This window comes from Bubalus kerabau, chromosome 17 (genome assembly GCF_029407905.1).
Source record: "Bubalus kerabau isolate K-KA32 ecotype Philippines breed swamp buffalo chromosome 17, PCC_UOA_SB_1v2, whole genome shotgun sequence".
Taxonomy (NCBI): domain Eukaryota; kingdom Metazoa; phylum Chordata; class Mammalia; order Artiodactyla; family Bovidae; genus Bubalus; species Bubalus kerabau.
In genome coordinates this window covers 36,492,232-37,068,947 of record NC_073640.1, presented here as the reverse complement: position 1 = coordinate 37,068,947, position 576,716 = coordinate 36,492,232, and the positions used below count along the sequence as shown (strand labels likewise).

At 45.4% G+C, this 576,716-nt stretch overlaps 2 protein-coding genes and 5 long non-coding RNA genes across 56 annotated transcripts; 4 read left to right on the top strand and 3 right to left on the bottom strand.

The window, feature by feature from the left end:
* The first annotated feature begins 3,005 nt into the window (after nt 1–3,005).
* On the top strand, nt 3,006–4,275 carry LOC129631653 (uncharacterized). Its single transcript, XR_008704144.1, has 3 exons — nt 3,006–3,063; nt 3,229–3,343; nt 4,112–4,275. It is a non-coding gene; the product is annotated as an uncharacterized LOC129631653 (long non-coding RNA).
* Nucleotides 4,276–95,910: 91,635 nt separating this feature from the next.
* On the top strand, nt 95,911–574,719 carry LOC129631575 (uncharacterized). Of its 50 annotated transcripts, XR_008704106.1 has the most exons (10): nt 95,911–97,168; nt 99,820–99,990; nt 109,109–109,203; nt 197,470–197,500; nt 225,241–225,321; nt 309,685–309,848; nt 343,854–344,280; nt 346,908–346,953; nt 348,287–348,432; nt 350,790–351,265. XR_008704106.1 is itself a non-coding variant. In XM_055552686.1 (7 exons), the coding sequence occupies exons 3-7, from the start codon at nt 224,298–224,300 to the stop codon at nt 350,883–350,885; spliced, it is 396 nt and encodes a 131-aa protein (XP_055408661.1). In that variant the 5' UTR covers nt 96,648–97,168; nt 99,820–99,990; nt 224,235–224,297; the 3' UTR covers nt 350,886–351,265. The 50 variants fall into 50 exon arrangements, 21 of the variants coding, with proteins under 21 accessions (XP_055408655.1, XP_055408654.1, XP_055408660.1 ...); XR_008704109.1 differs by lacking the exons at nt 109,109–109,203; nt 197,470–197,500 and adding an exon at nt 347,688–347,812; XR_008704104.1 differs by lacking the exon at nt 197,470–197,500 and having other exon boundaries at nt 95,914–97,168.
* LOC129631578 (uncharacterized) lies at nt 202,421–203,894 on the bottom strand. Its single transcript, XR_008704116.1, has 3 exons — nt 203,755–203,894; nt 203,095–203,625; nt 202,421–202,512 (listed from the first exon to the last, which is right to left on the bottom strand). It is a non-coding gene; the product is annotated as an uncharacterized LOC129631578 (long non-coding RNA).
* LOC129631576 (cytochrome c oxidase subunit 6C-like) lies at nt 308,975–309,196 on the top strand. Its single transcript, XM_055552703.1, has one exon. It carries the CDS (start codon nt 308,975–308,977, stop codon nt 309,194–309,196), a length of 222 nt encoding a protein of 73 aa, XP_055408678.1.
* LOC129631580 (uncharacterized) lies at nt 394,777–398,124 on the bottom strand. Its single transcript, XR_008704120.1, has 4 exons — nt 397,665–398,124; nt 396,511–396,660; nt 396,213–396,342; nt 394,777–395,123 (listed from the first exon to the last, which is right to left on the bottom strand). It is a non-coding gene; the product is annotated as an uncharacterized LOC129631580 (long non-coding RNA).
* Nucleotides 474,294–475,293, bottom strand: LOC129631584 (uncharacterized). Its single transcript, XR_008704124.1, has 2 exons — nt 475,148–475,293; nt 474,294–474,527 (listed from the first exon to the last, which is right to left on the bottom strand). It is a non-coding gene; the product is annotated as an uncharacterized LOC129631584 (long non-coding RNA).
* LOC129631581 (uncharacterized) lies at nt 475,691–483,907 on the top strand. Its single transcript, XR_008704121.1, has 4 exons — nt 475,691–475,828; nt 478,081–478,198; nt 478,290–479,001; nt 483,545–483,907. It is a non-coding gene; the product is annotated as an uncharacterized LOC129631581 (long non-coding RNA).
* Nucleotides 574,720–576,716: the final 1,997 nt, after the last annotated feature.

Sequence of the window (576,716 nt, the reverse complement as noted above, 5' to 3'; positions counted from 1 at the left end):
CCTTCTCCCCCCTGATAGATCTCGGCCTGCCTTCTCCCCCGTGATAGATCTCGGCCTGCCTTCTCCCCCCTGATAGATCTCGGCCTGCCTTCTCCCCCCGATAGATCTCGGCCTGCCTTCTCCCCCCTGATAGATCTCGGCCTGCCTTCTCCCCCTTGATAGATCTCGGCATGCCTTCTCCCCCCGATAGATCTCGGCCTGCCTTCTCCCCCCGATAGATCTCAGCCTGCCTTCTCCCCCCTGATAGATCTCGGCCTGCCTTCTCTGTCTGTGAGCTTTTCTTCCTTTCAAAATTAGATCCAGTAGGGGAGGAGGTAGCAAAGAGACAAACAAAAGGTTATTGGCCAAATTAGGAGTTCAGAAACATCCTTGGTTTAACAGCCTCATTCTGGCAGGTCCTGGGAAATCAGGACTGTTCCTGCCTCTGCCCATGTGTCCTGTGGTTCTAGGAACCAGATAAGCAATGTGTCAGTTAGCTTTCACTGGGTAACAAGCCACCCCCCAATCTGGTGCTTTAAGAAACCAACATTTATTTAGGTCACGATTCTCTAGGTCTGCATTTTAGGGGCAGTTGGGCAGTTCTAGTCTTGGTTGGACTCACGCATTTGTCTGTGGTCAGGTGCCAGGTTGACTGGAGGTGGACTGGTCCATAGTGGCCTCCCAAGTGGTGGTTGGATGGTTGTCGCTTAGGGTCAGGGGGGAGACTGGGACACGTGCCTCGAATCCTGCAGCAGGCCAGCGGGGCTGTCACATGATGATGGCAAGGTTCAGGGAAAGAGAGCAGAAGCCACAAGCCTCTTGAGGTCTAGGCTCTGCCCATCACTTCCTCTGCATTCTGTTAATCAAAGCAAGTCACAGAAGCAGCCCAGATTCAAAAATGGGGAAATAGACACTGTCTCAAGTTCAGAGGAACCTCTAAATCACATTGCAAGGGATATAATCACAGGATGGGGAGAGAACTGGGCCATTTTTGCTAACAGTCCTCGCTGGGCAGCCCTTTCTTGGCCTGGGTGCAGGTTCACTCAGCCTGAGTTCTCGGCCACCCTTTGCTGTCCCCTCTGGCTTCCCCAGTGCATCAGACAGTAAAGAATCTGCCTGCAATGCAGAAGACCCGAGTTTGATCCCTGGGTCGGGTCGACCCCCCTAGAGAAGGGAATGGCTACCCACTCCAGTATTCTTGCCTGGAGAATTCCATGGACAGAGGAGCCTGGTGGGCTACAGTCCATGGGGTTGCAAAGAGTCAGACATGGCTGAGTGACTAACACACACACACTGACAAGGAGTCCTGTAGTGAGAGGTGAGAATAGAATCCAGCTTTTAGTATCTATAAGGCCAGGCTGGACCTGTAGTATGTCATTCCAGAAACCTTTCCTTCATCAAACATTTATTCGAGCACTACCGCAAGGCCAGGTATAGAGACCACACAGGCATTTAGGGGATCCTCATGGTAAAAAGCTTGGACTTTGGAGTGGATCAGGTCTGGCTTTGGATCTCTGCTTCTACAGGCTGGGTCAAGTCACTGTCTTTTTCATCAGCTTGTTTCATTATCAATAAAATGGGGGTGATAATGTCTGTGTTGCAGGGAAGCCTGAATTAGATGCCCAAGGTAAAGTGCTTCACATAGCACCTGGTCCACAATGAAAGCCTGCTAATGGTGCAATGATTATTAATAATAAATATGGGCTCAGGGAATGCATACATGAACGAAGGTCTGGGCAACTTTCAGCCAAATGCGCATAATTCAGGCCTGCTTCCTCCCCCACCCAGCACAAATGAAATATACAAAGGATCTAAGGAACTCCATTAGCCACTGCGAACTTTCTTTCATAACAGGAAACCTGTCACAGCTGTGGCCAGGGCTCCTTTGTGACTGGGGCACGGGGATGGGTTAATAACACCCCACCCCACTTCCAGGCTCCAGGCAAGCGGCACCCCCTCCCCGCGCCCACAAACGCCCCTTCCTCTTGCGCTGTGTGCGCCCTGTGGAAAACCAAGCCGCACCTGCACCAGTGGCAACCAGGAGGCACTTTCCCCTCGGTTGCCTGGACGATTTTTGTCTCCACACCTGCAAACAACCTTGGCTTTCCCCTTCTCTCCAAATCAAAGCCTGTTTTTGCTTTCCACGCTGCCGGACTCCCAAGTGGAGTCTGCGGGGAGGGCCAGGAGAAAGCTAAGGATTATAGATGCTCAGCCCGGCCCCTCTCTGAGGCTGGAGCTGTTTTTAGCTCTGCCTGTCCTGCAGGCGGGCCTGGCCTTGGGGTCTGGGGCCAACCTGGCAAATTAATAACAGGACAAGATTATCAGGGCCCTAATAGAGCCAGGAGAGGGGAGGAAAGCCCCCTCTTGAGCCCCCCTGGGTTGGAGGTACTTCCTTACTTTTTCTTTTATTCTGTTGGAAATGACAGTTTCCCCCTTACTGCCTCTGTCCACATGCTCTTTGTCAGCGACCTGGTGTAATTAAAGACAACAATAAACTCCCCCCACCCCCCTCACATATTTTTAGTGGAAAATACAAATGCATTTTCTGATCGGAAACTGCATGCAGGCGTGAGAAATGAAGAGGATGTGGACGCTGCGGGTTTTAGAGGTGGAGGAGGGAGCCTGAAGCTGCCTGGAGGAGAGAAAAGGTTTTCTTAAAAGGCATTTGTAAGTTGAGGCCGCTCCCAGGAGCCTGGGCTGGGTGGGAGTTGGGGTGGTTGGTGCGCCAGCCAGCCAGCGGGTAAGTTTTGCTTTTTAAGAGAGAGGGTTAGATTCTGGAGGAAAACGGGCTCCAGTCTGATACAATCTGTTGGCGAAAATAACTCTGGATTTGGATCTAACAAAGACTATAAAAGAGAGGCTCGGAGACTTGTTTTCCAGCCTGGTGGGAGTCAGGGTGGTTTTAAATGAAGGGCAGATGTAGCCTGAGGCCAAAATCTGCCTCCCCCCGCCCCCCACCCCAGTCCGGCTGTAACCTTATTAAAAGGATAAAAAGAAAGGCAGTACTTTTATGGTCAGAAAGAAACGGTGTGACAAGGCGATTTTCCTCGCAGAGAGAGGGGTTCTGGGGATTCTGGTGAAGAGGTGGGCTCTTGCTTCTCTTCAGCGGGAGAGGAGAAAGGGAGGTGGGGGCCTGGGGCCTGTGCAGGGGTCTCCGACCTGACAGTCAAGGTCAGGGTGGGGGAGGAAGGGCAGGAGGCGGTCCCCAGCTGGCTGGCCTCACAGGTCAGGTCAGCCCCCTCCCCACAGCTCTGCTAGCCCCCAGGATCAGGCATTGTGACTCCAGAGGAAAGGGCCCTGAAGCGGAATCCCTGTCAGGGAGCACAGCGCGTGGCACCTGGGACAAGCTCGGCCCCTTAAACCGGTAACAAAAAACAACGCTCCACGCAGTAGGGACTTCTTACCCTTTAGCACTCTCAGGAGGGGATGCTTGCCACACCTCAGGTTTGGGATGCTAGAGGGACCAAGTTTGGGACCAAGTGAGAACTGTCCCTACACCCGTGACCATCTAAGCAGCTGTCCTCTCCTGTCTGCCCCTGGGCTCAAGCATCAGGACCACCAGGTGTGGGGCTAGGTGTGGGTGACAGGCTCTCATACTCCTCAGGACCGGAGTCCCAGCAGGGAAACTGAGGCAGGGCCCCACCACTAGAATGGCAACCCAAGGGGCCTGGAAGAGAGAGGCCCGCTGCCCAGTGGACCCAGAGTCAGCCTAGGGCTGCTTGAAGGGGGGCTTTGACCGAGAAGAAGGGGCCAGAGAGGCCTCCATCAGGTGTGGAGGGTGGGCAGTGGGGGGCTGTTTCATCTTCTGGCTTCGATTCTCCCAGCACGTCCCCTTCTTCTCTGCCTGGTCCCACGGCTCCAGGCTTTCGGGCTGGAATGTGTTTTTCAGAAGGTAGCCAGAGAGGTCAGTGTAAATCACATATCTGAATACTTTCTGCTTTCTTCCTTAAATCCTGCCTGTGGCTCCCAGTGACTGCCGGGATAAAGTTCAGACTCCATCACGTGTTACACAAAACTTCCTGCATCATTCTCTCATCATTCTTTCTCGCCCCGTCACCCTGGGGTCTGATGGGCAGAGCTGGGGATTCCCTGATTGGACCCCTCACTCACTGCTTGTCTGTGTCTCTCCCAGCCCTGCCCTGTTCCCTCCGTCTGTCCCCAGGGCACCTGCCCCCGGGATGGACAGTCCTGCATCTCAGTTGGCTCTGGACCTCAATAACTTGGGCGTCTCTGCTTGAGGACTTTCTCTGGTCTGAGGAGGACACTCTGCCTGCTGGTAGGATAGCCATGGGGGGTGAGGTGGGGATGACCAGACCTCTGCCACAGGGATCACCTGAAGTCCATGAGGAGTGGGAATTGGAGACTAAATATCCAGCCTGCCAGGGCCTTGAGAGTGCAGTTCCAAGCTGTGCTCTAACGAGTTCTCAGAGGGCCCTGGTAGGGGGGGTTGTGTCCTGGCTGCCTCCACAGGGACCCGCCTGTTGATACTTCCCTCTCTTTGGTGTTTTGTACTGAATGCTTGTGCCCCCACCCCCAGATTCATATGGTGAAACTCTGCTCCCCAGTGTGATGGGATGAGGAGGTAGAGCCTTGGGGAGGTGATGAGGTTGTGAGGATGCACCCCCATGAAGGGATTAGTGCCCTTATAAGAGTCTTGAGAGTCCCTTGGACAGCAAGGAGATCAAACCAATCAATCTTAAAGGAAATCAACCCTGAATATTACTTGGAAGGACTAATGCTGAAGCTGAAGCTCCAACACTGGCTACCTGATATGAAGAGCTGACTCATTAGAAAAGACCCTGATGCTGGGAACGGTTGAAGGCAGAAGGAGAAGGGGACGACAGAGGATGAGATGGTTGAATAATAGCATCACTGATTCAATGGACATGAGTTTGAGCAAGCTCCAGGAGATAGTGAAGGACAGGGAAGCCTGGTGTGCTTCAATCTGTGAGGCTGAAAAGAGTCAGACTTGACTAAGCAACTGGACGACAACAGGAGTCCCAAGAGAACCTGCTTACTCTCTCTGCTTTCTGCCACGTGAGGGTACAGAGAGAAGTCAGCACTCTGACCCGGAGGCAGGTTCTTGCCGGGATCCAGTGGTGCTGGCACTCTCATCTCAGACCTCCAGCCTCCAGAAATGTGAGAAATCAGTTTCTGTTGTTCGTAAGTCATTGAGACTAAGGTGATTTGTTGTAGCCACTGGAGCTAAGACATTTGTCTTCCCTGCTCTCTCACTGGCTTCCTTGGGTCACCCCAGGATATCCCATCACACCCAGTTTTAATCTCTGGATCTACTTTGTGGGGGAGCCCAAGTCATGACACAGCTGCTATTCCTTCTGTCTGGAATGCTAACTTCTCTTTATTGGTTAGCAGATCGCGCATTCCTGGGTAGGCTTTCCTGAAGTTAGCTGTCCTGCCCTGTGCTCCTGGGCATGTGGTCTGCCCTGTGGCTAGCTTGCTGGTTGGCAGAGCATGTCAGCTGGTCTATGTGGCCCAGGGCATGGGGCCCTCAGCATCAGGGGCTGTGCATTCATGTCTGTGTAGCCAGGACCGGAGAGCAGGGGTTCAATAGGTGTGTGTTCAGGGTGCTGACACGAGGGACACTTGTGGTGTTAGCTCTCTTGGAAGCAGCAGCAAATTGTGTTTCCCGTGCTTCGCAGAGTCTTCCTCCCTTGGCCAAATACATGTCTTGCATCTGTCTAGAGTGAGGTCTTCTTCAAGTGCTTTTCTTTGAGGCTGGGTCTCACCTAAACTCTGTGATGAGCAGACAGCATCACCCCATTTTACAGATTAGGCTAACTGAAGCCTAGGCTGATTGGCCGGTCCAAGACAATAACCAAATAAAGGAGGAGATTGCAGTCTAGAGAGGTTAGGTAAACATCCCAGAGGCACACAGCACAGAGCCAATAGGAGAGAATAGGAGAGACAGGCCTGTCTGCCTCTGGAATCCACGTTCTTGCTCCTGGTCAGCTCGACAGAGCGGATGCCTACTGCTGTCCGGCTCCTTGTTGGGGGCCCACATCTCCATTCCTCATTTCGTTCTTAAAACCATCTGCTGAGCTGGAGAGCATAGCTCGGCTTCTCAGAGGAGGATACTGAGGTTCTGAGAGGTTCCAAGCTCTGCCCCCAGTACATCTCTGCAGCTAGTGTTCTTTCTCTACAGTCAGCCCATTCCTTTCCCCCTCAACTGTCTCACATTTTATGCCCCAAGGCAGCCAGCTCAGGGAGAGGATTATTTCAAAGATGTGTCTGGTGAAGATTTAATGGCAGGCACTGCTCATAAACTTTGTGCAATTGTGTCTGCGGTACCCAGAGTTCCAGGCAGAGATGCAAACAGTGGGCTGGACCAGCAGTGCTGAGGCAGCTGTTTGGGGCTGGCCAGGCCCCCATGAATGTCTGTGCCCCGGATTTATGAGGGTTTGTTGCAGAGTGAGGAGGAGGGAGAGAATATGGGGAAGGAGAGAGGTGGCAGAGGAGGGAACTGCTTCCCTCAGATGGAGAGCTCTCCCTTCTCCTGCCAGCCTGCACCAGACCAGCCCCTCGGGGTTTTCTAGAAACAGCCTCATGTATCTTCTTCCTCCTTTGGAGAGGTGGGAGGTCATGTGGAGAAGGCCAGACATGTGCCAAGTGGAGAAGGCTGCCCATCATCTAAAGCTCAGTCGGCCTTGGCACCTCCCTTCTCCCCCCACCTCACATCCCACCAGTCGCCAAGGCATCAATTTTCTCTCTTAAATAGACTCTGTCTCTTGGCTCCTTTCCGCATCGCTCGCCTGGACAACTGGAGGAGCCTCCTTGCTTCCACTCCTGTCCAAAAACTGTCCCTCCCACACTGGCCCCGGACTGACCTCTTTACAGACGCACACCTGACCGTGTCGTCCGCCTGCTTAAGTGCTTTTGCAGTGTACTGTGATGATAGAGTTCACATACAGAGTCACGTGTTGGTAAACCAGCTGAAAAAGGAAAGCCCTGATTTATAGTGTGTGCCGATTGCCTTGGTATAAGGACTGCCACTGTTTCAAGTTGTAAAATCCCGGCTGGCAACATGCAGTGGCTTTCCTCTAGTGGCAGGCCATGGCCCTAGCACATCCCTGCATAGCACTGATGAGGCGCCGGGCACTGCTTTAGGGTTTTTACCCCTCTGGGTCCTTCCCCTGCCTGGCAGGGCCCTCTCCGCCTATCTGTGCTTGTCCAGCTTCTCTGCACTCCTCCGGCCCACTTCTGCTGTTGCTTGCTCCAGGATGCCTCCCCTGACCCACCCCCACTGCTGGAATAGTTGGGAGTACTCGCACAACACCGCAGTTGCCACCTCTTCCTAGCAGAATCCCGGGCCCTCTCGTTTGGGGAGGATGGTTTCTTTCAGAGCCCCAGCCACCATGTGTGCATTGTATGTGCATTACACCATGTGTGGGTGTAATGAAGCCTTGTGAGTCATCAGGCCATTCCAGGGAGCTGATACAGCACCAACAGTGTGGTCAGGTTCAGCGTAGCTGTGGGTGGGGGAGACAGAAGAGCCCTACCCTTGGGGACCAGAGAGCTGGCTTTGGGCTTCCTGAGCATCAGGGCACAGGAGCCACGGGTCAGCAGCTCTGGCACTGTGTGCTGATGAGTAACGGCTGTTTATCCTGTGCCTGAACCTGAGGCACCTCCTGGTTGCTCTTTCCCCATCACTGCAGTGGGTGGAGGCCATTCACTGTGATGCCCTGATGGCGTGCCTGTGAATGGGAAGTCAGCAGTGCTGAAGGGGACTTTTCAAGGTCAGGATGTACCTTTCCTATTGAGAGTTCAGTTCTGTACCGAAGGAAAGCATGCTGTTGGTGACTTTCTGCCCACTCCCTTAAGGGGTAGAGGGTGCTCCCCAGTCCTGCTTGGAACTTGCTGTTCCCACCCCACAGCTTCCCACCATGAAAAGACTATTGTCTAGATAAAATAAACATTTACATTCAAGGAACCTATAAAATTTATGTAAGTGCTAGCATAAGTGTATTAAAAATGTGGATTTTTTCTTTTTGGTAAGAGCAAAAAATTGGAAATAACCTAAACATTCATCAGGATGGGATTGCTTAAACCGAGAGCAATACACTTATGAAACACAACGAGATTTTCCATTTTAAAAACTGTGGTAGACCTCATGATTTGGATGATGGCCCAGGTTCCAAGTGGGATAAATGGGGTAATCTGCAGTTTGGTAAGTGGGGCAGGGCAAGCTGCAGAGTGTTTCTGATGGCCCACCAGCGGGAGAGGGGGACAGTGTCTCTCGTTTACAGTTATCCTCAAACCTGGTACAGAACCTGGCCTCAGGAAGGGCTCTGTAAATATGGCTATTATCACTATTGTCAGCAGGCCATACATAAATGATGAACAAATCCTACTTTGTATAATCCTATGTAGAGGCATTGAGAAACCTGGAAGGAACCTCGTGAAAACATTAATAGTGCTTGCCCCTGTTTGGAGTAAAATTGGCCAGGAGGGGATAAGACACTCACTTAAAATGTAAATATTACCTGATTAAACTTAAAAGCTTTTGGATAGAAAAGGAAACTATAAGCAAGGTGAAAAGACAATGCTCAGAATGGGAGAAAATAATAGCAAATGAAACAACTGACAAAGGATTAATTTCCAACATATACAAGCAGCTCATACAACTCAATACCAGGAAAACAAACAACCCAATCAAAAAGTGGGAAAAAGACCTAAACAGACATTTCTCCAAAGAAGACATACAGATGGCTAACAAATACAAGAAAAGATCCTCAACATCGCTCATTATTAGACAAATGCAAATCAAGACCACAGTGAGATATCACCTCACACTGGTCAGAATGGCCCTCATCAAGAAGTCTACAAACAATAAATGCTGGAGAGGGTGTGGAGAAAAGGGAATGCTCTTGCACTGTTGGTGGGAATGTAAATTGATACAGCCACTATGGAAGATGGAATGGAGATTCCTTAAAAAACTAGGAGTAAAACCACCATATGACCCAGCAATCCCACTCCTAGCCATATACCCTGAGGAAACCAGGGCTGAAAAAGACACATGTATCCCATTGTTCATTGCAGCACTATTTACAGTAGCTAGAACATGGAAGCAACCTCGATGCTCATCAACAGATGAATGGATAAAGAAGTTGTGGTACATAATGGAATTCCAATGTGTGATACACAATGGAATATTACTTAGCCATAAAAAGGCATTTGAGTCAGTTCTAAGGAGGTAGATGAACCTAGAACCTATTATACAGAGTGAAGTGAGTTAGAAGGAGAAAGATAAATATCGTATTCTAATGCACATATACAGAATCTAGAAGAATGTTTCTGAAGAATTTATTTACAGGGCAGCAGTGGAGAGACAGACATAGAAAATAGACTTATGGACATGGGAAGAGGGGAGGAGAGGGTCAGATGTATATGGAAAGAGTAACATGGAAACTTACATTACCGTATGTAAAATAGATAGCCAATGGGAATTTGCTGTATGGCTCAGGAAACTCAAACAGGGGCTCTGTATCAACCTAGAGGGGTGGGATGGGGAGGGAAATGGGAGGGAGGTTCAAAAGGGAGGGGATATATGTATACCTATGGCTGATTCATGTTGAGGTTTGACAGAAAACAACAAAATTCTGTAGAGCAATTATCCTTCAATAAAACAATAAATTAAAAATATATAAATATTGTTAGAATTTAGTATGAGCTTGTATTGTTTTTGCAATTAGAATAAAAGCCAAAAGAAGTGGGGAAAAGATCCCCTAAAAGTCTTTCTCCTATAGGCAAACACACTCAGCTATCCACATACATACTTGGGTCTTTGCAGGCCTGGGGGTAAGTCCTGCTCTATTGATTTCTACCTGGTAAACTGTGGATAGTAAGAGCTCCTCTCTCACAGGCACTAGAGAGAACCACATGCAGTAACGAGGGCCATGTGCTCAGTACAGCTGCCCCTAACAGAGCAGTGGCTTGTAACCATTGATTGCCTTCCGCCTTCCCATGGAGTTTCATCCATTGACTCACCCATGTACCTTTTTCCACCCCTGGGCCTTTGCTTGAGGTCATCAGAGTATTATTAGTATCGTTCATTTCATGATCAGGGATGAAATTCTCAGGAAGATACAGCCTAACTCTGTCATTTTGTGGCAACCATGACCTGGAGAGGTTACGTGACTTGCCTAAAGTCACACAGCTTCCAAGTGGTAGAGATGGTATTGGCACTAAGCTCCACAGTCCTGTGCTTTCCTTGTACTCCACTGCCTGGCGCTGACTTAATAATTTGTCTTCCCAAGACTCCTAGAGGCAAAGATGCTGTACCAAGAGGAAAAGATCACCAGTGGGGCCTTTTAACAATTTGGCAGAGTCCACCCTGCCTAGTGGCCACTCCCTCTGGAGTAAGAAATAGCGAGGCTGGGGTGGAGAAGCACACCCACATTTCTATGGACTCAGGGCCCCCCTCCTACCCCCACCCTCTGGCCAGACCTCTGTAATTACATACCTGCCTGGGCTGACTTCCCATGAAGAGGCTTTCCTTGGTTGTCACGAGCCTCAGAGCCAGTCAGATTTCTGGGTTTAAAACTCTGCTGTCATTAACTGTGTGCCTTGAGTGACTTAGCTGCAAAGTGGGGACAGAGAGACCTGCCTTCCAGGCACATGTTGAGAATTAGGGCAGATGGCGGTTACACCTGCCTGCTGTGGGGTCTGGTGCACCACGGGCAGTGGTTGGATGAGAGACAAATCCAAATCTTTGTGATTAAAGGAAGGCGCTTTGTTCCTGGACCTGGGGACCACCTGCCACATATAATGAGGGCTAAGACAAGAAAGAAGTTGTTTCTGGCTGTCTCAAGTATGTACAGGCGCCTTGCCACTGTTCTGCTGCTGCTGCTGCTAAGTCGCTTCAGTTGTATCTGACTCTGTGCGACCCCATAGACGGCAGCCCACCAGGCTCCCCCGTCCCTGGGATTCCCCAGGCAAGAACACTGGAGTGGGTTGCCATTTCCTTCTCCAATGCAGGAAAGTGAAAAGTGAAAGTGAAGTCGCTCAGTTGTGCCCAACTCTTCGCGACCCCATGGACTGCAGCCTACCAGGCTCCTCCATCCATGGGATTTTCCAGGCAAGAGTACTGGAGTGGGGTGCCATTGCCTTCTCTGGCCACCATTCTGGAGGACCCTAAATAGGTATATATGGGAACTGGCTAGTGGAGTGATTGACAGCAATGTCTGAGGAGCTTTAGAGTCCTGGTTTCAAGTCCAGATCCACCATTTTCTAAGCCTCTGAACTTGGGCAAGTCCCTTGAAATCATGAGCCTCCATTCTTTATCTGTAACTGTGGGTGAATATTAATATCTACCTTGTTGTGAATATTACATGAAAGAAAGGATAGAAAATACTTGGTCCAATGCCCCGTGTGTGGTAAATACCAGTAAACGTCAGCTTCTTGGAGTATTTTATCATAGTTACTGTTACTCCTCTCAGAGCACTGTAGTCATGCTATTTACCAAATATTTTCTGTTTCCTTCTGGGTGAAAGATAGGATTCTTCTTCTCTGACCCATGAAAGTTAAGCAGGGCCTCTGGCTTGATCTGGGCCAGTGAGTCGCTTATGGGTCACTCTGGGCAGGAGCTTTAAGGGCTCGAGTCCCCTTTGTGGGGTGAATTACGGGAGAGTGGGGGCACTTGTTGCAGCGGCATGCCTTGGCCTCTCCTGACTGACACACGCACACACCTCTCCTGAGCTGATGCCAGCATAGTGAGACCGAAGCTGAGAAACGGCCTTCCGCTTTGCTGTGAGGAGGGAGAAGAGAGAGATGAGTTTGTGCACTCCCTCACATGGAAAGTCTTTTTTTTTCCCCAGTGGAGTGTTCAAGCTAACAGGCCCAGCGTCCTCCTTGCGTTCCCTGGGGGAATTGGGATGCGAGCGGCAGGCTGATCAGATGCACAACCAGATCGCAGCTGGGCATTTCCTCTTCGGTCCTGTGCCTGAACTTGCCCCACCTATTTAAGCAGGCTATTTGTGCTTCAGGATCACTGCTCACAAGGATTTAAAAATTGTGCTCCTGTGAGGCAGCCCTGGTGAAACTCCCCAGCGCTTGCTCCCTGCCAGATCCATGAGCGGGCTTCCTGGGCAGGGCCACCAGAACAGGCCTTGCCTGAAATATCACCCCCCTGGGGGGCCCTCTGAATCTCTGTGTCAGGGGTCATAGGAGAAGGTGGTTGAAAACCCAGGTCCTCATGGAGAGCTAATGTTTTAACTCACACTCAGTGGAGATTTTATTTTCTTGGGCTCCAAAATCACTGTGCATGGTGACTGTAGCCATGAAATTCAAAGATGCTTGCTCCTTGGAAGAAAAGCTATGACAAACCCAGACAGTGTATTAAAAAGCAGAGATATCACTTTGCCAACAAAGGTCCATATGGTCAAAGCTGTGGTTTTTCCAGTAGTCATGTACGGATGTGAGAGTTGGACCATAAGGAAGGCTGAGCACTGAAGAATTGAGGCTTTTGAACTGTGATGGTGGAATAGACTCTTGAGAGTCCCTTGGACTGCACGGATATCAAAGCAGTCAACCCTAAAGGAAATCAACCCTGAATATTCATTGGAAGGACTGATGCTGAAGCTTCAGCTTCAATAGTTTGGTCACCTGATGTGAAGAGTCGACTCATTGGAAAAGACCCTGATGCTGGGAAAGACTGAGGGCAGGAGGAGAAGGGGGAGACAGAGAATGAGCTGGCTGATGACATCACTGACTTAATGGGCATAAACTTGGGCAAACTCCAGGAGATGGTGAGGGACAGGGAAACGTGCTGGAGTGCATGCGGTCACCAAGAGTCAGACATGACTTGGCAACTGAACAACAACAGTTACAAATGGATGTAAAGTTATTCAACCTGGACTATTTCAGTGGAGGTGAGCAAAAAGAGACCAATACCTAAGTCAGGAGACAGAAATGAAAGGAGTGAAAGGGCATTGAAAGGGAAGATTGGGGCTAGGCTGGGCACCCAGGCGGACTCCCTCTGGGAGATAATGCAGGGTCTCTGAGGTCAGGTGACATGGGTTGAAAACCTACTCCTGCCATTTGGCCCCTGTGTGATCTTCCGGGGAAAAGGTGGATGGTTCTGAGGTCAAGTGAGTACAGTTGGCTCTGTTCTTGAGACACGCAAATGCCTGTGCTGGGTGGTCCGTGGGGCATTCAGAACGTCACTCTCTCCCCCCCACATCTGAATGCCTTCTCCTGTATGCCTTAAAATGTATTGGCACCAAAACCAAGAGCTGTCTTTTCTTTGTTTCACTGCAGGGATGCAATTAAATGAGCTCAGTTAAATTTAACAGTTGACCATTGAGCAAGGAGGGGATTCGGGTGCTGGCCGTCTGTGCAGCTGAAGATCCATGTATGATTGATAATCAGCCATCCCTGTGCATGGTCCTCAGCATCTGCAGGTTCAACCAGTGGCGGATTGTGTAGTCTTATTGTATTATATCGAGACAAATCCATATATAAGTGAAAGTGTTAGCCACTCAGTCGTGTCCGACTCTTTGCAACCCCATGAACTGTAGCCCACCAGGCTCCTCTGTCCATGGGATTCTCCAGGTAAGAATACTGAAGTGGGTAGCCATTCCCTTCTCCAGGGGATCTTCCTGACCCAGGGGCCCCTGTGCAGTTCAAATCCATGTCATTCAAGGGTCAGCTGCACTGAGTTCTCACTCTGGGCAAGCCCTGGGCTGGGTATTGTGGAGAGAGAATGTCGAGAGAAGGATGCTGCTGCTCAAGACACTGATAGACTTGGTCTGGGTAAGGTCATTTCCCCTTCTCTGGGACTCAGGCGCCATATGTCACACAGGGAGAGACCAATGGCATCTCCTCTGACCCATCCTGGGAGGGCTAAATGAGATGGGGTGTGTGAAAGCCATTTGCAATAAGCAAAGTCTATGCAAGTGTAGTGTTTCCATTCTTATTGAATCCATTGGTGTCCACTCGGAGTTCGCCCCTGATTGTGTCCCCGAGGCCCTGGGATAGCTTGCCGGGGTTTTCCATGGGGTGACTTGATCAGAGACTTTCAGCTGGACATGGTTTTATCCAAGGGGCCCCAGAAGCTCCCCATGTTCAGTCTGGGAGGAGAAGGGCTGTGTGTCTTCGTCCATCAGTGGGTTCCCAGCTGAGAACCAGCTCCCTGCATTCCTGTTGTGAGGAAAGACTGGGACTGTACTCAGCGTCTGGTCTGCACGGCCATCTGCCAGAGAAGCATCTTCAGCGTTGGAATAGCAGAGATTCAGAGCAAGTCTGCGGAGATGCATTGTAATGTCCGTGAGGATATCATATGCAAATAGCGGGATATCAGCCAACCTCTGTGAGCCCCTTGAGAATCAGGAAAGTAGTCTCATTTTTAAGATATCACTGACTTTTATGATTACTGAGCCCAGAGGCCCTGAATAGAGCTTCCTGATGGTTTCTTCTCTGAGTTTTTAAGCTTTTAAAAATAAAATTGTTATTGTCATAGTTTCAAAGTTGACCACAAGCTTCCTGGCTTCCCCCTATGGGCCTAGGGCTTCTGGGTTGGCCTGGGCAGGGCTGTGGGTGTGTCAGGGCATGGGTTTTCCCTCTGGGAAGGTGGCTCAAGAGTGCAAGCCACATAAGCTGGCTACTTTCATACGAAACTCTTGAATTGGGGCCTACTTAGAGTTAAGCTTGGTGCTGGGTGATGGAGGAACAAAGGCATGGCTGTTAGCTGGTCTCCAAAGGGGTGGGGAAGGAGGCACATAGAGTCAGTTGCAAAGGAATGTAAAGGAAATGTCCCCAGATAGCTTGAGAGTGTGGCTGGCCAAGGAGAGGCTTTTGAACAGATGTATAAAAGCGTTTTGGAATCCCCAGGTATAGAAAAGGTTCATGGACATTTCAACAGACAGGTCAGTGTGGTTGAGGAGTAAGAGGTTAGGAGTTCAAGTGTGAGAGAAGATGCTGGTGGGAAAGTGGTGTGCGTAAGATGGGGGTGGGGGCAGGGCAGACGGGAAAGGCCTGAAATCCCAAGGAGGAGGTTGATATCATCAAGTGGTTTGGAAAGATCTTCTGTTTGAATGGCTTCCCTGGTGGCTTAGATGGTGAAGAATCCACCTGCAATGCAGGAGACCTGGGTTCAATCCCTGGGTCAAGAAGATCCCCTGGAGAAGGAAATGGCCACCCACTCTTTGGCAACCAATTCTTTTCCAGAATTCTTGCCTGGAAAGAATTCTGTCCATGGACAGAGGAGACTGATGGGCTACAGTCCATGGTCACAAAGAGCCAGACATGACTGAGCAACAGACCCTTTCACTTTCTGTTTGAACACTTCTTGTGAGGGGAAAGTCACTACCTCTGGGGTAGCTGACCTCACCATCAGCAGTGACTCATAAAAAGTACTTCCTGAGAGCAAGCCAGTGCCTATTGGCCTCAGAGGGGTCTGAAGGACCACCCTAGGCCATTCTTGGTCCTTTCATCCTTGTTTTTGTCCTTATTAGACTGATGGGCCTTTGGCTTTTAGATGAGCATGATAACTTCCTTTTACCATGACCATCACAAAGTTTAAGCATGTGCCCAGAACTTCCAGAACTTTCTGTTAATGACTGAGCTTGGCCTACTCTAAGGAATTCACCTGAATTCATCTCTTCAGTTTTCTCCGTGGCTCAGAACTTTAATGACTGAGCTTGGCCTACTCTAAGGAATTCACCTGAATTCATCTCTTCAGTTTTCTCGGTGGCTCAGAACTTGGGGGATTTGAGGTTCAACAGTCCTGCTTCGGAATCCCATCTCAGCTGCTTTGTAGCTTTCTGACCTTGAACCTTTCTTTCCTCTCCAAGTTCAGCTGCCTTTGCCTGTCACAGGGCTTGCTGTAAATGCATATAATACCCCCCAGCTCCTTCCTTTCTGGTTAAGAGGCATCTCTCTTCCTAGGTTGTTGAGGTAGAGTTTTGGAAGGTCACTGGTCAGTACTGTCATTGAGATGCTTCCAGAGCCCCTGATGCTGTTTTTATTACCTTAGTCCCCCTGGGAATTGATTTATGTGTTTTCTGGATAAAACAGGCCTCCGGAGGAAGACTTTCTCCTGTTTCTGTAAACGTGTCTGTTTTAGGGCTGCACTCTTCGTTCCGGTTCTGTTGGTTTGGGATGCACATGCAATCTGCATTTTGCACTCTGCCTTGGTCTGTTTTCAGAAAAAATATTTTGACAGTGCATTCTTCATCTTGCCTCCCTAACTGTCTTTGGGAGGCCCTGGGATTTTGCTATTCCTGAGCCTTTGGCTCTGTAATCCTCTAAATCTTGAGTGTCCAGTGGGGTCAGCCAGCCTGGCTGCAGGCCTGACTAGGAATGTGAAACTACCCAGTATTAGAGAAGGCAGGCTCCCAGGGGCTCACCCAGGTCACCCACTGCTGTCTCAGACTGGAGATGGAATCCCAGAGAGTAGGCTTGGGGGAACTGTCTGGAGTCACAGGGCAAACTGGTGGCTGAGAGGGGTCCCTCCCCTCTCTCGACTCCACATCCTGCTCTCAGCTGGGGCCCCAGAGCCCCGTGAAGTCGCCTGAGTGTTCCAGACGTCTGTTCACTGTGCTGCGCACATTTCCCAGGCCTGCTCATCTTTCTGTAGGTTACCACCCCCATCACTGCCCAGCTCCATATTCAACCTTATTCATGATCAGGATGCTTGATGTGCAAACCCCAAAACTCAAAGCCAATCAAATGGACACTTCCTGAAGTCCATCCAGTTCCTGGCTGAGGGGGATGTTGTGCTGTGGGAAGGTTCAGGAAGCCTCCCGGGCAAGTGGTGGATTCCAGTAGCTGTGATTCAGGCAACTAGAGCTGTGACTATTCCCACCTCCCCCCAACACACACCCACCCCTGTTTCCACTAACAAACTGGCCCCACCCTGGGCCTTGGGAACATCAACTTGTGTCACAGTTTTTCTAAGAGTGAAATGATGCTCACTCTTCATTTTTATGTCGCTACCACAACAAATGACCACAGACACGATGGCTTCAAACAACACAAATTTATCCTCGGTTCTATAAGTCAGGAGCTCAGACAGAGTCGTTGGGGCTGAGAATCAACACGCTCTGTGGCCACTTCCTTCTGGAGGCTCAAGGAGAGAATCCACTTCCTCATCTCTTCCTGTATTCTTTGGCTTGTGGCCTTTTTCTTCAAAGCCAGACACTTAGCATCTTCTTTCTCTGAATCTTGTGTCCTCACTCGCCCTGCTTTGCTGTGTCCAATCCCCCTTTGCTGTGGTGTTTGTGATGGCATCTAGAACTCGCTTGGATAATCCAGCTCATCTCCCCATCTCATGATGTTTTATTCAATCACATCTGCGCAGTCCCTTTTGCTCGCCTTGGGAGGGGACAGTCATTGGGTCCAGAGACTGGGCCAGGGGAGGTTGTTGGAGACCACCCTTCAGGCTGCCACAGTCAGTCCCTGCCCCGCCCATTTCACAGACTTGGAACCTGAGGTCTAGAAAGGTTAAGGAGTACAGGGAATTCAGATCTCTGATACCTGCTCCTCAATCCTAGGACCAAGGCTTGTTGAGAGCCTTTGGGCTCTGTAGGTTGCTCTTTAAAGGTGAATAGTCTGACACTTTCTCACATTGGTTGGTCATTTTCTGGGGGTGGGGGTCACTTCATTATTCCTTCAAAATCTCAGACAATACTCCCTCCCCTTTCTCCCAACCCCCACCCCCACCATTTTCTGCATCAGTAAACTGAAGCTAGTAACACTTAGACTTGGTTGGGTTTTAGGGAAGATTGCAATAAGGGAATTGTTGTGGCCTCTAGAAAGCTGCCCTGGTGATCACTGAATGCACCCTTGCTTCCTTCTTTCCCCCGGCCCTCCCTTCCTTTCTTCTGCTGTAACTGGGGATCGTCCAGCGACCATGAGTGTTGGGTGCTGATGACTCACAGCTGCCCCCTTCTCTGCAGACTTGCCCTCCACTAAACAGGGGCTGCCCGACAAGCCACTGCCCTGCACCGCCCTCTTCCTGCCCCAGCTGTGGCTCCGGGCACAGACTAACTGGGGCACACAGGGCTGGTTTCCTTCTGCCAGGTGGGACCACCTTTTGGTGCAGTTCATGCTCTAGGGCTCCCCATGGGATTAGGCATAGCCTCTGCTCAAGGTCACATCCTTCTTAGCTCCTCCTCTGTGCTGCTTCCCTCACTCTGCCCATTCTAAGAGCCCTCTGCCTCCACTCAGGGCACCCCGATCCTGCCATGGGCTCCACTTCTAAGGGACCCACCCTAAGTCACTTTCCCTTCTGCCTTTTCTTTTTTTCTTCTCTCTCTTCTTTGTTGGGAAATCAGGAGAGCACGATGTCATGGAAACCAAGTCAGGAGAGTTTCAATCAGAGGAGAAGCCAGCCCCATCAGATGAGGGAAGCAGTCACAGAATCAGGACCTCAGCTCAGCAGCCTTGGCCTTGAGAAGGTTTATTGGTGCCCTCCTGTCTAATTGATTATCAGGTACAGTTAAATGTCACCTTCCTTCTTCAGTGCTGGGTCTTTTGTTGTTCAGTCGCTCAGTCGTGTCTGACTCTTAGAGATTCCATGGACTGCAGCATGCCAGGCTTTTTTTCTTTGTCCTTCGCCATTTCCCAGAGCTTGCTCAAACCCCTGTCCATTGAGTTGGTGATGCCATCCAACCATTTCATCCTCTGTCATCCCCTTCTCCTGCCTTTGATATTTCCCAGCATCAGAGTCTTTTCTAATGGGTTGGCTCTTCGCATCAGGTGGCCAAAGTATTGGAGCTTCAGCATCAATCCTTCCAGTGAATATTCAGGATTGATTTCCTTTAGGATTGACTAGTTTGATCTCCTTGCAGTTCAAGGGACTCTGAAGAGTATTCTCCAGCACTATAGTTCAAAAGCATCAATTCTTTGGTGCTCAGCCTTCTTTATGGTCCAACTCTCACATCCATACATGACTACTAGAAAAACCATAGCTTTGACTATATAAAAACAAACTTTAATGGTGGAAAAATGTCAGGGAAGTCAGTTCTCCTGCCTTAGCTTCAATTTGCATACCTGCAAAAGAGCTGAATGATCCATCCAAAATTTTCTGATTCTAAGAAGGTATCCTCATGTGATCTTCTGCAAATAAGAGTACCAACAGTCCCACTTCCGTGCTGAGCAGAGGATGGGTAGCATCTGCTTCAATTCTCTAGCTACCCTGTGAGAAACAAAGCATCTGTCTTATCCCCCTTTTATTGTTTCATCAACTTGTTTATGTGCTGAGGCCTCCTGGATTCACGTCTCCAGCCTGTACCTCACTCCTTAAATCAGCTGGCTTTGGTGTGTTTCTTCTAACCCTGTCTTAGTTCAGGCCTGCCACCACAAAAAATACTATAGAGTGGCTGGCTTAAATCACAGGAATTTATTTCTCCCAGTTCTGGAAGTCTGAGATCAGCATGATGCTGAAGGCTGTCTTCCTGGCTTGCAGATGGTCACTTCCTTACAAGTTGGTGAGGGAGGGGAAGCGGGAGGGTGGGCAAAAGTGCTCTCTCTGATGTCTCTTCTTATCAGGACTCTAACCCCATTGTGATGCCCCCACCCTCATGATTTTATCTGAACCTAATCACGTCCCAAAGGTCCTCATCTCTAAATACCGTCACACTGGGGCTAGGACTTCGACATATGAATTTGAGGGGTTTGGTGGGGAACACAGCTCAGTCCATAGCAACCCTTGACCAAGAGTACATTAAACAATCACAGTGGGGCTCAGCCCAGGGCAGGAACTCTGGTAGATATTGTAGAACATGCCTCAAGGTTATCCATCCAAAACAGTGAGGGAGTGGGTTATTCATCCACTGATTCCCATCAGCCATGGATTGAGGACTATTTCTAAGAGGTACTGACCCCCGGCCCCTCTGGTCTGCCTGTGTGAGCTGAGTACTCTCCAGGGACCAGGAAAGGCCCTCGGGCAGGGCCAGGCGCCTGCAGTTGAAGCTGTTGGAGCTGCATGCTCAGGTGTGGTCCATGCAGAGAAGGGGGTGCCATTGTGACTTTAGGAGGGGCAATGTTTCTATGGAGTTGTGGGTGCAAAAGTCCCAGGGCAGTCGGTTGTCTCTGAGTGGGTGGTGAAGGGGCAGAGCTGGATTGAGGACATCTCCTGAGTAAAGAAGATGGGGGCGTGGAGTCAGGAGTGTTCTCAGGCATTCCCTGGTGGTCTAGTGGTTAGGATTCAGCACTTTACCTGGGTTCAACCCCGGGTCAGGGAACCAAGATCCCACAAGCCATGGGGTGTGGCCAAAAAAAAAGAGAATAAAACAGAGAGTTCTTGTTTCAAGATGGGAGGCTCAGGTACATGCTTTTCTATGGATGGGGATGTTGGGGGTGGGGGTGAGGGAATGGTGGGTGATGCAGGATTCAGGGAGGGAGGTCTGGACATTGAAGATTTGAAGGCAGGTCAGAGACTGGAGGGAGCGAGGTCCTGACACAAGTAAAGTGACTGGTGGGTGGGAAGGACAGAGCCTCTTTTGAGCTGTGAGCAGAAGGAAGAAGGGAAAGTGGGGACCCACTGAAGGTGGATTTAGTAAGGTACCATGAAGAGACTTGATTGATGATGCCTTCTGTTTTACTGGTGAGGTCAAAACAAACGAATGAAGAGAAAGACGTGGGGAGGGCATGGTATTGTTGTCCTATTTCTTTTCTCTTATTTTGGAGTGGAGCAAGAAAGATAGCTTATTTCTTTTTATACAGAAACACTTCTCATAGCTATCAAAATAATTGCATTTTCTCTCATTGAAAATAAATACACATCAAATGCTTCCATGCATTTAGTAAGTTTCTCAGGCTCTTTGAAATTATGTATTGGTTTCGCTTGTGAGCATTGTATGTATGTGTAATATAAAATGTAGTCGTATTTTTGAAGGGGAATTTGGAATCATTAGTAGGCTTAACAATACATGTAGATTTTGACCTGTCAATTTCATGAAATTTGACAACTTTCATGTTTGAAAAGCCAATGGAGAAGATATCAAAGGCAGATTAAGACCCAGGAGAAAAGGATTCCTTGGGTATTAGGAAGAGAGAAACAACTAACATTTATTGAATGATTACTGTGATCCAGGACCTGTTAGCTAGGGTTTTCTAGTCACTGACTTCCACAGTTCTATGAAGGAGATATTATCGTTATCCTGGTTTTAGAAATGGGAAAAACAGAAGCATAGCTGGGTATTAAGTAACTTGCGACAAGTTATAGACCCAGTAAGTGGCAGGACCAGGAGAAGTTTTCCTAGTTCCAGTGCTTATGTTCGTACCATGTATCTTAGCCCTGTCATCTGAGACTCATCTCCATCTGTTTATCTTTTTTTCTGGGCCTGTTAAGATAAAATTGACATCAGTCAGTTCAGTTCAGTTTAGTCGCTCAGTTGTGTCCGACTCTTTGCAACCCCATGAATCGCAGCACGCCAGGCTTCCCTGTCCATCACCAACTCCCGGAGTTCACTCAGACTCACGTCCGTCGAGTCGGTGATGCCATCCAGCCATCTCATCGTGCGTCGTCCCCTTTTCCTCCTGCCCCCAATCCCTCCCAGCATCAGAGTCTTTTCCAATGAGTCAACTCTTCGCATGAGGTGGCCAAAGTACTGGAGTTTCAGCTTTAGCATCATTCCTTCCAAAGAACACCCAGGGCTGCTATCCTTTAGAATGGACTGGCTTGCTCTCCTTGCAGTCCAAGGGACTCTCAGAAGTCTTCTCCAACACCACAGTTCAAAAGCATCAATTCTTCAGTGCTCGGCTTTCTTCACAGTCCAACTCTCACATCCTTACATGGCCACTGGAAAAACCATAGCCTTGACTAGACGGACCTTTGCTGGCAAAGTAATGTCTCTGCTTTTAAATATGCTATCTAGGTTGGTCATAACTTTCCTTCCAAGGAGTAAGCGTCTTTAATTTCATGGCTGCAGTCACCATCTGCTGTGATTTTGGAGCCCATAACACTGTGTAATTTTAAGGTGTGGGATGTTATGATTTGATACATGTATATATTGTAAAAGGATGACCACAGTAAGACCAGTTAATATCTCCATCACCTCATATAAATGCCATTTCTTTCCTTGTGTGTGTGTGTGTGTGATGAGAACATTTAAGGTCCTCCCTTTGAGCTACTTTCAGTTTATAATACAGTACTGTTAACTATTGTCATCATCCTGTACATAGATCCCCAGAACTTATTCATTCATCTTATAACTGGGGAGTTTGTACCCTCTGGCCAGCATCTCCCAGTTCCCCCAGCCCCTGGTAACCACGGTTCTCTCTGTTTCTCAGAGTTTGATCTCATATGGTGAGATCATACAGTCTTTGTCTTTCTCTGTGTGGCTTATTTCATCATTGCCCCATTTCTTTGGTCCTGGGGCACCATCAAGGCTCAAATCCAGAAAACCCACATGGTGTCAAGAACTCTAGTGGGCTGATACATTTTTTGCAAATTCCATGACAAATAAAAAGTCCCATTCGTGTATTAGTCACGAACAGACTAATACACATTTATGGAGCTGATCACCAAATTACAATGATGAAAGGGATAATTCTTCAGACTTTAGGAAGTGACTTCTAGTGATAAACATCTACTTTTTTTTTTTTTTTCTCCTACAGTCTAACTGGGGGAAAAAAAGGGCGGGACTTGTTGCATGTAACATGTAATGTTCTTCATTTGCTGCTGTCATCTTCACAAATGGGATTCTGAATAAGAGTATTCAGCTTGAGTTCAGTGTCCTTTTGTGCTAAAATGATAGGTACAGGAACACATAAAATTACATATTTTTGTTGTCTTTGATATAAGATACTCACACTCTGTAACATGACAGGAAACAACTTTATTTTCTTGACAAGAAACAAAAAGCCTGAACGGTGTGATCATTAACGTTATGAGCTGTGGTTAGACATCATGACAGTAAACGCGGAAGGAGATAATAACTTTCAGTGCTCCCAACTTAGATCCTGCGCCTGCCATCACGTGCACTTCTGCATGGTTTATAGTTTTAATATTGCTCTGCGGGTTTGTCCAAATCACGTTATGGTGAAATCCCTCTCAAAGAAGATGCAGCTGAGTAATGAAGAACAGTGTTTGCATTCAGCTTCATGATGAATTCCTTTGCTGCGGTCTCTTACACCCCTTGCGTTTCATTAGGTAGGAATATAGTCGGGAGGAACAATTTGTAACTTTGTAAATTTCTACTCATGCATTGGACACAAAGGGAAATTCTGTGTACTCCATTCTGGATGAACAGATTACCAAGGACATCAAAGATTTTAGTCCAGGGGGGTTTAGAGATGTGCTGTCCACAGTCACATGTGTGAATATTTCGTCTGCAATTTCTGATTTTTTTTTTTTTAATCACACACATGGGACTGAATTCTCAAGAGTTCCTGGGAATTCTGCACAGTTTATTTAGGATATTGAGTCCCAGGATGATACATTGGGGCCAGGAAGTAAGCAAACTCAAATGTTGAGTGTATTGTGGTTTGGTGAAAATGATCAAGTGGCCAAGAGCAGGAGCCCTGATACTGAGTCATGTGTGGGTGGAGGCAGTTTTCTTCCCTGAAAAAGGAAAACTGAAGAGCTAGCATGGGACTGTCTCCGAGGTTCATCTCACATAGGCTAGGATTCTACCACCCTAGATCTGACCTCCATTTCTTCCTGCAATTGGCTCTATCACCTGGGAATTTTCAAAAAGTGGGCAGGGTAATCTTAATGGGAAACCTATTTCCACGTGTCAGTGAGACCCATGCTGCTGCTGCTGCTAAGTCGCTTCAGTCGTGTCCTCCTCTGTGTGACCCCATAGACGGCAGCCCACCAGGCTTCCCCATCCCTGGGATTCTCCAGGCAAGAACACTGGAGTGGGTTGCCATTTCCTTCTCCAATACAGGAAAGTGAAGTCGCTCAGTCGTGTCCGACTCTAGCGACCCCATGGACTGCAGCCTACCAGGCTCCTCCATCCGTGGGATTTTCCAGACAAGAGTACTGGAGTGGATTGCCATTGCCTTCTCCAAGTGAGACCCACAGACAAGGTGAAAGGGTCAGGGGACTGAGGGAAATGAGAGGCCTGCTTGATTTTTATCACCATGGGTGGTTCAGGTGGGAGAGAGGTCTTTTTCTAGAAAGACAGGTTATTTGTGATGGAAAAAACATACAGGTCAGTTTCTAGCTGATCTGACCACTGGCCAAATATGTAGGGGGCGGGTAGTGTCGTAAGGAATGTTTTTCTACATCTTAAAGACTGTTGCCTTCTTGAATTGCACTGTGATAGCATCATGATAATGTGGAGCGAGCAGTTGTAAAGAAATTATTAAAAATTAGCAATGGGCTACAAAATGCAAGGTGGCAGATTGGTGCCCACGGTGCTGGGGAAAGAATAATTTACAACTTCCGAGTGAAATCTCAGGTTGTTTGTTCTGTGTTTCTCTGGAAGCAGAACACAACATTTGCAGTCTGTTTTCGGGAAGTTAACCTCTTGTTAATTTTGGAAGCTGTTGTCAGCCCTCAGCCCCACCTCCCTTTCTCGGCTTCAGGGACGAGGCACAGGGAACAGCATCATTTCAGTGTATAAGCTTGCTCGTGAGTCCCCAGAGGGATCCTGCTGTGCTGCCTGCTGGCCTGGGAGCCCCGGGAGAACCAGGACTGTATTCTGTATGGCTGGTGTCTGGCACGTAGTAGGTGCTCACGGAGAGTCTGTTGACCCTGCAGCTCCTGGGAGCAACTTTGGCACAAACAGCAAATGAGATTAGGAGGAGATGAAGGGGCATGGGACTGGGGCATTCGTCACCCCCATTTCCCTGCAGCTGACTCCTTCCAGGAAGCAGAGAAGAGCCAAGCCCATCTTTGGAGCCCAGCCTCTCCCTGTTCTTCTCATCTGCTCTCAGTGCTGAAGGGCGGCCGGCTGAAGAGCAGGATGGTCAGAAATACATTTTTCTGCAGCTCCTGCGTTCAGCAGCCAGGGTAAACATGCCAGCATCAGCTCCCAGACTGGACTTCTTCAAGGCCCATCCAAGGGCACCGTGGAGGGAGAGGAGCTGCTGTCCCCTGGACGTGGCTTCCTGGAGGAGGGCCGAGAATGCCTGTGCTCTGCTGTTTGGATGAGAAGTATCTTGTGTTTCTACGCTCACGTTCTCACATGGACATTATTCAGCTTTTGCTAATTGGCTTTACGATTTTCCCAGTAGTTAATATTCATCTGTCAAAGATGGAAGCATAAATAAATAACTTTGGTCGGAGCGCACCTTCTTATTAGGCCATACATCATGTTAGAAAGTTCGCATTCTTTAACCAGGAAGATGAAATTAGAAACATCTTGAAAAAGCCTTCTTGTTATCAATCATGTCATCTTGAACATGTTTCGAAGCTTGCTGCTGGCATCCAGAATAGATGTTTTATTCAAAAGAATGTATTTAAAGAAAATGACAGCACTTTTTGATTTCAGCTTTTTTAAAAACAGGAAATCTTTCACGCCCTCCTGACTCAGAGCATTCCAGCACCTTGGTGGAGGAGCGGCATGGCTGGAGCCTTTTCCGGATGTCCCCGCAAGGGTGGAGAATTTTCTGACCTTTTAGAAAGGGAGTGAGACAGAAAGATACATGGATCACCACTCAGCAGAATATCCTGGGTCTTGTGTGGCTTAAAAAAAAAAAAAAAAAATCACTTGTTCTTTCTGGGATCCAGTCTATTCATTTATGAAATGAAAAGATTGTATAAGATTAGCGTCTTAGCTTGGACTGCTAAAACAAATTACCACAGTCTTGGGGGCTTACGTAACAAACATGGATTTCTCTCAGTTCTCGGGAAGCCCAAGATCAAGGCACTGGTAGATTTGGTATCTGGGGTGGGCATTCTTCCTGGCTTCTTGAGGTGCATCTTCTTGTATCCTCCTAGGTGGAAAAGTGGGATCCTTTGTCATAAGGGCAGTATAATCCCATAGTGCGCTCATGGGTGTGTGCTATGTTGCTTCAGTCATGTCTGACTCTTTGCGACCCCCTGGACTGTAGCCCCCCAGGCTCTTCTGTTGGTGGGATTCTCCAGGTGAGAATATTGGAGTGGGCTGCCATTTCCTCCTCCAGGGGGTCTTCCCGACCCAGGGGATCAAGCCCAATACTCTCTCAACCCCTGCACGGCAGGCAGTGTCTTTACCTCAGAGCCCCTGGGAAGCCCAATCCCATAGTAATCCTATCACAAAGGCCCCACCTTTATGACCTCATGTAACCATATTACTTCCCAAAGGCCTGACCTCCAAATACTATCCCATCAGTACTTTCCTGGCCTGGGACCACTGCCTGCTTCTCCCGGGGTTGGGGACCATAGCATTAGATTTTCTCTGAGGGCCCCTCCAGCTCTGGCCTGCTTGACCCCAGGAGGGATGAGATGAGGGGTTCAAGTGGCTCCCCACTTCCAGGAGGGTTCCCCAGCCCAGCCCTGCCTGCGTTAAGTTCCACAGCACAGGGCACATAGGAAGACAGTCCCTGCAGCAGGAGAACAGGATCTTTGCTTCCACTCTGCCCTGTTGGCCTTTACGGCCTTGGACGAGTCACTGCCCCTCCCTGCGCCTCACTTTCCCCATTTGTAAAATAAGGCAGTTGGATGGGCTCCAGTCTAGGATTTAGTAATTCCTCTGGGAGTTAAAAGATAGTTAAAGTCTGGATGTATTTCTGCAAAACCAATGGAACTGGATCTATTTCCCTAAAGCCCAGACTTGATGCTTTCAAACTGTGGTGCTAGAGAAGACTCTTGAGAGTCCCTTGGACTGCAGGGAGATCAAACCAGTCCATTCTAAAGGAAATCAGTCCTGAATATTCATTGGAAGGACTGATACTGGAGCTGAAGCTCCAATACTTTGGCCACCTGATGCGAAGAGCTGACTCATTGGAAGAGATCCTGATACTGTGGGAGACTGAAGGCAGAAGGAAAAGGGGACGACAGAGGAGGAGATGGTTGGATGACATCACTGACTCATGGACATGAGTTTGAGCAAGCTCCAGGAGATGGTGAAGGACAGGGAAACTTGGTATGCTGCAGTTCATGGAGTCACAAAGAGTTGGACACGACTCAGCGACTGAACAGCAACAACAAATCTTATGGGGAAGCATCTTCCTTATTGCAAAGACATTTTGGAATCTATTTGTCCGCAAATGAATTAAGAAAACAAAGGGACTTCAGGTTCAGGCCTCTGGTCAGCAACAGAGGTAATTCTAGGGGCAAGAACCTTTAGAACTTTCTCAATCCCTGTTGGTCCCACAGAGCAAATCCCAGAATCAACAAATTCCATTGAGTTGGCATCCAACGAGTCCTGGAATGTTGGGCCTAGAAAAAGAGTCAAACATCTTCCAGTCCAATCTCCTCACCTGACAGTTGAGAAAATAGATGTCTGGAAGAGGACCTGACTTCTCCAGGTCATAGCCCAGGTGGTGCAGAGATGAGCCAGGGCTCCGGGGCCCTGCTGCAGGACTCTCATTATGACCCTCAGTTTGCTTTTTGTTTTAAAAGCATTAACACAGCTCCTCAAAATGCACAGCTTGATTTTGAATTCTTCCCCTTCTTTAAGCATAAATCTTAAGTCGTGGTTTGTAAAAACACATAGACACAACCTACACTTGAAGCCAAATGTGGGTAACCACACCCATCTGCTGCCCTGAATTTCCAACAGGAGCGGCTGTCAAAAATCTCATCATGGACAGTTTGCCAAACATTTCACAGCTGAACCTCGTGGAGAATTAATAATGTTAAGTGTGTCTGTGACATCTCATAGGCATCAGAGGGGTTGATTTATGACAAACATGTGTTCCCCCCCACCCCCACTTAAAAACGGAAAGTGTTAGATCGAATTACTGAAGGCAGCAGGCCAGGACAGACACAATTAGGACAAATCCCAGCTCCTAGGAGCCCACAGTCTGTTAGGACAGATATGCCTCGTAAGCAGGATGGCTATCAGAATGACTGAGGTAATTGACACAGTGCTACGGGCCCCGGCAGAGGTGGGGACCACTCTGGCAGGAAGATCATGGCAGAGAAGCGTCTGGACCAGGCTCCAGAAGTGGGAGAGGATGCAGCACGTGCAGAAATGTGCCTTGAGGCTCCAAGGTGAGAGTACACGATGCACATTCAAGGAGTAGTGGACGTCAAAAACGTGAATCAATGAAGCTAAAATACTCCCTCACACCATACACAAAAATAAACTCAATGTAAGACGCGACACCAGAAAACTCCTAGGAGAGAACATAGGCAAAAAATTCTCTGGCATAAACTGTAGCAGTATTTTCTTGGATCAGTCTCCCAAGGCAAAAGAAATCAAAGCAAAAATGAACAAGGGGAACCTAATCAAACTTATAAGTTTTTGCACAGCAAAGGAAACCATCAACAAAAGAAAAAGACAGCATGTGGACTGGGAGAAAATATTTGCAGACATGTGACCTACAAGGGTTAGCTTCCAAGGTGTACAAACAGCTCATACGACTCAATATTAAAAAAAAAAAAAAAAAAAAAAACAACCTGACAAACAGCCCAATCAAAAATGGACAGAAGACCTAAATAGACATTTCTCCAAAGAAGACCTACAAATGGCCAGCAGGCACAATAAAGATGCTCAACGTTGCTAATTACTAGAGACATACAGATCAAAACTATAGTGAGGTACCACCTCACACCAATCAGAATGGCCATCATCAAAAAGTCTAAAGATAATAAATGCTGGAGAGGGTGTGGAGAGAAGGCAGCCCGCCTACACTGTTGGTGGGAATGTAAACTGGTACAGCCACTATGGAGAACAGTATGGAGGTTCCTCAGAAAAGTAAAAACAGAGTTACCATATGATCCAGCAATAAAATGTTTTAAAATTAAGGTACATACATTGTTTTTATAGACACCAGGCCATTGTACATTTAACGGACTATAGTACAGTGTAAACACAGCTTTCCTGTGCACTGGGAAACCATAAAATTCATGTGACTTGGCTTTATTGTGATATTTGTTTCTGAAACTGAACTCACAATGTCTCCAGGGTCTGCCTGTAATGAAAGCTAGCATTTACTGGTAGGTTATGCACTGGGTTAAGCTTTACCTAACCTGTATCACTGAATCTCTGATATAACTTTCTGGGGTAGATACTGCTGTTATTCCCATTTAACAGATTAGGACCCTTGTGGTCTCAGGCACGGGCCCCACCTTTACAGTGTCCAGCAAGAGGGCGTCTCACCTCTGCTCTGATGTCGCAGTATCACAAACGGTCCAGTATCAGCGCTCACTGCTCATGTAGTCTTATGAGCAGTCAGGCACAGCTGTGAGTCAGCCCGTTGCTTATAAAGGAGTGAGCTGACTCTTTTAATCTTTGCAGCAGCCCTACGAGATTGGTGTATCACTCCTCCCATCCTGGGGTTGGTGAAGCCGGTGCCCGTTCCTATGACAGCTGACATCAGGAGAGCCAGGGTCTGGTTGATTTATCTGCACTGCGTCGCATGCCCAAAGATTTCAATTTAATTGCCTGGGGTGGAGTCAGATATTGGCATTTGAAAAAGCTACCTGGGTGATCCTGCTTCGTAACTGGGCTGAGACTCTAACCAAGATTAAAAAAAAAAAAAAATGCATGTACTTCTCTATTCATGATGTTCATGGTTTCCAAAACCTAGATCTTTGTTCAGTAAACAGGCTGGCTTCAAATAAAATAAAGTTTGAATCATACTGCTACTACTATTGTTTAAAAAGAAAAGGCAGGGGGAAAGAAGCTTTTTCAAGATTTTAGATATACTGGTACATTAATAGGAGTGCCCAGGGCAAAAATAGCTTTTACTTACCTGTCAGGTTTCTGTCATCACCTGCCATCACAACAAACTTTATTTTCTAAAGATACTGAAAAGCATATGAACCACAGGGTTCTTGAATGGTGGGAAGTGTGGATTTTAGCAGGCAAGCACAAAACAAGTTTTCATCTTCATTTTTCTCCTCTTGAGAAAAGAACCGCTGTCCCAGGGCTCCTGGAGAAGCTGGGAAAGGAAATTTGACTTTCAGGACTTTAAAATTAAGGAGATGAGTGTGGAAGACAGTTTATAATATGGAAATCTGCCTAGCTGCTTGCTTCTGTTTCTTGGGGCCAGTGCTCTTCTGAGTTCAGACAGGACCCTGGTCTCAGCGTGGTCTCCAGCCCTCTTTGGGACCTGCATGTCATGCCAGTTAATAGATGACCTGCTTTCCTGAGCTCTCACAGCTTCTCTGCCTCCAGTAGCTCTGGATACATTCTTTACCACGTGAATAGACTTGTCCCTGCTTCTCAAAAGGGTTGTGTGGGCTTGGTGTCAGTGCCTTCAAGGAGGGGAGAGGGCCACAGGCTGCCTCCAGGACTAGGCATGAAAGTGAAGTGAAAGTGTTGTGTCTGACTCTTTGCGACCCCATGAACAGTAGCTCATCGGGCTCCTCTGTCCATGGAATTCTCCAGGCAAGAATACTGGAGTGGGTAGCCATTCCCTTCTCCAGGGCATCTTCACGACCCAGGGATTGAACCCAGGTCTCCTGCATTGCAGGCAGATTCTTTACTGTCTGAGCCACCAGGGAGGTTGTGATTTCAAAAAGTGGATGGATTGCTTGGATGTGTCACATGAATTAGGATTCCTAGCAGATCTGACTTTGGCAGTAAGGTCTGGCCATGCTTCTCTGGGGTCTGTTCGGAGGTCATGTCTGTTATTGCCAAAGGGGCTTCGCATGGGAGGGGTGACCTCCACCTGCTTGTGAAGGAGGGACTCACCTCAGTGTGGACATTTAAGTGACCATGAGAGAAAAATGGTCTTCTTATTTTTTTTGCTAAAGTTAATGATTACTATAATGATAGTAATAATATAAATAATAATAACTACACCTGGTTGTAATTGCCAGCACTGTGCTTAACACATCACGAATACTGAGTGTTCTATTTCTCACCATAATCCCCCTGTGGTAGGTTTACTTTTAGCCCCATTTTACAGATGAGAAAACTAAGGCTTAGGAAATTCAAGAAGATGGTCTTCAGAGGTGGCAGAGCCATTTTATTTTACCTGGTCTTTTTATTTCTAAGGCTCATGCCCTTTTGTCTATCAGGAGTACAGCTCTAGAAGGTTATTTATAAATTCAATTGAAACATACCTGTTGGAAAGTTCCTGTGATTAGTTCGGATCCGATTTCTGAAGGAAGAGTAGGCATGTGTGGCCTCTTGCACACGACCTTCTTTCAAAGGGGTGTAAGCTATTGTGATGTCACCCCTTCCACTCCAAGCTTCCCGGCCACAAAACCGGGCGACACCTACTCCTTCAACTGTTTCCCGCTGGGCCCTTCCCTCTCCTGTCATGTCGTCCACTTGATCCATGTTTATCTGAAAATGTTCCCCATTCCAAATATAAAACTGAAAATACGATCCCACTGGGGGCATTTTTTTTTTTTAAAGGAAGGAACTGTGAGATGTGGAGTTTTAGAACTACAAGGGATCTCAGAGACAATGTAGCCCAACTTTGTACATGAGAAAGCCGAGGCCCAGGAGGGAGAGAGAAAGCTGCCCAAGGTCACTGGACCGTCAGTGATGGGTCTACACGCCCATGGTTTACTCATCTCTTGAGTGAGGCGCACAGCACGGCTATGGGGATGAATTAGGGTTACGTTTGTGACATACTTGGTTTCCTATTTACTTGGTACACAGAGGTGGCCAGCTGTATCTTGGGGAGAGATGATGAGAGCTGGCATCCGGGTGGTGGGGATGGAGTGGGAGGGAAAGGATTTGGGCTGTGAGAAGAATGAGACCTGGTGACGGGCTGTGAGATGGAGGAGTTCTCAGAGATGGATGACGCTTAGGTTTCCTCAAATGGGTTTCAAAGGATGAATAGGAGTTTACTCAGAGTAGGGGAGGGATGGCCCTTCTCACAGAATGAATGACCTTGTGAAGGCAGAGGGGTTGGTGGATTTGCTGAAGCTCGCGAAAGGCATCTTTTGTTAGACTTATGTTACCCCAGAGCACAGACAACAATGAAACCGGCATCTTAGCAGCTCAGCAGCAATAACAGCCACAAAAACAGCAGGGAGAAAGTGAAAATCAATGCTTGAAACAATGTTTGAAAGACATTTTAATGCCTCTGTTGACTGATATCTCATGAGCGCCATCCAGAAGCTCGAGTTAATGAAATCTAATCAACTAGCCTCCCTCCTTACATGGCTTATCCCTGATGTCACCTGAGCTGTGGACCTGATGACTTCACAGAGACATCCCAGGCCCACAGCAGCTGCCTCTTTCATGGTTGGTATCTGACCCCGGATCACAACTGGGGGTAGTGGGCAGCGGCAGGACTCATCCCTGTAGCCACCAGAGCAGTTCCAACGTCTCCTTCATTCCTCCCCTAAAATTATATCTTAATCAGACCTCACAGACATGTTGGTTTCTGACCACATTGCTGAAGCATGCAAAAGTGCCATTTATTTTGGAATGCTAAACCAAAGCCTATTTTCTTCTGTTTTGTTCTTGTATTTGAATTTTTATCTGTTCCATTTCCAGAGCTGATGCTAGGTCTTGAGATCTCAGGGCTGGGAACTTCCTTCTGAAAAGGATGTGTATGCGTGTGTGTGCGTGCACTCATGAGTGCACGTGTTCATATACGTATACATGACTCTGTACAAACTGCTCAGCTCCTGAGAAGCAAAGCTGAGTAGGTGACCTGGAACCACCCCTGCCTGAAGCCTCCCCGCTTACTGGGCATGTCTGACTTACAGGCCCCATATCCCCAGCAGGGATGCCCCAGATAAACAGGTCTGGGCACATCAGTCCTGCCTGGTCAGCTCCACATCATGGTCTTCCCCACTGTTACAGCAGCCTGTGGGCACATTCAAAGCCACAGGGTACTTAACCCAGAATGCTGGGCTCCCAGACTCCCTGGACCAGAGAGTTTGCCACAGTAAAGTCTAAGGAGCCCACTGAACAGCATGTTTCCTCCATGTTGCTCTGAGCTTGCCCAGGTGGAGAATATGTCACCAAACAGGGTAGACTGCACAGCATTGAGCACAAAGGCTGACCTGAGCTCAGCACTTGCATCATCATCGCACGTCATGCTTTCTGCAACCTCGGTGGCCAAGAGAGGTTCAGGAACATGCCAACAATCACACAGCTGATGAGGGATGGAGCAGAACCAGGAACTGGGACGGTCCTGGGACAAAGGTGGCTGGTGAGCGTAACCATGGTGCGGCTACTGTCCCCACCGCGTGGCTGTGACATGTCTACACTGTGTCAGTTACAGAGGGATTAAGAATTATTTCCCCAGGTACCTTCTAGTTGGAGAAAGAGCGAAGGAGTCACCCTGAAAGGCTGGGCCTCTCTGAAAGAGGGATGAGGGCATCGGGGCATGCTGGAGGAAAGGATCCATGGTGGGGAGGGGCCCCAACGGCAAGGCTTTGGAAGGAAACTCAAATGACTTGGAAACTCAAATGAAGGAAACTCAAACTCCTCTACTAGCCTAGAGGAGGGGGTTGTAGAGAAATGTCTGAAGCTCTTTGAAGAACCCAAAAGGAATTAACTAATGCCCCATGTCCCCAGTATGTAGCTGCTCCATAGCATCAAAGTCTGTTTTGATGAAGGACCTTTAAATGTTCGTGACACCCAAATGTGGGAGGACCTGACTCATATGGTAGTGAGTGCCCCGTCCCTGGAAGGATCCTATCAAAACAGGAACCATTTGCCTTACTTGATGAGAATTTCAGTCTTCATTAAATGCACTGGGGGTAGGCAGCAAAGACAGCCTTTTAAGTCTAACATAAAACTGAGCCAAAGTTTTAATTTTCCACATTTCCAGGAAACATTAGCAACAGACATAAAGTTTCATGTGGAGAGATGTTCTTTTCAGCATTATTTGTCATGTGAAACATTAGGAACAACCGAAATGTCCCCAAATTGGGTATTAGGGAGGCAAAATGCAGTATTTATAATTCAGTATTAGTTTGTCACTATGATGAGGTTTTATAAACAACGTGTAAGTCCTAAGTCACAAGAGCAACTCACCACATACTGTAAGTGACAAAGGAGGGTACAAAGTTATATAAATACATGTATGTAAAAGTATGTGAATATATGCATATGTATTCAGGTATACAAATCTATGAATAGAAGTGAGTACACGGACCATAAGAAAATGCAAACAGTGTTAATGGTCTTTTGGTGAGCTATTTAGGGCAAAATTTCTATCTGTATGCTGCCAAGTTTTTCCACCAGGGGCTGTATCCCTTTTATAATCAAACTACAAGTTCTTAAAATGTTTTTGAAGCCTGGAATGACATGGGGAAATACAGTATCACGTTAAATGAAAATTGCAGAATGCAAAAATATGCATATATTATGACCCTAATTATGTACATAAATTTAGTTATTTATTCCCCATTTGTTTCATGGAACGTATTGGTAACAACTTGGATGACACACCTGCAACGTCCCCCCCACCCCCAACAGCCCCCACCAGGGGAAGCCTAAAGCGAATATTTAAAAATGCTGATGACTTTCCCTAAGCATTATGGGTAATTCTGTTTTTCAACTGTATTTTCTTCAGTATTTTCCAAAATATTTTTTGTGTTTTTCTTTTCCTATTAATGTCTCTATAGTCAAGAGCCCCCCAAAACCCAAAAATCAATTCTTGGACCCTATTAGGAATCCAGTGATGGTCAGTTTCCCTCCCTGTTGGCTCCTGTGTGTTAAAGTGCTCAGTCGTGTCTGACTCTTTGCAACCCCATGGACGGCATAGTCCATGGAATTCTCCAGGCCAGAATACTGGAGTGGGTAGCTGTTCCCTTCTCCAGGGGATCTTCCCAACCCAGGGATTGAACCCAGGTCTCCTGCATTGTAGGGGGATTCTTTACCAGCTGAGCCACCAGGGAAGCTCCTGTTCCTTCTTTTTGTCCCCAGTGAATGGGCAGGCGGATGAACCAAGACCTTCCAGACAGCAAAGGCCTGCTGGGCTATGTACTCTGCAGGAGGGGTGTCCGTGGGCCCTACTCACCTGATCATGTCCACTGGGGCAGAAGGCCAAGCCCATCTCCAGGTTCAGCCAAGTTTCTTGCCTGGTGTGACCCTAAGAAGTGCTTGGTTGTCACTCTGGAAATTGGCTCTGGAAATCCCAGGTCTCAAAACGCCTTGTTAAACAAAGCAAATTCTGTCCTTGTTAAACAAGGATGAATCCCATCTGAATTCATCAGCTTGAGCCCAGCCTTGCTGTAATCCCTAGAATCACAGTGGGTAGTAAACAGGAGGTGGTGACACCCCTGGAGCACACCTCCAGTTTACCTACACTTTTATAAAGAGGTAATCTTCAAAAGTGCAGTTAATCCCACCATGCTTTATCATTTAAATGTGGCCAGAGATGATTGCTGGCATACAGCTGCTTAACAGCAGCCCTTAGTACCATATTAATCAGTATCTAATCCAGAGTTTGTATTAAGATGGAATGAGATTTAAAAAGAAAGAATACAAGCCTCTCACAAGCCCCTCCACTGTTATTTTGATAGAATGCCCAGCTTTTCCCAGCAGTTTGGGAGTTTGACTGAAAAAGCTTTGTTTGAATACTTTTCTTACATGAAAAAGACACATAAATGATAAACTGTCAAAACATAAATGTGATTTTTTTTCCTTTGGAGGAATTGAATTACTTCCACTTCGTTTAATACCTTTGTGGGGAACTGTCAATCATTCTACCCGAAGTTGGGGGAAGGGAGAGAAACCACTCCTAATCTTCCAGCATTCTAGAAAGATAAGCCACCAGTTGGCACTCAGGAGCCACTTAGTTCCTGTCCTTCCCAAGGCATTATACATTATTGGTTTTGCTCCTGATTCTGTGAGTGACCTTGTAACTGTCTGCTGCTGCTGCTGCGTCGCTTCAGTCGTGTCCGACTGTGTGACCCCATAGATGGCAGCCCACTAGGCTCCTCTGTCCCTGGGATTCTCCAGGCAAGAACACTGGAGTGGGTTGCCATTTCCTTCTCCAATGCATGAAAGTGAAAAGTGAAAGTCAAGTTACTCAGTCGTGCCCGACTTTTAGGGACCCCATGGACTGCAGCCTACCAGGCTCCTCCGTCCATGGGATTTTCCAGGCAAGAGTACTGGAGTTGGGTGCCATTGCCTTCTCCTGTAACTGTCTAGTAAATCCCTTTTTTAAAAAAGTTAGCTAGTTTTTGTTTTTATAGTTTACACACACACACACACACACACATACACACACACACACCTGGTACAAATGTGGTGAAGAATAATTTTAAAATATTGAGGTTTTAAAAAGTTCTTTTAAGAAAGCACAGAAATTAAGTAGTTAAAAGGACTCTTCTCCCCAGGATTCCTACTAAAAATAAACATGATATTTTCAAGGCAAACAGGTGCTGAAAGGGTGGCATTCAGGAGATTTCCTCGTGGGCCAGCTGCCCTCTAGCAGTTTTCTGCTCTCTGCATCTAAGGCTCTTAAATGTTATACTTCAGTGCATCCTGATGCTAAAACAGCCCTGGGTCTGGACAGCGAGTATGGGCCCTAAAGCAGATATTTTCCCTCTTTTTACTGAAGGTTTCTTCTTACCAGCCCTGCTTGCCCCTGTTGGCACCTATTTCTGTAGGAGGAATCTCAGGAGTGCCAGGAGAGGAGGGGATTCCCACCTCTTGCCTGAGAGAAACCACAAGTTGGCGTGTGTGAGCCCTCTGGCAGGGTCCCCTTTCCTACTCCTCTGTCAGTGCCTGGCTAGTCATATCTAATGACCTTACTCTCTTTTTTTAAATGCATTTTCAAAGGTTTTGGTCCATGAAACACACATTCTCTCTCTCTCCATGAACTCAGTTTTGGCTTTGTAAAGTTGAAAGCAATGGCTTGTAGGTGGGAAAGTAAGATCTCTTAAAATGAGTAATTACATCATGCATTCAGTGCTTATTACCTACATGTATCAAAAGTGGAACTTGGCCTTGTTTTAGTCATTTTCCTCCCTGTTCACCTCCCCTAGCCCCTCCGTTCTTGAAGAGGCAGGTTCCCTCTGGAGACACCTGACATCTAGGGGGTCTCAAAGGTGGCCACCTGCACCCAGAGACACTATTACCTAGAGTGGTGGTTTTCAGACTTTTTGGTTGTCTTTCTAAAAGCAGCAGAACCTTAATTTCACATGATGTATGAAACTGGAGCTCTAATACTTTGGCCACCTAATGTGAACAGCTGACTCACTGGAAAAGACCCTGATGCTGGGAAAGGTTGAAGGCAGAAGAAGAGTGTGACAGAAGATGAAGTGGTTGGATGGCATCACCGACTCAATGGATGTGAACTTGGGCAAACTCTGGGAGATGGTGAGGGACAGGGAAGCCTGGTGTGCTTCAGTCCATGGGGTCAAGGAGAGTTGGACACAACTTGGTGACTGAACAACAACAATAACAACGATAATGTAGGCCTGAGCCTGTGTACAGAAGCCTCAGGCCTGAGGAAAACCAGGGCAAACCTAACACTGACTTCTGCAGGCTTAAGGTTAGCTGGTCTAGACATCTGCATATCTGTGAGTAATATTCTAGTTATTTATTTCTGGCACAAGGGAAGGTGAAATGTTTATGCCATGCTGTTCTGCCTTGATAGAGTTCTTGATTTTGTCTGTCAAGGTAGGGGGTCATCTGTGACTCGGTTAAACTCATGGATGCAAAGGTAATATGTTGGGATCATGAGAGAGACCAGGACCCAGGCTTCTCTGTCCGCCTGCCTTCACTACCACTGAATCTCACAGAAGTCCCTGGCAGAGCAATGATTATGTTCAGGAGGAGTAGCATGCTTGCCATGTGCCAGAGGCTGTGCCCATGGTCACACGCCTGTCAGCTCTTTCAGTGCCCACAGCAGTCCTAGAAAGTAGATGCCATTTTACAGATAAGCAAACTCAAGTTCAGAGATGTTGAGGAACTCACACATGGTCACAGCACAGTAACTAGAAGTCACACCGGGATCTGTACCCTGGGACAAGACTCCAGAGCCCACGGTTCTGTCTGAAGTTGGCTCTGCAAATTCTAGCTTGATCCAGCAGTGGCGGATCCTGCTTCCCTTTTCTGCTGCCATTGCTCTCTGCTCGCCCCTTGCCATCTCAGCTCTCTATTTCTCTCCTGGTCCCTTGCCTGGAGACAGCCCGTTCCATGTCTTCATCTCACTGGGTACCCAGCGGCTGCTGACACCTACTCTCACCCTGACTTAAATGTGGGCCTCACTAGGGCCAGCTCCTGGAATCTACTTTAGGAAAGATGAAGGGGGAAAGTTTTGCCTCCACACTTTCAAGGAATGCACAGGGAATGTAATTTGTGATGTGTGATTTCAAACACTAAGCTCTTCCTGGGCTGAAAGCTCTGTCCTGCCTCTGGTCGCTGCTGGCTGGTTCTCCACACCAACCCCCCACTCGCCGGCTGTGTCACATGTGCCTGATTGAGGAAAATCCATCCATCCTTTTAAGAAGAACAGAGATGACAAATGCTCCTTCCCAGTGTCCTGCAGGCTGAGATGCTGGATTCCTGCCAACATCAGGCCAAGATGGAAGCCACGTGGGCAAATAGTTTGGGGGTTTGGATACGAGAAAACTGAGAGCTGAGGATGACGAACTGACCTGAGAGGATTCCATGTGATCCAAGTGAACAGGGTCCCAGGCTGAGACTGTTGAAGTTGGAGCTAGAGAAGAAGGCTATGCAGACGCAGCTTCCAGCCAAGGTGAGGACCAGAGTGAAAGAGGCAGGGAGGGCCTCGTGCAGATTGCAGGGAGGCCTCCTCAGGACCTTTCTATACAAGTGTGTCTGTTTGTATAGAGACAACTACCCAAATCATCTGTTTGGCCTTCAGAGCTGCTTCCCCATGGCTGCTTTCACAGGCCTCCCCTCTGCATCGCATCTCATCTAGTCATGGATGAGGGGAGGCCCAGAAGACAGGAAACGGGCTCTTGCATCTCTTCCTTTCAACCGAGAAAAGGTGGGCAGGGCCCTGGTGCTCGGTAGAAGCCCAGGTCTGCAGCTGAGGCTGGGGGCCGTGGGCATCCTGGTGGAATCTTTAGCTTAGTCCGGGAGGTCACAGGCCATCTGCAGCAGCCCTGCAGTTCTGAGCAGGTAGGGGAAGAGACTGTGAGGGGACAGAATGTGGGATCTACAGGCAGAGTCCTTGAGGGCACTCCAGTTTACTCTCACAAGAGAGTGAGCTCTAGACTTTTGTCTCCTGGTTCTCAGCACCCTCCACCTCTTCATCCTTCCCACGGCCTTCCTCGTCACTCAGAGTGAAGGACAGCGTCCCTCTGCTCAGATGACATCTGACTCTTCCAGCGTCCCTGCCAGGCCCATCTGCCTCCTCAGCTGAGACTTGTGCATTTTTCTGTGTTCTCCCTCTTTCCTGCTCAGCTCACCCTAGGTCGTTAAGCCCCCTAATGGTGGGCCTGGGCACCAAGCTTGTAGGAGCTCCACCCGGCAGCTCTGGAGATCCTGAGGGAGATGGGATCTGGAGGAAGGGGCCCTGACCCTGCAGCATTGGAGAGAGGCCAGGGCCAGCGGCCAGAGGTGAGGGACAGAGGGTTGAGGCAAGTCACAAAGCAGAATCAGATGTGGGGGAGGGAGGGTGGGCACAGCAAGGTCTCCTAATTAACCAGGATTCTCCAGTGGCAAGTGACAGAAACCCAACTCTCTGGTTAAAGGGATAGAAGGCATTTATTGGAAAGCACTGGAGTAGCCACAGATTGGAAGAAAGTTTCTCCCCATACATCTTTCCTCCCATGGATATATTTGCATAGGAAGGTCCTGAGAAGGAGGCCTCTTTGCATTTCACACAAGGCCCCCCACTCTTTCACTCTGGTCCTGGCCTTGACTGGGTGTTCATCTTCACAGTCCTCTCCTCTGGCTCCAACTTCAATAGTCTCGGCCTGGGACCTTATTGGCTTGGATCACACAGACATCTCGGGTCAGACCCTCATCCTTGGGTATCAGTTTTCTCATATCTTAAATGAATAGGTGGGACTAAATGTCTGAAGATTCATGAGGTCGTCGTGTCCTTTCATTGTGTATCCCTTAATGGTCTGTGGGAGATGGCCCTCGTAGCACATGCCACGCACCACACAGCATGTCTCCTTACATGTGTGAGAACGCATCTGTCTCTTCCCCAACATCCATTACAGCCCGGATCCACCGAGAACTGAATTCCACGGCATTTCTCAGGATCCTTGAGGCCTGGGCCAAGCCCTGCATTGGGAAAGACATTTTTATGATGCAGATGAGGTTGGGGAGATTTTTCTCCAAAGGTGTGGCAGCGTGGGAACAGTTGAATGTGTTGGATGGCCTGGGGAGGGCATTCCTCTGCATCTCAGCTCTGCCTTGCACAGAGGGCGGAGGGGCAGGCACCCAGAGAGCTGTTGATGGATGAGATGAGGCCCCAGGAAGAGACTCAGGGCTCCAGCCTGCCTGCTTCTGCCAGGGTGGAGGCTGCGGGTCCACAGCGATGTTCTGTGTAAACCGTTTACTCCAGGCTGCCTATGAGCTCCAGTCTCGGATGCTGAGAGAAACCAGATGGCCAGGTCAGTTGGAAGTGAAAGGTTGGGGGAGCTGGGAAAACGAGCTACTCTCTCTTCTCAGCCCCACTTCCTCTTCAGGAGTCTGAGAAGGACTAATAAGAAAATTTCGCCATTAGAAAGAATAATGGATTCACAATGTGGGCATCTGAAATTGAATCCCAGTTCTGCCACCCACCCTTGGACAAGCTGACGAGCCTCTTTGAGCCCCAGTTTTACCATCTGTACGATGGGCCTGACAGTATAACCTACATTACAAAGTTGTGTCTGAATGTTAGCTGCACAAATACTGTTTAAGTTATTCTCTCATTTTTGAATGAGCCCATTGCCCGGTGAAGAGTTACAGGCGTGCCTTGTTGTACTGCTTTTTGCCTGATTGCTCTTTGCGGATACTGTGTTTTTCCCACATTGAAGGTTGTGGCAACCCTGCACTGAGCAAGCCTGCTGGTGGCATTTTTCTAACAGCCTTCACTCACTTCATGTCTCTCTGTCACCTTGTGGTAATTCTTACAATATTCCCAACTTTCTCCTTATGTTTATTACAGTGATTGGTGATCGGTGATCAGCGATCTTTGATGTTACTATTTTAGTAGTTTTGGGGCACCTCAGATTGTACCCCTATAAGATGATAACTTGATCTATTGTTGAAATGACAACAAAGGATTCATATATTACATAAACTCAGTGGATAAAGCAGGCATAGTGTTTGAGAGGATTGGCTCCAATTTTGAAAGAAATTCTACTGTGGGTAAAATGCTGTGAAACAGTACCACATGGTACAGAGAAATGGTTCATTAAAGGAAGAGTCAGTTGATGTGGCAAACTTCATTGTTGTCTTATTTTAAGAAATCGCCACAGCCACCCCAACGTTAGCAACTACCACCCTAGTCAGTCAATAGTCATCAACCTTGAGGTAAGACCCTCCACCAGCATAAAGCATGACTCCATGAAGGCTCAGATGATGCTTAGCATTTTTTAGCAATAGAGTATTTTTAAATTAAAGTATGTACAGTGTTTAAAAAGATATAATGCTATCTGTTGTTCAATTGCTAAGTCGTGTCTGACTCTTTGCGACCCCATGGACTGCAGCATGCCAGGCTTCCCTGTCCATCACCATCTCCCAGAGCTCGCTCAAACTCATGTCTATTGACTCAGTGATGCCATCCAACCATTTTATCCTCTGTCATCCTCTTCTCCTGCCTTCAATCTTTCCCAGCATCAGGGTCTTTTCCGATGAATTGGTTCTTCACATCAGGTGGCCAAAATATTGGAGCTTCAGCTTCAGCATCAGTCCTTCCAATGAATATTCAGGGTTGATTTCCTTTAAGATTGACTGGTTTGACCTCCTTGCTGTACAAGGACTCTCAAGAGTCTTCTCCAGAACCATATTTTGAAAGTATCAATTCTTTGGTGCTCAGCCTTCTTTATGGTCCAATTTTCATATCTGTACATGCCTACTGGAAAAACCATAACTTTGACCATATGAACCTTTGTCAGCAAAGTGATGTCACTGCTTTTTAATATGTTGTCTAGGTTTGTCGTAGCTCTTCTTCCAAGGAGCAAGCATCTTTGAATTTCATGGCTGCAATCACTGTCCACAGTGATTTTGAAGCCCAAGAAAATAATGTTATTGTACATTTAGTAGACTATAGCATAACTTTTATGTGCATCTGGAAGCCAAAAAATTCATGTGACTCACTTTATTGTGATATTTGCTTTATTGCAATGGTCTGGAACTGAACCCATAGTATCTCCAAGGTCTGCCTGTATATCCTAAATTCAAGGTTTCTAAGTTGAGTGTGGAAAGCTCTGGATCCTAAGTGATGGCTGGGTTAGGGGTATGGGGCGGGCAGGGCTTTGGTATGAGGCTGAACTCTATCTTCCGATTTCAACCAGGGAGGTTCCACTCACATGGGTTTTCTGTGTCAGGGATCCTTATCCTGTTGAATGTCACAGAAGGACTTGCTGGACTAAAGCATTCCAGCAACTGCTGGCAGAGTGGAATGCGCCCTGCACTGGCCAGGTCAGGTGATTTACCAGCTACTCAGACGTGCTGGGTTGTGCTGAGGACCAAGGATGCCCACGCGGTCCCAGCATCTATGATAGGTGCTGTCCTGTGTCAGCATGGACATGCATGGACATGCATAGGCACTCTGGGAGGTGGAGAAAGTCTCTGGAGCTCAGCTAGGGTCCCACGACAGTAAGCAGACGATCTGATCTGAGACTAGGTTTGGGAAGCCCCTGTTTTCTGGGACACATGTCACTGAGCAGCCTCGCGTGCCCTCCCTGACCATCTGCTGGGAATGGCTTTCCCTTTAGTTGACAGAGAAGCACTGCACCGTGTTGACATTGGGAAGGGCTCTTGCCTGCTCTGGTTCTTCCATATCCTGCCTCTAGCCTGAGTCTGCTTCAGAAGATGCTGGGGTTTTCATGAGCTCTGAGCTTGATACTTGTGTGCACGGTCTTTTGTGGGTTTTTGGTCTCCGTGTCTGGCTGTTCCATGGCTAAACAAGTCTCCTTCAGGTTGTGTCACGTGCCCTTGTTCATCGCTGAGCCCCACTTGGTGCAGAAGCTGTTGGTTCTCTGGTGACCAGTCCATAGCAACATGGGGTCCTGACATCAGGAATCAAAGATGTCACATGTTCAAACACGTTTTGTGGAATACATATGAATATCCATCAAAAGGTAGAAGAGCCTCACATTGTAAATTTTGATTTGTTTAGAAGAAAATGACATTTTCTTTCCCTTTCTCCCCTGGTGCCATCATGGCCATGTGTCTATCATCCTGCATTAGGGCAGCACCTGCATAAAATGTAAATGAGTGGAAAAGGAGGAAGGGACACGTGAGCAGAGCCTTTAGCTACTTCACCAAAATATAGACATCAGTGCCTCACTGTGTTAAAAGCTGAGTCTTTACACGCAAGGGGAACTCAATAAGTAACCACAGAGATTGCCCAGGAAGGAAGGAAAACGCCAGACTTTCACTCTTCTCTAGGGTGCACATGCTCAGTCAGTTACTGAGTTTCCAGCTTGGGTGTAATGAGTTTTGGGTAGCCTGTGAGTTTTATGAACACCTTTCCCCAAAGTGTTTTGAAATGGAGCAAAAGAGTGCATTCAGAATTCTACCCCTGGAGCATCTAGAGGTTTTTCATAACCTTAGTCAAGCCCGTTGAGACTCGAATTCTGTATCTGAAGGATGGGTTATGCAAAGGTAGCATTTCTGGACTTGATTGTTTCCTGTGAGACCAAATAGGGTTGGTGAGGACTGAGCGACTGAACTGAACTGAACTGAAGCTGCTTTGCCTACCTCTCAGGGGTACTAAGGAAGTCACAGGTATGGTGGATGTGACAGCGCCCTGAAGTGATGAAGAAATCTGTGCAGAACTGTATGTTGTTGTAAGTTCTTGTGGCTGATGCTCTGTGATCCCTCCAGTTGGCTGAGGAGTGATGGAGAGGTGCTGCTTCAGGGGACTTGGCCCTGGGCTGGACAAAGACTGACTCAAAGCCTCCATTCATTCCCACTACCCAGGGTGCAAATGTCCTGGGAGTTCTGTTTTGGCCTCACGTGTCTAGTGATCACGTGTCTTGGCCCCTTACTATCTTTGTCCGAATGGGACCTAGGCAAGGCTGCTTCTAAATTCTGTGAACTCAGGTTTTATCCAACATCTTGATGCAATAGAGAGGAGACTCCCACCCGCAAAGGCCTTTCTCCCAGTTTCCTACCCCTGACCCTACTCCTGGGTCCCTGTAGGAGTTCTGTAGCTCCTCCATACTTTCAGGAAACTGAGCTAAAACAAAGAAGAGATTTTTCTTTTTTAATAACCTGAGGGACAAAATCTTATACAGAAGGAGTGATGGTTATGAAAAGTCCAGGCCAAAGGTCAAAGTGGGGCTGAGTGTTTCATTCACATGACTGTGTAATTTGTACATCTGTGTGTGTGTTGGGGCGGGGAGGCTGGACCATCAACACCCAAACAGCATATCTAAATGAGACATTCCAGGAAAATGAGACACACTAGACTTTCTCCTTTAATATCTGAAACGGAAAAAACAGTCCTTCCAGCAACCACAAGAATGTCTGTTGCCATGAGGGCTCCAGCTTCCAGTGATCAGGCACTGATTCAGAGGATTAGACTGAAACTCTGGTATTGGCAGGGAGGGCAGGAAGAAAGGGGGCCCCATTTGGGGTCTGATCTGTAAAGCAGACCACTTAACAGTCCAAAGTGGAGGCTGTGTTAGACACAGCTGTGAGGAGAACTCTCACCATCCTCAGTGGAGCTCAGAGGAAGCACCAGGAATCAGGTCTCCACCCCGGTCTGGGCGGAATAGGGAAACTGAGGCCTGATGTGTAAGTGGTTTTGCCTTCTACCTCCAGCTCATCAGCCTTGTGGCCTTGAACTTGGACACTGCCTGCTGTCTCCAAGTCCAGGGCTCTCTTGGGGCCCTCAGAGAATTCAATCAATCTCTGCTACTCCTCGCTTTCTGGATGCTCAAGACAAGGCCTGCTTGAGCATCCAGGAGGCCCTGCTGGGCAAGGCCTGCCGTCCACCCCCACCCCCACCTCTTCTAGGAGGCTGCCTTCAGCTCCCCCCAGCTCCGCCTGAAGCCTCTGGACCTGCCACTCTCCTCCTCTATTTACAGACACTAATCATTTCCCATGCAATTGAACAACTTAAGCTGTGAAAATTTGATAAGACAATTTAATTGTCAGCTTCTACGTATCTGCTCAGTATAGCTGGGTTTCTCAGGAAGGTAAGTTGGCAGTGTAAGCACAGACACTTAATTAGAGAACTAAGACAATGGAGCTAGATTAGGGGGCCCCCAGCACCTACCAAGCCTAGACAGATTTCTTTGCACTCTGCTTTACAGATGGAGCCCTTTTTGGAAACTTTATTGGTGCTGTCCTTGGGATGGTATTAATAACAACATAAAGATGCAGGTCGCAGACACTCAGTGTGCAGAGGGGAGTTGGCTTTGCATGGGGCAGCTCTAAACTCTTAGGAGGGAGCTTGATTTTCAAGGGAGAAGTGGGTGGGCTTGATGGGAAGGCATAATTCGGCTTGTGTGGTCACAGCTCAAGGTGATTTTATCAAACAGCCTCCCCATTGGTGGAGAAGGATGGGGACTGGTACGTACAAGAGTATTTACAAGTCTTTGTGAGTTACTCATTGCTGTTCAGTGGATTTTTGTCTTTTCCTGGGTCTTCATGAGTATTTTTATGGCAATTTGCACAATGCCATGTCATGGGGGATTGGTCCTGATTTTAGACCACATCCTCATTTTATTGAATCGAATCTTTGTGATAAAGACAACTCTGTGAGGGAAGGATAAGAATCTTTATTCCTATTTCAGAGGCAGATCCTGAGACTCAGGGAAGTTAAGCAGCTTGCCTGAAGCAACACAGCTAGAGAGAAGGATCAGGATTCAGGTAGATTGTAGTGGACACTGTTGGGGCTCTGCCCACATCCCCTGACCAATTCTGTGTACCCATTTCAGCTCCACGTTCCTGTCTCTGACCCTCCCAGGACGTCTTCTCCTTGATCTACTGGCAATCCCACTGCTATCTGAGCAGCCTGCAGCCAATGAACAACCAGTGCTGGAGTACAAAAGGCCAGCTCCCTGCCAGGAGGCAGGGCAGAGCCTGAGGTGTAATTTATGCTCCAGAGTCCCCCACTAGATCAGGCGGAAGCTGGGAGCTGGGCTTACATCACACCTTTGCTGCACTTCTTCCCTTTCCTGGCTCTTTGTCCTCCCACTCGTCTGTTTCATCTCCTTCTTCCTTAATATATCTCCTACCCACAAATTCTCATCTCAGAGTTTGCTTTTCAACCTGACCTAAGTCATGGATGTCTGTTTGACACCTGCCTGTCCTTTTCTGGGATATTCCTTTAATGGCTCAGACAGTAAACAATCCACCCACAATGCAGGAGACCCAAGTTCGATCCCTGGATTGGAACATCCCCTGGAGAAGGGAATGGCTACCCATTCCAGTATTCTTGCCCGGAGAATTCCATGGACAGAGAAACCTGGTGGGCTACAGTCCATGGGGTCGCAAAGAGTCAGACACGACTGAGCGACTGACACTTTCACTGCCCTTTTCTGGAGGCCCTGCAGCCTTGTCCCTCGTTCCGTGTGGTCAGTGTATCTCCCCAACTGGACTGTGAGTGTGGAACACACCCAGCTTGGAATTTCTGCCTGGTCCCTGATTCACAGTAAAATGGAAGACAAGCCAGAACGATTTGGGGTGAAATTCCTTAGCTTCTCTTGTGCCCAGCTTCCTCATCTGTGCAGTGGGAGTAATAACAGTGTTGCCAGTGAAAGACTGTCGTGAGGAGTAAATGAGTTTGCATCTGGAAAACACTTGGCCCCGAGGCTGTCCTGAATGCTCACTACACGTTTGTAATTATCATTGGAATTCAAGGCGCTGACATCCTAGTTGGGGTTCAAAAACGAGGTCATCATGCCTGGAGTTCTTGTAGGGCAGGAACCAAGCCAAGCGTTCAATACACTCTAAGCACTTACTAAAGATAAATTTGGGGGAGGTAGAAGATTTTTAAAGGCTGTTGTTGAATAGACAGAGTATTTGCCTGCCACTGTCAGGAAGCGTCTTATAATTTTGCTGTGATGTGTCACGTTAACCTTTCTGTCCTTTCTCAATCTCCCTTCACTTGTGGGACAAGTTTGCCAAGCATTTCACAAACACTGTCAAGGGGAGAGAGAGAGAGGAAGGTGGGAGATGGGCCGAGTGAACAGAAGGAACCGATAGCGGCACGGCATTCCCTAGGCGCCCGCATTTAGGGCCTGATTAACTGAAAATATTTCCCAGCTTCTGAAGCATTTGATTAAAGTCAATTGGCGAGAAAGAAGAGAAGCTCTTACAAGGGCTAATTTGAGGCTCAGAAAACTTGAATCTGCCTAAACCTCACATGGTCGGGTATGGAGCGCTGGTGGTTGTGGGTCCGTGTGGAGAGCGTTTTGCCATTCAGGGAGTGGGTGGTTGGCACCCGCTGCTTCTGGCTCTCAGGCCCCCACACTCTCTCTTTGTGGCTGCCTGGCTGCGGGAACTTGCATTCTCTTTTCTTCCCATTGTGAGGGCTTAGGCGCTTTTCCTTTCTGAAGGCACAGAAATAGACGGCTTTGGATTTAGAACACAGCTTCTGTTGCCTTCTTCTTCCCTGAGATGTCTGCAAAAATCAAAGTGGGGCCTTTGCGGCGCAGTTCCCCTGCGTCCTCTTGATGTGTTAGTGGGTCAAGCTTGCTGCACTGCCTCCCTGCTGGCGGGACGCTGTAATATGGGCAGATCCGCTCTCCCTGTCCCCTCGGATCAGGTGGCACAGAGCCAGGAGGGGAGGTTCTCCTGCCGTGAACCACGCTGGGCTAACTTTTGATCTTAGACACGGAATTTCCTGTAAAGTTGCAGACAGAGAGAGGGGATCTAATCCTGGCTGCCCTGCTTATTAGCACAGCGAGGCCTGGGGCAGGAGGCACATTTTGTTGCCCTCAGATGGTGTATTCATTTTCCATGGCTTGTAGTGGCTTAAAACAGCACACTTTTTTTTTTTTAAGCTCACGTTCTATAGGTCAGGAGTCGGGCATCATGCAGCTGGTTCTCTGCTCAGGACATTAGGAGGCTAATTCCAAGGACAGGGCTGGGCTGAGCCATATCCTAGGAGCTATGGGGGAGGAATCTGCTTTCAGGCACCTTTAGGGGATTGGCTGAAAGGAATAATTCAGTTCCTTTTGGGTGAAGGACTGGGGTCCCATTTCCTTAGTGCCATCAGTTGGGGGTCTCTCTGAGGAGTTTAGGGTGTCAGGCGTTCCTTCTTGTGTGATCACCTCAAACCTAAAGGCACATCAAATCCCCCTTGTGCTTTGACTCTCTCTGACTTCCTCTGCTGATGCCAGCCAGAGAAAGTTCTCCATTTTAAAAGGTGCAGCTGTTTGGGCCAGGCCCACTGGATAATCTGTTTTTTTTTTTTTTTTTAAGGTCACTTGACATGAGACTATAATTGCATCTGAAAACCCCTTTCAGCAGTACCTAGGTTAGTGTTTGAGTAGCCAGAGGATGGAATATCAGGGGCTGGGGGGCATTCTGCCTATGACTATGATGTGGTTGTGATCAGAGACCTGCAGAGCCTTGACCCAGAGAAGGCAATGGCACCCCACTCCAGTACTCTTGCCTGGAAAATCCCATGGATGGAGGAGCCTGGTGGGCTGCAGTCCATGGGGTTGCTAAGAGTCGGACACGACTGAGCGACTTCACTTTCACTTTTCACTTTTATGCATTGGAGAAGGAAATGGCAACCCACTCCAGTGTTCTTGCCTGGAGAATCCCAGGGATGGGGGAGCCTGGTGGGCTGCCGTCTATGGGGTCGCACAGAGTCGGACACGACTGAAGTGACTTAGCAGCAGCAGCAGCAGAGCCTTGACCAATCTCCTCCATCCCTGTAACATCCCCGAGGGAAGGAGGAAGTCTCCCAGGGAAGCTTGAAAAATCGGAACCCAGTTACCAGCTTCTTATTCTCAGCAGGGCCTCCTGGTAGCCCTCAGGAAGACCTCTAGGAACCAGGCGAGGTGACCAGGTCTGAGATCACAGGCTGAGGAATCTTTCCCCAGTTCCTTAGCAACCATGTCCCCTCTTTCTTTCTTCCTTGGCTTCCCACGACCAAGTAGGAGCTCTCAACGGCACTCACAGAGAAAACTGTTGCTACTTCTTCTAAAACTTAATATTGCAAGATGTCAGTTATTTTATATTTCCTATATTTGTTCACTGAAACAAATCATTGGTGACTCCTAATCCCAAGGAGAATCCAATTCTCACTCAGTTATCTTCTAGGTTCCTTTAAAAAGGCATCTGAAGGAACAGAGGGAGCAAAATGGTACACCTCCATCAGAAACCCAAGACTGGCAGCCCACCAGCTCAGGCATCTGGGGGCAGTTTCCAAAGAGGGCCAAGTGAAGATTTCTGCTGGAGGCCAAGCATGGGCTACCATTCTAATGGGAGTGAATCGATGAGCTCAATGGAAGGAGGGTAGGCCTGGGGTCTTTCCCTCTCTACAGCGTTCTTGAGACAGAGGGCCAGGTCTGACCCAAAACCTGGACGTCTACCTGTGGTTTAAGTGGTAGTTCTGTATCGATGGCCTCAGAGCACAGTTCTTCTTGCTTCTCTCTCTCAACTATGACCCCAGAACTTCCCCGTGGAGGCTGCCTAGGACCTGATAGAGGGACTCACTGCCCAGACAAGTGTGGCCCAGGATTACAGGCTACAGTGCAGTGGATGGTGGAGGAGCCAGACAGAGCCCTGGCGTAGTGCATTTTGGGAACTGTAGTTTTTAATGAGCTCCTTTGTTTCAGGGAACTAGGCATTCAGGGTCCAAGTCTTTGCTCAGCTCTTCCATGTCAACATAGGTAGTGCGCTTAGCACGGGATGAATTCTTAAACAAGCACACCAGCCAACATGCATGGTCTTCTTGCTATTCAAATGAGATGGCTGTCTATTTTGGTTCAGAATTAGAATATTCTGAAAAAGGAGGAACAAGGGGATCCTTACCTTCAGGTTATTGAAAGGCATATGAAACTAGTAATTAAAATAGTTTCTCACTGTTGTAAGAATCAAGTGGAATAGAATAGATGGTCCTGTGTTAAATAGAATTTGAAACAGATTAAAAAGACTTCAGAAAGGAAATAATAAGGGCAAATGGTTCAACAAATTGTCTTGAGAAAACTGGCCATTTGCAAGGAGTATCAAGTTAGATGGATCCTGATCTTTTACCAAATATTTTACCCTAAATCCCCCCAGTTATTAAAAAAATTCAACCCTCCCCCTTTTGATATACTCTACAATTAAATGGCCAAAACAAGCTAGGTAAACTTCAACAAATATTTGACAGACAAAAGGTCAAAATCTGTGCAAGACAAAGAGATCTTTGGCACAACATGGGGAAAAGTAGCAAAGGACATGAACTCACAAGTCAAGTCAAAGAAACCATCTTTGAGAAATAGTCAGGAGAATTAATACATGTTTACAAGTGTGTTCACTGCAGTGCCACTTATAACAAACATTGCAAAAAAGGAAAATCCGTGAATGTTTGACAATTGAAGAGTGGTTAAATAGATGATAGTATGTTCATGTGATGTGATTTTAGGCAGTCATTCTAATTGTGCTTGAGAGAGTATCTGCTATCACGGGACCAAATGTGAGGTTTCATTTTTAAACAATGGAAAACTCAATATGCTGTATGAGAATGCCAGCCGCCCCCCACCCCGGCCACACACACACCTGCATGTGCCCTGCTCACACAAGAGCCGGTTAACAATGGATCTCTCTGTGTGATGCAATTATATGGGATTATTTACTTGCCTCTGTATTTTCTGTTACATTTTATGTATCTGTTTTTCAAATTTCTATAATGAGCTTTTTGCAGGCAAGTTATATGCTATTTTACTAAATCAATAGCTGTTAAGCTTGTGAATGAAAACCTGCAAACACTATGGGAACAAGTAGATATAGGTTGTGCTTATTAGTAGAAAATCACAATATTGTAAAGATGTAAGTTCTCTTTAATCTCTTTATTAATAAATTAATCTATAAGCCCAATGAATCCCAATTAAGACATGAAGAAGATTTTACTTTCAAAATTTGACAAAAGGATTGGAAAGTCACCTGGGGGGAAAATGTGGAAAAATAGGACAATTCTGTAAAACATAGTAATAGAGAGAGGGTGGTAGCCGGAGATCTCATAAAGTATCATGAAGCTATTGTACAGTAATCAGAATGTTTGGTTTCAGGAAAATGAACAGAATGGAACCACTTTCTCCCCCATCCTCAAATATACTAAATACCCAAAAGCACTTCCAATTAAATCTTGGGTAGGGAAGGATGGATTATTTAATGAATGGGATAACTGACCAGTCGTTTTTGAGAAAAACAATTATAAAGCTAGGTTTCCAGTTCTTTGTTTCTTTCTCTAGATGAGTCCGAAGGTGACTTTTTTTTTTACAAGCTCCTTTATTTATTTATTTTTTAGTTTTATTTTATTTTTAAACTTTACAATATTGTATTGGTTTTGCCAAATATCGAAATGAATCCACCACAGGTATACATATGTTCCCCATCCTTAACCCTTGAAGATGACTTTTTTTTTAAATTTTATTTTATTTTTAAACTTTACATAATTGTATTAGTTTTGCGAAATATCAAAATGAATCCGCCACAGGTATACATGCGTTCCCCACCCTGAACCCTCCCCCCTCCCCCCTCCCCCCTCCCCACACCATCCCTCTGGGTCGTCCCCTTGACTTTTTAAAACACTGAAGTGAGATGGTGCCACTCCCTGGTTTGGAGCCCCTCCGGGGCTGCCTGTTGCCTTTAGAAGAGCGCCCCCATGCTGTATGGCGGAGGCCCTGCAGGGAGCCCTCCTTTCCCGGGTTTCTGCTCTTGAGGATGCACAGATCTCCTCTACACGCTCTGGGCTGTGCAAGCTCCTTTCTGCGCGGAAGCTGTTACCCTGCATGCATGCTCTTCCTCAGTTCTTTCCAAGGCGTTCTCCTTGTCATGAGACCCGGCCACCCCCACCGTCTTTCATAGTCTCCTGCTTTATTTCCTCCATAGTCCTTGGCATCCTCTAAAATCATTTCCTCCTCCATTCACATTTTGAGCTGGGTCTATCATCCCTGTACTGGGATTGGAGCCCTTAGTGGAAGGCTTTCTTGCCTGGTCCTGTTTGTGGCAGTAACCCGGTGCCTGTAACACCTGCTTAGAACAGAGTAAATATGAGTTCTGCCTGGAACAGAATAAATATGAGTCTCAAGGAATGATTTTAAGCCTGAAAATGAAAGGAGAGATAAGTACCTTTCTAAGCTGCCGAGGAAAAGTGAAGAGCTTTGTAGGAAGAGGATGATAAACCTGACTAGATTAAATGAATCAGTGGCGAGGACCCACATTGTTTCAGGCACTGATGGAGGCATTGGGGGTGCAATGGTGCACAAGACCTGAGAAGGCCCTGGCCTTATGGAGCTTATATTCTAGATGGGAAAGCAAGAGGAAGCAATTAAGTATCTGTATGTTGTGATAAATGTGACTAGGAAAGCAGACAAGAAGCTGAGAAAGAAAATAGAAGAGGAGGGCGTGCCATTTGTTGGGGGATCATGTGAGTCTGCGAGAGAGGTGACATTTAAAGTTGTGGCCTTGGAGAATGGGAGGAGGAAAGAACATTCCAGAAGGAGAGGAAGCAAGGAATAAAGAACTGACATGGGAAAGAGCCCAGATATGCTTGTAGTGAAGGGGAGGATGTAGTGAGGCTGGAGGAATAGGCAGCATCTACACCAGGAAGGTCAAGGCAAAACTGTGGGATTTATTCTAAGAATGATGAAAAACAACAGCTTTTAAGCAAAGAAGCAATGTGATCTGTCTTCAGTTTTAAAAAGATCTCAGTTGTGCAAGTGTAGAATTGGGAGGATCAGTTAGGAGGTTATTTTATACATTAAAAAAATCCATGGCAAAAAATGCGATGAAGAAATAAAAAGTAACAATATATCAGGAAAAGGAAAGTTTATACCATTTCACCTAAGGCTGCTTTTCTGAATTTATAAGAGGGTTATATAAAGTGATATGAAAAATAAAAGTTTAAAAATTGAACAAGGGCTATATAAACAGGCAGTTAATAAGGAAACTCCTGCCTCATCTCTCTCTCTCTGTCATACACGTACACGTGTACACACAGCCCTTCTTCTAAAGAAAACAACACTGCACAATAATTGCCAATCAGCATATGAAAAGGCATTCACTGTTAGTCATAATAAAAGAGAATACGGATCAAAATAGTAACAAGATGCCATTTTTCACTTCTCAGACTGGCAAATATTAAGAAGCTTTCTCTTTTCCAGGGTTGACTAGAACTTTGGCAAAGGGACAATTCTATGTCCAGTTAAAATGGGAGAAGAGTGTGTGAAGGGCTTACTAGTGTGACCTCTCTGAACTACAGTTTAATTCATCTTTCAAGACTTTAAATACATGTGGCATCTGAGCAGCAGTTTCAGGGCTGAGAACATACACTCTCAGGTGTATGGGGTGCTCTGTTGGAATCCTCCACAAAACCGCAAATGACCAGCAACAGGGGTCTGGTTAAATCATTTCTGGTTTACCCATTAATAGAACAGTCTTTCCTCCTTATAAAAAGAACAAGTTGAATCTCTATATACTTCTGTGTAACCTTGTCCAAGGTGTACTGTTACATGTTAAAAAAAAAAGCAAGGTGGAAAACACACACACACACAAACACATGCATAATGTTATATGCAGAAATCATTTTCTGGAAGGGTCTATCAAACTTTTATATAAACCAGGGCTGCTATGGGGGCATTTTTACTTTTCATTTTACACTCTATGGTGTTTTAATTTTTCAAATCTACTTGATGAAGTATAACAAAAATTTGTTAAATGTTAAGTTGAGCAGACCTGTGTTAAAAACAGGACTCAAGTTAGCTGTCATCATTCCAGGCACGACAAAAAATAACTCCTAATAACAAGTAATAAAGATCATGAATAACCCCCTGCATTTGGAGGATTATATACCATTTAATGTAATGTCTTCCAACATGACCTCATTTAATTCTCTGGGACAGTTGCAGTGATCCCCATGTTACTGATCAGACACTGAGGCTGTTGTGGGAAGCTCAGAGTCCATGTCTGGTTCCCTGGCCAGGGCTTTTTGGAAGCCATCAGTTGAAAAGGCAAATGTTCTTTTTCCCTGCCCATGCCAATTTGGGCAAACGTTATGCATTGTGAATCTCTCTCAGCTGATCCCATCATTTGTAGTGTGACCTTGGGCGAGTCGCTTCCCCTCTGTGGATGAGCTCTGATGCGTCTCCACGCTGTAGATATCTTTGATTTATGCCGAATGTCTTGCTGAGGTAATTGAATTTTCAGGGTGGTGTGACATAACTCATTCCTAAAAGTTTGAAACACAAGTTCATGGACAACATTTAAAGAATTGGGGTCCTGAGCAGCGCTGTAAATCACTCATCCTATGGTAGAGCACATTTGTCGTACCCTTGGAATGACTGTTTGGGGGAGATGTGCAGATGCTGGCCCAGCTTACTCTATTTCCAGCTCAGGCCGTGACTTTCATGCAGGCAGTCACTTGCTTCCTTCCCTCCAAAAGCCACATGGCCCTTGTCTGGCTCCAGCACCAGCTCTAGCACTGCTCTGACTCCATCTCCTTATATGCATGCATGTGTGCTAAGTCATTTCAGTCGTGTCTGACTCTTTATAACCCCTGGACTGTAGCCTGCCAGGCTCCTCTGTCCATGGGATTCTCCAGGCAAGAATACTGGAGTGGCTTGCCATGCCCTCCTCCAGGGGATCTTCCCGATGCAGGGATCAAACCCACATCTCCTGCATTGGCAGGTGGGTTCTTTACCACTAGCGCCCCCTGGGAAGCCCATCTCCTTATACCTGTTAGTATTAATCCATCTTCTCAGAGTAGTATTCCTCACCACGTGGCCTTTGAGCCCAGAGCAGAATCTGAAATGTCCTGTATACTGGAGAAGTGCCTGGGAAACAGATCATAAGCTGCTGCTGCTGCTGCTAAGTCGCTTCAGTTGTGTCCGACTCTGTGCGACCCCATAGACGGCAGCCCCCCAGACTCCCCCGTCCCTGGGATTCTCCAGGCAAGAACACTGGAGGGGGTTGCCATTTCCTTCTCCAATGCATGAAAAGTGAAAAGTGAAAGTGAAGTCGCTCAGTCGTGTCCGACTCTTAGCAACCCCATGGACTGCAGCCCACCAGGCTTCTCCATCCATGGGATTTTCCAGGCAAGAGTACTGGAGTGGGATGCCATTGCCTTCTCCGGATCATAAGCTAACCTTGGCTAATTAACTCAGCTTGTCCTGCTGTTTAAGACTTTGTGTCTTTGAGTTGTAGATTTTGTAGTTGAAGACTTCCAGACTCCTAGAATTGTGCTATGTAATTTGGGGAAATGATAGAGTCTTAGAAACAGACACCCTTGATTTGAATCCCAGCTGGATCCCAGTCTCCTGGTCAGTGCATCCTGCATGGTCAGGGACCCTCAGGGCTCACCAAGACAGTTCAGTGTGTTCTCATCGCATGGGTAGTACTTGTATCTCCACGCCCAAGGGGTCCCCCCTAGAACTTCTGAAGCTGCTGCTCTGTGGTGTAGGGTGGGATGGAAATGCCACAAAATGAACATTTTCCTTCCCCTGCCCACAGTTCTCAACCAAAGACACTTGTAATTAATGTACTGTTGAACCACATGAAATTGTCATTTCTTTCGGTCAAACATGATTGGATAGTGGCAACTCTATTTTTTTTTTTAGGCAGTGATTTCTTTTCTCTCTTTTTTAAAAAGATATTTATTTATCTGCATTGGGTCTTGGTTGTGTCGTGTGGGATCTTTCATTACAGTCCACAGATTCTCTAGCTATGGTGCACAGCCTCCAGAGTGCATAGACTTCAGTAGTTGTGGCACTCAGGTTCTCTAGTTGTGATACACAGGCTCCATCGAGCGTTCGTGGACTTCAGTAGTTGTGGTGCGTGGGGTTAGTTGCTCCACAGCAGGCACGTGGGATCTTAGTTCCCCAAGCAGGGATCGAACCTGCATCTCCTGCATTGCAAGGTGGATTCTTAACCAGTGTACCACCAGGGAAATCCCAGATAGTGGCAGTTTTGTTGGATGAAGGTTGATGCTTTTGAACTGTGGTGTTGGAGAAGACTCTTGAGAGTCCCTTGGACTGCAAGGAGATCAAACCAGTCAATCCTAAAGGAAATCAACCCTGAATATTCATTGGAAGGACTGATGTTGAGGCTGAAGCACCAATACTTTGTCCACCTGATGGGAAGAGCTGACTCATTGGAAAGGACCCTGATGCTGGGAAAGATTGAAGGTAGGAGGAGAAGGGGACGACAGAGGATGAGATGGTTTGATGGCATCATTGACTCAATGGGCATGAATTTGAGCAAGCTCCAGGAGATAGTGAAGGACAGGCAAACCTGGTGTGCTGCAGTCCATGGTGTCACAAAGAGTCCAACATGACTGAGCAACTAAAGAACAATAACAAAGTTCTGTAGCTCCCTTATCCCTTGGGTTGGGTTTTTGGTAGGAGCAGAAGGCTTACTCAATGGAATTTCCCTGTTGAATCTACTCAGTCAGCACTGTGTAGCTGGTTTAATAGTACACCATTTATCACCTGTGCCCCTTTCTTATGTTACTTCCCCACTTCCCTACTGATATTTCCTAGGATCACCTCTCCAATCAGCTACATGCGTTTCAATTTTGTCTCATGATCTGCTTCTGGGGTAACCCCAATCAAACCTGCTCAGGGCTTCCTTTTGGAGTATGGCTTCATTGTTGAGATCAAATGAGATCATGCACGTGAGGCATGGAATGCACAGCAAGTGGGGATCAGTAACAGCTGTTACTGCTTTCACATCTAATGTGTTCCTTTGAGAGGCATGGTAACTGAAGTCTGGAGAGGACAGGGGGCTTTTTCAGTGCTGCTTCATGGCTCAGCATGGGCTCACTTTTGGCCACACCCAGGGTAGGTGATGCCAGAGGCAGACAGAGCACTGGCTGGCTCCCTTCTCGCTTTCCTCAAGCTGTTGCAGTATAGGATGTGATGGGGCCACTATTCAGGACTTGCCTTTGTCCACATGGGCAGGGATGCACCCAGGTGCTCACAGCTTGTGCACAAATCTGGACTGTCCAATGCGGGGGGAAGGTGGCATTGGCATATTGGTAGCGTGGGATTGCCCAGATCAGACTAGAGGGAGGACTGGGCAGGGCATCAGGAGTAAGGGCCCCGTGCTGCCAAGACTACCTTGGCTGGGCTGCTGGGTCCAAATGGCAGGAATCTTGGGTGGAAGCCTTGTCAAAATGTCAGCTCCAAACAGACTGAGGGATAAGACAGATGAGCATTTTGGAGCGACTTCTGATTCAGCTGAAAGTTGGACTGGCATCTAGAGTGGAAAAAACACTCCCCTCCTGCTCAACTTTGGTTTAGGTGGGGCAGGTGGGAAATGGTGACAGATGGTGACCTCCTGAGAAACTCCTTGGAAAGAAGTTGCCTTAATGTGTTGGACACAATTCTGGGTTTGGATTCTGGCCCTGGCTGTGTTCCTAAGTCAGTGGCAAAACCCTAACACATCAAGCCAGTTTCCTCCTCTGTCAGGTGGGAATTCTAATGTGTCCCTCAGAACAGTCCTGCAACCGTCTTTCAGGAAAGATGGCTCAGGCTGGTAGGAACTAAATTCATCCTATCAACACATCTTCATCCTATCAACACCTCTCACACATCTTTATTGCTGGGCAATGGCCAGGGCCATAATTCAAGTTCCAGGGGATATTACAAGCTTGGGTGTGGTCTGGACCAGGGCTATTGTCAAAGAGATAACATTTCCCAAAGTTTGTTCTAGAGAGCAACATTTTTGTGAACCATATTCCTCACTAAAATGGTTCTGTGGTGATTAGGTTATTTGGCACACCAGAAACATTAACTCACTTTTAGGTCAGTATAGAATAATAATGTATGCTCTGTTGTATCTGACTCTTTGGTGACCCCATGGACTGTAGTCCACCAGGTTCCTCTGTCCATGGGATTTCCCAGGCAAGAATACTGGAGTGGGTTGCCATTTCCTCCTCCAGGGGATCTTTCCAACCCAGGGATCAAACCTACGTCTCTTGCATCTCCTGTACTAGCAGGCAGGTTCTTTACCACTAGTGCCACCATTAAAGCCAATGTTAATTCATGAAGCATTTATCATACCAAAGCCCAATATGAGGCACATGGGTGCAGAAGGGAATGATACACGAGCCTGGTCAGGACGGGCTCAGCATCATTTAGGGAGACAGGCTGGTGAGGTCATTATTACCGTAAATGTGCTAAGGATTAGAGCACAGGTGTATATGGGGAATGGGGCTAGAATGGGGAAGGAGTGATTTAGTGTGGATGGGAGTGGTCAGATGGTCTCACCCATGTCTGGTTTTCTAAGGTTGGATACATTTGTCTGGTGGCAAGATGACTCACAAGATTTTCCCAGAAATCACAACACCATATATAAGTCACCAAGGCTTAAAGAAGCAGGGAGTGTTTGAGAAGCTGTATGACATTTGACAAGTTTAAATGAATGGATAGTTCCTGAGAGAAGGGGCATATCCCCTCATATGGCTCCACAGCCCCATCCTCTCTGCATTTTATTTTGAAAAATAGAAACTGGGTGTGTGGCTCTGTTGACCCTTTGGAAACACCATAATCAAATGTAGACAGCTACTCAGATTGTCTGTGTCACCAAGGAGAAGATGCTACAGAAATGTGGCAGCTAGGAGACAGCCAGGCTGATGGAGGTGACAGGCACGGGGAATGCTGACAGTGATGAGTCTCCACTCATCACCTCAGTGCTGTGATGCTGGCAGGGATGGATTCACAAAGTGAACCCTCCGGAGCAGTGCCTTGCAAGTTTGACTCTGCATATGTTATCACCTGGGGAGCTCGTGGATTCCTGAGGCTCTGCATGTCTAACAATCTCCTGGGTACTGTCCATGGTGCTGATCCCCAGACCTCACTCTGAGTAAGGAATCTCTAGAGAAGGGGTTGGCAAACTAGGGCCTGCTACTTATTTTTGTGAGTTAAGTTTTGTTGGAGCACAGACATAACCATCTATTTATATATGTCTATGGCATGTTCACACTATGTGGGCAGAATTGAGTAATTGTGACAGAGACCATAAGACCTGAAAAACCTAAAAGAATTACTATTTGGCCCTTTACAGAAAAGTTTGCTTATGTCTGCTCTAGAATAATGGTTCTTGGACTTGGCCATATGGTAGAAATACCTGGGGAAACTTTAAATATCCCAATGCTCAGGATGCATCAAAACAAATTAAGCCATACTCTCTGGAGGTGGTCTTCAGGTGTTGGTATTTTTAAATCTCCAGGTGATTCTAATATGTAACCAAGATTAAGATTCTAATATGCAACCAAGATTAAGAAACAATGCTGGAGAGGTTGCCATGGTTTGATTTGCATTTGCCTACAATTAAAAAACACATCATTAGGAGGCAGTGGCACTAGCTAGGGTATGCACAAGAGGCAGAACTATTAGGCACAGCTACCTGGATAACTCCAACTGGCTCTTGTCACCAAGATCTCCTAGTATAATGGAACTTGAAGTAAAAGCTGAGAAACCACTCATAGGTGATCAGCTGATAACCTGTCTTACTCAGCTAAGGCAAGCCTGTGGATGAATGGGCCTCAGAACTTGGCACAGATTAACTGCTTTCAGACTTTAACAAATGACCCTGATAGAAATTGCTTTTTGCCTGGACCTTACCTTTTCCAGTCTTGGCTGTTCTCATCTGAATTTTGTCCTGGGTCCTTTGTCAGGAATTCCATTCCTTATGTGGTATATCCTATGACTTAAATCATACCAATCATATGTATAACTGGGCTTCTGTGGTGGCTTGGGTGGTAAAGAATCTGCCTACAATGTGGGAGACCTGGGTTCAGTTTCTGGGTTGGGAAGATCTGCTGGAGAAGGGAAAGGCAACCCACTCCAGTATTCTTGCCTGGAGAATTCCATGGGCAGAGGAGCCTGGTAGGCTACAGTCCATGGGGTCGCAAAGAGTTGGACACAACTGAGTCACTAACACTTTCACTTTTCAAGTATAAATGGCATCTGCATGGCTCTCAACAACTTATAAAGGACTTTCACATCTATTATTTCATTTGAATCTTCACAAGACCCTTTGTGTGGGGTTTATTTCCAATTTATAGGTAAGGACACTGAAGTTCCTAGAGTGGAAATAAGTCTTATAGAACTCATTTTATAGAACCAGTGAGTATAGAGGTGGGACTCTTACCCAAATCCATCCCTGAACCAGTGGTGGCAAGGGTTAACACCCTCCTAACAGGAGAAAGTGCTCCCTTTTGGCCAACATTGCCTCTTACTGCCCCCCTTCTCTCCCTGATGCAGCTCAGTTTTTCCTGCCTCACTTCCTGTGTCTCTCTTCCAACTCCTTTCAAACGAATAAAAGATTTTACAGCTTCTTTATAAATACTCTGCAGGTTTCAATCCAGCCTTTTTGTAGATTCAAACAAAATCCCCAAAGGGGTTTGGTTCCCTCTTCTTTTTCCTTTCTGCTCAATACGTTTGAACCATATTAAATCTAATGCACCAGAACCTGCATTGAACGCAGGCACCCAGTAATTGACTCACAGGTGTGAGCTGGACCATTGGCACTCGTGCTGTCGCTTGAGACCACCATGGGTCACAGGGAAGACAAATAACCTCCAAGTTGAATTCAATTTCACTTCCTCTGCCCCAGTGAAACTTTTTCACCTGTCAGCCTCACAGTCCTTGAGAACAAAGAACCAACCTCCTTGACTCTGACCTGGGTGGGCTGCAGCATTTGGAAGCTACTGAGAGATGGATGTTGGGCTACTTCAGCCTGGCCCTTTGCCCTGGGACATGGTTGTTGATTGGATTCCAGCATCCCAATTGGTTTTCTGTCTTAAAGTCCTTACCTTTCACTTTGGGGAATGAAGTGTCCAAACCGCAAAGGCAAAGGGAGAGGAGAGGTCCAAATGCTTATAGTTGAATTTGTGCTTCATCTCCTACCTCATACTATCAGGGAATCAATTTCTGATGTGCTCCTCCGAACAGAGAAAATGCTTAACAAAGCAATACGTGTTTAAATGTCCAATGGGAAACATCAATTTTGGAATGGACAATAAATATAAGTGAAGAATATTCAATGTTTATCAACCTTTGGAGATTTACTACACTCAAGTGGGCGGATCAACCAGGATGATGGAGGTTCTGAAATATCCCAAATGTCCTGGGACAGAACGAATTTTATGTCATTTTAGACTTGAGAAGAGTTGCTTCATTAAGTGTACTACAGTGAAACCTGATTTCATTTTTATGTTTTGTCTTTAGAGATTGACGTACTTCAAACCATAAGGAAACAAAATAATTTGTTAGTGGTGGGTTGGAGAAATGTGGGTAATTAGAGAACTCTAATGGGACGTGCTAAAGTGAAAATCAGTCAGTGGTCACATTAAATCAGGGGGTTTGGTCACAAATCATGGATACCATGGACACGCTTGAACTAGTTTAAGTGAAAAATAGTCTTTATTGGAAGGCTATTTAGGATAGCTCATAGAATTAAAGGAGAAGATGAGAAATCAGGCTATGGAAAACTGGGGCAAGTCCATGAAGCCCAGGAATGAGAAATGGATCCTCAGATGCCACCAAGACTATCCCTCTATATCTCATTTCTGTCTTCAACTCTGTTCTTTCCTTGTAAATTCCCTTCATACCTGCAGGGTCACCTGCAGCTTCCAGACTCACATCTCAAAACTTCACTGGTAAGAGGATAAGGGATCTTCTCTCCTGTATCAGTTAATGTTTTCTGAGGAAAGGAGTCTGATTGGTTAGATTAGGGTCCCATGTCCAAGTCCTGGACCAATCATTATGGCAGAGAGGTAGGGCTGGGAAGATAATAGCTCCTACTCAGAATAGAAGGCAGGGCTGTAGGGAAGAGAGTGACTCCTAGAAGGTTTGGCCTTGGGAGAAGTCATTGAGAAGCTCTAATTTCTCTCTGTACATTTATGACTTGGGAAGAGAATACAGAAAACTATAGGGACCATTTATGGTACTTATATGTGTGATAATGAGGGTCTGGCAACCCACTCCAGTATTCTTACCTGGAGAATCCCATGGACAGAGGAGCCTGGAAGGCTATAGTCCATAGGTTGCAAAAAGTTGGACACTACTGAAGCGACTTAACACGCACGCATATGTGTGATAGGATCCCACCCAACTGAGGTTTTTTTAGTTAAAAAATATGGATATTAACCATCATATTGGTTAAAACCTTGGTAGAGTCACTTATCTGCTCTCAGTTTCCATTTCTGTGTTTATTGCATGATATCAATAAAACCTCTTAAGCTTGATTCTTTGCCTCGGGGTTGGCTTCTGCTTCATTTGAACCCAAACTAAAGACCCTTTGGGAAGAGGACAAGATGTATTCTGGTCAACTCAGCTTCCTCTGATTAATGGGGGGCCTCTGGGGGAGCCATATAAGTGACATTTCATTTTGTATGATGAGTAACAAACTTCATCAGATGAGGTAACGAGAAAGGGAAACTTCGTCCAGTAACTGATGCTGTTGGGTTAAAGATGGATGACTTTGAAAATTAGTTTTGAGTTTGAGGGGCCTGAGGAAGATGGGGGCAGACTGGATTTGCTGTGTCCCTTATTTGGTGAAATCCATAGGCTTCGCTCTCCCCTGATGGAGTAAACAGAAGCTGCTCTGTTCATCTTTCAAGGGCAGGAAGCATATCTTCCACTTCTTTTTTAATCCCCTCACTGGAAAACTGCATCTTTTCAGGTTTGTAATTGTTGAGATTCTGGAGGAAGAAAAGTGCCCTGATTCTTTTAAGAACAAAGAGGGCCCTTCAATGAGGAACACTTCTTCTGGTTGGAAAAGTACACAGGGAAATCAGAAGGCATGTGATTAAGAGTCTTTTGTCTTCGGTTTGTGACTTTGGGAGGAAGGGAAGCAGAGAGCCTCCTGGGATGTGGGCAAGGGTTTAACACTTTTCTCGAAGTTCCTGGGGAGCGGGTGCTGAGAGGTCTTCGATAGGGAATCAGCACTGATTCCATCATTCATCTGCCCTTTCCTCCTCCCATTCCTCCTCCCCCACCAGGGCCAAGGTCAGGTTCTAAACCTGGGCATCGGGTAGGTCCTTGTGACCTTTTCCCAGCCTTTCCCCTTGGCACTTCATGGCTGGCCTACCCTCTGCCATTCTTCATGCTGTTCCCTGTTCCTGGGATGCCCTTTCTCACTTTGCTTCCTTGGCTAAGTCCTACATACTCAGCACACCAGAATGCAGATGTTTTCTGGACACACCCCGGTGTATATAAACCCTTTCTCACACCTCTTCTTGGACAGGCTCTCCGTGCACCTCTCTTACTCCCTGTCACTGTGCACGATGATTTGTTTAATCACCCAGCTCCATTGTCAGGTTGTGACTCGCTGTGGGGGTCACCATGTCAGACTCATTCTGATCCAGCAGAGGGGCCACAGTGCCTGGCCCATGGCGGACACCTAGCGTAGGTTTGGGAAAAATAATTGGATGTCCTTCAACTTTACTTTTTCATGTTCACATGTTCCATCTCTTCACCTCAACCTTAAATACCTAGGGGGTAGGTGTGATTTATTTCAGGTTCTCTTTCTAATCATTGTTGCTCTCCAACTCTCAAAGCATCGCTGCCAGCCTGGGCAGGCTCTTGTGTGTGATAAGTGGCCATTGGATAAGAGAAGGGATGACATTCACTCTTCCAGCTTCGGAACTCAGCGTGGTGTCTTCTATCTCACATGGAGACGCTGTCAGAGGCTATTTTTACCATCCTGTCATGCTTAGAAAGCTGGGTCCTTGATCCAGGTCATTTCTGAGTCAGAAGGGATATAGTCTTCAGATCCCTGTGCTCAGAGTAAATCCTTGGCAGAGCCTCCTGCTTCAGGAGACGTGACAGATGCTCTTGCGGCATACCTCACATACCTGTGGGTGACGAAAGGCAATCTAACACCTGTCCAGGCCTCCACTGGGGCTCTCCAAGTGGGCTGATGGGATGTCAGGTCCTGTGTTAAGAGAAGAGCTGGAGTCCACCCATGTTATAGCATCAAAGCTCCTCCAGCAACGGGCCCTGCCCACTCCTTGGTTGCTATTCACAGGGCAGCTCCTGCTGGTCTGTCCGAAGTCAGATTCCTCTGGAAAAAACACACCATTCTGTCATCCCTCGTGGGCTGCATGGTGTAGGGCCATGCTCGAGGGTGTGGGGGCAGGGAGCTGCTTTCTGAGTCTGTCCGTGGTGAGCACTGGAATCCGAGCTGCAGCTGTCAGCGTGGTCTCCCAGATCTTGGCATCTAAGTTGTACAGGGGTACCTGAGATTTTGTGAAGCTTGCAAAATGATTCACTGAGAAAGACAACCCGAAATATGAGCTACATTGGATTTACCAAATAGTACTGCCATGGCTCTTCTACTTTCAAGTAAAGTATCATACAGTATGGATATGATGTTAACCTCTTATCTCTTTCCTTCTGGGAAGTGGTCAGACTCCTCTGAGCCAGACCAGACAGAGCTTTCAGTATTTCAGCACTGGGGATGGAGGCCTGGAAATACAGGACAGTGGAGTGGCATCTTGTGCTTTGTTAACTAATGCAAATGCAAAGAGAGAGAGAGAAAGAAAAAAGAAAGATCAAGACAGGGATAGAGATGAGGGAGGGAGGGAGGGAGAGGGGAAGGAATTAGCAGTTTGCCTGGTCTAGTGGTTATGCCTGCCATTCTCAATGAGCCCTTGTCCAGGCAGAAATGAGTCATGACCCTGAGTCTAGTCTGCTGTTGGTCTGGTACCTGTGAGCCTCTTCCAGGTTGAGCCCCTGGCTGTGATCTCACTTTCTACAGAGGTGTGCTTCTTACATCCAGCTCTCTTTATTACCTGATGCCCATTACTGAATCCATTATACTGAGAAACATCTTTTACAGAGCAGGGCTGTATGTACCAAATGAGGCAAACTGTAGTTCATGGACAATTTAAGTGAGTCTCTGGGGACAGTTTTAACAGAATTTTTTGCTTTACGTGCTGAACTAAAGACCCCAATTTCTGGGTCAGATGTAACTCCACTAAAAGGATAACAGTAATGATGAGTACAACATAAACAATCATAATAGCCATCCTTCACTGTACTTACTCAGCCCAGCCATGAGGATAGGTACTTTCCACGGACTGTCTTCATTTTATCTTGACAACAGTCCTGTGCATCAGATATGATGGTGTTTTGATGCAACCTTTTTAATTGAGGTATACATTTCCTAGAGTATGTTTTGGTGACATTTTTACATGTACACATTCATGTTACCACCACCCTAATCAAGATGGAGCATTCCCATCCAATTGCAAGTTCTCTCATGCCCCGTGGGCCCTGATGAGATGGTCATTATACTGGCTTCTAAGACCATAGCTTATGACCTCAGGTGCTAGGATTTCATATATATGGATAAATACAGTGTATAGTTTTTAGTATTTGGTTTCTTTCTTGCAACATAATGTTTTTGACATTCATACACACACACACACACACACACACACACACACACACATATGCTTATATAAACATATGTGGGGTTACATCCTGATAAACCCCCCATCATAAGCTGAGATTATTGCAAGTTGAAAATGCATTGAATACGCCTAACCTACCAGATGTCATAGCTTAGCCCAGCCTATCTTACCTCAGATGTACTCACAGCACTTATGCTAGCCTACAGTGGGGCAAAATCATCTAACACAAAGCCTATTGTATAATAAAGTATTGAAAATCTCATGTAATTTATTGAATACTATACTGGAAGTGAAAAACAGAATGGCTGGCTGAGTGCAGAGTTGTTATAAGTGTGTGGGTTGTTTTCTCTCATGATTGGCTGGCTGACTGCGGGCTGGGGGCTCGCTGCCACGGCCCACCATCTCTAGAGAGTATCATACGACATATATCTAGCCCAAAATTCTGAGTACAGTTTCCACTGATTGCATATTGCTTTCATGCCATTGTAAAGTCAAAAAATCTTATGTGGAACCATGTAAGTTGGGGACCATCTGTATATAGACATGGTGGTCTGGAGGACAAGGTAAGTTAAATAAGGTCACATAGCTGGCCAGTGGCAGAGTGTGGATTTGAGCCGAGCTCCATCCTACCCCAAAGGCTCTTAGCCTCTGCCTCTGTGTGGGGAGGGTCATGGCTGCTCCAGTTTTCTGGTCCCGGGATGAAGCCTACACAGAAGCAGATGAACATATACAAACTGAGTACAAGCACGAAGATACAGGATGCGATAAATGTACCGATACCACTAAGAGCCCCTTTCCGACCAGTTGTCTGCAAATGGATCAAACCTTGGAGATTCCGGCATTTTCCAGCACAGGAGGCTAGGCTGTCACTAAAGCCAGAATCTCCATCCCTTTATTCTGAGCCTTGATTCCTGAATTTAACAGAAGAGGTGTTACTTTGATGTTCGAATCGTGCCTTTGATCAAAAGCTTGCTGGCTCCCTCGTGTCTCTTAGAACAAGACAGTGGTTCTATTGTGCTGGCGTGTGTTGTAACATGTTGGACAGCAGAAATGACATTTACATGAAACAGCCATCCTTGGAATGCACGAGATAAGACACTTTCAACAGCTCCTCGAAGGAGAGTCTCCAGCGTTGACTTTAAATCAAACAGAAGTAATATCGTGTCATCCTGCTCCCCCATCTCTACCTGGTGTTAATTAAAATCCTGATACCAAGACTCAGAAAACATCCAGATGAGGGAGACCAAAGCACCGCTTAAAAATGTTCAGATGAAAGTACAGTTCAGCAGGATTAAAAACAAAAATACCCTCCCTCCCTCCCAATAGTCTTCATTCTTCTGTGGCTTCTACTGGATGAGATGATTAACAAGCAAAGGTGATTTCTAAGGCTCCCCTGAACCCTGCTCACCACCCCCTTGGAGTTTTCAAAGTGAATCATTTGAAATAATTGAACAATTACTTTATGCAATGTTATCAAAGTTTATTAAATGGTTCCCATTCGCTTTGTCCAATTACCAAATTTGGCTGATTGGCGTATCGCAACGCAGAGTGGTGAAGGTGTTCCTGGGGTGGAACCTCATTACTTTTGAGCAGAGAAAGGTTGCAAATTTCCTGTAGTTCAAATCCTTTCCTCTTAGAGATTAGGAAACGGAGGCTCAGAGAAGTGAACTGAGCTGGCTAAGCTTCACGGAAGCTAGAGACAGGGCAGGGCTGGGCCCCTTGCTCCCCAGAAACCCCATCTATCTGCAGAGCTCTAAATGGCCAAACCCTGTGTTGTCCCCACCACGGCCAGGGCATGCTTCCACATTCCTGTGTGTCTCAATTAGTTCCAATTTAGACATGACATCAAGCATGCACTTAAAATGCAAATCCATTCGGGCAGGACAGGAAATAATAAAGGTGGATTATTCCAGTGCAATTCAGTAGCTCCAGGGTCTTGGAATTGTGAAGGGACTGACTAAATGGTCCTAAATGAAACATTGTTCTTTCTTGGAGGCTAAAAATCTAACTTCCAACTCTTTGCATCTCTATCCCTGTCTCAGATTCTTCTTCCTAGACCTCATTTGGACCTTGCTTTTATGTTTCAACTTTTATTATGGAAAGTTACCAACACATGCAAAAGTGAGAGAGTTGTATACAGCAGACCACTTCAACAGTGACCCACGTATGACATCCTGGTCTGGCTCTGTTGTCTCCTGCGTCCCCACTCCCCGCACAATTTTCAAGCAAACCACAGGCATTGCAACATTTTGTCTGTCCATTCTTCATTTTGTCTGTCCATTCTTCATTTGGTCGTTCAGTGTGGACCTTGCTTTATTATTTTTTTTTAAAGTCACTATATTTTATGTCAGTGAAATATGTGCTCTATGAAAATTTAAACTAATGAAATGTTATATAGCCATTAAAATAATATTTCTAGATGGGAAATTAGCCTTCATAGTTTAAGATAATTAAAATCCCAATGAAATGAATGTTCCATTCTGTAACACACACACACACACACACACACACACACACAGTCAGAAAGGATGTATATTAGATTAGATTGTAGTTTCTTTTTTTTTGCTTATTTCGCCCCTGGTTTTTTTTTTCTTTCTTTCAAGAAACACATCATTTGTGCAACAAAAAAGAGCCTGAGGGGTTAAAGTCAGTTTCATAAAGACAGTGTGAGAGACTGGAAAAGGCATGCTGGGTTCTAGTACTTGACTGTAGGACGATGTACCAGGGAAGATGAAGTGACCCTTGATATGTATGTGTGTGTGTGTGTGTGTGTGGTGTGTGTGTGTGTGTGTGTGGTGTGTGTGTGTGTCTGTGTTGGTAGGGGGGGCTCCTTAGTCAAACTCAGTTAATAACATGAGTGAAGGTGATTAAGATTTTTCAATTCAATTCCTGTTTTACAAAACACTTACTCTGGCCCACACATTGTGTTACTTGTTGGGATCACAATTATGAAACTATATTGTAGACTCTTATTACTCCAAGCCTGGTCCAGGGATCAGCATCACCTGGGAGCTTGTTGGAGATTCAGATTCTCAGGCCCCTGCCCCAGACTTACTGAATCAGAATCTGTTTGTAATAAACTTCCAGGAGGGATCTGGATGCACATGAAAGTCTAAGAAGCACGGGGCTGTCGCAAGGCATCCTTGACTGGTGGGACTGTGTCTCATGGGTTTCTGCCTCAGCCTCACTCAGAGCCTGTTGAGAGGAGGGGATGGTGGGGATGGCCGGGGCTGTAACCTGGCGTTTGTGGGTTCCTGATGTACCTGTGTTGACCAGGTGAATGAGTGATCGTCCTTACACACTGTTTCTGTTCCTACCCCACAGCCTTTCTGACTCACCACTGCCAAGGAAGATCGTCAGACACCTTGGCCAGGCGTTTGAGGCCCAGGACAGAAAAGCTCTTTGCAATCAATTTCTTTATTCTTGAACTTCCATCCATCCTCTCAATACCGTGCTTAGGAACTCAGACAACACTGGTTTATGTTTAAAGCTTAGATGCCATGCCATCTCCTCCAGGAAGCCTTCCTGGGATACACTGCCAGCAGGATCTCTTCCTTCTCCATACTTTGGCCCGGCTTACCATCAGGGCCGATCATTGGTCCTTTATGCACGTGCTGCTGTGAATAACCTTAAATTCCCAAAGCCTCAGTCTCCTCACCTGTAAAATGGAAATCATAGTTTCTTCCTTATGGGGAGCCTTGAGGATGAATTGAGAAGTATGTATACAGCACTTAAGATGATGTCTACCTAGTATATTCTAGGAATTCAGTTCATAAGTATCAGAAAAACATTGAACTTCATGGTAATTCTATGAGGCAAGTATCAATACTGTTACTTTCCTTACTTTACAGATGAGGAGACAGAGACATAGAGAGGTTGATTGGCTTGCCTGAGGTCACCACAGCAAGAGAAGAGAGAAACAGAGGTAAGCTTAGGTGTCTAGGTGTCTACCTAACTCAGACGTACATACTCCTGTTATTTTTTGTGTGTGATAAGAACACAACATGAGATCTACTAGTATCCTAAGGGTGTAGTACAGTATTGTTAAGTACGGAAACAATGTTGTGTGGCAGATCTCTACAAGTTATTTGTCTTGCTTAACTGAAGCCTTATACCTGTTGAATAGCAACTCCCCATTTCTCTCTCCCCCAGCCTCTGGAAACCTCGAATCTGCTCTCTGCTTCTCTGGTTTGACTACTTTAGATGCCTCATATAAGTGGAATTGTACAGTATTTGTCCTTCTGTGGCTGACTTACTTCACTTAGCACAACCTCAAGTTTTGTTCATATTGTTTCATATGGTCAGATCTCCTCATTTTTGAAGGCTGAATAGTATTCCACCATGTTCATTTAGAAATTGGAACAGTGGTTGTTGGGAATGTAAAATGGTGCAGCTGCTATGAAAAACAGTATGGAGGTTCTTCAAAAAATTAAAAATAGAACTCTATGTGATCCAGCAAGCCCACTTCTGGGTCTTTGTCCAAAAGAATAGAAATCAGGATCTCATAGATATAGTTGCACTCCTAAGTTAATTGCAGTGTTGTTCACAACAGCTGAGATGTAGAAACAGTCTAACTTTCTATCAGTGGATGAAGGAGTGAATACATTCTTAAACGCCTGCTTTTGGTGGTTACCCAGCAGAAGGGCAGTAAAGGCGGTTACTTCTGTCCCTCTGTCCCCGCCTCCCAGTGTCTATCCGCAGTATACAGTTGCATATATTGATGCATGTTGGTTGCATATTTCTCCTATGAGTAAGCTCACCTTTAGGAGCTACAGTCTGGCTGGAAAAGGTACCCTCTCCATCCCCACTGACCAGCTCAGATGTCTTGGGACAAAGACATCCAGGTATTCTTGTGAGGTGATGTGGCCTTCTTCATGGCCTTTTCCAGCAGCAGGCAGATGGTCTCCATATCTCACTGCCCACCCATACCATGAGTGGTTCTTCCTAGTCATCAGACTGAGTTAGCTGATAGAAGTCAGGAAAGAGCCCTGGATTTGAAGTTAGGAGACCTGGGTTAGAGCTCCTAGATTTAGATGTTGTGTGAATGTCATTAACGCTCTGTGAGCCTTGTTACTTTGTCTGTAAGATGGTACCATGATATCAACATCACCAGGCTATTCTGAAAGTTGTACAAGAGCATGGAGAAAAGGACTCTGTAGACGTCTGATGTTCAAAGCCTAACCCAATAGAATGGCATAGGGTGAGGACATTGACTGACTCCACAGTCTGTAGGCGGTTGTTCAAGGTAGCATTGTGTGATCGATCTTTTGCTGGAAATTAGACCCCAAATAGAGTTTTAATTACTAATCTCCACAGTTATTTTAAGTAATTACATAATATTCTTGAGCTGATGTATCCCAATCACCTGGACTATTTCTATTAGACCATTTCTATTAGTTTTATATATTGAACTTCCTTAAGTATCTCTGTTTTTTTTTTTTTTTTTCACTTATAACTTAGGATAAATTCCTAGGAGAGTGATTAGTGGGGAGTGGGCAGGCGGGATGTTATGTTCACTATTCTGATTCTTTGAGTGTATTTTCACATTGCTCTCATATAACATAAATCTTACCATGACTTCACTAGTGTGGGTTTTTACTGCATTTTTTAAAATAAAAAAATGCCTATCTTTGTGTTTTTTGTTTTTTTTTAACAAAAACCCAGTGCGGTTGTCACGCATTCATCTGAGTACCTTTCACAAACTCAAAGTATTACACTTATCACACCAAATGGTAAACAACTTATTTTTCAATCTTTCTCCCAGCCCCTCACCCCACCCAGATGTGAGCCACAGGAAGTCAATCTATACTCCCCTTACACAGCTGGAACATAGTAGGTTTACAGTCATTGTTGAAATGACTGTAAATCTCTTCCATCTTGCTGAACACCTAAGTCATCTTATAATATGCTGAAATAAAACTTAAGATTAGCTTTGCCCTGGGACAGTGAGTGTTGAATTAGAACCAAGGCTCTGTTGGACTTTGAAGTTCTAGGAAATGGAATCTCAGGTTTATTGAAAACATAGCTGCCTTCCTAGGAGAGGGTGGGCAAAGCCTCTCAGTCTGATGTTTGGCAGAGGAAATTTGGGTCCATAACCCAGTAAACTGATTATAGATAAGATAGTTCCCGGCAAAGGCTGATGCAGGCTGGGAGGTCTTGGCAATACACACACCACGTGATTTAATCAGATGTAGTCCCTGGTCTAAAGAGACAATGGATGAGAAGACAACCTGGATATTATTGCAATGAGGGATGCTGTTTCAAAGGAGGGTTTTTAGAAACTTATTTTAAGCTGAAAGCCAGCCAGAGATAAGAGCTGGGCTGATGAGGAGGCTGTGTGTAAAGAGTATTTCTGCTGTGGTTTCTGGAGGGACGGTGGGGGAGCTTGGGAAGCGGGTGGGAGGATGAGTGATGCTAGTCAGGGGTCTGCTGGATGATACTTTGAAATAACAAAGAAGAGATGCTCTCTATGGTATAGGAAAAGAAAAGAAAACAAAGCTAGGGAAGGCTGCCAGGTACCGGGAAGCATGAGGGGAGTGGAAGGAAGGAGGGCACATGTGGGGCATCTTCTGTGGGCTTGGGAAGTGGGGTACAGCCCTCTGCTCAAGACATCACCTCTGAGGTCACACTGAGGGGTGTACAGCGGGGACAGGCAGCCTGCAGGAGGCACTGTCCATCTGTCTCAGCTTCTCACCCTGCACCCTGGCCTATCCAGCCCTCGAAGCCTTAGACCCTCTGTGTGCCAGCCTGACTTTGGCCAAAATTTCTTCCATGGTTGCCTCACCTCCTTCTCTCTTTCCAACCCTCCATCTTTCTAGCTGCTGCCCAGAGTGAGTGACCTTTCAAAGGAGTTCACCATTTCTCCGCTGAAACATGTCAAATCCTTCCCCCTCACTTCCACAGAATCTCTTGAGGGTGACCTTCCAGGCCTCCCAGGGCTGTTCCACAGGGACCTTCATTTTCTCATCTCTGTCATGGCACACCCCACCCCAGGCTTCCTCCCCTTCAGGTTCCTGGGAGGGTTTTCTGTTCTCGGATCTATCTGCTTTTGTATAAGTGACCCTGTTACCCCGGAATTCCCGCCCTTGCTTGTCTACCTGGAAAATGTCCACTCATCGTCCAAGGCCCAGTTCAAACCTGCCCGGCGCCTCCCCTCAACCCCACCTGGCTTTACAGACACTTCCTTGTTCCCATTTTAACATGAACAGAAATAGTTATGGTAAAGGAATGAAGATCTCACTACCCAATGGGATAAAAGGTGGAAAGAAAAAAACAGGAAAAAAAAAAAAGAAAAGGACACAGACATAGAGTGCCTGTTTTGTGCTGGGCAGCTCACTGAGCTGGTTGTATTTGGACATTTCCAAGACACTAAGAAGAAAGACACTGAGAAGAAACTGTGGGTCCAGGTAGTGAAATGACTCACTTGAGGTCACCCAGCTGGCATGAGGCTGGACTCCAAGGCCCGTGGACATTGGGCAGTGTCCTCAGCAGCCCTGAAATTGTGGTCTGGAGGCCCTGCTTTCTCCCCCAGGGAGGATGGCAGTGGGGAAAAGAAGCCTAGACCTCAGTTCCAGACTCTGATACTCACCTGGTCCTTTCAACCTCAGTCTCCTCATCTGGAAAATGGGCATTTGGGCAAAATGACACTTAAGGCTTTCCCCCTCACATCTGTAGTTGATGATCAGAGTGGAAGGATGTGGTTAAAAATGGCCTAAATAGTATTGGAGGTCTGGCCCTCACTCTCCTAGTCCTTTTCATGTGACTTTCTGACTTCCTATTGCCCATCTTACAATAGGGATGGAGGAGCCTGCCATGCTACCGTCCATGGGGTCACAAAGAGTCGGACAGGACTGCGTGACTAAACAACAACATCTTACAACAGGGCACTCAGTTGAGATGTCCGTCAGGGTACCTTTTTTTTTTTAAACCAAATATATGGGGTTTCCAGGCAACCAAAGGCCTCAGAAATCCTTGAGCTCACCCACCTGGTTTCTTCAAGTAGACATAAAAGCAGTTGGGATGGTCAGTTATTTCCTTCCTCAGAGTTAGTCTTTTCTACTCGGAAATATGGGTAGACAGCTTAGTGTGGAAACATATACCCTACCACGGGATTAACAGGCTTTTGTTTCTGTCCTGACTCTACTACAAGCTCTGTGTGACCGTGGGCTAACTGTGGGTTAACTACCTTCCCTCTCCGAGCCTTAGTTCTATTTCCACTGAAGAGGAAGTCGATAGTTTCAGCAAAACCATTGTTGGATTTTGAATGGCAGGTAGTTCTTGTCCTGCTGAACAACCAAACACAAATAAGCCTTGTAATGAAGAGAGACCCAGGAGGGTCTGGGCTCCAGGAGTCATTTGGGGTCTGCCCACACCTGGTTCTGTCACAGCATCTGAGGAGCTCTTCTCCTCAGACTCAGTGCAGGCTTGACATGGTGTGTTGAGGGTGCCTGGGCCCACACAGGTGTGAGAACTGGGTATAAACTTGGGTACAGAGATCCCCTTCCTCCTCCCCAAGGATTCAAGAGGCCATATATGTGTGCCTGGGGTAGAGAGAGGAGCAATCACTCAGACAACATTCCTCTTCTTTCTTTTTTTATTTTGACTGCACTGTGCAGCCTGTGGAATCTTAGTCCCTCATCCAGGAATTGAACCCATGGCCCCTGCAGTGGAAGCATAGAGTCTTAACCACCGGACTGCCAGGCAAGTCCCCATTCCTCTTCTTTCAAGTTCTACAGGTTGTCTTCTTTATGCTCAACACAGTTCTTGCCACTCATCCTGCAAATATTTATTCAGCTCATGTTATGCCTCCTGAGCTCTGTTTTAGGTTGAGGAACTGCAGCAGAGAACAGAACAGACGGAGATCCCTGCCGTGTGGAGCTTAGTTGCTGGTGGGGGAGACAGAAGAGAAGCCAGCAGATGGATCTAGAAGGCTGTGGGTGGTGAGAAGCATTATGGAGAACAGCCTTATCAGGAGAGGGCAGCAGAGGTAACCATGGACGCTCTTCAGAGAGGTAGCTGGGCAGGTGGGGTGAGGAGAGTGAAGTGAGGAAGCGAGCTGGCAGGTATTTGGGAGGAAAGTCTATCTTTCTCTGCTTCTGAGCTGCAGGTATCTTGTCCCACGTGTTCAAGAAGATTTTAGGTTTGGAGGCTGTGTCTTCTGTCACTCCAATATTCTCTCTAGTAGCTAAATGCAACATGGTGGAGCGAGTGAGGTGAGGGGAGTGAAGTGAGGGAGTGAGGTTGTCTTGTATCTCTCTCTCCAGTCTGATCCCTCAGCTTCTGTTTCTTTGAGGACTGTGGTCCGCCTAAGAGACAGATGTTCTCAGTTTGCTTGAGGCAGTGGCCATGTCAGTCTGGGCTGAAGCGGATTCTCCTTTGAGCAGGAACATGGACGCCTTGACACCTACTGGGCGACACCATCTTAGTTCCCCTGGAAACAGTGTTGCAGAACTTGATGGCTGATCCTTTCATGCTCCTTGTCATGAGAGCTTCAGATTGACTTGCAGCATTAGCTCATTAATGATCATTAAATGTTTGTGGAGAGTCAGTGCCTGACAAGGGCTTTCCTGGGGGCTCAGATGGTAAAGAACCTGCCTGCAGTGCAGAAGACCAAGATTCAGTCTCTGGTTCAGGAAGATCCCCTGAAGAAAGAAATGGCCACCCACTCCAGTATTCTTGCCTGAAGAATCCCCATGGATGGAGGAGCCTGGCAGGCTAGAGTCCGATGGGTCGCAGAGTTGGACACGACTGAATGACTAACACCAGCAATCTAGCAACGCCTGACAAAATGAGCGGGGTGGAATGACTGAAGTACGAGGCTCTGACACATGGACTTCTCATCTGCACTCCTGTTTGCTGGTGGGGGAACACCCCACCTCAAGACAGGAATGCTCATCAGGAGAGAAGGCAATTCAAGTGGCAGGTATTTGGCCCTCATGTTTGTCAGTGATTCATGAAGTGATTATCAACATTCAGAACCACTTCATGAATCAACCAGGAGCTGGAAAAAGATTTAGCCATAATGAGCTCATTTCCATAGAAATAGGACCAGACCCACTGGTGGGTCAAATAGTTGCACTGCCTTGGACTTCATAGCCTCCCGTCCTGCCACCTCCTCATTTCTGACAGGCTCATTTCAGGCCTCATTATGCTTTGTCGCTTTGTGCTCTAACCAAGAGCTGCCACATCCAGGAACCTCTCAGATGGTGGATTCAGAGTCCTTTGTTCATCTGGGAAGTGGGCATCTCTTGGGGCTGGTTAGGAGCTGAACTGTGTCCCCTCCCATATGACAGCCATGAGTCGAAGTCCTAACCCCTGGTATCTGAGACCATGACAGTGTTTGGAGATAGGGCCTTTAAAGAGGGGGTTAAGGTAAAACAGGGTCATATGGGTGGGCCCTAATCCAATAGGCTGATACTTTGGCCTCTTGATGAGAAGAGCCGACTCATTGGAAAAGACCCTGATTCTGGGAAAGATTGAGGGCAGGAGGAGAAGAGGGTGACAGAAGATGAGATGGTTGGATGGCATCACCGACTCAATGGACATGAGTTTGAGCAAACTCCAGGAGACAGTGAAGGACAGGGAAACCTGGCGTGCTACAGTCCATTGGGTCCCAAAGAGTCAGATGTGACTGAGTGACTAACAGACAAACAGAGTCTGATGGGACTGCTGTCCTTAAAAGAAGAGGAGATTAGGACACAACACATGAGGAAGGAAGGTCATACGAAGACACAGGAAGAAAATGGCCATCTTCAAGCCAAACAGAGGTTTCAGAAGAATCCATCTCTACCAACAACCAGTTGATTTCATATTTCTAGCCTCCAGAACTGTGGGGAAATACATTTCTGTCATTTGAGCTACCCTGTCTGCAGTACTTTATTATAGTGTCCCTAGCTGACTAATCGGAGAAGACAATGGCACCCCACTCCAGTACTCTTGCCTGGAAAATCCCATGGACGGAGGAGCCTGGTAGGCTGCAGTCCATGGGGTCGCTAAGAGTCAGATACGACTGAGCGACTTCACTTTCACTTTACACTTTCATGCATTGGAGAAGGAAATGGCAACCCACTCCAGTATTCTTGCCTAGAGAATCCCAGGGATGGGGGAGCCTGGTGGGCTGCCATCTATGGGGTCGCACAGAGTTGGACACGACTGAAGCGACTTAGCAGCAGCAGCAGCTGACTAATACTGGGTTCTTGAGTACAAATTCTCTTGGGAACCTTTGGGGCATTCAGACTTAATTGACAGGGTTGCATTAGCAAGGCACCTTCTCTGGAGGCTTTTTAATTCCTTCTCCCAGAGGCTCACCACCTTTCTTCTCACATCCCTGGAACTGGCTGTCCTTTGATACTGATACTTAAGAGGAAGGCCCATTTGGACACCTCAGGCCACTGGGGGCTTTCTTACTACCGGGCCTGTTACCCCATTGTCTTAGCTTGGGTCTACCTAAAAGTGGATCCTAAGAAAGAAATGGGTACACAAAGCTTACCTGTGATGTGATCCCAACAAGCATTGTGAGGGAGTGGGGAGGCCAGACAGGAAAGAGAGAAAGCTAATAATCGGGGTGTTACGGCTGGTAATTGGGTTCATTCTCACTGGTAGCCCTCTGGAGAGTGTGTGGAGCAATACCTAGGATTGTCTCATCAAGGAGCAAGGGAGCTGAAGCATTTATCTTGCACCAGCAAGGTACCAGCTCTCGCTCCTCATTGGCTGAGGGTCTTGTCTGTAACCCTCCAGCACTCTGGCTCATTTTTCACATGGGCTGAGTGTGCTCCTCTAACCAGCAAAAACCTGATGCAGGGAGATGTCGCCATGGGTAGCAATGTTGGCAGTGACAGGTAGTGGGGTCGGAGGGGCTCTGGAGCAGCCTGCAGGGCCACACCAAGCCCCTTCTTCCTCTCCAGACCTCCCCTTCTGTGGGCTCTGGCATGTTCTGCACCTCGCCCACCCAGATGCAAAGCAGCATCTCTGGCTGAACTTTAAGCTCCTTTCCAAGAGGTATTTGCTAGATTAACACCCAGAATGTGTTTCCATGGCGGCACTTCAATAGCGTTCTCCCGGACTCCCCACTCACCTCGATGAAAGGCAGGGTCTTGCAGAAACCAGAATGAAAGGATTCCTTGGCCAGCTTCCCTTTCTGTTGAAAGGATGGCTCCATCTCCCAGATCTTTGCTCCCATTGCTTCAGAAAATTCTGGGTGTGCCAGCACTCACTTGGCAGTGGGGTGGCGAAGTATTTCTGGAGCGATCGCTAGTGTTTCTCATGTGGCTTCATTTGAAAGTGGCAACTTTCTAGGTTCTCTTCTGCTGACCCTTTTAAAGGAAACTGTGATATAATTTCAAGATGGTTCGATAAGTGTTTAGATATGACCTGTGAACATCCAGGCCTGAGGGCTGGAGGGGAAGTGTCCCAAATGCTATTTGTGGAGGTCTGGAGGGTGTGACAAGTGGAGAATGAAGGGAACTGGGTGGCGGGGTGAGGTGGGGAGCTTGATGAACCACAGTGAGATGACCGGGTGGATGTAGGGTGCCATTCATGGAGCTGGAGAAGTCAGGGAGAGGGGCTGGCTCTGGGGTGAGGACGAGGAGTTCAACTTTGACCCAGCTGAGTGCAGGTGTCAGGAAGAGGCAGGCTTGATGGACGGGATCCAGCACACCTGCCCGTCTTCCTTGTGCCCTGCCTGCCTGGGCCCTGCCTGAATGTCTTTTCTCTGCATTATGGCTTCACTTCCTTCAGATTCTGGCATCAAATCCAGCATCTTGCCTTGCCCTGATGGTTCTCTCTGGTTCCCAGTGAGGCTAGATGATACTGTGAAAGGAACATCTCATCTGAAATGAGGCAAAGCTAGAGTTAAAGCTCCATGTAATCACTGAAGCGTTCTCGAGCCTGGAACAGCCACTGGCCTCCAGTTTCCTCTTCTCTCCAGGGGTGTCTGCTCAGCAGTCACCCCTGCAGAGAGGTGTACCCTGACACCCCACCTAAAACAGGACCTGCCCCATCGTTCTCTAACTCTTACCTTGCTTATTTTTCTTCAGGCCTGTTACTGCCACCTGATGTTTAAACGTTTGTGTTTGCTTGTTTATTGTGTGTATGTGGTCCTGAGGTTGTAGGCTCGACGATGATAGAAACACATGTAAACATTGTCAAGTACTGTCCATTGCTGTACTGCTCAGTGTACAGAGCTGCCTGGCATGTAGTAAGCTCTCAAGCAGTATTTGTTGAACGAGTGAATAAAAGAAATCAACCTCTCAAGACTGTCTATGTGAAAGGCCAAATGCGTGTCAGAAATAACAGATGACAGACTTCCCTGGTGGTGTAGCGACTGGGACTCCGCCCTCCCCATGCAGGATGCCCAGGTTCAATTCCTGGTCGGGAAACTAGATCCCACATGCTTCAAGGATAAGTTCACACACCACAACCAAAGATTCCACGTGATGCAATGAAGATTGAGGATCCCACGTGCCTCAACTAAGACCTGATGCAGATAAATAAATAAACAATAATGTCTTAAAAAATTACAGAAGAATTACACAACTCTAGGGCTCAAGGAGCCGTCTCACCAGGAAAAAATAAAACAGATCCCCTTCTAGCTCTTGTTTGGAACAGAAAAGGCCTGTGTGAAACACATACCAAGCATTCATTTGATCTGCTGGACTTACTGTCCCGGCGTGTCGAAGGTAATATTTCATTGGATTTCACTGTGTGTTTGAAAGCAAAACAATTCACATTTGAAAATCTCATTACTAGCATCTTCCCTCCAAATCCATTAACCGCGTGAGTGTTTCTGGCAACTGAGATCACCTCGGATTATAGTATGAAATGCAGCTCTGGGGAAACCTGTATGTTTCAAGATGTTTGTACCATTCAATTGTCAAATATTCACACGGTTATGATTCTCAAAGAAAGCACACAATGTAGGGAAATTGGTAACAAAATAAAAGCTCTGGGATGTATTGAGAGAAGGCGGCCAAAGGATTCCTCCCTGACATAGCTAATCCCAGGGACGGGAAATTAAAAACCACACCAGAATATCAATGCCTTGCGCTGAGGATGGCTGGCTTTCTTTGAGCGAGATTCCAGGTCTCAGCCCACATAGCAATTTCGGACTTCTTCACCGCAGCTTTGGGTCTCCTGCACTGCCCTTTCCCCATCCGGGAGACAAGAGACTCCTTTCCTCTCACCCAGACTCGCTTCATCAGCCAAATCTGCTAAGCTGGGTGACATCATTAGATGACATCATTGGATGACACCAGAAGAGCTGTAAGATTGAAAATGAAGGGTCTTCCCTGGGGGTCCAGTGGCTAAGACTCTGTGATCCCAGTGCAGGGGGTCCAGGTTCAATCTCTGGTCAGGGAACTAGATCCTGCATGTCATATCTAGTAGATCCTGAATGCTGCAGTGAAGATGGAAGACCCTGGGTGCTGCGCCTAAGACCCAGTGGGGCTAAACAAATATGTTTAAAAAAGATTGAAAATGGAAAAATTGAAGGTTGGGGTTCTGTCGTCAAACAAATTTGGAAGTTACAGCATTTGATACCTTCTTCTTGGAGCTTCCCAATTCATCCAGGCATGTTCAGACCTCTGAGATGCCCCATGGTCAGATACCTGCTTATGTTTATTTAACTTAGCATTGTCCCAAATTAACTGCCTCTTCAGGCTTTAATTTGACCACATGAAGCAGTCATATTCTATGGAAAACTAGAGCACAAGTTGAAACAGCCCCTACCTTCAACAGATGAGGCAACAAACTACAGGAAAGCTATCGAAGTGCCTGATCACTTGGCTAGTCAATGGCAGAGGTAGGAAGGACTGGTCACTGGGGACCATGACACCCAGTTCAGGGCTCCTCTTCTACCCTTCTTTAATTCACTTCACCAAAATTCCTCTTGTTCCCATCCCACCCTGTCTCAACCCATCCCATCCACTCTGTGAATGTTTCTTGAGCATGTCATGGCCAGGTGCTGTTCTAGGTGCTGGAATACACTGGTGAATGACAGACATAAGACCGGGTCGTCCAGAAACCCACTTTGCCCTCAGGGAGTTAAGTCTAATTTGGAGCTTCTCATCATTTTCTTCCCATCTTTTCTCCTCCTTTTCTCTCTCTCCCTCCCCTCTTTCCTCCCTGTCTCCCTCATTCCAGATCATGCTTCACTCTTAACAAGATAAATGGCCCTCAAACTCCACTTAAATTACATTGCTCCCTGGGTGAGGACCTTAATTGATTCCTTTTTGTCTCTCAGAACAGGTTTAGCCTGTGGGGCCCAGAGCTCCGCGGAAGCAGGGTCTGTGCTAGTCTCTCTCTCTCTCTGCTGAGCAGAAACCCTGCATCATAGTAGGTGCTCAGTTTATACCTGTCCCAGGACTGATGGCTGAGCACTTATCAGCTCTGCAAGACATCCTGGGACCTTGTACTTTTAACTCACTTGCTCAGCCTGAAACCCTCCATCCATGGCAGGTTGTGGCCCTGATGGGGTTTCCACACAACCCTAGATTACTTTCTTTGTGATTCTACTTGAATTGATTCTCCAGAAAACAGAAGCAAGCATTCAGTCCCTCCTAGTTGATTCAAATCCCACACCCAACTCAGTTTCTTACCTCTTTTATGAAGACTTCACCAAAGTCCTTCCTTTCTTCCTTTCTCCCTCTCTTCCTCTCTTCATCCCTTTCCTACTCTTTATCAGGCATTATGCTTAGTCCTATGAATACAAATAGGAATCATCAGTTACTTATGTCTTTGAGAATTTCATGGTCCAGTGGAGAAGACAGACAAGTGACTAATTATAATGCAGCATAATTTTGCCATGACAGAGGCACTCACAAGCTGCCAGAGGGGTCTCTAAGTGGGGAGTAAACTCATGTGGGGTCAGGAAAGGCCTGTAGAAGAAGGAGATGTACATGCTGATCCTTGAAGCAAAATATGAAATAAGACAGGAGGAGAATTGCTGGGCCTGGTGGAGAGGAAGAGAGTATCAGGTGTAAGAGCCGCAAATCAGGGATATGATGCCTAAATTGGCCAGCAGAGGCTGGGGACCTAATCATCTCTAAATGTTATTTGGGGTCAAACTTCAAATCACATCCCAGTTTTGTGATTACCTCTTCTTAGACAAGTTATTTAGTTTTGGTTCCTCATTTATGAGATCAGACTCTTCTTAGCACAGAGATGGACACATAGTAGGTGCTCAATAAATATATGTTGAACAAATGAATGACTATTTCCCAAGCAGTCTTTATTGCTGAAAGTATTTGAAGTGATGAAATTGCCAGTCATGTCTTAGTTATCTTTCTCTCTATTTTTTCCCCCGAGGGATGTACAGAGAGGACAGCACATACTCAAAGACTTGAGAGAAGCTGTTCCTTCCAAAGAACATTCTCCAACTTCCATTAGCTCCAGCCTTGACCTTTCTATTTAAATATAGATGATAAGCTAAATGGAGCCTATTGTTCACCTCCTCCACCCCTACATTTTTCTGAGTAAAATGTACTCCATGTAGCCACAAAAGTGTTGGCAGTGACCCTTTTAAAAATTGCCAGGTGATCAGATTTTTACTAAATCTGACTTTTTCTTCCTTCATTCTCCTGACCTCTTGCCCTGCATTAAAACACAATCTTTCTGTGTCTCCATCCCCTGTCAGTGTCTGGCGGCTCCCCGCTCTGCTATCATTTTCTCCTCTAATGAGTTGTTCCATTGAGCTTGGCTGCCCCTGCCACCCCTGAAGAAGAATCATATTTTAGGGGTTCCCTTTGCCTCAGCAGAAATTGGAGGAGGGCACAGGTGGCAGAGGAACAATTGGCATTGATCAAGTGAGTAGCTGTGCCAATCACTGCATCTGGGGCCTCTTATTCCGCATCCCATTTAATCCTTACAGCGACTGTGGCAGTGTTAGGGATTCAGAGTTCAGGCTTCGCCTCGGCCCATTCAATCAGAATCTCAGGGACAGCGTCCGGACATTGGTATTTCTGAAAAGTGCTCCAGGCCATTCTGATCTGCAGGCAAAGTTTAAATTACTGTCTTACACCAGGCTGCTTCTCAGAAAGCATGTTTTGGAGACTTGTAGGAGCCATCAATATAAATACCAGTTTGAGGATGAAAGGGTACTTGGAGTGAGGCCATTGGTTGTGGTCATAACTTTGTTCTCAGGCAAGAACAAATAGGTTCTTTGGGGAATAATCTAGTCAATCAAAAATACTATTTCAGCCTTTTTTTCCGTCCCCCAAACATAAGGGAACCTGAAGTGCTAACAGTGATAATACCCAGGGGACATTTCACAAAGTAACACAGGAAGGAAGTCTAGCTTGAATAGCTTTCCCATATAATGAATGGAGTATTCATATCGCACACAGCCTAAGAGTTGTGTTCGTGGTGCCAAAATCTTAAGATCTGCTCTTAAGATCCACCACTGCAGAGGATCACAAACAGAAAATTCAATCCAGGAAGATAAGGTGTGTATTTTGCAGATTCCACACTAAAAAGTTTAACAATTTCCTTTATTGAGATGAACAGATATTCTCACAAGAAGTAATCGGTCGATTGTGTATTCTTTTGCATGTGAGACCTGGACAATGTTGATATTGTTTCAGAATAATTTCCCTAAGCTACATGTGCCTGAAAGTTCCACTGATTGCTTGCTGGGAGCACTTGGTACAGAAATGTACAGCAGAGATGTTGGCTATTAGTTGTAGTCTGTTTGATGCATATTTGTTAACATAAATCAGATACTAAGCTACTTTAATGCTTTCCATATTGTGGATTCAGTCATTTCCTGTCATTATGTTATTAGTAAAGGAATCCCTCCAGATTTGTAAAGATGTGTATTGAAGACGAGTAAGCTTAGTTGAACGCATGTCCAAGTTCTCTAACCCTGAATGGGAAGAGTAGGCAAGCAGTGTCATTTTACAGAATATAGGAGAAATATATTTAGATTCTTTTGGGGAGAACACCTAAAATAAGTGTACCCCAACCCTGTACCCCATGATCAAATCACAGTAGAATTAACTATAGATGTACAAACACAAAAATAGAGATTAAAATTATCCTTGTTGTGATTTAGTCACTAAGCCATATCTGATTCTTTGCCACCCCAGGGACTGACTGTAGCCCATCAGGCTCCTCTGTTCATGGGATTTCCCAGGCAAGAATACTAGAGTGGGTTGCCATTTCCTTCTTTGTGACCCAGGGATCGAACCCACATCTCCTGCATTGGCAGGCAAAGTCTTTACTGCTGAGTCAAAAAGGAAGCCCAAAGATACAAATGGACCCTGCAAAAATGCAAAAAAAAAAAAAAAATTCCTTTATTTATTCTTGGAATCATTTCAACTGTATAATAGAGTCATTAAGAGCATGGACACTGAAGCTAGGCTTCAAGGGTTTAAATCCGAGCTCTGCCACTTATTACCTGTGTGACCTTGTGCAAGTCACTTAATTTCTCTGTGCCCCATATTTCTCTTCCTTGAAATGACAATGCCAACAGTACCTACAATGAGAAAGCTGCCGTAAAGGTTAAATCTGTTAATGTTTATAAAACATGTAGAGAGAACAAGATGGTGGAGGAGTAGGTGGAGGTGGAGTACATCTCTTTCCATGGATACCTTAATAATACACCTTCAGACACAGAAGTGCATGCCAAACACCAGCTGAGAGCAGAGAGGAATACCTGACCAGAGGAAAAGAAAATATAGAACCACGCAAAACTCGGTAGGAGGAAGGAACTAGGGGAAAAAACAGGGGTGTTAGTAAGACTGGACCTTCCTTTGGTGGGTGGGGGAACTGAAGCAGGGGTCTGATCCCCACATTGGGGTACTTGTCTGAGTCAGAGGAGAAACATTTAAGACTGAGAGTGAAACAGCTGATCTGTGGCAGCCTAAATGGAATGAAAATAAGACTGTCCTTGCTGCAGCCATATATACCCCAGACAGGGATGTGGGTTCCCTGGAAGGCACAGCAGCTGGGAGCTGGAGTTTGGGGAGTGTGGAGTGATCCCAGGCTGAGGGCTGCTGTTGACTGTGGAGAGACAGATCAGGGGGAGGTGAGGGAGGAGATCATGGTGGGAAATGCCTGTGGAGGAAAGCCAGGCAGCCATGGACACAAGGAAATATTACTGAGTCATGCGTAGAGGGTGGGGCCATCACCATAGCCTCTCTCTCCCCACACGCCAGCGTTGGCAGCTGAACAATAGAGAGGCTGGCCCATCAAATGCCTGACGCACTGAACTACAGGGCAGGACCCCACTCAGGATGCCCCTTTAAGTGCCTGAAGCTCCGATCTACAGAGAAGACCCCAGGCAAGGGAACCCTCTAAGTGCCTGAATTGGCAGAGCTACAGAGAAAGACTGGCCAGAGAGGGCTTCTGATCGCCACAGACAAGAGGCTTGAAAAAAGACTCTGATAGGGCCATCACTCCTGCATGGAGGCAGTCCATGCCCCTGCACACTTGGTGCCACCAGGGTCCCCACAAGCCAACCAGCTGTGCCACCTTCACGCTCAACCCTCATTGGTCAGAGCTGCCACAGGCCGAAAGAATCTTGCGTCTATGCGTGCAGGCTCGTTTTGGTAGTGTCTGACTCTTTGCAACTCTGTATCCTGTGGCCTGCCAGGCTTCTCTGTCAGGGAGCGGGGTTGTCCAGGCCAGAATACTGGAGCATATTGGCCAATATTAGTTGTCATACCCTTCTAGAACTCTATATTTCCTGCTGCCCTAGCTGCCCACTCCCCTGAGTACCTGGTGCTGCCAGAACCCCTACAACCCAAGCACCTGCACCACCTCCACACCTGACCCTCACAGAATCAAACCCAAGTCCACCAGGGAAGCCTCAGGAGCAAACCTCAGTGGATGACCCTATGCAGGGGTGGAAACAAAACCACAATTGAAACCCAGGGGCAGTGTGGCTGAGGAAGAAGACCCAAAACCTTCCCACCAGCTGTACAAGCTGCAGATTCAATACACACAATCAACTAGGCAGGCGCTGCGTCTATGGAATATATAAAAGGACTTTGAGAGTGCCCACAAAATAAAACGCACTACTTCTGATAGCTGTGGACATTGGAGGCGAGAACACCTAGGAGTAGGACCAGATTAGAATCTGAGCTGCCCCCACAGCAGGTCCAGAGATCAGCACGGTGTTGGAGGGCATCCTAGGGAGGTGAGGTGGACTGTGACTCCCAGCGAGGGAAAGGACTCTGACAGCAGTGCCTCAAGAAAAACATTTATTATTCTTATGTTTTGACTTGTTTTGTAGATTCTTTTTTTATTTTTCCTCAGTCACATTTTTTATTGTTGTTATAAACCTCTGCCTCTACATTGGGCTTTTGCAGTTCTGTGGAGTTTTCCTTTTTTTGTTCTCTCTCTCTTTTTTTAAGTTTAATTTTTTAAACCTATTATTATTTTGTCTGTATTTATTCCTTTGCTTGCTTTTCCTACTGTTCTTTTCCCCTTGCAGTTACTCTTTCAGTTCAGTTCGGTTCAGTTGCTCAGTCGTATCCGACTTTTGTGACCCCATGAACCGCAGCATGCCAGGCCTCCCTGTCCATCACCAACTCCCGGAGTCCACCCAAACCGATGTCCATTGTGTCATGATGCCATCCAACCATCTCATCCTCTGTTGTCCCTTCTCCTCCTGCCCTCAATCTTTCCCAGCATCAGGGTCTTTTCCAATGAGTCAGCTCTTTGCATCAGGTGGCCAAAGTATTGGAGTTTCAGCTTCAATATCAGTCCTTCCAGTGAACACCCAGGACTGTGATCTCCTTTAGAATGGACTGGTTGGATCTCCTTACAGTCCAAGGGACTCTCAAGAGTCTTCTCCAAGACCACAGTTCAAAAGCATCAATTCTTTGGTGCTCAGCTTTCTTTATAGTCCAACTCTCACATCCATACATGACTACTGGGAAAAGCATAGCTTTGACTAGATGGACCTTTGTTGGCAAAGTAATGTCTCTGCTTTTTAATATGCTGTCTAGGTTGTTCATAACTTTCCTTCCAAGGAGTATGTATCTTTTAATTTCATGGCTTCGGTCACCATCTGCAGTGATTTTGGAGCCCAAGTTAATCTTTAGTGTATATAAATCTTCTTTATCTACCTCGATGTAACTTTGCATATCTGTTCTTTCTTTCTTTTCTTTCCTTTCCTCTCAACATATTTGTTAGTTTTATTTTCATTGCTTTATTCCCCAATTGGCACCTTGCTTTAGTTTTGTTTTGCAGTTTGTGCTTTAGTTAGTTTTGCTCTGGTAGATACAATTTTTGGTTTCCTTTGTTCACCAGGTCAATCTATTGTACTTTATTTTTGTTGGACTGTTTTGATTTTGCTTATGGGTGTATATGAATATGTGTATATTAAGTCACACTTTTTATGTTGTTGTAAACTTCTGCCTCTATGTTGGGCTTTTGCAGTTCTGTGGAGTTTTCCAGTTTTTTCCTTTTTTCTTTCTTCCATTTTTTTTCTTTTCTCTTTTTTATAATTTTAATTTTTAAAAATCTGTTATATTTTGTCTACATTTATTCCTTTATTTGCCTTTCCTACTGTTTATTTCCCCTTGCAGTTAATCTTTAATGTATATAAATCTTCTTCATCTACCTCTATTTAGCTTTGCATATCTATTATTTCTTTCCTTTCCTCTCAGCATTTTGTTAGTTTTATTTTCATTGCTTTGTTCCCCAGTTGGCACCTTGCTTTAGTTTTGTTTTCCAGTTTGTGCATTATTTAGTTTTGCTCTTAGATATAATTTTTGGTTTCCTTTGTTCGCTGGGTCAGTCTATTGTACTGTATTTTTGTTGGACTGTTTTGATTTTGCTTATGGGTGTATGTGTATATGTGTATATTCAGTCACACTTTTTATTGTTGCTATAAACGTCTGCCTCTACATTGGGCTTTTGCAGTTCTGTGGAGTTTTCCATTCTTTTTTTCCCATTTTCTTTCTTCTTCCTTTATTTCCTTTTTTATAATTTTAATTTTTTTAAACCTATTATATTTTTCTACATTTATTCCTTTGTTTGCCTTTTCTACTGTTCATTTCCCCTTGCAGTTAATCTTTAATGTATATAAATCTTCTTCAGCTATCTCTATTTAACTTTGTCTATCTATTCTTTTTTCCTTTCCTCTCAACATATTTGTTACGTTTGTTTTTATTGCTTTATTTCCCACTTGGCACCTTGCTTTAGTTTCATTTTCCAGTTTGTGCTTTAGTTAGTTTTGTTATTAACTGATAAATATAATTTTTTATCTACTTTGTTCACTGAGTCAATCTACTGTACTTTATTTTTGTTGGACTGTTTTCACTTTGCTCATGGGTGTGTATGTATATGTGTATATTCTATTATTTTAATTATTATTTGCCTGATTTTGTAACTGCCATTTTCTGGGGCTCATATTTGGTTTCTTGTTTTTGGATGTTTGTTTAATCTCACTAAATGCCATAACAAACCACTTGTGGAATCTTCATTCCTGAACAGAGATCAAGCCCTGAGCCTTTGGAGTGGGAGCACTGACTCCAAGATCCTAGACTACCAGAGAACTAACCCTAGGGAGTATCAGATAGTGAGAACTCACACAAAGGAAAACACTTGAATAAAAGATCTGGCATCACCCAACCACCTGTAGCACCCTGTGCAGGATGCCTCATCTAAACAATAAACAAAGCAAAACTATAAACCCAAACATCAGCAGACAGTATTACCACCTCAGTCAGCCTTGCCGATCAGAGGAAAAACAAACAACAAACAAACAAACAAAACTCAGCACAAATCTCACTCTATACAAACCTTACACAAACCACTGGACCAACCTTAGGAGGGCAGAAACCAAAAGGAAGAAAGAATTCAACCTTGAAGCCTTATTCAACCTTAACACAATAAGTTAAAAAAAATAATTAAAAGGCAGATAAATACTACACAAATGAAGGAAAAAAATAGAAGCACAGAAGTCCAAATTGATGAAGAGGAAATAGGCAAACTGCCTGAAAAAGAATTCAGAATAATGATAGTAAAGATGATCAGAAACCTTGAAAACAAAATGGAGAAAATGCAAGAATCAATTAACAAAGACCTATAAGAATTAAAGAATAAACATACAGAGACAAACATCGCAATTACTGAATTAAAAATACTCTAGAAGGGAGCAATAGCAGAATATCTGAAGCAGAAAAACAAATCAGTGAGCTGGAAGATAAAATGGTGGAAATAAGTTCTGAAGAGCAGAATAAAGTAAAAAGAATGAAAAGAACTGAGGATAGTCTCAGAGACCTCTGGGACAATATCAAATGCACCAACTTTCAAATTATAGGGGTCCCAGAAGAAGAAGAGTAAAAGAAAGGGTATGAGAAAATTTTTGAAGAGATTATAGTTGAAAATTTCCCCAATATGGAAAAGGAAATAGTCAATCAAGTCCAAGAGGCACAAAGAGTCCCATACAGGATAAACCCAAGGAGAAACAAGCCAAGACACACTAATCAAACTAACAAAGACTAAACACAAAGAAAGAATATTGAAAGCAGCAAGGGAGAAGCAACAAGTAACATACAAGGGAAACCCCATATGCTTAACAGCTGATCTTTCAGCAGAAACTCTGCAGGCCAGAAAGGAATGGTAGGATATATTTAAAGTATTGAAAGGAAAAAAATCTGCAACCAAGATTACAGTACTTGGCAAGGATCTCATTCAAAATTGATGGAGAAATAAAAAGCTTTTCAGACAAGCAAAAGTTAAAAGAATTCAGTACCACCAAACCAGCTTTACAACAAATGTTAAAGGGACTTATATAGTCAAGACATATGAGAGAAGTAAAAAGATCTACAAAATCAATCCCAAACAATTAAGAAAATGGCAATAGGAACATATATGTCAATAATTACTTTAAATGTAAATGGATTAAATGCTCCAACCAAAAGACAGAGACTGGCTGAATGGTTACAAAAACAAGACCCATATATATGCTGTCTACAAGAAACCTACTTCAGACCTAAAGACACATATAGACTGATGAAAATGAGAGGATGGAAAAAAATATATTCCATGCAAATGGGAAGCAAAAGAAAGCTGGAGTAGCAATCCTCATATCAGACAAAATAGACCTTAAAATAAAGATTACAAGAGATAAGGAAGGACACTACATAATGATCAAGGGATCAATCCAAGAGGAGGACTAACAATTGTAAATATCTATGCATCCAACATAGGAGCACCTCAATACATAAGACAAACACTAACAGACATAAAAGGAGAAATTGATATTAACACAAAAATGGTAGGAGACCATTTTTGACCCCGTTGCTGGGAAAGATTGAGGGCAGGAGGAGAAGGGTATGACAGAGGATGAGATGGTTGGATGGCATCACTGACTTGATGGACGTGAGTTTGAGTGAACTCCGGGAGTTGGTGATGGACAGGGAGGCCTGGCATGCTGTGAATCATGGGGTCACAGAGTCGGACATGACTGAGCGACTGAACTGAACTGAACTGAGTCAAGGCTATGGTTTTTCCAGTGGTCATGTATGGATGTGAGAGTTGGACTATAAATAAAGCTGAGCACCAAAGAATTGATGCTTTTGAACTGTGGTGTTGGACCAAGACTCTTGAGAGCCCCTTGGAGTGCAAGGAGATTCAACCAGTTCATCCTAAAGGAAATCAGTCCTGAATATTCCTTGAAGGCACTGATGTTGAAGCTGAAACTCCAATACTTTGGCCACCTGATGTGAAGAACTGACTCATTTGAAAAGACCCTAATGCTGGAAAAGATTGAAGGCAGGAGGAGAAGGGGATGACAGAGGATGAGATGGTTGGATGGCATCACCAACTCAATGGACATGAGTTTGAGTAAATTCTGGTAGTTGTTGATGGACAGGGAGGCCTGGCGTGCTGTGGTCCATGGGGTCACAAAGAGTCGAACACAACTGAGTGACTGAACTGAATGCCTGTATTTCTAAAACTCTTTTAAAAAAGTGCAGAGGAAGGAACACTTCCAAAGTCATTCTACTGGTCCACCATCACCCTGATACCAAAACCAGATAAATAAAACACAAAAAGAAAACTACAGGCCAATATCACTGATGAACAAAGATAAAAAAATCCTCATAAAAATTTAAGCAAACAGAATTTAGCAACACACCATAAAACTCATACACCATGATCAAGTTGGGTTTATTCCAGGAATGCAAGGATTCTTCAATATATGCAAATCAATCAATGTGATACACTATATTAAAAAATTTAAAAATAAAAACCATATGATAATCTCAATAGATGCAGAAAAATCCTTTGACAAAATTTAGCACTCATTTATGATTCAGTTCAGTTCAGTTCAGTCGCTCAGTCGTGTCTGACTCTTTGCGACCCCATGAACCGCAACGCACCAGGCCTCCCTGTCCATCACCAGCTCCCAGAGTTTATCCAAACCCATGTCCTTGTGTTGGTGATGCCATCCAACCATCTCATCCTCTGTCGTCCCCCTCTCCTCCTGCCCTCAATCTTTCCCAGCATCATGGTCTTTTCAAATGAGTCAGCTCTTCACATCAGGTGGCCAAAGTATTGGAGTTTCAGCTTCAGCATCAGTCCTTCCAAAGAACACCCAGGACTGATCTCCTTTAGGATGGACTGGTTGGATCTCCTTGCAGCCCAAGGGACTCTTGGAGTCTTCTTCAAGATTCTAGAGTCTTCTCCAACACCACAGTTCAAAAGCATCAATTCTTTGGCGCTCAGCTTTCTTTATAGTCCAACTCTCACATCCATATGTGACCACTGGAAGAGCCATAGCCTTGACTAGATGGACCTTTGTTGGCAAAGTAATGTCTCTGCTTTTTAATATGCTGTCTAGGTTGGTCATAACTTTCCTTCCAAGCAGTAAGCGTCTTTTAATTTCATGGCTGCAGTCACCATCTGCAGTGATTTTGGAGCCCCAAAAAATAAAGTCAGCCACTGTTTTCACTGTTTCCCCATCTATTTGCCATGAAGTGATGGGACAGGATGCCATCATCTTAGTTTTCTTAATGTTGAGCCTTAAGCCAACTTATTCACTCTCCTCTCTTACCTTCATCAAGAAGCTCTTTAGTTCCTCTTCACTTTCTGCCATAAGGGTGGTGTTATCTGAATATCTGAGGTTATTGATATTTCTCCCAGCGATCTTGATTCCAGCTTGTGCATCTTCCAGCCCAGCATTTGTCATGATGTACTCTGCATATAAGTTAAATAAGAAGGTAACAATAAAACTCTTCAAAAAATGGGCATGAAGGAACCTACCTCAACATGGTAAAGGCCATATATGATAAGCCTACAGGAAACATTATTCTCAATGGTGAAAAACTGAAAGCATTCCCCCTAAGATCAGGAACAAGACAAGGGTGTCCATTTTCACCACTATTATTCAGCATAGTTCTGGAAGTCCTAGCTACAGCAACCAGAGAAGAAAAAGAAATAAAAGGAATACAGAGCAGAAAAGAAGTAAAGCTCTCACTGTTTGCAGATGACATGATACTGTACATAGAAAACCCTAAAGATAGTATTGGAAAATTACTAGAGCTGATCAGTGAATTTAGCAAAGGTGCAGGATACAAAATCAATACACAGAAATCACTTGTATTTCTATATACTAACTATGAAAAATCTGAAAGAGAAATTAAGGACTCAATCCCATTCACCATTGCAACAAAAATAATTAAATATGTAGGAATAAACCTACCCAAGGAGACAAAAGAGCTGTATACAGAAAATTATAAGACTCTAATGAAAGAGATCAAAGATGACATAAACAGATGGAGAGATATTCCATGTTCCTGGGTAGGAAGAATCAATATTGTGAAAATGACTATACTACCAAATACAGTCTACAAATTCAGTGCAATCCATATCAAATTGCCAATGGCATTTTTCACAGAACTAGAACAAAATATTTCACAATTCGTATAGAAACACAAAAGACTCCAAACAGCCAAAGCAGTCTTGAGAAAGAAGAATGGAGCTGGAGGAATCAAGCTACCTGTCTTCAGGTTATAGTACAGAATTACAGTCATCAAGATAGTATGGCACTGGCACAAAAACAGAAATACAGACCAATGGAACAAGATAGAAAGCCCAGAAACAAAGCCACACACCTATGGGTACCTTATTTTTGACAAAGGCAAGAATATACAATGGGGCAAAGACAGCCTGGGAAAACTGGACAGCTACATGTAAAAGAATGAAATTAGAACACTTCCTAACACCATAGACTAAGATAAACTCAAAATGGATTAAAGGCCTAAATGTAAGACCAGAAACTATAAAACTCTTAGAGGAAAACATAGGCAGAACACTCGATGACATAAATCAAAGCAAGATCCTCTATGACCCACCTCCTAGAGTAACAGAAATAAAAACAAAAGTAAACAAGTGGGACCTGATTAAACTTAAAAGCTTCTGTACAGCAAAGGAAACACTAAGCAAGGTGAAAAGACAACCCTCAGAATGGGAGAAAATAATAGCAAAGGAAACAACTGACAAAGGATTAATTTCCAGCATATACAAGCAGCTCATACAACTCAATACCAGAAAAACAAACAACCCAATCAAAAAGTGGGAAAAAGACCTAAACAGACATTTCTCCAAGGAAGACATACAGATGGCTAACAAACGCATGACAAGATGCTCAACATTGCTCATTATTAGAGAAATGCAAATCAAAACCACAATGAGATATCACCTCACCCCAGTCAGAATGTCCATCATCAAAAAGTCTACAAACAATAAATGCTGGAGAGGGTGTGGAGAAAAGGGAATGCTCTTGCACCGTTGGTGGGAATGTAAATTGATACAGCCACTATGGAAGATGGTATGGAGATTCCTTAAAAAACTAGGAATAAAACCACCATATAACCCAGCAATACCACTCCTAGCCATATACCCTGAGGAAACCAAAATTGAAAAAGACACATGTATCTCATTGTTCATTGCAGCACTATTTACAGTAGCTAGAACATGGAAGCAACCTAGATGTCCATCGACAGATGAATGGATAAAGAAATTGTGGTACATATGCACAATAGAGTATTACTCAGTCATAAAAAAGGATGCATTTGAATCAGTTCTGATGAGGTGGACGAACCTAGAATCTATTATACAGAGTGAAGTGAATTAGAAAGAGAAAGATAAATATCGTATTCTAACACATATATACGGAATCTAGAAAAATGGTACTGAAGAATTTATTTGCAGGGAAGCAATGGAGAAATAGACATGGAGAAATAGACATATAGAATAGACTTATGGATATGGGGAGAGGGGAGGAGAGGGTGAGATGTATGGAAAGAGTAACATGGAAACTTATATTACCATATGTAAAATAGATAGCCAACAGGAATTTGTTACATGGCTTTGAAACTCAAACACAGGCTCTGTATCAATCTAGAGGGATGGGATGGGGCAGGAGATGGGAGGGAGCTTCAAAAGGGAGGGGATATATGTATACTTTCAGAGAAGGCAATGGCACCCCACTCCAGTACTCTTGCCTGGAAAATCCCATGGACGGAGGAGCGTGGTGGGCTGCAGTCCATGGGGTCGCTAGGAGTCGGACACGACTGAGCGACTTTACTTTCACTTTTCACTTTCATGCATTGGAGAAGGAAATGGCAACCCACTCCAGTGTTCTTGCCTGGAGAATCCCAGGGACGGGGGAGCCTGGTGGGCTGCCTTCTATGGGGTTGCACAGAGTCGGACACGACTGAAGCGACTTAGCAGCAGCAGCAGCAGCAGCATAGGTATACCTTTGGCTGATTCATGTTGCAGTTTGAAAACAAAAAAATTCTGTAAAGCAATTATCTTTCAATAAATATATTGAGAAAATAAAAATAAAACATGTAGAACAGTGTCTGGCACAAAATAAAAAGTATATATATGTTTGTTAAATAAAAAGTGATGAACTCCCAGCAGCATTTCTCAAATTTCTATGTGTACATGAATCACATGGGGATTCTGCAGAAATACAGACTCTGATTCAGCAGGTCTGGGGTGGGGCCTGAGGTTCCATATTTCTGACAAGTTTCCGGGTAACATTGATGCTACTGGCTCATGGCCACACTTGGCTTAGTGAGGGGTCTACACACTCCCGCTTGATGGAGAAGGGAAGGGTTTGGGTATGACGCATCTCCTCTATTTAACTTGCCTCTGTCCCCAACAGCTGTTGAAGGTAAACTCTTGGAATCAACTTCTAGTTTCTAGGAGAAAATTTCTCCTTATGCCCACTAATGCTCTTGCTTGTTACCCTAGGACCCAATCACTTCTAATCAGCAGTGCCATTCAGTCATCTGGCTTCACTTTGAATAAGAGAGCAGTGAGGGGTGGAGATTCAAATCTCACTGATGATGCAGCATCTTAGGGACCAGTCAGTGTCTCCCCTTGTGAATGTGGGCTTCTCCGTGTAAGTGTCTCAGAGGTTAACATGCAAAACTGGTTTGTCTCATCTGGGATTTAAGCCACCGCAGCAATCACTCTTTGTGATCCTCTAGGTTTATGGAAGGGGGATGGGGAAATGATGAGACCACCCCCACACTACTGAGAAAAATGGCTTGCTCCCAGCAGTCACACTAACATTTTGGAGATTTGTTTTTTGAATATGTGTTCTATGTGCGTGTGTGCGTGCGTGCTAAGCTGCTTCAGTCGTGTCCAACTTTTTACCACCCTATGGACTGTAGCCCACCAGGCTCCTCTGTCCATGGGATTTTCCAGGGAAGAATACTAGAGTGGGTTGCCATGCCCTTCTCCATGGAATCTTCTCGACCCAGGGATTGAACCTGGGTCTTCTGTATTGCAGGCAGACTCTTTCCTGTGCCCTGATATTTTCTCAGGCTCTTGTTTTAAATATGCTTTCCCCCCATATCTTCTTCTTTAAAAGAATGTTAGCTCCTTATTGTTTAATTGACATATAATTAATAGTCAGTGAAATGCACAGATCTTCATAGCACAGTGTAATGAGTTTTTGCAAATGAATGTTGCCATGTAACCCACATCTCTGTCAAGACACAGAACATTTCCCTCCCCTAAAAAAAAACAACATTCTAACTCCTCCTTCCAGTCCATCTTTCCCTCTGGCTCTCAGGAAAACACTGCTCTGATTTCTTTCAACAGAGATTAATTTTGCCTGTTCTGGAACTCCATATAAATCTAATTGTGCAGGATGTATTCTTTTGTATCTGGCTTTTTTCAGCATCATGTCTTTGAGGCTCATTTGCATTGTTGCATGTATCAGTAATTCATTCCTCTTTATTGCTGGGTTAACTTCTGTAGTATGATTATAACTCCATTGTTTATCCCCTCACTTGTTGAAGGACATTTGGGTTGTTTCTAGTTTTGGGCTATTATGAACAAAGCTGATGTGGATATTCTTGTTCAACTCTTATTGTGCACATTTTCATTTCTTTTGAGTAAATACAGGCAGGCCTCATTTTATTGCACTTAGCTCAATTGTGCTTCACAGGCACTGGGTTTTTTTTTTTACAAATAGGTTTGTGACAACCCTTTATCAAGCAAGTCTCTTTGGCACCACTTTCCCAAAGCATCTGATCACTTTATGTCTCTGTGTCATCTTTTTGAAATTCTTGCAATATTTTAAACTTTTTCATAATTATTATATTTGCTACGTTGTGCTGTGATCAGTGATCTTTAATGTTACTGTTGCAAAAAGAAGATGGACGTTCTGAAGCACTTTTTAGCAATAAAGTATTTTAAAATTAAGGTAGGGACATTATTTTTTTAGACATAAATGGTGCTTTGTGTTTAGTCGCTCAGTTGTACCTGACTCTTTGTGACCCCATGGACTGTAGCCCAGCAGGCTCCTCCGTACATGGAACTTTCCAGGCAAGAATACTGGAGTGGGTTGCCATTTCCTTCTCCAGAGGATCGATTTCCCAACCCAGGGATTGAACCCAGGTCTCCTGTATTGCAGGCAGATTCTTTACTGTCCGAGCCACCAGGGATACGTAAAGGATTACAGTATCCTGTAAACCAAACTTTTTTTTTTGGTGGGCCACTTTAAAAATGTTTATTGTTTCCATTTGGTCCACCGCGTGAGCAAGGGCTCCAGAATGGTTAAAAAGCTGCCTAGTGGCTGCAGAGAGAACCTTCAGGCAGAAGTCTTGACACCCGGAGGATGCCAGAGGGGCTCAAAGGCTGTTGGGTCTTGGGAGGCTTCTAGTTGTGCTGAAAGGGTGAGCATTTGGAAGAGATACTGATGCAGCCCACCCTGGGGACCAGGCAACCTGCAGAGGTCAGTCACGTGGTCACGCACCTTCTTGATGAGTTTCACCTGCTCCTCCAGGACGCGGCTCTCCCGGAAGTCACAGAGCTGGGGATCTGCCGGGGCAGAACCTAGGGCATGCAGATCTGGAAGGCCTGGTTCAGGTGCTTTTCCAGGACCGCGAGGGCTTCCTTGGCATCCTGGATTTTACCCCACTCATCTTGGGATGGTCTGAGCATGCCAGAAGAGGGCGTGGCCACCACAGTGGTTTTGCATTTTCGAGAGACGTTGGGATCTCTGGAGTTTCTCCTCAGACAGTTTGCGGAAAAATTTGGCTCACACCCTCCGGAGCCACATCGTTGCCCCGGAGAAGCCCAGAGAGAGGTAGGTGCGGGAGGCCCGCAGATGCCTGTTGACCAGATGATTGACAACGCCTCCACTGGGGTGGCATAGTTCTACTAAATCTGGGAGCTCAACCAGTGTCCATTGGTTGATAGGTAATAAGGAGCTAAGCTCAAAACAAAACAAAACAAAAAAAGCAATGTGGGCTGGTCCCGGAGGCTGAGGATAGCTGAGTGGTTGTTTCCAAAGGTGCAGCTTGAGAAAAAGGTTGGAGGGTGGTCAGAGGCTGGAGGAGGGGGCGTCCCTGGGTCTGTTCTGACCAAATCCTGCTGAAGCAAGAGACAGATTGGTGAACCACTGAGTGAACCACCTTACTTGCACCGGGGAAACCGAAATGTTTGCATGACTTGCTCTGCTGAGGTACTGGCTTTTTTATGGTGGTCTGGAACTGAACCAGGATAACTCTGAGGTAGACTGTACACAAGTGGAGTTGCTGGGTCCTAAGGGTGGTGAATGCTTAACTGTATATGAAATTGCTAGAGGGATTGCTAAACTGGCCATTTTATCTTCCTGACATTGTTGTGCTCCACATCCTCATCAGAATTTGATGTTGCCAGTCTTTTGAATGTCAGCCATCATAGTGTGTGCATAATTGTATATCATCTTTGTTTTAATTTGCATATTCTTGATGACTCATGCTATTGAGCCACCCTCACGTATATTCATTTGTGAATTGCCTGTTCAAGTCTTTTTACTCATTTCAAAAATTGGGTTGTCTTTTTATGATTGAGGTTTGAGAAGTTCTTTGTATGTTTTAGATCCAGAGGCTTGTTAGATGTGTGTTTTGTGAATACGTTTGTAAGTTTTCACCCGATCTGTGCCTAACATATTCAACTTATTTATTTATGGTTGCACTGGGCCTTTGTTGCTGTGTCTGGACTTTCTCTACTTGGGGTGAGCAGGGGCTACTGTTTGTTCTCTGCTGGGACTTCTCATTGCAGTGGCTTCTCTTGTTGTGGAACAGGGGCTCCAGGCACTCAAGCGTCAGTAGTTGGGGCACGTGGACAAAGTAGTTGTGGTACTCGGGCTTAGTTGCTCTGAGGCACGTGAAATCTTCCCAGACCAAGTGATTCAACCCATGTCCCCTGCCTTGGCAGGCAGATTCTTATCCACTGTGCCACCAGGGAAGTCCAGTTATTCTTAATAATGTCTTTTCATAAATTAAAAAAAAAGTTTTCCCTTTATGATGAATGCTTTTTCATTCCTATGTGAGAAATCCGTGTCTGCTTTAAAGTTGCAAAGGTATTCTCCTGTGGTTTCTTTTGGCAGTTTTATAATTCTAAGTTTTAGTGCATCATTTATTGGTTGGGTTATTTTTTATTGTAGAAGATGCAGAGATGAGATAAATAATGATCCATCTTGAATTAACTTTTGTGTGTGGCATGAGGCAAGAGTTGAAGTTGTTTTACTCCTTATAGATAGCTACTTGCTGCAGTACTATTTGTTGGGGAAAAAACCCTGTCTTTTCCCTCATTGAATTGCTTAGATTCCTTTACCCCTAAATCAATTGATTATATAAGCATGGATCTTTCTGGACTCTGTTCTGCTAATTTATGTGTCTTTCATTACCAACATCACAATGTCTTGATTACCATGGCTTTATGGTAAATCTTGAAATCTGGCAAGTATCAAGGCAGTATAAGTCCTTATCTTACTCTTTTTCAAGATTGTTTAGCTCTTCTAGGTTCTCAAGATGATTTTAAAGTCACCAGTTTCTACAAATAAAAGTTAAAGATTTCGTAAAATTAAGGTTTAAATACAGTGAAATGTACAGATCTTACAAGTATGTAAGCCACACTCTTATCAAGATAGTTCAAGAAACCCAGAAGGCTCCATGGTGCCCTTTCCTAGTCATTCTGCTCTCTCAGAAATAACTGCTATCCTGATTTCTCTTACCAAAGATTAGTTTTACCTTTTCTAGAACTTTCTCTGAAGGAAATCAGGCAATATATATGTTTGTGTGAAAACTTCTCTCAGTGTAATGCTTTTGCTTTGTCTATCAGCGATTTGTTCATCATCATTGCTGAGTATCATTTCATTGAATGAATACGCCACAATTTCTTCATTCTTTCACCTCTTGATGAACAGCTGGGCTGCTGCCAGTTTTTGGCTGTTGTGAATAAAGCTGCTACAGTTAAGTTTTGTAGAAGACTTTTTTGTGGAGAGGTGCTTTCATTTTTCTTACATAAATACCTTACAGTGAAATTGCTGATTATAGACTAAATGTATGTTTAACACTGTAAGAGACTACCAGAACCCTTTTCAGAATGGTTGTAATATTTTGCAATCCCGTGAACAACATATGGGCCTTCTGAGCATCCCACATCTTCACAAAAGTTTGGGGTTCATTTTAGCTAATTTATAGATATGTCATAATATTACAGCTTTAATTTGCTATTCTCTGGTGACTAAAGATGTTGAATAAATTTTTATATGCATATGTCTTTTTGTGAAGTGTCCGTTCAAACTTTGAAGTGAAGTGAAAGTCGCTCAGTCATGTCTGACTCTTTGCAACCCCATGGACTATACAGTCCATGGAATTCTCCAGGCCAGAATACTGGAGTGGGTAGCCTTTGCCTTCTCCAGGGGATCTTCCCAATCCAGGGATCGAACCCAGGTTTTCCTCATTGCAGGCAGATTCTTTACCAGCTGAGCCACAAGGGAAGCCCAAGAATACTAGAGTGGGTAGCTTATCCCTTCTCCAGCGGATCTTCCCGACCCAGGAATCAAGCTGGGGTCTCCTGCATTGGAGGAGGATTCTTTACCAACTGAGCTATCAGGGAAGACCCTGCATTATTTATTAGGTAAGTTGTTTTTTATTGTAGAAGATAAGTATAGAGATAGAGGTATAAAATATATATCCCTATATATCCTTTGTCAGATTTTTGAGTTTTTTCTCATTTTTTGACTTGTTTAATCATTATAAATGTCTTTTGATGAGCAAATTGTTTTAAATTGCATTTTAATAAAGTCCAACTTTTCAATTTTTACAGTAATTGTTTTAAAATTTATTTTTAATTGGAGGATAATTGCTTTGCAATATTGTGTTGGTTTAGCCATACAACAGTGTGAATCAGCCATAAGTATACACATATACCTTCCCTCTTGAACCCCATCCCACCCCTCTTGATCATCATAGAGCACCGGGCTGAGCTCCCTGTGCTACATAAGCAGCTTCCCACGAGCTATCTGTTTTACATATGGTAATGTATATATTTCAGTGCTACTCTCTCAATTCATCCCACTCTCTCCTTCTTGCATCAGTTTTTTAGTGGTTCCTGAATTCTGTATCTTAGCTATATGAAAGTGTATCTAGCCCAAGTTCACAAAAATAGTTTTCTATTTTTTTCCTAGACATCTAAATTCACTTAGTTCTATAATTTTTTTGTTTTTGATTCCTTAGTATTTTCTATGTGCACCATTATGTAGTCTGCAAATAAAGGCAGCTTTACTTTAAATTGCTTTTATACACCTTTCATTCTTTTTTCTTATTACACTGACTAGAACCTCTATTCAAAACAGTACTAGAAGTGGTGACAGTGGACATTTCAGCCTTTTTACTGATCTCAGTGAGGAAGCATTAAATCCAATCTTAGTTATAGACTATATATTCTAATACATATATTCCAATAGATAATACTAGGTTTAAGGATATTTCCTCTGTTTCTAGCTTGAAAGTTCTCTTCTCTAAATTGTCAAAAGTTTTTTCAGCACATGCTGAGATTATTAGAGTCACCACCCACCTTATTCTATTAACATGCAAATTTAACAGTTGGCATTTGACTGTTAACCAACCTTACATTCCTGTGATAAATCTTATGTGGTCATGTTGTGTTGTATTTTGTAGTATTTAGTGTGATTTGATTTGAATAATATTGTGTTAAGGATTTTTCATGAAAATTTCATGAGGTATATTAACCTGCTGTTTTCTTTTCTTGTGATTTTTTTTCTGGTTGTGACATCAGATTTGTGCTAGCCTCATACAATGAGACTGAAATTATGTTCTCCTCAAGGTTTGTGAATGTGTTTGTTTAGAATTGACATTATTTCTTCCTTAAATGTCTGATAAAACTACCAGGAAAATCTCCTAGACCTGGAGTTTTATTTGTGGGAAGATAAATAAAAGTTCACTTTCTTTAATAAGTATATGGATATTTAGATTTTCTACTCCTTGAGCCAGCTTTGGTAATGTGTTCTAAGGAATTTGTCCATTTAGCCCAGGTTTTCAGATTATGAGAATGAAGTTAATAATATTTTCTTATTATTTTAACATATGTAGGATCTGTAGAGATATGTTCTCCTTAATTCCCAATATCGAGTATTTGTGTTTCAGTCTACTTCATCAGCGTAGCTGGGGTTTTATCAATTTTTAAAAAATTTCCATTTTCCCTCATATTTTGATTATTTCCTCATATCATGTTCCATTCTTTATTATTATCTTTTTCCTTTCTGCATACTTTGAGTATTATTTCCTCATTTTGAAATAATTTCAGGTTGAAGCTTAGGTAATATTTATTTTTCTTTTCTAATATAAATCTTCAGAGCTACAAGTTTACTTTTAAGCATTGTATTAGCTGCATCCCACAACATCCCAACATTTTGGTATGTTGTGTTTTTATTTTTCTCATTTAAATATCTTCTAATTCCTTTTATAATTTCTTCTTTAATTTATAGGTTATTTAGAAGTATAATGTTTAATTTCCAATATTTATGGATGTTTCTGGAATCTTATCATTAATTTCTAAATTTTATTTTGTCAGAAAACAAACTCTGTAGTATATGAATCCTTTTAAGTTTGAGACTTGTTTTATGGCCAAAAAGTTTTAAGGTCTATCTTGGTGAATATTCTTTGTGTACTTGGATAGACTATCAATTATGTTGAGTTGATTGTATTGACATTTTGTATATTCTTTATTTTTCTTTTTGTTTATTTGATGCTATAGAATGTGAGCCCTGGTCCCTCCACGCCCCCAACCCCCCACACCAATTCATATGTTGAAATTCTCTCAATATAATGGTGTTAGGAGGTGGGGCCTTTGGTAGGTAATCAGGTCATGAGGATGGAGACCTCATGAATGGGATTCATGCCCTTATAAAGGAGACCTCAGAGACTTCCTTGCCCCTTCTACCATTTGAAGACAAAGCAAAAAGACAGATGATTGTAAACCAGGAAATGAGTCCTTAGCAAACACCAAATCTGTTGGTTCCTTCATCTTGGATTTTCCAGCCTCTAGAACTATAAAAAATTTCTGTTGTTTTTAAGTCATTCAGTTTATGGTCTTCTGTTCTAGCAGCGCACTGGGCTAATATATTTTATCGATTCATAACTGTGATAAGTACAGCTGACAGGTTTGAACTATCACTTGTACAGGGATATTTTTGAATAGTAAATACTACAGTACTATATGTTACATGATTCAGTGGATCCACAGATGCAGAAGAACCTAGGATATGGAGGGCCAACTATAGATTATCCTTGGATTCACTCTTGTGTTGTTCAAGGGTCAATTGTATTGAAATCTGCAACTCTAATTGTAAATTTATGATTTTTCCCATTCTGTCAATTTTTGCTTCAGTTATATAGAAATATGATTGTTATAGCTTCTTGATGAATTGACATTTTTGCCCTTATTAAATGTTTCTCTTTATATCTGGTAATGGGGCTTCCCTGGTAGCTCAGTTAGTAAAGAATCCCCCTGCAATGCAGGGGACCCCAATTCGATTCCTGGGTTGAGGAGATCCACTGGAGAAGGGAAAGGCTACCCACTCTAGTATTCTCGGGCTTCCCTAGTGGCTCAACTGGTAAAGAATCTGCCTGCAATGCAGGAGACCTGGGTTCCATCCCTGGGTTGGGAAGATCCCCTAGAGAAGGCAAAGGCTACCCACTCCAGTATTCTGGCCTGGAGAATTCCATGGACTGTATATAGTCCATGGGGTCTCAAAGAGTTGGATATCTGGTAATACTTATCTTGAAGGAAGTCTACATTGTTTAATACTAATATAATTATTCCAACTTTCTTGTAGTCAGTGTTTTCATGGGTCTTTCCATCTTTTGACTTCTACCCTATTTGTGCACTTTTGTATGTGACGTAGTTAGTGCCTGATATTTTTAAAAAATCCAACCTAATGAATATTATCTTTTAATTGGAGTGTTTAGTTCTTTTGCATTTAATTAAATTATGTGGTTGGGTTTATATATATATTTTTTCTTTTCTTGTTTCCTTTTGAATTAATTGAACATATTCCAGTGATTTATATCTCCTTGATTGGGTTGGTAGCTATAACTCTATGTTCTATATTTTTAGTGATTGCTCTGGGTATACAATATATACCCTTAACTTATAACAGTGTAGCTTTTAGTAGTTTACTACTTCACATTTAATATAATAATCATACAGCAGTATAAAGATATTTTCTCATTCTTTTGTGCTGTTATATTTTCACTTCATTTTACTTCTGCTGCTGCTAAGTCGCTTCAGTCGTGTCCTCCTCTGTGTGACCTCATAGACGGCAGCCCACCAGGCTCCCCGGTCCCTGGGATTCTCCAGGCAAGAACACTGGAGTGGGTTGCCATTTCCTTCTCCAATGCATGAAAGTGAAAAGTGAAAGTGAAGGTGCTCAGTTGTGTCCGACTCTTCGCGACCCCATGGACTGCAGCCCACCAGGCTCCTCCACCCATGGGATTTTCCAGGCAAGAGTACTGGAGTGGGGTGCCATTGCCTTCTCCAATCATTTTACTTCTACACATTATAAACCCCAAATACATTGTTACTATTTGGATTTTAATGATTTTTTAAACCCCAAATACATTTGGGGTTTAAATACTATTTGTATTTAAATCCAAAATACTATTTGGATTTAAATGATTTTTTTAAAAAATCAAGAAATGAGAGGAAAATATTTAATAGTTACTCACATATTTTCTATTTGTTGTTCTCTTCATTTCTTTGTATAAATATAAATTTTCATCTGGTATTATTTTCCTTCTTCCTGAACAACTTCCTTTAACGTTTCTCATAGTAAAGATTTTCTAGCTATGGATTTTTTTCAGTTTTTTTTCCTATCTTATAATTTATCTTGCCATAATTTTTAAAGGCATTTACTCTGGATATAGAATTATAGATAGACAATGTTTTTGTTTCATCCCCTAAAGACATTATTTTCTGAGTTGCATTATTTCTGGTGAAAAGTTGATGGAAACTATTCTTTTTTTCTCCTATATATTATGTTTCTACATTCTGGCTGCTTTAAAGATTTTAATCTTTGGTTTATCTCAGTTTGATTGGGAGTTATTTTCTTCAATCTCTGAGTTAATATTTGTCATCAAATTTGGAAAATTTCCAGCTGCTGTTTCTTCAAATATTTTCTCTAACCCAATCTTTCTCCTCTCCTTTGGGACTATAACTTCAAGTGTATTAGGCTACTTGATATGGTCTCATGGTTGAGATTCTGTTCATTTTATTTAGCCTTTTCAACTCTAGTGCTTCATTTCGGATACTCTGTATAGCCTCCTCTACAAGTTTACCAATCTCTGCTTCTGCAGGGGTGTGATTTCCATTCCTCCATTCAGTAGGTTTAACAATTTCAGATACTGTGCTTTTCAGTTTTAGAATTAGCATTTGTTTTCTTTTTAATTAATAGATTTTATTTTTTAGAGCAGTTTAGGTTTACAGAAAAATTATGCAGAAAGTATGGTGATTTCTCATATACTGCTGCCTCCCCATACATAATCTTTTCTGTTAACACCTTGCGTTAGTGTGGTAAAGTTGTTAGGATTGAGGAATCAGCACTGATACATTATTATTAGCTAAGTCCCAGTTTACATTAGGGTTCAGTCTTTGTGTTGCACATTCCTACAGGTTTTGATGAATGTATAATGGCCTGTATCTACCATGATTGTATCGTATACAAGTTTTACCACCCTAAAATCCCCTGTGCCCCGCGTTTTCATCCCTTTCTCCAAAGCCCTGGAAACCACTGATCTTTTTGCTGTCTCCATAGTTGTAGCTCTTCCAGAAGGTAATATAGTTGGAATCATATGGTGTAACCTTTTCTGACTAGTTCTTCTTTCACTTAGAGATGTGCATTTAGCATTCCTCCATGCCTTTTTGTGGGCTTCCCAGGTGGCGTTAGTGGTAAAGAACCCACCTGCTGATGTAGGAGACATAAGAGACTCGGGTTTGATCCCTGGGTTGGAAAGATCCCCTGGAGGAGGGAAGGGCAACCTACTCCAGTGCTCTTGCCTGGAGAATCCAATGGGCAGAGGAGCCTGGCGGGCTACAGTCTATAGGGTTGCTAAGTGTCGGACACGACTGAAGCAACTCAGCAGCAGCAGCATGCCTTTTTGTGATTTGATGGCTGTTTTATTTTTGTTGCTAAATGATATTCCATTGTATGAAGGTACCACAGCTTGTTTATCCATCCATCTGTTGAAGGACATCTTGGTTGCTTCCAAGTGTTGGCAATTATGGATAAGGCTTCTATAGACATTCATATCTACTTCCCTAGTAGCTCAGCTGGTAAGGAATCCGCCTGCAATGCGGGAAACCCTGGTTTGATTCCTGGGTCGGGAAGATCTCCTGGAGAAGGGACTGGCTACCCACTGTAGTGTTCTTGGGCTTCCCTGGTGGCTCATTTGGTAAAGAATCAGCTTGCAATGTGGGAGACTTGGGTTCCATCCCTGAGTTGGGAAGATCCCCTGGAGGAGGGCATGGTAACCCACTCTTGCCTGGAGAATCCCCAGGGACAGAGGAGTCTGGCAGGCTACAGTTCATGGAGTTGCACAGAGTTGGACATGACTGAGTGACTGAGCACAGCACAGCACACAGGCATTCATACACAGGTTTTGGTTTAGATGTACGTTTTCAGCCGTTTTCCGAAGTGGCTGTATGATTTTGCATTCCCAGGAGCAACAGCTGAGAGTTCCTGCTTCTCTGCATCCTTATCAACATTTGTTGTCAGTGTTGTGACTTTCTGCCATCCCGATAGGTGTGTGGTGTTCTCTTGTTTATGACATTCATTATTCAACTGAGACTTTCTTTTGTTCTCTTTATATTTTGGTTTTAAGTCCTTGAATTTAAGAGCCACTTAAAATTTTTTTTTTCCTGCTCATTGTATCCTCTCTGTCTTTTCTGAGTTTGTTTCTACTGACTGGCTTTTCTTCTGTGCATCTCACTTTCTCCTGCTTTGCATGTCTCGATTGTCTTTTTGACGTTTCATTTTGTATTGGCCTATAACTGATTAACAAACAATTTTGTAATAGTTTCAGAGGAACAGTGAAGACACTCAGCCGTACATACATATGTATCCATTCTCCCCCAGACTCCCTTCCTATCCAGGCTGCCACATAACATTGAGCAGAGTTCCATGTGCTATACAGTAGGTCTTTGTTTGGTTATCCATTTTAAATATGTGTGTGTGTGTGTTAGTCACTTAGTCGTGTTTGATTCTTTTCGATCCCATGGACTGTAGCCTGCCAGGCTTCTCTGTCCATGGAATTCTCCAGGCAAGAATACTAGAGTGGGTAGCCATTGTCTTCTCTGGGGGACCTTCCCGACCCAGGGACCGAACTTGGGTCTTCTGTATTGCAGGGAGATTCTTTACTGTGTGAGCCACCAGGGAAGCCCATTTTAAACACAGATTGTTTTTATTGTATACTCTACTTTATGGATGCTAAGTTCTTGGATGTTTAGATTTTGATGTCTGTTTGACAGTGCTGTGTGTTCTTTTTTCCCCCCCAGCAGAAAGTGAATTGACTTGCGGAGCTCTTAACTTACCCAAGACTTTAAAAAAGCTTTGGGTGGACAGGGGAGCCTGGTGGGCTGCCGTCTATGGGGTGGCACAGAGTCGGACACGACTGAAACGACTTAGCAGCAGCAGCAGCAGCAGGGTTAGATTAATCCTGTTTGTAAGGTGTGGCCCTTTTAGTCTCTCTACTGAATGCCCTTGGTGTTTAACAAAGTCTCTCTGCCCTCAGTGGTTGGAACTCCTGGCCCTGTGTGACCCTGGGGAGTTCCACTCCGAGTCTTTCAGAAGTTCTTTCCTCTCATCAGTGTTGAGTTGGCGTTCTGGAGTCTTGCTCTGTGCATTCAGTATTTAGTATTTAGCCAAAGATTCAAGAGGACTCCTACGCAAATATTTGGAGTTTCTCTCCTCCGATAATTTCTGTTCAGTACCTGCCCTAAAGCTTCCAGCCATCTCAGTCACCCTCAACTCTCACCCCACTGATGCATCATCTTCCCCTTCGATTTCCTCCCCTGGTCCCGTGCCCTGTCCCTGTGCCCTGAGGCACCACCCAGGCAGAAGGCTGGGCCTCACCTCACGTGTTTTCCGTCCCTCAAGCCTAGCATCCTGCTCTGCCTGTTACCCACATCTGAAATCAGTTATTTAGTGTGTCCTGTCCAGTTTTCTAGTTATTTGCAATGGAAGCAAAATCTGGTATCAGTTATCCCTTCATGGCTAGAAAGAAAACATTCCACTCATTCTTTTCATGTGTGGGTTTAATATTCTTTCCATGACTTTTGTGTTTCACAGCATCAGTCTTACCTGGCATCTGAGGCCCTTGCTTTTTCTCTTTCTAGAAGGCAAATCTAATACTATCTTGATACTTACTAATCCTTTAGTTTGAACATAAAGACTAGCATTTTTTAAAGTAGCATTAACTAGCACACACCCAGGGCGCTCTGGAGTTTTTAACCCCTCATTGTGCTGTAGGCATGACCATGATCTCACTCTTGCAGGAGAGCAAAGGGAGGCTGAGACTGGAGGAGTGATTACCTAACACCTTTCAACTGGTTGATGATGGCTGTCTGACTCAAAGCTCTGTTGTTGTTGTTATTTAATCACTAAGTTGTGTCTGATTCTTTGCAACCCCATCGACTGCAGCCCTCCGGGCTCCTCTATCCATGGGATTTCCCAGGCAAGAACACGAGAGTGGGTTGCATTTCCTTCTCCAGGGGATCTTCCCAACAGAGGGATTGAACCCAGGTCTCCTGCGTTGCAGGCAGACTCTTTATTGTCTAAGCCACCAGGGAAAAGCCCTCATGTAAAACATCTTCAAAGAACCTCTGCAGCAAATCAAAAAAACATATCTGTGGGAAACTATTGTGCCACACTGGATATTATGTCAGTCCTTTAAAAAAAAAAGTGATTTCCACTGTGATGGAAGGAAACCATTAAAAGAGTGAGTGGAAGAAAATCCCCTTTGTAGCTTTCAGCTTCTCTTTGTGTAATGTTGCAGGGAGCATGTAGGTTCTTTCATTTGAATCCTGATTCTGCCTCAGATGCTTTCTTCAGTGTTTTGTTTGTTTTCAGTAAAGGAATCTGAAAAGTCTGGCCCTGAGTGACTGGCAGTCTCTAAGATGGTCCCTAGTAATTCCTAAGTTCTGCCGGTGGTGCTCGTCTATGATCCTCTCGTCTTGAACATGGGCCAGACTTAGTGATTTGCTTCTAATGAAAGGAATATAACAGAAATGATGGGATGTCATTTCCAAGGTGAGGTCACAAAAAGGCTGTGCCTTCCATCTTGGGCACCTTGTTAAGCTCTCTCCCTCGCTGGCTCTGACGGAGGCCAGCTGCCATGTTATGAGCTGTCCCAAAATGAGGCCCGTGTGGCAAGAAACCGACGCCTCCAGCAGACAGCCAGTGAGCACTGGAAGCCTGCCAGCGGCCGTAGAGGTGAACTTGGAAAAAGTTCTTTCCCCCATGGAGCCTTCCAGTGACGGCAGATACTGGATTGTAGCCTGTAGGGGACCCTGAGCCAGAGGTACCCAGCGGAACCGGAAAAATACATGTGATTAAGCTGCTGGATTTCAGGATAATTTGTTATTAGTGATGGATAACAAAGCAGTGTCTGGCATAAAGCCGATACTCTTGTTATTAATTGTTTTCTTTCTCCCTGGCTTTCTTCTTTTTGCATCTCAGGGGAATGGTGACTTTTGTGGTGGCCTGACTCTGCTCATCTGCAGGAATGGTGCTCACACTGGACTCTGAGCTAATTGGAAGCAGAATTCCCCAATGTGAGCTCTCCCCATTCTCCCTTGTTTGTTTGTTTTGATATTTCATTTGGGTGTGGTAAGAGGTGAAATTTGACATCCTGATTGTTTCCAGAGCTCAGAGTTGTAATGTACTGCAAAAATTTGGACAGAAATTGTGGTTTGTGTTTGTAGCATCCCTTTTACAAACATTCAAGCTGTTCAGTTCAGTTCAGTCGCTCAGTTGTGTCCGACTTTGCGACCCCATGAATCACAGCACGCCAGGCCTCCCTGTCCATCACCAACTCCCGGAGTTTACTCAAACTCATGTCCATCGAGTCGGTGATGCCATCCAGCCATCTCATCCTCTGTCGTCCCCTTCTCCTCCTGCCCCCAATCCCTCCCAGCATCAGTCTTTTCCAATGAGCCAACTCTTCGCATGAGGTGGCCAAAGTATTGGAGTTTCAGCAATAGACACAGTGCGGTTCCACCACGGAAAGATAGTCCTGCATCACTTCCTGTGGAAGCACATTAGGGGTATGTGTTTTTTTGTGAGTTTTTTTTTTTTTTTTTTAAATCCCCCTTTTCCTTCTTTCTTACATTCTCTGCCTGACTGTAAAATTAAGTCTTTCCTCATGGGATCATTTTGAACTTTTATCTCTTCTCAGATATAGGATCTCAGCTTTCAGGCCCCCACCTCCACCCTTTTCCAAGTTCCGAATCGACAGATTGCAAACTGAGATGCCTGAAATCTTCAGGGTATTGTTCACTTGATAAAATGTCCATCCCTGGCAGTGCAGACACTTGTGGAATTTCTGGCTCTCGCCTGCCAAAATGAATTGCATTCGATCTCCCTGAGAATTGAAGAGAGCCAGAGTCTTAGATCTAAAGAGAGATGACTGAGGACGGGTCCCCTACTTTTTTTTTTTAACTTTAAAATTTCTGAGATGTATGGTTTTTTCCTTGTGAAATCTCAAATTGGAGGAGAAAAATCTCCACTAAATATTTGCTGGTCCCTAGCATCTGTTCCAGATGATTGAGGAACAGTTTTACTCCTTTATATTACTCAGCCATTAAAAAGAATACATTTGAATCAGTTCTAATGAGGTGGATGAAGCTGGAACCTATTATACAGAGTGAAGTAAGCCAGAAAGAAAAACACCAATACAGTATACTAACACATATATATGGAATTTAGAAAGATGGTAACAATAACCCTGTGTACGAGACAGCAAAAGAGACACTGATGTATAGATCAGTCTTATGGACTCTGTGGGAGAGGGAGAAGGTGGGGAGATTTGGGAGAATGGCATTGAAACATGTATAATATCATGTATGAAACGAGTCGCCAGTCCAGGTTCGATGCATGATACTGGATGCTTGGGGCTGGTGCACTGGGACGACCCAGAGGGATGGTATAGGGAGGGAGGAGGGAGGAGGGTTCAGGATGGGGAGCACGGGTATACCTGTGGTGGATTCATTTTGATGTTTGGCAAAACTAATACAATATTGTAAAGTTTAAAAATAAAATAAAATTAAAAAAAAATGTTCTTATTACAACACAATCAAGGTTCAAGAATCTGCTACATTCTGGTGGGGAATTGCTTAAAGGATATGGTCCCTCCACCCATTGCTAAGCCAGCACTTAGAACTCTGCAGGGGCAAGCAGGCTTGTGCAAGGCAGTAGGGAAAGGAGCAGGTTTCTAATATGCATCATGTTGTCTGTCTGTCTGTCTGTATCATTGTGTATATATGCAGACACCTATTTGTGTGTACTAGGATTCTGAAATCTGAGGCTATAAGCCACACCTAGCCCAGTGACCTATCTCTAGTATCTCACACCCAGTGTCATTAGATCTCTGAAAGCTACACATCTGAAATGTGACATTTATACTCTTCCCCTATGTCCCTACCCACCAGTTTGAATGCTTTTACTGGATCTTTGGTTTGATAGCATTTAATGGTACCACCACCAGCCCTCATGGGAGCAGGGCCAATGCCTCTCTTGTTCCTCAATGAGCTCCTGATCCTTCAAACAGTGTCTGGCTCATAGTAGGCACTCAATAGATATCTGTTAACTGTTGAATAAATATTGCTGAATGTGTTGAGTAAAGAAGGAAGGGCCTGGTAAGAATTTTCAGAGGACTGACTCTAAAATGTTACTGATGATCATGTTCATTCCTTACCATGGTGTCCTCTGAAGAAGGACCCTGGGGAGAAGGAACTTTCTTGTTTTCAGTTCAATTCAGTTTAGTCGCTCAGTTGTGTCTGACTCTATGGACTGCAGCACGGCAGGCTTCCCTGTCCATCACCAACTCCTGGAGCTTGTTCAAACTCATGTCCATCGAGTCGGTGATGCCATCCAACCATTTCATCCTCTGTCATCCCCTTCTCCTCCTGTCTTCAGTCTTTCCCAGCATCAGGGTCTTTTTAAAGCAGCATCAGGTTCTTCTTATTTTAGGAAGGGAAATACTTCTGCCTCTCATGGGAAAAAAAAAATCACATAGCTTCAGTTGTGTGGACATAGATTTCCTCTTCGGGCTGGCTGCTAGGAAACTCAAAGTGTCTGTTGATTGACCCCTTGTGACAACACAAGATTTTATGGAATGCATTGTTTTATCAGGGTCAGTTCTTCTGTATTTTCTCTCTAAGCAAACATTTCTCACTGACCCCTAGTATTTTGTGATTGTGCTATATGTGTCTTTGTAAATAGTCTTCAGTTCTGGCGAGTGAATGTGCTAAGTTGCTTCAGTCATGTCTGACTCTTCATGACCCCATGGACTGTAGCCTGCCAGGCTTCTCTGTCCATGGGAATTTCCAGGCAAGAATACTGGAGTGGGTTGCCATATCCCCCTTCAGGGTGAATACATAAGGATAATGCTGTGGAAAGGGAGTGGGAAATACAGGAACATTGGCAGAACAGCATGGTGTGGTGTGGGAAACAAAAGGGGTCCCCAGAAAAGGAGGGAAACAATAGTGGAGGAGGAACATGGGGCTTAGAGGGTGAGAATCAGGGTTGGCCCCCTCTCCTATACCTGCAGGACATCCTGGGAGTTGGTCTGTGAGGGCTGATAGACTTGGACAATGGGCGGACATCTGGCTGGCATCTCTGGGTAAACGTGTGGCCTGGAACCCTCTCAGAGTGGGGAAGGAGACCAACCAGGAGTGTGTCCTTGGAATCAGGTTTATATCTCTACTTTGGCACTATCGGTGGCCACTTGGCTTCCCTGAGCCTCCATTTCTTATCTGTGAAATGGGATAATAACAGTGTATCCTGCTTGGGTTCTCTTCCGGGTTCAATGAGGCAAAGAACAGGAAGCATCTGAAAACATACCCAGCGCTTCTGCATTAGTCAGTGTCAGCACCGCACTGAGCCCGCCGTGGAGTCCCCTCATCAAGGCATCTCACAGCCAGGGTGGAGTGGCACTGGAGAGAGACGGGGCTGTGGTCTCAGTCAATTTCTGTACATTTCTTAGTAGTCCTTTGTTATACACTTTTTTCCCCCTTAACCCAAATGTAACGGACCTTCCTCAGATTGTTCCTGTATTCCATCAGCACCTTCTGACTGTAGGCAAATCTCACAGAACTTGGCATCAGTAAAAAATACATTCTGAAAGTTTTGAAAAATAATGCCGATTCTTTTTTAACCAAAGCTTTCTTAGAGGGGCCAAGGGAATACATTCCTGCACATTCCACAGTGGAACTCTAAAGATCCATCTTAACGTCTCAGTTTCCAGTTCCTCTTCAGGGCAGCTGTTGAATTTCCCCCACCCCTACTTCCTTCCTTCTCTCTCCATCAGCTTTCTTTTCTTTCTTCTCCCCTCTCAGGCTGTGATCCTCTGGTTTTCCTTCTCTCTCCTGGGCTCTTAGATTTCTGCATTATTTAAAGAAAGGATCATCAAACCTTTCTGTGAAGGGCCAGGTAGCAAATATTTTAGGTTTTTGAGGCTATATGTTCTTTTTCACATGGCTCAGCTCTGTCTTGTAACTTGAAGGCAGCCAGAGGAAGTGAATGGGCATAGCTGTTTCCATAAAACTTTGTAAAAACAGGAAGTGGGCTTGGTTTGGTCCACGGGCTGTAATTTTTGACCTCCTGATTTCAACGAGATTCAGGAATTTTTAAATTTTCACCTGTTGATATTTCTTTCTTTCTTCACCACATGCAGCAAAACTGAAGATTCTGTTATGGATGTGTCATGGATTATTGTGAATATCCATTTCCATTTTCTATTTTCTCCCTTTTATGTTGATTGCTGCTGCTACTGCTGCTGCTAAGTTGCTTCAGTCGTGTCCGACTCTGTGCGACCCCATAGACAGCAGCCCAACAGGCTCCCCCGTCCCTGGGATTCTCCAGGCAGGAACACTGGAGTGGGTTGCCATTTCCTTCTCCAATGCAGGAAAATGAAAAGTGAAAGTGAAGTCACTCAGTCGTGTCCGACTCTTCGCGACCCCATGGACTGCAGCCTACCAGGCTCCTCTGTCCATGGGGTTTTCCAAGCAAGAGCACTGGAGTGGGGTGCCATCTTTGCCCACACTGCCTGTAAGACACATGTATTTGGTACCACTGAGCCCTGAAGTTAGTGTGACTGGTTTCTCAGGTTCCTAGGTGAAAGGTGTGTGTGTGTGTGTGTGTGTGTGTGTGTGTGTGTGTGTGTGTGTGATGTTTGGATGAGAGTTCTCTTAGCCAATGATGGGAAAAATTAAGGTTCTATTTTTTTTTTTTTTAGCCTCTTTCACGTTCTCATTTGTTCTGGGAAGATATTCACCTCAGACTGTAATGTAAAAAGTCCTGGACTAGAGCCACGGGATCTGATTTTGTTGTTGTTGTATCACTACTGTTGTGTTGGACTTTAGCAAGTCCGTTCACTCCCTGGTTTGGATCTTTCAGGTGTTGAACTAGAATCTTTGATCACAAGTCTTTCAGCAGTTGACTCTTATTCAGATGAAATCTTCCCTGGAGTCCGGATGTTCACGGAATGAATGGGGGAATCAGAGCCCTGTCCAGAGCCCTTTTGTCCCATCCCTCAGTCTCCTCCTAACCTGAGGAGACCCAGGAGCATCACCTGGAACCCAGGGCTTGAGGCAGCATAGATGAAAGTTTACTAAACTGCGATACTCTGGCTTCTGTCTGAACTTCTGTCATTGCCCAGTGTTCCAAACATCTTGAACATTGTTTATTCTCCTCTGAAATGGCAGAGACTTGTTATAAATTTGTTCTTATACACTTACTTATCTATTTTCCTGGCTGGCTTTTTACTCCTTAGAATTTTTAAGCCTACCACTTGGACTCCTTACTTATCCTTTATGGCCCAACTCCAAAAACCCACTTCTAAGGTTCATCTAAGTAACTGACTTCTTACAGAAAACTTTTGGAAGATCTGCTGAGTCTAGAAGAATCTCAAGTCACAGCTTTCAGATAGCCTTGTTTATATGGACCTTTCCTCCCTATCGGAGAAGGCAATGGTAACCCACTCCAGTACTCTTGCCTGGAAAATCCTGTGGACGGAGGAGCCTGGTAGGCTGCAGGCCATGGGGTTGCTAAGAGTCAGACACGACTGAGCAACTTCACTTTCACTTTTCACTTTCATGCATTGGAGAAGGAAATGGCAACCCACTCCAGTGTTCTTGCCTGGAGAATCCCAGGGACCAGGGAGCCTGGTGGGCTGCCGCCTATGGGGTCGCGCAGGGTTGGACACGACTGAAGCGACTTAGCAGCAGCAGCAGCCTCCCTATACCTAAGAACTTAGAACGATGCAAATTCCTACCAGCAAGAGTTGACATGGTTCCAGTGGGACAATGCTTCTGTCCCCAGTTCAGGAACATGCCTGGGACCTGGTGAATCACTGAATTCATCTTTAAGAGGAGGCCAAGTGTTACTGAACTGATTTTATTTAGGTTTCCTCTCCTCTGTTGACATTTCCCCCCTAGTTATCAAAAAATAAGGATGATTGCTGCTGCTAAGTCACTTCAGTTGTGTCCGACTCTGTGCAACCCCATAGACGGCAGCCCACCAGGCTCCCCCATCCCTGGGATTCTCCAGGCAAGAACACTGGAGTGGGTTGCCATTTCCTTCTCCAATGCATGAAAGTGAAAAGTGAAAGTGAAGTCTCTCAGTCGTGTCTGACCCTCAGCGACCCCATGGACTGCAGCCTTCCAGGCCCCTCCATCCATGGGATTTTCCAGGCAAGAGTACTGGAGTGGGGTGCCATTGCCTTCTCCGAAGGATGATTGGGGCAAGAAAATAGAATTCTGGCTGTTAGTGGAAGGGAGCTTGGGGATTGAATGACCTGCAGGTTGAAAAGTTTTCTTGTGAGAAATCCGTGGGGAGAATGTTAGAAAGTGACACTTCCTAATGTTGGACGTGAATATCCTACATCCTGGCCACGTCAGAGCTCCTTCTGCTCATTTCTGTATCAAAGGGCTCTTTCTCCATCTGACTATGTGACAGATTTTGTCATCCAGTTCTGTCCAGATCCTGCTGCTCTACTGTCCACTGGGACCCTTCTGGCTTCCGAGGAGGCTGGGATGGGGCTGTGACTGGGCCAAACCTGACATAAATGGAAACAGGGATTCAAAGACAAAAAAGAAAATGATTTAGAAAAGGAAACCCAAAGAAATTACAATTAGCCGCAGGTGGCTGAATCTCCATTAGCCTCCCACTGTGCTGTTGTTCCATAGCTAACTTAGATTCTCCAAAGACAATGTTTAAAAGCCATTCTAGCTAAATTAGCAATCATGTAAAACCTTCACTCAGAATATATGTTTATCTGCACTTTCGTCTGAACAATTTCTGTCAAGGAATCACATGAACAATCGAGGTCAGAAAAGACTGATAAAGAGGAAAGATGTTTTGAGCAAGGCATCGAACATTCGACATTAGCTCTGCATGACTGAATGATTTTCCATTGTTTTCCCTAACTAGGGTGGCTGGCTGTCTTGGTTTTTATCTGTGGTCATGGCATCATGGTTAGTAACATGCCCCTCGACTCTTTTTTTCTGAAGAGTTCCTTGGACTCTTTTTTTTTTTAAAGCATGTATTTATTTATTTTTGGCTGTGCTGGGTCTTCACTGCTGTGCGGGCTTTTCCCTAGTTGCAGCAAGTGGGAGCTGCTCTCTAGTTGCAGTAGGTAGGCATCTCATTGTGGTGGCTTCTCTTGTTGCAGAACACAGGCTCTAGGGTGCTCAGGCTTCCATAGTTATGGTGCGTGGGCTCAGTACTTGTGGCTCCTGAGCTCTAGAGCACACGCTCAGTAGCTGTGATACATGGGCTTAGTTGTTCCACAGTCTGTGGAACAGGCGGGATCTTCCTTGATCAGGGATCAAACCAGTGTCTTCTGCATTGGCAGGAGGATTCTTTACCACTGAGCCACCAAGGAAACTCCCACCCGCCCCAACCACTGACTCTTAAAAGTCTCAAATCTTTTGAAACAGTAAATCAAATGGTCCCTCTGTATACATATGTGGCGAAAGCTCCATTCTCTCAGAAGGTGTTCAAGGTGATGTAGTAGCCTAATCCTTTTCTTACATGATGGTCCAAAACTTAGACCTCAAAATCTTGAACCATGAAACAACACCTTGTTGGCAGATGGCATTTATCACAATTTATACATCTTAATATAGCATACTAGAACCTTAAATTCATTATTACAGTGTGAGATGTATTGTAGACCAAGAATTTTTCATTTTTAAGAATCACAACCTGGATTGATATTTGTTGTCGAGTCAGTGGTCTATTTGCTGTAGTGTATATAAGACCTAAGGAAGAAACTGATTGGCTGGTTTGGTTCATGTGCCCACCCCTTGGATCAAGCCTTTGTGATCAGGGGAAGAGCATTCTGATTGGCTAGGCTTGGATTAGACATATGCTCCTGTGGCCAGAGGAGCTGGTTCGGTAACTGACAACTCCAGAAGAAATACCTGGAATGAGCCAATGAGGTGTACTTCTCAGTGGAAGGAGTTGGCCATCATCATCGTCATCATCAGGAGAAAGGGGAGGAGCAGGAGATGGAAGGGGAAGGGGAAGTTACGCTAGACAGATGAGACCAATACATAAGCCCATCCACCCATATCCTTCATGCTCACAGAACCCCTCATTACTGCTGCAGACTCTTGAATAAAGGAACAGAAGGGATGATCACTCCCTAGCGTCTTAGATAAAATATGCTTTCGACTGTTTTTCCCCTAGCAAGGAGGCCAAATGCTACAGCAAAGAAAATGTAGGCTATGGAGTTGGACAGATACAAGTTCAAATCTCAGCCTCAAAACATGCTTGCTATGTGATCTTGGGCAACTTGCTTGAATTCCATGAGCTCTGTTTCATCATTTGCAAAGGAAGCAGCAAGACCCAACACATAATATGTGCTGAGGATTAGATGAGAAAAGTATATGAAAGGCTTGGCATACATTGTCCGACACAAAGACGTCAATAAACATTTGCTCAAGGCATGAATTAATTAATTTGAACTTCACAGGTCAGAGGGGACTTGGCTGACTTTGTCCTACTTCGATCACTCAGGAGCGGAATGAGTTTTTCTTTTCTCATAAAACCTGATGCTATAACTGTCCCCATTTATAGACGAAGAAACTAAAGCTCACAAGACAAGAAACATAATCCTCTAAAATAAAATCAAGAGTACTCTGACCCAAAGGAAGGGAGGTAATATTAGAACAAGGGCCTGTTTTAAACCATGGTTAAGCTGCCAGGAATTGGCTAATTACTGTTTTCCATATATCAACAGTATGACAACACGGCCTTTCATCTGTGAGGAGAGTGTACCTCCTCCAGACCTCGCTTGATCTGAGACTCACCTTAGCACTCTAAAGGAGGAGACAGCCTCTGTTAGGTCCTTAATAGATGTAGCAATAAGCTGGAAGTTTTAAGTCATTCAGGCATGGTCACATAGCTATCAAAATCACAGCCATCCCTGCTTTTCTTATTCTTTGAATTTTATCTGTTATTTATAAGTGACTTATACAAGATGCTCCCTAGCATATGTTTGCAGCAACCCGGGATCTGGGAAGTGATTTCCTTTACCTGTGAGCGACAGGCTGGCAAGTGGGCAGGGGTGGTAAAACTGGACCATGTTTATGGTCATGTGTTGTGTGCGTGTGTTTTCCCTAAGGATGAGTCATTTACTCATTTGTTTGTTCCCTTTGGTTTGATGCACTCGAATAGCTCCTGTGTACCTGCTGTGGTCTGGGGACCTTGCAGGTGCTGGAGGCCTGGTGGGGCCCAGCAGCCCTGCTCCCTGCCCTCAGGGGACTCACAGTCCAGAGCCTTCTTTTTCCTGGAACCTTCGCCACCCTCCTCTCAGCAGCAGGCTGTGTTGGCTGTTTAGAATCTACTAACTTGGGGAGCTAAATTATTTACAGATTCTTTTTAGGAGAACATCCAAAGGCTTCAAGGCAGGTTCTGTTTCTGAGGCCTGGGGTCAGAGCTCCTTTGAGAAACACTGCCCTTCTCTTATTTCTCTCTCTCCTTTGCCCCCAGCATACCACAGATTCAGAGCAGATCTCTTGCAGGAATCATTCCTAGGGGAATGTCTGAGCCCGTTTGAATATGTCCTTCTCTGTTCCCTTGAATTAAACTCACTTGTGGGCCCTGATGGGCCTGGAGGAAGAAAATGACACCTCCTAATGAGAGCAGAGGGGCCCAGAGCCTGGCGACTGTGTCTGCTCCCCCTACCCCACCCCATTCTTCTGCCAGACCCCACCCACACTGGGGCTCCTCCTCTGGCACTCTCCCCACCCCTGCTGCAGGCCCTTCCTGCTCCCCCGGTCCTCATGGCACCAGGTCGAGCCTGTCTGTAGGATCTTTCTTAAATGAATGTGTTCCTTTGGGTGCCCCCAGTGCCCAGGACTGTGCTTCAGGGAGAGGACCTGGAAGAGAGCACAGGAGACCCAGGCCTGGGGACACTGGGTAGGGGTGGTTAGATTTTTAATTCAGGCCGAGATCAGCAGAACTGAACTGGGGAAGGGGTGGAGGGAAGGGGTGGGGAGAAGGATTTGGAAACTTAAGGGAACACAATAGGGAAGAAGGTCTGCATAGAGGCACATGACTGGTTGGTGCTGGAGCTGGCCTCGGAGGCTGGGTCCTCCTGACTCTGGCCAGTGCCCACATGACCATGTATTTAGTCATCTCCCAGGCATAGACCTCATCTCAATTGCTGCTTGCGTAAGGAAGGCGCTTCCACCGTACCAGCTTAGGACAGGTTCCCTGTGATAGGTTCTCACAAGGTTGTATGATCTTCACCAAACACAATCACCCACCCCCGCCCCTGCCCCGCCCCTGTGAGTGCTTGAGTGCTAACCTGCCCAACGCCTGCCTTCCTCCTGGGGGTCATGCTGGTCTTGTTCCTCCCAGAAGCCCCAGTAAAACATCTGGAACATATTAGGCTCTCAAAAAATGTTTGTGGAATGACTGAAAGAATAAATGCTTGAGCTGTAGATTTCTGATCTTCTTTACAAGCTTTTGGGCTGAGATATTCATCTACCTCCGTCAAGACTTCCTGGCAAAGAGAGAGATTGACTGTATAATCATTGCAATTCACATACATTTTATCTCCAGCCAGTTTCATTTTACTCCACACAAACATACAAATAAAAAATATTTATGTGAACTTCCAGAAAGATACATGGGAAATGAAGAAGCCACTTAAAGCCAAGGTGAGGGATAGTGTATTTGCCGTCAGAAGCCAATTTAATCAGCTCCAGTCCTCTGAGGGACGAGGAAGGCAGGGACCTAGGATCTCAGAGAAAAGCCTCCTAGCTCCACGCTCTGTGGCTCTGTGACCCCTCTCCCTGTAGTTCCCACATCACGTAGCTGCTTCAGTTTCCACCATGAAGAGTTATTGACACTTTGAATTTTTGGATTCCAAATAAATTTCAGGACTTTGCGTGGGTTTTGTTCCAAACTGTTGGGAGGGCCTGAGATGGTGAGACAAGGAAACAGATAAGGAGTGAATGAGGCAGTTATAAGAAAGCAGAGCCCCTAAAGAGGGGTAAGGAGAGAGAGAGAAAGAGGGCAGAGTTGTGCTCTCAACACCAGCATTGGCCTCTTCTTGAAAATCTCCTCCTATTAATTGAAGGAGCCCAGGCTGGGAGATAGAGGACTTATTAAATGATGCTTGACCGAGTTCCTGTTACATTCCAGGCACTGGGCTGGGCCCAGGAGAAACAACACAGGGTCCCTTTTTAAAAATTTATTTGTTTTTTAATTGAAGGGTAGTTACTTTATAAAATTTTGTTATTTACTGCCAGATATCAACATGAATCAGACATAGGTATACATATGTCCCCTCCCTCTTGAACCTCCAATAATCATACCAAACTCCTTGTATTTCTGTACTAATCAAATGCATGTGTGTGTGCTAAGCTGCTTCAGTCATGTCTGACTCTGTGCCACCCTAAGAACTCTAGCCAGCCAGGCTCTTCTGTCCATGGGATTCTATGGGCAAAAATACTGGAGTGGGTTGCTGTGCCCTCTTCCAGAGGATATTCTCAATCCAGGGATTGAACCTATGTCTCTTACATCTCCTTTGCTGGCAGGCAGGTTCTTTACCACTAGCGCCAGCTGGGAAGCCCAGGATGTCTCTTTTCATGTTGATAAATGTGTAGAGAGAGGAGTCGGTGGAGGTTGTGGGGGCCCTTTACACTGAATAACCAGGAACAAGCTCTTTGGAAATGTACCTGTTAAACCGAGAGCTGAAAAATAAGCTGTGCAGAGAAGGAAAAAGCACTTCTGACAGAAGGCACTGCAGGTGCAAAGGTCCTGAGGCAGAAATGAGCTCTGTGAGCTGGAGGGACTGGAGGGCAGTAGCGTAGGTGGAGCAGAGTGAGTAGGGGTTATTGGCACCTGGCAAGTGTGGGCAGCTGGGCGGGGACATTTGTGCTGGGGTGAGCAGGCATGGTAGAAGGTTGGACAGGAGGGATGGTGAGGAGTTTTGAGCTGTGATATGCCCTGGTTTCAGTTTTACAGACGTCGCCTTGGCTGCTCTGGTGGGGTGAGGATGATGAGAATGGAGGATGTGGAGGAAATGAGAGGAGGCTGCCAAGGCAAACTGTTGAATAAGGATGAAGGCACTGGACAAGCAAAGGAACCAGTTTGGAAGCTTCCAGGTTTTATCTCTGGTCTTTTGACTGGTCCTAGGATCTCATCCACAGTTTCCCCATCTGCTAAACAAGAGCTCCTCTCGAGTGTTTTCTCCTAGCTCTGGGTATCTTGGAGGGTCTGTTGACTCTGTCCCCGGAGCTTTTCCAAGGTCTGTGTCTGTTTGCTTTCTCTCTCTCAAAGCTGCAAAACCCTCACTGGAAAGAATTTTGATTTGTGGTTTAAAGATAAATCTAACTTTCTAAAGTCTGTTCATATGCTAAGCACGTGAGTGCCCTGCTTCTTGGTGGGAGGTGGTGAGTGAGGGTGCTACATTATTAATAAAATACGAGTACATTAAAAACATGTATCTTCATGTAAGTTATGTAGGAAACGTGATTGTCGGCGGAGCTTTTTGGCAAGTGGTTGGAAGTGCGTGTTTGCCTCTAACCTTTGAAAGCTCTTGATCAGGCTGGGGTCTTTGTTTCCAGCAAAGCCCTTGACCCCTCGTGGTTTCAGTTCTGTTTACTCTTGGCAAGCGTTGCTGGTTCAAAGGGAGAATCTTTAAAAGCTGGATTGGGAAAGTCTATAAAATCTTAACGCATCTTTGACATCAAATAGCTCTTTCAAAGCAGTGATTTGATGAAGTGAATAGGAGCGCGGCAGCACAAGCCATATGGAACGCATTTTCCGTAACTACTCTGCACTTGAATAGCAAAGCAGAAAAGTTCTTGGCACGGGGAGTTTGGGATTTTAATGGCCCTTAAATATTTGGCTTAGTTGCCAGATGTGTTTTACCAGGCTGAAAACCCCAAGGATAAGCCCTGCCTTTCTCTTTGGCAAAACATAAGCTAACATGATGTTGCTGTTCATGAAAAGATGTTTGTGCCTCATTGCAGAAAGCTTAATTCACCATGATTTCCTTAATTATCCACCTCCCTCCCCCACACTGGCATCACTCCCAACAGGCCTCTGAGCGTGGTTTCTGATTTGAGACGCTGAGCTGTTTGACGATGCCGCAGATACGCCTTAATTATTCGAAATTGGGATCAAAGGGTTGAAACGTTTTTCAGAGCGAGTGTGGTGCATGAGACTGGAGCAGGGCAGGGGGCTTTGGCATCCTGGCGTCAGTGGCTCTGCCCTAAGTGACTGAAGAGCTGCACAATTCACTTGATGCTTTAAGCTAAACTGGAGCAGCATCGCCTTCCAGCTGTTACTGTCAGGTTCTGGTTATGATTAGGAATGAACCTACCTCTGCTAAAGGCACAGACATACATGTTGGCTACCTCTCTAAGTTGTCATCTTGAAAGTCCTGGTTTCTCTCGATGTCCGTTTACTTCTTGTACCATCCATGTGTGGAAATGCAAAGTGGTTCTCATTTTAAGACAGCCTCAAAACTCGTTTATCCAGTTTTTGTGTACTGATCAGTGGATAGTGGATTCCTAGCAACCTTCCCCAGGGAAGATGTACATTTGCAAGTTCAGAAGGAAGGGCCTTCATTGAGATTGAGCCAGGCATTCCCATTTCATAGATGAGGAAACGAAGACTGGGGTGGAAGTGACTTGCCCAAGGCCAGGTGACTTGTCAGTGTCAGAACCACGGTCACAATCTCCCAAATTCATCAGCAATTTGGCCCACAGTGACTTCTGTTTACAATAGTAAGATGTTTCTTCATGAAGATGCTGCTTTCCCGACACAGAAGGTTTCTAAGAGTGTGCCCTTCAGGAGTGAAGGAGCAGTAGTAGTTGTGTACATCGCTCAGTTATGTTTGCCTCTCTGTGACCACGTGGACTGTAGCCCGCCAGGCTGCTCTGTCCATGGGATTCTCCATCCAGGAATATGGGAGTGAGTAGCCATTCCTTCTCTAGAGGATCTTCCAGACCCAGGGATTGAACCCAGGTCTCCTGCATTGCAGGCAGATTCTTTACCATCTGAGCCGCCAGGGAGGGAGGGGCAGATGAAAGGGAGCAAACCAGGCACCCCGCTCTGAGCTAGAGACTTCCTTTGTGCAGTGTTGCTTAGTCTTCCATTAAAAAAAAAAATCCAAAACATTTTATGGAAAAAGACGCTGAGTTAGAGACGGTAAGTGACTGTGATGTCGCAGAGCCAGGTGTAGCTCCAGAGCCCGTGCTCTTCCCGGGATGGGACAGTCAGGCCCTGCATGTGGCTGCACAAGGTCTGGAGACCCAGGGCTGGACAGCTGGGGCTGTGCCTCTCTGCTGGACCCAGTGGATGGATCACTGCCTTTCGCAATTTCTGTCACCCTGGAGGAGACTCTGCATGCCCCTCTCAGCTTGGCAGAGCCCCAGGAATGAATCCACTTCCCATCCTTGCTCATAGATGGATATAGAAAAAGCCCAGGTCCCCCTGTAAAATTGGGAGAAGGTTCAGAGAGGCCCAGACCAAAGTAGCAGATATTGGAGTATACTTAAAAAATTAAGCGCATTCTGCTCACTCATTGAATCAAAGTTCTTTGCCTCACAGTGCTCAGAGCTGTGGGCGGCCTGGGACAGTCACTAGAAGGGACAGATGGACCACTGCCCCCTCCCTTCACCCCGCCCCCACCCCTCACCTGGCCAGCTCCTGTAGGAGTTTCCTCCTGGCTAACTGACTGCCTCCCTCCCCTCCACCAGTTATACTCCTGAAGAGTGTGACAGTGCATTAAAGAACAAACATCATCAAGGGGTAAAGAGATCCTACCAAGGGGATGCAGGGGGCCCAGGCTGAGAACCAGGGAGTGAGGCCAGAGAAGAAGGGTCAGGAGTGCCTGGGACGGGTCTCAGCCACCCCTGGGGAGGCTCCGGTGTTCCTGCCCCTCACTGCATCCTCATCTCTGCACCCAGACGAGCAGGAGACCGCTCAGCCCTGACGTGGGTTGTGCCAGTTCCTGAACGTAGTTTCCAGGTGCAGAGGCTGCAAGCATTGAGGACTGTTAGCCGCCTGGGCTTAGAGTGGGTGAGGGGAGCCGCTCCGGGGGTCTTCACTGGGTTGGCTCCCTGGCAGCGCCAACTCCCCAGCCATTGGGCAGAGTGAGCAGTATGAGGATGAGCAAGAACTGGGTTGAAACCAGGCGGCTTTGTGTACTTTCAGGCATGTTAATTAAATATGGGGATTATATACCCCAAATCTTACAGAAAGTAGATTTATCGTACCTCATTACCAGATTTTACACACTCCACTTGGGCGAGACTGATGTTCTATATTATAAAAGAATGCTGGATTTTATGGTCCCAAACCTTCAGATATTAAGAGAGAAGCATTTAGAAATGACAATGATGAGAAGCGAGGTGGTGCTTGTCAGCCCCTGATGAGATGCTGAAGCCGAACGGAGTTCACGTGGGCCCCTGTACTCTCTGGGTGCACCGCAGGCAAGAGGGTTCACTGTGAGTTCAGGTTGAACTTGACCCAGCTTCTGTCCTGTCAGTGCCCGTGGGCTTCATTCTCCACTTCTCAGATTGCCCTGTGATGTTCATAGGCTCTTAATGGGTGTAAGAGGTGTGTGTAGGGCTCTGTGTGTGTGTGTGTGTGTGTGTGTAGGGGTGAGGGGTGTGTGTGTGCAGGGGTGAAGGGTGTGTGTGAAGGGGTGAGGGGTGTGTGTGTGCAGGGGTGAGGGGTGTGTGTGAAGGGATGAGGGGTGTGTGTGAAGGGGTGAGGGGTGTGTGCAGGGGTGAGGGGTGTGTGTGTGCAGGGGTGAGGGGTGTGTGTGAAGGGGTGAGGGGTGTGTGTGAAGGGGTGAGGGGTGTGTGTGTGCAGGGGTGAGGGGTGTGTGTGTAGGGGTGAAGGGTGTGTGTGCAGGGGTGAGGGGTGTGTGTGTAGGGGTGAGATTTGTGTGTATGTAGGGGTAAGGGATGTATGTGTGTGTGGGTAGATAGAAGTGTCTGTGTAAAACTTAAATATGAATATTTTAACTTCTGTCACAGGAATAGATTAAAATGTCAGATCTACTAGACTCTTAATAAAAAAAACAGCAGGTATCCAACCAGTTCCTTCTCACCTGCTTCCTGTTCCCTGGAGGCAGCGCTTTCAGCTCTTAGCTGCTTCTGTCTCTGTTCACCTTTACATTTCTAAAGACCACACCTGTGCTTTATTTTTCATGTGTGCCAAATTAGGTGTGATCTGGGGGCTTCCTGCCATGGAAGATGAGGGTTCAGCCCTCTTCTGCCTTCTCCCACCATCCCACACCCTCCCACACGCATATTACCCTCCTCCAATTCTCCTAACATATTGTCCATTTTGGTTCAATAAACTTTTTTTTTTTTTTGTGATCATGGAAATATTCACAGTGGGCCATGTGCTGTCTTTTGATCCTGTTGGCCTTCTTCTGCAGCTGTGTGTTTTGTCCAGATTGTATGTGCACTTGCCTGGCTCCTGTGCATCCCAAGCTGGCTGTGCCTTCTGAAAGGTGAGCCTGCTGGGTACACTCTCCTCGGCTCTAGAGCCTGCCACACCCATCTCAGGCTGGGAGGACCTCCACTTCTCCCCTCCATTTCCTGTGCCCCATCTTCTGCTTCTTGGATCCCACCCTCCTCTCCGGTTTTGATCACTTCCTCGCTGGATAGGTGACTTCCTCTCAAAGTGCATGATGATTCATTTTGAAAGACTGCGCAGGTCTCGTTGCTGTCCTCACTCAGCTTTGTCCGACTCTTTGCGACCCCGTGGACTGCAGCACACCAGGCTTCCCTGTCCTTCACTGTCTCCAGGAGTTTACTCAAATTCATGTCCATTGAATTGGTGATGCCACCCAACCATCTCATCCTCTGTCACCCCCTTCTTTTCCTGACTCAATCTTTGCTAGCATCAGGGTCTTTTCTAATGAGTTGGCTCTTCACATTACCTGGCCAAAGTATTGGAGCTTCAGCTTCAGGATCAGTCCTTCCAATGAATATTCATTCAGAACTGATTTCCTTTAGGATTGACTGATTTGATCTCCTTGCTGTCCAAAGGACTCTCAAGCGTCTTCTCCAGCACCACAGTTGGAAAGCATCAATTCTTCAGTGCTCAGCCTTCCTGATGGTCCAACTCATATATCTGTACACGACTACTGGAAAAACAGTAGCTTTGACTATATGGACCTTTGTTGGCAAACTGATGTCTCTGCTTTTTAATACACTGTCTAGATTTGTCATAGCTTTTCTTCCAAGGAGCAAGTGTCTTTTAATTTCATGGCTACAGTCACCATCTGCAGTGATTTTGGAACCCAAGAAAATAAAATCTGTCACTCAGGAAGACCTATTTTCCTTCCTGAGCACTAGATTGCTCATTAGCTGGGTATAGTGTCCGGGGTTGCAAGTATCTAGTTTTGTTCCCAGTTTTGAATTATCTTCTGGGTTCCAATATTGCTGTTGATGACATAGACAGTAGATTTGTCTGTGACCTTGCTGTTTCTTTCTGGAAACTTTCAGTGTTTTCTCTCTCTCCCAGTAGTGTTGGGGTATTTCACAATGATGTTCCTTTGTATTGATCTCTGTGCTGTCACTGAGCTCAGCTTTCCAAGGATCCTTTCAATCTGGAAATACATGTCCTTTGGGGACATCCTTTTGTTTCTTTGATACTTTTCTGTTTTTCTTTTCTTTCTAGAATGCCTAGCACTCAAATATTGTTTCTGTGGATTGATTGTCTAGCATTTTTTTACTTTTCCTCTTCCAGTTTTGGTTGTATTTGACAAGTTTTATTTATTCTTGTTATTATTTTTTAAACAAAGTACAATTGCTATTTTATGGATGTAGTATTTTCTTATCTCTTGAAGGATATTACAACTGTGATTGTTTTTCCTTCTTGTATCTCTTTGTTCACTTATTTATTATTTGTGAGCAGAGACTTCCCTCAAATGCTTGGCGATTCTTGGTTGTCTACACTTGTTTGAGGGAAAGGTCAGGTGACTGGTCAGGAAGGTAAATGTGGGGGGCCAGGCTTGTCAGCCGGGGCTTGGCTGTCTAGACATGGAGCTTAGACCTGGAAATGCCTTTGTTTCTCCCCCGTCCTACACCCTACCCGCTGTCACTCATTCCCCACGAGCCCAAATGTCAGTGCTATGGGTCTCATCTCTTAGACTGGTTGCTTTGCTCAGGGAAGAATTTTCTCCTGGGGAGTCAGGCTGGGCTGGGTGGTCCTGGTCTCTCTGCTCTGGATGTCAACTTCTTCTCAGTCTTCCTGTTTTCAGAGTGTGCCTGTCCTCATCCCCAAGTTGTCCCTGTCGACTAAGTCCTGAGCCCCTGTGACTCACTATCTCCAGTAAGCAGTACTAGCAGACCCTTCAGCTGGACGGTGGAGAGGGCAACCAGCTGACCGCATGGGGAGGGGCTGGGGCCATGGCCGCCCCTCGTCCACATTTTCAGTGAATTGTCCTGTTTTATTCTCTTCTGCACACTCCATCTTTAGAGCTTCCCTGTGATTCCTACTTTTGAGACTGTTGAGGGTTCTGTGGTCTTATCAGATGTAGCTGCTGATAACATGCTTCCTCAAATTCTCATGATCTCACCTGCCTCCTGGATCCTTGGCCACTGGCTGGGCCTCAGTAATGGTGGCAATGACCTTTGCCCCCCTGGTCCTGGGCATCTGCCTGCCACAGGCCCAGCTATGTCTCCTCCCTTCTCCTCTTTCTTCCCCACTTAAAAGGGGTTCTGGTATCCCCAGCCAGCCCCAGAAGGGACCCAGCCAGGAGAAAGAAATGGGCTTCAACACACACAAAATTACACCGACTTCTTCCTGAATTCATCGGCCGGGTTGTTTGAGAACAAAATAAATGAATCCACTGCAGAACGTCAAGTGGCTGGGAACTGGAGGAGGCCTGCTGATGTGTGCAGACTTGTCTCTGGGTCCATCCTTCTTCCAGATTTGTGAAAAACCTTCTCATCGTCATTCTTTCACCTGACATCATCGCAGACATTGGAGACTTAAGGATGATTGATTTCTTTTTATTTTGCAAGAAATCGTAAGAAATCTTGGAGGAGCCAGAGAGAAAATGTTCTGGGCATCACTCTTGTTTTTGAGAGTTGAAAACCATCTGGTACAGCAGTGTAGCTGGGAGCACGTGGTCTGGTGTGTGCTCAGTCATGTCCCGACTCTTTTGCCACCCTTGCACTGTAGCCCACCAGGCTCCTCTGTCCATGGAATTTTCCAGGCAAGAATACTGGAGTGGGCTGCCATTTCCTCCTCCAGGGGCTCTTTCTAACCCAGGAATTGAACTCTTGTCTCTTGCGTCTCCTGCGTTGGCAGACAAATCCTTTACTACTGCACCATCTGGGAGTTTCCCTGAACTACATTTTCAGGTCTCACTGTGACAGCCTGTCTCCCCTGTAGGCACCTCCTCCTCCACATATTGCTTTCCCACTAGGTGTGCTGAAGGGCCAACACTTTATCTTGCTTATCTCATAGCTGCAGCACTCAGAAGAATGCTCGGGATGGTTTCGGTGTCAAAAATACCCTTGGCATTGGAGACTGGAAGTCCCTCAGTCATTCCCTTGAGGTCTTGCATAGCTGGGGGCACTGACCTTTGAAGCAGGTAGTACAGAGGGTCTGTGGGAACAGACGGGGCTCACACATTTGATATAGGCCATCCAGCTGCAAATAGGCCTTGGCTGCCAGGAGGAGAGATTCCATTATTTTCTTCTCAAAGATGGTGCAGCATCTCTGGAATGAATGAAAACTTAACTTCAGACATTGCTTCCAGCCCAGAAAAAATTCTTCCTTCTTAACCTTGCATCTTTGGCAACATCTGTTTGTCTTGGCAAGATCCACTTGGTATGCTGGCCCTTCCGGCTGCGCTGTCAATCCTGAGAACAGCATCTTTATCTCCTCCCAGAGCCGAGTCTGTGTCTTGCATGCAGAAACCAGACACATGTCAGTCCTGAGTGAGTTGGCCTTGTCATTCAACCCAGACCATTTCTTAGCTTCAAAAACAAATATGTTAAGTATGTAAATTGTGAAATGTAATAATGAACATCTGTGAATCCAAAATTTGATGTTAAAAAAACATGCAAGACCAACAACACTGATGCTCGGCCTCCTTCTCACAAACATAAGCACTTTGCTGGGTCTTACATGTGTTATTCTGCTGCCTTTTTTTAGATGGTTACCATGCATGTATATACTCCGGAACAATATATTACCATGGCTTATTTTTTGGTTTAAGTCTATAAAAATTCTATCATGTGGTTAGATATCCTTATGCAACTTGCTTTTTCTCTCTTGCCATTAGATCTGTGTACAGATCCTTTGTTAATTTTCACTGTTGTTTTCTAGCCTCTCGTGGAACCATACCACGATTTATTTCTCCATTTTCCTTTTAATGAATGTGGTGTTTCTCATCTTTTCTAGAAAAACAAGTGCTCTAAACAGTCTTGTAACCATATCTTGGTGCACATGCAGTATATACCTAAGAATAAAATTACCAGGCCATATGTAAAACTCAAACTAAACTGTACTAGCTGACGCCAAATTGCTTTCTAAAGTGTTTGAGTTAAATCTTATACACTAGAGAGAGAGGATTAAGTCCCATTAATGTATATCTTCTCTGGCACTTTATATTGTCAGATTCTTTAATTGGGTGTGAAAATACTTTCCATCTTGTTTTCAACTTAAATTTTCTTGATTACATAATGAGGTATCTTTTCAAAAGTTCATTAGCTATTCTAGTTCCCTTTTTTGAAGATACCCATTCAAGTCTTTACCATAGTTTTAAGTTGGATGGTGTGTTTCTTTCTCATTGATTTTTTAGGACTTAAATATATCAATATATTCTGGATTCTAATTATTTGACCTCATATATATCTGGCAGATGTCTTTCCCTGCTTGAGCTATTGTCTTACCTTCTTTCGAGTGTCTTTTGACACCTGAAGTTTTTAATTTTAGTGTAAAGTGATCACTCTATTCTTTTTTTCTTGAATGGTTTATTTTACATGTGGATAATCAATTCAGCTGTCCCAGCACCAATGAAATAGTCCTGCTGTCTCCTACTTACTTGAAAAATGAGCTTCTTAAAAAAAGTTATGTGTATAGATAATGGATCTATTTTCTGACTTTCTATTTTGCTACTTCAGTCACTGCACCAGTACCACCTTATCCATTTAATAATTCTTGGTGACTGATGAGGCAGTTTCCCCTCCCTTTGGCTTCTGTGGTACCTTGACTATTTTTGTTCCTGTTTGTGTATTTAAGAACTCATTAAAATATGCATAAAATATGATCTAAAAGTGGATGTCCTCATGTACCCTGTTAACAAAGCTGATTTCCCAAACTCTTCCATATTTTTGAAAACTGTTTGTTTGAATCAAGTTTGGGTAAAGTCCATTCCAAGAGTTTGTCATGGTCAGGGCTTTGCTGTTACAGTACCTCAGTGTCATTTGAGATGTTGCCTCTGTTGCATGTGTTTCTTGAAAATAGAAAAGAGAGTTGATCAGATTCAAGTTCATTTGGGGGAGGGGGAGAGGCCAGACTACTTGATGGGTTTTAGAAAGTATGCACTTGCAGCAGGGGATGTGCAGTATTTAATTGTTTCTCTCTTGTGCTAATAGTGACCATGGGTCATCATGCTTAAACCCATTAGTTCGCTAGGGATTACAAAATGGCAGCATTCGAATTCTATCATTCTTTCCTCCTTATCAGGCTGGAATTATTTTATAGAGATAATTTCCTCTAACTGTTAATTACTTGGAGGTACATTTTATGAAGGAAAATAGGACAAGTTGGGCAAGAATCAGTTATCCACACTGAGCAATGTCAGTTAATTCTTTCTTCACCAGTTTTTGAAATGGCTTCCTCCAAAGGTAACAAATACATTTTAAAAAGTATTACAAGTTCTTGGGTTAGAAACTGTCACAACATTGTTAATCTACTATACCCAAATGCAAAATAAAAAGTTTTGAAAAATATATTCTTGGGTTAAATGTTCGTGCTTTTTCCCTTATAGTTATTATTCTCACTGATGTCCAAATTGCCCCATCTGTGGCCATGGGAGCTGCTTCAAGTTGGATCCTGCAATTTATTTTTTACCTAACCCAGTATTTTTGTTTGCTTTTCTGAAATCAGAAATTACAAAATATTCCAGGCTCATCTTGGACATTTTCAACTCCAGACCTCAACTCCAGAATTAGCCATTTGTCCAAAAGTCCTGGTTTATATTAGTGCAAAATGCTATTCAGAAAAACTAGTCTGTGCATTAGGAGGCTTTGTTGCTAGTAACTTAGTAATTGTTTCTGGACTGTTAGAGTGGACAGAGATAGGGAATATGCACTTATATAACATACAGACAGACAGACATGTGCATGAACCATACAACATGGGTTCTCAGGTTGGTGATTGCATGGTCTCTATTTAACTTTATCAATCTTACTTCTGTAAGATTTCCCCTCTGTGGCATTAATATCATTTTGAATTCTCACCAAGTGTATGGAAGTATTTTTTTTTGGAAAAATGTTGGGTGAGAGTTGGTATCTCCATGTAGTTTTAATTTACATTTGTCTTCTTTTGAGCAAGTTGAAAATTATGTGAGTTTTGAGGTAGGTGAGTATGTGTTTATTCATTTATTTATAAATCAACTTGTCAAGTTGCACTAAAAACCTTGTTGGGAATCTTTATTAGAATTGCATAGAATCCATAGGCCAAGTCTTCTGAACTTGATATTTTTATGATATTGAATTTTTCTGCCCATGAACTCCGTCTACTTCTTTATGTGTTTAGGTCTTCTTCAATGTCTTTCAATAAATCTTTTTAATCTCTCCCACAAAGGTCTTGAGTATCTTTTGTTAGAGGTGCCTAAGTCCTTTATGCGTTTTGTTGCTATTATAAATGGAATCTTATAAAATTTCATTTATATGTACTTGATAGTAGAGTAAATATAATTTATTTTTGCCTATTGCTCTTAGGTCCAATGATTTTGCTAGTTTTCTATTAATTCTAATAATTATAGATTCTTTCAGATTTTCCGTGAAGATCATCATCTAGGGATACTGATGACTTTGTTTTTCTATTCCAGTCCTTCTGTGTTTGATTTATTTTTCGTGTCTTGTCTGCTGCTGAATTTATTCAGGATGACATTGGATCACATAAAAATCTTAGGTTATCTGTTTTGAGCACTGTCAGGGGTGGTGCTGGTGGTAAAGAACCTGCCCGCCCGTGGAGAAGATGTAAGACACGCAGGTGCAGTTCCTGAATCGGGAAAATCCCCTGGAGGAGGGCATGGCAACCCACTCCAGTATTCTTGCCCGGAGAATCCTCTGGACAGAGAAGCCTGGCCGGCTACAGTCCATAGGGTCGCAAAGAGTTAGACACGACTGAAGCGACTTGGCATGCACCTGCTCGCGTGCTAAGCACTGTCAGCTGTCCCCCATCTGGCCAGAGAGAAAAACCTGACAAGCTTTCCTCTTCTTCCCTTGCCCACACCCAGTCTCTGTTAGAATATGACTTCTTTGCAGTGAGATGTCAGCCAAAGTTTTGCCAGTTGACTTGCGGCAGTGAAGCCTCCTACAGCTTTGCTTAGTCAGCCTGGCAGAGGGTGATGTGTTTTCTTAGACCGCACATCATTGCAAGCAGGATGGGCTGGGCTGAGACCCCAGAAAGTCAGGAAAACCCTGGGATAGGGATCCCTGAATGAGAGCTAGGTCACATGGGTGGGGTGAGACTGAGAAGCAGAGAGCCTTGTGTCCTGAAGATCCCAGGGGTCAGATATGAGAAGCCATTCCGTTGGCGTCAAGGCACAGGAGGAGGTAGACCATAGGGTGAAGTATAAGTATTGGGAGGTCAGTAGGCTCTAGACCATGGTGAGGAGCAGAAACAAGTGCCCGAATCCAGACTGTCTTGCCTGGATGTTATTTCATCAACCTTACGTCTTGTGTGTACCCGTGGGTCAGTGTGGTTAGACTCAAGTTCAGTGCTGTGAGGACTGAATGTGATTATACATGCAAAGCCCCAGCTCGTGTCCTGGCATGCTGTAGGGGCTTAATCGACAGCAGTTCTTGGCAGGTGGAGCATCTCTGTAGACATTAAGTGCTGTATCTGCCAAGGGCTGCTGTCGATTGAACCCTGTTGCATGCCAACACACCAGCTAGGGGCTTTGCTGTCTGTTAGCTGTGGGTTCTCCTGCCAACTGGGTCATCCCTCTGTGTGCCACGGCCCCGATGTGTTCACCACAGGCCCATCATAGCACCCATTCTAGCAAACGCTCCTCTGGAGCACGCTCATGTTTCCCCGGTCTGCAGATTCTCAGCATGGTATCCTGCCTTTGATACTTGGCCTGTTGACATGTCCCAGAGTCTTTGGTTTCTGGGCAGGGCTCAGGCTGCAAGCCTGGTGGACAGATTAGTCTCTGGCCCCCATAGGGTTTGGGGGAATCTATGTATCCTTGGCACATTGTTTCAGTGATGGGCTTATTTAATATAGACTGGTTTTTATCTTAATCACTCAGAAAATAAATGAGGACTGCAAATGCCTAAGGCTCAATTCATCCAGGCCACAAAGAATTATGGTGGCTCCAGATTGGAGTCTGCTGTCTGCCTGAAACAAGCCTCTTCTGGTCATGGCCCTCAGCTCTCTGAGCTCAACTGTCCAGGGTTCTCTGACCAGACACTGGGTGTCCCCTCCATGGATTCTCTGCTCAGGCCATGCTCCTGACTCCAGGCAGTATCTTTCTGCAGTAAAGCTCAGCTGGGGGAGGGGTGGAAAATTCACTGCTCTCATATACCTTGCACTATTATCCTGACCAATCTCCTTTCACACATTTTATTCTTCACTTTATGATAGCTATTAAAGACTGTTAGGAGCTCTCTCGGTTCCTTGAGGAATATTTATGCCTTTTATAGGACTCTCGTGAAGGAGAGGCACCCTTATTAGGAGCAGGCAGGGAAAGTCTGTATTGAGGGGCATTCGGTGGCCTCCTCGCCCAGAGGATCATGGTACTGAGGCTCCCTGTTCAGCTCGCTAGTTTATGCAGCTGTCTGAACTGTTTTCTTTGGGGCGGGGGGAGGTTAAGGGATCTCTGAGAATTTCAGACGGCATGGAGAGACTGCATTTTCGCTGAGATCTGGCTGCTGTTTGCACTGTCATCTGCTCCGGTGGGAAGGGTGGGAGGAAAGGGGCCTGCATGAGCAGTTCTGATTTTGCAGTCTCTCCCCCAACGCCTGACTTCACTTGTCCACTAAGGAGCTGGCACCTGGCCAGCAGCCTGGTTTTACTCCTGCTGTGTCCCCAGCGACTTTAGTCCCCACCCCATTTCACCACTCTGCCTTCCTAGCACATCCCGTGTTTCATGGAACTGGAGGCAATCTCCAGCTTTTTTTTTTCCCCCCACTTTGAGTGTTTTCAGTTCATAGCACAACCAAGTGGAAAGTAGAGAGGTTTCCCATGTACCTCCTGCCTTGACATATGTGCAACGTGCCCCGCCCCGACTTTCAGCATCCCCCACAGAGTGGTCCGTTTGTTAACAGTTGATGAACCTATTTTGACACACTATCCCCCAAAGTCCAGTTCCGTTACAGTTTGCTCTTGGTGTTGTATATTCTGTGGATTTTGACAACTGTATGATGACATGTATCCACCCTTTCAGTTAAGAGACAGAATCATTTTACTGCCCTAAACATCCTCTGTGCTCTGCCTGTTCATCTTTCCCTTCCCACCCAACCCATTACTAACACTGATCTTTCTAGTGTCCCCATAGTTTTGTCTTTTCCAGAATGTCATGTAGTTGGAATCACAGAGTCTCTAGTCTTTTCATATTGACTTCCTTTACTTGGCAGTATGCATTTAAGGTTCTCTGGCAATATGCATTTCCATCGCTCATTTCTCTGTTCAGCACTGAATCTATTTCATCATCTGGATGTACCACAGCTTGTTGATCCGTTCACCTACTGAAGGATGTCTTGGTTGCATCCACATTTTGTCAGTCGTGAATCACACTGCCGTAAGTATCCATGTACAGGTTTTTGTGTAGACATGCTTTTCAGCTCCTTGGGTAAATACCAAGGAGCACGATTGCTGGCTTGTATGGTAAGAATATATTTATTTTTGTTAAAAACTGCCAAAGTGGTCCAGCCCTGTTTTAAGTCATATCTAGCCCTCCTGGGAAGTATCCACCGGAGGGATTTTGAGGACCATTCCCTTTCTCTCTCTCCCACCACCCACACTGTCCAAGTTCTGTTAATTCCCCCTCTTCAACGAATCTCCAAAAGGCCTCATCTTTTCCAGAGGGGCTACTGCAAGGGTCTTCCCATTGTGTGTGTCCAGGCTTCCTGCAGCCATGGGGAGAAATGAATGATGCCCATGGCTGTTACCATGGTGACCAGAGGCGGGGGATAAAGGATAAATGACTACCATGAACTCTGTCATCTAGTCTTCACTTTTCAAAATGTGATCCCAGACCACCTGCAGCAGAGATTAGGGATGGTTTAGACAGGTGGATTCCCAGCTGCTCCACAGATGGAATGAATCAGACCCTCAGGAAGTGGCTCCAGGACTTTACGTGCATCACTTCTCACTTTATTCCCTCAAAGCTGATGCTGAGCTTCACTGTGTTTTGAGAACTGCTGACCCATGTGCTGGGTCTGCCTCTCACTGGTCCCTGGGCCTAGAAAAGGACATGTCTCAGGGCCCCAGAATTCCCCTCCAGCCCGAGGGCGTCTCCTTGGACTGGGGCTCTTTTGCCCTGCTCCCCAGCAAGCCTGCCTCCTCCCGCCCTCCTTTTCCCGACTTGGGCCTGCTGTCTTCCTCCATTTCTCTGTGCCTTTTCCTCCATCTCATTTTAATTGATTCCGAAGTGTTAAGGCACTTAGTATGAATTTGTGTTTCGCTGAAATCAATCTCTTTCTGCAAGCTTGCTTCCCCCTTCTTTCAAGTCAGCTAAATCTTGCCTCCCCAAAATTAAATGGCTCCGGGCGGAACCAGCCTTGAGTTGATTACCTAATGCCGTAACAGCTCCAGTGCTGCTGATCTGGCCTGACCTAATTTGACCCAGTAATGCCACCCAGTCACAAGCAGAATCCACACTGTGCTGTGCCATGTGTGTTACCCGGGGGATGGTAGGGAGGAGAGAGATGCTTGGTGGGGAGGCGGAACCTGTCTATATGGTCGTGGGAATGTGTTGGGGAGGGGATGGTCCTGGCCTTTGAAATTTGGGGTGACCGCAAAGAAGATAAGCAAATGCTTTCCTTCCTCAATGACTACTAAAGCTCCTTGTCCTCACTGTGGGCCTGGAAACCTGGGGTCCCTGCATTGTGAGAAGACAGGAGGTGTCCTGGAAACAGATTGGGTGTCTTTGGGTGACTGTGTGACTGTGAACCTATTTCTTCATCCCAGAGCAGTGACTATCCTGTTAGGCTCTGACCAGAGGATGGATCTGTTGTTACTATCAAGGCTCCAATTAGCCCGCTCATTGTCCAGGTGGTGAAGCTTATACTCGGTGTCCCCCAGTGGCTCATCTGAAATCACATATCTGTTCTGCACAGTAAGTGGCAGAGCAGGACTCGAGTCCAGCACTGCCCGCTGATGTCCTTGGGCCTCCCTTCCCACCAGGCCTTCCTGAAGTGCCCTGCTTGGAGCCCAGGAGGCAATGGTCCTGGTGGGCTGGGGTCTTCACTCCCTGACTTCCCCCTTTCCATGAAGGATGGGTGTGGCTTCCTCTGGCGCTCCTGCTCACTGATCATGGTTTGAGCCCTTCCTTCCTTGGGTCTGAGAAAGTTCAGACTGGCGAAGGGGCCCCTGCCACCCCCCTGTGGATGCCCGCAGGCTGCTGGGCTGAGAGTAGAGGCCTATCTGTGAACATTAGTCATCCCACGAGAAGCAGATCAAAGGAGGAGGTTCACGTGTGCTTAGTAACAAAGTCTTGAGTGGTCTCGACCTCCAGGGACTGGGTTTTGGTCCAGAATCTCACTCCCATGCCATCTTTCACCTTGGTTCCCTCAACTGTCAAATGGGAGAGAATTATCACGTGTCTGTCCCCACTCTGGTCCGATGGGGTTGTCATAAAGAATGGACAAGTTAACGGATGTGAGTGTCCTTAGCACATTCCTTGGCACACAGTAAGTGCTCAGAAATGTTTTATTTGTACCTATGAAAGTGTGAAAGTGTTAGTTGCTCAGTCATGTCTCTTTGTGACCTTATGGACTGTAGCCTGCCACACTCCTCTGTCCATGGGATTTTCTAGGCAAGCATACTGGAGTGGGTTGCCATTTCCTTCTCCAGGGGATCTTCCTGACCTAGGGGTTGAACCCCAGGTCTCCCACATTGCAGGCAGATTCTTTACTGTTTGAGCTACCCATGGAGATACAATAAAAATAATACAGTAAAAATATGTTAAAAAGGAAAAAAAACCTTAAAATATCTGAGAGTGATGTATTGGTTGGCAGTCATAGACAGGACAGATTTCAGCGAGTCTGCCTGCCAAGGGCATGCCTTTGGCCCTGCAGCCCAAGGGACAGGACGCGATTCCACATCATAAAGATACCTGTCTTAGTTAAAAAAAATATACAGAGGGTGATTAGGGGCTGCGTTGATTGCACGCTCATGAGAAAGTGCTCTGTTGATGAGGTCAGCGGTTCTTCTTCCTGGTTGCACATCACCCCAGGTGTCTCCCATTATCTCCAGAAGGGTCAGGAACCACTCAAGATGTTATTCATTTTAATCCATTCTAATTGAATATATAAATGGGCCATATACCACTTTGTGGAAGGAGAAAAGGGGAAGACAGTATCTTAAAATCGAATCTGTAATTCTTAAGCGCGGTGGCCTATGTCTCGTGGGCTGAGAGGGATTTTTTTTTTCCCCCCTGATTTCCTTTCTTGTTCCTCCTCTCTTCTCTCATTATGTGCCCTGCTGGGTCCTCTGACTGATATGGGCAAAGAATGGTGCTGTATGGAGAGCCGGCTGGGCCACAGGATAAGTGAGGCTGGTGGGGTAGGGGGGCGGGTCCTGAGCCCTGGGTTCTTGTCTTGTTTGCCTCTCATGCTGCGTGACTTTGGCTGAATCCATTCTGGCTGAGTCTCTTATGGGGCTCATCATCCCGTTCTTTCAAGGTGAGCTTCAAGGCAGGGGTGAACGGGCACAGGAGGTCTGCCTGCATTCCTCAACCGCGTTTATTAAGCGCATTCACCGTCTTGTGCCAGGCCCTGGGCCACACGTGGGGGAACAGCCATGAGCAAAAGAGGGTGGCTCCGTGCTCTGGGGCAGATCGTAGCAGAAAGGGGTCAGCTGGGCTCCGGGCACCGCATGGGAGATGTGGCCCACCAGGGAGAGCTGCTGCTGTTGCTTTGGCACCGGGACACTCCTGGCCCCTCCAAGACTGTTTCCAGGGTCAGTAAGGACATGGTCCCACCCCACTGTGAGGACTGAAGGGGGAGGAACTATCCCCAGACTCCAGCCTTTCCCTACAACAGTTCCAGAGGAGGTGATGTGCTCAGCCTTCTCTCTGTCTCTCAGTGCTGTGGGATGGGTGAGAGACAGAGGAAGGCTCCCAGCTTAGCATGGGGTAGGGTGGGGGGGTGGACAGAGCCTACCCACTGGCCCAACTCTGAGTGAGGAGAAAGCTGTGCAGGGCGGGGGAGGTGCTCAGTCACATGGAGAGGGCCAAGCGGCTGGGGAGAGGACGTGCCCTGGATACTGAGAGCTTTCCATATGACCCTGAACATCACATCTTCCAAGGACTCCCTGCAAGGTGTCTTCCCCACAGTGAGGCCTGGGGTGGACCTGTGGCATTCTGGGGTAAGGGGAGTAAGTAAGGAGTAGTGTTAGTCACTCAGTCATGTCCGACTCCTTGCGACCCCATGGACTGTAGCCCACCAGGCTCCTCTGTCCATGGAATTTTCCAGGCAAGAATACTGGAGTGGGTTGCCATGCCCTCCTGTGGGAGTCAAACCCAGGTCTCCTGCGTTGCAGGTGGATTCATTACTGTCTGAGCCACCAGGGAAGCTGTTTATGGAGCCTCTTACTCAGGAACTCAAGAGACCCTGGAGGCACTGGGTGAGCAGAGCCAGGGGCTGTAGGAAGTGGAATCTGGCAGCTGCCAAATGCTGAGCAGTGGCCCACAGGGAGACCTGAAAGTGTCTCTGAGGCACCCCGTCCTTGTGGCCCCTGAACGTGCTGCTCGGCCACCACCTTTCTGAATGTCTTTCTTCCCCTGTGTCTTCTGCATCTGGCAAAGGCTGGCTCACCCTTCAGATCTCAGATCTCCTTTCCTCCAGGAAGCACCGCCCACCTCCCTGGGCTGTGCATTGTGCTGTCCACATAGGGATTCACAGTACACCCCCACCCCAGCCCCCAACTTGATTCCTTCGTGTCAAGAGTCTCAACCCCTTGAATCCAAATGACCTGTTTTTACATCTTTGGCTGCATTAGACTGTGTGCTGCGGCTCCGGGCACTGAGTAGGTGTTCAGCAAATGCTTCTGGAACGAATGACGTTGGAGTTACTGGCACAGAGCCAATACCGGGATGTGGGTGGTCCCGGGCCACCTCAGCAGGAAGTAGATGTCACGCCGCTGTCAGGGCCTGGGATTAGGCGTCCCTGGCCGGGATCACAGATGGTCTGGAGGGTTCTGGGTTTCCCCCTTTCTGCTCCCTCTTCCCCAGGTTGTTCACTCCTGGCGCTGAAGCTGCAGCTACATCCCCAATTCTTTAAATGTCTTGGGTGGCTTCTCAAACATTTTACCTCTAACGTGCTTTGCATACTGCCTCATGTTTGAAAACCGACATATAATTTAAGGAACATCTAATCAATAGAGTCTTGATTCATTTTTCTCTTAAATCATCAGTATTATTGTTGTGAAGAGCCTATTTGAAGTTCAGGAAGGTTCTTAAGCATTTTTAATAACCATTTTCTTCCCCTGCGTCCTGTTTTTTGTAAAACTATCTTTTTTAAAGATACTTTTTCCAGTGGATGAACAAGCTCAAAATGCCAGATTCCCAATCGCTTAAATTGCATATGATATTCAGTTCTGTCGGTAAATGGACTTCTCCAGAATACTTCCACATAGATATATAGATACACATTTTTAACCAGCGCAGATTTTGCTGGTGGTTATCTGAGGGTTATTGGGTAAGGGTTCTTAGCTTCCAGTTGTGACTTGAGACTGGAGCTAGAGTAAGGGGGTCTGATCTTCTCCAGTAATGGCTCAAGTTTCACACTTGGAGGTATCAAACAGTTTTTTAAAATTTTGTGGCCATGCCCTATGGCATGAGGGATCTTAGTTCCCTGACCAGGGATTGAACCCGCACCCCTTACTTTGGAACTGCAGAGTCTTAACCACTGGACCACCAGGAAAGTCCTGGGGTCACATCTTTTAAGCACTAGATACACACGTGGTGGGCAGTTTTCTTCATTTCACTGGCTCTGATGTGCTCCTGTCCCTGCTGTGTTTTGCCGGTTACATCATACTTGTACAGGTGCTTAGTGCATGCCAGCTGTCATGTTACACTCTCATCTGCATCTTTTCACGAAGCTGCTATCCCATTTTACAGACAAGAGCATTGAGGGGGGGGCTTGTGTATGAGTTTCCTGTGGCCACTGTCACAAATGACCGCAAGCTTGGTGGGTGAAAACAACAGAAGTCTAAGCTCTCACAGTTCTGGAGGCCTGAAGTCTGAAATCAGGGTGTTCGTAGGGCTGCACTTTTGAGAGAATTCCTTCCTGGCCTCTTCAAGCTTCTGGCAGCCCCAGCATTCCTTGGCTTGTGGCCGTTTCACTCTGATCTCTCCCCTTTGCTCCCTCCTTTTCCTGGGTGGCGTCTCCTCCTCTCTGTGTCTGTCTCCTGGAAGGACGCTTGCCATTGGGTTTAGGATGCTGTGGATAATCCAGGATAAGTTCCTCTGAGGATCCAACTTTTCTTCATGCAAGATGTGGTAGTCACAGCTTCCGGGAGTTAAGACACGGCCGTATCTTTTGGAAGCCACCATCCAACCCACTACAGCTTGTGAGGAGCGCAACCAGGACTCAGACCCAGGCGGTGTGACTGCAGGGGTGGGGCTTCTCCACACGCTGTGGGCCCCCTGCTCTGTGGCTGATGTGCCAGGACATTAGTGACAGCAACTGAGTAAGTTGTCAGGCTCAGTCAGCTTTTTCGGAGTTTTACTTGGTCTTTCCCCCTCAGAGTACTCCTATCCTGTCTTAGTCTGTGTGGGTTGCTGTAGCAAAATACACTGACTGGGTGATTTTAAACAGCAGAAATTTCTTGCTCACAGTTCTGAAGGCTGGCAAGTCCAAGATCAAGGTGCCAAGGTGGTCACTTGCTGGTGAGGGTCATCTTCTGGTTCAAAGCCAACACCTCTGTGCTGTGTCCCCGGGGGTGGAAGGGGCTAAGGATCTCTCTAAAACTTCTTTGATAAGGGCACTAATCCTATTCAGGGCATGCCAGGTGGTGCTAGTGGTAAAGAACCCAACTGCCAATGCAGGAGACATAAGAGACACGGGTTCAGTCCCTGGGTTGGGAAGATCCCATGGAGGAAGGCATGTCAACCCACTCCAGTATTCTTGCCTGGAGAATCCCATGGACAGAGGAGCCTGGTGGGCTACAGTCCACAGGGTCGCAAAGAGCTAGATACGACTGAGTGACTTAGAAGAACCCCATTCATGAGGGCTCCACCTTCATGACCTAAGAACCTCTCAAAGGCCCCACCTCCTAATACTATCATCTATGGGGGTTAGGATTTTAGCATACGAATTTGGGGGGCGATTTAAGGATTCATATTTGGAGAAGGAAATGACAGCCTACTCTGTTATTCTTGCCTGGGAAATCCCATGGACTGGGGAGCCTGGTGGGCTGCAGTCCGTGGGGTTGCAAGAGTCAAACATGACTTAGTGACTGAAACAGCAGCAACAACAAGGATTCATAATACAGCGTATCCTTTCTGTTTCCTTGTTTTTGTGTTTTCTTTTTCTATCTTGACAAAATATTTGGGTCCTTTCACTTCAACACATGAACTCTAAGTTTATGTGGCTAGTGTTCTGTGCTGAGGACCGTGGACTCACGTTGTGGACAGTTACGGGTCTGCTGCTCCACCTGACACAGCGGTGAATGCTGACTGGGATGTGTGGTTCTTATATTACATTAATAGGTAGCAATACATGTTAATATACCTCTGTTATCAGATTGGGCTTCCCTGGTGGCTCAGATGGTAAAGAATCTGCCTGCAATGCAGGAGACCTGGGTTCCCTTCCTGGGTTGGGAAGATACCCTGGAGGAGGGCATGGCAACCCACTCCAGTGTTCTTGCCCAGAGAATACCATGGACAGAGGAGCCTGGTGGGCTACAGTCCATGGGGTAGAAAGTGTCATATTTTTTGGCCAGAAAACATCAAATGTGAGCGATTTCATCTGACTCAGCCTCATGTTTATTTAAAATCTATCACCTATCAGCATTCTCATCTCTTCCTGCAGCTTGTTTTCCTCTTTTCTGCATCTCCAAAGGCCAGCTGAACATGCCAGTCTCCTGTATGTGTCTGGGATTTCAGCTCGTGACTGGCCTGACCCATCTCCATTCTTCAGTTATTTAGACACATGTCAGGCAGGTTTGGTGCTTTGTCATGCCCCAAATCCCATCCTAATTTTGACTGTCTCCAAAGAAGCCACAAAGCAGCCAGCCCATCTTGAAGTCATCAGCTTGCCTTAAGGGTTTGGGAGCGTCTGTTTGAAACCAGCCTGTTATTTTCCTGCTTCATGCACTGTGGCTGCTAGCATGAAGTACTTACGGGTAGTGTCGGGTTGGGTCCAAGTCTAAAAATACCCACTTCCCTTCAGCATCTGGTCTTTTCTGGAGAGTGCCCTGACTCACAACCGGAACTTCACCACACTCTAAACATTTACACATTTAATGCATCCTGAAATATTAACCTATATTATGCACAAGGAGCAGTGTAAATGTTTCCTTTCCTGGCAAGGACTGTGTTATATTGGAAATCATTTATTGAGATTTATTTCTTAACAGGGCAAACGGGCTGTTTGCATTGTTAAGGTTCCCAAAAGCCAAGGTGGAAATTCTAGGGTGGTGTTTACATGGAGATTTGGAGTCCCTAGGAATGGCCCTCCCAGGACTGAGCCATCAATCAATCTGTGTACATTTTTCAAGCATGTATGATCTGTGTGCCTAGGCGATAAAACAGTGTGTGACCTTGGGAAAATTATTGCACCTCTCTGAACCCTCACTCCTATAGTCCCATCTGAAGGCGGGGGTGATAATAATGGAACATGCTCTGTAGGGTAGCCACAAGAGCCCATGAACTTCGCCCAGAGTCACACCTACCTCCTCCTAATTCCAAATAAAGAAGAGTATTCTGTAGAAAGTGAGTTCTCTGTTGCCGAAAGTGTCTTGGCAGAGATGGAGAGGTTAATCAGCAAGGCTCTTGCTAAGGGGGTCTTACCGCTGCATGAAAGAAGGGGACTTTCTAGCCCCTAGACTCTCTAGCCCTGAGAGTCTAGGATTATGTGCCATCTGGATCTGGAAAGAAAGATGTGTATCCTGGAAGGAGAGAAGCAGGAGAGATTATCAGAGACCTGGGAATCTGGTTCCCAGCACAGAGGTAACAGTTCAGTCAGTTTAGTTGCTGAATAGGTGCTCAGTAATACATATCTGCTGAGTACTAGCTGTGATTCCAACACACTACAGGGTCCTAAGGAGGTGCCACAGCATCTGTCCTAAAGGAGCTTTGCCTGAGAACATCTGATCCCATCTTAAAGGATCTGGGGGGTGGGGAACAGTACAGAGAAGAGAAAGAGAGAGAGCTAACATTTGTCAGAGGCCTGCTGTGTAGGAAGCATGGGGTATATTATCTCTCTAAAACTTTGTGAGTGATACACTATTATCTGCACTTTACAGGTGCAGAAATGAAGTCTCAAGGAGACTGATTTAATCAGTGCTTCTGTATCAGTCAGGATGAGCTAGGTGATGCTGTAACAACAAACATCCCCTGACTCTTTGTGACTGAAAAACAGAGATTTATTTCTTGCTCACTCTACATATCCATCGTGGGACAGCTATGGGGTCCCTTGCTGTTCTTCTCCTTTAGGAACCCAGCCTGATGGAGAAACCACCATCTAGAACTTCGTCGGAGGGTGGGGGGAAATATAGTGAAGCAGGCACTGGCTCTTAAAGTTCTGATTTCATTGGCCACAGCAAGTTGTATGGCGACACCCAACTTCCAGGAGGCAAGAAGATCAATCTTACCACCTGTCTGAAACGAGGGTGCCAGGAGGCTGGTGCATAGCCCCATTGATGACCAATCTCCCGGCAAGTGGCAGGGCCAGAAGTCAAGTCCCTGTCATATCTGCTTTATCCTGTCGTTCTGGCGTCTGGTGACTCTCTGACCTCTGCATTGAGAAACGGCCCCGCCTTGGTGACAGTGACACCACGCTGTGACCAGCCTCTCCTGAACGCCTCTAGCCCCAGGCACCCGTGGTCCCACTTATCATCCAGGCTCTCATGAGGAATCTGCCCACTGATGCCGTAAGCAGTGTGAGAGGCTCGAGAAAGGCTGCAGAGTGCCTCCTCCCTTTGGCTCCAGGAATAGGGAAGGCCCTCGTGGCAGGCAGAGACCAGGTACCAGTGAGAGCCTCATCAGCAGGATGGAGCCAGAGAAGCTGGCGGTGATCTGAAGAGAACAAGAGGATGTGAGGGGTGTACAAAAACCCAGCGGGCCAAAGGCGAGCCATCCTTGGAAGTAGCTTAGGGTCTGCTCACGCTGCCATCACAGGATCCGCCACCTCGGTGGCTTAAATCCAGAGAAACTTATTCTGGAGGCTGGATGTCCAGCATCAAGGTGCCACAGGGCTGATGCCTGATGTGGCCTGCAGATGGTCCCCTTCTCGCTGGGGACTCACATGTTCTTTCCTCTGTGTGCAAACATGGAGGGAGAGATAGACACAGAGGTGGCCAGCTCTGGTGTCCTACAAGAGTAGGGTCTTGCCCCTCCACCCCCCACCCCCCAAAAAATTCCATCCTGGAGTGATGGAGGAGGCAGGGAAAGCAGGACTGAGGCCCGGTTAGAGCGGTTCACTCTCTCTGTCATCCTGGTCACTGAGGGCTTGGCTGCTCTGTCCACAGGGTCAGGGTGTGCCAAGTTCCTGGCTTGGCATAGGGAGAAAGCACACAGCCATTCCCGTTGCCCCTCTGACCCACTGTTTCTTGGTTGGCACAATGGAGATGGCTGCTCTCACCTCGCACAGTTGCCCTGACAATCAGTGGAGTGAGGGTTCATGATCATCTTAAGGAGCTGGAGTTGCCTCGGAGCGCCTGTCCCTCGGGGCGCCTGTCCTCTCTGGGTGCCTGTCCCCTTGGAGCGCCTGTCCCCTCGGGGTGCCCGTCCCCTACCTTGTGTCCACACAGCGGTCAGGACATAGTAAATATGGGTGGGTTGAATGTGGGGCCAGGAAGTCACAGGAGGATGAGGCACGTGTGTGGGGAGCTGGAGGCCCTCTGCCCATCCTGAGCCAGAGCACATTAGCTTTTGTCTCAGGGGGCATGCGTGATGAGAGCAGCCAGCCAGCGTGGAGCCAAGGAAAGGCCAACCATGAGCTTTGGGGTGGATCCATGGGTTCAAATCCCAGCCTCCCCCCTTCCCAACGTTTCCCGGATGTATGATGTAGGGCCAGTTATTAGGGCCAACCTATGACCCAGTGACTCAGTCTCTCTAAGATGGGAGTACCGGCCCCTTCCTTGGTGGAGATGAGGACCAAAGTCCAACATGTCTAACATGTGGGAGGGACTCAGTTTGCAGTAGCTAGTGCTGTTGAGATATGGATCAGCCGCTGGGGCCAGTGGACATTTAGACCATTGGAGAATTAATAACTCTGTCCCCTTTCACTGCCTTTTTCTGGGGTGGGGTTGTAATGTGGTGGCCCCCTGATGATGGCTCTGTGGCCGTCCCTGTCACAGTCCCTCCCTAAATCCCACACCTCGCCTGAGCCTCTCCATCAATGAGCTCCCCTTGTCGTTTCCTCCTGGGCTGGTGCTTAAGCTGCGGATGATGGAGGATCACAGTCCTTCATCCCCAACTGGTCTCCTGATGGGAGGGTGTTTAAGTTTGACCAATGGCTTAATATTTTGTCCTCAAGAGGAGGCAGCCTCTCTGAGTGCCCCACCCCCCAGCTGTGCATCATCATAATGGCCCCTCTCGGAAGCACCTGGATGTCATCTGAAGAAAAACAGCCCCTTCTTCCAACCTTGGTCTTTTCTGCCAGTGTCATCGGTTTCTGACAAGCCCTCCTGATTTCTGCTTTCCTCCAGCCCTGCCCGAGGTGTGCAGGGCTCCCCACGGCCCTGGTAAATCCCTGATGGCTTCTCTGTTATTCCATTGTCCTCCCTTGATGACTCTTCCTCCCTCCTCATTATTCTTGCAGGACCACGGCTGTGGGTGCATGAACTCCTCTGGGCTGAGGCCCAGAGATGCGGCTGGATTTATGGATGTGCTTAACGGCATTCACAGTCAGATTCTCCTGGGCATTGTGAGGATGCCTTCAGCCACTTGGGGGTCTGGACTGGGCCTTTTAGTTGTATTCAAACCGAGTTTTATTGAGCATCCTCCGCTGGCTGTAGCTGTTCTGGGCAGGGGGTCTGCCTTTCACAGCTTACCAAGTCTACCCTTTGTCATCTGCATAGTAAGCATCCCCCATTCATTCACTCATGCATCCTCCAGGCATCTGTTCCACACAGTGATGGAGCATCTCTACCAGAGCATGGACTGCACAAGGGCTCTGTGCTTCTGGTGTTAGTACAGTATAAACAGTCCCTGACTCCTACAGGCTTATGGGGAGCAGGAGACAGACACATTACCTCATTCCTGGAATGAGAAAGGAAGGCATTTTGGGAGCTCAGGAGGAGAGTCCAGCAGGGCAGGGGTTGGGAGGGTGAGGAGGGGAGATCAGATAGGCTTCCTAGAGGAGGTACTTCCTAGCCTGAGTCTTGAAGGATCCATAGGACCGGGACCAGCAAAGGGTGGCGCAGGGAGGAAGGGTGAGCAGGCAGAGGTGACAGCATGGAGCCTACCCTTACAAAGGTAAGAGCAGGGACTGGCGGCTGCCGTGGTCCTTAACATAGGATCTGGCCCAGAGTCCTCATTTTATTTATTCCAACTGTTAGGAGGACAGCTAATGTTTAAGGAACTGCTTGAGTCCATAAGCCTCAGTTTCCACATCTGTAAAGTTACAAAAGTGAACTTGTTCATTTCTGCTCTTCTCGTGAGTTTGGACCAATTTGGTGACTTTGCATTATAGGAGCTGAGCTCAGCTTTGACATTTATTATGTGTTTTCTTCCTAAGCACGTGTTTGAGCTGGCTTGGCTGCTGAAGGCTGGAGTTAGTGTGACTCCTTGGCTTCAGGGGCCAACGTTTGGTGGAGAGAAGCATCTTTCTCCATCCCAGGCCACCACAGCCCCAGGAGAGGCATATAAATGCTGATGGAGTTCACGTCTTGTCAATCAGTGCTGCCAAGGAAGCCAGGGTGTTGCTATGAAAGCCTCTGCCAGGCTGCTCCGGAGAAGGCAACAGCAACCCACTCCAGTACTCTTGCCTGGAAAATCCCATGGACAGAGGAGCCTGGTGGGCTGCAGTCCATGGGGTCGCTAAGAGTCAGACACGACTGAGAGACTTCACTTTCACTTTTCACTTTCATGCATTGGAGAAGGAAATGGCAACCCACTCCAGTGTTCTTGCCTGGAGAATCCCAGGGATGGGGGAGCCTGGTGGGCTGCCATCTATGGGGTCGCATGGAGTCGGACACGACTGAAGTGACTTAGCAGCAGCAGCAGCAGCCAGGCTGCTCTGAAGAGAGAGGGCTGGGGTGGCCTTTCTTTCTAGCCCAGGAGAATCACGCCCACCAAGGAATTCCCTACTGTTAAAGGACCCAGTCTGTGTATTTGTAAAAACCTTTCCAGTCACTGCCTTTTCTTTCCTCTTCCTTCTTGTTGTAGAACTTCTCTCAAGGAAAGCCTGAGGACTGAAGTGGGTTAAAACCAAGGTTTGAAAGCCTCAGTGACTCAGGCTGGAGGAGGTTTTCAGAGAGATCCCAGCAGAGTCTGGTCAGGCTGGCTGTCCAGCGCCTGGCCTTCCTCTGAGCCCTGACCTGAGGTTTGCAGGACCTTCCCTGGGCTTGGGCTCCATCCCCGCATTTGGTGAGTCCTTGGCCAAAGCAAGCCAATCAGCACGAAGTGCTTGTGGTGCTGTGGCCCTGCCTGCCCAGTGCAGTCCACTCCTCAGTCCTCCTCCTCGTTAGCCCTTCGGCTCTCCGGTGAAGTGCTCTGTGCTGTGACAGTTCCCTCCAGCCACAGGTCCCAGGATCCCCGAACCTGACCGCCTTCCTTCTTCTCCAGTGGCCAAGGCGTGGGCTACTCCCTTCTTTCCAGTGCATTTTCCACTGTGGCCTCTCGTTCTCTATTTAGCCCTGAGCACACTGATCTGCCGTAGTGCAGACAGACTCCAACCTGCCCCATCGTGTCTGTCCTCCTTTCCTGCAGGGCCAACAGAGTGGCGAGCAGTGACTGAAAGGGCTGATTCCTTATGAGTGTTTTTTTTCAGTTGCTAAGTCGTGTCCTACTCTTTGCAACACCATGGACTGCAGCACCTCAGGCTTCCCTATCCTTCACTATCTCCCAGAGTTGGCTCAAATTCATGTTCACATCAGAGTCTTTTCCAGTGAGTCGGCTCTTGGCATCAGGTAGCCAAAGTATTGGAGCTTCAGCTTCAGTCCTTCCAAAGAATATTCAGGTTTGATTTCCTTTAGGATTGACTGGTTTGATCTCCTTACTGTCTTATGAGTATAGTAGATTGACTAGTCCTGAGTCTTCACTTCCTCCCTGTGATAAGATTATATACCCACACCCTTGCCCTGGGAGTGTCTTTCTGTAGAGAAGGTGGTGTGTTTATCTCTGCCCCATTGACTCTGGGTGTGGTCATGGGGTGTTAGCCAGTAAAATGCATGTAGATGCACAAAAGCAGGGTGTCTTATCATGCTTGTGTGATTTCCCTCAGACGTGCACTTCTGCCATTTGTTATAAGAAGGGGATGCCCAAATGAACTGCTGGTCCTAGAGACAGATGTGGAGACTGGAACTCACCTCTCAGCCAACAAAGCCAGATGTAGAGCTTCCCCTGAAGTCTACAGACATTAGAGCAACAAACATTGCTGTACCGCTGGGAGCTGGGAGTTGTCTGTTACACACAGCAGCTCTTCAGAAAACCATCTGATGGTTGTAGGAAAAACTTGATGCAGGGGCTGCGTTATTTGCCGGCTCCATCAGATCCTACGTAAGAACACAGTAGGAAAGCCTCAAAGAGTTTTCTGAATGGAGACAGAGCGTGGGAAGCTGAACCATGGTTGTTCACTCACTGTGCTTGGTTGATACTCTGCTCCCAAGTCTGGGGTCCTGTGGAATCTACCGCTATGTTATAGCCCAGATTTGTATGCAGAATCTCTCAATTTTAAAGTATTGAATCAAGTTCATATGCCACTCTGCAGGCAAGACAGAAACACTTCTGACCAGCCCATGGATTGCCAATTTACAGCTTCTGTTTCATCTACCCTGAAGGTACCCCTCCTTGGCGTTAGCTTCCATTCTCATGGAAGGACCTGGGAATGCAGAACAGCCTAGTGCTCCAGCCTGTTCCCTGGATGGTGTACCTTTGGTGCTGCTGAGACAGTCCAGGTGTGCAGGGGGAAGAGCACAGGGCTGAGTAGCCAGAGATTGGAGTTTGAGTTGGAATCCCTCCTCTAGTTCAACTTGCTGTGTGACCTTGAGTGAGTCACTTTCCCTCTCTGGGCCTCAGTTTTCTGATCTGTGTAATGACTTTACTACTTACAAGCTGAGAAGCTGGGAACGAATTACTTAACCTCTCTATATATTAGCATCCTCATCTGTGAAATGGGTTTACTGCTGCCCACCTGACCGAGTTAAACAGGAACTGAGTCAGACATTAACAGAGGCTGTGAGCACACTGCCTGGCACCCACAGTCCACTGGAAATTCACTGTGGCTCCTGCTGCTGCTGCTAGTTATTAACAACAGCAATAATAAATGAAAACCATGGCCTGGGATTCTCTACTAGGAGCTGGGGACAAAAGTTGGTGCATATAATTCTGCGGTAGCTGTCCTCATTCTAGCAGAAAGGTATTGTTCTTATTTTCTCTCGTCTAGTCCAGGGTCCTGCTACATCATCTCATTCCCTGCCTGAACCCCTTGCTGCCCTGTTAGATGTTCCTCTTACTCTCAGTTTCTTTACTTGCAGCCACTTTGCAGCCCCATCCCCCACACCCAGGCCAGAGCACCCACCTTCCACAGACTGGCTCTCCTGGGCCTGCTCCCGGAAAGAGGGCTCTGCAAGGGGCTTCATGCTGAGATGTGGGACTCTTGCCGACTGCCAGCCTGCTGCTCACCGAAGTTTCTAAAGCCTGTAGCACCCAGGTCTCTTTCCCCAGGCCTGGACCAATGGTAAACAAATGGATCAGAACCCTGCCCCAGCTGCCAGAAAGCTGGGGGGACAAGGTCAAGGTGGTGTAACATTTGATTCAAAGCAGTGTCACGGATTAGCAGACCCTCTCTGGAATCAGGGGACAGGAACTTGCTTCAAACTATCTTGAAAGAAAAAATAACTTATTCATATAACTTGGAAAGTCGGGGATTGAGCTAGGGCCTCTCAGACATTGTCACCTGTCTCTCCCATCCCCGCCATGCCCTCATGCCTTCTTGGTGGTGCTGGGTAAGTGTTCTCCAGCTCTTTAGAGAATGTGACTGGTGGAAACCCAAATAGAAACAGGACTGCCCTTTACTTACAAGGAAGGGTTCTGATTGGCTTGCCTTGGACCAATCACTGTCCCTGGGGGATAAAGAAGCAAGTTTGTCTGAGCCTGGCTATAAGCCTATTCACTGCAGCAAGTGTGTGTGAGGTGCACTGTCTCCAACATTGCCCCTAGAACCCCAAGCAGGGTGGGGTGTGGCTCTCCATAGGAGATGTGCTGGGCTGCCCATGAATACTTTGCCTGTCCTGTCCAGGATGTTGTGCAGAAGCCTCAAGTCTCTTTTCTAGGTTCTTTATAGATGTCATATAACAACTCTGGGTGGGGCAAAGTGCCAGTTGACTCTTGACTGTAAGAAGGTCTCCTGTTCACTGTAAAGGGGAAAGGGGAACCGGTTAGACTCACTGCTCCAGAGACATCAGGGACGATGAAAGAAGCACAGGTGGGTTTGCATAAAAGCAGAGATTGTCTGACAGGTACTGTGGAAAGCAGAGGCTGGGTGTTGTATGGCATCGTGGGCCCACCCGTGTCTAGGTGGCAGGGCAAGTTCCTGCTCCCACATGGGAGGTGGTCAGCCTGCAGCTCATCACTTGTGCCTAGTCTGGCTCCCCACCCCAGCCCTCCTGACTCCTCCAGTTTAGGCCTCCTCTTCACTCATCTGGTCTCATCTTTTCTCTTTACTCTCCCACTTCCCTTTGTCCTCCTGTCCACATCCCACGGCGTTGTGGGTGCAGGTCTTAACTGTCCTCCCTGGCTGCAAACCTTCAACAGAATGAAGTTTCATTCTATTCGCATGAGACTTCATTCTACTGAAGTCTCGGCACCTTTGTTACATGTTTGCTCCAGACTGAAAAAGCACAGGTCAGAGTCCAGTTGGCCTAGATTTGAATCTTTCTGCTGCCCTCTAATGCCCATGTGACTATGGACTTGGCAGTCACCTTCTCTGGGACTCAGCCTCCTGTAAAATGGAGCTGAAATCCTTCTGTCCTTCTCCATCCCTCCTGCCTCTGTCTCTCCCTCCTTCCTGCTTTTTCTCTCTCTCCCTCTCTCTGTCCCTCCCTTTCTGTCCCTTCGTCCCACCCCTGCTTTCTGTCGCTTCTCCATCCCCTGCACACATGCCTTGCAGTGCGCATGGAGCACTCAGCACAGCACAGGTACGGAGCGCGTCCTCGGTGTCCGCCTGTTGCTTTGTGTTCTCCGCCTGCATGTACCTTTGTTGTATAACGGAGAATTGGTTCCATTTTACCCTGGGTTGCTGGCTCAGAGCTTCTGAAACCCTTGGGATTTCCCAAGTGATGGGAGTACGTTTGTAATTCATGAGCTCCTTGAACTAAACCTAAGTTATGCTAATGCGATGCGATGACTCAAGATGCAGACAGGTCCCCAGAAAGACCAGCTGTCTGATTAGAGGGCTGGAACTTTGAATGAGCCTTACGTCTGGGCTGTGGGGAGGGGCTGGGGATTGAGTTATCAATAATCCCTCTGTAACGAAACCCCAATAAAAACGCTGGACACTGAAGCTCAGTGGAGCTTCCTGGTTGGGGAGCCTGTCAATGTGCCTGGAGGGTGATGTATTCTGATTCTACCAGAAGAGTTCCACATAGGAGCTTGGCATTCGGGTCCCTCCCATCCCAGACTGGCCTGGTGTGTTTCTTCATTCGGCTGGTCATAATCTGTATTTTTAATAATAAAACTGTAATAATGAGTCGAGCACTTCCCTGAGTGCTGTGAGCCATTCTAGTGAATCATCAACCCTGAGGGGGACATGGGAACACTCCTCTCCCCCAGTTTGAAACCGGCTGGGCAGAAACATGGATGGCCTGGGGACCCCACTTGCAGTTGGGGGTCTGAAGTGACAGCATCTCTTGTCAGGAGGACTGCTTATCTTGTGGGCTTGGCACTAACTGGGTGGGTAGCACCAGCATTGAATTAGAGTTCACTGGTTAAAGTTGAGACAGAACCATCTTCTACTGGGCTGTTCCTCTCTGTGGGCTCTTCTCCTGTAATATGTGTTTCTACCTGGATTGTTCCTTTGTTTCTCACCGAATCAGAAACTCTTATTCATCCTGTAAAACTCAGGAGATGCTCAATTCTCAGAGGCTTTCTCCTCAACTTAGGGAAAATTCCAAATACAAGCAATTAGAGAAAGTATTACAAGCAACTCACATACTTATCACCTGCTTCAACGGGCACCCACTTGCTGCTCTTCTTGCTTTCTCTCTTACCACCCCTTCCTCTCAACTTTCAGAGGCTCCTCACGGTCTCTGCAGAGAGGACCAAGGGGCCTGTTGAGGTCAAGGAACTGAAGACGTGTTTGAGGACATCCTCCGGGGAGTGCAGCAGACCTGGGGTGTAGCTGCCTCGCATCAGTGCCTTGTATGCAGAGGAAAATGAAACGAGATACACACTTAAATAAAAGCTGAATTGGCATGACAAGCAAATTTACAGAGAGAACTGCCTGTCATTTGAAATAATAAGACTAGCATTGTTTGCAAGGCAGCAGATGGGAAAGAGCGTGTCTCCTCAACTAGCATTTGGGTTTATCTACCAGCCCCATGTTGGTTCAGTTAACCAAATATTTTCCCAGGAGCAGTGGAGTGGCCTGGATGGGATCTAGGACATGGTCATGTGTCGGAGGGGGAGGGAGCGTGGGTGGGGAGGAAGGTGTTCTGGGACTTTCCGACATTCTCGCTTCTCTTAAAGATTTTTACTCCATCCTTTCTCCTTTCCTCCCTCCCCCATTCTTTCCTTTCTAAACTGCCTATGGGGCTCTAGAATTGTACCAAAGGCTGAGCTTGTGGTGGTGATGCTGATGGTAAAGATAGCAAGAATATTTAATAACAAGCACTTATACAGGACTTATCACACAGCAGGTAGAGTTGCCAGAGTTTTACACGCATTCATTTAGTGAATTACACCAACCTATGGAGGTCAGTTACTATCTGTTTAACAGATGGTGAAACTGAAAAACAGAGAAGTCAAGTCACTTGTCCAAAGTCACAAAGCTGTTAGGTGTGCAGAAGTGTGGTTGCTGGTTTTCATGGACTCCCTTGTGTATAATTTTTGAGCATCACACAGAATGATACAGTATTCATGAGTTCATGGTTGATAGTATCCAGGAGAGATAGGAGCCAGGGAAGAGAGGAGAGAAGAGAGGAGGAGAGAGAAACACTTTACAGAAGAATGACAACGGTCAGGGTAGAAGAAACGAGAAAATTAACAATTTACAATCTTCAGTGCAAGAAACCACAAGAGATGCTGAGATTATTGGGTGAAAGGCATTGGGGAGCAGGATATTAATATGATTCCAAAGAACCACCCCACAGATTAGCTACAGATGACAGTGGGGGAATGGGCCTTTCCATGGAGATACCTGGTAGTCAACCGCATTATCTGACGATCAAGCCTAGGGTCGCCAAGAGCGGGGAATCCTTTTGGTACAGACTTCCTGATGTGATACAGTGAGAAGTTGATGGCATCCTCTGCATAGTATTCTTTCCAGGAAGGTTTACTCTGAATGGAATCATGAGGGGACAAGCAGACAAGTGCACAATGTGGAGTCTTTCCACAAGACCACTGGCCTGGACCCTTCAAACAAAAAAGGAAGCCACTGCCCAAGAGCAACAAAAGCTCTAGGTGCATGTGTATATTTGTGTGTGTATGTATGTATGTGTGTGGTTGCATGTGTGTGGGTATGTACACATGTATGCCTGAGGGTCTGTATATGTGTGACTGTGTATATGAATGCATGTATGCATGTATTTTGGAGAAGGCAATGGCACCCCACTCCAGTACTCTTGCCTGGAGAATCCCATGGATGGAGGAGCCTGGTAGGCTGCAGTCCATGGGGTCGCTAAGAGTCGGACACGACTGAGCGACTTCGCTTTCACTTCTCACTTTTCACTTTCAGGAATTGGAGAGGGAAATGGCAACCCACTCCAGTGTTCTTGCCTGGAGAATCCCAGGGACAGAGGAGCCTGGGGGGCTGCCGTCTCTGGGGTCGCACAGAGTTGGACACGACTGAAGCGACTTAGCAGCAGCAGCATGCGTGTATTTAGACGTGCATGTATACCTGTGTATAGATGTATGTGTGTGTGCATGTATGTATGTGTGTCGTATGTCTCTCTGGGCTGTGCTTTCCAAACCTTAGCATGTGCAAACCTTGTACATGCAAACTACCTGGCAATCTTATTAAAAGGTGAATTTTGATTCAGAAGGTGGGGGTTGGGCCTGAGCCTCTGCGTTGCTAACAATACCTGAGGTGTTGGTCTCATAATTGCGGTTTGAGTAACAGAAGTCTAGATTAGAGGAGGTCAAGGAGCAGGACCTCTTGACACAATGTGTGAAACTTCATTGGTTTTAGATTCAAAGAAAGAAACACAACTACAAAGGACAGTCCATCTTCCCCAGGAGCAACTCAGGAGATTTAGCATGGGCTATGCATTAGGCGAATTATAAGCTTATTGTTAATTTTATTACATGATTTTATGGGAGAATGTCCTCATTTTTAGGAGTTACTTTCAAATGGCTTATACTCTGTACACTGAGTCTACACACACACACACACACACAGAAAGTGTGTAAAATAATAATTAGTCATCAGATGAAGGGGGTATGGGAGTGCATAGTACTTTCCTTTAATTTTCCTGTAGGATTGAACATTTTCAAAGAAAAAAACTTGGGGAAAATGAGGTTGGGAGTAAGAAATGACCTTGTAGGGCTCTGGAGGGAAATGGGAGGGCAGTTCAAGAGGGAGGGGACATATGTAGACCTGTGGTTGATTCATGTCGATGTATGGCAGAAACCAACTAAATTCTGTAAAGCGATTATCCTTCAATTAAAAAATAAATAATAAAAAAAAATGACCCTGTGGGCTGCTGCGAGGTCAGAGCAGGTGTGTCTTGAGCTCAGATGGTGACCCTGGGGCTGGGGCCTGCTTGGAATGCAACTCCCCTTCCCTGCTTTATCCCACAAGCCAAGGGGGGGACCCGTGAAGGGTTCCAGTGCTTCTGGGTGCCAGGTCTTTCAGGATCTCCCATTATGTAAATGGGTTTGGTTCTCAGTTCCCTGCAGGCCTAGGCATCCATCTCCTGGGGTCTAAGTCTGGTACTTCTCATCTACTTGTCTTCTGAGTCTTATAACTTTTGTTCTTGTCTCCTTGCTCATGCTCTTCTTGTCTGATGGTTTATTTTGTTTAATTAAAAACTTTATTTTTAGGGCAACTTTAGAGTCATAGCAAAATAAAGAGAAAGGTGCAGAGCTTTCCTGTATACCCTCCCCCTCACACACACAGGTTCCCTCATCATCACCCCTCACCAAAGCGGTTGGCACGTTATGACTGATACACCTCCCATAACACATCACCACCCTCAGTTCATAATGTATATCAGGGCTCATTCTTGGTATTGTGCTTTTATTTTCAAAATCCATTTGCTATTCTTTCCATGGGATTTTGGAAGGGAGAAAAAGTAAATCTGGATGTAAAACTCATCTTCGTTCCTAGAAGTCACTGCCTTTTTCAATTAAAAAAATTCTCTCTGGCTCTGTTATAGCCTTACTTGTGCAGGAAAATATTGCTTTTGTGGGGCATTTGGAGGCTCAGGGAAGTTGCAGGCAGCACCTGGGCTTCCTCTGGATCCTAGGAACGGCATTGATGGCTGCCGCAGATGTGGAGTGAGGTCAGCCTCTACCCTGCTTCCGGGCTCACAAGGTTGCTTCCTTTCTCCCGAAGCCCACATCATGGTTTCCTTGTCCCACTGGAATGGATTGCACATTTGTGAGTTACATTTCTGTGTTGAAATTAACTAGCTGGAGCCAAGGGGAGAAAACAGAACACAAGTGAGAAGTGCATGCTCCGGGGCTGGCTCCCGCTTTGGTGAGGAAATGCCAGTTTCTCTGTGGCCACTGCAAAGGCTTTCCTCCTTTGAAGTGAGCTTTCTGCTTCCCCAGTGGCTCAGTGGGTTGCGAATCTGCCTGCAGTGCAGGAGACACAGGAGGCACGGGTTCAATCCCTGGGTCAGAAAGATCCCCTGGAGGAGGGCAGGGCAACCCACTCCAGTACTCTTGCCTGGAGAATTCCATGGACAGAGGAGCCTGGCGGGCTACAGTCCTCGATGTCTCAAAGAGTCGGACATGACTGAGCGACTAACACTTTCTTTCACTTTCTGCTCCATGAAACATTTTGCAGGCATGTTGCAGACAAGGCTGGCGATGCTTCTGAACCTATTGGCCTCCCTTCTGAAGTGTACTGCCCCCTGTTCTGTAATAAAGAGCCAGATGCACTGGAAATGCTGGCTGGTGCTTTGGAGGCCCTGGTGAGGTGGGTTCTCTCCTCTTGGTCAGATCGGCGCTGACCTTTCCAGAACCCACTGCCCAGTGCGGTGCTGCCCCTGTTTGCGAGCATCCATGTCATCTTTGTAGAAGCTGCCTCTGGGTTCATGGTCTCTAGGATGAAAAGTTCCTTCCTGCTGTCTGCCCTCGGTCTGCCTGACTTTGTTCCTTCACCCTCACAGGGCAGAACAGAGAGGGTCCCTGTGATGTGATCTTTCCATTTACTGCTTTACCCACTCCCTGTGACTGTTTCTTACCCAGCTGATTCTGAAATACATATAGCTGTCCCTTCCTATTTGTCCTTTAAGTTACTTCATGTTGTTTCTTAACTACTTCCTCTTCAAAGGGGTGTGATTCCCTGTCTTCCCTGCCCTTCCCCATCCAGGCTTCATAGCTCAGAACCCTCTTTCTCAAACAAATTCAGCTGCCCCACTTCCTAGCTCACAGTCAATCCTTCACTGATTCTATCGTGACAAGGAGACTGAAGTTCACCTTTGCCCTCACTAGGTGATCAGGAGACCTTGGCTCACTCTGCACATCACATCACATCCACTGCCTGCCTCTTGAGGTTCGTGGCCTGTGACTCCCTGACCCAGGCTGCACATTGAAAGTGCTGGCTTCCTTCCCCATTTTCTCCTGCTGTCCCACCCCTCTGTTCAGGCAGCTGGTATGTTTTGGGTGTCTGCTGTGTGCCAAGTATTTTTCTAGATTAGTGCTATCCAGTGGGACGATAAGGCATGCCACATAGGTAATTTTATTTTAATTTTATCATTACTTTTGAAATGTTTATTTATTTGGCTACACTGGGTCTTAGTTGAGTCACGTGGGATCTTCAATCTTCACAGTGGCATATAGGATCTAGTTTCACTGGACCACCAGGGAAGTCTCCACATGTGTAATCTTAGATGTTGTGGTAGGTACATTAAAAAAGGTAAAAAGGAAAAGATGAAATAAATTTTGATAATATATATAATATATTTAACCTCATGAAAGTGTATTTGCTTGGTCATGTCCGACTCTTTGCAACCCCATGGACTGGAGCCCGCCAGGCTCCTCTGTCCATGGAATTCTCCAGTTTAACCTCATAGGTCTAAAATATTATCAACTTCAACATGTAATCAATACAAAGATATTAGTATGATGTTTTCCATTCTTTTTATGGTTTGAAATTTGGTGTGTGTGTTCACATGCAGCACGTCTCACTGCAGGGGCATCCCTGCCCCTGATACATTCCTCATTAGAGAAAGAATCAGTAAGCAAGAAAACAAGGTGGACTCTAATCTTAGGCAGGCATGCTTTCTGTGTCACTTGTCTGTCTCTCACTAAGTTAGAAGCGCCTTGAGTGCTGCCTGTGTTCAAGGTAGTGGTTAAGACTATGGGATAAAGGATTGAATCTCATCTGTGATAGGCAGAATCAGAGCCCCGGTGGTGTCCATGCCCTAATCTCTGGGATCTGTGTGTATGTCACCTTCAGTGGCAAAAGAAACGTTGCAGGGGTCATTAAAGTTAGAGGTCTTGGGATGGGGAAGATGCTTCTGAATCATCTTGGAGTGTGGGGGAGGACGACAGACGATCTCATCACATGTGTACTTAAAACACTTGTCTGGCTGCGAAGAACTAGAGAGATGACATCACGAGAAGGGCACAGTCTGTGTCGCTAGCTTTTGTGGTGGAGGAAGGTAATTTTAAGCCAAGAAATGCGGTGGCCTCTGGAAGCTGGAAAAGGTAAGGAAACAGATTTTCCCATAAAGCTGCCAAAAAAGAACGCAGCTGGCTGGCGCCTCCATCTCAGCCTGTTGAGACCCATGTTGGACTTCTGACCTAGAGGATTATGAAATTATAAATGAGTGGTGTTTTAAGCCACTAAATTTGTGATAATTTGTTACGGCAGCAATAGAAAATGAATACGGTTGCTTTGGGATTAAATGATGAATAATTCACCTTTCTGAGATTCAGAAATTAGTTATATATACCTCGTGGGAGTTTTCAGTGGATAAAAATGAGCTAGCGGCTATAAAGCACTCAGTACAGTGTCTAGCCCATCGTAAACGTGCACTTACTGTCAGCTCATGCTACATGGATCACCGCGGCTTCTCAGCGGGGCTGGCCCAGAGCAGGGACTGTGTCAATGCTGGTTGAATGAACACTGAGTGACTGGCCTATCACCGTCTTCCAAGACACGGTCGTCAGCTTCTTAGAGATCGTCAGCTCCGTGATTTTCCAGAGTATGGAACCCAAGGGGATTCTCATGGCACACAGTCAAACATGTTTCATTTGAGTCGTTATGCATTTTAATGTGTGTTGGGGAAAAAATATGGCTGGCATATCAAATCTATTATTCACAGATAAAGGACAACAAAATGAACCCATTTTAAAATAAGTGTTGTGTAAACACTGGCTCCCATGTTGAGGGTGATAGGTGACTGGCTGAAAGCCTGATCTAGCCAGCTCTCTCATTCTAGAGATGGGGGTTGGAGGCTGAGGGATTGAGGGTGACGTGTGGGCTGTGTGTGGCCGTGAAGCCGCCTCATCTCTCAGCTCCCTGCTCCTGCTCATATACTGAGCTAGTTTGAGTTGGGACCAGCCCTTTAGATTGCTTACAAACCAACAGTCAGTCTTCAGGAATGGAAAGCTTTTCAAGTGAATCTCCCTCGTGTTGTGGACTTAAGGGACATCCTTAGTTCAGTCTGATCCCCATGTCACTTATTAACATCTACAACCAAGGACTAGGAAATGTACACACAGGACCTTTATTTTAGTTCCAACCCTTTTTGGTTGTTCAAGAATAAAGTACGACTAGAGCCAGCTTGGGCAGAGAGATATTTATCGACTCATGGACAAGTAGGGTTGAACAACCAAAAATCATAGGAAAGATGAAGACACAGCTGGGCTTTGGGCACTTCCCACGTCAGGGGCTCGGCCATCACTCAGTTCCCCTCTTGTCTCCACTTTCCCCAGTGAATGTCTGCCTACTGCTCCTGGCTTTCATGGCTCAGCCTTGCATCTGCTGCTGCCATGTATCAGTGAGGATCTGGGTTTGATTTCTGGTTCCAGTGCGAAGAATCCCAGAGACGAAATCTCTGATTGGCTGGATTTGGCACTGAATGTCCATATCTTGACCAATCAGATTGATTGGACTCTGGACCAATCAGATTAGTCCAGCTTCAGTTGAATGTCAAACCCAGGACCAATCAGCTGTGTTCAGTGAAGAAGTGGAGGAGTCAAGGCCAAGGAAGAACACGGCTCTTTCTCTCAAGCTGCGGGATGCTGGTGTGTAAACAGGTGGTGGTGGAACAGTGGTGGTCTGACCTAGTCAAGAAGCAACCTCCAGACCAGCCTGTGGACCCACAGAGGTCCTACAGAGGGTACTTGTATGGCTCAGACCTCTGCTTCTGCACTTACTAGTCTTTTTGCCTTGAAAACATTTCCAATTTCTTTAAGCCTCAGCTCCCACATCTATAAAAGTGGAAATTTGATACTTACTTTGTAAGATGTTATGAGGATTGTAGGAAATAACAAGTGAAAATATCTAGTGCACAGTAGGGGATCAAGAAAGTTTTGCTTCCTTCTTTCCCAAGTGACCAATTTTTCTTCTGGATTTTTGCTTAGGAAGCAGATTTCTCAGCTCATGATTGAAACTCTTCTCTTATTATTTCCTCCTGTTGATTGGAAAAAAGCAAAACTAGTTCCCTGCTATAATTACTTCTTCTAAGACTGGTTTTTAAAACATACTGGGTTAATGATAATTGGAGAACATACCTAGGACATCAAAAAAATATGTAGGTCATACTAATAGTGATTGCTGGAGTTCCTGAAATAAACATGACGGGAACTGTCTAGGGAAATGAACATTATGTAAAATGCTAAAAGGGTTGGGGTGGGGGAGGGGGGAGGAATCTGTTTCCGCTGGGGAAGGTGCCTCAGGAGGTTGGCATCAGATTATGGGTCACATGCTCAGACATGGTCCAGAGTGGACCTCTGTCTTCAGATGGGTCTCAGGTCTGGGTGATAGCCACAAATGTGTCACAAACTCCTGAGGACTGGCTCAGCTGTGTGATAAGGAGATGAAGAAAGTCCTTCAATAGTGGAAGAAACTCATCTCTCCAGATGAGAAGAGCCTGGCAAACCTCTGGATCATGTAGACACGCTGCCTGCTGGCACAACCAATCCAATCCTGTCTTTAGAGTAGGAGAGAAGAAAAGTAAAGGATGATGGCTTTGGGGTGGTGAGGCAGAGGTCATGAAGGAAGAGGGAAGGAAGGGAAGCAGTAAGGGGAGACCCCACACCTTGACCCAGCCCCCTTATTCCTCTGTCACTGCATCTGTCAGCCATCATTGCTCTGCCCTCTTGTCGGCCCAGCTCACTGATACAGAATTCACTTCTTTTCGTGGTCCAAGGTGGCGGCAATGTGAGTGAGTCAGTGCTGGAGCAATGGAAATGAACTGGACAAGTCCTTTCCTGCCTCACTGAGTTCACGATCGTGTGTTTTGCACAATGCACAGTAGAAGAAAAGACTGTACATGTAAAAATAAGAAAACAAGAAAGAATCAGAGCACACACTACAAAGTCTGATCCATCAACTCAATTATTCCATCAACTCAATTAATCCATCAACACAATTACTCAATTACTTTTTTTTTTTTTCCCCTGAGCTTTGTTCTATGAACAGCGTTCTCATTCCTCTGGGGAAATTTGTCAGATCAACTTGAATTGGGGTGCTCAGAACAATTATTCTCTCTGAAGTACTGCTTCCCTACTTCCTTCACCTTCAAAAAATATTGCGTCCTGACCTGCTGGAAAAGGCCAAGGCCCAGTCAGCTTGGTTCTGAGTCTGCGTTTGTGAGAGATGATGTGGATGTGTGGAAAGAACACCTGCCTGGGAGTTTGGAGTCTGAGTGTCTAGTCTCTTTGAGCAAGTCTCTTCCTCTCTCGTGAAAGTGAAAGTGTTAGTCATTCAGTTGTGTCCAACTCTTGATGATCCCATGGACCGAAGCAAACCAGGCTCCTCTGTCCATAAAATTCTCTAGGTGAGAATACTGGAGTGGGTAGCCCTTCATTTCTCCAGGAGATCTTCTCAACCCAGGAATTGAACCCAAGTCTCCTGCATTGCAGGCAGATTCTTTACCTTCTGAGCTACCAGGGGAGCCCCCACCCCCACCCTTTCGTGGTAGGGCTGTGTAACTCTCGGTTTGCCCAGCTCTGACATTCCAAAGCCCTCAGGTTCTTCCACTTCCATCTCTGGTGCCTTGGCCTCAGTGTTGATACGGATGGGACATCAGTATCCTCCCCCCTCCCTCCAGGAGAGGAAATGTTGCACCACAGACCAGTCAGCAAAATGTTTTAATGAGTTGCTTTATGCCATTTCCTTAAAAAAAAGTCCCTTTGTTGCCCACATAAAAGATCAACAATGTCCAGGATACTCAGAGGACACCAAAGCTAGCTGAGAATATAAGGCAAAGCTCTCTGGCCTTTTGGAAGCATCTCAGTGCCCCTCGAGTATGCCAAGCTCTGCATGAAGCCCTGGACCCCACTCACTAGCTGAGAACTGGTCCTGCCCTTGAGGAACACACATTTTCCTGGGGAGCTGGGCAGGGTGCAAACACTGATGCCATGAAAAAGGTGCCATGCACATGCATCCGGGTGCAGAGGATGGAGTAGGGAAGGGTGCCCAGCTGAGAGGGTATTAAGCCAGAGTCTTGAGGCATGAGTGGTAGCAAGATGGGGACAAGGAAATCAGGATGAGAGAGACCCTCATGAGGGAAGATGTGAAGCTGTGTAACTGAGTGATTTTTTAAAAAATTTAAATTTTTTATTTTGTATTGGGGTACCCACTCCAGTACTCTTGCCTGGAAAATTCCATGGACAGAGGAGCCTTGTAGGCTACAGTCCATGGGGTCGCAAAGAGTCGGACACGACTGAGCGACTTCACATTATATTAACATTATATTAACAGTGTTGTGATGGTTTGGGTGAACAGTGAAAGGACTCAGCCATACATATATTACATGTATCCATTCTCCCTGAAACTCCTCTCCCATCCAGGCTGCCCCCTAGCATTGAGCAGAGTACCCTGTGCTATACAGTAAGACCTTGTTGGTTATCCATTTTATATATAGCAGAGTGTGCATGTCCATCCCAAACTCCCTATTCTTTCCCCCAATCCTTCCCCCTGCCAACCATGAGTTCACTCTGTGAGTCTGAGTGATGGTTTCATTTTATTTTTTAAAATATCTGTCTATCTTTCTGTGTCAGGTCTTAGTTGCAGTATGTGGGATATTTGATCTTTGTTGGAGCCTGCAACGTCTTTGTGTGGCATGTAGGGTTTAATTCCCTGACCAGGGCTTGAACCCAGGAACCCTGCCTTGAGAGTGAGGAGTCGTAGACACTGGACCACCAGGGAAGTCCCTGAGTGATGGTTTTAATTGTAGGTACATAGGTGCTGCTGGCATTTGAGGTTCAAATGAGGAGTAATGTCCTTAAAGGCCTTAAACATGAAGCTAAGGAACTTTACATTTATCCTAAAAAGGAAGAGATTTTAAAGGGTTTAAAACATAGAATGAGATGCTATCTTAGTTTGGGTTCCCCTGAAACCAGAACCTGAGATGAGAACCTGGATGCAGTTCAGTTCAATTCAGTCGCTCAGTCGTGTCCGACTCTTTATGACCCTATGAACTGCAGCACACCAGGCCTCCTTGTCCATCACCGACTCCTGGAGTTCACCCAAACCCATGTCCATCGAGTCGGTGATGCCATCCAGCCATCTCATCCTCTGTCATCCCCTTCTCCTCCTGCTCTCAATCTTTCCCAGCATCAGGGTCTTTTCAAATGAGTCAGCTCTTCTCATCAGGTGGCCAAAGTATTGGAGTTTAGCTTCAGCATCAGTCCTTCCAATGAACAGCCAGGACTGATTTCCTTTAGGATGGACTGGTTGGATCTCCTTGCAGTCCAAGGGACTCTCAAGAGTCTTCTCCAACACCACAGTTCAAAAGCATCAATTCTTCTGCGCTCAAGTTTCTTTATAGTCCAACTCTCACATCTATATATGACTACTGGAAAAACCATAGCCTTGACTAGATGAACCTTTGTTGGCAAAGTAATGTCTCTGCTTTTGAATATGCTGTCTAGGTTGGTCATAACTTTCCTTCCAAGGATTAAGCATCTTTTAATTTCATGGCTGCAGTCACCATCTGCAGTGATTTTGGAGCCCAGAAAAATAAAGTCAGCCACTGTTCCCACTGTTTCCCTATCTATTTGCCATGAAGTGGTGGGACCAGATGCCATGATCTTAGTTTTCTGAATGTTGAGTTTTAAGCCAACTTTTTCACTCTCCTCTTTCACTTTCATCAAGAGGCTCTTTAGTTCTTCTTCACTTTCTGCCATAAGGGTGGTGTCATCTGCATATTTGAGGTTATTGATATTTCCTCCAGCAATCTTGATTCCAGCTTGTGCTTCTTCCAGCCCAGCGTTTCTCATGATGTACTCTGCATATAAGTTAAATGAGCAGGGTGACAATATACAGGCTTGATGTACTGCTTTTCCTATTTGGAACCAGTCTGTTGTTCCATGTCCAGTTCTAACTGTTGCTTCCTGACCTGCATACAGGTTTCTCAAGAGGCAGGTCAGGTGGTCTGGTATTCCCATCTCTTTCAGAATTTTCCACAGTTTATTATTGTGATCCAAACAGTCAAAGGCTTTGGCATAGTCAATAAAGCAGAAATAGATGTTTTTCTGGAACTCTCTTGCTTTTTCGATGATCCAGCGGATGTTGACAATTTGATCTCTGGTTCCTCTGCCTTTTCGAAAACCAGCTTGAACATCTGGAAGTTCACAGTTCATGTATTGCTGAAGCCTGGCTTGGAGAATTTTAAGCATTACTTTACTAGCATGTGAGATGAGTGCAATTGTGTGGTAGTTTGAGCATTCTTTAGCATTGCCTTTCTTTGGGATTGGAATGAAAACTGACCTTTTCCAGTCCTGTGGCCACTGCTGAGTTTTCCAAATTTGCTGGCATATTGAGTGCAGCACTTTCACAGCATTATCTTTCAGGATTTGAAATAGCTCAACTGGAATTCCATCACCTCCACTAGCTTTGTTCGTAGTGATGCTTCCTAAGGCTCACTTGACTTCACATTCCATGATGTCTGGCTCTAGGTGAGTGATCACACCATCATGATTATCTGGGTTGTGAAGATCTTTTTTGTACAGTTCTTCTGTGTATTCTTGCCACCTCTTCTTCGAATCTTCTGCTTCTGTTAGGTCCCTACCATTTCTGTCCTTTATTGTGCCCATGTTTGCATGAAAGTTTCCCTTGGTATCTCTGATTTTCTTGAAGAGATCTCTTGTCTTTCCCATTCTATTGTTTTCCTCTATTTCTTTGCATTGATTGTTGAGGAAGCCTTTCTTATCTCTCCTTGCTATTCTTTGGAACTCTGCATTCAAATGGGTATATCTTTCCTTTTCTCATGGCTTCATGTAGCTTATATAGAGGATGATTCCAGGAGATGCAAGAGGTATGGAAAAATGATCCAGGGAAGAAAGAACAGTGGAGACTGTGTGTGTTGTTGAGCTGGTACCAGCTATGACCAGGAAAATCTCAGTCATGTTGGGGACCTTTAATGAAGTGTGTAGAACATGCCCTGGAGTTGTCTCACTGAAGAATGGGAGGTGGAGACATTTATCCCCTGACCTTCATCCTTCATTAATTGGAGGTTGCTCTCAGAGGCCATAATTCCTTGCATGTATGGGCTGTTTCATGTAACTAATGCCCAAATGCACTGCAAGCCCTGCCCTTACTGCCTCTCTCAGACCACTGCACACATGCGGACATGGAGAGTAAATTACCATAGATGCCAAAGGACCCTGCCTGACCTTCTTCCCTCTGCCTGACCTCTTCCTTGTGTGATGGTAATTTTCACAGTCAAAGGAATTTTAATCAATCATGGGTTTCAGCTGGGCTGTGTGACTCTAGAGAACGCCCAGAGGTAGAAAAAACAAAGCAATATCTCAGTGTACACTAGAGATGGGATACTGGGTGTGTGCAGTGGACTGTCCTTTACTCCAGTGGGCTTCAGGGATGTGGAGCACCATCCACACACACGATTAGATTTGCCTTTTAGAACTTCACCTGGATCTTAGTAAGGAGTACGGACTGGAGGGGGCAAGGCTGACAGCAGCAGACATATTTTATGGGGGAAATTCTCCAGTAATTATCTCGAGCCCAGTCAAAGCCAAGTGATTTAAATGTTCTCAATGGCAAGTTTGGTGCTTCTCTAAGAAAAATCCAGAGCAATAGTGGAAGGGGCTCTCTGTAAGGACACTGAGGGTGAAAAGCCCATGTTATCCTGGTCTATATTAAAGGATATTTTTCTCCCAACTCATTGGGTCTTGAGACTTACTCTTGGAGGTGTTCAGCAGCAAGATAAGTGGGGTCAGGTACCAAGGAGGCAATTGAAGTTTTGACCATTCCCCTTTCCCAGAACCTCTAGAAGGTGAGTAAATATTTATGAACGCAGAGCAACAGCTAGTTATAGAATTGGAACTTCTGTCTTACTGCAGTGGTTCAATTCAGGCTTCACCTTGTTGGGGAGGAATTAAAGATTAAATCAGAGCTTTCAAATATCCTGTGGGGTATATTGCTCTAAACGTGGAGCATCCATATCAGATGCCTTTGGTCCAGAGAAAGAATGGTTGCATTAATTTTTTTTTCTTATGGAGAAATAACATTTAGACCCAGAGCTTGTCCTCTGCATTTTCAGTGTCTACCGTGTAATTGGAGTAATTCTCTTTCTTTTACATCTGCTACCTGTGGGCAAGAGGAAATAGCTCTTCATTGCTTTGAAAAACATCTTTCTCTAGACTCTAGGGCAAAGAAATCCCTTGCCGCTCCCTGGGAAACTCAGGACAGAGCAGGGTCTGCAGAGCAATGACTAAATGTTAACACTTTTCGCTGGGGGTGTTGGACCATGGCTGTGGAGTTGGCCTTGGTAGGAACCGGATGGAGTCTGGTCTTATTTCCCACAGCTAGGTTGTAGAGGTGTCTGTGACTATAGGTCTTAGTCTGTTCTCTGAGCTGCTGTTTCCGTGTAAATGGCGCCTGTCTGCCCTTCAAGCCCTGCCCCCACTCCCTCTGTCAGAGTACTGCACGCAGGCAGACATGCAGCCGAGGTGACCACTGACACCGAAGGGCTCTGCCTCACTTCCTCTCTCTGCCGGACCTCTCCCTTAGGTGGCCATCAGTTTTAGAATCAGATGGGGTTTAGTCAATCTTTTCTCCATGGACAGCCAGTTTAATCTTCCTAGAGCAATAATTCTAGCAAATTTGTCTGTGTTCATGAAATAAAGAGGGCAAGGAAGGCCAATGATATTTTCACGGGATTCTGTGATTTGCATACAGTGTGTGGGTGTGTAAGTCACTTCAGTCATGTCCAACTCTGTGTGACCCCACAGATTGCAGCCCACCAGGCTCTTCTGTCCATGGGATTCTCCAGGCAAGAATAATGGAGTGGGTTGCCATGCCCTCCTCCAGGGGGTCTTCCTGACCTGGGGATTGAACCGATGTCTCTTAAGTCTAACCTGCGTTGGCAAGTGGGTTCTTATACCACTAGCGCCAGGTGCTCAATAAACATTTGTTGGATGAACAAAGGATTGAATGAATGGCATAAAGCAAGATGCTAGGCACGAAAAAGATGGTACTGAAATGCCAGCGGTGATTAGGACCAGCGACATAATTTGTGGGGCCCAGTGCAAAATGAAAATGCATGGTCCTTTGTTCAAAAATGATGAAATTCAAGACAGCACACATGAGAGCATGAAGCCAAGCACAGGGCCCTTCTACACACAGAGCCCTTTGTGCCTGCGCAGGTGGGATGTCTGGGTACCAGGCTTTGAGGGCGACTGTCTCTGGGGACTGGAATCATGCAGTGAGCACTTTCCTTATTTTGAGCCTTCTCTATAGTAAACATGAATACTTTTAATAATCAGGAAAAACTTATTCTAAAACAAAACCTATAGAATAAGAGTAGCTGTATGTACTTTGGACCACAAATCACGAGATCTGGCTTCTAACCTTGATTTTCTTGTGACCTGACCTTCAACGAGCCTTGTCCACTCTGTTTTTGATTTCCTTCTTGGGATGGCAAGAAGAGGTCCCAGGCGTCCTCCTGTCCGATGATTCTTGGATGCTAAGATTATCACCAACATACCCAGAGAGTGGACACAGAGGTTAGAAAACCATGGAAGGGCAGGTTTGCCAGCATCTTCTCTGAATAGCCCTTGGAAATGTTCCTGGCCAGGCTGTCATGAACATTATCCTCCCCATGAAAATGTCCTCCTGTGAGAAGCTACTGGTCTCGGGGGAATGGATGCTTTGTGTGGTCCTAAATCAGCAAAGTGGACGAGGACAGAGGGGCCAGGCAGCCACCACCTGTCGTTCTCACTCAACGCTGTGGCCCAGGCGGGGGCAGGCAGGGAGGGGGCGATGTGTGGCACGCAGCCCCCTGTTTTCTTATAGTGATTGCATGAAGACTACAAATATTTGAGCTGATTGTACTCGCTTACATGCAGCAATGAATCATCTCGTGATGAGAGGCCTGAAATATGCCAGGATGAAATTAACATCAATTGAAACAGAAAATGGATTCTAGCTCCCGCCACAATGAGCTTTAGAAGAGGGGCCCGGGGAGCCTGGAGCTGACGGCTGCTATTCTTAGTGGCAAAAATGCCTATGCCACTGGTATTGCTTTTTCCATTTTTATTAGAAAGCTGCTTTTCTGCCCCTTCTGTGGGGGCACCTTATCATCAGACTTTGTCTAACTGAGGTTCCTTCTTGACTTTTCTGATCTCTGGGGGAAAAATACAACAAAAAGGCAACTAGCACAAATATTTAGAGTCTGTGCGTGCTCAGTTGCTTCAGTCATGTCTGACTCTTTGCGACCCTGTGGACTGTAGCCTGCCAGGCTCCTCTGTCCATGAGATTCTCCAGGCAAGAATACTGAAATGGGTTGCTGTGCCTTTCTCCAAGGCATCTTCCTGACCCAGGGATTGAACCCGCGTCTCTTATGTCTCCTGCATTGGCAGGTATGTTCTTCACCACAAGCACCACCTGGGAAGCCCATTTAGAATCTAAGGAAGAGGAAAAATGAGGAATTGTATTCCCTCCTCAAAAATCCTCAAAACACAAAAACATATGAGGTTCACTCTTCCCTAAATGCTAGGTGACTTCAGGTATTCAACAACTGATAGTTTTAGGAGGCAGCACAGAGCTGAAGCATTAACCAGTGTTACCTGCCCTTCATTTCCTTTCACTTCTCTCCTCTGCTGGTCATTCATTTCTTTATTGGCTTTTGGATCTTAAAAACCAAGCCCTGCAGGAAGCAGAAGGAGCCCACACCTAGAGACAGATTTGGGAGAATTCGTGGTGAGTCCTCACAAGGCTTCCTATTGCACAACCAGAAGAGGATTCCTAGGCGGATGAGATCAGACCTGTGGGGGATGCAGTGTGAGTGTAGATGCTATGGGGTCTCTGAGAGAAGCTTCAAGGTTTATGGCACCCTCCTCAACCATGAAGATGCCCAGCAGGGGGACCCAGCTTCCTGTGACCTTCCATTGCTGATGCCTGATCACCAGCCTTCACTGTCTGAAGAGTCCTGCCCACATGTCCCAGCCACCTGATGGAGCCTGTTGGGTGGACCAGAGTTAGACCAGATTCTCTGGGCAGGGATCTAAGAGGCCCAGGGAGCTCTGGTCAGCTTGTTGTTGTTGTTTAGTTGCCGAGTTGTGTCTGACTCTTTGTGACCCCATGGACTGTAGCCCACCAGGCTCCTCTATCCATGGCATTTCCCAGGTAAAAATACTGGAGTGATTTTGCCATTTCCTCCTCCAGGGGCTCTTCCTGCCCAGAGATCAAACCCGCGTCTCCTGCATTGCCTGGTGGATTCTTTACCACTGAGCGACCAGGGAAGCCCCTGGTCATCTTAGCACTTAACTGAATCTCAACCTACTCAGATTTGAAATGCGGTTAGTGCAGCACACTCAACAGAGAGGGGTATGGATTTAAATTATAAAGCATATACAGCTTTTAGCCCTGTGCCCGGCATGTGGTTGCCAGCTGGTGGAGGGCAGCCCACCATCCGATGCTCCAGGAGCATCCACTCCTCCCTGGCTGTGGCCTGAGAGTTGGGCCGGTGCCTCAGCCTCGCCCAAGCCTCACTCTGATTCCATCCAGTCTTCTTCAGGACCTAGCATTGCTTGAGACTGAATCCACTTAAGAAACAGAGATCCAGAGCCAGGAGCTTTTGGAGACCATAGCAACATTGTTTTGTTTTTTCCTCTCAAAAGGAGAAAGATATTCTGGAAATGAGAAAACTCAACCTTTAAAAGGAGGGCAGTGCTGTAGCAAGTGGTGTATCGACCAGCCTGGTGTTTAGGGGGCAAAGTCTGTGAGTTGGAGACTGTGTCTTCTCACTTAGGACTGAACAGCTGGAGCCTAACCTCACTTTAACCTCTCTGTGACTCAGTTTCCTCATCAGTAACTGATGATGTTGGCAGTGACCTTACAGGGTTCTGAGGATCTCCTGAGGGAACTCATGGAGGGAACTCATCCTCTGCCTCAGGGGATGCAGGCCCTCAGCAAGGACTCAGGAAGTATTGGCTGCTACTGTCGTTTCGTATGTTCCATACCTGGCTGCCCCTCCTTTTGTCCTGGTTTGACTTGTCATCTAATTGGGCTCTCCAGTGGGCAAAGATCAAGTCTTCTCTCTGGCTTTTCTAAGACAGAGGGCTTTCCATTAGGACTTCTGGGCCTGGAGGGCCCAGAAGTTTTGAGCTGAGCCTGCTCTGGGGACTGGAGACCATGGCGGACACCCGGGTTTCTCCTCCCCCTTGTGCCTTTGGCTTTTCATTCTTTCCTCTGCCTTCCTTGCTTCCTCAGACCTTGCCTTGGCTTCCCTGTGTCTGTCTGTGACCTCTTACTTCATCTTTGAGAGCTCCTTGAGGTGGACTTCAGAAGCAGATCCTGAAATGAAAACTGGAGTACCAGTGGTTATTTGCAAGGTGATTCCAGGAAATATCAGGAACGGGGTAAGGCCGTGAGGAAGAGATAAGCAAGGGAACCAGTGAAGGGTGTGTTATCAAGGTTATTACTTTGAGTGGCTGGAGCCTAATCCCTTTGAGGAACCTGGGTCGTCAGTGTGGAGTGTCTGCCTCTAAGGCAGTCTACACAGGAGCCAGAGAGCTGGGGTGTTTATACACGAGATCTCACTAGTCATTCTCAGGGCTACTGTGGGGGCATTAACGGTCAGCACTCCCAACTTCCTCTGTGTGTTGGCCAAGCACGCTCCTGCAGGGAGAGTTCCCAGAGTTTGCAGGAAGCAGCCTTCAGCCAATAGAGATGAGGACATAGAGGGCATGGGTGGGGCACATCCAGGGCACCTGCTATACCCCCCTCACCGCTAAGTGACAACTCCTTTCTGTTTTGCAGTTCCAGACATGGGGGGGGGGAGGGGAGAAAGAGTGAGGAGGAGTATAAGGGGTTTCCCTGGTGGCTCAGATGGTAAAGAATCTGTCTGCAATGCAGGAGACCCAGGTTCAATCCCTGGGTTGGGAAGATACCCTGGAGAGTGGAATGGCAACCCACTCCAGTACTCTTCCCTGGAGAGTTCCATATAGGGTGGGGGAAGGGTGAAAGAGTGAGGAGGAAGTAGGGAGCAAAAGAGGGAGGGAGTGCAATAAAAGGGAGGGAAAGAGGGAGAATAAGAATGGGAATGGATAGTAAACCCGGGAGAGCTGTACGGTCTCTGCTCTACCCTTGATCTGATGAAATGTGACCAGGAGGGCTTATGTGTTCCACTGGGGGCTTTGGGAGGGGGACATTCATTCAAATGTCCTATGGGTTATTCCTTTTAGACATATTTCTTTGTATAGTTTCTTTCTATAATTGCCCACAGGCTAGGATGACAGAAGTGGGTTTGTTCTAACAGCTTGAGGAGATGGAAGGTGGCATCCAATGGTATCCATCCCGTTCTCCTTTTCCCAGCATCTACATCAGCAAGCTACACCAAATTCCTTTCCGCCCAACAGAGAGGTGACAAAAAGTTGCACACATCCAGATGATGCCCTTAGATAGTGGCCGGCCCAGAGCAGTTGTTTCACCTTAAAACAAGCCTCATCTTGGCTATGTCATCACCATGAGAGAAGTCACACATGGCTGTGCTGTTTTCTCTCTTCTTTGCCAAGAAATGGAAGAGGAAGGAACAGCTTCCACCCCTATATTGTCTTTGCTCTGGAGTAAATCTCAGCTAGGAATGGCAGAAGATTTTGGCTGAACTCTACCAGAGGAAGAATGAATCAAGATTTAATACTCTGGAAGCAGAATCATTTTGCAGGATGCTTGGGCAGGATTCTCCTAGAACAATGACATTCAAACTTAAACAAGCATATGAGGTCACCTGGTGATCTTGCAAAGATGCAGATTCTGATTAAGTGGGTCTTTGATGGAGCCAGGGAATCTGAAATTTCCAACAAGATCCGAGGCACTACCCAAGTCTCCAGTCCAAGAACTTCAAGTAGCAAGGGCATGACCTTTAGGTTTGGACATAACTGGATTCAAATCCTGGCTCTGCTCCTTCCTTGCTGGAGGAGGTTGGGCAAGTTATTTTGCTTATCTGAGCTTCAGTTCTTTGACACTGAGAATGTGGACCAGGATTCTCACCCCTCAGGGTTGATGTAAGATGTGATGGGATTGTTTCTGCCAGTGAGCCCACATGCATCATCCCATACTTATTCTATTGCAATTCAGTCATGTGACATTCTTTCTCTTCTTTCTGTGATCATCTCTCCACCCTGGACAGTGGTATCTGCCAATTTCAATCAGTATCAGGCTGCTGACTGAAGACTAGCCTGGGGTAGATATGGGCTTGTGGGGGACTTCTGTGCCGCATGGACTTGTCACTGTCTCCTAGAAGACCAGCGTGGCTGTCTTTAAGAAACAGGAAAGTAAATTCAGATAGTAGGTGGGGTCGGCAGTTCAGCCCATCCTTTGGAATCTGGTTGGGATCTTGTCACCCTATCCCTTTCCTGCTCATGGGGCATCCCCTGGAATCCACTTCCTGACTCTCAACTCAGTTCTGATCCTGTCCTGGTCCTATACTCCCACGCATACCAACGTGCTTGGTTTTTAAATACTCCTGGGCTTGATTTGCAAGGGACATCTCTCCCCAGGTACTCTTTCCAAGCAACAGCCTTTTTTCTTTCCGTCGGTCCCCTCATTTCCAAGGCAGTGAGCAGTTCCATCTCTGAGTCTCAGTTTCCTCATCTGTACAATGCTGATTGTACTTGAAGCAAGATCTACATACTTACCAGCTCTTTCTCCATTCAGGGGCTCAACTATAGCAGTCCCAACATGTTTTTTTCTTTCCCTCCTGAACTCCATTTGTCAGCCTTTTTAGTTCTTCCTCGCTGACCATTTGCTCCAAGTCCTGCCTCATCTCCGGGCCTGTCGGTGCACTGCTGCCGTCGTCACATGAAGTGGCGCACCTGGAGTTGCGCAGTGCGCAGCCTGCACAGCTGTACCTTGGTGCCTTGCACGGACCTCTTGCTTTGGACACACTATCCTGTGCTCTAGGTTCCATACTCATCCCTTCCCCAGATCCTAAAACCCCAGTGTGGACCAACCACCTGGCTTTCCTTCAACCTCGATAATTGACTTCCAGAGTAAAGCTGGAAGGGCTTCCCAGGGGGTTCATTGGTAAAGAATCTGCCACCAATGTAGGAGACGCAGGAGGTGCAGATTCGATTCCTGGGTCAGGAAGATCCCCTAGAGGATGAAATGGCAACCCACTCCAGTATTCTTGCCTGGGAAATTGCATAGAGCTTTGTGGGCTACAGCCCATGGGGTAGCAAAAGAGTTGGACACGACTTAGGGACTAAATAACAGTAACAACAATGACTGCAGTCCTACTCTTGGGCATATATATATCTGGTGAAAAAATGATCCAAAGGATACATGCACCCCTGTGTTCATTGCAGCTCTGTTTACAATAGCTAAGACATGGAAGCAACCTAAATGTCCACCAACAGAGGAATGGATAAAGAAGATGTGGTACATATGTACAATATTACTCAGTCATTAAAAAGAATGAAATAATGCCATTTTCACGAACATGGATGGACCTAGTAATTGTTCAATGCATTCTCTAGGTAATAATTACCAGTGAGTTGGTGTCAGGTTATGGAATAAAACTCACTCAATAAAACCTATTTACTTTGGTCCAGCATGCCCTGAAAAGGACCTCAAAACAGTGTAGAATAGTTGGCCTCAAACTGTTAGATTTAAAAACCTTTAAAATGTCCAAAAGTATTTTTGGAGCACGTTAGAATAACTGGCTTCATACTTGGCTGAGAAAGACAAACAAAGCAAAACAATAGCAACAAAATATCTTCCACCTTATATCATCATCATTTCATTAAAGGACATTTTAACATTACCCTCAAGATGTCAAGTATATCGATCTCAGAATAAAGACAATTCCATTAAAGTAAATAAATGCCTCTTCAGTTTTCTCATTTGCTCCCTTCCAATGTAAACATTTTCTTGGGTCAGCCTAAAGTCCATGGGCACATGTTTGGAAACAGGCTTTCAGAGTTCTAGGGCCTGAAGCCAATGTTTGGAAGCAAGACTGCAGGGATAATTGAATAATATCCTTGGTGAGGCTACTCTCTCCACCTGAATTACCCATATCTTTGACTGGCTCACTCCTGTCTTCTTTGTAAGGTTCAAATCGGGGATGGTTTTCTTTAGAAAGTCTTTGGAGCTTTCCTGGGTCTGTACCCCCGTCATAGCACACATCTCACTGTATCCTAATCGTGCATCCATATGTCACTCCCACTCATGCTAGAGCCCCATGAAAACACATCAATGAGTAGCCAGCATCTGTTGGTTATCAAATCACTATCAGAGAACTGCAGCTCAGACAAGTGAACTGACCTGCTCGACTTCCCCCAACAAGGAAACAGCACAGCTGGGATTTGAATCTGGTTATGTCTGAATCTAAAGGTCAGGCCTTTGGTCCTCAGAGTCCTTGAACTGGCTGCATGGACACTGCTTTGCAGCATGTTAGGAGTTTCAGATTCTCTGGTTCTGTTGAAGACTGCATGAATCAAAATCTGCATCTTTGCAAGATCATGAGGTGAATTGTGTGCTTGTTAAGTTTGAATATCATCGTCCTAGGAGAGACCTTCCCAAGTGTCCTGCAAAATGATTCTGCTTCCAGAGTATTAAATCTTGATTCATTTTCTTCTGGTCGAGTTTGGCCAACATTTCTAACGTACAGCCATTTCTAAGCATACAGTAGGTACTCAGACATTTGTTGAACAAATGAGCAGGTGTACACCAAGCAGACAAAGAACAGCCCAGAGAAAGGGAATAGCGTGAATGAAAATCAAGCCACTGCGGAGGAGGATGTTGTGTGTGAGAAGAGGGAAACAGCTAGTGTGTCTGGGCAAGAGGACACGTGAGGCTGAGTCTGGGTTGGTAAGACTGGAAAGAGGGCCTGGAGTCAGTTCTTGAAGGACCTGACATGCTTTGTGTGTGGTCTTGGACTTCATCCTGAGCAGCAGAGGGATTCTGGAACAAAGGAGGGAGACATATGTGCTTGACTGTTATTAAGAACATTCTGGAAGCTGACACAGAACATAGAATAGTGGAGTGGGACTGCTGGAGTCAGGTAGACCAGTTACCCTGCTGTTGCTGTGGTCCATGAAATATGATGATGATTTAATCTGAAGTAAGGTATCGGCAGCTAGTGTGGAGGGTGGGGGGCATTTGAATCTACAGCTCTGTGCACGCACTCTTCTGGGTATGTTCCTGGAAGCAGCTCGGAGACAGCACGACCAGATGTTCCTTTGCAGGATGTGGCAGAGGTGGCTATCAGGTGCGCTGTGCTGGGAGGTCTGAGATATGAGTCAGTACCACTCCGAAACATCATTTGAGGAGTCCAACTGTGCAGGTTACTGTGTAGCTAATTTTGTTGGGAACAAACAGCCACATTTAAGTGGTGGGTGTTCAGGGGCTTGCAGATTGGCACATACCTGGATGTTCCCCTTTGCTTTGCTGCCCATTAGGAAAATGCAAGTCTTACAAAAGCGATACTGTGGCTCGGAACATTTTTCATTAGAGTAAATTTGTCTCCAAATTGACTGTAAATTATATTGCATTTTGTTTGAAAGAACTTTCTGAATTAAAGTAGGGAGCCAAGTATGCAGTACTCAGTGTGAAACATAAGTTCAATTACCTACAGTTATGAGCATGTTCTCCTCCACGTGTGCAAAGATGGCATCTCATATGTGAAGAGTTTTCGGACTGGAAGCTGTTTTATGGATCGCTCAGTTTTGGCATTCCCAAAATAGAGATGAGAGGACAGAGATGGAAAGAAAACTGGCTGAGGTCACATAGCGAGTTAATGGCAAAGTTGGAATTGGCTTAGGTATCCTGATGTTGCTTTGTGATGAGATTAAAGAAAAAAAGAAAGTGTTTCTGAATTTTCATTCCACAGAATATTCAGTAGTTCTTTCTCTCCAGAATAATGTTAGAATAGCTGTGCATTGAGAAGATTCTAGACAGATCTAGAGAGAGAATATATCTGAAGATGTCAAATCCCAATTCATGACACTGAAAATTCTAGAAAGGGCAGCAGAGCTACCACGCGCTGTAGTTTTCAGTGTTGTTCAAATGAGCAGCCTACCACAGTCCTGCTTTCCCATCAAGTCTGATTTCATGAAGACTGTTTTATTAGGCTTTGGCGTAACCTGACACAGGTGAGCATTCAGATGAACACCTAAGGCCCATCTGATGCTTGAGTCTTCCTCACTCACTGCAGACAGTCCATTGCCACATTCTGCTGATTTCACTTCCTGGATCTCGGCTCCATCTCTCCTGCTCCAAGCCCAAGTCCACCACTCTCATTGGAACCATTTAAATAGCCACCCATCAGTCTACTTCCCTCCCTTGCTGACAAAACCTACAGTCCAGTCCCCAGAGAGCAGGGAGATTTGATATTTTTAGCTCAAATCTAATCACTTTGACCTGTTACCCCCACAGACATCCTCACTGTGGCCTGGTGTAGCCTGGTCCACCCCAGTCTCTGGCCTGCTCACCCTCCAGTCTCCATGCTATTCTCCATTCTTGCCTACAACATTCGCTTCCATCTCCTTATCTGCCAGGTCTCTTCCTGCTACAGAGCTTTTGTAGATACTGGTTCTACTTGCTCCCGCCCTCAAACCTCCCTTTGGCTATTTAATGCCAACCCGTTCTTCAAACCTCAAAAGTTATTTTCTTTCTCTTGTAAATCCTTTACAGATCCTCAGATAAATTCATTTCCTCATATATTTTTCCCTGGCCCAGTACCCTGAGTTCATTCTGTCAGTAGGTGAGGCTGGGGGAATATCTCACTCAGAGCGTGAGTGGTGGGATGGGCAGTGGGGAATCCAGAAGCGTCAAGTTCTGAACTTAAACCTGATAGTTTTAACGTCTGAGATTCAGGTCACTGGGTACCCAGTGCTCTCTACCCCTGAAAGTGAAGTGTCTGTCACTCAGTCATGGCCAACTCTTTGTGAGCACATAGATAGTACCCTGCCAGGCTCCCCAGTCCATGGGATTCTCCAGGCAAGAATACTAGAGTGGGTTGCCATGCCCTTCTCCAGGGGATCATCCCGATCCAGGGATTAAACCCAGGTCTTCCACACTGCAGGCAGATTCTTTATCGTCTAAGCCACCAGGAAGCCTCTCTACCCCTGTGTGCTTAGTTGCTCAGTCATGTCTGACTCTTTGTGATTGCATGGACAGCAGCTGCCAGGCTCCTTTGTCCATGGGGATTCTCCAGGCAAGAATACTGGAGTGGGTAGCCGTTCTCTTCTCCTGGACCTTCCCAACCCAGAGATTGAACCCAGGTCACTTGCATTGCAGGCAGATTCCTTACCAACTGAGTCACCAGGGAAGCCGCTGTTGCTGCTGCTGCTGCTAAGTAGCTTCAGTCGTGTCCGACTCTGTGCGACCCCATAGACGGCAGCCCACCAGGCTCCCCCATCCCTGGGATTCTCCAGGCAAGAACACTGGAGTGGGTTGCCATTTCCTTCTCCAGTGCATGAAAGTGAAAAGTCAAAGTGAAGTCGCTCAGTCGTGTCTGACTCCTAGCGACCCCATGGACTGCAGCCCACCAGGCCCCTCTGTCCATGGGATTTTCCAGGCAAGAGTACTGGAGTGGGGTGCCATTGCCTTCTCCAGGGAAGCCACTAGGCAAGCACAAAAAAAAAGTGGAACCTTTTCAGATTCCTGTGCTGGCTTTTCAAGATGTTCCTGTTACATTCCCAGCAGAGCTGGTATTTTCTGCCTCCAAGTCTAGGAGGGTTAGAGATTTTATCTTAATAGCTAGAGTTAGGATGTGGGGAAGGAGGAGGACAGTGTGGACAGTTCTGAATTTCATTCACTGTTTAATCCCTGTACTCACCAACCCTCAATGCAGAAAAGAAAGCACCATCTTGGGGTCCTTATAATTTGTTCTCCACGCTTTGACTCTGAAAGCCCCAGATCTGAGCTGCCCCCCATCACCACCACTCCATCCTCTGCACATCCCCACACATCGGCAACACGATCTCACCCCTACTTTCCAGGGGAGGGCTGATGAGGACGCATCGTCATTCAGTGTCTTCCTTTTGCAGGGGCCAGCAATCCCTCCTAGGAGCTTCGAATGTCTTAGCAGTTGAAGGAGCGAAGTGAGATGGTGTAAATGAATGTGCCATTGCAAATGCCCTGCTCCTTTAATTTATGATTTGGGATCACTCAATTCTGCCAAGTCACAGAGTGATTTGTGATAACACATTCCAGCGATAATTTAGCAGAACCCAAAGGATATCTGAATGGAGCTGCTGAAACCCTGGCTCTGGGGCGTCCCCACAGGGGACTCTGTTCAATAAACAACTGCTTATTTACTGACTACCCTTTGGGAAGGTGGACCCAACCTCATCTCTGCTCTGTCCCTTGTGGATTGGCCGGCTGGACCCTCCTTAATCTCATTTCTCCATTGCCTCAGGCCCCCAGGTGCTGCCTGCTTTCCTCTGAAATCATCAGAGTAGTGGTGACAGGGGTCAGCATTTATCAAGAACTCAGACAGAGCAGTTACTTTGCTTCTATGCGTCATCTCATTCAATACAACACCCCTTCAATAGGTAGTTGTTATTTCACCGTATAGAAGAGGAAACTGAAGTTCTGAGAGGTTAATTGGCTTTCTGGAGGTTAGCGCTGGTGGTGAAATGGGGATTTAGCCCCACATCTGTCAAAATTCCCGAGGTTACAAGAAGAAGGGATGAGATAAGGCACAGAGAAAGCATGCCCCATGGGGAACAGCTATTCTGATGAAGTGATGGGGCCCCTTTCACTGGCTGTACCACCCTGTGCCAGAGGTGCCCAGGAGGTTGGGTAGCACAGAAACCAGGATTCCTCCTAATCCTTAAATTCTGTGACTCTCTTGCATGCCGTGGTTCTATTCTCAAGGTCTCCAAATATCTCAGTGGGATTGTACCATCATGTGGGAATTGATTTTTCACATCTTATACATCATCTCCAGCATGATGAGATTACAATACTAATATTGTTACTGGGCATCACTAATTGAGTTTGTGATAGAAGCTGAGGGAATGGGATGATGGATTTGAAATCTATAGGGCTTTCTTTAAGAATCCTACTAATCATGAATATATTCTCAAATTTGAGCTATATTTTTCTCTCTTATCAGCCCTGGGATTTCTTTGGAAGGAATGATGCTAAAGCTGAAACTCCAGTACTTTGGCCATGTCATGCGAAGAGTTGACTCATTGGAAAAGACTCTGATGCTTGGAGGGATTGAGGGCAGGAGGAGAAGGGGACGACAGAGGATGAGATGGCTGGATGGCATCACTGACTCGATGGACTTGAGTCTGGGTGAACTCTGGGAGTTGGTGATGGACAGGGAGGGCTGGCGTGCTGCGATTCATGGGGCCGCAAAGAGTTGGACACGACTGAGTGACTGAACTGAACTGAACCGAACAGTTAAGAGGTTGAGCATCAGAAATAGATGGAACTGCTTTCCACCCTGACTCTGCCACTTACCAGCCGTGTGAACCTGAACAAGTCATTTCATGTCTTTGAGCTTGTCTCCTTACCTGTAAAATGAAGCTTTCGGTGCTTATCCCATGGGCTACTGTGTGGTTGAAATGACGTAATACAGACAAAGCATTTAACAAGGTGTGTGGCACATTACTGCATTGCCTGTGAGATGGTCCTTGTCATTATGATGCTTAACTTGGTGTTAGCTACTGTGCAACACTCTGTTACTAATAGCTCACAGTGACATAAATATTCTCTTCTCTTAAGGACATGATCCACAGGCTCAGAGAGGTGACATCACCAACCCAGGGTCACTCAGCTTGAAGAGTGACCTTTAACCTCCATCTCCTCAGGTTCAGTTCTCCTGCTCTGCCCTATAGAGTGTGCTTCCTGCCCTTTAGAGGCTGGTGATCTCCCGTACATGCTGCACCTGAGGAGATGCCCACCAAAAGTTTCTTTGACTGCATGGAGAGGGACTGGGACCTTGGCATCTCCATCTTTTTTCTGTAGCACATTCCTTCCTCTTCTCTGGGCCCTAATCTCCTTAGATGTAACACACAAGAGGGTTTGGACCAAATAGATTCTATAGCCCCTTTCTCATTGTTAACTGGTTCTTGAATAGCCCTAAGCACGTAGTAGGTACCCTGTGACTTTTCATAGTAAGGCTGGGAGTAGAGGGAGGCAAGCCAGACACCCAGGTTGCAAAATTTAAGGAGGCACAAACTCTATGGGTCCTGCCACTGCCGTGTGGCACCTGGGAGTGCATGACACCTTAAATCTTATGCCTTTAGCCCCTCTCCTCTCACCCCAGTCTCACTTCTGCTTCATAAGGCTGGTGGAAGTACAATGACTCAGTGGCCCAAACAGGTTTGTTTTTTTTTTTTTTTTCTCTTTTAAAACCCCAGTGATGTGTAGGTGATTTTTTTTTATAGGAATTGCCAGTACTTTGAATAGCTCTGTTCAAAAAGACATTCTTGAAAAAGCCCATTATTATCTAGTTATATATTTTAGGCTTCTGGGGAAAACAGCAATGGTATGGGATCGTAAGAAATAGAAGGCATGTGATGGGAAAAGATGAAATTACCGTAACAACCATTAGACTAGCCAAGGAAATAATTTCCAATGATACAGTCATTATTGGTACAAGCTTCCCCCCCCAAAAAAACAGACCAACAGAATTTTCACACTTAATTCTTTGGTTTAATTGTCTATTTGTTTCAAAGTGAAAGCTAATTAAAAGATTATTTTCATATGCTTTAATCACACTACAGCTAACTGTTGGAAAACTTGCGATTAATTGATGCAACAGTTGACATAAGAATGCATTTTTAAAAAAATAACATCACTATTTGAATACACAGAGTGAAGCAATTAGTCCTTCATTAGTTCTGAGTTATTTCAAATGCTTTGAAATACTTGTGTGTTTAATGTTTAATCATCAAGGAAATATATCTGGCAATGCTGCTAGCCCCAGCATCATGAATTAAATATCATCCCTTGGGAGCAGGGAGAGTTCAGGAAGAAAAATGGCAGCCTCTGCAGGCCTGGGGATGGGTACATTCCTCCATTGTCTGGGCACTGGCACAGTGAGGGCTCTTAATGAGTCAGTGCTTCTCTCATGCTTGTCGCTTCCCAGGCGTGGCTATGCAGGGTGCAGTTGGTTGCCTTGGAGGGGAGCTGACTGGGAGGGACAGCTCCTGAGTCTAGAGCCCCCTACAGTGTGGGGGTGTTAGAGAGAGTGTCAGCATCCGCAGGGGAAGGTGAGGGAGGGATGACAGGTTGGCAGACTGAATGCGGTATCTAGTGTGTGGGGACCAGCATTCTGGGCAGGAAGATGTCATTGGAGTCTCAGCTGGAGGCCTGGAGGATGGATGGGGACGTGTTTCAAACAACAGAGCTTGTTAAGGGGGTGCTTCCTGGCGAGAAAGCTTCAGAGGTATGGAGACTTCAAGAGGTTCACTGGCAGACCATGAGTGTGTCTTTGGTGTGTAGGTTAGAATCAAAGGGATCCGTTCAAATTGGCAGTGAGAGTTCTTCCCAGGAATATCCTTATGGCCATCAGACACAACACATAACAGAACCAGAGGTCACGTTTTCCCTGATCAGTGGAAAATACATCAAAGGCTGAAAGTTTTCATCCTTTGGAGACCTGACTGTAGACAATAAATAAGCATTCATAGCTAGGCTTCCTACTGAGCTCTGTGTTGCATTTTCTTATTTAATTCTCAACATAGTCTAGTGAAGTAGCCATGCATATGTAGTTTTCCTACTCTACAGGTAGGGAAACTGAGGCATGAAGCGATTAAGTGACATATTAGACTGGACCTCTCCCTTACACCTGTCTTATTAGCTTGTAGAGTAAATACAATATGATATTCCCTATTGTTCAGAGCAGTGTGGCTTGTACAGGATAGAGGAAACTGCCCAAGGACACACACACACACACGTGAGTGCACACAGACACACACGGTAAATAGATGAACCAGTGTTGCAAGTCAAGTCTTTCTGACTCCAAATTCACTCAGGGCTCAGTGTGGGTGTGCATGGTTCTGCTGGTGTGTCACGGGTGTGCAAAGACGAAGAAGAGCTCTGTTGGTGCACCATGCTATCACGGGAGACTCACTCTGTGTCATCAGTCAGTTTAGCAGAATGGAAGCAAATGTAGCTTCCAGGGGACCCCAGATTATGTCCTCTCTTCTCAGAAGATATAGTAAGGATTCTTCAGGGCAGGGATTAAAAATATCAGAAGCTGGAGCTGGGCCAATGACAGCAAAATGAAGTGCTGGGCTTCACACCCGCAGATATATTTTAAGATTGGAGATGAAAAGTCTCAGGGAGTGTGGGGGAAGGGGGAACTGGGAGTGACCACAGCCTTCCCCATTTCTAAAATTTGTGTTGAAGGTCAACAGTGGAATGATGCTTCAGGGCTCTGTCTACCTGTCTTTCGTGGCATAAACTGAGGACAGGACTCTAGGCCAGGCCCTCTCTGCCATCTACAAGTCTCTCCTGTAGAGTGGCCCCCCTGGCCATACAGAGGCTGGAGTGCAGTGGAGAGACTAACCATGAGAGGAGCTGGGAGTTCAGTGCGGAGTGGCCGCCGAGTTGCGGCTCAGGCTGAAGAAACAGTGGGAGGGGGCCTGGCTGCACCGGGAGCCAGAGGAATGGGAGTACCCTCCTGGTCTTCAATTTCCTTGGGGAAGCCAAGGAGGGGGAGAATTACAAGGTCGGGAACCTGTGTGCTGTGTGGACTGGGGGCCTGAGGAGGGCTTCAGCATCACGGGGGTATAGGAGGCAGATGCTGAGCTGCTGGATCAGCATTGAGAAGGCCTTGGAGTTCCATCCGTCTGGGGAGCCCGGATGTCCTCCAATAGCCAGCATGCTGGGAGCCAGCACATATTCGTAGACAGAGAATGCAGGAAACCAGTGCATTTCCCAGGAGGTCAGAATCAGAATGTGTTTGAGGGGGTGATGAAAGCCCAACCAGATAAACTGGGCTGCTTCCTTTTTCTCGGAGGCCTGCTTTTTTTGTCTTTCTGTGATTGTAGTCTCCCTCTTTTTTTTTTTTTTTCTTTTTTTCTGTCTCCCTCTTTTTCCAAAGCAGGGAACATACACATATTCTGCATTATCTCACAAAACTAAAGGCAATCCAAGATGGTAAAATACATAGCTGAGGGAGTGGGGTGGAGATTAGAGTCTCTAAGAGCTCGGGTTCAGGTGCGGCTCCAGAGCTGGCAACAAGGTTCCCGGTAATCTTGGCAGAGCCAGGCTCCGTCATGGTCACGTGACACACTCAGACCGCGTCCGCTCTTATAGGAAATGCTCTCGTGGAGTCAGTGAAAGCAGTCTTCAAAGGGACATTTCAGGAATTTCAATAAGCTATTCTCTTTAAAAATTTTAATTAATTAAATTAATTGTTTAGTTTTCATTTGCTCTACTTGACATACAATATTGGTTTCAGGTATACAGCATCCTGAATGGATATTTTTTTCCTTTCACTGAATTTATTTATTTATTTATTTAGTATTTGTTTATTTGGCTGCGCTGGATCTACGGTCTTCATTGCAGCAGGTGGGATCTAGTTCCCTGACTAGGGATTGAACTCAGGCCCCCTTTATTGGGAGTGCAGATTCTTAGCCACTGGACCACTGGGGAGTCCTTATATTTATCTTTTTAATTCATGTATGGTTGATTTCCAATATTGTGTTAGTTTCAGATGTACAGCAAAGTGAGATATATATATATATTCAGATTATTTTCCATTACAGGTTATTACAAGATACTGAACAAGTTCCCTCTGTTATACAGTAAATCTCTGTTGCTTGTCCATTTTCTATGCAGTAGTTTGCACCTGTTAATCACATGTTCCTAATTTATCCTTGCCCCGTCTCCTTTCCCCTTTAATAACCATACGTTTAGTTTCTGTGTCTGTGAGCCTATTTCTGTTTTGCATATAGACGCATTCGTATTATTTTTTAAGGCAGTCAGATATTTTCGCACGTTATGGAATAATCACCACCGTTACTATCCAGCACCATACAAAGTTGTTACAGTGTTTTTGACGGTCTCCCTTATGTGTCCTGTTGCATCCCCGTGACTGATTCGTTTTCTAGCTGGAAGTTTGTGCCTCAGAATCCTGTTCCCGTATTTTACCCGCCCCCCATACCTCATTCGTTCTGCCAACCACCAGTTTGTTCTCTGCGTCTGTGAGTCTGTTTCGGTTTTGTTTGTCTTCTTTTAGATTCCACATCGGATTGAAGTCATATGATATCTTTCTCTGACCTCCTTCTCTTAACATAAGGCCCTCAAGGACCATCTATGTTGTTGCAAATGGTGAGGTTTCATGGACTCCTCCAAGGAGGGCTGATAAGTTTCCACTGAAACTCAGTTTAGTGCCAGAAATTCTGAGGGTGGCAGAGCAAAGGAATGTGACCCAGGCTTGCAGATCTTTCTCCATCTGGCTTGCTCACAGCCTAAAATCTAGGCTAGCGTGATGGCTTTTATTCTTTTAAGGCATCGGCTTCAGTTTCTACAAAGGTGATTGGTTTCTTATATGCAACCCCAGTATCCCACGTGTAACAGAGAAGACCTGCGTCCTCTGGACTGTGGGAGAGACAGAGGCTTGGCTTCTCAGGAGCCTCAGGGACACCCCAGGATTTCCAGGCCCCTGGGGAAGATAATCTGGAAAACTGCTTATCTGAAGGAATGACGGACAGCACACCCTCTGGGTGATGCTCTGTAAATATTATTCCTCTCGGCGGGGGTCTGACGAGTTTTGGAGGGTAACACGCTCGGGTGAAGATTGATGTTCTGTACTGTGGCTTGCAGGTAATTTTGCAAATGCTGACAAGCAGTCAAGGGCCCAGTGCTCTGCCATCACTTAGCCTCCGGTCCCAGGTCTCAGAGGGTTCCCACCTTTGAGAATCCAAGGTCCTGAGAGTGGGCTCTGGGGCCGTGTCGCTGCCACCTTGGCCCTGACGGCAAGCAGGCTCATTCTGACAAAGTCTCTCAGGACTGGGTTGCTCTAGATCTTTTTAATTGTTTCTTGACGTGCCTTTTAAGCTGTCATGCTGAGATGTGATTCCCATCTCTGTTTACCTAATCAGTTGCTGGGGGAGACACTTGGAGAATTGTTATGATTAGACATCAGCCTGCACACACGCTCTTTCCCCTCACCTGGTTCTCTCCATCTTCCCAAATGTCTCTGGAGCTGCCAAGAAACTGGCAAGTTCTTTGGCAGCAGCAAAAATAAAGAACCCATCTTGGGGAAGGGAAGCAACTGATGGGTCCTCTGTGGTGCTGGCTGGACGTGGAGATCCTGTCATGCTTAACCAGGCAACTGCTCCTTGCCTGGCACCAAGATGGTTGGGAGCAGTGGCTGTGGGCAGGAAGGGAATATATGCTCTGAGGGGCTCATATGGTCAGGGGGCTGAGGCCAGCACACTCACACATTAATTTGGTTATACAAATTGAATCCTGGAGTGATTCAAGGAGGGATGATCAATTCCAGAAACAGACAAGCACCTCTCAAGAGTTGGGTCTTAAAGGAAAGTGGGCTATAAATAGGGGAAGAATGGGGTCCCTGCTCAGTGGTATGTTAGCAGTTGTGCCTGGAGCTTAATCTGCTGCATCCCACTTAGCTTTCCCAATAGTCTCCTGGGAAGGAGGGCCCTGGGTGAGGATGGCCAGGTGTGGGGAGGTCATCTGAGAGCACATGCTCCTGCCTAGCTGAGATAGGACTCTTAGGTCTGCTCAGCCCACCTCCAAGGTCTCTGAACCCTCTGTTACCTGTTACCCATGTTGCCTCCCATCAGAGACCTGAGTCAAAGCCCAAACAACAGATGTAGGCTGGTGCAGAGAATAAAGACCTGATGAACAAAGAGAGATGAGAAGATAACTAGTGACCTCGGAAGCCCAGGTCGTGATAGTTTAGAGGTAGGTGGTGCTAGTGGTAAAGAACCTGCTTGCCAATGCAGGAGACATAAAAGGTGCTGGTTTGATCTCTGGGGTCAGGAAGATCCCCTGGGGGAGGGCATGGCAACCCACTCCAGTATCCTTGCCTGGAGAATCCCCATCGACTGAGGAGCCTGGTAGGCTACAGTCCATAGGGTTGCAAAGAGTTGGACACAGCCGAAGGGACTTAGCATGCATGTACACGCAGAAGTTTGGGGCCAGGGTTTCAAATCTCAGTAACGTTTCTTAGTTGAGAAGTCATTCAACCTTTCTTAGCCTCACGTTGCTCAGCTATCAGTGAGGGGTAATGATAGCATCTTCTTCAGAGGGTTGTGTTGAGAATCAAATAAGATGAAGCATACACAGTGTTGGACTTGACCTCTGACCCAGAGTCGGCCTTAGACAAATACTGGTTATTACTGTTGTTGATGAGTGAGAAGTAGCAGGTGTGGTAGGTGAGGCAGCTGAGAGGAGAGGGAACAGCACTGTGATCTTATGACATGGAAAATGCTGGAGTTGGAAGGACACTTATGGATCCTTTTGTCTGAACCTCCCCATTCTTAGGGGAGTAAATGGTGGCCACCATGGAGAGAAAGACCTAGTCCAGGTCACACAAATCTTGATGGAAGGACCAGGACTTACACTTGGATCTTCTGCTTTTATGTCTTAGGCTGCATTCTCCAGAACCTCCCATGAAATCCCTCCATTGATTTCCTCCCTTCAAGGATCGCTGTTGTTCCTTGTTCAGTCGCTCAGTCGTGTCTGACTCTTTGCGACCCCGTGGACTGCAGCATGCCTGATTTACCTGTCCTTCATCCACCTCACCAATGTCATCCGGGGTAGTGATGACTCTCAAACTTGCTAATCTCATTGTAAGGAATATTTGAGGAAATAATGTCTATCAATCAGGCCAATTCATCCTCAGAAGAAAAAACAATGGTTGATTTTGCACTGGTTTAGTAAAATACTGAGTCACTTAGCTCAAAGGACGTGGAAGGGGTGGGGAGACAGGATTAATTAAGACACTGCTTCTTCTGACCTCCAAGTTTATATTCGCTCCTCTCTGTCACACTCCTTCAGCCATTTCTTTGCTGAAATTAAGAGCCGTGGCTTCAAATAGAGCCACTTGCTTCACACACTCTTCCTTCCTTGCTTCGAGAAACCCTATCTTTGTGGCCAACTCAAATAGTGTCAGTTGTTATAAAACGCCAAGGGACAAAGAAAACAGAGCCTGAAATGTTTCATCTGGAAGAAACAAAGGCACACACAGACAAACGAGGGGACAATTAGTTTTTGTTTGGGCTGAAGCCAGCAGAGTATTTTTCATGTAAGTGGGAGTCTGTAGAATTTATTAGGATCACTGTAGGGCAAGGAACTCCATTTGGAGAGGGGGGAAAAAGCCCAGGGGCGAAACATGCCCGTACACATTTTTATGAATACTTACAAAAAAATCCAAGCCAGGAGTAACCCACCTAATATTTGAAATAACGTCACCACCAATGGTAATATAATGTTAATGAATGGCCATTTAACTAAGCCTTATTTTGAGCACTCTACATTGGTGATCACATTTAATCCTTGTAGGATGGTGCAGTGGTAAAGAATCTGCCTGCCAAGCAGGAGACACAACAGACGCGTGTTCGATCCCTGGGTCAGGAAGATAACCTGGAGGAGGAAATGGCTACCCACTCCAATATTCTTGCCTGGAAAATTCCATGCACAGAGAAGCCCCGAGGGTGACAGTTTATAAAATCACAAAGCATTGAACACAGCTGAGCAGCATGTACACATACCTTAGTGATCACAGTTAATCCTTGCAGGGCTACAAGTCACATGTTGTTATTCCTCCTTTGGTAGATAAAGACACCAGGGCCAAAAAGGGCTGAACCTTGGAAAACTACTAAAGTAGTAAATGGTGGAGGTGTGATTTGAGCCCTATTCCAAGGCTTCTTCCCCAGTTCTACCTCCTCTGAAATGCCCTGGGAGCATAGGTAGGATCCATACACCCAGCTGATACATCAGGAGTGATGTTGCCAGTGTGGACATCCGAACAGGGCAAAGGTGTATGTCAAAGTCTGTGGATGCATCCAGGGTTCAAAATCAAACATTTCCATAAGACAAGTAAGAATGTGGGGACTCCAGCACAGTAATTCTAATGGAAACAGGTTTACTGCTGCCTGGCAAGTTGGAGTTAATGCTTTCTGAAGCCTGCCTTCCCTCCTCTGACATATGTAGGAGCATGTTTTCTAATGCCTTTCTCTGCCCCAGACGCCCAGCAAGATTTGGCTTGATAGGGACTTGCTGATCTATTGACCGACTGATGGATTGATTAATTGATATATTGCAGTTGTATGGTTTGGGGCTTCCAGCTTCAGCTGGGAATTGATTTTAATCTTCACAGGTTAAGAACAAAAGCTATCAAATCCCTTATAGGAGATGGTGATGAGACAAAATCTTATTAAAGAGAAACTGACAATTTATCATCTCCCAATAGCTCCAGGCCCAATTTTGTGTGTGTATTCTTGCCAGGATCTCAGTGTCTTGTTCAATATCTAATTTATCTGGAGCTGTGTTGAGGGAAGAGCATCTCCTTCACTGAAGCATTGCCTCCAGTTTTCATAGAGTAGTTACACAGCAAAAGGAGAGGACTTGGTGCCCATAAAGGGCTTAGTCTGTGTAAGGGGACGCAGGCATGTTTTCTCTGAACCTTGCACCATGACAGTTTCCTCCCAAATGTTATGGTCCTTTTTTTTTTTTTTCTGATTAAACATCTTGCATATAAAAACATATTTATTAAAAAGCCTTTGACTATGTGGATCACAACAAAGAGAGGAAAATTCTTAAAGAAATGGGAATACCAGACCACCTTACCTGCCTTCTGAGAAATCTGTATGCAGGTCAAGAAGCAACAGTTAGAACTGGGCATGGAACGATGGACTGGTTCCAGTTTGGGAAAGGAGTAGGAGTACGTCAAGGCTGTATATTGTCAACCTGCTTTTTCATTTATATGCGGTGTACATCATGGGAAATGTGGGACTGGATGAAGCACAAGCTAGGATCAAGATTGCCAGGAAAAATATCAGTAACCTCAGATATGCAGATGACACCACCCTCATGCCAGAAAGTGAAGAAGAACTAAAGAATCTCTTGATGAACGTGAAAGAGGAGAGTGAAAAAGCTGGCTTAAAACTCAACATTCAGAAAACTAAGATCATGGTATCCGGTCCCATCACTTCATGGCAACTAAAAGGGTGAAACAATGGAAATAGTGAGAGACTTTATTTTCCTGGGCTCCAAAATACTGCAGATGGTGATTGCAGCCATGAAATTAAAAGATACTTGCTCCTTGGAAGAAAAGCTATGACCAACCTAGACAGCATATTAAAAAGCAGAGACATTACTTTGCCGACATATTTCCATCTAGTCAAAGCTATGGTTTTTCCAGTAGTTATGTATGGATGTGAGAGTTGGACCATAAAAAAAGCTGAATGCCGAAGACTTGATGCTTTTGAATTGTGGTGTTGGAGAAGACTCTTGAGAGTCCCTTGGACTGCAAGGAGTTCCAACCAGTCAATCCTAAAGGAAATCAACCCTGAATATTCATTAGAAGGACTGATACTGAAGCTGAAGATCCAATACTTTGGCTACCTGATGTGAAGAACTAACCCATTGGAAAAAACCCTGATGCTGGGAAAGACTGAAGGCAGGAGAAGGGGACGACAGAGGATGAGATGGTTAGATGGCATCACCGACTCCGATGGACATGAGTTTGAACAAGCTCAGGAAGTCAGTGATGGACAGGGAGGCATGGTGTGTTACAGTCCATGGGGTTGCGAAGAGTCAGACATGACTGAGCAACTGAACTGAAACATCTTTTGTTTTTGTTTTGTCACCTTGATTTTAGAATTTTTCTCTCGCCCTTGCTAAGTACTAAAATATTATTTAGCAAAACATATGTAATGCATTGCACAAGCTAATTAACACATGTTAATAGCTAACAGCACACGTAAATTGGACCTTCTGACCAGTGGAAATGTTCACCTCATCTGGTTTGGTCAGGAGGCTGCCTTGTTCAGCACCCACCACAGAAGAGCTGAGTCTCCAGGAAGAAGGCTACTGGACATGGATCTGGGCCTAAGGTATTGGCTGGGCCCAATACTGTTGGCCCAGATCCTTCTCCTACTCTTAATCACTGGGTCACAGTGATTGGTTCTGGGCAAGAGGGGTGGGGTCATGGGACTCAAGTGTGGCCTATCAGATTCATCCTTAGGTGTGGCACGTGGGCTCTGAGAGATTTTATTTCCACAAGGCTTGCTAACCTAGGAGGGTAGGGGCAAGGCTGCTGGTGTCTGCCTTTCCAGGTACAAGGGGAGAGTGTACTTAAGAGCTGAGGAGGAGAAGGCGAAGTTCATAGATGGGAAGAGAGCCGTGATCATAACGAGCTTCCTTAGCTCTTCACTTATGTGACTCAGTGAATTCTTTCCGCACTCCAAGTTAGTTTAAGTTGTGCTTCTACCACTTACAATCAAGTCTGAGCCAATATAGGTGGGTTTATTTTCTCCATTTTACAAAGAGCTAAATCGAGGCTCAGAGTGGTTAAGAGACTGGAGGCTCACACAAGCGGTAGCTGGCAAAGCAGGTTGGCCTGTCTCAGAAGCTGCTGGAGTAAATGTGACCCAGTATCATAACACTGCCCTAGATATACCTTGCTTGAAAAACACCTGGTTTTATCATCAAGGCTCATAGCCTATTCCAAAGAATCAGTCACCTCAGGGTGAACAGGACACCTTCCTCTGCTTTCCCATTATTCTCTTGACTTACTTCATAGTCATACTTTACTTTCTTTCTAAGTAGCGCTGAGTCGCTTCAGTTGTGTCTGACTCTTTGCAACCCCGTGGACTGTAGCCTGCCAGGCAGCTCTGTCCATGGAATTTTTCAGGCAAGAATACTGGAGCAGGTTGTCATTTCCTCCTCTAGGGAACATTGCCAACCCGGGAATCGAACCTGTGTCTGTTACGTGTCCTGCATTGGCAGGCAGGTTCTTTACCGCTAACGCCGCCTGGGAAGTCCTGTTTACTTTCTTACATTTTCACTAAATATAGTAAAATTATTAACATATGGATATGAGAGTTGGACTATAAAGAAGGCTGAGTGCTGAAGAATTGAGGCTTTTGAACTGTGGTGCTGGATAAGACTCTTGAGAATCCCCTGGACTGTAAGGAGATCAAACCAGTCAGTCCTAAAGGAAATCAACCCTGAATATTCTTTGGCAAGACTGATGATGAAGTTGAAGCTCCAGTACTTTGGCCACCTGATGCAAACAGCTGACTCATTGGAAAAGATCCTGATGCTGGGAAAAATTGAGGGCAGTAGGAGAAGTGGGCAGCAGAAGATGAGGTGGTTGGATGGCATCATTGACTCAATACATATGAGTTTGAACAAGCTCTGGGAGATAGTGAAGGACAGGGAAGCCTGGCATGATGCAGCCCATGGGTTCACAAAGAGTAATACATGACTGAGCAATTGATGCATGAACATTGTAGAAGTTACAGAGAATCACAAAGAAGTCAATAAATTTACTCCTAACCATGCCACCTAGAAGAAATCAGTATTAAAATGGTGTGCTGTTTTCTCTCCATGCAAAGGTTTCACCTCATTCATCTGTGCCTAGAGAACAGATAACATTGGCTCACACCATCACTCCATGGCTTATAAAGTCCCATGTCCTGGATGTGAGTCCAGGTTCTGTCCTCTACTAGGTCTGTGATCTTGAGCAGGTCACTGAAGCTCCTAGAACCATTTTCTGATCTGTACTTATAAAGGGTGGTACAAATAACATAATTGTGGTTTCTACAAAAATTTTTTTCTTTCTACTCACAAAAAGCTTTTACAAAAATTTCTCTGTGGCATCCCAGTGTATAACATAGAGAAAGAGGAGCCCCTTGGTTGAGTGCAGAGCCGCCTCTAACCCCATGTGGTCTGTGCTGAGCCTTCAGGTGAACTGTGGGGCACAGGGAGCTATTTAAAGACCCTGGACTATTATTAGATCATTTCCAAAGTGCTTTCATCTAAGAAACTGGAGGAAAAATGGCCAAGGAAACTTTACAGGGCTGGAATCAGAGAGAGGATAGGCTAAGTGGCAAAGAAAAACTCACCACATTCTCTCCTGTGATACTAAATTAACAATAACCCTACCCAGAATCCGTTTTGAGAAGAAGATGGTGTTGAGGAGAGTGAAGTTCTCCTTCTGGAGTTTACTTGGCCATTGCTGGTCAGGTCCTTCTTATGAGGACCCCCTGCCCCTTTCTCCAACTGCATGTCTAGAAGGGAGGGGACAAGCCAAGGACTGAGACCACCAACCCTATCTACGTAGATGCCCAAAGACACTCCCCTTGGTCCTGGGAGTCATTCAGATGTATCTGTTGAGTACTTGTTCTTTGCCAGGTGTGTTGCAGGTGCAGTGGACAAAACCAGCCATTACCCTGTTCTCACCTTCTTCTCTCAGAACTTGCTACCTTGCTGGGGAGTTAGATGTAAACCATCCTATTGTCTAATTTTATAATCTGGCACGTTAATGTAAAATTGCACTCTTTGTATATGATGGATAGATCCAGTCTGGGAGATCAGGAAGACTATGATCACATTTCAGCTATGATCTGAAGTTAACAAGCATTCTGTGCCAAGGAAGAAGATTGTGCAAAAGCCCTGTGGTGGGCAAGGGATTAGTATCCTCCCAGGACTTAAAGAAATCCAGCATTTTCTGGTGTGCAAGAGAAGCCTGAGATGGGAGACAGGGACCAGGACAAGCAAGTTCATGTGGGCCATGCCAACAATTTTTTTTTTAAATCCCGGAAACCACGGAAAGCCAGAGGCTGTGGCACCTGCCCATTTGAGAGATTTTGGAAATTGTTTCCAGGAAAGGGCCTATAGAGATGGAGAAAGGCAGATGCATCTGAGAACTTTTGGATAGGAAAATAAAGACTTGGTAGTATATATGTTATAGTAGAGTGTATTTGTTTTCTATTGCTGCTATAACAAATTACCACACACTTAAGGCTTAAAAGAATAGCAATTTGTTCTATTTCAGTCCTGATGTCCAGAAGTAGGAATAAGTCTCAAAGGGCTAGAAATCAAAGTCTTGGCAGGGCTGGTTCTTGGAGGATCCAGGAGAGAATCTGTTTCTTTCCTCTTCTATATTCTAGTGACTGCTGGTTCTTTTGGCTTGTAGCTGCATCAGTCCAGTCTCAGCTTCCATCATCACATGACCCTGTCCTCTTCTGTTACCACGTCTCCCTCTGCCTCCCTCTTGTAAGGACTCTTGTGATTACATTTAGGGCTCACCTTGATAATCCAGGATGATCTCTGTGTCTTGAGGCTGAAGATACTTAAGATTCTTTCATCACATCTTCAATATCCCTTTGCCAGGAAGGTAACACAGGTTCACCATTTCCAGGGACATCTTTGGGGGCTATCATTCAGTCTATCTTATGAGGCAGGGAAGAGAAGAGAAGAGATCATGGGTGTTCTAGCTTTTGAATTGGATAGATGGTGCTGAGATGGAGTTGGGGTCCAAGATGTTTTGGTCGCACTGAGTTTCAGGTGCGTTTGAGACATCCAAGGTCTGCTGTCCATCAGGCAGTTTGGAAACACAGATCTGGGGTCTAGAAGAAAGGTTGGGGCTAGAGACACAGATTTGAGACAGAAGACAGTAGACTAATGCTGTGGTAGAAATATAGCAGAGTGTGAATAATGTGGCATGAATGAGTTTGTATATGAAATAAGAGAGCCCAAGATCAAGGCTTGAGGACCTCTTAGAGGAGAATATTGAAGTAATGGCAGTTTTCAGGGAGAATCAGAGAGATAGGAGGAAAACCAGTAAATTTCTGAGTCAGAGGCAGGAGGAGATGATTTCAAGGAGAAGGGACTGATCGACTCTGTCTACAATGTCTGAAGGCTCAAGTAAGTTGAGAGTTGAAAATGTCCATGAAACTTATCACATGAACTTCTACTTCAGAATGGGAGCAGAGGACACCTTAGGTTGGAGCAGGTTGAGGGAGTTAGTGGATAGGAAGAAACCAGAGAGCAAGTATAGAAAATTCTTCTATATTCATGTATGTCTTTCTCTCTGTGTATGTATTATATATTCACGGTCAGCTTTCAGATCACTCGTCAGCCATTGCTTCTTCAGGGGAGGTTTTCCTGACCAGTCTACCCTCACTTTTGTTAAGTCCTCCTAGCCCTGTTTCTCTGTGGCCCTGATCAAAAGCTTGGGAAATCTGTTTTTTTTTTTTTCCTCCATGTGATTATTTTATCTACATCATTCTACCTTACTGCTTATGTAAACTCCTTGAAAGTAGGTTCTGGATCCACTATTGTTCCCCATTGTATTCTGAGAACGTAGTCCAAAGCTGGCAAATAGTATGTACTTGAGTGAATTTACTGAATGAAAAAAAAAAAAAAAAAGATCCAATAAAAGCTATAACTGTGAGATCAGAGATGGAAGCAGTTTTGCTTTCTAGAAGGAAGCTTACTATATTTAAAAGTGCACAGACTTTGAATTCAAAAGCCCAGAGTTTTAAATCCAGAAACTTCTGTCTTTCAGTCCTGTGGTTTTGGCAGAATCAGATTAGCTGATGTTTGGAGCCTCGGTTTTCCCAGCACTATGATGGAATGATGGCTTTAATGTAGATTATACCATCCACCTGATTGAGGCTGGTATGCATTTTTTCTTCCCAGAGCCCTTCTGCCTTGTCAAGAACTGACAATCAGACATGTAAAGCAATTGGCAAACATGGAGTTTTCAGAAGTGATACTTTGGGAAACTAGAAATGATAACAGTATGAAGGAGAGCCTGGCGTACAGTAACTATTTAAGAAATCCTGCCCCTTAGTCATGTTGGTGTGCATTTTGTCCTCAGCAAGTTGTGGCTGGGCCCTCGTCGATGCATGAGGAATGATGTGCTAATTAGAGGAGGTGCCATGGTGTATGCTGGCCCCTGCTAATGTTGATGAGGGCCCATGGTGTCTGGGCAGAGAGAAGGGGGTTGGGAGGACTGGATCCTCCTCACAGGGGCTTAGCCTTCCTCTTTCCTGATGCCATGCCAGCTGGGCACCTGGCAAAGGAAACCGAAGCCTTTCCCCACTGTGCCCACACCTTTGAGGTCACATGCAGAGGTGAGCTGCCTGCTGGAAAGCTGCAGTGACTCCGGTTTATTAATTTGTGCCCCTATAATTAAACAGTCGTATTAATTAGCATTTCTGCTCATGTTTCTTCCTTCTTCATGTTAGAGTTGAAGCTCAGAGTATTTATTTATATGATTTCTCAATTTGTTTTGGTTTCTGTTTTCCCAAAGTGATACTTCTGCAAAATTCATACATAGCACTTATTTCGCATGTCTGATTGTCATCTCTTGACAAGGCAGGATTGCTCTGGGAGCAAAATTTATCAAATGCTGTCTGTGTTACGGACAGTAGGTAATTCAGAGCACCCGTTATTTTGGATGCATTTTCAAGGAAATTTGCAATCTCTGTACACACTGCCAGCAGTTCTTGGATGTTTTATTGTGTGTGTGTTATATGTTGTGCATACGGGAGCATGTAAAACTTTTTTGTGAGGCAATTATTTCTTGGTTTGGTATCATCACAATGAACCACCATTTTGTTTTTCAAGTACTGGGTGAGAATAATGGATATAACCTGCGTAGCACTGAGGGAGTCAAGTGTTTTATGGCTTGGTTTAGGGATCTCCTTTTTGCCAAATATTTCGTTTCATGGTTGATGGGAATTTCCTTCCATGGGCATTTATGGGACCTGTCGAAACAGCTGCTGTCACTCGAGGCAGCCTCTAATCCCTATTTCTGAAGCATTTATCCCCCACCCCCCAACCCCCACCCTCCCCGCCCAGGAAAGATAAGGTCAAGGTGATTAATGGGTCAACACATGAAACCCTGAACACACAGGCAGACAGTGGAATATAGTGCCTCATCAGTGATCTTCATACTGAAAGATGCAGTCACAGGAGACCCATAGGTAGGCAGTTGGTAAGGAAAAGAAGACAAAGGAAAGGAATCAGTGAGGAGAGGAAGGGAGTGAGCATTCGCGGTGGCCCTGGTTTGCACTGGACACTTTGGGGACATATTCTCTTTCTAGTTACAGAGCCCCAGCAGCTTTGGCATTTAGTCCTGTCCCGAAGCCCCATTTTATAGATGTGAAAGTAGAGGCTCAGGTGAGGATTGAGTGACTCCTCCAGGACTGTCCGCTGGAAGGTGTCACAGGCAGGATCAACCCCCTGCCTGACTGCACAGCCCAGCCCCCTCCTGTCTCCCATGCAGCGGCACCCAATTCTAATTAGCCAGGGCTTTGGATAGCATGAAAGAATCTACCAGCAACTCACAATCCCCAGACTGTCTACTGTATGACAGGCTTTCTGCTCTCAGGATGCACAATGCTCAGTGCTGTGTGGGGAGCGCATGACTAGGGAGTCAGAACCAAGTCCTCAGAAACCTTTAAGGTCCCAGCGATACTATGAGCTCTATGTGCCAAGCTTGTTCAAAACCTTCTACGTTTCTGATCTCGTTTGATCTGCACAACTGCGGCTAGAATAGGTGCTTCTCTTTATCCCCAGTTTCTAGGTGAAGAAGCTGAGGCGTAGGATGGTGAGTGGAGAAGTGCGAGAAGCGGACGTGATTGCTGCTGTCATCCTGGGCCTGGACTGGAGGTGGCCGGCAGGCGCTGGGGGCTGGTCCAGCTGGGAGTCCAGATGCAGCTGCCAGGCAGATGGAGTGTCCACGACAAGCTCTGGGCCCTGTGCCACACCTGGCCTGAGGGCTCCATGTGGGAGGCTGAATGATGCTGTGGGGATACGGGCCCATTCTCGTAGAACTGAGGCATGAGCAGGGGGTAAATGAAGCCCAGATAGGAAGCACTGAGCTCTGAGTCCAGCAGCAGGACAGTGAATGGAAAAATAAAGGAAAGAGCATGGGCTTTGGATTCTGGCCAAACTTGGTTCACATCTTGGCTGCCTCACTTACTTAATGTGTGACTTTGAACAAGACACTTAATCCCTTGAGCCTAATGTTTCTTCTATCAAATATGGGCAATAGGACTTGCAGGGTAGTAATGAAAATTACATAAGATGTTGCCTGGAAAGAACTGTAGTCAGTGCTTAGTACAGGATGGGCATGCCATAAACATTTGAGGAAGGATGAAAAGGAAAGAACCCAAGTGAGGAAATCATGGGCTACTTCATGGAGGAGGTGGCATTTGAATTGGGCCTTAAAGAATGAACAGGGATGATCCGGGGATTCCCCGGTGGCTTGGCAGTAAAACATCTGCCTGTGATTCAGGAGGCTCAAGTTCGATTCCGGGGTGGGGAAGATCCCCTGGAGGAGGGCCTGGCAACCCACTCCAGTGTTCTTGTCTAGAGAATGCCATGGACAAAGGAGGCTGGCAGGCTATAGTCCATAGGGTTGTGAAGAGTCAGACACAACTGAAGCGACTTATCACACACACATGCACGCAGGATGATCTGACTTTTACGTGAACAAAGGCCAGAGATGAGTCCAGGATGGGCTTGCTGTAGGTACCTGCCAGGGCAGGCAGAGTAGCCCAGGAAGCTCAATGAGGCTCCAGGAGGTCTTGAGGGCATGAGGAGCAGTGTTCCCCATGAGGTCCCTACCGTGGTCATTGACCTGGTTAACATTGATTGAGAACCTGCTATGAGCCTGGTGGGCACACATATTATACCCACCTCCCTGTAACAAGAGACTCACTTTTGGAGTTGGTTGTCCAACTCACTCAGGTTGGATAACAACTCAGCCTGACTAGCGAGGCAGGTTAGGGGTCCAGGCCTTTTCATCATATTGTCCCTTGCATCTTGCATCACCCCTTCCCTCCTTGTGAAGATGAGCCCCCAGGGTTGTATGCATTACTGGAGCCACTTCCCGGCTCCAAGAATCTAGGGGTTCAGCCCTTACCTGAACCGAGCTTCCCAATGAAGACATACCCATCACTCAAGAAGGCAGTACTTCCTGGCACCTCTGGCACAAACATTCCGAATTCTAGTCGTGGAAATAATTTAGAAGACGGAGATGAAGGTTATCATTTATTTAGGGGGCTTTATCAACAGAGGCCCTCTCTGACTTTAATAAGTGAAATGTATTGCAGAGAACGGGGATCACTGAGGCATGAGACACTGTGTCTGCCCACGGAGGGCTTTGAATAATTTACATCCCGGAAAGATATTTTATGACAGTGCTTATAATCTTCTTATTGGTTCAAAATCAACATTTACAGCACATGTCTTTGAACTGATGCAGCCGATAAGCTTATCTCTTTATTATGTGACACGAATCAGTCTGCTCAGAGAAGGGCGGTTTTGGGGAAATTGATTTCTCTTTGGATCTCGATATTTTTCTTTTCTCCCCAAACAGCTGATAAATAATAGAGGTCAGCTTATTAATATTTCATTTTAATTAATATATTAGTAGAGGGAGCTCTTTTAATTCAAAGGGGCATGGCAAGGAGGCCTTGCAAAGGTGATTCATCTGGAAGCTGTATCTCTGATTAGACCTGGCTCCAGAGAGGCGCCCGCCCTCATCCATCTTGACCTCCCAGCATGCGGGGGAGAGGTGCAGTCAGGGAGCCGAAGAGGGCTGCAGCTTTTTCAACAGGAGCCTCTTTCCAGTGATTGGCTGAGTCTGATCAGTCCTGAAGAGGAATCCTGAGGCACTAGGCACCTGGCAGACAATACAGAGAATGTTTTGCTCACATGGTTCTGCAGTGTGTGGGGCCTGCTGATGAAAGGGCAGGGAAGGAGGTGGATTATGGCACCTAAAAGTCCAGAAAGCTGTCTGTCTTTCTGTCTGGGCATGCACATTTGCGTCTCTCACTTGCAAGGTGGACGCAACCAGTGCCAGCCTGAAGGCAACCTTATTTTTTATTTAAAACATTTCATTTTTATCTATTTGGCTGTGCCAGTTCTTAGTTGCAGCATGTGGACTCTTAGTTGTGGCATGTGGTTCTCTGACCAGGATTGAACCCAAGCCGCCTGCACTGGGAGACTGGAGTCTTAGCCTGGACTAAGTCCCGTAAAGGCAGCTTTAGAGTTCCATACCAATGGCCAGATGGTACCTCTGTGTTTCATTTGGGAAAATTAATCCCTTGCTCTGAGCCTCTGTCTTCCCCTTCACAGACTGGGATAATGGGTGTTCATCTGACAAGGCTGTACTGAGAGTTAAGTATGGTCATTTATTTAAACACAGCTCTATTCTGAGTAGAACTTATGATTCTAAACTGAGAGGTCCCAGTGCCCAAGAAAAGAACTGTTCCACCAGGAAACACAGCTTGATTTTAGGAACGGGAAGCTAAAACATCTCTTGGACTTTGGGGTTCCTTGTGCTGCTAAACCAGCAGGCAAAGTAGGGGGTCACTGAACTGACCCTAGGAAAGTGACCTCAGTTGCCATGGCCAGTTGGGTTTTGCCGCTACAGCACAGGAGGTGGGCAGGGAGTTTATGCCTGGAGCCCAGGGGGTTTGCTGGGGCACCTCCCAGTACTCCCTATCCCAAAGTCCTGGCCAGCCTGACTGTGGCAACCCAGTCAGAAGCAGACCACCGAGGACTCTGACCTCAAAGAAATGAGGCTTGGTTCACCTTCAAGGTAAAGAGCCCTCCCCAGCCGAGGGTCAGGGGGAGGTGGGATGGGTGGCAGATAAAGAACCTGTGATTCCAGACTAGAGCCTGATGGCCAAGGACTCAGGTGAGAGGATGGTCCAGTTGACTTTACCCTGCAGTGACTCAGTAGCTGATGGGACTTCCATGAACTGTGTTTTGGTTTGGGGACTACTTCTCACCAAGACAGTAGTGGATGCCCCTGGCTTTCTGGCTTGGGAGACTGATCTTTCTGGAACATCATTTTGCCCTGTTGCCCTCTGGCTTCCTATCAATTTTGGTCAATGGTGGGATCAGAGAGGAGGTGGGGGATGGGAGGAGAGTGAGTTCCCTGCCCACGCGAGCCTAAGAACTGACTGCGTCTATTGACATAAAGTCACGGAACCCCTTGCAACACAGCCCGTTTTGTCCAGTTCTAGCTCTGAGTTCTGGGAACATCCCTTCCCTCCCTCCCCATGGTCACAAGCCCTGGGGTCCTGCCTTGAGCATCTCTGGTGTCTTTCCCTACACCTATGTGAACAGGTGCTTTAGCCAAGTCTCCCTCACAGCCTGTTGGAGGGTGTCACCATCCTTTTACCCTGGTAGACCCCGGTGAACGCAGATAGCAGCCGTGCAGATATGGGCTGTGGTCTGGATGGGCTGAGTTTGGACAGGCGGACAGGGAATTAGAGGCTGTAGTGGAAAGTTAGGAGACCGGGTGAATGCTGAGTTCCCCCAGGTTGGCTGTTTAGCCTCTCTTGGCTTCTCTTAACTTCAATATGTAATGATAACAACCAGTAATTATTATTATCATTGAAGAATATAATTATATATATTGCACATGTTATATTACATCATTATATTATACTATTATATCATGTGATGCATACAGTTATTAAATAATTATAACTGTATAATTATAATAACTAGGAATAATAATAATGTCTCCACAACAGGATGAAATGAATTTCAAGATGGAAGGAGACTAAATAAAGACCTGGCATGTGATAAGTTCTCAGTGAAGCTGTTTGTTCCCTCTCCAAGGCACACAGTAGGCTTTCAACTGATGTTAGATAAACCTGAATGAGAGAGAGAAAGTGTGTGTGTGGAAGTGGGTATGGGCCCAGGGGGTGGATGAGGGTTGTGCTGGACAAGAGACAGGTCTGCCTGCAGAGGTCCTTGAATCTGTACAGAGATTTCAATCCAGGGAACATTCAGAAGCATATCTGTTTGGGTGAGGGGGATGAGATCAGAGAAGGCCTCCAATACCAGGGTCGTTCTGTGAAGTCAAGGCGGGGCCTGGAAGTGCTTGGCAAAGACTTCTCTGAGGAAGGGAAATTGTCTGGGCCAGACTGGAGGCAGGGAGGCCAGAAGGGGAGGAAGGTGTGGCTCACGGAGGGAAAGGACCAGGAACAGACACTGTGCCCCATATGATGATCTGGGCCTCCAGCCCTCTGGCCTCCACCCCTGAGAAGTCAGTGTCCATTCAGGCCTGAAGCTCCCCTACACTGGACTGGAGGCCCACTGGGAGGCATGACCTCTCCCGAGCTGATCCACAATTTGGAAGCACGTTGGTATTTCAAAATGAACACAGCACACAGGTTTATAAGAGGAATCTGGGACCAGGAGTATAAATTAGAAATTGATGCTACAGAGTCAGGCATAGTCCCACAGTCCTAGGCAGGTGGACTTGGGGGTCTTTTTGCTTATTCTTTGAGCAGATATTGGCTTCTTCCTTCTCTGTGCTGAGCAGTGGGCAGGAAAGAAGGCTGGGAGCAAAGATGGACACAGGCTTCCGTGGCTGTCCTTGAGGAGGTGTTTGCTCCATGTAATTAAGGACAGCGGATTGCTGAGAGCTCTTTCCTCACTTTTCAATCACAAACATTCCATTAGTCACACTGCCTTGGAAGTCCTTTGACAGCCTCGTGGGTAGTTGACTCAAGAATGGGCGCTGACTGGCATGGTGCAGAAAATTCCTGCTGCAGGCTGACGGCGTGGACAGTCTTGGATGGAAAGGAGCTGTATGCCCCGAGTGAGAGGTTGGGCAGAGACAGAAATGGCCAGAGGGTTAGTTTAGGGTGAGGCCAGTGAGGCAGGCTTGTGCCAGTGCAGGAGCAGATCTGATCTTTATTTAAAACTGTGATAGTTTGTCTGTCATGGATCTCTTGGCATGAACTTCGATCTCAAGAAATATCACATTAAGATATTCTTTACCTTGATTACCGAATGTTTTGGCCCCTTGAAAGTTTGCACCCGAGCCTAGTGCCTCACTGCCCTTGCCCTAGTTCTGGCTCTGCGTGCACTTACTTGCTTTACTCTTCATCCTTGAAACCTGGCAGAGATCAGGCCCTCCAGGAAGCTGCAGCATGTTATTTCTCCAGCTTCATAAAATTCCAGACCACATTTCTGGGCACTTTCGTCAAAGAAGCGCCAAGATATGTGAGGGTCTCTCTACAAGACCGAGTGCCAGGGCTCCTTGAAGGCAGTGGGGCTGGTCCGTCTCCACCTATGAACTCACCTGTGGCTTTTGAGAAATCCCTTAAGCAATCTGGTCTCCACTTCTCCATTGGCAAAATGAGGGGATGGGACAGATGTTCTTACCTGAGGCTCAGTCTTCTGTGTTGCTCTGCATTCCCTGGTGGACCGTGGGGGAGAGACCATGGCAGGCACATGCCCAGGCCAGCCCCTCTTGAGAGTCATGGACTGAGAAAAGGTCAGTGTGAAAAACCGTTGGTGTTTCAAACAGAAGTGCTGAAGTGATGTTCTCTGGGTGTGAGCAAGGGAGGGAATGTTTATTGGTCTCTCAAACTTCTGAGAGCATACGACTTGTGCTAGCTGTTGAGGGAAGCACAGAGGGGGTTTAGGGAGAGCTCGCACCCACCCTGGGCTGGTGGGCAGAGTATTGGGGATGGATTGATGTCCGGAGTGAGAGGGAGAGGATGACACAGGCTAAATGGTGTGCGGAAAGTCAGTCCAGACGTGTATTTTAAGGACAATCTGGCGAGGATTCTTGGAAATGGGGAGTCTTGAAGGATGTGCTTCTAATGCTGGCGAATGCTGTGAACCCAAAGAGGAGCCTGGGCCATTGGTCAGGGTCTCTGAAGGAAGCAGATGGAAGGAAGCAGATGGTGCCTGCAAATGGAAAAATCGATCAGTCAATAAGTGGACTAGTTATAGCAGTTCAGGGATGGTTAAGGGAAAATCAGCAAGGGACAGGGAAGCGCTTTGGGACAGCATTGGAGAGCCTTTACCATCCCGGACCTGAACGAGAAGGGGAGAGGATGCTCCAGGACCTAGAATCAGCTGTCAGTGCAGATGAGGGCCAGGACGGGAGCCAAGGCTTTCAGCACCAGAGCAGCTGGGGTCAGAGCTGGGAGTCAGCCTCGCTCCGCTCTCTTCCGCACTCCCATCTCTTGTCGGCATCTCCCATGGGATGGACCTTGAGTGATATCGTTCGGACAGGGCAGTGTCCCGGGGCCCAGACCAGGGTGGAGAGGGAGTCTGGAGGTAGCTCACTGGGCTGGATGGTGGGGTAATCAAGTGAAACTGTATCTGTGCCCATGATTGCGTGGTTAAAGGATGGAGGAGGAGGGTGAGCCTTCACACCCTTGCTCACTTACTGCTTACAACACCCAGCTGGGAGCGCTCATTACCTCTGTTTTTCAAGCGAGGATTGACAGTCGTCTCAGCCAGCTGCAAGTCCGCGAGTGTTTCTACTGGGGGTGGGGAGGGCAGTTTGACCTTCTCCTGGGGCCCCTGCAGGGGGATTTGATTCTGCCGCTGTGCTGTGATCTCAAGGCTCTGTCATGGTAAGAAGCTGTTTGATGATTCCTGGTTGAGATGAAAACATCTCCCTGAAGGCAGGGCTCAAGGAAGGAGCCAGGCAGAGGGAGAAGACACCGCACACATGAGATGAGGGCATTAACATGGGTCCTGCCAGTGGCAGAGGTGTCAGCCATGCTCTGTGAGGCTGGCCAGATCCTGATGGAGCTCGGGGCCCCTGAGAGGGGAAGACGGGGGCAGATCTTTAAACTGGGGCTCCACAGATCTTCAAACCTACTTTCCTGCCTGCACGCCTTCAACCAAGCAGGCTTTCTGAATGCTGATGAGATGCCAGGTCTGGCTGGCAGCTGAGGCTTATCTAGTGAATGAAAACATCTCAACATCTCCTTGTCATCATCATCTGTCTTCTCTTCACAACCAGTGCTGACTGAGCTTTGCTAGGTTTCAGGCTTTGCATTCAGTTCTACAAGTCAGTTGATGCATTTAATCCCTGCAACAACATAGTGGGGATGGGTGTTCATGCCTTTCTGCTCAGAGAGACCCAGGCACTGAGGGGCTTGCACTGGAGTGAGAGATACTGACCAGAGAACCATCAGAATCAGGGCCACCATCACAGAATCGTATACAGACCTTCCCGTCTGCTGTGTGTCTTTGGTCAGGTTTCTTTTGCTGTGGTTCCCATCATAGAAGCCTCCTTGTGAGGCTGTTTGGAGGGTGAACACACTGGCCTAGTGCCTGGCACGTAGCGCGGCTGGACAGATGTCAGCTGTTACATTGTTTTTTCTCTGACTGCCCTTGTCACAGCTTCTTTTGGTCCTTTATCTTTCTCTGTGCTTCCTCTCTGTTTTCTCTGTATGCTTTCCCAGCCCAAGGGCCTCCTCCATTGGCTTGGGGGTTCCCCCAAGTACAAGGTCTTGAGATTTCCCAGTCACGCTGCCCAGTTAAGTATGTATTATGCTTGCATTTTTCCTCACTTGTCCCTTTGGATTCGAGATGAGAGCCCAAGTATAGGATGGAGCAATGCATGTGCTCTTCCATTTATGCCGGGGAGCAGCCTCCCTTCTGCTTTCCTTCCCTGATATGCGTTGTGCAAGGGCCTGGGAGAACTATCAACTCCTCTTGCTGGCCCTGCTCTTCCACTGGGTCTTTCTGAGGGGGTCCCACCCCTCAACCCTTTGTCTCTACTGCAAGTCATTGAGTTTCCCTGGGGTTTCTGCCTGAGGCTGAGCAGGTGGGACTTGGTCCCTTGGTGGAGGCTGGCCTTTGGATAAAGTTCCAAACACAGGGTATAGGCTCCTGAGACTGGAGCAGAGGCTGGGAGGTGAGGGGAGTAGACTATGAATGAAAAGAACAAGAGGCAGGAGCCTGAGGATGAAGGAACTGCCCAGAGAGCCAGTGGAAAGTGATGGAGGCTGCATGGCCTGTCCTGATTGGCCTGGGGCATCCTGATTGGCTTGGGGTGTCCTGATTGGCTTAGGGCAGGGGTGGGACCAGCTAGGATATCCATCTGCCTGCCCTGCTGTGCATGCGATGGCACTGGCGAGAGAAGATTGGGAAGAATCAGGGCACCTGACTGTGCGTAATGAAGCTCTCAACCTGGGGCAAAGACATTTTTATTAGCTTGTGCATGTACAGATGTAGCAAATTTTAGAACGGGAGAACAGTGACAGGTGCCCTGGAGCTGCCAAGGCTCCTGCAGTCCTGAGCAATACATTCTGTATCTCAGACTCGGAGTGAAAGTGGGGAACCTTGCCCCCTCTCCCCATGATGGGGTCCAGTGTCTCAGAGAAAAAGCAGCAGGCCTCTATTGCTCCGGTGCAGAGGTTCTCACATTCTGGCATACCAGACTCACCTGGAGGGCTTGTTGGGTGGAAAAAACCCAAAAGAACATCCATGGGGATTCTTTTTAGTAAATCTGGAAGGGGGCCCGAGGAGTCATATTTCTAGCAAGTACTCTTGTGCTGCTGAGGCCATTCTTCTGAGGAGCCACAGTTTAAAGAACCACTACCTGAGAAATCTGTAGATCATTCCACATGGGGACCATCTGGAGTGTGGCTCCTGTTATCAGTACATTGTCAGAGTTCCCTGGGTGATGCTGCTGTATCAATCCACAAATACCCAGACTGCATCCCCACTCATCAAATCAGCTTCTGAATATGGTTTTGATGACAGAATTGAGAATTATTATCTTAGGCCATAGTGGAGAGGCAAAAAAAAAAAAAAAAAAAAATCCCGACAAAATACAACCTACACGACAGATAGAAAACCTCCCAATTACCTGGTTTGACTCATTGAATCAGCCAGAAAATATTTCTTGAACGTGAACCTTGTTCCAGGAATTGGGCAGACAGTGGAGACAGAAAAACGCATCAGCTATGGTGGTAAATAATAGGCAACAGGTGTCTACCGAGGTGGTGCGTGTCCAGGGGAAGCAGGAGAGGTGGTATCAAGGCATGTGTATGTCCACATAACGGCCTTAGGCTCTCTCACAGCTCTCCTCGGGGAGGAACCCAGCTGCCTGTCACTTGGCATATGGTTCCTGTACATCATTCACTGGAAGCAAACACATTGGTTCTCAGAGTTTCTTTGGGTGCAGATTCCTCTACCCATACAGCACCATGAATATAGACTAATTACAAGCAAACTCTCAAAAAGAGTGATTATGTGGCGGCTGATTTACAGCATTCTTTTTTTACTCCTTCCCTGTCTGTGGCTGGGAAATGGAAGAGGCGGCTTTCTCTGTTAAACTTCAATGAGCCCTGGTCCCCTTGCCTGCCTTGGGGAGGGTTGAGATTTCTGTCGACTGGGTGAAGTTTCCCGGTGGTTCCCCTGGGCACCCCCTCAAAGCAGCAGAGAGCACCCTTAGCACCCAAACTGGGCTGGGAGTGGGTGGAGCTGGAGTATGGGTGGAAGATGGCATTTTTTTTCTCCCTCTAGTGCTGCTTTTCTTAGCAGTAAAAAAAGAACTAAGACAAATGACACTATTCCAGGTGTTTAGGTGTGTGTATGTGTCTGGGTTTAAAAATGTAAAGACTTCAGCGTTAAGAAACCTAACCTTCAAAGTCTCTGTTGTGTCAATTTTGTTGTGTGACCTCAGGCAATTCCCTTCCCCTCTCTGGGTCTCTAATGACAGAATTGGATGGATTGGCTTTAACATCCAAAGGATTATGAACTTGCATGCAGTTGACCCTGAACAACGTGGAGGTTAGGAGTGCAAATCCTCCTCACAGCCAAAAACCTGCCTGTAACTTAGAGCTGACCCTCTGTGTCCATGGTTCCTCCATGTATGCAGATTCAGCCAGCTGTGGATTGTGTACCACCAGTGGTACCACTGTTGTGCTTCAGTCGGAAGTCGTGTCCAACTCTTTGTGACCCCCATGGGATCTTTGTGACCCCATGGACTGCAGTATGCCAGGCTTCCCTGTCCTTCACTATCTCTTGGAGTTTGCTCAAACTCATGTGCATTGAGTTGGTAATGCCATCCAACCATCTCATCCTCTGTCTCCCTCTTCTCCTTCTACCTTCAATCTTTCCCACCATCAGGGTCCTTTCCAATGAATTGGCTGTTCACATCAGGTGGCCAAAGTATTGGAGCTTCAGCATCAGTCCTTCCAATGAATATTCAGGGTTGATTTTCTTTAGGATTGACTGGTTTGATCTCCTTGCAGTCCAAGAGACTCTCAGAAGTCTTCCCCAGTACCACAGTTTAAAAGCATCAATTCTTTGGTGCTCAGCCTTCTTTATGGTCCCACTCTCATATCCATACATGACTACTGGAAAAACCATAGCTTTGAGTATATGGACCTTTGTCAGTGAAGTGATGTCTCTGCTTTTTAATATGCTGCTGCTGCTGCTAAGTCACTTCAGTCGTGTCCAACTCTGTGCGACCCCATAGACAGCAGCCCACCAGGCTCCCCCGTCCCTGGGATTCTCCAGGCAAGAACACTGGAGTGGGTTGCCATTTCCTTCTCCATGCATGAAAGTGAAAAGTGAAAGCAGAGTTGCTCAGTCATGTCCGACTCTTAGCGACCCCATGGACTGCAGCCTACCAAGCTACTCCGTCCATGGGATTTTCCAGGCAAGGGTACTAGAGTGGGGTGCCATTGCCTTCTCTGTTTTAATATGCTACTATACTATAATAGTATTCTATTATAGTATTTACTGTTGGAAAAGATCCACATATAAGTGGACACATGCAGTTCAGAGTGTGTTGTCCAAGGGTCAGTGAACTGTGTTTTAACTTTGAAAACCAGGGTTTGACCCAATTAGAAGCATAGATGGAGCCAGAGGGGACCCTAGAGTTTATCTCATCAAGTCATTTGTTTTACTGATGGAGCTCCTGAGGGTTAGAAAGTGGAGGAGGGACTTGTTCTTATCAGAAGAATGGGGAAGACAGCACTGTCCACCTAATAGTGTTCTTGTGGGGATTCAGCGAGAGCAGTGGTCTCCAGCAGCCTAGTCTGTGAATCTCTTGAGGGCTGGCTGGAGTAGCCCCCTTTCCCTGTTCTTCATCTTGTTCCTCAGTTTTTAGCACAAGGCTTGGCACACAGTGAGTAGTTACTAATTTCTGGATTAAAGAAAAGTGGTCCTGGACTATGGGAAAGCAGCTCTCCCCAGGCCTGGCGAATGGACCACACTGGGGTGCTCCCTTCCTGAGGCTGCGATCAGTAAGCGGTGGGGCCACTGCTGTGTTCGCGTCTCTCGGAGGGAGGTGAGCGCACCTGCTGCGGGCACCTGCTGCCTTGTTTTCAAAGGCAGCTTGGGCCCTTTCAGCTCGGAATGACGGCAGAAAGCCTTTTGCAGCTTCTGTCTGCTTTCAAGTTAATTTCTTTAGGTGGAGTTGTGTTTTTTTTTTTTTTTACTTTGTATGTACATATTTTAAACGATACTCTAAAAAAACATATCCCTTTGTTAGTGTTCCTGCTGGCCACCCTGAGTTCAGCATTCTTGGGCACGGAGGCTGGGGAAACAGCAGTTTGGTGACGGTGTGCTGACCTCCTGACTCCCCCACATCAGCAGGGCAGGTGGCCCTGGACCCGTATGAAGCCAGATGGACTTCAGAGAGGGTGTAGCATCCCTGTCTCTCCTCACTCATGGCTCGCTCCTTTCAGGGTGTAGGCATGGACTCAAGGAGAACCCAAGAGAAAGAGAGATGTGTGGGCAAGCCCGGGAACCCAGCACTGAGGTGCAGGAAGGATGCTAAGGCCCTCCACCTTTGCTTTCCCCTCTGGCAGGGCCACTTGCGAGCCATTTACCTGTGGGCTTCCCTTCACTGTAAGGACAGTGCGTGTGGGCGCTGTGTCCTCACCTGGAACACTGTTACCGCAGTCATGCTGGAGCAGCGCCCACTTTGCAGGCACTGTGCTAGCTGCTTCCACACTGGGTAACTTCCTGGCAGTCTCACTAGGTAGCTACTGTGCTCACCTCCAAGACGATGAACATGGAATCCAGAGGACTCAGTCCCTTCTTCAAGGACTTGTGGCTAGTATGCTACAAAGCCAGGATTTTGAGGGTATCAAAGTCCCTGTGGTTCAGACAGTAAAGAATCTGCCTGTAATGCAGGAGACCTGGGTTCGATCCCTGGGTCAGGAAGATCCCCTAGAGAAGGGAAGAACACTCCTGTGTTCTTGCCTAGAGAATTCCATGGACAGAGGAACCCAGCAGGCTACAGTCCATGGGGTCTTGAAGAGTTGGACACGACTGAGTGACTAACACTTTCACTTTTTCACTTTCAAAGTCCGTATGTTTCCCAGGACCCCTTGTTGGTTCCCGGCTTCACTTCCCTACAGTATTCTCATGGTAACCAAAGGACCTGTCGTTGCCCTGTGTGCTTGGTGATGGCCTTTCGCCCTCCTGCGCGATGGCTCTTGTCTCCAGCCCCTTCTCTTAGACACATGGGTCACCCGCCATCCCTGTGTCTGCCCTCAGGGCCCCGGTGACTTCTCCATCCTCCTCTCCCGCCTCCCTTCACGGAGCATCTGTTCCAGTGGAGCCAGACTCTGCCTGCCCTCCCTGCCTACCCCCACCTGAAACTCCTACCACAGTCCTTACCCACCACTGCCTTTCTGGGCAACATGTCCTGACTCTCGAATAGACTGTAATTTTGGTTTTATATTTTTCACTAAATTTTTCCATCCAGTTTTAAGTCCCTCTATCAGAAGTCCTTAGGGGTCACTTACGTCAGTAGCATCTAGGTCTCTGGTGGGCTTGCTAAAACATAGATTGCTGGGTGCCTCCTCCACCGTCTCTGAGTCACTTCATTTGGGGTGAGGACTGAGGGTTATGCGTTTCTAACTTGTTTCCAGTTGATGCAGCAGAGGCTGCTCTAGAGTTTCGTGTATTTCCTAAGAATCTCTTGGGGCCTTGTTACTGAGAGGGAGTCCATCCATTGCCCACCAATGTTTGAGAAGCTGTGTGTGGGGAGTGCATGTTCTGCCTTTGAGAAGCCTGCAATCTCGGTAGCAGCAATTCTCAAGCTCAAGTACACTTAAGAATTACCAGGAGAGCTATAAAGATACTCGGTGCCTGGGCTCCATCCCAGAGCAGTTTGAATCAAAATCTCTGAAGCGGGGCCTGCTGTTGTTGTAGGTTTTTTTTTTTTTTTTTTTTTTTGCATTCCCAAGAGAATCCTGAAGTATAGCCAACCAGGGTTGAGAACCACTGGTCTAGGGAGGTGCAGTCTTGTGAATGGAAAATCCCTCTGCTAGAATCAGCCACATTTTTGAACATAGACCTCAGGGAAGTGGTTGGGCTGAGCTGAAGGGAAGGGCTTGAGTCAGGTGTCAACAACCCTGGGTTAGCTCCTTCTCTGCTTTGTGGCTTCAGGCAAGTGTCTCAGCTTCTCTGATCTGTTTCCTCTGGAGCCCAGTGTTTTGGCAGGTCTGGGGGACCTCTGAGCGGCTTTCCTCCTCCTAGTGATCCTAAGAAGAGCCATGCCATGAGGATGGATCTGTCTCACTGCAGATATTAATAAACTCAAGCGCTAGTGCATGCATGCATGCTAAGTCGCTTCAGTTGTGTCTGACTCTGCGACCCTATGGACAGCAGCCCACCAGGCTCCTCTGTCCATGGGATTCTCTTGACAAGAATACTGGAGTGGGTTGCCATCTCCTTCTTCCCAAGTGCTGATACATAACTGAAAATAACAAAGGAGAAATTAAAAAAAAATACAGTTGACTTATGAACAGCACAGGGGTCAGAGGTACCAATCGTCCCTGTAGTTCAAAATCTGAGTATAATTTACAGTTAGCCCTCTGTATACACAGTTCCTCTGTATCTGTGGTTCTGCATCTGTAGAATCAGTCAACCAAAGATTGTGTCATACTGTACAAACCGCCTGGCAGTGCAGGAGGCACAAGAGACGTGGGTTCATTCCCTGGGTGGGGAGGATCCCCTGGAGGAGAGCACGGCAGCCCACTCCAGTATTCTTGCCTGGAGAATCCCATGGGCAGAGGAGCCTGGCAGGCTACAGTCCATAGAGTCACAAAGAATCAGACACAACTGAAGTGACTTAGCACAATCACGCATGTTTACTATTTTAAAAAATCCACATGTAAGTGGATCCATGCAGTTCCAATCCATGTTGCTCAAGTGTCAACTGTGAAGCAAAACTGTCTATTTGCTAAAACGAAATGAGAACTTAGGCTGGCAGGCCCATGAATTCCATCTTGTCTTATAGAAAGTAGCATGGTTTTTAATGTGTGTGTGTTTGTGTGTGTGTGTATTTTCTTTAATTTCATTATTGGAGTGTAATTTCTTTACAACACTGTGTTAGTTTCTGCTGTACAACAAAGTGAATCAGCTACCTGAATATATACATCCCCTCTCCCTGGAGCCCTGTGCCGCACCCCACCCCCTCTAGGTCACCGCAGAGCACCAAGCTAAGCTCCCTGTGCTATACACTCGCAGCAGCTTCCTACTAGCTATCTGCTTCCCACATGAGAAATATATGTCAGTGTTACTCTCCCAGTTTGCCCCACCCTCTCCTTCCCGCTCTGTGTCCACATATCCATTCTCTATGTCTGTGTCTCTACTCCTGCCCTGCATACGGGCTCATCTGTACCATTTTTCTTGCCAGCGGGGCTTTACTAAGAGCCATGGTTCTCAGACTGCTGTTGTGCCCGGACCAGCACCATCAGCGTCCCTTGGGAACTTGTTAGAAAGAGATTCTTGGGTTCCACCCCAGATTCCTTGAGTCAGAAGCTCCATGGATGGGGCCCAGCAGCCTGCAGTTTTACACACTCTCCAGGTGGTTGAGATGCGCACTTCAGTTTGAGAACCACTGAGGTGGAGCCATGTTGGTGTTACTTGCGGCTCCTCCCCAGCCCCGCTGCCATCTGAGCACAAAGAGTTGATCTCAATCGTGGATGCCGTGTGCCCCACAGAACACCTAGTTTCCAGCTTTCTTAAAAAGCAAGAACTATGAGAGAGCTTGGCAGCTTGTGTTTGTTGTATGCATTGGCAGTTTTTGCCTTACACAAATTATGTACATTTTCTCCTCCTTTGGCTTTGGAATTGAATGTCCTTTGTTTAACACAGATGAAAGGGAGAAGCTGCTGCTACCGTGTATGACTGAGATGGTTACTTTCCTCTAAAACTGTTGATGTTCAAGTTCACCCTTGGGATTGTTCTATCGCTGCAGTTACAGAAATCTAATCAGATTACAGGGGAGAAAAGTTATCATTTAGATGTGCGTTGTTCTGTGCAGGGGAAAGTGCCAGAACATTCCGGGGGAATGTCAATCAGCAGCTGGACCCTGATTCTAGCAGGCAAAAGGGTGGGCTTGAAAGGCTGTGGAGGAGAATGGCTACATTGTGTCAAAGCAGTTAAAAGGGAAGGGCTCCTTTACTTTCAGCACAAGAGGGCTGCCTGTAAGGATTCTAGGTCCTTTTGTGAATATGAGACTCTAAGAAGTGTTGCAATTGTGAGCTGTGGGGGACGATGTCACCTTGATCCGCCAATTACTGCCGCCAACAGTCAAAGGAGCTAAACATCTTCACATGCTTCCCAATCCGCTTTCATTTGATCACCCAAAGAGGTGCCTGGGACAATAGTCATTGGATGTGACATTGATGTGATATATATTTGCTTCAACTGAGAGGAGCAGGTGTCTTTGAAGAGCCTGAAAATGGGAGAGTATTCTGATCCCCCTCCAGCTCGCTGACACCCTCAGGAAGGGAAAATAAGTTCTGGCATTAGTCTGACTCTTGTTTGACTGAAGCTTCAAGACATTAAGCTTCAAGCTTAATGACCATCAAATCTGCGACCCCCCCAAACTGATCACAGCCTCTTGAACCATCACAGCATCTGCCCGCTCTCAGGCAGACCCCAGAAACCTTGGTATTATATCCTGTCTCCATGCCTTTTTCACTTGCAAAGGTTTCTTTGAATTTTATCTCAAGACAGTAGCTCGAAACCCAAACACTGGATAATGGCGTTTTGCTGCCTGCTCTCCTTAATTGATGTCTGGCTGGTTCCTACCTCCCCCATCCCTCCTCCAATTTAGCTCCGGAAACATCTGTCTTTTTATCCACCAATAGAGTCTCGAAAGGGTAACAAACCTGTTAGATAAAATATCAAAGTTATGAATTCTGATTTAATAAATGTGCATTCAAGAGATGATTCATGGCATGTATGATGGTTTTCAATTGCTTTCTCAAACAGTTCATGCTTCATTTCATTAAGAGCTTCAGTCAATGCCAACTGATTAATTATCACAGCACCAGTCATCTTTTGTTTGGTAAATACATACACGGGGCCCGTCTGGGCTAGACTGTATAGAAATTTGTCTTAAATGCAAATGAAAGTGTTCTAAAAGAGACATTTTATAGGTGTTTTTAAAATTCCACTGAATATTGGACCTCATTAGTATCTTTGCCTAAAATATGCCTATTAGGTACCTACAAGTGCCAACTCTAGGCTAAATGCTTGGAGGTTGTGTTCAGACCTGCCCCCAGCAAGCTTACAGTCTAGTGACTGCAAACCCTTCTATGTGAATGATTTTAGGCTGAGGCATTCTGAATCCTGATTACTCAGGGTTGAGGACTTTTAAGTCCCAGCTGGGCCATAAAGTGGCTGTGTGACATTGAATAAGATGCATCAACTCTATAAGACTTGGTTTCTCTTTTTGCAAATGACCTTGTTGCATTCTGTTGCCTTCCATCTGTTAGCAGCACTGATGTGATCTGATCCGAAATCTTGAGGTATTTTTGTTTGCCTCTCACCTCAATTTCAGTGAAAGAAACCACAGGATCAAAACACTGAGGCTCAGCTGAGAGAGTCACACTAGAATTCTTCACTTCAGAAAACCTATGAATCTTTTTCATGTACTTTGTTCACACTATGACCATAAAGTTGCAAAAATCAAAGGGGAAGTCTCATTTTGGAAGAGATTTAGCAACGTTAATAGGTGGAAACGAGTGGCCATTTCTTTGCATTGTTCACTGAAGAAGACCTCCTTATTTCTCCTCACTTTTCTCTGGAACTCTGCATTGGGTATATCTTCAGTTGGGTATATCTTTGTCTCTCTCCCTTGCCTTTCACTTCTTGTCTTTTTTCAGCTATGTGTAAAGCCTCCTCAGACAACCACTTGGCATTCTTGAATTTCTTTTTCTTGGGAATAGTTTTGGTCACTGCTTCCTGCATAATGTTGTGAACCTCTGTCCATAGTTCTTCAGGTACTCTGTCTACAGGATCTAATCCCTTGAATCTATTTGTCACCTCCACTGTATAATCATAAGAGATGTGATTTAGGTCATATCTGAATGGCCTAGTGGTTTCCCCTACTTTATTCAAGTTAAGCCTGAATTTTGCAATATGGAGTTTGTGATCTGAGCCAGAGTCAGCTTAAGATCTTGTTTGTGCTGATTGTGTAGAGCTTCTCCATCTTTGGCTGCAAAGAATATAATCGATCTGTTTTTGGTACTGACCATCTGGCGATGTCCATGTGTAGAGTCATCTCGTGGGTTGTTGGGAAAGGTGTTTGCTATGAGCAGTGTTCTCTTGACAAAACTTGGTTAGCTTTTGCCCTGCTTCATTTTGTACTCCAAGGCCAAACTTGCCTGTTACTCCAGGTATCTCTTGACTTCCTACTTTTGCATTCCAGTCCTCTGTTGTGAAAAGGATATCTTTTTTTGGTGTTACTTCTAGAAGGTGTTGTAGGTCTTCATAGAACCAGTCAACTTTAGGTTCTTCAGCCTCAGTGGTCAGGGCATAGATTTGATTACTGTGACGTTGAATGATTTGTCTTGGAAATGACCCAAGATCATTCTATTGTTTCTGAGATTGCACCCAAGTACTGCATTTCAGAATCTTTTGTTGACTATGAGGGCTACTCCATTTCTTCTAAGGGTTTCTTGTCCACAGTAGTAGCTATAATAGACATCTGAATTAAATTTGCCCATTCCCATCCATTTTAGTTCACTGATTCCTAAGATGTTGATGGTCAGTCTTACCATCTCCTGCTTGACCACAACCAATTTACTTTGATTCATGGACCTAATCTTCCAGATTCCTATGCAATATTGTTCTTTACAGCATTGCACTTTCACCACCAGACACATCCACAACTGAGCAGCATTTCTGCTTTGGCCCAGCTGCTTCATTCTTTCTGGATAATCACCTTCAGGCATCACAGCCTTGTTGTGGCAAAGGAACTTGGTAACTCAATGAAGCTATGAGCTATGGCATACAGGGCCACCCAAGATGGATGGGTCATAGTGAAGTGTTCTGACAAAACGTGGTCCAGTGGAGGAAGAAATGGCAACCCACTCCAGTATTCTTTCCTGGAGAAGCCCATGGGACAGTATGAAAAGACAAAAAGATATGACACCTGAAGATGAGTCCCTAGGTAGGAAGGTGTCCTGTCCAGTGTGCTACTGGGGAAGAGTGGAAGGCCGTTATTAGTAGCTGCCTAAAGGATTAAGTCACTGGGCCAAAGTGGAAACGACGCTCAATTGTGGATGCGTCTGGTGGTGCAAGTAAAGTCTGATGCTGTAAAGAGCAATATTGATATCCTGCTCCTCATCAAATCCCCACCCACTAACCTGGAAATCTTTAGATACTTCCTCTTGATTTAAATACCATTATGATGGTTGTCAAATGGTGATTTTATTTTTAATTGTCATAATTTTTCTACCTTTATTAGTTGGTATTCCACTGTAAGGAAGAGCTTCCCCTTCTTTCTAATTTGTTAGTTTATTGCTCATATCAGTATGGACTCATGGATTCAGATTTTATCCAGTGGGTTAAATAAGTCCCTATTATTATTTGTTCTGATGTTCACATTGTCTTAAATGTGACCAGTAGGAGACTCATCACACTGGCTCTTTGTGCCCTTTTGAATATATTCCCATCAATCTTTGAGGCCTTTTTACTTTCTGGTGCAGAAAACAAATCTTCCAAGTTCATCTTGTACTTTTCCTGCCCAAGTTCTGGAAGCAGCTATCTTTTCTAGGGACATCTGGTTCCTTTTAGTAAAGAATGGTATTTAGAAACTGAGATCTGGGCAGTGGATGTGTTCATAGCTACTGGGCTGTCATTGCTTCTAATTTGACTCAGCCAACTGAGCTAGGAAATCTATATATGATTATCTATACACACATACAATGTCTATCTGTCCATCCATCTACCCATCTACCCACTTTTTTGTATACACACAGATATCTATATCAGGTCTTCTCAGTCATGATGCTGGTGGAATTTTTGGTGGGATAACTCTTTGCTATGGAAGCTAGCCTTTGTATTAAAGGAGGCATAGCAGCATCACTTGCCTTTCCCACTGTGTACCAGTTACAACCCGGAATATCGTCAGATGTTGCCAGTTGTCTTCCAAGGGACAAAATGACTTCTGGTTGATAACAACTGATCTGTGCACGTTTCCATAGCTGTTTCTGTATAGGTTTTATTTTTACTTGCATATTTATTTGGCTATGCCAAGTCTTAGTTGTAGCATGTGAGATCCCTTTCCCTGACCAGGGAACAAACCCAGACCGCCTGCATGGGGAGTGCAGAGTCTTAGCCACTGGACCACCAGGGAAGTCCCTATTTCTGTAGAGATTTTAAAAAGATGAATTTATGCCAATACCTTCAATTTCAGTTTAGAACCTCAGTACTTTGACTTCTCATCTTTTCCATGTCTGTAAATCCTGTCTCTGACAACTAGAAACCCAGCTCCCATTATCCTCAATATAGTTATTTCTTTGCCTAACTCTCGTGTATTTAACCAGTCTACCTGCCATGTGACTAACTTCTCTAGCCTCTCAGATGTTCCGCTGCCATCTTCAGAGCTCCTGCCACCCCCTCTCTTGGCCTCATGGGCACAACAGGCCACCACCACCATCCCTCTTATAATTGCATTCTTCCAACTTTGTTTTCCATGATAAATTTCAAATTCCATGAAGGCAGGGAGCAAGCCTCTCCCATGCATAGCTGAGTCCCCAGCACCTGGCATGGTGCTGGTGTATAGTTAGCGCTCAGTATCTGTATGATAAATGAATGCAAGTTTGTATGCAGGGCTCAGATGGTAAAGAATCTGCCTGTAAGGCAGGAGGCCTGGGTTTGTTTGACCCCTGGGTCGGGGAGATCCCCTGGAGAAGGGAGTGGCTTACCCACTCCAGTGTTCTTGCCTGGAGAATTCTATGGATGGAGGAACCTGGTGGGCTACAGTCCATGGAGTCCCAAAGAGTTGGGCACAACCAAGTGACCAACACAGTTTTTAGTTTTATAACAGCAGAGAAACCTCACCTCTAAGCACTTGAGTCTCTGCTTTATGCCCATTTTCTGAGTAGGAAACACCGAGGCTGAGGTCCAAGCCACTTGCACCATATACTTAATGTGAACAGCTAAGTGTCTCTTGGCCTGCATCTGTGCTGTCTCACTCATCAGACAGTAGACCCTTTCTGGCCCTACAGTTATTTGCACTTGGTGGGGTTGAGGAGCTGCATTTCCAGCTGCTCATAAGTGTGTATCTGTGACCCTGTCTGACAACAGGGAGGCTGCTCTTTGCTGTCCTCTTCCGTCCGGCCTCATCCTTAATAAGCCCACCACTGCACTGCTCCTGGCTCCCCCTCTGTAGCCGCCTGCACAGTTTGTTCTTCTTGGCTGAGCCTGCCTTGAGTAGACTGCTGATGTGGAAAAAGATTGTTTCTGTGGCACCCTGAAGGGTTTTGAAATAAAGCTCCTTTCAGTTCAAAGACACCTGGCCATCTTAGTACCAATGGTGATACTTAACCAAAAAGAGGAGCAGAGATGCTGGCCTGCTGCTCCCTTCCAAGCCTTTATCTGAACCTGATGAGGCAGCTTCCCTAGTGGGCTATGCAGATCTTTCTGAATGGTTCAGGGGCACGGAGACCCTCACCTCCCACCCACCTCCCGCAGCACATGGTGGGTTGCTGGATCACCATAGACCTGGCTGGCTAGCACAGTGGTGGGAGATGAAGTGCAGTATTCCAGGAAACAAGCAGCCCACAAAGGAAGCAGCCCTTACCTGAAATTCTATCAGTCTCGTCTCAAGGTTTTAGCTCCTTTTCCTGGCTCACTGTGAGGCCCTGAGAAACACAACCTCAACTGTAAAAGAAGCTGGTGGGTCAGGAGGAACTTAAAAGACACTTAGAGGTGGGTGGGCAGTGACTCTGAGGAGTGCTTCCTGTTGGGACAGATGGCAGGGGACAGAGAAGGGTCCAGCCATTGGCAGCAGGAGACCGGCCTTGATTCTTGTCTGGGCTTTGCCCCAAGCCTGACCTTGGAGCAGCATCTGTCTTGCTCAGGCTGGTAGCCTGATCCCTGGGAGGGCGTCTGGTGTGGATAAGTCTGCCATCAACCTATCCTCAGTGTTTGCTTTTGCTGGATGAACTAAAACTCCTTGGGCTTCAGGGTTCTGACTGATAAAATTGGGACAAGGAAGGATGGAGATGATGCATGGCGAGCCCTGGGCTTTCATATCTGGCTCCTAGTCAGTGCTCGAGGATGCATTGCCTTGGTCGTTGCATCATGCAGGTCTTCCCTGCTGTTCAGATGGTAAAGAATCCACTTGCAATGCAGGAAACCTGGGTTCAATCCCTGGGTTGGGAAGATCCCCTGGAGAAGGAAATGGCTACCCACTCCAGTATTCCTGCCTAGAGAATCCCATGGGCAGAGGAGCCTGGGAGGTTACAGTCCATGGGGTCGCAAAGAATCAGCCATGACTGTGTGGCCAACACTTGCATTATCCAGGCCATTTGCTTCTGGGAGAGGGCTCCTCCTGCCTCCTCGGTTCTGGGTTCAGTGCTGGTTGCTGGGCAGAACTGAGAGCCACTGATGGTCTGCTCCGTGCCCTGCACATGCCATATGCCGTCACATTTCATCATCACAGTTGCCCCCGAGACAGAATCCTCCCCAGCTTACACCTGAAGCAACCGGCCCCCGGGCAGGTAAAGGTTTCTGTGAGGTCCCTTGGTTAGGAAGTCATCACACCAGGTTTCAAACCCCAGGTCTGTCTGACTCCAAAGTGGATGCTTTTTCTGCCACCTCTCAGGAGGGGGGCTGTTTGACTTCCCTATCAAAGTCCATCCACTTGCCTGACACAGGAGCCATCTTTGGGGTGACCAGGCCTGTGTGAGGGGAGAGTGGGCACCCTAGGACCCTTAGGCTCCTCTAATCCCAGCAGAGGTTCTTTGCTACCCACGCTGGCATCCCCTGGCAGATAGTATGGGTCAGGTCAATGGGTTTTGGCAGAGAAGTAACTACAGCAGCCTCACAGGCACTTTGTTTGATCCAGTGGCTAATGGGGTTATTAACAAAGCAAAGTCATTGTAGGTGTGCCTCCCCACTGATGGTTGCTGCCAGCTCCGTGGCCATTTATCATCTGTCTGCTTCCCGCCTGGGGTGCAGGCAGTGACATCAGAGCGGTCCTGGAAAGGTAAACTCGCTTCATAACCATCCCTAACGCTTGTCGATGCCCTCTGGGGTCCTCCTGTGGTGGGACCTTACAGCTGCCTGGACCTCTGCCCGGAAATGGGCCTCAGTACCTCAGTACTCTCAGTACGTGATGCGCCGGGCCCCGGGGACACACAGGAGATGGCACGTTTTGTCCCCAGGGCAGCCTGCAAGTCTCCTCCTTGAAACAGCACCAGCTAGACAGGATCAATTTCCCATTGACTTTCAGGCCCATCTCAGACACAGTGTAATTCTTGTCTGAGGGCTTATAAAGGCCATTGACTGTCTTATAAAAGATTTAAACACTTGCCTTGTGGCATGCAGGAGCTCTATCTATCACAAGGCCTTTTTGACAATTCGAGGGGGTAGCCTTGAATTGGGGGAGGGGTCTTTGGCATTCCCACAGCAAACAGACAATGTCTTCTGGACTGGGCTGTGGATGGGTCAATAGCAGGACCCTCCTAATTCTTCACCCAGGGGGTTCTTCTCCACAGGGAGTCAGGCTCCTCTTGCTGAGTCTTGCAAACAAATCACAAATCACACAAGATAGTCCTCCTGTGGGATAAGCATGGCCTCTCTTGGAACACAGGGAACACAGCTGGACACAATTGGAAGCAGAGGCCTGTTTATCTTTCACAAAGGATTTTCTAGATAATGCCCAGAACCATAATAATGATCTTGGCCACTTGGTTAGTTCTATTCTGTAAGTCGTGTCCTCTTTTTAACTGACAGAATGACTCTGGATGATCATATCTGACTCTGGAGCTGTGATGGTCATATTCATCTTAAAGAGAAACTGAGTTTCAAAGAGGTGAGGTGTGTGTTCCACCAAGAGAATCTCAGTTTTCAGGCAAAGCAGTATTTTCCGACTTTCCTGTCTCCTACGCTCCTGCAGCCCATTCTGTCTCTGTCCATTCACTGTGTAGCCAGCCCCGTAGTGCTTCCAAGGGAAAGAGAGAGGAAAGGGCTGATAGGATTTCTGTCCTGGAAGAGCTTGGTCGAGTGGGCTTGTGTAGACAGGGAGCTGGGTGGTTGCGTTTCAGCGTGTTTTGGGCTGTCATGACTTTTTATGGTCAAGGAAAATGGGAGCAGAGGGAATGGGATGGTGAGAGCTCTTGGAGGGGCACAGGAGAATGGGTGGTCAGTCAAGTGTGGCATCAGAAGGCAAGCACGGCACTGAGACATGAGAGCACACAGCCTCCTGGGAGAACTGTGAGTGACGTGTTAGAGAAAAGGCTCGTGATGTGCAGGGTGCGGGCTGACAGAGGAGAGTGGTCTGGCCTCCTCACCCTCACTGATGGCATCTCCTGCTCCTCCCCATCTTATTCACTTTCTTCTGTCCATGCTGGCCTCTGAGCTGTTTCCCCAGCACTCCTCAGGGCCTTTGCACTGGCTCTTCCCACTGCCTGGCCTGGTCTTCGCTGGACATGCTTGAGACTCACAACCCCAACTGCTTCAAGTCTTTGCCTCAATGTCCTTTTCTCAGTCAGGGTGATTCTGATGACCTAGCTGACACTTTTCACTTCCCTGCACTCTAGATTTCCTTCCTCCATCACTCATCTTCTTTTTTCCAACAGCACTTACTGCCTCCTAGCATACCATATGATCAACAAACTTCTGATGATGATTACTTTTTGTTTTCTCCATCAGCTAGAATGTAAGCTCCTTGGCAGCAGGAGTCATTGTTTCTGATTTATTGCAAGTGCCTAGAACTGTGCCTGGAGTGGAGGAGATACTCAATAAACATTTAAGTAGATGAATGGATGTATGACTAACCTTCAGTGGGTAGCATGCGGAAGGGTTGGGATTTGGAGTTGTAAATAATGAGGGGGGCCTGGGCTATATTGAGGACAGTGGACCTGAAGGAGGTTAAACAGAGGAGTTACATGGTTATGGTTTGTTTTAGAGAGGCCCCTCCAGAGACCTTGGGTGGTGATGAGGAGGGGCAGATGGGGATTGGGGGAGAACCAGGGAGACACATTCCAGGTGAGAGAGGAGGAGGTCCTGAGCCCTCCCAGGTGAATGTAGGGGCTGGGGAAAGGGGGACATCTCAGGGGGACTGGACAGACATGAGTCTGTGGCTGCTTGGAAAGCAGGACTGAAGTTGATTCTTCAGCTTGAAGTTGAGTGGGTGCATGGAGAATCTGGTCGTTCATTGACTCTGAGACCACGACTCGGGGAAAGCATGTCATGTAAAGTGTGTGTGTGTGTGTGTGTTGGTGAGGGAGGCAGGTCCATGCTGGACTGCAGGCTGTGCTGACCATGTCAGGACATTGTGCATTGACTTGGAAGTTGGGAGTCCTTTACCTTGGAGCTAACCAGGTCACCAGAGGCCTCCAATGATGTGGAATTATTAACTGGATCAGTAGAAAGATGGTGGGGAAATCAAGGTTAGAATTAGCATTCTAGGGTGGACGGAATGCCTCTGGTGAGAACACTTTCTGACTCAGAGAGGAGCTCAGTGCTTCTCAGGTTAGAACAGGGAGTGTGAGGTTATTTCCCATGGGGCTACGCTCAGGGCACGTGCTTCTGCTTCCTCCTGCTTCCTCCTTCATCCTGAGCATCCTATGCTGGGGGCATCCCATCCCTACTCCTCTTCTTGGGCCCTTCCATCATCTCCTCTGCCTCACCTTCCTGCTCATCACACATCTGTGTGGCTGCCTGTGGCCTCCAGGCCTTTGCAGGCATCACAGCCTCTGTGCTGAGTCATAGACAGCCCAGCTCCTAAAGGGCTTCTCATATTGGACCACGTGGACCCTGGAGTCCAGACACCCCATGCCACAGTGGTAAGAGACCAGGTTCCAATCCAAGTTCTGCTCCTGGACATGGGACCTAAGGAAAGTCCCCTTTCCTTGAAAAATTTCAGAGTTCTCATCTGGAAAGGAGCATAATCATGACTGCCCCATCTGTCTAGGTCATAGTGTTGAGGGTTGAGGGTTGGAACTAACAATGGGGCATGCAATGGGAAGGGGGATGGACCCGTTGATTCGGAACTTGCAGATATCCTATGAGATGGCATCTGGTTCTTAAGGAAGTTGCCTCTCACAGCATCTCTGTTAAGTGGTGTCTTCTGTATGACAACCATCTCAAGAAACGACTGCATACAATTTGTTCCTGGAAAAGATGTTTCTATTACTCTATACAAGTATTCCACTTTGGGCCACATTTGATGAATTTCCTCTGAAAGTTAAAAAAAAATTACTTTCTCTCCTACTAAAAGCATTATTTTTGTTTCAAAAGAGGGAAATGAATATGTGCCCTGACTGAGGGGAGCTCATGTCCATGTAGATTCCCGGTCACCTTGCTTTAGTTAGCCCTCAATGTCACCGCTGTAGGTCCTAAAGGGCCTTTCTTGTGCACGGGCATGGTAGTGCAGGTGTGGCCCCGCGAGGCAGTGGGAACGGTGTCGGAATGGCAAGTCGGGAGAGTAACAGTCCCATTTTCCCTCCCTGGCATGGAGTAGGGGCCAGATTAGAATCTCTGGACAAATTTGGAAGTCCAGAACACAACACAGAGTGGGATGGAGAACTGGGAAGGATTTAAAAGCTATTAAGCAGGTAGAGTCAGAGCTGATGGAACTTTAAATTAGCAGCCGGGAGAAGGCAAGACTAGAAGAGGGTCGAGTGCAGCTGCAGGTTCGTTATTGACCTTCTTAGAGTAATTTCATGGCCAGTGGAGGTGAGGAAGCGGGGTGAGGAGTGTGGGCAGCTCTTTGGAGAAGCTTGTCTCTGTGAGGGGCAGGAGTCGAGGAGAGAGGGTCAAGGGGGATTTGTCTTCTCTTTTTAAAGTATGAGAAGCCTGTGCATGTGTGTATGCTGAGGGGAAGGGGTGTTTGGTAAGGGGAAGCCTGGAAGCACAGAATATAGAAGTGATAACTGATGGGTGAGACTCAAGAGTGATGCCTGGTGCAGAGGAGGGTGGAAGCAAGTCCCTCTTCTCCCGAGGAGGACCTGAGAAAAAGAGATGGCGGCTTCAAAATGCACAGGCAGTGACACAGAACTTTGAGAGAGTTTATACCTAATCCCTCTATTGTCACTTGGAAGCAGGAAGCCAAGCACTCTGCTGTGGGACTGGTTCTTGAGGACAGTGGAGCTGATCTTCTTAGAGCGATGGAGGGGTTGGCCTGGGAAACCAAGGTGTGTTGATAGGATAATACATTGGTGTTTCCCTGACTATGGGGGAATTGATTACACTCTTGGATCCTCAGTTTTCTTTTCTGAGCAGTGGGGTTTTGTAACGATTTGGCACAGTGTTCATGAGAAAGCAGTGGGAAAATATTAAGAGCCTGGCACAGTGTCTGGCACATGGCCACCTCCAAACCAGTTGATTCCTCCTCCCCTAGATCCTGTGCATATATACTTTTAAATTTACTTATTTTTAATTGAAAGATAATTGCTTTACAATATTGTGTTGGTTTTCTGCCATACATCAACATGAATCAGCCACAGGCATACATATGTCCCCTCCCTCTTGAACCTCCCTCTCATCTCCCATCCCTTTAGGTTGTCACAGAGCCCCAGTTTGAGTTCCCTGAGTCATACAGCAGATTCCCACTGGCTGTTTATTTTACATAGATCCTATATATTTTTTTTAACAGTGGTTGGGTCATGACCTCCAACATGAGGAGGGACTCTGTGGGGCAGCCCCAGGGGCAGAGGGTTGGTTTAGGGCTTGCTTGGGTTCTTCTGGGCATGTGCCAGAGGCACTGAGGAGCCTGACAGGCCCAGAGAATGGTTAATCTGATGGATTGTAAGAGTGGGATGAAGAGAAAGATTAAGCTGAGAGGTGGTGTGCACAAGGTGAGCCGCTCAAGGGGCTGGGCATCATGGTAAAGTCAGACAGAAGATGGCAGGCGATTCAAGTTGCTAAGAAGATGAAGGCTGGGGTCAGATATTTGATTTTAAGATTTCAGAGCCAGAAACTTTCTGAGTGATCTTAAGATCTAGGGTATGGCAGCCGATGTGGAGGTAAAAATGGTCACTAACATGCTGAACAGAGGGTGAATGCTTTGGATGGGTTTTCTCATTAAATCTAACAATCCCTATTTTACAGAGGAGGAGCCAGGGCGCAGAGGGAAGAAGCAGCTTGATCAAGGAGTCACATCGGGTCATGGCTGGAGGCTGGGATGTGAAGGTGGGTGATCTGTTCCACTCTCAACTGCTACTCATAACACCCTGATAGCAGCTGGCTGAGTCAACTCTGTCCAGGCTGGTTGGGGTGGAGAGGAAGATGATAATATGGGGACTGAGTCTTAGTGTGAAGTGTGGACCATACCCAGTGACAGCTGAAGCGTCACTCTGCCCCCAAGCTCTACCACCATCCACACTGGTCAAGTCCGCTCTGGGCTTCAAAAGGGTTGATAGGCTTCCCGTTGGGCATTTACTCCCCCTGGCGATGGGCACTCAGCTTTCTGGTGCTGAGGCTCTGTGCCTGGTAACTGGAGGCCGGCCCTGGCACAGGATATCAGGTCACAACCATCAGTGGTGAGAAGTGGAGCAGGGGAGGGATCAGCCTTGAAATGGCCCCACTACTATTATAGTGGGGAGCGCCCCCTGCTCCCATCAGAAAAGCAGAGCTGAGCAGGGCATGCATTGACCTGGGGAAGTGAGTGGCTGCTGTGTTCTTTCTCACATTCCCTTTCGGGCCAGGATGTAGAGTCTCCCTGAGCCCATATGTCCCAAGAGGTGTCAGTACCCCGAACATGTGTCTTTGGAATAATCCTCGTAGTGCAGTCTGGATCCAGGCGAGTGATACCTGGAATACTCTGGTTGTTTATCAACTTTGTCCAATTACCTCGATTGGTTCTTTCCTTTCCCTTGTTCTAGTTGAAATATTTTTTCCTGTTTATCCCATCATTTAAGAATGTAGCATGGCGAGGTAGAAATATCTGTATTCACTTGTTTGCCTTCGTGCGTGCTAAGTTGCCTCAGTCATGTCCAACTCTTTGTGACCCCATGGACTCCTCTCTCCATGGAAATTTCCAGTCCAGAACAGTGGAGCGGGTTGCCATTTCCTCCTCCAGGGGGTCTTCCCAACCCAGGAATTAAACCTGAGTCTCGTACAGCTTCTGCATTGGCAGGTGGGTTCTTTACCACTGAGCCATCCAGGAAACACATTCGCTTGCTTATTTGGCAGCTGTGTTTTGGTTCCTTCAACAGATACTGGAACATGGGTTTTGGAAGAAGGAGGGCTTGGCTTTAATCCTTGTTGTGCTGTCCTTGTGGGCAGTGGCCACATCATGACACATTTTGGATGTCACCGACGAGCTGCTTTTAACCTGGAAATGATAGGGGTGCTCTGTGACCATGGAGGAATTGGTTACACTCTTGGAGTCTCAGTTTCCTTTTCTAGGCAATGGGTTTTTTTTTGTTTGTTTGTTTTTAGCAACTTGGCACAGTGTTCATGAGAAAGCAATGAGAAAATATTATTAAGATGTGTCATATGGCCATATCCAAACCTGTGATTTCTCCTCTCCTACATCCCATTCATTTTTTAACTGACAGAGCAGTGCCATTTCCCCAGAGGAACAGGTGTCCTGGCTGCATTGCGTTTTCTGTGTCTGCATGGTGGGCACCGTATTGATGCTGATGACGAAGGTCACTTCAGCCATGGGTGCCCATGAGTCCAGTTAACCCAGCTGAAAGGTGACATTTTTGATTGGAACAGAAAGAGAGGTGTAAAGAGCTCATTTCAGAGCCCGCTGCTTTAGTTCCTAGCGGCAAAGCTCTAGCCTCCCTCCCTCATCCGCCTAGTTCTGCTGGTCTGGAACGGGCCCGGTCAAGGGATGTGGTGGGACCTGCTTGGCCGGCGTTTGCACACCAATCCTTGACGTTGGGATTGACCCAGGTGTGAAACAGTCCGTGACGCCTTACAATTTAGGAAGCTGCAATTGCATTCTTCACACCAGATGCGTTTTACAGATGAGCCAGGCCTTTTCTCTGCAGGCAGCTTCCATTTCAGCAATTCTGGACCTGAAGTAAAGTCACGGGGTCCAAGGCAGCCCATGCTCACTTGGGCTTTGCGGGAAGTCAGCGTCCTGTCTTGGCCTCACCAGGCATTTCAGCTCGGATGTTGTACCATCGGGCTGCATGTCATGTTTCTGCTTGCACATGGCGTGACATTTGTTCAAACAGGAGAGGCACTGTGGTTCTGGGGAAGTAGCAAAGAATTTGAGTGATGCCGCCTGGGGGTGACGTCTGGCTTTCGAGCTCTCTAAGTCTCTATTAGGCCAAAGCCACACAGTGCTTATGAAGTCCAACTGTATAACTGTGTGTGAAGATACAAGGAATGATAAGAGCTCTGTAGATGTTACTGTTTTATTTATGATTATCCTTCAGTTTATAGACCCACATCCACATTTGGAGGTTAGGCTACGGGAATGTCACAGATTATTTGTTAAAATATTATTAATCGCTCAGGCACCATGGAGTAAGCATGGCTTAATATTTACACACTTGTTATTTACCTTTAAAACCAGTATTTGATTGGTCTGGTCAGGTGACCTTTGAGTGAGTGGGAAATTTGGGGAATCTATTTTCAGGGATTTTTTTTTTCTGTTCATTTTAGTTGTGTTTAAAAAGTCATTGCATCATCCTCAAAGACTTTAATGGAGATTAAGTGAATGAAATTCCCAGTCTTGTCAATGATAATTACAAAAACAATGCCCGAACTGTCAGATTTGATGCACTTGGAATGGCAGAAAAAGCCACCGACGGGGCCTCAGAGTGGAAGCTGATGATTGCCAAGATCCCCCTTCTGCCTGTGTCTGCCTGCCTGCAGCAGCCCTCAGCCCAGACCCCAGTCCTCACTGCAGACCCCTGCCCTCCATCTGTTGCCCACGGGGCTTCCAGGGGCTGAGTCATGCCCGCTCTGTCTGATACTTCCCCCCACCCCCAGTTTTCTCCCACTCATGATCTGTGTTCCAGTGTTTCTGTACTTTCACTGTGCACATTTGTTTTGGTTAAGACTAGCACCCCTGAGGAGCACCTCTGGGAGAGGGCTACCATCAGTGAGATGGTCCATACTGTTCCTCTTACAAGAATGACCCACCTTCTGAACTTTATTCAGTGCCAGTCCACTTTCTACAGAGATTTGTCCTAAACAGTCCAGAGGGGGACCTGCACCCCTTCAAGTGATTCACTGTGCCAACTCAGAGCCAGTTGGAAAATTTTCACAATATGACTTGCTTTTGACATTGATGAGATTCTAGTAACTAACTGATGCTGAAGCTGAAGCTGCAATACTTTGAACACCTGATATGAAGAGCTGACTCATTGGAAAAGACCCTGATGCTGGGAAAGATTGGAGACAGACGACAGAGGATGAGATGGTTGGATGGCATTACTGACTCAATGGACGTGAACGTGAAGTCGCTCCATCATGTCTGACTCTTTGAAACCCCATGGACTGTAGACTGCCAGGCTCCTCCATCCGTCGGATTTCCCAGGCAAGAATACTGGAGTGGGTTGCCATTTCCTTCTCCAGGGGATCTTCCCGACCCAGGGATCAAACCCGGGTCTCCCACATTGCAGGTAGACTCTTTACCTTCTGAGCCACCAGTAGACATGAGTGAGCAAACTCCAGGAGATAGTGAAGGATAGGGAGGGGGTCACAAAGAGTCAGACACAACTGAGCGATGGAACAACAACAATAAACTATGTACCCTCCCCCTACCCGATTCCCATTAGGAACAATTGCCCTTCTTAGACACGTTCTTTTGGTCCCTCCACACTTACCTCATCTATCCTATAGACTGTGAACAAGCATATTTGACCCCATGTAAATACTTAGGTCCTGTCATAACCTCTGCACAGAACATACCTTCAATGAAATTCATCAAGTGCATTCATATTTTGGCTTCGTGTGGATCTTCAGGGACCCAGACCATTGACTCGGGAACCTACCCAAATGATGGTAACCAGGCTGCCCGTCTCTGGTGCATATGAAGTAAGACAGGGCATGAGGGCAATGATGAGATGAGGTCAGTTTAGAACGGTGTATGAGTTTTCTATTGCTGAAACAACTCACTACAAGCTAAGTGACTGAATACAGCACACATTTACTCTCTTACCTCCCTGTCGGGTAGAAGTCTGGCACAGTCTCATTGGACTGAAATCAAGGGGTCAGCAGGGCCACATTCCTCTCTAGAAGCTCCAGGGGAGAATCTATTCCTTGCCTTTTACAGCTTCTAGAGATGAAAACCCACTCCAGTATTCTTGCCGGGAAAATCCCATGGACAGAAGAGTCTGACGGGCTACGGTCCTTGGGGTCACAAAGAGTTGGACACGACTGAATAACTGAGCACACGCATATAGGCTGCCTGCATCCCTGCTTCCCAGTCCCACTTTTCCATCTAACTGTGTGGCATCTCTCTGACCATTCTTCTGCCATCATCTCTTCCCCTGACTCTCCCTCCTGCCCCACTCTTCTGCTTTTAAGGGTCTTTGGGATTATGTTGGGCCTTTCTGGATAATCCAGGATAATATCGAATATCTCTATCTTAAGGTCAGTTTATTAGCAGTCTTCATTCTGTCTGCAAGCTTAATTCCCCTTCACTATGTAACCTAACATATTTACATATTCCAGGGATTAGGGCATTTTTGAAGGAGGCATTTTTTGCCTACCACAGATAGAGACTAGGAAATATGATACCTGAATTCACTTTGCCTTTACCCAGAGTGAAAGCATTCAAACATGTAAAAGACATGCACATCATGAGAAAATAGGGGTCATGGCCAGGATAGCTGCTGCTGCTACTCCTGCTAAGTCGCTTCAGTCGTGTCTGACTCTTCGCGACCCCATGGACTGCAGCCCACCAGGCTCCTCCATCCATGGGATTCTCTAGGCAAGAGTACTGGAGTGGGGTGCCATTGCCTTCTCTGTGGCCAGGATAGACTCCCTGGCAAATCACTCAGCCCACCAACCATCAAGCACCCACCCAAACAGCATGATTTACTGATGCCTGGTACATACTAGAGATTCTGAGGCAGCTGTCTGTAGTCATGGGGTGTGAGAGAAGAGGACATAAAGAGACAAAACACTGATGAAGGCATCAGAGAGGAGTGGGTACATCAGCAGACGCTTGAAGGAGACAGAGGTCAGATGAAGATGTTCTCTGGACAAAGTAGGGAGAGTGTTTCTGGCAGAGGGCACAGGGTGGACAGAGTATAGAGGTAAAGACTGGCACAGCATGTTCCAGTATTGGCCGACATCTCTCTTTTTGCCATCATGGACCCTGTGGAGGCCTCCTGGGATCATGACTTCTAAAATGCCAGTTATGTCTAGAAGGCTGTGACCTAGGGCATTTTGGCTGGCAGTAAGCAAGGTCTTCCAAATTAGAGAGAGTACACACCTCTTCTTAAAACTGAAAATGTTTATGCCTGAAATGAACCCACATTTTATTTAGGGAAAACAAAATCGTGACTTCTGGAGACACACCAAACAAAACCAGAGTCATCCAGGGAGAGGTAACCCACCTCTCTGGAGCAGTAGCCTGGTTTATGCTAAATTCTGAAGCAGTGTTCACAGAATCCACGTGGGGTAGCATCCCTTGGAGATTTAACTTGTTTAAAAGTAAGCAAATAAAATTCAGGGGAAAAAAGGAATCAGACAGTTGTTTGATGTGATTTTGGAGGACAGTTAATAGTAGAGAATGATAAGAGGTAGGTGGAGTTAAAGGCTGTATCCTGTGTCCTCAAAACCCGTGTATCGAAGTCCTGACTCCTGGGACCTCACAATGTGACTGTGTTGGAGATATGGTCTTTAAAGAGATAGTGAAGATAAGATGAGGTCATTAGGGCAGATCCTAATTCAATGTGATGATCATCCTTATAAAGGAAATTAGGACACACACACGTGGAAGACCGTGTGAAGACAAAGGGAGAAGTTGATCCTCTATAAACCAAAGAGAGAGGTCAGCCCTTCTCACAGTTTGATCTCAGTCTCCTAGCCATCTTGAATCATAAAAAAAAAAAAAAAATCTGTTGTTTAAGACACCCAGTCTGCAGTGCTCTGTTATGGCAGCCCTAGAAAACGTATAGAGTAGATCATAAAAGTCATAAAAATTACTGAATGCCCTGTGACCTGGATGATGCTGTGATGCACCACTCAGATCTCCTTTCCAGTCTGATGGCCTTCTTCCTCCAAGTGCTGGAAATATAGCTGGCAGACAGCCTTCAGCTATCAGCCTCTTTCAGGAAAATGGATTGTCCAGTTGCCTTGTCTCCAAGGTCACGCCTCCTTTTTCAGGGTGTTCTGTGTCCAAGACTTGTTGACATGTGCATATTAAGGCTTGGTCCCTTTGACCAAATTGGTTCAACTCCAAAAGGTCACCTGGCTTCAGAGCTCCCCTTAGAGTTGACCAAGGCCTCTGTTGGGACTGCATCCTGGCTTCTCAGCTTCCTTTCAATTCTTATTTCTTCCCACATTGCCCTTCCACATGAATTGATCCCAAGGCTGCTCCCCAACACACTGCTGTATGCTGACTATTGTCTCAGGAGTCTTCATCTTGAAGAATGCAATCCGTGACATGGTGGACTTTATCCTCTTGGCATTAGGGAGTTATTGAAGCATTATATTCTGATGTGGTATGATTTATACTGTGGCTGGTTTGAAGGCTAAATTAAAGAGGATGGGACATAAGCTGGTAGAACAGCTGGACAGGGCAGAGAGTAGGTAAAAGAGAAGGTGATGGAGGCCTGGTGGTAAATGGTTGTTCTTCACCTAAAGCTTTCCCTGGAGCCTCTACCTGCTATAGGAAGCTCAAAGTCATTCCAGTGTATGAAGTGCATTGTCCTGGCTTGATTGGCGTTTACACTTTGCTCACAGTATTCAAGGGAGCTCAAGTCTGGTCTCACGTTCCAAGATGTGAGAGCCAAATACGAGCTCAGATGAATGCATCATGGGTGAATAATGAGAGCTTAATGCTCTGGTACAGCCTCAGGGATTTAGAGATGAATCAGAGGATAAAATATACACTTTCTCCTTACCCCCTACAAATGCAAGTGTCTCAGGAGCTTAATCTGACATATGCAAGATCTCATACACTGGCCCTAACTACCTGTGGCTCCTCCCTCACATCACACCATGCTGAACCCTGAACACATAATTAATGCAGTTCCCTCTGACTGGACTACATTCCCTCTTGCTTTGTGACCTTCATTTACCTTATTCATCACCCAAGTCTCTTTTCTGCATTTCTTGCTTCCAAGAAACCTTTACTGGTGGCTGCCTCAGGCAGGCTGGTTTAGGTATATTTTTCCTTATTTTTATAGTCCCTCTTTCTTTCTTTCTTTTTTTTTGGACATTGGACTGTAATTCAGGACAGTAGAAACTATGTCTTCTTAGGGATTTGGAGCAAAAGAAGCACTGCAATTTTTTCCCATTTGAATTTCAACCATTAAAGGATATATGCACAAAGAACTGATTACTGAGTGGGGATCCCTTTCATCTAGTTTGATAACAGTTTTTAAACACCTGATAACCATCAAACCTAGAGATTCTAGTAAACTGTGGAGGAGCTTGTGGCTTTGACCGAGGGCCAAGTGGTATCTCCTACTTGTTACCTTATATGTATTTAAACTTCAGAATCTGCAGAGTTGAGCAAAGCACAAGAAAAGCAGCATGACCTGTAGACTCCAGGTTCCTAACCTTGCGGAATAGGAACACAGGCCTGCCTGCATCCAGCACAGAAGTCAAGTAGGGGATCAGAGAAAGAGAGAGGGGCAGTGGTGGGTTTGTGCCCTGAGAGGGATCCTGCCCTGCTGGTTTTATCATAGAGGGGACAGGAGGAGGAGAATATGTGGTACCAGGGCCTGGAGGGCAAAGGGCAAGGAAAGGAGGGGCATATCTTTGGGACAGTATCTCTGTCACTAGGAAGATGTAGCTCATTGAATCTAAATTGGCCAACTGAGCTAGACATTCCTCCTTCCACAAGAAGTGGGGAGTAAGAAGTCAGAGAGAAGACCAGAGTTCCCTCTAAGGCATTTCCCTACTTGGGAAAAGTGGACAGAAATGTGGCCTTTATGAGATGAAGTGGAAGCATGGGGGAAGGAGCACACATGACTTTCCACCCAGGCCTTTTGATCTCCATGTCCCCAGAACCCAGGATGAGACTGACCCAAAGTGGATATCAGCCCGTGCTTATTGATGGAATAGGAGAATGGATCACTCAGTGGATAAGGAGTGTTGGTTGCTCTGAGTTAGCGACCTGACTTTGAAGGGTGTTCTGGTTCCCTCTTTTGGGGGAGATAGACTAAACTCTACTATATTGAGGTAGATGCTGCAGTATGCTTCTGGGGTCCCCCTTCAATGAGGACTTACTGTCCCAGCTGCCGGAGGACTGTTGGCAGACACCCTTGATACCTGTCAGTCCCTTTAAGAACTGCAGAAAACCACCCCAAGAAGGATCGCAGATCATGTCCTTCCTTGGGGTGCCCAATCTGGTATTGAAGAGCTGCCATGGGAGTATCAAGTATTTGAGCTTAACTTGGAACAATGCTGAAGGGTCAGTTCTAACTCCTTAGCTTCCCGTGGGGTTGGCAAAATCTGCCATTGGCCTTGTAGCACAACAGAATGTCTCTCTCTGCTACTGACTTCTGTTCCCTTCCTTTCCCGTGTTTCAATCTGAAGGGCATTCTTCATAAACATCCAGCATGCTCAGCATCTTAGCATCTCCTTCCTGGGCAACATGACCTGAGACACTCTCCTATGTATACTGTGTTCTGATCTGGTTTGGGAAGAACCAGGAGTGAGTTAGCTTAAGTGAGAAGGGGCAGGTCTGGGAGTGATGGGAAAAGGGGGCCCAGCCTTGTGCAAAATTGGATCTAGAGTAAAAGTCCCCCAACAGAATTTGTTCAAGGTCTGATTGGTGTAACTAGTGATATCTTATTGCAGTGATGCTCAAAAGTGATGCTATGTGTAATGTGGACTAGGATGATGGTGGTGACTCAGAAGCAGATCGCTGGTATTATCTGGATAAAGTGACTTGTTGGACCCTGGGCCCAATTACAGGAAACACTTTATCTCAGACAGTCAGGTAGTCCATCAGTCAACAGATAGTTCTAGAACTCTTCTTTGATGAAGTGTGCAAAGTTGGACAACAAATTCTTAAAATTACAAATATAATATAGTTATCATAGCCATTAGGGTGACCTAGAATGTGCAATGGCAACCCACTCCAGTGTTCTTGCCTGGAGAATCCCAGGGACAGAGGAGCCTAGTGGACTGCCGTCTATGGGGTCGCACAGAGTCTGACACGACTGAAGCGACTTAGCAGCAGCAGCAGCAGAATATGCAAGGTGATGGGACCCCGCTCCAGTACTCTTGCCTGGAAAATCCCATGGACGGAGGAGCCTGGTGGGCTGCAGTCCATGGGGTCGTGAAGAGTTGGACACGACTGAGCGACTTCACTTTCACTTTTCACTTTCATGCATTGGAGAAGGAAATGGCAACCCACTACAGTGTTCTTGCCTGGAGAATCCCAGGGACGGGGGAGCCTAGTGGGCTGCCGTCTAAGGGGTTGCACAGAGTCGGACACGACTGAAGCGACTTAGCAGCAGCAGCAGCAGAATGTGCAAATATGGGTATGAGTCAGATCCTTTCTGGAGAAGAATGAGGCAAATAGGAGAGAATATTTTGAACTTTAGTTGTTAAAACCGTATTCCTCAGATTGGTCATAGAGACTGAAAAAAAAACTTCCTTTTGTCCTGCCTGCATCCCAGACAGCCTCTAGGGAGTTACATTCCCCATATGTTAATTTCTTATGAATAAGTAATTCTTTAAGTACCTCCTCTGTGGTCAGTTCTGTGCTGAACACTGGAAAAAACAAAACCCAGAAACTGTGGGCCTACCCTTGTATAGCTCTCAGATTCTTGTAGGAGGCAGACACAAAAATAGAAAAAAATGGTGGCATTGGGGTTCAAGAAGATGGTTGATGACTAGAGAACCTGGGAACACGTGTGGGTGGCTTATAACCACAGCCACCCACAAAGGTCCAAGGAAGATGTGTGTGTGGCATAAACACAAGACAAGGGGGTAAAAGACCACAGAGTGACAAGATGTCCTTAACTGGGCAGAGAAGACCCAGAAAGACACTGGGTCCTGCTGAGGTCCCCATCACCCTGACATCCTAAGCATTCATGTGAAGGCAAGTCTTGGGTTTGCTTTGTCTCAGCATCTTCTGTGCCCAAGATCAGGTCTCAGATCTCTCCTCTCTCTCCACACAAGGTTCACACAGGGAATTATAGGCATTCAGTGCTTCTGGAAGTTGAAGACAGCAGAGCATTGAGAGATGAGACTAACTACCTGGGACAGGTCCCAGGTCATCAAGGACCAACCACAGTGATATCTGTAGAGTCTCTCATTTGTCCTGAGAACCAGTGACTTGAAATTGTATGTTCATCAAAATCACCTGGAAAGCTTTAAAAGAGGTAGCTCCATGGTCTAGTGCCTAGACAGTGTCTGCCAGTTGGGTTGGGGGCAATGAGAAATGGTTAGCAGCAACATATGAGAGTCAGGTCTCTGGGTTCCCAAGCTCTTAGATGTGGACTCAAGGGGAGTGATGGGGTACAGATGTCACATCCTGGTTAGCCACATCCATTGGAATCAGGTTGACTGAGCTTGCCAGTGACAGAGATTCCACATAAGAATAAAAGCTTTATGTGAGAGACCAGCATCATTTCCAAATCCTTACATTGCCCTGGCCCTAAGGGTATTAGAACAAGCTGGGAAAACTTTCAGATGTTCAAACTCCAGTAAGGAGAAACTGTTTCCTCACAAGATCATTGGTCCCATTCTGGAGTCATGTGACTGTTAGAAAGTCCTTCCCAACCCCATACCTTCCACCCATTGATTCCTATTCCATCCCTAAGTGTTGATGGGATGAGCCAGAATCTGCTGCTTGAGGCCTGTTTCAGCTGAAATTAATAATCAATGAAATCTACAGTCAATAGGCACAGGGCGAAACACATGAAGGTGACCAACCCTAATTTAATGAGAGTGATTCATCACTTCAAGCAAAGTGCTATTGGCCCCAGATATTGGAATCAGGTCTTTAGCAGGAGAACGGGGCTGCTTCGGGAGGGAGAGAATGGAAATATACACAGGACCTTGATGCATTAATTCTGCTGATGGCCCTGCACATGAAATGTGGGCCCCTCAGCAACAGAGCTGTCACTGAGCCACATTTGGAGGTCACATTTGGGTGGGAAAATGATTCACGCAATGCATTTAATATCCAGAAACAGAAGTGTTGATTATCCAGTGAAGAAAGTACTGGGCAACTCATTAAGGAACATGTTTTTGTCCCCGCACTGGCCTGAGTTTCACAATTACATCCACACCCACACAAAATGCAGATACAGTTGTGAAATGAATTTTGAAAATTGAGTCCCTTAAGATTTGCGGTTCCCATGCCAACTGTGTCTATTTGATGCCACTCGGATCTTGATTGCATAAAATATACTTCCTGTTCTAGCACTTCCATATCTTCGTAAGGGATGGGGTTGACATCCATACTTTTTCAGTGTGAAAAATAAGGCTCTATTGTTGAAGCCACCTTTGTGGGTCGTTTCTCTGCTCACAGCTGAAAGCACCTGCACTCTTCCTCCAGGCTCCTGCCTTTTGTGGGCTCTCCCTCTCAGCACGTCTTTGCGCTTTTGCATGTTCAGGGTCTCAGCCTGAAAGCTCGCCTAAACTCTTTTTCATCACTCCTCCTCCTGAACCACCACCCACCTTTTTACCCAAAACTTACTGGGTTGAGTTGCACAGTTGCATCTTTGGCCCTCTAATACTTTCCCCACTCTTCTCTTTGTAAGATGACCACCCCTCACCTCTTTTTGAACCTTCTCTTTAAAGGCTTTAGAAAGGCCTGGGTTGCCAGACCCCATAGCTGCATCCCAGCCCCCTGCTCTGGTGTCTTCGCTTTCTGTCTCTTCCCTGGAGCCTTTCTTCTGGGGGCATTCATGAATCTCTGGGCTCTGCCCTATGCCTAAGCTCTCTTTCCCTCCTTCACTCACCTAAAAGCCAGTTTACTCTGAACATCTGTGGTTCTCTTCTTCTCTTTCTCTCTAGTATTTCCTTTGTTGATCTCATCTCTGGGTTTCAGGAAAGACCTCCCTTTGAGATCCCCCTATCTCCATACCAGTCCTTATCTTTAGAACTCTGGGGGGTGGTGTCAAAGCCCACTGAATACCTCAATCCACATGTCTTGTTGCACCTCAAACACAGTACCTGAACTCAAGCTCTTTGCTTTCTCATATGACTGTTTTTACGAGGGCCTGCTGGCCTGGTTGGAGGAGGCCCAGGCCATGGCATCTGTCTCATTTTACTACTGGCTTCCTTTTCCAAGCCAGAGCCCTGCTACTAGGCCCTACCATGTCAGAACAAGGCAGAAGTCAGGCTGCCTGGACACAAGGCCCTCTGGGTGCAGGAATAATGCTTTATCTGAGTTTAATCGAGCCCATGGGGACTCCCAGGACCTTGAACAGAGCTCAAGCATCAAGTGATGTTCTTACGTCTCTTACCATAGGGCAAAGAGAGAGAAACTGGAAGACAAAGAGGCCCTGGATCTTGACTTACACAGTCTGGTGTGTCACTTCTCTTCTCTCACTAGGATGCCGAGTCTCTGGAAGCATCAGTGTTTCTTTTGCTCCATGCTTGATCGCCAGCATCCAGGACAGGGCTTGGTGGTACCTCGGGAAACATTTGTTTAGGAATATATTGAACTATTTAAGTACATTCTCAGCAGATTCTAATATAGAAATAAAAATAAATTCCAGAAACTTGAGGTTCTTGGGTGGTTCGTTCTGTCTAGTTGAGGTTTTCTATTTCAGGCTTGTTGTGCGGGAACGTCACTGTGGTCTGCGCCAGGAACCAAGGGGAGGCTCATGGCTTCTTCAGTGAGGGAGTTTCTGAATAGCCTCTGACCAAATAATATTGGAAAACCCTCAAAATATGCATACACATCAAGTGTGAACACTATACAACCATAATCAAAACCTGAGCTCTTTCTTTCTCTTTCTTTCTTTCTTTTTTTTTTTTTAGCATCAAGAGATGGTGAGTAGTGACCTAAAAGAGAAGGAAAAAATGTGGTGGGGAATACATGTATGCATATAGCTGATTCACTTTGCCATACAACATTGTAAAGTAAGTTTACTCCAGTAAAACTTTAGAAAAAATAAAAAAGAGGAAATGAACAAACCTTACAGCTGATAGAACAACAAGATCAGGGACTTGAACAGATAATGTGAGCTGTCTGGCACCTTGAAATAGTTCCCATTAGTCTTTACTTGTCAAAATTGCACTTGCATCTATATTGGAGAAGGCCTTTTTTTATGGAACAAGTATAAGTCCAGGGACTCTTGAGATACCTAGACGTTGTCTACTGCTGGTGGTGGGGACACTGCTGAGATAACAGGCTGACAGCTAGAAAGGCTTTAGCTGGGCTTTCCGGAGGTCCATGCATGATGATGTGCCATCCCATATGGCAGCATGCCCTCTTGGGTTTGGGGTTCACAGGGAGCTTTCTGGGTGCATGAGTGCTAAGTCGCTTCAGTTTAGTTCTGTTCAGTCGCTCAGTAGTGTCCACCTCTCTGTGACCCCATGAATCGCAGCATGCCAGGCCTCCCTGTCCATCACCAACTCCCGGAGTTCACTCAGACTCACATCCATCGAGTCAGTGATGCCATCCAGCCATCTCATCCTCTGTCGTCCCCTTCTCCTCCTGCCCCCAATCCCTCCCAGCATCAGAGTCTTTTCCAATGAGTCAACTCTTCGCATGAGGTGGCCAAAGTACTGGAGTTTCAGCTTTAGCATCATTCCTTCCAAAGTAATCCCAGGGCTGATCTTCAGAATGGACTGGTTGGATCTCCTTGCAGTCCAAGGGACTCTCAAGAGTCTTCTCCAACACCACAGTTCAAAAGCATCATTTCCTCGGCGCTCAGCTTTCTTCATAGTCCAACTCTCACATCCATACATGACCACTGGAAAAACCATAGACTTGACTAGACGGACCTTTGTTAGCAAAGTAATGTCTCTGCTTTTGAATATGCTATCTAGGTTGGTCATAACTTTCCTCCAAGGAAAGTGTCTTTTAATTTCATGGCTGCTGCTGCTGCTGCTAAGTCGCTTCAGTCGTGTCCAACTCTGCAACCCCATAGACGGCAGCCCACCAGGCTCCCCCATCCCTGGGATTCTCCAGGCAAGAACACTGGAGTGGGTTGCCATTTCCTTCTCCAATGCATGAAAGTGAAAAGTGAAAGGCTGTAGTTCTGTCCAATTCTGTGTGACCCTATAGACTATAGCCCACCAGGCTTCTCTGTCCGTGGGATTCTCCAGGCAATAATACTGGAGTGGGTTGCCATGCCCTTCCCCATGATGTCTTCCTGACCCAGGGATCGAACTCCTGTCTCTTACATCTCCTGCACTGGCAGGCATGTTCTGTACCACTAGCGCCACCTAAGAAGCCAAGCTTTCTGGGAGTGCTATTGTGTTCTCCCAGACTCTCCAGGGGCCAGACTTGGTTTGGTGCTCTATAAATAATTTCCTAAAGATCTTCCTTTGCTTTCTGATAACACAGGGACTCGCTAAGGCTGCCTGAATCCCCACTAGGACATGTTCTTGGTTGGGGTTTCTGAGGGTATCACTCGCAGCCCACAGTGATAGGTGACCTGTAGAAGAGTTCTGATCTTCATAGGGGCAATTGTACACCTATGAGGCATGGTGGTTCTGGAAAATGTTTCTTTTCTGGACTAGTTGGGTCCTCTTCGTCACTATTTTAACCTCTTCTCATTTCCCTGTGTTGGAGCTTCACTTTCTTGTCTTGGGTAATCAATTACACAAGAAAACAAAGTTTTTCCTTTATTGACAGTAACCGGGTCCCCTAAACCATTTCAAGCTTATTAGTAGACACCCCAGACTGCAGTGGGAACCCATGTGCATTTCCATTTGCCTCATCAGTGGGTGAGAGGAACTGTCTTACCACAGCCTTGCCAGCTTTGAGTATTATTGTATTTTATTAGTCTTTGCCAAATTAAAATAAAAACAACTATTACTGGTTAAGTTTTATTTCTTTAATTACCTAAGAGACTGAGCAATTTTTCATGTGTTGATTGGTCATTTGCATTTCTTCGTTTGGGACTTATCTTTAACCTCTGTGAATTAATGTTTTGGGTTCTTCCCTTGATGAATTCATAAATCAAAGCAGCCAACAGTCAGACCCATATTAGTATATTTGTGCTGCATGGCAACTACATTCCATTCTCTTCTTGTTCACCATGTACAGAATTTAGTCTGGATTCAAGGCTCAAGAGCAGTATGGAAATGGAATATCTACTATTACTTCATTCAGACATGTATTCATATATGTGTATATGTACACACATATACACATTACATATATGTATATATTAAAATATGTGTATATATATTCAGTATGTTTCTATATTCAAGTATCAGACTTGAATGGGGAAGATTAGAAGCTATGACTTCAGTGAAGAGTCTTCTCAAGTTGAATCCATATGAGAGCCCATGAATCAAAACACATTTTTACAGTTGCTCTACAAATCCCCTAGAATTAGTCTCTGGATTCAATATGATAGAAAATATGCTAGTCTTTAACAGTAGCCCTTATGTGCTTCTAATTATATGTTGGAATGCCGCTCTGGTTTCCGTGCCCTTGACCAGCCATTTCCCATGACAGGTAAAAGGGCAGGAGTGTCTAAGTGACTGGTGTTTAAGTGATGTGATCAGGTGTTTCTTCCAAATCCATTATGCTCTATTTATGCTGCGTGCTGCAGAGGTGGGTTTCCCCAGCTAAAAATATGAACACGTGCCCAGCAGCTCTTTTCTTCTGCGGAAGCTATATCTATTTCTGCAGTCTGCGTGGGGAGGTGGGGCGTGTTCTGGGCAGAGTGGGGGCCCCAGGAGGCAGCAGGGCTGCCAGCCCCAGGGCCCCCCAGAAGTGCCATCTGGGCTTGGTTCAAAGCCAGTGGAACCCCCGGATTTACAAGGGACAGGTTGTAAACACTGCTGTGTTTATCAGGCCCCAGAACCAGGAGACTGGGGGTGGAGGGAAATGCGAATCTATTCTATGGTAAAGATGACTTATCCAATAAGCAAAGTTTATTAAAGTGCTCACAGGGTTGGTGTTTAATGTTTGCAGATGCTGTGGATCTCACTGGTCTCGCCCACCCTGTCTCCTGCTCTCTTCTCCCCTTCCCTCACTGTTGTCTCTCTCTTTCTCCCCTCCTCCTTCCCTCACTTCTTCTACTTTGTGGTCTCTGTTTGCTGCAGGAAGCCCAGGTGGTGACTGTCACAGCTCAGGCTCATGCACCTCTGGCCTTCACACCCACAGCGGGCCCTGGGGACACCCGTGTCCCTCAGCGGTCCTGTCATTGTCCTGGCTACTGACTTAGCCTTTGCCCCCAGCTCACTCACCTGACTTTCCCACATCTCTCTCTCTGTCCTTGCTCACTGACCCTGCCCCCATCTCACCATGTGAGCATCTAGCCCCCAACTCCACCCTAGGGTGCTGTCATCAGCCTTCCTGCCAGCCACTTCTATCTCATGCTGTCCTTCAGGGCCCAGGTCCCTGTTGGTTTCCTGTCTGGCTAGCGGACTCTTGCAGTCTCGCATCCTGGCTTTGCACACTCCTAGGTTCAGCTTATTCACTGATCCAGGTAAGAGATGCTCGAACTCTTGGCTTCTGTCCTGTGGGACCCATTCCAGATGGGTTGCTGGCTTGGCCTTTCCTGTAAGATAAGAACATTAGTGACCATATGCCTTTAGAAGGAGGAAGGTGATATCCAGGTAGGAAATGCTCATTCAACATAACCTTCCTGGATATTTACTCCATACTGGGGCTGATCTGGGGGCCAGTGTCTCTCTGAACTGGTCAGATTGCCTGGAGTTGGGGCTCAGCTCCAGGGCCTGCACCTGTGGAGGAGAATCCAGGGTAGAGCAGCTAAGAGGGTGACCAAGCCATTGCAGACACTTGTGAGCAGAGTCCTTCACTCTGCATGGAGACCTGTCATTTCTGGTTCCTGTGTTCAAGTCCTGGCCTGCTGCTTCTGCTGCTGCTAAGTTGCTTCAGTCGTGTCCGACTCTGCGCGACCCCATAGACGGCAGGCAGCCCACTAGGCTCCTCTGTCCCTGGGATTTTCCAGGCAAGAGTACTGGAGCAGGTTTCCATTTCCTTCTCTGATGCATGAAAGTGAAAAGTAAAAGTGAAGTCGCTCAGTCATGCCCGACTCTTAGCGACCCCACGGACTGCAGCCTACCAGGCTCCTCCGTCCATGGGATTTTCCAGGCAAGAGTACTGGAGTGGGTTGCCATTGCCTTCTCCCAAGTCCTGGCCTACTGCATGCCTAATCAGTGCCCACTGGCTTGGGAAGGAAATAACCCATGTTATGAATATAACAGTTGAAGGACTGGGTTTTCTAGCCAGTAAAAAAGGGAGGCTAAGTGAATCTAACGGGACAGCCTGGAGCACTGTCACAGCAGAGTGTCTCATGGGATTCCCAACCCCTGACCTGGATTGAAGGGAAGCAGTTATAGAGATGTAGATTCCAACTCCCCATCCAGAAACTCTAGTTTAACACAGATGTGAGCTGAATCCCAGGGTGATGAACTTCTTGATGGTGGAGGAGATATTCACATGGAAGACGCCATGTGACCTCGTAATTGTGATGTTGTGAAAGGGAATTCTTATGAAGCCTTATGGAAGAATTGTTAATTGGATGCCTATTGTGTGCACGGGACTCTATCAGGCTCTGAGAATGGAGAGATCATGGAAGCTCTGTGTCCTAAGAAGTGCTCTGGCAGGTTTCTTAATTTGATGCTCACTTTAAATAGAAAGGGTCTCCATGACTCCCACTGTGTACATGGGGGAAACTGAGGTCAGGACAGTGCTGGGCATTTTTCTAGAAGCATCCTGTGTTAAGTGCCTGTGGTGGCCAGGTCCATGGGAAGCGCTTACTTGCATCTTCTCAGTTGGTCTTCCCATCAACCCTGGGATGAAAATACTAGTGTTAGAGCTTTGGTCCAGCATCACACCCTACTCACCAGCCTCCTGATCTATTGCTGTTCCCATAGTAGCAAATCATAAAGACAAGTTTCAGACATGCAGTCATAAAGAGACTCATAAGCTCAGGGCAGAGAGGAAGCAAGAGATTAGAAATCAGTGGAGGATAATAGGAAGGAAAGGGATAAGACTTTCAGAGTCTGCTGTGGGTCAGACAGAGCCTTATCTACATGTAAGATTTGATACAAGCAAGGTCCATACAAGTTAGATGATTTCACTACCATTTTGCAAATGATGAGCTGTGTGGCTCAGAGAAGTTAAGGTAAGTGGTTTACATCCCAAAGATACTCAGAACCAAGGCTTGGGTACTTCTTTACCACCATTACTATCACCATTCTTAGCCTTATTGTTACCACCAGTACCGGTACTCCTAGTACTACCATTACAACGAGTAGAACTACTGGCTTCTATTGCTACTACCACGATTACTTCTCACTACTCCGGGTGGTACAGTGCTAAGGAATCTGCCTGGATGCAGGAAATGTGGGCTCCATCCCTGGATCAAGAAGTTCCCCTCAAGAAGGAAATGACAACCTGGTCTAGTATTGTTGCCTGGAGAATCCCATGGACAAAGGAGCCTGGTGGGCTACAGTCCATGGGGTTGCAAAGAGCTGGACATGCCTGAGAACACGCATACTTCACCATGATTACTGATTAATGACTACTGTTTTCTCCTCCCACTCATGACAGTCTTGAGTTGCGTACGACTCTGTAAGATCCTAGACTAAGCTCTTTCAGATCTATTTTATTCAGTTTTTAAAACAACTCAGTGAGATTTCAGATATACAGTCTTTACACTAAAGCTGATGATTTGCCCACATTGTGGGTGTCAACATAGGGATCCTTGATCCACAGGAAGAGGACAGGAGGTAGAATTTGGTGAACCAGGAGCTAGTTTCCATGGGTCCTAACACATATTCATATGTTTTTATTAAGTGTGAGATTAAAAAAAAGGTCAGCCTCTTTTCACTGGAATTTTTGCTCAGGTTGGTCTCTCTCTAGAATTCAAGTCAGGTAAGGTCTCCAGAAAGAAGGAATAACGTTTTCTGTCAGAAAGAAGAGCCATGCTGATTTCCGCCTGCTCCTCCCTCATCAGGGGTTGTGTCGGATGCTCTGCATGCTGTCTCTCTTAATTCCCATGCTAGGAGGTAGGTTCTCTCAGCCCCATTCTACAGATCTGGAAGCTGAGGCAGTGCCAACGCAAGGAGCATGTCCAAGGTGGCATCTCCTGTGGGGCATGGTCCCTCTGGCCCCGCCTGCTCCAGCATGGGGCCTCCGCAGCAGCAGAATTAACATGTAAATCAAAATGTAATTGGCTTTGTGTGCACAGTTTAGATAAGATTTACTTTTGAAGAATGACTCCATGTTCTAACCCAGCAGGCCCAGCTCCACGCGGCCCACTTGCACTTAATAACGGCCAGGGAGTGGGGCCATAAATATTGCAAACGATGTGGCTTGAACGAAACGCCCTATGAACCATAATAAAACCCCCCGTGATTAATTCCAGAACGCGCTCTGTTCATATTAGACCTGCAGTGGCTCCCCTGATGAGATCAATACAGCGTGGCGGAGTGATCCTAATAGAAGTGTTATTATCTTTTAATCTTCGGGAAAATGCCAACTTCTCGAATCCGTCACCAGGCCGCCTGCTTTATTTTCTTGGTGCAACCTTGAAGGCAGTTGTTTTCCCCGAAATGAAGATACATTAGAGTCTTTTCAAGGATTTATCAATAATAGGACCTGGTCCTTCTTTGCAGGGCCCACGGCTAAAAGGCACATTTGTATGCGGCGAGTCAGAACTGGTCACGGTGACCTTTGCTGTCAGCTGCTATTTTCCCAGTAGACAAATGCCTCCGGGGAGTGAGTGTTAAAGACAGATATTCACAGGAGGGAGACGGAGACGTGGGAGGGGAAGAGAAATAACACCACCAACAAATAGCGGAGGGAAGGTTGAGGCCAGGCATGTCCCCTGTAGGACTCCGGGCGACAGAGGTGGCCTCCGTGGCCCCCAGCATGCAGTTGGTGCTTTTCTACCATGTCTGCGGGTCTCCAGGGACCAGAGTTTAGTGGAACTGGCTGGGAGCCCTGGAAAATGAAACGGTACTGTCCTGTCGTGAGTGTCCAGGAAAAAAGGAAGGAAGACGAGGATTCCTGAGCCTGGTGTCAGGGGTGCTGGACCTTTAGGCCCACAGGAAGCAGGAGAAGCTGTGGAGGGACTTGACATCATTGTGGGGACACCTCCCTGGCAAGTGGAGGTACGTGGGCCACACCTATTGGACATGACATGAACCAGTTTGTCAGGGATGATGCTGGGAGGTCTGTAAAGGGTACCAGCATTGCACCTGCATATGGCCTGAAGATCCTGATGGAGGTGCCTCACCAGGCCCAGAGGCATCAGGCCCGGCTGACAGCCCCAGGGCAAGGTGGTAGAGCCCATGGGAAGGAGGAGGAGTCTTTCAGGGTCTTTCTTTAACTTCTCTGCTTAGAGGAGAGCACACATCCCTGAAAGGCGGCCTTGTTTAGAGGAGCACTGGCTTTCCTCTGATTCCACTCTTATCTTATGTTGAAGGGGAAACCAAGGCTACAGTGGGGAATGATGGAGGTAGAGGGCTCACAACAGGTTATCTGGGCTTCTGCCCCAGGTTCTATCTGTCTCTTCTTGCTCCATGCTGTCATTCAGGGACCCAGGCTCCTGTGTGCAGGGTCTGCCATTCACAGGGGCTTCTGAATGCTGCATTTTATCATCTGTGTCCAGCCAGCAGACCAGTGAAGAGGGTGATGGGAATGGAGGATCTCATGGGCAAATATGAGGATCATGGACTATGTTTGAGACCTATATACCTTTACTTTATTTATATATATATATAGTGTATGTGTGTATATATATATATACACACACACACACATACATACACACTTCCCTGGTGGCTCAGATGGTAAAGAATACGCCTGCAATGCGGGAGACCTGGGTTTGATCCCTGGGTTGAGAAGATCCCCTGGAGGAGGGCATGGTAACCCACTCCAGTATTCTTGCCTGGGGAATCCCTATGGACAGAGGAGCCTGGCAGGCTACAGTCCATGGGGTCGCCAAGAGTTGGACACCACTGAGCAACTAAGCACAGCATGCATGCACCTGTGCGCACACACACACACACGTAATTTCTTTCTCTGGCCATGTGGGGTCTTTGCAGCACGCAGGATCTTTGATCTTCATTGTAGCATGTGGGATCTTTAGTTGGAGCATGTGGGATCTAGTTCCCTGACCGTGGATTGAGGCAAGGCCCCCTGCACTGGGAGCAGAGTCTTAGCCACTGGACCACCAGGGGAGTCCCTGAGACCCATATACTTTTTGTCCAGTTTCATCGCCCTGCCTGAACGTCAGGTGCTGGGAACTGTTATCCAGCAGTGTGTGCCACAGAAGAAGGGGGCATAGGACTGTGAGCAACTAGCTTTTCATGACTCCAGCATCCTCATCTACAAAACTAGGGGACAGATTACCCCTTATTGGGCCACAGGAGGGACTATAAGGAAATGAAAGGTATGAGAGTTCTTATAAATAGTAGGTGCTACATTGGTCTTAATCTTACCCGCTTGGTTTTGCCAGTCCCTCTTGTCATGGACTGGAGACTGGAGCCCGCTTTCAAGTTTCCCTTCTGACTCCATGGGGCTAGATTCCTGGTGGCTGGGCTCTGCTCTTTGGTGTGATTAGAGACGAGGTCCCTTCCACATTCTGACCTGGCATTGAAGATGGCTTTGCCTTCTAGCCCAGCTCACTGGAGGCTATTGGGGAGACTCCCTACCTGTTCCCTGCTCTCCCCTTATGTCCCTGCCCCTTCCGTTTACTTCCGTTATTGCCCTGAGATGGTCTGTGCTCTGACCCCAGCATATAATACCTGGTTCCTGAGATTCAGCTTTGCCATACCTGGTGTGTTCCAGGAGTCACCCTGAGCTGCCTGGTATCCCACAGTGGTGGGGTTACCTTTCCCTTATGACCTTGTGACCTTAGGCAAGTGGCTTTGCCTCTTTGAAGCTCATTTGGATTATAAAAATCCTATTGTTCTTCACTCGCTCAGTCATGTCCAGCTCTTTGTGACCCCATGGACTATTGCACACCAGGCTTCCCTGTCCTTCACCATCTCCCAGAGCTTGCTCAAACTCATGTCCATTGAGTCTATGATGCCAACCATCCCATCCTCTGTCACCCCCTTATCCTCCTGCCTTCAGTCTTTCCCAGCATCAGAGTCTTTTCCAGTGAGTTGACTCTTGACATCAGTTGGCCAAAGTATTGGAGCTTCAGCTTCAGCATCAGTCCTTCCAATGAATATTCAGGGTTGATTTCCTTTAGGACTGACTGGTGTGATCTCTTTGCTGTCCAAGGGCTTTTAAAGTAATGTGAAGCCGCTCAGTCGTGTCCGACTCTTTGCGACCCTGTTTACTGTAGCCTACCAGGCTCCTCCCTCCATGGGATTCTCCAGGCAAGAGTACTGGAGTGGGTTGCCATTTCCTTCTCCAGGGGATCTTCCCATCCCAGGGACTGAACCCAGGTCTCCCACATTCCAGGCAGATGCTTTAACCTCTGAGCCACCAGGGAAGCCCGAGGCAGAAGGGCTTTTAAGAACCCCTTAAAAAATAACAGGTGAACTCCCAGGAGGAGGAAATAGAATCCTGGCTGTGAAACTGCTGAGCACAAAGCCCCACAAATCCACCCCCGTGGATTGGGGGGGTGGTGACTGTGTCTCAAAGAGTGGCATTGTGTGCTGATGCCCCCTTCCTGATGATGCTCCCCTGCACTGACATCCCTTACTTTCTCCAACTAGGAGGTCAGGGTCCTCTCTGAGAATGATCATCATGGCAGACCTGATAAGGTGGGGTTGGAGGACCAATACCCATAGTCAACCACTCTCCAGGGTGATGCTGAAGGCCTGGCACCTTCTGGTGCCCCTTCTACTGGAGCTCAGTTAGATCACTCAGTCATTTGTCACCAGTCCAGATTCAGGGATGCCATAGCGACCCTGCACCGAGGAAGTCTGTGTTCGTGGCCTGAGCAGAGAACTGAGGAGAGCTTTCAGTTCTGCAAGATTTTACTTTCCCAAACCTTCCCTCTGCACCCTGCTGAGCTTTTAGCACCAGGCAGATGGGCTCTGAGTAAACTCATCAGAGATGAAGGCAAATGGGACAGGTGAGAACAGTGGTGGGGTGGAATTGGGGGGGTTATAGATTCTTGCTTTGTGAAAGAGCTCCTTCCTGTTGTACCTTGGGCCATCTGTTCTTCCTTTACTGAGATACACAGACTTTTATGGCACCTTGAGTTTAGGATGGCACTCTCAAAGGAGGCCTGAGCTGGGCTGACAGGGAATTCCAGCATGTTTCCCATTCCCTGCCATTTAAGTACTTGTCTGCCTCTGTGCCTTGGCTCTGCTGTTAACCAAGCCAGTCATGCCCTGCTCGTCTTTCATTGTGCCCTTTTAAGATCTCCCAGAAATATAACATTTCTCAGGAATCTTCTGATGCTTTGTTTTCCAAACACACATCTGCATCTTCTGGTAAGGTATGTTAGGGTGCCTCTTCTCCCTTTGGCTAACCATAGTAACTGATAATCATAATCATAATAAATATTAATAACAGCCAACTTTTTTATTTTTTACTGATCTCTACATACCAGGAAATTTCTGACAATATCACAGTTAATGCTCACCATGACCCTTTGGAGGAGGTTCCTTCAGAATCACCAAGTTATTGATGAAAAAACAAATGTTAAAAAACTTACTGAAGGTCTTCCAGTCAGTAAATAATGGTTCCAAGATTTACTGCAAACTCTTATGACCTCCAAGTCTATGTTCTTGACCACAGTAATTTGTCTTCAGGTTGACTATAAAGTTGAGATCTTATAGGTAACTGACTTGACCACAACATCTCAGGCAGAGCATACAGGAGAGAGGATGGGATTTGAAGTAAGAAAGATCCAATTGGATCACCCTTTTGGCTTGAGGATCTTGGACAGTCTACTTGAACTCTTTGTTTTTCCTTTTTTCTTCTATAAAATATTGAACATTTTATGTACCACAGGTTTGGATGTGATGGAGCTTAACTGAGATCAGGCTTGTAAGGTCGTCACTCCGACAGTGTCCCATAGATAACACTATTAGTCAATACTTACAGACACTTGCCCCGAGACACATTTTTCTGTATGATGATATGGATTAACTCAGTTAACCCCTTATAAAAATGCCATGACTGGAATGGCTATACTAATACCAGACAAAGTAGGCTTTAACACAAAGCATGTTACTGGAGTTAAAGAGTATCATTTTATAGTGATGTGAAAAGATCAGTCCATCAGAAAGTCATGACAAGTATAAATATGTATGCACCTCACAGCAGTGCTCCCAAATGCATGAAGCAGAGGCTGATGGAACTGAGGGGAGAAATAGAAAAGTCTGAGATCAAAGTTAGAGATGTTACTACCCCACTAAGAGAAAAATAGGGAAGACTTAAATTACTAAGATCAGAAATGAAAGAGGGGATATTACTATCGACTTTACAGAAAGATTTTTTAAAATCAAGTTTAAGGGAATACTATGAAAACCTATATATCAACAAACCATAAAATAGAATATTTGAACAACACTATTGGGGAAACAGTGGAAACAGTGTCAGACTTTATTTTCCTGGCTTCCAAAATCACTACAGATGGTGACTGAAGCCATGAAATTAAAAGACGCTTACTCCTTGGAAGGAAAGTTATGACCAACCTAGATAGCATATTCAAAAGCAGAGACATTACTTTGCCAACAAAGGTTCGTCTAGTCAAGGCTATGGTTTTTCCTGTGGTCATGTATGGATGTGAGAGTTGGACTGCGAAGGAAGCTGAGCGCCGAAGAATTGATGCTTTTGAACTGTGGTGTTGGAGAAGACTCTTGAGAGTCCCTTGGAGTGCAAGGAGATCCAACCAGTCCATTCTGAAGGAGATCAGCCCTGGGATTTCTTTGGAAGGAATGATGCTAAAGCTGAAACTCCAGTACTTTGGCCACCTCATGCGAAGAGTTGACTCATTGGAAAAGACTCTGATGCTGGGAGAGATTGGGGGCAGGAGGAGAAGGGGATGACAGAGGATGAGATGGCTGGATGGCATCACTGACTCGATGGATATGAGTCTGAGTGAACTCTGGGAGTTGGTGATGGACAGGGAGGCCTGGCGTGCTGCGATTCATGGGGTCGCAAAGAGTTGGACACGACTGAGCGACTGATCTGATCTGATCTGATATACAAATTAAATTTATAGAACATTCTACCCAACCAACAGAATATATTTTTATACCATATTCTAAGCCATAAAAAAGCTTTAATAAATGTAAAAAAGATTGAAATTGTATCAAATATGGTCTTCAGTTACAGTGTAATGAAATTAGAAGTTAATAATCCAAAGCAATTTGGGAAATACACAAATATGTAGAAATTAAACAACATGCTACTAAATAATCAGTAGGTCACAGAAGAAATTACAAGAAAAATTGGAAAGTACTTTGAAATGAATGAAAATGATTATGAAACATACCAAGACTTATATGATGCTGGTAAATCAGTGCTTAGAGGGAAATTTATAATGTAAGTGACTATATTTTTAAAATAAAGATCTCAACAACCTAACCTTCTTCCTTGAGACACTAAAATAGAAGAACAAACCCAAACAAGCAGAAGGGAGAAAATTATAAAGATCAGAGTGTAAATTAATTCGATAGAGAATAGAAAAGCAGCAGAGAGAAATCAATGAAACCAAATGTTTTTTCAAAAAGACCAACAAGATTGACAAACCTTTATTTAGGCTAACTAAGAAAAAAATAAGGAATATTCAAAATACAAGAATAAAAGACAAATTAAAGGACCTTATAGAAATAGAAAAATAAAGTATAAGGAAATTCTATGAATAGCTGTATTGTTCAGTAGTGAGAGGTATTGATGTATGTGTTCTCGTGGCAGCTTAATTATTATGGAATCTTCCTTAGCCAAACACCCAGCATGAATTGGAGATTGGTCACACCTAGATGTGACACGTACAAAATAATCCTTTCCCTTGCCCCGTACCCTGGGTTCCTTATTAAGAGAAAACACAATCTGAAGTAGCACTTGTAATATCTACCATCTGTGATGCTCTGAAGCTACTACTGTGAAATGCAGATCCAAAGCACTTCAAGGTACCTCAATCCAGTAAGTGATCCAGATTAATGGAGGGGAATGGGATGGGGGTTAGGAACACAGGCTGTGGAGTCAGAAGGGCCAGATCCCAATTTTGTTTTGAGCATTTGACAAGATGCGTCACTGCAGGCAGGTTGTTGATTCTGAGCTTTAGTCACCCTGGCAGGTGAGACGTAATGAGAATATCTTTGTCAGTTATTTTGAGGATTAAATGAGATCACACACGGTGAGTCCCCAAGCTTGGTAGATCCAGTGTTTGAAAAATGTCTGCTGTTGTCATGAGTATGATGATACAGCCTTGTTCAGGTCACGGTCACTGATGCTGGCCAGCATCCATGATCACGGATGCAGAGGGCTGCTCTGGTTGTTTCACACACTTTTATTCCCTCCAGGAGTATTATCCTCATTGGATAAAGGAGGCAAATGGAGCCCACAGAGGGTTAGATCACCTTTGGGGGCTCCCACAGTGGAGTAGTCCTTCAGGGACTATTATTATTAGAGGGTTATTAATAAGACTAAGAAAATAATAATAAGATTATTAATAATAAGACTATTTATTAATAAGACTATTATTAATAACAATAAGACTATAAAATAATAATAAGACTATTACTATTAAAGGGTTATTCTGATCCTTTCTGCCCTTTCCTGCACTGCCACATTCATTCAAAAGATAGCGGGAGGCATCACGGTAAGATCACAGCCTGCTGCTGCTGAAGGACTTGGTCAGCCAGCTGTCCATTCCCGTGAGCCTGTTTCATTCCCAGGCGCCTCTACTTGCTGGGTGGGACTTTTCATGCCTGAGGTTGAGCCAGAAGGCATCTTGGCCAAGTGGCTGGGTAATGGGATTCATAATGGCTTGTGACTTATATCATGGGTGGATACATCTTCATTAGTCTGTGTCATCCATTCCAATGGGAAGAAGGTCAGCTAGAAATGCTGCTGGCCAGCACTGCTCTGGATGCCAGCCTTTCCATGTGTGGCCTGGCAGTCTTGGTTTCCCTTGGGTTTCCTGCTCATGCAGGCTGAGGGCTCAGGTTCTCTGCTCTCATCATTGTGAAGCTCCTGCTGCATTCACTGGTTTGAGTCACGATTTTTGAAAGGAAACATTTTTATTCCTGGTCCTTCAGCTCAAGCTTAGACAGCAGGGATGTCCCCTGGACATGTCATCATTACTCATTTTTGCAAATGTGGTTGAACTGCGGCTTCAGGAAGGAACTTGTGCGAGGTCACGCCCATGGGTAGGAGGCAGTACATTGGTGCAGCCCGTGCCCTGAGCTGTAATGCTGCTCAGCTTCGGGGGTGAGGGGTAATGGGGGCTTGGTGGACAAACCTCCAGCACCTCTTTCTTCTGGACCAGCTCTCCACTTCTCTTGGTTTGGAGTGGGGTTGTGTGCACAGAAAGAAAGGCCCCTGTGTACTCTGAGGGCTCAGACTTAAAGGCTGAAGTGTGGGTATTTTCCAGGGTTGGGGGGAGACAAGCCCTCCTGGCAGAGGGGACAGCCCACTGGAAGGTGGTCCTTCCTTGCTTCCCTCAGACAGTTGATGATCTGTTGTATGGTGTCCTGAGGGTGGGACCTCGGTGATAGAGAGCTTAGTCCTTGCTCAGGAGTCTCTCAGAGCCCAGGGACAGTAGGACTTAGCAAGGCTTGACTCTCCTCCCTCTGCCGTGCCTGCCTTTGGTGTCACTCTGGGCTGTTGGCCCTGTGAACCTCAGCTCCTTGTTGGCGGGGGGAGGGGCGGGGGTTCCCTCTCCTAAAAGGACCGAGGAAGACTTTGCATGTAGAACCGTAAAAGCCTTGACACCAGTGGGCAGAGATGCAGAGGAGATGCTGTCTGAGACCTGAACAGCATCTTGGAGAAGGTGGTGAGCGAGGGCAGCCCTACAAGGCTGCGGGGAGGATGTGAGTCTGACCCATGAGTGCTTATGGGCCTCTGATGTGAGGAGCTACAGTTTCTAGAGTATACCTGCACAGAGAAGTGCTTAATAGATACTGGAGGAATGAATGAATTGGATAAATAAAGGGAATGGCAGGGGAAGGAGAGAGGATACTGTGAACGAATGAAGACATCCAGTAGAGATGTAATTCACCATTGGCTGGGCTCTTAATCTGTGCCTGTGCCTTGACTTCTAGTATTTCATTTAACTGGCTCATCAACCATGCAGGCAGATGTGTTTGTACAGGTTTCAAAACTGAAGAAAGTAAAGCCAGAGAGAGGTTGAGAGACTCTCCCAAAGTCACACAGTCAGGCTATGAGAGGACCAGGCTTTTGTCCTTCGATGTAGCTGCAAAGCCCTTGTTCTTCACAGAGACGTGCTTTCTTTCCTCTCCACTGTGACTCAGGAGAAAAGTCAATTTTCAGTGGTCGTGGTTGTTTGCTAAAAAGAGCAATTCCCTTTCCTCCATCTCTAATTTTCCTCCAACTAATTGCAAATTAGTGGTAATTTTCAAATGAAAAGAGGGAGCCTGCATGCCATCCATTTGTGCTTACCCAGCAAGGCCCTGGGCCTGTGACAGCTCCGTTGCCAAGGCAACCCTGCATCAAGGCCTTCCCTGGATCCTTGGCGGTGCTGCCCTAGACTCTGGAGGTGGGGCCACTTACCCTCTGGGTTAGCCTATTGCTTTGCTCAAGTGTCCCCGGCACAGGCCCAGAATTTCAGTGTTAACAAGGCTCGACTCTTCCCACTGCTCACTTTGATCCTCTCTATTTTTAGGAGTGTAGAATTAATAATAATAATAAAGAAGGAAGAAGAAAAAAGTCCTGACAAAGAAACTTAGCTGTGTAAACTGCAGGCTGAAGAAGAACTGCCTTCCCCACAAAAAGAAACATAGGGAAACCATTATTCTCTTCAATTCAACTGCTCTATTGGCAATGGAACAGGCTTCCCAGCCTCAGGGTCCTGTGGATGCAGAAGGTCCCGCCTTTAGTAGATTCAGAAGCCTGGTGGATGGAAGAGATGTGTTTAGAGAACCTCCACTTGCTCTAACTCCAGCCCAGAACGGGACCTTAGGAGGGGAACTCTTGAACCCGGAAGGAGGGAGATTTTTGCAGAGCGCTATTTATGTGAGCGTGCATGCACATTTTCAACCCATAACAGTTGCTGATGACCTTCTCTGTGCCTAGCTCTCAGTATGAAACAGTAACGGGTGGATTCCTATACCCTACTGTTAAATAGCTGTTCTCTAGTGAGGGAGAGACGGAGAAGGCAATGGCACCCCACTTCAGTACTCTTGCCTGGAAAATCCCATGGACGGAGGAGCCTGGTAGGCTGCAGTTCATGGGGTCGTGAAGAGTCGGACACGACTGAGCGACTTCACTTTCACTTTTCACTTTCATGCATTGCAGAAGGAAATGGCAACCCACTCCAGTGTTCTTGCCTGGAGAATTCCAGGGACGGGGGAGCCTGGTGGGCTGCCGTCTATGGGGTCGCACAGAGTCGGACACGACTGAAGCGACTTAGCAGCAGCAGCAGCAGTGAGGGAGAGAAATGGCCAGTGAGACGCTGTGAGTGACGTGATGACAGGAATAGGGGTGGGGCCAGCACGAGTGGGTGTGTTTGCGGAACGTTTGCAGACACTGGGACAGGAGCTTAGTCTAGAGAGAAATTAGTGACTTGCTGGAAAGATAAAAGTAGGAAGAAACATACCCTAGGCAGAGGGAATAACAAATACAGAAGCATGGGTATGAGACAGAGGTTCATGTATTCTGGTTTCTCTCAGTGGCAAGTGTGGATAGGATGTAGGATATAAGCGACTAGGGGCTGGAGTCTGGGGATAGAGAACAATACACGTCAAGTAACATTACAGCGACGAGAGCACTCTAGATCTGGACGTGGCACCAAATGGGGGCCAGGCCTCTGTAAGAGCTTTAGATCATTCAAATACTGATGATGGGAAAGGGCTCAACATCACCTTATCCCAGCAGGACCAGAAAACCCATCCAGGAGAGTGGGGTCAAGACCAAGAGCTTCCTGGTTCCTGGTTTGCAGGGAAGTTTGGTGGCAAACTTGTCTAGTCTCCAGTGTGTGTTTCAGGGGGGCTCCTCCCATGGAGATGAGGCATCAGCTGACAGAGAGAGACATGGTGGATTTGTAGGAATCCATGGACTGGGACCAAGAAAGGATTTTCATTTGTTTTGGGCATTTTCCTTCAACTTCTACCAAGATGATGTGAATGGAGGCTGGACCACAGGACAAAAGACCAGGGTATTTTTTGTTGTTGTTTTTAGAAATTTTTTATTAGAGTTTTTATTTACGGTTGATTTACAATGTTGTGTTGGTTTCAGGTGTACAGCAAAGTGAATCAGTTACATATACATTATGTATATGTATACATATACTTTTTTTTTTTTTTAGATTCTTTTCCCACATAGTCCATTACAGAGTATTGAGTGGAGTTCCCTGTGCTCTACAGCAGGTTCTTATCGGTTAGGATGGGGGTGTTGACAATGTGGCGTGGACCCTTGCGTTTAGTTGCTCAGTCATGTCCAACTCTTTGCGACCCCGTGGACTGTAGCCCGCCAGGCTCCTCTGCCCATAGGGATTCTCCAGGCAAGAATACTGGAGTGGGTTGCCTTGCCCTCCTCCAGGCATCTTCCCAGCCCAGGGATCGAGCCCAGGTTTCCTGCATTGTAGGTGGATTCTTTATCGTCTGAACCACCAGGGAAGCCCAGCATGGACCCCTAGAGGCCCCCAAAGCTCAGACCATGTGATTGTGAGGGACATATGTCTGCACTGAGAACACTCCGACTCATGGTCTTGCAAACAGGCAGTTCCTCGGATACCACGAGCACGCATGCGCCCCGCACCTCTCCACCACCCCGCTCCATCGCTCTGGTGATCTGCTGTGACATCTCTTGTTCCATTCTGCCTTTCTCTGTTTGGCATCTTCTAAAAAATTACTATTAATTAAGGTCAAAAGTCATACACAATGAAATGCAATTCACTGAATTTGGACAGATGGGTCACACATAACCAAAACCCCGATAAAGTCCAGAACATGTCCACACCCCTAGAAAGTAGAAGTCCCCTCCAGCCCCTTTCCAGTCAAGCCTGACTCCCTGCAGGCCGCCACTGTCCTGATGGTTACCCTGTAAACCTCTTGTAAATGGAATCACAGTGTCTTGTCTTTGGGGTCTGTTGCTTTGGTCTTGTTGCTGTCTCCTGTCCTCTGCTCCCCGTTTAGAGGAACCAGGAGTGCCTCCCAGGACTCCCTCTTCCTATTCCCAGGAGTTTCTTTGGGATTCATTGTGTCCAAATGGGAGTCATGTCATTTCTCTAAGGTTCCCTCTTACACTAGCATCATGCCTGACCTGGGTCAGGGGCCACCAGAAGCCTCTGCTCAGATCGGCTTCAGAGCTGAATGCCTCAGAAGTTCCTTTCACCTCCTCACCTCTGTGTGCCTCGCCCGTGTGATGGCAATGAGGCGGCTGTGCCTCCTTCCAGGAGCTGTAGTGAGATGATGCTTGTAAAATTTGTAGTGGGGTACCTGGCACTTAGGAAGTACTCAGTCTTCCTTTTAGTATAACAGGTTCAGAGAACGCAGAGCTGAGTGGTTGCTGCTTAAGAAAGGCTTGTTACCTGCAGAGGAAAACGTGGGAGCTGCCTCCTCCCATTATGCAAGAACAGTGATCATTCTGGGGACTTAATATGTGTCAGGAGCTGTTTTAAGTGCTTTGTATAAATACTTTAAATCCCCACAATTCTGACGATATAAGAGAGACTGGAGGACAGTTTGGCAGCTTGTCAGTGATGGTACAAGTAACCAGGGGACTGACTGGGCTGCTATCCCAGGAGATCTGCCTCCATGCACCTGACTTTTTACCACTGGTCTTTAACAGGGGATGGTTCCTTTAAAGTACTCCCACATCTGGGTAGCTTGAAAGAGAGTAGGGCTGACCCTACTCGGTCAGTTGAATTGGATCAACTGATCGAATCTCTACCCATAGATACTCTGAAAAATCTAGGATCTGAACTTGGTCCTTTGATATATATGTTTATGTGCGTGCGTGCGTGTGTGTGTGTGTGTGTGTGTGTGTATCAGGGATGAGATTTGTAGCCAAGCAGTCCGCTGGAACAAATCCTTCTCCACAAGTGGGGTTTATACTTGAGGAAAAGAAAAGTACACCCACTGAATAGTCACATTTAGGATTAATCAGGACACAGTGTTCCCTGAGTGTGGCATTCTGGGTACTTGTCTTTCGTTTGTGTTACAAAAAAAAAAAAAAAAAAAAAAGGATCAGGTTTTGCTAAAAGCAGACAACAATGGCAGCCCATGAAGTGTTAGAGAGGCAATCGTTTCCCTGAATATTCCCATTCAGGGCACCAACTGGATACCCTGCTGGCGGGTCTCTGACTCTGTCCGTGTCAGGAACATTCTGGAGGAGGCTGGCAGGTGCCGGCTGTTCATGCTGTCTGAACTGGAAGCTCTTACCTGGGCTGGGTGAGTGTTTCCTCCTGAGATCTGGGGTCTGGCTCTTTCTGAACCCTGGAGAACCTTTATTCTCTAGTCACACACCCCCTTGGGACTTGCCTCTTGACTTCGGGAGACATTTGCCCTTACAGTTTTGTTAGTCTATAATAAATGGTCTTATTCACTTATATCTATTTCTTCAGGTTTAACCTTTTGGAATCTTAGTGATCGCATTGTTCAGTGAGGTTGGTGACAGTGAACTCAAGGCCGTTACTGTGAGGAATAACTGATTGACTCAAAGGCATCTCTAGCAAAGGAGACACCTCAGCTCATGTCTCTTCCCCCTAACGGTTCTGTTTGTGTGATGCAAGAGAGAAGTTCTCTTCCTTTTTTTTCTTGCTTAAACCCCAATAGCAGTCTCTGGGGGGCTTGGGAGAGATTCTAGTAGCTTCCTTCCTCTTCTCAGCATCAAAATTCTAGTTCTCTAACATCCTAAGGAGTAAACTTGCTACAGTCACAATAAAGTCCTTGAGGAATAAATTTCCAGTAATAATGATAATGCTCTTTGTTGTTTAATGATCAATCACATATGTGGTAGTTAATAAGCACTTATGAAATGAATGAATGCTGTGATTGTTCGTATTCACAACTACCATGCAAGGAAGCCCCAGCCCCTCCCACCCATTTTACAGATGAGAAAACAGAGGCTTCTAAAGGGTAAGTGATTTCTGAGTGAAGGATATCACAGAATTAGGGTTCAGAACCTGGCACATGCATGCCCAAATCCTTTACGAGAATCAGACCATAAAACTGCCAGGGCTCTGTCCTCCAGAACAGGTCTGCTCTTGCCTTGACCTGTAATTTATTTGTAGATCCCAGTCTGCGGAATTGATTCTGAATTTATGATGCACACTCAGATCTTCTGTGACTTGTGCTCCTGGAATTTCATTAGGCCAACCTGTAATTGTTGTGGTAAATGTTTACACATCTATAAATTATTATTTAGGCATGAGGGGCAAGGTCAACCTTTATCTTTTAAGGTGCCGGGAACAGACACCAGAAATTTCCCAGCAGACAAAGGGGCTGAGATCTGATTAATTACGGGCTGTGTTGGTGTCATATTGACAACACTATTTCTTACTGTTAATTTTGAAGCCCCAAATGGGTCATCTTTCCTGAGCATGAAAATTATCACCCTTTTACCGATTGTTTTGCAAATGATTCCATTTTAAATCACTAATGACTATTGATAGCTGATGTCTTTACCCAGGAAGGAAAGTTCAAGATGCCTTTGGGATTTCAGGCTGAACTTTATTTTACTGTATTTTTTTGCTGTCTGTTCAGACTGATACCTCTATTTCCAACTCATTTACATTTTTGGCATCATATACTAATTGCTTAAGAGAATTTCAGTTGTAGCATTAAAGAAACATTTGTAAGTGGAAAAGAATTGCTTAACATGACTAAACACCCATTAGACCTCAGACACCTGTATGTGTACCATCAAATGCAGCACCCACACGGGGTAGGTGGCATTGTTACTTTTGAGTTGTTGAAACTCAGATCCGAAGCTCGAGTTAGTTGAGGTCCCATGGCTAGAATAGTGTGAAATAAGGTCTTTGTGGCTACAAAACAAATTCTAACACATTTAGGCTTTGCACCCAGAGTCCTTTAATCAGGTTCTAGAACCAGGTAGAAAGGTGAAAGAAATAGTTGTTATTTCTTCTTCTTTTTAAAAAAATATTTATTTGTTTGGCTGCATCAGATCTTAGCTGCGTCAAGTGAGGTCTTCCTTGTGTCCTTGGGATCTTTTGTTGTGGTGCATGGGCTCAGTAGTTGCGGTGTGTGGGCTTGGTTGGGGATCTTAGTTCCCCAACCAGGGATTGAACCAGTGTCCCCTGCATTGCAAGGCAGATTCGTAACCACTAGACTACCAGGGAAGTCCCATAGTTATTTTTCTATTTCCTGTAGAGGTCACCCTGTCAGCTTACACAGTACCCTCGATGACAACAAAATTACCAAAAATAATAAAACCTTACCTTCAACAACACTTTCCTCAGTTCTTGGGACATAGGAAAGGGTTGTGTGAACTTTATGACCTCAGGAGATCTTCAAGGATTTTCTTCCCAATATTATCTTCCCCACATTTCCATTTTTTTCAGTCCTCTTTTTTATTTTCACTTTAATCTGAAACTCCCTGTAGGTCATGTTCATCTCTGAAGGCCTAGCAGATGGCATAACAATAGGCATAGAGTACACACTTCACAAAATCTTGGTCTTCCCTTGTGGCTCAGCTGGTAAAGAATCTGCCTGCAATGCAGGAAACCTGGGTTCGATCCCTGGGTTGGGAAGATTCCCTGGAGAAGGGAAAGGCTACCCACTCCAGTATTCTGGCCTGGAGAATTCCATGGGGTCACAAAGAGTTGGGCACGACTGAATGACTTTCACTTTCACTTAACAAAATCTACTGAAGGAATACAGGGAATGTGCAAATCCCCATCTCTACCCAAAGGAAGATTATGAATACAACCATTGCCAGAAGGTAGCATCCTGCATGTTTATATGTATGTGTGTGTACATGTACACACGTATGTACACAGATGCATTCCATGTTTCTAAATTCTCTACATTTCCCTTGTAGATAATTCTATCTTACCACTGATAGGAAGAGTTAGTAAGCGCATTGCTCTGTCCTTGGGAAAACTAAATTGGAAGTCAGTATTTTCTGAAGCCATAAAAAGAGTTAGAATCCTGATGACTAAAAGCCTTAAAGTCTGTAACTTTAAACCAAAGTGTCCCCTCTGTACTTGGGAAAAGTCTGGGAGATGCTTTCCTAGTGCCCTCAGTTAGACGGGGACATTCAGCCTCTAGAGGATAATTATTGGCACTGAAGCTTTTCTCTCCCAAACACTAGGCAAGCTCTTTCTCCTGTTCTGCTTGCCTCCTGGGGCCTCTGCCTTATTAGTAGAGAACTGCAAGGCTGGGCTCATTATTCTGGCCTCTTCTTTTCTCTTCCAGCCCACCCCCTTTTTGGTCGAGGTTACCCCTTAATGTATAAATGGCCCTTTATAACTCAAAATGCAAGGGTTCTGTCAGCAAGTGAATCCTCAGGTTCAACTTGTACTCACTGATTACCCACTGTGTGCCAGGACTTTTCACATTTAATTACCCAGCAAAGACACTTTACTCACTGAAGCTCCTACTGTGTGTCTGTTCCTTTGTCATAACACTGTAGGGATCAGCAATGAATGAATGGCCTGGAATCAGCCCTAAAGATCTTGCTATCACAGCAGAGGATGGCAGTAGGTAGGATCTTTTAGGAATCAAGAAGGCCATGGAGAGGTGGCCAGACTGTAGAACATTTAGCGCCCTCTTGTATAACTTCCAGAATGAGCCAGGATCCTCACCTTTGTGGAAGATGAAGCCTAACTGTGTTTGTACAACACTGCATTGTTTATAAAGACTTTTTGGCCCCTCCCATGTTTGCTGATAAATGAGAGCAGCCCACTTGAGCAAGGGAAGGCCTTAGTAAGACCCCTTTAGAAGAGCTTGCTTAGCTTGTAAACCCTGCCAGCGTTTTAACTCAGATGTCCCAGCTGTCTGCCTGCCTCAGCATAGTCTGCAGGTGTTTGTTCACTAGAATCTTCTAGGGGAAACATAAATATTAGTTGAAAGGGTTCAATTCACTTTATGAAATTTAACCAAAAGTAATGCAAATGTATCTGTCTGTGTAGAATGTTTGCTCCAAATAGCCTGAGGTTGGGTCTGGTCTCATGAGCAGTCCCTTCTGTCAGGATCCTGGAGTCACATTTACAATGAGTAACGATGTCCAGGTCCTGAGCTGATCCATGCTCACCACATGGTTCTTCACTGTTTGATGTCCCCTGACTGCATCCTACAGCTAATGGCAAGAAAGAGGGTGAAAGAGGTTAAAACAAAAGGCTAAAGTTGGTTTTGCACTCTATCCATGAGCTGTAGGTGTCCAAATTCTCCTTTCTGTCATGAAAACCCAGGTGTGTCATAATGTATGGGACAAGCTAGTATCCTTCTCTTGGCTTGCGTTTCCTCAGCTGTTCCACAGTAAGCTCCTCTCCTCAGCTCTTGCCTTTGAAATGAGGAGGGCCCTCATCTCTGTAGTATAGGGGTTGTTGTTGTTCTGTCACTAAGCTATATCTGACTCTTTGTGACCCCATGGACTGCAACATGCCAGGCTTCCTTGTCCTTCATCATCTCCTGGAGTTAGCTCAAACTCATTTCTGTTGAGCCGGTGATGTGTGTGTGTGTGTGTGTGTGTGTGTAGTGGTGGGGGGGTGTTAATCACATAGCAACAGATAAGCAGACACCCTCGGAGGGACACTGACTGGCCTTCTGAGATGAAGCTTAGAAAGGTTGTTGGAAGAGCCCTGGCTTCTAATTTGTCTGTGTGTCTGTATCAAAGGGAAGGGAATCTTTGCCTCCTTATCCCTGAAAATGTGAGTGACTGAAGAGACTGGAAAGTCACCTTTTGAAAGAGGAGTGCTGACACCTTCTCCTCTCTGCTGTATTCTTTGTGCACAAAGTCACTTCCTCCTAACCCCACCCGTCCAAATGCTGCCTGGGAGCAGATCATGGTCATCACCCATCCTTGCCAAGCCTGTTGAAACTGTTCATTGTTCATTAAGGCTGGGCTTCCCATCAGAGAGACCGCAGCGGGCTGGGAACTGTGAGAGGCAATGTTCACTGAGGTTTCCTTTTTGTACAGGGGATGATGTAGAGAGGTCTGCACATGCTTCATCCTACTGACCCTTCCCAGTCCCACTGGGAGACAGGCAGGTACTCACGAGTCCTGTTTAATGGATGTGAAAGCAGGTGGGGCTGAGTCAGCCACTTGTGTGGTGTTTGCTGCGGGGTTCTATCCATACCTTTAACTGTGAGTGAATGAGGAACGGTTAAGTGAGGGAGGCTGTGAAGAGGACCCCATGGGGTCAGGATCACAGGAAATGAAGGAATGCATCCTCACTTGAGGTTCTAGCTGAGGAAACAGACTTGACACGTGGTTGCCAGGGCCCAAGACATCTGGATTTGGACTCAGAGGTCTCATCCCTTTGACCCCTCCACTGTCTTGCTTCATAGGAAGACCCCAACCTGGGAGTGTGTCTCCAGTGGTTAGGGGTGAAATCTTGGGCAACTCATATCATCTGGATCTCAGTTTCCCCATCTGTCACTTGGGGGTCAAACTTTCTCTCCTGTGAGCGATGAAGGGCTTTTGAGGGTCCTCATCAGACCCAGTTTGTGCAACAGTATTTGCAACCTCTTGGTCTCTGTGCATTTCCAGGAAGCACCCTGAGTTTCCCTTCTGTAGATACCATCATGTTTTTAAGAGGCATAGTTTTCATGTTTAAATAAGTTTAATAGAATTCTAGCTAAGCACAAGCATGCCTTTTTGTTTTGGCTTTGACAAAAGTCTGAAGCTTTCAGTCTGTAGGAATCTTAATCCCAGGGTAACTTTCACCTCCTCACTGGCGATGACAGTGTCTTGCATCTCAGAGGTTGAGTCAGTCAGAGCAATGAGCCTGGGATGAATTGAACTGCAGCTCGGTGGTAATTATTTCTTTTTCTTTTCAGTAGATTCCTATTAGCTGGTTAATGTCTGCATTTGTAGAGGGCTCTGTGCTCTGCATATGATTCAGCTCACCTCCAGCGTCCCAGGCTCAAGCCTGAGCAGCCACTGAGCCCATCACGAGCAGCAATTCTTTCTGTGTCTTCTCACCCCTGCTGGCCAGCCACCAAGCACTGTGTGCTCTTCATACAACCTTCTTCATACTCCTGCCTCCATTGTTTCCACTCTGTCCTTGCTGTACCTCCCTTTGTTGGATTCCTCATCAGCTTTCTCCTGCCACAGTCTTTCAGCCTCCTCACTGGCCTGGCAGCCCGACACTTCCTGTGTCTCCTCTAATCATTGTCCACAGCACAGCTGGCAATAGTTTTTGGAAATACAAATGTCCCTCCTCCATAGGAAGGGGCAGGGATTCCTTGAAGTTGTGGAAGCAGTATGTGGAGCCGGCAAAACCCAATGTCCTGTGATCATCTCTCCATGTGTTTGCCATCCCCACTCCCTCCCCCTCTGTAGAATACAAGCTTATGGAAGTCAGGGATAAAGGGATCCAATGTTCTTCATCTTCATGTTCCCAGCAAGCCACCCAGTGTCTCCTGCAGAGGTTGTATCTGAACCTTTTACTGTGCACAAATGAGCAGTAGTTAAGTGTACAAGAATGTGAAGAGGAGCCCATCAGACTGGGGTGATAGGAGGTGGACAAAAGATGTCACCTGTTCTTAGGTCTGAACCTGCACAAACAGGCTGGACACAGGTTATCAGAGCCTGAGAGGTCAAGGATTCAGACAGGTGAAGTGAATGCTGGGAGCAGTATGGAGTGACACAGAGATATGTCAGACAGGTCAGTGTGGTGGGCAGAAGGGCTAAAAGACAGGTAGGAGCCATGAGCTGGGGTTTCACTGAGGACAGACTTGAAGACCTGGGTGTATGGGAGCCCTCTGATCTTGATCTCCATCATGTTTCTACTCCTTAGAGTGGTTTGAGCTGGGAATACGAGCCTCTGTTTCTCAATCTGTTAAAAGGGAGTTGAGCAGCATAAAAGAGTAAGGATACTTCCTCCTCTGACAGTGTAGACTTCTCCAGGGAGGAGAGATTTGGAGAGAAGGATGTGGAGTCTGGAATCAGACAGATCCGTGTTTAAATCCCAGCTCTGCCCCTTGCTACCTATGTGAACTTAGGCAGGTTACTCAACATCTATGAGCTTCTGTTCCATATTCTGTAAAATGGGTAATACCTACCTCACGTGGGTTCTGAGAAGACTAAGTGGGGTGTTTATAAAGATGATAGGTTTTGAAGAATAGTTGTTGACACGTTCATTGGGAAAATTCAAACTCCCCCTTGGCAGTCACATCCCTTCCCTCCCACCCTGGGCTCTGCGTCGTCTGACCTCTGCTCTTCCTCCTGCCCTGCTAGCTCAAGTCGGCCTCCTGTCTCTCCCCTGGCTGCCTGAACTGCTCTCATTCTTCTTTCTCCTGAAAAGCGATTTTTACATCCCTGGCTTTGTGTGTGCTCTTGACATATGTTAATGTTTGGAAAACCAGCCTGGAACAGAGCGGGGAGCCTTCCAAACATGAGCCCAGAGGCAACAAATAAATTACTTTGCAGCAAGGGTTTTATCTGTTGCAAGTTAAAACTTAACAAAGGAAACAATCCCCTTCTGTTTTGGACACCTTGGAAGCTGTGGGCATCCTCGCCTCTGGGTCAGAACTTGTGCTGCAGCTGAGGATGGGACCATCGTCAGAAGTGCCTGGTACCATGTGCCCAGCACCATGTGCCCAGCACTGTGCAAGGCCATTCATACACATATTTCACATGAGAAAAGGTGGCTTATCAAGGGTAATCAACTTGCTCAAACTCACCCAAAAAGTAAATAGGTGAAGCCAGATTTGAAAGCAGGTTTGTTAGATTCCAAAGTGAAAGTGAAAGTTGCTCAGTTGTGTCTGACTCTTTGCGACCTCATGGGTATACAGTCCATGGAATTCTCTCAGCCAGAATACTGGAGTGGGTAGCCTTTTCCTTCTCCAGGGGATCTTCCCAACCCAGGGATTGAACCCAGGTCTCCCACATTGTGGGCGAATTCTTTACCAGCTGAGCTATCAGGGATTCCAAAGCCTGTGTGTTAACCGTTCAACCTCATGACCTCTTAGTAAATAAGTAGGGAGCATCACTTTTTGTTTCTGAGAAGAATGTGTGTATTTTAGAAGATTTTCTCTGGGTGAAGCATGGATTAATTATAAGAAGGAGTGAGAATAGGGCCAGAGTTACCAGGTAAAAGTTTGTGGTGATTGGTCAGGTGGACAGGAAGCCTGAACTGGGGCCAGGAAGGCTGAGATTCATCAGGCACAGGGGTGCCCAGGGCTTTCCCCCAAGTGCACTGGCCTTGGGTCTGTGGCAGTGGAGGACAATCCCAGAAACTGTCTGTATCCACGATAGGTCTCTACCTTGGTCATTCAGGATGTTGTCTTTAGCTCTAGCACACTGTGGTAGATTGTTTGCAAAAATGGCCACAAAAATTCTTCCTGACCTTTCATTCAGTCACCTTTGCAATGTAAGTCTCTGTGTAACCTGTCATCAAGCAGTAGAGTCTCTTTTTCCACTCCTTTAAATCCTGATGTCATTTGGTCAGTGGGACATTAGAAAGTGATATAAGAATGGAGACTTGAGTACGTTGGGGCTCACCCACTCTTGCTGCTCTTTGAAGCCTGAGACTTCCTAGGAAAGATGCCCGAGTTAGCCTCCTGAAGCATGAGACCCTATCCTGAGCCAAGATGAGCAGTTCTAGCTCAGCCCACCCTTAGACCAGCCAGACTCCAGCCACCCACAGGCGAGCTGCCAGCTGACCGTGGAGATCAGCCGAGTTGGCCCAGACCAGGAGACCTGCCCAACGGACTCACAGAATTCTAAGGAACAATAATGTTTATTGTTTCAAGGTTTGGAGTGGTTTGTCTTTCAGCAAAATTATAGATAATATCAGAGTCAATGGGCAGAAGGAGCTCAGGGTCTCCCTTGTTTCTAAGTTTCTACTACCTTTGCTACCTGTAGTGAAGCTCATATATATCCTGCACTCTCTGAATTAGAACCTGAGAAACACCCAGATATCCTGTCACTGTTTCTACATGTTTGTTGTACATATGCCATTTAGGAAAACCCTTTATACCTCTGATTTTAATGAATGTTTCTATTATAGAAATTACATCATAGTAGAATGACAACAAATCAGATTAGAGAAAAGTTTATATTGACTGTTAAACACAATCTAGTTATGTTCAACTCACAGGAAGGTAGAGTAGATACAGTTCTGTTCTTTTTGCTAAGTACCATTAGGAAATCTGGATATTATAAACAAAACAAATATAAGAAGATTCTGAAAGGTGGAAAGAAGAAAGCAGACAAGCTCGGAACATCAGGCATGAGGAATGATGCAGTCATGGATTTTCTTTTTGCTTCGTCTGTTCCAGACTTGTAGCTGAAGAATCCAGTAAATCAAACACTGATAGGTACAGACAAACAAAAATCCCAAGCAAAAGCCTGTTTTTTTGTAGTCAAAGGACAGGAAAAGAGATAGCCTGGCAAGACTGGAAACTTTAATACAATAACCACTACACTCTATAGTTAGATGTCTCAGAAAAAACAGTGACTCCTTCCCCATCTATGCTGAAGTGAAGGCCAGGTGGGGTATCTATAGACTTCCATTTATTTTTCCCAAGAGAAACCCTTGCCTGGTAATGCCAGAAGGGTTTAAGTGGGGACTTTCATCCCTGTTGGTTGTGATAAGGAGCCTTGTCTCCTCTGCAGTGGAGACTCTGGACTTCTTCCCCTAAAGGGAATAATGAAATGCCTCTCCCCTCCTCCTGCTGGGTGGTGTCAGAGGAGGCCACCAGGGGAGTTAGGACATCCGTCTGTAACAAGACCACTTGCTCTGTGGTAGAAGTCAAAGGGTTGGGAGTGACTCATCACTCCTACCCCTCTCAGACTGAGTGATGTCAGTGAAGGCATACTGAGGGGTGGAACTCCCTCCTACCCAACAGGAGTGAGAGGAACTCACTGAGGGGTGGAACTCCCTCCTACCCAACAGGAGTGAGAGGAACTCACTGAGGGGTGGAACTCCCTCCTACCCAACAGGAGTGAGAGGAACTCTGTCGGTTGTCACCAAAGGTCAAGTGGGAGGCCTGACTTCTACCCCCACCTGGCAGTAATGATACAGTCTGCTACCTATGACAGGACATTATATATATAAATATGTGCTCATCAGTGATACTGCCTCTACCAGAGAAGTGTTGGAAAAAGCTAGCTGAAACAGAAGGTTAAAATAAGCTCCAGATGAATTAAGAATTTGGGATATAATACTATTATACATAAAACAGATAAAACAATGAAGACCTACTGGGTGGCACAGGAAACTATAAAAAAGAATATATGTATAAACCAAATCACTTTGCTGTACACAAGAAACATTGTAAATCAACTATACTTCAATTAAAAAAATACAATAGCAAATAAAATAAGCTCCAGAGCATCACAACACAATATCCAACATTGTCCAGGTCTCAGTAGAAACCAAAATCATACCAATTAGCAAAAGAATTTCAAGCTGAATGAAAAGAGGCAACCAATAGATATCAACACAGACGATAGAGATGTTAAAATTCTCTGACAGAGGTATAAACGCAGCCATCAAAGCAATGCTTCAGTGAACAATTACAACAACACTTGAAACAAATGAAAAAAGTAGAAAGTCTCAGCAAAGAAATAAAAAGCTTTAGTAATGAAGGAAAGATACTATGAAAAACCAAGTGGGGATTTAACACTGGAAAAGAACTGAAATGAAAACTTTGCTATGGGGCTCAATAGCAAAGTGGAGGCAACACAGAAAAGAATCAGTGAACCTGAATATAGAAAAATAGAAAAGACCCAACAAGAACAACAGAAAATAGGCTGAGGACTTCCCTGGAGGTCCAGTGGTTAGAACTTCTCCTTCCAATGCAAGGGGTGTGAGTTCAATCCCTGGTCAGGGAGCTAAGAGTCCACATGCCTCAGGTCCAAACCTCCCCACCCCAAATATGAGACAGAAGCAATATTATAACAAATTCAATAAAGATTTTAAAAATGTTCTATATCAAACAGCAACAACAACAACAAAGAATGGTCCAAATCAAAAAATCTTTCAAAGAAAATAGGCTGAAAACAAAATAACAGAGCTTCAGAGACCTGTGGGATTATAAGAAAGATCACATATTTGTGTAACTGAAGTCCTGGAAGGAGAGGAGAAAGAGAGAGGCCTAAAAACAGAAACTCAAAGAAATAATGGCAGATTTGTCCTCCAAATCATAACCCAGTAAGCTACATGAAATAGAAAATCTAACTAGCTAAATCTTAAAAAGGGGGTGAGGTGTTCTCTTCTGCCACAAGTCCAAAGAAACTGTTAGTATTGGTCCAGCATGCCATTAATGTCAGGATAGATTTTTCTGCCATTCTTTTGTCCTTTCCTCATGGGCATAATTTAATAGCAGCAGCTCCAACTACCACATCAGCATTACAGGCAAGAAGAATTAGGAAAGGCAGCACAACCTGTATGTACCCTCCTTTAACTGTGATGTAAAAGCTTTGTGTAAAACCTCAAAAAAAAAAAAAACAAAAAAAGAGAGAGAGAGAGAGAAAGGCTGAAAACTTCCCAAATTTGATAAAAACACATGGATGTAGAAAGTCAAGAAGCTGAGTGAACCCTAAACAGGGTGAAACCAAAGAAAGATCCACCAAAATACATCATATTCAAACTTCTGGAAAATAAAGACAAAGATAAAATCTGGAAAATAGGAAAAAACCACAAATTGAATGGCAGTGGGATTCTCAGAAACCTCAGAGAAGGCAGAACAAGGGGCACAACATAGGATCTGAAAGAAAAGGATTCTCAACATGCAATTTTATATCCAGCAAAGATATCCTTTAGGGATCAAGGGGGAAATCAAGGCATTTTCACATGAAGGAAAACAGAGAATTTGCCACTAGCAGACCTACCCTAAAAGAACAGATAAAGGGAGTTCTATAAACATAAAGTAAATGATAAAGGAAAGATTTCAGGAACACCAGGAAGGAAGAAAAAGTGAGGAGAAATGTTAAGTCAGTACAATAGACTTTCCTTATCTGAAGTTTTCTAAACTGTATTTGAAGCTTGAAGCAAAATTTCTTTTCTTTTTTCCTATTCTATCAATATTTTCTATTGACGTATAGTTGATTTACAGTATTGTATTAATTTCTGCTGTAGCAAAGTGGTTTAGTCATACATATATATGAACCTCAACCTTCCACTCCATCCCTCCCACAACCCCCTCCCTCTTGGCAACCACCGATCTATTCTGTATGTCTGTGATTCGGTTTTGGTTTTATAGACAGGTTCATTTGTGTTATATTTTAGATGGCATATATAAATGATATAATATGGTGTTTGTTTGACTTCCTTCACTTAATATGATAACTCTAGGTTCATCCATGTTGCTGCAGATGGCATGTTTTCATTCTGTATATGGCTGAGTAGTATTCCATTGCATAAACGTACCACATCTTCTTTATCCATTCATCTGTTGATAGACAGTTTGCTTCCATGTCTTGGCTATTGTGAACTGTGCTGCTATGAACATAGGGGCATGTGTCTTTTGGAATTAGAGTTTTACCTGGATGCCCAGGAGTGGGATTAATGGTTCATATGGTAATGCTATTTTAGGTTTTTTGAGAAGCCTCCATACTGTTTTCCATAGGGGCTGCAACAGCTTATAGTCCCACCAACAGTATAGGAGGGGGTCCCTTTTCTCCATACCTTCTCCAGCATTTGCTATTTGTAAATATTCTTTTTTAAATGATGGCCATTCTGACCAGTGTGAGGTGGTACCTCACTGTAGTTTTGATTTGCATTTCTCTAATAATTAGTGATGTTGAGCATCTTTTCATGTCCCTATTGGTCATTGGTATGTCTTCTTTGTAGAAATGTCAATCTAGACCTTCTGCTCATTTTTTTGATTGTTTTTTTTTTTTTTTTTTAGTGTTGAGTTTTATGAGCTTGAAGCAAAAATTATAACACTGTCTAATGTGGCTCTAAATATACAGAGAGGTAGCATTTAGAACAATTATAGTCGGGGGTGGACGAATATAAAAGAAGGTGAGATTTCCATACTTCATTCAAACTGGTACAAGGATGACACACAGTTCACCAGACTGGGTCCCTCTGAGGGCTGCTCCCACTGAGTTTACCCAGCCTCTCAGGCTGATCCAGAAACTTTCTTCTGGGAATCAGGAAGCCTTGTTTTTTCCATCAGTAACTTGCTGTGTGATCTTAAAAAATATCTTGTTCTATCCATGTTTTAGTTCCTAAAATTGTGAGAAAAAAGAAAATGACTTTAAATAATCCATGAAAAGATTTCTTCAAAGGGAATTTTGTGACATCTTGCATATAAAGTGGAAAATTTAAAGTTGGAGGAACCCCGCCCCTCGCCTTGCAGGGACCACACAGTTTGATGACTGTCCTTCTCCGGGGACTTCATGACATCCTGAAGTGCCTCTCACTGCCTTCTCTTGGTGACATCTCCCCGAAGATCTAGGCTCCTTCCCAGGGACTTCCTCCTCAGTTACCACGCTTCTTCCCCCATTGGTCAAGAACACTGGGAAACTCCAGAAAGTGACTTTCTCTTCTCTGTGCCTACTATGATTGAATAACATGTAACGTCTCAGGGCCTTTCCAGCATGCACTTGCTTCTCCCCGAGAGGTAAGGTTGGTGTCCTTGTGGCATGGAACCGTCCCGGGCCTGACAGTGGTCCGAGCCGCCTGATTTCTCTGTGGTTTGTGTCTATGCTTGGTTGCACCTGGAAGGCTACACTGAACTATGGTTGGTGGGACTGTGGGTGCCCAGGTTGCAGGGATGGAGATCTGGCTGGGACAACAGGCTTATTTTCATGCTGGGACATCCCTGAGCATCCTCTTCCTAGGGGTAAAGCCCTCCCTCATCTTTACTCCTACAGGGGACAGGGGTCCCCTGGCACGTGGCAGGGAGCATGTGGCAGGCTCTGCAGTTAGCAGTCATCTCCCCGTGTGATCACAAGCCTGGTGGAGGCAGGAATAGTGTCTTGCCCCTCTTATTATCCCTTCAGCCCAGCACAGGATCTGGCTCCAAACAGGAGAGACCTTCTGTCCAAAGAAAATTCAGCTTGTGAACTGAACTGCAGGACTCTGTCTGCAGCTTCCTCTCAGTTGTGATTAGCAGCTGGTAAAATTCCTCTCCAGGTGGTTCTTGACCTAACAGGTGTGCACGTGGAAGGTCTTCTTTGCAAGGCATTTGAGTGTCTGGTTTATTATTAATGGGAAGTGGTGGGTCTGGAGCAGATCCAGGAAACAGTCGGAGACATGAGTAAAGAGGCAATAGCTCCTACGAGGAAGGTTTAAAGTAAATACCGCCCCTAGTCTGGGGCAGCAGAAACAGGCTGTAATGAATGAGGTGTCAGACCTGTGAGGAGTTGCTTGAAACAGGCGTCCCTCCCTCCTACCTCATCTGCTGTCCTTTCTGCCTCCCATTGCCTGCCTGGAGCAAATGTCAGTCAAGGTTGTACCTTGCCCTCGGCACTGAGTTAGGGGATGGGAAAGATAAAGAGGTTTATAATGCATATTCTGTGCCTTCAAGACACTTGCAATATGGTAGGAGACAGAAAACAAATAGCTGTAATAAGAATATCAAGGTTAGATTGTATGAGAGGCCAGAGGGAGCAAGCACAGATCACGCCTAGCTTGGAGGTTTGAAGAAAGCTACATGAAGGAAGAGGTGGATTTGAACTTGAGTTGGGAGAGGATTTGAATCAAATAAGAACACAGACTTGATTCAGGAAGACCAGCTCTGAATCCTGGTCAGCAGCCAGCTAGCTGTGTGGCCTTAGTAAAATCACTTCACCTCTCTGAACTTTGGTTTCCTCCACCACAAAAGTGGTTAAACTAGTCTCCTATAGTTGTTCTTTCTTCTTAGAACATCTGGTCTTTCTCTACTACAAATTCCCATGAGCACACACACACATGTTTACAGTATCTCCAAGGGAAACACAAAAAAGGTCTGTCCTTCAAATCACATTCTCCTTTCGGCTACTACTCATATCATTGCCTTCCTTTAGAACCGATTCCTCATACAAGTTGTCTACTTATCTCTCCATTCTCTGCTCACATTCCTTCTTGTCCCAGATCCATTCAGGCTGTCATCCCTACCACCCCACTGTAATTGCTTGGGTCATGGTCGCCAATCACCCACCTGATGCAAAAACCACAGGTCAGCTCTTTGATCAGATCTTACTTGACTGAGCATGACTTGACACAAGTGACCATTTTTGCCTCCTTTTATAAACTATAATTTTATTTATTTATTTTTGGCTGTACTGGATCTTCATTGCTGTGCAGGCCTTTCTGTAGTTGCGGTGAATGGGGGCTACTCTATAGTTGTTATGTTCAGGCTTCTCGTTGCGGTGGCTTCTCTTGTTGCCGAGCACAGGTTCTGGGGTGCATGGGCTTCAGTAGTTGCAGATTCCAGGCTCTAGAGCACAGGCTTGATAGTTATGGCACATGGGCTTAGTTGCTCCCAGGCGTGTGAGATCTTCCCAGACCAGGGATTGAACTTGTGTCCCTTGCACTGGCAGGCAGATTCTTTACCACTGAACTGCCAGGGAAGCCCTTGCCTCCTCCTCGTGGCTTCCAGGATGCCTCTCTGTTGGTTTCCTCCCAGTTCCTCCCAGGTTGTGCCTCCATCACTCTTTTTTTCTCTGAGCATCCTCTAAATGCTGGACTGGCCCAGAGCTCAGTTCTACAACCTCTTCTCTTATCTCCTGGCGCAGTTCTGGTGATCTCAGTCAGTAACACCCTGACATCTTCCCAACGAATATCACTGTTCCAAACTCCCTCTTTCCTGATCTCCAGCTGCCTGCTGGACATCTTCTCTTGAAACTCTGATTAGCATCTGAATCACAGTATATCCAAAACCAGACTCTCCGTCCTCTGTAACCACTCACTTCCTCAGAAGCTTCCATCGGCTCTGTTTTGACAATTTCACTGTTTGTGTTGCTGAGGATAAGAACTTTGCAGTGGTCCTAGGCCCTTCTTTCTTTCAGGCTCCACATGAAATCCACAACCAGTGTCTGTCATGGGCTCTCCCTTCAAAACACACCCAGAATATGAGCACTTCTCGCCCCCCGCACTGTTCCCACCCTGGTTCGCGTCGCCATCACCGCTCAGTTGGCCTGTGAAGGTTCCCTCAGGGCTGCCTGCTCCCACTGTTGGCTCACAGTCAGAGCCACCCTCTTGTCATGTGCCCTGTTGTGTGGCTCTCCTGTCCCAGCCCTCTCTGTGGCTCAGAGCAAAAGCCAAGGTCTTGCCATGACCCGTTGGACCTGCCCCCATCCCTCCTCCTAATTTCTCATTCTGACCTTATCCCTTGTCAGGATGCTCTGTTCAAGACATGCTGACTTCCTTGAAGTTCCTCGGATCTACCAAGTATGCTCCCACCTCAGGGTCTTAGCATCGCAATGGTTGCAACTCTTCTATTCTGTTTATATTGCAGAATGGTCTTGATCTTATGAACTACTGAATATTCTCACGTGCCCAGCAATTTCTCTGCTAGTTCTCATTCTTCCAAAAAGGTCTGTTGCCTATTGTTGGGAGAAATATGAGTTCTGGCAGAATTTGAATAGATCCTTGTTCAAATACTTGGGGCCAAGAAAAATGAGAATTTCTTGAGGTGGATTTTGGCTTGCCTGGAGACTTGCCTTCTGTACAGGTGGTGGGATCAGTAACATCTTGGCATGTTACTGGAGGTGACTTGGTGGCTCTCCTGGTGCATGAGGTGGACGGGGGCACTGCTCGCTTCCTCTGTCCCTCCCGCTGTAGCTGGACCCCTGCCCTCTGTCCTCTGAATGTTTCACATGACTTACAGGTCCTTCTGCATCAGGGAAGCCTGAGGTCAAGCCCCTCCTAGCTGTGCTGTATCCCACGCTCTGTCTGTCTCTAGCTTTTGTCTCACTGATTTTCCGATCCTATAGGCTTGCATCACAGTTGCTTTCCTTAATTAGGCACTGAGCCCCAGACTCATTTGTTCTTCTGCCCCAGTGTTTTCCAAACTGAGCTCTGAGTCAGAATTACCTGCGGATAGACATGCAGATTCTTGGCCTTCTCCCTGAGCACGAAAACCTGAAATCTGCTTTTTAATCCTGACTGCAGAACTTCTTGCAGAATTTGCACTTAATTTTTGGCTCATCCAGGGTACTGTTGCTCGTATAATTTAGGTACTATTTATTCTAATTATATGGGGTTTCACAGGTGGTGCTAGTGGTAAAGAATCCACCTGCCAATGCAGGAGATGCAAGAGATGTGGGTTTGATCCCTGGGTTAGGAAGATCCCCTGGGGAAGGAAGTGGCAACCCACTCCAATATTCTTGCCTGGGAAATTCCATGGACAGAGGAGCCTGGCAGGCTGCAGTCCATGCGGCCACAAAGAGTCGGGCACAACTGAGCAACTGAGTACACACACACACACATACACACACACACATTCTAATTATATATATTAATATATACATATACGCATATAAACATATATATGTATTCTAATTCTATACTTATTAGTCATTTCAAATGGAACATTTAAAGGGTGAGGAATTAAATCATTTGAAACATTGAAACACTTGTCATCCTTAGATGGGTTTTTATATTCTTTTTAAGTTTTTATTGGAACAATAAAACCATATTGCAGAAAGCTTAGAAAATAGGGAGAAAAGCGTAATTTCCCCCAATTTGATGCAACGACTATTTTCACGTCAGTATGGTCCCCTTGGGTGTCTGTAGAGTAGTGTTCATAAACGTGAGCAGCATCGGACGTGATGTGCAGTCAGAAAGAAGAGGCTGGGAGCAGAGATTCCACTCTGGGCTCTCTGCTGCTCGGAGGTCGTGGCGCTGGATTCATGGAGAGGCCCAGCCCAGGGCTCCCCGGGGGTCCCACTGGGAGGAGGTGCAGAATCACTCCGGGCCCAAGCTGCCAGCCTCCCTAGAGCTGGTGTGCACAGTATGATTTTGGTCTAGCCTGTGTCTGTTGTCACTGCCTATGTGCAGGGGGCCCTGCTGCTGCCCTGGGGCTCCCAGGCTGGGGTAGGGACGGAGGAGACACATAGACAGCGCTTACCACACTGTGAAATGCATGTCACTCTGGAGGGGGGTGCAAACTGGGGCCCTGGAGGAGGAGGTCCAGCCACTGACTGACCATGCCAGAGAAGGGAGATGGTCAAGGTGGCAAGTTAGAGGTGGGCACAGCTTGTCTGGCCCTGCGTTTCAGGCACAGCTGATGGCTGTATGGGATGGTACAGGCGCACGCCCATCTGGGGCCCTTACAGCCTCTGTTCTCACCCCTGACTTGTTCCCAGGGGGGCCCAGGGACTTAGAAAAAGAAAATATCAAGACTGATGCTGATGCGAGATGCTGTATCAGTGTCACTCCCCAGCAGGGAATGGCATTTTCTCTCTTTATGATTTTACTATTTTTGCTGCAGCTCTGGGATATTTAAAATATACAGAAATTGACAGAAAATGATGAAACTCGCACATGTATACACTGGATAGATTTAAACAAAGATATTATTTTACCACATTTGATTCTTACTTTCTTTAAAGGGAATTTAAAAAGTTATACCACTGAAATCATCTTTGTAACCCTTATGGATTACGCTTTTCTCCTGCTGTCCTTAACTAGAGGTAAACACTATTTTTGAAGCTGATATGTGTTTCTCCTGTATGTGCTTTTTTGCTTTCATCACCTGGGTATGTGGTATGTGCTTTAAAGCATATTTCTTTCCTTCTCTCTGTTTATCTATCAATCAGTCATCTATCTGTTGTGTGTGTGCTCAGTTGTGTCGGACTCTCTGTGACTCTAGACTGTAGCCCACCAGGCTCCTCTGTCCGTGGAATTGCCCAGGCAAGAATACTGGAGGGGGTTGCCATGCCCTCCTCCAGAGGATCTTCTCAACCCAGGGATTGAACCCTCATCTTCTGCATTGCAGGAGGATTCTTTTGCTAAGAGGCCGTGGAAGCCCAACTATCTGTTGTATGATACATATGTTTTGCAACTTACTTTTGTTTCCAGTTCTCAGTACTAATTTTTTGAGATTTACTCACGTGAATCATACAGAACCTGATTCTTTTATTTTCCTGGCTGTAGTGTGTGTTTCACTGTTTGGAAATACTGAGATGTACTTATCCCTTCTCCTTTGAATGGACACTTGAGCCGTGGTAGAAAACACCCTTCCTTGTACTTTCTTCCATGTACGTGTAAGAATGTCTCTTGACCATATTTCAGAGACAGATTACTTGGGTTTTTGGAAATGTGCATTTTAAGTTTTCACTACACATTTCCAATTGCTCTCCAAAGAGTTTGTACACATTTTCACTCCTGTCAGCTGTGTAACAGGTCCCATTTTCTAGTGTCGGTATTATCACACATCACAGTTTTTGACAATTTGATGAGTATGAAGCCAGCATCTCATTGAAGTTTTTATTTATGTCTCTAATGATTAGAGAAGATTACTCTGTGTTCCTATGTTAATATGTGTAAGTTCTTTATATTTTCTGCATACTAACACTTTGTTGCTTATACATATTGAAAGTATTTTCCCTCAGTCACTGATGTATTTTGGAATGCTGTTTTCAGGAATTTCTCCCTTACAGAGATTTGTAAATCTTTCCTTTGGAAAGTTGTGTGTTTTCATTTTGTTCAAGGGATCCTCCCTGTCCTGGGGCCATAGCTGCATAGCTGGCCCTTGAACAGTCAGGGGCTAGGGGTGCCAACCCTCTTTGTAAGGGAAAACTCACCCAAAATTTCTGTTCGGCCCTCCATATCCACGGCTCCTCCCCATCAGTGGTTTTTCATCCTTGGCTTCAAATGAACTGTGGATTGTACAACACTGCTGTGTTTACTATCGAAAAATATCCACGTGTAAGTGAACCTTTACAGTTCAAACCTGTGTTGTTCAAGGGTTAACTGTACTCTCCAAGATTTTCCTCCAAAAGATATAAGGTTTTAATTCTACATGTAAATCCCTAACTCAAGTGGGTGAAAAAAAAGAACAAAAAACCACTTTTTTTCAACTTGGAAAAGTTCATGAAATTAGACTGTGTAGTTTTATTATGGTAAAGCCAACACAACATATCCTTGAGGAGGGCATGGCAACCCACTCCATTATTCTTGCCTGGAGAATCTCCATGGACAGAGGAGCCTGGCGGGCTACAGTCCATGGGGTCCTAAAGAGTAGGACATAACTGAGCGACTAAGCACAACACAGTGTAACTAGGCCTTAGGTCAAGAAACAAAACGGCAGGGCCAGAGAAACACGCCATATGCCTCCCTGTCAGTCAGAATGCCTTTGCCTTGCCCCAGTTGGTCACTTGCCTAAGTGTGACGGCTGTCACACACCCCTCTCCTCACCCCCATCTCAAGATTTCCTCTCTGCCCTGGTCCTCCCAGGATTTCCATGCGCTCCCCCTGAACGTCCCACTTAACAGAGGCCTGACCCTTCCTGGAGAAGGCCCCTGAGCTTAGGGTTGAAGGAAGAGCGGGGTCTAGGAGAAGAGAAGAGTATTCAGAGCCAGGGAGAGATGGAGCTAGCAGGTTAGCCATTGAGAGGCTGGGGGCTTTGCGTCCTTCCTTCTAAGGAGCTGGAGCAGAGAGCATTTAGTGTAGCAGGACGAAGCCAGAAAGATTTCAGCCTCCCCTCATCTTTCCCAGCAAGAGGCTGAAATCATTTCTCTTACATCGAACAGATAAAGAATATTCTCCTCTTAATGCTTTAAAGAGGGAAGGGGGCGAGAAAAAATGCACAAAATACATAGAAACAGATGGGCTTGCAGAGAGCAGATGTTTTGCTCTAAGATCCCTTCCATCTGACGAGGAAAACAGCTGGTGCTTCCGGAGCCACCCTGTCACCTTTCTCCGCCAGCCGCTGTGCTTATTTCTCTCTCCGTTTTCATTTGCCTTCTCACCTTCATTGACCGTGGCCTGGTGGCCCACTCTTCATTCAGAATCACGCCCCCCAGAGGGTGTTTCGTCATTGTAGGTTCAGGTTCACATTCAGTTCTGATTGAGACAGACTCAGAGTCTTGAGACTCAGGCTGTGCACAGGACCCTTTGTTGGGCTCTAAGCATTAGGACTGGAGGTGCAGACCCCTGGCTTGCTGCCCAACCCTGCGTCTGGTCCATGCTCACAAGTGATCCAAGACTTAACAGAATCCCAGTCCAGTAAAGAACAGACTTTTGGACTCAGTGGGAGAAGGCGAGGGTGGGATGATTTGAGAGAATAGCACTGAAACATGTACATTGTTGTTCATTCTCTAAGTCATGTCCGACTCTTTGCAACCCCGTGGACCATATGTAGCACATCAGGCTCCTCTGTCCATGGGGTTTTGCAGGCAAGAATTCTGGAGTGGGTTACCATCTCTTTCTCCAAAACATGTACATTGCCATATATAAAATAGATGAGCAGTGCGAGTTCAGTGCATGAAGCAGGGCACCCAAAGCTGGTGCTCCGGGACAACCCAGAGGGATAGGTGGGGAGGGAGGTGGGGGGTGTTCAGGATGGGGAGTCACATGTATACCTGTGGCTGATTCATGTTGATGTACGGCAGAAACTATTACAATACTGTACAGTAATTATCCTTCAATTAAAAACAAAGCAAAACAAGAATCCCAGTCCATCTTTACTGTGAAAGAGGAGTGGGCAGGTTAGTCCAAGTGGGCAAGGGTTTGGGGAGGAAGTCACTCAGACTGGAATCCCAGAGGAGCTGTGGGGAAGAAAAAGAAAAAGGTGTGGCCCCATTCTAGGTGCTGGGGAATCCTAGTACCAGCTGGTTTTCTAAGGCAGGTCGGAATTTAACCATGTCTCCTTTGCTTCAGAACTCACTGTTTTTTAGAGATTTAAAACCCATTAGGGACTGGCTTAAGAAGTTAATAACCTGTTACCATGCTGGAGAATTGCATTTGATGTTGTTTATAGCTATTTGGCTTATGAAAATAAATACATTAAGATTGGGAGCCAATTCTTATTCATACCACTTACTGAAGGCAGATCATCCAATAATAAACAAATATCATTAATCTTAAACCCACGTGGGGAGAATTTCATTTTTTTTAAAACTAATTGTACTTGTGGGATTTATATATATATATATACCTAAAAAAATTGTGCAGTAATACAATAAACTTTGCATGTGTGGTACAGAATTCGATTTGTGTGGGAAAGACAAATTAACTGTGAAACGTAACCAGGAAAAGTAATGTTGATTACAAGGAGCACATAATTAGGACAGCTTGGATATGCAGTGGGTTCTTCTTTGCTTCTACCAAGCCTGAGCACGACTGACTGGGTATTCAATTTGGTTTTAATTATCATATTAATATTGTTATAATTTCCATAAATGACTCTTAAGCCACAGGAATGGATAATAGAGTTGAAAATCTATTTTTTCCCACTTTTTCCTGTTTGAGCATTTATTCCCCAGTTATCAGGGCAGCCCGTGCAGGGAGACAAAATCACCCAATGGTGATCATTTCTCAAGTGTGACAATTCCAGATCTTTTCTGAAGCCAAGTTATTTGCTTAATTTCACTGGTGACAGTTTATTCATTCACAATTAGAAACACTTCCTTATCTAAGTGAGTGTGCTAAGAACTTGGAAATTTAGAAGTCTTTGTCCTCGCATTAAAATTTAGCAAGAGAGATGTACATGAAAGCTTTTTTTAAAAAAACCCATTAAACTGTGCTGAGATTGATTACCATCATACACATTAAGGTCAGTGATGATCTAAGATGATAGAAACACACAGAAGAGGGAGAGTAAAGCCTTCCAGGGGTGAAGGCATGCAGGAGGGTGCTTTGTGCTGGGTTTTGATGGATAGATAGGAGTTTACTAAAGGGAGGAGGAAGGAATGGTTTGAGTCAAGAAAGTGCATGAGGCATTCAGAGGTCAGAGGCAAGCTTAGGAGGCCAGAGGGCTTAGGTTAGTGGGAGAGTGAAGCTGGAGAGGCAGAATTCATGTCAGCTCATCCACCCACCTTGATTACATCCTCTACTCCCGATAATCACCTCCCACCTAAAGCAGACCAGAAGCCTTAGCATGGTTCTACCTCCCCACTTGCACTCCTCTAATCTGTCTTCCATATTACAGCCAAAGGGATCTTTCTGAAACCCAGATCTTAACATATTGCTCCCTTTGGCGCTCAGAATAAACTCCAGATCTTCCTGATCCATAGAGAAGCTCCCAGAGCAAGTCTCTGCCAACCTCTCAGACCTCACATCCCATCAGCCGCCTTCTTTCTCCCTAAGCTCCCACCACCCTGCCCTCCTCTTCATTCCGAAGCCTGCCAGCCTGATTCCCTGCTCTGAGCCTTTGCACATACTGTTCCTACTGCCTGGTCAACTCACTGTTTTCTAAAACAAGCATCCCCTCTTTCCTTCTCGCATTGTCCTCCCACCTATTCTCAGGGCTCTTTGTGTTCTTTCCTTCCTTTTATTCCTATGGCCTGTATGCAGTCTGCAATTGTCCTTTTCACTCAGTATCATATATTTTTCTGTGTCTGTCTTTCTCATTAGAATTCAAATTCCATAAATGGGAGATTGACGCCTGTCTTGCTCACAGCTGTACACCCGGTACCTGGCACCGTGACAGGCACCTCCTAGGTTCCGAAAAATTACTTCTTGGAGAAAATAGATGGAAGGGCCAGATTCCAGACGGCCTTGTGTGCCATGCCCTAAGCTTTAGCCCTTATCCTGTGAACCATAGGAAACCAAGAGAGAGATTTAACCAGGCCTGCGATGAGCATGGCATGGGTCCGCCTGACACAGAAAATTAAGTTTAAAATATTTTCAGTAATTTCACTCATACCATGACTTCACTGGCATCCCTCCATGGCGATGTGATGATAGGAACAAAAAGCGATTTTCATTTCTCGAGTAAAACATAAAAACCTCTCCCTGCAGAGCCTTAACGCGCTCAGAATGAAAACTGAACCCACAGCCCCAGCCAGACAGACGAGTGAGCTGGTTAGCAGGAGGGACGGCGGGTCGCTGACAGCAGAGGGGCCTCTGGTTCGCAATTTTAAGGGGACATAAAACGCTGGCTGGCTTTCACAGAACACAGGGCTGAGCTGCAGAAAACTGTAAAATCTCCCTGTTGCAATATAAATATGGGATGAAAGTTGATTAACCAATTTTATGTTGTTATCTGAGCCTTCAATCCATTTGCACTTTGAATTAAAAAGACACAAATTGAGTTTTGGCTGGACACACATTTTTCGACAGGCAGTATAGGTAAAAGAAAAGAGGTTTAAATTCCTTTTTCACCTGAAATCTTTATCTGGCAGAAGGTTTTCTGTGATGTCATGCTGCTTGGTTTCTGTGGAATAACTGCCAGGGTTTAGCATGTCGGCCCAGATTCTATAGGCTATACTAAAAAGGACATCTCTTGAATTTTATTCTTGGGCTGGTACATTCTTCTGGCCATGGACACTTTCTCGACTAAGTCATTGCAAGAGTCTTCTCTCTGGACCCCACATAGCTCTGAGGGCTACTTCTAGTCCGTCTCTACCCAATCCCTAAGTTCAGTTTAGTTCAGTTGCTCAGTCATGTCCACCTCTTTGTGACCCCATGGACTGCAGCATACCAGGCTTCCCTGTCCATCATCAACTCCTGGAGCTTGCTCAAACTCATGTCCATCGAATTGGTGATGCCATCCAACCATCTTATCCTCTGTGGTCCCCTTCTCCTCCTACCTTTAGTCTTTCCCAGCATCAGGGTCTTTTCCAATGATTCAGTTCTTTGCATCAGGTGGCCAAAGTATTGGACCTTCAGGTTCAGCATCAGTCCTTCCAATGGATATTCAGGACTGATTTTCCCCAGGATAGACTGGTTTGATCTCTTTGCAGTCCAAGGGACTCTCAAGAGTCTTCTTCAACACCACAGTTCAAAAGCATCAATTCTTCTGTGTTCAGCTTTCTTTATAAGCCAACTCTCACATCCATATATGAATACTGGAAAAACCATAGCTTTGACTAGACAGACCTTTGTTGGTGATGTAATGTCCCTGCTTTTTAATATGCTGTCTAGGTTGGTCATAGTTTTTCTTCCAAGGAACAAGCTTTTTATTTCATGGCTGCAGTCACCATCTGCAGTGATTTTGCAGCCCCCCAAAATAAAGTCTCTCATGGTTTCCATTGTTTCCCCACCTATTTGACATGAAGTTTTGGAACTGGATGCCATGATCTTGGTTTTTTGAATGTTAAGTTTTAAGTCAACTTTTTCACTCTCAACTTTCATCAAGAAGCTCTTTAGTTCTTCTTGACTTTCTGCCATAAGGGTGGTGTCATCTGTGTATCTGAGGTTATTGATATTTCTCCTGGCAATTTTGATTCCAGCTTGTACTTCATCCAGCCTGGCATTTATATGATATACTCTGCATATAGGTTAAATAAGCAGGGTGACAATATACAGCTTTGATGTACTCCTTTCCCAATTTGGAACCTGTTGTTCCATGTCCAGTTCTAACATTGCTTTTTGACCTGTATACAGATTTCTCAGAAGACAGGTAAGGTGGTCTGGTATTCATCTCTTGAAGAATTTTCACAGTTTGTTGTGATCCACATAGACAAAGGCTTTGGCATAGTCAATGAAGCAGAAGTAGATGTTTTCTAGAACTCTCTTGCCTTTTTGATGATCCAACAGATGTTGGCAATTTGATGTCTGGTTCCTCTGCCTTTTCTAAATCCAGCTTGAACATCTGGAAGTTTATGGTTCACATACTGTTGAAGCCTGACTTGGAGAATTTTGAGCATTACTTTGCTAGCGTGTGAGATGAGTGCAGTTGTGGTAGTTTGAGCCTTCTTTGGCATTGCCTTTCTTTGGGATTGGAATGAAAACTGACCTTTCCAGTCCTGTGGCCACTGCTGAGTTTTCCAAATTTGCTGGCATATTGAGTGCAGCACTTTCACAGCATCATCTTTTAGGATTTGAAATAGCTCAGCTGTAATTCCATCACCTCCACTAACTTTGTTCGCAGTGATGCTTCCTAAGGCCCGCTTGGTTTCACACTCCAGGCTGTCTGACTCTAGGTGAGTGATCAAATCTCATGGTTATCTGGGTCCTGAAAATCTTTTTTGTATGGTTCTGTGTATTCTTGCCACCTCTTCTTAACATCTTCTGCTTCTGTTAGGTCCATACCATTTCTGTCCTTTATTGTGCCCATCTTTGCATGAAATGTTCCCTTGGTATCTCTAATTTTCTTGAAATTATGCAGCCCCTAAGACTTCTCACCAAACAGCCATAGAACTGTTCTTCTAGTGCAAGCCTGGACCTGCCCCAAACCTCTCCGTGGATTGTTCATTAAGAACACAGTTTAATTCTTTGGCGTGATCATCATGGTCTTTGACAATCCATCTGTGTGTGCCTTACCTTTCTAAACTCACCTGTTTCTTCTCCATTACCCTCCCACATTGACATGCCCACCATATTCTATTTTCCAAGCTCACCTACCTGCCTGTTTACATGTCTCAGAAATCATCAGGTGCTTTCTCATTACCTTGCCTTGCTCCTGCTCTTTCCCCAGCCTTGAATGGTGCCCTTCCCAACTCCATCACTCCCCATGCAAATGCTCTACCTCCTTCACAGTCAAACCTGGGGGCGCAGCAACCCTATTCAGGGAAGCAACCTGGGAGACTGCAGCACTCCCTCGATGGCTTGGGGGTCACATTCACTGGGGCAGGTGTCAGGTCAGGAAGGGCTGAGTCAGCCAGGTGAGAAAAGAGAAATTCCATTGAGAGAGAGGTATGTGTGTCCAGGGACGTGCAGTCGTGGTTCTAGATGACACCAGTGCCCAGTGGGTCGGGTGTCCCGCGGTCTTGAGTATCGTGCCATAGAGAGTCCCAGGAAGGTCTGCCCCACCTGTATATCCATACAGAGCTGTGACCCACTGGGGCTCAGTTCCCATGGGGTTCTGCGGGGGCAGCCTGGACAGTTCATCCTGAATCTGCATCCCCACTTGCCTACACTGTACCCATATTCATAGCCCCTTGACCACGTGAATCCCCCAGAAAAGCCTGTGAACAACAGAGTAGTCACTCTTGGCTTAGGTACATCCAGTCCATTCTGGGACCCTTGACCTGTTAACCTGGCTTCATAATCTATAGCCAAAAGCCAACAAAAATGTTCCAATGACATCCTTGCCTCATTGGTGAATAACATCCTGAGCCTTCACCCCAGCTGCCTTCTGCTCCCATTCCACAAGGTTCCTTGGCTACTCAGTATCTGTCCTCTAGTCTTGTCTCTTCTCTGTGGACTGATGTCTGTCCCTCAGCCCCAAATCGTGATTTGAGTCTCTGGCTCTTAGCTCTAGCTTTTGGCTTTGACCCCCAGCACTCCAGAACCATTCTCTCTGCTCTATATGCCCTGGACACCATCCTCCCATCAGTGATAGTGGTAGGCTCTGAGTTCTCTCCTGCTGGGCGGTGCACTCGTCATGTATCACTGTGTGACTCCCCTCTGCTCACTGAACCACCACCAGCCCTGTTAGTTTGATCTTCAGGGCTTTTCCCACCCTGGCCCCTCACTAATCCAGGCTGTCCCTGGCTCTGTGCCCCGCAGTGCACCTTATGCTCCAGCCCTTCTGTGTAAGTTGTGTTCTTTAGCACACCGTGAACTTGACATCTCTTTACCTCGCTGTGGCTCTCCAGTGCTTTGTAGTGGGGACCTCTGTGGGACTAGGAGGATGCTTCAAAGTTAGATTCCACAATTGCAACAGGGTTCAAAGCCAGAGCATTTGTGTGACCTTGGGCATATCACTTAACCCTAGGGATCCTCAATGGGCTCATTTGAAAAAGAGAGTGATGACCCCCACTGGAAGGGCTGTCATAGCATTCAGGGTGACACGATGCCTGGCATGTTCCCCCCCACGGCAGAGGCAGGATAACTTGAGTGCTCCATTGCAGACTTTGCTGACAGTTAGGAAAGGTGCTGGTGCTCCCTTGAAGAAAGTGTGAGCCTGACACCCTCTGAGGCTCAGCGAGTGGAACCTGCTCCTTGACATGCATCCCCCTCCTTTGGAGGCTGTACTGGGGCTGCCGTGTGAGCTGCTGATACAGAGAAGGTTCCTGATGGTCCTGGGCCCTCACTGTGTCTGCCCTTGTGATGAGTTTGTGGTTCCAGTTTTAGAATTTCTCCCAACACTGTCCAGGGAACTGTCACTTAGCGAACCCCTGAGCCGAGATGATTCCATGGCACTGGGGAAAGATGGGGAGTCTCTGGAGAAAATGCCCCTGGCCAGGAGGATCTGCTGGCTGCAGTGGATGGGGACCTCCACTGGTGAGCAAGGGGCCAATTTCTAGGGCCACTGCTGATTTTTAAAGTGACCCTTGGAGAGTCTCTTCCTCTCTTTATGCCTGTTTCTTTTTTAAAAATTAATTTTTATTGGAGTAGAGTTGATTTACAATGTTGTGTTAGTTCCTGCTGTTCAGAAAAGTGAATCAGTTACACATATATGTATATCCACTGTTTTTTAGATTCTTTTCCCATGGAGGCCATTACAAAGTATTAAGTAGACTTCTCTGTGCTATACAGCAGGTTCTTATTAGTTACATATTTTATATATAGTTGGGTGTATATGTCAGTCTCAATCTCCAAATTTATCCCTTTCCCCCTGCCCCCTTGGTAACTATAAGTTTGTTTTTTACTTCTGTGACTATGTTTCTATTTTGTAAGTAAGTTCATTTGAACCATGTTTTTAGATTCCGCATATAAGTGGTAACATATGATATTTGTCTTTGTCTGACTTACTTCACTCAGTAAGTAAGTCCACAGGTGGACTCTGGGTACACCTGTGTTGCTGCAGTGGCATTATTTCATTCTTTTTTGTGGCTGAGTAATGTTCCATTTTATATATGGAACCACACCTTCTGTATCCATTCCTCCACTTATAGACATTTAGGTTGCCTCCATGTCCTGGCTATCATAAATAGTGCTGCAAGGAAGCACAAGCTGGAATCAAGATTGCCAGGAGAAATATCAATAACCTCAGATATGCAGATGACACCACCCTTATGGCAGAAAGTGAAGAGGAACCAAAAAGCCTCTTGATGAAAGTGAAAGAGGAGAGTGAAAAAGTTGGCTTAAAGCTCAATATTCAGAAAATTAAGATCATGGCATCCGGTCCCATCACTTCATGGCAAATAGATGGGGAAACAGTGGGAACAGTGTCAGACTTTATTTTTCTGGGCTCCAAAATCCCTGCAGATGGTGATTGCAGCCATGAAATTAAAAGACGCTTACTCCTTGGAAGGAAAGTTATGACCAACCTAGACAGCATATTAAAAAGTGGAGAATTACTCTGCCAACAAAGGTCCGTCTAGTCAAGGCTATGGTTTTTCCAGTGGTCATGTATGGACGTGAGAGTTGGACTATAAAGAAAACTGAGCACTGAAGAATTGATGCTTTTGAACTGTGGTGTTGGAGAAGACTCTTAAGAGTCCCTTGGACTGCAAGGAGATCCAACCAGTCCATCCTAAAGGAGATCAGCCCTGGGTGTTCATTGGAAGGACTGATGTTGAAGCCTAAACTCCAATACTTTAGCCACCTGATGCGAAGAGCTGACTCATTTGAAAAGACCCTGATGCTGGGAAAGATTGAGGGCAGGAGGAGAAAGGGACGACAGAGGATGAGATGGTTGGATGATATCACCGACTCAATGGACATGAGTCTGGGTAAACTCTGGGAGTTGGTGATGGACAGGGAGGCCTGGCGTGCTGCGGTTCATGGGGTCACAAAGAGTTGGACATGACTGAGCGACTGAACTGAACATTGAAAATGAAAGTGTTAGTTGCTCAGTCATGTCCAACTCTTTGTGACCCTATGGGCTGTAGCCTGCCAGGCTCCTCTGTCCATGGGATTCTCCGGGCAAGAATGCTGGAGTGGGTAGCCACTTCCTTCTCCAGGGGATCTTCCTGACCCAGGGATCAAACCTGTGTCTCCTGCATTGCAGGTAGTTTCTTTGTCACCTAGGCCACCAGGGAAGGAAGTGTATGTATCTTTTTGAATTACGATTTTCTCTGGATATATACCCAGGAATGGGATTGCTGGATCATATGGTAGCTCTGTTTTTAGTATTTTAATGAACCTCCATACTGTTCTCCAGAGTGGCTCTACCAATTTACATTGCCGTCAACAGTGTAGGAGGATTCCCTTTTCTTCACACTCTCTCCAGCATTTATTTGTAGACTTTTTGATGAAGGCCATTCTGACTGGTGTGAGGTGATACCCTCTTATAGTTTTGATTTGCATTTCTCTAATAATTAGTGATGATTGAGCATCTTTTCATGTGCCTCTTGGCCATCTCTGTCTTCTTTAGATAAATGCCCAGTAGATCTTTTGCCCATTTTTTAACTTTATATTGAGCTTCATGAGCTGTTTGTATGTTCTGTAGATTAATCTCTTGTTTGTCTCTTCATTTGCCTCAGTTCCCTTAATTGAAAAATATAAGCACTGTCCCAAGAGATCTCTAAGTTCCCCCGAAGTGCTTACACTGTGTAGTTGGTATTAGCGAGTGGCTCATGACAGCCCTCCACCTACCCACAACTTATAATGCTGAAGTCAGGTGCGGCTATAGAAGGCTGGCACCTTCACAGGGCACTCAGTAATTGTCATGCCCTGTAAGTATTTATTCACGGGAAAATATAGAACATATTTCCTTATGTTCTTTTTGTGTCTACCCTGTCCCGGGTGCTTTGCTGATATTGTAGCATGAATTCCGCCTTATGTTGGTGTGTGTTTCCTCCAGTGCAGACTCTGAGATAAGGATCAGGGTGCAGATAGTTTATTTGGAGGGTGATCACAGGATGCATGATTCTTCAGTAGAGGAGAGAGAGAAGAGAAAACTCAATTAGGGGTACTTACATGAATGAGGTGTTGCTGTGGGCACCTGGTGGGCAGTCCCCATGAGATTTATCTCAAAGCTGTACCATTGTGGGGGAGAAGCTGCAGGTTTACAAACCACCTCCTGGCCCTGGTTGGTAGAGAGCTTCCTAGGTGTTAACTCTCTGGCACCTTGATGTACCTCTGATGCGGGTCACTCAAGCTGCCTTGGCTGGCAGCACCTCTATGCAGGAGATACTGAAGGCCATTGGAATATCCAAACCACCTGCCAGGACCCCTGGGGCAGGTCAGAATCAGTGATGCACTGAAGTCAGCTCAGACTAGCACCCAAGAGCCCATTGTCAACTTTTCAAGAATTTTTGCCAGCTGTTCATGAAACAGCCATTCTTGAACATTACAATGTATAAACTTGCGTGAAATACATTGTATGAAAGACAAAGGTAACAAGTACTGACATCTCATCCAGTTAATTTACTACACATTGCTACTGTCTATGTTCTGAGGTTAGTATACTCATATGGCAATAATACAGTTTGATGACATATATGTATGTCATCAACCACTCAGGAAATATTTACGTCATGGGGATCAGCAAATGCTATCAAGACTTTTTTTCTTTTTTCCTCCAGAGAACAGGTGGTTAAGCATCAACCAGCACCCCCGGTTGGGTTGCTCCTGGCGGGACACTGAGTGTGTCCGTTACACAGCCTGTCACAGCAGCCAGGGTCTGAAATAACCTATAGAATTGTGAAGCAGTGAAGACCCAGATGATAGGCTAGGTTTCCAGTGGTGATTCCCAAAGCCTCACCAGAGAACTGAGGTCCTCAGGCTGCAGCCGCGTCTGGCAGAGTCAGGAAATGGTAGGCGTGAGAAGCTGCTGGTGGGTTCAGGGCATCCCTCTGGGATAGAGACTTCATGGCCACCTTTGCCCCGATCCACAGCAGCAAAAGTTCTGTGGCCATGCAGGCTGTCCTTCGTGTGATGGACAGGAAAAAAAAAAAAAAAAAGCCACATCTGGATCTCTGGCCACAAGGGACTCTGAGAATGATTTTAGATTTCTGGCTTCAGCATGGCAGAAAAAGGCTGAGTGCTGAAAAAGCTGTCTGCCACTGCGGACACCTTTCTCAAGAGCCTGAGAGTGGAGGGCTGCCTTGTGGCCACCCTGTAGCCCCAGAGATCAGCAAGGCCTGGGTGCAGTGGGAGGTCAGTACGTGTGTATGAAGTGAATTAATGACTCTAGAAGAGGAAATTTTGGTTTCTTTGGCTGGTCCTCATCTTTGTCAAAAAAGAAAATTCTGAAAATGAATTTAGGCTCAGAACGAAATATGTGGCCTGAAAGCTCACCCCACTCCCTCCCCTCCCCTCCTCTCTCCTTGCCCTCCACTTTTCCCTCTTTCCTTCCCCCTTCCGTCTCCTCTCCTCTCCCTTTTGTCTTTTTCTTTTTCTCTTCTCTTTCTCCTCTCTCCCTCAGCTTTCATATTAAGATACCTGCTTCTCCTGCAGACACACAGGAGGACCTTCAAACCCAGTTCATGGCCTCTTGCATGCCATGCATGGCCTCTTTTAGCTAAACATCCCCTTTTTTAGGTGGTCCCTCAGGGCTGCAGGATTATCAGGTCTGGAGGAGTACCTCGTGAGAATTAGGACCTGATATTATTGGGATTATGTGGTCCAGGAGATGCCTCCCCCACCTCAGGTAAGGCCAGGCTCCTGCCCTCAGGGAATACCGCGTCTTCCTTGCTGGGTGGGCATGTGCATGGTCCGGGCAGCCTCTCTGGCCCTGCTGGCTGGAAAAGGTCATGTGCTCTTGTCAAAGTACGACATATGTGCCTAAGTGGTAACATCACAGGGTCCCATTTCCCCTGTGGATACCTTAATTACTTAGTTAGTGTTAGTTGCTCAGTTGTGTCCAACTCTTTGCAACCCCATGGACTGCAGCCCACCAGGCTCCTCTATCCATGGAATTCTCCAAGTAAGAATACTGGAGTGGGTTGCCATTCCCTTCTCCAGGGGATCTTCCCAACCCAGGGATGGATACCTTAATCGGGGTTTTTAAGGACAGTGTTTTATGGAAAGAGACATTAGTGTTGCCATGTTGGCTCTGGTTGTAGTGTGAGAGCTCAGAGTGAGCCCTTGGAGAAATCCCTTTATCCTCTGTCCCAGCTTGTTCACATTTAAGACAATGTACTCTGGGTGCTTTCAGTTCTATCCAGATACCCCTCCACGAGAGTCAACCCTGCTCAGTGTGGGGAGAGGCTGTGACCTCCATGTGGGATGGGGTGGGGATGGCCGGAGCTGGGCCATGTTGGGGTAAAGCCCAGGGATTTGCATTTTGACTTGGGCTCCCATGTTGGGGAAGCGGCATACATAGCCCTCTTTCTGTATCAAGCTCACCTTTACCCTCATCATTGTGATTGCTAGAACTGGCCTGGGTCACTGTGCCTGAGAGGAGAGGTGGGAACCTAGCCCCTTCTCTCTCATCTCCAGGGGAACAGAGGCAGGGTCAGCTTCCCAGAGCACCTGCGAGGTTTCTCTCTTCATGCTGTGAAAATAATGAGGGGGGTATGGGGGGGCTCCTCTTTGGACACAGACACCTCTTCCTCTGTCTCTGTCAACCTGCAGACATTTCTGAGTTCTTACACTGAGATTAGTTTGATCTCTTACACTGAGATCAAACCCACACCCATTTTTTTAAAAAAGTCAAATGTGCAAAAATCCAAGAAAAACAAAAAACAAAACTATCATAAGCCAGAATTGGGGTCATTGAGCATCAACTTAGGTATTAATAGCATAAAAGAGCAACCCAGAAGTCACGGTCCCATCTGCATGGAGCCCCACAGAGCCCACGGAGGGCCACGGTGATGTGCAGGGCTGTGCGCACCCCTTGCAGGGTCATTCAGATGAGTGCCATCCCTGGGGCACCCAAACTTTCTTTCTGACACTGTAGACTGGCTTCACACAGACATGAAGTGCATGAAAGTAGGGGCCTCCCAGCCATCTCAGTGTACAGAAAGCCTCTCAGTCACACCAGGGGCCAGGGTGGGACAGAAACATTGATTCCAGCCCTTGGAACTGATAGAAAATGCTCCTGACAAAGAGTGTTAGGAATATGTCTAGTGGGAACTGAGTGTTATATTGCTTTACTTGAAAGCAATAGAGAAATGATCAAATCTATTGACTGTCTACAATGTACCTGAAATCATTTTCCATACTGGGGGCACAGCAGTCATTCAGACTGGGTCCAGTGGACCTTAAATAGCCAACCCATGGGAAAGGCAGGTAGCTGAAGCTGGCTTTGGGGCCATAACAACTATAGACTTGAATTCCTGCAAAATTTCTATGATTCAGTTTCTCTCAAAGTCACTCTCTCCACCCAGCTTCTTCCTGTCTCTGCTGCCTTCAGGAGGGGCACACGATAGCCTCCATCCTCATTTCTGCTCCCATCTCAGCATCCCAGGGCTTCCCAGGTGGCGCTAGTGGTAAAGAACCCCTCTGCCAATGAAAGACATAAGGGACCCAGGTTTGATCCGTGGGTTGGGAAGATCCCCTGAAGGAGGGCGTGGCAACCCTCTCCAGTATTCTTGCCCAGAGAATCCCTTGGACAGAGAAGCCTGATGGGCTGCAGTCCATAGGATCACACAGAGTCGGACATGACTGAAGTGACTTAGCACACACGCATGCTTTCAGGGTCTCAGCCTGATGAAGAAGATGTTAAATGAGGAGATTTGTGTTGATTAGCAGATACTGTGAAACCGATTGGGCAAGAAAAAGTTCCAGGTCTGGTGGATGGAGTCCAAGGAGGCTGAGAGGTGGGCAGCTCTTAGGGACATGGGCAGGCAGATTGCACAGTGGAGAGTGCTTCCTTGGTGGCCACTTGTGCCTGAAGAAGAAAGCACAGCTCAAGAAGGGGGAACACGTGACCAGCCTGAACAGGAACCAGGAAGGTGGGGGTTGTCTTGTGTGGCACCAGGCGAATGGCTTTCTGGTTCTGAGCTTGGCTGCCTGTCCCTGGCGGTACCGCCTACATGTAGGGAGAACTCCACCTGCGGCCTCCCCCGTGTGTCTCCATGTACTGTGCACATGTGGTTGGCAAGAGTCATTACATCATGACTGTTTTCCAGTATCCTTATTTTCTTCATCCTTTTCCTGTGCCTGGAATATCCTGGGCTCAGTTCTAATCTCAGATCTTTGCTTCAACTCCAGCTCCCTGCAAACCCCATCCCTAGACGCCCGTGTACTCCCTTTTCCTTATTCAAATATTACATGCCTTTAAGATGATCTCAAGCCCCCTTTTATTGGGAAACCCTTGCCTGACTACGCGTGCCCTCCAGTCCCTGAATATTAGTTATAGTATTAGAGTTGCAGCATGTATCATTTCATTCCATGCTCCAGTACCTCTAGGAAGTTGCAGTCCTTTCCTCCAGTGTACAGATGGGGAAACTGAGACTCCGTGAGGCCTAACCTTGTCCCAGGGAGGAGGAGCTGGAGTCTGCAGCTGTATCTACTCTGCTGCTGAGAAGTCACTCAGTCATGTCCGACATTTGAGATCCCATGGACTGTAGCTCACCAGGCTCTTCTGTCCATGGGATTCTCCAGGCAAGAATATTGGAGTGGATTGCCATGCCTTCCTCCAGGGGATCTTCCTAACCCAGGGATTGAACTCCCATCTCTTACGTCTCCTGCCTTGGCAGATGGGTTCTTTACCACTAGCGCCACCTGGGAAGCCCATGTCTACTCTGTGTTACATGCTCACTTCCTGGGGAGGTCACTTGGCATTCAGAGCAGTGAAACTTCGGGCTGCATGAGCATAGCATGGGAAATGTTTCACAGCGTGATGGCCAAGCTGCAGAAAGAAGCAGACTCTGGGGTGCGGACCCAGCCCTGGGTGATTATGGCTGGTCGGTCACACTCAGAGAACCACTGATTTAAGAAATGGATGTTATGGTGTAAGTGATGGCTTGGGTTACCTGGAACTCGGGATTTGAATGGCTCCCCAGACCTACTGAATCAGAATATCTAGGGTGAGTGGGCCGAGGAATCTCTAAGTGCCCCCAGGTGGTTTGTAATCATCTGTCTGTCGAGTTGGGGAAAGCTGATTGAGAGTCAAGCCCGCCCAATTAGCGCTTAATTGTATTCTGCTTTATCTTCTTCCCCAATTAGTTCTTCTGCATCAATTAAGCTCCTTGGAGGCTCAGACAGAGCACTCAACTCAGAATTGTCCCAAGAGCTGGTGTGCTCCTGGGCAGGTGACTAGTGTTGCTGGATGTATCTGCTCTCAGAGGAGAGGGGTTTCTGGAATGGAAGGAGGGGGGCTGTGGTAAAGCTGACACAGGGTCCTACACCTCCTGGCTTGGCAGTTGCTGTGCCTGTCATCTCAACAAGACTGAGTCTTTCCTGCTGCCTAAGGACCAGGTCAGGTTTCTTTCAGTCTGTGAAACAGAGTTGCTCACCCCCAGTAAGGGATGAACCTCATGCCATTGAGCCTTTTGATTCTTCTATGGATTGGCCTGGGATTGGTGCTGTCCATGGTGGGTGCCTTCAGGATCGTCCTGGGCTTGATGCTGTGTTGGGCACACACATGGTAGGCACACTTACCATCTGCTCTTTCCTTCCTGGAAAGGGCGTGTTACCCACCTCGAACATTCCCAGAGTGTAGAACAGTGACTTGCACAAATTCAGTTAATATTTTAGTTTCCTGCATAAATCTCAAGAGATACTATCAGACATTATGATACCACTGCAGCGAATGTGAATAATGTGTGTTGCGTATATGTTTGTTACTCCCACTTTTAGGTGCTGGATTCCCCCCTTACCCAGCCCAGAGCCTTATACAATGTTGCTTTCTGGAAGTTAATTTTTGTTTGTTTGTGAATGAAGTTATTAACTCCTCAGGGTGAAAACTTGTAAAGGGGTGAATGTGTGTTCTTTGTTGAAAAAATTATCTTCTTAAAGCTATTCTAGACTGTACTTAAAGACTCTGAGCATTTAATGATAATGTTTATCATTAAAATGAAAATAATAAAAGCTACATTATACATTTCAAGTATCTCTGAGAAAGCATTTATCACAGTGTACACACATAGCAAGTTCTCAAATTGTAGCTCCTTGACACAACACCAACAACATGAGGTTTAGACAGAAGGCAGAGCGTGTATTTGTCACTATCAAAAAACAATCAAAACAAAGGAAATTATAAAAACTCAGTGTTGGTGATGTTGTGATGGAATAGGCACACTTTTGGAGGTCTATTTATTATTGCATATCAAGTCATAAATACTTTTACATACTTTTGTTAGGATGTCAGTTCTATGAATTACTGTAAGAATGATTTTTTAAAAAGGAGCAAATTTAATTATAGACATCACTGTAATTTTCACTGTGTAATTTACAAAAAGGAAAACAGGAAAGAACTTACATGACAAAAATAGGAGGGTTATATAGATTATAGTGATTCAACATATGGAATATTTCATAGCAATTAAAAAGGCCAAAAGCAAATTCTATGTAAAAACATGAACTGATTTAAAATAAGTATAATATTAAAAAGACAGTTTAATTTACATTTTGATTTAAATTCTACAGAATTATATATTTACATAAGTGTGTGATTTACAAATAGCTATGAAAAAAGAGAAGCGAAAAGCAAAGGAGAAAAGGAAAGATATTTCCATTTGAATGCAGAGTTCCAAAGGATAGCAAGGAGAGATAAGAAAGTCTTCCTCAGCAATCAATGCAAAGAAATAGAGGAAAACAACAGAATGGGAAAGACTAGAGATCTCTTCAAGAAAATTAGAGATACCAAGGGACCATTTCATGCAAAGATGGCCTCGATAAAGGACAGAAATGGTATGGACCTAACAGAAGCAGAAGATATTAAGAAGAGGTGGCAAGAATACACAGAAGAACTGTACAAAAAAGATCTTCATGACCCAGATAATCACGATGGTGTGATCACTCACCTAGAGCCAGACATCCTGGAATGTGAAGTCAAGTGGGCCTTAGAAAGCATCACTGCAAACAAAGCTAGTGGAGGTGATGGAATTCCAGTTGAGCTATTCCAAATCCTGAAAGATGATGCTGTGAAAGTGCTGCACTCAATATGCCAGCACATTTGGAAAACTCAGCAGAGGCCACAGGACTGGAAAAGGTCAGTTTTCATTCCAATCCCAAAGAAAGGCAATGCCAAAGAATGCTCAAACTACTGCACAATTGCACACATCTCACACACTAGTAAAGTAATGCTCAAAATTCTCCAAGCCAAGTTTCAGCAATACTTGGACCATGAACTTCCAGATGTCCAAGCTGGATTTAGAAAAGGCAGAGGTACCAGAGATCAAATTGCCAACATCTGTTGGACCATCAAAAAACCAAGAGAGTTCCAGAAAAACATCTATTTCTGCTTTATTGACTATGCCAAAGCCTTTGACTGTGTGGATCACAATAAACTGTGGAAAATTCTTCAAGAAATGGGAATACCAGACCACCTGACCTGCCTCTTGATAAACCTGTATGCAGGTCAGGAAGCAACAGTTAGAACTGGACATGGAACAACAGAGTGGTTCCAAATAGGAAAAGGAGTACATCGAGGCTGTATATTGTCACCCTGCTTATTTAACTTATATGCAGAGTACATCATGAGAAACACTGGGCTGGATGAAGCACAAGCTGGAATCAAGACTGCTAGGAGAAATATCAATAACCTCAGATATGCAGATGACACCACCCTTATGGCAGAAAGTGAAGAGGAACTCAAAAGCCTCTTGATGAAAGTGAAAGAGGAGAGTGAAAAAGTTGGCTTAAAGCTCAACATTCAGAAAATGAAGATCATGGCATCTGGTCCCATCACTTCATGGGAAATAGATGGGCAAACAGTGGAAACAGTGTCAGACTTAATTTTTTTGGGCTCCAAAATCACTGCAGATGGTGACTGCAGCCATGAAATTAAGAGACGCTTACTCCTTGGAAGGAAAGTTATGACCAACCTAGATAGCATATTAAAAAGCAGAGACATTACTTTGCCAACAAAAGCTCTGTCTAGTCAAGGCTATGGTTTTTCCAGCACTCATGTATGGATACGAGTTGGACTGTGAAGAAAGCTGACCACCGAAGAATTGATGCTTTTGAACTGTGGTGTTGGAGAAGACTCTTGAGAGTCCCTTGGACTGCAAGGAGATCCAACTAGTCCATCTTAAAGGAGATCAGTCCTGGGTGTTCATTGAAAGGACTGATGCTAAAGCTGAAACTCCAATACTTTGGCCACCTGATGCGAAGAGCTGTCTCATTAGAAAAGACCCTGATGCTGGGAGGGATTGGGGGCAGGAGGAGAAGGGGATGACAGAGGATGAGATGGTTGGATGGCATCACCGACTCGATGGACATGAGTCTGAGTAAACTCTGGGAGTTGGTGATGGACAGGGAGGCCTGGTGTGCTGCGATTCATGGGGTCGCAAAGAATCAGACATGACTGAGAGACTGAACTGAACTGAACTGAAGTGTGTGACAATTAGAAAGAAACAAAAAGACAAGACTGTGTTTGATTTGTTATATTGATGTTGCTAAGTTTATTATATATACATACATATCTTTCAGTGTTTAAAATCTCCGTGATAGTTCTGTGAGATAGTTTTTATTACCTTTATTATTGAGATGAGGAAACAGACACAAATATTTTGCTAAATCACATAGCTATGAAAAGGTGAAAGAGGCTTCAAACAAACTTTGTCCCTCTAACTCCCAAATCTGTGCTTTTTTGGGTCAGTTATTCACAAATTGGGCTTCCCTGAGAGCTCAGTTGGTATACATGTGTGCATTTGGTGTTGGCTTCTCTTGAGAACTCATTTCTGAGTAGACTTTATCTCATATTTCAACAGTGTTGATAGATAAAGAGATACATTGTCACATGGTTGGCCTCAATATTTCCCCTTATTCATGAGTATATGTAGACTCCTCTTGCATGGACATTAGACTTGGCCATGTGACTTGCCTTGGCCGATGTGCCATTGGCACCATGACAAAAGCAGGCCTTGATAAACACCTGTGAGCCGGGATTTGTCCTCTTGAAACCCAGCCGCCATGTTATGAGGAAGCCCAAGCTAGCCACAGGGTAGGCTTTCAGGGAACTAAAGCAAACGAAGAGCCCTGGTTGAACTCCCAGCTCACAGTGATCACCAACTGCCAGCTCATAGGTGATCACAACTGTAGATGACAGTGACCCTTGTTGAAACCCAGTGAGTAGAGGAAACAGCCAGTGAGCCCAGCCAACCCATAGATTCATGAAAACTAGTAAAACTTTTGTTGTTTTAAGCCACTTAAATTTGGGTAAAAGACTTTGGTGCTAGGAAAGATTGAGGGCAGGAGAAGAAGGGGATGACAGAGGATGAGATGGTTGGATGGCATCACTGACTCAATGGACATGAATTTGAGCAAACTTCAGAAGATAGTGAAGGACAGGGAAGCCTGGCATGCTGCAGTCCACAGGGGTCACAAAGAGTTGGACACAACTTAGCAGCTGAACTAAAACAACAAATTTGGGGATGACTTGTTATCTAGGAGTAGATGACTGATATACTACAAGTGAAAAATTTTAAGTACCAGGATAAGTTTAGCACATAGTAGGTGCTTAATTAAAATGGGTATGAGCAAGAAGGGGTAAGTTCTGTCTCTTGTCATTCAGATTCCCTTATGACTGTCCACTATAGCCTTCTACTTTATGAAGACAAGCTCTCTGTTGAACAGGATTGTCTGTACCACAGGCCAGCAATCCTGACTCACAGCAGTCCTTCCTAGAGGGCAGATGGTACAGTTCCATGGCAGAGGGGGCGTTGTCCTTTAGAAAATGCCAGATCCTTTATAAGCTGGAGAGTTACAGTCCCTGCTTGGTAATTGCCCTGCCCCCTGCTAGTGCTTCCATTATTGGCTCCCATGATAAAGTTCAGGCTCATGCTCATTTTTTAGCTTCCTAAATGGAGCCTGCCATGGAACAGCCATTTGTATCAGGATCTTAGGCAACCACGGCTGTTCCCAGCCTCAGCAGCCCCACCGCCGCTGCCTCAGTTGAGGTCCCCGTCATCTCTCCCTTGGATAATTACAGCTGCCCCTAACAAGTCTCCTAGCATCTTGGCTTACACACCTCCATTCCATTCTCTGTAACGGGCAGTAGGCCATTTCTAAAGCACAAATTGAATCGTTTCACTCTGGTTTTTTAAAGTCCCTCCAAAAGGCTCCCCACTGTCTAAAAGCAGTGTCTCTCAAACTGGATTAATGAGCGTTTTGTAGAATATGGGCTAGGAACGAGATTTGTAGTTTAATACATTTGGCAAATCCTGGGTTAAACAGAGTTTTCCAGGTATTTGTGTGTGTGTGTGTGTGTGTGTGTGTGTGTGTGTATGTGTCATAGGACTTCTCAGAGCATTCAGTATGCTGATACAAATCAAGATTCATCCAAAGGGGTGATATAAAATGCGACATTTACTAAACTTACTTTCTTGGAAGGCTGTCTTTGGTTCATTGAGTTAAGGTTTAGAATTTTTGAAATAATTCCAAGTTCCTTCATTTGACATGCAAACTTCTTCATGATCTGACCCCAGCTTATTTCTTCAACTCAAATCCTATGTTTTCCCCAAGTTATTGCTTATGAGAACTTAATGCTTTTGCATCTGCATTCCTTGCACCCCAAATCTCTTCTGTCTCCTAGCCTAGTTAATTTTTATTCATCCTTCAAATCTCAAGTCAGTCTCCCCTCCTTTGGGAAATATCCTGTCCTCACTCTACTCCACCCCACTCACCCCAGCCTCACCACCCTGGCCTGAATTATATGCTCACCTCACATCACCCCATGATTTTTCCTGTTACAGTAACTTCTACACAGCCTTATAACTGCCTGTTAGTCTTTCCTTCTGGCTCCTTAGCACTTAAGTGTTTATTGAATAAATAAGTACTGAAAAATAGAACAAATTTTGAGACATATGCTGTTGACTAAGAACTTCTGAGAGCAGGAATGTTTGTAGTAGGTATTTTTCCAGGTACCAATCCACCCATGGTCCAAACATGTCTTCATGTTAATCTTACTCCATAGATGGTCTTTGGGATGCTAACTCCTTGGACCACATAAAGTCATGTGAACAAAACTGGGCGTAGTCAATTTAACTCTCTGAAACTTTGGACTTGACAGTTGCTGGAATGTTGAACTACAGAAAACATAGACTCCAGAGCTCTGGTGATCATTCTATGTGGAACAGATGGGAACAATGGGAGCAGAGCTAGAGCGGAAGTGTGAATGCTCAGATGTTCCTTAGAAATAAGCCAAGATGGGGAGAGATGGTGGCCTGTGTTGCTAACTGGTTTTACATGCTCCTTTCAGTGGTAGCTGAAGCCCGGCTCTGTTGGTGCCTGTGTTTGAGTCATAAGTGTATCATTCTGATGAATTTCCTTTTTCCTACTCCAGTTTGTTTGAAAGGGGTTCTTGTTATGTGTTACCAGTAGGGTCTTGACTAAGCAACATTCAATTTTCTTTCCTTGAAAAGCTCAAATGTGGATGGCCTTATCCTCATGCTTCTCTTTGTCATGGCCACATTGTGAATATTAATGGTAATACTTAAGCAGGTCGATTGTGCATTGAGAATATGAAATATGTGTGTCACTTAAAAACAAATGATTGTCAACATAGCGTCTGGGCTGAATTAGTCTCACCCTGCTTGTCACAGTTGATCTGAAAGGGAAGCTGTGACAATGAGTCTGTGCCAGACTTTATGCTTCCCGAGGTCAGGACCTAAATATGCAGATTCAAGAATGTGCTTTCTGATTAATGATTTGTTATCATTAACTTGATGCACTGGTGGATTTATAGAGAGGAAAATGTTAATAAAAAGGTTCTTTGAGCTGCATTTCTGCTTTGCTGAGCTGTCATTCCATTAAGCAAATTTGAGGCAATGTAATTGCTACAAGATTCTCCATATTTGCAAATGAATTTGTGACATTATTTGGGAGATGAATGGGTTTTTACCTTGACTTATTGGACTAAATCCATCTTGTTTTCAGGAGATGTGCTGATTATGGTTTTCCATGAGCTTGCAGGGTTGCTAAAGCAGTTTGCTGTTGACAAGACAGCAGACAGATAGGCCTGGATTTAGATCTAGACACTGTCCCTTACTAATGGTGTGACCATGGCCCAGTTGCTTCTCAGAGCCTCAGTTCCCTCATCTGTCAAGTGGGCCCATTGTTAATACTTGGCTTATGGGGGTTTGATGATAAATTTGATGATGTGAGACATTTCTCTGAAGAAGACATACAGATGGACAGCAGGCACATGGAAAGATACTCAGCACCCCTAATTATTAGAGATATGCAAATCAGAAGCACAGTGAGGTACCACCTCATGCCAGTCAGCATGACAATCATTATAAGGTCTACAAATACCAAGTGCTGGGGAGAGTATGGAGAAAAGGGACCCGTCCCACTCCTACATTGTTAGTGGGAATGCAAACTGGTGCCACCACTAGGGAAACACAGTATGGAATTTCCTCCAAAAACTAAAAAAAAAAAAGAGTTGTCATATGATCGAGGAGTCTTACTCCTGGGCCTATATCCAGAGAAAACCATAATTTGAAAAGATGCTTGCACAGCAATGTTCATTGTAGTACTATTTACAATAGCCAGGACATGGAAGCAACCTAATGTCCATGACAGATGAATGGATAAAGATGTGCTGTATGTGTGTACATATTATTCAGCCATAAAAGGAATGAAGTAATGCCATTTGCAACTATGTAGATGGACCTGTAGATGATCATAGTAAGTGAAGTAAGTCAGAAAAAGAAGACAAATACCACATGATATCACTTATATGTAGAATCTAAACTCGGACACAAATGAGCATATCTACAAAACAGAAATAGACTCCCAGATACAGAAAACAGACTTGTGGTTGTCAAAGGGGAGGTGGGTAGGGGTGGCAAGGGTTGGGAGTTTGGGATTAGCAGAGGCAAGCTATTATACTTAGAATGGATAAGTAACAAGGTTCTACTGTAGAGCACAGGGAACCATATGCAACATCCTGCTACAAACCATAATGGAAAGTACTTATGTTTGTGTATATGTGTAACTGAGTCCCTTTGCTATACAGCAGCAAGTAACACAACCCAGTAAATAACAGGTAACATGTATACATCAAAATTTTTTAAAAATTTTGATGATGTGTGTTAAAAACAAACAAACTGGCGTCCAGTAATTAGTAGTTAATTCCTCTTAAACTGTCTTTTGATCATGTCTTTAGAGCAAGAAGGAAATTTGCAATGAACACAAATATACGCAGATCTAATGTGTGACCACAAATGTAGGATTGGGGCCACACCTGGCTGGGGTGAAGGGTGCTGGAGTAGTTGCCCTCCCCCCACACACCTGTGACAGGTAGCATCCAGTAGGGGCAAGACTGAGCCCTTATAAGTCACACTCAAAGCAAAGCCATCCCAGACTTTAGCTTCATGATCATAAAGTGCATGTTCAAAACCCAGGGAATAGGCTGGGGTCACATGTGAGGACCATATAGTCATTTTAATTGGCTTATGGACATGGTGTTTGAAGCACTTGTAGTTTCAGAATGTTCTGTGGGATTCTAATTCCTTTTCTGAAAGTATCTGGCAAGAAGCAATTTATGAAAGTAGTGTGCAGCTGGGGATGATATGGAATTTAGCATAAAACTTGCATTCTGGTTATTCTGACTGGTTCCAGTTTCTTTGCCCTTGGGCTCATTATTTCACCACATGAATCCTGTTTCTGTATCTTTAAGATGAAGATAATATCACCATGTGACACAAATACATGTTTATTCATTCATCCAACAAATGATATCCGCAGGGCCAGGGATCTAGCAGTGAATAAACAGAAACAATCTTAACCTCCACTGGGGGAGGAGGTGAGATAATAAACCTCTTAAAAAAGTCAACTTTAGAGTTTGTCAGATAGTGGTAGCTGACTTCCCAGGAGTGAAGCAGTTCAGGGAAGAAAGACTTCAAATGTCAGCAGGGGGTGGGGTCATCACTGTGGAACAGAGTGGCGGGGCTAGAACATGGGCAGAAGGTGGTATGTGAATAAAGACCTGAGGAAGTGAGGGAGCGGCACTTGATGATGCTGGGTCAGGGTGAGAGCATCCCAGGCAGAGGCACAAGTGGGGACAAAGAACTTGAAGTGGGAGTAGATCTGGAGAGTCTGAGGTGGCCAGAGTGGAGTCAGTGAGGAGGAGAGAGCAAGAGCTGAGGAGGAGAGAGCAAGAGCTGAGGAGGAGAGAAGCAAGAGCTGAGCATGGAATGGTAGGCAGGACAGACAGCTAGGTAGGCCTTGTGGACCTTTGTCAGGACTTGGACTTTTCCCCCTGAGTGCGATGGGAAACCACTGGAGAATGAGGAGATCCGTTAACAGTACAGGCTGGTTTACGCTTAACAGTACAGGCTGATTTACACTTAACAGTATTCTCTCGACCCCCAGTGCCCTTAAAGGGAAGCCACAGACCTTTGGAAATGTGGCTGATGAGACAGAGGGTCTGACTTTTCCTTTTTATTTCATTTGAATTAATTTACATTTTAAAATAACTTATTGATTTGGTTGCATTGGGCCTTAGCTGTGGCACGTGCAGGCTTCGTGGCATCAGGCAGGATCTTCCTCTGCTCTGCGCAGACTTCTCTGGTTGTGCAGTATGGGCTCGGAAGTTGTGTCACAAGGCCCTCTAGTTGGGGCACGTGGGCTCCACTGCTTGTGGGCTCAGTGGTTTTGCACGTGGGCTTAGTTGCACCACGGCAGGTAGGATCTTAGTTCCCCATTGTTCTTTGTTGTTGGTTCCCTGACCAGAGATCAAACCTGTGTCCCCTGCGTTGAACCACAGACCACCAGGGAAGTCCTTAACAATGATTTCATCATTCGGTGATTGGAAAACTTTTAAGTGTGTGTGGAACAACTTGGGTATGTGAATGTCTTTTTTCAGCTTTACATTTATGAGTTCTAAATATAGATCAAGTATTTCCAATAACATTTTTACCATCTGAATTGAAATGTTCTATAATTGTAAAAGATACTTCTCATTTGTAAAACATAGAATGAAAAAAACTAAGGTTAAAAAGCCTCAGTGATGCTGTTATATTCACTGTATGTTTAAATAATAATATTTTGAATCTATTGAGTTCAGTTCAGCTTAGTCACTCAGTCATGTCTGACTCTTTGCGACCCCATGAACTGCAGCATGCCAGGCCTCCCTGTCCATCACCAACTCCCGGAGTTCACTCAAACTCATGTCCGTTGAGTTGGTGATGCCATCCAGCCATCTCATCCTCTGCCATCTCCTTCTCCTCCTGCCCCCAATCCCTCCCAGCATCAGGGTCTTTTCCAATGAGTCAACTCTTCTCATCAGGTGGCCAAAGTATTGGAGTTTCAGCCTCAGCATCAGTCCTTCCAATGAACACCCAGGACTGGTCTCCTTTAGGATGGACTGGTTGGATCTCCTTGCAGTCCAAAGGACTCACAAGAGTCCTCTCCAGCACCGCAGTTCAAAAGCATCAATTCTTCAGCACTCAGCTTTCTTCACAGTCCAGCTCTCACATCTATACATGACCACTGAAAAAACCATAGCCTTGACTAGATGGACCTTTGTTGGCAAAGTAATGTCTCTGCTTTTGAATATGCCATCTAGGTTGGTCATAACTTTCCTTCCAAGGACTAAACGTCTTTTAATTTCATGGCTGCAGTCACCATCTGCAGTGACTTTGGAGCCCCCAAAAATAAAGTCTGACACTGTTTCCACTGTTTCCCCATCTATTTCCCATGAAATGATGGGACCAGATGCCATGATCTTCGTTTTCTGAATGTTGAGCTTTGAGCCAACTTTTTCACTCTCCTCTTTCACTTTCATCAAGAGGCTTTTGAGTTCCTCTTCACTTTCTGCCATAAGGGTGGTGTCATCTGCATATCTGAGGTTATTGATATTTCTCTTGGCAGTCTTGATTCCAGCTTGTGCTTCTTCCAGCCCAGTGTTTCTCATGATGTACTCTGCATATAAAATTAAATAAGCAGGGTGACAATACACAGCCTTGACGTACTCCTTTTCCTATTTGGAACCAGTCTGTTGTTCCATGTCCAGAATCTATTAGGTTTTATATAACATAGTAATGCTAATTTCACCTGCTTTTTTTTTTTTTTTACGTTTTAAAAATATAACACCTGCAAAATTATGAGTGGCAAACATGGCTCACGATTAGAGAGCAGTGATGCAGAAAAAGTTGTGCACTACGTTTTGTTTACATGAATGAATTTATTCATTCTGTCATTCATTCTTTCATTACAAATGTACTGGGTGCTTTCCATGGGTGGAGCACAGTGCTCCTAGAGAGAGGTTTGGGTGCCCCCAAGCTGAGCGCAGAAGAATTGATGCTTTTGAACTGTGGTGTTGGAGAAGACTCTTGAGAGTCCTTTGGGCTGCAAGGAGATCCAACCAGTCCATCCTAAAGGAGATCAGTCCTGGCTGTTCATTGGAAGGACTGATGTTGAAGCTGAAACTTCAATATTTTGGCCACCTGATGGGAAGAGCTGACTCATCTGAAAAGATCCTGATGCTGGGAAAGATTGAGGGCAGGAGGAGAAGGGGATGACAGAGGATGAGATGGTTGGATGGCATCACCGACTCAATGGACATGAGTTTGGGTAAACTCCGGGAGTTGGTGATGGACAGGAACGACTGGCGTGCTGCAGTTCATGGGGTTGCAAAGAGTCCGACATGACTGAGCGACTGAACTGAACTGAACTGCCCTCATGGGACTTCTGTTTTAGGAGAGACAGACCAAAAAAATAATCAAATAATGCAAAATCATGCTAAGTGCTATGGAAGCAAAAATCATGGTATGAGAAAAAGCAGGGAGGGGACTTTGGGTGGACCGTGGAGGCAGCCTCTCAGGGGACCTGAGGAATTACTGCTGCTGGAGGATTATTACCAAATTGCCAAGCAGAAGTGCTTTTTAAACCCTCAAGTACTGTCACAATGAGTTATTGTTAATATCTGTGTTCTTAGGGGCGAGGCATTCAGCTGGAATATGATCCCCTGGAGAACAGAGACTGAGTCTCAGTTAACATTTCACAAGAGTGTCTGCCTGGTGTCAGACACTTTTGAGGTGTTGGCGAGGATGTGAGGCTCCAGGGATGCCTGGGGAGATAGCTGCTGCTGCTGCTAAGTCCCTTCAGTCATGTCCGACTCTGTGCAACCCCATAGATGGCAGCCCGCAGGTTCCAGATTCCACCGAGTTTAGTTGGAAGGAAAATGCAGTGGTTCAAATAGGAGTCAGGTGTCCTCCAGGCTGAATAAATGGTTTGCAAGGGGGTGTGGTAGGGATCCTAGGCAGGTGAAGCCCGAGTGAGTGGAGAAGATGCTTAGAGAAAGAGGATGTAACCTGTGGGTCTGAAGCCTGTGGGAGCTTTGAGAGGTGGAGAGGAGCGGGGAGGGTGTTCAGGACAGGAGGCAAAGGACAAGCAGACATTTGAAAGTGGGATCTGGTGGCCAAGACTAAGGATGCTCCCAGCAAAGAGGGGGAACAATTGCTATTTGACTCTGTCCTTTGCAGCCAAAATGGTGGGTCTGGTCTTTTGAGTTCTGAGAAGTCACTAAATATATGGCCCCAGAGAGAAATGAGATCTAAATATAGATTGGGTCTTTCTAATAAAAATGTACCATCTGAATTGAGTTACTCTGTAATTGTAAAAGCATTCCAGATTTTGAAAATTTAGGATGGAAAAAAAGGAGAAAGAAAACTCAATTATATTTTTTATATTTATTCTGTGTTGAAATAATATTTGGATATATTGGGTTAAATGGGTTATAGTAACATTACTTTCACCCATTTCTTTTTACTTTTGTTTTAAAGTAACAACCAGAAGATTTTAAATTACAAGCACTGCATACGCATGAGTGCATGCTCAGCTGTGTCCGACTCTGCGACCCCGTGGACTGTAGCCCACCAGGCGCCTCTGTCTCTAGGATTTTCCAGGCAAGAATGCTGGAGTGGATTGCCATTTCCTTCTCCAGGGGATCTTCCCAACCCAGGGGTCAAACCTGAGTCTCTTGCGTCTCCTGCATTGACAGGCGGGTTCTTTACAAATATTGCTCACATTCTGCTTCTGCTAGAGAATTCTGCTCATGGTGCCGCCATGGCCAGCACACCAGCAGGGACAGCCTGGTCTCAGCCCAGCCTAGCTTTCCTCTCCGTGAAGGTCTTCAGATGGCTCTTGAATGTCAAGGGTTTCAGACACCCCTACAACTCCTTGCATGTGGACATCAGAGTCACAACCCCAACTTCTTAAGGAGCTGCTTAGCTTTCTCATTGAAAGGGAGAAGTGGTTCTTTGATCAGATGCGCCCGTATTTCTTTCCACCGAGAGCCCTGGTTCCTTGCCATGTGTTGCTCTAGTGAAGCAGAGACGCTTGTCCTGCGTTTGTAAATCGCATGCATGGGGAGTGAGATCTTTGGCTTCAATTCACACAGTGTAGACAGGATCCAAACCTAGATCCTGGGCAAGTCCTCACCCTTGATGCAGTCATCAGACCCTTGAAAATAATGCTTTCAGGGACTTCCCTCTCCCCATTTCTCAGGTGAAAAACTGAGACCCAGAGACAGAGACTTTGTCAGGGATCCTGCTACCATTGTCTTCATCACCAGCAGTTCCCTCCTAAGTGGAATTCCATGGAGAGAAAGATGGTTTACCCCCTCTGGAGCCAGGAAGAAATTTGGGGCCTCTCTTCTCCCAGTCCATTAATGTGGGACAGTAAATCCAAGATTTTTGGGGCACTCATCTGAACCAGGAAAAATGCTGCCAAGGTGATGGTGGCCTGGTTGAGAGTGAATGTCCCCTTCCCAAATCCTGTGCGCACCCCTCCCCGTCTCTCCCGTGTGTCCGGCTTTCCTGCCTCCAGGGAGACTGGCAGCTGTGGACAGTGCAGGCTGGGTGGGGATGGCGCTAGCTCTGGGTGACACACAGAGGCCCTGGCTGCTACTGATCTCGTCCAGGATTCAGGGCTGGGAGCCAGGCGGGCGGAGATAGGCTCACCCTGGTGACAGGACCTCCTGCATGCTGTTTATAAGCACATCTCCTGCCATCTGGGCCCTGTCCCCATGCCTGGCCTCCATCCTGGGAAGCCGAGCCGTGTCACACACACACATACACACTGCACTTTGATGCGTCCCCGGCCAGAGTGTTTGGGTAGAAACCTGAGATGGAGCAAAAGGCTCATCCCCAGGGATGACCATCCCCAGGCGTCGCCATAGACTCCTCGGAGCTCAACAGAGGCCCTACCCAGGGCTTGTTGGTAGGTGCTGGGCCCCCAGCTCTGCTGCCCCCAGCCCAGGGATGTGACAGCAGCTTGGCAACAGGATATACTGCTCCCCTCCCTAGTGTCACCTGTGGTCACGGCTCTCTGTTGATTGACAGCATTTCACATCCCTAAAAATTACATTCTTCATCTGAAAAGAAACACCCTGAAATGTTAGCAACAGTAAACGTCTTTGGGTGTTGAGTCTATGGATGATTTTTCTGTCTCTAATTTCCTTTTCTTTCCTCTGAACATTTTCTTCATGAAGCCTATATTACTTTCTAACAATAATATTGGAACAAAGTTTTTTCCTTTTTCCTGCCTAAAAGGCAGGCTATGACTTCCATGGAGCAGATTGTCTGCTTGGAGCAAAGATGAGTGTTTCTGAATCTGCCCCAGACCCACCCACATCCCCACATGCTTCATCCTCCTTTTTGGTCCAACCCTATTTCTTCTTCCTGCCGGCCGCAGGGATGGTGGTGGTGGGGAATGGAGGGAAGGATGCCTTTCTCTCCATGCTGGGAGCTTTATATACTTTGTTTCACTTATTTGTCAGCAATAAAGCTGGTCATAAGAAAGACACACCATGGGGGAGGAGAGCCCTTTGAGGCTGGTTCTGGGCCCCCAGCAGCAGCTCGCGCATCCCTGCCCAGGGTTTGTCCCATGGCCATGTCGCCTTCATCACACACCACGTGCTGTCACTACCACTCCTCCGCTGCAGCTCTGCTGCGCCCTGCGGCTTCCGCTGGACATGTCCACTGTTGTCTGCCCTCCCCTTTTGCAGATTGTATTAGTCGTGATTCTCTTTTATACACCTGACCTGGGAACTTGACTCTCTGAGCTCATCTCTGGAGCTTTCTCTTCCTCTGCTCCTGTCCAGTGACAGGAGGCGCAACCAGCTAGCTTCATTATGTCTGTTGTTTTACCAAAGATGTTTGCAAGTATCAGATGCACAGTCATCCAGCGCAGGCTTAGTGTAAGTGGCTGATGAGGAGGATGCGGCGCTGGTGCTGTGTGTATCGCCACCGTCACCTGACGGCCGTGGACCACCAGTGGTCTCTTTACTACTGGAACTACGGTCATCAGTGTTTGTACATCTAGTCAGATTAGACAGCTGACTCCATAAACCCATAACCAATTCAGGAAACTCATCCTTGTCTATTTCTCTGTCAGTCTGGAAGGACATCATTGTTGAGCTGTCAAGAAGAAAAGCTATCATGGCTTCTAGTTCTTTGACAAAACCTCAGATGTGTGGCCTTCTGTCCCATCATTTTCATATTGTCGGAGCATTTATTGTCTCCCTGGGAGATGCAACTTTGTATATGTTTGCTGTGGCTGAAGCAAGAAAGAAGGCATATGCGTATGTCTACAGAAATTATGATTCCATAAAAGATTTTGAGGAGATGACGAAGGCAAGTATGTTTCAGAGTCCAAAGTGATTTTGGAGGAGAAAGAATTTCTTTGGGTTGAGTTCCATGGAAGTTTGTCACTGACCTTTGTTCTTGTTTGGACTTCCCTGGTGGCTCAGCTGGTAAAGAATCCACCTGCAATGAGGGAGACATGGGTTCGATCCCTGGGTTGGTAAGATCCCTTGGAGAAGGCAAAGGCTACCCACTCCAGTATTCTGGCCTGGAGAATTCCATGGACTGTATAGTCCATGGGGTTGGAAAGAGTCAGACATGACTGAGTGACTTTCACTTTGTTCTTGAACTATGAAAATATGAACTATGACTATCTGGGCTAAGGAATAGTTTCTCTTGGTAAATAAGTGATTAACAAGTACCATGGACACACACACACAAAAAATTCCCAAAAGTTCTGTTCCTCTGGAATCACTCTTGGTATCAAAATCTGTGTTAGTCATGGTTCTGCAGAGAAGCAGAACCAATAGAATCTATCCATCATCTGTGTGTCTGTCTGTCTACAGAATTAGTTCACGTGATTGTGGAGGCTGAGAAGTCCCAGTTGGCAAGCTGGAGACCCAGGAGAACTGTTTTTGCTTCCTGTCCACGTCTGAAGGCCTGAGAACAAGGAGGATAAGTGGTGTTAGTTCCAGTCCAAGGCCAGGAGAAGACTGATGTCTCCACTCAGGTAGTCAGAACAGGCAGAGTTCCCTTTTATTCAGCCTCTGTGTTCTATTCAGGCCTTTGATTGATTATGCCCCTATTCAAAGCCTAATGAAGTCCACCCTCATAAGGGGGTACAATCTACTCAGTCTAGTGATTTCTCTTGGTAACCAGAGCATTTCTCAGAATATCTATTTACCAAGCTGAGTGGATGAGAAATCACACATGTATTATGGTGTATCTGTGTATGTGTATGTATGGTAGTGTTTAATCACTAAGTTATGTCTGACCCCTTGTGACCTCATGAACTGTGACCTTCCAGGCTCCTCTGTCCATGGGATTGCCCAGGAAAGAATACTAGAATGGGTTTCCATTTCCTTCTCCAGGGGATCTTATCTTTCCAACCCAGGAATCAAACCTGCGTCTCCTTGCATTGGCAGGTGAATTCTTTACTGCTGAGTCACCAGGGAAGCCCTGTGTGTATGTATAAGCATACATCTATATAATTTATTGAATTTTATTTAATTAGTAACTTTTATATACTAAAATTATATTTTGCATAATAATGATCATATTCAAAATAGTTTACCTCTGTAAGGCAGAAAAGAAGACAAGATTAGAGAGGGATTCACAGAGGCTTCAAATTTATTTATAATATTTTATTTCTCAATAAAATGCTAAGATTTTATTAAGCTGGGCAGTTGTGAACCAGGTGTATTTTATATTATCTCAATACATTATGACATATTGAAGATATTTACAATGTAAAAGGAAGGAAGGGAGTGAGGGAGGGGAAAAGGAAGGATGGAAAGTAGGGGGAAAGGGGCAAGAACAGAGGAGGCCAGGTGACACCCAGAATGATGCCAGAATCAGGCCACAGAACCAGCTGGAGGAGCCCCAGCTACCACTGTCCCAGGATGTCAACCATGGCCCCAACACCGTTGCCACCCACTTTCAGAATAGAGTCTCTGTGGTCCCCCGTCCCTGGATCTTTGTGTCGCCAGCTCCCAATCCCATTCAGGCACATTCAAGGTTACATACCTCACTCTAGATGCCCAGGGGGAGGGGGAGGAGAAAGGAGGTAGTTTGCATTTTCACCTTCTCTATGGAGAGGCGGTGCCTGACGCATAATGTGGAGAGTTTTCGTAGCGCAAGAAGGGTTCAGTTCAGTTCAGTCACTCAGTTGTGTCCGACTTTGCGACCCCATGAATCGCAGCATGCCAGGCCTCCCTGTCCATCACCAACTCCCGGAGTTCACCCAGACTCACATCCATCGAGTCAGTGATGCCATCCAGCCATCTCATCCTCTGTTGTCCCCTTCTCTTCCTGCTCCCAATCCCTCCCAGCATCAGGGTCTTTTCCAATGAGTCAACTCTTCGCATGAGGTGGCCAAAGTACTGGAGTTTCAGCTTTAGCATCATTCCTTCCAAAGAAATCCCAGGGCTGATCTCCTCCAGAATGGACTGGTTGGATCTCCTTGCAGAAGGGTATGAAGGTTCAAATAAAAGCCCCAAATTAAAAAGCCCAGTGCCAACCATGCCTGGGAAGACTGGACTCCCTCTGCAAGATCCCAAGCTGAGTCTTGGACCGCCAATCCTTCCTTCCATCCTGGCCCATCCCCTACCCTATGCTCCCAGAGGGGCAGATGTCCTCAGCCCAACTTTATGGACACAAGAGAACTGGACTTGCCAGAAGCAAAGACTGAAATCCACATCTGCTTAACTTCCAGTTAAGAGAGGCACTTCCCATAGAAGCTTGCACCTCCTCTCTCTGGTTTCGCCCTTATCACAGATATGGTTCCTTCTAGCGCTAGCTTCATCCTTGCCGTGGGGGAAAGGCCAAAGAAGAGGTGAACTTTTCTTTTGTTGTCCTGCATCAGAATACTTTGGTGAGCATTGGCTTTACCAAAGCAAACATGGCAGCAGACAACCAGACATGGCATTGAACAGAGACTTATGCGAGAGCAGGTATTTTCTTTTTTTCCTAAAGTCAGTGACTATGGGTGTTTCCAGGAGCTGGGACAGTGAGAGGAAATGTCTTATTTGAGACTCTGGACACTCTTCAAATTGTTCTGGGTGAACATCTGTATCAATAGTCCACCAATAGAAAAGACTAAAGATCTTGAGTGCAAGTATGAAAAGGGGCGGGGCCAGGGTACAGACGTGTTTAAAGAGAAGGTGCCTTGGTGGCAAAGACATGGGTTGTGTGTAGAACACTGACCCTTCTTCAAACCATCCAACTGTGTATTCAAGGCTCAGAGAAGAGTCACATTTTCTCAAAATTCAGTAAGAGGCATCTTTCATTTCAATCTCCTGCTTTTGTGTAGCAGACGCAATACTCTAGTGACAAATGCAGGTGAATTGAATTTTGTTTTGTTTTTTTTTTCCCCATAATAGTTGCATACAGCAGAAAACTAATGTGTTCGTTATCAGAGGTGAAAATAAGCATAATGCCTGATCCCGAACTTGAAATTGCATAACTTCAGCCAAATGGCTTTTGATTGAATTGCACGTTTGTTTTCCTTGTCTTTTTTTTTTTTTTTTTTCTATTCTTTTTGTGAAATCTCCATTTACCTGTGATGATCATAGCTTATTAGTGGGCTACTTTGGAGCACACTAAAATGAGAGCACTCTCATTTAATGTACCACTGCCTTACCCACAGGCTCTTAGATGCTCACCCTGAAGCCTTTAGCATTTATCTCCTCTAAACCTAGACTCTAGGATATATCTTTTTCCAATTCACTTTTTTAATGGACAGAATCGGAGCCTATGTGTCTATTCAGGAGAATGGGGGCTTTTGTTCAGTGAGTAGAGCCCGGTATTGAAAATGGATATCATTTGAGCATTTCCTATGTGCCTGGTGCTTTATATAGATTATATCTAATCCTCACATCATCTGAGGAAGGGAGATATTATCCTCACTTAACTGATTACAAAACAGCATGTTAAAGGAGATGATAGACTGATTGGAAGGATGAGAGAAAAAGAAGGATAAACAATAAACCCTGGGGTTTGGCCTGAACACAAGGTGGATGGTGTTGCCCTTAAGAGCTGGAAACCTGGGTAACAGGGATTAAGTGTGGGGTGAAGATCAAAGGGATGGTTTAGAAGTCATTTAATTTGAGAAGCCCCACTATAGGCCAAGTGGAAATGTCAGTCACAGGATTGATGAATATAAGAGTTAAGAGAGAGTTGAACTTTTGCGCTGGCCTTGGAATCAGTGTACCTAAGTAACCACACTCAGTGCCAGCTGGCTGGCAAGTGTCTGAGCCCAGAGTGCCCCCCAACCCCCTTGCTGGGCTTTGTGATTGCAAAGCCCAGCTTCCCCCTCTGTCCCTTATACCCTACTCCTGAGCCCAGGGGGAGGACAGATGACATTCAGAGTCAGTCACCCTTGCTGGGGCCTTTAGGCTGGGAAATAATTGTAGATTTTACAATTGCAGGAAAGGATAAATTTATCAAAGCAACATATACATTTCTATGCCTCATTTAATTCCACCTAAACACAATAGAAGATTGGAAGCCGAAATTCCCCCATGAGAGAAGATTTCACTTCCTTGCTTTAAATCAGAATTATCATGAGGATTGCCATCTCATCCCATCAGCCAGAGCTCTCTGATTCTTCTCAGAGTTCTCACAGATATTCTTATTCCTATTTCCAATGAAAAGGACTCTGAAATTTGGTGCTTAGAATGCCATGTAATCTCCTTTCCTTTGATTTTGGTCCAGACCAGCTCAATTCAGAACACATTTATTAAAAATGTATATGTGTCCAATCTGATGGAGAGAAACAAGGGTGTGTGCATTATTCCCTAAAATGAAAGTTATGATGTGAGATCTGTCTAAGAATCCTATTAGGGTAGAATGTAATTGCATGACCATCAAAGGAAGCTACATTAAACCACTTGTAGCTGGACATTGTTAACTACCTTTAAGGAAACCAGCTACATCATGAGCCTGTCTGTCTGGCAGTAATGGCAGTAAATGTGGGTTTTGGTCCTGAAGGTGGTTTCTGGTTACCATGGGTATATGGCATGGCTCAAGAGGGACTTACTCTTAAGACAGAAGAAGGATGTCTATCTGCGAGACATCATAGGAGAACAGAATGAGGAGTTAAAATGAAGTCAATTCCTGAGCATATAACACCAAAAGAACTCTGCGGATGGAGTTGAGGGAGCATTTGAGGTCACCATTCAGCCTAGGTATTAGTCCACATAAAGGTACCATAAACACATGAGTGCATATAAACAAGTTTTAAAATTGGGGATTTGAACTTCACAAAATCACTGGTCCCTTGAGTACCTTCTCTCGAATTTTTGCACTGTCTCTAAACACTGAGATTGTCAAGAGAAACCAGTCATGTCATCTTTGAGTCTAATATCCTTTGATAGTTATTCTTTAGAGAAAAACCAAGCTTTGGTGTAGAATTCCAGGTCTTTATCCATCTGGCCTCACTTCACCCAACTCAGCTGCTGCTGCTGCTAAGTTGCTTCAGTCATGTCCGACTCTGTGTGACCCCATAGACGGCAACCTCCCAGGCTCCCCCATCCCTGAGATTCTCCAGACCAGAACACTGGAGTGGGTTGCCATTTCCTTCTCCACACCCAACTCAGAGCTCCCACCAAATCACCTTGGCTATCCCACCGTCTCCACTTCTTCTACCAAAGGATTTTTGCTCCCATTTCTTTGTGTCCACTCAGCACTCCTTCATCCTTCAGAGCAGCTGGCTCTGTGTTGCTTTTGTTCAGTAGCCCCTGCAGTTCCTTGAGCGAGGAAGCTTGTCTCTCATCCATGAACCACTAGGGCTCAACACAATGACCCCATGATCAGGTACTCTTCTAGCCCAGCCCCAGGATTCTTGGCTTCTCCAGCAGGTGTTTACACAGTGGTCACACTTTCCCCCAGGCTATCAAATGAGTATCCCTGACCTCAAGCTTCTCTCAGGGTCCCCAGTCCGCCAGGGAGGCTGGGCTCTAGGGCTTTCCAGTTGAGTCTCTAGGAACATGGAGTCTAAAGGAAACTTGCTTCAAAGCCTTGAGACCACAGACAGTTCTTGGCCAATTCTAATGAGAAGGTGCCTGTTGGCCTCCCTTTACCAGGTCATCTGGGGAAGGGTTTTCTAAATGTAAAGGATCTGGGTCCTCGGCTCTCATGCCTGTATAGGTAGAGGGAGCCGACCAAAGGAGATGAGTGACTCCAGTGGACTGCTTGTCAAGGTAGTCAGTTCCAGATTCTGTCCTAAAAAGTCTTAGTAAAGGAAGACAGAGTGACTCAGAGCTGTTTCCTCAGAAACACGGCCAGGGCTGATCCTCCCTATATTGTCATTTTTGTACCATTGTGTCACACACCTGCTCCTTGCTGGATGCTGTATCTTGGTTACCTCCTTACATCTACACACACACCAGTGAGTTCTGAGTCTGCCCTGGACACAAGGTCCCACCGGAGGACTTGACATCTGACTGTCTCCACCTACAGAGAAAAGGAATGGTGTCCATGGAGTGCTGAGGATCCCTGGGAAGGGGGTGGAAGTGAAGATTACAGACCAGCAAAAATCGAGAGTCAAATGCCCACTGTGCCTACAAAGACAGCTGTTTCCGAGATCCTTACTGTGGCCAGACCAGACCCTGGTCTGCATCCTTTATATACAATACCTCCTTCTTCCGCCCCAACCCCCCACCACTTTAGCATCCTCAAAACCACTCTGAAGGGGCCACTGTGACCATTCACAGAGCAAAAGGAATGGATTGTTGAGTAACTTTCCCTGAATCTCATGGTTAGTAAGTGCTGAAGCTGGCATTTAACTCAGGATCTGCCAGGTCAGAGTTCGAGTCCAGCCACCATGATAAGAGGAGGCCTTTGGAACCCAGGAGACTGGGTTTTCTTCTTTGCCTCACACAACTGAGCATGGAACATAGTTCTCTTAGCAGTATGTGTTGGCATAGAAATCCACACTATGTTCTTTGCAGTTTTGATCCAAGGTTCAGGAGTCCTCTGAGTTCAAGGTCAAACACATGACATTCACTCATGTGAGAAATACATTGCTGTCCATCTCTGGGTACGGATTTCCTGTTAAAATATGTTTTCCTTGCCTCTGCACTTGTGCATATGTTTTTCTCTCCCTGGAATGCCTTCTCCTTTCTTCTTATTTATGATTCCTCATTCTTCAAGGTCCAGCTACAACATCTCCTCCGGGGTGACTTCTCTTCTGCTGGAGATGCCAGGGTGAAGCACTCTGTGTTCAGGTGTGGCCTGTACTGAGAGCCACGACATGGAGCCAGAGCAGCGTCAGCAGCTGCCACCTTCACGCGTAACTTTGTTCTGCACAGCGTGGCAGGCTGTGAGGTGGATTCAGCACAGAGGAGTGGTTAAAGTTGCTCTCCCCTTGGAAACTTGACTCAGGGAAAGACCCAGCTTACTGCTTCTGTCGGTCCCCCTCCCTCCAGCTCCTGGAGGAATTATGTAGCAGAGTAGAGCTCCTGAGAGCACGTGCACATCCGATGGCAGAACTGAAATTCAACTCCTTTAGTGAAGCTAATGGGCTTCTGCCGTGGGCACAGGGTCAGGAGAAAAGGGATGGCTGAGGAGACACTGGGATGGCACCAGCAGACTGGGCTTTGCAGCCTCCTGGGGAGCCCAGGAATGGGGTCTTGAAAACCCTGATACAAACTAAACTTCGTATATCTGTGGAGGACTCTGCAATGTGCCACGAAGCCCCCAGCCACAGGATTTCCTCAGCTGGAAAGAGCTCCTGCCCCAAAGTCTGGCTCTATTTTTAGGGTGGCCCACCTTCCACGGCTGAGTGCTGCGGGGATTGAAAGGCCTGGCCCTCTCACCCCAACTGCTGTGCAGGGTCCCCAACTCTTCGAGTTCCCTGTGGAGTTGGCTGAGCCTTCCATGGAGACCCCACTGCACCTTACCTGCTCCTTCTGCCCAATCCAACTTCTTTCCTTGCCCTCCTGTGGAGCACAAGAGGGCTCCATAATAGACATTTGGATCACCAACCTCTGTCTCAAATTCTGCCTCCCAGAGTCAGCTTGAGACAATACCCAGAGCGATTTTGCTGTAAAATATTGTGGAAAATGAGAAGACCAGAGGGGCCCAGTCCTTCGTCAGTGGTGTGGGCCTGCAGCTCCCCTGGTCAGTTGTAAGTGAGGAATGGTTGAGGGCAGGCAGATGGGGAGTCCCAGAGATGCAGGATGGGTTTGTGAATGATCACATGCATGGGTGAGTGAGGTGACCTGGTGGCCTGTGTGCTCCCTGGGGGCTGAGCTCATCTTGGTCTCTCAGTGAACCCATCGCTCACAGGTTAGTGGCTCCTTCATTCCAAGAGGGGCCTCGGAGGACCCATCTATCTTCTCATCCTCTGCCTCTGCCTGTGTAGAGACAGACTCCATCCAGTTCTGAGGGGTCTTCAGATGGTGCCTGGTCTGGCAGCGGTGGAGGAGGCCCTCCTTCTGACACATCTCTGCATCCTGTCCCTTTCCTTTTAGGCCCTTTTATTAACTTGCTAGATCTGCCACAGACTGGGTGAATTAAATGACTGAAACCCACTGTTGCCCAGTTCTAGAGGCTGTAAGTCCAAAATCTAGGTGTTGGCTGGGTTGGTTCCTTCTGAGGGGTGGAGGGAAGGGTCTGTTCCAGGTGCTCTCCTCGGCTTGCTTGTAGGTGGCCATCTGCTACATCCTTACACATCTTACACTTGTTCCCTGTGTACTTGTTTGTATCCAGAATTTCCCCATCTTACAAGGACAGTGGTCATATTGGATTAGGGTCCACCCTCATGACCTCACTTTAACTTGGTCACCTCAGTAAAAACCTCATCTCCAGATAAGGTCATATTCTGAGGTTCTAGGATTTAGAAGTTTAATGAATGAGTTTGGGGTTGGGGGGGGGTGTCACAGTTCAGCTCACAAGCCTGGCTTCTTCAAGCCAAGCCTGGAAAAGGGGCGTGGGGACAGCATGCTACCTATTTCTGCTCCTTTCCTGGAGACAGCAGGAGCTCTGGGGACTGATATCTGAAAGCACATTGTGGGACAGCCTTCCCTTCAGGGGTCCCTTTCCATGGCCTTGGCCATCCCTGCAATTGACACTTTGGAAACCTCTGCATTTCCCATCTTCTCTCTTTCTTGCTCAAGTCCAACACAGTGTTACACCTCTCCTCTCCTGTAACCTTTAACTGAATGATGTTCCTAATCTAACCCTCCCTCTGTAGGCTGGATTACTGTTATGGATTTTTTAACTCCTTGACTCTTTCCTGCAAGTTTCCTCATCTGTGATGTGATGTTCTGTTGTGGGTGGATGCTCAGCTTCCTTGGAGTTACACATGTGGACGTTGTCAATGATCTGATAACTCAGATTGGGCACAGGAATCCACAAGCTAGTGGGGTAGCTCGACTCCCCAGCAGTACAGGGATGGAATGTTAGAACCCATTGGCTTTGCTGGCTTCTTCCTTGAGCCTAGCTTGTCTCTCATATGTCGTTAGACAGCAGCTGCTGTGGTTTGAGTTCTGACTTTTCCGCTATAGCACCCACCTCGTCACCCCACATTTTCTCTTCTCCTCAACTGCAGAGAAACTGAGCATTTATCCCTGGGTCTCTCCCTGGTGCAGGGTTGAAATGCCCACAGGATTGTGATAGACATGGTTCCGATCCCTCCTCTCCCCCTGGGGCCTTCGGTAGTATCCTCCCCTCCTTGAGCTGCTTTGGTTTCCTCTTATAGAATGACTTTGATGGTAGCTATTGCACATGGTTGACCTGAGGATGAATACCATGGGAATGAAATTAAATCAGGAAGCACAGGGCCAGACATGCGGGCAGCTGTTGGGAGTATCTGTTCTTCAGAAGGCAGCTGGGAATAGGTTGGTGGGGAGACAGGCTGGAGGAGACTCAGGCTCATACTGCCTCCCGAGCACAGGTGCACACACCTGCCCAGGATGGCCCTGACCCTTAATATCACTATCTCCATCCACCCTAAACTGCTCCCTGGATCCCGGGGCAGCAGAGCTATTCCGAGGGCCTCTTAGGGAACAAGGCAAGGTGGCAGCAGTGTGGTGCCGTGAACTTGGAAAGCGCTGCCCACCCTTGTCCTCTACATATCCTTCACCCGTGCCAGCATCTCAGCTTCTCTGAAGTCCCACTGCCATGAAGAAAGTGCGGCTGAGCCTCCTCCAAAGACTCTCTGTTGTTGCACCGGCCTTGGTTGCTGCATGCAGGCTTTTCTCTGTGGCGAGTGGAGGCTACTCTCGAGTTGTGGAGCATGGCTTCTTGTTGCGGTGGCTGCTCTTGTTGTGGAGCACTGACTCGAGGCACAGGGGCTTCACTAGTTGGGGCTCATGGGCCCTAGAAGGCACAGGCTTCAGTAGTGGTGCATGGGCTTAGTTGTTCCATGGCATGTGAAATCCTCCTAGACCAGGGATTGAACCCATGTGCCCTGCATTGGTGGGTGGATTCTTATCCACTATACCACCAGGGAAGTCCTTTTCCAAAGACTTTTGACCTCAGAGCTTTTTAACTGAGCTGTCAGGCAGGACACTGGTGTCCTGAAGGCCTCCTGGCACAGTGTGGGATCACTGGGTCAGGTGTGCCTCTGGTCCCTGCCTCCTCTCTGGCCACAAAGGCTGAGGCAGCATGTCTGAGAAAATATTGAGCCATCCCAAACTACATAAACCCCATTCTCCCTGCCATCAGAGCTTCCCTTTCCATAAGTAGATGAAAAAAGCATCTGTTGCAGAAAAATAACATGCCTTATGTGGCAGACCAGTTGGCTGGCTCTCTTTGTGGGGTGTGTTGGACCAGGTGTGAGTAAAGCTCCCATTTGTCAGGAGCTCACTGCCTTAGCAGCTCCCTGGCTCTCTGAGCCTGCTTGTCCTGGACTTTCTGCCTCTAGGCTTTGAGATGCCCCTGCCCCCTGGCTGATGGCAGAGAGGACAAAAATATCCAAACTCCTCAATCCCAAGCTGACCTTGGAGATCAAACCTCCTTCAGTCCCTCTCCCCTCTCCCAGGAGGCTACTGTTTGTCCTGGTGGGGAAATGAAGGCACCCTGGGTTGCTTGACCCTTGGGCCTCATGTCTGCATCTATTGCTGAAACCTTGGTGGGGGGTGGGGAGTGCCCTTGGTTGGTTGTGCCTGTTGCTGCTCCTGTGAGCCTCTGTCGTCCCTCCAACAGGATTGCTTTCCTCCCCATCCTTAAATGTTGCAGTCCCACCACATCATCCTCCCAAATCAAGATTAAACACTTCCTTCTTCTTAAAGTCTTCCCTTTTTCCTTCTGCTGATCCTCTGAATTATCCTTGTCATCTGGCTTAGGTATAACTTCTGTGCATGATTTTCCCCCTCCTATCAGGCTGCAAACTTCTCAGGGGAAGCCAGTCTTACTCTAAGTGTTTATTGAGGACCAACCATGTCCTGGCACCTTACGTATTTTGTATTCTAATCACTCTGGGGAGGGGGAGCATCTTTATCTTCATTTTATTAATGAAAACATTAGGGTTGGGACATGGAGAGACTTGTCTAAGGTAATGATATTTCAGAGGTGTCAAGGCCTGAGTTTGAACCTTGATCTAACTGAAAACTTCATGTTATCACTTGAAGCTTCATAGCATCAGTTCTTTTCTCTTTTAAATAAGATTTTGACAAAATTCCATCCCCAGATTTCCAAATTCTATTCCCTTGCAATAAGAGAAATGCAACTCCATCGTCCATTTACACGTGAGCAGTTTTATTGAAGTTGTAGATGTAGAAGTTAAACAATGACCTGAGTGGATGGGGATGCTGGCAAACTTCCTAGACTGTAAGGTTAGACTTTGCATGTTGGGTGTTTGTTATGCTAATTAGTACCAATGAAACCAACCTGCTCTGCTGTGATTTTTCTGACCAGAGGAAACTTCCAATCAGAAGCCTTTGTGGCCCTTCATGACACGTCTTGACTGTTGGAAGGAGAATACCGGTCATACTCAGGGGACCCCTCCAGGTCCACCAAGGTTTGCAAAGCTGCCCTCAGCACACAGGGATGTGCTGAAGCATACTGGATCACAGCACTAGCTCTCAGGCCACAGTGTCCTGGTGGGACTTGAACAGACTCCGAGCACCACATTGCCCCTGGTTAAGCAGGCTGTCTGGAGAGGGCTAGGGCATCTGTTTGTGCACAAAACTCTGCAGGCTTTGAAGACAGCTGAAGGTGGGCATCACTGGTCCCTGGTGGGAAAGACCCAGGCCATAGGAGGGGCAGTGGAAACACAGAGGGATGCCCAGCCTGGGGTCCTGTGATGGGCCCAGAAGAGCAGGACAAACTACATTAGGGAGTGTTCTGGGGAGGACAGGGATCCCAGCGCGAGGGGTGACTTCCTGGCTTCGAGGATACTTTTGAAATTCTGGGACTATTACAGCATGGCTCCATTCTCCATCCAAAGTGGAAAAGAGACTTCAGAAGAGAGAGGGCGACCTTTGCAAACAAGTTTAAGTATCTGCTATTCACCGGGCCCTGGTAGTACGAAGCCTGAGGCATCCATAGTGGCAGGTAACAGGTTGGGCTGTGTGATGCCGAGCCTTGTAAGGCCCGCAGACACGAGCCACTCAGTGCTGATGGAGCAAAAAGCCCTTCCAGACTTAGCACACCTGCGAGGCCCTGGGCCCCCCTGCTGCCCTGGGGCTGCTGGTGACCTCATTAATCCCCATGCCTGTCCCAGCCTTCCCAGCTCTCCTGTTAGCCAGTGGTTCATTGGTCATTTCTGATTCAGTCTTTAGAGAAGTTGTGGCTAGATCACAGGAGGCCAGGACTTGAACCCTCAACTCCTGGGTTTCAAATTCTACTTCTGTCACTTACAAGCTGTGTTTCCTTGACTGATTAATCTTTCTGAATTCCTGTTTATTTTTATATAAAAGACTTTTACAGTGATTCCCAGGTCACAGGACTTTGGTAAGAGGGAAGATGAGTTAATGCATGGATCAGCAAAATTTTTCCATAAAGGATTAGATAGGACCTGTTTTTTTTTTTAATTTATTTTTTAATTGAAAGATAATTGCTTTACATAATTTTGTTGTTTTCTGTCAAACCTTAACGTGAATCAGCCATAGGTATACATATATCCCCTCCCTTTTGAACCTCTCTCCCATCTCCCACCCCATCCCACCCTTCTAGATTGATACAGAGCCCCTGTTTAATTTTCCTGAGCCATAAAGCAAATTCCTGTTGGCTATCTATTTTACACATGGTAATGTAAGTTTTCATGTTACTTTTTCTATACATTTCACCTTCTCCTCCCCTCTCTCCATGTCCATAATTCTGTTCTCTATGTCTATTTTTCCATTGTTGCCCTGTAAATAAATTCTTCAGTACCATTTTTCTAGATTCCATATATATGCATTAGAATACAATATTTATCTTTCTCTTTCTGACTCACTTCACTCTGTATAATAGGTTCTAGGTTCATCCACCTCATCAGAACTGACTCACATGCATTCCTTTTTATGGCTGAGTTAGGACTGATGTTGATGCTGAAACTTCAATACTTTGGGCACCTGATGAGAAGAACTGACTCGTTTGAAAAGACCCTGAGGCTGGGAAAGATTGAAGGCAGGAGGAGAAGGGGACGACAGAGGATGAGATGGTTGGATGGCATCACCGACTCAATGGACATGAGTTTGAGTAAACTCTGGGAGCTGGTGTTGGACAGGGAGGCCTGAGGTGCTGCGGTTCATGGGGTCGGAAAGAGTCAGACACGACTGAACGACTGAACTGAACTGAACTGAATATTCCACTGTGTATATGTACTACAACTTCTTTATCCATTCATCTGTCTATGGACATCTAGGTTGCTTCGATCTTCTAGCTATTGTAAGTAATGCTGCAATGAACAATGGGATACGTGTGTCCTTTCCAATTTGGTTTAGATAGGACCTATTTTAGGCTTCGTGAGCCATGCCTCTTTAGTTGTAGCAGCAAAGCAGTCGTAGGTGATACATAAACAAATGGGTGTGGCTGTTCCAATAAAACGTTACTTACCTAAACAGGTGGTGGAGTAGTGGGGTTGTGGATTTAGGCCTTTGGTAACCCCTGAATTAATGCATGTAAAACAGCACAGGGCCTGACACAAGGCAACCCATGAACAGTGATGGTTGTTAGTATTATCATTATTCCTATTCTTAGTCATACTCAGGGAGAGCTGAGCAAAGTCCCCAGGTTCTAGTTGGAAGGTGTGCATGCAGGGAGTAGGGATCCAGGAGATACTGGTGGGTGGTACCGAGTGAGACCATCCCACAACCATCCTGTGACATTTCAGAGCACTCTGATGTTCTCAGACAGCTGCAATGATAGAAGGACTGTTAGCACAGGGCAGAGCAGGGTAAACATATGTAGGGTAAGTGTGTGTGTGTGTGTGTGTGTGTGTGTGTGTGTGGTGGGGAGGGCAGGAGAGGAACATTTAACATTCTTTGCCAGACGGATCTCTGTGCAGTCATAGAGGAACTCCCTGTCGCTATTTGTCACTTAGATTCTCTACCTGTAGCTGACAGAAAAGCCATCACGTTTGTTGTTGTTCAGTCACCAAGTCCTGTCCAGCTCTTCATGACCCCATGGACTGCAGCACGCCAGGCTTCTCTGTCCCTCACCATCTCCCGGAGTTTGCCCAAGTTCATATCCAATGAATCGGTGATGCCATCCAACCATCCCATCCTCTGTCACCCTCTTCTCCTTCTGCCCATCACCATAGCAGGGCCCTAATTGGAAACACTGCCCTGAGACAATTGTCTCCTTGGTTAGAACATATTTGGGACCCTCTGCAGCCTACCCCTGGAGCCGGGGAGAGCATGGGACCACCTCTGTAACTGGCCCATGGTGTAACTCCTTCTGATCCCTCTTCTCAAAGTTCTAGAATATTCTCTAGAGCCTTTTCTCATTGGCTTTCAGATGCACTGTCTCCCAGGGCTGGGGGATCCCATGCACAGGAGCGTAGGACATCCCAACAAGATGCCCACATGATGGTGTCTTTAGGGGAGAATTGAGAGGCTGCTCCATCAAGTACATGTCAGGGATCCTTCCCTGGGGACTACACTCAGCTTCTACACAGAAGACCCTGGCAGAGGAAAAATAGACTTTTCTAACAGCCCCACATGCTGATCTGTCTAGATAAAGCCTTGGGAAAGAACATTATTATCCAACAGCATTGCTGGAACATTGCCCAAATATCAATTTCTGGATGAGTCACCACAGATTCTGCGAGAATGGGCCAGACAGGTTCTGAAAGGTCCCAGAGCTCTTGGCTCATTTGCAGCCCGGGTCTAAACGCCTTCACTTTGCTGAGGAGACTGAGGGTCATGCCAGGGTGTGTCTGGCTTCCCATCCCATAGGTGGGCGATGAACCTTCCAGGCCCAGGGCCAGAAGACCCCCATCTAGTCCTGCATCTCAAGGTCACACCTGGTTGGGGGGCCCGTGCCTCTTATCCACGCTAGTGGTGTCTGTCTTTGCTGCTCACATCTGGGCACCCAGCCCCTGGACCAGGCCTTGGTCCTTGGCAGCTGCAGGTGCGTAATTGCTGACCACGAAGGCATGATCCCCACTCTGTGCTACCAGTGGGACCTCCTTGGAGAAATTTAAACTCTTGTGGCCTCTGTCAATTGGGATTACAAAGACACTGAAAGAGGAAGGGGCAGAACATTTGAAAATAATCCCTCGCATCTGTCCAGGGAAGCTGTCTCAAGCTGGGTTCTCCCAGAAGCAGGTTTTGATTGCAGGTGTTTGCTCTTGTGGGTGATCAGGGAAGCACCTCCTGTGGGATCCCCAGATGGCTCTAGTGGCAAAGAACCCACCTGCCAAGGCAGGAGACATAAGAGCTGGAGGAGGGCATGGCAGCCCCCTCCAGTATTCTTGCCTGGAGAATCCCATGGACAGAGGAGCCTGGCCGGCTACAGTCTATAGGATTGCAAAGAGTCGGACATGACTGAAGCAACTTAGCACGCAGGGAAGCACCAGCAGGGGGCCAATACAGAGTGCAAATGAGCAAGCTCTGGGTATGGAGGTACAGCCCAAGGGGGCCTCTGGGAGACTTGGAGTCATGCCACCTGAAGGTGCAGAGCCAGAGTGTGGACCACCCTCCCACCTCCTTGCTCGCATGCATCACAGGTGTCAGCGCCCCCCCCCCCCATAGGCTACACAGAAGTGCCAATGAAGGCTGGCCCCGCGAAGATCACTGCTGCTCCCTTCCTCCTCTTGATGAGTTAGGAAACCCAGGCTCAAGGCAATTAAGGGACTTTCTGATAAGCAGGAAAGCTGAGTTTCAAGTCCACTCTTCTCTGGCTGCGGAGCTCTGCTCTCTCTGCCATACTGTGGGTTCCAGCACTTTCCTCGAGTGGAGCATGGGATGAGAGTCCCCCAGCAGAATTTTTCCTGCCTTCCTCTGGGCCTTCACTGCCCTGGTGAATTTCCCTTATAACATTCTTCCTCCTCCTTCTGTTCAGAGCAGTTCACTTTGCCTCATTATTATTTCATTGGGCTGAGCTTTAGTGAAACACAGCCCTTAATTTGTTTATTTAACATTCCTGGTCTGCAATTGCTGATAGAGTAAAACTGATTAATTAATTAATTGTAGCCTGCCACGGTTCCTGCCGGATCACGACGGTATTGCAGACACTGATGGGAGCTCAGGCAGAGGGGGGTGGTGACAGATGGGTCATGGAGCCCTGGCCTGAGGGCAAGGCAGGGAAGGGGCAGGCTGGCCTCTCTCAGTCCTGCCTTTGTTTGCCAGGTTCTGAGGCCACTGAGGCCTGGTTGAGGCAAGAAGCCAGCCTTCTCCCCAGCCACAGGGAATCCAGATCCACCATGTTGCTTTGTGCAATGCCTTTGGCTGTATTTTGGGACCTAAGATTCACTTTGGTGTTATTGTCTTTCTGCCAGATTGACCCAGAAGTCCCAGAGAAAGGGTTGCCAACATGGAGCTTGTCTGAAATGGTCCTTGTTCGAATGGGCTTGGCTGGGATGGCTGGGAACTCTGGGGAGCCCCAGCCCCTCACTGCAGCAGCCAGTCTCGTCAAGTCTAGTGCCCACGGCTAGGACTCAGGCACTTTCTTCCTGTTTGAGATCAAGGCTCTGCCGTCCTCCAGGAACTGGGTCTGGAAGGATGATGACCTTTCTCTCATCCTACAGTCATGTGCTGACCCAAGACCCTGGCGCCCAGGATTCAAGTTTTGCCCATCAGCTTGTCCTCCCGTGACCTACCTCTTCTTGTATCACTGTGACACTGGCCAGTTGTCATTCGTTTAATAAACACAAAAAAATTTGTGTTTATTAAAATGCCTGTTATGTGCCAGACTCCGTCCTAGGCACTAGGGCACAGATGAGGCCCCTGTCTTCAGGGGGCTTCCTCTCTTCCATCCAGGAAACGCTGCTTTGTTTTGGCTCCTTCTGCACCCTTCCTCCATTGCCCACCAGCCCTGGTGGATCGTTTCTCTCATGTTTGTTTAAAGTTCCCCCTGTGTACTGGATGTTAATTTCCTTGGTGGCTCAGACAGTTAAGAATCTGTCTGCAATGCAGGAGACCTGGGTTCATTTCCTGGGTCTGGAAGATCCCCTGGAGAAGGGCATGACAACCCACTCCAGTATTTTTGCCTGGAGAATTCCATGGACAGAGGAGCCTGTCTGGCTATATAGTCCATGGGGTCTCAAAGAGTCAGACACAGCTGAAGTAGCTAACGGCATTATGTACTGGATGTTACCTCCTTTGATTTCCACCATAAGTCTACAAGCAAGAGTTACTATTTAACTTGATGGGAGATGAAGACTCTAGGAGGTGACTTGACCTGTGTCAATCCACAAGGTGTCAGGGGTAGTGCTTTTAACCTGGGAATTGCACCTGAAGTTCAGAGCCCAGTCTATTCGTCTTGGCCCACTGAGCCCCAGCCATCCCTGCTCTGTTCTATTTTGGCTGTTTTTGAAATGGCCGTGAACAAATGTGCTGTGCTGGGGCATTTCTCCCAGGCTTTGGAGAAATGGAAGCTCTTGTTGTGAAGTTGTATTTGTAGTACTTTAGTCGCCAAGTCCTGTCTGACTCCGTTGTGACCCCATGGACTGTAGCCTGCCAGGCTCCTCTGTCCATGGGATTTCCCTGGCAAGAATACTGGAGTGGGTTGCCATTTCCTCCTCTAGGGGATCTTCCCAACCCAGGGATCAAACCCACGTCTCCTGCATTGGCAGGTGGGTTCTTTACCACTGAGCCACCAGGGAAGCCCAAAGTTGTAATTAGTGATCCTGTAATCACCTTTGCCTTGGGAAGGAGGAAAATGGCATAAGACAGTTTTCCAATGTTGAATTCCTCCTTGGACCTGGCCCCAGATACTTAGCATGTTGCGTCTGGTCAGGACATACAGGTCAGTTTCAGGTTAAAGCCCAGCCCTCCAGGGACTTTAGCTTGTCCCAATAGCCTGGGCTATATGGACACAGTGCTCATAAATTTATCTTAAATGCTTATTGCAGCTCTACAATAAATACCTGTTGAAGAGCGAACCAAAATGAATGAATAAACTATTCAAATTTTGACCTTGTCTTCGGCTACCTGGGGGACCTTGGGGCAAGTCACTTCACTTCCCTGCGTCTGAGATTTGTCAGCTATAAAATGGAATGTATAATACAGAGAGTTGTTAGGAAGATGAAATGAAATAGTGTGGAAATATCCAGCTCAGTTCCTGGTATACAGTAGGTGCCAAGTACGGCATTCCAAAGTCAGGTTAAGACAGGGATGGACAATGTGTTTCAGACTGGTTTCATGATCATCAGTCCCAGGGCATCGTTTCCTCTTTATCTAATCCTCCTGGAACTGGACAAATGCAGCTGAAAACCATTGTTCTTACCACCCCGGCAATGCTGGAAACACACGCCTGGTTTATTCTCAGCCTCCTCATCTGCAAAATGGGGACACGGGACTCTCGTGCAGAGAGCTGCACAGACAGCGTGCAAGGCCTCGCCCACCCCTGAGGACCCTGGAAAGGATGTGTGAGGTGTTATTTCCAGTGTGCTGGGCAGAAGGACGGCAATTAGGAAGGATTAATTGTAATTACCTATTTATCTCTGAGATTTGACCTAGGAGTGTTTCATTCAAACAGTGGTGCTCAGCGGTGCTCAGCTGGGCATAAAACCTCCACCTGCTCCTCGGTTCGGGTGGACGGGGCGGGTGGTGGGGGTGGGGCCGCCCGCGTCTCAGCCTCACGGGCTGGCTGTGCTTTCTTGTCACCTTGAGTTGATCACTTTGCAGAAACACGGGTGGTGGCTTGAAGACCAGCTTGTTTGTCTTTCCCTTTTTGGGTGAGGAGTAGAGAGACATTTCTTACAAAGCATTCGGGGACAGAGACTTGAGAAGAGACATAGTGGGTTCTAAGGAAGTGTTAGGATTTGTTTAAATCATTGAAGTATTAGAGAAAAGGTAAGTGATTTGCTCTGAGGCTGCTGTGCTAAGGTGAAATATTAGAAGGAAAATATCTGTTGATGAGATTCAGTTCAAAGCATCCAGTTGTCTTTTAAGCCACAAAGATTTAGAGATGGTGGTGGGAAAGATGTTATGGTGGGTGCAGAGTTAGGTGGCAATGGTGAACTAAAAGCAATTAAAGTAGAAGTGTCTTTAAGGAGTCCAAGGTCAGGTGAGAGAGACTCATCATGGACATTAACAAATATACCAGTCATCATGGAACGACTGACCTGGACAAAGCAAGGGCAGGAAGCCAAGATGGGCTTCTTAGGTGGGGTGGTGGGAGGTTGCTTCCTGGAGGCAGCATGAGTCTTCTTTTTTTTGGCTGTGCTGGTTCTTAGTTGTGGCACGTGGGATCTAGTTCCCTGACCAGGGATCAAAACTGGGCACTCTGCATCGGGAGTGTGTAGTGTTAGCCACTGGACCACCAGGGAAGTCCCAGCATGGGTCTTAATAGAGGGAAAGATATAAGCATATAAGGATAAGAAGTGGTCATTTGGATCAGAGGCCCTGAGAAGGGTCTGACTAGGGGACTGGTGGGTGCAAGTCAGACTTGCTTAGGGATAGGCTGGGTGGAAGACTCAGATCCCAGTTTCCACTTTATGAGCTGGTAGCCAGGCCCCTGGGCTGGGTGACCTCCATCTCAGGGCCTCATTGTCCTAGTTAAGTCTCATGATTAATTAAAGTAAGAGTGAAAAGAAACGTGAAGAGATTGATTTTGGTTGAACAAACACAACTTCTCCTTATTCTTCTAATTTCCTGAAAATCAATCCCGTGTGCACAGTGACCACTGGAAATAAGACGAGGAAACCCCGTGACCCACAGATGGCCACTGGGTGTGACGGGCCAGTGTTACCCTCATCCTTCCCCTAGACAGCTGATGGGAAGTCTGCATCAGAAGACGACAGCCTGAGACTCTGTGACCACACCTGTTCTGTGCACCCCGACAGCCACACCAGGAAAATGAACCAAATAGGTTTCCTCTGCCTGTTATCCTTCAGCTGAGATCTGGCCTCCCACTGTGGAGTTAGGTACACACTGCAGCTGCTTATATGGCAAAATATTCCTACAAACAGTGAGGAGAACTTCTGCAGAGCCTACTGTGGCAGGCAGAGTAATGGTCCCCAAAGAGGCCCATGTCCCAGTCCTTGGACACTGCAAATATACTACCTCACATGGCAAGGGGAATTAATTAAAGTTGCAGATGAAATTAATGTTGCTAGTCAGATGTTCTGAAAATAGGGAGATTATCTTGGATTATCTGGGTGGACCCAGTGTATAATCACAAAGCCCTTGAAAGTGGAAGGCAGAGCAGAGATGGCAGCATAGCAGCCCAATACGAAGTTGGCCCCACATCACTGGCTTTGAAGATGGAGAATGGGACCAGGAGCCGAGGAGCGTGGGCAGCCCCTAGATGCTGGAAATGGCAAGGGTACAGCTTCTCCCCTGGAGCCTCCAGAAAGGGACACAGCCCTGCCAATGCCTTGATTTTCACCCCGAGAAACCCGTGTCAGACTACAATCTATAGGACTGTAAGATGATAAATTTGTCTTGTATGAAGCTACCAAATTTGTGGACTTTGTTACACCAGTTATAGAAAATTGCACCTACCCTCCACCTCTAATTCTTTCCTGAATTCCAAAAGACACAGTCATTCATGTGTTCACTCACTCATTCACATATTCACTTGTTCCTACATCTAACTCATGTATTCCTATACTGTAGTTTCCTGTTTTGTAAATAGAAGTTAATAGAAAATATTTCATGGAATCTTTTTGAGGATTAAACAAAACGGGTAAAGGGCTTAGCATGTTGACAGGCTCCGTGCAAGCTCTTATAATGTTAATTGTCTCTATTATTATTATTTTTCTTGTTGCTCAGTCAGAAAACATGTCTTGGGCATCAGGCTTATCCGAGCTCTTCCTGAGCTCAGGTCGGTGCTTTCTGGATGGAAGAACAGGTTGGACGAGGGTCAAAGAGAGTTTTCCCCGAAACCTCTCTCAGTAACTGTTTTACGGGTCATCTCTGCCTACAAGGCAGGCTGCTAGATTTAGTCCTTCCACTAGGCTCATGGCTGCTCTTGAACAAAACCAGAGCTCTCTTATTAAGGAGACAGGGAGATTGGATTTTAGTAGGAAATTACCCACATCTGGTAAAGCTTGGGAAATAAAGGAAGTTAGAATAGGCAATACTTATATGAACCATTAGGTACCAGGGCCTTCCAAGGTGGCACTAGTCGTAAAACAAAACAAACAAAAAAAACCCACCTGCCAATGCAGGACATGTAGGAGATGCTGGTTTGATCTCTGTGTCAGGAGGATCCCCTGAAGGAGGGCATGGCAACCCACTCCAGTTTTCTTGCCTGGAGAATCTATGGACATAGAATCCTGGCAGGCTACAGTCCATGGGGTCTCAGAGTCAACATGCCTGAAGTGACTTAGCGTGCATGCATTAGGTACCATATCTTTTATATGTCTCCTTCCACTTAACCTTGAAACCACAAAGTTAGTAATCTTGTTCCTGTTCCAATGTGATGAAACAGAGACACAGCATCACACAGTGATAGGCGGGGCAGAATGAAACCCCTGGACTCCAAGAACACTGGACTTCCAAGTCCATGCCCATCTTTCCACTACTACCTCATCTTCAAGGTGGTAGACAAACCCAGGAGACTGAAATCCCCATTTCTTCCTGCTCTTTGACTCTCTGGCTTGACTGTAAAATGAGGTGTTTTCCCCTGCAGGACACAGGCTGGTTTCCTCAGGTCTTTCCAGCACATCTCCTTCAGTGTCAGGGAACAGTGTTGCACTCAGCACCCACACGGCCCTTATCCCTGGGTGAGTGCAGCCAACAGGGAGCATCCCACGTAGAGCCAATGCGAAATCAGCCATCACCACTGAACAGGGCTTCCAAAAGAAAAGCTGTCTCTATCTCTGGCTCTTGAGAAACCACGTGTCCTGTTAACATTTCCTTTGCAGCTTCTCTGGGCTGCAGGGGGCTGTGCCCAGCACTGCCTGGCACATACCAAGTTCCTCCTCTCGCCGGGGTTTTCCTGCATCATCGAAGCCCATTTAGCCTTTCTGTTCATACTTCAAGACAACATTTTGCTTCCTGGGCACCACGGGAGAGCTGAGTCCATCTCTTGTGAGCCAGTCACATGGAAAAACCCTTCAAGACACAGGCAAGGGGTTCTCATGGAGGGTCCATCTGCCTGAGCCAAGGTCTGCCATCAGTTGTCCTAACTGAAATTGAGGCACATTAATAATGACAGGGCTTCCCAGCTGGCACTAGTGGTAAAGAACCTGCCAATTCAGGAGAAGTAAGAGATGCAGGTTTGATCCCTGGGTCAGGAAGATCCCCTGGGGGAGGGCACAGCAATCCACTCCAGTATTCTTGCCTGGAGAATCCCATGGATAGAACAGCCTACTGGGCTACAGTCCATAGTGTTGCACAGAGTTGGACATGACTGAAGCGACTTAGCAGGCACACACGCAATAATAAGATAGTCGGCCAACAAATAAAGATTCCCTGGTGGCTCAGATGGTAAAGCATCTGCCTGCAATGCAGGAGACCCAGGTTCGATCCCTGGATCAGGAAGATCACCTGGAGAAGGAAATGGCAACCCACTCCAGTGTTCTTGCCTGGAGAATCCCAGGGACGGAGGAGCCTGGTAGGCTACAGTCCATGGGGTCGCAAAGAGTTGGACACAACTGAGCCACTTCACTTCACTTTAGCTGACATTTGGAAATAATTCTCCGAGTAAAAATCGGACGAGTGATCAGGCCCAGTAGCCGAGGTGAAATCTCTTAGATGAAAGCAGCTGTGCTTCTAGATGCCCAGGGGTGACTGATGGTAGAGGAAAGCCCTCGTGCATCTCTGGGATCACGTGTCTCTGGGAGGTGTAGCAAAGTGGGCGCTTTCCTAACCCACTGTGGGAAGCGCCTCTGGGGCTGAGCTGTGAGCACCTGAACCGCAGGACTGGAGACACACCTGTGCCTTTCCAACCCCAGCACTGTCATCCAAACAGCATGTGTTCCTGCCGTGGGCTTGAGGAATCTCGCTCCTAAGTTAGACTGGCAGCCTAAATTATCAGCCGTCATTCCCAGCCACAGGATGGCTGTGATGCGTAGACAAGGCAGGATGTGTGCACTGCAGACGTGCAAATCGCCTTCTCATACCCAAACCTCCCTCACTTGCTTTGTCAACATTTCCTCCAGGAGAACAGTTAGGTGTCCTGTAGTTTTTCCTGGTTCTTTCTCTGCATGTTTATTTTTCATGCAGCTGAAATAGAGTCCAAAAAAGAGAACAGGCAAAATAAAGTTGACTTGATAAAGTACTTACCATGAGTGCGGCTTTGCTCTAAGGGCTTTATAATAATTATATTGTTTCCTTATGGCGGTACTCTTATATCAAGGCTACAGATTGAAAATGAAGGCTTGTAGAGATTATCCTGCCCAAGAACAGTCAGCTAGTAAGTCCAGGGCCAGGATTCAATGCAGATTGGTTTAACTATAGAGAAATTCTTTGCCATTCACACTATATAAATTAGAAACCCCCAATAATCTACATGTTTACCCTCAAGTCTTAGGCAATGGATGTTTCTTATTATTTCCTGGAGGCAATGCAAAATGCTGCTGTACCTTTGAAGCCTTCGGATAAACATTAAATTATATCTGATTAAAACTTTGATCAAAAATCCTGTTGCCATGTCCCCACATTGAAAACTAGAATTCCATGCATGAGAGATCTGATCCCTTCCTGTTAAACAGAACATTCAGCTCACCAGAGCATTAGGGTCCTGAGGATTCCAGGTAAAAGAGTTTTCTCTATAAAAAAATGTGATATATACATTTTGGAGAAGAACTCACAGACTGTGTTTTGAGAAATACTTGGGAGTCAGTGGTGGCTGTATCTAATGACTGGACAATACAATGGCACCCCACTCCAGTACTCTTGCCTGGAAAATTGCATGGACAGAGGAGCCTGGTATGCTGCAGTCCATGAGGTCGCTGAGGGTCGGACACGACTGAGTGACTCCACTTTGAGTTTTCACTTTCATGCATTGGAGAAGGAAATGGCAACCCACTCCAGTGTTCTTGCCTGGAGAATCCCCCGACGGAGGGTCTTCATTCTGTTCTCTCCTTTCTCTTCAGTTCCCATGTCCTGTCTGGGAAGGTGGGAGGGGAATAGAGGAGGAAAATTATTCATGCTTCGTTTTTACCTTTTATGTGTCTGTTCGCTTCGTGGGTGGGAGGAGAGATGGTACAGAATCCACAAATCACAGTGACAGTGGAGTGTACTCTAATCCACTGGAAGCTTCCTCTTCTACACCGGGCTTCCCATCTGATAAAGAAGAGGCTTGAGTTAGTCTGCTCTCAAGTCAAAAAGACCTTCTGTGGGTTGTATCTGTTGTTTCCTCTGCACTTCCCTCTTTCCTCAGGAAGGGACAGTGTAAAGGGATCACATGTCTACGTATCATTTCATCTCAACACAAGTCCTCCAGGCTAGGGTCTCAGCCAGTTTATAGACAAGGAAACTGAGGCTCTGGGCATTTAAATGGCTCATCGAAAGTCATGTAGCAGTGGGAGAAGAGGGTGGGATGATTTGAGAGAATAACATTGAAACACATATGTATATAACCATATGTAAAATAGATAGCTAGTGGGAGTTTGTATGATGCAGGGAACCCAAAGCTGGTGCTCCGTGACTGCTTAGAGGGATGGGGTGGGGACAAAGGAGGGAGGGGAGTTCAGGAGGGAGGGGCCACATGTATGCCTACCACTAATTCATGTCGATGTATGGCAGAGGCCATCATAATACTGTAAAGTAATTATCCTCCAATTGAATAAATATTTTTAAAAAGTCATGTGAACAGTAAATGGTGGAGCTAAGCGTTAAGTCTAGGCATTTCATACCCTGGTAGGAGTTGGGGTCTTGTAAGAGGCTACAATTTCCAGCAGGGAACACTGGTGCAGAAACTCTGCCTGGGAAGAAACTCTGCCCCACCTGGGGGTGGGGTGTCCAGTGGTATATCCTGGCTTTGTCCAAACCCCCACCTCCTGCATCTTCAAGAGAAGGAATTTATTGCCTATAAAACTCAGAATAAAGTTTTAGTTATTAAAAAAATGTATTTCACTCAAATGTTATAAATAAGGCCAAGGGGATTGAATGATTGAATGTTAACAAAATAAGCCAGCTTAGAAATAAATGAACATTTCATATTGTGCTTCATTTTGGTTTCATGTGCTCCAAAATAGCACTTCAAGTGATTAATGTTTTCTTTATTAACCATAACTAAACCCAAGTAAAACCTCGCTCTTTTCTCTCACAAGTTTCTTAGATTGAGGTTAGTCCCCTTCTTAAGAGTAACCCCTTGAAAGCCACTGTAGGCAGTTCACAGTGGTACAGAGAGTATGCCCTTTGTGTCAGGCAGACTTGGGCTCCTATCTCGGTGCTGTGACTTCCTAGCTGCATGGTTCTGGAACAATGAGCCTTAACTTCACATTATAATATGGACATTTTAATGTGAGCCTCACAGAATTATGGCAGTCTGTTACCTTGGTGGCCTCCAGTGAACCAGGTCTCCTGGCAGCCATGAGATTTGAATCCAGGCCGTGTTTATGGCTTGTTTTAACCAACAGAATGTGGTAGAACTTCCAAGAATACTTTAGGTTTTCTAAAGTTGTGTTTCTCAAAAGGAGCCCTTTTTTGCCCCTCATGGGACATTTGGCAATGTCTAGAGACGTGTGTGTGTGTGTGTGTGTGTGTGTCCCAATTGGAAGGGTGCTACTGGCATCTAGTGAGCAGAGACCAGGGAGGCTGTGAAACATTCAGCAGTGCACAGGATAAGACTCTGCCACCCCGCTATGGACTATAGCCCACCAGGCTCCTCTGTCCATAGGATTTTCCAGCAAGAATACTGGAGTAGGTTGCCATGCCCTCCTCCAAAGGATCTTCCTGACTCAGGGATCAAACCTGCATCTCTTAGGTCCCCTGCACTGGCAGGCAGGTTCTTTATCACTAGCACCACCTGGGAAGCCCAACAAAGAATTATTCACTCCTTATTGTCAATAGTGCCAAGGTTGAGAAACCCCATTTTCCCATAAAGGCTTACACTGGGAACTGGCCCTCAGTCTCCATGTAAGAAAACCCATTACCTTGTTGGAAAAACCATACAAATATGCTGCCTGGAATTGTTGAGGCCACAGTGAGAAGAAGAAGCCCTCAGACTCCCTGGAGAGAGGGAGAGAAGCCTGGCCATCTCATCATCCAGCTGAGCTCAGCCCATCACAGCTTCCTTAGCAGCAGAATACAGCCAGTGAGAGATCACCAGCAAGACCAGAACTTCCCAGCTGAGCCCAGCCCCACTGGCAGAATAGTGAGCAAAATGGAAATGTTTTGTTTGTTTCAGGCTAAGTTTTGGGATGTTTACATCAGTGGATAACTAACGTGATAGCATATATGAAAGGAAACTAGAGTGTCTCAACCAATATAGGATTCCTTCAGCAGGGGATGCTGTGATGTGTCAACCAGAGTCCCTCTTCAGGACTCTACATGCATCCCCCCAGCTGCTAACAATATTGATGGCTGACAGTTCACAGTTGAGGGCTTCTGTGAGATTTGCCTTCTATTGAAAACAGTTGCTTCATCCAAGCTCAGAATGCCTTTCCTGGGATAGCCCATATCAGATGACTGGTCCCTGTGCAGGAAGAAAGTCCTGGAACCCTTGCCTTCAAGTAGGTCAACAATGAAGGATCATTTCACCACTAGTGCTCCCCGGGACCTCTGCTGAGATTGCAGTTACTCAGCCCCTCCCTCAGCTGGCTCCAGCTTCTGTCACCTCTTCCTGGTCTTAATCTTGAGGAAACTCCTCCCAAGAATCTCCTGTATGCAGATCTTGATCTCAGAGTCTCTTTCCCAGAAAGCTGACTTGGAATATCTTTCTTCTTCCTGTCTTCCTCCCACCTGGATATTTTTGCCCTAAGGCCTCCAGGACACAAGATAATTTGGCTAAGAGCACATCCCGGGGCACTGAACCAAACCACAGTCCTGTTCCCATCACTGGCTTTGCGGGTCTCTGTTAAGTTTCAGTTGCTGTGACAAGGAAGAAGCAAAAAGCCATGCCCTGAACGTGACAAGAGATTCAAAAGTTTAACTGTAACTCTGGGAAACTTATAAATAGCAAAGAAACACAGGGAAACATATTAATCTTCACCAGAAATGCAAGAAGTGCAAATTAAATCCACCTTGAGATACCATTTTACACTGACTAAATTAGCAGAACAAAGTAAAAATAAATTCAAATACGCATTGCTGGTGACATTGTGGTGAATATTGGGTCCTCTTAATCTGCCGGTTTAAATATAAATTGCTCAGCACTAGAAAGCAATACGACAGTACACAGTGGAAACTGTACAGATGCAGTTGCCCTCTGGCCCATTAATAAGAATGCATCTGAATAAATTTAAGAGAGCTTTGGGGATTTAAATTCTGATCTCTTAAATTTCACCAGGCTGAAAAACAAATGTAGTGTAAATAAATATGTACTGGATAACAAGAAGCTAGAACATAGAATTGGAAGATTGGGAGATCTGTATTATATAAGAGAAAAAAGAGCAGCGTTGAACATGCGGTATTGTTTCTTGGAGCATAGTCTTTTGACTGCCATTATCCAGATGGCCTGGGGTGTTGTCAACAGATGCAACTCTGAGCCTGACCCCAAATCTCATGTAGCACAGTTTATGTGAGTTGGGCCTGGGGACCTGCATTTTAAGTGAATTATCCAGGTGTCCATATGCCTCCCACATATAACAGTTCTAGATTTTAACAATCCATTTATGCCTTCTTTTGGAGGGGTAGAATTGGGAGGGACATTATCTTTTTCAAATTTGCTGTGGTTATTTTGTTATGTTTTTATAATTGTTAAGAGAAAAAAAAAGTAATTTTCCTTGTGCACTCTGGAGAAAAGTCATTTTAATTATAGGTGTCTTAATAGTTCCTCATTAAGGGGCATAGCTTAACCTCATCCACAGGGGTAGGTTAAGTATCAAGAGAGGAAAGTCTTGCACTGAAGAAAAGGAGCATTCTTATCATTATTCATCTTTCTGGTAATAGATATTTATGATATATTTAAGAATCTTCCATTATTAACCACTCACAAGTCCCCTTGGGTTCTGTGTCAAGCACACTGTAGCTCCCAGCTTGGGAGGTTGGGATGGCTTCGGTGTGGTTGGAGCCGTGTCACTGGGCTTAGGGAGAGCTATTGTGAAGGTTGAGGCAGATACATTAAATCCCAAAGCTTAAAAATGTTGTACTCTTCAATCTGGAGAGGGGCAGAACACCCACGAGACAGGCATACTGCAGGCATGGAATTAGGAACACAGGCAGACACATCAGATTTAGACCCTGTCACCCCCTCCTTGCCTTGTGGAGTCATCAGCACACTGAGATAAAACCGATGTATATTTCCATCTCAAGACCTTGTTCCAGTGACTGTGTTTTTAGTATTTCTTTCTTTCTTTGCTGGTGCTGGTCTTATTGTGGCGTGTGGGATCTTTAGCTGCAGCTTGCAAACTCTCAGTTTTGTCACGTGGGGTCTAGATTTCTGACGAGGGATGAACCAAGGCTCCCTGCATTGGCAGTTTGGACTCTTGGCCAGTGGACCACCAGAGAAGTCTCTCAATGACTATTCAACTCTGTTAGCCTAGCAAACCTTCTGTTCTAAAATTTTAGAAAAATATGTCTGGCTTTGTCAGAAACACTTTTTTTTTTTTTTAAGTTGGTAGTTCTGCATGTGAAATGATGTTAAATTTATTTCATGTTATTCTGGTCTGGGCTTTCTTGGTAGCTCAGTCAGTAAAGAATTTGTCTGCAGTGCAGGAGACCTGGGTTCGATCCTTGAATAGGGAAGATCCCCCTGAGAAGAAAATGGCAAACCACTCCAGTATTCTTGCCTGGAAAATCCCATGGACAGAGGAGCCTGGCGGGCTACAGTCCGTGGGTCACAAGAGTCTACAAATTTGAAGAATTGATTGAATAAACATATATTGATATTTATGTAGCAGGTTTATTTATATGAAATACTTATTTGAATCTCCCTGTATGTTTTTAAATTAATTTTTACTGGAGTATAGTTGACTTATAATGTGGTTTAGTTTCTGCTGTACAGCATAGTGAATCAGTTGTACCTATACATGTATCCTTTGTAGCTTATTTTCCCATGTAGGCCATTACAGAGTATTGCGCAGCCTTCCCTCTGCTCAACGGTAGATCCTTATTAGTTAAATAGAGTAGTGTGTATCTGTCAATCCCAGTCTCCCAGTTTACCCCTCCCCCTCCCCATCCCCCTTGGTGCATCTTTAAGCTCCGTATCAGAGCAACACGGGTCAGGGAGACTTTTCAGAGGTGAGCCCTCAGTGCCGGGTTAGGTTTCCTCATTTCCAGCCCTGTTATTGATGGGAGGGAATGAAAGAGGATTAGAAAGCAGGTACTATTTATGTGTGCATGCAGGCTTGCCTACACACACATGCACACACACACACACGCCATGAAAGAGCCTCAAAAGGACAAATGAAGAATACAGTGAAGAAACATTACGAGGTTATGGAAGGCAAATACTGATGATGATGAAATCGAATGAGAGAGGCAGAAACGTCCATTTCCATCTCCGTTACATCTAAAGAGTACGAAACAAATGTCTGTCCTTGGGTATACGTGAGCTGGGAGGTCACTAAGGAACCAAATGGCTATAGGGGCTTTGACTTCAAATTAAGTTGTGTAAACCTTGGTGTCCAGAGAAGTCTCAAAGGTTTTGCTTTTTCTAACAAAAGAAATAGTGATTAGTAAAGGACATTTCTCTTAAGATGGATTCCTGTGATTGAGATTTCACCAAGTGGATTAAGGATAAGTATGGATAGAAAAATGCATTTAATTCAATATTTATTTTCTTTATATCTTGCCCCATTTATATTAGCATTTAAGCAGTCCATCAGGAACTGCTAGTTAAGGTAACTATGGTCAAATGCCCTAACTAAAATGGCCTTTTTACTTTAATACTAAACTGTTCAATTGAAAAAACTCATGATTGTTTTCTGAATCTCTGGCAAAATGTGTGTCTTATAATTTAGACCGTGGATCTCATAAGGGAGGCCCTTTTACCCATCTGAAAAACCAAACACAGAATGACAGTAATTGCGTTGCAGTAGTGCTAAAGTCTTTAGGTCAGTTAGTTCTGGGTACACGTGTGCATGTCTTTTCTTCCTTCTTCTAAAATAGTTTAAGTTTACTTATGAATATAGATTACTATGATACAATATTTTCAAAACATAAAAATCTGAATATTATCATCAGTTAAAACTTAGGGTATACAAGGATCATTTATTGAGTTTTGTGTGTGTGTGTGTTTAGCTATATGTTTGAAATAGTTTCCTTCTAAAAGCAAAAACATAAGCAGAAAAATTATCTGGACAATATATAAATCATATGGTAGACTGCCTGTGTGTATGTCACAGGTAGTAGGCAGAGTGTTTGTTTTATAGGAATCAGCAAGATTTTTGTAGAGGGACAGCTCATAAATATTTTCAGCTTGGTGGGCTATGCAATGATCTCTGTTGCATCTACTCAGCTCTAAAAGCATCCATAGAGAATACGTGAGTGATTGGATGTAATTGAGTTCCAATAAAACTTTATTTACAAAACAGATGGCAGGCCAGAATTGGTTGTAGTTTGCCAATTCCTGGTTTAGAGAGTGTACTAGGCATAATGTGTATCATTAGAACTGTCTTTTCACACTCACCATTTTACTTAAGAGGAACCCAAGGCCCGCCCAGATGAAGTGACTAACCCCAAGACACACTGCAAAGCACCAGATTTCCGTGCTGTTCTCTCAGTCCCTGTAACAGAGTGGAAACCAAAATGACAGCTCCCTCCATAGAGTGGAGGGGGCTGGAGGAGGGAGTGGCAGGGCAGAACAGAGTGATAGGGCATGTAGAGGTGCCCCCATATCGCCTCTCCCTGATGATCACTGGGACTTCTCTGCATTTTGTCCATGTTTTCATGTTTGGTTTTCAGTGGTGGGAGAACCACCAGGCAGGAAGGCTTGGACCTGCCATCCACTTGGTTCTATGGCCGTGGAGCAGTCACTGCTCCTCTCTGGTCTTCGTTTTCTTTAACCTGTAAAATGAGGGGCTTGTCTTGATGATCTTGAACTCCCATTCTGTTCTCAACTTTTTCTTCAAGTGTGTTCTTCAGCATTTTCCCCATCAATCCCCAATGACTCCTGAGTTGGAATTTACTCTGGCCTTGGAGGCAGAGGGGGCATAAGTTAGCAGCCCCACCCAGGTGTCACTGGGTTACCTGTTTTCTCTGCTTACCTGGTCAACTCACTTCCCTCAGAGCATCCCAGAAACCCTGATGACCTCATTGCTTCTTGGGCCCAGAGCTGATTACCATAAAAAAGGCACCCACCTGCTCACAGAGCCTTTCTGTTTTTGGCTCTGAACTGCTGAGCTGGGCATTTTACCAACTCAGTAGTCTTGCTTATAGATTTATCTATCCCTTTAGAATCTCCACTTCTCTCTGAACTTCTTCACAGTAAGCAGTTTTATAACAAAGCAGGCCCTGGCTTCCGCATACACTGGGCCGGGCTAGATGCGGCCCTCCTGTGGACTTGTTCCTGGTGAGTGTGTTATAGCCACTCGTCCGTATATTTTTGCCAAGGACTCAGATTGTTCTTTCTCCACTGCAGGACTTGCATCACTTAAGTTAATTTTAGTTTAACTCTAGTTCAATTTTCTTTTTAGAAAATATGGTGCAGGAATTGGAGTACTGGACTAATCTACAGACCTGGCTTTAAGTCCTGTTGGCATCACGACTTAGATGTGTTACTTCGGGCAAGTCCTATAACCTCTCCCAGCGGCCTAGGCACTCAGTGTTACTCTCCAGGTGAATCTAATGAGCAACCAGGCTTGAGAGCCATAGGTTTTAATCATCCAAATGATATCACTGATATGAACACACATTTCAAAAGGACTTAGCAATGGGTTGTGCTATTACTTTTGTTGTTTATTTCTATTTAAAAGAAAGATACCAAAATCCTATACAAATAAATCCCCAAGAGAAATAAAACGAGCAAGTGAATAAAATGAAGCAGTGTGATACGTGACCTATAATAAGAAATGTATGTTTTGTTTTTGTTCTGTTTCTGTCTCAAAGCTTGGAAGTTCTGAGACATAAGACCAGTGCAAGTATCTTTTGCTGTAATGTTTGGTCTCTTGTCCTTTATTCCTGAAAGGGCTGCAGAGTCATAAAGGTGAAATGAGTATCTTCTTATTCCTAACAATTCCCTTTCAACCACACCTTGGTTTTGTTAATGAGGTTACTTCTGAAAATCCCCTAGAGCTAAGGGAGATGATTGGCAGCCCAAAGCTGGTTGCCTGGGGAGCCAACCATGTGATTGGAGAGTTGGAACTTCCAGTCCCGCCCCCGACCTGCTGGGAGGGGAAAGGGGCTGGAGATTGACGTCAGTCACCATGGCCAATGATGTAATCAATCATTCCTGTGTCATGAAGCTTCTACATGAAACAAAAGGCTGGGTTTGGAGAGCTTCTGGTTGGTGAACAGGTGAAGATTCCTGGAGGATGGCTGGCTGGAGAAGGAATGGAAACTCTGTGCTTTGCCCTATGCATCTCTTCCATCTGACTATTCCAGAGTGCTGTCTTTCTATGATAAAACTGTAATCTAGTAAGTGAATGTTTCTCTGAGTTCTGTGAGTTGCTGTAGCAAATTAAACAAACCCTAGGAGGGGTTTGGGGTTGTTGGAACCTCCACTCTGTAGCTGGTCGATCAGAAGAATAGGTGACAACTTGGGCTTATGACTGTCATCTGAAGGTGGTGGGGGAAGTCTTGTAGGACTAAGCCCTTAATCTGTGATGCTGCTGCTAAGTCACTTCAGTCGTGTCCGACTCTGTGCGACCCCATAGATGGCAGCCCACCAGGCTCCCCTGTCCCTGGGATTCTCCAGGCAAGAACACTGGAGTGGGTTGCCATTTCCTTCTCCAATGCATGAAAGTGAAAAGTGAAAGTGAAGTCGCTCAGTCGTGTCCGACCCTCAGCGACCCCATGGACTGCAGCCTACCAGGCTTCTCTGTCCATGGGATTTTCCAGGCAAGAGTACTGGAGTGGGGTGCCATTGCCTTCTCCGTATCTGTGATACCTGCCATAATTTCCAAATTGATAATGTCAGAACTGAATTAAATTGTAAGACACCCAGATGGTGATGCAGAACTGGCCTCAGAATCTTACACAGCCCATCCTGCAACATATTTTAGTTTTTGAGATTTTTCTTTTGAGGTATCAACCTTTCTAGATTAAAATTAGGATCAAGTAATTTAACCACCCAGTAGCCGCGTGGGAGGGGATTAAACATGTTGCCAATTTGTTTAATCCTGTGGAAACTCTGGGTGTTGAGGTTGGTGGCACCATTTTTCAAAGTGAAGCAATTAGAGCTTGAGAAGGGAAATCACTGTAAGGAAGTTTCTGTCACTGCGAGTGGAAGTGACAGGACCAAACATCAGAGTCAAGGGCACTTTGCATTAGATCTTCTCTGCTTCCTGATCCTGCCACATGGAGCTTAAAACCCCATCCTTTCAAATTGCGGATGACAAGTGAATAATGCTAACGATGGCAGTAATATCACAGTATCATCTTATGTGATGTCAAGTCTTTAGGATGCTTTTATGTATTTTAGAGAATCATCATATTGAGATCACAACCACAGACGTGACTACTAGAAAGCTGTCCTTAATATAAAGGTAGAGCTACTGAAGTGACTTTGCCTGCCTTCCTGCCTTACAGGTCCTAGGAGGGAGTCTCTTAGGGAATGAGTGCTGTAAACACATAGTTGATAAAGTTATCAGGCTCTCCTATTGTCACCCTACCCAATGCCGAGGAGGACACTGGGTCACTGACTGCTTAAGACACCACCAGGGAAGACATAAATTTACCAAGTGACCCAGCAAATCCACTCCAGGGTGCCTAACAGAGAAATGAAAACACTTCTACACAAAGACTCACACACCAGGGTTCATGACAATACTAGTCGTGATTGCCAAAAAGTGGAAACAGCACAAAAGTCCTTCAACACATGAACCAGGTAGACAAAATATGGAATATCCACACGAGAGAATATTATGTAGTCATAACAAAGAATGAAGTACTGATACTGGCTACAGCTGGGCAAATCCAAAAAAGCATTATGCTGGTTGAAAGCAGCCAAATGCAGAAGACTGTATAATGTATCTTTCCCTTTATGTGAAATACCCAGAAAAGGCAAATCTACAGAGACAGTAAACCAATCAGTGGTTGCCCGGGGCTAGGAGGTGGAAACAGGGATTAATTACAAATGAGCACGAGGATCTTCTGGAGCTGATAGAAAAGTTCAAAACTGGAATTGTAGTCGTGGTTGCATGCTATGTAAGTTAACTAGAAAATAAATCATTGAATTGCACACTTAAAATGAGTAAACATTATGATATATACATTCTATTTCACTAAAGTTGTTTTGTGTGTGTTTGTGTTTTTAGGAGCCCATCAGGAGTATGACAGCAAAGTCAGTGCAGTTTAGACTTTGACTTCTCCTTTTATCACCAAGATATTTTGGCAGAACATAGGAGGAATTCCAACCCACAGGGAGTTGCCCCAGAAATTAGATTCAAGAGACATGTTCAAACCAATCTGCGGCCTATAAATTTATATGAAGAAACTGATCTTCCCAGAAACAAGGAGGTTCATGTCATCCCACCAGGGCTTTGACTTGCTGCACTGAATAACCAGGAACTGACTTTCTGGTTATGGCTGGATAAAAGCACTGGGTGATGGATGGGGTCAGGGATGTTTCACAACAGCCACTCAGGAGACCTGGGAACCAAACCAGCCACTTACCGGAGAGGCCGTTCATGGAGCAGTTGCTCATGTTCCCAGATCCAGTGACCCTTCTCCTGGATGTTGCAGGTGACTCATTGTCGAGTCGGTCCCTCTCTTTTCTGCTTTACCCCTTTCTATTCAGACAATTATTGTTCTGTTCCAGCAGTTTTTCTCCAAGCCAGCCCATTGTGCAGTATTTTAGGCTTCTTTGTCCTTCTGTATGATGACATTACGTATCTGTCTTCTTGAAACTTTGGTGTGGTTACACTGACCCACCTTTGTGAGAGTAAGCTGTGACTACAGAGGCCAGTGCTCCCAGGACTCCCCAAAGGCCCTCTTCTAGACTCTGGAGATGCCTGCTTCCTGTGGACAAGGCAGCACGCGCAATGGCTGGGTTCATTGGTTTGAGCCTGATAAACTTCCTATTCTCTTAATACAGATGGAGCAAATAGCTGCCTGTTCTCTATGTGGGGTCAGTATTGGAATGTAGCATTCTCCCTGCACATGAAACCCCAATCCGTCCAGGTTCCTCCTGCCCCTTCTCATGGAGTTGGATACAAAGACTGGCATAGAACTGGGTGAACAGTGTGCGGCCGTTACTGTCCATTGTGGGTGGGCCAGTCTGACATGTGTATGTCACATCATTTCTGCCTCTCTCATCTCCTTGAACTGCCCATGACTCAAATTAGGATGCTTGATGCTGGCGGGCTGTCTGCATGTTTTCAAATTAATTAGTGAGCTTTGGCTGCTCCTTGGGAAGGGTCTGCCAATGCGCTGTCCCCCAGTTCCAGCCCTGATCCCAACCTTTTACTTGATCCATAGTACTCGCCATAACCTTAGCTTTAGAATTGGATGAACCCTATTTCAAATATGATGAGAATACAAATCACTTAACCATGATGGCTGACACAACTTTATTGCTAATATTATTATTATACCTTTAGCCACTGTTTTATCCTAACCCTAATGGTATGAATCCTATCTTCAGATTTTATTTTAAAAAATCCCTTCCTTTGTTGAATGCTTAAAGTGTCTTATATCAGAATATCTCTCATCTATCAATCAATTTATCTATAGATTGATAATCTATAACTCTCCAAAACAATTTCATTAGCTGCTAAGCTATCTGCCATCATCTGCCTATCTTCCAACCCTGCCTATCCAATCCAGGGTTTTTCGGTATAAACACCATGAACATTTTGGGCTGGATGATTTTTAAGACTATGTCCTATGCCTGTAGAGTGGGTAACAGGATATTGAACCTCTGGTCACTAGACTTTGGTAGCTCTTCTTACCCAAGTCGTGTTGTGGCCATCAAAAATGTCTGCAAACAATGCCAAATGTCCCCTTGGAAGAAGGGAACGAAATCAATCTAGTCTTTCATTTATCCATTATTATTATTATTTTACTGCTTCTTTCTAGAAGGTACAACATAAAGACTCTTCTCATTTTACAGATGAAGAAACTGAGGCTGAGAATTTAGGTGACTTATATAAGATTGCCTAAGTATTATGATTGATCTGGGTTATAAAATTAGATGTGCCTATTTTAAAGCACCTATGTCCTCTCTATCATACAAGGCTATTTTAAATTAGACGCCATTGTAACCATTTGATCCTCAGTGCCATCGTTCTCCTATATTCCCAATTTAAAATCATCCTCAAACTTAAATCTGACCCTCAAGTCCAAACCTATGTCTTCCAGCTAAAACATAGGTGAAGGTATCTACACCCCAAACCTCCATTCTAATCCTGTCCTCGACTCAAGATGTAACCCTATTTCTAGCCCCAGTGCTTAGTTACTTTTTAAAAAAATTAATTTATTTTTTACTTGAAGGATAATTGCTTTCTAGAATTTTGTTGTTTTCTGTCAGCCTCAACATGAAGCCATAGTTATACATGTGTCCCCTAAATCTGGTTTCCCATCATCCCGGATGCTGAGAGTGTTAACCCGAAGAATGCCTTCCAGAGGCAGTGAACCCAGTGGCCATAGACAAGCTTGTTTGCAGCCAGGGACATGTATACTACTCCATTCTAAAGAAGTAGGACGCAGATGGTCCCTTCTCTGCTGATCCACTGAGATCGTATGCATGGAGGCCCTGTCTGTCGCAGACCCCCTTAGGTTGGGATATTTGGCAATTCCCAACAGTGGGAAGCTTCTGTTTGACCTCTTCAGTGACAGGCTACCTCTGAAAAACCGAGCAAATGAAGAGGTTTGAAACCAATCCATTGGCTTCTCAGAGCCTGACATATTATTTCAGCTTCTTCCCAGCAGTTTTGGTTTCTATCCCAATACTCTGAGGCCTATTAGATGGCTGACAGCTTCTGGCCTCCATGTCCAGAATTCAAACATGCAGAGACTTCTTCTTCTTCTTTTTTTTTTTTTTAAGCAATTAACAGTGATGCTTGGAAGAGATGGCAACAAGCTGAAAAAAATTAATTGAAAACTTAACCTTCAAATAAAAATACTTAGACCTTAGGCATCCATTTGTAAGCAGTTTATGCTGTCTGTGTGCATTTTGTTGTATTATTTAAGTGTTTTCTACACCATTTCTGATTAACACAGCCATGCTATTTTCCAGTCCAGTCTCCTTAATAAATATATGTGTCAAATATCTGTTTCCTCCCCTGAATGCAGAGGCTTTTAATTCCCCTTGTTTGCATGTGCTAACTGATTGTGTAACGAGATTAACAGCTCTGTCTTTCTTTCTGCAGATTTTTAGAAGAAAAGCCAGTGGGCTCCCAGACGAAGTTAAAAAAGGTACCTTCTTTAATTTTGCATATTGTTAGCTACAATCCGGTTGCTAATGTTTGTTTTATTTCCATCTGTCAAAAGCAATGCCAAAATACGTTTTGTTTGCCTTGAGTTGGCTCAATTAATCCTTCTCTGGAAACAGTTCTGTCATTTCATGTTTGGTTAAGGCCCTGATTCAGTAGCTACCAAACGGGGGCCAGTGCACATTTAATATAGCTTTCTGAGAAGTAGAATATCTGTTTGACAAAAGGGAAAGGTGGGGTAGCGCTCTTATAGGAATGTTGATCTAAAGCCAGCCCTATCGCAGCTGTGGGTACAAACATGTGTGTTTTAGCTTGATCCTGGGGAGCCAAAAGAATCCAGCAGATGGATCACACTATGAGGATGGCTTGGTGGGGACTCAGTCTGGGGCAGACCACCCTGCCCAAAGGGCAGCTTCTAAGTCTTGATGATGGTATATGCGTCAGCCAATGCTTCTATAATGAAATACCACAGCCCGGGCAGTTTAAAAGACAGACATTGATTTTCTCGAGGTTCTAGAGGCCAAAGTCCAAAGTCAGCAGGGTGGGTTTCTTCTGAGATCCCTCAACCTGGCTTGTAGGTGTGGCTCGTGTCTTCACATGGGCTTCCCTCTGTGTCTGTGACTTGTCTGTGTCGAAGTCTCCTCTTTTTATAAGCACCCGTCATACTGAAACGGACCCACCATAATGAACTCATTTTAACTCATTGACCCTTTAAAGACCCTGTGAGCAAATACAGTCACATCCTGAGGTGCTTGAAGCTAGGACCTCAGCGTATGCATTTTGGAGGGATGTAATTCAGCCCACAACAAATGGTAACCAGAAAAAAATGAAAATATGATGAGGTAAGAAGGGACAAATCTTAGGCCAAAAGCTGTAAAAGCAACCACTCTGTAATTCTTTCTCATACTCTCCCCTCGCACACTACTTCCTTCCCTATCTCTGAAGAAAAGCTCTCGTCACCATTCCTGTATATTAGCATATTTTACAGAAGGTAAGCTTTTAAATCAGCATGCTCTGAGTTCAAATCCTGACTTGACTTCTTCTTAGCTGTATGACCAAGGGCAAGTCGTTTAAATTCTGACTCTCAGCTTCTTCCCCTTAAAATGGGGCTAATAACTAAACCCACTGATTTTGTTTTGTAAGGATACTAAGATATACGTGTGAAAACCAGTGGCAAGCCAAGACTGGGGAAATGGGGGTGGTCTGCCCTGAGTGCAGGTGGTAGTGGGGGTGTGGTGTCGATAGGAAATAGGAAAGTAGTAACACAATTTCCATTTTAAAATTAAAAACAATTTTTTTTTATTTGGCTGTGCCAGGCCTTAGTTGCAGCACTTTGGTTGTGGCGTATGGGATCTGGCTCCCTGTGGCTGTTCAGTCACCCGGTCGTGTCCTACTTCCTGCGCCTCCTGGACTGCAGCAGGCCAGGCCTCCCCGGCCCTCTCCATCTCCCAGAGTTCACCAGGTTTGTGTCCATTGCATTGGTGATGCCATCCAGCCATCTCATCCTCTCACGCTCTCTTCTCCTTCTGCCCTCAATCTTTTCCAGCCTCAGGGACTTTTCCAGTGAGTCATCTGTTCGCGTCAGGCATCAAATGACCAAAATACTGAAGCTTCAGCTTCAGCACCAGTCCTTCCAGTGATTATTCAGGGTTGATCTCCCTTAAGATTGACTGGTTTGATCTCCTTGCTGTCCAAAGGACTCTCAGGAGTCTTCTCCAGCACCACAGTTTGAAGACATCAATCCTTTGGCTTTCTGCTTTCTTTACAGTCCAGCTCTCACAACCGTATATGTTCACTGGGAAGACCATAGCCGTAACTGTCCCTAGTTCCCTGACCGGGATCATACCCAGGCCCCCTGCCTTGGGAGTGCAGAGTCTTAGCCATTGGACCACCAGGGAAGTCCCAAAGTTCCTTTTTAAACAATGCCTGTAGTAAAATACTGTTGCCCCTCTGGGAAGATGCTGCCCCATGCTGACCCACCCTCCCTTGTCTGGAGTTTCTATCTATTGCATATTAAATGCATGTGTTTATCCTTCCCCTCCCCCCCACACACTTGTGTCTTGAATTTAGTCATTCTCAGGACAACTTAACCAAAGGTATTTCACATGACTGCACATCTTATTTTTTATTCATTTTACTCAGAAATTGCCAAACCTCAGAGCTAAATTATATATGACAGAGGAAAGTCATCATTTAGTTGTTGTTTTGAAAAAAGGAGGCCTGGTCACCTCTGGTTAGAGCCTTCCTCTTCCTTCCCAAATCTCTTCAGTTCCTCCGTCCAACTTCCAGGGCTGGTTCCTCCCAGAAAACATCCAGATATGAGTTAGGAATCAAGGTAGGCAACCCCTAACCGCAGGAGACGTGTGTGTGTGGCTGGGTCTGTTGCTTTTATGATTCCAGGTCCGTTTCTGAAGTGGTACCCCATCCCTTGGCGCCTTTATATGAGGTAGCTGCTTGTGTAATTGCTGTAATGTGTAAGTAGCTATTTTATATAAACAGAGAGAATTGGTTGGTTGTACTAAAAAAAAAATGGCAACATAAAACAGAATTCCTTTTTTCAATGGATGACATCTGTCTTCATATAGCATCAAAAATCTAAACCCTTAGCATGAATCATTAAGCTTTCCCAGAAAATATTTTACGTTGGAATTTTACAAAATAACTTCCTCAACCTAGATCTCCGAAGGTAGAAGAGATAGATGATGGTGTGTACATTGCATGGGTTATCTTGCAATTATTAAAATGAAGGCTTTGATGGCCTTGTAATAAAATGGAGCTTTTTGATCATATTAAGTGAACAAAAAGAAGCAAAATGCTCTACAATACATGTGCTAAGTCACTTCAGTCATGTCCAACTTATAGACTGTAGCCCGCCAGGCTTCTCTGCCCATGGGATTCTCCAGGCCAGAGTACTGGAGTAGGTTAGCTGTTTCCTCCTCCAGGAGATCATCCTGACCCGGGGATGGAACCCGCATCTCTTCTGTCTGCTGCATTGGCAGGCAGGTTCTTTACCGCTAGTGCCACTTGGAAGCCCCATGTAATACATATTGAAAGGTTTAACTGCAAAAGGCAAACACATCAAATTATATCTAATAATATGTAAAATTTGGCACACTCGCACAAGAATGCCTTTGGAAAGGGCCCTTTCCTGTGGAGCGAGTGGTAGGTCTTATATCTGCTCTGTCCACATTGGGTATCAGAAGCTTAAACCTGTATCTTGCATTAGTTGAGGCCTGACTTGGATTTCTGTAGTTAATGGGTTGTCTGAAGTCTGAGGGTGAAGGGTGGGATCTATTAATAATTTAGGATATAACAATGGCACTCAGTGAGGGGTTAGTGTGGTGGAACCCAGTCTGAGATGGAAACTTGATGGAGATTTCTAGATGGTTAACATAGCCATAATTCAGATAACCTTTGAATATATTGAAGCAGGACCTTAATAAAAAGCCACAATGTCTTCTTAGTAGGAGATAGTAAAATGTCTAGTTTGTATTTACAATGAGAATCATCTTTCTGCTCAGATGACTCATTTTTGCCAGCCACGTTCTCTCCCCATGCCCTTCTGGACACATTATAGACTTGCCCCAAGACAACACTTCTGTGGGTCAGGCCCGTAATTGGGAGCTGCAGACTTTTCCAGTTTCTGTTATTAGAGTCTGTTCAATTGGTAGAATGTGAATAACCAAGTTATTGTAAAGCCACATGAAAGGCATCCTGCTCTCCTCCGTGCCCCACCATGTGCAGCCACACCTCTGCTTTGTTCTGTGTGGCTTCTTCTGATTTCTGGTCCCTCATCTGACTTCTCTTTGTTTGCCCTAGGACACTGAGCTGTGGAGGGGTTTTGGTAGCAGCAATTATTTTTCAAACTGGGAAGATATGAATGATAAAGGGACTGTGTCAGCTGTGGGGCTGTAGATTCCATGCCTTTTCCTAAACACCATGATTCGACCCTCCCACTGGAGTCTGCCTGGTGGGTCACTTCACGCCCAGAGCCATGAAGCTCCACGTGGAACAAGGGGTCTGGAAGGACACATATGGAGATGTTACTAGTGACTGCATTTCAGTCTTGGGGTTATGGGAATATTTTCTTCCCTTGTTTTCCAAATGCCCTTTGATGACTTTGATGAAAAAGAAAAGACTATTTGTTTTTTTTTAACTATAGTAGTCTTGCTGTTTTTTAATGTGCATGTCAAACTGCTTGATATCATGTGAACTAATTCTGTTAATTCAACATTTTTTATTGTCACACATGAGAAATGGAAATACTGAAATTAATAAAGAAGAATAATTTAAAATTTCCTTTAAAATCATTGCTATGTGCTGGATGCTGGTAGGAAAATCTTTCTAATTTAAAACTTGGAAAACATATTTGTGAACTAAAATAAATAGAATAAATAGAAAGGAATGGAGATTATTATCCATGATATTAAAAAATATGTGGGTCTGGTTCATCCCAACCTTTATTTAATCACTTGTTTATTCATTGAACATGTTATGTGGACTTGGCCATTGGATGCACTGATGACCCAAGTACAAAGTCCCTGTCCTCAGGGAGCTTAAAGTCTAGGTAAATTTTCTATCAGAATGTATTCTTGTCCTACTCTTTGCAACCCCATGGACTGAAGCCCACCAGGCTCCTCTTTCCATGGAATTTTCCAGGCAAGAATACTGGAGTGGGTTGCCAGTCCCTTCTCCAGATTCTGGGATTAACAAATACTAAAAATAAGTGGAGAAAAAGAAAACTGATAGATTACAGAACTATATTTTGCATGCATGGGAATATGTAGGATAAAACTTTATTTTCCTCTTCACCCAATACCCACAGACACACACACACACACACACACACACACACACACACACACACACACACACCCTACACACCTACAGTGTCATCCTGTCTTTACCTGGCTCACAGACCCAGGATTTATACAGTCATAAAAATAGTTAGTCATTTATTTAAAGCACTTGTTCTTAAAAGGAGCATTTGACTCCCCTATATCTTGTTCACTCCCAGTGGTATCTGCTGCTGCTGCTAAGTCGCTTCAGTCATGTCCGACTCTCTGCAACCCCATAGACGGCAGCCCACCAGGCTCCCCCATCCCTGAGATTCTCCAGGCAAGAACACTGGAGTGGGTTGCCATTTCCTTCTCCAATGCATGAAAGTGAAAAATGAAAGTGAAGTTGCTCAGTCGTGTCTGACACTTAGCGACCCCATGGACTGCAGCCTACCAAGCTCCTCCATCCATGGAATTTTCCAGGCAAAAGTACTGGAGTGGGGGTGCCATTGCCTTCTCCGAGTGGTATCTTACTCATGGACAATTAATAAATAAATGAAAGCAATCAGTGAGGTCAATCAGGCACCCTTATATCCGAGGGGCCATCACTCCTACCAGGAAAGGGCTGTATTGGGGCAGAGACAAGAAAGCCCTGACAGCAATGCATACAATAAAGGTGCATTTCATTGAGTCATTGGTTTAAAGTATCAGAGAATCAAACTGATGGATTAGTAGATTATCTCACCTCAGTCTGTCAGGACCTCAATGGAAGAACACTTATTACAGACTAGCAATTTCAGGTGGCATCACTCAAGAACTTTTATTTATATATATATATATATATATATATATTTATATATGTCTTACATATATACATACATACATATATGTCTTACATATATATATATGTAAGACAAAGGGGTGGTTGGGAATACTGCCGAACAAAGAAAGAAACAACTTCATCTTGAGAATGATCTGTTGTGTAAGTAGGATGTGGAGGGCACATATAGAATGTTGGGTAAAACACAGGAAGTTGGGACCCCAAAGCACCATTGGAAAGCCTTCTTGGGAACAACTACAACAGTCTGATATGGGAACAATGGAGTGAGTAATGTCAGAATAAGTTCCAAGGAAGCTAACACTCAGCTGCCCATGGTGAAGACAGACATACATGATCAGAAAGTAAAATCCAAGCTGAGTAGGAAAAATCTGAAAACATGTCCCCAGACCAGATCCTTCCTTCCCTCTCTCCCTCCCTACCCCCCCATCCTTCCTTTTCTTTCCTTCAAGACTGTGTATCAAACAGCTGACATATATCAGAGAAATGCAAAGCAAAAGATGAGGTAAGGACAGAGACACAGGACGGGTATAACTCACACACGGTTTTAGATATTTCTAAAGATTAAAAGCGAGCAATTGAGAGAAAACAATCATCAAGGGTGTAATTAGATACAATTTTCTGAAGCTGAAAGGATCTAAATATGGAGATCAAAAATCCCCACTGTATTGTTAAAAAAGATAAAGAAAGATCTACACCTAGAAGAGCAGAGTAAATGCCAGGAAATGAAACAACTTAGTCAGTGTTTCCACAGAAAAGTGTGTGACCCAAGAGTGCTCTGCCTAAATGGCCACTTACGGGTGAAGGGAAAAAAACCCCTAAACTTCAAAAAAAAGAAAAGAAAAACTCTATAGACAAACACAAAACAAAACAAAAACCGTACTGAAATTGAAAAACTTCCAAAATGCATTACCAGTAAAATCTTATTTGAGGAAAAAAGAGCTTGAATACAATCTATACTCAACAAGTAACTGACTTGAAGTTAGTGACTCAAAAATAGGAAAACCATGGCATTAAGAGTGATTGTGAGAAAAGAAAACAATATAAGGTCAAAAGCTAGAAATAGCCTTCCAATTTGAATGTATGTTCCAATGTAATTCTCAAAAAAGATGGTCTCAAGTATGCTAGTTACACAGTACTAGTAGAAAATGAGTTTAGAAAGGGGACATGAAAAACAAACTCATTCAATTGCTCATCTTACAAGAGTATGAGTGTTGACATTAAATCTTACATGTCAGAGGAAAATATGATCTAAATGTATAAAAGTCAACCAAGGTAAAACTTATGAAAGGGTGAGTTCCTCCCAAACTCCAGGGGAAAAATAAGCCAAATATAGCCAAAAATAAAGAGAGCAAGTGATAACAGGATTGATATAAAACAAGATGGCCGAGTTGGTCAGTGTGCTAACTACTCATGTGTATGTCATTACCTCATTGAATCCTCTTTTACAGATGAGTAAACTGAGGAACAGTCACTTTAAACACCTACAAAGTGCTTGGATTAGGTCTCTTGATAGATAGTCACTGGGACATATATTAACTTGCCATGTCAGAGTCATACAGTGACTTGACTCTTGGCATCTCCCATGGCGGGCAAAGCCCTCATCTTAACCTGCCTTGGACAGAAGATACTATCTAAAATCTGTAATATGAGCTTCTCATATTTTATCCCCATATGATAGCTCCACTGTTGAGAATATGGAAAAAGATGGCTGAAGGAAGAAAAATGCATGGAGAGTACCTGACAGATAATACTGTTACTGTAAACAAATGGTGAGATTTTTACCTAGGGGTAACGTATTATTTACCTCTCATTTTACCTATGTTCTCCGAGTGCTGAGCTGACTCTATAGCCTAGAGGCATGCTTGCTTAACCAAGACATTCCACCCCATAGCCAGGAGTGAAATCAAGGGCTGACAGTTCACAGCTCTGCCTCCCAGACGCAATCGCACAAGGGAGCTGGGTGTAGAGACTGCTGATGAAAGGTGTCTGTCGGCAATTTTTGGATCCTTTTAAAAGATCCTGTATGATTAACATCCAAAAATTGAGAAGACTGAATTTCTTCTATTGTGTTCAACAGTAAAATCCCATTCAGGACTACATTAAACTAAAAGAAAGGAATGTGAAAAAATCGATTGCAAAATACTACTGAGGGAATGCAAAAACAAAGAAAGCAGAGCTGACAACCTTGGTTTCCAACAAACTTTATGCCAGGCCAAATAATATTAAAGGAGACAAAGAGTGTCATTTTACAATCCACAGTACAGATAAAATAGTCATGAAAATTTATTTGCTGAATGACACAGCATCAAAATATATAAAGCTAAGAATGTTAGAAATAAAATGGGAAATTTACAGGAACACGTTTTTTTGGGGAGCTGGTAACATACTTCTTTTACTCAAGGCAGATAAAATAGAGTAAAATCACTAAGTACATAGACAAATTTAAATAAAACAGTAACACTATTCCTGTATTAAAATTAAAATGCTTAATTTCACCAGAAATTTTATAAAATTTTGTCTTATTCTAAGCCACAACTATAAGCACAATAATTAAATAAAAATAAATAAGCAGATGTTTTGTAAGGTCAACTCTCCAAGTTTAAGGCCAGATAAATACAAATCAAAAATAAAAAGAAATAACATTAAAATTTCTCTCTAAATAATTTTGGGTTGATGAATAGTAGGAAGTCAGTTGCTAATTACTTAGAAAATAAAGGTAAGACTATGCCATTGTAAACACATGTTTCACTGCCAAAGCTTTAATCCAAGGCAAGTTCATATGGTAAATCAGTTCCTAATTTAATAAGAAGTGAGAAAAATAAGTTAATGAGTCTCTTTAAGATGTTAGACTGAGAACTCAAAACTAACCTAGGGAGAGGAGGTAAATGCAAATGATGGACATAAGAACAAAAATAAAATACTTATAAATAGAAGAAATAAATCATTGTAGGAAATGGTATTCAATCCTTCTCCCCAACACCCACCACTTACCCCCATCACATAATACTGAAAGTAAATAAAATAGATACCTAGGTCAACTTCTGGTAATCTTATTAAAAAAAAAAAGAATCACCATTCACTCTTAAGGAAAATTAGAAATACTGGATAATGCCAAATATAGAGAACGTTTAAAAATAAGAAAATGCTGTTAGGGTGTACCACTTGAGGTAAACACATTGATAAAAATATTGATAAAATCATTTATTTAGAGAAGAAATAGAATTAACTGAAACTGGCTCAAGAAAAAAAAAAAAAAAAGCCCAGCTAATTAATTACATAGATGAGTAACCACAGAAGAAAATGAAAGTGTACTGTTTTAATGTGGCAGACAGTTTCATCGATGGGCACTCTCAAACTATTGAAGATCAGGTAATTGCTATGATTTATAAATTCTTCCAGAGCACAGACAAAATATGAATATGTACTTCTAAGCAATACCACAGACTATACAGGTCTGATATACCTTTTTACCTTTTGACAATGCAAGAAGACAAGGTAGCAAATCAACATAAATTTAAGAGAGGACTGTAGGAACATACGCTACGGAGTTTATGGAATGGATTGAGATGTAACAGTCTTAAAACCAAACAGGCCCTACAGTTTAGAAAATCTAGAGAAAGCGCTTAACCTATCAAGTTCTCTCCTGTTCTTTATCACATGTACATATTCCAATGCACACACATATTTATGTATTCTCTCTTACATGCACACACACCTGCAAACACAGAGCTTTGAGACTCACCCTCACTGTCTACCTTTCACTGGAAGCCCCAGGAGTTCCTCTGACGAGAACAGTAGGTGACCATCCACAACATTATGGGAAATTTATTATAAACATGCGTGTTCCAGAACCCTGCTCAGTGCTCAGGTTTCCATTAACTTCTCTACCGCTTTATTGTTTTGTCACTCAGTCATGTCTGACTCTTTGTGACCCCATGGACTGTAGCCTACTAGGATCCTCTGTCTATGGAATTTTCCAGGCAAGAATACTAGAGTGGTTTGCCATTTCCTTCTCCAGGGGATCTTTCCAACCCAGGGATTGAACCCACATTTCCTGCACTGGTAGGTGGATTCTTTACCACTGAGCCATGAGGGAGGCCCCTACTTGCTTTTAAAGATTTAGAAATGTAACCTAGAGAGCTGCAGAAATAAAAGTGGTGGCCGGAGAAATGTGTCATTCTGGATTATTTATTTGTGCATGAAAAAGTGGTGCAACTCACGTCAGGGAGCCTGCTTGTTGGAGTAGGAGAAAATTAAACTTGAAACCAGTGAATGAAGAGCTGTGGCCAGTATTCCAGGAAACCTGGGTGGTGACTACTGATGCTCTTGACCTTGGCTCCTAAAAAGAGTAGGTTTAGTTTTTTATTCCTCCCAGTTTGGGGTGAGCAAAATAAACAAATAAATAATTTTAAAAAATCACTGTGGGGGCCTTTGCTTAAGAGGAAAGAAACATTGTTCTGGAGGACTCAAAGAAAAAGTGTATCTCTAAAGATTAAATTTTCTAAGATAAGTCTAAAATATAAGAAGTCTAAGGCAAGTCCTAGAAACAGTCAACCTCTGTGAAATAGAATCAAGGTGGTACAACAAAGGCAAGAGATTAAGACGAATGCAGAGGGGCAAAGAGAGTCCCTTGGGGTCAGAATAGAGGACCAGAAATCTCAAAATGTTGTGGTAGAATTTTAAATTTGCATTGGAGGCAACAAAAAACAGCTGACATCACAGTATAAGCTGTGATATCCCTGGAGTCAATTGTGTGGACTGGAAATGAGAGAAGACACATTGTAATCTGCCATATGGTCTCACTGAGGGATTTGGAACATATTTTAATTTACGTTTTGGTAATTTAGGATTCTAATTTTAATTTCCCATTTTGTTTTTTCACTCTGCTCTAATCAGATGATTCTTTTAGAAGCTACTGGGTGTATGTAGACTGTGTAGACTTCGGCTTCCATGCAAAGTTACCCCAACCTGCTGCATAGTTCTTGGGTCATTCTTAAAATTTTTCTTCTTTGTCATCCTCTAACTAGACCCCCAATGTCCATAATTTCCTTCTGAGTTAGATCTGCCTCTCTTCCATCCCCTCCAGGCTTTACTTTTAAACATATATGTCTTCTAATCGACTGTGCACTAGAAAAGCAACTAACCCGTTTTATTAGAAGTATATGAAAAATTAATTGCCAATAGATGTTAAATTTTTTTAATGGTGCTGCCTGAAGTCATGAAGAATTCTTCTTTGAGAGTCAGTTAAGAGACATTATGATCATTATTTTAACTCCTCAGTATTTTTTTTTTTTTCCATGGTTCTTTGGTCATTATTCACTCTCATTCTACATAGCAGATTGATTTAATTATTTAGGTGTTTTGTATGTAAAATCATCTTAATGAGTATTGATTGAAGTGCACATTTGTACAACTGCCTTGGAGGTATCTATAGAATAAGGCCATTGGGTTTCTTTTGGAGTAATTCACAAAGATGCGGTGTCTCTTGTTTTAACAGAACTAGGAGCTGTTTGTCTCAGTTGTAGGAATCGTTGGAAGGATTAGAGATGAAGATTAATGTAGGACATTTCTTTAACATCCGTGGGAGCTGGGATGAGCCCTCTCTCCCAGCCCCAGCTGTTCTGAAATTCAGGGAAAGCCTCAGCTTGTACTTTGTCCCAAGCTTCCTTTTCTAGAGTTGAATGCAGCTGCCGGGCTGCCGAGGGACCATGTCTCACGCAAGTTGTCTGCGTGGCTTGAGGTTTAGTCTGTGTAGTTACAGTGGAAGGAGCAGGATGGCCTCTGTGTAGGAAGCATGGGTTACTGCAGTGGAGCTGCCTCCTCAAGCCAGGTTGCCTGACTCTATACTGATGGCTTCTCAGCTGAGGCTCCAGTCATCTTGCTCTCTAAAGTTCCGTGGGGTGCGCTGGAAATCTCCCTGTGGGACAGTCAGTTACTCACTTGCTCTCTGACAGCTCAAGAACTAGAAGATCCCTCTGGGTATTTTCTGTAGTTCCCATTGAGCTAAATAGGGATTCTAAATTTTAAACAAAACAGCCTGAACTATTGGATAGCAGAAAGGGCTGAAGTTGTTCTGGGAACCATGTATTGTAGCTCCTTGGTTTAGTGGTTTACTGAGGACTACCATTGGGCTGGCATCGCTGACTTTATTTGCAAAATAGAGAAAGGGGAGAAAGAGAAGAGAGATAAACCAAAATCCGAGGGTCACCTTTCTCTTGAGAAATTTGGATATATGGATCCACCGTGAGTCAATATGCCCCCCTGAGTAGGAGAGAAGGAACTTTTATTTTCAGGACCGAGCCGAAGACTGAACAAAAAGTAAACCAAAACAGACAGACAAACAGAACTAGAGCTTTTCTCTCTGGGGACTGTGAAGAAGGGAAAGTCAAACTAACTCCCGAGTCATGAATCCTGGCTCAAGTCACATGGAGTTAGGATTTTAACTGAGGAGGGATTTTGGAAAACTATGAGTTCAAGCCCCCACTGTGAAGAAAGACACATGCAAACACGTCGACAAACAACTCTCACTGGTAATCACATTTTTCTCAGCCTGACCTAGAGTGGAGTCAGGATTCACTGCTAGCCTCACACTGCCTTGGTCTTCTCCACTCCCTTACCCCTCCCGTAAGTAATAGTGATTATGTTCTAGCTTCTCTTTCTTCTAGTTTCGACTTCCCTTTCTCAGTCCTAGGGGCTGGGGCAGGCTTTAGACAGTGGATCGGTCCTGATTGCAGTTCAGGTGTGGACAGAAAGATTCATGAAGTGAAATTGCTCTCAAGGTCCTGGAAGGCCAAGACAAAGTGACTGCCCCGGGTAAGAACAGGTTGAGACATGAGCATAGAAGCCTGGCCTGTGCAGGAAATGGATGGCACACTCGTACTGCATCCTTGATGGAGAGGGGAGAGAGATGCTGTGCTGAGAGCAGGACCCAGCCAGCTTGAGGAATCTGCAGAAGTACCTGATCTTCTTCTCCCTCTCCTGAGTTTCCTGCAGGGTCTCTCCACTGCTGCTGCTAAGTCACTTCAGTCGTGTCTGACTCTGTGCGACCCCAAAGACGGCAGCCCGCCAGGCTCTGCTGTCCCTGGGATTCTCCTGTCAAGAACACTGAAGTGGGTTGCCATTTCCTTCTCCAATGCATGAAAGTGAAAAGTGAAAGTGAAGTCGCTCAGTCGTGTCCAACTCTTTGAGACCCCAGGGTCTCTCCACTGGCCACATCCAAAGAGATGCCAGAAAGCACGGGTGTCCCTGGTGCAGTCCTAACTGGTCATTCCTCCAGGATGAGGGCAGGAGAGAAGACGGAGAGGCAAGGGCTTGGAGGTAGTGGTTGTTGTCATTCAGTCGCTCAGTCGTGTCCAACTCCTTGTGACCCCGTGGACTGTAGCCTGCCAGGCTCCTCTGTTCATGGAACTCTCCAGGCAAGAATACTGGAGTGCGTTGCCATTTCCTTCTCCAGAGGATCTTTCTGACCCAGGGATTGAACTTGTGTCTCCTGCATTGGTGGCAGATTTCTTTACTGCTGAGCCACTGGGGACTTGGAGGTTGCACAGCTCAAAAGTGGAGATGCGTGGAAGTCTGGAGAAGTCCTATGACTTTGACCCAACTGCTGTCTCCCTGTGCCATGGCACCATCAGTCGTGGGGAATGTCAGTGTGAGAGGGAAGGCATGGGAGCTGAGTTCCCTTTCCTGCCCTGTCCACTGGACAGATGAGCCCGATGCCATGCTGCCTCCCATGGGACAGGACGGTGATTTCTAACAGAAAGCTCTCCCCAGATAACACACCAGTCTGTGAGCTAAGAGATGTCTCAGGCTCAGGAGAGCACAGAAGCACGTTTGGCAGGACCGTTGATAGCCAAGTCCCCATCACTGGACTAAAAGAATAAGAACAGCTCATGAAAGCCCTTCTGGTTATGGTGCGCATGCCAGAAAATGCAGTGATGTCTTTCATCATTTGGTTTTAGTAGAGGTTGTTTTCAGATGGAAGCAAGCTGTCTTTCCTATGTCTGGGAAGAGTGGTTATTAACTATGTAGAAACTGTCTCTAACAGTGGGTCAATTGATTACTGCATTTTAGAGCTGCTCCTTGAAAAACAGCAATTAATTTCACTGCATTTCTGGGTATTTCTTCTCTACACCTTATCCATTTGCAATCACAGTTATTCTCAGCAGATACGGAGACTTGATTATTTCTGAGGGCTTTACAAGAGATCATATTCCATTTTTTTTTAATGAATGCAGGGAGAGAATTGGGTTTTAATTATCGCCAACACCTTTTCACTGTTAGAAATAGGCTTAAGAAGACAGAAAATGGGAAGAATTCATACTGAGAGTTGGGACATACTCAGAAAGACTATTTATCCAAACAAATCTTAAGTGAAAAATGCTACTTGATCTGAAAAACAGAATCAAAACACAACATGGGGTATTTCTGTTTACTGATTAATATTCTTTGTATTGTTCTGGTCTATCTAATGGGTTGCTGCTGCTGCTAAGTCGCTTCAGTCATGTCTAACTCTATGTGACCCCATAGACGGCAGCCTACCAGGCTCCCCCATCCCTGGGATTCTCCAGGCAAGAACAGTGGAGTGGGTTGCCATTTCCTTCTCCAGTGCATGAAAGTGAAAAGTGAAAGTGAAGTTGCTTAGTCGTGTCTGACTCTTTGCGGCTCCTTGGACTGTAGCCCACCAGGCTCCTCCATCCATGGGATTTTCCAGGCAAGAGTACTGGAGTGGGGTGCCATTGCCTTCTCCGATCTAATAGGTTAGTTTTTCTATAAGGTTTTTTTTTTTTTCTGGGTGAGAAAAATCAAAGGGACTATTCTCACCTCTTCCTTAACCTTTTAACTCAGCTTCAGCTGCATTATCTTTGACTGGGTTGGAGCCTGCTGCCCTCCTGTTTAGTTTCTCAAAAAAACTACAGAGGGCTTGACTGGCTTTTCTCCAAAGGGCAGTTAGCAATCATTTTTCATTGCCATGTATCACCTGGCTGTGGTAAGTGGCTACGTTTGGGTTTAGGATACACGTTGGGCACTTCACGCTGACCTTGCCTGACCTTCTGAGGATGTGTGCTTTCAAGCCATTCTCATAGATAGAAACCGAGGTCTCTCGGCCTCAGCACTTTTAACGTTTGGGGCTGGTGGATTCTTTGTGCACTGGAGAATGTTTAGCAGCATCCCTGGCCTCTACCCACTAGATGCCAGTAGCAGCTCTCTCCCCTCAGCTGCGAGCATCCAAACTGTCCCCAGACGTTGCTGAATGTCCCCTGGCGGGCAAAACCAACTCTAACTGAGAGCCACTGGTATAAACTCAACTATTTATGTTTACAGAGATAGATGATAGCTAGACTGTAGATAAATATACACGAGCATGTGTATTTATAGCTTAATAATATGAGAGTTGTGGGGTTTTTTTTGAAAAATTTTGTATCTTAGGCTCAAGAAATAGAACCAATCTATAGATAGATATAGATATGGATATGATTATAGATATATAAGAAGAGTTTTTTTTTTTAATAGGAATTGGCTTATTTGACTATGGAGGCTGAGAAATTCAACAGTCTGCCATCTGCAAGCCAGAGAAACACGAAAGCTGATGGTATAATTCAGTTTCACCTTTGTGGCCTGAGAACTGGGGGCACCGATGTCCGAGGGCAGGAGAAGATGGATGTCCCAGCTCACCAAGCAGAGCAGATTCTCCCTTCCTCCACCTTTTCGTTCTAGTCAGGCTCTCCATGGGCTGGATGATGCCCACACACATCCGTGAGAATAATCTGTGGGTTCAAATATTAACTTCTCTTGGAAACACTCTCATAGACACTCCGAGAAATAGTGTTTTACCAGCTATCTGGGCATCGCATAGCCCTGACAGGCGGACATGTGCAATTACCCATCATGCCTTGTGGTGTGCATCCAGGCACATGTGGATTTCGGTCCAATCTTTGGCAAAAGCAAGCTCTGGGATCCTCCTTCCTCATCTCTGGATCCTAACAATGTTGACCCTGTAGGTTTTGGTGGAAAATACGTGAGCTTGCCAAGTGCTTGTTACTGAGCCCAGGATGCAGCAGGGGCTCCAGAAAAGCTATTTCTGCCCACATGCAGAAGCTGTTTGATCAATAAATAGATCGATAGCTGTGGTGGAGACTGAAGAGTCACCCCCCACATGGACAGATATTTCTGCCCTTTTTGCTCTGTGTCAGCTGGAAGAGATGTCAGTCTCTGTTTCATGTGTATCACTTCACATGAAATGGCTTTTCTTTAAAAAGTATGTGTGAGCAACATACACATGCTCGTTGCAAAGCTTCAAACACCACAGTTAAAGCTTGCGTCTCTCTAAGGCCCATCCCAGGGGGCAACCGCAGGCATGAGATTGAGGTATTTCCTTCTCATGTTTCTATGTCTCTATCAGTTTATGTGTGTAAACAGAACATGTTTTAGTCTTACACACACTGCTCTGTTGCCTTTGTCCTGCATATACTGTTAGTATACAGACCTGGCTCATTCATTTTAATTGTTATTTGGACAATCCACAGTATAAGGTCTTCCATTTTTTTCAAATTTGGGGTTACTACCATCAATCCTGCTGTGAATAGATTACATCTCATTGGGCATTTATGTACAGTAGTTACCAAGAAGTAAAATTGTTGAAACAGAGATAGTATGCATATTTTAAATTTTGACAGAAAGGGCCGGGTTGTCCTCCAAAGTGGCTGGAGCATTTTATATTACCAGCATTCAGTAGCATCAGACCTTTGTTTTTTTTGCCATTCAGATGGAAACAAGCAAACATGTATTGTTTTAATTTACATTCTACTGATTACTGCCCAGAAGGGTATATTTTCTTATGTGTGTTGCCTTTTTTTTTCCCTTTTGTGATTTGTTTCTTCCTTTCTCATGCCTGCCTTTGTATTGGATTGTCATCTTTTTCCTATTGATTGTATGACTATTTTGTATATGTTCTGCATCTTAATTCTTTGTTATACACATTGCACTAGAAAAGACTTCAAGACCCTGCACAGTAAGCATTTCAGAGGGCATCAGGTTAAAAAGCTGCTGTCGGGGATAGTTAGTGAGCTTGCTCAGCTGGGCTGTGATCCTGTCTCTCAGTCCCTGCTCTCCCAGTTACAGCCATGATGTGGGCTCTGCTCAGCTGCAGATGTCTCCCTGAACCTTCTAGATCTCCTGCATCCTGGGCCATCCCCCACCTCCCTGCCTCTGTGCTCAGAGCCTGAGGCCTGCCCCTGCCCCAGGCCAGCACAACAGTGAGCCTCACAACCCTCCTTTCCTCCGAGCAGCATTCCCAGTGTGCATCCTATGCCATCTGCGGAATGCTGATAACCATGTGAGCAAACAAGACGCAAGACAGAAGTTTGCAAAATACTCAGCTGAACCAAAGTCAGTACCTATTCTCATTGCAGGCCAGTTTTTCCTCTCAATGCCTATACTCTGCTACCCTGCATGGTGTCCTTCCAGGAGAGGGTGAGTCAGCAGCATTGCCCCCATGCCTTTGATAAGACAGGGCTTCTTCTCTAAGCCCACCTCACCACAGAGGGTGGTTCAAGGCGTTTTGCTGTGGTTCATGCAACAAGGATAGGGCGTGAAAGCTGTCACAGGCTCTCCCTGGAATGGGTTTGTGTGTGTGGGTATGTGTATGTGTGTGTTTGTTCCATGCAGTGTCCTAGTCCTATTTTCTTTGTGATCTTTGGGTATTTCCCCCCACATACAGGGCATTGCATGCAGTAATAGTTTCATGACAGCAGCTAAATGTTGGGTGTGCTGTGCTGAGTCGCTCAGTTGTGTCTGACTCTTTGCAACCCCGTGGACTGTAGCCCGCCAGGCTCCTCTGTCCATGGGGATTCTCCAGGTAAGAATACTGGAGTGCGTTGCCATGCCCTCCTCCAGGGGATCTTCCCAACCCAGGGATTGAACCCAGGTCTCCTGCATTGCAGGCTGATTCTTTACTGTCTGAGCCACCACGGAAGCCCATGATATTGTTGGTACCAGCAGAATAAATGTGGGAAGTTGGGGTGGAGCTCCCAGGATGGTGCTGTGACAAGTTTGCAGGCTTGGGTTTGATGAGCTGGATGACTTTGGAGCATTTACTCAGCCTCCATGGGTGGGAGTTTGCCCACTCTCCATTGAGAATGTTAATATCTGATTGTCTGGAGATTGAGGAAAGTCAAATGGGATAATGGATGCGCTGGCCTAAAGCTGGTGCTTGGATGTGTTCTCACAGCAATGTGTTTGCAGTTTGCATCTTGACGCAGTGTGATGTGTCTGGGAAACTCAGAATCTCGAGTGTTCTCTGATGTCCCCAATCCATTCCTTTTTTTCAGAGAGACATGTAGCACTTAATATGGAAATAATTTGGGGGCAGGAGAATATAGTGGCGCTCGTCCTTTCTCATGGTTCTTCCTGTGGCCTCCCATAAGTTTCCTGATTTTTTTTTTTTTTCACTCTGCTGAAGCAACAGCTCTTCACATTTGGTGTTTTTTTCCATCATTTGCAGAACCAGCCCATCGCACCCTCTTGAGGTACCCACCCCCACCAATACACATCATCACCTCTGCAGAGATCTGAGTCCCAACTCTGTGGGGCCCCTCCCCAGAGCTTCCTAGTTCCAACCTCTTCTCTTTGTTTTCTCAGCCCCAGGGGGCGGTAGCTACACCTACAACTGGTTGAACTCTGATGCCCTAAGGTTCTCTTTTTACCCTCTAAAGTACCTAGTTATCACCTTATTCCTACTGAAGAGTTCTTTATACTAAGTTCTTTCTGTTCACATAACTGGATTGGGTTCTGTCTTCAAACTGGAGTCTCACAGATAAAAGAAAGAAGGATGAACAGAAGTAAAGAAGGAAGGGATGGGCTCACGGGAAGGATGGGCTTTGCTTATCCTCTAATTCCATGTCTTGTGTTCATCCCTGGAGCTCTTGACTGGCTGAGTCACACCCTTCCTTCTGATGGAAATCCACTCACTCACTGTGCAAGGCTTCCCTCAAGCACAGTAACCCATTTCCCCGTAGATTAGCTGGTTAATCATGATGTGTCTCTTGTTTTCTCCTGGGATTGGCTGCTCAAATGTGTTTTTCTTCAAGGTGATGGAAAGCCATCCATAATTCATTAACGTGTTCTGGTGATGTTGATTGGTGTTACGATGATTATTACACTGTTGTATTAGGTTATAGGTATTAACATTGTCTCTTTTATGGGAAACCAGTAATGAGCCGCATGAGCTTGATGTTTGGAGCCTGCTTATTTCATGAACTCAGATAGAGCCTGAGGACTTTTCTAGTGATGGACTCAGGAGTGTGCGCTCTGAAATCAGACAGCTTGGCTCTGCCTTCTACTTGCTGTAGGGCTCTGGGCAATTCACTTAGCTTTCCGGCAGTCAGCATCCCCAGCTCTGAACTGGTGTCAGTGATGATCTTGATACTAATAGTATTGTTACTCCCTCATAGATTGTTGGCAGATTAAAAAAGATCAGCGAGCTTAACATACTATCTTAGGGCACCCAATATCTACCATTGCTTCAAATAAACAGTTCCAGACACAATAATTTTTGAGCCCCAAAGAACTTCTTTCTGTTCCAGCCCCAACTTTGAAGCTGGTTTCTCTCACCAGGTACTCATTTAAACAAAGAAGTGGATAGACTTTATCTTTGTGTGCCAGAGTGATCTAGAATAGTGCCTGGCCCTTAGCAGGTACTTCATAATGCTTACTGAATGAATGAGTCCATTGGCAAGCTTCGGGCTTTGAGATCATAACGATTGAGAATAAATCCATCATCTAACGCTGCATAGGCTAGATAAGATACTGATTCTCCATGGTCCTCATGTTTCTCATCTATAACTGGGGACAATAAATACCCATCAAACTATTATTGTTGATGTTCAGTCAATCAGTAGTGTCTGATCCAATGTAATCCCATGGACTGTAGCACGCCAGGCTTCCCTGTCCTTCACCATCTACCAGAGTTTGCTCAAACTCATGTCCATTGAGTCAGTGATGCCATCCAACCATTTCATTCTCTGTTGCTCACTTCTTCTCCTGTCCTCAATCTTTCCCAGCATCAGAGTCTTTTCCAATGAGTCAGCTCTTCGTATTAGGTGGCCAAAGTATTAGAACTTCAGCTTCAGCATCAGTCCTTCCACTGAATATTCAGAGTTGATTTCCTTTAGGATTGACTGGTTTGATCTTCTTGCTGTCCATGGAACTCTCAAGAGTCTTTTCCAGCACCACAGTTCAAAAGTATCAATTCTTATAGTTGTTCCCTAATGAGAATCCCTGGGAAGCCTGTTAAATAAGATGCCTATTCCCAGGCGTGGTCAGGAAATGCTGAGTCAGTAAGTCTGGGATAGGCTCTGATGCTTATGTTCCAACAAGCTTCCTAGGAGTGCGGGAGGGTGTCATGTGGGTGCCCTGAGGACCATACTCTGAGAAACATGGCATTGCAAGTTCAATGTAAGACTTTAATGTGGCTGCACATGGAATACTCCTGGCTGGTGCCCAGTCCGTTTTAACACCTTCCTCTTCATAAACTGAGAATCCTTTGTGGTGGGGTGCCTTCTGGAGTTTATGTCAAGACATTTGGGCTTCAGTGTCAGACCTGCTAAGAAGACAGCTATGAGAGATAAGGAACTTACTTAACTTTTCTGGGTGTCTCTTTTTACCTCATACATAATACAGACTTGAAGGGATCTTTTTGAGAGTATCACGTGAGAAACTGTATGAGAAAAACACTTTGCAAACCATAAAAGGTCTTTCAAATGTTATGTTTTCAGTTTATGGGTTTATTTTCTTGTTTACGATGAGCCCCTAAATCCATATCCTTAATCCTAAACCAGAAGTGATTTTTTTTTTTCAAATAGAAAATCAATTATAAGGTGAATTGGAATCAAGTTAACGCAGGGGACTACTCATAAGCCACAAAGCCAGAGTTGAGAGTAGACTCGAGTGTCAGTGGCCAGCCTAATGGTAAGGTGACTGATACAGGGCCTGAGGACTGAGCAGGGGGGTAAGTTGAGGTCTGGCCTGTGATGCTGCCCACGGCTCCTCCTCCTGTCACTGCCAGAGGCTCCAGTCTGGTCCACGCTGCTCACTCCCCATGTTCTAGTCTTCGTCTACACATCTCTCTCCTCCTCTTCTGCCCTCCACAGGGTGGGGTCAGGGAGAATCTCGCACCTTTCCTGTTGCCCCCTCCATTTCTCTCATTATGATGAGAAAAGGCCACATTTCTGGAACTCGGACCCTGGCAACTGTCTGATTGAACAAGACCTGAGGATGGGGAGAGTCATTGTGTTTCTGAGTCAGACAGACTTTAACTGGAATCTGTGCCCTGTGACTTTTCTGTCTCTGATACATCCAGACAGCCTCTGACTCTCATTCTCTTCCTTACCCCGTGGATGGTAGCCCGCCAGGCTCCTCTGTTCATGAGATTCTCCAGGCAAGAATACTGGAGTGGGTTGCCATGGCCTTTTCCAGGGGATCTTCCCAACCCAGGGATTGAACCTGGGTCTCCTGGATTGCAGGCAGATTCTTTACCATCTGAGCCACTAGGGAAGCCCAAAGATAAGTTCCTTTCTCAATTGACATGATGAAGAAATGGGAATAAGGAGTGGAAGAAAGAGGCATTAATCCATCACCTACTGTGCATCTGGCCCTCTGGCTGTGATACCTCATGTGGTCCTCTGAGGCCAGTACTGTTGGGTTATCAGCAGCATCATCCTGTTCAAGCCAGGTGTCAGGAGAGCTGGGAGGTTTGCCCCTTCCCCTGACCAGGGTCTCCCCAGCACCTGGGACCTGGCACATATGCTGTCATGCTCTCTCCATTTGGAAGGAAATGGATCCTACCAGCAGGAAAGTATCAGCAATTTGCCCAAAGCTGCATGGCCTGGAAATGGCCGAGCAGGAGCCCCACTCCAGCCTGCCTGCTTCTGAAGCCCTGACACCGGCATGCCCTTACATGTGGGTAGCCCAGTTCTTGGGTCAGGCTGGGTGGTGCCTCTGCCACACTCTGGACCCCTGGGACCTGTGTTCTCAGGGACTGCTCCTGTCTGCCTTAGATCTTTCCTTTCCCCCTCGCCATCTCCCAGACTCAACATCACCTCATTAAAATGCAGTTGCGCGATTCATCAACCTCATAGGAGAAAGCAGTTAGATAAAATAGAGACTAATAGTAGTATTTGCAAAGACGAGTAGTCCTGAGCTTCCCGCCTTCTCCAGGGGCTAAATGCACACTTGGAGGGAGCCATGCCACCCTAACCGTCAGGAATCCCCCCGAGGGTAGAGTGGGTTTTCTTCTTTTTTTTCTCTTCTGTCTCTTACATGATCTTTGATCTTTACATTTCGCCCACCATCATGAAAGCTAATGGCATCATTTTCATGCATGGACACGGGCCTGCCAGCTGACAGTGGTTAGCAATTCTTATTACAAATATATCTTCTAATTCCCGAGCTAGAATTGTAAAGCTTTTCTATAGTGACACTGAACCAAAATATCGAAATTGCTCAAGCCTTTAAAGAAAGCGGCAGCAAAAGGTTGCGGAACGCCTTTCAAGTAACGCTGCAGCCAGGCTCCCCGGAATACAGAGCGGATGCCTGCCTGAGTTTTCCTGTCACCTCAGATCACCCGGGAACTCACACTCAAAACTTCCAGCGCCTTTGGCAGGAGTTGAGCAGAGAGAAAGAGAAAGAAGATGGGTGTGTGTGTTGGGTGGGGGGTGAGGAGAGAGGGAGAGGAATCTCTTTGGAAAGAAACTCTGGCACAGTTTTTCATCATTGCCACTCTCTGAATGAGGAGGGGTCACTGGGATTTGCTATAGAAGGCTGAAACAGGATATGTCTATCAGATACCACCTGTAGGCCTATGGCTGGAAGAATCTGCTTCCCTGTTTTCAAGCCACGTCCATTTGGAGTCTGCTCCAGACACAGTCCACTATTCATATTCCTGATGGGACACCTCTTCATTTCTTCCCCCCAGCCCTAGGTGAGCCAAGGCTGTACAGTCTTTGATGTTCCACTACCTACTGGGCTTCTCTCTGTCACAGACAAGTGAATATAGACAAGTGGGAAACCTTCTGGCTTTGAAATTGATCTGAGTTTCTGTCTTGAGCCTGTGACTTAGGATATAGGGCAAACCATTGAACCTCTTAAAGCTTTTATTAATTCACCATTAAATGGGGTTCATGATATTCACTGTGTGGAATTGTTTTGTGGGTTAGATGAAATAATATTCGCATCTCCATGAAAGGCAGAGCTTACTTGTCTCTTTTTGGCTCTCTTCACATGTGATTTGGGGTGCCTGTCTTCTTTAGAAGATGGGGTTCCCTGGGAGACCAGCTGGCTCCACAGCTCTGAGGATGCCTCTGGAATTCGGCTTCTCTTCTGATCTCTCAGCTCTGTGGATCCCTGTGTACTGGCTTCTTTCTGCAGACTGGCCTTCTCCCTGTGGTTAGGAAGATGAAAGGTGGCAACCCTCAAGTAGAACCATGTCCTCATGGCTTACCATTCGACAGGGGCAGGCTGCGGTGGAAGGGAGGGACCTTTTCACCCATGAGATCCCCATGTTAATCTCCAGGAAGGCTGGCTGGCCATCTGGGTCACAATTTCCACCCACAGATCCCACGTGGGTGCTAGAATAGCACATGCCGAGAGTACCAGATGGTGCTAGTGGTAAAGAACCTACCTGCCGATGCAGGAGACATAAGAACTACAGGTTTGAACCCTAGGTCAGGAAGATCCCCTGGAGGAGGTCATGGCAACCCACTGCAGTATTCTTGCCTGGAGAATCCCATGGGCAGAGGAGCCTGGTGAGTTACAGTCCATGGGGTCACGAAGAGTCAGACAGTACTGAAATGATTCAGCACGCTTGCACACACTGCCTCCACCCTCATGTTCTGGAGTGGGCAACTGGGTGCCTGTTCCCCAAGGACCCCTGGGCCAGGGACAGTTAATCAATAGAGGCACACTGCTGGTACCAAGAAAAGGGGAGGATCCCTGGGAAGTGAGAACAACTAGATGTGTGTTGCAATGCCAAACTCTGCTTTATAAATCAATCAACAAGCAAACGCATGATTGTGGAGTTTTGAGCAAAGAGCCCTGGCTTATGAATAGGGTAGATTAAGTTCAAGTCCCAATGCTCTGTTAACTCGGGTGACCTTGTATATTTAGACCTTGCCTCTCTGGGACTGCGGCCCTGGGCTACGGACTTTTCTGGTTGAATCAGAAGATCTCCAAGGCCCTTCTAATGTTTCATGTCTATTATCTATCCCCTGCTGCTTTTTAAGAAAGAATTGTAAGTTAATTGGAACAGGGCCCTTTCTACAGGCTCTAGAGAAAACCATATAGAGATCTATAGGTTAAACAGGGTAATGGCAGGTTTTCCCTGACTTAGGGGAAGTGTAATTCAGAAAGTGAAAAATAAGTAAGACTGGCCGTCGTATTTAGGACACTGCTGAGTGCTCTTCAGGGAAAACCACAGGCATAGGCGTTCTGTAGGCTGACCAGGGGAGGGCCAGCTTGTCTGGCAGGAGGGCTGGGCTGGGCTGGGAGGACAAGGACAGCACAGGGGAAGCACATCACTATCACCATTCCCAGGATTAGGCACAATCTATTGGGTGATCACGTAGCCTTCCATTGAAGAGGTGAGCAAGCAGAGGCTCTGAAAGGGGAAGGGACTTGGCCTTTGTCTCCCAGCCAGAACTGGGGTCAGAGAGCCCCTGGGCTGAGTTCCTTAGGCTCCATGGAAAGGTCTGAGCTGTATCTGCCATGTGCTGGCCTTGGGTCAGGGATGGGGCCCACTTGAACATGAAGAGTCAGTATCAAGCTACTCAACATTCAAGGCCAGACAGGACTGAACCAAGGGTCTAGGGAGCCCACCTTTGGCAGCCACTGGGGGTGGGACGGGGGGGCTGTTGTCTGAAGCCCAGAGCCTAGGGGTCCTACTTCCCCTTCCCTGTCCCTCCTCACTCTTCCTGCTCTTACCTCCCAGCACATCTGACACGGGACTCCAGATGCCAGTTGTTGTCGTTCAGTCGCTTAGTCGTGTCTGACTCTTTGTGACCCCATGGACTGCAGCACGCCAGGCTTCCCTGTCCTTCACCATCTCCCAGAGTTGTTCAGACTCATGTCCATTGAGTCACTGATGCCATCCAGCCATCTCATCCTCTGTCATCCCCTTCTCCTCCTGCCCTCAATCTTTCCCAGCATCAGGATCTTTTCCAGTGAGTCAGCTCTTCACATCAGGTGGCCAAAGTAATGGAGTTTCAGCTTCAGCATCAGCCCTTCCAATGATATTCAGGGTTGATTTCCTTCAGGTTTGACTGGTTTGATCTCCTTGTTGTCCAAGGGACTTTCAAGCATCTTCTCTAACACCACAGTTTGAGAGCTGGGAGAGCTCTATCATGTAAGAACTTGAGTGGTACTTAATCTAGCAGAAGGCAGCTGTTCACGGCTCAGGCTGCAGCCAGAGGACCCAGTGGTCAAGGCCCCTGGGGAGAGCTGGGCCTATGCTGCCAGAGCCCTGGGCACTGCTTGCCTTTCTCGGACCAGCTTTCATAACTGCTGGTCATTTCCCCCGGCCTTAGTTTCGCTCTGCATCTATGTCTGCCTCTCTCTGACATTTTTGTTTCCTTTGGTTCTTTTGCCCCTCATGATGCCATTTGCTTTTGAGTTTCTTTTTTCTCTTCCTGCCTCTCAACTCCTTTCCCATCTGCCTCACCCTCTTTTTCCTCTCCTGCCACATCTTTCTCTGCCTGGGATCTCTCTCTTCCTCTCTCTGCTGCCATCCCTGGCCCCTGCCCTCTGCTTCTTCCTTTGCAGAGCTCGGCTGGCTCCACGCAGAGCCCAGCACCCTCCCTAGCTCAGCCCCATCTACCCTGGAGCTCTACGTCCTGGGACTTCTGCCCCAGTCTGGCTGAAATGGAGGGCGTCCCCCTCTGGGCTTTTCCCCAACCCCTCCTTCTATGAGGTCCTCTCAGCCTGGGGATGTTGTGAAGCACCCTCTTTACCCCAGATGGGAGCCTGGCCCTTTGGAGAGTGGAGGGGGCTTCCAGGGCAGAGAGCCAAGACATGAGGCTCAGCTCTGGCTCTGCCCTCCTCCTGGGCCAGCCCGGCTCCCCTCTGTCTACAGGTCTGCCCTCCAGAGACTCCACTGCCATTGCCCAGCACTGTCCCAGAGGAGGTGAGGGCCTGGGGAGAGGGCCATCTGTGTAGTTGGTCTTCAGTGGATGGCACCCCTGTGTCGCCAGCCATCTTCCTGTTGTATTCCAGGGGCAGCCCTTTACCCCTCTGGTCTAAGACCACTCACACACTCCACAATCAATCAGCATCCATTGAGCACCTGCTGTATGCACAGTCTTGTGCTAGGTGCTGCCCTAACACCTACAGTAAAGTCAGGAACAGTCTAGGCATGTGGTCCCTCTCCATCACAGGGCTCATGCACCATGGGCAATATCAGAGAGCAGATGAGAGCCGATGGTGCTGGGTGATGAGGCCTGTTAGGGGAATCAAAACACCCTGTGGGCGGGGTAGGGCACCCAACCAGGTCAGGAAGGTTTAGGGAAGCCTGCTCTGACCACTCTCATGAGCCAGGACTGAAGACTGGATTAGATTTTCCTGGTAAAAGTGTTGATTTCTGTGGCGGGGATTCTGTGAAGCCTTGGAGGTCAAGGAGAACTTTCCTCCCCTTGCTTGTTCCCCAGAAGAACACACCTTCATTCTTCAAGATTCAGCCCACATGGACCCTCCCTCCTCTGATTTCCTGTAGACCCTCCTCATTCCTCCAAGAGAGCCTCGTGTCACTTACTCCCTGACAGCCTGGTCCCAGTGGACAGGGGCCATCTTTGACATCCCAGAGCCTGGTACCACATCTGAGAATAGTCCATTCTCAGTCAGTGTGGTGGAGTTCTGATATATGAATGGACAGAAGGGTAGATGAATTAAAAAAGGAAGAAAAAAAAAGAAGGCATTCCAGGCATGATCTGAACTCCAAGGCTGCCAAAGCTTTCTCCATCCGCCCAGGCTCCCTCCAGAAACCCCATTTCTTTCCAGTGTCCTGGGGATTTTTTAAAGGCTGATCCATCATTATCTAAGGCTGCCAAGAACTCCTTTTTCTCCAAGAAATCAAACTAACCCCCAAATATTGGGTGCGTTCGTGTGTGTTTCCTGCAAGCTGGGGCCTGGCTTTCGAGAAGTAATCAATTCCCATTGATTGGCAAAATCTGACTTGTGTTCTCTCAGCCAGTTTTGGATGGCAAAGTTCATTAAAAGTGGGCCTCTGGCAAGCAGGCGCCCCTCAGAGCTACGGTAATAAGGGCTTGTTATGCCAAGCAGCAGGATCTGCCCTAAAGAGTCCCTGGCATGATTTCATGGGGACTTGCCCATCTGTAGCAGCATCTTTTTTGTAAATGAGTAATTTGACCATGGTAAATATCCATGAGGAGTTTTTCCTGAGTTTGGCCAGTGGACGGTTGGGAGAGAACTTGATGGAGAGGAGTTGGGTGAGCTTTTGGCCTCTGATGGTGTGGACACCGCCTCTTCTCGTTCCTGCTCTGATTCCCACTTTCCTGGACAGAGATATCTCTTGGCACCAGGCAGGAAGAGGCTCTGCTCTGGAGCCCTGTGGCCTCTCGGAGAGGACAGGCACATGTCTCTGCTGCAGTTGTTTGCTTTCAGAGGCTCCACCAGCTGGAGCTGGGAAAGTATCCATTTCTTCCTGAATCTGCATAGGGCAGCGACTTCTGGAAGTCATCAACTTTGAAAGCAACCAGTGTAGGGCCCCTGTGCAGGCAGTCCAACCCCAAAGCAGGAGCTTGCTTTGAACTGGTGTTTACAGGGTGCCCATCATGTGCCAACATCTGTGATGGGCTCATCCACACACATAGCTGCCTTCATATCTTTTATAGCAAGCTCCAGAGCTGGATGGAGGTCATGATGCTCTGGTCTGAAAACAAAGCCTTATGTTTTGCTTTCCATTTGAAAATGTTCACATGGAAGTCCTAGAAGGTGATACAAAATAAGTGTTCAATTCCTTTTGAGAACTTGAACCTAGAGGGTTGGGAAAGGCTTTGAATTTTCACTAAACATTCTAAACATATTATTTGTAAATTTAATATGTAGTTATTAAAATACCTATTATAGAAAAATTAGAAAATACAGACAATAAGGCGAGAAAAACATGACATCTGTAAGATATGATTAACATTTCCATTTTCATCCAACTAAACTAAGTCTTCACACACCCAAGTTCACGTAGAGATGAGCCAAGATTTGGCTCAGATTTGGCAGTGTTTTCCGCCCTCCTCAGGTTTTTGAACATGTTTTCTGCATAACCCTTGGTCCTAGGAGACTTTCCTCTAGAGGGAATAACAGGCTCTATGCTCAGATGAGAGTGCGATATGGTGGGTCCCATGTCTTATCAATTGATAATTCACAGACAGTGTGCTTACAGTGTATATTTGCTTATTAAAGGCTCTGAGAAGTCCTGTAAAACTCCCATGAAACTTCGTTCTGCCCATTTTGGAAAATGCATGCTCCCTCCTGCCTCTCTGTGTCCAACCTTCCCCTTCCACTCATGTCTCGAGTCTGTGTGGGCAAGTGGGACATCCTGATGGAGGCAAGAGAGCAGTGATCTCGGAAAGTCACTTTTGAGAGGAACAGTGGGAATCTTACTGGCCAATCCTGTATTATTTTTTTTTTTTAAACAGATGAGGAAATTGCAAAGGGGAAATGAGAGTGCTTCACCCAGGGTGGCAGAGGAAGTCAGTGGCAGGATTGGGATTTGAACCACAGTCTCAAGAGCAGGACCTGGGCTCCTATCAGATGTGACTCCTTGCAGAGGCCTGAGGTTCAGGCCAAGTGCTTATGCGAAGTGGGGCCTAACTTCTCTGGCGGTGGTGTGGTGAATGTCTCCACCAGAACCCGATCATGAACGCTAAGGTTTAGCACCAGAAATATACCATGGTGCCTGGCTAGTGTTTTGCTTTTGCAACATAGTGGGGGTTGGTGGTTCTAGAGAAGAGTCTTGAGAGTCCCTTGGACAGCAAAGAGATCAAACCAGTCAATCTGAAAGAACATCAACCTTGAATATTCACTGGAAGGACTGATTCTGGAGCTACAAAACTTTGGCCACCTGATGCAAAGAGCCGACTCACTGGAAGAGACCCTGATGTTGGCAAAGATTGAGGGCAAGAGGAGAAGGGTGTGACACAGGATGAGACAGTTGGATAGCATCACCAATTCAATGGACATGAACTTGGGCAAAGTCCAGGAGATAGTGAGGGACAGGGAGGCCTGGTGAGCTGCAGTCATGGAGTTGCAAAGAGTCAGACATAACTTAGCAACTGAATAGCAGCAAGAGGCTGTTTCTGGGAGGTGCCGCTTCTGCTCAGTTTTCCTAGCAGCCCCCACCCCTTTCCATGGCACATAAATTTGGGACCCAGCCAAACTTGTCCTGGAGCCTCCTGGGGGCCACACTCTGTGCCCAGTGTCTTATCCGGCTCTTCCACTCAGTCTGCCCAGAGATCCCATGGGTGAAGGGGAGCAACCCCACTTTGTTCACATGCCAGAGAGGACCAGGTTACATTTCCATGGCCAAGAGCCCAGGCCCCAGGAACCACGCCCCACCTTCCATGAAACCATCACTGATCAATAGCTTTGAAATCCCAACACTCCAAGTGGCCTATGGGGATTAGAGATTCCCGCACATTACATTCATTACTTTTTCATCTTTTCTTGAGCATGAACTAGAAGCCAGGAACCGTCTAGACAGTGAATTCAACAGTAATGAGACACATGGTTGGGGACTGTTGTGTAAAGACCTCCAAGAGGTAGTGGTGCTGAAAAAGCTAACTTCTGGGTGCAGGAAAGCGGAGGAAGACCTTGTGCTGAAGGGACAGCTGAGATGGATTTTGAAAGATAAAAGTGTTAGTCTCTCAGACGTGTCTGACTCTTTGCGACCCCATGGAATGTAGCCTGCTGGGCTCCTCTGTCCATGGAATTCTCTAGGCAAGAATACTGAAGTGGGTAGTCATTCTCTTCTTCAGGGGGTCTTTCCAACTCAGGGATGGAACCCCTGTCTCCCGCATTGCAGGGAGATTTGTTACCATCTGAGCCACCAGGGAAGCAGGCTTAATAGGAAGAAGGCAGGTGGCTTTCTTTTCAGGGGAAAAGCTTAGCTAAAAGGGTGGAGGTGTGGAATGGCACATCTGGAGCCCAGTTGTACCCAGGAACAGGGTGGGGTTTGGAGGGAAGGGAGCGACCTGCCTCAGTGGTAGGCAGTGGTCAAAGGCCACATCTGGGGATGGCATGAGTAGACGCACATTCAGAAAAAAGCACGGTCCGCAGGGCTGGGGGCAGACTGGAAGGCCCCCAGGGGATGTGTGAGAACCAGCAAGGAGACAGTGCCCTAAGCCAGGGGGTGCCTGGTCAGTGGAGTGGCTCTGAGACTGTCATGGAGGTGGTAGAGGCACCTGAGAGGTGAAAGTCAGGGAGGTCTGCTCAGGTTGGGGGCTGCAGAGGGAGGGACCAAGTCAACTTCGGTGTCTCTAATCAGTGTAATTGCAGAACACAGACCATCGTCTGAATTTCACGTGAGTATGAGCTGGTAAATGCATAACTAATCACAGTCTGATAGCTAGACTTTGGAAGTCTCTTCCCATACATTAAATCATTCATTACTCATTTTTCTAGGCCTGGTCTCGAACAGTAGTGTACCAAGGGCTGGACAGTGGGGAAGGTCTGTCCTAGGTGTAGATAATGAGAGAGTACTTTGTTGGCAGAGAATTCAATAAAAATCAGTCAACTTCTGTTATCACCTCATGCCAGAAATTCTAAACAACGTCAGGAATGAAATACAACTTCCTAGCAGGTAGATTTCTCCCACCACTGATGGGCCTTAATTTTTCAGTTTGATCCTTCAGCCACCAGCCTTACTGGCTAAGTAAGCCAGTGTCATTGAGGGGGCTACTAAGTCTGGATGGGAGGGCTTTTGAGTGTCTTCTTTAAGAACATTTTTGAGGGCCTCAGTATCCCTATATATACCCCCTTTTCAATCTTTAGACTCTCTACAAACTGCCCTAAAGAGTGGGCAGTGCCTCACAGCTTCTTACCAGCAAATCTTCAGGCGTATTACTGATTAGGGCCTCTGACCAGGAGACCCAGCTGGCTCCTTCCCAGGGAAAGCACTTCTGGGCCCTAAGTAAACCGCATAAGTCATGCAAATGCCCTCCCCCACCCCCAAGGAGCCTGCAATCTTTGGCCTTTCTCTGGGGGCAGCAGCAATGATTCACAGGGAACATACAACATATTACTCACGGTGGGCGCCGTGTCAGGGCCTCTTGGTATTAAGGCTCTAAATAAAGCTTTGTCGTGAACAGTGCGGGACTAGGGGAGGAACTGCAGGCGATTCCTCCAGAAAGAATCTCCCGAGTCACCTCCTGAGAGGGTGGAACCTGGCAACCAGCCTGGAGGAGGGCAGGGTCAAGGCTGTAAGGTCTGGTTGTAAATTTCCAGGGGCATGCTCAGCCATTCTTGCAACTGTAGGTCTCTGGTCCCTCTGCCTTACATTTTCATGAGCAGACTCAGGGGGTCTGATTTTGGGGTGGGAATGATCGTGGGGGACACTGGGACACAGCACCTGGACATGAAGACAGAGTACTCACCAGGAATCATGATTTTTATGTTCCTCCTGGTCTGACCTTGCTGCCCCAGAGTAAGGTCAAGTTCCTGCCTCTACTCTGTGCCCTAGATCAGTGGCTTGAGACTGCAGTTCTGGGTCACGCCCAGCTCTTGGGTGTCTGCCTCCTAACCCATGACACCTAGGGCCAGGCTAGAGCTGCAGATACAGCAGTTGTTATCCATAGATGTGGGACCTGCATTTGCTGGCTGCTGACCAAACCCTTGGGTAAGGCTGCTCTCACTGATACTCCTTCCAACAGGTGGGCTCAAGCGAGGCCTTGGTTTCCCTTTCTGTCACCCAGACTCCAGACTGATACACATTTGCTTAACCCTGGTAACCCTTTGGGTGAAAGCGGTGTCTTGTGTTGCTTGAATTTTTGCTCCCTGATTACCAGTGATGGCGAATACTCTGATGTGTGTTGTTGGTTTATACTTCTGTTTGGGGGAATTGCCGGTTCAAATCCTTAGGTAATTTTCTGTCGGCTTGTTTATTTAATCTGTTACCTACTGATTTGTAGACATTTTAATATGTCCTCATCTTTAATCCTTTTTCTCATGACCAATATTTTTTATATCTATAATGATTTTGAAAATATTTCTCATTCAACTTTGTAACCCATTGTTTTGTTGGGTCTCTTTACAGCATTTGTGCTTAGAAAGACTGACTTAACCTTAATATTAGAAATATATTTCTCTGAGCTTTTTCTAATTATTTGACATTTTTACTTGTTTAGTGTGTGATGCTTTAGTAAGTCTAGAACCTATTTTTGTGACTGTATCAGGTAAGGAGCTAGGTAGGAATCTACATAATTCCTTATGTCATATGAATAGCCACTTGTTTCCACACCATTTACTGAACTCTCCAACATTTCTCAACAGATTTGACATGTTCCTTTGTCATGGAGAATGTTTCTATATGCATGTGTTTTTATATACATATGTGTGGGTGTGTTTTACCCTCACTCAGATCTCTATCTGTATATTTGTATTCTCAACATTCATAATTTTAATGGAAATATGGGGAGTTGAGTAATGGGCATTGTGGTTCTGATGCCATTCTTGAGGTCTATGCATTAATAATAGCAATCTAACATATCTTGGCTAAGTCTATATTGCTTAAAATATATTTAGCAAATAATGTATCTTGTGGGTGAACATAAACAGCTATTTTCCAGGGGTTGTTACCTTCTGAGAACTCTCATGCCCTCATGAGTGGACCGACATTGGACATGTTTTCAAGGCTGAGAGATTTATAAATAATTAAACTAGCATCTGAAATCCTGGATTGGGTCCTGGAATAGAAGGACTTTAGAAAAAACAGTTGATATCCAAATGAGAGTTCAGTTAATAGTATTCTACTAATGTTAATGTCTTAGTGTTGACAGTTGCGAGAATTATGGAAGAGATCAACATTAGAACAGGCTGGATGAAGGGCGTATTGAAACTCACCCTATTACTGCTGCAATCTTTCAGTAAATCCAAATTTATTCAAGGATAAAAAGTTTACTTAAACATTTTATTTTTTCTAACTTAGTATGCAAAGTTGTTACAAAAATAGAGATGTAGTTGTGAGCTCCTCTTGGTCAGTCAGTGAATATGTCCCAGAGGTGGAGCCTTTGAGGTAAGTGGCTTCTAAAAGACTCTTCATCAATTTGGGATTTGGTTCACATTTTTCTTTCTTTCATTCCTTTTTTTAAAAATTAATTTGGCTAGGCCAGGTCTTAGTTGTGGCATCTTCATTGAAACATGTGGGATCTAGTTCCCTGACCAGGGATTGAACCCAGCCAGGTCCCCTGCATTGGAAGCATGAAGTCTTAGTCACTGGACTACCAGGAAGGTCCATGTTCTCATTTTTCTTATCATAAAATGGGAGAAAGTTGTAAGATGAAGCTCTTTCTGTGTTTTGTAGAGTGGCTTGCTCGCTCTATCGGAAAGTCCCTAGGCTCAGACTTCTTTGAACATCTGCAAATTTCACACTCAATAGATGCTTAATGAGTTTTGCCTTCAAGCGGGCGTAAGTCATCAAGTTGTAATATTGAAAGTGCAAGGAGCTCAGGTCAGAAGAAAACTCATCTGAATTGCAGGTCCACAGACTGACCTGCTGTGGTCCTTTGGCACAACAATTCGATTCTCAGAGCCTTGTTTGCTGATTGGCAAGGTGGGGATTAAGAAATTGCTGCCTCCCAGGGTAGCTGTGAGAAGTTAACATGGGAACACGTGTGGAAAGTATACCTTTCAATACATGCTATGTTGCCAGCGTCCATAAACAAAGTTCCCTTCCTCACTTGCCTCACTGTTGCAGCATTTTAACTCCTGTTCAGATTAATATGGCAGCAAAGAAAATCTGGTTAACAGCCGAAATCTCATGTAGAGTTTGTCACCGTCTTCTTCCAAACTGTCTTATCACTCAGTGGTTACATTTCTTTCCAGTTCTGGGGACAATCAAGCAGGTGAGATGCTTTCTCAATAATGCAAAATGTGATTTTTCCCCAGGATGATATTGCATGAGGAGGACATCTGAGTAGAAAGGAATTTTTAGTAGACTCACTGTCACAAATCAGATATCAGGAAATAAAAACAAGACTCAGGCAGTACATGGGCAGTGTCAACTTTCTTAAAAAGCAAGCATGCAGTCCTGGTGGAAGTTGAATACGAGCTCCGTTCTGGGTGCAAAACAGAGAGGTAAGAGCAGGAGCTTGGGCAGGGCATCCACGTCACACACCCCAGGAGGAGGGCACGTTTTCCATACTGTTGTTCAGTTGCTAAGTCATGTCTGATTCTCTGCAACCCCTTGGACAACAGCACGCCAGGCTTCCCTCTCCTTCACTGTCTCCTGGAGTTTGCTCCAACTCATGTCCACTGATGCTATCCAACCATCTCATCCTCCACTGCCCTCTTCTTCTTGTGCCTTCAGTCTTTCCCAGCATTAGGGTCTTTTCCAGGGAGTCAGCTCTTCACATCAGGTGGCCAAAGTGTTGCAGCTTCAGCATCAGTCCTTACAATGAATATTCAGGGTTGATTTCCTTTCAGTTCAGTTCAGTTGCTCAGTCATGTCTGACTCTTTGCAACCCCATGGACGGCAGCACACCAGGCTTCGCTGTCCATCACCAGCTCCCAGAGCTTGCTCAAACTCATGTCCATCGAGTCAGTGATGCCATCCAACCATCTTATCCTCTGACATCCCCTTCTCCTCCTGCCTTCAATCTTTTCCAGCATCAGGGTCTTTTCCGAAGAGTCTGTTCTTCACATCAGGTGGCCAAAGTATTGGAGTTTCAGCTTCAGCATCAGTCCTTCCAATGAATATTCAGGACTGATTTCCTTGAGGATTGACTGGTTGGATCTCCTTGCAGTCCAAGGGACTCTCAAGAGTCTTCTCCAACACCACAGTTCAAAAGCATCAATTCTTAAGCACTCAGCTTTCTTTATGGTCTAACTCTTACATCCATACATGACTACTACAAAAACCATAGCTTTAACTAGACAGACCTTTGTTGGCAAAGTAATGTCTCTGCTTTTTAATATGCTGTCCAGGTTGGTCACAGTTTTTCTTCCAAGGAGCAAGAGTTTTTAAATTTCATCGCTTCACTCACCATCTGCAGTGATTTTGGAGCCCCCCGCCCAAACAAATAAAGTCTGTCACTGTTTCCACCATTTCCTCATCTATTTGCCATGAAGTGATGGGACCAAATGCCACGATTTAGTTTTCTGAATGTGGAGTTTTAAGCCTACTTTTTCCACTCTCCTCTTTCACTTTCATCAAGAGGCTTTTTAGTTCCTCTTCACTTTCTGCCATAAGGGTGGTGTCATCTGCATATCTGAGGTTATTGATATTTCTCCCAGCAATCTTGATTCCAGCTTGTGCTTCATCCAGTTTGGCATTTCACATGACATACTCTACATATAATTTAAATAACCAGGGTAACAATATACAGCCTTGATGTACTCCTTTCCCAATTTGGAACCAGTCCATTCCATGTCCGGTTCTAACTGTTGCTTCTTGACCTCCATACGGATTTCTCAGGAGGCAGGTCAGGTGGCCTGGTATTTCCATCTCTTGAAGAATTTTCCACAGTTTGTTGTGATCCACACAGTCAAAGGCTTTGGCATAGTCAATAAAGCAGAACTAGATGTTTTTCTGGAACTCTCTTGCTTTTTCAATGATCCAGCTGATGTTGGCAATTTGGTCTCTGGTTCCTCTGCCTTTTCTAAATCCAGCTTGAACATCTGGAATTTCATGGTTCATGTACTGTTGAACCTTGGCTTGGAGAATTTTGAGCATTACTTTGGTAGTGTGTGAGATAAGTGCAACTGTGCAGTAATTTGAACATTCTTTGGCATTGCCTTTCTTTGGGATTGGAATGAAAACTGACCTTTTCCAGTCCTGTGACCACTGCTGAGTCTTCCAAATTTGCTGGCATATTGAGTGCAGCACTTTCACAGCATCCACTTTTAGGATTTGAAATAGCTCAACTGGAATTCCATCACCTCCCCTTGCTTTGTTCGTAGTGATGCTTCCTAAGGCCCACTTGGCTTCACACTCCAGGATATCTACCTCTAGGTAAGCACACCATCGTGGTTATCTGGGTCATGAAGATCTTTTTTGTATAGTTCTTTTGTGTATTCTTGCCACTTCTTACCATCTGCTTCTTTTAGGTCCATACCATTTCTGTCCTTTATTGTGCCCATCTTTGCATGAAAAGTTCTCTTGGTATCTCTGATTTTCTTAAAGAGATCTCTAGTCTTTCTCATTCTATTGTTTTCCTCTATTTCTTTGCATTGATCACTGAGGAAGGCTTTCTTATCTCTCCTTGCTATTCTTTGGAATGCTGCATTCAAATGGGTATATCTTTCCTTTCCTCCTTTGCCTTTTGCTTCTCTTCTATTCACAGCTATTTGTAAGGCCTCCTCAGACAAGCATTTTGCCTTTTTGCATTTCTTTTTCTTCGGGAAGGTCTCTATCACTGCCTCCTGTACAATGTCACGAACCTCCGTCCATAGTTCTTCAGGCACTCTGTCTATCAGATCTAATCCCTTGAATCTATTTGTCACTTCCACTGTATAATCGTAAGGGATTTAATTTAGGTCATACCTGAATGGTCTAGTGATTTCCCTTACTTTCTTCAATTTAAGTCTGAATTTTGCAATAAGGAGTTCCTTTAGGATTGACTTTAGGGTTTCCTTTAGGATCGACTAGTTTTGTCTCCTTGCAGTCCAAGGGACTCTCAAGAGTCTTCTCCAGCACCACATTCGAAAGCATCAATTCTTCCTTGCTCAGCCTTCTTTGTGGCCCAAATCTCACATCCATACGTGACTGCTGGAAAAACAATAGCTTTGACTATATGGACCTTTGTCAGCAAAGCGACATTTCTGCCTTCTTTCCAAGGAGCCCATACTCTGCCTGCTAGAGGTTCTGCAGCGTGCTTCCTCCAGGGGGCGCTCGGCAGCCTTGGGGCCACATCCTGGCTCCTAGGCTCAACTGAGACAAAATTCCTTAATCCCTCCAGACTTGATGTCTTTCTGTAAAATGGGGCAGGATTGGATGACTCGATAGAATCTATAGCGTCCACTGCAATACAGTACAATTTTCATGAACTCTCATTAAAATTAGTTTCACAGAGTCCATTGCTAGGTGAAATTCCCCTTTTTTGTCATTATTGAGACTATTTGAAAAATACAGCATAATGTTCAAAAAATGGGATGCATGAGGCCACGCATAGTATGATGCCACTTTTGTAAAGTTCAGTTCAATCGCTCAGTCGTCTGACTCTTTGCGACCCCATGAACCGCAGCACGCCAGGCCTCCCTGTCCATCACCAACTCCCCGAGTTTACCCAGACTCATGTCCATTGAGTCGGTGATGCCATCCAACCGTCTCATCCTCTGTTGTCCCCTTCTCCTCCTGCCTTCAATCTTTCCTAAAATCAGGGTCTTTTCAAATCAATCAATCAACTCTTCCCATCAGGTGGCCAGAATATTGGAGTTTCAGCTTCAACATCAGTCCTTCCAGTGAACACCCAGGACTGATTTCCTTTAGGATGGACTGGTTGGATCTTGCAGTCCAAAGGACTTCTAAGAGTCTTCTCCAACACCACAGTTCAAAAGCATCAATTCTTTGGCATTCAGCTTTCTTTATAGTCCAACTCTCACATCCATACCTGACTATTGGAAAAACCATAGCCTTGACTAGACGGACCTTTGTTGGCAAAGTAATGTTTCTGCTTTTTAATACGCTGTCTAGGTTTGTAAAGTACATAAACAATAAAAGCTAAATGATGTATCTTCAAGGGATACATTGATATGCATATGAGGTGTGTACATCTATGATATATCAATATGTATGTATTATGTATCTATAAGCAATCTGGCAATCTGTGAATGCAGGATTTCAGGATGGGGCTTAATTCTGGCAGCAAGAAGGCAGAGGTGGAAGGAGAGAAGAACACTGAGAAGGTTTCAGCACTTTAGTAACAGTGCTCTTCAGGCACAGTGGTCAGCTCTGAGGATAGGTTTTATGATTTTTTAAAAATTTCTTTCACATACCTAATATATATTTCATTATGTATGAGATACTACATAGTTTAAGTTATAATTATGAAGAAACCCAAGGTGACCACTCAAGTTTATGTTAAAGGGTTTATCAAATGAAAAAAATCCTAAATACGTTATCAGTTGTGAGATGTACAGACATCTTCCTTGATGGATCAGTGGGTAAAGAATCCGCCTGCAATGCAGGAGACACAGGAGATGTGCGTTCAGTCTCTGGATTGGGAAGATACCCTAGAGAAGGAAATAGCAACCAGGTCTAGTATTCGTGCCTGGGAAATCCCATGGACAGATATGCCTGCCAGGCTACAATCCATGGGGTTGGAAAGAGACACAATTTAGCAACTAAGCAACAAGACTATACCTGTATATAGTCTTCAGCATCAGGCGCTCAGCAAGAACTCCTTTCCTGTTCCCTTTCCTCTGTCTCTAACTCTCAGTTTCTCCACCCCTACAATGGGGACAAAATTCCCCTACTTCCGATGGACCCCATGACAACCCCAGGAGGGAGACAGGTGGCATCTTCATGTGGGAACTGGAATAGAAGAGACAGCCCAGATGCAGCTTCTTCTCACAGGCTGCCTTGGTTAGCTCCAGCAGACGCTTTGCCTTTGGGAGCCTGATATTCCTGTCAAGTAGGGACACCTTTGATTGCCTGTTTTGGGAGCTTCTGGGCAGTGATGCAAGGGAAAGCCGTTGGACATGTTACAGGCATCCTTAGGAGATAGGAGAGAGGGCCGTGTCTCCAGAATCTGGGAGCATCTGCCCATGCCACTGACTGGTGGTCCACGTGCCCCTTGTTGGTTATGAGACGTTGGTGTGGACGGCAGTGCTTTCTCATGCTCCCTCACGGCCTCGGCCCATTCACGTGTCTCCCTTCTGCCCAGCTGCTCAGCCTTAGGGTGAAGGCACAGTTCATAGCACGACACCCATGGGCCATGGGTCACGCAAAGGTCAAGACCGCTTTCTCCCAGGTCCCCTGGGAGCCGAGGGCGGCTGCTTTGATGCCCCCGCCTGCCCCTTGTGGGCTTCAGCCGGGAGTTCCCCTTGAATCACAGTTGCGACACTGGACAGTTTGTGACACATGGAATTCAGTGTTGGTCCACTTGGGGAGGGGTTTTTAGTTCCCAGAGGTGTTGGCATGCAGACGGGTCTCTGGCCTGCCCCGGAGGGCACACTGTGGGTTTGGAATGATTTTTGACGATTGGGAAGGGGGGCAGTGAGGAGCCTCACTGAGCTGGGTGCCTCAGAATTCTGGAGATCCACACGGCCTGAGCTTTCAGGACCGCCGCCTGGTCACACATCCTTTCAACCTGTTATCACCGCGCCTGGGACACCTTGCTAATTAGGCTGTGTTCCCCATGGCCTGTCAGGTTCTTCTTATCTTTTCATTCCACCCGGGCCAGGTTTTAGCTGCCTGACCTTGGACAGGTGACCTCAGCACCCTGAACCACAGTGGCATCATCTGTAAAAAAGAAGAAACGATGCCTTTCAGAATTATTGTGAAGATCAGAGCTCATGTGTGCAGAATTCTCAGCACTCTGCCGGAGGCCCTGAACATTCAAGTTACTCCTCAAGTCCTGGCTCTGTAATTGTTGTACCACCAGCACACAGAATCTGACTTTGGGGGCCCAATGTGGGTATTTGATGATGGTTTGATTATTGTCCCTATAAATTCTTAAATCTTAGAATGGGAAGCTGGAAGGACAAGATATTTTTGAGCTGAAATATCTGTTCTTTTCCAACTTGAGACACATTTTCTTAAGATGCATCGAATTAAGGAAATGTATTTCTTCCCTCTCTTATCATTGAGGCAATGCCACATCTATCTGCTGAGTGGGTTCTTGAAGGCTACATCTCCGTCCTTTGTTCATCTCCTTGTCTGGGGTTTGTTGCAGATTCACCTGCCACCCACCACCTCTTGGAGCCGCAGTCTTCTGGACAAGCTAGCTGCAGAAAGCCCAGTAACTAGTCAAGGCTGTGTTCTTGCCTCCAATAGATGAGGTCAAGCCACACTTAGCATATTTAAAATGTATTTTTCCTAACTTGCTACCTCCTAACAAAGGAAGAGCCATATCACACCCTCATTAGCTTCAAAGAGAAATACTGATGTTTGGTGTTTATTTTTTTCCCTCCTTTTCTTGCATTGGCAAGAGATTTAGTTTTGCTTAAAGGAAACACAGATGACGCTAATGAGACCACAGTGTCTTAATTTGCATATTAGATGAGATAAATATTGAGCTAATTAACACCTAGGATGAATTTGCCTTGCCTGGGACAATTGCTCTGTGGTGATAGTGGTTCTCTGCTACTTACCCAGGAGCAGAACAATTTGAAGAGAGAATCCTTCCCCACAAATACTTCAGGCCAACCAAAAATCCTCCAGAGAAATGCCATCCAGAAATTCTTATGCTAATTTGCAAAAAATCCTGGACCCTCTTTCAAGTTAACCCTGATCCTGTTGGCAAGTGATACCAACAGAAGGTCTGTCCCACAGACCAGAGAAGAACCGAGTGCAGCTGGGAAGGATGGGGGCTGCTGGCAGGAGTAGCTGGTGAGTCCCATCTGGGATCCTGGCGGAGGGTTTGAAAAGGACAAACCAGGGCTGGACAGTCTTTTATTCTAGGAGCAGGACTGGCTTCATAATTTGCCACATGCGTGCGTGCTAAGTCGCTTCAGTCGTGTCCAACTCTGTGTGACCCTATGGACTGTAGCCCGCCAGGCTCCTCTGTCCATGGGATCCTCCAGGCAAGGATACTGGAGTGGGTTGCCATTCCCTCCTCCAGGGCAGTACAAAATAGAAATGTGGGGTCCCTTGTTCAGAAATTAGGAAGCTCAAGATGGCCACAGTAGAATGTCAAATCAGTAGTGGTCCTTCTAAGCAGGGGGCCTTCTGTTCTACTGAACAGCTTAACATGCTTTAAAAAAAAAAAATCTTTTGCCCATGCTGCACTGCATGTGGGATCTTAGTTCCTCAGCCAGGGATCAAACCCACGCCCCCAGCCTTGGCAGCATGGCACCGTAACCACTGGACTACCAGGGATGTCCCACACCTTACATGCTTTTGAAGTCTGTCCTGTCGTATATGAGCTTTGGAGAGAAGAAAAGAAAGGAGGACATTTTAAAAAATAAGTAGTATTTCACATCTAGCGCATTTCATGAATTAAATGAGTTTAGATGCCTATAAAGAAAATGAACAAAGAATGCTGAGCACCAGGCCTGCCAGGGTTCCCACCTCCCCCTTTCGCTGTCATTTTCCTCTCCTCTCTGCATCTGTTTGCATCTGTGAGTCACGGACTAGGGCTCTTGACTCTGCTGCCCACACTGTCCAGAACTCTTCCCTATCTTCAACAATGCTTGCTTCACTTTCCACTTGCAAGTGTCAAGCTTTGCTCTGCCTTTTGTATTTTAATTGCTTTATCTCTTGCTTTTAATGAGCAATCAGGGCTATTTCTTTATTGAGGACCTGCTGGGAAATTTCAAGCCGAGTGTGTGCGTATGAAAGGACCAGGTGAAATCCCCGTTTTCTGGCGTGATGAGCTGAGGGGAGGTGTGGAATTGCCATCTATCTAAGGGAAAATGTCCACTTAACTTGTGGGCTTAATTCAAAGGAAATGTCAAGCACTCGACTCTCTGCTTTGTGGCAGTTGAAGAGAAGATTGGAAGGAGGGTTGGTTGAAAATATCTGAGAACACAGCCACAGCAGGGGAAATTAACTTAGGTGAGTGTGCATGCCTGTGTGTGGTGGTACGCGCCTGTATTTAATGTCCAGCATTGCCCGTCAGAATTAACTCCCTAGCAACAAGTAGGCAGAAATAAAGGTCGCAGAACCGTAGGCTAAACTAAGAGAAGCCATAAACTCATCATTATGGAGTAAGGAGCTATATTTGTGCAGGGCACAGTTGATCATATAATCACTTCCAAGGAATGCACCTTCTTACCCCAGATCTTCTTTCCTTTATCTGATTCATAATAATGTTGCCAGTGGAATATTTGTTTCTTCGAACTTCTGTATTTTTCTACAACCACCTCGGTGTCCTCCGCTCAGCTTACCGCCAATACCTGTGCCTGTTGATTGACGGAGATGTAGGAAGCCATCAAATGCGTTTCCTCCCCCGGGGGAATGGAAACCACGTGCCTTCAATTAGTGCCTCCCCTCCTGGCTGGAGCTCTCCAGTATGACAAAGGCATCAGGTTACAGAGGGACGTGGGGAATTGTCCTAGCAGCGCCGCAGATGTCACACGCATCCCAAGCTCTCAGAGACAGCTGAGCTCAATGATCAGAAGCATGGCGATGCGTCCGTGTCATCTTTATGGGGCTCCCCTGTGCCCTGAAGCGCAAACTTCCTGGCTTCAAGCGATAACAGTGTTGCCCCACATGGGAACAGGGCTCTCAGAGCTGCCAAGTTGACTGCTTAGGTCAAACTGAACAAATATTCTATGTGAGTTAAACAATCTCTTAAAAGCCAAACCATGAAAATGACACATTGCAGCACTATAGAGACAAGCTCCCCGCTTTCCCCATCTTAGAGCAATGGAAACTGGTATGTTTCTTTCCCGAGGGAGGACTGGAGGAGTGGAAGGTCTGAGTGTTCCACTGTGTCAAGTACAGATGGTGGGGGTGGGACGGCTGACGTCAGATGTCTGTGTGATGTGTGTCTGCTGCGGCAGGCATGGTGGTTTTCAGCTCTATATCCTTCTTGTCAACCTGACCGTGCCCCGTGTCATACGTACTGTTGTTGCAGCAAGGGGGACCCTTTCCAGGCCTGAGAGTGGGGTCTCGTCTAGCAGTAGGAAATGAAGTGTCTGAGGAGACACACGTGCTGACAAAGCAGAGACTTTACTGGGAAGGGGTGCCCGGGCGGAGATCAGTAGGGTAAGGGACCCCAGGGGGAACTGTTTTGCCATGTGGCTCGCAGTCTCAGGGTTTATGGTGACGCTGTTAGTGTCCAGGTTGTCTCTGGCCGGTCATCTTGCTTGGCTCTTAAGTCGACTCAGGGTCCTTCCTGGTGGAGCATCAATCAGCCAAGGCAGATTCTAACGAAAAGCACTCTGGGCAGTTGGTCGTCTCCTCCCTCCTTTGGCCCCTCCCAACTTCTTCTGGTACCATGTTCCTCATCAGGACCTCCTGATGTGAGACAACTCAGGCAAGCGGTCCTGAAACTTCCACAGTGGGAAGTTTCCCTCAGTGGTTCCCTAACGTCATTTCAGATGGAACCGTGGACCACTGCGTTAGTCCTCTGGGGCTGCAATCACAGACTGGGTGACTTAAACAATACACATTTATTTTCTTGCAGTTCTGGGGACTGGAAGTGTGGGATCAAGCTGGGGTGGCTTCTGGGGCCTCTGTCTTTGGTTTGTAGGTGGCTGCCTTTGCAGAAGGAAATAGCAACCCACTCCGGTATTCTTGCTGGAGAATCCCATAGGCAGAGGAGACTGGTGGGCCACAGTCCATGGAGTTGCACAGAGTCAGACAGGACGGAAGCGACTTAGCACACACACATGAAATACATAGTATTATAGCATAGGATTTTATGGAGAAGCTAAGTCACTTTCTAAAGGCCGTTCAGCTATTATCTGGCAGAGCCTGATTCAAATCTCACCTGCTTGGCTCTGAAGGACATGATATCTCTATGTCCCCATCCTCTCCCAGGCATACACAACCACAGTGTCTCCACTTCATCAGCTGAGAGCACAGATGCTGTCATATAAAATGGGCCACGCCTGTGATGTAGAAAAAGTTCTAGGTGGAACTGGAAGAAGTGAGGATTATTATAAATTATCTTGTCTTCCTGCAAAATACCAGAGGCAGACTCAAAGAGAAGGTGGCCGTTAGCTGGGTCTGATAGAGTTACAAGTTTGTGATCTTCATTAACGGTCAGCAGAGGAAACTGCACGGTGAATGCCAAGCCTGCAGGAAAGGAAGACTGTACCCTAACCACCTTTTGTTTGCCGAGGGTATTAATTCAGCAAATTTTACTGAGTACCTGGGCTGGACCTGGATCCCAGAATGGACAAGGCATGCCTTGTGTCCTTGAATAACTCACAATCTACTCAGGGAAACAGCATCATGTTTTGCTCAGTGCAACTTGGCCATGGGTTGGGGTGGTGGGCTCTGTGCATCTCTGTTATGTGGGGTCATCTAGACATGTGGTGGCATGCTTCACAATCTGGATATTTCTCTGGAGGAGTCCCAAGTTTGTGGGTGTGGACTGGCCAAGGTCTGATGAAGAGAGCCTTTGTTTTTTCACCAAAGCAATCATCTCTAAGAGAGTGGGGACTCAGTGTCTCCTGTCAACCCAGAGTCAAGGAGAAATTAAAGCTCTTGATCTGCAGTTGATCAGCTATTAAAGTCACAGTGTGGGATGTTTCTGTTCTGTGTCTGGGTTTTTTTTTTTGCTTTGGCTTTGTTTAATATTTGCCTTATTTGGGGGAAGGGCACTTCTTCATGGGAAGTGTTCTTGATTTATGCTGTGGAGGGTCCAATTTGTGGGATAGATAACAGGTGCTCTTTGGGGAGAATTAAAATGACATTGTTGTGAAATGTTTATGCTAATGAGTAGCTCAAGTGATCGCTCCTGCTCCTGGGCTGACGGCTCAGGAGTAACTGTCACTGCCTGAGGAGCAGGTTCTGATGCAGTCTCCTCCACATCCAGGCTCCTTGACCTTTAACGAAAAGTTAGGAGACAGGACAAACTCTCAGTTACTTATCCCCAGTTAGGGACTTGCTGTTTTTTAATATTTTAACACACTTACTTGATCCCACGGCAGGCTGTGCAAGGCACCACAGGTATCCCCATTCTACAGATGAGGAGCCGGAAGTTCAGAAAGCTCAGGGAAGTTGCCTGAGGTCACACAACTTGTCAGAGGTCTCGCTTGCTCTGTCTGGTTGGAAAACTGGTGTCTGTCTTCTCTAGAATACACTTTCCCTCCTAGGCTTTAGGATTCCATTCATTGGCTTTCAAGATGGCTTGCACGTTTTATATGACAGTCAGAAAGATAAAGGTCGGAGACAGAGTTGTGCCTCATCTGACATATGAGGTGAGGGGGGGCTTCTGTAAGCCCCTCCTGCCCCCGGATAGGCAGGCCTGATGTATGCAGACTCTCCAGGAGCTTGAAGGGCAGGGCCTAGTGGGTGGGAGGGGAGCAGTCACTGTGCACTAACCATTATCCTGTGGACCTTATATGGACAGAGCAGCCTTTGTGGTATATACTGTTACTTCCACTCTATGGAGGATGAAATGGAGACATAATGATGATAAATGAGTTCCCCAACATTATTTGACAACCAGGAGACAGGGCAGGGATTTTAAACCACTGGCTTCTAACTCTAAAATCCATACTTTTTCAATGAGTTCACCATGTCTCCTAGTCAGGGGCAAATGGGAAACTGCAGACACATTCTGAGGGAATGTGAGTCAGCGAGGGGGATGGGAAATGAAGAGTCATATTTGGGAGGAGGGGCAGCCTGTGCAGGACGCCATCCTGTGAGGAGAGTCAGGGCACTGAAGTGGGCCTTCGGGGTGGGCGGAGCTGGCCATGGCTATGACAGTCTGTGATGAGTGGGAGCAAACTTCAGATTTGGAGAGAAGGCTAAAGAGGCCCTCTTACCCTCTGTGTGAGGCATTCGAAACGATCAAACTAAAAAATAATGGGTGTCCTCTCTTTGAGATCTCCATGCACTCCTTACACGAAATTGAAAAAAAAAAGATGAAACAAACCTAGCTGTGCCCTAGATGCTCTCCTCACTTCACACTGTTATTCTCCCTTCCAGTACCTGGAGACAGGTGGGGCAGGGGGATTGTTTTTATTTTGCTTTGTTTTATGGTAGCCTGATAGCCTGCAATGAAGCCAACTCTGGTTAGAAAGAGATGCCTCCATTCCACTTTGGAAAGTGCAATGCAGGAAGCAGGAAAGCTTATTCTGTGTTCTATTATCACTGGTACTTGGATAGAGTGACCACAGTCAAGTCGGTGGTTAATGATGGAAAAGGGACGTGTAATAGGCTACAGGTGGGTCATGGCTCTGTACTGGGAAGCTCAGTAGTGTCACACAGGATGTGACTTACCTCTGTGTTCTGTGCTTTTGATAGCAAACAGGAAGTGACTCGTGCTAGCAAAAGGGGGTTAACAATACTGAGGTGAAAGTGGAAGCTTGCCCCAGGGCTCACACTGTAGCCATAGTTGCTGTACAGTCCTGTGGTTGGACCATAAACAGGGGGACCTCACAGGTTGGCAACTAGAAGCAAATCTGAAGAGTTAGGAACATGAGTCCTCTAGCCAGAAATGGATAGTCCAGTGCATACACACCATGGGGAACAAGCGTCTCAGGGGCACCCATTCACTCTTTCAAAGCATATTTATTGAGGGCCTACTAGAGAAGGGGTTAAAGATGCATCATCTTTTTGGAGCCCACATTCTAGAAGCTGGTGAACTGGGCCAAATGTTCATTGTACTATTCATAATAGCCAAGACGTGAAAGAAACCTAAGTGTCCATCAACAGATGAGTGGATAAAGAAGATGTGGTACATATATACAATGGAATGTTACTCAGCCATAACAGTGAAATAATGCCATTTGCAACAACATGGATGGACCTAGAGATTATCATACTTTGATTATCATACTAAGCCAAAGACAAATATCATAGGATATCACTTATAGGTGGCATCTAAAAAGACGATACAAATGAGGAGAAGGAGGGAGGGTCTGTGTTCAGTCATGTCCAACTCTTTGCGACCCCATGAACTGTAGCCCACCAGGCTCCTATGTCCATGATACAAAGTAACTTGTTTACAAAACAAATAGACTCACAGACATGAAAAACAAAGTTCTATTTACCAAAAGTATATTCCTTTTGGTATATCAGTGGGTTTGGGCTGAAAAGGAGAAATGAGTTTGGTATTAACATATACACACTGCTGCTGCTGCTGCCAAGTTGCTTCAATTGTGTCCGACTCTGTGCGACCCCATAGACGGCAGCCCAACAAGGCTCCACCTTCCCTGGGATTCTCCAGGCAAGAACACAGGAGTAGGTTGCCATTTCCTTCTCCAAGGCATGAAGGTGAAAAGTGAAAGTGAAGTTGCTCAGTCGTGTCCAACTCCCAGCAACCCCATGGACTGCAGCACACCAGGCTCTTCCATCCATGGGATTTTCCAGGCAAGAGTACTGGAGTGGGGTGCCATTGCCTTCTCCTATATACACAGTACTATATATATATAATAAACTATATATATATAATAATAAATATATATAAATAAATATAAAAGTATATATAATATATATACTATATATATAATATATAAAATAAATAATAAATAAATAATAAATATAAATATATATAATAAAATAAATAAATATATATAATAAAATAAAATATATATATATAATATAATAAAATAATATATATAATAAAGTACTATATATATAATAAATAAAATATATATATAATAAATATATAATAAATATATATATAATAAAAATATATAATATATATATAATATATAATATATAAATAAAATTATATAATAAACACAGTACTATATATATATAATATATATATATAAAATATATATAATAATATATATATAATAAAGTACTATATATATATAATATATATATAATAAATAATAAATATATATAATAATACTATATATATAATAAACACAGTACTATATATATATAATAAATAATAAATATATATAATAATACTATATATATATAATAAACACAGTACTATATATATATATATATATAATAAATACAGCGCAGGGACCTATACTCAATATCTTAACCTATAATGGAAAAGAATCTGAAAAATAATTTATATGTACAACTGAATCACTTTTCTGTATACTTGAAACCAACACAACATTGTAAATGAACCATACATCAATTTTATAAAAAGGAAAAGAAAAATGAACTTGCACACCCTCCCCTACGTGGGTTGTAGATGATCAGACATGCTTTGGAGCAATGCTTTAAAATGCTGGTTTGTTAGAACACAGATTCGGATTCAGGAGGTCTGGGCCAGGGCCTGAGATTTTGCGTTTCTGTCAGGTCCCAGGTTCTACCAGTGCTGCCGAGCCTGACCTCGCAGTTAGGAGCGCGGTCCAGTCTCCCAGCCCACCATGCTGTCTGTGTGGTCTGTTCATTTCAGTTTGTGGAGTCACATGCATCAAGTTCTCCTTGCAGCATGGATTTCAGCATATTCAGTAAATCCATCCATCATCTTGAGGGAAGGGGCCAGTGATAGATTCCTTCTCAATGTAGATAGAGACCTGGAGGAGGCTCCATCTCCCAAGTCTCGGGGTCAAGACTTTTGCCTAGAATAGAACAGATTGCAGGAATATGTCTTACTGCCCTTTCACTTTCCACTTGGTCTGGATTTCAAGGGCTGCTCCTAATTATATGGAACTTGAAATTGGTCAGGTTCACGCTTGACTTGAGTATGTGCTCAGTCGCTTCAGTTGTGTCCAACTGTTTGCAACCCCATGGACTATGTAGCCCACCAGGCTCCTCTGTCTATGGGATTCTCTAGGCACACTGGAGTGGGTTGCCATGCCCTCCTCCAGGGGATCTTCCTGACCCAGGGATCGAACCTGCATCTCCTGTGTCTCCTGCATTGCAGAAGGATTCTTTAACCACTGAGCCACCTGGGATGACATGCTTACCACCTTGTATTTTTCAGAGGAGCCTCCAAAACACAACTTGTTCCTTTTGTCTCAATAAAAACACACTTTTTTCAGGCCATGAGTGCCTGTGATGCTGCAGACAGACAGACCCACATATTCTTTGTTGTTTCTGGTTACAGTTTTCAAATCGGGCCATGTTTCAGCAATGCAATTAGTCCCCAGACTTCCAGCTGGGATGCTGAGATTTCCGCAGTTCCCAAACTTCCAGCTTGGGGGCCTTGGTTTTGTCCATGTGCTCTGTTGCCCCTTTATTACCGACACTCAGAAGCAGTGAGAATGAGGACATCGGAGTGGGGAACTGAATAATGGCCTCTGAAAATTGGAAATCCAATTAAAGTGGGAGGCCATCTCGTCCGCACCCTTGGTAAATATTATAAAGTGAAGGAGCTATAACCTCTGAATTAGCGTGGAGAGAGAGGCAGTGGAGTGCAGCAGGCTATCAGGGAAAGGTATCGTGTTTGAAAATGAGGACTTGATGCAGGATGAGGAGCAGAAAGTGCAGGCCTTTTACATTTTGGCCAGAGCTCAGCAGCTTCTCCTCACAAACAGAGTTCCTGGAGGGATGAAATTTCATCGGGGAGAAAGGGGACCGACATGCAGTCGGCCGAGGCAGACAGAGATGAAAAAAAAAATGCAGTCTAGGGTAAATACTATTTATTCTAAAATATGAACTACAAAGAGAGTAATTGTTTGATCATATGGGACCTTTAAAGAACTCACTTTTTGTGACTTTCTTCATCCAAGCACCATTACTTCTGTGCTGCTCACCTGTTCCCCTGCCAAATGGGCATGTAACCCAGTTAATGAGGCCACTGTCCAACACTCACTGCAGAAAGAGGGGGAATTTCACCTGGGATGAAGAACACACACACACACAAAGAATTAAAGAAAAAGCACTGTTTTGTGAACTTTATTTTTTGCTCAGAAAGTTTGGAGTAAATGGAATTGGCTATAAGAAATGACAGGAGAACACAAAGCACCATTTACCCCATGAATGTAATAACAGTAGGGCACATACTTGGTTGATAGCTCAGTTGGTAAAGAATCGACTGCAATGTGGGAGACCTGGGTTTCATCCCTGGGTTGGGAAGCTCCCCCGGAGAAGGGATAGGCTACCCACTCCGGTATTCTTGGTCTTCCCTTGTGGCTCAGCTGGTAAAGAATCCACCTGCAATGCGAAGACCTGGGTTCGATCCCTGGGTTGGGAAGATCCTCTGGAGAAGGGAAAGGCTACCCCTCAGTATTCTTGCCTGGAGAATTCCATGGACTGGGGTCACAAAGAGTCGGACACGACTGAGTGACTTTCACTTCACATGCATCACATACTTGCTGGAAACCACTAGACTCTTAATTAAAGGGGCACAGATCTTGAGATTTCCACATATTTAAGGATTAATCATCTCCGTATGCAGTGCCACTGGCACAAAGTAGTATTTAACATACAGTACTTGTGTTTCTTTTAAAACTCACCCCAAATTCCAGATTTAGGCTTTGCTTTTATAAATATGGTGGCTGTAAACTCCAAGCCGAACCAACTTTTATTTTTTTTCCTCCTTTCGACTTTAAGAGCAAGCCTCATAAAGTCGCTGAATGTTTCAGGATGCCCACACAATAATTTTTAAGTCATTTGCAGATAAGGGAAGATTCCATAGCCCCAAGAAATAGAATAAATACTGGCCACCTTCATTAACCTGCTAAATTTCAGGGAGAGATAATGGTCGCTAAGAGAGGCTCACTGTTGGTTATCTAGCCTGCGGACACCTCTGTAATGAAACACGGGGAATGATTGGGGGTGGTTTGCGGCAGTTTATTTCCAACACGGTGGAGCTTGCGCTTATTCATATGTTCAGCCGTTTGACGTCTATCAGGACCTGCGCTGAAAGGCCATGGTAAGAACGAATGACATCAGCAAACACAGAGAAACCGGCTGCTGCCTGCTCTGTGTTCATAGTCGAATCTGTGAGACAAACACAGACTAAAGAATCAGTGGAGAAATGCAGGATGATGTCCACAGTGAGTGGAAGATGGGGACATGGTGCCCTGAGAGCTAATGGCAGGATTGACCGGGTCAGGGAGCATGAGGGAAGCTTCCAGCAGGAGCAGCCCGAAAATGGTCCTCCTTCCTCTAGGCATCACCCCTTCGTTCCTTCAGTGTTTAAGGGTTTGGCTCACCTTTTTCTGAATCCCCCTCTACTCTGATCTTCACAACGGACAAGCAAGGCAGAAGCCGTTGTCCCCGTGTCACAGACGGGACCATAGGACAGGAGCGGGCGAGAGCAGACTGCCTGGGAAAGCCCAGCCTCTGGGGTTTTGTGCCATCGTCCTTGCTGTCAATCAGCCTTGGGTCTGTTTGCAACTGTAGCTTTCTGAATGATGTTTTACATATTAAGCCTGATGAGACGTAGCTGTGACCACCAGCCCCCTCAGCAGTGGTGAAACTCTGAGTCACCGAAATCAAATACCTCAGCTGTCAGCTGGCCGTGTCTGTGGATTACTCTCTGCTGTAGGCCTCTGTGGTCTCCTCTACATCCTTAGCTCCCCTCAACTTGACGCTCTCAGGGATGGGACCCTGGCTGCCTCCTAAGCCATCCCCTGTCTTGGGACAGCTGCACATTTTAGAAGGATCTTTAGGGTAAGCTGCTCAAGTTCTCACAGGTGTCGTCTGCTTGGTCACGTGACTTTTGGAGCAAGGATTCATGGAGAGTTTCGCAGAGGTGGAGGGAGAGGATTTGGGGACTTTCTGGAACATAACAGGGTAATAAAATGGGGCACATTCAGTCTGCTCTGAAATGTGGGGTTGCTGGGTTTGTTCAGGGACAGAAGGCATTCTCCCTAACCCCCATCAAGAGTAGAACTCTAAACAAGCAGGACCTGCATGAGACATCCTGGGTGGTCCTCCTAACAGATAAAATGCGTGCATCCTCTCCTGCTCTTCCACCAGCGTTTCCCCAGCTTCCCCCATACCCGGTTCAGTGTTTCTGCATGAAATTCATAAAACAGTGCGCTGTGAATTAGATGAAGGAGGCCCTGGTGGGGGAGCAGGGGTCTGTGTGGCTAGCGTGTGTGCCCTTGACCCTGCTGGACTTGCCACAGTGGCTAGAAGTAAATGTCTCCTGCTCACACTCTGAGCCAGCTGTCCCTGTGACCTCCTTTTGGAATCACTGGGTGTCCTGGAAATTACAGCTGAGAGTCAAGAGCTATAAGTTCCTTTGTTTCTTTAGATGATGACTGTAGACTCTCCTTGTTCCCATAAATAGGCCAAAGATAAAGTGTAGCGCCAGTGCAGGCGGCCCAGGGTTTCTCTCAGGTGGCAGGCTCATACTCAAGAGGTAGGCTCAGACAAGGAGAGGTGGGGACTTCATGCTGCAAAACCTCTGCTAGTGAAAGGAGAGGTTCTTTGGCTTTGTTCAGGGAGAGAGACATGAGAGTTAGGCATCTCAGGAAGGACATGACCTCTTCCAGATACACACCTGGAAGCCCGATGCCATCCTCCCCTACCTGACAATACGCTTGGCTCTCAAGGAAGCAGAAAACAGAAACATCACTCTGCTCAAAAGACAGAGATGGATTTAGCGTCAACTGATGAAACTCAGCTAAGCTGTGTATGAGAAATAGTGGTATTTTATCACTGGCTCTAAGCAACATGTCAGAACAGTGTCTCATTGCTTGGGGAGGGGTGGGGGAGCCTGACACATGGATTCAAAGGTGCCTGTTTTGTAGATGAGAAAAGCCAGACAATCAGGAGGAAGCCATACAATTTGGACTCTGGATTTGCCAGCCTAAGAAGCCCACTCCTTTTCAAGTTTTATCCTTAGGAGGCAATACCTGGTGCTGATGTCTAAAGCCGGCTGGAAGGAGTGGCCCTGTGAAAGGAGAAAGCCTCCGCCAGGGGCACGCTGCAATGGGTGCTACTGAAGACTCCCAGTGCAGCGGGATGGACACAGCCAACAGTGGAGAAGACAGGTGGAGTCTTCTTGCCGTGAGGTTTGAATTCAGGTGTCAAAGAAGGACCTTAATAAGCACTGGAAGATAGGTACTATGGACTGAATGTTGTTATCCTCCCCCAATTCATATATTAAAACCTAATTCCCAGTATGGCAGGATTTGGAGGTGAGACCTTTGGGAGTTGGTGATGAGGTCATGAGGGTGGAGCCCTCATAAATGGGATTAGCATGTTTGTAAAGGGCTTCCCTGGTAGCTCAGATGGTAACGAATCCACCGGCAATTCAGGAGACCCGAGTTCAATCCCTGGGTCGGGAAGATCTCCTGGACAAGGGCATGGCAACCCACTCCAGTATTCTTGCCTGGGGAATTCCATGGACAGAGAAGTCTGGTGGGTTGCAGTCCATAGGGTTGCAGAGTTGGACACAACTTAGTGACTCACACTTGCACTTTCAAAGGAGACTCCAGAGAGCAGAGAGTTCCATGGCCTTTTGCAGCTTTTAACACAGTGAAAAGATGGCCCTCTATGTACCAGGCAGTGGGCTCTCACAAGACACTGAATCTGCTGGCTCCTTGATCTTGGGCTTCCCAGCTCCTAGAGCTGTGAGAAGTGTTTGTGGCTTTAGCCTTCCAGTCTGTGGTGTTGTGTTGCAACAACCCAAACAGACTGAAACAGCAGGGCCTCCTGGTGAGATGCTGGTGTGGGCAGAGGCCTGTTGGGGGCGTGCTCAGCGAGTGGTCATACGAGGCTGATTACACCCTGCAGTTCGGTGCCTGCAGGTGCATCTGGTCACAGAGAGGGGACAGACACACAGGCTTCCTGTGCGCCTGTGGTCTCTCTGATACAGTCTCTGGCCTTCGACACTGTTGACATTTTGGGCTGACTCTGTTGTGGGGGCTGTCCGGTGAATTGTAGGATATTTGACATCATCCCTGGCCTCTACCCCAATTGTGACAACCAGAAATGTCTTCAGACTTTTGCCAGATGTTCCCGGGGGGTTGATGCTGCTCTTACTCCAACCTTGTGGCAATCTCAGCAGATGACTTCACTCCTTTATGCTGATGTAGGGAAACGGAGGCTAATGATTACAAAACTTGTACCTGGGAGCGCAGGGATTTGAAACCACCTTTGTTCCCATCCTTGACAAGATTCTACCTGACTGCTGAGGTGGAGCAGGGTTGGGGCAACCTCCTGGACTTGGTTGCAGTGAGCTTTGATCTGTTTTTGCATGCTTAGGAACTTGCCCCTGACCTGGTTTGCTTCTGAATAGGCAGAAGCCCCCTATGTGACAGGAGAGCAAGCTGTTGGATTTTCATCTCTTTTGGTATGCCTTATTAATGTTCTTGTGTAGCATACTGTGAACTGATGCATTCATTCTCAGCATTCACTGAGCTCTGACCCCGTCCTCGGCATGATGCTGGGTGCTTCTGGGAGAAGGATGAACAGCCTGATCCTTGCTCTCATGACTTTATATCACAGCTGGGGACAGACCACAAGACAGTAACAACCACCACAGCGGCATCGAACCCAAACAGCACGCTCTGATGAGAAACACTGGGGATGAGAGAACCCGCTAGGTAACCTGAGCTCTGAAGTCTGAGAAGGCTCTGACTACGGAGGCGGGTGGAGGCTGTTGGAGGCAGAGGGAACAGTCAATGCTAAGACCCTCGAGTGGGAAAGAGTTTGGTTTGTTTCAGAAATGGGAAGAGAGGTTTGTGGGACTGGATTCACAGGGAGACCCACCACCCTAACACTAGTGGCTGAGCACAAGAAATTCCAACTAGTTGCCCTGTGGACAAGATTTCTGGAACAGCGATGACTTCAGCATGGAGAAGAAAGCAGATCTGAACGTGTCTGGAGTTTCTCAGGAGACACGTCATTCTCCCCACACATTTCTGTTTCTCCCCCGGACTTTCATATGCTGGAGAGGAAGACATTGTTCCCTCCGAGTCTAGGTTCTCCTGGCTGGTATAAGAACTAAACTGAAGTGTAGGACACCTTAACAGGAGAAGATCAAACAAAAGCTTGCTAAACATGTATCTGTGGAAAGACCCAGGAAAACCAGCCTGCCAGAGTGGCTGAAGTCCTCACCTCAAAGACCATCTTCAGTTAAAGACAAAAGAGGAGGTCGGGGCAGTGGTTCAGGACTTCAGAGGGGAGGAAGGCAGTGCACAAGGAGATGGAAAAGCAAAGTGCTGGGTAAATAAATGTTTGCCGGGCCCCCTGCAGACACACTGGGGCACAGAGTGGATGCTCATCTCTGGGTCCCCTGCGGTCCCAGCCCCACCCCTGAGGTCTCTGGTGATTACTCTATTATGGGAACAAGCCCTCTAGCTAAATACTTTTAGTCAGTTAAGGGGATGGTCAAAGTTTCTACCTAAGTCTTTTGGGCCTTGATTCTTTTTTAGCGCAAAGGAATCCACATGCCAGAGAGACATTTCAGGGTGGTGGATTGTGCTGCCAGGCAGACCCTCCATAGCTGGGATAGGGGATCCTCAGGGGCTTCCTGCTGCTGGTCCCTGAAGCCAAAAGCCCTGCAGCTCGGGCTTTGAGGCTGTGCCTCCGTCCTAACCTGTGAGAACGGACCCCTCTGTGCCTGTGGCGCCCCTCCAGTCCCTGCGCAGCTCTGCGTTCACCCGCTCTGGGCTCTGAAGTCATGGTGGCCTTAGGGTTCCCCTGTGTTATGCCTCCTCCTCGTCCTCCAGCCCCGAGGTGGCCCTGGCCACTCCAGTCTCTCTTTCTTGCTGGTTCCCCTGACTGTCCCAGGGTGAATTCTTCTCATCACTTGGTATCTCAGTTTGCCTGGATCCTGGCCTCTCTGTCCTGCTGGGTGCATTGGAAGCAGGTGTGGGAGCCCGTGCCCTGAGCTTGCCTGGAGCTTTGCAAGTCCTAGGGATCCAGGGACAATTACCCCACTCCCGACCCCCACTGCCTGCCCCTGGGAATGCACAGCTTTCAGGCTGAGGGGCGTGAAGGGGCCAGCATTTCCTGGACTAGGAGGCAGCCCGGGGGCACAGTGAGACAGGCTGGGGTTTGCCGTCCACAAGACTTGAGATTGAATACAGGCCCCAGAAGGCAGGAGGGTGGATTCTTGGTTAGAAAGTTCCAAGAGGTGGGCGCCTGTCGGGTCACGATGCTGGCAGCCAGCTCAGGTCATACTCCCAGTCCTTCTTCCCCAGGGTGGGGGCCTCAGTGTTTTCCGGACCCGGGCAGCGTGCGTGCCTCTCATCCCTTTGTCTCTCGGATGTACTGCAAAGAGAGAGTGCCTCTCCTCAGCTTGAGTTCTCCTGGTTGCCTGGGGCTGGAAGAAACCGTAAGCTTGGGCATTTGATGTGGATTCCAGCCCAGGCTTCGCCATCCATTGGTGGATAGGATTTCAGACAGGTGGCTCAACCTGGCTGGGCCTGCATTTCCTCAGATGTGAAAGGCAGTTAATGGATCCTTCCGAGGAGGGCAGTTTGCCTGGTGTCGAGCACCTCCAGAGGTCAGTGTCCCCTCCATTTCCTCCTTTCCTCCTCACCCCCATCCCCATCCCACCCTCCTGAATGAAGCCAGGGTGAGATCACTTGAGGACAGGCATCCTTTGTCTCCCTGTGAGAGGCCCCTCCCCCCACCTCCTGTAATTGTCAGCAACAAAGTTGGAAAATGAGGACGTCTGAAGCAGCTTTCAGCACTGCAACATCTGCACCAGACAAAACTCGGAAAGCCCTCAATCCCCAGTCGTGAATGCGCTATAAAAACAATGTGGCAGAAATGAAAATTGTTCCATCATAATATTTCACAGTTCTTTTTGACAAAAGCCAAGCCGCCCTCATGAATACACATTTCCCAGCATCTTATGCATTATGCATCAGCCTATAGCAGGGGACCTGGGAATTGCCAGGCCCTAGTAAAGGGCCTTTGAAAGTGCCTATTTTGTAAACAAATGGAGCCCAGGCCCAGCACTCAGGCTCTTTAGGTAATTTAAGACCGACTCCGGCTGCCAGGGTGGGGACCAGCTCTTCTTAAGGCCGTAAGTGGCAGGTGTCTCCAGTGTCCTGTGGGTGGAGAAGGGTGCCTCAGAGTTCTTTAATTTCTGAGTATCCAAGGTGGCCATCAGAGTGACAGGGACACTTCCTCCCGGAGCCAGAGGCAAATGTGGCCAAAATGCCAGATGAGCCCACCAAGGTTGGCTCGGCAGTCAGGCTCCTGAGACTCCCAAGAGCTTCCAGGTATTGAACCCCGTGCCCGGAGGATGCTGATGGGTGGAGGCCATGAGGAGGTCCGGGCACACAGATGCTGGCCTGTCTCAGTGCGCTTGTAAGAGGCATCTCTCTTTGCCCCAAGTAGGCAAACCAGAAGCAGGTTATTAAGCATGTATTCTTGTCAGTGGGAAATCCCTTGAAGATGATTCACTAAGGGGAGACTGAGGCCAGGCGTTTTAAGTGACACGTTCAAGGTCACACTGGTTAGTGAGCAGCGGGGTCTGGGGCCTGGGACCTGCTGGAGGCTGGTTTTCTTTTTCCCGACACCTCCCACTGTCTCAATCATGAGTTGGCAGCAGCTGCAAGGACCAGGGGCAAAATGGTTACTGATTGCTGTGATTTAAGCAAAGGGCAGCCTGGGATCCTTACCACAGCTCTGGAAAAGAGTGTAACGCAGGGCTGTTTTGTGTCATTTGGAATCTGTCCTCCACAGTGGCCTTATTTGAAATGGTGACGGATACACGGTGGATATCTATCCACTCATTACATTTTATCTGTTGCACTAACAAGGTGGTGATTGATTCATTGCTATTAATGCATGTATTTATTTCATAAGCATATTCAACTCCCTTTAGGGGGTAATGCAAATGGCTTTGAATTGAGGGACAGGAACTGTGAATTTCAGGGTTGCTATGCCCTTTTCCTTCCTCCTGTGGACCTCGGATTCTTTCCTGTAAAATGTGGGGTCCGGGAAGGATGGTGTCTAGGTTTCACCGCAGCTGAGCTCTCCCACCTGCTAGTGTGTGAGTGCGGGCACTGTGCAGAGGCCGTGAGGAAGTCAGGGGGAGAGGGGCCCACCTCGTGCTGTATAACCGCATCTGCAGGGCTGGGCTCCCCCACGAGGGGCCGTGGGGGCGGGATCGACCCCAGTTAGGGGAGCTCCTCATTACTGCACCTGCTGCTCTACAGCTGTTGGGCCCGCTTGCTGATTGGTGCAGTTTGACTAATGAGAGCAGGGACAGCTGAAGGCTGATTAAGACGATGAGGCAACATTACCCCTCACAGACACCTGGAAGAATCAGCTTAGGAGACAGCTGCTTCCCCACCCTCTGCCAACCCGGGGAACATGCAGACGGGGGAGGTAACTGGTTGGGGGGCAGTTGGGATCATCTCTAACACTGAGAGCCAACCTGTTTGACTCTCTGAAAGCCTAGAATAAGTGATGCTCAAACTGCTGGGTATTTGTCATGCTTCCCTGGTGGCTCAGACGATAATCTGCCTGCAATGTGGGAGACCCAGGTTCAATCCCTGGGTTGGGAAGATCCCCTGGAGGAGGAAATGGCAACCCACTTTAGTATTCTTGCCTGGAGAATCCCATGCACAGAGGAGCCTGGCAAGTTACTCTTGGGTTACAAAGAGTAGGACATGACTGAGAGACAACAGCTTTGCTTTCTTTTTACTTTCATTGTTAAAACACTCCCCATCCTTGGACTTTCTGATTCAACAGAGATGTGTGTGTATGTGGTGGTAAAGTTTTGTATCTCAAAAAATTCCCAAGTGATGCTGCTGGTCCTGGAGCCACACTTTGAGAATCATTGAGACAGAAAATATTAAAAAAAAAAAAAAGAGTATCTACAGATCCTTAATTTCCATTTCTCAGCATCTTTACTCAAAACCCCTCCCAAATCTTCATAAAAGTAATAACTTCAACTTCTACAATTGGCACAGTAGTAAGAAGTGTCCTTGAACCACATAGTTATTTATTTGGTTTCAAGCCAAGAAATAATTTTCCCTGAATAATGAAAGGAAAATATTCAAATTCAAAGCCTTAGAAATTCAGAAAAGTATAAAAATGAAAATAAATGGAAATGCATCACAGAGAGGGAGAGAGCAGCTATTGACCTACTGCCTTCCCTTAAGTTTTGGCAGCTGAAACTTAAGGTCTTTCTGCTGGTCTTGTGCCATTTTCCTAAACTGGGATCCTTGGGAGCCTTGCAATCAAAGTAACAAGAACAGTAAAACCAGAAACAACAGCAATAACACAAAAGATATATTTTAGAGCCTCATCTGAGGTCAGAATCTTTGGAAAATGCTATGGTAACCAAAATTTCAAAGTTGAATAGTTTTCCACTGGTGACTTAAACCCTGATGGGCATTCAAGGAGGCACTTAGGGTGGAAGTGTCTCTAGGTTCATTATGCCTCACAGAATCCCTCCTCTTCTGTCTGTCTCCCCCAGCCCTGCCCCAGGCTTTTTACTTAGTCCTCCTAGGGGAGTTGCATGGAGAGTTGTAAGAAATTCACTCTGAGTATAAAATATGAAGTTTAAAACTTATATCACTTTCCTTTTCCTCTTCCTTTTTTCTTTTTTTTTGGCTGTGCTTTGGTCTCTTAGTTCAGGGTCTTAGTTCCCCAACCAGGGATTGAATCCAGGCCCACGGCGGTGAAAGTGTGGAGACCTAACCACTGGACCACCAGGGAACTTGGCACATGTCATTTTCTTTCATTGGTCATTTTAGGTTTTCTAAAAGGAACTGCCTGTTTTGTTGAAACTTCAATACATAAGCAAGAAATGGTCATTTCATCTCTATTCTCACTCCTTAGACAATTGAGTCAGGCTTCAAAGCCTGTACTTTGCATGGCTGTGACATGAGCTTGCTATAAGCTGCCTTCCTCTTCTTCAAGGGACACTGATTCCATCATGAGGTTCCCACCCTCATGACCTGATGTAAGCCCAATTACCTCCCCAAGGCCCCACTAAAGAATACCATCACACAGGGTGGGGCTGGACAGGCGGGGCTGGGGCAGTTAGGGCTTCACCACAGGAATCTGGAAGGACACAAATGTTTAGCCCATAGTAACAGCTTTGGTTCCAGCTCACCTCTTGACGACTGCTCACATTTCTGAAAGAGAGATGGTGGTGCTTGCCTGATCTGTATTCTGGTTGTTGTGTGATGGGCGTGGCCTGCAACACACCAATGGTTGCCACCTCCCTGCTCAGGACTTACCACTTCCTCTGTCTGGATTGCCTCTCCTCCATCTACCCCCTTCAGTTAAGTTCAGTCTCTCAGTCATGTCTGACTCTTTGAGACACTATGAACTGCAGCACGCCAGGCCTCCCTGTCCATCACCAACTCCTGCGGTCCACCCAAATCCATGTCCATTGAGTCGATGATACCATCCAACCATCTCATCCTCTGCCGTCCCCTTCTCCTCCTGCCCTCAATCTTTCCCAGCATCAGGGTATTTTCAAATGAGTCAGCTCTTCGCATCAGGTGGCCAAAGTTTTGGAGTTTCAGCTTCAACATCAGTCCTTCCAATGAACACCCAGGACTGATCTCCTTTAGGATGGACTGGTTGGATCTCCTTGCAGTCCAAGGGACTCTCAAGAGTCTTCTCCAACACCACAGTTCAAAAACATCAATTCTTCACTGCTCAGCTTTCTTTATAGTCCAACTCGCACATCCATACATGACTACTGGAAAAACAATAGCCTTGACTAGATGGATCTTTGTTGACAAAATAATGTCTCTACTTTTCAATATGCTGTCTAGGTTGGTCATAACTTTGCTTCCAAGGAGTGTCTTTTAATTTCATGGCTGCAATCACCATCTGCAGTGATTTTGGAGCCCAGAAAAATAAAGTCAGCCACTGTTTCCACTGTTTCCCCATCTATTTACCATGGAGTGATGACACCGGATGCCATGATCTTCGTTTTCTGAATGCTGAGCTTTAAGCCAACTTTTTTACTTTCCTCTTTCACTTTCATCAAGAGGCTCTTTAGTTCTTCTTCACTTTCTGCCATAAGGGTGATGTTATCTGCATACCTGACGTTATTGATATTTCTCCCAGTGGTCTTGATTCCAGCTTGTGCTTCCTCCAGCCCAGCATTTCTCATGACATACTCTGCATATAAGTTAAATAAGCAGGGTGAAAATATGCACCCACTTAATGTCTACTGGACCTCCAAGACTTAGTATTGCCTTCTGGCAGTTTCCTCCCCCAGAACTCTTTCTTCTACGCTGTGTTGATCCGTATCTCCGTCTCTTCCACTGGGCTGCCAGTTGCTCTGTGAATGCAGGGACCGTACGTCCCATCTCACTGCTGTCCTCAGTGCCTTGCAGTCTGCCTGGCATGCCACAGGTGCTCCACAGTGTCCAGATCAGTGACGGTGATGCTGTGCACTGCAGAGAAGGAAAGAGACACATTAGAAGTAACGCTGTAACCACGGGGGAAAAGAAACATACCAGCAGAGACTATAAGGAAGCCTTGAAGACAGCAATATGATTGCCCACAAATATTTAAACAAAAATTCATCCAATAGCAATTTACCAGGGCCAAACCAAGAGAAAAGCAACTCATCGAGAAGACAAATGTCAAGACCAGTGCTCAAAAGCCCAGCCAGGTTTTCCTGCGAGGGTTTTGTGTTTGCTTGAAACTTCCATGCTCATAGGTTGATCTCAGTGGGGCCTCTGTGCCTGATAGAAGCAAGCTACCTACAAATCATGGGGCTGAGAGTGAGCTCGAGCAGTTTATGATCATCTTAATTAAGCCACAGAACTTTATGTACAGCCAGCCTTCAGCCAGCCTTTTGATCCCAGACAGAAATCTAGTAAAGCTGGTTGGGGGAATGAAAAGACAAAATCTGATGAATTTTTTTACTCTGGCGGGTGTAAAAGTTGGCAGGTTTGATGACTCTAAGAGTGATCTATTTGCCAACAGCAATATTACATTAAATTGAGGAGACCGTTCCATTAAATGCAAGCTAAGTGAGTACCCTGAATAATGGCCTAACATTATGTGTCCAGGGGTCTGTTGAGGCTGGAAAGGATGGAATTAATAACATTCCTGCTTTAGGAATGTGGGAAAATTCTACATTTTCTCCAAAGGAGTACTTTCTAAGCTTATTTTGAGTCAGGGACTAGTTTGAGAATCTGGTGCAAATTATAGCATAATGCATGAGTTACACGCACAGAGCACTTTCTCAGGGAGCTCATGAAATCCTTAGATGCCCATCTGTGGATTCTGGTCAGGGATTCCTGCTCCTAGGAGACTGTCTGGTCTGGTGAACAGGTTTCCAGTTGTAAATGTGAGGAATCACTTTATCAGCAACATCTCTGAAACTTTTCATGATACCCATTTGCCCCAGTGATCTGAGGATCACTGCAACCCTTTAAGAATGCAGAACCAAGGTGGGGCTAAGATATGGATGTTTGGAAAAGCACCCCTGTGGTTCTTGAGACCCATCCCTCACCTCGTCATGAGCATGAGTGAATAGGTCAAGAGAGAGCAGTGGGCTATAGGCCCCTTGCTGGAGATACATCTAATATAGAACTACATGGTCTGCTGCTGTTGATTGAGTCCATGAATGTGGAAACCTGGATATGAAGGGCTGACTAGAGTTACCTGCAGATTTTTGACTGTGCAGAGAGGGTTGGTGTCCCAACCCCCATGTTGTTCAAGGGCCGACTGTATATCTGATATAGATATAGAAGTCTATCTAATGGACTGTATTAACTTAGGTAATACTAATTATCTAAGTATATCTAATACAAAAGTCTAATGGACTACAGTAACTTAGATAATACTAATTATCTTAGTATATCTAATATAAAAGTATATCTAATGAAGTATATTAACTTAGATAATGCTACTTATCTAAGTATAGCTAATATAAAAGTATATCTAATTGAGTATATTAACTTAGATAATATTAATTATCTAAGTATATCTAAAATAGAAATGTATCTAATGGAGTATATTAACTTAGATAATACTAATTAAGTATTTGTAATATAGCAGTATATCTAATGGACTATATTAACTTAGATAATGCTACTTATCTAAGTATAGCTAATATAAAAGTATATCTAATTGAGTATATTAACTTAGATAATATTAATTATCTAAGTATATCTAAAATAGAAATGTATCCAATGGAGTATATTAACTTAGATAATACTAATTATTTGTAATATAGCAGTATATCTGATGGACTACAGTAACTTAGATAATGCTAATTATCCAAGTATATCTAATATAGAAGTGCACCTAATAGAGCTAGACCTGGATTCAGATCCCTCCCTCACTGCCTCATGGCCTTGCTCAGGGAACATTTATTTCTTCGCTCAACCTCTGTTTCTTCATCTGTAATCAGTCATTGGAAAGACTGAACTGAAGGGCATGCAGGTTTTGACACAACCTAGTTCCCTTTATTTAAAGGCAACACTGAAGGTATAAAGCAGAAGTTTCATCACAGGGTCTTCTTAAGAAGGAAACGGCAGGCACTGGATGTGCTGGCTTGCATTTTATGCCTGTTACAAAGTGAAGATGTAGATGGGAATTTGCCATGTTGCTGCTGGGGGTCTGAGGTGTTGGGAAACTGCTGCGTTTCTCACAGTCTGCTGTAAGGGGATTTACTACTTGTAAAAGCCTCAAGGAGATTCTTCGCAGTGAAGGTTATGAGTGAGTGAATATGACCAGTAGAGTTGGGAGTGTTTCGCCCTATGGTGACTTTCCTGCTTTGGTTTCCGAGGGCATTCTGGGTCATCAGAAAAGCGTACAAAGGTGGACAGTGCTATGAAAGGCCCCTTTTTGTAATTGTATGATTTTTTAAATGAGAATATAGTTGTTTACAATGGTGTATTAGTGTCTGCTGTACAATGTGAATCAGTCATAAGTATGTACACATCCCCTCTCTCTTGGATCTCCCTCGCTCTCCCCATCCCACCCACCTAGGACATCACAGAGCACTGAGCTGAGCTCCCTGTGCCATACGGCAGGGCCCCATTAGCTGTTTCTTTTACACACGACATTGTATATATGTCGGTCCTAATCTGCCAATTCATCTTGCCCTCCGCTTACCTCCCCATGTCCACATGTTCATTTTCTATGTCTTCATCTCTATTTTTGCCCTGCAAATAGCTTCATCTATTCCATTTTTCTAGATTCAACATTTATGTGCTGCGGCACCACTTACAGTAGCAGGACATGGAAGCAACCCAAATGTCCATCAACCTATGAATGGATAAAGAAGAAGTGGTACCCGCATACAATGGAATATTAGTCAGCCATAAAAGGGAACGGAATTGGGTCATTTGTAGAGACATGAGTGTCTGTCATGCAGAGTAAAGTAAGTCAGAAAGAGAAAAGCCCATTTTTTGATTGGAGTGAAACGATGGCAGTGTTGGGTGGCTGCTATAGGGCTCAAGGTCTGGCCTAACTAAGGGCATCTTGCTTGTGCACAGGTCTGGAGGTGAGTCTCTTGGGAAGTCAGTTTCTGAGCATCTACTGTGTCAGTCATCCTTCCCTCCAGAGCAGCTATGAGGATCATCAGATAAGCCCTGTAAGGCACTGAGTGTTGAGTGAATAGTAGTTCTGTCCGTGGCAGTGGAAACGCTGGTAGACTGTTGAAAGTGAAGTGAAAGTGGTAATCACTCAGTCATGTCTGACTCTTTGGGACCCCATGGACTGTAGCCTGCCAGGCTCGTCTGTCTATGGGATTCTCCAGGCAAGAGTACTGGAATGAGTTTCCATGCCCTCCTCCAGGGGATTTTCCGGACCCAAGGATAGAACCTGCATCTCCTGCATTGGCAAGCAGATTCTTTACTGTCTGAGCCACCAGGGAAACCCTTCATAAAATGAGTCCTACTACAATCTGCTTGGGCCATTCAGGGCTGCATAACCCTCATAATAATCTTTGCTGCTTCCTTGAAACTTTTTCAGAATGCTCCGTCCACCATGTTGGTACATGGCACACACATTAGAAATTTCATCTTCCCCTTTAAGTAATGAGAAATTTACTCTTCCCCTACTAAGTTCAGCAAACATTGACTCAGAGCCCATTTCAGGTTGTGAGAGGAACAGTGGTCAGTGTACCAATGTCATGTTTTAAATTTTTGCTATGGGTGTCCTGTGCATTTTTATTAATATTTTGAAACATTTCAAATATTTGAAACTCTCTCTCCCACCCTAATTCTCCTACTTGTAGGGGGCATGTTCATTCTTCATTGCACTTCAGCAGCAAACCATGTTGCCTTCTTTGGAATACGGGGTCCTTGCAGCTCTATTTGGTTTCAGAATTATTGGGAAAGAACAAGATGATGCCCCCTTTGCTTCTATTTCCAATTTTTAGAGAGGCCCTTGACATTGATGTTTCATCCATTAAGATATTAATGCTCCAGTTGAAAGTTGCCGGAAGAAGAGGAGATTAGTTGAGTGTGGATATTGTCCCTGTTGCCACAAGTGACAGGCGATGTGTATTCCATCACGATCCACAGAGGCTGTCATCAGGGCGTCCAGAGACAGCTTTTGTCTCATACACACCTGAGTTCAGCTTTCAGTCAAACAGTCGATCCGTGATTTTATTTTTGTTTTATTATTGCCATCATTGTCACCACCAGCACAGTTGACACAACCCACGGGGCGTCTCTTGCCAGTTAGTGGAGGCGACTCTTCATTGAACAATGGAGAGTGTTTTGTGTGTCTACCCTCCGCCCGTGAAGGCCACTGTGTCTCACAGCGTGAGTGCTTTACATGCATTTCCAAATCCTCTGTTGCTGGGCACTGTCCCCAGCTGAAAACTCCTTGGGGGTGATTCAGTGAAGAAAGATAGTGGGAGGGAGAAGCAAGTTAGAGACGTGAAGATTCTGAGCTTTGAGACTCCCGAGCCAGTTAAGACACGATCTTGCTCATCCTCTTTGACGTTAAAAATACACTCACGCTGATGTTCCGAATAACCTCACAGCTCACTGGCTCGTGTCTAAGCTCCTAAGGACTCAATCTCACTCCTAAGGACTCTTCCTCACTCTCCCATGGGGCCAAACCTGTGTTTCCCTTTCTGTGAACTTCCTGAATGTTAGTCACTCAGTTGTGTGACCCCATGGACTGCAGCCCACCAGGCTCCTCTGTCCATGGGATTTTCCAGGCAAGGATACTGGAGTGGGTTGCCATGAGCTTCCTACGTTGGCTCAAAATACTCTTTTCTACCTGGAACATCCTCCCTGCCCTTCCAAATTCAACTCATCTGAGGTCTAACACAGACAGCCTCCCTCCAGGGCTCCTTTTTTCTGTGTCCACTGTCAGGTCTGGTAAGGTCTTATGTTTTCTCTGTATCTGTCATCTCTCTGTCCAGACTGGAAGATGTTTGAGGACAGAGACTGTGTGATCCTCTCTGGTTCCTCTTCGGCACCAGGACTAGAGTGCTGTTTGCTTCTGATCTGTGTGGCACTGTGGCGGCTTTGCTGGGCAGAAAGACCCGCTCCCTGGTGTGGGTGGTTCCTGCCTTCCCACATACCTTTGTTGAGCTTTCCCACACACATCAGATCCTTAGAGAAGGTACTTGCTTGAACGCAGCTGCTGGGCAGAGGTCGTTCCTTTAGACCGTTTTTTTTTTTTTTTTTCCCCTTTCTTTTCTAATGAACTTAATCATTTTGAATATCTTTTCCAGAGCAGAATACATGAAATGACCCTGACTTGGCTGAAAGCCGTCTCTCGAGTGCTTTGGGAGGATTAGAGGAAGCTCTTTTACAGCCTCTTGGAATGACTGGCTGCCTTTTCCTTTCTTTGGGTTAGCAGAGAGTGAGATTTGATCCTCATTAACAAAGGAGGGGAGTCCTGAGCCTTGCAGTTTCTGTTGGCTGGGAGAGAAGCAGGGGCTGGACTCTTTGGAGAAGGGAGGCTGGTATTTTCAGTGATGCCAGCTTGTGTCTGAATGTGGGGGCTGATAACGGACACTGACGGGGCAGCTTTGGGAAAGCCAGCGGACCTCAGAGAAAGAGAGAAAGTCTCAGGGTCAGGAGAGAGAGTTGTTAGCATCTGAAGAGTATCAGCTCTGGCAGTGGGGGCCATCTCCAGCCGTGATGGAGGCAGGATTCAGGCTCATAGTGTAAATTCAAAGTTGGTGATAACATTTTTTTTTCAGATCAGATCAGATCAGTCGCTCAGTTGTGTCCGACTCTTTGTGACCCCATGAATCGCAGCACACCAGGCCTCCCTGTCCATCACCAACTCCCGGAGTTCACCCAGACTCACGTCCATCGAGTCAGTGATGCTATCCAGCCACCTCATCTTCTGTCGTCCCCTTCTCCTTCTGCCCCCAATCCCTCCCAGCATCAGAGTCTTTTCCAATGAGTCAACTCTTCACATGAGGTGGCCAAAGTACTGGAGTTTCAGCTTTAGCATCATTCCTTCCAAAGAAGTCCCAGGGCTGATCTCCTTCAGAATGGACTGGTTGGATCTCCTGGCAGTCCAAGGGACTCTCAAGAGTCTTCTCCAACATCACAGTTCAAAAGCATCAATTCTTCGGCGCTCAGCCTTCTTCACAGTCCAACTCTCACATCCATACCTGACCACAGGAAAAACCATAGCCTTGACTAGATGGACCTTTGTTGGCAAAGTAATGTCTCTGCTTTTGAATATGCTATCTAAGTTGGTCATAACTTTCCTTCCAAGGAGTAAGCGTCTTATAATTTCATGGCTACAGTCACCATCCATAGTGATTTTGGAGCCCAGAAAAATAAAGTCTGACACTGTTTCCACTGTTTCCCCATCTATTTCCCATGAAGTGGTGGGACTGGATGCCATGATCTTCGTTTTCTGAATGTTGAGCTTTAAGCCAACTTTTTCACTCTCCACTTTCACTTTCATCAAGAGGCTTTTTAGTTCCTCTTCACTTTCTGCCATAAGGGTGGTGTCATCTGCATATCTGAGGTGATTGATATTTCTCCTAGCAGTCTTGATTCCAGCTTGTGTTTCTTCCAGTCCAGTGTTTCTCATAATGTACTCTGCATATAAGTTAAATAAACAGGGTGACAATATACAGCCTTGACGAACTCCTTTTCCTATTTGGAACCAGTCTGTTGTTCCATGTCCAGTTCTAACTGTTGCTTCCTGACCCGCATACAAATTTCTCAAGAGGCAGATCAGGTGGTCTGGTATTCCCATCTCTTTCAGAATTTCCCACAGTTTATTGTGATCCACACAGTCAAAGGCTTTGGCATAGTCAATAAAGCAGAAATAGATGTTTTTCTGGAACTCTCTTGCTTTTTCTATGATCCAGCAGATGTTGGCAATTTGATCTCTGGTTCCTCTGCCTTTTCTAAAACAATGGGACATATTAATCAACGTGTACTGAGAATGGAAAATAGTACAAGAGCACCGAAGAACAGTGTTAGAGAAGACTCTTGAGAGTCCCTTGGACAGCAAGGAAATCAAACCAGTCAATCCCAAAGGAAATCAACCCTGAAAATTCATTGGAAGGACTGATGCTAAAGCTCCAATACTTTGGCCACCTGATGTGAAGAGCTGACTCATTGGAAAAGACCCTGATGCTGGGAGAGATTGAGGGCAGGAGGAGAGGGGGGACAGAGGAGGAGATGGTTGGATGGCATCACTGACTCAATGGACACGAGTTCAAGCAAACTCTGAGAGATGGTGGACAGGGAAGCCTGGTGTGCTGCAGTCCATGGGGTCTCAAAGCGCTGAACGTGACTTAGCAACTTAACAACAACGAAGTTGTTTTCTATGTGGTATTTAGATTCCTGGTTCAGCACCTTCTGGAGATAGGAGAAATTATTTCATGCTTGGGGTTGGTTCTGTGGGAAGAAGGGGCATTTCAGATGGTCTCTACTGGATCCTACAAGATTCTTTTGCCTTATGTACATCTCCTTGTTATTTCTGCTTTAGGTGTGTGGACATACTCTTGCTTTTCTTCTTTCTCACTATGGCCTCTAATGAAGTGCTGGCCATGGGGTATCAAGTAGAACTTCAGAGCAGGAGTGTCCATCAAAGACCCTTCACATTCTCTCATTGTTGTTCAGTTGCTGTCTTGTCTGACTCTTTGCAACTCCATGGACTGAAGCATGCCAGGCTTCCTTGTCCTTCACCATCTCCTGGAGCTTGCTCAAACTCATGTGCATTGAGTCGGTGATGCCATCCAACAATTTCATCCTCTGTCACCCCTTTCTCCTCCTGCCTTCAATCTTTTCTAGCATCAGGGTCTTTTCCAATGAGTCAGCTCTTCACATCAGGTGGCCAAATATTGGAGCTTCAGCTACAGCATCAGTCCTTCAGTGAATATTCAGCGTTGATTTCCTTTAGGACTGACTGATTTGATCTCCTTGCTGTTCAAGGGACTCTCAAGAGTCTTCTCCAGCACCAGAATTTGAAAGCATCAATTCTTTGATGCTTAGCCTTCTTTATGGTCCAACTCTCACATTTGTACATGACTACTGAAAAAACCTCTGCTTAGTGTTAGCATTGAGTGAGAGGCTGAGGGTGACTGAGATTTGCCTGGAGTTGGGCCATTGGGATCTCCTTTTAGCCATGATATGCAGACTCTGAGTCAAGAAGCAGACTCCTTTGAGTCCACCCTCAGGTTCAAACAGGGATTGGATACTATTGAGAGATCTCAAAGGAACAAGCAGAGGGGGAATTTGTCTGCATTGCCGAAGAAGGTGTATCCTCATGTTTTGTCAACTGCATCACTGGTTTGAACTCACATCTTTCTCAGAACATAGTATTAAAATATTCCACTCATCTGCTCTGTGCTCCAGAAATACAATAAATAGCAGCCCTATTTTTAAAGGATAATTCGGCTTCATTAAGTAAAGAGCGGCTTCTCTTTAACATGGTTTTGAGGTTTTGCTGTCTAAACAGTGTGCCGGGGTGTTGACACCCAGGCAGAAGTGTCTCAAGTGTGTATTAATAGGCCTGGCTGTTTCTGGCAGTGCCACTCCCTCACTGAGCATTCTTTAGCCAGTCATTCCAACCAACGCTCTTGGCCTCATTTTCTCATGTGTATGCATGTGGGGACAAAAGTCTGCTCCCACCTTTATCGTGAGGATGTGATGCAGTAAGTCAGCTCCACAGCCCTCGCCAAGTGCCCTGTCCATTCTTCCACTTGTTAATTCACTGCGAAACCACTTCCAGAGCATGATTCAGGTGGCTCCTGTCCTTTGAATCAGTGCCTTAAGTTCTCTACCGCATAAGGATCTAACAAGAGGTTTAATAATTAAAAACCTACCAGGCTGAGGTTAAAGGTCTCTGGTTCACTTTCACCCACATGCCATCATAACTGTCCAGTTCTGGCCCACGAACAGGAAGGAGGAAGAATTACCTTCCCATGGAGAGGAGGAGCAGGGCCTTGGTCAAAGGGCAGTTCTTGGAATCGGATAGACTGGTTCAGATTCCAGATGGGCTGCTTACTGGCTGCATTTAGAGCAGTGACTTATTTGCCCGCAGTCTGGATTCCACCATTTGTAAAGAGGAACAATAAAAGCTATCTTAGAAGACTCTTGTGAGACCAAACACAATGATGCTTAGATGATGCTTTGCAGCAGTCGGTGAGTAGTGGTTGCATGCAAGACGAGAAGACTCACATGAACAGATGCTATTGAGGTGGTGGTCTTAGGCCCCCAGTCTGTCTTTTAGTTTTTTCCTTCTCCCCCAGGCTCTGCCCACCTGCACTCTCACCACCCAAGACAGCCTTCTCATGTGTCTGCCATCAAAACTCTTTTAGAAGGGGTATGGATGCACCCCTGGTCCTTCTTCATGGGCTGGACTGGGTGGGCTCCCTCTTCATGTCTCATGCCTCTTTTGGCTCTGTGAGGTCAAAGACTGTTTTCAGGAGAGGAGAATTTTTTAATATTGATTTTTATTCATTTATTTCACTGTGCCAGGTCTTCGTTGTGGCATGCAAGATCTTCAGTCTTTAATGCATCATGTAAACTCTCATTTGTGGCATGCAGAATCTAGTTCCCTGATTACGGATCGAACCCTGGGCCCCCTGCATTGGGAGCGTGGAGTCTTAGCCACTGAACCACCAGAGAAGTCCCATGAGAGGAGAATTAAGCCCCTGAAATCCTTTAAAATTTTATTGAAATATATAGAAAAGTGCATATACTGTCAGTATATAGCCTCTCACAGCCTTGTAGAATTAACAGGCTTGTGTCATTAGCATCCAGAATAACAAACAAATCATTGGCAACTCGTTAGAAGCCCCCTTCCTCATTGTCCCTTCTGGTGACCAACCTGCAGGGTGACCTCCATGGGCCTCCTGTGTACTCTATATAAATGGAATCACATGCATGTACTCTTCCATCTGACTTCTTTCACTTGACCTTACATTTGCAAGAACCATCAGGGCTGTCGTGTATGGTTGTCAGTTGTTTATCCTGCTTGCTCTATAACAGCCTGTCGGTCGACACATCCATTCCAGTGGGGATGGGCACTTGTGTTGTTGTTCCCTTTACAATCCAGTAACATCACTCTTTAAGGTGGTCGTGGAGCCTTTGTTCTAAACACCACCTGCCTCATCTGCTTTCTGAGCTCAGGGCAGCCACTGCGTTGGGCTCCAGGGCGATGGCAAAAGTGCGACTTTTCACACAAACGTTAATTTTGGACCTCAGGTCTCTCCAGTGGCAACCCAGGAAGATGGAGCAGGAATCTCCCAATTGTTCACATGATCAAACCATGGCTGAGAAAGTTTAGACATTTGCCTGAGGCAGCAGATCTAACAAATGCCAAAACCAAGATTCTAATCCGGTTTTTAGCTTCTCTAAATATTCTACTCCTTTCACAAATCATACCATCCCTTTGTAAGATTTGATGAAAGGCTCATGTTAGCTGGGGGTTAAAGAAACATGGTTTTATTCCAAAGTGGTGTCTACTAGAAGTATGACCAGGTCAGTGCTTCCCTGGGCTGACCAGCTTCTTCCCACCTTTAAGATTAAAGCAGTAGAATTCATTGCCCACAGGGAGAATAGGCCAGTAAGTAAAACTCAAACCAGACTACAAGGTGGAAATCTTGATTCCTCCCCTCATTAGCTGTGTGACCTTGGGCTAGTTACTTGCCCTCTCTGTGCTTCTGTTTACCCATCCATAAAACAAGGGTATTAAAAGTTGCTCTCTCACAAAGCTGCAGTGAGGATTAAGCAGAAAGTGAATGTGTAGCACTTTGCATAGTGCTGGGCATTGAGTTGAAATATATATATATATATATTTTTTTTTTTTCACTTCCTATTATAATAAAATACAAGCCCTTTGGCAGGACTGACATTCTAAGAACCAGGTGCTGTCATTTCAGCCAGCACTTTGAATCAAAGATCTTCACCAGCTCCTAAATAAACGTTACATAGCTGCTACCACCGCTTCTCTTTTTGGAGATGTCTATTAAAATTATGATTCAATTGTCAGAAACAAAATATTCTTAAGATGTCTTCAACCATACCCTCAAATTATATGACAGTGTCTGGCTTTAATACCCATCTAAATAGTTATACCGCTGACAGGTTTCAGGAGCAGCGTTTGCTCTTCCATTCCTCTCATTAACTTATGTAGCAACATCATAACTCTCTGGAAGGATTAAAAAAAAAAAGATGTTGGCATATTCCATCTGAATTCATTTCAGATAGCGTCTGTGTCAGAGCATTTGCATATGAATGAGATGACTTGACGTTGGATCATTAACATGGGAGCATTGCCGTGACATATTTTAGAGTTCAGGTTCAACAGTTGGAGGCAAGCCCGGCAAGAAAGGTGGGAGACTTAGCCCATTTGAAACTGTGCTGGAATCGCCTGACATGGAATCTCCATCCCAAACGGGCCATGGTCTGGAACCCTGGGTTTGCCTCTTCCCTTTAGGACAGCAAGTCCAACATCCCACCCATCCTCCCCATATCCCCAGTGTTCTTGCCCCATGGAAGGGGTTGCTCTTAGTATTGTTTGAGTCATGGTATGTGTAACCTGAAGCAGCACCTGGGTGGATTACCAAAGGAAGAACTGCCTAGGCTGGAGACACCGTGACCTGAGCATGTGCTTTCTTGGAAATACAGTTGGAAATACCATTTATTTTACTGGCATTTGAAAAAGTGTTCTGAGTGGGCCCTGCCTTTGCACTGCTGTTTGTTTCACTCATGAGGCTGGTGCACTATTGGTCTCCCTGGTTTCAGCCTTGAGACTCCGGCTCTCCTTGGATTCTCTGGGCAGTGGGACCACGGTCTTCTGTGTGTGCCTGGCTCATGGGGACTCAAGCCCAGTCTTGCCCCTCACAGACAACTCAGCGCTGTGACATCAGAGGTATCTGGTCATTGATTTTATTATTTTACGACCACACAGAGATCTTGTTTTGGTTTCTTTTTTAAAATTTATTTATTTTTAACTGGGGGATAATTGCTTTACAATATTGTGTTGCTTTCTGCCGTATATCACCATGAATCAGCAATCAGCTGTAGGGATTGCAGGCAAAAGCTGAGCTCACAGAAAGGACAGAGAGAGTTTAGGTTAGAGAGGCTTTTTGAACTGTGGTGTTGGAGAAGACTCTTGGGAGTCCCTTGGACTTCAAGGAGATCAAACGAGTCAATCCTAAAGGAAATCCGTCCTGAATATGCATTGGAAGGACTGATGCTGAAGCTGAAACTCCAATACTTTGGCCACCTGATAATGAAGAACTGACTCATTAGAAAAGACCCTGATGCTGGGAGAGATTGAGGGCAGGAGGAGAAGGGGACGACAGAGGATAAGATGGTTGGATGGCATCGCTGACTCGATGGGCATGAGTTTGAGCAAACTCCGGGAATTGGTAGTGGACAGGGAAGCCTGACGTTCTGCTGTCTATGGGATTGCAACAAGTCAGACATGACTGAGTAACTGCACTGAAGTGCAGGTCACTTAGATTAGGTTGTCTTTTAAACTCACGTTATCACAGAGCCTGATGTGAGTGGTATAGGGGTTCCAAAATCTCTAACAACTCGGGGAGGAGTCATCTGTCATTCCTCATTCTCCAAAAAGTAGGCAGAGCCTCGTGAAGTTTCGGTGACTTGGCCGTGGCCACCCAGCTGTTATGTGGGTTTGCAGGAGCCAGAGAGTCTACTTAGCAGTGTCTCCTGCTCTGGCTGGCCCTAGTGCTGCCCTCTGCTTTTCACATTATCCAGTGAACCCTCATGCGAGGTTTCCACCCTGACCCAGGAGAACAGTCACCCAGGTGGGCAGTGAGCACTCACTCAGCCTCATTGCTTATAGGGTCTCTGGATCCTTGGGGAGAAGCATCCAGAGGCTGAGGTAAGAGACCATAACTGGCCTTGTGTGGTTTGCTGTGTCTCAACCTGAGAGTAAGTTGTACAGAGCAGCGGCCCTCAAGGATGGTCCCTAAACCAGCAGCATCTGGGACCTTGTCAAAATGCAAATTCCCAAGCTCTACCCAGATCTACTGAATCTGAAACTCTGAGCCTGGGGCCTAGCAATCTATATTTCAACAAGCCCTGGAGGTGGTTCTGATTCATGCTAAACAGGACTCCTTCCGGAGCCGTGTTCTGTCCTTCTCAGCAAACCCTTTGCCACTGCCGGCACAGACTGAGACTAAACAATAACTTCCCAGGGCTGCACAAGAGGGGACCTGGTCTGCTGGGTGGCGCCTCCTGATCCCTGGAGCCGGAGAGGCCCCTGAGTATCCGTGGGGGTCGGGCATCCTTCCTGGATGAGATGCTCCTAGAGCAGGAGTGCTCTGTCTTCCAAGAGGCAGACCCAGGTGCCCTGGGTCCCTGCCCACCTGCTCCTGGTTCCTCCCAACAGCACTTCCCCCTCCCTGAAGCCTTGTGACTTGGGAACACTCGTCCAGACCTGCCTGCGTGTGATTCTGATCATTAGCACCTTGTAGTTGGGATCCTTGCCTTGTAAATCTCTTTGTTCCCTCAAAGTTCAGGGGGAGGGAGGCAGGAAGCCTGGAGGAGCTCTCCTTTCAGCCTGTTCTGCTCAGAGTAGAACAAAGCCAGCCTGTGGGGAAGATGCTTTGATCCCAGACAATGAGAGCGGCTGGACTAAGTGTTTGGAGAGACCAAACAGCTCTGGCACAAAACAGATCAGTTACTTTGCTTTTTCTTTTCTTTCTTCTTTGCTTTTTTTTTTTTAAGATCTAATTCATGTACTAGAAGTTTAAAAGTAAGTTGTTTTGAAGGGTGGTTTTTCCATAGCTCTCTTAGTCACAGGCTTTAACCTGAAACATCTGTGTGCTGGGTGCCTGAGACAGACTTGGAGGCTGTGCTGCTGCGCTGGGGCTGCCCTGAGGTGAGCCCACCCCCTGCCCTGCCCAAGCGTCCTGCCCTGCCCTCAGGCCACTGAGTGACAGCTGAGACTAGAAGATGCTGGAGCTGGGAGGAACCTTGGGAAAATCTCCTCATTTATCCAACACAGTTGCCAAGACATAGGAAACTCCTGAGTTCGCACCTAAAAGTAATGCCTGTATGGAACACCGCCTGTATGCCAAGCACTAAGTGTGTCCCACATCATTGACTCACTGAACCTCCGTCTTAGCCTCAGGGACCTCCATTTTCTCAGGTGGCTTACGGCAGTTTTAATAGAACTTATGAGATAGGTGGGATTATTGTCCCATATTCCAGACGAGAAAAACAGAGGCACAGAGAGGCTGGTAATGTACCCAACCAAGGTCACCCAGCTGGATACATGGCAGAACCAGGCTGCAAACCCAGGCAGCCTGGCTCCACGCTCTTCTCTAGAGGAAAAGGTCTTTTTGGTCATGCAGTCCAGGGCTCTCTGACGGAAGTGATGGAGTGTTGCAGGGAAAATCCAGCTGGTCCTGGGAGCTCTGGAGACTGTATCCTCTGTTACCATTGGTGTTGTTACTGACACATGTAGACTCTGCACAATGTGGCCAGGGCTGAAGGGGTGGACAGAGTGTCATGGGAAAGCGGAAGAGGAAACCTGGAGTGCAGAGCTGCTGGATGGCCACAAAGAGGACAGCAAATAGTCACAGAAGAGGAGATATGGGAGCTGAGTCTCTTTCTCTCCAGCCACATTGGGGAGAGGAAGCAGAGAGGATGTCAGGCAGGGGAAACACCATGTGCAAAAGGCTGGAATTACTCTAGAGGGATTTGAGGAGGCTTTGGGCTTCCCTGGTGGCTCAGACAGTAAAGGTACTGCCTGCAGTGCAGGGCACCTGGTTTCGATCCCTGGGTTTGGGAAGATCCCCTGGAGAAGGGAATGGCTACCCACTTCAATATTCTTGCCTGGAGAATTCTGTGGACAGAGGAGCCTGGAGGGCTAATCCATGGGCTCATAAAGAGTTAGACATGACTGAGCAACTAACACTTCCACTTTTGCCAGCCAGAGTTTCAGCTCATGCTTCTCAGTACCCCCTCATCCTTACAGAATCTTCAAGGTTGCTGGTATGTGAAACTGACGGAGTTAGAATTATGAATGATCAGAGCTGAAAGGGACCTCAGCATACCCTTTGGGTTAATGAGTAAATATATATCCAAATAGCAGAAGCCAGTGATGATGGATTGACCATGTTTGTTCTCACGCTCCCCACAGCCCTTTAACTCTGGGAAACCTGAACTTTAATTGTGTCATGTATGTCCCTTGTTCACCCGCAACCCTGATCTCACATCCTTTTGTGCTCATTACCCCTCAGAGCAAGCCCTCTCCTATCCTTGATGCCCAGGTCTCATCCATAGTCAAAGTCCAGCTTTAGATGCCACTTCCTCCAGGAAGCATTCCTTGCTTCTCCCAGCTGGGAATAATTCCTTCCTTCTTCTATTTCTCTCATGGCAATGATGGCTTCCACATGATGGAGAGAGAAAAGACCTCTAATATTACTCTCAAACTGACAGTTCAGCACTGTTTGGTCTAATACATTCCTTGGTGTCTGATGAGGCAAGACTGAGACTGGTCTTTAGGCCACTGAAAAGGGCCTAGGTTCAGCTGCACTGTTGAATTCCAAAGGCCTGATACGCCTATGATTTTTCCTTCCTTGCTGCCAAATCAGCTCTGCTTATCGACTGCTATTTTAATGAAACCTCCTGGTACCAGCTCAGGGAGGATATTTTTATTAGATACGATTGGGTGGATTCTCATGTTGAAAGCATTTGGTGTAAAACATGAACGCATCCAGTTCTCAGATATCCTTCCAAATATTTCCTTTGAAATCGGAAAATTACCAAAGAACTTGTGATAAGACGATGAAAAAAGAAATTAAAAAGTGAGGATGACGTGCTTATCTTCCCTTGCCCCACATTCCTGCATGGGTGGGGCTTTGGCAATTTGAAGATAAATTCAGTTAGAAGATTAGATGGGGCCAGACTTGGCTGTGCCCCAGAAAGGCTCAGGAAGGCGATCATGTTCTGGTCTTCTGTTTTTCCCTGTCTTCCAACAGCCCTTTAGGAGTTGGAGTCAGACAGAGAGGGTAACAAGTCTGCCTTTCATACGGTCAACTCTATTAACATATGATGCCCCTGGCTTTGTGGTACCTAAGTTCTCAGCATCAAGGAGAACACTGTGATCAATGTTTATGGACCTTCCCTGCCTCTACTGAAAATCTCTTTTCTGATCATCACTCCCCTAACTCTGCATACAGTAGACACAAAGGCTTAACCCTTGGGCTCTGGAATCACCACCTGAATTCAAATACTGGCTTTACCACTTTATAACGGGGCAACCTTGGGCAAAGTTACTTTACCCACATCACTCTGTTGCCTTATCATTAAAATGAGGATAAATGATAGTATTCATCTCCTAGGGTTCTTATAAAAAGAAGACAATTCATTTAATGCATTTAACCATAGCAGGCATATAGTGAACCTGGCATATAGCAGATTTTTTCATCAGAATTCTTCCACAATAATTATACCTTATAACAATCAACTTTTTTGTATGTGTGTGATCTCTCTTTTTTTTTTAATTTTCTTGGATCGTGGTTGATTTAAAATGTTGTATTAGTTTCAGGTGTATAGCAAAGTGATTTATCCCTCCCCCAACACATTTCCCTTTTGATAACCTTAAGTTTGTTTTTGATATCTGTAAGTCTGTTTCTATTTTGTAAATAAATTCATTTGTATAATTTTTAAAAATTAGATTTCACATGAGTGATATCATATGATACTTGTCTTTCTGTGTCTGACTTCACTTAGTATGATCATTTTGGGGAAGTGAAAGTGTCCGACTCTTTGTGACCCTATGGACTGCAGTCCACTAGACTCCTCTGTTCATGGGATTCTCCAGGCAAGAATCTAGGAGTGGGTTGCCATTCCCTTCTCCAGTGGATCTTCCTGACTCAGGAATCAAACCTGGGTTTCCCACATTGCAGGCAGATTCTTAACTGTCTGAGCCACTGCACCCATTGATGTTACTATTTTTTTTAAGTTAATTTTTGTTAGAGTGTAGTTAATATACAATGTCGTGTTAGTTTCTGTTGCACAGCAGAATGAATCAGTTATACATATACATATATCCATTGTTGTTTTTTTTCTTTTTATTCTTTCCCCATAGAGGTCATTGCACAGTATTGAGTAGAGTTCCCTGTGCTATACAGTAGGTTCGTATTAGTTATCTATTCCATATGTAGTAGTGGCCTCTATTATCTTGACTTCGAAGAATAGTTTTTGCCTGCCCTTGGGCTTTTCCTGGATATTGGGCCAAGACCTAAGGCCTTCCTTGCAGATGAAACTTATTTTGGGTTGGCAGCTATTCCAGGAGTCCCATGAGTCCTCATTAAGCCCTGGGTCGAGCTCCTGGTCCTGACTGTCATGCCTGTGGCCCTTAGCTGTTTTCTAGCCTCATGTCTTCCCCTTACTCCTGCTCCGGGTATCTTCCTCTCAACCCTGCTTCCTGGCCTCAGTTCCTTGAGATGTGGGGAATGTTGGGAACCTAGTGTCCTGGTCCGCCGCCTGCCAGGCACTCCCAGGCTCCGTGCCCTATTTCCGCCCTCTGTCTGGGCCCTGCTGGCTCTTCTTTGAGCTGCCCCCCATTATTCAGTTCCGGTGTCCCTTTGCCTGCTCTCAGTGCTTTTCTGGGACGTGAGTTCAGGTGGTCCCTGTCTCCACTGACTCCAGACTAAGACCTTGACTTCTGTGATCTGAGGGAGTCCTTCTGATGCAAACCTCCCAGCCAGTGACCCTCAGTATTCCTCTGTCCTCATGGACAGCGACATTTAGAGAGGTGGCCCTGGGCAGAGATGCCAGAAAGTCCCCTTTTTACTGGGATACATAAATAACGGGAAATGTGTTTAATCCTTCAGGCCAACTTTAGTTCCTTAACCATGTGGAATTCTGGAGTCCTGGGCAGATCCAGCATAGACCAGCCGTATCTTTCCTGGCCAGAGGTTAGGATGTGGTGACTGTGTATGCACACGCTTTGTGTGCCTTTTGTATACTCTTTTTTGTAGACCTCCACCACTTGTCTGGAGCCACCGTCGGGTGTATAATAAAAATTCTCTCTCTGTGCTGCTGAGCTGAAGGAATTAGATGCTCCTGTAAGACAAAAGGAACTTCTTGGTACTCCTTCTAGAAAACTAGGATATTATAGCACTGCAACACCGCCTTTAGATGGTAAACAAATACATTCCTGCGAATCTACTGTATACCAAGCTCTAAGACAGTTTCTTTACTGTGTAATCTAGAGTCTTTCTTGATCCCTGAATTCTGGATGAGATAAGCTTAGCCCAAAGCCTTTCTGAAGATTTTTGAGATTGTCAAGGCCTCTTTATCTCATGGCAGAACAAAATGTTTCTTCTTTTATTAGGAACAAACATTCATAAAAGGCAGCTGGGATTGTAAAGCTTGTTTTTGCTTTTTTGTTTTTCCTCCAACACAAATATATTTTTTGTTCTAAATTTTCTAAAAAGAAAACAAACAACAACAACAGAAAACCCTTAAAGGTAGACATTTTTAAGCCCACTTTACAGGTGAAAAAATTGAGTTTGTATTAGGTCTTTTAACTGTTTTCTTCTCTCGCATAGCAAATAGCTGGCAGATTCATTATTCAAATCAAGATCTGTGTGTCTCCAAATCCATGTACTTTCCACTCATTTAAATGGAGTTGGGCCTTCACATTCAGAGATCAGCTTAATTGTGTAACTGACAGAGGTTTTATAATCTCATCTTTATAACACTGGGTACGGTAGATGAAGTCTGTTTTTCTGGGAAGTATTTTAATTTGTGCAAGTTAACTAGGAGTTTCACCTATGCCGTCTAAATTTTGACCCTGAACTTTTTACATCGCAGAAGTGATGGGACAAATAACGTATCAGTCTATTAAGGCTCTTTGCAAACATAGAATAAATCGGGCTCCAGCATTGAGGGTCTGCAAGAAGCTTTATTGCCTGAAAATAGACGGTCCAGTATCTTAGTTAAAAATTGCTAGGTTCCAGAACTTATTAGGAATCTGCTTGAAATTCTGTACTGTCCCAATTTTATCTTCAGAATTGAATTAATTAGCCAAAAACATTTGCATATGTAATTTGTTTTTTCTTCAGATGCACCATGATAACAAGCTATTCTTTTACATCATTAAGATGGAAACATATTATATTTTCATGCAAAGCAGAATCTGTTATTTTTTAAGTGTCTAATCCCCTTGTCGTTAAAATATTCAGAAAATAAGTGTATGTCAGACAGTGGGTGCCCTGAGCCTCTGGAAGTCAGACTTGCAGTTCATGAGGCCATGGATGTTTCATCTGTAACACAAGGAAGTTGTCCCGGACGAAAGACTCAGAGGAGTTACAGCTCCATTAAGGTGCCCACAGAAGGCCAGTTCCTAATTTGAAATAGTGTTAAGCGTAAGAATTGAGGGAAGAAAAGCCGGAAACGGTAACTGGCATCAGCCTTTATGGTGCCATTTCAAACAAAAATTTTATTGTCGATTTCGATTTTGTGACCTTGGAGGCTTGAGAACTCATGGTCATTTTTGAAAATGTATCCAGCTTGATTAACCTCATTGTCTATAAAGCTATAGTCCATGAAACTGCCTCCTCTGATACTTTTCTTAGAGGGAATTATCATGGAAATACATTTTAAAGATGTTATCGATTTTAAAATGACAAGGAGAGGAAGTTTATCCAATTACCAAATATATATTACCACTGTTTGATGAGTACCAGGAAATAGGATTTTATCAGCTATTCCTGGGAAATTGGTGAATTTCTTTCCTGAATTTACAGAGACATGCACCATGGATTTTTATTTTAAACATCAGAAACAAGCTAAGGGATTTTATAAGAAGATACTCTTCAACCGGTCAGTTGTCCTTCTTATATAGCTGTGACTCAATTCAACTTACTGTTTCTCCTCCATGTCAATATAATGAAAAAACAAACAAATAAATAAACAAAAAACATGCCCACTTACTCTTTTTGACTTCTTAACATCCAGAGTAAAGTTACCATATTGCTGAGGGAATTAAAAATTCTGGTGTTTGGAATTGCACGAGATTCAAAGAATGACCCGTGTTGGAAATCTGTCTCTTGTTCTCCTCCAGCCCACGTTGCTGTTACCCTGGGGAGCTTCTGTTCTCAGAGCCTCAGTTTTCTTTCCTATTAAGTAGGAGTAGGACTGAAAGGGCTTCCCAGGTGGCAAAGTGGTAAAGAATCCCCCTGCCAGTGCAGGAGACACAATAGATGTGGGTTTGATTCCTGGGTTGGAAAGATCCCCTGGAGGAGGAAATAGCAAACCCACTTCAGTATTCTTGTCTGGAGAATCTCATGGACAGAGGAGTCTGGCAGGCTATAGTCCCTGGAGTCATGAAGAGTCAGACATTACTGAGTGACTTAGCATGCAGAAATGAGGATCTCTTAAGGATATAATGAAGTTTCTGGTGATCTAATCATGCATAGACGGCATTTACAAATGATGATTCTTATGTTTAACTTGGAGAGGACAGTTGTATAGGTCCTAAAATTCATAAAATATATCAAACTGTCTTTGTCTCTTTTAAGAGGTTTTATGTGATGGTGTAGTTATGTCTTTCCCGATTGTCTCCTGCAGGAAGACTGGGGTTGATTGGTGTAAGTCACCAGGAGATCATCTGGCTTTCCTTGAGCTGCCTGATGCAGAAGGATCAGGTTGTCTGTCACTGGACGTGATCAAGAAGGGTCTGGGCATGCCCAGTGGTGGACACTGGAGAGAGATGTCAGGCTGAGATGAAAGTTCAGACCCAGATGACCCATCACGCCATTCTTTGCTGATGTCCTAAAATTCTTTGATTAATCAGACTGTCTACCAGTGTAGAAATCACATCTCAAAGGCCCAGGGTCAGATCTGCCACCCTTCTGATGTCTTATAGACTTGACCTCCATGGAGGGACCTCAGGTGGTCTGTCTTGGGTCCCCTCCTAGCTCTGCCTGGTCCCCACTTTCTCCTGGTCCAAAGAGTCTGCACTCAGAGTTTTTTTTTTTCCCCTGTCCATTTCAGTTCCCCTCAAGCCCTCTCTCCTCATGTGTTCTATATGCCCCACCTTCTTTGTCTCTTATCTTCACATTCCTGACTCCCTTCAGGACCAGGAATATCTACCTTTGATTGGCATCTGTTCATTCAAGTTTACTTCACCTCTAAGAAAAGTGAACCCTGAGAAAACCGGGGCACTCCACTGGGGACCAGTTCTGAAAGTTACTTCTTTATCTGCTGGCTTCATTCAAGAAATGCCCCATGGGAAAGAGAGTGGGCTTTGCTTGTAGCCCTGAGTTCAAATCCTGGCTCTACCACTTGCTGACTGTGAACTGTTGCGTAAGTCTCCTTATCCCGCAAAACCGTCTTCCTTTCCATCGTATAAATAGTGGTGTGGAAAACCACATCCAACTCTACCTCTGCCAGGAAATCTTCTCTACTAAAGGAAGGTCCTAAGAGTATTCAAATCTTTATGAAATGATATCAAACTAATATCCTTTCTGGATTCCTTTCTGCGAAACAGAAGAGGAAACCCACTGTTGGGTAAAGGGTGAAGAAGAATCGAAATTCCTGTTTCTCAAATGTCTTCCACACATGTGTCCTCACTGAAAGTGAAAGTCACTCAGTCCTGTCCAACTCTTTGTGACCACATGGAATATACAGTCTATAGAATTCTCCAGGCCAGAATACTGGAGTGGGTCGCCATTCCTTTCTCCAGGGGATCTTCCCAACCCAGGAATCAAACCCAGGTCTTCCGCATTACAGGCGGATTCTTTAGTAGCTGAGCCACCAGGGAGGACCGCTGTATCCTCGCTGCTGCCTATAATTTGCTGCGGGAAGCCTTACTGGTGTGTCAGGAGGTGGGTGAGTACTTTGGGGGATTAGATCACACAGAAGGGCTACCTGAACTGCTTTGTTCTCCATGTGAACAGACATGGGAGTTCAGTTCAGTCACTCAGTCATGTCTGACTCTTGGCGACCCTGGACTACAGCACGGCAGGCTTCTCTGTCCATCACCAACTCCTGGAGTTTACTCAAACTCATGTCCATCGACATGGGAGTAACATGCAAGAAAGAGGGTTTGGACTGAGAACAGGGTATTTACTACGTGCCTTGTTGCAGACTACCAGTGGCCAGGGCAATTCATCTAAACTGGTGGTTAGCAAACTTTTTCTGTAAAGGGTCAGAGAGTACATATTTTAGGCTTTGTGAGCCAGATGCTTTGGGGTGCAGCCCCTTAGCTCCGCCACTGTGTCCTGAAAGCAGCCACAGATGATACATAAGGGATGAATGAGAATGGTTGATGTCCAAGAAAATGTTATTTACATAAACAGAAAATGGGTTCAATTTAGGTAGTAGCAGTTCCAAACTGTTTTCTTAATCTAAGCCGCAGTGTATTTCTCTTCACCATGGGGGCAGTAGAATTTCAGGAAGATTAAATAGGACAATGCAAACGAAGCATCTGAGCCTACAGCCTGACCTGTGAAAAATCTCCATAAAGTTACTTCTTTCTGTCTCTTTTTTCTCCAAAGTGCTTCTATACAGTGTGGAGTTAGGAAAGAATGCACACAAAGGTCCTTCCCAGCCCTGTGGTTTTATGAAATTGTCCATTAAAAAAAAAAAAAAAGAACACGAAAGAGAGCGTGCCAGGGAGAGAAATTGTCTGCATGTTTTTTTCCTCTGCAAAGTCTGACCACAAAAAACATTAAATCAATCAGATGACAAAGCAGAATATGAAAAATTGAGTTGGTTTAGTCCAAGTTTTCAGGAGGCCTGTGCTATTGGGATCAGAAGCAGACTAAAAAAAAAGAGCCGTGGAAACAGAGGTGGGGGGACTGTTTTCTACATATTCTGTGCATAGGCTATTCCGTGACTCCCACATCATTCATCACCAAAAAACTTTGAGTGCAATAAACATTTCCCCTAGTTTAGTAGCAGCTCTGACCAAGAACAAAGCCATTAACATAAATGCAGATAAATACAAGGCAAATAATGATATTCCCAATTGCTTCTGTGTCAACCAGCTCAGCCCATCAATCTTGCCTGACTGGTTAAGAAGGGACTCAGAGAATTTATAACCAGGGACAATTTCTTTCTAAAGCATTTCCACCTCCCAGACAAGGGGAAGGATGAATCATCCAGAAAGTCCCAGGAAATCAAATGAACACACTTCATCTTCAGAGCATCCCACCTGAGGTTCTCTCTTGGTCACTGCCACCCTGAAACCACACTCCTTGGAGAAAGACAGAACCCAGGGAGCTCTTGGTTGCCCATCCATCCTGTCAGGGGACAGCCAGGTTTCTGCATCCTTGGTCCTGGTGATAACACTTGTTCACTGTTCAGCGGCAGAGTCTCTCAGCCTCTGGCTCTGCCTGCCTCTGCGCCATTCACTTCATCAACTTCACCTCCTCGTCCACTTTTAAGCAGCAGTGTCCCTGGTCTTCTCCCCCCAGTGCCCTCCTCTCATTCTGTTACCTTTTTCCAGTCATCTCATTTACTCCATGTTAACAGGTTCTACCTACATCCCAGCATCTCCCACATCTTGATCTGCCCGGGCTTCTCCTAGAAAGGGTGCTGTCTTACATTTAACTGCTGGTTGCTCTTACCACCTGCCTGCAAAGCAGACACATCCCGTGTAACTTACCTACCTTAGCTCCTAACTCTGCTCTGCCCCTATTGACTCTTTTTCTTTTTTCCCCTAAGGTAAAATCACAATATTATTTACTATTCTTAAAAATTGAAAGTAGTGTATCCGATAATAAGAAATGGTCACATTGATTATGATAGATAATAGTAGCATATTAAATTTTTCAAGTTTTAAAAAATTTTATATATTTTTGGTTGTGCTGGGTCTTCATTGCTGTGCAGGCTTCTCTCTAGTTGCCAAGAGCAGGGGCTAGTCTCTAGGTGGCGATGCACGGGCTTCTCTTGTTGTGGAGCATGGGATTTAGAATGCACGGGCTCCAGTATTTGCGGCTCTTCACTCTGGAGCACAAGCTCAATACATGGCCCACAGGCTTGGTTGTCTGTGGCATGTGGGATCTTCCCGGACCAGGGACCGAACCCGTGTCTCCCGCGTTTGCAGGCAGATTCTTTACCACTGAGCCACCAGGGAAACCACCACATATTAAAAATTAAAGACAACTGGAGGGCCCAGCAAACACCCTGAAGATCTGGAATGTTTATGGCTGTAAATAACAGAAACCTCAATTCAAATATGGTTTAAACAGTGAAAGTGTTAGTTGCTCAATCGTGTCCAACTCTTTGTGACCCCATGGACTGTGATCCGCCAGGCTGCTTCTGTCTGTGAGATTTTCCAGGCAAGAATACTGGAGTGGGTTGCCATTCCCTTCTCTAGGGGATCTTCCCAACCCAGGGATTGAACCCGGGTGTCCCCCATTGCAGGCGGTTTCTTTACCATCTGAGCCACCAGGGGATGTCTTAACAATAGGAAAATAAATGATCTCATGTAAGTGTAAGGCAGCTCTAGGTGCCACAAGATCAGTAGATCAATAATATAAATGAAGACATAGAGTCTTTCTCCCTATTGAGTCTTTATAGGTAGCACTCTACTGCACTCAGTAGCCCAGATCAGAAACTGGGCCATGCTGGGTGCTTCCCTTTGTCTCAGCCCTAATGTCATCCAGTAGGCATGACCTAGAGATAAGAACTTCCTGGAAACCTCTCCAAAGTGTTTCCTCCTGGTGTATGTGATTACGTGAAGGGTCTCATTCACTGTGACCAGAGAGTTGTTTTATTTTGGTCTCTTTGCCTCAAGTCCCCCCTTCCTCCCCCTGCCTCTTCCGCAGTAGATGACTTAGGTTTTCTGTCTGCTATGGTGGGATGACATAATTAGTGTTTCCACTTGATGCAGATGTCCACAATCTGCAGGAGCTGCTGTGGGGCCAGAGTTAGAATTGGAATCAGGGATACATCGTTCACAATCTGATACAGTAACTCAGGCTGCGGGAGAGAGAGGGCTCCACTCAGGAAGAGACAGAGTTGTATTTTTCCGAGTCTGTGTGTCAGGCTAGATGCTGTCACACTCAAATGAGCTGGTCTTAAACCGCTTTGAGGAAGAGATTATTGTCCCACATAATACATGTGAGAAGATACCCTTGCAATGAGTTCTGTTTAGTTGATCTCTTAGTTGTCCTTAGTAGCTCAGTCGTGTCCGACTCTTCTCCAGCTCATGGACTGGGACTCGCCAGGCTCCTCTGTCCATGGGGATTCTCCAGGCAAGAATACTGGAGTGGGTTGCCATGCCCTCCTCCAGGAGATCTTCCCAACCCAGGGATGGAACCCAGGTTTCCCACATCACAGTCAGATTCTTTACCATCTGAGCCATGAGGGAAGCCTGATCTCTTATTTAGGATGTGACAAATCCTGGATTCAAATTTAAGGCTGCCTGTGTGTAAAAACCTCACCCTAAATCCTCATTGTCCATCTCCCTGAGGAGGGAGCCAACAGAACTGTGTTGCTAGACATGTGGAGAGAAAAGGTGCTGAGACTGGGGCTCCTTAGATAAGACACATCTCTCAAGAACACAAGTTTAAGGGGATCAGAGACTTTATTATATATTTTCTTCATTGATATATAATAATCTGTCCTAAGGGAACCATTCAATAGATGTTTATTGAATAAATGAATTAAATCACACAATCCTGCAACTTGGACCTGGAAGCTTCATTTCCCCAGAGAGAGCATCGTCTTGTGACCTTGCCAATGTCCTCCCCTTTGTCTGTCCTTCTCCTTGATTCTGACTGCTGTGTAGAAAAGACTTCCTCCCATGGGATTTTTTAGACCTGAGTTTGAGGGCAGCTTCCCTGGTGGCCCAGACGGTAAAGTGTCTGTCTGCAATGCAGGAAACGTGGGTTCGATCCCTGGGTTGGGAAGATCCCCTGGAGACAGAAATGGCAGCCTACTCCTTTACTCTTGCCTGGAAAATTCCATGGACGGAGAAGCCTGGTAGGCTACAGTCCATGGGGTTGCAAAGAGTTGGGCACAACTGAGTGACTTCACTTTGAGAGCAGGAGTATTTGTTGAATGACACTCAGTTTGTTTGTTGAAGGCACTTGGCAATGTTTATTGAATGAATCCTGGACCACTGAGTCCCTTGGTTTTTTTTCCTCCCTTGGCAGGATGTATCAAAGTTTTCCAGGCTCTGTACCTCACTTACTTTACCTTCCTGGTGATCCTATGGAATCTGCATGTGTGTGTTTGTGTGTGTGCTCTGTGGCTCAGTCTTGTGCGACTTGCAACCCTATGGACTGTAGCCTATTAGACTCCTTTGTCCATGGAATCTTCCAGGCAAGGATACTGCAGTGGGTTGCCATTTACTACTCCAAGGGATCTTCCTGACCCAGGGACAGAACCCAGGTCTTCTGCATTGGCAGGTGGATTCTTTGGCTCAGGGTCACTGAGCCACCTGCACCCTGACCCTAATCCTACCAGAAACAATGATTCAGCTCCGCTTCTAGACTCCATCCTGTGTATGGTGGAATTCTGAGCTAGTGCAAATCCCAGTGAAGAAAGGACACTTCTGTCTGTGCTTGCTATCCCTGCAGACCATCTTATTCACCATCTGCCTCAGAAATTATTTCTCCTTCAGTTGCACAATAACCACAGCAGTATTGGGAGAAACACTTTAAGAATTCCTCCCCCTCTGCCTCTTTGTCTTGGAAAATATCTCACCTTGCATATCTGCATCTCTTGGTGTCAGTGTCAAAGTAGAGACCATGAGAAAGAAAAGACTTCCATGGCTCAGGGAATCCAGATTTGATCCTGGTTCTATCTCTTATCACCCATGTGAATTTTAAAAGACCACTTATTTATTTAAGCCTGAGTTCTTTATCTGTAAGAGAGGGCTGCTGCTGCTAAGTCGCTTTAGTCATGTCCGACTCTGTGCGACCCCAGAGACGGCAGCCCACCAGGCTCCCCCATCCCTGGGATTCTCCAGGCAAGAACACTGGAGTGGGTTGCCATTTCCTTCTCCAACGCATGAAAGTGAAAAGTGAAAGTGAAGTCGCTCAGTCGTGTCCGACTCCTAGCAACCCCATGGACTGCAGCCTACCACGCTCCTCCATCCATGGGATTTTCCAGGCAAGAGTACTGGAGTGGGGTGCCATTGCCTTCTCCGAAGAGGGCTAATTGACTTTTTGATGGCTATTCGGCAGGCTGGTGTTACGCCTTTGGTGGAGAGCCTGGCCCAGAATAAGTGGTCTCTACATGTTGATTTCCTCTCCCTGGGTTCCCACACCCTGATAAACCCCACCTACCCTAACACAGGCTGATATGTTTCCTGCTTAAATAAACTGGCTACAGGCAGTGAATTTCAAACCATTATACAGGGTGATTGCATTGGGCTGTGGGTCACCTCACCTGTCCTAATGGCCCCAGCCAGGCTGCAAGGCACTCTGGCCTTTGGCTAGTGACATTCAGACCTGTCTGCCTGAATGTCAGTCTTCTGGAAGGTGCTGGGCCCCTAGATGCCAGTCACGGCTCGCAGGGCTGATCGATATGCTGTAATGTGTGCCTGCGATGTTTCTCCAGACAGGAGGGGACTGGCTGAGTTGACCCAGTGTCATCTGGCTGGCTGCTCGTTTCTCTTCCCTCGCCTGTCTTCTTCCTGAGCTGGGCTTACCATGTATCTCAGGGCTCTGCCTGGCATGCTCCCTCCTCCTGTTGTGCCTCCTCAAGGCGACTCCAGTCCTGCCCTTGCGTGGAGTATCAGTGGCACATCCACTTATTCACTCTATCTGTTCATCCATCCATCCCTTGTTTGCCTTTTCTTTCTCTCATGAACAGCTGTGGGGCATCTCCCATGTGCCACGCTCTTGGGAATTTTCAAGTCCAGTTCTCCATAATTGGGGCTGCCTTTCCACTCTAGAAAGTAGTGATGAACACAATCAATGTTCAGAGACTTTTATTGTGTCATTACTTGTTCCTGCATGCTTCCTTGGTGACTCAGTGGTAAAGCATCCCCCTGCCAATATAGGAGATACGGGTTCGATCCCTGGGTTGGGAAGATCCCCCAAAGGAGGGCATGGCAACCTACTCCAGTGTTCTTGCCTGGAGAATCCCATGGATAGAGGAGCCTGGCAAGCTGCGGTCCGTGGGGCCGCAAAGAGTTGGACATGACTAAGCAACGACAGCAACTTTCTCCTGCCACTCCAGCTGCAGGGATGGTTGAGGGCTCAGGGCTGGGTGGGGTGGGGGATCGACTCTTGCTAGATGTTCGTTCAGACCTGTCAGCTAGTTCTGTTCTCAGAATAGCCAGCCATCCCTCATCCCTCCTTCCTCTGTAGCAACTCAGACACATTCTCGCTTTTGCAGTTCTAGTTGCTTCTGTGGTTGTAGGCACTTCTGCAGCTGGGCATCAGCCAGCGTTCTGCCAGCTATTGATCCCGGCTTTTCCTGCCCAGCTCTTCAAATCAGAGTTGCTTCTTGGCCAAGCTGGGAAGGTCCAGCCATTCAAGATGACCCCAGGAGTTCTCTTCTTTCTCTGTTTTCCCTGCTTTCTCCAGTGAATTCTTTGATGCTGCTCTGGAGGCAGTGCTGTGCCAGGCAGACTTCCACAGCATTGTCATGCCAGCTGTGGTTTGCCATGTGTCTGATACCTTCCTTCTATCTCAGAGGGACTTCTTTCCTTCCTGAAAGAAAGTGAAAGTGCTTGTCGCTCAGTTGTGTCTGACTCTGTGAGTCCATGACTGTAGCCCGGCAGGCTCCTCGGTCCATGGAATTCTCCAGGCAAGAATATTGGAGTGGGTTGCCATACTCCAGAAGATCCTCCCAATCCAGGGATAGAACCCCAGTCTCCTGCATTGCAGGCAGGCTGTTGATTACTGCCTGAGCCACCAGGGAAGCCCTTCCTTCCAGACTGTGCCTTAAAGAAACAGTCACCCTTTGTCTCTGCTCTGTGCCTGGGGGTTGTGATTCCCTGAGCAGGATTCCCTGTGCTGGGGCTTTCTCAGGATTCTTCCCAACAGGCATCAGGATCCTTTGGCAAAATGGCCTCTTGAAGCTCTCCTTGGACCTCCAAGGATTCCATAGATACTTATGCAAATGAGACTCCCTCCCGTGGCCCATGCTTCTCTATACTGTTGGGGGCTTCCCTTCACAGTAATGAACATCTCATCTTAATTGCTTGTGTTTATGGTTCAATAGTGCATCGTGTTTTTTTTTTGTTTGTTTGCAACACCAGCTCACAGCAATATCTTAAATTACCCAAGCCTGCCCACTTTCTTTTATGAACTCTGGCTTGTGTCTGATGAGCACTTAGATTTTTAACCATTTATTTCCTCCACATGACAGGGAATGAGGCACGTAAAATGGATGGGAACAGTAGAGAAGGGGGAAGCACCAGAGACTCGGGACCCATAAAAGTAGTGTACAGTGTGTGAGGCCAATATGAAAGCAATGAGTTTTTAATATACAGTGTGTGTAATACATTCATATCCCTAATAAAGTCAATTATCGTCAGATCCGTTATTTCTCAATTTTCCACCTCAGCTCAGACAAAAACAAATCTGGAGCTATTCAGAAGAAAAAAAAAAAAATACTGCAGTCATTGCCAAGGCAGCAGCTGTCAAAAAAATTGTTTAATAAGTGCCTGTTTAACACATCTACCCTCCCAGGAGCCGGGGTAATGTCAGGAACAGCGTTTGCCATGAATGTAACCTGAGACAAAACTGAATCTTTGCCCTTGATTTGAGCAATTATCTTGTTCTTTGCTACTTTTTGAAAATTCCAGTTGTCATTCGGCAGGCAGCAAGGCAATAGAAGACAGAGCATCATCTCCGTCTTGGAGCCGTGTGTCTTTAGGGACGTGGCTACAGTCCATAGGGTCGCAGAGAGTGGTATGCGACTGAGGGACAAAGCACAGCACAGTTTGCAGATGACCTCCATGAACCTGTATGCACTGTTTCACCTCTCTGGACCTGTCCCCACTGCTCCACTTCTCTGTGCTTTAATGTGTCTTTATGTGTTTAATGAGGGAGTTGTTCCCAAACCTGACGGATCATCAGAATAATTTGTTGTCTTAAATTTATTTATTTTTAGATTCAAAAGTGAATATTTACTTGGACTAGGAAAGAAAATCACAATAAATTGCCCATAAAAAATCTTACATACATTACAAACTCAAAGAAGTCATATATATATATATTTTTTACCAATACATTTATTTTTAGCTGAAGCAAAGCATTGCTAATTTGAACAAAAACTTTCCCATATCATTGTCATTACTATTTTTAATTATAGGGGCATATTAGTTGGAGAAGGAAATGGCAACCCACTCCAGTATTCATGTCTGGAAAATCCCATGGACCGAGGAGCCTGGTAGGCTACAGTCCATGGGGTTGCAACGAGTTGGACACGACTGAGCAACTTCACTTCACTTCACATTAGTTATCTACTAATACATAAAAATATTATCACAAATCTAGTGGCTAAAATCTCCACATCTTTATTACATTTATTCCACCAGTTTCTGTAGATCAGGGGTTGTGAACAGCTTGACTGAGTGCTCTGCTTCAGGGTCTCCCAAGGCAATGATCAAGGTGTTGGATGGGGCAGTGGTCTCATCTGAGGCTGGACGTGGGAAGGTGTTGTGTTTCCAAGCTCAGGTGGTCAGCAGAATTCAGTTCCTTTCAGCTGATTGGACTAGGAGCCCCAATTTTGCCCTGGAGAAGGGAATGGCAACACACTCCATTATTCTTGCTTAGAAAATCCTATGGACTGAGGAGCCTGGTAGGATACACTCCATGGGGTCACAAAGAGTTGGACATGACTTAGCAACTGAGCATATGGGTTTGAGGCTACCCTCAGGTCCCATATAGTTGCTGGCCATAGAGTTGTCTCTGTTCCTTGCCATTTGAGCTTCCCCAACGTGACCACCTGCTTCATCAAAGCCAACAAGGTAGAGAGTCTAACAACACCGTGTTGCAGTCTTCTGTAACAGAAGGCATCCTGTCACCTGGATGTGCTGTGTTCTGTTGGTTAGAAACACATCACAGGTGCCACTCAAGGAAAGGAAAGCAGGGCTTGCACAATGGTGTGAACACCAGGAGGTGGAATTAGGGGGTCCACCAGAGAGTGTGCCTACCATGAAGAGTAATACCTGATAGGGTTTTGTTTTGTTTTGTTTTGTTTTTTTTTAAAGCAAAAGGTACAGAAAGCTGTGAAAGTGCGTTAGTTGCTCAGTCATGTTTGACTCTTTGCGACCCCATGGACTGTAGCCCACCAAGCTCCTCTGTCCATGGGATTCTCCAGGCAAGAATACTGGAGTGGGTTGCCATTCCCTTCTCCAGGGGATATTCCTGACTGAGGAATTGAACCTGGGTCTTCTGCATTGCAGGCAGAGTCTTTTCGATCTGAGCCACCAGGGAAGCTCGAAAGCTGTGAAGTATAAGGTCAAAGTCTCCTTTCCTTCACTCCTGTTAACCATTTCTCTTGTAAGGTTTTGGTGAGTTGTTACATTAATCTCCTAAGGGTGCCAACACAAATGATCACACACCAGCTGGCATGAAACAGCAGAAATGTGTTCTTTCATGGTTCAGGTATCTGGGAATATGAAATCAAGGTGTGGGCAGGTCTATGTTCCCTCTAAGGCTCTAGGGCAGAGTTCTCCTTTGCCCTTTTCCTTGCTTCTGGTGGCCCCCAGCAATCCCTGCCCCTTGATTTGTAGCTGTATCATTTCAGTCTCCACCTCGGTCGTCACCGGGGCATCTTCCCAGTCCATGTTTTCTTCTCCTCTTCTCAGGAGGACACTGGCTCTTGGATTTAATTGAGTATGACCCCATCTTAACCAATTACGTCTGCAGAGACCCTGTTTCTAAATAAGGTCACATTCTGTGGTTCTAAGAAGACATGACATTTTCATGGGACACGGTTCATTCACGAGTGGTTAGTTCTTCCTTTGGCATTTGCTGCCCAAACACTCACCCTCCCTGTGAGTCATTACAACCACGTCCCCACTGTGAAAGATGAGCAGTGTTAGGCGGCAGGAGAAGGCCGTGGCAGACAGTCACGGGGCTTATACTAGTCAAGTGTCCTGGGGAGATACTCAGTCTCTCTCTGCCTCAGATTCCTCATCTGTAAAATGGTCAGACAGCAGCATAATAGTATTTCACTTTCAGGTTTGTTAGAGGATTAAATGAGATGATATATGCAGAGCTCTTAGAACAATGCCTGGCACGTGATAAGTCCTGTGACAAGGTCAGCAGTTACCTGTCACTTCTTCCCTCTCCACCCCTGCTTTTTTGATATTTAGAAATTGTATGTTTACTCTTTGTTTTCTTATTTCAAGTTACACTTAGGAGCTTGAAGCTTTTTAGGGCATGAACCACCTATCTCCTTACATGGACTTGAAATAAACATTTCTCTGCTCCAAACTAAACAACAACAAAAAATTACACTTAAATGAATGGATTAGTTATTTATTATAAGTATATATAATATATAAATAAATTCAATATTATTTATCTATATATTTATCTATATATACAATATATAGATAAAATATACTCATGATTATAAGTGAAAAATTAAATATTGGTTTTTAATGAAAATTGGTGTATTATTTAAGTGTTATATGTTTATACTCAAAGCTCTTTATTGCTTAATCTGTCTATTTAGTACAGTCTCTAGTGACTTCCATCTTAGATGAAGGAACTGTCAACCCCCTTCCTTCCCCTGCAATGAACATCTATTTCCTACCTCCTTACCTCTATCTTTTTTTTTTTTTTCACTATGCCTGTTTCTCCATTGCTGCCCTGTAAATAAATTCTTCAGTACCATTTTTCTAGATTTTGTATATATGCATTAGAATATGATATTTCTCTTTCTCTTTCTGACACTTATTCTTTCTGTCAGCTCTATCTTTATTTTCCCTTCTTGATTTTTATATTTAGTTTATGATGTTTCTGGTGTAGTCTTCTATTTTTCATTAAGAGGCTAAATTTCAATAATAGCCTTTACATCAAAAGCCGACATTCTTACTATAATTTAACATTGTAATAATATTGAAATATAGAATGTATAATTATAAATTATAGAATATATAATAATATATGAAACATTTTAATATTATTATATAAAATAAAATATATGTGATAATGTCTACTATTTACATGCTTATAAGTAATAACATTCTAAATACATTATATATTAATGCATTTAATCTCTAAAGCAGCCCTTTGAGGTTGGTGACATATTACAAAGGAGAGAACTGAGGCCCAGAGAAGTTGAGTATCTTTTCCAAGGACACAGAGCAAGTGGTAGGTGCCAAGTTTGAGCCTCATCCATGACCTCAGAGCCCTTGCTCAGAGCCAGTATATTCTGTGACCTCTCATCGTCCATGTCACTGATCATAGTCACGTGGTCGTCTGGACTCAAAGAAGGGATTGCAAGGCTGTGCCCTAAATTCATATCACTTGAAGGAATTCAGGGAAAATATAACAACTTTCTTTCTTTCCATACATCCAATGAATTCCTCGAAAACAGGCTGCATTTTAGTTTTTCTTTGTCAGCCCATGTATGTGTGTATGTATATATATATGTATGTGTGTATGTATATATATATGTATGTGTATATATATATATATATATATATATATATATATATATATATATATATATATATATGCTTGCTTCTCCCAGGGGGTTCTTTTAGTTTTTCACAACAGAGAAAAATCTCTGCCTTCATTTTCCATTAAGAGTTTGCCACTTCTTCATCACACAAATGAGATGACAGAGTCGACTCCTCTCCTGAAGGTGTTATTTCTGGCACCTGTCGACTTCCTCTCCCCATTTGGACTGATTGCTTTTTGCTGCACACTTGTCATCCTGCGATTTCATGTTATTCATCTCTGGGTTTAGTTTCCATTTTCCCCTGGATTTCCTGGACCCCTTCTCTATTTTCCTTGGATTTCTTTTTCATTTGGCTGAAGTGTATTCTCAATTTTATTGCTGTTTTGGAGAAACTATTCTTTGCAGAAATGTTAGTGTCCTTGTATGGATGTTGTCTGAGTGCATAATTGAAACACATTTTCCCTCAAAAGGCGAGCATGGATGTGAATCTGATTACTGTCCCATTGAAGATAATACCTTCCTTCTCCTTAAGCTCTCAGGATTTCCTCTTCATCTCTGCTAGTCTGGATGCTCACCAGAATGTTAGGGAAGAGGTTTCTGTTTATTCATCCTCTGCAGCACTGCCCATGAATCTGTAATCCAGAAGACCTGAGTTCTTTTAGTTCTATGATTATTTTCTGGGAAAGTTTCATTTGTTAAAGAGAAGTTCCTGGTTTCCCCCCAGGTCTAGATTGGTGCTTAGTAATTTGGCTCCTTAACAAGATTCCCAAGTGACTTTATTAGTCAGTGATGTCCGGGAACTCTGACAAGAGAGCCCCTGAGATCCCTTGCCGGCTCTCACCCTTTAACAGGGTAGAGTGGTCAGGGTGGTGTTCTGTGATGTCACGTGTGCCTCCCCAGCATGATGGGTGGAGGTGTGAAGCCTGGCCACCCCGCCTCGCGCTCAGCAGTCCTGCAAAGGTCATGCGCCATCGTGTTTGTAGAACTGCTCAGAAAACTCTCTTGGGATATCTAAGTGTCAGAAGTTAATTCGTCAAGGTGTCGCAGCCTTTGGCGAGACTCTGTGAGTTTCAGCAGACCACGTCTCTCGCTGTGCCCTCGTGGAGAAAGTGTCTGTCCTTGAATTCCATTTCTGCTAAACCTTTTCTTCGTATCACCTGCTTCTTGGTCCCTGAAGATGATGTCGACCCAAGACAGAGCCGTCTCTTGACTTTTCCCCTCGCCTATCCTCTTTCCATTACCTTTGCTGATTTCAGTATCAAATCAGGCTTGGCGTCCTCCTCTCTAAAGAGTGGTGTCTCCTCACACTCTTCTGTAAATCGTTATTATTAATAACAAGGATAATAACGATAATACTAAATAGCACTCAGGTAAAATCTTCCATTACAAAATGCTTTCATAAATAGTACCTCTGGGCTTCTGGTTTATGTAGGAAACACAAAAACTGATTTAAAAAGATGACTGTTCTATCCAAAAATGTGTTTGCTTTTCTGGGTTGAATTCATTTGTTTGATTGAAAATCTCATAAGGAAGATGCGTGTAGGAGATGTCTGTGCTTGTGGAATAAGTGCACTGAGGAGCACTAAAATAGTACATCCATAACCCAAATGTTTGGACATACGTGGGCGACAGATCCGGCTTATAATGGAAAAACAGGGTCATATAGACATAGTGGATTCAACGCCTAAAGTGGAAAAATCACAGCCAAGTTTCTGAAACACTCTTGTGGAATCCTGTTGTTGTTGTTCAGTGGCTCATTCATGTCGGACTGTTTGTGACCCCATAGACTGCAGCAGGCCAGGCTCCTCTGTCCTCCACTATGTCCCTGAGTTTGCTCAAATTCCTGTCCATTGAGTCAGTGATGCTGAATCTTAAGGCAACCCGATGTAAGGCTTCTTGGGAAGCCCTCTCTCTCTAAGGACGGTGGCTGCTTTAGGTGTTTTTCAAATCTCGGTGCCACCATGTTCTTATTTGTAAAATGGGGGTTAAAATTGATCTCACAAAGGGCTGTCAGCACCTACCAGTTTCTAGCACATGGGATTAGGCTGCTCAGAGTGGAAAGTAGCGTTGTTGTTGTGATTATTGACATTGCTTTAATGTTGTGCAGTAGGCACTGGAAATAAGGATATTTTATTTTTTTGTAATTTTTAAGTATAATATACTTGCGTGAAAATGCACACAGATCATACACACACACACACACACACACACACACACACACACACACACATATAACTAGATAGATTTTCACACAGTGCTGCTGCTGCTGCTGCTAAGTCGCTTCAGTCGTGTCAGACTCTGTGCGACCCCAGAGACGGCAGCCCACCAGGCTCCGCTGTCCCTGGGATTCTCCAAGGCAAGAACACTGGAGTAGGTTGCCATTTCCTTCTCTAATCCATGAAAGTGAAAAGTGAAAATGAAGTCGCTCAGTCGTGTCTGACTCTTCGCGACCCCATGGACTGCAGCCCACCAGGCTCCTCCGTCCATGGGATTTTCCAGGCAAGAGTACTGGAATGAGTTGCCAATGCCTTCTCCTTTACACAATGAAACATACCTAAGTAACCTGAACTTGGAGCTGGAACCCCAGAACTCACCCTAGGGTTGCCCATGATCCCTGTATCATAACCTGGCATGAACTGCCACCAAATTGTAACTCATAACTTCTGACACCATGAGTTTATTTTTCCTCATTTTTCCTGGTCTTGAGCTTATCATAAATGGGGTCATATGGTATACACTCTGTTTTTTTATTCATTTGGTTGGTTGGCTGTTTTTGTGGGTGTGTGGAGGGTCTGGTTTGTGCATTTCACCCACGTTGATCATTCTGTTGGAGCGCTTTTCTCCCATTGCCATGTAGACACTGCTTAACTTCTGTGTGGCCATTAGGGAGGGTGCTGCTGTAAAGTGCTCCAGTACATCCCTTTAGAAGAATATAAGAGGTTAACCACCTTCATTCTATAATGTAGCGGGTAGGGTGTTTTTCCTCACCCTCTTCCTGTTCAGCTAATTGATCTCCAAGGCTCATCCAGCCTTCTCCTCAGTTTACGAGCCCTGACACTTCTGTTTGCTGTCTGAACTGTTGCAGTAACTGTTTTCCATTCCTGTATTTCTCATCTCTCCCAGCCAGACTTCAGCACAACCAGGATTGTCTTCTTGAAACACATATCTGGTTGTATCACTTTCCTGCCCAAAATTTTATCCTCAGTGCCAATTGAAACAAAATGAAATGATACTACTCTGAGCTTTTGGCATAATGGGGATCCATCTTGAATGAGCTCCTGCCCACACTTCTGTCTTCATCACCAACTTCCTGTCTGTATACTGGTGCCATATTGGATTGGCCCCTTGGATGCTCCAACTCTGTCTCATCCTGTTGTGACCCTCCCTTCCTGCCAACGTTGAATTTCTTCTTATGGTTGAAGACCAGCCCAAGGTCATCCTGTTCCAACAGTACTTTCTGCCCCCATCTTTGTGAAGCCAAGTCTGGCATCTTGGGACTTCTCATTTTGTCCATCAGGTTAGTCCAACTCTGGCCTATTGAGTGAGTGCCAGGTCCAAGAGCTGGGCTCACAGCTTTCTCTATTGCTCAGTTCCTCTCGAGTCCTTGTTCAGCTAAGGAGGCTGCTTTCTTATTTCTGTAACGACTCTTCCTCATCCTCATTAAGGAAGAGGGCACCCTGGCACAGGTTCTTGTCAACACAATCCTCATGATTTGGGAAGTGGACCCAATTTCTTATTTATGCTAAATATTTGAGGATTACTATTTCATGATAAGTTAAAAATCACTTTTACTTGTGTAACTATCTTCTCCCTCCCAAAGTAAGTAAATAAGTAAAATTTGCATTCCTCTCATAAGAAGCCTTTTCATTTTTAACAAGACCCTAGGCCGTCACTTGGAGTCTGACAGATCCTCTTACCTGGGATATGGTTAATGCTACAGGAACCTTGAAAGGGCTAGAGTGATGGTAAATCAGAGATTCCCCCCACCAGTCATTCTGATGGGGTTAACACTCTCTCCTCTTTAAACTCATTCCTGCTCCCTGCCTTGGAGCGCTATAGCCATGGGCCAGTGCCTCTCTCTACCTGACATGGAGCTGTTACCTGTGCATTCATGACTGTCCCTCATTCATCTTCTCTGTCCCCCTGCTGTCCTAGCCTACTTCTTACCCCTAGCACCTGGCACACACCTTGCACATAGTAGGTCCTCAGTGAATACCTGCTGATTGTAAGAATGAATGTTTGCTTTATAAGTGAAGTAGCTCAGTCGTGTCTGCCTCTTTGCGACCCCATGGAATGTAGCCTACCACGCTCCTCTGTCCATGGAATTTTCCAGGCAAGAGTACTGGAGGGGGTTACCATTTCCTTCTCCATAAATGGGCAAGTAAAAGTAATTTCCATCGGGGAGATTACATTAATGTTTATTTTTTTGGTTTGAAAGTGGACAGGAGAAATGTTAGTTGATTTCATAAATAGATATTCATTAATATCTGATGCATATCTACAGGTCCTAAGGACATGCAAATTGGCAGCATATTATAAGCTGACTAGGACCCATAGTTCACCCTTGCCTTGTGTTCAATTTCAAGTGTGATTTATGACTGCTGCCTCTGTGTCAAGGGTTATGGTGGAGGCTCTGCATTTGTTACCTGCTTTCATCCTTATTTCTTAGGTGTATAGTTCAAGGGAAATATCAGTTCTCAACATATACACATTCAAGCAATAAACCTGTCTCCCCAGGCTGATAACGAGCTAAGTTGAATGGGTTGAGAAAATGTCACCATAAGGACCAATGGCAGCATTAGTGGGGTTTTAATCAGTAATCCCCTCATGTTAAGGTGATAGAAAGTTATCTTATCAAACAGATATTTATTTGCTACTATTCCAGGCACTGTGTGGAGAAGGGAATGGCAACCCACTCCAGTATTCTTGCCTGGAGAATCCCATGGATGGAGGAGAGCCTGGTGGGCTACAGTCCATGGGGTTGCAGACAGTTGGACACGACTAAGCGACCTTCCCTCCCTCCCTCACTCTAGGCACTGTAAGCACCGTGGTGAACCCCTGTCTCTTCATTCTCATGGAACTTATGTGTCTTCTTGGGGGAAGCCAGATAAAACAGGAAAAACGCAAGTGAACAAGCAAATGACTTAAAACAGTTCCAAAATGTGACAGTAATAAGACCATAGTTTATTGATTTTTTAAGACACATTTCTTTTCACCTTTTATTATTGTTGAAATTGTGATGTCTTAAAATGGGAATGTGTGTTTAATATATTGTTTTTTTCCCCCGAGAAGTTATTAAGTTGATGCTTTGACTTCCGATCGATGGTGTCTCAGAATAGAGGAAATATGGTAATAATAAAAGCTCACATTTATTGAACTCTAACTATGAGTCAGGTGTTGAGTGGTGTGCATTGGAGCAGTGTCCCTTTTGTTCTGGGTAACAACCAGATGAAGCGAGGAGAAGCCTCTCTACTTTACAGGCAAGGGAGATGAATCTCAAGGAGGTGAGGTGTCTGGTTTAATGTTGAACACGTTGCAGGGGCCACTACTTGAGCCCCGGCCAATATGACTCTGCTCTCCTAGCCCCTCTATTACTCCACCACCCCACTTGCCCAACCCTTTGCTCCATTCTTTCTTAAGATAGCTGCTGCAAAGCAACTGATGCTGTTAGGATTTCTCCAGGTATTCCTAGCACTTCCCTGCTGGCTCAGCAGTAAAGAACTGGCCTGCCATGCAGAAGACGTAGGAGATGCAGGTTCAGGCCCTGGGTTGGGAAGATTCCCTGGAGAAGGAAATGGCAACCAGTATTCTTGCCTGGGAAATCTCATGTACAGAGGAGCTTGGCAGGCTACAGTCTACGGGGTTGCAGAGAGTCATACACGACTTAGCAACGAAGCAACAACAGCAGATATTCCCGCAGTGGCTAAGTGGTTTTCATGTAGCTAGGTTTCAGTTTGCATGCTGAAAGCTAATTGACCTGAATACAGGCTGCATAGAAACACCCACAGAGCCTGTATCCTCCAGTGACTATTGAAGCAAGAACTGGGGACCCCTCTTGGTCAATAATCTCAGATTCCTTGACCTGCTCAGATGACTATTTAGAAAAGGAGTATAAAGCAACCTCTTTGCTACCTTGGGGTCCTTTTAGATGTGTGATCTGGTGACAAAGGGAGAAAACTCTTGCTATAGGAGGATAATTTGCCAGTAAGAAGATGCTGGAGACAGCTTCTAAACCAAGCCAACCCCGGAGAGGCTTAAGTGACTTGCTCAGGACCCCCAGGCCAGTTAGAGGATCAGTAGTAGGTCCCTGATCTTTGGGTCCCCACACAGTTTTTTAGTCTCACCTGTGGCTTCTTCCTTTCTCTTAACCTCCTTCTCCCCATCTTCACTCCTTTTCTTCTCCCCACTTCTTTGTCTCTTCCTCCCTTTCTCCACCCTTCCCTTTCAGTTTCTTTTATCTAAAGAAGGGCCTAGTAGATTGAAAAGGTATTAAATAACTTTGGTGGCAAAAACAGTGATGAGCAGGAGCTAAAATAGGAAGTTCTGGAACTTGTGCAAGTATGATGAACCGCTAAGATTAGTTTTGGATTGATTTATGTGGCTAAATAGTTAATATGCTCAAAGGGGTTTTAAAATATGAGGCTTGTAATTAATATTTATAGATCTAAGTGATGAGAAATGACCAAAAAAAGAAGGCTGTTGGGCTGACTCAAAGAGTCAAAGATCTCCTGAGATGATACAGGCAAGAAGCGGGGGAAGGAGGGGGTGCTAGCATGTTCCTTCAGTTCAGAGAGGGTTGGCTCCACCGCTAACGCAGAAGGAATCCAAAACAGGAGCTCTTGGGGAGAGGCTGTATCTGCGTTGGAGGCATGAAGGGCTTGGAGGCAATTTCCACGTTCATTGAATTCGTCTCACACAGGCTGGACTGATTTGGGTTACACTGAGCTGGTGCATTGACAGGAGCACAGCACTCCAGCACATGAACTAGTAACCTATTTAGAAAATTTGTGAAAGAATTGGAGATGCAAAGCTTTTAAATTCAGCAGGGTAGACCACAGAAACACAGAGGGCGAAAAGGACTTGTGGAAGTTTATCCACCGTGTCTGGGCCGGGCCCCCGAGGCTGTGTCACGTCTGGTCAGCTCTCTGGCCGCCCCTAGAGAGGACATGTTTGTGGCTACAGATCTGTAGCCTGGAGTTTACTGTTCCTGCAGACCTCATCTCTCTTCAGTGTGCACAGTTTATATATATTTAGTTAGACTGCATCCTCCTAAGCAGAATATAGCACGCTGTCTTGGAACTTCCTCATTGCTAAATGAATGTTTAAGAGCCTGTCATTAGTTTATAAGCATAGATGCATAAGGAGAAACTCATTTTAAGAACCTCTGGCTTTCTGATTTCAAAAAAAAAAAAAAAATTACAGAATGATGAGTTACTTCACCAAAGCATTTCTTCATTAAAAAACAAAACAAAACAAAAAAATAGTTCACTGGGAGTACCTTTCAAATAAAACAACAAAAACCAATAATTTAAAAAAAAGAACTTTTAAAGTTTATATTTTTAAAAATATATTTAGTGTATAAACTGAGCCTGCTCTGCCCATGTGTACACAATGAACCGTGCATGCCTTTCAGCTCATTCATTCCTGCAATGGTACAAGAGATATTCAGGTGGATCCTGTGAGGAAAACAGAAGTAAAATAGTGTCTTTGTCTTCAAGTGAAAGAAATCGTCACTTCCTACTGTTTGTGATCTCTACTATGTGTTATGAAAATAAAGTGTCTGCCGTAGAAGATTCAGAAAATGCAAAAATGAATCCCAATGAAGGAAGCAAATAAACTTATAATCTTTACACTCAGAAGAATTCACTGTGGAAATATTTATCCATTTCTTTCCTGTTGCTGTTGGGAGTGTGTGTGTGTGGGTGGGCAGGTAGAGCTGAGAACAGGATTTGAGAGGAGGGGATGCTAGAGATGCTGTTTTGAGCAGAGGCAGGGCGAGAGCTTTGCAAATCATAATGAATAATGGACATTTCCCTTTGGTGAGGACACATGTGAATAAATTAATAGCAAGTGAGTGGTATGATTTGAGTGTCTGGAATCTCTTCTCTCCTAACTTGTGTGTGAAAGAGGAGCTCCACTTAGCTGGATGGGTATATCAAAGGGCAGATGGACGATGTTAGCTAAAAGCCTACTGATCATATGACATCACTAGGCAGGCACCACGCTAAGAGCTTGACATGGATTTCATTTAATCCTCTGACAACTCTTCAGGTGAGGAATTCCACGTGTCTCTTTTGCAGATGATCCAGCGATTGATGCATTAAGAGAATCAACATGTCACCCAGATACCGAACAAATGGTGGGACTAGGATTTGAACCCAAACCATCTAGCTATATGGAGAAGGCATTGGCACCCCATTCCAGTACTCTTGCCTGGAAAATCCCATGGGCAGAGGAGCATGGTAGGCTGCAGTCCATGGGGTCGCCAAAAGTCGGACACGACTGAGCGACTTCACTTTCACTTTTCACTTTCATGTCTTGGAGAAGGAAATGGCAACCCATTCCAGTATTCTTGCCTGGAGAATCCCAGGGACGGGGGAACCTGGTGGGCTGCTGTTTCTGGGGTCACACAGAGTCGCACACAACTGAAGCGACTTAGCAGCAGCAGCAGCAGCAACAGCATCTAGCTATAGAGTCCTGTGGTCATTCTCTATCTTGTTAAATAATAAGCCAGGCTAAAATGTAGTGGCTGAAATCAACCTTTATTGATTACAATCATGGAATTCTGGCAGGGCTCTGCAGGGTGTTTCTTCAGCTCCATTTGACATTGGCTGAGGTCAATTGGTGAGATTCAACTGATGGCTGAGTTTAGGGGGTAGGGCTCAAGGTGATTTCTTCTACTTACTTGATTCCTTGTCAGGGATGGCTGGGTGGGGTCTTGGCTGGGGGTAGTGACTGAAGCAACTTCATGTGATCACTCTAGGTTGGTGGTCATCTTGGGGTAGCCGGATCACTTACATGGCCCCTCGGTGCTTCCAGAAACAGTTGCAGGTGGAAGCTACCAGTCTTTTAGAGCTTAGAAAGTGGCATTGGCCACTTCTGATATTTTTCTATTAACCAAAGTGTTGCAGAACTCCCCCTAGACTCCTAGGGAGGGACATAGGACTCCTCCCCAAATAATTTTTGGTCATCTTTAATCTCCACACATCCCAGTGCTTAATCCCTGAGATAAGAGGCTATCTTTGAATTCATTCATTTTCTAACTGATTGATTGATTAACCTGGTAACCAAATACATGCTGAACAATTGCCATGTGAGGGACACTAGGATATATACAGCAAAACAGAATGCAGACAGTTTCCACCGTGGATGCTTCTATTACGTGAGTAAGAGGGGCAGTTGTAACCCAGGAACAGAGAAGATAATGGAATGGGTGTGGGAGGGGCCCGAGCGGGTTTACGAGAGACAGGGCTCCTGAGGAAGGAGTCCAGACTGCTTCACCAGAGGCCGTGCTGAGGATGCAGTGTTTTACCTACAGGCGGAGAGAGGAGCAGAGGGGAAAATAAATCTTCTAGAAAAGGAGAAATAGCAGGTCCCTAAAACTCAGAAGGGGGAAAAGACTCTCTGAATCTGCAGAGCAGAGAAGAAGCTAAAATGCCAGAGGGATATAGAAAAGTTGGGGTGTGGCCCCAGTGAACAGAGAGCCAAGGCAGGAAGGACCAGGTCACCCAAGGCTCATAAGCCAGAGAACTTTCATTTCATCTTAATGGCAAGCATAAGCCACTGGGTTTGGAGCAGGCATGTGGCATGATCTAAAATATATTCATGCTTCCAGGATGTTAGGCACTAAGCTGTGTGACTTTGAGGCAGACATTAATGTCTCTGTGCCTATTTTCACACTTGCAGTAAAGAGGTTTGACTGATTTGTAATGATCTTTTCAACTTTCATATTCTGACTATTATGTCCCTAGTTTTTGTTTTCCCCTGGGGTCGGCCCCTTCTTTATTTTACCAAGAAATAAGCTACCCCTTAGCCTCTACAGCCCAACCTTCACGAATGTTCTTCTTGGGCCCCTTTGTCAACACCAGCCCTGCCTGAGACGTTTCATCCACAAGGAGTGTTGTACAGACCAGAGGGGGAGACAGAGGTTGGAAAGAACAGGAGTTGTGCATTCCAATGACTCTTCAGTGGATTTCAACTCTTGACCTGTAATGCTTCCCAGCTGTTTTGAAGTAATACATCCCATCTTGATTAGCCTCCCCGCCTCCCCACAAATGTGATCCAAACAGAGGGGAGTTGCTTAAGGGAACCATGCCCCTGCTGGCTCCGGGTTTGCAGTTCCTGGCTGAAGGCAGTCACCGCCCCAAATGCAGGACTGGCCAGGCCCCCTCCTGCTCCCTCTCCACAGAGGGAGGCTGCCTCTTGAACAGCCTGTTCCTACAACGTGGAGAAAGAGGTGGGAGCAGGGGCAAGCCAGAGTCTCTGCCTCCTTACCCACCCCCCCACCCCCTATCAAATAACATCCCCCAGGTGGTGGGAGCTAAGTAGGAAAACACAGAGCTCCAATTCCAAAGTACACATTGGAATAAATGAAAACCAACTGGACTTGAGTTGGGTGGAGGCAGAAGAAATTTCAGCTCTGAGGGTTTTTTTTTTTTTTTTTGTACAAAATGTTAATTATGGGTGAACTCAAAAGGAATGTGCTTTCTCAAGATGAATTTCCTAACATGGTAGAAAGCAGACAGCATCCAGGCTGCAGCTTGGCCTGTTCCCTGGGATGGATGTCTGTATCTGGCTGTCAAGATCGACCCTCCATCTATCACCGGGCCTGGGGTCCAGGGACCAGTGGCCCACAGGAGTCAGGGAGGGGGCTACAAATCCTCGAGTCTCTGTGATTCTCTAAAACTCAGAAATGCAGACCCCTGGGTCCCATATTTGGTTTCTCTGAAAATAAGCCTTCAAGGAATTTTCTTTTTCTTTTTACATCATGAGAAAATGTCCTAGGAACCCCCATTTTTGTTTTGCGTGTCTCCTAGCATGTGCTCAGCTAAAGCACATAAACATCTTCTTGTAAGTTTGTGCAAATTAGTTGACAAAAATTTCCTGTGATTCCATGGACTCTTCATCTGACCTCCCAAGACACTTACTGCATGTCTGCTGTGCACCTGGCTATGCGATCATTTGGTGAGTGTATGTGCAGTGTTGTTCAACCCAAACCTCCAAGCAGAGCACACTGCCTTCTCTACCTGGATCCTTCTACTGATCCTGGCTCCCAGTGGCCTTCATTCACCCCCTGACTCACTAACTTCTTCACCGTGCTCACTGCACACACTCTTCCAGCTTTATGGCTCTTCCCCAAGTGGGCCCGGCAAGCATTCCTTTCCCTTCTTTGCAGACCCTGTGCCCTCAGGCTGGGAGGAGCTCCCATTGGCCCTCCCCAGCCTCCTCACCCCCTGCCAGCTCATCAGGGGGCTCATTACCTGGAAAGCCTTCTTTGCAGGTAGAAGTAGCCCCACCTTAGCTCGGTTCCCACTTGTAATCTAGGCCTCAGCCATTGTAAGAGGATTTCACTTCTATGGTCACATCTTCTTCAACAGGCTGCGGGCTTTTGGAGGGCTTGATGCACCTGACTGCTGCTTCTCTCTTTCTCACACTCCTGGCCCAGTGCCTGCCAGAGTACATGCATAATAATTGCTTTCTGACTGAATGGGAGCACTTATTAAGTAGATGCAAAACTCTGAACAAAAAAAATCAAGTTTACAAATAACAGTAATTTCTGTTGAACGCAACGAGCATTTGAATGTCTGTATGCCCAGACTTTGTAGGGCACCTTTGGGTACCAGAGCCCAGCATGGGTGGATGCCTTGTGTTGCTGTAGCAGGGCTGCTGAAACTGTGGCAACCAGGACTCACTTGTTCCTCCTTTCTCCCTGATGGTTCTAACTCCTGAGTGAGCCCTGAGAGTCAGAGAAGGATTTCCCAAGTGAGCAACTCAGCCCCAGAGACAAGGAGACTGTCACTTACAATGCAACCTCAGCCCCTGGCCTCAGTCACCTTGTTTTTTAATACTTCACACTGTTCCATTTCAAAAGAGATTGATGGTAATGTATCCTTATAGCCACAGAGGAGAGCGTTGGAAGTTCTGTTTCAGAGATGAAGAAATGGAGGCTTAAAGATGTTGTCATTGGCCCAAGGTCATTCATCTGCCCACTGTATATCTAGAAATCACTAGAAACTAGAAATCACTCAGAAACACTGGCTTGAAATCTCCTCTACTGGGCCCTTGTCTTCTTCTCTCTCAAGATGGCCCACCATCTTGCCTTCCTCCCTCTCTCCCCCACCTCCATCAGAGTGCCCAATATTTTAAGTAAATATATTTAAATCACCTAACAGATGTGTGAACATACATTTATTGTCATTACTTATATGGCATCATCGGGCTGGGTTCTATTTTTTATGCCTGTCTTTCTTTTTGTCGTCATGCCCTCTGGGACTTCCTGGTCCATCCAGAGTTGCCAAGGTAAATCAGGTTCTACCTGCAGAGGAGGGTCCAGGGGACATGGAACTCTTGGCATCAGACTTGGGTCTTGTCAGGAATAGCTTCTGCGAGGAGAAATAAGAGTTGTTTGCAGCTGTGGGTGTGAGACACTAACCCCTAGGAGGAAAGGCAAGGATTCAGCCAACATAGACAGCCCTTTCTGGACTTCCCACCCGTCACCCCACTGTTCCATCTATTCTTGTGGTGGTTGGGGGACATCTTTTGTTTCTATATTTTTATTTTTTAAAATTTTTACTTGGATGTGGCCTGTCCTGTCAGCCCATTCTTTTATGCCAGTGTGTGCAGATTAATTCTGTGGGTAATTCTGATGGAAAACTGGATGAGTTGGCCAGAGAAACTTCAGTAGGGGAATTAAAAGTAGTCATTTTGAGAGAGGAGAAAATAAAAGGACAGTTTCGGTCATTTCAGGCCCAGGGCACTGGCTAGAGCTGAGATTTTCAGCGTGATCATTCATTTCCTCATTTTAATTCTGTTCTTAGATAACCTTTGCATCTGAAAGGGGAATTCTTGGCCCATCTTTAAAGGATTCTCCACTGCCTGGTTTGTTCACTAGATGGCATGGCTCAGACTGGCTGAGTTGCTGAGATTCAGTCTGGCTAAGGAAGTTCTCTGTGGACCTGTGTCAAATATATCAGCTGTCTTTTGTTGCATTCCTTGGGGACAAATGGCACACCCCTATGAGTGGAAGAAGTAGGGGGCTTCTTTGATTTTTAGCAGGAGTTATCACTGGAAAGGAAGTGTCTGCAGCTGTCTTAGGAAAGATTCACAGAACCAGGCGGTGCCTTTTCGATCATCTTGTCCATCTTGTGGTTTGTGAACTTGTTTATAGAGCAGAACACTTTCCTCAGCAAAATGCTATTCAGAGCCAAAGATGTAACTCAGGAAACAGCAGAACTATGTGCTGTGGTTGCTTTGAGGATTTGAGAAACATCCATCTTGTCCCTTTCTCTCTTTCCTCCTTTCCCCTCTTCCTTCTTTTCCTTCCTTCATCCCTTCCTTCTCTTTCTTCTTTTCTCCCTTTCATTTTCCAGAGTCAGGAACTGAGGACGCGCAAGGACAAGATGTTTATGGCGGACCTTGGCCCTAAACTAGTCGCTGAAAGATCTTTCTGTGAAACCGCTGCCTTGTTTATTTAAATCCCACAAGTTCCCAAAGCGAATTGTTCTAAATTCCCTGGGAGTGCCACCATTGGTGGACGCATACACACATTTGCTGAATCCACTGAATGCTTCTGTTGCCTCCAGGATGTTGACACTGATCATAAATTCAAACAGGACCAGAGTGACAGAGATGAGTGTGTGAATTCTGGGCCAGACACTGGACAAATACTTTCATGCCTTGTTTCATTTTTCTTCACAAGAAAAATGTGAGATTTGTTTTTCTATCCCTACTTTACAGATGAAGAACATTAGATGTGGAGGCTAAACTTTTTGTACCAACTTAATCTATGAGGGTGCAGATGAAGCTCTTATAACAGAGACCCTAAAACACAATGGCTTAAATACAGTAGAAGTTTGCTTTTTCCTCCCATAATAGTCTGCAGGAAGGTGATCCAGGCTGACTGGGTGTGGCTGGCTCATTTCAACATATGGCTCCCATCCTGCCTCTGATGTGGGTTTTTCAGGTTTTATCATCTCCTCACCAGCAGAGAAGCCAGATGGTCAATAAATGATTGGATCGAGATTTGAACCAGGATTTATGTGATTCAAAAGTCTGATGTTGCTATGCATTGAGGAAATTTCCCCCATTACTCTCACCCCAGTCACTACAGACCAGATACAGTAACACTGTCGCCAGCCTCCGGTGGCATCACTAGTCTTGAAGCTAGCCTCCAAGGTGGTTCCTGATGCTTCTTACCTCTTTATCACCATTGTTGTTGTTTAGTCGCTCAGTTGTGTCTGACTCTTTGCAACCCCAGGGACTGCACCGTGCCAGGATTCCCTATCCTTCACTGTCTCCCAGAGTTTGCTCAAGCTCATGTTCTTTGAGTCAGTGATGCCCTTCGTTGTCATGCCTCATGTAATTCCCTTCCACGCTGAATGGAGCTGATTTGTGTCGTCAGTGGGGTATTATGGACAGGCTATAGTGAATGCCTTTTGAGGAGGCTCAGTCCTTAAAGACTTCCTGGGGTCACTAGCTCTGAGGAAGCCAGCCACCATGTGGTGAGGACGCTCAAGCAGCCTTGTGGAGAGGTCCACACCATAGGAAACGGAGGCTCCCACCAGCACCAACTAGCCAGCCAGGCGAGTGAGCCCTCTGGGAAGCAAATCCTCCATCTTAGTCAGCCTTCACAGAACTGTAGCTCTGACCCAATCTTAAATATAACATCATCAGAGTTCCTGAAACAGAATTAATCAGCAAAGCAGTACCCAAATCCCTGCTGCACAGAAGCTATGTGGGATAACAAATATTTATTTTTATTTTATGTCACAAAATTTTGCAGTCATTTGTAATGTAGCTATAGGTAACTAATACATTAGCACAGATGCTAGGTTAAGAGGATATACTTTAAAAAAGTATTTTGTTAATTTATTTTATTTTTGGCTGCACTGGGTCTTCATTGGTGTGCAGTCTTGTCTCTAGTTGCGGTGCGCAGGCTCCTCGTTGTAGGGGCTCCTCTTGTTGCAGAGCACCGGCTCTAGGGCATGCGGGCTTCAGCAGTTGTGGCTCATGGGTTCAGTCGTGTGGTTCCCAGGCTCTAGAACACAAGCTCAATAGTTGTGGCACATGGGGTTAGTTTCTCCTCAGCACATGGGATCTTCCTGGGCCAGGGATCGCACCCAGTTCTGTGTTGGCAAGAGAATTCTTTGCTACTGAGTCAACAAGGAAGCCTGGGTATACTTTGTAATTGTTATTTATGTATTTAAAATTACTTATGTACTTATTTGGCTGTGCCATGTCTTAGTTGCAGAATGTGGAGTCTAGTTCCATGACCATGGATCGAACCTGGGTCCCCTGCTTTGGGAGTACATAGTCTTAGCCACTGAACCATCAGGGAAGTCCCAGGATGTACTTTTTTTTAGATTAAACTCTAGCCACCTCCTCAGGAAAGCCTTACTTGATTCTATTAGGGAAGTAGTTTCTTTTTTTTAATCCTTCTTTTTCTTTGTATTGTGGCTCCTTTATCCTACCTTGTGTCACGCAAAGCTGAAATTTGTATTTTTACAGATCAGTTTCCTTCTCTAGACCGTTCATTCCTCAGTGACAATGTCTCATGTTCAGATTCACCTCCCCTGTGCCTCCCAGTGCCAAATTAAATGTGTGTTTATGTGCATGACCAAAATCTTCTGCCAATCCTTTGACTTAACTGTTTTGTAATATTATGCACATATTTTCTATAAATGCAGCCTCTAAAAACATGTTCATGTTGCCTTTTACATGAATCCTCTCAGTTACTTCTTTGTTACAGTAACAGGCTTTTAAAAACACTCTGTATAAATAAAAGATAAATCTCCTAAGGCCCAGAGATCATGCTGTTTGAGGAGCTTGTACAAATAGTTGGCACCTCCTTATTCTTGAAAATCAGGCCTGAAATCTCATCAAAACAAATGTTCCCTGGAGATCCCCAGAGCTGAGGAGATTTATTTTTTAATTACATTATCTCTTATCCCATTTAGAAGAGGCCAGAAGGGGGCCTGTCAGGATCCTGCTCAGCTCAGGTATCTCCTGCTCCCCTGGCCCCGGGTGATCCCACTTTCTGATGGGACCCAGTGTGTTTCTGAAGCCATCTCATTTCCAAACATACATCCATCCCTGTGTGTTACCTCTTGCAAATGCACCGAAGATATCTCACCTACATACTCTTCTGCTGCTCTGAATTTAGAACCACTCCAGAGGGGATCTGAAATGCATCCTGCATCCTTTTTAAACCTATATATTACTGTCAGTCTTCAGACTCAGGAAAGTTTGGGGAATTTGTAAGTCACAGGGAATTGAGTTTGGGTTCAACAGACGAAGAAGTTGAAATGTTTTCAGGCATGATTGTGGCTTAACAAATGGAAAGATGGGGTGTTTTGTGATGGTCCATGTACCCTTGACGAGATTGCCGTCGACACACTTCCTCATATGCCTCCAAATTTCCTATTTTGGCTGAGCCATTGGTCAGAGACTGGCGTGTGCACGAATCCGCACCTTCCTCCTCCAAGAGGTGCATTTCCATATGAAGTAACGTTAGGGAGCAGATTTCCATTTTTTTGCTTATTTTTCCCAGTGACATTAATTGACTCACATGGGGCAGTGGTTAAGATCATGTTTATGAGATGGTCATGCATCAATGCATCACCAGAGAGAAGGGATGTAAATTTCATCCCCCATTACCTGCACCCCCCTCCCACCCCAAACACTCCACACTGAGCCTCCCAAATGGGAGGTGATAATGTGTTGATTATAAACATTTTCCACGCTTACTCAGATTTAAGACTCTTATTGATCCACATCATTGATTCAGTACCGCTGTATACATACATCTATATGTACATATATCTATTTTAAGGAAAATATCAACTTCATTAAATTCCTGTATAAATTTTAAGATGCATCCAGGTTTTTGAAAGCTGATGCAAATGGAAAAGAAATATCTGTAACATACTTCAGGATGTTTGGTAAATTTCTTGAGAGGTGAACATTCTTGCTTCCCAGAGGTGATCAGGCGGAAACGAGAACAGAGGTTAATGCATGAAAAGGGCTCTAAAGACCTATCAATGTGTTTCAGTCCAACACAAGACTGAAAGGTCTTTGGGAAAACAGATGATGTCACATCCATTGCTTGGTCCCCAGCACCCGGATGGATGCCCAGCACCCAGTCACTTGAGAATTCTCTGTTGTGTTAGAGATCAGAGGATCTCCGTGACCCCTTCCAGGTTCTATACCTGCTCTCACATCTCTCCTATCACAAGGCTGTGGCCAAAATTAGATGAGATCAAACACCTAGAAGTCCTGGTGAAGTCAAGTTCTTGGCAAACAGATGTCTCCTTTGGGTCATCCTCATGGCTGCCCCACCCACCACCACCCTGCCCTGTGTTTGTCCACTCAGGATCGAGGGCTTCCCTGGTGGCTCAGATGGTAAAGAATCCCCCTGCAATGTAGGAGACCTGGGTTTGATCCCTGGGTTGGGAATATCCCCTGAAGTGGGGCTTGGCAACCCACTCCAGTGTTCTTGTTTGGAGAATCCCCATGGACAGAGGAACCTGGTGGGCTACAGTCCATGGGGTCACAAAGAGCTGGACATGACTGAGCGACTAAAGACAACAATGATCCTTCAACAGAAATTAAACTCTGAAGACAAATTCCCCAGGGCCTTCCTGAAGACACACTCTTTCAGTGAGAAAATGAGTTTATTGACTTCTCTGCCTGAGAGGAACACAAGATACAGCTCTTGGTGTAGGGAGTGTGGGCTGGAGTCAAGGCTGCAAAGGGCCCCCCCTCCATCCACTAGTCAGGGGCAGCATCCAACCCCACAGGAGGCTCCCCTTCCAGCCCCCTCTCCTCCAGGCTGTGCCACACAGTGGGCTGAGGGTGGCCTTTGCAGCCCACAGCTGGGCTTCCATCACCTGCCCCGCTGAGTGAAGTCTGTGTTCCTCAGATCGCATTCGAAGCCTAGTTCTTGGGCCTAAGTTGTACTTTGATCTTTATCTTCAAACTATTATCTGTCACATGCCTGGAATGTCTCCCACATTCTTGATCCATTCACATGGGCGATTCACCTGGGGGAAAGAGAGAATTTTCTCTTACAAAGGCCCAGCTCATCCCTTTTCTCATGGATGGGCTTTGGAAGCAGGGGGACAGTGGTTTGAAGCCCAGTGCTAGTCTTCCCGGATCCCCACCTTGTGTGCGCTGCTTCTCCACCCAGGATCACCCTTCACCATCTGGAAGGGCCTCTGCTCACACCCTTTGTCCTCACTTGCTGGCCTGATGCAGCTCACAACAGGCCACCTCCTTCCTGAAGCTTGACAGACTAGCCTTTTAGAGTAAAAAAAAAAAAAACTTCATTAGCTTTGGTCTGCCTCCCAATCATCCAGATGGAGAGGAACCTTATATGTTATGCTGGAGGTAAGGGTCATTTCTCTAAATGCAGTGGAAGCCAAAGAAGAATGTAAAACAAGGGGGTGACAGTATCATATTTGTGTGTTACATCACTCAGGACAGATTCTACAAGGGAGAGGTGGAAGGCAATGACATGATTTAGGAGTTGGATCAAAATTTAGGTTTGGGGCTGTTGGCACTTAGGCTTCGACTTCATCCCTTACCTTTCTCCTTGTCTCTGCTTTCCGGCTTTAGAAAGAAGCCAGGATATTCTTTCTTCTTTTCTTTCTCCCTCTTACTTCCTCCCTCACCCTATGTCTTTGCTAAACAGGTCTGCCATGGTTTCAGCTTTCCCCACATGATCCCAGACCCTGGATTCCGGTAATGTCCCCTCGCCCCCCGCTCCTGAAATCTAAGAAGGCAGCAGCTTCTTGGATGCACTGCTTCACCCTCACTTATTTGAGTTCTCAGCTCTTTCAACATTGGTGTAACCAAATTCCTGTCTTCACTTCCTTTCATTTAAGTACTTAGGGTGGTTTCTGTTTTTCTGTTCGACTGAGACAGCTGTCTATTGGAGTCATACATGTAAAATATGTGAAGGTCTAAGTAAGGGTATGGGCTTCCCAGGTGGCTCAGAGGTAAAGAATCCACCTGCCAATGCAGGAGATGCAAGAGACATGTGTTCAATCCCTGTGTTGGGAAGATCCTTTGGAGGAGGAAATGGCAACCCACTCCAGTATTCTTGCCTGGGAAATTCCATGGACAGAGGAGCCTGGTGGGCTACAGTCCATGGGGTCACAAAGAGTCAGACACGACTGAGCAGACAGACAGACAGAAGGGTATTGCCCCAGGGCTGGAGGAGAGGAGGTCTGGAGATATCTTTAGTCAGAATCCTATCTAGAGTTGTAATTCCTTGTATCCTTGACCCAGAAAGTATCCTTTGCCATTATGACTGTCCACCAGCTCTTGAACATCAGCGTCTTTTCGGGCCCCTTGTCATGTCACTGATCCTGTAGAGAAAGATGCTTAGTCAGGTACGGATGCTTCAATTTATCACCAGATTTTAAGGAGTCAAAAATACCAAAACAGTTGGTCTGCAAGTTAATAGAATAGGAATTTTTGTTCATTTGTGGCTTAAGCTAGGGTTCTAACTAGCTACATGATCTTGGGTGAGTCAGTTTCCTTTTGTGGGGCTTGCTTTCTCCATCTTAACAAGTATGATGCTAAAACTCACCATCCTTTCTACTATTCTGAGAGCTTATCACGGGATCCATCCTGTTGACTGGATGAGTTCTTACGCTAGTTGTGCCTGATCCGTGATATTAAGCATACAGAAATGTTAATAACCTTGTTTCCCTTTGAAAAGCTATGCGAGTACAGATGGATTTCCTAGGCCCCATCTGAGCTTTGCACCCAGCAAATCAAATATCACACATTTAAGTGTCCTTGGCACTGCCAGTGTAGACAGAAGCCTTAGCCAGATACTGCAGGGAAGTTTGGTTCATCCACCATCGAGCCGTTCAAAGTCAGACTCTGTTTTTGAAATGAACCAACTTGCCTCTCACCGTCTGTTTTCTAGGACCTGGGATGATGCACACTCTTATTTCCATTTGTAGCCTAATCTATTCCCAGGAAAACCAGGAAAGAAATGTCATCCTTTGGCTGGTTACCCTAAAATACCAGAAACTACCTTCTTTTTTATTTTCTTATTTTTTTTCCATATTTAAAATTAGCAACTTCTTCTAAGAAATATCCTCATTTAAACATATTCATATCTCTGTAAGAGTGGGGAAGAAGCACTTATTCCTGAACTGGCACTAAGACTCACACTGGAGATGTCATCACCTTATTTGTTAAATAAAATTCACTGGGGCTTTAGTGGTACCCTTACTATATAAACTTTATTGTGGCTTTTGTTTATTTTATTGAGGATTTTGAAGGCAACTTATAACCCATTTAATAAATGTGTACTCTGTGGCAGACATTTTGTTTATCTTTAGGTTTTCTGAGGTTAAAGCTTTGTGGTCCCTTCCCTTGGGGATCTCTGTTTCTGATGGGAGAAACAGAGTTGTGAGTGGTATTCACTGTATTATTGGTGGGTGTACAGTACTGGATACCTCTGTGACTCCTGTAAGTCTTGCCTTCATCCTTCAAAGTCAAAGAGTGAGCACTCATGGTCAATTACTGAATTGCAGGTATAGAACCAATGAGGAGTGAGCTGTAAGGATTTTAGGACTAGAATTAGATCTTAACTTCCCAAACATTGGCCAGAAGAGTCACACCGTCAATTTTTCCAATATGGGGATTTATACAACTGCATGTTTGAAAGAGATTCCTATTATTTTCAAAAGTTTGATCTGTCAATTTGAAGGTATACCTCAAAAGTCATAAAAAATGGTATATGGACCAGTAGTTTCTCTGTAAGGAATTTACCCTAGGAAGCTATAGATACACTCAAAGTTATTGTAAGTGTGTTCATTACAGTGTTATTTACATTAGGGTATAAATTATAATTATAGAGTATCAGTTCACTGAATTAGGGTAGATAGAGATGGTGGAATGCTATGCAGTGATGATATTGAAAAGTACTTAATGGCAGGGAAAGAAACATGACATACAGTTTGATGAAACAGAAGGTGATAAACTTTTTTAGGCAAGGAGACTACATTCAAATATTTATGTGTATCTGTGTATGCCATATAAGGATAGATATAGATGCAGGTAAACATACTTACTGGAAAAAATCTGAAAGGATATGCACTCCTACTTAGAAGTGGTCATTTCTTGCTGGGGTTATTTCAGGTGACATTTACTTTCTTTTGTATATGTATTCTACAATGTATGTGGATTGCTTTTAAGATCAGAAAATATGCTGATTTTTTAAAAATGGGCCTGGCTTCTGGGTGTGCTGGTGGAATAACAATGGTGAGGACCAGTTGGCAGAGCCATCAGAGATTGTGAGACTACAGCCTTCATAAAGTCACTCCAGAATGAACCCCCACCCCTTTAATATCACTTTGGACCATTTGGAAATGGACACTACAGACACGTCTGTGTATGTAAGAGTTGGGGTGGTTGTGGTCAAAGGGTCTCCTTGGATGACATAGGGTAGTTGCTGGGTTGGACACTGATGATGGACAATCTTAACCAGATGGAGATCAGGGAACAGAGGCTCATGTCAGTGATTCCAACTGCTTCATCTACTTCTGAAGGAACTGATGTCTCAACAGGTGGGTGATTAGAATAACTTGGAAACAAGATGGGAAAGCAGTTGCTCTGAACCACAACTTCAGACTTCAAATCAGGATGATGGGTGAGGGCCAGCCCTCCACTTGTCTGATTCATGAGGGAGGTTGTGAATTAGAGGCACCTAATGATGATGGATCACAATAAACTGTGGAAAATTCTGAAAGAGATGGGAATACCAGACCACCTGACCTGCCTCTTGAGAAACCTATATGCAGGTCAGGAAGCAACAGTTAGAACTGGTCATGGAACAACAGACTGGTTCCAAATAGGAAAAGTAGTACGTCAAGGCTGTATATTGTCACCCTGCTTATTTAACTTCTATGCAGAGTACATCATGAGAAACGCTGGGCTGGAAGAAGCACAAGCTGGAATCAAGATTGCCGGGAGAAATATCAATAACCTCAGATATGCAGATGACACCACCCTTATGGCAAAAAGTGAAGAGGAACTCAAAAGCCTCTTGATGAAAGTGAAAGTGTAGAGTGAAAAAGTTGGCTTAAAGCTCAACATTCAGAAAACGAAGATCATGGCATCTGGTCCCATCACTTTATGGGAAATAGATGGGGAAACAGTGGAAACAGTGTCAGACTTTATTTTTTTTGGGCTCCAAAATCACTGCAGACAGTGATTTTAGCCATGAAATTAAAAGACGCTTACTCCTTGGAAGGAAAGTTATGACCAACATAGATAGCATATTGAAAAGCAGAGACATTACTTTGCCAACAAAGGTCCGTCTAGTCAAGGCTATAATTTTTCCAGTGGTCATGTATGGATGTGAGAGTTGGACTGTGAAAGCTGAGCGCCGAATAATTGATGCTTTTGAACTGTGGTGTTGGAGAAGACTCTTGAGAGTCCCTTGGACTACAAGGAGATCCAACCAGTCCATTCTAAAGGAGATCAGTCCTGGGTGTTCATTGGAAGGACTGATGCTAAAGTATTGAAACTCTAATACTTTGGCCACCTGATGCGAAGAGCTGACTCATTGGAAAAGACCCTGATGCTGGGAGGGATTGGGGGAAGGAGGAGAAGTGGACGACAGAGGATGAGATGGCTGGATGGCATCACCAACTCTATGGACATGAGTTTGAATAGACTCTGGGAGTTGGTGATGGACAGGGAGGCCTGGTGTGCTGCGATTCATGGGGTCGCAAAGAGTCGGGCATGACTGAGTGACTGAACTGAACTGAATGATGATGGTATTTATTCCCTGAGACCAGCCAGTGATATACTTGGACACATCTCAAAACAGTGTCCTAGGAGCCACATTCTAAAGAAGGAAGAAAAACAAAAAGGTTAGTTCCTCTGTAAGGAATTAAAAAAACAAATCACCTTCTGTTTGGATTTCTTTGTTTCTGGGTTTCATAGTAAGTACAGGGAGGATGTAATCTCCTTAGCTCCCTCCCTCCATACATTTCCTCTCTTTCTACTCCCCTTTGTAATTACCAGTAAGCAGGAAGGTGGTGTTAACCTGAGTGATCCAGGAGAGCCACTGTTGAGCATGGTGACCGTATCTTAAAAGTCCTCATCCCCATGTTTCATTCCTTCTTTTGCACTTCTTGCTACAAGCCTGGGTGGAGGGCCATCCTCAGGACCAGTTTTCTTTCTCCATCTTTCCTGACTGTGCAGCTGGGGAAATAAGGGGGTCAGAGCACCTGGCTTATCCAGCTTTCTGGAGCAGGCCTGAATCTCTGTGTGGCCTGCAGTCTTCCCATTTAGAAACCTAGGAAAGAAATGGGTCAATTTTCTTTCAATATTGACATCTTGGTCTGGAGAATTCTCTGTTATGCGGGGCTTCTTGTGCACGATCAGATGTTTAGTAGCATCCCTAGCCAGTAACTCTGTCCCCTCCATTTATGACCACTGCAGATGTCTCCTGACACTATTAAATGCCCCCAGTGGGGTAAACTCTCCTCTGGTTGAGAAGCACCGCTTTTCACTTAGGACTTGCTGGTTGTACTTTTGGCTTCTGTTTTGCATCCTTGGGTACTAACAGTTTCTGGATATACATAGAAGAGCCACATCACTGAGGGTTCAGTTTAGAGCTCTCCTAATACACAGCCATGTCAAGAGGTCTAGACCCACTCCAGCAGACTTTAGACACCTTGTGTGTGTGCTAGGTTGCTTTAGTTGTGTCCGACTCTTTGCAACTCCATGGACTGTAGCCTGCTAGGCTCCTCTGTCCATGGAATTCTCCAGGCAAGAATACTGGAGTGGGTTACCATTTGCTCCTCCAGGGGATCTTCCTGACCCAGGGCTCAAACCTGTGTCTCTTACATTTCCTGCACCGGCAGGCAGATTCTTTACCACTAGCGCCACTAGATACCTCGTGGAGGTGGATTTTCCTCCTAGGCACCTTTAGGCAGCCTATGGGAATCAAAGCTGGCAGCTTGCCACCGCCAGGGGAGTCAGGGCACCAGGTCTTGTTCTCCTTCCTGGTCCCTGAGCATTTTGGCTGAGCTCAGAGCCCACAGAAGGGAGAGGCCATCATGGAGACGGGGAGCAGGGCAGGAAGGAGAGAATGCAGGAGTGGGGTCAGGAATTTCCTTAGCTTCATTGGAAACAGATGTCTAGCAGCAGCAGCAGAGGTGGAGGGTGGGGCTCTGCTTGAGGCTAGCAGGCTTGGCTGCTTCTCCTCTCCACCTCCCTCAAACTCCCCCCTGCCTCCTTCCCACCCCCGCAAGCACCGCCAGACTATTATTTAAGGCAAGGGTTCTGGCTTAAGGGAAGCTGGGGTTGTTGTGACATACGAACAAAATCTGCCTTCGTGAGAGCATGAGCAGATGTGAAGACTGTATTTGCATGTGGTCAGAGATCATGGGATTAAAGCACCTCAGGGAAGAAACGTCCTTTTGTGATCTGAGTTCAACACCTTCATCTGAGGTCAGAAACCAAGCATGCAGTCCAGGAATCCAGGTCGTTTAATTCCCAGGGTCTTCGCCCATAACCCACCCATGCCTTGAAGCCCTCTTTTAAGAAGTAACTGGGGTGGGGAGGGAGGTGGGAGGGGTTTCAGGATGGGGGGACACACCTGAACCCATTGGTGTAGGGTGTGTAGGGGACCACCCTACACCCATGGCTGATTGATGTTGATGCTTGTAAAGTAATTAGCCTCCAGTTAAAATAAATAAGTTACTTTTTTTAAAAAGTAAAAATAAAAAAAAGAAGTAAACCCTCTAAGATCTAATTGAGCATATCTGTCATCCCTAGCCTGTGCCTATGGCAGACATCACTAATTGATCACAGAGTTCTTTCCCCACGGGGTTTTGATGCTGCCTGATTATCCTTTATCCAAACAGCACCCTGGATAGGTGGTGCCAATCAATTGGATATTAAAAGTGTTTTCTGCACCTGCTGGTGACTTGGTCTGTCAGTCTTTTTAGAGATACATGAAAAGTAGGGCCTGGGGGAATGTGTTAATTTGAGATTGTCTTTTGAGAAAGGGTGAAAGGAAGTATGTCACAATTGTAGGCTATTCTAGAGCCTTTGAAACCTCAGTGTGGAGATGGAGTACCTGGGAGATGTTTCTGCAGTGCAGGAAGTCTGGAGAGAGGCCTGAGAATCTGCAGTTCTAACAAGCCCCTGGGTGATGCTGATGCAGCTGGTCTGTGGATCGCAAAAATCCACCCAAGCCAGCCAGTTCACCATGTAGGAAACTGTGGTTCCCAGAGGATGAGGGAGGAATCAGGTCTGTTTCACCATATACTTTGTTAGTCCCTGGACACAAGGATTTCATTAATGTCTGCTCCTTGCTCTGTTTGGCTGATCTCTTTGGCCGGGTATCTGGCCTGCAACTACCAAAACTTTTCAACCAGAGGCATCTCAGAATTGATGTCCACCTCAAATCTGGTAAGACTCCAAGTAAGAACTATTATATGCCTTCACATTTTTGATCTTTCTGGAACATTCTTAAAGACACTGTGGGAGGTCATACCCTGCTAAGAACTGAACCTTAACTGAGGACAACAGAGTGGATGGATGGTCCCTGAAAGGTCTATTTCCTTTGAGCGGACCTCGTTTATTTTGGAAATGCCTGCTGCTGGAAGGAAAACTAACATGGATTGTCATGGCTTAAGTGAGGGGGTAGGGCTTCATGTTTTGGTAAATAACCTCTGAGCTGAGAAAAAGTTTTGTTTTTTTTTTTTTTTTTTTTTTTAATCCAGCCTAAATAAATAACTGGGTTCAATCCCTGGGTTGGGAAGATCCCCCAGAGAAGGGAAAGGCTACCCACTCCAGTATTCTGGCCTGGAGAATTCCATGGATTGTATAGGCCATGAGGTCGCAAAGAGTCAGACACCATGAAGTGACTTTCACTTTCAAATAACTGCAAGGGGAAAGGTGGTGGGGAGGGGGTTGCTTTCCTTTCCCTCAGTAATTGAGACATCTCACTCTGGCATAATTATATTGTCAAATGGAAGATGCTTCAAGTAATTAGGAACATAATTAGTCAAGCTTTTCTGCTCCCTGCGTCCTCAACTAAAACACATGCCTTATATCCAGTGCCCTGTGCAGCACGGGACCATCTTTAACAAGAAACACTTTCTTCTTCTTTTGCTTTTAATGAACAAAAGGAGAAAAGGACAACAAAGAGTCTTTCGGGGATCAGAAAGGCTACTTACTTGGTATCAGTTAACAAAAATCAGATATGTGGAAAGATAACATTAGGAAACATCATATACTGTGACTTCAGTCAAGGTTGCTGCTTCTGCTGTTATTATTATTATTAATAATAGTAGTGGTATAATTTCTTCGAACTTGGTATTCTCAGAGTTCATGAACTTGCTCTCTGACCATCTGTTCATCAGATACAGGCAAGTCTTGGATGTTTCAACTGATTTTACAGAGTTTGTAAAGAAGTTTCTTGATACGTCAAGTCCTCCCTGCCAAGGAAAGCAGAGACATGAATGAGGTCAAATAGTCTGTGGTCTCTTTTAGAGAAGGAACCTGGTTTTTGTCCATAAAATGCCCTTGACTATGGTGGGCATCCAGTAAACGGTGACCCCCCCCCCCCAGTGGAAACTGGTATGCGACCAGATCATACAGACTCGGGGTGAAAGGGGGCATTGTTCCATTCACAAGTTCTCAGACAAGAGCTTCACCAGGGCCTCCATACACAGGAGCTCTCCGAGCCTCCTGACAAACAGGTATTAATCATCCCAGCTCATTGAGAACTGAGCCCAGTGGGAGCCCCAGTCTACCATGATGAGCCCATTCACAGGATGGAGGGGGCCTCAGTCTCCCCTCCCCTCGCTGGACCCCTACCACTCCAAGGCCTACAGCTGCTCCTGGCTTCAGTCTGGATGTGGCTTCCCACTTCTCTCCTACTTCTGTATTAATATTTGCCTTCCTGACTCTCTGGGGTCCGGGGCCGGGGGGTGGTGGTTGGGAGGTGGAAGACTGTGATACAAAGAAAAGACAGCAGACCCTGGAATCAGATACGTCTAGGCTTGAATCTAAGCTCTACTTATCCTGAAGCAAATTACTTCATCTCCTTTATCCTTGGTCTTTCAATCTGTTAAACAGGAATCAGCATATGGATGGACAGAATGATGGATGGGTAGATAGATGGATTAATTTTAAAAAAGCAAATAATTAATAGGGAAGTGATGGGTGAGTGGGTGAGACATGTTAGCATTAACATGCCTAAATATGTAAGAGTGATATTTCTTTTTAAGGAAACTACATGCTCGTTTTTGGTTCAGGATCATAGGGATCAGGAGAGCGAGGCATCAGAGAAGCGAGTTTACAACCCAGCTGGGGTCCTTACAGTTAGTTTTGTTTCAGGTCAGCATTTTCCACATTTGTGCCAAGGAACATGAGGCAGATGCTCCATAAAAAGAGGGTTCCGTGGTCCAGGGTCTTTGGGAAATTGAACCCGTTCTTGGAGATTCACATATACAAGAGCATCATATTGAAGCCTTTGAGAAGTTTTATAAATACTTGTTTTATTGTAGTAATACTTGCTATTGTTTAAAATTCAATGAGTCTGCAAAACATGCTCAAGCAGCCTTTCTTTCACATTCTGCTTCTTAACTCACTCCCAGAGGAAGCACATCCTGTAGGACCTGCCTTTCATATGCAGTGGCCAAGACTACACAGCACTCTCCATTGGGTTCCATCCACACGGGCTGGTGGTTATCGAGAATCACATACACGCTGTGGATGCATCCTCCCAAACGATCATGTGATGGGATTAGGACCGGTGTTACCACCACCGCCGTTTCACAGATGAATGAATGGCACTCCGGCAGATGGAATGAACTGTCTGAGTCCACACAGTTTACAACTGACAAGTTTAACTTCATCCCTGGTCGCTCAATGCCCATTCTCTTAGGTCCACGTGTACTCCCATCCGCAGTTACTGAGGTCTCTCTCTGGTGCCTGCTGGGTGATGCAGATCTGTTGAAACAGGTCTGGGCAGCCCCATGCACTTCACTCTGCAAATGTGGAAACAGCGAGTGCACTTCACAGCCTGACAAGCAGCTCTCCAGCAAAGGATAATGGAGCAGGAGAGAATGATCACACTAACGAAGGCAGTAATTGCACTTACCAGGACTTGTAGAGCACTTTGCTGTTTTGTGAGTGCTCTCACACATGGCACCCCTCTTATATCATCACAGCAACCCAATGAGTAAACTGGGCTGGGCGCTTTTGCCCTCACCTGACAAGGAGGAAAACCGCAGTGCAGCGAAGTAAACGGAGGAGCAGAATCTCATGTGGTGCGTCGGCAGCAAGTGCATGGCCCGAGGCCCCGCCTCTCTCCTGACTAGCTCTATTATTTGCATTACCACCCAGCAGAGAACATGGTGGAAACAGACCTGTCTCTTGCCGGTGTCTGTGCTTTCCAACTGCCCACTTCTATTCTTTCCTCCTTCCTCCATTTAGAATGAAAATTTCAAAATCCTGAAATAAGTGAAGAGAACAGTCATTCATAATCCCACCGTCCTGAGATAACTACTGCGTATTTGCATCTAGTAATTGTTTTATGCCCATTTGCCTGTTATTAAATTTTCTCAGAAGCATACTTTTAAATGTCTGCAGTGAGTTTCATTTTATCTTACTTTACATTATCCTTCTTTTGTTGTTGGGTGTTTAGAATGTTTTCGTATTTTCTATAATTTAAGTAACATGATAAACATCATTATACATAAATTTTTGGGAGCTTAAAAAACAAACAAACACTGTCCTTGAGATAAATTTCTTGAATGAAGTTTTAGAGTCAGAGTGTTTCCAGATATTTAAGACTTTGGGTGGATGTTCAAAATTGCCATCTAGAAATGTTTTACCAATTTTATAGCGCCATGAGCAAGAATTTTCTGCACTTACTATTACTCTTTTTGAACTTTTAAAAGTTCATAGGCATTGTTTTAATTTTTGTTTCTTTAATTACCAGTTTGGATGATTTTCTCTTTTTAAATATTCACTTTTGCTTGGTCATTTTTATTTCTTCTTTTGCTAATTTCCTGCTCATGTCCTTTCCTGTGATTCTTATTACAGTGATCATTATTTTGCTTTAGGTATTTTTCTTATTAATATCTTAGGAATCTTTATATATTAAGGGGGCTAATATTTATGTTGCAAATAATGTTTCCCTTAGGTTGAAATCATAATGAGGTAAACACTCGGAGGCATGTTTTTAATTGATGAGAGAACTTATAGGGGGTAAGATCCTGGCTCAGGATGAAGAAGACATTTCTAGTAAGGAAAGAGAATTATGTAAAGAAGAGATGTATGGTTTTGTGTTAATCTTATTTCATGGAGAGGTAAACCAAGACTCAGAGAGTTCCAGTAATTTGCCCCAGGTCACATAGCACAAAATCAGAAACAAGATTTGAACCCAAGTCTGTCCGTCTCCAGCTTCTGTGTACTTTCCATTGTGTGTCTCCCTGGCCTCCCAAAGGGAGGTGATCATCAAAGTTATGTTGCAGATATAAATTGGTTGCAGTCCCTACTGGGGACTGCAGGACGACTTCCCTTCTGGGGCAGTGGATGGGAATCCGCCAGACAGTGCAGAGGGACACGGGTTTGATCCCTGGTCCAAGAAGATCCCACAGGCCATGGGGGCAACTCAGCCTGTGTGCCACAGGTACTGAGCCCACGTGTCACAACTCCTGAAGCCTCCATACCCTAGAGCCTGTGCTCCACAGCAAGAGAAGCCACCACAATGAGAAGCCCATGCACCTCAACAAAGAGTAGACCCCGCTTGCCACAACTAGAGAAAGTCTGCGGGCAGCCCCAAGACCCAGTGCAGCCATAAATAAATAAATAATAAATAAACAAATTGGTCGCAGTCCACAGAAAAGACCTGATGAGGAAAGAGACAAGAGAATGAAGAAAACAATTAGGAGATTGAGAATTGGAGCCCTCAAAGAAATACATTCAAAGACATGAAGGCAGAGGTGTTCATTCATAAACAAGAGGTGGAGCAACATGACCAAGCCACCTTCCTCAATCCACACCTTGCATCACCCTTATCAGCACCAACCTGGCTGCTTTTAAGGCCACTCTTGACTTTCTCTGAGCTAATCTCTAAGATTCATTTTGTTAAGAAGACAGATGTGGAGTAAGCTTTTGGGTGGCACCATTTGCAGTATTTCAGGTTCCTACTTTCTGCTTTCTCTTTCTCACATTCCTGTTTCTCTTTATTTATTTTTCTTAAACTGCTGAGTCTGATAAATTAGGGCTATTAAGAGACTGTTTGTTATTCTGTCCTGAGTTACTATTTTTAGAGCTTAAAACACTCATAAATATATGGATGTCCTGACTGTAAATGGATACATTTTAGCCAGTGAAAAATTCATTTTCTCTAATACACGTTTTTAAAGTGTCCTCCTGAAGTTCTGCACAATATCTCACCATGATCTTTCACTGTTCCTCCCATTTTTATCCGATAAAAGCAGATCCATCATCTGTGTGGTTCCTTTTTCTCTGCACCATAAATAACAGCTGGGAAGGGGGGCATCTCCCACAACACAGCAGCTTCGGGTTTTAACCAGTTTTGGAATTTATTGTTCAGCCTTCTTGGGATGGGAGCCAGAGGCACCTGCATGCCCCTCAGTTATCTCATGGCCTTTCTCGTTTTGGACAAAGGACTCCAAGTACAAGCAGAGTGAATTTTGCATCTGATTTCATCCTGACTTTCTGGATGGAAAATCAGATATGAGGAAGTCTTCATATGATGGTCATACACCCACGGGGTCTTCCCGGGTGGCTCAGTGGTAACAAATTTGCTTGCCAATTCAAGAGATATAGTAGACGCGGGTTTGATCCCTGGGTCAGAAAGATCCCCTGGAGTAAGAAATGACAACTCACTATAGTATTCTGCCTGGAAAATTCTATGGACTGAGGAACCTAGCAGACACATTCCATGGGGTCACAAAAAGTCGGACAAAACTGAGCACACACATATATACCCAGGATCTTCTGAGTCAGTCTCAGTTTTTGACTATAAACCCAGTCAAATTATTTTTTAATATTTGTTTTTATTTATTTGGCTGTGCCAGGTCTTACCTGTGGCATGTGGGATCTAATTCCCTGACCAGGGATCCAACCCAGGCCCCCCGCATTGGAAATGTAGAGTCTTAGCCATTGGACTACCAGGGAAGTCCCCCCCTGCCACCACCCCAAGTGAAATGATTTGAGAGTGACCATTTTTAACGCTCAAATGTATCCTGGTTTGGATGACAAATTATATAGTCACTGTGGATGTAGGTTTAGAAATGCAGTGCTCTATATTGCTTCTCATCTTTTCCCTATTTCCCATCAGATCTTCATTCTGTGTGTTGAAATTTTCTCTCCTTTCCATCAACCACTTATCATAGTCAGGAGACTTACTATCAGAGGTAACATCTCCAGACTGGCAAAAAAGAAATGTACACGATGTTAGCTCCCACCCTGTATGAGACTCTATGCTAGAAGCTTTTCAAAAAGTCATGCTTTCATTCTAAGGACAACTCCCAAGAGCTGCTGTAATTCATCAATATCAAGAGGCATATGTTTTCATTCATTAGTATCTGGAAATTGGGCCATGCCTTATCACTGATGTCATCTTGTAATTGCCGTTGGTCATGTAGCATTGTGGTGTATTTGTCATGGTCTGTGCTTGTACGAGCATCAAAACTGACAGAATGGGTGTCAGCAGCTTGGAAGAAAATTGTAGAAGCTTCTTTCAGATCCCAGGAATCAAATGATTGTGGAGAAAGGCAGGCAGTGTTGGCAAATAAGCACTCTTTAGCCATATCTGGGGAGCAGACATCAATAGCAGACCAGCTCTGCATCACTGAAGAGCCACATTCAACACAGCAAACATGACTATTGGTTTCTTTTAAGGATTCTTGTAAGAAATGCTGTAATACCAATAACCTTAATGATACGGGGCGGGTGAGGGTGCATGTTGTTTGGAAAGTTACCTGATGATTTTTGGATGGCAGAGTAACTCTGACTATTAAGAACATCGAGGAATACTTCAACACATTTGAATTTATAGTTTATTTTTATTTAAAAATTTCCTTTTTATTAATGCCAGAGAGTGACATGGGCTTCCCAGCTGGTGCTAGTGGTAAAGAACCCGGCTGCCAATGCAGGTGACATAAGAGATGTGGGTTGGATTCCTAGGTTGAGAAGATCCCCTGGAGGAGGGCATGGCAACCCACTCCGGTACTCCCGTCTGGTGAATCCCATGGATCCCAGAGGAGCCTGGTGGGCTATAGTCCAGTGGGTCGCAGAGAGTCGTACACAACTGAAGCGTCGTAGCACACACGCATGCAAGAGTGACATGAGATAAAATCTATATGGATTAAATCTCAAAGAGATTTTAAAATAATTTTAAATATAAAATGAACTTCCAAGAGATTAAAAACATTGAGTCAAAGGTTTGTGGAAGTATCCTTTTTTTGTTTGTTTGTTTGTTTTCTTAGTGGTATATAAGAAAACAGGTGTCCAGTCATTGACGGTGTTTTCTGGTGAGTAGTAGTTACTCTTGAGCTCATTTCACAGGTGAGACTAGAAAGATATGTATTCCCGAAGATGACACAGTTAGCTAGTGGCTGTGTAGCTGTGGGGTTGGAATGAGTCAAAAAGTTGACTTAGATAACAGTCATGGGGTTTCTGCAAAGTGCCAGGCAATGTCTGGGAAAGTCAGAAGGAAACTCGTGTGGTCTCTACTCTCCCAGAGCTTCTGGTCCTGGGAGCGGAGGGAGTGCCTCGGAAGATGGAGAGGCAGGTAACTGTGATGCTTCCTGAAGGGTCTGATGGTAGCAAGAGATTCAGCCCTGAAGCTGGGGCTCTGAGGCAGCACCCACGAGGAAGGGGCTCCCAGACTCTGGCCTGGAGAGGAAGGAGGGAGTATTAACCCATTGAGGAATATGGGGAGTAGGAGCACTGTTTCACACAGCGGGACAGCAAGTACCAGCAAGCATCAGCGCACATAGCTGCTGAATCTGCCGCCTGCATCCTTTCCGTGAGGGGACCTTGTGGAGTTGCTGATGCTGACTGGCTGGGGCAGTGCCCTGCGGGAGACAGCAGCAGCTCTCCTGGGGAGAAAGAAGATTAACTTCCCCAGGAACTGATGCTTTGGACTCGCTCTGCCTAATTCTCACAGAAGTAGGGGGCTGGCATTAAAAACTCCAATCTCAAGGTGAGAAAAGCAAAGTTCCAAGTGCTAACCCGCTGTGCCCAAGGTCACACAGGTCATAAGTGATGGAGGTGAGATGCGGACCCCAGAGGACTGGACTCAAAGTGAGTTTGTGTTAAACATCAAAGTAGGTCACACAGCTCCAGGACGAGAGGAGATGCAGGATCCATTTGACTCTGTCCCCGCCATGCCCTGGTGTGTTGCCGGAGGGGAGGGAAACAGAGGCCCCACGGGTGAGCGGTGACCTTCCCCAGGTCACACGTGGCCAGTCAAGCTAGGAACCACGGTGTCAAGGAGCGCCTTCTTCACTTACTCATATGTCCATGACTTTCATCAACTTGTGTTTAAGGGCCATTCAAGCAGGACAAACCACCACTTTAAAGCAATTACTCGGTGATGCTCAGGAGGGGCCGGGAGATTCTGTTTGCTTATGTGTGTGAACCTGAAATGCCTACTTTCTTAATTAAGCTTTAACTCCGCCTTTTGCCTCAAGCTTTTCATTTTTTTCCCCCCTCTTTAACAAGTCTCAGCCTTTCTCCATCACTGGAGGCCTTGGGCTTTGCCTGTTTCATTTCTCTCTTCTGAGAAGCATCTTCTCCTGCCCCACTACAAGGATACCTCCCCTTTCTAGCCCCAGTTCCCAGCTGCTCTTAATTTCATGATTATCAGCCATGGGCAGTCTTTCTTGATGACTCAGAAGCAAGGGATGCAGGGAATTCTATACCTGGGGCTCCTCCTTCCCACCCAGCTCCCCTCAGTGCCACTCACCCTTTCTCAAGAGCCCATCCAAGGTCTCGAGCAGCCTTCCCTGATCAGCACCAAGTCTGTTTGAGGTGTTCCAGGTCTGGCCCTCATGGCTCTGGTGACTTCGTGTTTTTGTCTTTGAATCTCCAGCAACTGGCAATGCATCTGGTATGCAGGAGATGCTTGATAGATGCTTCTTGAATGAATGAATGTATGAAGGAATGAATGGACAATCTAGGCCAGTGTTCAGGTGAGTGTTGGTGTCTGCAATGGCTGTTGGTGGGAGGGAGTTGTTATCTGTCTTACTTTGGGAAAGACTGAAGGCGAAAGCAGGGGGCAGGTGATGATTGGATGGCATCACCGATTCAATGGACATGAATTTGAGCAAACTCCGGGAGACAGTGGAGGCAGAGGAGCCTGGTGGGCTGTAGTCCACGGGGTCGCAAAGAGTTGGACATGACTCAGCAACTGAACGACAGCAAAAAAAGTGTTAGGAATCACTTATCACAGATGAAGATGTTTAGAGAAGTTTAATGGGCGTGTATTGGAATATCTACTTACCCAGTGTCCTCCGGCTGGACATAGTTTATGCCTCAGTTCCTGCCTAACCTTGATGGAGAGTCACTGAACCCTGCTTGCTGGTTTTAAGTGTTTGGTTGTGCTCTTAGCTTACCTCTCACCCCTAATTGTGAACCCCTTAGGTGTCGTGAGTGTTCCATATACCTGTGCATTCACTCTTCCGTGAGATACTTATGTAACGACTACCGTGCTCTCTGTTGAAGGCAAGATGCTGAGGCAGACAGACATGGGATCCTTGTCTCTGGGGACCTGGTAAGGTGGTGGCAGAGAAGTTAGCAGCCGGGCACAGTCAGGTGGGTGAGGTGAGGATGCCCATGGGAATACAGAGCAGACGCACCTACAATGGGCTGGTGTCATCAGAAACGGCTTCCAGAGAGAAGGAGGCACGCCTGCTAGTCAACACAGGGGACGGAGAGAGAGAATGGGGTTATCTGTAATAGCTTCCCCAAAACTTAAAGCTTAAAACAGCCCCCACTTTGTTGTGTCTCCTGGTTCTGTGAGTTGGGAGTTTGGACAGCACTCATTCAGGGGTTCCTCTGCTCCACCTGGCATCAGCTGAGGTCCTTTGACAGCCTTCAGCTGGACGCTAGCCTGGTCTAGGGGATGCAAGAAGGCTTCGCTCTCATGCCTGGGACCTCAGTGGGGATGGTTGGGAACTGGCCTCTCTGGCAGGCAGACCACTGTCTTATAGGTCACACAGAGCTCCCTAGAGAGGGAGTGGCAGCTGCCAGTCCCTTAAGGCATAGGGGGCACAGGCCAGCAGGGCGTTTCTTCCCCTGGGCCCTGCTGGATAAGGCAGCCATGGAGCCTGCTCAGGTTCAAGGGGAGAGGACAGAGGCTGCCATTTGTGGATGGAGGCAGCCGCCTCGAACCTGCCATCTTGGAGAGTTGGAAAGCGGGCTCCAGGCAGAGGTGGCAGAGTGTGGAGGTGAGAGCCTGACCCAGCGGGTGACTGGAAGGAGCCCGCAGAGGCTGCAGTCGTGGAGCAGGCTCCAGAGCAGGCAGAGGCAACACAGAGCAGAACTTGTTGGCAGGTGTCATGGAGACTGAGATCTACCTCAGGAAGTTACTGACAGATTCAGAGCAGGGATGTGACATGATTGGATCTGCAATTGAGAAGGACCGCCCTGATGCTTGTGTTGGGGGAAGGTGGGGGAAGGTTGGCAGAGGGAGCTGCAGACGTTGGCTTGGAGGACAGGATTGAAGGAATGCAGGTGAGAGAGATGGAAGCCTTCGAAAAGACGAAGGTGGTGGGAAGAGGGCTTCCCAGGTGGCGCTAGTAGTAAATAACCTGCCTGCCAATGCAGGAGGCATAAAAGATGTGGGTTTGATCCCTGGGTTGGGAAGATCCCCTGGAGGAGGGCATGGCAACCCACTCCAGTATTCTGGCCTGGAGAATCCTGTGGACAGGGGAGCCTGTCGGGCTACAGTCCATAGGGTTGCAAAGAGTTGGACATGACTGAAGCAACTTGCACGCATGCACGATGGGAAGAACTGAATAGAAGCAGGAATATTAGGGACATGGGTGCAGAGGAGGACTTAGCATCCCACCGGCCCCTGTCTCCAGCTGCCCAGCCTCACTCCTGCTTGTCACAGAAGACCCCATCAGGTGCCACCTGGACAACAGACATCCAGGCAGCCATGTGCACACCAGCCCTGCACACACAGTTGTACAAGCAGCCGAGATTTAATCCCAGTATTTCCAACAAGCCTCCGTCAGCTTCCTGTATGTGAAAAATGGGGATGATCATATTAAATGTGACAAACATTTAACCATCTCTGAAGCTGTGATCTTGGTAGCAGCTGGGAAGAAATGATAAAGTGGTGATAAGGATGGAAATCAAATTTCCTGTCAGAGGAATTGATAAAACATTTCCTTTTGCTAAACAAAGAGAGGTTTTGATTGACCTGATGTATTTTAAGCCTTCAGGGGCCTGTTCTGGAATTCTCAGATCTGGAATTGGGAGGCCTGAGGATTTCCTTCTCTCCATATTGCTCCCCTACTTTCTTGGAGAGATGACAAGACCCACAGAGTATTCAGGTGTGTCAGTGTGCTTGGATGTGAAAACTGCCCTGTCCCTCCCCTCCCCAGCTGAGTCACTTACCCTCTGAGCCTGTTTCCTTATTTGTAGACTAATGGTCTCCACTCATCGCAGTTGGCATGAGCATCACATGACATCCTGCAGACAGCTTGATGACCGCTGCCACACTGACCCTCACAAGCATTCTCTGTGTTCAGTTAGGGCCTTCCCAGCATGAAAAAAGCTGAGCACCAAAGAATTGATGCTTTCAAGCTGTGGTGCTGGAGAAGACTCTTGAGAGTCCTTTGGATAGCAAGGAGATGAAACTAGTCAATCCTAAAGGAAATCAACCCCGAATATTCATTGAAAGGACTGATGCTAAAAGTGAAACTCCAATACTTTGGCCATCTGATGTGAAGAGCTGACTCATTGGAAAAGACCCTGATGCTGGGAAAGATTGAGGGCAGGAGGAGAAGGGGACAACAGAGGATGAGATGGTTGAATGGCATCACCAACTCGATGGACATGAATTTGAGCAAACTCTGGGAGATGGTGAAGGACGGGGAAGCCTGGCTTGCTGCAGTCCCTGGGTCACAGAGTCAGACATGACTCAGTGAATGAAAAGTGCAAAGGTGAGGGGATGGAGGCTCCTAGGGGTCAAGCAGCATATCCAACCAAGGTCACCCCCAAGAAGAGGTTTGAAGTTTGATGCTGGTGACGCAGCTGAGACTTTCTCTGTGGCTCTGCAGCACAACTCTTGGAGAGCAGATGGCATCATGTGGAAGCAAATGTGAGCTCAGTTCACTGAGCCGCCTCCTCACAGGTATTTACACAAACATGTGCATGTGTGGTAGTGAGCTCCCCACCACCAGAAGTATTCCAGCAGATGCTGGAGTCACCTGCTCAGCACCCTGGTTGAGAGAATTTGTGACTCATGCGAGGGAGCAGAGCAGGTCAGCTTGGAGAGTCTACATAACCCCGTCAGTATGTATCCTGAACAAATGCTGAATCACCCCCAAGGGGTTGTTTACAGCCAGCCTCTCGACAGTGGATCCTTTGCTTGGTGGCCTCGTGTCAGGGTGAATTGGCCCTCTGAGGGGGGTGGCTGGCCATGCCTCTAGACACACCCGGGGGCAGCTGGGTGTCCTAGAACAGCTTGGTCTGCAGCAAACAGAATCCCAGTCCCCTGCCTACAGCTGGCTTCTGCCAACTCCATGAGGCCTCTGTGATGGAGGCCAAGATGGACTTGCCACAGCTTCCCGGGGTGTATCGGGTTTCTCCACCAGCAGGGAACCCTGAGGAGACCCCATCTAGTATCGTGCTGAGGAGAGTGACTGACAAGAGCTAACTCTCCTCTGAAACAAGTGGGCTGGCCGGGCCCTGGGCTGAAAACAGTGTAATGGAGTGTGTTGGATTTCCGCTTCAGCCTTCCTCTCCCCTGTCTGTCTCACTCTGGCCCGGCACCCACTCAGTTCATGTTTGTCTCACTTTAATGGCTTGGTCGTCTCTCTTGGGGCTCAGCAAGCTTTTTCTTAAAGACCAGAATACACGGTTCCAGCTTTGCAGGCCACATGGTCTCCATCACAACTATTCAGCCCAAAGCTGCTGCCATTGTGCAGAGAGGGCTATGGAGAGCATGAAAATAAATAGACATGACTGTGTAATAAATACAGCCTTAGACAGGACATAAACACAGAAATAAATACAGCCCCAGGCAAAATGCAAATACATGGGCTTGGATAAAACTGTACTTAGCAGGAGAGGGTGCAGGCTAGATGTGACCTATGGGCCTAAGTTTCCTGACCTGTTATTTCTAGCTAGTCCTTAACAAATCAAGAGGAAAAGAAAGTCCATCCCTCATGTCAGTGCCTGGTGGTGGGGAGTTACAAATTCATTCTGCAAAGTGTGGGCCATAAAATGGCAGCATCAGCCTCACCGTAACAAGGACCCGGGAGACTGTCAGAAATGCGGAATCTCGGCACCTCCCTTCTCATCCTCCTCAGCCTCCTCCCCCCAATTAGAATCTGCATTTTCACAGTTCTGTAAATGATTCACATACACATTCAAGTTTGGAAAATACTGGGTTTATGAGATAGAGGGATCTTGGGGGTAGTAATTAAAATCAGAGTTTATATAATTTGTGTGTGTGTGTGTTTGTCATCGTTATTGATGATTGTACAGTGAGCTAGGAAGTCTAAGTACTAGAAACATGTGGACTCTGCCAGTAGAGGATCAGTGGAGAGAGGGTGATTATAAAACTTCTTTGGATAGCTGTTGTGATGATAGCTAATCTTTGCAGTCTTTGGCATTCTCCAAACTGATCTAACAAATGAAATTCTAGCCCTTTGTATAGAAGGTCACAGCTCTGCTCAGCTCCAGGAGCACCCCTTATATGTGATGCCCCTGGATTTGTACAGTGCACAGCCTGAGCAACTGGCCATAGCAGCCCTGTCTGGAAGGCAGCTTTACTGCCTTGGATTTTCTGATGTATAACCTGAGGTTGGCAGTTTGTGAGAAGAGAGGGATATGGAGGTCTGTTTGGAAGAATGATTCTGTAGTTGCATAAGGGAGGAGAAGAGGCAAATGGCATTTATGTAACATTTGCCTTGTCAGAGGCATTTTTGCATTTTGATCCTCAACATCCTGTGAGGTAAACAGGTATTACTGCTGTGGCTTCCATCTTCTGCTTGAGGAAACTGAAGCTAAAGGGGGAGCCGGGACTCACACGTAGGCCCCCGTTCCCCTCATCACGCCCCCACATGGGGTGTCCTCACCAAGCGTAATGCCACCCCTTTCCTCCCAGGTGTGAGCCCCCCTCACCTTGTCCTGCAGGAAGGTCAGAATGTGAATGGCCCGCAGGCGTCCCAGGTTGGGGACTTTAACTCTCCGAGACCTGGGCTGAGCCTTGGAGAGGTGGCTCTGTGGGCACAGGGATGGGGCCTGGGGAGTCGGGGGCACTGGCCTCTGGGCTCACTTATCTCACCATGGCTGCCGAGGAGCCGAGAGACCCTCAGCTGTGGGCTTGTGTTGTCCAAGCCCGTTGTGTCTCCTTGAAGGACGAAGGTGCTGTAGATGGATGGCAGGGGCACGCTGCCCTGTCCAATGGGTGGGGCCCCTCTTCCCCACCTTGACTGTGGCCATGCTGGCTGTCTCCTGTCTCCACCAGGAAAGTCCTTAAGCAGGGTTTAATGGGCCTCTCCGACCCCAAGCCTGACCCTTGCCCAGTAGGAAAGGCCAGGTATCTTGGGGATCTGAGGTGTGGTCTGTGGGGGTGGTTACCTTAGGAGACGCCTGTTATGATGCGATTGTGAGGGAGCTGCTGTTTCCCGTTTGGGAGTGACATCTGGCACCTTGACTGTTGGCCAAAGGTTTTGCTGAAGCTCCTGCTCAAGAAGAGACCATAAGAACCTGGAGTGACAACCCCATTATTCAGGGTTCCCAAAGTCCTTCATGTTCCTTCCCACGCTCACTGCTGTCTCTGTCATTAAAATATATTGTGGATTAATATTTGAGCAGCCACACGGCATGCATGTCACCAAGCCCCACACTTCTCATCCATTTCCACTCCCTGCAGCACTCTGGTCTCCCTTTGGGTTTCCTGTTACCCTCCCTTAGCCCTTCCCTATCTGATCCACACCCTCCCATCAGAGTGGACCTGAAGATCTCCACGCAGTCAGTGTCAACATCCCCCAAACACTCCCGCTCGTCCCCTCCCCACCAGCCTGAGGCTCAGATCCCATTTACACCCTGGAGCTCTCCTCCTGAGATCATCTCTGAGGCCCACTGTCTGCTTTTCCTTGGTTTGCATTCTGTTGAAATAATTCCCTGCTATGTAGGCAGCTTGTGTGGCAGGTCCCCCGAGAGGGGCCGTTGCCTGAGCTGGGGGCATCCTTCTTAAACCTCTCCTTAGGCGGAGCTTCATTTTGATCACAAGAGGCAGTGGCCTCTGTTATGGAATTTCCCCCTGAGTAACCTCAGGCAAGTCTTCTAACCTCATTGACCCTCAGTTTTTTGTCTCTAAAATGGGGGTGATAACGGTACCTACCTTTCAGGGGATTGTCGGGAGAACTGGTTAAGAGGATGGCTTTTAAATACAAAGCGTCCCAAAAGCTTTTGCGATTTTAAGCTTTAATAACATCAGAAGCATTTATGCTATCAACCTACCGAATGCATTATTTGCAAGTTCAAGTTTTTCCATTCTTGAAGTGTTTAGTTTTGTGAATTTCTACACTTTTCATTTTAATTTTCATTTCAGTCAATATTTGCTGTGTTCAGCCAGAGGGACTGGGAAGGGAAAAAAAAATAAAGGAAATTTAAAGACTTATTTTTAAAAATTCACAAAAGTGAATAAATGCAAAAGAAATTTAGGCCAACTTCCAAATGAGTTTTTGTATATTTATAACATTTCTCTCTCTGAAGTTATTAAAGCTTAAGACTGTACTAAGACAGTACGTGCGGCCAAAAGAGAAGTTCTTCTCTTATCATCTCCATCAGAGTCGTCACCGTCACCATCATCATTTGGTCCAAGCCATCATAAAGGAAATCTTTCTTTGATACTGATTACTGGAGACGAAGCACCCAGGTTTTGTTCCTGCCCCTCCTTTGGTGCTGGTTGGGGTCCCAAGGCCTCCCGTGCCACTGCCTTCCATCTGCATCCTACAGGGCTGGGTTGCCATGCTGTCATAGGCTTGTATCCCTTGCTAGGTTTTTTTCTTCTCACCCCCTTACTCACCCATCTGTTGAGCTTTAAGAAGACAAGGTGGGCTCAGACCCTGGCGGGCAGCAGGGGGTGGGGGCAGCATACTGTGGCAGTGCCACAGAAGACTGCACCCGTGTTCCATTCTGAACCTAGATGTCAGTTCATCCCATTCACCTCCTTCCTCCCAGATCTCACTCTGCCCTTGACCCTGCCCACCACCGTCTCCGTTTCAGGGGCACGTGTCCTTGGACTGAGCACTCTTGCCTCCTTCCTTATGGCCTCCACACCCCTGCTCAGCCCCCAGCCACCCTCTCCCACCTTCTTCTACCAGGCATTCTGGAACCTCCACTCCACCTGTTATGGAGCTTCCTTCAACATATTAACCTCTTCATGGGAGCCTTGACCCTCATGTTCCCCTGATGGAATATTCCTCCCATCAGAGACTTGGCAGGAACCTCTCAAGTCTCAGAATATGGTGTCCAACAGAATCCTGGGGGTGAAAGAGACAGGAGGTTTAGGGGGAATCTTCTGCTTGTAGCAGCTGAGTCTGTAGCAATCTCAGCTGCATGAGATGGATGTGACATGAATGTGTTTGCTTTTTTTTTTTTTTTAACCTGTGTTTATAACTGGTTTTATTTAAATTAATTTATTTACTTTTTGGCCGCAGGACTTGGCATGCGGTATATTATTTCCTGATCAGGAATTGAACTGCCTCCCCATCATTGGACGCACAGAGTTTTAACCACTGAACCACTAGGGAAGTCCCTGAGTTTGCTCTTAAATGCTGAATGCCAGAGGCCTCTATGGGATCCAAGAGGCAGGCTTTAACCTGGGCCCCTTCAGCCTGGAGGCACTGGAAGGGTTGACCAGGGAGAGCATGATGCATGAGTGAAGAAGAGAAGAGGCTGGAGCCCAAGAGAAGTACGAGAGAAGCTCACCTGGCAGTAATTCTGGGAAGACTTGGTTCACAGAGTCTGGAAGGGGATGGGGATTCAATGAAGTAGCATAGAGTGGCTGATGCCAGAGAGAGGCCAGGATGGGTGAGGACTGATGGAGGTGGCTCCTAGGAGATGAGCAGTGAGGCTGGAAAGAGCGCTGTCTGTCAGGGTGGGTGGTGCTGAAAGAGACCACAGGATGGTGTGAGGAGGTGGGATGGTGTCTGGAATCACACTGGCCACAGCAGGAACAGCGGCGTACCCAGAGTGAAAACAGTGGATGATGGTGGTTAGAGACGAAGGGACTTGAGAGTAACTGATGCTGAAGGAAAGGATTCAGCGTGCGGTACTTTGTGATGGTTTGAGCTCTGCCACCTTCTGAAGACCTGATGGAAGCTCTGAGATCCACCCTCAAACTTTACCCCCTACAGACAGAGTTTACATCCTGTGGTGCAGAGTTCACACACCCTGTGAAACCTACCGGACTCCAGGAGGAGCTGCAGGGTCCTTCCCCAGGAGAGAAGGTGCTGGGAGGTGGGGAGACAGTGGCGCTGAACTGGGGACACTCAGGTCTTTCCTTGGAGCCCTTGCTTCCTTCTCTCATTCAAGGCCACGCTTCCCTCTTTCACTAGGACTGTTCCCATTTTATAGGCAGAGAGACTAAGGCACCAGGACTGGGGTTAGGGGTTATTCTGATTAACTCCCTGCAGCAGAGGCAGGAGGCAGCCCCGGACTGGGAGTCGCATGGACTAATTAGCCTCTAATTGAGTTCCCTCTCCTTCCTCTCTGGCATCACAGTGACATTAAATTACAGGATTCAAACATATAATTTCCTAAACTTAAATGTGATTTATCTTAATAGGACTTTGTACCAGGTCACTTTATCATGTACAGTGTCAGAGACCAGATCTATTATTCACAGGGACTATTAGGGAATCAGAGACAGTGGAACTTGGAGAGACCTTGAGAGGTCAGCTTGTGTTCAACTCCGTGGCCCCCAGCCCAGCTGCCCCCAACCCTGGGCAGCCCCTCGCCCCATGCTGGTGGCCTGTGGATGGATAGCTGGGTTGAAGTGTGAGCAGAAGGGGAGAGACCCAACCTTCATAAACCGGACATCCTGCCTGGGGTCCAGCTCAAAGCTTTGTTGCTGTGAATCATCGCCTCAATTTCATAGACTATGCATATAATGCCGGCCCTACATCCACGTACCTTCATTCTGTCTGGCCAGTCACTGAGCTGGGTGGTTCATTAGAGAAATGGATCAGAGTAAGAATATCTCAGAGCAAGAAAAGGGCTGGTGTATTATATCACTGATTAACTCATCAGTTCATTTGCTCAGTCATCACGTAGTTTAGAAAGGCCAGCCTTGCTGTACAGATGGAGAAACACAAACCGAGAGAGGAGAAGTGATGTGCCCGAGAGCAGAAGCAAAGCTTCGATTCAAACCCAGGCTTCTGCAGGCCAGACCATCTTGTCCTGTCTCCAGCTGCCCACCAGCTGACATGTGCTCTTGGCAGGTGGCCATGGGGGAGTAGAAGGCTGATGTTTATCTCCATGATGAATGGAATTCCACTTGGCAACTTGATCTTCAGCCTTTGTGACTTTGGGAAGACAGGGGGTGATCAAAAGAATATATTTTTCTAATGAAAGACACCTTTGGAAATACAATATACTGCTCTGTCAGCCTCCCGAGTCACGGGAGGAGAGATGGGGAAGATCTGTGGTGAGCAAGGCTGCCATTGACAAGTTGATCTAAACGTGTGCGGGCCATCCAGTCTCTGGAGCACCAGCCAGACTCTTGAAATTGTGCTGAAGAAGTTCAAACACAGAGGGGTAGGGCTCACACGCAGTTCTGAGCTGCAGGTCTGGACCCAGGCCACTGGAGCTTGAACCCTGAGTCAGCCTGACCGCTTAATAGCCCTGTGCCCGGCCAGGCAAAGACTATGATACTCACTGTCTTGGTTTCCTGTTCTGTAAAACTGGAATAGGTGGACTTAGCTCATCAGGTTGTTTTGAGGATAGTGGAGATAAAGCATGTAAGATGTGTAGTGTGGGGCTGGTTAGATACAATGTGAATCCCCTCCCTGTAATGCTGGCTTTTATTAAACACGCAGTTACCTGCTTTTCCCAAATCAAGAATAGACAGAGCTGGGCACAATCTTCTTGGGGCAGCATTTGCCTCACTGGTGATCGCAGACACGTGCTTCTGAATTAAGGGGAAGGGAAGGGGAAGCCCCTTGAGACCTGCGTCTTCTCAAGCCCCATCCTCGTGGGACCCAGGTTTCTAGCTCATAAAATGAGGAAAGGAAGCCCTTTTAGTTTTCCTGTTCCCAGTTGTGGAGTGAGGTAGGTTCCCATGTGTCAGGAGCAGCGTGGGGATCAGGGAGGTTAAAGGCAGTTTAGACCCAGACATTACAGTCTGAATATGGCTGAGATGGGTGCTTGTTTTCCATCTGTGACAGCCACATGGATAAACTGCTGTTTGGAGGGGGAGATGATGTGGGGGTACCAGGGGTGGAGGGGCACCAATGTGCAAGGGCAGCTTAATGGATTCTGGTCAGGAGGGGCTTCAGGGAGGAGGTGACATTTCAGCTGACGGTTGAAGGAGGTGGAGGTTCTGAGTTTTTAACTTAGTTTGACAAAGATGGGAAAGTACCTGGATTACTGGAAACTCAGTGAGAAGGGACGGGGTCTTATAGGTTTGAAGTGTGTGTGTGTGTGTGTGTGTGTGTGTGTGTGTGTGTAGCTTGGTTAAGGCAGCAAGACAAGATAGGGAGGAAGCCTGGTGCAAGTGGGGCTGGGAGAGAGGTGGCACTGAGGGTGTGTGGCAAGCTTGGCATTTACTGCCTCAAATCAACAAGTCATCACAGAATAGGCAGCTGACCCATCAGGGGTGGTCCCGGAGGCTGTGATGCTTAAGCGGGGACCTGAAGGCCTGGGGATGGCTGGACAGGCGGGGAGAAGCACAATCATGAAATCCCAGGGCTTGCAGAGGATAGAGAGACAGCCCGAAGGACAGTCAACCGTGTCCCCCTCAGCCCTGAGTTGAGGGTAAGAACGGAAGCAGGTGGTCGAGATAACGCATGGATCGCAGTTGGAGTCAAATTGTTCAGCACCCTACAAGCCCTGCAGCCACCAGGATCCAAAAGACAGCTCGCCGGCAGGGAGCTGATGGGGTTTCTTTGGCTCCAAGCCCCTCCCCAGCTGACTCAGGCCCGCAGACGATGCTATTTGGTTGATTGGCCCTTGACTACACATCTGTCTACCTGGGCACGGAGGATGCCGGCCATCACTGAGGATGTTAAATGCAGATTTGTGGCTCAGTCTGTGGAATCCATTCGGCACGAAGAGAGTATGATATTACCCAATGTTTATGGATGGCTGTGTCTAAAATATCCATTCTGAAGTCCACTGAAGGATGAAATTCCTTGTTACTTTCATAGATTCTCTTGTCTTATTTCCCCCTCTCTGCAGAGGAACATAAAGCATTAGTATTTTTAGCTCAAAGCCTGGTCATTTTTCTAATCATACCTGAGTGAGAAGGAAAAGCATTTTGTTGGGGTGGGGGGTGGTTTGATGAAAACAGTCACAGCCTGAAAAGGGTCCCCTAAAGCAACCCCTTCAGCAGCTCAGGATGTATCAGCATCTGTCGGTGATCCTGAGGCTCATCAGGACTCAGGATTGAACTCTTAAGCAGCCCAGCCTAGCGCCCCACCCAAGAAGAAAGTAGGAACCAAGCTGAAGCCTCGAGTCCTCGTCCCTGTCTCTCTCCATGGTCAGCATGTCAGTGCTCCTGGGGGTTTTATTTTAGTGTTTTTATTTATTCTTTGGCTGCACTGAGCCTTCAGTGTGGTGCAGGGGCTTTCTGTAGTTGTGGCAAGTGGGGGCTCCTCTCTAGTTGCAGCGTGTGTCTTCTCATTGCGGTGGCTCCTCTTGTTGCGGAGCACAGGCTCTAGGCAGACAGGCTTGGTGGTTGCAGCAGGCAGGCTCAGTGGTTGTGGCTCTTCGGCTCTGGAGCGCAGGCTCAGTGGTTGTGGCACAAGGGCTTAGATGCTCCACAGCATGTGGGTCTTCCTGTGTCAGGGATCGAACCTGTGTCCCCTGCCTTGACAGGTGGATTCTTACCCACTGCTCCATCAGGAAAGTCCTCGCCTGGGGATTTTATAAAACGTCTCAATACTCCATGACCCTGGACTGAAATGCTTTTCACTCCACTAACTGCCCCTCTGTCCCACGTCATGTCATGGTTCCCCGCTACCCAGCAGTCCTGCCTTCTCCTTGTTTGCCAAATTAACTTTTTTGCTCGTCCCTAGTAGAACTGTCCACCCCCTGCCTTTGACCTGCCGTGCAGCACCTGCCATGCACTGTGGTGTTCGTGCCTTTACATGCCCGGTGCTGCCTTCCTTTATGTCTAAACTTTCGGATCTTCTGTGTATAGATAGTGTCAACTGGCACCAAAGAAACGTGCTGAATGAATGAACCCATGAGTCAATTGATGGAGAAATATTTCTACTGACAGTCTAGAGCCTGTTTCACTATAAAGACTGCAGCTCACCCACATGGAGCATCTTCCCTTGCCCACACTACATCGCTGTGCTGTGTACTCAGACTTTCATCTACGGCATCTCACTCAGTAATGATATCATTAGTGATGACATTAGCGAACCCCACTCTGGGTGGTGGGGTTTGAACTGCATGCAGCAGGGCAGTGATACAGACACAGACCTTGTACTCTCAGAGCAACAACTCTCAGGGTTGTTGTTGTTTAGTCTCTAAGTTGAGTCTGACTTTTTTGTGGTCCCATGGACTGTAGCCCGCCAGGCTCCTCTGTCCATGAGATACTCCGGAATACCAGAGTGGATTGCCATTTCCTTCTCCAGGGGATCTTCCTGACCCAGGGATTGAACCCACGTCTCCTGCACTGAGAGGTGAACTCTTTACCACCGAGCCACCAGGGAAGTTCATAATCTGCATGGAGGCAGCCCATGACACAGGATAGTGGGGCTAGCAGAGTTCGAGGACAGGCAGGTTGCAGGACGCTATGGGAGTTCAGGACAGAGTATCCTGCTCAACTGGTGATTCCTGGAGGGATCCCTGGGGAAGAGCCTTTTCTCCAGAGACAGGTAGGGTTTCCAGCCCAAAGGACACAGGAGTACCTGCAGGCTGGGGACCCGGCATGCCTCTGGAGGGGACTTGGGCTGGAGGGTGTGGTGTGCTTTGATCCGGGTGGTTATGGCAGACCTAGCTGTGTCTACCTCACCTCTGGATGCCTTCTCTTGCCTTGATCTGGTGCTTAAAGGCTGGACGAAGCCCCACTGTGGGTGGGGGACCAGCCTTGGGCAGTGTCCTGCCTGCCTGCCTGCTCCTGAAGCTTCAGGGTGTATCCTGGAGGGGAATCCTTCCTGCTCAGTGAGTCAGCTCCTTTTTCACATATCCTCTCTCCTTCTCTGAACACTGTGCAGGCAGCAGCCCAGCCCTCTGTGAATTGTTAATCCCCCCACAGCCCCTGAGGCATGCTGGGATGTGGGATACTTAAGAGGCAGGCACAAGAGGCTGAACACCTCTTGCTATCAATACTGATTTCAATCTGTCACTTAACCTCTAAGGCTTTCTTTCTCCTCAGAATGGGAATAATGCACCCATTTCCTTGGCTTGCTTTAAGAATTAAATACAAAAGCCTACGTTATTAGTAGCACATAGTAGGTGCTTTACACCGCCACTGCTTTCCCTTCTTTTCCATTAACAGAACCCCCCAAACTCAGGTTCTGATCATTCAGCTCCAACTAATCATGATGCCAGCACTTACTGACCGTCGGCACCCACCATGCACTTTACCACACTGCACCCTCTGGCGATGTTAATGCCCACTTGACAGATTTCAAAACAGAGGCTCAAAGGGGTAGTTACTTGCCCAGAGTCCCAACCTTAGTAAACTGGGGATCACCCTGGTAGTGTGATCCCGGAGCCCTCGCTCCTCTGTGCCTTCCCAACCTCCTCTCAGGCCCTCCTCAGCTGGCTCCATGCACACGGGCTGGTGGAGACCCTTGTTCTTGCACCTTCCAGTCCTTCTAAAGTAAGATGCTGTGAGCAGCCGACTCGCAACATGGGGAGGAGCACACTGTTGTAAATAACCATCGTAGGAGAACAGGAGGGCTATTCTGGACCCCACACCCGGACAGGTCCTTCTCTCCCCAGGCTCTCGTTTAATCTGGAGGAACATACACAGGCTGGTTGGGTGCAAGCCTGCGTGTCGGGATTCAGAGAACAGACGCAGGCAGTTGTTGATTACATCAAACGCGTCACCGGGCCTGCGGAGGAGATGAGTTCCCTCCAGGGAAAGGCTCCAGTGCTTTTCAGGGGAATCCCAAGGAGGTCTGATCAAAGCTTGGGTGGCCTGTCTGCTTCTTCTGAAGAGAGGACGCCAGCGGTGCACACGTCGGTGCCCACAGATACCAGGTGTGTTCTGGCGTCACCTCACTACATTATCTCACATGATCCTATTGGATCATATTGGGAGATCACGTTGGGGATCATATTGATCACATTGGGGATCACATGATCCTATTGGATCATATTGGGAGATCATATTGGGGATCACATTGATATTGGATCATATTGGGAGGCTCCATGGATGAACAAGCTGAAGCTCTCAGGGGCTAAAGACTTCAGTCCCATCACACAGATTGGACTGGATTCTAGATTCAACTCTGGGTCTGTCTGGACTGAAATCTGTGCTCGTCTGCCTGTTTCCAGCTGGGCACCCTCTTGGAGAATATGCTGTGTGCACCGGAGTTAAGGCAGGGGCTGTGGGTTAAGAATAGAGGCTCTCAGTGGTCCTTTCAAAGACCAGAGTGAGACATGGGCCGTAATGATCAGCAGCAGGGCATCAGAGGCATGCTGTATCTCCATCTCACGAAAGCCTCCCACCCCATTTGACAGAGGGGGAAACTGAGGCCAATGCTGAATGAGAACATCTGGCCAGTGAGGCTGGGGTGGTGGACTCGAGTGAGCAGTTAGCATCCAGAAGTTCTCTCCGGGTGTCCTGGCAGTTGCGGGGCAGGGCAAACGCAGGAGGCCACTGCCGTTTGTGATTTGGAGCTGAGTCGGGGCTCACGAAAGAGGGTGGTGCCTGGGAGCAGTGCACGCGTCCAACATGGGGGGACAGCAAAGGTAAGGGAGTGGGAGCTTGATCCCTAGGGAGGTGGTTACCCCAAGACTCAAGCTGGGACACGGGGTGAAGCTGCCATTGGAATGAGGCAAAGGCTGAGTTCTCAGGAGGAGGCCTGGGGCCAAGAGTCACCTGGAGGGAGTGAAGCCCACAGAGGAGGCTGCCCTTCTTCCACTGGCTGGGCTGGGCTACTCAGTTGGGTCCATCAGTCTTGGTGGGGAGGGGAGTGGGGGCAGCAGCAGCCGGTAGATTAGATCCCTGTGACCCCCCACTCCCACCCCACCGCTGCCACATCTCTCTTCCAGGAGCACCATTTCTCCCATCTCCTACAGAGCTGGTGGCTGCAGGCTTCTTCATGGGAGAGGACCCCACTTCACAGCTGGGCACAGCATGGACTGAGGCACCATCAGTTCTTCCAGAAAAATGCCAATCGGTGGGCAGGGGTGGGGTGGAGAAGGAGGAAGATGAGCCAGCCCTTCCCACTGCCTGGCTGAGCACTACTCACATTTCCACAGGAAGGAAGAAAGGCTCTGCCTGAGTTCTCACAAAGGGCTCCGGATTGCCCCTGCACATTGCAGAACTCCCAGGGTCTCTGTCCTTGGGAAGAGAAACACACAAGACACCTGAGGATGGGGGTGAAGTGGGAAGGAGAGAGGCCAAGACAGAATCAGAGACAGCGAGAGAGTGCCAGCCATCCCTGGGCAGAGCCCCCGATGGCCACACGCACTGGGAATGGGCACATCTCTCAAGCCCCCACACAAGAATCCACTGCTGAGCCATGCAAGGCATAGCCTTTTATCCTCATTCACTAGAAATAATAGCTCTGCACCAGGCCTGGTGAGGAATGGGACTGGCATTCAGTGAGCTGGGTCTGCATGGGGCGGGGGGTGCTCTGTGGAAGAGGTGGCATGGGCCCTGGTCTGCATTTCCTTTTACAAAGTGTTTTTCCTCCCATGTAGGGTTTGCCTTCATGCCTGGTTCTGGCTCCCATCTATCACAGCCCTAGAATCTTCCCTCCTCTGCTTCTTGCAGCTTGAACCTCAATCTCCCTCTCTCCCAGTCACGCAGACCACAGTCTACAAAGGCACTTAGCTCCAACCCATGTTCAGCAACAGATGGCGCCTTCACAGCCTCCCAGCCTTGCATCCCCCTGCCTTTCTTTCAGACCCCTCTCCTTGTCTCATTCACTTCCCAGTCAATCACCTTAAAAGAACTGCCTGCACTTCTTTGCCCCATCGTTTGGTTTTATTCTTGTGTCACTATCACTTTCACCACCCAACTCTATGGAGATGGTTTTCTAAAAATACCAGAAAAGTGAAGTCGCTCAGTCGTGTCCGACTCTTTGTGACCCCATGGACTGTAGCCTATCAGGCTCCTCCGTCCATGGGATTTTCCAGGCAAGAGTGCTGGAAGGGATTGCCATTTCCTTCTCCAGGGGATCTTCCCAACCCAGGAATCAAACCCAGGTCTCCCGCATTGCAGGCAGACGCTTCACTGTCTGAGCCACCTCCTAAATGTCACATCCTCGTGACTCAGCACTACTGATCCTACGTTAGATGCTGTTGACCATGAGCTTCTGCTCCCAGCCTCCTCCTCCTTTGAATCTGGTGACCCATCTCTCATGGTCCTTCTACTTCTCTGCCCATTCCCATGGGTGTTGTTGATTTCCGTGGCTTCTTCCTTCCTCTGGTCTCACTGTCTTCTGCTGGAGTAACCTCTGGAAGACTACGGACTTCATCCACCATCTACCTACACATTGATGATGCCAAAATCTCTCTCCTCAGCTCTACTCAGGATTTCACATTGATGTGTGGTTGCAGGGGAGCCGGAGTGATGCTTTGGATGAGCCAGGATTAGGGACTGCCAGGGCGTGTGTTTCAGAAGGTTAGATTGGTATGGCAATTAAATGAGTTGTTGTGAATGTAGGCAAAACAATAGCCTTTTAATTCCATTTAGATAGGAAGCAGAGTTAAATTAGAAACTCATCGCCATGTAATTGTATTTGCCTACTTTTTAGCCTGTATCTTTGTTATAAATTAATTGACTCTATATGCATGGGTTTGTTTCTGGGCTGTCTGTCCTGTTCCATTGATCTATGTATCAGCTTTTTTTTTTTTTTATACCAGTAACATACTATTCTGATTTTCATAGATTTGTAATATAATTTGATATAAGAGAGAGTGTATGCCTCCGACTTTGTAGTTCTCTCTCAGGATTGCTTTGACTTACTTGGGGTCTTTTGTGATACCCTTAAATTTTAAGGTTATTTCTATGAAAAATGCCATTGGAATTTTAATGGAAGTCTGTAGATTGCTTTGGGTGATATGGACATTTCAACAGCATTAATTTTTCCAATCTGTGGACATCGAATATCTTTCCATTTATTTGTGTCTTCTTCAATTTCTTTCATCAGGATTACATAGTTTTCAGTGTACTGGTCTTTGACCTCTTGGTTAAATTGATTCTTAGGTATTCTTTTTGATGTAAATGGGACTGTTTTCTTGATTTCTTTTTCTAATAGTTTATTGTTAGTGAATAAAAATGCCACAGATTTTTATATGTTTATTTTATATCCTACAAACTTACTGAATTCATTTATTCTAACATTTTTTGGTGGCAATTTTTACTGTTTTCTATATATAATATATCATCTGCAAGTAGTAAGTTTTAATTTTTTTCCAGTTTGGGTTCCTTTTTTTTTTTCCTTGCCCAATTTCTCTGGCTGGGACTTCCAATATTATGCTGAATAAAAGTGGCAATAATGGGCATCCTTGTCTTGTTCCTGACCTTCAAAGAAAACCTTTCAGCATTTTACCATTGAGTATGCTATTAGCTGTAACACTAGATTAAAAAAATTAACTCTGGTGAAGTACTTAAAACACAAAATTTATTTTCTTAACCATTTTTGAGCCTACAGTGGTATTCAGCACATTCACATTGCTGTGTAACCTTCGCTACCATTTTTCTGCAGAATTCTTTCCATCTTGCAAAACCTGAATTTTCTACCTGTTCAATGACTACTCATTCTCTCCCCTTCCCTAGTTCCTGCTAGCCACCATTGCGTTTTCTGTGTCTATGAATTTGTGTACTCCAGGGAGCTCTTATAAGTGGAACTCTGCAGCACTATCTTTTTATGAATGACTTCTTTAACTTGGCATAATGCCTTCAGGGTTCATGCATATTGTAGTATGTGTCAACATTCCCTTCTTTTTAAAGTTTGAATAATATTCCATGTGATGTATATGGCATGCACCCAGGTGTTAACTGATGAGCTTCAAGTTGAAAGTTGGTTTGAGGTCTTCTTTTGTGTCTGAATATGAGTCTCATAGCTTAGAGCTTTGCTGGAGAGAAACAGAGATTTAAAAGTAGATTTCCCCTGCCCTCTCCAACTGCACCCATCTTTATGGCCTTTATGTTCATTGAGTTTATTTTTCAATTCTTAGACTTCAGTAAAATCTTCTTGAAATTGTTGATCACTAAGTTGTGTCCAACTCTTTGCAACCACATGGACCGTAGCCCACCAGGCTTCTTTGTCCATGGGATTCTCCAGGCAAGAATACTAGAGTGGGTCTCCATTCCCTTCTCCAGGGGATCTTCCCAACCCAGGGATCAAACTCAGGTCTCTAGCATTGCACACAGTTTCTTTACCATCTGAGCTACCCAGGAAGTCCCTAAAATCTTCTTAGTTATGCTAAGGGAAACAAAGGAAAAGGTGGAAGTCCAGACTCAGGTCTTAGGTGGGAAGCAGCACGCCATGCTCCAGAGCCTGTTAAATGATGTCAGTGGGTAGCAAAGTGAGTTACCCCCAAGGGAAATGGGCAGTGGGGCCAGAGCTTTAGGTCACTGGTCCTGATGTCCCACCCGCCACGGGGATGACTGGTAATTTTGGCCAGATCTTCCTTGGGCATGAAGAATGCTGAAGACCATCCTGTGTTTTTATATTTTCTCAGCTTGTGGCATGCAGGTGGGCAGGAAAAACTCAAACCACACTTCACCTTGGGACTCCTTCCCCTCCCTGGATCAGAACCACACCTTTGATATATTGCTGTGTGAGGAGAATGCGCCATGTCCCAGTTTCTATTTTATCGTGCCTCTGAGTTGTATTCACAGTGCTAACTTTTCTACAAAGAAATACTTGTAGAAATGCTGGATGCAATAGGAAGCTTTTAAATGAGAAAAATGGAGATTCTATATGCCTACTTGGATACCAAGATTCTGCCCAAAAATTAAATTTATTTGGAAAGAGTCTAAACTGGTGTTTCCCTGCCCCTGATATAATCTCTCCTTCTCTCTCCCCGTCCTCCTCCCTCTCCCTCTCATGAGCCTCATATGAGGGCCACATGGTTAAAATGACTCTTGACTCTTGTTTTTGTCCATTGAAAATGTGACCAGTGTCTGCTGGGTGTCTGGAAACCTTACAAGCTTGCCTTCTGCAGCCCCTGTAAGTGGCTGAATTAGTGTTTCTCACCCTGTCCTCAGACAGAATTTGTTATCAAAGCCCAAGGTACAGCGGAGGCCAAGGCAACCAGCTCAGAGGCCAACAGAGCCTTGAGGATTGTAGCAGCAGATGGGTATTTTTTTTCCTCTAAAGAAGGATTTTAAAGATTATCAAGTTGCTCCCTTTCAGACAGAGAGCAGAAATACCAGAGGCTGTAGTTGTCGAAGGAAAGTTGACAAAGTTGAAAGTTGGTCAAGAGGTTGGAGAGAGGAAGCTATTTTCAGCATACTGAGCAAGCCTGAGCCAATCATTGACTTTCTCTGGACTTCAGCAGAAGGATGTTCCTTTTGGTTTCAGGGAAACCTGGATTTACTGGGGCGCTGTCACTCACTCGCCATGTAACCCTGGGTGTGATGTTTAGCCATATCTCTCAGCATCCTTATCTTGAAGTGGAGATTAGAACATCCACTCATTTGGGCTGGCTTTTGCGAGGAAGGCTGTCAGCTCACTCCGACTAGGTGAGTGTCATTCCCAGATACTGCCTGTGGTGATAGGATGGTGAGAAAGATAACGAAATGGTACTTGCTGGAAATCCAACTGCCCTCCCAGTGCTCCTGCACAGTGCCAGGGCCAGTTCTGAAAGGCGACATCTCACAAACCCCAGCTCCGTCTACATGTGGCTCAACATTTTGACTTGGCTCCCTTTGTCCAGAGATGCACAGGGCTGCGCCGTTTTGAAACTGAATGACACCCAGTCTGTTCTGATGTCTTGGCGGGTGTGTTTATTTACTCAACACGTGTTGTTATATTTTCTCTCAGCGTGCGTCCTTCTCCTGCGTTTCAAGGTAGAAGAGCCATCACCTCTAATGAGAGCTCCTTTGTCGCTTGTGTGCCACTTAGAATGTTCAAGAGTGTGCTCGATTTTTAACCTTTCAGTGCATCTCTGTAATAGCATGCCACCCTTAAAAAATGAGAGTCAGCTTCCCTCTAAAAGGAGCAGACACCGATTTTCAACCTGAAAAACCCCCACTCATCCTTGTAGGGGCCTCGGTTCTGCTGGGATGCTGTAAAGCACCGTGCATGGAAAGGCAGGGGAACTGCCGCCTGTGGACCCCTCTGCTCTGCTGCAACCAACGATGCAAACGAAACCAGTGCCTCGAAGGATGCCGCGTTCTCAGTGCATGTAAGCACCGCCCTAGGAGCCTGCACCACATCACTAGGAAGTGCATGGATGGCAGCCCTATTTTAAGAGGCTTCAATATCACCTAAGTGAATTAATGTTGCCAGGAAAGGCATTTGGAGAATTGATGCATTAGGAATAATTGTCTTCTGGATGCTCCCCTCACTTGATGGATTCATTCTGCCCTTTTATCCCCATTGCTATGGAAGCAGTCCCTGCACCTCTTTTCATCATCAGTCATCATCGTGGAAACCTCTTTCGTCCAAATGAAGCGCTAACTGCTCCCTGAACACAGCAGATGCCTCACCTGAATGACAGAGCCCTGCTCATCTTTCAAGACCCACTTCATCTCTACACTCTTGCCAGATTTCCTGACACGAGGGTGTTTGCTCCCTCCCTCCTCTGCATCCTCCAGTACTCTCTTTGGGCTTCCCTGTAGCTCAGCTGGTAAAGAATCCACTTGCAATGCAGGATATCCTGGTTTGATACCTGGGTCGGAAAGATCCCCTGGAGAAGAGATAGGCTACCCACTCCAGTATTCTTGGGCATCCCTGGTGCTCAGTGGTAAAAGAATCTGCCTGCAATGCGGGAGACATAGTTCAATCCCTGGGTTGGGAAGATAGATCCTCTGGAGGACGCTATGGCAACCCATTCCAGTATTATTACCTGGGGAATCCTCATGGACAGAGGAGCCTGGTAGGCTACAGTCCATGAGGTCACAAAGAGTCAGACACAACTGAGTGACTAAGCACAACACAGTACTTTCTTTACATCAATAACTCTACAGTGGCACTCCCACCCTGATCGGCAGTTAGCTGCATGCATGTCTTTTTTTTTAAATTAATTTATTTATTTGGCTGTGCTGGGTCTTAGTTGTGGCATGCAGGATCTTCAGTTGCACCATGTGATATCTAGTTCCCTGACCAAAGATCGAACCCAGGTTCTCTTGCATCGAGAATGCAGTCTTAGCCACTGGACTACCAGGGAAGCCCCTGTGTACATGTCTGTTTCTCCTCTTGGACTGTGAGCTCAAGGTTAACTTCAGGGAACACATTTTATTTTTTATCAGCAGCACCTGCCTAATAGTGCCCAAGATATATCTGACACTTCTTATAACTCTGGAGAAGAAGAAAAAATAATGCACAGAAGACTTGACTATTAAGAAATACCAAAGCTGCTGTAGGGTAGGAGGAGCCAGAGGCAGCTAGGCTAAAAGGTATAGGGAGAAGGGGCTTTTCTCCTCTATAGTAAACCCTCCCCTTCCACATGGGAGTAGATGGAGACCTGGGAAGAGTAAGCTTCGTGTCCAAAGGCACACATGATCCAGAGCTGGGGCCATCACTCAACAAGGAAGCCTGTCCTCTCAGGCAGGCAGGCCAGCTCTTCTTCTCCAGCACCACCTTTGAGGCACTGTCTTGAAGGAAGTGAGGGAAGCAAAGTGGTACTACTGAAGGATAATGCCAAACATAAGTCAAGAAGAAAGCAGACAAGTCTCTGCCTCACTTCATGTATCCAAGTCCCTCCATAGCTGTTTCCAGCTAAGTCCCAAGAGCTTGTATGCTTGGTTGGGACTGGAAAGTGGATGTTAGCCATGGACCCATGGGATGATGGTAGCCATGAGGTCACGGGGCTGGCATTGCCAGTTGCCTTTCCAGATCCCCTCTCCTGTCCCTATGGCTCATGAACCCTACTTTATACCCATGACCCTGTGCTTTGGGAGGCTTGTGGGTTTATCTACAGTAATTCAAGCCATGCATGGGAGTTCTGCCCCCTTGCTAAGGGTGGATATGGACATGGGTCACAGTTCTGGCCAATGACACAGGAGGACCAGTCTTCCTCACTGTCGAAGAGAGACTTTTGCAAGATTGCCAGATTTAGTCAACAAAATAGAAAAAAACAACCTCCAAATCCGAACAGGACACCCAGTTAAATTTGAATATCAGATAAAGGAGGAATTTTAGTCTAAGTATGTTCCATGTGCTGTTTGGATGCCCCAGAGCAACATCCGTGAGGTACCCTCCTCCAGAGTTCTCCAAGCTCTCAGAAGGCTGATGAAACCCGTGGGCTGGGAGAGTCACACACAGATTTAAACTTCCTTGGGTTCAGACAGTTTGATGAGGGCACATTCATATTCACAAGACAGGCTTGCTTCAGTGCCCCTTCCGTCTTGAAGGTGGTTTGCTGCTCCAGAACCTTACTTGTCTGCTTGCATGTGTTTCCTAACATCATTCTCCTTTTATCCAGCCTCCAGTAATGCTGACCATGTTTAAAAAAGTCATAGATTTTCTATTTTACCTGGAGGTAGGGCTGTGGGCAACTGTTTGAAGCTACAGAGGAACATCTCTAGAATATCTGGGATGGCAGGTTGGCTTGAAGGGTGTTGAGTGGTGAGTCATGTCTTCACTGCCTGGCCTAGAAAATTCATTGCAGCTCAGTTTTCTCATCTCTAAAACTATTCCTGATCTCACAGGGCTGTTGTAACAATTCAAAATAGATGAAACGTGCATACCGGTACAGCCCCTTTAGAAGACACTTTGGCAGTTTCTTATAAAACTACACCTACTCTTATATGATCAGTGATTATACTCCTTGATATTTACCTAAAGGAGTAAAATGCTTATATCTACACAAAGACCTGCACATGGATGTTTATTCATAATTGTCCAAACTTGGAAGCAACCAAGATGTCCTTCAGTTGGTATGGATAAATCTGTGGTAGATCCAGATGATGAAATATTATCCAATCCTAAAAAGAAAGGAGGGCTTCCCTGGTGGCTCAGTGGTGAAAAATTTGCCTGCCAATGCAGGAGATGTGGCTTCGATTCCTGGGTTGGGAAGATCCCCCAGAGAAGGAAATGGAAACCCACTCCAGTATTCCTGCCTGGGAAATCCCATGAACAGAGAAGCATGGTGGGCTACAGTGCATGGGGTCACAAAGAGTCAGACATGACTTAGCAACCAAACAACAGCAACAAAAAAGAAATGAGCTATTAAGGCATGAATAGGAATAGGAAACTTAAATGCATGTTATTAAATGAAAGAAGCAAATCTGAAAAGGCTCCATACTGTATGATTTCAACTGCATGGCATTCCAGAAGAGGCAACACTATGGGGACAGGAGGAAGATTAGTGGTTGTCAGTGGTTGGGGAGGGAGATGAATAGGTGAACTGCAGAGCAATTTTTGAGCCATGAAACTACCCTGTACAGTTCTATAATGATGAATGCATGCCATTCAACATGTGTTTAAACTCATGGAGTGTACAGCACCAAGAATAAACCCTGGTGTGAGCTGTGGACTTGGGTAATGGGTTAATGTAGGTTCATCAGTTGTAACAAATGTACCACTCTGGTGGGCATGTTGTTAACGAGGGAGGCTAGGTGTATATGGGGCCGGGGGTCTGTGAGCTTCCCTTGCTTCTCAATTTTGCCACGAACCTAAAACTGCTTGAAAAGCCAAAGTCTGTCTTTTGTGTTGTTGTTGTTGTTTTTAAAAGAGGTGAAACAGCAAGGAGCTCAGTGATAGGGCACTAACTGTTTTCCGAATGGTAACATTCGTTGCACGCATTCTCGGGGGCAGTGGCTCTGTGCTATTGTATGCTTCTCTCTGCCACTTTTGCTTTGATGAGCTCTCCGGGTTTCCATCAGGCTAATAGTAATAAAGTTGTGAAGAAGGATTAACTGACTCTGAGCCAGGAGGCCTGGATTTCTGCCCAGCCTCCCACTGCTTCCTAGATAATAAAGACTGAGGAAACAAATGAAATCCAGGAAGCTACAGCTACTGAAATGAAGTGAGTGATGGTGATGATGATGATAGTAACAAACACTTGTATAGTTCTCATCAGTCCTGAAGCTTCTTAGCGGAGATTTATTCCTGATAAGGAGACCTGAGGCTGCTTATTTCATTGGATCAACAGCCCTATTTGGAGCACCAGCATTATGTCAGATATTATGCAGGGTATGAGACACACAGATAAAAATAAGACTTAGTGCTTGACCTCAAGGAATATCAGTCTAGCAGGGCAGAAGGCTGATATTCATAATGGCGATGCCATACATTACGAGCTAACCAGATACCATAAAGTGAGATGTGAGGGCATAGATGAGAATAGTGTAAATGATGCTAGGTGGGAGGGGTTTTCAGGCAGGGGGTCTGTGGGCCTTGATCCAACATGTGATTGAATGTTGTAGAAGGGAGCCAAACAAAAGAGAAGAAGAAAAGATGTGGATGTATATAGTTATCTTTAGGGTTTAGTAGGCCCTTCAGAATCTTTATTTTACTCTAGCCATCTGATCAGGCTGCTAACTCATTACAAATATTACTATATTTTGTTAAGTCAGATGTAACTGCTCTGGGTCAGATTCAGGGCCTATGTAGTTGCAAAGTCCTTGGACCCCTCTAATAGATCAAATGAAAAATTGGTATATCTCAATAGCTTCCTAATGAAATTTATGGAAGATTTTAAAAATAGAATGCATGTTACAAACAGATTTGCATTTCAATCCAGAGTTAAAAATTTATTTTTTAATAATTCAGCATATTTTGATTTGGCCTTGAAGGTTCAGTTCAGTTCAGTCAATCAGTTGTGTCCGACTCTTTGCATCCCTATGGACTGCAGCATGCCAGGCTCCCTGTCCATTACAGACTCCCAGAGTTTATCAAAACTCATGTCCATTGAGTTGGTGATTCCATACAACCATCTCATCCTCTGTCATCCCCTTCTCCTCTTGCCTTCAATCTTTCCCAGCATCAGGGTCTTTTGAAATGAGTCAGCTCTTTGCATCAGGTGGCTAAAGTATTGGAGTTTCAGCTTCAACATCAGTCCTTCCAATGAACACTCAGGTCTGATCTCCTTTAGGATGGACTGGTTGGATCTCCTCGAAGTCCAAGGGCCTCTCAAGAGTCTTCTCCAACACCACAGTTCAAAAGCATCAATTCTTCAGCGCTCAGCTTTCTTCACAGTCTAACTCTCACATCCATACATGATTACTGGAAAAACCATAGCTTTGACTAGACAGACCTTTGTTGGCAAAGTAATGTCTCTGCTTTTTAATATGCTATCTAGGTTGGTCATAACTTTCCTTCCAAGGAGTAAACGTCTTTTAATTTCATGGCTGCAGTCACTATCTGCAGTGATTTTGGAGCCCCCCAAAATAAAGTCTGACACTGTTTCCACTGTTTCCCCATCTATTTCCCATGAAGTGATGGGACCAGATGCCATGATCTTAGTTTTCTGAATGTTGAGTTTTAAGCCAAGGTTTTCACTCTCCTCTTTCACTTTCATCAAGAGGCTTTCTAGCTCTTCACTTTCTGCCATAAGGGTGATGTCATCTGCGTATCTGAGGTTATTGATATTTCTTCTGGCAATCTTGATTCCAGCTGTGGTTCATCCAGCCTAGTGTTTCTCATGATGTACACTGCATATAAGTTAAATAAGCAGGGTGACAATATACAGCCTTGACGTACTCCTTTTCCTATTTGGAACCAGTCTGTTGTTCCATGTCCAGTTTTAACAGTTGTTTCCTGACCTGCATACAGATTTCTCAGGAGGCAGGTCAGGTGGTCTGGTATTCCCATGTCTTGAAGAATTTTCCACAGTTTATTGTGATCCACACAGTCAAAGGCTTTGACATAGTCAATGAAGCAGAAATAGATGTTTTTCTGGAACTCTCTTGCTTTTTCGATGATCTAGTGCATGTTGACAATTTGATCTCTGGTTCCTCTGCCTTTTCTGAAACCAGCTTGAATATCTGGAAGTTCATGGTTCACGTATTGTTGAACCCTAGCTTGGAGAATTTTGAGCATTCCTTTACTAGCGTATGAGATGAGTGCAATTGTGCAGTAGTTTGAGCATCCTTTGGCATTGCCTTTCTTTGGGACTGGAATGAAAACTGACCTTTTTCAGTCCTGTAGCACTTTCATGCATTGGAGAAGGAAATGGCAACCCACTCCAGTGTTCTTGCCTGGAGAATCCCAGGGATGGGGGAGCCTGGTGGGCTGCCGTCTATGGGGTCGCACAGAGTCAGACACGACTGAAGTGACTTAGCAGCAGCAGCAGCAGCCACTGCTGAGTTTTACAAATTTGCTGGCACATTGAGTGCAGCACTTTCACAGTCAATACAAATTGGAGGTGTGTTCACTATGTAAACCACACTTATCAGATTTAAAATCCAGGGACAATCACATGGCGTTAAAATAAAAAGAAACAGAGGACAGTTTTGTATAGACCTGTCTTCATCCTTTGTCTGTAGTGCCCTGAGAAGGAAGCGTGTTAAACCGGGTGTCTTCACAGCCTAGAGGAAGTCTTTCACAAGGCTCCACCCAAGAATACCAGAAAGAGACTTACCTGGGGGTCCAGTGGTTAAGATTCCACACTTCTACTGTAGGGGAATGGGTTCAATCCCTGGTCAGGGAGCTAGGATGCCACATCCTTGTGCCCTGCCCCTCCCCTCTCAAAAAAAAGATTCCCGAAGATAGTTGAGAGAAGCTTTCGTACCATGAAAACTTTCTCAGGTGAGACAATTGGGCCATAGTTAATGAAACAAGGGCTGATGATATGACCAGCTCCCAATTCATGCATTTAAAGAATTAAGTAATTAACTTTCTTCCAGAGTGATTCTTTCTGCTTAATATTACACATACTTTCTAGAATGATTTAGTTATTCTGGAATTTTTCATCAAGAACAAACTATCCCTAGTCTTAATGGCTTAAAAAAACAGCCTTTTATTGGTCTTATAAATCTGTGGACTGTCCTGACTGCATCAGCTGATATCTCCCAAGACCACACATATATCTGCCATTGGCTGGTTTCTTGGCTGGTGACTGGTTGATCTGGGATGGCCTCACTCAGATGACTTGCAGTTGACAGAATGCTTCATGGCCTCTCATCCTCTAGACTGGACTTGCTCATCAGGTGATAAGCAGGTCTGCGTGAGACTGGGGATGCTGGTATAAAACCAGGAGTTTGACTTTTGAAGGATGTTTTAAGATTGGGATAATACAGACATAGAATAGACAGATACAGAATAGGTAGTTGAACATAGGAGTCCAGAGTTCAGGAGCAAGGTATAGGCTAAAGATATATATTTGGAAGTCATCTATAATAATATCATTTGAAGCCACATGACTGGAAGAACTCAGCATAGGAATATGAATAGAAAAAATGTCCAAGGCTAACTACTCTGTAGCTGTTGGGAAGGTGAGATTCAAACAGTGAGAGACTGAGAAGGAGAAGCCAATGATGTATCATGAAAATGGAGTTACATCCTAAAAACCGAGCAGAGGGTGGGGCAGAAAATATTGGAAGAAGGAAAGAGTTGAATGCTGCCAGCAGATCAAGCAAGAGGGCTGGGGACTGGCCAATGCCAGTGAAGGTCATGGGTGCCTTGGATAGGAACTGGTGAACAGTGGTGGTGAAAGCCTTCTTGGGTAGTTTCAGAAGATAATAGGAGGAAAGGAAAAGAAATAGAGACAATTTCCCCCTCCCCCAAATTTTACTTTGAAAATTTTCAAATATTCAGAAAGGTTGAAAGAAGAGTACAGTAAATACCCATATGCCCTCCCCCCCCCACACACACACCTAGATTCTGTCCTTAACATTTTAATAGATTTGCCTTCTCACATCTGTTTATCCAATTCTATATTTACTTAGCAATCCATCTTTTCTATGCTAAAGGAATAGAGAATTGAGGCAGCACTGGAGTGAGATGGGGAGAGAAGACCTTTCTGTCCATGTGGGTGTACCCGTGCATGTATGTGCGTGAACACATGTGTATATACATGGCAGCATGTGTTCATATGCTGAAGAGGATGATCCCCAGGAACAAAGGCATGGCTGGAGGACCTACTATTGGAATGATGTGTTGAGGTGGGAAAAGGAGCACAGACTTTGGTTCAAGTGGGGAAACTGGCCTTAGAGAGGTTCATCTCTAGTAATGAAAGAGGGTAGAGACCATGGACAGTCACGTGGATTGCATGAGATCCAGCACCTTCAGCCGGCACTCTGGGCCTGCCTTCCGTTCCTAACTCTCCAGCAATGATGTGCTCTGAAACTTTGGGAGAATAGCTTACTTAACCAGCCTCTCGGGTCCTCTGGCACCTCAGCTGCAAAATGAGTCTAATTATGAATGTTATAGTCAGGCTCCAGGGAACTCTGGAAATTATGCACTGGGGATATTGGTTTTGTTGTTATTTTTGTTACACACACTTTCCCAGAAGAGCTTTGCAGGCTGCTGTAACTCTGTCCCTCTCCCGGCCTGGGGACTTGCAGATACTGAATGAACTACCCGGGACTTCTCAGGCTTTGTGAAGGGACCCCCGTTAAGATCCCTTCAGGTTAGCTGATGGACCAGCATTCCGCTGGAGGGCAGGGAGCTTAAGGAGTGTCACAGAGGACTTGAGCCCCTTTCTACTCGGAGCGGTCCCTGCTCACTACAGCCAGGGGCAGCGGCACCAGGTCCATTCCCCCCATCCTCCCCCTCTTTGTCTTGGGGCCAGTTGAGCAGAGTCTAAGGCCTGGGATCCAGTGTTGACTGTTTTAGGCTCATGTTTATTCTAGCAAATGTGGTGTTTCTGTACCAAAGCGCCTTTGTTCTTTCTGCAGCTTTCCACATCTCCTTCCAAATGCTTGGAGTTATTTGCGTCTGCAAAGAAGATAGGGGGGTGACCTGTCACAAGTAAGCACACACAGTGAAGACAGTCTTACTGCAAAAATACATGAGATATATTTAGTGCTGCTTAATTAGAATTAGCTGTTTTGAATTCATTTTCCTTCCTTTATGGTGAGGCTTTACATTAAAACCCGAACACCCTGGGCTTGCACTTAGTATAATGGAGAAGCCACGGGGCTTGAGATCGGGGTAAATTAGGCTAGAACACAGATTCTCTCACCCTGGACAAGGTACTACACCACTCTGTCGCAGTTTCCTCACCTATAATCTCAGACTGATAGTTTTCTCATAAGGGTGCTGGAAGGATTGAGAGAGATCATGTATGTGAAGAACCCCAGTATAGGGCCTGGAAAATAATAAGGTTCGTTACTGTTAGAAAGTGTTAGTCACTCAGTTGTGTCTCACTCTTTGTGACCCCATGGACTGTAGCTGGCCAGGCTCCTCTGTCCAGGGAATTCTCCAGGAAAGAATACTAGAGTGGGTTGCCATTCCTTTCTCCAGGGGATCTTTCTGACCCAAGGATCAAACCAGGGTCTCCTGCATTGGAGGCAGATTCTTTTCCATCTGAGCCACCAGGAAAGCCAAGGTTAGATTTTAACATAATGGACTGATGAGCATACCACCAGCCATAATGAAAATAATTAAACATCCAGACATGATAGTGGAGTGTGTATTGTGTACCTGGGTTGGTGTCTTGTTGTCTTTATTGTCTGCATTAACCATGACAGATAAAGAGGTTATGCAGACACTGTTTTCTTCTTTGAAAGTTAACTCTTCTCAATAATTAAAATATATAATTAACTCCCAATCAAATTCAGGTCGCCAGCCTCTATTTTAATTATTATTATTCTATTGTATTCTACAATATTCTACAATAATATTTACAATATTATTCTATTGTAAAATGACTGAATGATTCTCTTGTATGTTTGTCTGAGAGGTAAAATACAGGACATCTAGTTAAGTTTTAAATTCAGACAAACAAATATTTTATTCTAAGTATGTCCCAAGTTATACTGAGTTGGCCCAAAAGTTGGTTCGGATCTTATGGAAAGACCCGAACCAGCTTTTTGGCCAAGCCAATATTTGAGATAGATTTTTGGATAAGCAATGACTTTTTACTATAAGTCTAACTGGGAATTCCATGCTTTAATTTGCTCAGTTCCAGGAAATACAACATCTGATGTGTGTGTGTTCCAAAGGCAAGGAATCTTGAGCATGAGGTATGAGGTGTGTGGGTATGACAGAGGTCACGATGACCTCTGGAGAGGCAGGATTTCCCCAACCCTGATGTCTAACATAAGGTTGGGATATCACCCACCCACTCCTCTCCCACTTCTGAACATCATCTCCTTTGTGGAAACCTTTGGCTTTTTTTTTGTTTTAGAGCTCAATTAAGTAATGATGATTTTTTGCTACTTATCCAGTTAGATGGTCAGAACTTATTTCTGTTTCATTCAGTCCTGTATCCCCTGCCAAACAGAGGGTTGGCACATAGTAGGTGGTCAGTGAAAGTTCACTGAGTAAATGAGCTGGTGTGGATGTGTCAGGGATACAAATTATGTTCCCAAATCTCTGCTAGGCAAAAGGATCCTGGGATGGATGAAACAGATTTAGTTCCTGCACAGCAAATGAGAAAAATAACAGCTGAGAATACAGTATCACTTACCTGAGGGGATTTGATTGCTCTGCGCCTCAGTTTGCACATCCTATATGGAGATAATCCATGTGCTTTAGAGGTTTGTATTCAGGGAAAATGAACATCCATATCTGTGTTTAAAACTATCTCTGTATCTCCTGTGTGTGTTTGTGTGTTGAGGGTGAAGCCAGCTGGTAAATGCTAGATTTCCTAAATTAATTGGTTCCTTTCCCTTTTTTCATGTTAGAAAACTAGCATTGGGCTTTGTGTGCACCTTTTCCTGTTTCATCAGGGGAAGGGTAATGCCTTGACCAGAAAGGGTTCTAAAGGCCATGATTATAGCAGGTGGATTTTTTCTTTAAATATGGAATAAAATTTCCAGATGCATGTCTTTGATAGCTGAGGGACTTCATCACAGACTCAGGCAAACATTTCTACTTCTGCCTTCCAGAGGACCTCTGAAAATAGGGTGCTGATGATCTGACAAAATATCTCCACCTTTTCCTGGGAGTCCTGAGTTTCAGACAGTCTGCGGAGGGGAGGGGGTGATGAGATCTTATAGCTGACTGTTGTCTTTCGGCTGTGTAAGTCTGGAGTAAATTAAAACCCTGAAACCAAATGACAAGACCTGGGGAATCTGTCCCCATGTGAGACTCCCTGCTCCTTGGGAAGATGGCTTTGACCCTCTGTAGGGTGCCTAGGGAGCTCATAATAAAATCTTCTAATACACTGCTCTTGCTATTCGGAGCTCATGGCTTTTTCAAGGAGCTCAAAATCATTCACCAGCTACATGATTTCAGTATGAAACTAGATATTAAATGCAAACCTTCAGCCAATAAAACAGTTTAGTTGAGAATGTAAATACCCCAAGGTCACAGAATACTGAGAGTGAAGTGCGGACGGCCTTGTGCTCTTCCTGCCCTTGTGCATCCCGTGGCCCTGGGAAGCACGAGTCAGCTTACGAGGATGTTGTGAGAATGCATTAGAGTTGCTGTGGGAGCACTGTTTTGTTCTATTAGGGCATGTCACAGTTATTTCCTTCTTTCAGGGGTTTGTACACCTACTTATGCCTAAACTCGGCCTCTCGGCACCAGTACCAGACTGAATCTGAGAGGCAGAGTTTTGAGTGAAATAGAAAATGATAGCTTTATTGCTCTACTGGGCAAAGGGGGACACAGTGGGCTCATGCTGCTCAAACCTGTGTCCCAACATGGGGTAGGGATTTGGTGAGGAGTTTTATAGCGATGGTTCAAGGGCAGGGTTGCTAATAAGGATGAGGGTGTGTGCAGGGCCTGCATTCCTTTCATCTGGCCTAAGGTGGACTCTTGATGAGCTTCTGAGGTTCTCAAGGTTATCAAACTGTGACCTTGTCTCTGGAATGAAGAATGCTTCATCAAGTGGTTAATGTCTTCCATTTATTGGGGTTTTTAGTTCTGCAGAAGAGCTCAAACATATCCCTGAAGGCAGAACCAGGACCCTGTCCCAAGGCTGCACTGTTGATTCTTGGCTTCTCCTCCCTTGACTCTGCATCCCCTCCTTTCCTTGGTTAGCAACTGTTTGAACTGCCCTTTGGAACACAAGGAAGATCATGGAGGCTGGAGCTGACTCCCTACAAATGAGAAACTGGAGACACAGAAAGGCTTTGGCGTCCAGGAGCCCCACAGCATCTCCTGCTCAGCTTCACTACCACCAGGGGTGCTTTGATCCAAAGAGTGTGATTGGTGTTTGGAAAACCACCACAGAAAAATGTGGCCAGGTATTTGTTCAGGGGTATGCTTTCCGTTGGCCACCTGATGTGAGGAGCCAACTCATTGGAAAAGATCCTGATGCTGGGAAAGATTGAGGGCAGGAGGAGAAGGGGACGACAGAGGATGAGATGGTTGGATGGCATCACTGACTCAATGGACGTGAGTTTGAGCAAACTCCAGGAGATGATGAAGGACAGGGAAGCCTGCAGTCCGTGAGATTGTAAAGACTCAGACACGACTTAGCAACTAAACAACGATGCTTTCCTTGCCTTCTCATACTCCATCTGAAGATTTAAAGTCCTGAATTTCTCAGGTCTGTCATAAATTTCTAGGGTAAAAACTAGATTAATTAAATTGGGCACATTTGTTTCAAACCTATTCAATCTAGATAACAACTCATTTTAGCATGATTTTTCCGCTTAATAAGAACACTTTTTCCAACTCGATTTGGCAGCTCTTAATAATCGCAGACAGAATAACTAGAGATGCAAGATATTAAAAAGTAGATTGTTGAAAGAAGGATCAGCAGTGCATGAGATGAATAGCAGAATGTACCCAGCAATATGTCAAACATATAATAGAAGGCAATTTCATAGGATTTAAGAATCTAATAAATTCCTAGACAGACAAATCTTAGATGTTAAGCTGAATAAATAAATGAAAAATTAAATCCATACAAGAGACACTGTATGGTGAAATTTTAGTTCATTAATGGAAATTCTGAAAACTTCTGGAGTGAAGTTCGGTGGGCTGGGTGGGCTGATTACCTGTGAAGGATGTGAATCAGGTTGACATCAGACTTCTCGGCAGCAGCAATGGATGCAGCAGGTGATGGATCAATATTTCCAAATGTCATGGAGACAATTAACTTTGAATCTGGATTGCTAGATCCAGTCAAGTTTAATTCAAACTTAAGGGTAAAATCCAGAGATTTTCTGATATGCAGAGGTTTGGAAAATTTGCCACGTGCAAGATCCCTTGAAAAGAATTAACTAGCAAGGAAGAAAAAATCCAGAAGAGAAGTAGGATAAAAGAAACAACTGTTGAACAAATACATCAGGAAAAACCTTATTTTGGGGTTTAAAAAATTAATTTCCTAACTGGAATACTTCAGCTGATTTCAAATGCAATGTGCTTGGGCTGCATAAAGTAGGCAGATGGAATTTAAAGCCTGCTGAAATTCTTGTTACATAGAGAACGTAGATGCTGATTATCTCTAAAATTGTTCTGAATAATCCATGTTCAAGTATGTTTATCAGAAGTGTAAAGTACCAATTATAGAGATAGATCTGGAGTACAGTCCCCAGGCCACTAACTATTCTGGTTAGGGGAAACAGATCAAAAGAACCTCAACTGATTCAAGAGAAGTCAGAGAAGAAACAAAGAATTAGAAAATAACCGGAAAGAATGGCAAACAGAGAATGAATTAACTCCTTCATAGTATTGTAATTACTAATTATAGACTTGGACACTTATATCCAATACCATGAATGAGTTAATGTTGCTTGTTAAAAGACAATGATTCTCAGACTGAGAGATAAAACCCAATCTTCTTTATGCCATTTGCCACAGGGACGTTAAATCACAGTAATAAAAAAAAAAAAAAATTTCACAATGAAGGGATGTAAATATGTCCACAGATCAGAGTGCATTTAGATCAGGGGCCAAAAGGAGGACCACATACAGATTGTGGAGGCTCTTCAGGGAGTATCAGAAACTTGAAATCTCTCCTGAAGGGAAATGAGAAGAAATGTAAAGAATGGCATGACTTAATAAGATTTGCATTGGAGAAAGATTACTAGGGCCATCAGGAAAGTTTTCGAGGCAGGTCAAGCTTGTGGTGGGGAACGTGCAGTAGATATTCAAGAAATTCATGCATGGAGCAGTAAAGAGCTGGACCGTGTCACAGCAGTGGAGAAAAGATGGTCAGTATTGTTGATTTCAAGGAGACAGACTCAGTAAGACTTGGAGATGAGGGGAGGAGAATTGCAAGTTGGTGCACAGGTTTCTGAAGTGCAAGCCTTGGGGGGCATCTTCACCAAGATGGGAACACATGGGGAAGAAGATACAGGGAGGGAGATGATGAACTTGTGCCTTGGTGTACTGGGGTGTTGAGCGACAGATGATTCTCAAGATTCAGATTTTGATTGGCTATGCAAATCTTAGAGCCACTGTCTTACCAGGGGAAGGAGTCATCATTAATTTATAATCGGAGCTTGTACTACAGAGCCGGACTTGCTTCTAAGAGGTAATATTCTTTAGATCCATCGTCTGAAAAACTCTGACACGAGGCCTGACTCTTTCCTTTTACATTCAGTGGAAAGAAAAAAAAGGAATGAAAATAATCACGTCTTCCTCAACCCAATTAGGAAAGCTGAAGATTTGATGAAGCAAAGATCATCTCAGTCACTGAATTCCCAAGGCTATGCAGTGATGGGAATGGTGTAGGTGAGAAGTGGAAGGATGGGACTGTTCTCGATGCCTTCTGGCATGAAATGAAGCACTAACAGCAAAACGTTTAGGAAAATTAAGAAGCCCCTTGTTGCTCTCTGAGGAAAAGCAGCCCCTTGGGTGAAATGGTTGCTAATTATCCTTCTATCTAGTCATTAGTTGAATGTGATAATTGACTTCACAGATTACAAATGACAAGCCTTTTTTGAGCCTTCCCCAGGAAAAAAAAAAACCACTCCCTACTCTCCCCATACAAAATGAAAAGACCTAGAGTGGAAACAGGGGCGTATCACAGTGTGGTCTGCTTGGAAATTCCCAAGATCGTTGATTGCGATAAGATCTTCCAAAATGTGGAGACGCTCCAACCAAAAGAATAAAGAGTTCTCTAGATTCCTCTTCTTCCTCATATTTGAGAGAACTTCTGGGAGACACCTGCATTTGTGTGGCTAACCAGATTCCAAATTGAGTTACTTCCCAGATCTAACTGTTTTCTCAACCTGACAGGAAGGAAATGTAGATGGAACCCAGTGACTCTGTTTTCAGTCCTTGGAATTTGCTGTATTTTTTCTGAAACTTTCAGTTGTTCATTGTTAACTGCTTCCCGAAGGAGCTGACTTTCGAGCCACGACTTGGAGGAGGGAGGCATTTTCTGAGTAGAATGACATCAGGTTAGTCTTCTTTCAGAAAAAAGGGCACTCACCCTCCCCTGTGCTTCTATGGCACTCTGCAAATACTTCCTTTACAGTTCTGGGATCTGCACTGGATTTATTTGTAATACTTGTAAGGCTATTCTTTATTATTAAATTTATGCTTTGAAAATTAAGATACACTCCCCAAAGAACTCAGGATTTGGAATCTCCTGGGTAGAGTTAAACAATCTATTCAAATAACCAGCTAATGAGTATGGATGTGAGAATGGATGCAGTTGCCAATGGTAATAACAAAACTGCAGTGGAGGAGGCAGGAAGGCAGGAAGACCCAGTCAGAAGTGACTCTCATTCTGTCTCTATTTCATTTGAGGGGAAAACAATGTTTTCCCAAATCAATGGATTCTAGTATTTGGAGAGCCAGAGGGGTGGGTTTCCTTGGGAGCCTTTGCATCAGAGATATGGATTTCCTGGAAAGATTTGAACACCAGGGGAAGGGAGTTGGACTCAGGTGTCTCCTTCAGTAAGAATGGGTTGGAGTCAGAAGGCAGGTGGTTTGGGAGGGCAGCAACAAGTCACCCAGCAGATGCTGGGTTATTGCTTTCATCCAGGTGAGAAGGAAATCGTAGCTTCTCAGAAATGTGTGAGGAATCCAGGGCTACTCTGTTCTGTGTAAGCCCCCACCCCCTCAACCAAGCCCTTGACTTTCCAGTGTAGCCAGAGGTGGGGCTTGCAGATACTGTCACTGTGAGTGATAAGCCATACAGATCCTATCACTATGAGTGACTTGGGATGAGGCAAAGCTATGGTTTTTCCAGTGGTAATGTATGGATGTGAGAGTTGGACCATAAAGAAAGCTGAGCGCTGAAGAATTGATGCTTTTGAACTGTGGTGTTGGAGAAGACTCTTGAGAGTCTATTGAACAGCAAGGAGATCAAACCAGTCAATCCTCCAGGAAATCAACCCTGAATATTTGTTGAAAGGACTGATGTTGAAGCTGAAACTCCAATACTTTGGCCACCTGATGTAAAAGAACTGATTCATTGGAAAAAACCCTGATGCTGGGAAAGATTGAGGGCAGAAGAAGGGGACGACAGAGGATGAGATGGTTGGATGGCATCACTGACTCAATGGACATGAATTTGGGTAAACTCCAGGAGTTGGTGATGGACAGGGAGGCCTGGCATGCTGCAGTCCATGGAGTTGCAAAGAGTCGGACATGACTGAGCAACTGAACTGAACTGATAGTGGCTGATGAGAAGGAGCATGGGGAGAGCGTGTCCTGAGCTTTCATTCTGTGCTAGTTACTCTCCTAACACTTCATGCGCATGAAATAGGGCTGACATTTTATCTCCTAAGGAAAGAGGAACAGTTAATATCCCTGGGACAGATGAGAAACTGAGGCTTGTAGAGGTTCACTACTGTGCTTAAGGAAAAGGAAAACTTCTGAAAATGGGAAAACTGAGTCCCATTTCAAAGTTCTGAGTAAGGACATTTGAAGTTCAGAGGACAAAGCTGTTCCTAATAGCTTGTTAGACCAAGGCATCTGAGTTGAGAACTGGGAGCCGTGTCTAAGAGCTGAGGTGAGGGGCTGGGGGGCATCAGGGTAGCAATGATGCAAAGAGCAGGAACTATCTGGGTCAAATAAATGGGCGGGGCCCCAGAGAAATACTGAGACCAGAGACCAGCAGCCTAACGTTGTTGACAGGACTCTTAGCAGGTTGTTCCTAGGAAGTTGTAAAGTCCACTGAAAGGTCCTAGGATGGAATGGCTAGGCACCCTTCTTAGAGGGAGGGTGATACCTTTTATAGTTCAGGGAGGCCATTGTGTGCTGGAGGAGGGGCTTTGGAGACAGCCAGGGAGGTGTGCTGTGTGACAGACTCAAAGTTAACTTTAACTGGAAAGATTCAACCTTGTATACAGCTTGACTTTGTGCTGATACTACCTACTTGACCTTGGATGAGTGACTATCCTCTCTTTGTTCATTTTTACAAGGCGGACCTCATCTAATACTGACATGACATGGTTGTAGGGAGAATTCCGGGGGATAATGTAGATAAAATTATGTGGCATTTGCCTCCCTCCTCAACCTCTTCCCTCCTGGACACAGTCCCCTTGGTGGCTGACAGAGCGAAGAAGGGGAATCGAGAGCATGCTCAGTGGAGCCTGGAGAACTCCTCAGGACACTGTGATTGACAGCTTTAGCTCCTCCCGGGACTGGCTGGGAGGGAAAGGGCAGGCTGGTGGGACATGCACAGTGGTAACCTGGTGCAGCACCAGCGGAAATCTTTTTTGAAAGAGTCACTGTGAACTTCTTATCCTGTAGGCAGGCCTGACCTGGTATGCCCAGGTTCTGTTTGAATTGAGAAATAAAATACAGGGAACCGTGCTAAACACTTACTCGTTAGACACTTAACTGCCACCTCCACTGGGAAGGGATGTTGGACGTTGAGGCCGGGCTCAGGGAAGAAGGAGGGACTCTCTGTTGGCCTTTCCTGGGTCAGAGCCCAGCCTTGCTGCGTGCTTCACAGCTGCCGCCACTGGGAGAAGGAATTTGTCAACTTTATACCTTTCTGCTTTATGGTCTGGTGACTTAATAGGATTCGACCTTCCCTGGATTCCATTTCAGTTGGGTCAGACACTGCACTTCAAGTTAAAATTGGGGCTCTGACACAGATGATGAGGAATGGGTGAGGTGTGTGGACTCGTACCCATGGGAGGGCTCTAGCTCCAGATGCTCTGAGCCGAGAGACCAGTCCCTGTGTCCACGTGGTTACCCGGCCAGAGCTCTAGACTTAACATAACACTGTGACCATCCTGCCTCCCCCCAGCACTGCAGTGGACCTACTCAGCTATCGACCCATTGAGAGGAAGCCTCAGTGTTTATGCAGCAGTGGAATGGAATTCAAAGATGGGCAAAGCCACTGTCACTGCCAGGGGTTCCTAAGATGACAGCATTCACTTGGCCAGTCTGTGTTTAGCATCGCTGTGTTGTCAGTCACTGTGGCAGACAGTGAAGGGAATGGAAGGATTTCAGCCACGTTGCCAAGGAACTTGCCTTCCAAATGAGAGAAAGTCAAGGGCATGCATGACTGTAATACAAGGCAGAAAATGATCAGACTAAGGAGGAAAGCTGTTATAAAACAAGATGGGAGAGCGAAAGCTTTGGGGGTGTTGCGAGACAGGTGAGAAGCCTGGAAGGCTTTATAAGTTGAACTGAGCTTCTGAAGAGGAGAGGGATGTGGGCAAGCGGGCCTTGAGATGAGGGAAGGTCAGTCTCAGAAGAGACAGGCAGAGGTCAGGGGTGTGGCGTCATGCCAGGCATAGGGAACAGAGTGGTCCATGGTGTCTTGGAGGGGGGGGTGTTCCTGGGAGACCTGCCCTGGTGATGGGCATATAGCCAGAAGTAAGAGCTAAGGCTTCCTGGGACAGTGCTATGGATCACTGTTTTAAGCACTTTTTGTGTATAATATGGGCTTCCCAGGTGGCACAGTGGTAAATAATCTGCCTGCCAATGCAGGAGACACCAAGTTCAATCCCCAGGTCAGGAAGATTCCCCTGGAGTAGGAAATGGCAACCTGATCCAGTATTCTTGCCTGGAGAATTCCATGGATAGAGGAGCCTGGCGGGCTACAATCCATAGGATCCCAAAGAGTCGGACGTGACGGAGCACATGCGCTTGTATAATATACGTGTGTGTCTGTTACATCATCTGTATCTGAGCACTGATTTGAAGGGAAATAGATTATACTTACTAAATCTTCACATCCCTGTGAGTTGTTACTGTTATTCCCATTTGATGGTTGATGAAACCGAGGCTAAAATAACAAAATCTGTAAGTAACTTGTAGTGTCACTTGCAGCTTAGGCAGAAGGATGGGTTTCAAAGGCAGAGAGGAGGGAAGGAGGGAAGGTGGACGTCTCCCAGGACCGACTCCCTCCTGAACGGGTCCACTGGCAGCCAGTCCCAGGCAGGGTCTGCGTGTGCAGCATGCAGTCGTCTAGAGCCGCTGTCCTCGGCCTTTTCGGCACCAGGGACCAGTTTCACGGAAGATAACTTTTTCCACTGACTGGAGTGGGAGGGTTGGTTTGAGGATGATTCAAGAACATTGCGTTTATTGTGCACTTTATTTCTATTATTATGACGTCAGCTCCACCTCAGATCACCAGGCCCTAGGTCCCAGAGGTTGGGAAGCCTGGAAGAGGACAGAGCAGCCCATCCCCACGGCAGCACTGCTCCCTTCTGATTCTTGACTTCTGGACTCTGTGGGCACAGCAGGCTCTGAGTCATGTGCCCTTTCTGTGCATCATCCCCTGCTGGTGTCACATGGTTGATGCCCTTGGCTTTCTGTAAATGAAGGTGTCACTGAGACGCAGCTCAGGGAGGATCATTGAGGAACATGAGGGAGGTGGTTGGGGACCAGTGTCCTGTGATGAACCAGGAGGCCGGTCATCTGGCCACTGTGTCCAGAGGGAGCTGACTTCAGAAGGCAGATGGTCTCGCCTTTAGGATGATGGGCTCCAGCCAGGAGTTCAGAGTCTACCCTTGACCACTTTGGTGGGTCTTCATCTCATCCAAGAGCTACTAAAAGTGAATAACAGGAGCTTTTCATGGAAAAATGAGTTTTGTCAACTTTTGGGACGCCAATCCTTCAGAAATAAATTGAAAGGATTTTATTATGAATGTTTATCGTAGCACTGTATGCATTAAACAAAAAAAGAAAACTCTCCAAATGACTAGAATGCCAGCAATCCATCAACAGGGAAGTGATTGAATAAACCGTGGTATTTTGGTGCATTTGCACTGTAGTGGATCACAAAGCTACTCCAGTGAATGATAAAGATCAATGTCCATTAATCTGGAAAGACGTCCAGGAAAACACTGTCGATGACACAAAAAGACGCTGCAGAATAATGTATAAAACTTTATATGATTTTTTAGTGGAAAAAAAGGAGGAAGAAAAAGAATAAGTAAACCTGTATATCTTTGTCTGTGTGGCTATAAGCATAGCTAAAACAAGAAACAGAACAATTAAAAAAAAATGGTATCATTTCATTATCTTAAGGCAAGGCATGAATTTGAAGAAAAATAAAATTTAAATTCTTTATAAAGTTTCTTATTTAACTTCGTAAAAAATCATGCATTTATTTTATAATTGAAAGTCCAACAAGCTAAGCATTGTTCATGGATGAAATTGAGGAAAGAAAGGGAAGTAGAGCTAAATTACACAGTACATTAAATGCCAGAATATAGACTCTGTGATTCATATTATACACCAGAATTTTTAAATACAGTTTCCAAGTGACATGAGTACCATAAAATACCGCTAAAACAGTTTTTTGATAAAATAATTTGTGGAAAGTTACCCAATATATTCTATTATATCCATGGGTCACCAATATACTTATCAACCTACTTATCAATATCTTGTCAAAGCCATGGAGAAATCCTGCATTTAAACATATTTTTTGAAAGTACTACTCTAGTTTCCCAGATGTATTTTCAGAAAACCTCTCGTTTGCATTACATTTAGCTGGGAAACACTTGGTAAAATGCTTGAAAAAAAAAATCCTTGATTTTATGGTAATGAGTAGCTTCTGGAGGTTTTGAGGTGGAGGAGTAAGAAGACTTGGACAGATTTTCAGGGAACGATGTCATGAGAGCCACATGCTTGGTAAAGGAGGGATCCAGGGTAAAGACAACCAGCTGGGGAGGAGGAAACAGTGGTATGAAAGAGGACAGAGGTGTGGAAGTGGAGAGTAAGGAGAGCTGGGACTTGTCTGCATAAAGTCAGCGGGGTGTGGTGAGAGGAGGCATGCGAAGGTCAAGGGAAAGGAGTCAGAGAGCATCTGTGTTTTTTGCTGTGGGGTGTCTGGTGCTGCTCTGAAATGGGGAATGCCAGGAGAGGAGCAGTCTGTGATCCAGGAGGATGGGGATCAGGAGGGGCTTTTGAGGAAATGTCCAGTGAACAGGTGGATGTACAAACCCCAACTCTTGTGAACCACACGAATCTATCACCAGTCTGGAAAGAGGATGTTGGCCTTACTGGACTAAATTTTCACCTGATAACCCTGTGGCCATAAAGCCAGGACCGAGGTCCCTCCAGGAGGAGATGGGCCCCCAGCAGGAGTTCTGTCCCTTAGAAGATTGGGTCTTGCTAAGCGAGCCTTTGACAGCACAGGGGAACACTTTCTTGCCTTTTTTTCTGAGACTCATTCTCTTGTGCCTGGAATTCTGAGAGGGTAGACCTCATGCTGTAGGCTCCAGGGTGGTATAAGTTTATCGAGGCCAACCCGGTGCTAGAATGAATATGCCACAGAGTTCAGAGATCAAGTCAGATCTGCTAGGTCATGTGATCTGATTTTCAACTTTTACAAGATGCTCTGAATTTGTTTCCCTTTTGTTTTCCCCAGGACATTTATCAGTCTGCATTGGAGACTGATAAAGAATTAAGGGGAGGATTCTGTATCCATAATTGGGATGATATTTACATGACAAACAGCACCCCCTGAGGCCAATGTAGACTTGACAGCAGAAGTTGGTGAGAAGTCTCTGGAGCGGGGTGATTATTAAGGGCAGGGTTTTAGGTAGAGAGGTCCAGTCACTACTCCCCACTCAAGGATTATTCCTCTTTTCAACCTTTAAAGGACGTTTTCCAAATAGGGACCTAAGGCACAGTGACTTCACATTCTCTTCCTCTGGTCATTAACCATCTTTAGTTCATAATGGCTGCCATGTCTAGGTGAAGGAAAAATAACCTAAGGGGTTTTCCCATTCTGTTCATTGTCCAGTTGCTAAGCTGTGTCCCACCTGTTGTGACCCCATGGGTGGTAGCATGCCCGGCTTCCCTGTCCATCACTATCTTCCAGAATTTGCTCAAGTCGGTGATGCCAACCAACCATCTCATCCTCTGCCACCCCCTTCTCCTCCTGCCCTCAATGTTTCCCAGCATCGGGGTCTTTAACAGTGAGTCGGTTCTTCACATCAAGTGGCCAAAATATTGGAGCTTCAGCTTCAGCATCTGTCCTTCCAGTGAATATTCGGGGTTGATTTCCTTTAGGATTGACTGGTTTGATTTCCTTCCTGTCCCAGGGACTCTCAAGAGTCTTCTCCAGCACCACAGTTCAAAAGCATCAATTCTTTGGCACTCAGGCTTTTTTATTCTGTTCATAAGATCCACCACAATAACTGTCTCCCCTATTCACTAGAAACAGTATGCATCTTGAGGACGGATTGGTGAGGTTTCAAGTTCTCCTTCATACCACGTTTAGAGCTATTTTGTGTTAAGAAGAAAGGTTGCTGTCACAGAGGGTCAGATCTTCAGGACATTTCTCACCCTAGTATGAGACTCAGACACAGTCACACAGGATGGCAAGACCCCCCAACCAGCACCTCTGAGCTGTCGTCTGTTGGGACGTAGCTTTGTTACAGAGCAATATCAATGAGATTGATTTGAAGATGGGCTCTTAGGTTGTCAGCGGGCCCTTGGGCTTAGGATCAGAAGGCAGTGGCTGAAACTTTGGGACTTCCTGGTAATTCTCACTCCATGTGCAGTTAGGATCTACCCAGAGCTTTGTATTTTATTTTTCTCTCCTATGAAAAATACACTGTAGATTATGTAGTTCATTTGAAGCAAATTGCCCTAAGTAACCCCAAAGAGCATCTCCTCTCCAACTGTCAATTTCAGCAAGGGAATTCTTTCTGAGACCAGGAGTGGTTTTGTTCTGGGATCATGCAGGTTGTTTGGGGCGGAGCCAGGCATGCTGACTTCCTGGTAGTATTACACAATCATGACATGTAACTTCCGCAGTCGAATGTAAAGACAATGATTGAATGTCTACCAAGTATTGGGTGCCATGCTTTGTCCTGGAGAAACAAAGTTGGGAATGAATTGTTCTTTCCTGGAGACACAGACAGTACACTGGAGGAGCCTCAGACAATGGGGTAATCCATACCCAAGAGCATAAGTCTCATGAAGCAAGGGCTTTAGTTTCTTCGGTCGTTTGGTGTTTCTTCAGAGCCTGACACAGCACGTGGCACCTAGGAGGTGATGCATTTGCACTTGTTGGATGAGTGATGGGTAGAGGTTTGTACAGAGAGCTGTGTTCTCACCACTTTTGAAAGTTATTCATTCTGTTAACAAAGCCACAGGATTCTGAGAAAGCTCAAGAGAGGGTTGTTGGTGAGATACATTTTAGAGGTTGACAAGAAGCTCACCAGAAACATAGATGATTATAGAGTCTAGGTAGAGCAAAGAGCACCACCAGGAGTGTGGACTTATTTCCATGCTAAGGTCTTGGGATGGGGGCATTCTCAGCCCCGTGTGTGGTCAGAGCCCACCTGTGGGTGGACTGGAACAGCAGGGGGAAGAGACCAGGGGCCTGATCATGTAACGCCTCTCAGTCTTTGCAAAGGAGACTTTATTTTTTGACAGTGGTCAACTAGAAGGAGATTTCTTGTTATAGGCAACCACTTATGACCTGCAGAATAGGATAAAATGACTTTTTTTTTTGCTGTGACTATAATGTTTGATTTCCCAGAGAAAAGTTCCAGATGAGCTCTGCAAACAAGTGAGACTAAATGGGACTAAAATGTCTCATCGCTCCTGTGGCAGGTGTAGTGCACACTGGGGCCTGGGGGCCAACCTGGTCCCTTGGCGCACACAGTCCCTCCAGTCCTACGGTGTTTGCAGGAGGCTCAGTGGCTCAGTCCCATTTAAATGCCAGATTTCAGGGGAGGGCCAGTGGAGAGGTGTGAGGTGCGGTACACATGATCTTTGCAATAAGTGCAGGAGAAGAGTGTGTTGCAGATGGGAGAGGAAGGCAGATAGTCTTAAAAAGCAAAGTAGCTTTGTTAGGGTGGAGTGGAGGCTGGGCAGACATCAGTCTTAGAATTAGATGGGCTCAGAGTTAAATTCAGACTTGGTCCCTTAAGACCTAGGGGTCGAGGTTTTTGCTTACCCTCTGTGAACCTCAGTTTTCTCATCTGAATAGTGTGGCTAGTAGAGTTATCATACAGGATGGCTGTAAAAATGAGACGAGATGCTAGTTGGTAGATTGTGCTCTCGGCCTCCTTTCTCTCCTCCTTCCAATAATAAGGCTTGACCCTGTGGGGCACTCAGAAAGGGAGAACTGGTATCCCTGGCGCCTTAAAGGAACTGATGGCCATGGTGGGATGTAACTGACCTTAGCAAGTGGTAGACAACAACCAGGATGGGAGAAAGTTCTCGATGCAGGGCTGTGGTGCTCAGGGCAGCGTATGGACCTTCCCATTGGTGCACAGGAAGAGCAGGGTGGCCTGGAAGACCTTGGCGTCTAGGATAGGTACTAAGAATTTTGACATTTGGGAGCTGAAAATAAAAGATGGGGAGAGAGCTCTTTGAACAAAAGGTGTTTAAGCAGTGTAAGTTATGTTGGGTGTGATGCAAGTTGGGAAAAAGAAGGGGTGCAATAGGCTATAAATCTTGAGAGACATTCAGGGCAGTATTGGAGACCCAAAAATCCCGAGAGGGCTTCCCAGGTGACTACGTTGTAAATAATTCACCTGTCAATGAAGGAGATGTGGCGCTGATCCCTAAGTCAGGAGGATCCCCTGGAGGAAGAAATGGCAACCCACTCCAGTATTCTTGTTTGGAAAATCCCATGAACAGAGGAGCCTGGCAACTTACAGTCCATGCTGTCCCAAAGAGTTAAGACATGACTGACTGACTAACACTCACTTTTTGGGCTTCCCAGATGGCTCAGAGGGTAAAGCTCTTCTTTAGACCAAAGCGCCTTCCAATGAGGACAGGTGTTCTGAGAGTCTTAAGTACCTCTTGACAACTTTCTTAACAAGTGGGGGCATGTAAACAGTGGACCGCTGTTCTTCCTGGATTAGAAAGTGTCAGCATGGATGTTCCAAAGGTCCTGTTACAGATGAGGCAAGCGATGGTCAACTAAGGTAACAGACTTGTTTATTTATCAAATGTTTATGAAATGTATTCAATATGAACTTTGGGGGATCAGAGATGAAAGAGGCTCATAGCAGTAAGTGTGATCGCTGCCTAAATCAGTTCTGTCTCTGCTCTGCTGAAGGCCCATTAACAGCCTCCTACTTGCCTTCAAATCACCTCCTGGACACAACTGATAAGGTGGCATGTGACCTGGCCCCTGCTTACAGCTCTGGACTTAACTCATGCTTCTTGTCCCTCTTGGCTATTCGATTCCTCGAACAGATTCACACATGACAAGCTTTTGCTGGCCTCAGGTCCTCCTCACAGGCAGTTCTTTCTTATTGAAACCCCCTTTCCTCTGCTTTTCATACAACAGACTATTTCTTATCTCTCAGATCCTAGTTAAAAATGTTTCATCCTCAAAAGACTTTCCACGATCAGTGTAGCTACTATCCATGTCCTTATTTTTTTTCTTAAATTTCACTGATGTATAGTTGATTTCCAATGTTGTGTTAATTTCTGCTGCACAGCAAAGTGACTCAGTTACACGTATACATATATATATCCTTTTCCTTATGGTTTATCACAGGATATTGAATGTATTTCCCTGTGCTATACAGCAGCTTCCAGCTAGCTGTTTCACACCTGCTAGTGTATATAAATCAATAGTACTCTCTCAATTAGTCCCTCCTCTCCTTCCCCCACAGTGCCCATAAGTTGTGGGGCAGAGGATTTCAGGCAGAAGGAGTAATAAATATGCTAGATTAGGTACACAACAAATACTTTTTTAGTATAAGAATATCCCAGGCAATATTTGGGACATATTTATACCAGGACACATATGTTGTTTAGCTGAAATTCATATTTTACTGGGCATTTGTATTTTATCTTATAATTCTACATATATTCTAGTAAGGACCAGCAATAGCACAATAGGCTTGAGTAGGAGAAAGATGAAGGGCAGATGAACTCAAGGTGTCTTGGGGAGCAGGGGATGGCAGGCACAAAGGCCCAAGGGCATTGCCCTGTGAAAATACCGAATTGTTGGGCCAAGGAGCATGGCTTTCATTCTGTGAGCAATGGATTATAGACAAGAGAGTAGCCAGACAGGATCTCATCACACTTCTGAACACCAACCTCACCTTCTTCCACCTCAGAGAAGTTCTCCCAGTTCTCTTGGAGCTGGTGATAATACATTCCATGTAGGAATGGGAATGTGGGTTGTCTTTGGTCTGTATGTACTATTGTTTGTGGGAGTTGGTTTGAGTTCCAGTTCTATGTGAGCTGGGTAAGTTGCTTCCCCTCACTGGGTGTTGACCATCCCATCTCTAAAATGAAAGGATTGACCAGATGTCTCTAAGGCCCCTCTGAGTTTAAACAACATTGAGTTCTTATTTTGAGACCCCATAATACATTCTAGTATGGTATCCGGGAAAACAATTTAATAGCGAAGACTTCAGTGTCCACTCTCAATGCCTTGCAATGTGCGACTGCCTCTTTCCTTAGACCGTATCTTAGGATGGCTTCCCTAGCAATGGAGTCTAAAACATGGATGATTCTTATGCAAGTGGCTTCTTGAAGGAGGATATTTTAAGGAAAAGGAAACAGAGGAGTAAAAATAGGGCAAGAGAAAATAAGTGAAGAAAGGATGTTTTCCCAGCCAGAGACTTGTTTTTGGACTGATCTCATGAGGAGTTCTGAAGAGGTATGGTCCCATCGTAAAGAAAGTCATGTAAGTGACTCTCACGTCAGTCATTTGTTGGCCTCATAAAGCCACTGTGGGGGCACAGCTAGGAATTGCCTCTCAGTCCACTCTGGTCTTGTGGCTCCTGTTCATCAAGGTCAGTTCTTCTGAGAGATTGCAGCTCTGAGCCATGAGCAACCAGCATTCATGGGGGTTGGGAGATGGGTGCCCCTATCTGCAAAGAGGATCTAGGCAGAATAACTAAAGGTGACCGCTGAAGGTAGTTAGTCCTCAGAACACCTAAGAAAAGATGTGTCATTGGAAGTATGAGTAAATAAGAGCCTAAGGAGATAAGGACAAAGGCTCTAACATATTATGTGAACACTTGCAAGGCACATCTTTTTATCTGGGACTCACTTTCTGTATCTATGAAATGGGAACACTGGATCACATTTTCTCTCAGTAGTCTATCACTGCCCCAATATTCACAGGCTCTGGAGTTCAGCTACCTTAGTTCAAACTCTAGCTCTTCCACAAGCCTGTCTGTGTTTTCCCAGATGATGTCCTTTGGACTTTAATAGTCACTGATAAGCGTCATCTGTAAAATGGCAACAGTTGTACCAGCACACGCCCTGCATGGTGCGTCTAAAGGTGAGTGGGATATAAAGTGTATATAAAGTGCTGAACTTGCATCCTCTTTTGCTCCCTAATATCAGTCACGCACACCTTAGTAAGAAATGTAGAACATGTTGTCCTGGGGAATTTCTTAACCAACTCCCATTTTTTTCTGATTGAGGGATGAAGCCATGTTTGCTTATCTGTAATAATTACTAAGAAAAGAAATTTAAGCTGTGCTATCTGTAGTCAGGCTGGGTACTTAGGAATAGGGCTCAAGGTCTTGCCTGGGCTCCTGAATCTACCACCAGGCAGCCGCCAGCTTCTAACCCCTGTGCCTTATGTGCCTTCAGGCAGTGTCACGGGAGGTTTAAGGGAGCCGGGGAGACCTCAATGAAACTTGTTCTCAGCATACTGCCTTAGGAAACCGCACGCAGATGGGCTTGTGCTGATTTGAGGAAACAGAAGGAAAATAATTCATGGTTTCAAAACTTGACATTTTTTATCTTCCCACCAGATATGTCATGTGTACTATATTTGCAGCACTTCTTGGCCTGACTTTCTCAAGCTTTCTCAAGCTCAAGATTCAGGAATTATACTTGACATTTCCTCCCAATATGGTCAGGAGAGGCAAAGAGGAAGGGCTCTGTCATTGGTAGGGAAAGAAATGCGGGCTTTGGAGATGACCAGACCAAGGTCCAAGTACAGGCTCCAGTATTGAGTCATCACGGGATCTGCTTCATGTTTTCTCCCTCTGAGCTCAACGCTCAGCAGCCGTGAAATGGGAATAATCACCGGTTCCCAGGGATGGCACAGGACTACAGGGCAGTCAAGTTTATGCAGTGCCTGTTCAGGCTACAAGCATGTAGGTCAGCCTATACCTTCAGAAGAACTTACGGAAGTAGCTCTTGTGAGGTTGTTCTCACCCCTAAGAAAACTGTTCAGTCTTACGACAGTGCATCTTAGAGGCAGAATTTCAACAAATATGTCTCACTCACTCTGAAAGGGAGTTTCTGACCACTCTCCTATTCTACCTTCTTCCTCTGTCAGCTCCTTCTCTCCTCCCCAAGCTTGGCACCTTTTATAGCCATGATCCCACATCTCATGAACTGACCCCCATGGAGAGAATTCCCAAAGTGCAAGGTGGAGAGGATCTTGAAAACTGGTCACATAAAGTGAACCTGACCTCTCTTCATGCTGCCACATCAGTAGTTCTAACAGTGAGGAGGCTGAAGACCTAGATGGTTTATGAGCAACACAGCTGGGAAGGGAGGAAGACATTCCATGTGATACAGTTGGGAGCCAAAGCCAGGAGGTGGACAGATCGGGCCCACACCTGTGTATCACTGGGAGGCCTGTGGGAGCCTCCAAGGAGGCTGGCGGGTGAGGGAGGCTGAGTTGGGATCAGGACCCTGTGGTACGATTGGGTATCAGTCCCGGGCGGGTGTAAGCCCTGCTGTCCTTGAGGGAGATTGGCTCCACCTAGACCAGCATCCACACACAGGTGGGCTCAGCATCAGGAGGCTGAGTGCATCAGCGTGGCCTCAGGCGCACACTGGCATTATTGCCCCATCCCAGTCCCTTCTCCCTTTGAGCCTGGACAGCACAGCACCCAGGGCCTCAGAGTGCAGAGCCTAGTCTTGCCCTCCAGGAGGAGGCAGGCTTGGGAAGGTTCTGTGTTGTCAGAGCCCTCTTCTGGGCTCCAGGTTCCCCAGGGGAGCTGGAAGGTTCAGCCGAGAGGGCATAAAGGTGGGGGTGGGCAAGAGAAGGAGGACACTCACTCCAGGAGCAGTGGGCTCTGCCCTTGATGAAATGACCCTCTAAGTTACTCATGGACGGCAAGAAGCCTCCTCTGAGCTCCACATCCCCATTTCTTAGACATTCTATGTTTCCATCGGAAAGACTTGTGGTGACCTAGTGGCCCCTATGCCTCTGACCCCCATCCTCATCCTTCTTCTCTTTCCCGTGTTCATTCCCTTCGGAACCCAGGCAGGTCCACCTTCAGCTGCACACCTGCATCTTTGCTCACTTTCCCAGAGCCTTCCTGGTGGAGGAGGGGGTGGCTTCCCTTCTCCCCCATCACTGCCCCCTCCGCCACTGTTGCCATCTTCCCTACATCCCCAAGGGGATGGTCTGGCCTTCATCCTGGTGGCATGAAACACACAACCCCCTGCACCCCATTCCTCCACCTCATCTTCCGCCTTTCCATGCCACACTGCCTGCATCTGCCCCCAGGGATGGCGACTCTGACCCCAAACTGTCAGCTCGCTCTTTCACGCTCACTTAGAGCGCATTACAGACATATTGTGCAAAGAGCTTCCATTTACAGAAGCATCAATGTGCAGTTTTTGGGCTGTGAAGGACAAGTGCACTCCTGTCATTTATTGACCAGGAAAGGAGGGCTGCGGGTCTCCCCGCAGCCAGAGAGTGGGCTGGGACTGAGCCCCAAGAGTTGCAGGCCCCTCCCATGACTAGAGGGACAGGGTCTCCCCATGCTCAGCATCTTCTGCTGGTCATCCTTGCCCCCATGACCGCCAGGCCCCAGGGCAGCCTGAAGCTGCTGAGAAGTCCCCATATCTTGGCCCACATGCCTCTACCATTGTTCTTTCTGAGCCCTTCAGTTCCTTTAATATTGAAAGAAAATTTAGCTTCCCACCCTGGCTAGTTCCCCTTGAAACTATGCCCTGCACCCTACCCACCCTGTCTGGTTGTCTTTCCTGGGTCCCTGTGGCTCTGATTGGGTCTCCAGACCTCCATGACTGACTGCCTGCTCAGCGTGTGTGCTGTGAGCATGGCAGGGAGGCAGGGTCGTGGTATGTCAGAGTCCCGGAAGCGGCCCCATAATTCTCTCCCTCAGGGCTCTGCCTCACTCCCTGCACAGCACTGCCTTCTGTGGCTGAGCACATTGCACCCTGAGACTGTTGAGCCCTTCCTTGCTTTCCCCTCCCCCTCCCGCTGCATGTCCCCTCCTTCAGCCACAGTGAACATCCTGGAGACACATCCCTGCTCTGCGGTGTTGCATCTGCACCCAGACTGTGCCCCTCCCTCTCTGCTGGGATGCTGTTTCCACCTTCCTTTCCTTGAATGATTCCTGGTCATTTTTAGCACTGACCTCAGGAGGTGCCTTTTAGGGGAGAGGCCACCCAGGCTCTGGTTCACCTCTGTCCATCTCCTTTTGGGGCCCTCTTCCAGGTCCTGTAATACCCCATCCAAACATCAATGCATCTCTAAAATAGGATGTGGGGATGGCCAGAGCATGGGCCACTGTCTTAGTCTGTCCTGACTACTGTAACAAAATAGCCCTGGCTGGGTGGCTTATAAACAACAGAGATCTCTTGCTCACAGTTCTGGAGGCCGAGAAGTCCAAGATCAAGGCACCAGCATGGTTGCCCTCTGGTGACGGGCCCCTTCCTGGTTCATGGCCCATGCCTCCCACCATGTGTGCACACAGTAGTTAGGGCTAGGGATCTCTCTGGAGACTCTATTATTATAAGGGCACTAATATCATTCACAACAAAGAGAATGGATAAAGATATAGTAAGGAGATGCACAAGGTATCTAGACATCACTGTGCAACTTCCAGTAATTGGTTGAAAGCAGGCAAACAGGTTTGTCTTTCTGATTGCATAGCAGTGTCTGAATGGTAGCTTAAGGATCTTTCATTCTTAGTCTGCCTCTTAGATTGATTGACACTGTGAGCATGTGTGTGAATGTGTGAGTGTGTATGTATTCTGAGGGGAGGTTTCCTTTCCTCACAGCACCAATTGAAAACCCTTGTCATCCCGGCATGCCACAGCCAAGGGACAGAGCCCCAAGGATGGGTTTATTGCTGGGTGAGTTGCTGGGGAGGCCCAAGCATCTGCTGTTATTCTTGTCTGAGTGGCTGCGGTTTGGGAGTAATGCTTGAACTGCTGCCGGGGTCCCCCTGTGACTCAGACCTGGGGATTGATGATGGGTTTTGTCATATTTCTGAATAATTAAAGAGCAGCTTCCATTTGTGGGGACTTACTCTGAAGCCATCACAGTGTATTAGTGGTCAAGTAGGCTTCGTATTTGAGAGTTTAAAAGGTGAGAGAGGAAACCCACAGCCCGGAAGATAAAGTTGAGCACTATAAATAATTGTGTGCCGTGCATGGCGGCTACGTCACAAGAAAAGCCGTTTCCTGGAAGGCATGCCTTCCAGGCGCCTTCACATATGCCTGCCATGCTATTTCTTCAGCAAAGCCGGCCCAGGATAAGCTGGAAGTTGGGGTGAGCAGACGTGCTTCTTGAGGCCAGGCATTTTCCCAGCCATGGAAATGTTCAGCCCAGGGCTTCATAGAGAGAACTGAGGAAGTGGCCTCAGGGGCAACGAGTCTTCTTTCTCTTTGAGCCTCAAGCTTTCGTTTTTCTGTAAAATGGAACTAAAGGTGTAGGAACTGCCCGTCTTATGAGGCTGTGATGATGGTCAAATCGGGTGATGCATGTATGTAACAACGAGCATCTGGGCTGATGTAAGGATACTGTCACCTGTATGAAGAGATGTGCCTTCACTCCTCCATTTGTGGAGTCTCCCCGCGTGCGACCCTAGCATTCCATTTCCTCCTGTGACTTGGGAACAGCAAGACATAGGTTTTTGTCTCAGGGGGGAAAAAAAGATGATTTACAAGAGCTGGAGTAAGCCAACCGTAAAAGCTGACAAGGTGGGCTCCGAAGACTGAACTAGAAATGCTCCCCTTGCTGAACTCAAAGCAGGTATAGGCAGAAACCAGATTCAGAAACAATGGCCACTTACAGAGTAAAGCCACTAAATTACGCCCAACCAACTGTCTTTAGAATAAGATTACAGGTGATCCAAAGGAGCGAAACCAGTCCATACTCAAAAGGAATGAGTTGTCCTTAGTGTCATGATGTACAGAGTCAAATATCAGCTATCACTAACAATTTATGTGAAAAAATTATGGGAATAGATATGTCCCATGCTGGATGTCTCTGAGCTTGCTCAAATTAATGTTCTTTAATTTTAAACAGTTGATAATAAGGTAGATATGTAGGTAGTTGAAAGAAAGAAAAAGGAGGGAGGGAATGTGGGTAGGTAAATATAGATAGAACTAGAATGAACTATTTTTTTCCCTCAACTTCCAATCCTTCCCTTGATGAAAGAAATGCTCATACATTGAAAAGACCAGAGAAGAGCCTTGTGTTCAGAGTTGAGGAGTCTGTAATAGAATCCCAGTGGGGACAATTGCTTGAAGCCCCCATGTGTGAACTCACACCTGCTTGTGCACATAAGTGTATCCTAGAAAAGAAAGGAGTTGGTTCTGATTCATGCATAAACAGCCTATCCCAGCTTCAACCACCTAAGGTCTATTCATAACGGGGAGGTTTAGCTGAGAAAATCTCAACACCTGGGCAGAGTTACGATGTGGCTAGTGGAGCAGCCATCATATATTTTAATTATGGCAAGAAAGCAACGTTTTGATAGAATGGGTGAGCACAAACATTTGGCAACTTCCTGCATGAGTGCAAATGAAAAGCAATTCTATTAGGGCTGTTTTTTTTTTCCTCAAGAATGACTTCCTTTGTGTGGCAATAGGAAGCTTTCAGGAAATTATTCTTTCTGGTACTGCTGGTGTTGAAGCACCAGAATGAACCTGCATTCAGTAATCTAAAGTAACTTTGTTTTCCAAGTTAATTAATTGAATGATGCTTGATGTTTGACAATGAAATATAACATGGTAACAGCATGAGGCAGTTTTCTCCTTTAATTTAAAAAAGAAAGAGTCTTGTCTACTCCATTTCATATTAGATCCACCATCATTATGCAAAAGCAGACAGAGTTGATGGGCCAGGCATTTTTTGGGTCAGACATTTTTTTCCCCCTATGCATAAAACAGTATAGACTAGCGATTCTCAAATTTTAGTGTTCCTCAGAATAATCTGAAGATCTTATTGTTTTAATTACTTGATTTAGGTCTTAGTTGCCACATGTGGGTTCATCTTTGTTGTGGCATGTGGAATCTTGAGTTACAGCATGTGGGATCAAGTTCCCCGACGGGTATAGAACCTAGGCCCCCTGCATTGGGAGCATGGAGTCTTAGCCACTGGACCACCAGGGAAGTCCCTGAAGATCTTTTTAAAATGCAGACTAGGACCCAGTAGGCTTGCAGTGGAACCTATCTGAGATCCTGCATTTCTGTCAGTCTCTCAGGTACAGCTTATGAGGCTGCTCATCCATGAATCCCACTTTCAGATCTCTGTATCAGTGATTCCCCCACAATATCTATGTGGGGGAAGGGAAAAGAGGGCAGGAGGGAGATGCTGGGACTGCGATGGGCTACTCTTCCCCATCAGCCAGTAACCCCTGTCCTGTGTGTTAACTAAGTTAGGGGAGCTCTTAGGGTGAATTGAGCTGTCAACCACAGCTGTGGCTGGAATCAGGTGTAGGTCAGAGGGCTGTTACCCTGGGCACCAAAGCCATCTGCTGCATTAGGACATAGTGGAGTGTGAGAAGGAGATTGCGTCTGGCACCCAGGGTACCTAGACGTGAATGTTAACTGCCGGGTGCACCAGGAATCCACAGACACGTGCCTGAAATAGACCAGCTCCAGAAATTAGACCCACAGACGATGCTCAGAAGCAGCCACCATGAAAGGCAAATTTGGATGCTTCAGAGTCTTCAGACTTAATGAAGTTTCTCAGAGCAGCACCTGGGTGTCAGTTTGGTGTCTGTCCCCTTGTTGTCAGGCTTCCCTGGTGGCTCAGACAGTAAAGAATCTGCCTACAATGTGGGAGACCCAGGTTCGATCCCTGGGCCGGGAAGATCCCCTGGAGAAGAGCATGGCAACCCACTCCAGTATTCTTGGCTGGAGAATCCCATGGACAGAGGAGCCTGGTGGGTCCATGCAGTTGCAAAGAGTAGAACACGAGTGAGCGACTAACACACACACACACTCCCTGCTTGTCACTGAGTCACCTGAATGTGCACTGTCTCCTACTTGTGAGGTCACCTTGGGAGGTAGAGCTGGAGCTTGCGCATGAGTGGTGGTGAACTCTGTGTACTCAGAAATCCTCATAGAACTGCGTTGAAATAACCCTCATTGCTATGTACTGGGCTCACTGGCCAGGGTTCCAAACAAAATCCCACAGCTTCAAGGCTGCTTTGCTTTTCTCTCAAGCTGTTAAAGGAACAATCTAAATACATCTTTTTTCATTTGTCACTTATGAACAGCTATAGACCCGGAGATGTCTCTTTTGGGATCAGACAGAGTTTAAAGGAGAAGCAGGGTTGTGAAATATTCTTTGACATTTCGAAAATAATCAGTTAACAGAATATCCAGATCGGGAAGGGGGATTCCCCCGACACTAGGCTGTGAGGCTCAGAGGCACTGCCAACGCCCTCATCAGTTTTAGGACTGCCAAAGCTGGAGCTCTGTTGTTCCCAACACCCTGGAAAGGCTGTCTCCTTTATGGCCGTGCCACCACAGGGGCTCAGATGATTAAGCATCTCTAATGAGCCTAACAGAAGACAATGGCATCTGTTATTTACCTAGGGAGAAGTTAGGAGGGGAGGGACATGTGTGTGTCCTGGGGACCCTTTATGCAGTATTTAACTAGAGTTGGGATGAAAGGGAGCTGGAGGGAGAACATCAGTTAGGCCTGAGCATATGGGAGTATTTTGCAATCAGACATAGGATAGGCTCTGTGTTGTTCAGACCAGGGCAGAAAAGAGAGATGGCCTCTCACATCATGCAGGAGGAAAGGGGAATAGCACCTGGGGAGCACCCACCGCCTACCAGGAACCAGCTCTTTGCTTCTACATAGTTTTTCCTAGAATGATGCCATAGACTCAGTAAACCGCGACTTAAAATTTTTCTACTTTAAATGAAGAAATAGAGGTTCAGAGACCTTAAGACTTATTTATTCCTTCAAAGCTAGAAAGTGCTGGGACTTTCAAATCTAGATCTACTTGAGCCCAAGGTCAAGAAATTCCCACTCTGAGTAATTTTAAAAGCATTATCAATATAATATTAAGGCTGTGGATGAAAGAGGCATACACTGCATATAAAATGTATGCAAATATCTTTTTCTCTATATGAGTATTAATTTTGGCTCTGTGCTTCCTGGAAGGGAAGTCAGGGAGGGAAATAGGAATTAAAATATTTTGCAGAACTGATGAGGCCTGTCAACTTTGAAGACAAGGTGTTTAAAGCGTTTTGGTACCATCATCTTCAGACTTTATGCATGTAGCTCTTCAACAAAATAGATAAAGTTATATGATCCATTTATATATATTTGTATAGGCCCTCTTACTCCAGCCCTACTCCCCCTATAATGCCTCTTGAAGCTCCGCCTCTAATGCACATCCCACCTGCACTGTTTCAGGGGCATCTCCCAGCTGTGTATCTTACAGTTTTTTCCAATTTTATTGAGATATGATTGACATACAGCACTGTGTTAGCTTAAGGTGCACAGTGTATGGACTTGATTTAGGTGTACTGTGAAGTGATTCAATAAGTTTAGTTAACATTCATCATTTCATACAGACACACACACACACAAAAGAATGTTTTTTCCCTTGTGATGAGAACTTTTAGGATTTACTTTATTAGCAACTTTCAAATAAATCACATAGCAGTGTTAATTACAGCAAACATGTTGTATGTTTTGTACCCAGGACTTATATATGTTACAATGGAAAGTTTTTACCTCTGACCACCTTCATCTAATTAGTACTCTTTCCTCCTCCATCTCTAGTAGGGCTTCCAGGGCAACTCAGTAGTAAAGAATCCAACTGCCAATGCAGGAGCCACAGGTTCAATACCTGGCTCGGGAAGATCCCCTGGAGTAGGAATTGGCAACCCAATCCAGCATCAGATCAGATCAGTCGCTCAGTCGTGTCTGACTCTTTGCGACCCCATGAATCGCAGCACGCCAGGCCTCCCTGTCCATCACCAACTCCCGGAGTTCACCCAGACTCACGTCCATCGAGTCAGTGATGCCATCCAGACATCTCATCCTCTGTCGTCCCCTTCTCCTCCTGCCCCCAATCCCTCCCAGCATCAGAGTCTTTTCCAATGAGTCAACTCTTTGCATGAGGTGGCCAAAGTACTGGAGTTTCAGCTTTAGCATCATTCCTTCCAAAGAAATCCCAGGGCTGATCTCCTTCAGAATGGACTGGTTGGATCTCCTTGCAGTCCAAGGGACTCTCAAGAGTCTTCTCCAACACCACAGTTCAAAAGCCTCAATTGCCTGGTAAATGCTGAGCTTGGTGGGCTGCAGCCCATGGGGTCACAAAAGAGTCGGACACGACTTAGTGACTAAACAACAACCAGCTTTAATAACCACAAATCTGATCTCTTTTTCTATTAATTTTTCTTTTTAAAAAAAAATTTTATTGGAGTATAGTTGATTTACAATGTTGTGTTAATTTCAGGTGAATCAGTTATACGTATACATATATCTATTCATTTTTAGATTCTTTTCCCATATAGGTCATTACATTGAGTAGAGTCCCCTATGGTATAGAGTAGGTCCTTATTATCCTTTCTGTATATAGTTGTGTGTATATGTCCATCCCAATTTATCAACCGTCTTACCCCCTGGAATCCATAAGTTTGTTTTCTATATCTGTAACTCTATTTCTTTCTTATAGATATCTATGAATTTTTCTTTAAGATTTCAAATGTAAGCAAGATCATACAGTATATGTCTTCCTCTAATTATCCTTAACACAATGCTCTCAAGGTCCATTCATGTTGTTGCAAATGGCAGGATTTTGTTTTTAATGCTCTATTTTTGTTTTAATGCTCTATTTTTGTTTTAATGCTCTATTATCTATCCATATTTTATATGTGTATATATAGTACTTACCTAAAGATATATCACAATGTCTTCATCCATTAACCCATCAGTGAACACTTAGGCTGTTTCCTTGTCTTGGCTCTTATAAATAATGCTATAGTCAACATGGGTGTGTCACTCTCTCTTCAACATGTGTTTTCATTTCCTTTGGAGATATACCAAGAACTGAGATTGCTGGGTCATATGGTAGTTTTATTTTTAATTTCATTTTTTTAAACAATAATTACTTTATTTTTATTTATTTTTTTACTTTACAATATTGTATTGGTTTTGCCATACATCAACATGAATCCACCACAGGTGTACACGAGTTCCCGATCCTGAACCCCCCTCCCACCTCCCTCCCCATACCATCCCTCTGGGTCATCCCAGTGCACCAGCCTAAGCTTCCTGTATCCTGCATCGAACCTGGACTGGCGATTCGTTTCTTATATGATATTATACATGTTTCAATGCCATTCTCCCAAATCATCCCCCACCTCCCTCTCCCACAGAGTCCAAAAGACTGTTCTATACATCTGTGTCTCTTTTGCTGTCTCGCATACAGGGTTATCGTTACCGTCTTTCTAAATTCCATATAAATGCGTTAGTATACTGTATTGGTGTTTTCCTTTCTGGCTTACTTCACTCTGTATAATCGGCTCCAGTTTCGTCCACCTCATTAGAACTGATTCAAATGTATTCTTTTTAATGGCTGAGTAATACTCCATTGTGTATATGTACCACTGCTTTCCTATCCATTCATCTGTTGATGGACATCTAGGTTGCTTCCATGTCCTGGCTACTATAAACAGAGGTGCGATGAACATTGGGGTACACGTGTCTCTCTCAATTCTGGTTTCCTCACTGTGTATGCCCAGCAGTGGGATTGCTAAGTCATAAGGCAGTTCTATTTCCAGTTTTTTAAGGAATCTCCACACTGTTCTCCATAGTGGCTGTACTAGTTTGCATTCCCACCAACAGTGTAAGAGGGTTCCCTTTTCTCCACACCCTCTCCAGCTTTTATTGCTTGTAGACTTTTGGATAGCACCCATTCTGACTGGTGTGAAATGGTACCTCATTATGGTTTTTATTTGCATTTCTCTGATAATGAGTGATGTTGAGCATCTTTTCATGTGTTTGTTAGCCATATGTATGTCTTCTTTGGAGAAATGTCTATTTAGTTCTTTGGCCCATTTTTTGATTGGGTTGTTATTTTTCTGGAATTGAGCTGCAGGAGTTGCTTGTATATTTTTGAGATTAGTTGTTTGTCAGTTGCTTCATTTGCTATTATTTTCTCCCATTCTGAAGGCTGTCTTTTCACCTTGCTTATAGTTTCTTTTGTTGTGCAGAAGCTTTTAATTTTAATTAGGTCCCATTTGTTTATTTTCGCTTTTATTTCCAATATTCTGTGAGGTGGGTCATAGAGGATCCTGCTGTGATGTATGTCAGAGAGTGTTTTGCCTATGTTCTCCTCTAAGAGTTTTATAGTTTCTGGTCTTACGTTGAGATCTTTAATCCATTTTGAGTTTATTTTTGTGTATGGTGTTGGAAAGTGTCCTAGTGGAACCTCTATACTGTTTTCCATAGTGGGCTTACAAATTTACATTCCTACCAACAATGTACTAGGATTCCCTTTTGTCCACATCCTTGCCAGCATTTCTTCTCTTGTCTCTTTCACCATAGCCATTCTAACAGGTGTGAGAAGATATCTCATGTGGCTTTGATTTGCATGTCCCCAGTGATTAGTAAGACTAAGCATCATTTCATGTATCTGTTCATCATTTGAATCAAATATTTTCTTTGGAAAAATATCTATTCATGTCCTTTGCCCATTTTTTTAATTGAATTATTATTTATTTATTAATTTTTGGCTGTGCTGAGTCTCCATTGCTTCACAGGCTTTTCTCTAGTAGCTTTTCTCAATGGGGGCTACTCTTGTTGCTGTGCACAGGCTTCTCATTATGGTGGCTTCTCTTGTTGCACCTCCCAGGCTCTAGAGAACCGGCTCAGGAGTTGCGGCTTGCACACGGGCTTTGTTGTTCTGCAGCATCTGGGATCCTCTGGGATCAGGGATCAAATCTGGGTCTCCTGCATTGGCAGGCGGAATTTTTTACCACTGAGCAACCAGAGAAGCCCTAATTAATTTTTTTTTTTTTTGCTACTGAGTTGTATTAATTTTAAAATACACTTTGGATATTAATTTATCAGGTATATGATTTGCAAATATTTCTTCAAATTCTATAGTGGTTGATTCTTTTGTGGTGTGGAGGCATTGTTCAGTTCAGTTCAGTTCAGTTGCTCAGTCGTGTCTGACTCTCTGCGACCCCATGAATCACAGCACGCCAGGCCTCCCTGTCCATCACCATCTCCTGGAGTTCACTCAAACTCACGTCCATTGAGTCGGTGATGCCATCCAACCATCTCATCCTCTGTCACTCCCTTCTCCTCCTGCCCCCAATCCTTCCCAGCATCAGAGTCTTTTCCAATGAGTCAACTCTTTGCATGAGGTGGCCAAAGTACTGGAGTTTGAGCTTTAGCATCATTCCTTCCAAAGAAATCCCAGGACTGATCTCCTTCAGAATGGACTGGTTGGATCTCCTTGCAGTCCAAGGGACTCGCAAGAGTCTTCTCCAACACCACAGTTCAAAAGCATCAATTCTTCAGCGCTCAGCTTTCTTCACAGTTCAACTCTTGCATCCATACATGACCACTGGAAAAACGATAGCCTTGACTAGATGGACCTTTGTTGGCAAAGTAATGTCTTTACTTTTGAATATGCTATCTAGGTTGGTCATAACTTTCCTTCCAAGGAGTAAGTGTCTTAATTTCATGGCTGCATTCACCATCTGCAGTGATTTTAGAGCCCAAAAAGATAAAGTCTGACACTGTTTCCACTGTTTCCCCATCTATTTCCCATGAAGTGATGGGACCAGATGCCATGATCTTCGTTTTCTGAATGTTGAGCTTTAAGCCAACATTTTCACTCTCCTCTTTCACTTTCATCAAGAGGCTTTTGAGTTCCTCTTCAATTTCTGCCATAAAGGTGGTGTCATCTGCATATCTGAGGTTATTGATATTTCTCCCGGCAATCTTGATTCCAGCTTGTGCTTCTTCCAGCCCAGTGTTTCTCATGATGTACTCTGAATATAAGTTAAATAAGCAGGGTGACAATATACAGCCTTGACGTACTCCTTTTCCTATTTGGAACCAGTCTGTTGTTCCATGTCCAGTTCTAACTGTTGCTTCCTGACCTGCATATATGTTTCTCAAGAAGCAGGTCAGGTGGTCTGGTATTCCCATCTTTTTCAGAATTTTCCACAGTTTATTGTGATCCACACAAAGGCTTTGGCATAGTCAATAAAGCAGAAATAGATGTTTTTCTGGAACTCTCTTGCTTTTTCCATGATCCAGCGGATGTTGGCAATTTGATCTCTGGTTCCTCTGCCTTTTCTAAAACCAGCTTGAACATCTGGAAGTTCATGGTTCACATATTGCTGAAGCCTAGCTTAGAGAATTTTGAGCATTACTTTACTAGCGTGTGAGATGAGTGCAATTGTTTGGTAGTTTGAGCGTTCTTTGGCATTGCCTTACTTTGGGCTTGGAATGAAAACTGACCTTTTCCAGTCCTGTGGCCACTGCTGAGTTTTCCAAATGTGCTGGCATATTGAGTGTAGCGCTTTCACAGCATCATCTTTCAGGATTTGAAATAGCTCAACTGGAATTCCATCACCTCCACTAGCTTTGTTCGTAGTGATGCTTTCTTTTTTTTTTTTTTCCTAATCTTGAGACATTATTCAATATTTTCTCATTACCTTAATAATATCCTATACCGTAGTGATGCTTTCTAAGGCCCACTTGACTTTACATTCCAGGATGTCTGGCTCTAGGTGAGTGATCACAGCATCGTGATTATCTGGGTCGTGAAGCTCTTTTTTGTGCAGTTCTTCTGTGTATTCCTGCCACCACTTGTAGTGTGATGTAATTCCCCCTGCTAATTTTTTAAATATCTTAAAAATATATCATTGCTAAGACCCATCTTCAGGAGTGTTTTTCCTATCTTTTTTTCTATGAGTTTAATGTTTCAGGTCTTCCATTTAAGTGTTTAAGTTCAGTCATTTTTATGAAGGGTAGATGATAGGGGTATAGCTTCATTTTATTTTTATAAGTACTTTTCCCCAGCAACACTTACTAAAGCTATTTTCAGTTTCTCCATGACTCAGCAGTGTCCACAGAACTGGAAAAAGCTCCATTTTCATTCCAATCCCAAAGAAAGGCAATGCCAAAGAGTGCTCAAACTACCGCACAATTGCACTCATCTCACACACTAGCAAAGTAATGCTCAAAATTCTCCAAGTGAGGCTTCAATAGTACATGAACTGTGAACTTCCAGATGTTCCAGCTGGATTTAGAAAAGGCAGAGGAACCAGAGATCAAATTGCCAACATCTATTGGATCATAGAAAAAGCAAGAGTTCCAGAAAAACATCTACTTCTGATTTATTGACTACACCAAAGCCTTTGTCTAGTCAAAGCTATGGTTTTTCCAATAGTCATGTGTGATGTGAGAGTTGGACCATAAAGAAAGCTGAGCGCCAACGAATTGATGCTTTTGAACTGTGGTGTTGGAGAAGACTCTTGAGAGTCCTTTGGACTGCAAGGAGATCAAACCAGTCAATCCTCAAGGAAATCAGTACTGAATATTCATTGGAAGGACTGATGCTGAAACTGAAACTGCAATATTTGGCCACCTGATGTGAAGAACTGACTCACTGGGAAAGACCCTGATGCTGGGAAAGATTAAAGGCAGGGGAGAAGGGGATGACAGAGGATGAGATGGTTGGATGGCATCACTAACTTGATGGACATGAGTTTGAGCAAGCTTTGGGAGTTGGTGATGGACAGGGAAGCCTGGTGTGCTGCAGTCCATGGGGCTGCAAAGAGTCAGACATGACTGAGCGACTGAACTAACTGACCATATATGCATGGGTTTATTTCTGGGTTCTCATTTCTGTTCCATTGTCATATGCTTTTGTTTTAATGCCAATGCCATACTGTTTCAATGACTACAGGTTTACAATGCAGTTTAGAATCATAAAGTGTGATGCCTCCTGCTTTATTCTTCTGTCTCAGAATCACTTTGGCTATTTGGGGTCTTTGGTTTTTCCATATATTTTAGGATTGTTTTTTCTACTGATGTAAAAAATGCCATCAGAATCTTGACAGGAATTGTGTTGTCTCTCCAGATGCTTGTACAATAGTTTGAACTTTTTATTAATAATTTTGGGCTTTTATTATTGCTTTTATTTCTATTTCCTTGGTAAAATGACCAAAGAAAATATTGGTACAATTTGTGTCAGAATGTTTTGCCCATGTTCTCTTCTAGGAGTTTAATGGTGTCATGCCTTAGATTTAAGTTATTGGGCCTTTTTGAGTTTGTTACTGTGTATGGTGTGAGGGTGTATTCTAACTTCATTGATTTACATGCAGCTGTCCAACTTTACTGACACCACTTGCTCAAGAGATTGTCTTTTCCCCATTGTGTATTATTGCCTCCTTTGTTGAATATTAATTGACCTTAGGTGTGTGGGTTTATTTCTGGGCTCTCTATTCTATTTTATCCCATTGATCTATATGTTTTTGTGCCAGTATCACACTGCTTTGATTACTGTAGCTTTTAGTCTGGGAGGCTTATGCATTCTGCTTTATTCTTTTCCCTTGTACTGCTTTGGCAATTCTGGGTTTTTTAAGTTCCATATAAATTTTAGTATTACTTGTTCTGTGAAAAATACCATGGGTAATTTGAAAGGGATTCCATTAAATCTGTAGATTGCTTTGCGTAGTGGCCACATTAACAATATTAATTCTTCTCATCCAAGTGCATGGGATTCAATATCCTTATTAGTAATTAATCTATTCAGATATTCTATTTCTTCCCAATTTGGTGTTGGTAGATAATATATTTCTAAGAATTGTTCCATTTCTTCTAGGATGTCCCATTTGTTGGTATATAGCTGTTCCTAATAACCTCTTCTGATCCTTTATATTTCTGTAGTATCAAATGTAATGTCTCCTTTTCCAATGATTAGACTAGTTAAAGGCTTGCCAATTTTATTTATCTTTTTAAAGAAACAGCTCTTAGTTGAAAAAATCTTTTCTATTGTTTTTCTGTCCTCTGTTTCTGCTCTAATATTTATTATTTTCTTCTTTCTGCTAACTTTGAGTTCACTTTAATTTTCCAGTTCCTTGAAGTACAGTTAGCTTGCTTATTTGATATCTTCTGTTTCTTAATGTAGATATTTATTATTATGAGCTTCCCTCTTAGAACTGGATTTGCTGTATCCCATAAGTTTTGGTATGTTGTATTTCCAGTTTCATTTGTCTCAATGTACTTTTCTGTTTCCCCTTTAATTTCTTTTTGATCCATTGGTAGCTCATGAGAGAGCTGTTTGATTTCAGTGTTCAAGAATTATCCAGTTCTCTACTGTTATTGATTTTTAGGTTCATGCCATTTTGGTCAGAGATACTCAGTATGATTTCTATCTTCTTAGAGTTTTTCTAAGACTTTTGTTGCCTAACATACCATTTATGCTAGAAAATGTTCCATGTGCACTTGAGAAGAATATGTATTCTGCCGTTGTTGTATAGAATGTTTTGTATATGTTTAGTCCATCTAGTCTAGAGTGTTGTTCAAATCCACCATTTTCTTATTGATTCTCTGGACAATCTGTCCATTTGTTGAAAGTAGGGTATTAAGATCTCAAACTATTATTGTACTGCTGTTTATTTTTCCTTTTACTTTTGGTTTATATACTGAGGTGCTCCAACATAGGCTAATTGTAAATATTAAAACTGCTAGATCTTCTTGAAGAATTGATGCCTCTATCATTCTGTAATGTTTTTCTTTGTTGCTTTAAACATATTTAAAGTTTATTTTATCTATTATAAGTATAGCTACTCCCTGCATTTTATTATCATTTGCTTGAAATATCTTTTGTTCCTTTACTTTCTGACTTTAAAGCTGAAGTGAGTCTTGTAGGCAGCAAGCATATCATTGGATCTTGATTTTTTAATTCCTTCAGCCATGTTGCATCTTTTGATTAGAGAATTTGTTTACTTTAAAAATAATTATTAATAGGGAAGGACTTACTATTGCCATTTTGTTAATAGTTTTCTGACTGTTTTGTAGATCCATTGTTCCTTGTTGTTTATCCTGCTCTGTGTGTGTGTTTGTGTGTGTGTGTTGAAGCCTTTTGGTATTAAGTATTCTTTAACCTGATGATTATGTTCTTTTGGGTAACTACTACTAGTTTTATCCTTATCATTACCACAGGCTTGCATAAAGTATCTTAAAATTAGAACATCTTATTTTCATGTTAAAATGTATACATTTTTAATATTTCACATCCATAGCATATTGATATGGTTATTTTTTATGACATTTGTTTTTAGTTTTTAACTACAGTTGTAAATGAAACATCTTATTACTGTATTACAAAATCTGTGATTATAAACTTAGTTGTAAGTTTTTGACATACTTTATGTTTTTATGATGTTAATGAGTGTTCCTTTACTTTTACTAGAACTCTTTCACATTTCTTTTTTTTAATATAAATTTATTTATTTTAATTGGAGGCTAATTACTTTGCAATATTGTATTGGTTTTGCCATACATTGACATGAATCCACCATGGGTGTACACATGTTCCCCATCCTGAACCCCCCTCCCACCTCCCTCCCCATACCATCCCTCTGGGTCATCCCAGTGCACCAGCACCAAGCACCCTGTATCATGCATCGAACCTGGACTGGTGATTCATTTTACATATGATAATATACATATTTCAATGCCATTCTCCCAAATCATCCCCCCCTCACCCTCTCCGACAGAGTCCAAAAGACTGTCCTATACATCCGTGTCTCTTTTGCTGTCTCGCATACAGGGTTATCGTTACCATCTTTCTAAATTCCATATATATGCATTAGTATACTGTATTGGTGTTTTTCTTTCTGGCTTACTTCACTCTGTATAATAGGCTCCAGTTTCATCCACCTGATTAGAACTGATTCAAATACACTCTTTTTAATGTCTGAGTAATATTCCATTGTGTATATGTACCACAGCTTTCTTATCCATTTGTCTGCTGATGGACATCTAGGTTGCTTCCATGTCCTGGCTATTATAAATAGTGCTGCAATTAACATTGGGGTACACGTGTCTCTTTCCCTTCTGGTTTCCTCAGTGTGCATGCCCAGCAGTGGGATTGCTGGATCATAAGGCAGTTCTATTTCCAGTTTTTAAGGAATCTCCACACTGTTCTCCATAGTGGCTGTACTAGTTTGCATTCCCACCAACAGTGTAAGAGGGTTCCCTTTTCTCCACACCCTCTCCAGCTTTTATTGCTTGTAGACTTTTGGATAGTACCCATTCTGACTGGCGTGAGATCATACCTGATTGTGGTTTTGATTTGCATTTCTCTGATAATGAGTGATGTTGAGCATCTTTTCATGTGTTTGTTAGCTATCTGTATGTCTTCTTTGGAGAAATGTCTGTTTAGGTCTTTGGCCCATTTTTTGATTGGATTGTTTATTTTTCTGGAATTGAGCTGCAGGAGTTGCTTGTATATTTTGAGATTAATTCTTTGTCAGTTGCTTCATTTGCTATTATTTTCTCCCATTCTGAAGGCTGTCTTTTCACCTTGCTTATAATTTCCTTTGTTGTGCAAAAGCTTTTAAATCTAATTAGGTCCCATTTGTTTATTTTTGCTTTTATTTCCAATATTCTGTGAGGTGGGTCATAGAGGATCCTGCTGTGATTTATGTCGGAGAGTGTTTTGCCTATGTTTTCCTCTAGGAGTTTTATAGTTTCTGGTCTTATGTTTAGATCTTTAATCCATTTTGAGTTTATTTTTGTTTATGGTGTTAGAAAGTGTTCTAGTTTCATTCTTTTATGAGTGGTTGACCAGTTTTCCCAGCACCACTTGTTAAAGAGATTGTTTTTTCTCCATTGTATAGTCTTGCCTCCTTTGTTGAAGATAAGGTATCCATAGATGTGTGGATTTATCTCTGGGCTTTCTGTTTTGTTCCATTGATCTATATTTCTGTCTTTGTGCCAGTACCATACTGTCTTGAGGACTGTGGCTTTGTAGTAGAGCCTGAAGTCAAGCAGGTTGATTCCTTCAGTTCCATTCTTCTTTATCAATATTGCTTTGGCTATTCGAGGTTTTTTGTATTTCCATACAAATTGTGAAATTATTTGATCTAGTTCTGAGAAAAATACTGTTGGTAGCTTGATAGGGATTGCATTGAATCTACAGATTGCTTTGGGTAGTATACTCATTTTCACTATATTGATTCTTCTGATCCATGAACACAGTATATTTCTCCATCTGTTTGTGTCCTCTTTGATTTCTTTCACCAGTGTTTTATAATTTTCTATATATAGGTCTTTTGTTTCTTTAGGTAGATCTATTCATAAGCATTTTATTCTTTTCCTTGCAATGGTGAATGGAATTGTTTCCTTAATTTCTCTTTCTGTTTTCCCATTGTTAGTGTATAGGCATGCAAGGGATTTCTGTGTGTTGATATTATATCCTGCAACTTTACTATATTCATTAATTAGCTCTAGTAATTTTCTGGTGGAGTCTTTAGGGTTTGTGCAAAGAGTGAGAGTTTTACTTCTTTTCCAATCTGGATTCCTTTTATTTCCTTTTCTGCTCTGATTGTTGTGGCCAAAACTTCCAAAACTATGTTGAATAGTGGTGGTGAGAGTGGGCACCCTTGTCTTGTTCCTGACTTTAGGGGAAATGCTTTCAATTTTTCACCATTTAGGATAATGTTTGCTGTGGGTTTGTCATATATAGCTTTTATTATGTTGAGGTATGTTCCTTCTAGTCCTGCTTTCTGGAGGTTTTTTTTTTTATCATAAATGGATGTTGAATTTTTTCAAAGGCTTTCTCTGCATCTATTGAGATAATCATATGGTTTTTATTTTTCAATTTGTTAATGTGGTGTATTATGTTGATTGATTTGCAGATATTGAAGAATCATTTCTTGTAAGTCTAGTGATGAACTCCTTCATCTTTTGTTCAGGAAAGTCATTAACTTTCTTTCTTTCCTTTTTTGGTAATTCTTGGTTAACAGTATTTTCCTTTCAATGTTTTAACATATCATTCCATCCTCTTTTGGCCAGAAGTTTCTACTGAAAACTGCACAGATACTCTTATGGAGGTTCCTATTTATGTAACTTCCCTCTTTTCCCTTGCTGCTTTCAAAATTCTGTGTCTTTTACTTTTGACAAATTAATTATAACATGTCTTGGTGTAGCCCTATTGGAATTCAACCTATTTAAGATTCTTTAGGCCTCATGGATCTGCATGTCCATTTGTCTCCCCAGTCTAGGAAGTTTCCAACTCTTATTGCTTTAAATATAGTTTCCTTTTTTCTTCTTCTCCTGGGATCTCCATAACAGTGATGTTTATTCTTTTAATTTTGTCCCATTTATCCTGTAGGCTTTCTTCACCCTTTTTCATTCTATTTTCTTGTTCCTCTGACTGGATAATTTCAATGCCCTGTCTTCTGGATCACTGATTCTTTCTTCTGCATGGATGAATCTACTGTTTAAGCCCTCTATTGCATTCTGTACTTTACTCAGTATATATTTTTTTCTTTGGGATTTGTTTGTTGAACTTGTTTTTGTTCATGAATTGTTTTACTAATTTTATTTAGTTCTGTGTGTGTGTGTGTGTGTGTGTGTGCTTATAGTTCACTTAACATTTTAAAAGAGGATTACTCTGAATTCTTTGACAGTTCATAGGCATCCATTTCTTTATGGCCAGTTATTAAAGCTTTATTAGTTTACTTTGGTGGTATCATCTTTGCAGTTATTTTTTGTGTGTTATCTTTTATTTCCTTTGTTGGTATCTGCACACTTGAATAAGTAGTCTCCGTTTGTAGACTTTACCAGACCGCTTGCTTGGTTTTCTGCATGTGTCAGTCTGTTATAACTTTGGAAGGTGGGACTTGCTCTCAGGGTCTATCTAGGTTAGGTTTCCTTGTTGGGTTGGGCTGTACTCAGCTTTGGGTGGGGCTATATGTTAGCTTCCCTGCCCAGTCAAGCTGAAGAATAGGCCTAAGACTCAGCAAGATGTTTGGGAATCAAATAAGACATACCTGTATGCCAAGCTTTTTGGATAGTGTCGGCCATTATCTTGACTCTGCAGACCAAAGCTGCTGGTCATGTACTCTGTTCATGTACCACTGTACTGGGGGCTGCAGAGTATGCTACCAGGATTCCCAGGAATGCTCGTTAGGGATTTTGGTTTGCGGGGTTGGAGGCTGTATGCAGCATGAGCAGGGCTACAGCTTAGTTTCACTACACAGAAAGGTAGGGGTAGTCACAGAACAGGCAGACCTCTCCATCAAACTCTTTGGCCAAGTGGGGTCACTGGCTTGTCTCTGCAGAATCACTGACCAGGTTCCCTGCTCAGATGCTGCAATGCCAAGTAATTTTTCAGGTTCCAAGGCTTCATGGTTGAACAAGGCCATGAATTAGCTCCCCTGTGTAGGGGTTAGGCTCCAGTTAGGCTTGAACTTTTCATCTGAGTCTCCAAATAAGGCAGACATGTACTCCCTTGAGTTCCCCACCATCTCAGGTCTGCAGCTGAGTGAAGCTAGTGGTTAAGACTTCCTGTAGGTAGGAACTCATTCTGCCAAGATCCAAGTGTTAGTTGTTCAAACCTCTCCCCTCTTCTCCATCAGTCTGAGTCTCAGCGGCCAAGGCTGCAGTGGGGACTCCCAAGAAGTTACTCACATTGCTGGGGCAGCTAGATGTGCACCCTGGATGTTCTTTTCTCACTGGAGAAGCTGTAAGCTCAGGGGAGCCCTCCTGGTGTGGTGCCATGCCAGCCTGGGGAGGGGCAGTGTAGTCAGTACATAGCTGTTCCTCTTGCTCTTCTCCTGTAGACTGCCTCGGTCTCTGTGGTGCTTTAGCCTCACTCCCATGTTCTAGGATTTTCTCAGTGGTATCTTGTCTACTACTAGTTGTTCTTCTAGGAGGGGGAATGAAACCAGTGACTCCCTATGTCACCATCACCTCCACCCCATAATTCATAACTAGGCAGCCTTTTCTGGTCTATCTCTTCATTGTTCTCTATTTCCTCCTGCCAGTATCTTTCCTGTGTCTCAGGGTTTCCCAATGGCAGTGAAATCACTGCATCCCTCGTCTGTCTCTATTACAAGGTCCAGTAAAGATGGATGGCTCACCCGATGTTGTTGGAAGGTTCTCTTTTCTTTCCCCCGTAGAGATCTGATGCCAGCAGGCAAGTGTAACTTCTGTGTGAATACAGCGTGATTTAAATTCTTGATAAAATTTAAATCTTTCTAAGAATGCTACACAGGATGCTTGATGAGTAAACAGGCCAGGAAAGGAAAAGTAGGATTCCCTGAATTATTTAGCCAGGAGTTGGCAGCTCTGGAGATAAACAAGGAACCTCTATTCCTGGGTCTCCCCATCTTACTTGGAGCTTGCTAAGCCCACCTTGGGTCAGGGCATTTATATTTCCTTTTCCTTCTGCCTAGAATGCAGTTTCTCCTGTCCTTGACTGTACATTTCTAACCTTTATCCATCAGGTCTCTGCTCAAATGGCAGTCCTTCAGAGAGTCCTTACCTGACCACTTAAATTTTTTTTTTTATAGAGACTTAACGTGGTCTGCAAAATTTCAGTAATTTAGTTGCTTATTTATTGTTTGGACTTCCTCTAGAATTTAAGCTCCATGAGGGCAGGGATTGACTCCTTATTCACTACACTATCCCCTGTGCCTCAAAATATTGTGCTGCCCCAAATATTGGGAAAGTGTCCAACTCTTTGTGACCCCTTGGACTGTAGCCTTCCAGGTTCCTCTGTCCATGGAATTCTTTGGGCAAGAATACTGGAGTGGGTTGCCATTCCTTTCTCCAGTATTAGGAGAATAAATGAATTGGGGATAAAGTATCCCCTCAGTATATCTGAAAATGTGCTTCCTGTACCATATGGGCATCACCTGGGATCACCTGTATTACAGCATTGTTAGAAATGCACAGCCTCACTGTGGGCCCAGCACTCTGCATTGTAACAAGCCCTCCAGGTGCTTCTGATGCTCAAGCCTGAGAGCTACTAGTAGAGCAGTGCTTTTTTATGGATCTTGAATATGCATATGAACAGACCTGGGAAACTTAGTAGAATGCGGATTCTTGTTCAGTAGGTCCTGGAGAGCTCAGAGAACCTGCATTTGTAACAAACTCCAGGTAGTGGTCATGCTGCTGACCACTCGCTTGCCACTCCAGGAATCTTTGCAGTCAGTCAGTGAGCTGTAAAAATTACTGATTCTGGTCTCTCCCTTAGATGTTCTGATTTAAGTCATCTGGAGTGCAGCTGGACTGGGGGCTTCCCAGGTGGCACAAGAGGTAAAGAACCCACCTGCCAGTGCAGGAGACATAAGAGATGTGGGTTCGATCCCTGGGTTGGGAAGATCCTCTGGAGAAGGGCATGGCAACCCACTCCAGTATTCTTGCCTGGAGAATCCTATGGACATAGGAGCTTGGTGGGCTACAGTCCATAGGGTCTCAAAGAGTCAGACATGACTGAAGCGACTTAGCATGCACACATGAAGCTAGACTGGGTCTTTTTAAAAGCTCCTCAGCTAATTCTAACATACAGTCAAGACTGAACTGCTGTCTTGGAAGGTTTTCAGGTGTATGCATCCTCAGAATGCCACTAGGTGTGTGGACAGGTGATGCCCAGCAGCTCAGGGCAGCTCTGAGCCAGGGTATGCTTAGAGTTTAAGACACTATAAGACACAGGACCTGAGGGTGCTGTGGAAACCTAGGAAAGGAAGTCTACAGGGAGACAAACTCAAGGAGAAACTGTGAGCAGTGAGGGAAAGTAAATCCCTCAGCCCCTTCAGTGACCTAGATCTGCAAACTCATCTTCTCAATACAAGGGCTTGATGATGCCCAATCCACACAGATCCAATGAGCACAAAAACCAGTGATGATTTTGTCCTGAAGATAAAACTCCTGCGGATGAACAAATGTTCCAGGGATTACATTAGCTAGCCAGGTTAATTAAAAACAACTCCAATAATTAGTTTTGTGCATCAGTTTCTTTGTTATTAGTGCAGATGCTTTTCATAGAGGGGACAAAAGCTCCTCAATGAAACCTTGCTGGCTTCTCTGTCTCTCCTCTGAACTTGTGTTCCAAAAAAAATGTATCATGCATTCAGAGGGTTTGCTAGATTTAAAATAAATCATCCCTTTAGCATATGCAGCCTCAGATACATTGAGTTATACCTTGAGATGAACAGACATAAAAACATGCTGTCTTATTCTGTCTTCTGTTGCTATTAACATGCCCAATGGGACATCTTAAAAGAGGGTTGATGTTGCTTAGGATGTTTTCAAGAATGCTAAAATGAACAAGAACTTAAATATAAACTCCGTTCTTAATAAAGTAGATTTTTTAAAAGAGGAATGTGAAAGAAGACATTGTGAATGTAACAAATGAGACACAGGAAGTGGGTTGTAACCCTGAATCTACTTCCCTCATTTTCCATTTCATCATCCTAGGCTGCCATAGATGAATAGCAAGCTCTGGGAGGCATTACTCAGAATCGTGTTAAGATATCACATTTGACTAAGAACAGAATTAGCATATAATCTAGCAGTCCCTCTCCTGGGCTTATGTCCAGACAAAACTCTAATTCAAAAGACATTAATACTTGCACCCCTATTCACAATAGCCAAGACATAGCAACAACCTAAATGTCCGTGAACTGATGAATGGACAAAAAGATACACAAACACATACATACCATGGAATATTACTCGGCCATAAAAAGAATAAAATAATGCCATTTTCAGCAACAGAGATGGAACTAGAGATTATCATACTAAGTGAAGCTAAGTCAGAAAGAGAAAGATGAATACTGTATTATACCACTTCTATGTGGAAACTAAAATAAGACACGAACCTGTCTATGAAACAGAATCACAGACCTAGAAAACAGGCTGTGGTTGCCAGGGGTGAAAGCATTGAGGGAAGGATGGCATGTGCAATTAATATAGCATATATAAGCTGTTATATATAGAATGGATAAACAACAAGTTTCTGTTGTATAGCAGAGGGCTGTTTTTAATATCCTATGATAAATCATAATGGAAAAGAATATGAAAAAAGAATGTATATGTATATCTGAATCACTCTGATGTACAACAGTAATTATTACAACATTGTAAATCAACTATGCTTCAATTGGAAAGAAAAAAAAGACACCACATTAGATGAGTCTAGAAAATAGTATGACCCATAGCTTTTTCTGGGAAGGATCTCTTATATGCCGCAACCCCAGTGGAGGCAACCAGTTAGGCAAGGCCTATATGAAATGACTCTGTTCTCCCCAGTCATTGTCGATTTTTCTGGCATGCACACACATCTGAGCCAGGCCAATCAAATTCTCTGTCCAAAAGATCAGTGAACTAGAATAGGGTAACATTAAGTCTGGGAGTCTTGGGAATGAGCTGCTAGAATGCTTGAGTCCATTCTAAAGGAGATCAGTCCTGGGTGTTCTTTGGAAGGAATGATGCTAAAGCTGAAACTCCAGTACTTTGGCCACCTCATGCAAAGAGTTGACTCATTGGAAAAGACTCTGATGCTGGGAGGGATTGGGGGCAGGAGGAGAAGGGGATGACAAAGGATGAGATAGCTGGATAGCATCACTGACTCGATGGACGTGAGTCTGGGTGAACTCCGGGAGTTGTTGATGGACAGGGAGGCCTGGCGTGCTGCGATTCATGGGGTCGCAAAGAGTCGGACACGACTGAGTGACTGAACTGAACTGAACTTAGAGCAGCATTCTGCTATGGAACTTTCCCCGTGATGACAATATTCTATAGCTTGCACTGTCCAATCCAGTAGCCACATGTGGATACTGAGGAACTGAAATGTGGCTACTGTGACTGAGGAACTGACCCTTTCATTTTGCTTAAATTTACATTTGAATTTAAGAGCTAGTATCTGTTATATTGAACGGCACAGCTCTAGAGCTGTTTTACAGCTTTCAATATCTACTAAGGAACCCCAAGAGGCTCTTCTGTTATCTCTTTTGCCAAGTTTTGACTGTTCAGCCATTGCATTGTTTTTGTAAGACACCCCAGGAACTTTGCAATAAATCCTCCAATTTAATTCAGCTAGCCAAAGAGCCTTAATTAAGACAGGGTGTTAATTAAACTGAAAGCTTAAATACTGTTCTTTAGAGGAGGGATGTCTGTCCATCACACTAAAACCATCCAGATGCAAAGATACTGGACCTCCTCTTGCCTGTGGGTGTTCTACCAAAGTAGGAATGAAGAAGGAAGATGAAATCTTTACTGCCCATCTAATACCCTAAGCAAACTATCTTAGGAAGTCACAAGGCGATCCTATTTGAAATAGGAAAGAATTAGTGGTGCAATTTGCTCATGTCAGAGTTACACGAGACTCAGCCTTGGCCTAGGGATCTGGAAAAGTTGAGCTCACATTCTGCCTATTCCTCTCTTCCTCAATGAGATGTGACACGCTATGTAGTCAGCATAAGTCTCAGTAGCCTCCTAATTTTAAGGAAGCCTTAAAACTAGACTATCATTAAGGTCATTCTACTAGGCTGTGATAAGTTATAAGCCACGAGGGTCCTGACACCTTCTTATTCACTGTTGTAACCTTACACAGCCAGGGTGGAATCCACTGTTGGCATCTCAGCCCTTGTCCAGGGGAAATATGGAAGCTTCATCTTGAAGCCGAGCTAGATTGGGGCCAAAGGTTAACAAACTCCTGAGGTTTTTCAGGAGGTCATTACATTGGCAGGGTCCCAGTCTGACATTCATGGACACAGTCTGACTGTGGGTGACCTTGAGTCTCTTCTCCATGTTAGGAGCTTTGGTTTCCCCAATCACAAGACAAATGGGAACTTTACAATTTAAACAATGCAACCATGATCACACAATAATTTATATAACTCTCCTAACAAGTTGTGAAGGAATTCCTGCCTCAGCATCATTGCTACCATCATGGCATCGTTGTTACTACTTTGCAGATGGGGACACCAGAGCTCAGAGTGAGGAAGCCAGTTGATTCAGATCCCAATGTTAATATGCGGAGGAGGCAAAATTCACAACCAGATCTTCTGACTCTAAATCCAACACTTAGTTGAGAAGAACATCTGTATCTGCTTTAAAGTTTTATGGAGACAGATGAAATACCATATGTTTAATACTTTGGCGAGAAAATGTGAAGCAAATAAAGTTTGCATTTTAAGAGATGAGAAGGGCAAGAGTGTCATTCTTTTCAGGGATCTGGATTTTGAGGTGTGTTCCTGAAAGTTTGGTGCTTGGATGTTAGCTACAAGATAAAAATAGGCTAACAGTTACGGGGAAATCTGGAGCGCATACCTTACATATAGGTCAGATTACTGTTGTCCTGTGTTTAATTGTAGCCAGTTCTTTTGACACCTGGCATATTCTATCATTCTCATTAAACCCTTACAATGGCCCAGTGTGGTCAATACTATGATCTGTACATTTAATATGAAGGCGGTTTGATGCAGAAAGGCTAAATGACATGTCTGAGATCACAGATATAAAAGTTGACCAAGCCAAAAAGTGAACCTCCAATCTGCCTAACTGCCAAGCTCAAGTTCTCAGTCACGAGGTGATTATTTCCTTCTTGTTAATTATGAACCTTTGATAAACTTTCACCTTAATGACTCATCTGTTTTACTGACACTGCATGAAAAGAAACCAGGGTCCACACGGGGACTGTCATAGGACTTGAAGGGACCAATGTGATGATGCCAAGAGCACCAGCATGAGAAACCCTGGGTAAGGGGGCCTTTCCTAGCTATTTCCTCTCTAGTGTTAACACTGAAATACCACGGGGGTGGGGGTGAGGCAGAAAACTACCTTCATGCTCAAACTAGATCATGTCTGACAGAATGTCCTTGTTTACCTTGGTACTTCCCAGGTGGCACAGTTGGTGAAGAATCTGAGCACCAGTGCAGGAGACAAGAGATTTGGGTTTGATGCCTGGGTGGGGAGGATCCCCTGGAGGAGGGCATGGCAACCCACTCCAGTATTCTTGCCTGGAGAATCCCATGGACAGGGGAGCCTGGTGGGCTACAGTCCATGGGGTCATATGAGCTGGACACAACTGAGTGCACATGTGCACACACACACTCTCACTAGATCATATCTGACAGGATGCCCCTTGTTCATCTTGGTACTACATAACCAAGCTCAGAGCCTGGCCCAGTAGATTCTGCTGGATACATGAATCATTCTGACTTCTAATATTGCTAATAGGTAAGCATACCCAGACTGTGCACCAGCCTTTGTCTTATTTTAATCTCCCATAAAGCACCATTTATGTATTACATGTGCAGAATGCAAGAAGATGAATGTGAAGTTAACAAGTATTACAGTTTCTCATTAAAATTTACAGTCAGCTGTTACAGGAACACCCTCACTTGCGGTGTGTGGTTAGGAAATAACCTGTATTTGGACCAAAACAAGAGCCCCTCCAGAAGGTCCCACTATATCAGGAACATCCTGGAGCATTGTGGCAATTTTTTGAACAGCCAAGCCCAGAAAGCATAGTGAAACCCATGCTGAGGATGTTTTGGGAAATCTTAGAGCTTTCATGGACATCTGAAGTTTTTCCTCTTATCAACAGGCCATCTTAGAGACAGAAAATAATCCATTGTGGAAGTGGGATTTCATGCTTTCCAAGTTAGTGATGACTTTGATATCCTGGTGCTGGGGGTTACTGGTCTTTGGTTACTTTGGTTTGAATTCATCTACCACCTGACCTGCCTCTTGAGAAACCTATATAGGTCAGGAAGCAACAGTTAGAACTGGACATGGAACAACAGACTGGTTCCAAATAGGAAAAGGAGTACGTCAAGGCTGTATATTGTCACCCTGCTTATTTAACTTATATGTGGAGTACATCATGAGAAATGCTGGGCTGGAAGAAGCACAAGCTGGAATCAAGATTGCTGGGAGAAATATCAATAACCTCAGATATGCAGATGATACCACCCTTATGGCAGAAAGTGAAGAGGAACTAAAAAGCCTTTTGATGAAGGTGAAAGTGGAGAGTGAAAAAGTTGGCTTAAAGCTCAACATTCAGAAAACTAACATCATGGCATCTGGTCCCATCACTTCATGGGAAATAGATGGGGAAACAGTGGAAACAGTGTCAGACTTTATTTTTCTGGGCTCCAAAATCACTGCAGATGGTGACTGCAGCCATGAAATTAAAAGATGCTTACTCCTTGGAAGGAAAGTTATGACCAACCTAGATAGTATATTGAAAAGCAGAGACATTACTTTGCCAACAAAGGTCCATCTAGTCAAGGCTATTGTTTTTCCAGTGGCCATGTAAGGATGTGAGGGTTGAACTGTGAAGAAGGCTGAGCACCAAAGAATTGATGCTTTTGAACTGTGATGTTGGAGAAGACTCTTGAGAGTCCCTTGGACTGCAAGGAGATCCAACCAGTCCATTCTGAAGGAGATCAGTCCTGGGTGTTCTTTGGAAGGAATGATGCTAAAGCTGAAACTCCAGTACTTTGGCCACCTCATGTGAAGAGTTGACTCATTGGAAAAGACTCTGATGCTGGGAGGGATTGGGGGCAGGAGGAGGAGGGGATGACAGAGGATGAGATGGCTGGATGGCATCCCTGACACGATGGACGTTGAGTTTGAGTGAACTCCGGGAGTTGATGATGGACAGGGAGGCCTGGCGTGCTGCGATTCATGGGGTCACAAAGAGTCGGACACGACTGAGTGACTGAACTGAACTGACTGAACCTACTTTATGGCTGTAATAAGGAATTGTTGGTCTGGAGAGTTCCTATCAATATCAAGGGGAGTTCACATACATGGCTTTGTTGTTTGTAACTCTCACATGCTCCCAAGAGTATGAGAGGCAAAGATAGAGTGGCCAGGAATGTCAAGAAACTCTGATAATGGCGTATTAGCAAGAACTGTATAACACTGAGCTAGTTAGTTAGGAGGAGAGATGCTCATTAGGAAGGAAGAATTATTTTTCAGACTCCTGTAGAGCCAATTATTCAATGATAATCAAAATGTTCAGTTTTATATAAGATTTAATGGGAGGAGATGACCATGTGGAAAGAGATTTTACCCAGACTGAAAGTGTGTTTATGACAGAGGACCATGTCTATGCCATACTCTCCATGCATAGCACTGTGTCAACTGCACCATCCAATATCAACAACTGTTTGTTGATAAACGGAACACAGTGATTATTCAAGAAGGGACTTTACAGGAGTCAGAACTGTCTGAAAAGTACAAGGGCTTCCTGGGCGGGCTATCAGTTCTGTCACCATGTATTTATTATCAGAGTTGGGCTAGTCACCTGTCAGGTGATCTGTTCGTGTGAGAAATGCCTAGATAGATAATTTTCTGAGATGCCACAATGATGTGCCAGAAAGATGTCTGCTATGATGGACACACTATAATATAAATCACTAATCATATATCAGTCCTTGGATACCATTGTGTTAGTGAAATGGATTTGTGATTGGATTGGCAAGGACCCTGAAGGGAGAAAGAGAGCTCTGACTGACGAGGAGAACATAGTAGGGGGGTAGATACGCTTGATTAAAAATGTACCTTTAGAACTGATCTATTATAATGTTGCCCAGAAACCAAATGTCTTTCCCCACAGGACCTGTAGTCTGCTCTGCCAAAGTCTTGGTAGAGTACCTCTTGCCGAGTCTGGTGGGACTAGAGAGGAACTTCTACCCCTACCAACTGAACACATTAGTTGTCATTTCTCTATTATCAGGCTTTCCCCACACCTTTAAATCAAGAGTTTGACAGATATCTACTTACAGTGTACACATTCATCTATCCATCACTCTTTTCCCCATTCCTGGAAAGTACACTGTAGTGGGTTTCAAGTGATGTGCTATAAACAATCTCTGTAAAAGAAGGGGTCTGATGACTTTCCTCCTAGAGTCTTTCCCTTTTATAAGGTATCATTACACAATCATACCAGTGTTTTCTTGGATCAGTCTCCCAAGCAAAAGAAATAAAAACAAAAATAAGCAAATGGGATCTAATCAAACTTATAAACTTTTGCACAGCAAAGGAAACCATTAAAAAAGCAAGAAGACAACCTATAGAATAGGAGAAAATATTTGCAAATGATGTGTCAAACAAGGGCTTAATCTTCAAAATATACATACAACTCAACAGCAAAAAAACAAATCAAAGCAAAACACAACCCAACCAAAAAATGGGCAGAAGACACAAATAGAAATTTCCAGTGAAGACATATACAGATTGCCAATAAGCATATAAAAATATGCTGAATATCACCAATTATTAGAGCTATGTAAATCAAAATAACAATGAGGTACCACCTCATGCTGGCCATCATTAAGAAATCTACAAATAATAAATGCTGAAGAGGGTGTGGAGAAAAGGGTCCCCCCTACACTGTTAGTGGGAACATACGTTGGTGCAGCCACCGTGGAAAACAGTATGGAAGTTTCTCAAAAACTAAACATGGAGCTGCCATCTGATCCAGCAACCGCACTCCTGGGCACACACCCGAACAGTGATAATTCAAAAAGAAACATGCTCCCCTATGTCCATATTCACAATAGCCAAGAAACGGAAATAACCTAAGTGTCCATCAACAGACAAATGGATAAAGAAAATGTAGTACATATATACAATGGAATATTATTCCGACATCAAAATAACAAAATAATGCTATTTGTAGCAGCATGGATGCACCTAGAGATTATCATAACATGAAGTCAGAAAGAGAAAGACAGGCACATACCATGTGATATAGCTTATATGTGGAATCTAAAAATATGGCACAAATGAACCTATCTGCAAAGCAGAAACATACTCAGAGACATAAAGAACAGATTTGTGGTTGCCAAGGGGTCGGGGAGAGACAGGATGGACTGGGAGTTTGGGATTGGTAGAAACTATTACATTTAGAATGGATAACCAACAAAGACTGCATAACACAGGGAACTATGTCCAATCTCCTGGGATTAAACCATAATGGAAGCTAATTTTTAAAAGAATTTATATATGTGTATAACTGATTCACTTTGCTGTACAGCAGAAGTTAGCACATTATAAATTGACTATACTTCAGCTTAAATATAGACAAACAGAAAGAAGAAAGGCACAAGGGCTTCCCAGAATTGGTGGTGAAAGCACATTGTGTATGAAACCATGAGTACTGAAAAAGGTGAAGAGCAATCTAGGTGTTTTATTTTATCTGGGTGAGTTATGTGGCCAGACACCAGATATCTTTAAAAGTCAGGCTAAGGACATAGGGCCTTCCCATCAATGTAATGGTGATCCTTTGAAGGTTAAGCAGGGTAATGCCTTATAAATAGCTTTTTGGGGAAAATAATCTGGCGGCCTGGAGGAATATGGACTTACTGCATGGGACAGAGTTATAAGGCAGAGAAACTAGACAGAAATGTCTTATTCCAAGTTGGCTATTTTTCTGCTGGAAAAAAAACCCTCAGCTTCCAACGAACTGCCTTTTATTATGACACAAAAGCCATAAAAGTAGTGATGTATATAAAAGCAGTACAGGATGGTTTTAGTGGCTTTATGAAATAAAAACAGCAGTAGATAGTTAAAATTGGAATGCCCTGCATCAGGTTATAACCATCTGAGTTTGGGAAGTTGCAACAGCAATGCAATCATATTTTTATAGCTCTAGCTTCATCTTTTCACTCAGGTAACTGAACTATGAGTGGGTGAGAAGGGAAAATCCAGCCAATCAATGCCATTAAAGACCAAAAGATGAGAGTCATTGAATTGCAGTGGTCATAGAATTTACCAGATTGATAAAAGAATCATTATGTTCCCAAATGAGAAATATATGTGCTATGAATAAGGCTAAAATTGACACTTGGGAAAACAGAGTCCCTAATAAAATAACACCATCGGTAGAAAAGCAGTCACATCAGGCCTTTGTTTCATACCTATCTCAATTCTGAGGAGGGTGATTTTCACAAAGTCACTGATGTAGACTCTGGGGTTCAGAGAATTTGAGAAACGTGCCCACAGCCAAACAGTGAAGACATGGTATCCCAGGATATATCCTAAGATGGATGCCATCTCTCATGTTGTATATTTTAATGCAACATGAAGTTTTTCATAGGTTTTGATTTTTCTTTGCTGGTCTGTGAGGGTTCAGTATCTTTCTGAAGCAACCACTGTGTGTCTCAGACCGGAGAGTTTCATTTGTTCACCTGAGACAATCCTGCTGGGGACTTTTAGAAAAGACTGCTTTCTGTTGGCAAAGTTGACAGTCTAGGGTCTTCTGTAGGGTGGGGATGGACGTAGACACCTTTGATGATTATACAATCAGCTGAAGAATGGTTCGCTCCAGATAAGTGATTTGCTTGGTGCAGGGCGTTCTGACAGATTTGGGTATTAATGGATATCATATCACATAATCCATACCATGAAGACTTTGATTTTGCCTTCTACTTCACCCAAGTTTGAGGTCGTAAAATGATATGCTAACTTAAATATTACTATATCAAGGAATAAAGGATAGATAAGGTATCTGAATATACAAAATGCTTCCAAAACTAGTTAATTTATTTTGCTACCATCATGACCCAAAGAGGAATCTGAGGCCTGGAGTGTTATGGAATCTGAAAGGCAGCTCACAGATTGAAAGCTCGATCAGGCTAACTCTTACCCCTGCTCTTAAATGACCTCATGAAACCCTTGCTATATACATTCTCTACTTGCACAAATGAACAAAGATGGTTTTGATTTGGTAGCATTCAATTCTATGAAGGGGGGAAATATTTATATCTCTTTATGGGTTATGTTAATAGATAAAGTCATGAAGTTGAAGTCAGCTACCATGTTGAAGTACTTCCAAAAAGCTATAAGAAAGAGAAGAAAATACAAGAGTAGAAGGGTTGGGATTGAAAGTATAGGCTCCATGGTGAGCCAGGGTTGGCCTCTTCACTCCATTATTTCCTAACTGTGTGAATGAGAGTTGTACTTGCCTGTAAGGTGGTTGTGGGGATGAAATGACATGATGCCTGTGTTCTGCTCAGCTCTGAGCTTCAGTTCAGTTCAGTTCAGTCGCTCAGTTGTGTCCAGCTCTTTGTGACGTCATGAATTGCAGCACGCCAGGCCTCCCTGTCCAACACCAACTCCCAGAGTCTACTCAAACTCATGTCCATAGAGTCGGTGATGCCATCCAACCATCTCATCCTCTGTCGTCCCCTTCTCCTCCTGCCCCCAATCCCTCCCAGCATCAGTCTTTTCCAATGAGTCAGATCTTCGCATGAGGGAGCCAAAGTACTGGAGTTTCAGCTTTAGCATCAGTCCTTCCAATGAACACCCAGGACTGATCTCCTTTAGGATGGACTAGTTGGACCTCCTTGCAGTCCAAGGGACTCTCAAGAGTCTTCTCCAACACCACAGTTCAAAAGCATCAATTCTTCAGCGCTCAGCCTTCTTCACAGTCCAACTCTCACATCCATATGTGATTACTGGAAAAACCATAGCCTTGACTAGACGGACCTTTGTTGGCAAAGTAATATCTCTGCTTTTGAATATGCTATCTAGGTTGGTCATAACTTTCCTTTCAAGGAGTAAGCGTCTTTAAATTTCATGGCTGCAATCACCATCTGCAGTGATTTTGGAGCCCCCCAAAATAGTCTGACACTGTTTCCACTGTTTCCCCATCTATTTCCCATGAAGTGATGGGACCAGATGCCATGATGTTAGTTTTCTGAATGTTGAGCTTTAAGCCAACTTTTTCACTCTCCTCTTTCATTTTCATCAAGAGGCTTTTTAGTTCCTCTTCACTTTCTGCCATAAGGGTGGTGTCATCTGCATATCTGAGGTTATTGATATTTCTCTCAGCAATCTTGATTCCAGCTTGTGCTTCTTCCAGCCCAGCATTTCTCATGATGTACTCTGCATAGGAGTTAAATAAACAGGGTGACAATATACAGCCTTGACGTACTCCTTTTCCTATTTGGAACCAGTCTGTTGTTCCATGTCCAGTTCTAACTGTTGCTTCCTGACCTATATAGGTTACTCAAGAGGCAGGTCAGGTGGTCTGGTGTTCCCATCTCTTTCAGAATTTTCCACAGTTTATTGTGATCCACACAGTCAAAGGCTTTGGCACAGTCAATAAAGCAGAAATAGATGTTTTTCTGGAACTCTCTGCTTTTTTGATGATCCAGCAGACACTGGCAATTTGATCTCTGGTTCCTCTGCCTTTCCTAAAACCAGCTTGAACATCTGGAAGTTCATGGTTCACATATTGCTGAAGCCTGGCTTGGAGAATTTTGAGCATTACTTTACTAGTGTGTGAGATGAGTGCAATTGTGTGGTAGTTTGAGCATTCTTTGGCATTGCCTTTCTTTGGGCTTGGAATGAAAGCTGACCTTTTCCAGTCCTGTGGCCACTGCTGAGTTCTCCAAATTTGCTGGCATATTGGGCTTGGTACCTACAAAAATTCCCATCATGATAGATATCACAGTAGTCATAGAGACAGTACAATACGAACTGAACACTTATTATGTGCCAGGCATTTTTGTAAGTGACTTATGCACATTTACTCATTTGGTCCTCATGACAACAATAGGTATTCTTATTTCATCTCTATTGTAAAGATAAAGTGACTGAGGCACAGAGATGTTATGCAATTTGTCTAAGGCCTCACAGCCAATAAGTGGTACCCAGTAGTGGGATGCGATAACCTGTATTCTTAGCCACTATGCTATGTGTCTTCTCTAGTTGTACAAGACCCTTAATAAAGTACAGAGTGGGCAAGGAAGTGCCCAGTTCCTACAATTAGAGATTAAATGTGTAGGCCACTGAAAACAAGCCAGGGAAAACTTTAGGGTGCAAAGGAAGGGCCACATCCCACCGAAAGCATCAACATGGCTCATGAAAGACAGAATTTGGGATAGGCCTTGAAGGATGAGTCAAGACAGGTACAGATGAACACATAGAGGAGAATATTCAGGTAGCATGATATACAAAAAGAACAGTTTGAACTCTGTTATGTGGGAATACTCAGCAAAACTCTATAAAATCATGAACATTGGGTTATAGAGCATCTGACTTCCCCTGAACTATTCAGCATGATGCTGGTGTAGGGTTCTGACAGACCTAGGTCAAATTCAGCTCTACTGGTCATGAGCTGCGGCTTTGACCCCTCTCTCTCAGTATAGCTCTAGCTCAGTCATTTAGTTGTGTCTGACTCTTTTGCGACCTCATGGACTGTAACCCACCAGGCTCCTCTGTCCATGGGATTCTCCAGGCAAGAATACTGGAGTGGGTTGCCATTTCCTTCTCCAGGGTATATTCCTGACCCAGGAATTGAACCCTCATCTTCTGCATTTACAGGCAGATTCTTTACCACTGAGCTACCTGGGAAGCTCCCTATCTCAGTATATCAGTTAGTAAATGGGATTATCATACCTCAGAGCACTGCTATGATTCTGCATGAGGTGCTGTAGATAAAGGGCCAGTGGTGGGTTTCAGTAGTAAAACTGGCTTCCAGGTCAGGTCCTTGCCACAGCTTACAGGTGAGACTCGGAAGCATTCAGAGTGAGAGCTTCTGGGTAAACCTAAGTTTGCCCAGCCAAGTATTCTATTCACTGTGTATATCAGTTGTGATTTGGAATTCTTGCTCTGCATACCTTTGGAGTATCTAAACCCACATCAAGTTTGTCTAGGAAACACAACCTAAATTACCTCTGGATACTTTCTTCCCCTTTATTTTTCTAAAATTCTTACAACTTCTATCATGGAAGACTGTTTATTATTTCTGAAGGGTCCATTTCTGAGAATAGCCTTATGTGCCCAGGGAAAGGCTGGGGCACACCATTTCTGACCTGCTCATGTGACATGAGACTCCTAAGGAGATTTGCCAAATAAAATACAAGATGCACAGCAAAAAACTTGCATTTAACATAAATTTAACAAATATTTTAAGTAATACTGAGGATATAATAAAATGTTTTGGATATGCTTATACTAAAAAATATGTTCATTATCTGAAACTCAAATTTAACTGAGTGTCATATATTTTTATTTGTTATGCCTGATAACTCTAACCCTAAGGTCCAGGGAGCCCAATAGGCTGGGATATCTGTTTTGGAAATCAGATCTGGGTGTTCAGATCCTCATTCACTTATTGATTGTATAATCTTTCACTTGGGCTCTGCAGATGGTGCAGTGGTAAAGAATCTGCCTGCCAATGCAGGAGATGCAAGAGACATGAGTTCAATCCATGGGTTGGGAAGATTTCCCTGGAGTAGGAAATGGCAACCCACTCCAGTATTTGGCCTGGGAAATCCCATAGACAGAAGAACTTGGTGTACTGCAGTCCATGGGGTTGCAAGAGAGTCAGACATAACTGAGCACACGCACACACACATACACACAATCTTTCACTTAATCTCTCTCAAGTGAAAGCTTATATTAACCATGATAATTATTGGTGAAGACATGACTCTTAGAAACACTGAAAAGATAAAGTGAAGTAGCATAGGCCAGTACAACTGGTATACCTCCCAGTGCATAACAGAAGTGTCATATATGTGAGAGTAACTTTATGTGTTGTTTGCAAAGTTTTCTGTCAACAGCGCTATTCCCTGAAATTGTACAGACTAATTATGGCTATAAAGAAAGCTGAGTGCCGAAGAATTGATTATTTTGAACTGTGGTGTTGGAGAAGACTCTTGAGAGTCCCTTGGACTGCCAGGAGATCCAACCAGTCCATTCTGAAGGAGATTAGCCCTGGGACTTCTTTGGAAGGAATGATGCTAAAGCTGAAACTCCAGTACTTTGGCCACCTAATGCAAAGAGCTGACTCATTGGAAAAGACCCTGATGCTGGGAAGGATTGAGGGCAGGAGGAGAAGGGGACAACAGAGGATGGACGGTTGGATGTCATCACAGACTCAGTGGACATGGGTTTGGGTGAACTCTGGGAGTTGGTGATGGACAGGGAGGCCTGGCATGCTGCGATTCATGGGGTCGCAAAGAGTTGGACATTACTGAGTGACAGAACTGAACTGAGTTATGGCTACCTTTTCTCCAAGGCCATCCAATGGATAGGTTGTAGATCTGAGATTATAACTCAGATGTCCAAACTCCCACTCCAGGGCTTTCTCTATTGTCTCTGGTAACCTCTCTCACATGAGTAATTGTTTTCTTCAGTCAACTGGAGGAAGACTCAGAATGAAATCAAATCCCAACATTTGCAGCATGGTTCATTGCCATGGCTTGCTTTAGAGTCTGTGAAAGCAGGATTCCTTAGGAAAGTATTTTTCTCTTGTGATTATGTTCCCAAAGATGGGAAGGCGATTTTAAGGGAAGGAATGAGGGGTATGGTGGTGGAACCCGGATCACTTTCACCCCGCGCATACAATCTACAGCAGTGCTATCACCGAACATGAACTATGAAGACACGAACTCCAGAACTCACACCAAACCCTCAAGATTTATGTTATGCCCAGTTTACAACGGATGAAATTGAGGCTTGTTGGAGTTATCTAACCTTCCCCAAATCACATAGGCTGTAAGTGGCAATAGCTGGGATTCAAACCCAAGTTTGACTCCCACCAAAGCCATTTCTTTTCTACTGCCCAAGGGTACTTCTTGTTTTTCCCACTTTTTCTCAGCAATCATTTAAAAAAAAACAAAAAAGTATCTGTTTCATGAACGAAGAACATGCCTCTCCTGGCTCCTTTTCCTCCCTTTCCAACCTATGAAGAGGGAAAAGAAACAGGGTCTTGTGAAATTTCTACTGTATCCTTAGGGACTGCAGCCACAATGCTTAGATTGCTCAGAGTTTCACCTTCCATATTTCCTCAGCTACGGAAGTCAGTCATTGCCACCACAACTCCAGCATAGCTGGTACCTTGTTCTAAGCCTGAGAAATCCCCTTAGGATCTTATTTCATGCAGAGGGACAATGCCAGGCCCTGGAGGTACTAGTGATCATGGGGAACAGAATCTGAGACAGGCCTGTCTCATTTATTACCATGTGGCCTGGAGAGAGAAACCTTATTTTATGATGATGGTCTGCCTCTCCAGCTAAAGGATACCTCTTCTGACATGATCCATACTCAGAGCATAGGGTGACCTGATGCAGCCATAGAAACAGAAGAAAGATCTACCAGCTGAGTGCACCTGGATAGCTATCATCAGTGTCATGGTACAGTGAGTTCCAGGCACTAGGGGACTGCTTAATCAAGAGGGAAAAGCATTAATTGCCTTCTTCCTCTTTAACCCCCTCCACACCATAATCTAGTGAGAGAGACAGACAAATAGAGAGTATGAGAGGTTCTGAGTGAGAACACAGGGAGCCTGGAGGGAAAGTTGGCTGTGAGAGAGCAACCTCAGGGTCGCTTTCTAGAGGGGATACCACCTAAGTTGATCCTTGAGGAATAAGAAACCATGTTCCAAGTATAGAGACTAGAGAGCATGTTCTGAAGAACAGATACAGAGTGACATCATCAAGATAGTGATGTCATCAAGATAGTGATATCATCAAGATGGTGACATAGGTTGTTTTGGACTTTAGAAAACCTATGAGAAGACCACTGACCACTATCTATGGACAGGACAGTAGTTTAAAAATCCTAGAACCTGGAGGTGAGGCTGAAGTTTGTCCCCACGGAGGAGGAGATAGGCCACATTAGAAGATTATGAAGAGTGCCTACACTCTGAGCACTGCCTCTCCCCTACACTGGTGCAGCACCACACCTGTGCACCAAGCCTACAGTTCCTCCAGTTGTGAAAGCACCAAGGGTGGACGTTCAGCTACCCTGGCATTGTAGAATGCTTCTCAGGAGGCCGACTTGCATCTCATTTTATATAGACTGTGGGTCAGTCTGTGTGAAATCTGAACACTGGGCATCAGGTAGTGATGGAAGAAAATGAGGCTTACAGCAACCAGTGCTCAAATTTTGGCAAACCAAGGGCCTACTTGCAACAGTGCCTCAGTATATCCCAGATGCACCGCTTACCCACAGGGCCATGGGTGGCCCAGTCTGAGCAGAGAATTGCATCAGGGAGTTGGTCTGCCTGATTCAAGAATCCAAATAAGCTGTGTTGGTCCTAAAGCCAGTTCAGCCACACCTTTTAAGCAGGGACGTTGATTCATAGACTTTCCTACTGCTGCGTGTAGCTCCTATTCCTGCCTGAGCTGGAAATCCGGCCAGAGCACGTGGAAAGAACCTTAGCCCAGTAGCACTTTAGTAGAGAGTGTTGCCAGTGACTCTGCCTATCTGCAGACCCAAATCAGTGGCTTGTTCCAGCTAGAGGGCTTGGTCCATAGTCATACCTGATTTGGTCCCCAAACAAAATACCTAGCCAGTCCTGGGGTCTATTCTGTGGCCCCATCTGGACAGGGAATCTAATTTACAGCCTTACCCACAGTTGAATATATCCTCCCACTCTCCTAGCCCAGGAAGCTTAACCAGAGTTACTGGAAATCTGTAACATATCCTGCAACCCTGAATAGAGTGGAGTCTGGCTAGTGGCCTTGCCTATCTGCATAGAACATGTCTGCATAGTTCTGTCTAATTTGGTCGCAAACAAGGACTATAAGGGCTATATGGCAGTCCTGCACAAGTCGGAAAACTAATTCAAAGCCCTGACACTGCTGAAAATAGCCTTCAGCCTGCACGACCAGGAAACCTAGCCAGAGCACATGGAAAGCTGTGTAGCCCATCCTATAGCTTTCCATACAGTAGCACATGAACAGAGAGCACAGCCAGTGCCTCACTCAGTCTGAAGAGCAAAGCCTGTGGCACCTTCTGCCTGGGGAATTCTGTGTGTAGTCCTGCCATATATGGGTTCTTTTAACAATCAACTGTGATGATCATGGTGCCCATTCTGGTCCTCCACCTGACAACAGAGGATTGTTGAAGCTAATTCATAGCCCTACGTACTGGGTGAGTATAGTACCCAGTCTTACCATCTAGAAAGCCTGACCAGAGAATCTAGGCCACTGCAGAGCACACCCTACAGCTGCACTAAACAAGAAGCCAAGCAGTCTTATCCAAATGTTCTTAGCCAGCAGCACCCCCATCCAACTTTAGATCTTGGGCAGTGGTCTTGCCCCAAACAGACGCAGATAACAAGTCCCACTGCCCAAGGATGCTACCAGCTGACATGTCCAGAGCCTCAAGCTGAGCTGACTATACGAACTGTCTTGCTGAAGTGAAAATGTGAAGTCTAGAAAAGGGGACGACTTAACTCAAACACAGATACCAATTTAAAGAATCAAGAGTCATGAAAACTCAGGTTTACATGACAACAAAAGGAAACCAATAAAGCACCAGTAACTGATTCAAGGAATGAATATCTATGAACTTTAAACTGTGAGACAAAAATTTCAGAATAATCTTCTTAAAGAAATTTAAGGACTACAAGGACAGACAGCATAAAGAAATTAGTGAAACAATGCATGAACAAAACAAGAAGTTCAACAAAGAGGTATAAACCATCAAAAAAATGGAAAAACAAAACAAAACACTCCAAACATTAATTCTAGAGATAAAGGACACAAATATTGAACGGAAGAATTCATAAGAGCTTCAACAGTAGACTCAGTCATGCAGAAGAAATAATCAGTGATCTAGAAGACAAGGCATTTGGAATTATCCAGTCAGAGAAGCATAAAAGAAAAAGACATGAGAAACCGTTAAAGGAAAAAATAAGCACATCATAGGAATTCCAGAGGGAGAAGACAAAGAGAAAGAAACAAAGTATTCTTAAAGCAAGATCTGAAAACTTCCCAGACTTGTGGGGGGGAACAGTCATACAGATTCATGAGGCCCAAAGGACTCCAAACAGGTTAAACATGAGTAGAGTAACACCATACATTAAACTGTCAAAAGTCAAAGTAAAAACAAAACAAAAAAAACAATAATAATTCTGAAAGCAGCAAACATATAAAGTGAAGAAAGTTACAGTCAAGGACACCCCATAAGATTATCAGCAAATTTCTTGATAGAAACTCTTCAGACTAGGAGAGAATGGAATGATATAATCAAAATATTGAAAGAAAAAAGTTGTCAACCAAGAATCATCTATCCAGCAAAGCTCTCCTTCAGAAATAAGACACATAACAATTTTCTCTAACAAACAAAAGGTGAAGGGGTTCATTACAATTAAACTGGCCATAAAAGATATGCTAAAGGGAGTTCTTTGAGTGGAGTTAAAAGACACTTATTAACATTATTAAAAATATATGAAGTTGGTGTAAAAGTCACTAGTAATGGTAAATAGTCAAATCAGATTCTCTAATATGGAAAGAGTGGTATGCAGTTCACTTACAACTCTACTTTAAAAATGAAAAAAACAATGTATTAAATATTTCCAGAACTATAATAGTCTGTTATTAGATATGTAATATAAAGTGTGTAAATTATAATATCAGTAAACTAAAATGAGGAGGGAAGTAAAAATGTAAAGTTTAGAAGTGCTATTGAAGTTAAGTTGTTATGGCATCACTGACTTGATGGACGTGAGTCTGGGTGAACTCCAGGAGTTGGTGATGGACAGGGAGGCCTGGCGTGCTGCAATTCATGGGGTCGCAAAGAGTCAGACATGACTAAGCAACTGAATTGAACTGAACTGATAACTATATGTATAATGTATTATATGTAAGCCTCATGATAACCACAAGTTTAAAAGTGTAGTACCTGCACAAAAGATCATGAAATCAAAGCATACCTACCAAAAAAAGTCATCATATCAGAAAAGACAACAGCAGGAAAAAAGGGAACAAAGGAACTAAAAACAGAAAATGTTTAATAAAATGGCAGTATTAAGTCCTTATGTGTCAATCACTACTTTAAGTAAATGAATTTAATTAATAAATTAAATGAATAAATGAATTTAATAAATTAAATTTAACTTATTAAACTTAAGAAATTTAATTCTCCAGTCAAAAGACATATAATGACTGAATGAATTAAAAGTAAGATGCAACAATATCCTGCCTATAAGAGACTTTCTCTAGCTTCAAAGACATGGGCAGATAATGAAGGAATCAAGAAAGGTATGTCAAGCAATGGTAACAACATAAAAGTGGGACTAGCTATGCCTTTGTCAGACTTTAAACTACTAATGGTTAAAAATACAAAACAAGTCATTATATAATGATAAAAGGGTCAAGCTTTCAAGAAGGTAAAGTAACTAAATATTCATGGACTGAACACTGGAGCATCAAAATATATCATGCTAAACTAACAAGACTAAAATAACAAGCAATAATAATAGTTGTGGATGTTAATATGCCACTCTCAACAATGGATTCTTCATCCAGAGAGAGAATCAATAAGAAAACAGAGAATTTGAACAACATGATAGACAAAATAGATCTAACAGACACAGAAAACATTCTGAAAACAAGAATATACATTTTTTTCAAACATACAAAAGACATTTTCTAGGATAGATCATATGTTAGACAACAAGACAAGTATTAGCTAATTGAATAAGACAAATCATATGGAGTGTCTTCTCTGACTTATATAAATGATACATGATATAAAACTTGAAGTCAGTAACAGAAGGAAAATTGAAAGATTTACAAATATGTGTAAATTAAACAACACTCTTCCTGAAAAACCTATGGATCAAACATTAAATTAAAAAAGAAATTAAAACATATCTTAAGAGAAATAAAGATAAAAAAATCAAAACCCATGGGATGCATAAATAAGAGACATTTATAGCTATAAGTGCATATTTGAAGTAAATAGAAAGATCTGAAAAAGAAAAACATAACCTAACTTTATACCTCAAAGAACTAAAAAAGAGGACCAAAGTTAGCTCAAAGTTAGCAGAAGGAAGGGAATAATAATGATTATAACAGAAATAAACTAAGAACAGGAAATCAACAGAAAAGATTAATAAAACTAAGAGTTGGTTCCTTGAAAAGATCAAGAAAATTGACAAACCTTTACATAGACTTATGAAGAAAAACCAGAGAGGACCAATATTAACACAATTATAAATGAAAGAAGAAACATTATAACTGATACCTCAGAAATAGAAAAGGGTCGTAAGAGGGTACTATGAATATCTATATGACAACCAACGGGACAGCCTAGTTGTCTGACCCAAGAATCGAACCAGGGTCTCCTGCATTGCAGGTGGATTCTTTACCAACTGTACTATCAGGGAAGCAACCAACTGGAAAACCTAGAAGAAAGAGATAAATTTCTAGAAATTAGAGCCTACCAAGGCTGAATTAGGAACAAAGAGCAAGTCTAAACAGACCAATTAATAGGAGTTTGGATCAGTAATAAAACAAAAAACCAAAGTTACTGTCAACAAATAAACATCTAGCCAGGGCTAGATGATTTCACTGATGAATTTACCAAACATTTAAAGAAGAATTAATTCCATTCCTTCTCAAACTCTCCCAAAAAGTTAGAGGAAGAAACACTACCAAACTCAGTTTACAAGGCTAGAGGAGCCTCGTGGGCTATAGTTCATGGGATCACCCAGTTGGACCACCACCAACAAATTACACTGATATTAAAGCTACATGAAAACACTACAAGTAAACTCCAGACAAGTATCTCTGATGAACACAGATGCAAAAATTCAACAAAATACATGAAACCAAATTCAGCAGCATGTTTCAAAGGATCAAATACCATGACTGAACAGGATTCACACCCAAGATACAAGGGTGCTTCAACAGACACAAATGAATATGTGTGGTACATCACAATGATATAATGAAAGATAAAAATCATATGGCTGCCTAAATAAACACAGAAAAAACATTTGGCAAAATACAATAACCTTTTATGAAAACTTTCAACAAATTAGGCATAGGAGCAATGTACTTAAGTGTTGCTGCTACTGCTAAGTTGCTTCAGTCGTGTCCAACTCTGTGGGACCCCATAGACAGCAACCCACCAGGCTCCGCCATCCCTGGGATTCTCCAGGCAAGAACACTGGAGTGGGCTGCCATTTCCTTCTCCAATAGTAAAGGTCATATATGACAAACCCATAGCAACATCATACTCGGTGGTGAAAGGCTGAAAACTTTTCTCTAAGATCAGAAATAAGACAAAGGCTCTCACTTTCACCACTCCTATTCTCCATAGAAGTGGAGGTCTTAGCCAGGGCATCAGACAAAGGAGAGATGGAAGAGGGGAAAGGAAAGAAGTCATAGCATTGAGAAGGAAGAATTAAAATTGTCTGTATTTGCATTCTATATTTATATATAGAAAGTCCTAAAGACTACTAAAAACCCGTTAGATCTAATCAACATAATAAGTTGCAGGATACAGTCAACTTACAAACGTATTAGCATTTCTATACATTAACAATGAATTACTTGAAAAATAAAGAAAACAATCCCATCCGCAGTAGCATGTAAAACAATATAATACTTAGGAATAAATTTAAAGAGGTGAAATATCTCTGCACTGAAAACTATAAGATATTGATTTAAAAAATTGAACTCAAATAAATGATAATGTGTTTACAGATAGGAAAAATTAATATTTTTAAGATATCTATGTTATCCAAAGCCCAGTATTGACTCAGTGCAATTACTATCAGTGTTCTGATACCAATTTTATAGAAGTAGAAAAAATATAGATCCATAAAAGATGCCCAATAGCCACATCAGTTCTTAAAAGTCAATGCCAGAGGCATAACAATTTCTGATGTCATGGTAATTATAAAGTAATAGTAATCAAAACAGAATGGTATTGAAATAAAAAACAGACAGACTACTGGAACAGAATCAAGAACCCAGGAATAAATCATGTATATACAATTAATTACTACTTCACAAAGGAGTCAAGAATATTCCATGTAGAAAAGTCAGTCTCTTCAATAAATAGTGCTGGGAAAAAATTGGACATTCACATGTAAAAGAATGAAACTAGATCCCTATCTTCCACCAGTCACAAAACTTAACTCAAAGTGGGTTAAATACTTAAATGTAAGACATAAAACCATAAAATGCTAGAAGAAAGCATAAGGGAAAAGCTGCTTGAATCCTGGCAATGATCTTAGGATATGATAGCTAAAGTGCAAGCAGCAAAATAAAAATCAAGTTGGGTTACACTGAACTAAAAAGCTCCCACACAGCAAAAGAAATGATCAACAAGATGAAAAGGCAACCTACAGAAAAGGAAGAAGTATTTACAAATAATGTATCTGTTACAAAGTTAGTGTCTGAAAGAGATAAGAAACTCAGAAAACTCAATAGTAAAAAAAAAACCTCAATCCAATTTTAAAATGGAGATATTTTTCCAAAGAAAATATTTAAATGACTAACAAATACACAAAAGTGCTCAGCACCACTAATATTAGGGAAATGCAAGTCAAAATCACAATGAGACATCACCTTGTGCCTGTCAGAATGGCTACTATCAAAAAGGCAAGAGGTAGTAATAAATGCTGGTGAGGTTGTGGAGAAGAGAGAACCCTTGTGCACTGTTGGGGGGAATGTAAATTGGCATCAACTCTACGGAAAACTGCATGGAAGTTCTTAAAAAAAAATCAAAAATAGTAATTTCAAATGACCTAGCAATCCCACTTCTGGGATATGTCCAAAGAAAATGAAATAACTCTGTCAAAAAGATACCTGCCCCTCAGTGTTCATTGCAGCATTATTTACAATAGCCAAGACTTGGAAACATCCTAAGTGCCAATCCACAGATGAGTAGATAAAGTATATGAGGTGTGTGTGCATATGTATACATACATACATATGCACATACGGACATACACTTAAATAATATTCAGCCATAAAAAAGAAGGAAATCCTGCCACTTGTGAAAACATAGATGGACCTTGAGGACATTCTGCTGAGTGACATAAGTCAGAAAAAGACAAATACTATATAATCTCAGTCATGTGTAGAATCAAAAAGAAAATTCCTAAATTAGTAGAATGAGATCAGATTTATAGTTACCAAAAAGAAAGAAAGTGAAGTCGCTCAGTCGTGACCGACTGTTTGCGACCTGGTGGACTGTAGCCTACCAGGCTCCTCTGTCCATGGGATTCTCCAGGCAAGAATACTGGAGTGGGTTGCCATTGCCTTCTCCAGGGGGTCTTCCCGACCCAGGGATCAAACCCAGGTCTCCCGCATTGGAGGCAGACACTTTAACCTCTGAGCCACCAGGGAAGCCTAATAGTTACCAGAGGCAGGAGGAATTGGGTGAAAGTATCCAAATGTAATGTAATGTACAACATTATAAATAGAGTTAACAGGGCTGTATGATATATTTGAAAGTTACTAAGAGTAAATCTTAAAAGTTCTCATCACAAGGAAAAAAGATCTATAACTATATAAAATGATGAGTGTTAACTAAACTCACTCCGGTAATCATTTTACAATATGTACATGTCAAGTCATTTTGCTGTACACCTTAAACTTATACCACTTTGCATGTCAATTATATCTCTATAATACTGAGGGGAAAAGAGAGAATACATGCAAGATCTAGGGTTCAAAGAGACATTTTGAAACCTTTTCACATTCAAGTCTCTCCTGATGATAGGAGCCCCGCCTCATTTTGTATCAAACATAAATACACCCACACAGCTCATATTACACTCTCAATTTTCACTTTTGGCAAAATAAGATTATTTCTATAATTTCATCTTTTGTATTTATATAGAATTCTGTAACTTGAATTATCTTTGACTAGTTACAATGTATCGATTTGCGGGTGTGTAATTATGTGTTTATTCTCTTTGATTTGTTTTCAAATATATAATCCAATCCATCTATATTTCCAGACCTTGAACACTTTTGCAGGCCCTTGACATCCCTGGGTGTCAAGGGCCTCCTGTTCACAAGGCTGAGAGGATGAGTCAGTTCTGAGGAGTGGGACATCTTCAGGAAATTGTTTGGGGTTGTTTGCCAAGGGGCAGACAGTGAAGGGGGGTGGCAAGGGTGGATACTTCTTGAAAGATGAGGGGACGTAGGCAAGGGCAAGGACATTTAAGTGCTTATATTTCAAAATGAAGACTTTAGTCCAAAATAAATGGAGAGCCACGGAAGCTTTTTAAGCCTGAGAAGACAACTCCCAGTTGCATACTGGTTGGTGGTTTTGAGGATGCCCTGGAGATGGGGGATGGTCAGGAGGCTGCTGCTCATCTCTGATTTTGGAAGCAGCAGAGAGACTTCTAGAGCACAAGGCGAGGACTGCAAGAAGCCGGCATAAAGCAGATGGAGCAGCAGAGGGCTGGAGAGGAGGCGGGTCTGGGAGCCCAGTTTGGGCCATGCTGAGGCTGGGACTGTTGGTGTGAGTAGCTGTGTGATACATGGGAATCTTTTAGCAGCCAGGCTGCTGGAACCCCTCATGGTTCCCAGGTTGTAACCAGAAGCTGAAGGTAGCCCATTAGCACCATGGGGCTTTTCCTTCTGGAGGAAGGCAACTGTGAGAACCAGGAATCTGACCTATGACCCTGGCTGGTCCTAAGGCCTGCTGAGTGCACTGGTTAAAATGTCAGCAGCCATCTCCTCCATGGGAAACATCTTTCTTTCTCAGACCCTGGCCTGTGCAGACCCCAGGAGGGAGCCAAGAGTTCATGGGTGATGCCAGCATCCTCATTCCCTGCGGTTCCTAAGTCTGAAACAGGGAGACTGGAAACTCCACAACTGATGGTTGACATGAACAGCACTAAATGAGCCCAGCAGATGTGTAAAGACAGCATCTTACTCTCAGGCAAAGAGGTCTGTCATCCTGTGTATAGCAGAAACAATCATGTGGATGATATTGACACCAGTTAATATTTATCATGCACTCACTATGGACCGGACGTTGTGCTGAGCACCTTATGTGTGGCTTCTCATTTCATTCTCATGACTTTATGAGGTAGGTTCAGGGAGGAATAAAGCTAGGATTCTTAGCCAGCTGCCAACTCTAGGGCCCATTCATGTGATGTCTCTCAACTCTCATCCTTTTGATTCATCTAATTCAGTGACTTTTTAACTGGGAATGATTTCTGTGCTCCTTAATCCCCTATCCCGTGGACATCTGACAAGATCTGAGACATTTTGGATGGTCACAACTGGGGTTGGGGCGTTGCTACCGGCATCTCATAGGTGGAGGCAGAGATGCCCAGAACAGCCCATAGAACAAAGGATTATCCAGTCCCAGATGTCAGTAGTTGAGAGACCCTGGCCCAGCACCAGGGGCCAGATACACATTCAGTAATGTCTGCACAGCTTTGGGTTAAACACTTTGCTTCACCCACTTCCTTTCTTCTACCTTCAGCTGTTTATTCATTTGTTCCTTCATTCAGGAAACTGCAGCCCTGTTCTGAAGATTTTTGTAGCTTCCCTGATATAAACAGGTGGCTCGTCTTGGCTCAGTGTGCCTTTTAATTGGGAAGGAAATCACACGTTTTTCTCTTCACCTGGCTGATAACTAAACTTGGGTCGAGAAGGTGTTCTCCCTGGAAAAACGTTGTATGTCAGTGCTTCTTTAAAAAAAAAAAAAAAAATCACATGTTGGTGTAATTAGCTGGAAGTCTAAGGACAGTGTTGATCCCAAAGCTGTGTGTGTGTGTGTGTGTGTGTGTGTGTGTGTGTGTGTGTGTGTGAAAGACAGAGAGAGAGAGATGCCCTAAGGAAATCAGTCTGTGTGTGTGTGTGTGTGTGTGTGTGTGTGTGTGTGTGTGTGTGTGAGAGAGAGAGAGAGAGAGAGAGAGAGAGAGAGAGAGAGAGAGAGAGATGCCCTAAGGAAATCAGTCTGTGTGTGTGTGTGGGGGGAGGGGGGAGAGAGAGAGAGGTGCCCTAAGGGAATCAGTTGGATCCCAGAGAAAACAATTAGAAACACGTGGTTTTTCATTCACCACTGTCTTCTGAAGCACTGCCAATACATTTGAGATGAAGACAAAGGGATCATTCATGCTCAGCAACCCACCCTGGGGGACAGCAGAGTGCCCCGGATGGAGAAGGGCAGGCGGTCTGCCGGCTCCCACCATTAGGGCTTTATTAGTGGGGCAAACACAATTTAGAGAATCAATGAGGGGTCCAAACACTGCTCCTGGTCAGAGAGGAAACCTTCCAAACAGCACCTGCTGTGCCCAGGGAGCCTGCATACAAGGGCTCCCCACCTAATTAGTGTCCTCCTGAAAGTGCAAAAGCAGAAACCCACAAGGATTTCCTGTGACTATTTAATTACAGTTGGGTCTCTTTTGTCTTAAAACCGGCTGGAGTCTGCTAGTCCATTGTGGTACCAGGGGGGAAGATGTACAAAGCCTCCTAATGAGTTGGCCTCTCTGTGTTTCTGTCCTTTCCTGAGGGTGAGAGAATTGTCTGCTTCGAAAACTGACCAAGTGGAAGTAGCAACCTATTGAACTTGAGGAAGCTCTGGAAGTAATGAGCTCTCATCAGCAGAACAATTCAGACCTGGGCAGAAGAGTCTCTTGGCATGGAAACATAGAGAAAATTCAAGAATGAAATTCAGAAAGAAAAGGGAAGAGAGATTCTACTAGATTTAAGATGCTCCCCAGATCTGAGATTTTAAGCTTCCAAGTAAACAAGTCTTATGTATAAAAAAATGCCTGGTCCAGTGGGGGAGCTTAATGTTCACTAAATGATGAATTGACTGAACAAATGAAAGAATAAAGGCCTGGGGGCACTTAAAGAAATAAAGATTTTAGCAGAAATCCCCCATACAAATACAAAAATTCCTCCATGAATTTTTAAGTTAGGGGTCAAATCTTCATTTGAAGTTGGTTTCTGGTTATAAAGAGTCCTTGGCTTCACAGGACCAATGACTTTTCTTTCTCTCTTTTATGCACTCTTGTTTTATACACTCTACACTTCAGGGAAAATCTTTGGGAAATAGTAATTTTGAGATCTTAGGGAAAAAAGCATAAGCCCAAGGAAAGGATTGTTATTCTCTCCCTTGGAGAAGATTAGTGGGTAAGTGCTGAGTTGTAACAACTTGCATAGAGAGCTGAATATAAAACCCCAAACAAAGGGCAGTCAAACCCAGGGCAGCAGTAAAGACAAGGAAATTTCCTGCTTTTTATTTAAAGCAAAGTGGCTCAGCGGGGTGTATGGAAAGTGAAGTTTAATGGTGTGAAGTTCAGAGGTCTACATAAAGTCCCCTGCTCTGCCAGTGACTTACCAGGTGGCCTTGAAGAATTGCCTGTTTCTCACACTTCCTCTTCTGTAGGGCGGAAGCAGTAATATCTGCCTAGCATAGCATTCCAAGTATTTCTGAATATCAGTAAGATTGTACTGTACCCACGGATGCTATTTAAAGATTGTGTAACTCTCAAGCAAACTCTTATATGGGCATCTTTGTATGGTCCTCTTGTGTCAATGCTCAACCTTAAACAGCCGGTTTGGAACTTGCAGTACCTCTGCAAGAACACCTCACTGTAGACTGTTACTTCTATATTAACTATTATTCTTGATCTAGCAGAAAATGAAATAGGAATATAACTTTCACTATCAGAATATATACATGGTCAAGTGGCACTAGTGCTGAAGAATCTGCCTGCCAATGCAGGAGACTGGAGAGACCCAGGCTGTATCCCTGAGTTGGGAAGATCCCCTGGAGAAGGGAGTGGCTACCCACTCTAGTATTCTTGCCTGGAGAATTCCATGGACAGAGGAACCTGGCGAACTACAGTCCATGGGGTCGCAGAGAGTCAGACAAGACTGAGCAAATGGGCACAAACACACACATTTTATTTACAGATATTGCCAAAAGAGCCATAAAATGGGAGAAAAGACTCTGACCAAGCAATAGGGAACGTGGGAATTTGTGCTTTTTTTTTTTTTTGGTTCTTTCCTTCCTCTCTCTCTTCCTCCCTCCCTTCCTATATTATTTACATGATTGGCATATATTATGTCTTATGATAAAAAATTAATGAGACTGATTCCCTGATCTCAATGACTTTGGAATTTATTGGTGGTGAAAGTCAAATTGAGAGAGAACTGAAGCAGAGAATCAAATGCATCTGAGAAAGGCTGGGGTGGGGTGGGATGTCTAGGGGGGCTTCTTGGGGAAAGAAATGCTAGGTTTGGCTTTTGAAAGGTAAATAGGAGTCTGGAAGGAAACAAAGGACGAGTGGAAATACAGGCCAAGGAAACTCCGTGTGGTTCCACAGAACTGAAGGGGAACATGACCTTGAGCACATTCTAGGGAATAAAACCACAGGGATAGAGAGATGCCTGACTGTGAAGGGCCTTCTGTGTCATGAGGTGCTTTGGTTTCTCCTAAGAGTCATAGGGAACCATGGAAGACCTTAAAATCAGGGTACTGATGTGATCCAATTGTTATTTTGAAAAATCATTCAGTGATCTATTGGAGGTGGAATTGCAATGGGGAGACCAGAGGCAGGAAAACCAATTTGGGGGCTGCTGCAATGAAGTAAAAGACAATGGTCAGGATGCAGATCAAGGAAGTAAGGGAAGAGAAAAAGAGGGCATCTTAGTTGATGGTGGTACATCAGACAAAACCACTGGGATGAGCATCTGCAGGTCACGGGAGAGCAGAAGGCTCCCTTGCTCTGTTCCACCTCAAGCTTTTTGACCCCAGGCACATCATTTTGCCTCCTTTAACATTATTTTTCTAATGCATAAAACAGCAAGTTTATATAGCTCACTTTTAGACAGTGATTGTGTTTATGGACCATATGTCTTCATCATCTGTTGGAGAACATTCCAGGTAAAGTGATAATTGGTTTAGTTTGTGGGTTTGCTTAAAGAGATGGGACAGTATTTTAAGAAGATGAAGTTGGACATCTTCCCTTTCTTTCTTTGTGTAGAAGCAAGCAATTCCATTATCTTGTGTAGATCA

Excerpts from the sequence above, each read along its gene's own strand:
- LOC129631576 (XM_055552703.1), top strand. The coding sequence starts at position 308,975 with ATGGCTTCTAGTTCTTTGACAAAACCTCAGATGTGTGGCCTTCTGTCC.
- LOC129631575 (XM_055552678.1), top strand. The coding sequence starts at position 96,923 with ATGCAGATCTGGAAGGCCTGGTTCAGGTGCTTTTCCAGGACCGCGAGG. Across the intron at positions 346,954-348,286 it reads CCCAGACGAAGTTAAAAAAG|GCCTTAGTTGCAGCACTTTG; the intron begins GTACCTTCTTTA and ends TGGCTGTGCCAG. Across the intron at positions 348,433-350,789 it reads CATCTCCCAGAGTTCACCAG|GACACTGAGCTGTGGAGGGG; the intron begins GTTTGTGTCCAT and ends TGTTTGCCCTAG.